This window comes from Lissotriton helveticus, chromosome 8, assembly GCF_964261635.1.
Source record: "Lissotriton helveticus chromosome 8, aLisHel1.1, whole genome shotgun sequence".
NCBI lineage: Eukaryota > Metazoa > Chordata > Amphibia > Caudata > Salamandridae > Lissotriton > Lissotriton helveticus.
Genome location: NC_136069.1, coordinates 414,904,737 through 415,368,854, shown reverse-complemented (window position 1 = coordinate 415,368,854; position 464,118 = coordinate 414,904,737). Strand labels below are relative to the sequence as shown.

The following is a 464,118-nucleotide window of genomic DNA, read 5'->3' as shown; positions in this document are numbered from 1 at the left end:
TGGGCGCAAGGAAGCGAAAGGACCTTCCACCCCATCTGGCTTTGGCGATGCGGGGGACAGTAAGTAGACATTTGCTGGATGAGCGCAGTGTTCTCCCAGGGGCATAATGGGCCACAAGAGCACGTATTGCCTCCGGTCCAGATTGATTCAGGGCACGATGAGTAAGGCATAAGGCCTTAAAGTTGATCCTTGCCTGCATAGGGAGCCAGTGCAGGTCTTTTCTGATAGAAGTACCCGAAGAACGTTTGGGGGCGCCTACAACAAACCGGGCCGCCGCGTTCTGAACGGTCTGGAGGCGCTGGATAAGACCACTGCTAATGCCGAAATAAAGGGCATTGCAGTAGTCAAGTCTGGAGGCAATGACTGCTATGGCCACCTGTTTGCGTGCCCCAGGGGAAAGATAATGAGTGATCTTTCTAAGAATCCTCAGGGCATTGCAGCAGGTGGACACAGTCCTACTAACCTGCTTGTCCAGAGAAAGGGAGGTGTCCAAAATGATCCCAAGGTTGCGGGCAGAGAACGTCGGCACAGGGCAAGCCCCAAGAACAAACGGCCACCAATCCAGGGACCAGGTCTCACTTTTGCCCCCAAAGACAAGGACCTCCGTTTTCTCGCCATTCAATTTAAGGAAGTTCTTGACCATCCATCCGGCGACCGACTCCATGCAGTTTTTAAAATTATGTGCAGTGGAGCTCACAGATTGGGAGATGGAAGCCATAATCTGCGTGTCGTCGGCGTAGGAGAGCACTTCCAGCCCAAAGGATCTTATAAGCTTGGCGAGAGGAGCAACATAAATGTTAAAAAGCGTCGGGCTCAGTGAGGATCCCTGAGGGACCCCACACTTCACGGCTTTAACAGATGACATGTGCTCGCCTAGCTTGACCCTTTGCTTCCGTTGGTCGAGAAAGGAGGCAAGAAGATTAAGTGCAGAACCCTTTACTCCCAGCTCACTGAGTCGGCTAACAAGAATGGAGGGAGACAGGGTGTCGAAAGCCGCCGTAAGGTCAAGTAGCACCAGTAAAGTGGTTTGACCGGTGTCGACCTTAGAGCGAATACTATCGACCACCACTGTGAGTGCCGACTCAGTGCTGTGGGTCCTCCGGAAGCCATGCTGAGAGTGATCAAGAGAGTTGGTACTATCAAGGAACGCACTTAGATGGAGGTTGAGATGAGACTCCAGTAGTTTAGCAGGGGCAGGGAGAAGGGAGATGGGACGGAAGTTCTTTAATGTCCCTGGGTCCAGAGTAGGTTTTTTGAGTAAGGGCTTTACAATGGCCAACTTCCAGGGGAGGGGGTAAATCCCCTCTGAAATGGCCATGTTCATCACATCCATCAAAGGCGGAAGGATAGTGTGTCTGCAATCTTTAAGGACCTTAAGGGGACATGGGTCCAGAGGAGATCCGGACTTTAACTTGTCCAGCAGAGAGTTCAGATGGGTAAGAGTGATAACGGGGAACTGGGAAAAAGAGTGGGAGGGGGTAGGGACCGAGACAACCGGGGAGGTCAGGGAAGAGGCAAAAAGAGGACTGGAGTTACAAGATTCCAGATCTGTGTAAATATTCATGATCTTCTCATGAAAGAAAGTGGAAATCTGATCACATAGAGCCTGTGAGGGTGTTATAGGATCAGGCGTTTGAATGAGGGAGAGATTATCCACAATCTTGAATAGATCACCGGGTGATTTGAGGGAGGACGTAAGTTTGGAGTAATGAGCCTGTTTATCCCTAAGTACAGCCGCTTTATAGTCTCTAAGGAGAGCTCTGTGTTTTTCCCTCTCTATAGGGTCAAGGTGTGTCCTCCAGAGCCTTTCCTGCCTTCTACAGCCTTGTCTAAGATTCCTAAGGGATTCCTTATTTTGCAATTGCATTTAAGGAATCGCAAATTTAGCGATTCCTTAAATGCAATGTATGAAGCAAAAAAAATGCAAATTGTCCTTAAGGAATCGCAAATTACCACCAACTTCAAGTTGGTGGTAATTTGCGAATTCCTTGAAAAATGCACATTTTTGCGTTTTTCAAAGTGCCATGTAACGCACATACATGCCCTTAGGGCATGTATGTGCGCCACATGTGCACCCATGCTTATTTCAGGGGTGCAACAGGGTGTCCTTTGGACACCCCTGCACCCTTGAAATTATTTTCAATTCGCGATTCTCAAATTGTGAATCTCAAATTGAGAATAACTTCCCATTCATTCCTATGGGCCTCCTGGCCCATAGAAATGAATGGGAAAGTATTCCTTAACTGCGATTCGCAATTTGCTAATTGCAATTAAGGAATACTAAGAATTTGCAAAAAAGTACGAATTTGTACATACATCCCTACTTGCGATTCTGAAATAGCGATTTCTAAAAAATCGCTATTTCAGAATCGCAAATCAGGTTGATGATGCATTTGGCCCCTAGTTCCTTGAGCCAACAATAGCCCTAGGTTGGCAGAAAGGCTTGTTAGTGTCTTGGGAAGTCTGTAAGGTTAAGCCCTCCCCTATTCAATTTCAATGTATTTCCAGAAATTCTGGCCCTCTTGTCTTACCATAAAAACTCGGAGATTTGTTTGTCCACATTTTTAACCAAGCATTTGCAATGCAATAGGTCTCGGGTTAATTAAGTTTGAGCTATTGGCATTGCTAAATATTGCAACACCTACTGCAACAAAAGCTATTGGTGTTGCATTATTTAGCAATGCCAATACCTCAAACTTTAATAATGCGACACCTATTGCATTGCAAATGCTTGTTTTCCTGGTTGTTGGTACCTGTGGTGGGGCACTACGTGCGTCTATGCGCTGTACAGCAGAACACAGTTCTCAAGAAGTGCCTGTGATTGATACCCCGCCTCTGTGTGAGACTGACCGTGGCTCCCTCCTCCTGCCCTCAGGCTGATTGATACCCCGCCTTTCTTGTGAGACTGACCGTGGCTCCCTCCTCCTGCCCTCAGGCTGATTGATACCTCGCCTCTGTGTGAGACTGACCGTGGCTCCCTCCTCCTGCCCTCAGGCCTATGGTTGTGCTTCTAACACGCTGAACTCCTAGCCGTGACCCCGGCCGTGTCACGTGCTCACCTTCAGCCATCCCGACTTTGAGCCGCCGGAACTTTCCATACCGGGTCTGCAGTTTAAGTACAGTTCAACCTGTGCCCTCAAACCACGTGGTGTATGTTTAAGAGTCGGGACTCACTGAGGGCGTAACATTATTTTTAAATTTGTTTGTTTAATATTTTCCAATGAACAGAATAGAAACACAGGTACCAAAAAGATCAACATCACAATCAGCTTGTTCAGTAGGGGGTTGGTGGGGGAGGGGTTTGAAGAGGAGCCGAGAGAATGATCATTCACGTTTTACAAATCTGTCAGTTCGTACATTTCAGCCCATGAGATTGAGTCAACACCACATGCATCAGACGCCAGTTAACCATTAACAAATATCGCGGACCAGTGTAGGACATAAATGTATTTCTATAGCACTTATGCTGCCTTAAGGCCGTTTCAAGGCGCTGGGAGTCTGTTTTTGCGTCTTGTACCACCAGATAATTCATATTTTTACGTGTAAGTGGGCCAGACTTCCACACTATCCACAGAATACGATCAATTAACAACTCGGCTATACTCATAAATATTTATTGCAATTATTTCATTTCGCCGTACAGTCAAGCCTCGACTGTATATACTTTTTAAATGAGATGTCGGCGGCGTGGGGCGGGGGGGGGGGGGAGGTGTGGTGTGACTGTATGTGTGCGCTCGTGTGTGTGTGCCTGTGTGTAGGTGCGCTCGTGTGTGTGCATGTGTGTGTCTCTGTGTGTGTGTCTGTGCACGCGTGAGTGCGTGTCAGCGAAGCTTTTATCAGCGCCGCATGCCTCTCTGCAGACTCCCCCTGCATTCCAGAGGGGCGGGCGTCGCGATCCTGTCTGCCATGCCATGCTGTGGAGACAAGACCTGGCCGCGCGCACAACGTTATCCTATGGGGAAAAGCTGCGCGCGGCCAGGTCTTGTCTCCCTTCGTCGTTCTCAGAATGCTGAGACGCCGACTATAGTGCTCTGGCGAGAACGCGCTTTCAGCGCGTTACTAGCCGAGACCTAAAAAGGAGGCAGAGAGGGAAATTGAGAGCATGCTGAAAAGATAGTTAACAAGCAGAGCTATCATCATTTTGACCGTTTCTTTGTCCCCCACAAAGTGAAGAGTTTGGGGGACCTGGTGTTTAGTAGATTTAAAATTTTAGCCAATGGTTTGCTTTCATTAATTGTTAGGGAGGTGTGGAGGCCTTTGACAAACCATATCCTAAGGTAGTTGAGGGCTTCCGGTTCCCACTTCGGACCAAGTCACCTAGTAATTTTGCAGTGCAATGAATATATAACGGGAATACCTCGGCCTTAGTTCTATTTAGAGAGTAGCCAGACACCAGAGAGAATCTCTCTATCTCAAGCATTATTTGGGGAATGGCTACATCTGCTTCTTCCATTAATATTAGCATATAATCAGTATAGGCAGCAACTAACCGTCTGCTACTACAGAATTGAACATCCCTAATTTATCTGAATTTTTATATAGCTCTGGCTCCACCCAAGGGTATCAGAGCGCTTAACATTGTAGGTGTGATATTCATAAAAATACAGAATTGTATCAAATCAATCAAGTATAGTACGCAAAAATAACATAATGAATGGAATAGTTATTGGAGAGCAAAGAGAAAGAAAGAAAGAGCAGCTAAAACGAAATATCATTTAAAGGATGTCGTAACAAATTATTCTACTATAAGCATCTAATAGGTTAAATTAACAGACTCAAGCTGGCAGGTAGGGTGCATGATTAAGGTGGGATGAGGGTTGAATTGGGTTGAGGAGAAGATTTAGGTAAGAGATATAAGGGGGAGGGAGGAGGGATGCTTGGTGAGAAATTGAGATAGGAGGGGTTTTCTCATAGATTTTTAGGCAGGGCATTCCAGATGCTGGGTGCCTTTCCAAGGAAGGAACGGGATTTTGAGGTCGTTTTTTCAGAAGAGGGGGGAAGAGGAGAAGAGGTGGGATGAGGGTTGAATTTGGTTGAGGAGAGGATTTAGGTAAGAGGTATAGGGGGAGGGATGTGTGGTGAGTGGGGGAGTGAAGTTGGGGAAAAGGCGGGTGTAGTAAGTGCAGTACGAGAGGGCTTAAGAGCTCCAGTATTTGTTGAGCATGTGTACTTTAAGGTGTTTTTTTTAAATTGAGATAGGAGGGCTTTTCTCGTAGATTTTTAGGCAGGGCATTCCAGATGATGGGGGCCTTTCCAGAGAAGGAACAGGATTTTGAGGTTTGTTTTTTCAAAAGAGGGGGGATGAGGAGAAGAGCGTTGGTGCTTCTCAGCTGGCGGGCGCAACCTGCTTTGTTGAGTTTATTTGAGAGGTAAGGTGGGGTCTTTTGGTAGAGGGATTTGTGCGTAATGCAGGCTATTTTATAGGAGGATCGTCCTTCAATAGGAAGCCATTTAAGGGCCTTGAGGCCAGGTGAGATGTGATCAAAGCGTTTGTAGTCCGTTGTGAGCCCAGCCGCTAAGTTGAGAACGGATTTGAGGGGGGTAAGGTGAATTTTGGGAGTTCCGGAGATTAAAGCATTTCCGTAGTCAATTTTCGAAAGGACTAAAGATTGGACAATTGATTTGAAATCTTCAGCAGGGATAAAAGGTTTGATTTTTTTAAGATGTTGGAGTGTGAGAAGTGCTCCCTTTGCCGAGTTTTTTATATGGAAATTAAGCGTTAGCTCTTTGTTGATTTAACTCATTCAGCGAGGGAGAGAGAGCAGTTAAGGGCACTAAGATCAGTGAACCAAGACTGAATGGGGAGAGTATTGTTTTTAGGAGTGAAGAGAATGATTTCAGCCTTGCTAGGATTAAGTTTAAGGTGATTGGAGTAGAACCAAGCTTGTATCTTGATTAGGGCAGAGTTGAGGTGAAAAATATCGGAGTGCGATTTAACATTATAGTACAGTTGGGTGTCATCGTCATGCAGGTGATAATTTATTCCGGCTTGCTTGAGTATGAGGGTAAGGGGTTCCATAAAGAGGTTGAAAAGTGCGGGAGAGAGAATTGATCCTTGAGGGACACCGAGGGAGACAGGTGTGGGGCAAGAGAGGTGGTTTCGTATTTTAATTTGTTGGGTTCTGTGATGGAAGTAGAAGGTGAACCAGTTAAGGACAACGCCATTGAAGCCGAAAAGATCTTGGAGCACATTAAGTAAGGTTGAGTAGTTCACTGTATCAAATGCAGCTGTAAGATCGAGAAGAATGAGTATGCAGGACTCTCCCTTATCCAGGGCGAGGTGGATATCATCAACTATATTAAGCAATGCTGTTTCTGTGCTGCATCCTTTCCGGAAACCGGATTGTAGAGGGTTGAGTAGGTTGAAGGAGTCAATGTGTTTGTCTAATTGTAGAAGGGCACATTTTTCAAGGGCTTTGGAGAGAAAGGAGAGGTTGGAGATGGGGTGGAGGTTATTAGGGTCATTAGGATCGGCTTTGGAGTTTTTAGGGATGGGTGTGATTTGTCCAAGCTGGAGGGAAACTGGGACGCACCCCGTGGAAAGTGAAGAATTGATGATATTGGTCCAGTAAGGGGCGATGATATGCTTTAGTTCATGGACGAGGGAAGATGGCAGTGGGTCTTTTGTGTGAGAAGATGGTTTTAGTTTGGATAAGATATTAAAGACTTCTAGTTCTGATACAGGCTTGAAATTAAGCCAAGAGGCATTGTTTTTAGGCAGAGGTTTAGTGGGGCTGGCTTCAGGTAGGGTAGATGAGGGGAGGAAAAGGGACGGTGTAAGGGGTGTGGATAGGAGGGAGTGTCGTGTTGGGGTCACATCAGGAGGACATTGGGAGGTTGGGGGGCTGAGTAATCTGGAACGATTTATCAATTTTGGCAATTTCTTCGCTAAAAAAGCTTGCAATTTCTTCACATTAGTTAGTAGAGGCCAATAGGTTGAGGGGGGCAGGGGATGTTTGGTTTCTAGCAATGTTGAATAGTTCTCTGGGTTGGTTCTTTGCCCGGGTGAGTTGTGCGCGGAAGAAAGAAGCCTTTTCAGAGAAAATTTGTTTTTTGTAGGTAGATCTAGCGGTACTAAGGAGGATTAGATGAGCAGGGGAAGGGTGATGTCTCCATGTTCTTTCAGCGAATCTAAGTGAGCGTCTTTCATTGTTGAGGTCAGAGGTAAACCAAGATTTGGAGGGAATATTTTTTAGTGTTTTAGTTATGAGAGGGGCAAGGTGGTCTAAGACCTCAGAAACTGATTTATTGTAGTACTCTGTGAGTTTATTAGCATTGAGAGAGGGTAGAGTGAGATGAAGTTGGGCTTGAAGTTTAGACTCAAGTGCACCCGGAGATATTTGCTTAAGATTTCTAGTCGTAATCGTGGTTTTGTTGTTTCTAGTCGGGGCGGGAGGGGTTGAACAATATGAGGTGGTGGTCAGACCAATCAATGGGGATGATGTTGGATAGGGAAGCTAAGCCCTCATTAGCAATGATAGTGTCAAGAGTAGCCCATCTGGAGTGGGTCGGGGAGTGGCAGAGTTGCTTGAGGTCACTAATCTCAAGAAGATTAGTGAGAAGCTTGGTTGTGGGATCATCAGGTACATTCCAGTGAAGGTTAAAATCACCAAGGAAGAGATTTTTGGAGTTAGAAATTAGTGATTGCGTAAGGGGGTCAAATAGTTCTTCAGCAAAGGGCAGAGGTTCACCAGGAGGGTGGTAGATATTGTGTAGTCGTACTGGGGGAGAGCCCTTCAAATTAGGTTCTGCTCCAAGATATTCAAAGGTTGTGTATTCCGTAATCTTGTTTAGGGAGAGTTGGAGTTCTTTAAAAAAAATAATTGCTAGACCACCTCCTATTCGCTCAGATCTGTCTTTTCTGATAATGGAGTAACCAGGGGGGGAGAGTATGTCGAGGATGGGGGTTGAATGGTCTTTGAGCCAAGTTTGTGAGGAAGGCAATGTCGATATCTTCACAAAGGATGGTTTCGGATACTTCGGTCGCGTGTCGAACAGCTGAACTGCAATTCACGAGCATGCAGGACAGGGATTTGGAGTTAGAGTTGGGGGGAGGGCATGGAGGGATGGTGGTGAGTTAGGGGGATTTGGGAGCTGAGTGGATTCTGCTGATCCCCATAATAACAGGGATGTTGAATTGAGGGAAGGAAGAATCCTTACAGGTGGGCTTATTAGGGTATGAGTCGCAGATGTCAGCTAGGTTGGAGGCGGAATAGTCATTTAAGGTGTAAAGAGGTCTGTGCGAACGGTTGAGAAGAGGGTTGGATTTCCATTGTTTGGGATACAGGTATTTGCTAGGGCCATATTATAGAGAGGACCATGAGGGGGTTCTATGTTTGGGGGACTTGAAGTTTTTGAACACTTCCCTAAGTCTGGCAAATTCAGTAATCAAGGTGGAGATATTGTGGTCAATGTTACAAAGTGTCTGGGTTAAAAAAGCGAGGTGGGATGAGGTAGGGGCTGGGGGAGGGGAGGGAGTGTGGTCAGAATTAGCTGGGGTGGTAGGTTTGGGGTTGGGAGTGGGTGAGAGGTCAAGAGGGGATGATGTAGGGGCAAGAGAAGGGGAAGGGGTGAGGTGAGAGTTGACTGGGGGAGGTGGATTGGAGGTCAGAGAGGGCGAAGGGAGAGGGGCGGGGGATAGGGGTGATACTGAGCCTGAGGAGATGGAGGCCTGGTGAGGGGAGATGGAGGACGGTGAGTGAGGAGAAATAGCAAGAGGGTTGGGGGTTGGGGTGGAGATCTGGGAGAATTGAACATCTCTAATACTGCTGTTGCAATGAAGTGAAGATAAAAATGGTTCAATACTTAGCATGAATAGAGTGGAGAGGAGGGACAGGCCTGGGCTAGTGTAAAAGGTCTGAAAAGATGGGCGTTAACCCTGAACTTTGCCACTGGGTTTAAATATAGTGCCATTGTCATGCAAATTAAGTCCTCTTCCAGTTGGTATTTATGTAAGGTTGCCTGACAGAAAGTCCAAGATACCTTGTCAAAGGCTTTTTCTGCATTGAGAGCTAGCATGGCAGTTGGAGACCTTATACGACTCACCCTTGTCAAGGGCATGGCAAAATAATTTAACATTGTCATCAGCTAGTCTGCCTTTCGGGAAACCAGTTTGGGAGAGAGCAATGAGCATTAGTATGGCCTTCTCTAGTCCTAGCCCAAGGATTTTGGCATATATTTTGCAATAAATATTAATTCATGAAATGGACCTGAAATTCCTAACATCTAAGTGGTCCTTTCCCTCTTTTGGGATGACTACTACCGTAGCCTCTGATGCGGAGCCTGAGAAGCAGCCGTAATTCACCTATTTCCCAAAGAGGGAACTTCAAGGGTCGGCTATTGATTCCATAAAGGTTTTTATAAAATGTAGACGTGTAACCCTCAGGGTCCCGGGGCTTTCCTGGCCTTGATGCAGTGAATAGCTTTCATAATCGCCTCTCTCTTGATAGGAGCATTGAGAGGGATCTGGTTATACTGAGACACCTGAGGGGGAGCCATGAGGACAGATAGTCATAGCATGTATTAGGGTGTGCCAAATTGTTTGGATTATACAGATCACCATAAAAGGTTTGGAACGCATCCAGAATGTCCTGGAAGGTTGTGGATACATTTTTCTGCCATTGTTTTCGATAGCAGAAATTATGTTCTTGTTTTTAGTATATTTCAGGCTGTTTGCTAGTGGCTTACCAGCTATTTTTAAATTCACTTTTTGGCAACTGAGAATGTTGTTGTCCTCATATTGTAATCTGCGTTGGTTCGATAGAACGGTTGAACCTGCAGAGTGTCTAATGGATTCATTTAGGCTTTTGTATTTCAGATTATATGTCCATCAGTTGTTTGGGTAGTGATCTATTTTGAATAGAATCAAGGTTTATCAAAGTCCCCATCAGGGAGGCCTTCAATGCATCCCACCTAATAGTAGCAGAGGTGTCTTCGGGGATTTTCACTTATGAATCAGTCAATTGCTATAGCTATGTTTTTCCTGGCATCGTCATCCTCTAAGAGGTCAGCATTAAGATGCCATTGCTTGGGGGTAGAGAGGAGTTGGTAAGGACGATGTCTAAAGACTTGCAGGCATGGTTAGAACTATTGACCGTTTTATTTTGGGGTTTTTGGCCATCATGAGAAGTTGATTGCTGACCAAGATGCTGTCTATTCTGGCAAAAGAGTAGGGTGGTGTGGAGTAAAATGTATGGTCGCTTCCTGATGGGTTGTACAGCCTTCAAATATCAATCAAATTATTATTATTGCAGCATATTTTCATTTCTCTGTAGTATCTACTGCCCAAACATTTGTGTGCAGAAATTCTATCTTGGTTGCCGTCCATCGGGAGGTTAAAGTCCCCAGCCAGGATGATTTCTAGGTTATCGGGAAGCTCTGAAATTTGTTAGTCGAGCTCCTTACAGAACTCCACTGAATTATCATTGGGGGCATATACGTTAACCTTGGCGATAAGCCGGCGACCTTGGTGAACCTGTGTGTGAGATAGTACAGTGATTTCAGATTTTCTAAAAACAGAGTAAGTACTTTGGTTTTTTTGTTAACTGCCGGGGAGAGTACAGATTCAGCCACCCAGGAGGAGTACAATTTATCCTCTCTATTAAGTTGGAGGTGTGTCTCTTGTAGTAATTGTATATACCCCAGTCTGTTACAATAGCCCACAATCTGTTTATGTTTCACTTTGTGATTCAGGCCCCTGGTGTTTAGCGAAATGATTTTAAGTGATGCCAGCATTATGTTGATCAGAAAGCCGAGTAAGTGATACAGTAGAAGGAGGAATAAACAACTGAGCCCGATAAAGTGTGTATGGAACTTTTGTCCACTTCTGTGTGCATCTTGGTGTCTGTGATGTCAGAGTGCTGGGTGTTGGGAAGAATGCCTCAAATGATCGTGATGATGTGGGACAGTTGCTCTAGATATTGAAGTTCTTTTAGTAGGAGGGAGTCATGCCCTGATTCTAACAACTACACCGTTGTGAGGGTAAGGAGAGGAAAGGAAATGGGGACAAGGATAAGAAATGGTAGAGAAATAACACAAAAATAGCAGTAGAAATGCAACCACAAACCAAACTCAGAGGCCAAACCCTCCACCGATCCACCCCAGAAATGCAGAAGGAACACATTTATCTACCCTATTACACTTGGGGAAGAGGTAGGCCACAAGATGACCAAACCCGAAAACACTAAGGCCCTGCTCCGTCATATGATAACTTAGGGTGACAAAGCTCAAACCTGTATAGTGAGCACTTGTACTTAGGAATAACATAGATAACAGAGAGGACCAAGATCTCCCCCACAATGAAGTAAGCTACCAATACACAGTTTAGTTATTAATGTGAAGAGCATCCCAAACAGGCATAAACACTTAAGCACCGAAACTGTAGTACAATATATGGTTGAAATAAACTACTCACACTCCCAAGAGTCAACATTGTGACAACAATGTGGGCGCACACCAAACATATGTGAGCTTACATCAAGAAGTGAACACAAGAGAGTCCCCTTGTCACAGCTTCATGTTACCATGTCCGTTTGAGTTGCAGTGCTTATGAATTATTGAAGATCTGAGGGAGCTGTGAATATCATCAGCTTCCCGTTAAACAAAATGCAGAATTTGGATTGGCCCACAAAGGAGAAAGGGATGTAACAATCTCGCAGTGGTTGTCAGAGGGACAGGATGCCTTTCCTAGCAGCTACAGTTTCTTTATAGTAATTCTGCACAATAGATATTCTGACTCCATTCCACTATACGTATTGAGTTTTCCTGATGTGAGCTAGGATCAAAGAGGGCGAAAGATCATTGTTCTTGGGCGTGATGCTGAGGTGGCAGAGTCGAGTGGAGATTTACCTGGAGGTATCTTGTACGCTCTCTCTATTTCAATGTCTTTGTCAAAGGTGAGCATGAGTGAGCATGGGCTCCATGCTTCTAAGAATTCAGTGCATAAATTTGCATCGCAGGCCACATTTTCTGGTAGGCCAAAGATACATAGGTTGAACCTTTGGTTGCGATCTTCAAGTTCCAAAAGTTCCATCACCATCACTCGCATCTTTTGTTTCATTAAGTCTGTTCGTTTATTTCCTGATGTGGTGGAGTCTTTCAGAATGCTACTTCTGAATTTTTCTTCCATGAGTCTGTTGGCAAGGCCACTGAAGTTTGGAGGGCCTGTACATCATGGGGCATAGCATCCGTGTTGGTCTTGGTTTCTTGAGCAAGATCATGTAGGGCACCAAGACACTGTTTAATGGTATCAATGCTTGATGACATGTCTATTTTAGGTTTAACTGGTGAATCAGGAAGAGATGGATCAGCTTTGGCGTGCTCTAAGGAGGCTTTCGTGTCTGTAGCATCCTTACTGTCCTTCGTCTTTCTGCCTCTGTGTTCGGCCATTGTGGTGACCCGGACTGCTCAGCACAGGAGTGAAATGCCTTTAATGAGGGACTGCAGAGGAAGCCCTATATGTGGAAGCAGCCAATTTCACTGGTAACTATTGGCAAACCAGATGGGTGGAAGAGATTGTAGCCCAACACCAAAACAGCAAAGTTCAAATAGTGAGGCAGGCTATGTTCGCTCCGGTACTTGTAACTGCTGGAGTTTATTTTGCAGTAGGTAGGAACCCATGTGTTCCACAATGGTGGTAAAAGTTATCCAAGAGTGTAGAAATCAAGATGCAAGGCCAGGTAGATTGACAACTAGCACTCGGGATGCCCAACTCAATTGCATGTAAGTTCATTGATGGGCCGAAGCTCCACACAAACTTCACACCCCGGGAGAGTAGGGGCAGATAGGCGGTGTATTCACACAGGTGCTGGTTCAGGGTGTCAGGAGAGGTATAACATGCCGTGACAGGCCCCCACCTAGAGGATCCAGGTGCCTCAGTGCAAGTGTGATAAGCTGCGGTCTTCTGGATGGCCCACAAACTGGCAGGTAGGTAGGTCACGCTATCTGATTAGGACACAGCAAAGATGGGCACAAGGTCACCTCTCCACCTGGAGCCCTCTGCTATGTATCGGTGAGTGGAGAAGTATGCTGCGGCATGCAGTGCTGAGGCAGTTAAGTTGGAGCAGTGTACATATGTAGATTTGAGATAATGGTGCAGTTACAAAGGAAACGTGTCTCGATAGTGACTAGCGCTAACACGCACACACCCACCTCAAACAACGGCAATTCGATCTGATCAAGCTCAATTACCACCATACGGATCCCTGAAATCTGTGTAGCTTTCGAAGAACGCTTCCCATTGGGCTGGCTGCATTGCAGATGGGTTGATTGTGTTTGCCATTCTGTTCACGCAGAGATGGTAAGGTCTGAGGCAGAGAGAGCAACCTTAAATCATGGGGTGCAGAGAAGAGAAGGTAAGGCATTTCGACCCTTCTTGAGCCCAACAATATGCCTCTAATCCATGTTTGGGGGACGATGTATGGCAAACATAAATAAACAAGGATCGAATGCATTGAGGACAGAACTTACTGTCCAGTGTGCCTCATGCAGGAATATATGTTGCAGGGCTGGCCAACTCATGCGCCGTTATTTACGCACAGGGACGAGTCCTGCCTTAGCCGTTTTCAGTTCATAGCAGTGATGCGGAGGGCCCTGGAGAGGGTGGGTTTCCCACCAGGGTTGTATGGGTCACACTCCTTCCGCACAGGGGCCACGACTACCGTGGTCGGATTGGGGTTCAACACGGAGCAAATCAAGGCTGTGGCACAGTGGGCGTCGAGTACCTTTAGAAGGTACATACGCCCAACAGGGGCCGCCGCAAGTATGGATCGTGGGACATTCATAAATAACTCGGGCACAACGGTGGGCGGTGGCGCGAAAAGAATTGAAGGGGACCTGGCTCTAGAATACAGAGGTGACCTGGTTGGGTCAGTCGGGCATGAGATGGGACCAGCTGCTATCCCCTTGGTGCAAGGGGCACTGCGTCTGGGTGACTGGCCAGATGCGGTGGTGGTTCACCTGAAGGGCAACAACCAAACGCATCAGGAGGAGAAATCTGCAGGAAAAAAAGTTCGCCGGATTTGCATCGCTGGCCAAACTAACCCAACCAGCAGATATAATATGGTCAGAGGTAATAGCCCGTAAGTTATGAAGGGGGCTCATTGACCAAGGGGCAGTGGAGAAGTCCAGGCGCATCACCATGGGCAAGATGTGTGTGGCAAATGGTTAGGGTTTTGTGAGACATGGATTGATCAACCTTAGGTCCCAGGGCTACCACTTGGAGGACAGAATACACTTGACCGGGGTAGGCATGTATATGTTCATACGGAACATAGTGGGGGTCCTGGAGCAAATGGGCTTCTCATGAGCAGAAGGTTGGGAGGAAGGAAAGGTGGGATCTGGCTCTGATTGCTAAACCGTCGACAGCATGGCGTAGTCAACCCAGAGAAATACCTGAAGGGGAAAGTAGCATAGGTAGAAGAGCTGCTCACACAGTGTCCTTGGGATGCCTTACGGCAGGGACACAGGGTGAGCAAATGAAAGCTCACAACCACAGACAGAGTAGCAGAGCTGCTCGCACAGTGTCAATGGGATGCTATACAGCAGGGGCACTGGGTAGCAGGCGAGTGGCCAGCAAGGGCCCAGAGCAAGCAGAACAGCACTTGCAGTCCGGGCCGAACCAAACAGACGTCCACAGAGTCAGTAACAAGGGAAGCCTATACCCGCAAAACAATGAGACACCCCCAATTAGACTCTGATTTGGAATCAGTTTTCCCTACAGGGTCTAGGGATCTTATTGTGTTGTGGGGTGGCGATTTTAATTTACGTATTTGTACCCAGCCCTCTAATAAGGTTTGTGGGTTACCTGCGATAGATAACGGTGATGTTACTCATTTTTTACATACTGCTTATGGGGACTTGTTAAATGATCTACTCTTTAAGTATAACCTGTCCTTTTGTAACTGGTTTATCAATCCTCCAAATGAAGTAAAGTGCACTTTTAATGACAGGGGTTTCCACAGCGTTATTGATTTTCTGTTGTTTCCCTTACGTTATTCCGAGCTGGTTTCAGACTTTTCCATCCATGATTTGGCAATCAGTGACCACTTTACTCAGAGTGTGGTTTTGAATATTAATTTACTTTGCCAACGGAGGCATACTCCTTGTCAGCCTACTGTGGCAAAAATTGAGATCGCTCGGAATAATGGCCTTAAGATGTTTTTTGGTGAATCCTAGCACCTTTCTAGAACAGTTACTTTCCAAACAGAAGACGGCTTTCGATACTTGTCTAGACAAGAATGCAGATGCTGGCAAAATCATTATGGCCTTCGAGCAAATAAAAAAATGTGTTATTGAAGGTCTTACTGCAAATCGGTGTAAAAGTAAAACCGGTTTGGAGAATCGTGGTTGGTTTGATACTACTTGCTCGAAGGCTCTGAGAAGTCTAAAGCTAGAACTAGGCAAACAACCTAGGTCTATGCAGGAAGTGAATGAGTGTAGGATCGCCTATAGACTTGCGATTAAACATCGTAAAAAGACCTTGAAGGAAGAGACATGGAATCAGCTACTTGCGTCCAGTCTGGCAAATGACAATACATCTTTCTGGCTCATTATTAATACCCCCTTTTTAGGTTTCGCCTGGCGTTTACTGCGCAAGCAGGATCGCGCAGGCGAAAACTTTTGTAAACAAGTATGGGACTTCGTTCCGCCTCTCTGTCCCATTGGCTAGCTCCATAAATGGAGGCTAGCCATTGGAACAGAGATGCGTCACTCATTCCCCGAGCAGATTCGTGGGCGTTCCCACGATTTTTACTCATCCCACCCATTTTCGTGCGTCATGCGGCGGTGGGCGGTGCTTTATTTTTTTTTCGTATCGGCATGTTGGTTTCATTACCAACGTGTGCCTTGCAGGGGTGGGCTGCGCGATTTCGAGTTGCTAGCAGGTAAGCTTTTTTTTTTCCCCTCCCGCTGTTCGTCTTCCCGCCCCTCCCTCCCGCTGTCCGTGCCTTTCCCGCCCCCCCCCTCCCGCTGTCCGTATGCTCTGCTCTCCTCCGTGGAAGATCCTTGTTCTGTTGTATGTTCAATTCTCCCGCTTTCATGTTAAGTAGATAACTGTGTGATACGTTCGTTAAACGGTGGCATCAAAGGAATCCGATGGTTGACTAGCTCTGAAGAATGCATTGCGCATTTGAGTCACTCGCACCTTGCTGTGTCACACTTCCACGCCTCCAGGAATAGTCAAAAATACATTCTGGGAATAACAAGTTGTACTTTCTAAACCTGACACTAGGTGGCAGAATTATGCGCGCCTATCTGGATCAAACCAAAACAAGCAGCAAAGTAATAGCTGCATGGATGTAATATTTTTCTTTTATCGTGTGGTATCATTTTACCCTTGCTGAACTTGTGCTTGTTTGCTATTTATGCCACGGCCTGCCAAGGGAAGCCATGTGTTAATGCCCGTGTTTTCTGCGTGCGCTTTGTCCTCCTATTATTTTCAGAGTACGGGTTATCTGTGAATTTACGCCAGCATGTGCGAATGTTTTGAGACATCGGATGTTTGTTTGTGGCTGGATTCCGGTCAGTATTAGTTATTTGATGGATCCGTGCAACTCTGCCTTACTCGTGGATCTTATGCAGCGCCATTAATGGGATTTCTGGCCCCGTATGCGACATTATCTTATGTCTCGGCGCCGCCTCCGGATTGGATGCAAAACATTGTAGTTTCTGGGCCTTTTTGGGGAGCCGGCGTGTGTGCAAAGGAAGGGAATTTCCTCGGCAGCCGCCGTAAAAACCAAAGCGCAGCAATTATATGGCGCGCGATATTGGTCAGTTTCTGAAAACTCCCTAATTTGGCTAGAAGTAACCGAGACACAGGTAACCACTTCGCTCATGCGGTCATTTATGGAGTTTGTTTTCATGCTCCGTAGGCGACAGCCTTAAAAAGTCTAGATGGCATTGTGAAAAACACATTATACGCATTTTAGAACGTCAGTCTGGAAATTAATGAGAAATATAACCAGTCCTTCGAAATTAGGTACGATATGACCAAGGCCTCAAGAATTATGCGACAGGGGAGAATCATATAAAACAGCGCATGCTCTATTGCATGCACGAGATAGTGTAGGAGCCTGCCTACTGCTTCCATTTGTGGGCTTGTCACTCTTGCTGTCTTGCATTTGGCCAGCGCGAGCTGGCTTCACTTTTTTTGTGTGGCTCATGGACCAAGTACTGATTGCTTTGTCTTGATTAGTATCCTTCCACTGGTCTGGTACTATTTTTCTCTTCTACTTTCATCTTTCTGTCTTGTTTCTTTTTTCTTTTTTCTTTCTTCTTTTCATCATGTTGATGTTTTTCTTTCCGTCGTTGTGCTGCTCATTGTCAGTGTTGCTCCCTCCTGTTGTCTGTACTGCTGCTTCCCTCCCTTGCTCCCTCCCACCCTCCCGTGGTCCATGCTGCTGCTTCCCTCATTCCTTCTTTCCTTCCCTCCCACCCTCCCGTTGTCCATGCTCCAGCTTCCCCCTCCCACCATCCTGTTGTCCATGCTGCAGCTTCCCACCTCCCACCCTTCCGTTGTCCATGTTGCAGCTTCCCCCTCCCACCATCCTGTTGTCCATGCTGCAGCTTCCCTCCTCCCACCCTCCCGTTGTCCATGCTACTGCTTAGCGTCCCTCTCACCCTTCCGTTGTCCATGCTGATGCTTCCCTCCCTTACACCCTACTGTAGTCCATGCTGCTGCTTAAATCCCCCCACCCTCCCGTTGTCTATGCTGCTGCTTCCCTCCCACATTCCAGTTGTCCATACTGCTGCTTATATCCCTCCACCCTCCTGTTGTCTATACTGCTGCTTCCCTCCCTCCAACCCGCCTGTTGTCCATGCTGCTGCTTTCCTCCCACCCTCCTGTTGTCCATGCTGCTTCTGTCCCTCGAGTTTTCCTTCCTGCTGCTTCCCTCCCTTCAGTTGTCTATGTTGCTGCTTTCCTCCCTCACACCCTCCAGTTGTTCATGCTGCTGCTTCCCTCCCTCATACACTCAAGTTGTCCATGCTGTTGAAAGCATACTTCCCCGCCCCCCTCCCGCTGTCCGTGTGCCCGTTCCCGCCCCCTCCCGCTGTCCGTGTGCCCGTTCCCGCCCGCCCCCCCCTCCCGCTGTCCATGTCTCCTGGATGTGCGGTGGATTGCAGTTCACAGCACTTGCCTGGCCCAGTGTACTGTAGTGATGACTGTGTATGGTGGGTGACAGCTGGCTGTGTAATTGGACTATAGGTGACAGCTGTACTGTGGACGGTGGGTAAGTGTGCTGCTTATGACGGTTGATTGTGCACTGTTGGAAGCTGGTTGGGAACAGTTACTGTAGGCAACTCCTAGTCGTACATTTTACAGGTGACAGCTGGCTGTGCAGTGTACTAGGAGTGACAGCTGATTGTGCACCATTAGTGACATCTGTCTGCACAGTGGTTGTCATCCAGCTGTGCATACTATGATATGGGTGACACATGGATGTACGTAAAGTAAAGTAACAACTGCTTGCATTGTACAGTGCATAGCAGGTTCCTGTGCAAAAATAGTAACAACTGGTTGTGCACCGCATAGAAATGTTAGCAAGAGCCGGCTGTAGTTTGCTGTAAGTCACACCTGGATTTGCGTGTATCATGTATGACAATTGGATTTGGTCAGTTTGCGACAGATAGCGAGCAGTTTACTGTATGTGATTGCGTTCTGATTTGTACTCTAGGTTGATGTGTGTAATGCCCCGTGGCTGTAAGCTGAGTGCTCAGTATGACAGAGATGTTAGCGTGCTCAGAAAAGTATTGTGGTTGGCAGCTAGGTTTTTGTTTTCCAGCTGGTGGAGCTGATTTTGCACTGTGTATCGTGGGTGACGGGCCTGGGCATGCAGTGTGTTTTGGTATAAAGCTTCATGTGTAGGGTATGGTCGTTGAACTGCACATCATAGGCTACATAGGTGGGTGCTTGCAGTGTATTTTGGTGACATAGGTCTGCTCAGTATAGGTCACATAGCAGAGTGCTTACAATATGTGAACGAGCTAGGTTGAATATATATGTACAAAATAAGCATGCATTCTTTACAGTGTGCAGCTGCCTGCAAATGTGTACTCATTACAGAGCGTTGGTGCACAGTCCTCAACTTATTTTCTGTACTGTGTGTGTTGGGGCTCTGTGTGTGTTGGGGCTCTGTGTGTGTTGGGGCTCTATGTGTGTTGGGGCTCTGTCTGTGTGGCTAGCTTTTTTTTGTAGGGGGCTGTGTGTGTGGGTGGCTCTGTGTGTGGGTGGCTCTGTGTGTGTGTGGGTGGCTCTCTGTGTGTGTGCGTGTGGGTGCAAATGCAATAGGTCTCGCATTTGCGAGAGATTAAGCTATTGGCATTGTAAATGACAATGCCATTTATTTATCTGTTTTCAAAACCAACACATAAATAAAAAATTTGTCATTTACAATGCCAATAGCTCTAACTTTTACAAAGGCGAAACCTTTGCATTGTAAGTGCTTGTTTAACTTAGTTGATAGTCCCCGAATTGAGATTGCCATTACAGAATCTGAATGGCTTAATTATTTTACTACTTTGTTTTCTAAACAGGAGGGTACTTTTACCCTCCCCCCCCCCCCACCCCCCCCCACTAGTTCCATCTCCATGTTATTGTTTCTCATTCTTTATTGGTTCTTGAGCAAACCTACCCTGATTTTTCCTTTGATGAGATAGTTAACGCTTTAAAAGAGAGCAGAGGTGGTAAAGCACCAGGCCTGGATGGGATTCCTATTGATTTATTTAAAGCAATCAACCTCTGGGGCCCCCTTTTAACTCTACTTTTTAGGGCCTGTCATAGCAAAGGCCTCTTACAGACTTGGACCGAGTATCTGATAGTCTCATATTTAAGAAAGGCAATCGCAACAGCCCATCACAGTATAGACCGATTTCCCTACTGGACTCATTAATCAAAGTGGTGGGACGAATTCTGCTAGGTAGACTGCAGGACTGAGCAGAGTCCATCAGTGTTATCTCCGATTTGCAGTACGGATTCAGCCATGGCCTCGGGACAACTGAACAGGCTATCAATTTCAATCTACTTATTGGAAAATATGTGCTTATTAAAGAAGGGAGTTTGTTCTTAGCTTTTGTCGACTTAACCTCAGCATTTGATTTTGTGGTTCATGAGAAACTATGGTTGGTGATGGTTAGTATGGGAGTAGATCACTCCATTGTAAATTTCCTTCGAGATTTGTATGCAGGGGGTCGGGGCAGAGTGCGTTATGGCCTGCAAGGTGAATGTAGTCAATCATTTCCGATAGAGCGAGGTGTATGCCAAGGCTTCATGTTAGCCCCATTCTTGTTTAATCTTTATCTTAATAGCCTCGGTGACACCCTCGCAACCAAGTGCACTGATCTAGCCCAAACAGGACAGCGCCCAATCCTGGCATTGCTATATCCTGCTGACGTGGTTTTAATGGCACATACTCCACTAGGTTTACAGTGAGTACTAGAGGAATTTGTCGAGTTCATGCAGGGTCTGGGTTTAAAAATAAATATTAGTAAAACTTTTATTACGAAACTCGGAAACAGGTCCTCACACTGTAGAGACATTTTATAGAGGGCGCAAATATACTTTGTACTCCTACATTTTCCAATTTAGGTATTTTATTTAGTAAAGACGGGAACTGGTCTAATGCAATTAAATCAAGGAGACACCAATTTATTAAAAGTACTACTGCTCTGTTAGACTTTATTTTATTTATTTATTTACTTGAATTTATATAACAGCGCACAGCTACCCCAAGGGGTTTCCCGGTGCTGACAGCGGAGGCAGGAAGAAAGGGAGAAAGACTATTGGTTGAAAAGCCAAGTTTTTATGGATCTGCGGAAGGATAGAAGATCAGATTGTAGCCGAAGGGGCAAAGGAAGTGAATTCCAAAGGGTGGGGCCAAGATAGGCAAAGGAGCGTCCTCCCATACGAGATAATTTAATTCTCGGGACTTGAAATTTGGCTAACGTAGAGGATCGGAGTGTACGGGTTGGAACATAGGGGGTAGCAAGCGGTTGAACATAATCGGGGGCTTTTGCATGCTTGATGCGAAACATATAAGTAAGGGCCTTAAACTTTACTCGATTCTGCACTGAGAGCCAGTGGAGGTTGATCAATGAGTTGGATGCTGAGACAGTTTTAGGGACTCGGCAGAGTAGTCTTGCGGCAGAATTTTGGACTCGCTGAAGTTTACGTGTTATTTCCTTATTCACACCCAGATGGAGGATGTTACCGTAATCGAGCCTAGACGTCACAAGGGCCTGGACCACGGTGCACTGGGTGTAAATAGGGAGCATCCACACTATCTTCCTTAGCCATTTCAAAATGGTGAAGCAGGTAGCCGCAACTCTAGTAGTTTGCTGCTGCATAGAGAGAGACTCATCCACAATAAAACCAAGGTTGCGTACCTGAGTAGCCGGCTGAGGAAGCAGACCCATTTCAGGGGGCCAATGTTGAGGGCCCCAGAGACTGCGATCCTTACCAAGGATCAGGACCTCAGTCTTATCGCCATTTAGTTTTAAAAAATTGGCGTTCATCCATGTCATAACTTTGCTAAGGCCTGCTCTAAGTGCAGAGGGTTCAGATGGCTTGTTAGAAGACAGAGAGAAGAGAATCTGCGTGTCGTCGGCATATGAGAAGAGCGACAGCCCAGATTTTTCCAATAAACTGCCAGAGGTTGGATGTAAATATTAAACAGCAATGGGCTGAGGATTGAGCCCTGGGGGACACCAAAAGGTAAGGAGTGAGATTTGGTCTTAGAGGTGGACGAAAAAACCTGTAGAGTGCGATCAGAGAGAAACGAATTAAGCCAGCTCAGAGAGGACCCTGTAACACCTGAGTGTTGGAGGGCCTTAATCAGTACGGGATGAGACACCGTTTTGAACGCCGTGCTCAGGTCTAGGAGCACTAAGGCCATGGTCTTACCCATGTCGATGTTTTGACGAAGTGCTTCAGTGACACCGAGTAAAGTGGACTCGGTAGAGTAACCGTTCCTGAAGCCAGATTGAGTAGGGTGAAGCAGCCCATTAGTTTCAATAAATTTGGACAAATGACCATTTGTATGTCTCTCAAGAATTTTAGACAGAACAGGTAGAAGAGAAATAGGACGAAAGTTAGAGAGAAGAGCAGGGTCGGCATTCGTTTTTTTCAGCAATGGGACTACCAAAGCATGCTTCCAGTTTAGAGGAACAGTAGAAGTCAGAAGGGAAGTATTAAGCAGATTAAGAACATTGGTGAGAGAAGAAGGGGCGATTTGTCGCAAAACTGAAATAGGCAATATGTCACATGGGGATCCCGATTTGATATGACCAAGATGATGTGCCTCCAAGTCCAAGGGTGGCCAAGACTCAAGGGAGGGAACCATAGCAAAATTAGTGCAATTGTCAGGATCAGGGCAATCAGTGGAAATAATGGGGGGGAGCAGGGAAACAGGAACAGAGCTGGCCAATGCAGAGTAAATCGTCTCTACTTTATTCACAAAAAATTGGGCAAGGTCTTCGCATTGAGTAGAATTAAGTGTAGGCGAAGGTTGAATGGTGGCTGAACCGGAAAGGTCCATAACCATTTCGAACAAAGTTTTGGGGCAATTTTTTGCCTGTAAAATAGATGCGGAGACATAATTAGCTCATGCAATACGACAAAGTGAATGATAGGCCCGTTTACTGGTGTTATAGGCCAATTTTGCTTCAGCTGAATAGTTCTTGCGCCATCGGCGCTCCAGATTTTTGCATTTGTTTTTTTCCGTCTTTAGCTCATCGGAGAACCAGGGAGCCGGGGGACGGTGATTGTTAAACTTTCTGCTGGTGGTTGGGAGGCAAATATCGAGGGCCGATTGAATCCAGGAAATTGAGCATAAAGCACCCGAGGGAAATGCTGCACGTCTATAATGCCAAATGTAGACGGTCCGCCACATACAGGTCTGAGCTTTGGGGATATGCGAATGTCGAACTATTACAGTGTATAGAAAATGAATTTCTAATTAACCTTCTTGCCCTCCCAAAAAGTGGTTCTACATATGTGTGTCATTCTGAATTGGTAGTTGCATACTTGACTGATTTGATTAAGGTCCAGCCAGTTTTGCTCTGGCACAAGATCTGGTGCTCGGATCATGCTATCTTTAATTGCTCTATAATAGAGGACTGTCTGAGATCTTTGTCGGCAGTGACAATCCCTTGGCTCAGATACGTGCGTGACTTTTTGGTTGACATATGCCACTCTGAATTTTTTGACCATCTGGAGCGTAATAGCAGTATCCAAAGAAAAGCCCTAAAACTAAAATGCTTCTCCCTATTAGAGGATTCAAGGTTATCTTCTGAGATCATGAAACCCTCTGTGCGGAAAAAACTGTTAATTTTGACAAGTTATGATATGCAACCTTACCTAGCTAATGTAATTAATCATCGGGACAGATTTGTCCTGACTAGGCTTAGGCTGGATATCTTTCACCATTTAATGACTTTGTCTTGCACTAACAATTGGGCCTCTGACCTCCCGTTATGACATGTGACAATGTATCTAAGCAAAGTGCTATGCATATCCCGTTTTTCTGTTTGTTTTATTCAGAGCTCCGAAAATGTTTTATTAAGCCGTTGTTAAAACAACTTGGATTTGTACAATGTCGCCCAGCTTTTACCTATCTGCAAATGCTACCAAGTTTGTAAATATGCGTTATGTTGTCACAATATCCATCGGCTGTGTTAAGACATAGGAAGCAGCTGTAGAAATTCTACTGTCTGCTGGGGAGGTCTACGCCTGTTTTTATTCATTGTGTTTTTTTAAAAACTTTTTCATTTGAGCGATCTCTTTTTCTATTTTAATTTGATCTTTTTTAATCAGAGATGTTGTTTTATGCAGCTTTTATGACACACAATGTGCTTCCGAATAAAGCTTACTTTGACTGAACACACTTGCAACTTCACTTTCACTAAAACCAGAACTGTATTTTCTGTTGCCATCTGTGTATGATGTACGGGGTCCTGAGTTGTCATCTCAGCAGGGCCAACTGGGCCTTTCATCCTTTGAAAGTTGGTCGACTCATAGTAGATTGGGTATTAACAACGCCTGCTACTCACGGTTTTATAACAGTCCTAAGTACAATATAATAAAAGGTTATTATTATTATTTGATCTAAGAGAGTGTCAATCATTAAGCGTAGTTATGTGCTTTGGTGAACTTGGGAGTGAGATTACAATTCATATTCTTATTAGAGAAATGTAATAGCGTTGCTAAAATACTTCAGTGTGACCCAGAATTTTATTTATTTAATAATAATAAACACATATTGTCTTTGAGTTTATGAAATTATTTTAATAGCTACAAATGAATTTCTCTGATTCACTCATTACTTATATCAATATTTGTACAGTTCTAAATACAAATAAGTTAGTTTCTCAGCTCAATGTCGAACACAAACACACCAACTGAAACGTAACACTGTTAGTTCTGTGTGTGCTAACTATATTTCCAAGGTCGCTGGAACATAATGTAATTCCTGTCAAGGGAGGGAATTACTGACCGGCAAAAAAATGTTACACTATCTCAAGTTCAACCTGTGACTCGGGAGAACATCCTCTCAGGATAACAAGCTTTCCTAAAAATGCCTAACAAGGGGACACGTGAGATTGCTGCTTTCCTCTTCCACAATACTAATGACTGCACACATCTCTATTTGTTAGTGAGTAAAGAGACATTTGCTGCAGCAACTCGTGCTCCTGAAATATAGAATGCATCTAGTTCAGCAGGACTGACTTCCAAATAAAGGCCAGATTTTTTTGTCTTTGTCAGGAGGAGATTGTAGCCTATGCTGTTTTGGGGAATTCCTACTTAGGAGCACAATTCATTATCTTATTCATTGTAACAAGGAATCTAAAAATGTTTTCCTATATTTCATGGGTCAAGGATATTAAAAATAAATGTTGGGAAGTCTTAGGACTCAGTCTATCATAGAGGGACACACACACATTTTGCCAGTGTGTGTTTTCCCATTTCTAGTACATTGGAAGTGGGAGGTGAGAAAATCACAATGATTAAGTTCTCAGATACATGGTACTGCCACTTCCTGGTAGGATTAACGCAGTGACTTGTTCTTTATAGCAAGATACACGTTTGCTGTTTTCTTAGTACCAGAAGAAATAGCTAATGCTTCTCAATATATAGGTGGATTTTAACAGTGATTTTATTTTTAGGAATACTCTGTGCCTCAGGTGTAGCAAGGGTCGAGATAAAAAAAAAAAAACAATAGTAGATGTCTGTGTTGGAACTATGGATTCTCCTGATTTAGCTCTGTCAGGATCAGAACTCACATCCATGGGTGGTCAGTACAGGTCCATGACATATTTTCAGAATATCCACATACAAAAATCCTAAACTCATTTACTTAGCCAGTTTTTATCCTCAGCCCTGGCAGGGATCCTTTCCTCTGCTTCACTGTTTTCTCCCCTCCTCACCATGGATTTTGGTGGCATCCAAGGTTTCTCATTTTGGTATCCTGGTCTGTAGGAGGTTTATAACACCAACATCCACCACTAAAACCGGTAAGCCTGAGTCTTGTTGTGTTACTGCTGTTTTCCAACAATCACTACCCCTTACTCCCTGAGGTTCATGATTCCTTTTAGCCAGAACAGTGATCTCCCATCATGGCATTTCCTCTTATTGGTGTCTCCTTTTGGCAATCCTTTGTTACGTATCATGTTAGAAACTCTTAAGGTGAAATTGTGGCTACAGGAAGGAGTCATCTCTACCGTAGTAAGTCAAAGGAGCAGTTGAATCTACATACTCTGGCCCAGATTTACAAAAAAGTCACGGAACGCAGCGCATCAGCTATGAATGCTGTGCTGCTTTGCGTGACAGGGAGGGAGAAGGAAAGTGCCATATCTACAACAGAAAAATGTCTTTCTCCTCCCCTCTCCCTAGCACCAGTGCCGATTTCAGATGCTGCGAGCCAGACACACACCTTAACGCCATAGTGCTAGTGTGGTGTCTGAGTCTACCATAGGTTTTGTACAGGAAGGGTCACCTTCCTGTGCTAAATTAAAGTCAGGGTCCCCTCTTGATCCCTGCCCTACCAAATCTTTGGCGAAAATGGTGGAGGTAATAAATCCCCTTGTCAATCCCTTGCTGAACCTCTCTCTAAGCAGTGGGGTGGTACCTTCAGTTTGGAAGCAAGCTATGGTTATTCCATTACTGAAAAAGCCCAGTTTGGATCCTGAGGTCTTTGCCAACTATAGGCCTATTTCTCTCCTGCCAGCTCTCGCCAAAAGCGTGGAGAAACATCTACACACATCCCTCTCCAATTTCCTTGAATCCCACAATTTGTTACACTCTACTCAATCCGGCTTCCGTACCAACTTGAGCACCGAGACGGCGCTGTTGGAAGTTACGGAGGCGATCAAGGAGGTATTGGATGTAGGGGGCAAGTCCATGCTGGTGATGCTTGACCTGTCGGCGGCCTTTGACACCGTCCCCCATGAGGGTCTCCTCACCAGACTCAGTGAATTCGGTCTGCGGGGGCCGGTGTTCAGCTGGTTTAGATCCTTTTTAGCTGGCTGCTGTCAGACGGTCTGGGCCCCGCCTTGCTCTGCGGTAGTGCCGCCATTGGAGGTCGGAGTTCCCCAGGGCTCTGTTTTGAGCCCTACTCTTTTTAATATCTTCTTGACCCCTCTGGCGACACTGGCGGAGTCTTTTGGGGCCCTGATCGTATCATATGCCGACGATACCCAGCTCCTCTTCACTTGTGGGAAGGGGTCTGAGTGCGACGGAGAGAGCATCCGAGGGTGCCTTGGGGCGGTTTTTAAATGGTTCCAGCTAAACGGCCTCAAATGCAACTCGGATAAATCTGAGGTGCTCTTTTTCGGTTGTCGGTCTGATCCGAGCTGGCAGGACTGGTGGCCTGTAAACATGTCTCCTCCGTCGGCTGCATCTATGTTAGCCAAGAACCTCGGTGTTAAAATCGATAACGGCTTGGCACTGAAGTCCCAGACTCTTGACATCACTGGAACATGTTTTGGCCTCCTCAAGATGCTCCGTAAGTTTCTCCCTCTGCTCCCGCTAGCGCATAGGAAAACTATGGTGCAGGCCCTTATTGGGTCGCGGCTTGATTACGCCAATGTCCTGTATTTGGGCCTGCCGGTGTACCTTCTCCAACGACTGCAGGTGGTTCAAAACTCGGCCGCGCGGGCCATTTATGGCCTACACAGTCGAGCCAGAACATCGGACCTCTTGCAGTCTCTTCACTGGTTGCCTATCCGGAAACGGATAGTTTTTACAGCTCTTACTCTGGCTCATAGGCCTTGCACGCTTCCGGAGCCAAATACATTCAAAAACGGTTGGCTCTCTATCATCCTGTCAGATCCTTGAGGTCTGAGTCGCTGGCTTTGGCTGTGGTCCCAGTCATAAGAAGAGCTCGGATTGGGGGCCGGTCCTTCAAGTACCTGGCGCCTCAGCTCTGGAATACTCTGCCAATTGCTCTTCGCAGGAATACCAATTTGTTGGCTTTTAGAAAAGACCTGAAATCTTGGTTATTTGTTCAGTAGGCCATGCCTTTTTCTCGCCTGCCCCTTTGTTTCTGTTGTAGGTCATAAAGCGCCGGGACACTCCTCGGAGTAGCCGAGCGCTATGCAAAACACCAGTAACATTAACATTAACATGTGTGCTGCACAGTGCAGCACACATGCAAAGTTGAAAAAGTTGGAAATAGCGTTGACGTTTGGTACCAAATCCTGTCTACATTTGTCTGTAGATAGGATTTTGCGTCAAAAGGAATGGGTGGTAGCATGGGAATGCCCATGTACCACCCATGTAATGCTGCTTTGCATTACTTTCAGGGCTTTTTTCAGCACAAAACATGTTTTGCACTGGAATGTAAATTAGGAAAAAACATTTTGTGCTGATTAGCATTACTATTGTGATGCTAACCCAGTTAAAAATTTTAGTAAATCCACCCCTCTGTGTTCAGCCATTAAAGTCCACATTTGTAAAGCGCACAATCACCCGTAAGGGTCTCTAGGCGCTGGGGGCCGGCGGGAAGATTAAGCGAGCTATTGCCCAGAGTCACATGGTGCTGGGCTGACCTGCCGCCGGAGCCGGGGATCGAACCGTGATCCCCAGATTCCAGCGTCAGTCACCCTGGCCGCGGCGCCACACCTCTTCCTTATTGAGAACTGCAAACCTGAGGACTTTCTGATGATCCTTGTAGAAGGGAATGTATAGGTATGCATTTTGTAGTTCCAGAGAAGCTACATATTTATTTGGTTACATGAAGAAATAAGTCTCTGGATGCAGTCCATTTATGCTCTTCAGATTGAGTACTGGATGAAAACCGCCTGGGGCTTTCTGTACTACAAACAGGATGGAGAAACTTCTTTGTCCCCATTCACTGAACAGAACTCGTACCACTGTTCAAGCCACTGATACCCTGAAAACAGAGCTGCAACACTGGTTTCCACCCAGGGAGGGGAGAAAGGATGGAGGTATACATACAAAGTCTATATAGAAGCCTTTGGAACAACTTGTAACACTCATGGATCTGTTACATCAGCTTCCCACAGTAGCAAAAACAGTGGCGTAGCAAAAGGGGAAGCAGTCCACCCCGGGAGCCTCAAGTTTTGGGGGCGACGCCGCCCTTACCTGTGGCAATCATGGGGTGGCAAACACAGGAATCACCAGCAACCCGCTCCTACATGCGGCCAGCTGCAGCCCGTGGAGGGAGTTACGGTGGGGCAGGGAGGCGGGGAGGGGGAGGGACAGGGTGGAGGGTTCTAAAAACCGGCATATGGATAATTGCAGGTAAGTACACAATTTAATTAATAAAACGAAATTCGTAGCGCGCACAGATGACATTTTTTGTGAAGACCCCGCTTCAGTCACATAAAAATTAACCAGAAAACGAAAAAAAGTTCTGAGCATTGAGGGAATTAAATTTAAACAGCAGAGAAGTTGCGACCTCATCTCAGGAATTTAGCAGAAGTCTCCAGGTGGAAAGAAAAGAGATTAACGACTTCCGAGGTAGTTCTGAAACCCTGAGCATGAACTGTAGTTTCAAGACAATTTAACCAAAATAAGCGAATAGGCTTCCTGTGTGACAATTATGAAAAGGAAAAAGCAAACGTAAACGTTGTCACTTATTGTTTTTGTGAAGGAAGGAAGCTCTAAACATCCTTTGAAAGCTAGTGACGTAGATAGTGCTTGATGCTGAGTGTGTAATCTTGCATTGGAAAGCATAGGGGTGGGAGGGGGGATATTAACACAGATGTCACTTATCCAGTCTTTTGTTACCTTAAAGTGAGTCCCTCGTTGTTTGTAGCCCGCTGATGTGCTTAGGCAAAACAGTCTGCTAAAAATAGCATGGCAGATTCCTTGATGTACCACAACCAGGGGTGTAGCAATGGTCTCACGGGCCCGAAAGCAAGGAATGGCTCCAGCTACCACCAAGTGGTTTGAAAACTACAGCCATCTTTGGGGTGGAGGGGACCCCTTGTTTCCTGAACCCCTGCTTCTGCTGCACTATTGATCACAAGCGGAACCATTCACTACACCCTTGTAGTGCGATGCTCAATTGTGGTGTGCTGTACAGTGTCAAGCAGTGGGGTAGCAAAGTCAGGTGGTACCCGGTGTGGAAAACTTCTAGTCACCCGCCACATTAAATATATATATATATATATATATTACCTACTGGCGGTCGCCAGTAGGTATATATAGTTAGGATTTTTTCTCTATGGGATTTTTGAAAATTCTATGTCTAATAACTTTGGCGTTTGTGGACGGAATTGGCAGAAATTTTCAGGAAAATGGAACATTTTGTTTCTGAGCAGCCCCTGGAAATTTGGGGGGGGTTCGTCAAGGGGGGGCCGAGAAAAAAGGGGGGTCCCAAAACGCGTTTTTCCAATGTTAATTTCCATAGGGCGGTTGGCCTCACTTTTAGCCCGAACGGCCAAATGGATTTGCACGAAACTTGGCAAAATTGTAGGGACTGGTAGCCCGATGTGCCTTTGCTAGGTCTCAATATATGTGCTCCAGTGGATTTTGAGAAATTAACGTTCAAAAAAAGATATATATCTGTAACAGCGGACCGGGCAGCGCTCCGGTTCGCGTACTTTTCGCGTTACGGAGCTTTGTGAAGCGAAGCTGATTGGTTCTCTGGCATCTGTAAACATTCCAAACAGTCCGTAGCGGCCGCCATCTTGTCTCTCGGTAGGATCGAGAGACAAGAGGAGGCCAAAGCGAAGGGGCAAATGACCATAAGGGGGCATAGTAGATCCTCCCTGACCCCCTAGGTTTGATGTGGAGGTTTTAAAAGGGCCCCGCGGGGCAAAAAAAAAAAAAAATAATAATAATCGAACGGCTGAATGGATTTGCACGAAACTTGGCAAAATTGTAGGTACTGGTAGCCCGATGTGCCTTTGCTATGTCTCAATATATGTGCTCCAGTGGATTTTGAGAAATTAACGTTCAAAAAAAGATATATATCTGTGACAGCGGACCGGGCAGCGCTCCGCTTCGCGTACTTTTCGCGTTACGGAGCTTTGTGAAGCGAAGCTGATTGGTTCTCCGGCGTCTGTAAACATTCCAAACAGTCCGTAGCGGCCGCCATCTTGTCTCTCGGTAGGATCGAGAGACAAGAGGAGGCCAAAGCGAAGGGGCAAATGACCATAAGGGGGCATAGTAGATCCTCCCTGACCCCCTAGGTTTGATGTGGAGGTTTTAAAAGGGCCCCGCGGGGCAAAAAAAAATAAAATAATAATAATCGAACGGCTGAATGGATTTGCACGAAACTTGGCGAAATTGTAGGTACTGGTAGCCCGATGTGCCTTTGCTATGTCTCAATATATGTGCTCCAGTGGATTTTGAGAAATTAACGTTCAAAAAAAGATATATATCTGTGACAGCGGACCGGGCAGCGCTCCGCTTCGCGTACTTTTCGCGTTACGGAGCTTTGTGAAGCGAAGCTGATTGGTTCTCCGGCGTCTGTAAACATTCCAAACAGTCCGTAGCGGCCGCCATCTTGTCTCTCGGTAGGATCGAGAGACAAGAGGAGGCCAAAGCGAAGGGGCAAATGACCATAAGGGGGCATAGTAGATCCTCCCTGACCCCCTAGGTTTGATGTGGAGGTTTTAAAAGGGCCCCGCGGGCCTGGGGAGCGTACTACAAGGAAACAAGAATGATTGACTTTTAACTTATTGTATGTTTATAGACTTTTTTTTTCTTATTTTTCTGCTGAGTGACGTCTCGGCCTATCTCCACGGGATGCAGTCCCTACCATCTCGGCGTTTAAGCCCAGGGGGACCGGTAGTGTGGTAGAGATAACGTCTGTTAACGTTTGATTCGAAGGAAATCAGGAAGTGTTGATAAACATTGTCTGCGCCATCTTGCCTTTTTTCAAATGCCACACTTTTGTCGTGCACGGCAGCCATTTTAGATGCCTTGACCAGACCCACTCTCTGCACGCTGTCGATCCTTAGCATGGCTCCCCACCCTCGCAAGCATCTCCCCCAGGCACTGGTCACCCCCGCTCTCTGTCTTACGCATGGGCAATAAACCTCCCCCCATCGGCGCTGCTCTTCCCTGAGAATCACACCCTGTGCCTGTCCGACACCTCCCTTTCGCCCTATTCACTACCGCACCCTCTGACACTCCTCTTCCTCTGTGTCCGATTGTCCAGGCCGGTCCCAGGCTATCAGCTAGCCCTGCAGATGTAGTTTATGGCCCCAGCTGTAAAGAATCACCCCTCTTCAAAGGAGTTATAGTAGATCAAGGCCCACACCCGATGAGATCCGTCACACCACACGCGTTCCTACTATCTGAAAACCATTCTGTATTGTGATTGGGGAGGGGACCGAGCCTGAAGCGGAAGATTCCAGGGATGCCTCTTTGTACATCAAAGTTTTTACAATTATGTGTCACATTAAAAATATATAGCACTCCAACAAAGTAGTAGGATTATAAAACTTTAATAACTTATAAATATATACAACAAAACAAAAACAGTAAAAACATTTAAACATTTTTAGGGAAAAAGAAGGAAGTAGCGGTCGGTTGTGCGAATAGTCCCAACGCAGCACAATGTCCAGATTTCTGGACGGCACCCAGGTGATGTTGCCTGGGTGCCGCACTGATTTCGGTATCCGGCGTGGGGCGTCGCGGGGGGTGGGTCATCAGTAGCGGTCTGTTGTCCGAATAGTTCCAAGGCAGCAGAACGATGGCACCAAGGTGATGTCCAGTAAGTTGCCGCCCTCCGAATAACGGCGTGGGGCGCCCCGGGGGGGGGGGGGGGGGGCGGTGAGGCGGCGTGAACGGGCCTCCCCAGGTGGAGGCTCGTCTGCTGTAGTGGGGCGCCCCTTTACCGTTTCAGTTGCCATTCCGTCCGCTTTTGGTCCACTGTGTCAAAATCCGCCATTCAGCTGAGTTGCGCCCACTCTTGCGGTGCAGCGATAGGCGGCTGCCACAGGACTCTCAAAATGGCGGCAGGCTCTTTCCTTTTTGGGCCTGGTCCACTGAAATGGCCCTGGGACACCTTGGAAATCGGACGCTAGTCTGCTAGGTCTTGGACCCCATTCTCGAAAGCGTTCCCTCAGCCTTGAGGATTGTACAAAAGTCTTAGGGGCCCCCGACTCCTGCAGGCTTCCGGTGGGGAGCGGCTGCCATGATTGCTCGCGGAATGACCACGACGGAGCCACGAGATGGTGGTGCTTTCATGCTGACGCCAGCTTCAGTCTGAAACATCCAGAAACAAGGTGGGGCTTTCATCGTTTGGGAAAAAAAAAAGTTTTCATCCAATGAAAAGTGTTATTTTTAGGTCATATGATCAAGCCTTCCATCATTAGGAAACAAAAGTAAAATGAACCAATGAAAAGTTTTATAAACAAGTCACATGACCTGTTATGCGGCATAGGGTATAAAAAGCGTAGAAAATCCGTTGGCACGTGAGGCAGCGTCAGTAGCGGACCGATGTGCGAATAGGCCGAAGGCAGCACAACGCGCCAAGATCCGGATGGCACCGAGGTGGTGTCTAGCAAGTTGCCGCACTGGTGTGGCCATCGTACAATGCTGAAAGTGGGCGTGGGGCGCCCCGTTGGCCTGTGAGGTGGCGTCAGTAGCGGACCGATGTGCGAATGGGGCCAAAGGCAGCGCAACGCGCCAAGATCCGGATGGCACCGAGGTGGTGTCATAGTTGAGAGTTCTGAGCAGCGGTTGTAACACTGTCTGAAGCTTATTTGCAGCTGCTGCAGCTTCACTACGCGCCAAGATCCGGATGGCACCGAGGTGGTGTCTAGCAAGTTGCCGCACTGGTGTGGCCATCCTATAATGCTGAAAGTCGGCGTGGGGCGCCTCGTTGGCCTGTGAGTTCGCGTCAGTAGCGGACTGATGTGCGAATAGGCCGAAGGCAGCACCATGCGCCAAGATCCGGATGGCACCGAGGTGGTGTCTAGCAAGTTGCCGCACTGGTGTGGCCATCCTACAATGCTGAAAGTGGGCGTGGGGCGCCCCGTTGGCCTGTGAGGTGGCGTCAGTAGCGGACCGATGTGCGAATGGGGCCAAAGGCAGCGCAACGCGCCAAGATCCGGATGGCACCGAGGTGGTGTCTAGCAAGCTATGCAGCTGAGTTGCGTGCGCACTTGCGGCGAATAGGTCGAAGGCAGCACAACAATATTTTCTGAATAGAAGACACCACAAGGCGCTGAGATTCGGTTGGCACCAAGGTGGTGTCTAGCAAGTTGCCGCATTGGTGTGGCCATCCTACAATCCTGCTCCGAATAACGGCGTGGGGTGCCCGAAGGGGGAGGGGGGGAGGCGGCGTGAACGGGCCTTCCCAGGTGGAGGCTCGTCTGCTGTAGTGGGGCGCCCCTTTACCGTTTCAGTTGCCATTCAGCTGAGTTTCGGCCGCTCTTGATGCTACAGCGACAGGCGGCTGCAACAGGACTCTCAAAATGGCGGCCTGTCCTTTGTATTTGGGCCTGGTCCACTAAAATGGCCCTGGGACACCTTAGAACTCGGACGCTCGAATTTTCCTTTCCTCTACATGCAAAAAAGGTAAATTCCCGGTACGTTACACGCTTCATCTGCCACGATGTACTCTCCAGAGGAACCGAAAAAAAATATAGTTATGGTAACTATACCATGCATCGTCATATGGAGAGGTGGCACCGATTAATTATAGTGCTGCATAAAAGAGAGATTTGGAGGAGAACCCCCGACCTGCCAGTACATTCATCAAAGAACTGGCACTGACAGCATCAGAGGCAAGGGAAACGGTCCCAAATATTTAGAAGAACTTTGGAAAGATTAAAATGACATGTTTAGATTGTGGCAAATTAATTTCATGTGGACAGATGAGTGTTACTCTAATAAATACAGCATATGAACATCATCATAGTCGATGGTTGGTAGAGACATTTTGACTATATCCTGGACCTGCCCGTCCTCGCCCAAAATGGCGCCAGAATAAATGGGAGTCGTAACTCATTGTTGTGTACTGGTTGCAGAACATTGAAATCACGAGATACGTATGCAGTTTTGAAGCACATGGCGGGCGGGGACGAGAATTGATTGAATATTTCGACATCCCTATTGATATTAAGTTCTGATGTGTTATTGATTACTGTACTATTGAAAGTTCGAATTAACGTCACCCATGGTACTTGCCCGCAAATGTATATCTAGATAATTTTATTGTAACTGGCCCTGTCGTATTTTAATTATAAAATGTACGTCCACCGATTCCGCAACTGTTAGACACCTTAGTTCTTGCAACCTAATGGCCCGCCCGTTACGTTCCTCTACAGTGTAAATGTCTACTCATCATATACGATTACAGTTTGCTCCGTGGCCGGCCCACGTGGTTATAGGCCCGTATTTGTATACTGACATTTTCACAATAAAGGTTTTTAAAAGAAAACATGGTAGTAGTATTTACATTGGTAAAGTTTTTAATAATAGTCACTGTTTTAGAATCAGTAAAAGGCAAGTGAAATAAAGCATTCGAATTACATGAAGGGTAAAAGGTATAATACGCAGGAACGCAGTAAAGATAAATGGTCAAGGGTTGTTGTGTTTTCTACTCCTGCAACATAAAGTGATCGATAAGAATCTGATATTCTGGCGTATCGGCGGCTAAGACAGCAGGCCGACCCTCTTTTGCTCAACGGCTCCGTCATGGGACGAAGAAACGCCCTTTTTCTCGAAAAAGGAATATATTTTACTTGCAGGACAGTTGTAAATTTTCCGGGAAAGTACATTAGCCTGGAACATTATAACATATGTTTAAGAAAAAATAATGTTCGAAAGTAATAAAAAGCGTAATTTTTAGGTCATATGACCAAGCCTTTCATCATTAGAATAAGAAAAGTAAAATGAACCAATGAAAAGTTTTATTAACAAGTCACATGATCTGTTATGCTTACGTTACGCGCTGCGCGCCGCGCCCCGGATCACTTCCGGATGCGCTAACGCGGCGCGTCATATGACGCATTACGCGACAACGCAGGTCCAGAATATAGTCAAAATGTCTCCACCAACCAGCGGTCGGAACGCAACCCCTTTCAGCAGGCTAAATAGTTCTGTTAAATGACAACAGAAGGGACAGGCAACAAGAACCATCAGTCAAAGAGGGGAGGGCAAGTTCTTCTCTACCGGGTCACGTTGGGGCGCTACCGGAACTGATCGAATTGGTAGTCTACAGAGTTTCTGGATGTTTCAGACTGAAGCTGGCGTTAGCATGAGAGCACCACCATTTCGTAGCTCCGTCGTGGCCATTCCACGAGCAATCATGCTAGCCGCTCCCCACCAGAAGCCTGCGGGAGTCGGGGGCCCCCAAGACTTTTGTAGAATCTTCAAGGCTGAGGGGACGCTTTCGAGAATGGAGCCCAAGCTCTAGCAGACAATCGTCCGAGTTCCACGGTGTCGCAGGGCCATTTTAGTGGACCACGCCCAAATCTGAAGAGCCGGCCGCCATTTTGAGAGTCCTGTGGCAGCCGCCTATCGCTGCACCGCAAGAGCGGGAGCAACTCAACTACATGGTGAGCGAGACGTTGTAGTCGAAAGAGCGGGCGGTAAACAGCTGAATAGCGGAAGAGGCACAGTGTAGCAAAATCGGGCGGAATGGCAACTGAAATGTTAAAGGGGCGCCCCACTACAGCGTGTCTTTAGGTGAAACGGATTGTGGGACAAGGTCAAGAATGGAAGAGTTACCAAAAGGCAAAAAGTTCCGCTTGATCCCGGGAGCCGGCCACCTATGTCGGGGGCGATCTCAGGCCACACCAGGAGAACACGACTTGGGGAGGGGGACGGAGCCAAGCGCCCCCTCCGAGTCCGCGCCATCACACCGTCCCTCGGGGGCCTTCGTTAAGCGGTTCAGGGTGGCACCGCATCACATTGTTTACAAATGCAGTAACGTACTCAAACAGCCCCCACTTACTTTTAGAATAGTGAAGATGAAGCAAGTGCAATTAGGCTTCAGACAGTGTTACAAGCACTCTTCAAAACTTTGAATCATCAGAGTGCATGAGTTTCATGCTCGATCGATTGAGCTAGCCGGATCGGGCAACAAAAAGTTTAAAATAGTTATGTAAATAGTTGTTTAATAAAATGTTTTACCCTGTTACTTTGCTGGTGTGTTGTATATATTTGCATAGAGTTTATCGTTATTTTGGGCGGGGTGGGTGGCGGAGCCGAGCTGTCTTGCAGCCATCATGGTGTGGAGTTCAGTTCATCTCACTAGTTTCGTATTTGTCATGAGGGGTTGTTCCTAATGTTTCTATTTTACCGAGGTCAAAAAGAGATCCCATTAGTGGCCTACTGATTTTGCTCGATTCCTTTTGTTTTTTTACACGATTTTTCGCTATCTGCAAAGACTAAACAGAGTATTGCGACTCTGTGCTTGTTTGTAAATATAAATAGAGAATGAACCAAAGAGAACCAATTCTAAAACAGTAAATGCTTGGATAACAATCAATCAAATGGAGAGAGAAGCAGGCACGACGGATTACAACGGGGGCAAAGGCCTGCGTTAACTACCCTTCACTATCTGCAAAGAGAGAGTACTCCTAATAGAAATGAGGGGGGGGGCAGCATTCAAAGCAGATCAGTGTGCATAAACACGAAAATGTTTTTTCTTACCACGTACTTGACATTCGACAGCTTATGATATTTGCTATTAAAAAACCATTGAAATTCACTGAAAAAACCATAGGTTATAGACCATATATAGTTAGGAATTAGCATTTACAAAACCTTGAAAATTCACTGAAAAAACCATAGGTTATAGACCATATATAGTTAGGAATTAGCATTTAAAAAACCTTTTTTTGGGGGGGGCGTGGCCAAGATGGCGTCGGAGTAGGACGCTCTTTCTGTGCCTCTCCGGTGCCAATCCTTCTTAGCGGCTAACAGCTTGTGTCACCAGCCCGGTTCGGCCACCGGACGATTGAAGGAAGTCAGCGGAGTAGTGCGGCGTGTACCGGTGCCACCGGCGGAGCGCTGCGTCGCTCACGGAGACGAGAAGTGCGGAGGGAGTGTGCGGCCTTGCAATCCCCGACCTCGCGTGTACTGGTGGCCGGCCGGAAGTTCGGGACTGCCACGCCGGAGGAGGGGTCCCGCGGCCGCCGCCCGAGGTCCCCACGGACGTCAGCTGCTGGGTGCGAGCCACATGAGCGGCGGAGGGTGGAGTTGCCTGCCGGAGACTACCGGAGGACTTCTCGGACTTGCGGTGAGAAGGGGCCGGCTCTGAGTGAAGTGCGGAGGCCCAGGAGCGCCGGCCCGGAGGGGTGGTAGAGGCCCCGGGCGCTTCCCAACAGCTGCATTCCTCTGGGACACGCAGTGGGGCCCAGCATCGGCTCGTGGAGTTGCGCACCGGCCCGGTGGGGAGGAGTGGCTGCCGGCCGGCGATCCAGGCGGGACAAGCGCAGAAGGGGCAGCTCGGCCTCCTACGGTGCGGAGGTGCCCTGGGATTTACATCCGACGCCGGTCTGGATGGTGTATGGACCCGGGGATCTGCCGCCAGCTTGCTGTGCCCGGACATCGAGTGGGGCGTGGGACTTTGTCTGTGCAGGCCCTGGTCGTGAGCTGTGGACTGCTGTAGGACTCGGAGTGCAGTTCAGTGTGGCACCTGGTGGCCAGGAGGCGGTCTGGTTAGAGGACGTGACGCCGCCATTTTGCCTGCCCCGACCGGCCGTCTGGGTGCATCGCCCCCGCGCCTGAATTTCTGGTGTTTGTGTTGCCCCACCGCGCCCTTTCTCGGGGGCTTGTCATAGCGGTCTGGGGGCTCCTTGCTCCCTGGTTCTTGTGCATTACTGCCACCTGGAGTTGCGACGCCCGGGGGTTCTCTGGGAGCCTCCGGCCTGGAGCAGAGTGGTGGGCGCCGAGTTGTGCTACCCGGCAGGGCCGACTACTGCGCCTGCAAGCCCGGATCCAGGTACCGCTTGGCTCTGGTGGTGACTGGTACCACACCCACCCTGGTGAAGGGTGCCTGGCAGTATGGCTAACCTGGCTCGCAAGGGGCGCGTGGTGAAGGACGGCGCACCTAAATCTTCACAGCAGCCGGCTTCCCCGGGGGCGAGTGGGTCGCCAAGGATGTCCGATGACGAGGCCCCGGCCACCAAGGCGTTTATGACCGAACTTTTTGCTTCCATCAAGGAGGACATCTCCGAGCTGCGGGCACAACTGGCCTCTGATCTCCGGGAAGTGCGGAGAGATGTTGATGGGATTGGGGAAAGAGTGGCGACTCTAGAGGACCATGATTTGAGCACGGCCAATGATGTACACTTACTCCAACAGGACGTCCTTCGTCTCACGGAACAAAACTTGGACCTGCAGGCACACACGGAGGACCTTGAGAACCGTTCCCGTCGGAATAACATCCGCATTAAAGCAGTGCCTTGGGACGGCGAGGCGGGAGACCTGCGAGGCTATGTGACGGAACTGTTTCTGCAGATCTTGGCCGAAGACGATGTGAAGGATATCCAGATGGATAGGGTTCATCGTGTTGGTTTGCTCAGAAGGGGGGGGGGGGGGCGCCCCCCGACATCCTTGTCTGTGTTCATGACTTTCAAGTGAAAGAGCGCATCCTCCGTAAAGCCAGGGCCATCACTTCGCTGCAATTTCGGGACCATCGCCCTCAGCTTTTTCAGGACTTGGCAGCTTCTACGCTCCAAAAACGGAGGGATTTTCGGCCGGTGACTTCTCTTCTGCGGGAGCGCAACATCGCGTATTCTTGGGGGCACCCCTTCAGGATCATCTTCAGGTGGCAGAACCGATTGGTACAGATACGCTCCCTCCAGGAGGCGAAGGAGCTCTTGGGTTTGGATGATGCTGCTCCGTCCCAAAGGTCGAATGCATCCCCATCCCGGCGGCGCCGTCGATCCTCCTCATGGCACAGAGTGGGGTCTTCTCCAGTTCGAGGGCGCCCGGACCGCAGTTCCAGCCAGCAGGAGAGGGGGAGCGCAGTGGCTTCCGTACCTTCGGCGACGATGCCGGCATCACAGGCCAGCTCTGGAGCGGCGTGACGGTGACTTGCTTCATGTGGATCGGCGCTGGAGGGGGCATGGACCCCCCCGGTTTGGGTGAATGGATGTACTTTTGGAGAAGACTCCCCAGACCGTGACCTTGGGAGGAACCGAGAAGGTCTCCCTGCCCTGTCCCCGGAGTGGTCGAAGCTCCGCGAACTATGGACCGCTGGGACTGATGAGTATTATCCTCAGTTTGTTACTGTTTTGGGTGGTTGGGGTTTTGAGGGGTGGGAGGGGGGTGGGGTTTGGGAGGGGGGGAGTTGGGAAGGTGGTGGCGACCGGGAGCTGTGTGTGCGAGATGTTGTCTGCGTTTAGTGTGTCCTCTTCTAGAGTCTATTGCACGGGGTCACTTCCTGGAGCGTTCTTTGCCGCATTTGTGCTTTTGGGTCCCCTAATTGATGCTGGCTACTGGCGGGTGAGAGATCTGGAGCTCTTGGACGGGTGGGATATTGTCCCCCTGGGTTGGATGCTGGGCTGGCTGTTAGTAGCGGGTGTCTCGCTGGTCGGCGTCTAGATTGTTTGTTTGGCGGGACGCCTGGTGTGCCTGGTTCTGGGAGATCTGATTATGCTGCTCTGATGGTGTGGAGGGGTCGTAGGGGTGACTGGAGGGGGACGATTGGAGTTGGGCCTAGCTCGGATGTATGTGGAGTAGAGGTGACGCTGGTAGGGGAAGGGGCGGGGTCCTTGTTGCCAAGCTTCCAGAGCGGAGAGTCCCGATGTTGTAATGCCTATTAATGTAGGAACCTGGAATGTAAAGGGTCTCAACTCCCCGCAAAAGCGCCAAAAGCTCTGGAAGTATCTGTTGGATCACCATCTGGATGTAGTGGCCCTCCAGGAAACCCACCTAGCTAGGAGAGATGAACTTAGGCTTCGACACCGACAGTTTCCCCTCATTTACAGAGCATCTGCGTCCACTAAGCATAGAGGTGTGGCCCTAATGTTCAAGGCGTCCCTTCATTTTCAACCTCTGGGGGTGAGTGGTGATAAGGAGGGCCGATGGCTCATGGTGAAGGAGTCCTTGTATGGTCGACAATGTACTTTTGTGGTTGTGTATGTCCCTAATGCTGGCCAAAATGGGTTTTTGCAGGAGCTGATGGACAGGGTGGGGAACTTTGTGGAAGGGCGTTTGTTCCTCCTAGGGGATTTTAATATGGTTTGGGACAAGAGCATGGACTGCTCAGGTGCGCGCCGAGCAGATTCAGGGGCTTTTTCAGTAGAGACACAGCGACAAATAGAGGCTTTGGGTCTGGTGGACAGCTGGCGCTTCCTACACCCGCAATCTAGGGATTATACATTCTTTTCCTCGGTACATCAATCTTACTCATGTATAGATCACATTTTTGTTAGCCAGGCGCTTAGGGGGGATGCCCAATTCTCTGATATATTTTCGATCTCGCTATCCGATCATAGCTTGGTGGTTCTTGGCCTACAATGGCGGGTGGGTGGGGACGGTTGGCGGAAATGGTACTTTCCGGCGGCACTCACTCGAGATGAGGTGTCTTGTAAAGCGCTACGGAAGGCTATTGGAGATTTCATGGTGCTAACCCGCCCTCTGATACCTCGGTTTATGTGAACTGGGACGCGTGCAAGGCCTCCTTGCGGGGCACCTGCCTCGCTCTTAACGCAAACCTCAATAAACTTAGGAGGACGGAGAGGGAGGCCCTGGAGGCGGAGCTTGCCCTTTTGGAACAAGCGCACAAATCCAACCCGTCCAGAGTGACTCTCCGGCCATTGACGGCGGTGAGGGGGAAGTTGAGGGCCCACTATAATAACAGGGCTGAATTCACTCTCCTCCGCCTCCGCCGCGTCTCCTACTCCCAGGGGAACAAGGTTGGGCGGCACTTGGCACGGCAACTCCATGATAAGCGCGAAAAGGACTACATTGGGGGAATACGTGACCAGGCAGGTTCTGTACAGCATGGTACGCTGACAAGGCAGACCTCTTTGGCCGTTTTTACGCCGATCTTTATGCAAGTGACACCCTTGACTCGGAGGCTCAATCTGCATTTCTGAATGATCTCCCATTGCCGCAGGTTTCCAAGGAATGGAACGACTTGTTGGGTTCCCCGATCACTAGAGAGGAGGTTCTGACCGCCATTAAGGCATTGAAGCTCCACAAGGCCCCGGGCCCGGACGGCTACACTGCCCTGTTTTATAGAGACGTTTGCATCTGAACTCTGCGATTACCTGGTCTCCCTCTTTAATACCATGGCGTCGGAGGGCAGAACTTCTGACACTATGGCCGAAGCGTTGATCACAGTTCTCCCCAAACCCGGGAAAGATCGTGCTGAGTGCGCCTCCTACCGACCGATAGCGCTCCTCAACCTGGACGCTAAACTGTACTCTTCTATACTTGCGGGGAGGATGCAGGACTTGATGCCGGCTCTGGTGCAGCCGGACCAGTCCGGCTTTATCAAAGGGCGACAAACTCATGACAACTTGAGGCGTGTGGTCCATCTGATCGAAAAGGCTACTAGATTTCGTATTCCGGCGGTCTTAATAGGTCTTGACGCGGAGAAAGCCTTTGACCGCGTCGATTGGGGCTTCTTACATCATACTCTGACGGCTTTTGGGTTTTCACCCCGCTTCATTCGGATGCTTGAGGCTAATTATAGCAACCCTATGTCGAGGGTGTTAGTAAATGGCCACAGGTCTGGGCGTTTCCGTCACTCGCGAGGAACGCGTCAGGGATGTCCTCTCTCCCCACTCCTCTTCGCTTTAAGTATTGAGCCCTTGGCGCTTGCGATCCGGGAACACGAACGTATCTTGGGCATCCCCTTCGCCGGGGAACAGCATAAGATCTCGCTGTTTGCAGACGACGTGCTGCTCTCGCTTAAAGATCCGGAACTGTCCTTGCCTTATGTTCATACAGTGCTCTCTGACTTTGAGAGGGTAGCCGGTTTCAGAGTCAACCTTGCCAAATCGTATATTCTGAACTTGACTCTCCCGCCTGAAGGGGTGCTTCGATTACGGGCGCTTACCCCCTTATCATGGTCGACCTCTTCACTGTTGTATTTGGGAGTGCATCTGACGCCCACTATAGGCGCCTTATTCTCGGCCAATTTTACGCCCATGTTGACTGTGATTCGCGCTGAACTCGAGAGATGGAAACCCAAATTCATTTCATGGCTGGGTAGGATTCATGCCCTCAAGATGGTCCTCCTTCCAAAGCTTCTATACCTCTTCCAGGCGTTGCCTATACCAGTGGAGTTGGACTATTTTCGTCGACTAAAATCTCTGATGTTGAAGTATGTGTGGCAGGGTGGCAGGGCGCGACTCTCGTATGCTGTGCTTCGTCGTCCGCGAACGGAAGGGGGGGTGGGGTTCCCGGATATGAACCTGTATTATAAGGCGGCGCAGTTGAGGGTCCTAGTTGAATGGTCGCAGCAACTTTCGGAGAAGCATTGGCTCCATATGGACCGGTGTGTGGCCGGTAGATCCATTTGGGACCTGGCCTGGAAGCCCAAGGCTGATCGTCCCAAGAATGCGTACATTAGCACCCCTACCAGCACGGTGTTGAAGGTCTGGGATACACTTAGTGGGGACGACCGATGGACCACCTTCCCTTCTCCCTTTACCCCTATTCATTTTAATCCGGCCTTCCCCCCAGCATTGTCGGACGGATCTTTTGAGGTTTGGAGGGAGGGCGGTTGCCGAGCTCTTACCCACCTGTTTCACGGGGCGGCGCCGCTTACTTTTCATAACTGTATGCGAGACTACGGGGTGCCGCCCACTGAACGCTTTCGTCACCTCCAACTCTTACACTGGGCGACTTCGACTGCAGTTGGGGACGCCGCTATTAGACCGCTGACGAAATTTGAGGCTTTTATTCTCCGCACGTCCACGATGAAGGGGACGATTTCCTTCTTATATGGGATGTTACTCGATACTGCAGATTCCCCCCGTCCTCGATACATGGACCACTGGGAGGCTACCCTGGGTAGGGACATTTCTGACAACGAGTGGAGGAGCATCTGGCGGGATGTGACGACACATAACCATTCCACGGACCTCCGAGAGGCTCATTTAAAACTAGTGTTTGACTGGTATTTATACCCCTCTAAGCTGCATCGGATCTTTCCGACTACTTCAGATAGATGTTGGCGGGGCTGTGGTGGTTTAGGGGACTTTCGCCACATTTGGTGGGACTGTCCCGCCATTCGTCCCTTCTGGTCCGAGATCCTGTCCCATATTAAAGACATACTGGGCTATCCGATTCCGGATTCAATGGATTATGTCCTGCTGGGGCTTAGAGATCCATTATTGGAACATCAAACGAGGGCTGATAAGCGCATGGTATGGATGTGTTTAGGGGCGGCCAAATTAACACTAGCAGCTGCCTGGAAGAACCCATCTGCACCGGCTATTTCATTGTGGCACGCACGCCTGTGGCGGCTCTTAAGTATGGAGAGACTGTCTGATATATTTATGGGGAACTTCAAGAACTTCATGTTTACCTGGGGACCCTTGGTGAGGTTCCTATCTCGAGGTCTACCTTCTGCAGTTTGTCCCCCGGCACTTCGTGCATTACACCTATTTCAAGTTTAACCATTCCCGTGTGAGAAGTTGCGATGTATGGATGATGGTCGCCACCATCAGGGGAAGGGTGTGGGAGGGGGTGGGGGGGATTGAGGGATGTTGGGGGGGTTGTAGTTACTCTTGTTGCGACGTACCTTACATGTGGGAGTGTCCAAAGTGGCGCTCCTGACTAACATAAGCTTTGCCTTGGGGATGCCTCCTCGAGCCCAGTGGACAATCACTACAGACTTGCCGCACTCACTGATTCGGTGCTGAATGGCTACCACGATCATTGATATGAGCGGCATTGTATCATATCTGTATGGGGGCTCTATAGCAGGGTTCTTAGCACCCCCTGTGTGGGGAGATGTGGCGGTATGTCGCCAGTTCTATTGTTCTTCTCCTTCTTTTATCCCTTCTTACTTTTCTTGCCTTCTCTTTCACTCTTGAGCAAATACCAAAAATAAAAATTTTACAAAAAAAAAACCTTTTTTTACTCACACAAAACCATTGAAATTCCATATATAGTTAGTAGTACTAACTATATATCGCGCACCCGCAATCCACTGCTGATCATGTCACATATTACATCATTCATGACATGGTCAGTGACATCACTGATGACATCACTGATGACATCTCAAATGACATCACTGATGACATCACTGATGACATCTCAAATGACATCACTGATGACATCACTGATGACATCTCATTTGACATTACTGATCACATCACTGATGACATCATTCATGTGATAATACGATGAACCTCTTCAGACTCTAATATAACCTTAGATACACTCAGTGTAAACAGACACTCACAGACTGTCACTCCTCCATGGAGTTACTTACACACCTAGTCAGTCATGCAAAGAATCAATCACACCTCCATTTCCTCAACTATACAGTTATACACACCTTACTTATTCAAACATATACTAACACATATTTACTCTCTTTTACAATCCCTGATACAAGTTCACAATCATCCATACAGCCACTCACACATTCACTGGCTCTTATGCACAGTTATTTATATATGCCAACTCTCACATGTACTGTGTTTTACATATGTACTTACTTTGACATGTAGCACTGAGATATCCATTCACTCACCAATGCACATACACCTCCCAGCCAGCCACCCACACACACACTCAGTCTCCCATACAAATACTTGAGCAACCAATCAATAACCCATATACTTACTCATATAGCTACTGATCAACACATGCAGCAGTTTACAGAACAACAAACATAATGATGCACAAATTAACACAGTTCAGTCACTAACCCATGCACTCAGTGAGACACATTTAACCACTCACTCATACAGTCAGTCATGCACCTACTAAATCCTTCATCCAGACACTTCTACATCCACTCATTCTTCAATATGTAAGACATATTTTAACTTTACAGAAATACACAGTCACTGGATGTTGTCATCAGTGATGTCATTTGAGATGTCATCAGTGATGTCATCAGTGATGTCATTTGAGATGTCATCAGTGATGTCATCAGTGATGTCATTTGAGATGTCATCAGTGATGTCATCAGTGATGTCACTGACCATGTCATGAATGATGTAATATGTGACATGATCAGCAGTGGATTGCGGGTGCGCGATATATAGTTAGTACTACTAACTATATATGGAATTTCAATGGTTTTGTGTGAGTAAAAAAAGGTTTTTTAAATGCTAATTCCTAACTATATATGGTCTATAACCTATGGTTTTTTCAGTGAATTTTCAAGGTTTTGTAAATGCTAATTCCTAACTATATATGGTCTATAACCTATGGTTTTTTCAGTGAATATATATATATATATATATATATATATATATATTTTTTTTTTTTTAAGTGTCCTAAGCCCCCCAAATTTTTTTATTTTAACATATTTTTGCCGTTTTGTCACGCCCCTCAGTGACGACACCCAGGGCGGCCCGCACCCACCTCATCCCCTTCCTACGACCCTGCTGTCAAGTACTGTCATATGTGCTAATAAGCGGGTGAATGTATCCATAATGTAGAGTGGTCACTTGAGGGTGTTGTGACAGTTTAAGGGGCTGATTCATTTTACCTCCACGGCCCCCGTCTTCCTCCCAGACTCTCAGTCATTAATTATGAGGTGAATCCCACCTCCTCAACACAGACCTCCATGGAATGCTGCAGCTAAGACACTCCCGCCATGACTGTGTGCAGTAAAAGGCTACCCTTCCCAGCATTCCTCCTGGTTTACCCTGTCTCCCACTGATGCCAGGGCTTCAGGAGCTGTGAGGTCTCTTCTAAACTTGGACCTCCTTTGGTGTCTCCAGTGCTCTTTCCTTGCTGGGCTCGGGAAGAGAGCAGTGCCTTTTAAATAAATTGCCTGGGGAGCGTTAGATTATCCCAAAGCATATTTTATATTCAGCTGTAGCATATAATATTAATCAGGCCATACCACGAAGAAAGAAGTCCATCTACTTTTTGTGTTATTGACAGTCACATTCCTTTGGCCAGGAGCTGTTGAAGAAGAAAACTTGGAACCGGTCAACGCTCCTTTGCTCATGCGCAGTGGAATGGGAATGACTGGGCATGTGTGAACCTTCCTTTCGTGCTGAAGACGTTTCAGCGAGGAGATGCGGTCCTATACATGCTGACTGCAAAATAATTAAGTGGAATTTGTGTTTGTTCTTGGTGCACTGGCAGGCATCCTGGGATTTATCAAGACTGCTTTGACAATGTGGAAGCATGAAAAAGAAGTCTAAGTTTCTACATCTTCCTTATCGAACTCCTGACCTACTTCCCCATACCCATGGAGGAAAAGAAGGGGCTCAACCTCTAAAAACCATGAGAAGCAGAGGATCATCCTAGAAACTTTGGAAACATTTAAAATGAAGCCCAGTGAAGGGGTTCTGGACATCGGAATGAATGAAAAAGAAATGTATAGAGCGCACGTTCACCAGCGGCTTCTTGGCGCTTAGGGACGGACTAGCAGAAAACAAAGCGGGAGAGGGTTTAATTGAACGCCTGTGCAAACAACCAAGTCTTCAGGGCTCTTCTGAACACCTGGTAGGAGGGGATGTGACGGAGTTCAGGAGGAAGGGAGTTCCACAGGCGGGGAGCTTGTGAAGCATATCTTAGACCCCCGAGCCTTTTGCGCTTAAACGTGCCGGTGGCAAGGAGGTTAAGGCCAGTCGACCGGAGAGTGCGGGAGGGGGTATAGCGGTGAAGTAGGGCACTAATAGAGGAAGGACCTTGATTGGCGAGGTCTAGATAGGGGAGCCAGGCGACCTTGAAGAGACTGCGCTGGATTATCGGGAGCCAGTGCAGACTTTTCAGGAGTGGTTTCACAGAGCAATGTTTAGGCTGTCGAAAGATCAGTCTGGCCGCCTGGTTTTGAACAAGTTGGAGTTGGTGGGTCTGATAAAGAGGAATCCCGATGTAGAGGGAATTTGAATAATCAATGCGGGACAGTACTAAGCCCAACACGATGTGAACCAGGGCTTCATGGATAAGGAATCTGCTAATCTTCCTGATGCGGCGCAGATGGAAAAAGCAAGCCGACACCACAGTTTTAATTTGAGGTTTTAAGGACAGATCCTTACTGATAGTAACTCCAAGACTCTTGACCGAGCTCGCTGGGCAGGGAGCTTCGCCCAGCGAGGATGGCCAGAAGCTGGGATTCCATGGGTTATTCAGTGGTCCAGTAAGCACCAGCTCAGTCTTGTCTGGATTGAGCTTGAGCTGATTCGCGCACTTCCAGCTGCTGATGAACATCATGGTACTTTGAAAGTTCTCTATTGAAGAGGGAGAAGTGTCAATATTGAAGATGAGCTGCATGTCATCTGCATAATTGAAAATGACCACTGGTTTCTTTCTAAATTCGGCAATCAACAGGAGGATGTAGAGATTGAACAATAAGGGTGACAGGGAAGAGCCCTGAGGGACCCCGCAAGTGAGGTCCTTGGTTTCGGACATGAAAGGGCCTAGGCGAACTGCTTGCTTACGGTCTTTCAGAAAGGAGGTGAGCCACCTAAGTGCGGTGCCCCTGATGCCGGCGTTCTCGACCCGCTGAATAAGGATGGAATGATCAACGGTGTTGAAAGCCGCCGACAAATCAAGGAGCACCAGGGCCTGAGAGATGTTCCGATCCGCTCCCTGTCTGAGTTCATCATGGACAGCCACCATGACAGACTCCGTGGAGTGCTGAGGTCTAAATCCTGCCTGGTGCTGATCCAGAAACTTGGAACTCTCAATGAACGAGCCAAGCAGCTGGAGACATGGGCCTCCAGTAGTTTACCCAGAAATGGAAGCAAGGATATAGGTCGAAAATTGCTAAGGGAGGCCGGGTCCGCCCCAGGTTTTTTCAGGATAGGTGTAACAGTGGCTGATTTAAAGTACTGGGAACCATACCCTGGTTGAGGGAATTGTTAAGCAGAGAGAGGGGGGCCTCAGGAAGGTCGAGGAAAACCTTCCGAGCGACATGAGCTGGGCAGCTGTCGGAAGGAGAACCGGAACGAACTTTGCAGAGGAGCGGGGGGAAAGTATCAGTGGTGACTGGGGGGAAATTCAACAGAAGGACAGGATTGGTTTGAGGGTCGCCTAAGTCAGGTCCCGGGCCCGAACTAGGGATACTTGCTTTGATGAGCTCTATCTTCTCAACGAAGTAGTTATTAAGCGAGTCACAAAGAGTTTGGGAAAGGGGAGGGGGCATTGTAACCCAGTCAGGTTTTGCAAGCTCATTAACTATCGTAAAGATCTCCCTTGATTTATTAGAGAAATTAAGAATTTTCTGGGAAAAATACTCAGTTTTGGCCACAAGAATGGCGGCTTCATATTCTTTCAGGGCCATAATGAAGGCCAGCTTTTCGTCGGGGCAGTACTAAGCCCTCCATTTGCGCTCCGCTTGTCGAAGGGCAAGTTTCATGTTGGCGAGGTCAATGGTGAACCAACGCTGAGCATCATGAGGGCGTTTAGTCCTGAGTTTTTTTAACGGGGCAAACGTGTCTCGAGCATCTGCCAACCAGTTATGAATGTTCTCTGCCTGTGCGTCAATGGACAGGGGAAGACCAGCCTCTTCAATCAGTGGAGGAGTCGTGGTGGCAAGGGAAAGACAGAGCGATGGGAGGTCGACTCTGCCCCAGTTGCGGCTTAATAAGAGACTACCAGGACAAGATGTTGTGGCTAAGGACTTAGACTTGGGGACCGAGAAGGAGATAAAAAAATGGTCCGACCATGCACACGGGGAAGTCTGTACATCTAGAATGTCCTGATTCAGTGACCAAACCTGGTCTAGAGTGTGGCCTTTCACGTGGGTGGGAGCATGGATGAACTGAGAGAAATTAAGCCCAACTAACAGGTTAGTGAATTTCCTGGAAAGGGCACTTTCGTGTGGGTCATTGGGCCAAAAATTAAAATCCCCGATAACAAGGGCGCTGGCGTGGTTAATTGCTAATTCGGCTATCATGCTACGAAAGTGGTGCAGGAACGGGGGGACGATAGAATAAGGCGAGGGTAAGGGGGAGGGCTTCCAACTCAAGTTTAAAGAGAACAGAGTCGACGGAGGGTATTGGGGGCATAATCAGCGCCTTAGATTTATAGGAGTGGGAAATAATGGCTGCCACCACCCCTCCAATTTTATCCTGGGAGCGGTTGGCTTGGAGGACATAGTAGCCGTTGGGGATGGCTGCCAAGATGTCAGGGGAGGATTCTATGGTAAGCCAGGTCTCAGACAGTAGGAGAATGTCAGGCCTGACTGTGTCGAGCAGATAGAATATCTCGACCTGATGTTTAACCAGCGACCTGGTATTAAGATACCAGATAGACAGCTTGTCACGTCTTACGTCCGACCTGTCTGGGGCAGGAGTGATTGGTGGGAGGTTCGGACCCAAGCCCTCAGGAGGTGGCATGGCAATAACAGGGAAGTATGTAGGAGGTTGCACTTGCCTGGGGCATTCATGGTTGTCTATAACCGGCATAGGCGTTGAAAGGGGCCCTAAGCCAAGTAATGTGTGCAATTACTCCGCCAAATACACCCAGGTGGAAGCCCGTCTGGCAGGGGGACTGGCACCTGGTCCCGGCCTGGCGCGGACGGGCGCAGACGGGCTTGCCTTAGGCGCGCCTTTGGCTCTTCCTGCTCTTTCGGAAAGAACAATAGACTGACTCTAATCCAATGGACGAGGAGAGTGTAGAAACTGGAGGTACCCTTGAGGAACAAAAGAAGAATTATATCGGTAAAGACTGGTTACCTATTATCTGGGATTATGAGAGAGAGACTATAGGGTTGCTAGCTATAGAGGATTCACATACATTATCAGAGACTTTAATTCAGTAATATGAACGCTGGCTGCAACTGGGAGTATTTGTTCATCCTATTTGGGTTCTTAGAGAGTGGAGAGATTGAGATGAAATGCAGCTTCCTATATCTCTGCAATGACTCTACACCTCTGTGGATATGGACTCAAGGCTAGCAGATCCCGTTCCAGTAGATCCATTGGTTGGCACTTGGGCGCTACAACATCAATGGAAGAGGAGACCGTTATAAGGATGCTTAAGAAAAAAAAGATTGAATCTGTCATTAAGCAGGTGTATCCTGAGTTCCGCTTATCCCTGAACGTCGGGATCTATGCGACAAATGGAAAGGCAAACTGACTGCTTATCTGAAATTAGTTTTGATGTAGTAATGGTTATTGCTCTAGCATAGGCAACTTCTGTGGAGGGTAGATGAAATCTTTACTTCAAAGGCTGGCATACAGATCCTTTCTAAAAGCATGACTGCGTTGTGGATGTCTTCTGTGGGAGCCTGTTTGTTTGGCCAGGAGTTAGAAGAAAGGATGCTCAGGCTCTTCAAGGAGGAGAAGCATTCCTGCTCTTTCAGTAACCCCCAATCATGTTTGACATCTTCTGCAGAAACTTCAGGTGGTAAGTTCTTTCATCAATCAATTAGAAATCAACAGCAACAATCCTAATTGAAGACCCTTGGTGAAAGATGTTCAAGCAAATATCCTCAGGAAAAAAAACGGAGCCCTTCTGCAAAACAACCAAAACGTCCTGGCTGCATCAATTATGGCCCAGGATAACAGGCAGACATTGAATTCAGATGTTTAAAGAAGCATGATAAACATCTAATTCAGACTTTTGGGTGCTCCAGGTAATCAAGAAGGGTTACCAAATCAGATCTGTTTCCGTCTAGTTGGACTCAGGACAACATCTTGATCGCTCTGGCCACAAAAGAAAAGAGCACTCTGTGAGGCAAGTCAAGATCATCAATTGAAGAATGCAGTAGTTCCTGTCCCCCACAAGGAGAAAGGGAAAGGTGTACACTCAATCCTCTTTTTATGACCCTAGGTATTAGGGGCTACATAATGGTGATCAACATGAATCATTAAATCAAATAGTGTACGTCTTCATTTCACGGTGGAAACTACGAGATATAGTACTTTGATTTCAGCAGCGGATTTCATGATCATCATTGATTTGATGGATGCCAACATTCACATCCCAATAGCATTAAATTCGCCAGTGTTATTTGGGGTTCAGTGCAATTCAAGGAAAGCTTTTCTAGTTACGTGTACTACCAATCAATCGGATGAATAAGAGCCAAGACAAATGCACAAGTTTCACTATTTTGCTCCCGGAATCCTGTAGTAAAAGCATGGGGAGTGGAAGCTTTCTTAACAGTTTGGCAAAACACACACCCCTTTTTGCATTTCCACCTTTCCATTGATTCCCCAATTGTTGTCCAGACATCAGTGGGGTTCCTTTTGGGCCAAGGAGGGGATAGTTGCCTCTGTTAAAACCCACTGCAATGTTTCTTCCATGGAGTAGTTCCTGCCCCTTTATTATGGGTGTTCCGTTTCCAGAGACACCAGCCTTATCAGTCTGGAAGTTGAACTGAGGGGGTTGCAAGGAAAGGCATTTGCCATCCCAATTGGCAGAATCTATACTGAACTCCTGGAAGCTTTCCACGATTCAGTGAAATTCTTGTTACTAGATGACTTTTCAAACCTAACCGGTTTCCGAGAATCTACCTCCTTTGCATTATGCGCTTCCAGAAATTCTTTTGTTTCTTAGGGATGAGTTGAACATTAATATATCTCCCTACAGCCCAGTGTGTGGCCGTTAGAGCATTTTGTGAGCATTGGAGTGCGTTAAGGGATGGGGACTTTTTGGCTGCTTAATTATTCAAAAGTTAATCTTCATTTTGCTCTTCAGTAAAATCCATGGCCTTCACTTGCGACTGACCTCTGAGACTGAGATCTTTGCACATGGAGTCATTTGAGCCTGTATCTTCAGTAGAGGTTAAGTTTCTTACAATGAAGTCAATGTTCTAGTCGCTATTACAGCGGCTTTGTGGATTGGGGAATTAGGAGCTTTGTTTGCTCATCCACAGTGCTGATGATGGAGTGACCCTATGGGCTGATCCTGCTTTCTTACACAAATAATCTTCTGCATTTCATAGAAATCAGGATGTGGTGCTTCTGATTTTTCATCAATTCCCTCCTTTATCTGTGGAAGAGAGTCTTCAAACATTAGATGTGAGACAGGCTTTGCTGGTGTATTTTGATAGGACTCATTCTGTTCCTCAATCTGACAATTATTTAAACCTTTGTTCTCCTCAGGCCAAGGTAGAAAAGCTTGACTTTGTCTATAAGTCATTGGATCAGATTTATGATCATCACCGTGGCATCCCTTTTGGCAGATCAGCCAGTTTCACAACATATTAATTGTAGAGGAACCAGGAAAGTCGCTGCTTCTTAGGCAGAGGAATTCCACTCAAGGATTTGTAGAACAGCAATGTGACCTGCTCTTTAGGACTTTATAGGCTTCAAGGTTTGGGAAGAGATATAAAGAATTGTGGAGCTGGTGTCTTAAGATCTGTCATGTTTTAATTGACTTGTGTTTCTTTAATAAACACTGGGGTTCTGATTACGATGTCATTCGGAGGTTTACCGACCGACATGATAGGTTTAAAGTCTGACTGCCGTATTATGAGGACAGCGGTCAGAGTTTAAACTGGCGGGGGAACCCGATGGGCTCCTTCAGCCCGACGGCCAGTCAGAAAGTGCTCATAATTCCATAAGGATGGCGTTTCCGCTGTCTGGATTATGATATTGGTTTCCGACAGCCAATCCATGTCAGCCTTTCTGACATGGATTGGCAGTTGGAAACTGACTTTGGGGCCCCTAACAGAGCCCCCTTCCTTATGGCTCTACGCATTTGGGCCTGGTGGCACCTATGGTACCCATCTAAACATCACTGCACTGAGTGGCACACGGTGTAGGAATGTTTACAAACTTCCATTTTTCAATGGGAGCTTGTGCTGGGGGCGGGTACGGTCTGTCGCACAAGCTCCCATTGAAAAATGGAAGTTTGCGACCACACCGTGTGTGGTCGCATCCTAATGTGGTTGTCGGAACCGCCGAACTATGGTCGGGCTCTCCATTCCCCGAAGCAGTGTCAGTTGGAGGCTACTGCAACCAACATCGTATTTAGGCCCAGACTCTGCATAGAGGTTATGGTTTGTTTAAGAAATTCAATTATTAATTAGGCTGGGTGACTACTACCCACGTTAATGTATAATCACAACCCATATCAGACTTAACCCTCAAAGTCACTAAATTAACATGGTTTATGTGATTTCATAGAAAAACAATTTCATGAAATACCATCACTAAGAAACCATTTCACCTAAACTGTTTACTGGAAATTTTTAGAATAAATGACATTCACCAATTCATAAAATGCCTTTTTTTTCCTAAATTGGCTTTTGTATGTTTATTTTTTAAGGTGTGAATGCAATGGTTGCACTCATCCCTGAACCCTGAAGGCCCTTTCTACCCATACACTCCACCCATCCATGAACCGTAAACCCTCTTACTACCTTTAAACTCGACCCATTCCTGAACCCTAAAAAAGCCCTTCTTATGCATAATCCCCAACCATCTCTGACCGCTTAAAACCTCTTACTACACCCATCCATGAAACCTGAAAAAAACAACTGCCCTTAAACAGCACACATCCATGATTCTTAAAATTCTTCACCACGCCTAAACTCTACCCATCCCTAAACCCTAAAAAACACTTTCTACATCTAAACTCCAACCATCCATGAATCCTTAAAACCCCTCACCACCCTAAACTCCACCCAATCCTACCCTAAAAACTGTTGACAATCCCTAACATCTGTCTATTACTAAACCTTAAAATCCCTCACCAGCCCTAAACTCAATGCATCTATGACACCTAAAACCTCTCAACACCCCTACGCTCCACACATCGTGAGCTCTAAAGTCACCTCACAACCTTAACCTCCACTAATGTGTGAACCCTCAAAACCCCTTACCACTCCTAAACTCTTGATAGCTAAAAAACTCACCACCACTAAACACTACCCATCGCTAAACTCTATAAAACCCTTTCTGTGCCCAAACTCCACCTATTCTTGACACCTAAAAAGCCCTGACCACTGCTAAACATTAGCCATCCCTGAACTCCAAAATCCCTCACTAGTACTAAACTCCACTCATGTTTAATGTCATTTTGGATTTTTCCTTAAAATGATATTTTCTTTAAAATATTTCCTTACATTTTCAATGTATTTGTATTTCCTTAAAATTGGTTTTCCATGATTTGGTTTCCTCAATATGGTTTCTCATTTTTCGTTTTTTCCATTACTTCACATACATCAAATTTAACCTGAGCTCAACCCCCTGGCAGCAAAGCCAGAATTCAGGCAGGCTTAACATAGGGCAATGTGTAAAGTAATTGTAGAGTAACAGTAATAAGCTCAAAATGAAAATCAATAAAGGTCTCAAACCAAATTAGAAAATTAGAGTAAAATTTAACAAACAAACTGACACTGAAATTACAAAATTATGATAAGGGAAACCAAAGATATGCTTTTTTTTTACAATTTTATGTAGAAATCGCTCCAAAAAGCACAAAGCGCGACTTATAGTAATTGGTTGCTGTAGTCCTGGACCAGGTGCAATCTGAGGTTGCCCTCTAAGGAGCGTGAGTCGGATACAGCAATCAGATTGGTCCCCATCGAAGATTTTACCTTCTGACTGAGTCTCTTAAGTCCCAGTCACTAAAGTAGTACACTTCTTAATCCCCCAAGACCTCATCAGAGCACTTAGAGAATCATAGAATGTCAGTCAGATGTCAACAACAGGATCCAGTCATGGTCCAGTGGCCAATGGTCAGCTTTAGGAAAACACCAATTGCAGCTGGTTGTCTCCCTGTATCCACAGAGGAGGTCTGTCAACTGACCCTTTGAATCCACTTCTTTTTCCTGGGTACAAGAGTGAGCGGGTCCAGTCCTTCCGAGCTCCTCTCAGGTCACATACAGCAGATCCAGACTTCTTCTGATTTTCCGCAGGTCCAGAAAGTGTTCTAAAGAGGTGTCTGGAGATGCCAAAGTTAAGCATTGCAATAGCTAGTGGATGGAGGTGACTCATGGCCCGTCTGTAACCAATGGGATAAAAGTTCTGAGACGCTTTAACTCTTTTTTTATGTGGCCACATTCTAGAGGCATAGTACTAGTATTTTAATCTGTACCATTGTTTTCTATTTAGGACAGCTAGGACTGCCACAGTGAAAATGGTTTTAGGCCCTTAGCACCGTAGGGACATCATAATGTTAATTTGCTGCATGTCCCACTTTTAAATACTGGCCTTCCTGCCTTGTGGGCTACAAAGCCTACATGGGAGTGACTCACTAACATTTAAAAGGGAGGTTTTCATCTGGCAAAGAATATTATTTGATCAGGGTGTCCTACTGATTTAAACAGCAGTACTGAGGCTACAATGGAGGCCTGAAACCATATTGTCCTTATCACACTAGTGGGTGGCACAGTAATGCTACAGTCCACAGGTGGCATTTAACATTCCAAGCCCTAGATGCACATTTTACTCATACACTAGGAACTTACAGGCAAGTTAAATATACCAAATAGGAATAGGCCAATTCAACCATGTTTAAAGCGGGAAAACTGCCACCTTACTACTGATTATCAGCGGTAAAGTGCAAAGAGTTCTAAAGACAGCATACAGAAATCGGGTCCAGTAAAGTCCTCATAATAATGACTGGGACCAGGATGCAGGGCATTGAGATAATGGCCCAGCTATTTACAGATAATCTCCATTCCTCTTAGTCCAGTTTGTCCTTGTCCGGGTAATTAGGACACTCCATTCCTCCCTTGACTGGATGGTTTTCGTCTAGGCTTGGTAGGTCAGGAGGAATGCTGCAGTGATTTTATGGAGCGCAGTCAGATGAAGTGGCTTCACTGCAGCATGTACTGGAGTTTCCCATCTTGAGGAGGTGAGACGCGCTTCATAAGCAATGACTGGGACGAATGAATAGGACTAAGTAATGAAGATTACCAGTAAATAATCAGGACACTACTTTTCTGCTTGCTTGTATGTTGAGAAGGCACATGTCCTTTTCAGAAGGGAAAGTTGGGCTGGTGGAATATGCTGTGCAGGGACAGGCCCACTCATTGCAAATACTAGGCATTTGAATAGGCTATTGTAAAGATGCAGAAGTGCCTCATTTATGTGTGTGTCCCAGTCCTATATTCCAAACACCTCCTATGATCAGATCAAGGCATGATGCGAGGAAACTTAACTACCTACAGGGTGATTCCCTAAACCTGTCCCAGCATCATATAGCCCTGTTCATGTGCTGCATGAGATTGACTGCTCACATTTTCATTTTTATTTCTCTATTCAAGGAAGAAACAACACAGACACATATCAGAAGGCGGGGCCTAACGTAAGCTCCTCTACTCTCTCCAGGCCTATGGAAAGTCTGCTTGGCCAAAGGCATTGGTAAATCTGAGACACAGTCAGTCTAAGTGAACATTTAAGGATCCTCTAGCCAAACTTTTCAGAAGGACCCATCATTTTGTTGTGCACACTATTCAGAGGACCTTTCAATGTTCTTCCATGGCCTTCAGGGGTGGAGCATAGGGTCACACTGATGCTGGCAAACTTCCAGTCTCCGCCTATATGACAATGAATGGCTGAGGCCCTCATGACATGTTAATGTCCAAATTCCAAGACTTGGAGCTGTGTGATAATTATCACAAACACAGTTCTTTGATAGATTCTGGCGGATCAAACCTGCCAAAATGAGAGAAAAGGTTCATGAAAACGGCTAAACGTGTGGAATTCAGTGTGCCTAAACAGATTTTGAATCTTATACCTCATTTCCCTGTTGAGAGCTCAAATTCTAAAGTATTTTAACATGTGTGGTAAATAATTCACCATGGGGCAATGTTATTTACTTGGTGTGGAAAATAACTTGTCTTATTCCACTCAACTTGCAAAGGGAAGCTACATATCGAGAACGCAGTTATGAAGTAAGGGGAGGCGTGCGGGCTGCTGTACTCACGCCTCTCTTCCACAATATGCAGGTACCCCTGCCGGAAAACAGGACCCATGTGATGACATGTCCTGATCTCACAGCAGTGTTTGACAGTCCGCATCACAATTGCGCTTGCCTCCTGCTCTTTGTTAATTCCGCTCAGTAATCTTCGGAGGCAGATTTACAACGTTTTCATGCAGCTGTGCTCTGTGAAAAGGAGAAAGGAGGAGAACACCAAATTTACTAAAATATGTCTCTCTCCTCCTCTCTCCCTAGCGCCAGCGCTGAAATCAGCTGCCATGCACCACAGAGACACCTTTGCAACATGGTGCAAGAGTGTCTCTGTGCGTCTAGCATAGGTTTTGTACTGGAAGGCTACCCCTCTATTACAGAATACCATGCTTAGACAAAATTAAACCATTTCCCTCTGTGTATGTGTACTGTACAGTGCAGCACACATGCAAAGTCGGAAAAGGAAGGAAAAATGAAAGGAGTCTTCCATCGTTGCCCCTCTTTCAAAAGGGCGCAGTGTTCAGACGGTAAGCCCTGTGTACTTTATTTGGTAAGTTGGGTTTAGCATCTGAAACCTTGGGTCGTTGATGCCCATGCTCCTCCCATGGTACGCTCCCATGGCGCTTGCTATGCGCTGCTTTGTCAGGGCTCGAAAAATAAAAATAAATGTACTAGTCCTGCAGGACTAGTACCTTGAAAAATCTCCTTGACCTAACTCCAACCTACTAGACCTCTGTCTTTGAAAGCAGAGCAAATGTGACAAGATAACAAGATTTAAAGGCATCTTTATTGCTCATTACCTTTGTGAGCAATAAAAATGCCTTTAAATCGTGTTATCTTGTCACATTTGCTCCGTTTTCACAGACAGAGGACAAAAGTTAGTTTGTCCTCCTACTCGCCAAAAAGGGCAAGTAGGACCTAAAAGCAGCTCGACCTCATTAAATTTAGCTCGCATATGCGAGCGGTCGAAGAGATTTTTCGAGCCCTGTTTGTGTTACTTTTATGTTATTCCCAGCACTAAACAAGTTTAGCGCTGGAAAGTAAATTGGAAAAACCAGATTTCTCACCGATTTGCATCACTTTTGGCAAACACAGCGTAAAATCTTATAAATCTCCCCTTTCATGCTTGCAGACACTGCCATACTGAATTTGAACATTGTGGCAAAAGTCAGCTAAAGGTTTGGCATTAATGTTCGCATCTTAATAACATGAACTCATTTTTGTTTTTGATATTTGCATTGTGACTGGTTGTTGCAAAGATCTGCTTATGAAGACATTTGACAGTTATTGTCCTCATTATGAGTGTTCCAGTAATTGAGCCGTATTTTCACAGTAGTTTACCAAGATAGTTCAAAGGCTACAATGATCTATCCTTGGCTAAACGACATTCTACGTTGACATTCTGAAATATCATCCTTCTCCCTTTTTTGAACAAAAATACATTTTGTACATCAGTGAGAAAACATTTGACATGAACTATCAAAAATTTGGCGATCACATACAGGTCATAAAAAATAGAATAACTACTATAACACAAAATATTGCATACACAGGGGCATCTCCTCGATTATAGTGGAGGAGCGTCATCCCATTAAATACAATGCCCCCAGAGATGAAACATAAAATAGTTATGAAGTGAAAGTATTACCATTTTATTTTTCATCAACCCGTCCCCAACTGAGTGTCAGCATGGGGCGGGGCCTGCTGAGGGGCAGCAGCAAGGAGGAGTGGTGGGCGGCCTGTGCACTTACGTTTAAACTGCGCATGTCACTTTGCCCTACTGTCTTGCCAGCAAGACATGCACACTTTAAATTTCTCTTCTATTAGACAGTTGGGTAGAGAGCAAGCATAGGCCTCCAGTGCTGAGAGAGGCCTCTCCCTCCAATCCTGCGGATGCTCTGGTTATCAGCATGAGAGCAGCGCCAGGATTGGTTAAGAGAGTTGGCAGGGGCCCGCACTGGAGCAAGGGTGAGAGATGAAAAACAGCACACAAGAGCGAGGAGGATGTGCCGTGCAGCAAGCAAGGCAAGTTACTATTTATTTATTTTTAGCTCACGTGCATGTTCCCACCCACCACACATTTGCCCGTTTACCACTCTGAGTAGTTGCCAGCCGCCACTGTGCAGACAACATTACATTAACAACAAAGGAAATGTTCTAAAAAGTGAAATATGTCACATGAAGAATTATGAACATGGTCCAACAAGGCTATCGATAGCAGTACCAGCATTGTTCCTAAGTCCACTGCTTATGTATTTTCTTCTTCACTGGGTTGCCGTTTACTTGAATTAACGTTAACATTAAGAAATACTGAGAAAAAAAGGGAAGCATTTATTTACAGGTTAATTGAAGTTAAAGAAAGGAAGAAACGAAGGTGTTATGCACAATTTAAATGTATGAACACTTTCATCTTTAAAGAAAGTTGTAACAAACGTAAAAATACGATTAAATCTCTTCAGAATTATGTTAACATGCAGAAGCATTTCACCTTAGTATATCAAGTTGTATCATTGCGAGAAGTATTTTTTTTAAAGTGATGTTTCAATCAGGAATTTGGAAACAGTCATGGATACCCCCACCCTAATAACAATGGTAATAGTAAACTAAGATGCAAGTGAGTCATATGCATTCTCTGGGTGGCTATTATACATGGACACCTTTATAGTTTATTAAATCAAACACAAGAGAAGGTTTTGTGCAAGGCACATTCTGATGTCATGTATATTGCCACGGACCTTATAAGACACAAGTGAATTGGACATTTTTCTAGGCGCCCTACCTTCCAAGGGCCCTACTGGATAAGCTATGTATCATTCAATCTTTAACACCTTTGTCAATTTCTCTGTCATAACCTCTCCCTCTCTTATTTATTTATATAGCATATATATCATATCATATCCTATTATTTGTAAAGCGCACTACTCACCCGTGAGGGACTCAAGGTGCTGGGGTGGGGAATGCTGGCACTGCTCAAAAAGCCAGGTCTTGAGGAGTTTTATGAAGGTCAGCAGGTCTTGGGTCTGCGCTAGGTGGATGGGGAGGGTGTTCCAGGTCTTGGCGGCGAGGTGGGAGAACCATCTGCCGCCAGAGGTCGCTCTTCAGAAGCGGGGGACTGTGGCAAGGGCGAAGTCGGCGGAGCGGAGCTGGCGGGTGGGAGAGTAGCAGTTGAGTCGTCTGATGAGGTACGTTGGCCTGGTGTTTTGGAGTGCTTTGTGTGAGAAGTTAGCCTGGCATATGATGTCCATTAGTTCTATTGGGCACCTTGCACCAGTCTAATTGACCCTTATTGATGGTGGCTGTAAAGTCAACCTTATAGAAAGCTAGCCTAGTGGTAGCCTGAACCAGCAGTCTTCAGTCTAAGACTTCGGTCGGCGAGTAAAGCAAGTTGTTTTACCATTTAAAATCCCTTGAGTACCAAATCAAAGGACACCACACACGGTATGTATCAAATATATATGTATTTAATCTAAACACAACCCCTCTGCACTCTTTATGAGATCAGAGGTCAAAATACAATACAAGTCACACAGTTAATATACGATAAGTTGCACAGTATACGTTATGCCCTAGTGGCCTCACAAACCATATACTAAGAAAGTGGTATAAGTACCACAAGAGAGTTAGAAAGCAGGCCTAGGGCCTGTGGAACTGCTGGGGCTACACTAATCGACCAAAGGTTAGGAAGTAGGTGGCCCATGGGAGCCGAATGCAGTGTCTAAACACAGGCACGGGTTACCATTGACTTTCTATGGAGTTCCTAAAAGTTACAGATATGCAATTTAAGGACACTTCCGGATGGATTAGGATGGAACCCTTTTAAACTAGGACACTTCAAGAGTCAAGACCCATGGGAACACCAGAGTACTCGTGTTACCTCACCCAGGGAAGCCGGGTGCATAGTTGTCTTTTCGTGTCGGGTTTCGTCGTCGTTTTCTAGGGAGAGCTGCAAAGAAGTGCTGCAGGCGACCAGAGGAAAAGTGTCCGGGTGGATCCAAGGGTGGATCGAAGATCTGAAGAACTTGAAAGCAGAAGGGACAGAGTCTGGGTCACTAGCCAGTGACCAGGAAGGTACCAGGAAGGAACCAGGCGATGTCGGGTGATTTCAGGTGAAGTAGTCAAACTTGTCTCTTCAGCCACGAGGTCCAGGAGGCATCGACGATGACCAGGCGCTATATTCGAGCTGTCTCATAATGTATCTAGATGACTGCAGTGTTGTTATCCGGATTGGACCCAACAAGCCTTGGCAACCACAACCCACACAGGATGTCAAGATTGGCTCTGTTGCAGACCAGCAAGGTCTGTGGCATTTCTCCTTTTCAGGGAAGCTGGAGAAAGCCTGGAGCAACCAGGAAAACAAGTTAGATTTAGAGTGGCATCTTCAGGGGACTCACTAGCCAACAGACAAGGAACCAGGAAGACACATCAAGCTCAAATGGAAAGGTGGGGCCCACGGGACACTCGCTGAGTGTGGGGGCCTGGGCTTTGGTGCAAATAGTGCTCGGGGCTAGGGCTTCTTGTATCCAAATGCACAACTTACTGAGGCTTCAGGAAAGGAGTGCAAGTAGCAAAATGCGGGATGTCCAGGGTGTCCAGTCCCACGTCTCTCGTGTCCGCCACGGGTCTCAGCTTTGCCGTGGAGGTGGGTTGGAGTCAGAGAAGTCTGGAAGTCTAGTTCTTGTGTCGCAGATTCTTCGGGATCTGGTGGGAGACTAAAAAATGCAGACCAGCAAAGTTGCTGTTGGTGCCTGTTTGAACGGGGTGGTCACTCCTTGACCACAAGGGAGATATCTTAAGTCTTCCAGTCAGAATGGAACGTCGAAGGTCCAGGATATGTCTTTCACAGATTCGTCCAGGGTAATCTAAAGTCCTAGGGACACAGCTCCTATACTTATACTAAGGTTGGGGGCTGGACTACCTGGCTAGGTCCCTCCTATGGGTGGACCTGGGCAGGGGGTGGTTAAACCCCCTTCCCTTTGTCCAGTTTCATGCCAGAGCTGGGGCTGAGTGCCCCAGCAACTGGTTTGAACCGGGCTATGCATGGAGCTGCTTGTGTGCCCCAGGCAGTGTCTGGAAAAGCATCTGCTGATGCAGCCCTCCCTGCCCCAATACACAAAACACTGTCTGGGGAGGTGCTGGCCCCTCCCTGGACAGGAAACCTATTGTCCAGGCCTCCCCTGCCACAGTTTCGTCCAGCAGCAGGAGGTCAGACTCGTATCTGTGGCAGCAGCATCCATTTGGTGATGCTGAGGCTCTGTTTAACTTTAACCGGGTAAAGCAGTAACTACATGTCTTCTCCCTCTAGAAGGGTGGAATGCTACCCCCGCCGCCAGGGCTGGCAGGGGGGGGGGGGTATTACACCTTACACGACATGTTTTGATAAAGCCAAACCAAAGTTAGCATTAACCGCGAGGATTATAATGCATTTAAGAGTATATGGTATGTCTATATCATAGAACAGTTATAAGGAGATGGTTCCGAAAGCTTCAGATGGGCTCAGCTCATGGTAGGGCACCCTCTAACATAAAAACAAGCAATCTGCCTACAGGGTTGTCGAGGCCTACCATGGGAGTGGCATATAGGTGTATATGTGTCTATATATATATATATATATACATATATATATATATATATATATATGTAGATGTAGGGATACTAGACCTAAGTAAGGGGTGATTACAGCACCTTACCCAGGCTGTGTGAACAGACTTGTGGTGTCAGTTTGGAAGGCAAACCAGGGGTGGCACAATACATGCTGCAGCCCCTGGTAGGCCTAAGGTGCACCTATGCCCTGGGTACCTATGGTACACTATACAGGGGCTCACAAAGGTGACCCAGGAACCAATCTTATATGTACCTAAAGTACATGGTATCAATTTAGAGAGAGAACAGCTGGGCTGTGGATCTGATTAGCAGGCCCACAGCCACACTAAAGTCGAAAAACCAGAGAATCACAGCAAAAAGTGGGGGTGACCATAGGAAGCAGACCCTACTCTCCTACACCTTGTGTGCGTGCGTGAGGAGCTTGAAGGTTATCCTCTTGTTGACCGGGAGCCAGTGCAGGTCTCTCAGGTGGGGTGTGATGTGGCTGCAGCGAGGGATGTCGAGGATCAGGCATGCAGAGGCGTTCTGGATGCGTTGGAGCCATCTCAGGAGTTTGGTCGAGGGTGGTGTTGGGGTTGGTGTGGATCTGGAAGTGCAGGTGTTAGGCGGTGCTGAGGGTGTCGTCGGTGTTGGTCGAGACTCCGAGAAGTGTTCCTGTGGACGATGGCGATTCTTCCTCCTGCTCTGTTGGTGCGGTCCCTGCGGGTGATCTTGTAGCCTTCCGAGATGGCTATGGCTATGTCGGGTGCCGAGGCGGGGTTCAGCCAGGTCTCCGTCAGGAAGGCGGCATCTGGGGAGGTTGAGTCAAGTAGGTCCTAGAGTTCAACGGCTGTTTGCGGGCGGAGCGGGTGCTGAGACGGATGCATCCGAGGTGGTTGGGTTCTTTCCTGGTCGGCAGCATGGTGTGCTTGTGAAGCTGCAGTTCCGGCAGGGTTCTGGCTTTGTAGCAGTGTCAGGTGGCCGCAGGGTCCAGGGGTCCTGGTGCTGGGCGCGGTCCAGGTGCGGAGAGGCGCAGACAGGCTTGCCTTAGGTGCGCCATTGGCTCGCCAGTAACGCGGCCGCTGTGCGGCCGTGCACGGCCTCCATATGTGGGGATGTGGGAGGGAGGAGCAGCTGGGAGGCGGGCGGCAAATGGGATTACAGGGGGGCAGGGACGCAGGGACGCAGCGGTGGGAAAAACGGGCAGGGGCCGCGGGAGAGCTGGGCACAGGAAAAAAAAACAAGTTTAGGCAAGAAAACAAGTACAGGCACAGAGGAATAAAAACAAGTCTGGGCAAGAAAGCAAATACAGGAACAGAGGAATAAAAACAAGTTTGGGCAAGAAAGCAAGTTAGGCACAGAGGAAAAATACAAGATTAGGCAAAAACAATGCAGGCAGAGCCGTGCAGCAGCGTGGGGAGCGACCTGCCTGTGAGAGGTTATAAAGTTTTATATATTACGAGAACATGACCCACGGGGGTATCAGAGCGCTTTACAGTACATAATTATCACATAGTATACATACAATCGTAAATCGCATATAATACAAAAGAGGTAGACATTGATGTTTGGATATAATCGGTGGCAAATAGGCATCAGAGAGTTAAAGATTTAGGATGTTAATTTGTTCATTAGAAACATTTTTGCTTCTTTTTTGAAGGCTCTACCTACATCCAACTCTGACTCTCTCTCTGTCTTTCTATCCAGTATCACTTTAAGGTTTTGTGCTTTCGGGCAAGAATTATTTCAGTTGATTTTGTGTGGAAGTGAAAGTATAATCCAATATTGTGGCTCTGAAAAAAACACGGGGCCCCTGAAAAAAGGATACTACCATATAAGGGAAAACAATTCTATTGGAAAGATGTGCTGCACCGGGTTCAGTGCTGGATATTTTTGTTAAAGCTAATAAGCTGTAGACCACCGATTCAATCCAAATACACAATACAACGCATATAGAAAAATATATTTCATTTATTTTTTCTTTCTTATTCTTTCTTTTTTCAACTTTTTTCAAAGATAGAAGGTTATTTATAATACATTGTTTTGATAGACATTAAACTTCTGATGAAATTGATCATCCATAAATCACAAATTATAGCAAAAAAGTATGATAATACATCTTAAAACCACCAATTAACATACATGTAAATGACCCTGCATACATTTGTGCCTTCAATGGTTTTTCTCCAATAAACTAGACATACAGAAAAAGAAGGGAAAAGCAGTTATAATATTCGTTTGCCCATATTCAATACATTGGTTTTAATTGTTGGCTACCAACGCGTTTCGGCAAAGCCTTCTTCAGGGTTTTCTTTACCAGTGGTTACCAATGTAATATATATTCTTTAGATATTTTTTCTGAAAATTTTTTTTTGCTTGCGCTCCTGTCTCGGTAGGCTATCTGTATTAAAAATATTCGTCCATCTGATCTGTTTTTCTGGCTTTTGCAATCGTGTTGTATAACTACCTTTTTAATGTTGATATTTTCCACCTTGTAGGATTCGTTCAATGGTTAGCTGAATATAAGCAGATGTCGACTCGAGCAGTCTAAAATATTTCTCTTTTGATGCACGCAGCTCCTATTAGATATAGACTAGCAGCCCGTCCCGACGTTGTCCGGGTATGAAATAGAATGTGTGTAATGTGTGTATTTGGCAAGGGCAATTTATTTTAAAATCTCGCGGTAGACAACATTTTTTGTTTCATTAGAATAGGGATGGAGACAGCCCAGCAGTAGCCCTGGTTGATGTTAGCAGGCGCGTGTAATGTCGTTGAATGAGAGAGTTATCAGCCGCGGGTAAATCCGTTTAATGAGAGAGTTGAGTGACAGCGAGTAGGAGAGGCTGCAGTAATTGTCTCCGCAGACACGCTCATTTGCGTGTTCCCCGCTTGAGGCCCAGATGCAGCCCTGGTTGATGTTATCAGGCGCGTGTAATTAGTGTACTGATCCGCCGCCTGAGCCCGGCTAGAGCCCTGGTTGATGGTAGCAGGCGCGTGTAATTTCGTTGAATGAGAGAGTTCAGTAACAGCGCGCAGGAGAGGCTGCAGTAACGTTACTTACCAGGCCTCCAGGTGAACGCGTTTGACACGCCCCCAGCACATGGCCACAGCAGACGATCTTCTGATTAATGTACGACCCACATGGCATGAAGGGCGGAACGTAACACATGCCCCCAGCATTTCTCACGCCCCCAGCGTGCCCCTTGATGCGGCGCAATTGCGTTCCCATGGCATGAATGCCGGACACATGCCCCCAGCGTTTCTCATGTCCCCAGCGTGTCACGCCCCCAGCGTACCCCTTGATGCTGCGCAGCAACGTAATTGACGCTTGTATGTACGACTCACATGGCATGAAGGGCAGACACACGCCCCCAGCGTTTGTCACGACCCCAGCGTTTGTCATGCCCCCAGCACACACCCACAGCCCATGATGTGATGGCCGTACCACACGCCCCCAGCGTTAGTCACGCCCCCAGCCCACACCCACAGCACAACGCAGACACGCCCACAAGGGACTACTTTGCTGGCACGGTTCTTTTACCTTTTAAATGTATAGAGGAGTTGGCCTAACGGCTAAGGCGCTCGACCTCGGACCTGGGGATCTGGGTTCGAGTCTTGGTAACGACGCCAAACATCCTGTGATTCTAGGCAAATCACTTAATCTCCACGTGCCTAACAAAAATGAATGTGTGTCCTCATGTAACGTAACTGGTGCTATGTAAAGCGCTCTGATACCTGATTCAGTTTGGGTCAAGTTCGCGCTATATAAAAATCTGCAAAATTTTTTTTTAAATATGGCGGCCGTCTGCATAGCCTATGTCCTTCTGCTGCAACTGCCCTTTCCAACGCTGTATTGGGTGTTGTGATTGGTGCTGTGGTTACTGAGATTACCCGCCTCAAAAGTTTGGGCTCTCTCTTTATAATATTAGTATGGATAATAGGATAAATCCCCTCCTGTTACGCTTGATAAACCAGTCGTCCTCAAACCTGAGGGGTTGCGTTCTAACTGCGTCTATCTCCAGTCAAATGCCAGCCATATTTAAGTTGATTTTGTGTGGAAGTGAAGGTATAATCCAATATTGTTGAACAAACATCATGCAGGTTTGAATTAACAGAAAGTAGGTTACAGAATTCAAAGTTGTTCCCAATATGGGGCCCAACAATATGACTTGCCAGAGGCTCCAAAAATCCTTAAAATGACACTGTTTAAGGCGTCCACAATCGTGGATCCATCAACATGATCCACTTGGGGTTGTTGTCAAGACATATTCTCAGGGGACGGAATCCAGCCCCTCACCTTTATGAGCTGGGGATTCTTATGACCCAGGAGGGTCAATGGCGGCTGGTACCAGCTCATTTAGACAAGCGATTTTTCACTTGCATCTCTACGGCCACTAATCCCGAATACCACTGCCTAGGGACAAGGAAGAGAAAATTGGAGTCATGGAATTAACAAAAAGTAAACTGGACATTTCCTTTCCCCCCAAAAAAAACACTGGATCTGTTGATTTTGTCAAAGCATATTTCATTCTGATACCTAGCTCTGTTTGGTGCTGACTTTTCAGTTACATGCAAAAAGAACAGATGATGGACGGAATGCTGAATAAAAAACACATTCACCCCCCAGTCACAGATTTGGGTTAAATCCATAGGGCCTCATTTATGAAAAGTGACGCACCGCAGCGTGAAAACAGTGATGCGTCACTTTTCACTGCGCCCTCCTTGCGACACCAATGATGCGTCATATTTACAGTATGACGCATCATGGCGCAAGGAGTTACAGATACGTCAGTATTTCTGACGTATCTGTATGGCGCAAAAGTGACGCAACTCCAGCAATGTGTCATTTCACATGGGGCAAGCCCCATGTGAAAGGGCCTGCGTCAGTCTTACGCCTGCTGTGAGGCAGGCGTAAGAAATTGACGCATTTGTGTCCTAGAAGTGGCGCAGGATTTCACTGCGTCACTTCTATGACCCTTTCTTGCGTCAGAACCCCCCCCGCATACATTATACCTGGCGTAGGTATAATGTAGCGCAGGAGTTTAGAAAGTGACGCATCTACCTAGATGCGTCACTTTGTAAATATGGTGCAACAAGGCACATTATTTACGCTGCTGGTGCGTCACAAAAAGTGACGCACCGGCGGCGTAAAAGTGACGCACGGCCTCATAAATGAGGCCCTCAGTTTTTGCACGCCAGCTATTCCAATTTAGACTCAGCCCAGCCCGAACTACCAATGTTTGATTTGCTCTGCATTCTGTTCATCATCTGTGAGTCTTTTGGCTTTTCTGTTATAGGCACTAGTGTGGAACTGAAATTCTACACTCTCTTGCCTTCCCCTTTCCAACTTCCTGTGCTTTCGCCTTCTTGGACATATGGTAATGTTTAAAACACGCTGACATAGTGTTTCACTTCTTTAGGGTTTTTCCTCCGAGCTTTAAAAACGAAAATAAATTAAGGCAGAATGCAGTCTTGCCGTGGTACTAAAAACACCCAACATGATGTAGCACTTTCTTAGGGACGTTTAGCCGCCATTGCTCTGTTTTATGAAGAGTGAACATGGACTACCCAAGCGCTTTAAATTTGTAAAACCGAGTTTTGCCCGTTTATTTTGTGCTGCAGACGACTATCAGAATGAGGCACACTTGAAATGCCACGAAAGCAGATCCTTCGATTGTGATGATCTGAAGGGCGAGCGCGTGCACCCCGACATGGTGATTTGTCAAAAAACACTTTGGTTTACGGCGAACAAGTCGAGATGGCTTTGCAGACCCTCGGGATATTGGGGGTAAAAAACACAAAAGAAAAAACAAAAAGAACTAGAACGTTTAAAAATCCAAGTTTGTGAGATCCTTAAAAAGATTGTATTCGTTTTATTTGGTGTTGTCTTAAATCCTGGGCTGTGGCATGTACTATAGCTACTTGACATGGCAGGAGTGTTTATTTTGTCAGAACAGAACTTTCTGTGCTGTTGTTTCTGGGTGGTGTGCTGCTGGCTCCCTGCGATGCTCGCCAGAAGAGACACCTTCAGACTGGTTGAGCACGGGCAGCCTTTACTGTCAACAAACATTCACCAATTCCAGATTGCTCAGCGGAGCGGGGCAGGCAGTGGACAGCAGACGCATCCACTGGAGCTCGGGCCCGGGAGTTGCAGCCACCTCCCCCCGCTCGTGGCAGGAGTGGGGAGAAGGGTCGGTCCTCAGGCAGCAACCGGAACCCTGGGCTCATCCTGGAGGAAAAGTTCACCAGAGTGCGGCGTCGTGCTCTGCAGGAAGTGCTGGGAAAGCGCTGAGTCCGCAGCGCCAGGAGCGAGGGAGCGGAGCCGGGAGAAGACAAGCAGCCGAGCGGGATACGGGCTGCCCGGGGTCCTCACCTGACGGGAGGCGAATCCGGCTAGAAGAGAGGGGCAGCCAGGTGAGGGCGTCTGCCTTAATGGGGCTGTAAAAAGGGCTGCGGGGGGTCGCGGGAAGAGTGGGCGATGCAGGACATCAGAACACTGCATTTAACTGAGAAAACATCGAACTTGTGACCAAATTAGGGACGGGCGCGACCCGCGTCCCTGTTTAAGGGTACCTTCCTCGTTTTGCACTTTGACAGGCATCTGAGAGGGATGTTGTATTAAACTTTTCGCCATACAGACCGTCTTACATCATATTGGAATATCCTGACTATAAACTGCCTTGTGGGGTATCCCTTCCCGTCGGAAAATGAGTCACACCGGGAAGATGGCTCAGCGAGTTGCACGGGCTCCTGGCATCTGCTGCATTGCTGCAACCCACAATTCGAGTCCCGGCAATGTCAGTCCAGCCTCGTATCCTTCCGCGGGTTCCTCTAAACGAGACTACAGTAATGCCTTCATGTTATGGTTTGAAAAGACTAAATGGTTGGAAGTGAGAATTATACACAAACACTTACTGCTATGTTAGTCGCGCTCCAGTGGGCAGAAAAAGCGAAGTGTTCTCTTGGGATTCCGGATTCTTTACTTACAAGAAACCATGACACGCCCCTCCAAGCGAGAGAAAATCTCAACAGAGGGACACTTTGATTTTTTATGCTAAAGCGAGACGCGAGTGACCACGTTACTTAGAAGATAGTCCTGCAGCAGTTAAGAAGAAACCCGTGTGTTTATGTGGCCTGGCTGTGCGGGACGGCAGCTGGGGCAGTGCTTCTATCGAATGGCTCTGAAGCGTGTCTCTTAATCCACCCTCTGCCGTTTCCTCTCTCCGCCTTTCCTTTCCCTGAAGTCCCCCATGTGTTTTGGGTTCTAAAGTGCTCGGCCCCTTTATTTTTGGGCACTTTCCTAGAATCGCTTTTAGTATACGCTCAAGTGTTTTTTTTCCTGGTTTCTCCTATGCTAAACTAGATTGAATCATGAGTGAATTTCCCTAGGCTGTCTAAATTAAAACTCCGCTTTGCGCGTTCTGGACCCTTTCTAGAGAGGTCCGCCAGAATTGCTTTGGAATAGAGTTCCCTTCATTCCTTGTTCCATTCTTCCTTTCCCTTTCCCTTTTTCTTTTCTTTTCTTTTTTTCATTTCTTTTCTTTTCTTTCTATCTTTCTTTTGTTAAGTGCTTTTTCTTCCTTGTTTCGCCCTTATCCAATTTTCCTGGCACATACGTTTTACTTGCTTTGCAAATGTTAGCATTTCTCGGTCTCTAATCACGTTTGTTTACTGGGTCATCCCACTTACCCCACCCGGAAGCACTGCCATTGTTTCTTCTTTCTTGCTGTGTTATTTATCAGCTCGGCCTTCTGACCTGCGAGTCCCAGATAAAAGTTAAGGAGGGCCACTGAGAGCTAGTTAATCCTTCTGGTTGCACTCTGGCTGAAGCTTCTGTAGCGGTACTTCTCTTCAATGTCTTGTAACTCTCAGTCCCGCTCCTGTGATAGCTCAGATGGTTAATGTGTCTGCTATGGCTATCTAATGGCTCCCTCCAGATCGCAGATTTTACTCCTGACAGACCAGAGCCCAGAAACCCCAGTATGGCTTGTGCCAGGGTTTGCTTTGCTCATCTCTAACAGAGCAGAGATTTCGGATAACTTCCTAGCACTGGAAGGGACAAGTTTTTGCAGGCGAATGTTTTTAGTTGGTTTGAAGTCCACTTTGGGCTTGGCCTTCAATAAACACAGGTAAGTGTCACTGAGTCCCAAAGGCTGCCCTCTTGCCCTTGCTCTGTTTAGGAATAGGTCATAAATTCGTGTTTGCTGAGCACCATTTTTAAAGGTTCACTTATCCCAGTGGCTGGTTGAATACTCAAATACACCGAGAGCTAGATAAAGGAACGAGAGAAAGGGTGAGATAGCAATTTACAGAAACAAGCTTTGGCTCTCATATGCTCGCGGTGTTGGCTTTAGCAATTTTTTTTTAGTTTTGTTGTACACCAGTGCGGCTGCTGTTCAACATGGCTCAAAGTTAGTAGCATAGAGTGGGGATGTGTAGATTGGAGTGGGGTAGATTGGGGTAAAGTGGAGTGGGGTAGATTGGAGTGGAGTTGGATAGACTGGAGTGGATTCCAGATTGGAGTGGAGTGAGATAGATTGGGGGAAGAGTGGGATAGGTTGAAATGCAGTGTAGAGGGTTAGATTAGGGTGAAGCGGGAGAGATTGGGCTGATTAGAGTAGGGTACATTGAAATGGAGTGGGGTAGATTGAAAAGGGATGATTGGAGTGGGGGTGTTTGGAGGGGGTAGATTGGAGTGGGCTGGAGTGGGGTCGATTGGAGTGGGGTACAGTGGGGTAGATTGGGGCGGATGGGGGTGAAATAGGATAGATTTGATAGAGTGTGGTAGATATGAGTGTGATAGATTTGGGTAGAGTGGAGTGTGGTATAATGGGGTGGATTGGAGTGGTGTGGGATAGATTGGGATGTGGTGGGGGAGATTTGAGTGGGGAAGATTGGGGTAAATTGCTGCAGATTAGAGTGCAGTCGATTGGAGAGGGGTAGATTGAATTGGGGTAGATTGGAGTGGAGTGGAGTAGATTGGGGGAGTGGGATATATTGGAATGGGGTAGGGATGGACTGTAGTGGGGTAGATTGGCATTGGGTAAATTGGAGTTGGGTAGATTTGAGTGGGGGAGACCAGAGTAGAGTGGAGTTCAATATATTCGGGTAGATTGGAGTGGAGTGGGGTAGATTGGGAAAAAGTGGAGTGCAGTATATTGGGGTAGTGTAGAATGGGGTAGATTGGAGTGGGGTGGAGAGGGGTATATTGGAGTGGGGAAGACTGGGGAGGAGTCGATTGGAGTGGGGTAGATTGGAGTTGGGTAGATTGGGTGGATTTTGTTAGGGTAGATTGGAGTGGAGTGGGGTAGATTGGAGTGAGATAGACAGGAGCAGGGTAGTTTGGAGTGGTGTGGATTGGAGTAGATTGTGGTGGAGTGGGATAGATTGGAGTGCAGTAGCTTGAAGTGGAGTTAGATAGAGTGGTGATCCACAAGAAGTGCAGAAAACTTATTACTGAAACCACACAGATTTAATAAGTTGAAAATTTATAAACGCTCCTTCTCAGGGATGGCTCCTAGGATCTGGAACACACTACACCCTGAAACCAGACTTATCACATCTACTTCATTGTTCAAAAAGGAAGTAAAGGCGATTCTCATGAAAAAGTCACATGATCATCACCTAAAGATAACATGACTTTTATGGGTGCAAACAGACAACCCTCTTTCACAGATGCTCTCTCGGCCTGCACCTCTCTCTTTGTTTTATTTTGCACAATGTGTTATTCATATTTGATCTACCTCATTTGCTTGATGTATGTTTGCACAGTACTTACGCATATATTGGTTTTGACTCGTTTTGTATTTTGATATATATTTTTGCTTCACTGCCTGTAAAGCGCTCTGATATCCGCAAGGGTCTGGTTCGCGCTCTATAAAACTTTCAAAATAAATAAATAAATAAATAAATAGGGTAGATTGGGATCTGGTGGGGTAGATTGGAGTGGGGGTAGATTGGGTTAGAGTGGGGTAGATTGGCTTGGAATAGATTGGAATGGGGTAGATTGGAGCCAGGCGGATTGCATGGGGTAGATTGTAGTAGGGTAGATTGAGGAGGAGTACGGTAAGGTAAGTGGGGTTGATTAGGGTGGATTGGAGTGGGTTAGATTGGACTGGAGTTGGGTAGATTTGAGTGGTATGTGGTAGACTGGAATGTAGTGGAGTGGGGTAAGTTGGGTAGATTGGAATAGAATGTGGTAGACTGGGTAGAGTGGAATGGGTGGAGTGGAGTGGGTGGACTGGAGGAGGGTAGATTTGGGTGAAATGTAGTGGGGTAGATTGGAATGCACATTGGAGAAGAGTGGAGTGGGGTAGATTGGAATGGAGTATAGTGGGGGTATTAGGGTGGAGTGGGGTAGATTGCGTGGATTAGAGTAGAGTCGATTGTAATGGAGTGGGATAGATTGGAGTGGGGTAGATTGAAGAGGGATGATTGGAGTGGGGTAGTTTAGAAGGGGGTGGGATGGAGTGGGGTGAAGTGGGATAGATTGGGGAGGGGTAGATTGGGGAGAAGTACATTGGAGTGGGGTAGATTGGAGTGGGGTGGAATAGGTTAGATTGTAGTAGAGTAGGGTAGATTTGAGTGGAGTGATGTTGATTGGAATGGAGTAGATTGTAGTGAAATGGAGTGGGGTAGCTAGGGATAAAGTGGGGTGGATTGGAGTGTGGTAAATTGGAGTGCAGTAGATTGCTGTAGATTAGAGTAGTAGATTGTGGTGGAGTGGAGTAGATTTGAGTGGAGTGGGGTAGATTCGAGTGAAGAGGAGTTGGATAGATTGCAGTGGAGATTGGAGTGGAGTGGGGTAGAGTGGAGTGGGGTAGAGTGGAGTGAGGTGGTTTGGAGTGGGGTAAATTAGGGTGGGGTAGATTGCAGTGGGGTGGAGTGGGATGACAAAGGGTAGATTTGGAGAGGGGTAGATTGGAGTGGAGTAGATGGGGTAGACTGGGGAGGGGTACATTGGGGAGGGGTACATTGGAGTCAGGTAGATTGGAGTGGGGTGCAGTGGGTTAAATTGGAGTAGAGAGGAGTAGATTTGAGTGGAGTTTGGTAGATTGGCGAGTGGTAGATTGGAGTGAAGTGGAGTATGGTAGATTTGGGTAAAGTGGAGTGGGATAGATTGGAGTGGGGTATATTGAGTGGATGAGAGTGTGGTAAATTTGAGTGGAGTGGGGTAGATTGTGATGGATTGGAGTGAGTTATATTGTGGTGGAGTGGGTTGCAGTGGAGTGGGGTAGATTAGAGTGGAGAGGTGTTGAATAGATTGCGGTGGAGTTTGGTGTGGTGTGGGGTAAATTGGAATGGAGTGGTTTAAATTGGACTCGGGTAGATTGAAGTTGAGTGGAGTGGGATCAATTGGAGTGGAGTCGGGCAGATTGAAGTAAAGTGGGTTAGATTGGAAGCGGAGTGGGGTAGAGTGGAGTGGAGTAGAGAGGGTGGTTGGAGTGAGTTAAATTGGGGCGGGGCAGATTGGAGTAGGGTAGATTGGGGGTGGAGTGGGTTAGATTGGAGTACAGTGAGGTAGATTAGAGTGGAGGGAAGTTGGATAGATTGCAATGGAGTTTGGAATGGAGTGTGGTAAATCCAACTGGGGCAGATTGGAGTGGGGATGATTGGGGTGGAGTCATGCAGATTGGAGTGGAGTGTGTTGTGATAGGTAAGAGTGGGGTGGATTGGGGTATATTGGAGTGAATTGAAGAGAAGTGGGGTAGATTGGGGTAGTTTGGAGCAGAGTTGGGTAGTATTGAGGGAAGTGTGGTAGATTTTGGGGGAGTGGTGTAAATTATAGTAGGTGGTGTTGATTAGGTTAGATTCAGTGGAGTGGCATAGAGTGGAGTGGGGTAGAGTGGGTTGGGGTAGATTGTGGTACAATGGAGTGGGATAGATTGTAGTGGAGTGGGGTAGATTGGATCGTAGTGGAGTGGATTAGAGTGGAGTAGGGTAGATTGGGTTAGAGTTGGGTAGATTGAAGTGAGGTAGGTTGAAGTGGAGTGGGGTAAGTTGGAGTGGAGTAGAGTGGAGTGGGATAAGTGGAGTGGAGGGTCGTAGAGTGGAATGGTGGTTGTGTAGTGGAGTGAGAGGCATAGATTGGAGTCTTGTGGAGCGGAGTTGAGTGGTGTGTTGCAGAGTGTCCTAGAGTGGAGTGGCATGTCGTAGAGTAGAGCACCGTAGAATGGATGGGTGTGGCATAGAGTGGAAGGGCATGGAGTGGAGTTGAGTGGTGTAGTGTAGAATATGCATGGTGTGGGAGCAGACTACAATTACAGGGATCACATTTTAAACTGACAGGACCGTTACACTAGCACCAAAATATGGTTTTACTGTGTGCAAATGTCATCACAGAGTATATTGATATGTTTTGATCATGTTCAAATATTTGTTTCCACTGCACTTCAGAATTACTAAAAAAAAGTGCTTCATTTGTACTAATTCTAATTCTGAAACATCAGCACAGTACTTTTTTTGTTGTGTGCTAGAAAAAAACACCCTACCCCCTCTACTCTTACATGGGTACTCAGCAGGATTGTCACATAATTTCTCCCACTTTGAAGTCGGAGAAAGAAAAATAAACACCAAGCTCCCTGGAAGAGAGCGCCTGATATTTAAACTCTGTCTTTGAATGCACAGCAAATGCAGCAAGATAAGAACAAGATTTAAAGGCCTGTTTACAGAAAGCGAGTTTGTGGAAGAATACAGTAAACAAGGTTTGGGCTACAGGAGGGACACACTCAAGCTGACAGCCTAAAGCAAATAATTCCAGCAAATAGAAAGCCAGAAAATGTGAGTTACCAACCACAAAGCCATCGGTAAGTAATGGATGTAATGCATTCCTAGATAAGCTTTCTGAATGTCCCCAAGATTCTTTAGCAAACCATACAAGTACGCTGTCTGGTAGGCTTCAACCTAAAAAGGGGGTAATAGATAGAGAGAGGGTGCTTTGATAAAGGGGGAGAAGAGCGATGCGGAGAGGTGTATAGAGAGAGAATATAGGAGTAGTATTTTTCTTCACTATCAGGGCTCAGGTTAGATACCACATGTGCAACACAGAGGACAGTTTACAGCTTATCACACCATCCCTTCTGCATGTGGGCCCTGCAGATTTACTTTAGAAAGATATGTTCGAACATCACTGTTGGAGGCATGGCCTCACTGAAGCCGGAAAAGAAACAAATGCTAATCCCATTCTATGTTGAGGAAAGCTTTAGTATTCTGTGGATGGGCAAGTCTACTGTTTACCTGACTGTGTCCTGCACCGGATTGTTTTGCCCCTGACCAATGAGAAACCAGAGATATGTAACCTCATCATGGCAAACCCAAGTTTTGTAACCTCACCAAGGATAGACCAGAGGTACATAACCTCACCAAAGGGTAACTAGATATATGTAAGGTCGTTCATGACAAATGAAAGGTATATAACCTCACCAAGGGCAATTTAGGGGTATGTAACATAACTAAGGGGAAACTAGAGGAATGTAGTCTCCTCATGGACAAATCAGAAATATATAATCTCACTAAGGCAATGTTAAAAAGCACATAACCTCACCCATGGGAAACAAGAGATGCACAACCACACCAAGGACAAACCACCTGAATGTAACCTCACCAAGGGCAAACTACAAACATGTATCCTCCCCATGAGAAACCAGAGGTACATATCCACACCAAGGGCAAACCACTGGTATGTAACCTCACCAGGTCAAATTAGAGGTAAGTATCCTCCATGTGAAACCAGAGGTGTGGGACCTCACCAAGAGCAAACCACTAGTATGTAACCTCACTAAGGGCAAACTAGAGGTAAGTATGCTCCCCATGAGAAACAAGCGGTATGTGACCTTACTAAGGGCAAGCCAGAACTCCTCAGCCTTTCCTGTCGAGCCGGGGGTCTGACTTTTAAAGCGCCAATTTAAGATGTTTGAGGCAGAAATTCCATTCTGGAATGAAGACTGTAATATATTCTTGATGTGTTGGAGTAAATAATGCCTGTCCAAGCAACACTGGATTTCTAAAGCATAGAAAGATTGAGAGACATTCCATAGGCTAAAATGTATATATCTGTACCCAGAACGCACTAGATGATAGGTAAAGGCCGACCCTACTTGCGTTTAGTCTGTTGGCCTAATATGCCAGGGCCCCTTCATTAAATGGCTCATGGTAGTACAGGAGGCACTGGCTTGTCTACGTGGCCATCTGCCCTTGGCATCAAATAGGCACCACAGAGGGATGTTTAATGAGCCCGCTATAATCTGGACCTAACTGCTATGATCCTCATGAGTTACAATTACAAATAATTTGCGTTCTCTGAGGAATTCAGGGGCAAATTACCAAGGAATAGCGATATTTATCGCAAAATGTGCTTAGCGCATTTTTTTTTATTGCTGCCTATCGCTGGATATGTTAGCGGAGAAAACATGCTATTAGCAAAGTTTTTCTCCATTGTGCTAAAATATCCAGCGATAGCGGCGAAATGCGTGAATATCGCTGAGAATACAGCGATATTCACGCATTAGCGATGAAATGCTCTTAGCCATGTTATCCACCTCCCTTGGATAACATGGCTAAGAACTGGTCTGGGAAGGTGTTAGTATTTGGAGATATTCGCGCTTAGCGCAAATATTTCCATCGATACGCCTGCCTTGCTAATAGGCGATAGCGACGTTAGCGACTGCATTCAGTCGCTAACTGGTTGGGTACTCCCACTTTGTATGTAATTAGCGATAAACATCGTTGACATGCAAAGCAGGCCTCAAACCGCTTGCTATCACCTAAAAGCTGTCGCTAACATCAGTTAGCGACAGCTTGCTAATAGGGCGATAGAATTATCGCCGCTTAGCGGCAGAAAACGGCCACTAAAGCGGTGATAATAGCCTATCGCCCTGCTTGATAATATGCCCCTGAGTCTTCCTTTCGCAGTATCTTGGGCACCTGGACGTATATAATCATGGCTGCAGATGTACCAAGTAGCGGCTGCTACTTACCAGGGGTGGTGTGGCAGGGGGAACGGGGCACATCAGGGGAACAATAAAAAAAAATAGCACTTACCGCCGGCCACCTCCTCTTCTTTCTCCGTCCTGCTCTCAGCAGGAAGCACACAGCCTCCCAGAATCCCCTGACCAATCACAACGCTGGCATAGCAGCATTGAGATTGGTCTGAGCGCGGTGGTTTGCCGCTCAGATAGGGCCTGACAGGCTGTGCATGTTCTCCACCCAGGCTATAATACAAGACGGCTGGCCAAAGCGTTATGTGAACATTAGGTGCTGGCACTACTCCTTCCCCTGTGACGCAGGGAGCCCAGCCCGCCTTCCTGCCTTCAGCTGCAAGCTGAAGACAAAAAAACAAAAGGATAATACCAAACCTAATCATCATATTATTTTTCGTATTCAGCTTACAGCTGAAGCAGTGGGGCGACACTTCTCCACTTTAGTGGTGGAGCCGCCACTACATGTACCATAGAGCAGGGTTTGGAGTGAATCTGCAACACCCGCACCTGTGCCCAGCTCACCTCTCTTACCCTATCAGGGCAACCTAAACCATTCTTAATCCCCGCCGCAGCGCTAGGGAGGTGGGGGCGCGCGGCGCCACCAAGCTCGTGACGGAACCACTCCGTCGCGAGCCTCGGGCGCGCTGTGCTTGTGATGGAGTGGTTCCGTCACGGCCGGCCCGCTCAATAGAACGCTCAGCGCAGGCGCGAAATCACTGCCATGCAGGCGTGGTGGCGGGGCCGTGATGGAACCACTCCGTCATTAGCACAGCCCGTCTCTGGCTGGTGACGGAGTGGTTCCGTCACCAGCACCCAAAGGGTTAAAGTACATCTTGGATAAATCCTTGGCTCTCATTTCAGTCCCTGCTACCAAGAGCCAGTGACCTCTGGCGAGAAATATATACAGCAACAATGTTGCACTCCTTGCTACAAAAAAATAAGAAAATCCTACCACGACTGACGCGTGCTTTTATCATGTTTACTCGATTAGTGCTGTGAGCCCTTGGTTTTTCCATGTGGTATAGGCTTTTGGTCTGACGTTAGGCAAGAACATGTACATTTTGCACATACTTATAGGGGCTTTCAGCCAGCGCTCTTTATCCAGTGTACTGTTCTGGTGTTAGTAATATTTTTCTTCTGCAAACAGCATACAGTACAGGGCAATGGGATAGTACTTCAACCCTTGGCTAACTTCACTGTGAGAGATGGCATTCTGTTGTTTCACGCAGAGCACAACCATACAAAGTAGTTCCCTTCAGTACCAGATACTAGTATGGCAAACTTGGGATGTCAAGTACCAAATTTTGCTCTTAGCCAATCTTTATTCATATTTTTGTTATATTGGTGTGGGCTCAGCAGCTCCTAAAAAACAAACAAACAAACAGAAAAAGTATTACAAAATCCATGACAAGAGAAAACTAGAAGACTGGCAGTCATCACCAGGCCAATATGCTTTGCCAGTGCTTGTTTTCCTTCAGATCCACCAGGTGCCTGCATTATCTAGATACCTCATTCTGTTGTGAGGACCAGTAGATGAGGGTTTCACGTTTTCTCTTCAGAGGGACCAGGGTTCGAATCTCTTAGTCTTTCTTGTGTAAACAGTGTTAGGCATCATTTTGGGGAAAGGCATACATTGAGTCACAAATAAAAACTGGTGGGGCCACCTACAAAGGTTTTTTTTAAAATATTTGTGTGTGTATATATGACCCTGTGAAGGCTACGTCGGAAACGCGTTGGTCTCATGTCCGCATCCGATGGTGATAATTAAACAAAAAAAGTACAAGGAACTGTTTACCTGGCTGTGCCGCTGTTTCCTTGCCTCGTGTGAAGTTGGAGTTTATTGAGGTTGTTCTTTGGAAACAATTTACAGACACACACACATTTATGTATTTCCCTAAAATGTTTAAATCTGGCGTTTTATGGATGCGTGCATATATCTAAAGATATCTTTAGATATAGGTATGTACAAACATACATATAAAGTCAGATTTAAACTTTTTAAGAAAACACTGCTGTGCAATAAAAGGTTGTTGCACAAATTAATGGATGTAGCAAGGTGCAGTATCTATCTGTTTTTTGGGTGTCGCCTCCTGATTCATTCTGCAGCTGTGGTGGTGTGGTACAAAGGAGGGCAGTCCAAATAGAGCTGGGGCATGGGCACCCTCTGCCCTACTCTTCAGATACCACTATCAGCCATTTTGGCCAAGCATCTCCTGTTTCTTTTATGGAATATCCAAGTGCACCACTGCCAAAGTCATGCAATTCTTATATATTTCTGCATATAAGGACATAGAGCTCCACTGTTATCTGTTTCTCACCATGGTTGCACGCTCAACTAGCTCAAACAAGCAAGAGGGACCAATCACATACCAAAAGTGAAAATGCTATGAGTGGCTCAAAACCATCAAGCTCTTTGAGTTTCTGCAGTAAGCAAGAAATATACACCGGAAGACTCCTATAGGAACCTTGTCAACTTCCTAGCCGACTTGCACTCGGATACTAAAGCTAACGTCCGTTACACTCAAGACCTTAAAGTAACGGACGAATTTAGAATAAATCGGGGAGTTCGACAAGGCTGCATCTTGGCCCCATTCCTCTTTAACCTGTATATAAACGAACTGGAAGAATTTCTTTTAAATATAGAAGCAGACTACCCCCTTGTTGAACACAAGGGGGTGCCTGTGCTACTCTATGCAGACGATGCAGTTCTTATATCTAGGACAGCAATCGGTCTCCAAAAATTATTAAATTCCTTCTTTAAGTTTATGGAGTCACGTGGCCTTAGCATAAATAATTCTAAGTCCTACGTCATGAAAACAGGAAAGGGTTCCCGGAAAACTGACTCCTTTAGTATAAATGGGGAGAAAATCCCTCTAACTAACTCTTTCTCATATCTTGGGGTCCTCTTAGACCACAAATTAACGTGGGGCCCCGCAGTGTCCAAAAAGAAGGGGTAAATGCGGCCATTCTTGGCTTCGGGAAAAAAATTGGCAACTGCCCCACGGCCGCACTGCTCAAACTTTATCAGGCAAAAAGTGTTGCTGTTGCCTGTTATGGTAGCGAGCTCTGGGGCTATTGTAGGATAAAAGACCTAGAGGTCGCAGAAAACAACGTCCTGAAAAAGATATTGAGGCTGCCAAGGGGTACTGGGACTTATTCTGTACACGAGGAGTTGGGGGTTCCATATCTAAGTGACTGAATAGCAGTAAACCCGGTTTTGTGTTGGCTGAATTGTTGGCTTAACACCGACATTCCGCTCACACATGCCTTATTGAAAGAGGTCTTATCGCTAGACGGTAGGCTTAAAATTCCGTGGGTGAAATATATAAGGGATTGTTTGTCGGCAATTGGCCGTTCTGATCTGTTTTATGCCCCCAACCTGATCACAAAACCTGATGTCGTTCTGGTAAAAAACGCCATATTATTGGCAAGATGTACTGACAGAGAAGAGGTTGAGATACAGAAGGGTAGTGTCAGGAAACACTTATTACTCAAAACCTGCCCACAAATGGAGCCTTATCTGACATGGCCTATGACTAGTTATGAACGGTTTCTGTTAACAAGGTTCCGTTTTGATCTATATCATCTTCTACTGGCGGTACCAAGTGGGCCACAACGGGGTGAAGTGTTGCCAGCTTGTGGCTGCGACGGTAAGTCTCCTCAAGACTTGGCACACTTTCTTTTTATTTGCCCTTATTATTCTATCCCACGGAAATTATACCTTAAACCATGTCTTAAAAAACTGAATTTTTTTCAAATCAAGCCCGCACTTTACTACCTACAACTACTGAATTGTGACTGTACCTTATTTGTCTGTAACTTTTTAAAAAAAGCTATTTGTTTTAGGAAAAGTATGGACGGATAATTATGCTGTGAATATTTTAGGTGTTTTTTAACCAATATAGTAATTTATGTTTTTTAATCTCATATTGCTCACGCTCATAGTGCCCGCTGTACCTTCCCTTTTTTGTACTGTATTCTGTGCCCTTTATTTGCCACATGAAATGTATTGTCTGGAATTGTTTTTAAAATGTGTACTTATGAACTGTACTTTTATGATTGTAAGTTCTACAATCGAATAAAGATTTTTGAATTTGAATTTGAATTTGACTCCTATAATTATCAATACTCATGAAAAATAGCCCTTGGCATGCACTTCACCTGCTATGGAGCCACCAGAGACCATTCTACTCATGGTAGCGTCTTTTCCTGTAGAAAACCTGGTGTGGCAGCTTGCTCTTGTTCTTGTTGGGATCTAATATGCACAGAGATGATTTAAGGCATGGGCAAAGTGGGCCCTAGCCCAGGGCCCTAGCCTTTTAGGGGGCCCACTGATAGAACCAGCTCTGTTCTGCTGAGTCTTGCCCTGGTAATCTTGAAAAACTCTTATACAGATTGCTTTAAATACCGTTTTCCTTTAATTCATTTTTAATGTGGGTGGTTGTTGATGAGTCTATCACAGACATTATGCACAGATATGTTTGTTTTTCAACACCATGCAACAGCTATAAAAATATTTCTTTTGGATCAAAATAGGACCCCACATATGAGAAATGAGAGGGGGAAACAAAAATTACTTGTAATAATATTAGTGAGCTGCTGCTGTATTATAATATTGAAAATACACATCACTTTCCCTTAACCCCTTCGCTGCTGGGCTTTTTCACCTGCAGTGCGGGGGGAGGGGGGCCGCGCGCGGTGCCACCTTGCTTGTGACAAGCTCGGCTCGTCACGCTGCACTGCGGCGCTGTGCTCATGACGTTCCGCTCGTCATGACCACACCCGTTTTCGAACGTTCAGCACAGCGGGGAAATTATCCCCACGTGCGACCGGTCCAACGGTCATGACGAGCTCAGCTCGTCATGAGCACAGCTCAACCGTGCCTCATGACAAGCTGAGCTCGTCATGAGCACGGAAAGTGATAATATTAAACACATTTAGAACTTGGAAGAATGTGTCTGTGCACTGTCAGTGTCCTGGCTAAAGAGGACATTAAAGAGCTGAAACTGGATCATGAATGCAAAGCTGTTCCAAAAAGGGGCCTCCAAATTATGTTTGGCCCAGGGCCCCCCAAATCCTTAAAATGCCTTATATCTGCATATATATGAGAAGGCTGGTCCGTCTAGAGTGGCACTGTGAGGAAAAAAATAAAGAAAAGAATGAACAGAAATACAGCATGGTCGATTGACAGCGGCTCGTACATTTGCAAACGTCCTCACAGCACCTTTGAGTTCCACATGATTTAGCCAAAGTGTGAAATTAAATTTGCAGACTGTAGCAGTTTATATTATTTGAAATGTTAGGATGCAGATTGTAATAATTATTGTGAACTGCTCCAACGGGAAACAACCTTTACAACGCAGTCATTACATCGCACTACACTTACAACGCAGTTATTGCATCGCAACATCCTTTACAGTGCATGTCACTACAACGCAGGCATTACAATGCATACCATTACAACCCATGACACTACATCGCATGTCACTACAACGCAGGCATTACAACGCATACCATTACAACGCATAGTACCCCTACACTATCCAACACTTACCCTCCAGTTGCACCCCCTGGAGTTTGAATAGTAATTTTTACCCCACACCATCCAGCACTTAACCTACTGTTGCACCCCCTAGAGTTAGAATAGTAATTTGTACCCCTATTCTACCCAATACTTACCTTAAATGCAATTTAATGGCATGCGTTGTACTGGTATGCATTGTAAAGGTATAATGCGATGTAATGGAATGCGTTGTTAAGGTAGTTTCCAAAAATGCGATGTAGTGTCATGCGATGTAATGGAATGCGTTGTAAAGGATGTTGCGATGTAAAAACTGCGTTGTAAAGGTATGCGTTGTAAATGTATGCGTTGTAACGTCATACATTATGCTCCAACAAGGGTTCCAAAACTGCCAAATTAGCTTGACAGAATTAGCTAAAAGAGTTTGTAAATTTGTGGGGTACATTTTTTTTTCAAACAGCATAACAAAAATAATATAATACTCATAAATGGAAAGAAACAATATTTATGTTTTGCCTTGCAGAATGTTTTCCTACAATATTCTTACATCATAGAGACATGTTTATTCCTGATTTGGATCCTGTTCAGGGTGGCTTTCTGGCATACCATCCTATTTAATTGATGTTACTTTCTCCTCTCAGGGAATATAAAAAAAATAATTAAATAGACAATGTAGGTATCTGTCTGCAGGAATGAGGTTGTCTTCATGCTTTTAGGACAGGAATTGCATGTAAATAACTCTAAAAGCACTTCAATAAACAGTGGTATTTGATCGAAGGCACAAAGTGATCACTCCCAGATAAAGACTTCTACTAAACCACCACTCACAGCTGATATCTGAAACATGACAATCTCAGTGTTACATACTGTCAATGTATATATACTAAATATTGTTTTCTTCAGTTAAGGATGATAAAATCTTCTTCTGAATTTTAGGTCATGTCTAACTTCGCATTGAGAGATGGTTTAATGCACTTTCATAAGGAGCTAAGCCACCCATTAAATTAGTTCTTTTAAATGCCAGTGATCACTATGTCAAATGGTCAGTCCAGTTTATTAAACATTGAAGCCCACAAACCCCGATGAATGCTAGGCTTCTGTATAACTTAACCACCCAACTCAATACCCACTTGGACACTCACAGAATACTGTACCCAGATCCATCCGTCTTCACCCCAAAATGTAGCCCTAAATCTCCTTTCCTTCTGTACATGATCCCATCTTCCACTTCCTTGACAAGTGTGAAGATACTGTTATGCTCCTTGATCACCAGCTGATTCGACCTTACACAAAGCACTGCAGGAAACTTTTCACCAAAGTGACTAATGTCTTTAGTAAAGGAGCAATTCTGAATTGTCACACTGGACCCACCTTCAACAAACCTAGCAACTGTAAACTACGGAGTCCCAGAAGAAACTTGGAGATTGTTGCCCCCGCTCATAATTGTTTCAGAGCCATTATCAACCTCATCATGGCAAATAAATTATGCGTTCACTTCTATGCAGATGGCACCCAAACACAAATCGGTGCCTTCTCAAGACAACTAGAAAAATATATATCTTATAGTCTCACCAGAATTTGTGACTGGATGAGAGCAGACCACATAGGCACATCTTTAGTAAACAGATGTATGACGGTACAACGCGTACCGTTACAACGCGTCCCTTTATGACTCAGTTTTAACAACGCAAGTCGTTACAACGACTTGCGTTGGTGGGGCGCTGATAGTGAATAGTTTAATTTACTATTCCAACACCAGTCCCCGTGGATAGTAGGGAAGGTGTTGGATAGTAAATTAAACTATCCCCTATCCTAGAGTGCCCTCCAGCGAAAGTCGTTGTAACGACTTTCGTTGTTAAAACTGCGTCGTAACGGTACCGCGTTGTAGCGGTTCCGTTGTAAAGGATGTTTCCCTTAGTAAACTGGAACATGGATGCCAGGATCAATTATCTCACTCACACGATAAAGAACACTCCCCAAAGCAAATTAACCAGTATAAATCATGAGTGTATCATACTAAAACCTCAAATTATAGCCACACTTGGAGACACAGCAAATACAGTTCCAACGAAATGATAGATCTAGTAACACACCACTTGACAACAGTATTTATTACCATGTTCCTTCTCTAACTAAACTTCAACAACGCCCTGTAACTGCTGCCCCTTCCTTCTCTCCTAACTATAGGGCCAATCCCAAATCTCACAGCATTTATAAGTAAGGACTAGTACTTCAGGAGGACTCCTATTTACTCTTACATTTCTGGACATAAGATGTACAATGGAAATTCAGGGAACTTCGAAGGAAGGCATGCTCAGGTATGAGATTAACAATTTATAAAGAAGAAACAATTCAGTGGTTCCATTTTTTCTGATATCCATGCTGCTCCTGTACCAAGCATGAGCAAAACCACAAATCTCACTGGAAGTTGGTTTCAGTGTGTTCAGCATGTCTTTGGGAAATAGTATTTTATGAAGAAAATATTAGTTTCAATGGAAATATGTGAAAATCCTAATTGGTGGTAAAATATACTGTGCCTTGCACAAATGCAGGATGTACTAGGCACATAATGCCATTTTTGCTATTTCTGAAATATTTTCATATCAGTTGTGTGTTATACACATTATGCAGAATATACATAAATACGTATTTTGTGAACTAGAAGAAATGCACACTTTTTCGCATACCTGGCGATATAGGCCGAGTTCATCTTTCACGTTTTTAGGGCTCGGACTCCTCCCCACTGAAAGTGGGAGGAGTTTCGAGATCCTAATGTTAAAGAAGAGAAAAAAGAAGTATCTCCTAGGGCTTTGGCGAGACAAATTCCACACATTCCTTAGCGTGTTCTGTCATCTGGCCAGTGATTCGTCTTCGTTGTGTTGTCGTTTTAATAGGCTTGAAGTGATAGGGTAAATGTAGTTTTGTTCCGCCATCTTGGGCATTTTTCGTTCGTGCTCGCGCAAAGAAGTACATTAATTATAATTAGGAGCTGTCAGGGTGCCTCCGTAAGTGAATCCAGATGGCCGGGCGCGTTCACCATTCAGCAGCGCTCAGCGCGCAGCTCCCTTGTTTAGATTAGCGGAGGGAGGCTGCCTGCTGTTCAGAGTCGGGGAACAAGTGACGAGAGCAAGGCCGAGATGCTTTGATGAAGCTGGCACATTTACATGGCTCTGGAAGTGCAGCGCCGCAGCCCCTGATACCAGCCGCTACATCGTGTTTTTTAGATTAGTGGAGGGTGGCTGCCTGCTGTGCAGAGTCGGGGCACAAGTGACGAGACCAAGGGCGAGATGCTTTGATGGAGCTGGCACATTTGCATGGCGCTGGAAGTGCAGTGCCTCAGCCCCTGACACCAGCCGCGTTTTTGAGATTAGCGGAGGGAGGCTGCCTGCTGTTCAGAGTCGGGAAACAAGTGACGAGAACAAGGCCGACATGCTTTGATGGAGCTGGCACATTTACATGGCCCTGCAGAGTGACAGCAGAGTGAGAGTGACAGCAGAGTGAGAGTGACAGGAGAGTGACAGCAGAGTGAGAGTGACAGCAGAGTGAGAGTGACAGCATGAGAGACAGAGAGACAGCAATGTGAGAGTGACAGCAGAGTGAGGGTGACAGCAGAGTGAGAGTGACAGCAGAGTGAGAATGACAGCAGAGTGACAGACAGCAGAGCTAGAGTGACAGTGAGTGCAGAGTGACAGTGAGTGCAGAGTGACAGTGAGTGCAGAGTGACAGCAGAGTGACAGTGAGTGCAGAGTGACAGCAGAGTGACAGTGAGTGCAGAGTGACAGTGAGTGCAGAGTGACAGTAGAGTGCAGAGTGACAGTAGAGTGCAGAGTGACAGTAGAGTGCAGAGTGACTGTAGAGTGCAGAGTGACTGTAGAGTGCAGAGTGACTGTAGAGTGCAGAGTGACTGTGAGTGCAGAGTGACTGTGAGTGCAGAGTGACTGTGAGTGCAGAGTGACTGTGAGTGCAGAGTGACAGTGAGTGCAGAGTGACAGTGAGTGCAGAGTGACAGTGAGTGCAGAGTGACAGTGAGTGCAGAGTGACAGCAGAGTGACAGTGAGTGCAGGGTGACAGTGAGTGCAGAGTGACAGTGATTGCAGAGTGACAGTGATTGCAGAGTGACAATGAGTGCAGAGTGACAGTGATTGCAGAGTGACAGTGATTGCAGAGTGACAATGAGTGCAGAGTGACAATGAGTGACAGTGAGTGCAGAGTGACAGTGAGTGCAGAGTGACAGTGATTGCAGAGTGACAGTGATTGCAGAGTGACAGTGATTGCAGAGTGACAGTGAGTGCAGAGTGACAATGAGTGACAGTGAGTGCAGAGTGACAGTGAGTGCAGAGTGACAGTGAGTGCAGAGTGACAGTGAGTGCAGAATGACAGTGAGTGCAGAGTGACAGTGAGTGCAGAGTGACTGCAGAGACAGTGTGTCAGGGTGCACATTGTGTGAGTGTGCAGAATGAGTGTGCAGGGTAAACAGTGTGTGACTATGCAGGGTGACATTGGGAGTGTGCGGGTGAGCAGTGTGTGAATGTGTAGGGGCAGTGTGTGAGTGTGCAGAAAACACCACACACACATACACCACACACACATAACGCGCACACAAACCACACACCTCAGTCTCTCAACACCACACACTTGTCACCACTCAACACAACACACTCACCACCACACTCACTCCCCAGGCTCACCCCCACAGACTCACCACCACACACTCACCAGCACACAGAAAACAACACACACACAACAACACACCCCCAGCCGTCAATGAATGCTTTCACCATGCACAAACACCAACAACCATCATCCATCTGTGCACGCTTTTACCAAGCACACACCCACCAGCCGTCAGTGCACCCTTCCACCAGGCACACACACCTCCAGCCGGCAGTGCACTTTTCCACCAAGCAATCGCAGTATGGTACACTTTACTTTTAAACATATTCATATAAAGCACAGCATGCCACCATTGGTAAAATTACAATTCAACCAAGATACTTCCACTACACACCACATGCACACACTCCATAACACATGGCAAAAAGACATTGGCATTTACAATGCCATTAGCTCAAACTCAAATAAATCCGAGTCCGATTGCATTTCTAATGCTTGTTAGAGTATGTGTCTGAATCTAGTCAGGATGGCCAGCATGACTCCTGTTTCACCCTGTCTTTCATAAAGTTCTTTCACGTCCTAAGTTTATATTTAAATCAGTTTGTGGATTTACTGTGTTCAGCAGTGGATTGGTTCTCACTTTCTTATTTGTGAACTACCTAGCAAGTTCATAAACAATCAGAGAGGATGATGGAATGTCTACATCGCATACCCACTTAGGAACACATTTGCAAATCCTTTTGTGCATCTAGTTTTTACTTGACTACACAAAAGAGTCTTTTTCAAGTGCAAATAGTAAACACTGATTCATTGAGCCAGGATCTGCAGACATTTAAAACCACTACAGGGGCCTAGGCCATGAAAATACTTTTCTAGAGAGGCTTTTCGGTTGCTTTGTGCTTAGGGTTTATGGTGGTAACATGGTTGCTCCCACACGAGATGCCGTCAGTGTGGCATTTGGAAAGTGGTGCACTCCCAGAAAGTCATAACTTTGTTGGTATTCACCAGTTGTACGTCAAATGTCACGGTTGAAATATAGACCTATAAAATATTCCATCCATAACATCAGCAATCAATATAACATCTAGATAACCATACATAGGGAAACATATTCACTACTCTTAACTCCACATCTACTCTCAGTAGCAGTATTGTGGTAGTTAATGTGGTGAACGTGATATTTTTGTTGATCGATATTTCTATAGCGATTAAGTGACCCCCCTACCCCATTGTATTGGCCAACATTCACAATTGTTTGTACTCCTGTTGAACTTAGTATCAAAAATAGCAAATGTAAATGTGTGAACTGGCTGTCAACAACACCCCCCTATTTTTAGGGGGAGTAGTCCAATATATTTCTATAAATAGAAAAGTAAACATTTTCCTAAAGGGCCAAAAGAAAATCTAAGGATTCATTTAAACCTTAGACCAAGTTATGAACTGGTGAAAAATCCGCCAGTTTGGTATTAGGTGTATGAATGGGAATCAGCAATTTTTTGTTAGTTAGGAGCACTTTTATGACTTGTAAAGTTACTCTTTCCTGTACATGGCACTTTGGATCTGCAGTGGAGAACTTCAAAAGGGTATGAGTCAAAAATCCTGTAGCTGAAATACTCTAGGGCAACAAACTGCAGGCGCTTAGCCTGAGACATCTTGGAAGTGCAGCCTGCATATATGATGACATGTTGGATTCTCATTTTACTTTAGCGTGATGGGAGGTTAAATGTAATTTAAGTCGGGGATGCACCAAATAGTTGGTACAATTTACCCTGATAGACCATACAACCTTTATGTTGGCAGACTTCGTACATTTGATAATTTCAAAGGTCTGATAGTATTTAAACTACTCATTCTGAGTATTAACTCCTATGAGTGGATAGGATATTGGCTTGACTCTCACTGGTCTTATCTGTGCCTTTGTGTTTGTGACTATGTAGACTTCTGCTGTTTGATATCTGCTACTGTTACTTGAGGCAATGATTGCTTTCTTTTAAGGGCCTCTTGTGTTTGTTGCTGAATGTAAATTTACACCAAGGAAACTGAGATGGACCTAACCTTCTACAACTTGTACCAATGTGATCAATGATGCTTTTTTTTCCTCCAGCAGAAGAACTCAGTGGACCTGTGCGCCGCAGAGGCATGCCAGTGGTGAGATACGACCCCGGGATGGAGTCTGCAGGAATGAACGGGTGAGTGAAGCCTTGCAATCTTACAATTAGTTAAGAGTGGTGAGTGAATAGCAGGAGCTGGTGATGGGGGATACGCCTATGTGTACGCCTCGCTCTGATAGGACAGACTCCTTGACGCTACGCTTTAAGAAAGTGACCGATCACTAGAAAAAGGAGAAGCTTGCCATGTCCCTGGGGATGTCCAGGGAGGATCGTCTGCGATAAATCTCATGTGTTCAGTGTAAATATTGTCCTCACCGGTACCCTTGCCTGATCAGCACAAAGACAAGTCAGGACGGAATGCCTAACATTGACTGTAAACATTCACCCGTTTAAGCTCTTTGTGCTTTCATCAAACTGTTCTTTATTTATTTACATTTTTCTGTAGCTTGGACATGAATCAAGTGCCTGTTAGATAGCTTCACATCCAAAGGGTGATGGGAAGGCCATCTCGCATTGTAGGTTATAGGATGGTTATATAACATATTTACGTTATCCACAGTGCCAGCCTGTGGTCAGTGCTATACAAGCGTAGTAGTAGGAGTAAACTCTCTGATTCCAACTACACATTTTTCATTAATTCAGTAGAGGATAGAGGCGTGTTAAGCTGGGTCAAGTTTAAGGTATTTCTTTCAGTAGGGTTTTGAAGTAGGTAAGGGAAGGATCCAGTCCTATTTCATCTTAAGTTTACGAAGGAATGAGATCATTTTGAGATCTGGTTTCATTCTTTTAATTTTGTTTGGAAATGTATGCGCCTTCCTGAAACTGTAAGTTTATTCCTTTGATTGTGTGATGTGTTGAGTTTCACAGTTATGCATGCTGCTCTAAGATGACAGTGTCGACTGCAACTAAAAAAATAACGGATAAAAGCTTAAGTTTAATTTTACCCACTGGGGATAAACTTGTCTATAGAACAGTCCATCGTTTTTGGCCCATTGCGCCACTCTAGGCAGCATTCAGCCATATGTATTGTACTGTAGTATTTGCAAATCAGCCCTGGCCCGGTTCCTGTAGGAAGAGTACAGCCTGACTGCCCAGTCATGATCCCTCCAGATGGTAACACAAGCAACCTCTGTCCTGTTTCAGTGTATTCAGGCATCATCAGTGAAGTACTGCTTCTGTCCTGTGCCAGAGTGAGCAGGGAATTCAGTATAAGCATATCCATTACACTTAGGGGGCCGTGTTACACAAAATGCTCCAGGGGCGCAACAGGTGTTTGCGCCCACTTTGCACGCCCCAGGGCACTGTGATATTACACTTGTGCATCCCCTTCTGTAATACTGATAGCGCTGGCGCACATAAAGCGCTAGCTTCAGGGGGCTTTCCCTCCTTTGCATGGGGGTGTGCCCCATGCAAAAGAGGGAATCCCTTTGCCTCTCCATCCGCGCCTTATTGCAGAGGCAAAGAAGCTCTCAGGGGGACCTTCCTGACATCCCCTTGCAGGCGGGTGCAGTCATTTACTGCACCCGCCTACATGGGGAACTCTAATCCCCTTTAAATGTGCAAGCGGGCGCTGCCTGCACTGTAAAAACATAGAGCGGCTTTATAGCAGCCGCTCTGTTTTTCAAAGGAATGCACTGAGTTCACGGCTGCCTGGGGGCAGTGCATGCATGGTAATATGGCACATTTTCATTGTTTGCGCCAGGCGCACCTTTTATAAGGTGAGCCCAGCGCAAACAATGAAAATGCACCTTTAGTGTATATGGCCCAGGGGCAACAAACAACAAAGTAGTGCTTGAAGGAATACTTGAGTAAATCTCAGTCACTGGTGTTTGCTTGGAACTGCATTCAAGTCCATCAATTTTCAACCACTTAGCAACTCTAGACAGAGAGCAGTCTCATGCATATCAATCTCCTTTAGGAAAAGTCCATCTCCATCAACCATACCACGGCCACTACAGACAAGACCAAAATCAAATACAGACCACTTTCAGCCTACTTGATCGCTGTCAGTGAGATGTAATTTGAGTAATGTGGCACAGTGAGCCTGGGACCCATTTAAGGGCATACCTATTATATTTAGGGCATGCACTGAAACAAACAACAAAGTATTGAATGGAATTCTTGATTTAATCTCATCCACTGGTGATCACTTGGCCTTCATTCAAGCATAACCTGGGTTGTAGGCCAAGTTTGATTTTGATTCAATGTTGCATTCTTGCTCTCTTTGTTTGTTGCTGAGGGAGGGTACTTGGACATAATCCTCTGGTATAAATTGATTGTCAGTTTATTTAGATGTCCTCAAGACCTAATGATCTTCCTCACGACACCTGGTTCAATCCAACATCCGCTCCAGACATCGCAGAGGTCCTCCTACCCAGCTACAAGATCGCAAGACAGGCTAGAATGAGCAAACCCAGAGGAGGAGACTGTACAAAGGGAAATCAACTGCACCATTACTTTAGTGAATACTAGCAACTGTCTAGAATACATGGCCTTCAAACTCAGGACCTCAAGCTCCACCACCCTGGCAGGAGTCCTTCTCTACCAGCCCCCTGGACCAAGGTCCAAATTCGGTGCCTCTCTTGGGGATCTTAATGCCCCACTTGCATCTAACTATTTCATTCTACTAGACAACCTCAACTTTCACCTAGAGAAGCAAACAGACCCCCACACCACTCACCACCAGGAAGACCTGGGCACACAAGGACTCCTCCCAATGAGTGAATGACCCCACCCACATACCCGAAGAAGTCAGATTCACTGAATGCAACTGCAAACTGCTGGAACGTTGATGGTTCCACATAAATGACAACTGCGACAGTAATGGACACACCTACAAATCAGCCCTCCTGACCTACCACCAGTGACTTATAACCACCAAGTGCTTAGCACTTACTGGATTGATCCAAAACTGCTCTAACATCTTGTAAGAAATCTTCACCATAGTGAAATAATTCCAGTCCCCTGCCACCAACTCCACGTCCGTCACCCCTCACAGGAACTATGTGCCCAGATTTACCACTACTTCACAAAAAAAAAATCAAAACTATTTACAACAACTTTACACCTTGGCCTGCCCTCTCCACCCTCATTATCCTTCACTCTAATGACAAGGACCCCCCAGAAACCACCCTGGCCTGCTGGCCAGCCATCACCCCACTGGAAACAGCCAACAGAAAGCGCTTCATCCACTTGTGAGCCCTCCAGATCCCTGCAGCCTATTCATTTTTACCACAGGACCCAGCCCCTATCTATACAGCCCTCCCACCAATCCTCAATGACTATCACCACTGTCACCTTCCCAGATATCTGGAAACTCCCCACCGTCTCACCACTCCTGATGAAACCCTAAGCATACCTGACAACACTGTCTAGATACAGACCCCTCTTCCTCCTCCCCTACCTGGCCAAAGTAATAGAAAAGCTTATCAGCAATCAACTGCCTGACATCCTCAATGCCAACCACTGCTTGTAACCATCCCAATTTGGATTCAGACCAAACCACAGCCCTGAAAGAGCCCTCATTGCTTCCACTGATGTGATCCGCCACATCATGGATGAGAGAGACACAGCAGCTCTCATCCTACTCGACCTCTCAGCTGCAATTGACACCTTCTCCCACCCTATCCTCATCCAATCCTACATTCAGCAAAAAACACAAGAGGCTGTTAAATGAAAACAATCACTGCCTCAAGGAGCACTTACAGATATTAAACAGCAGATGTCTACATGGTCAGTCACAAACACGAGGGCTCAAAGAACATCAGCGAAACCATGAATACTGTCGATCAGTTTCTTTCTCTCAGGCAGCACCCAAACAGTCAGCCTAGCCCCATATTCATCCATGGCCTCCAACGTGATGTGTGGTATCCCTTAAGGCTTCCAGCTCAGCCATATACTTTTAAAAATCTGCATGGCCCCACTCGCCAACATCATACACACTCACGGACTCACTCTCAAATTATTACTCTGCATGCACATATCCAGACACCTCAAGGACCTCCACTGTCTCCGTAGTCACAAACTCACCCTTTTAAACTGCAAGGCCCAGAATATCTTAGCAGCCCCATCCAGTTCCACACACCGATCAGGCACCCCAGTTTAGCCACTCTTCTCTTCATCCATGTCCCCAGAATTCGGAGACCTAACTCTCACACATTCCCCTACATTAACTATTGTATGAGCTAGTACCTGTCCATCCACCAGATACAAACTTGCATACCTTGAGTACAACTTTGTCATTCCTTAAGGATTCTCGCCATTCCATTTCTGACACAACACCTTCAACAATTTCACACACCTTGAAGGTGTCTATCTCCCGAGAGTCTTCAGAGTCAAGAACATCAGAGCCCACGGGTATCAATTGTGACAAACAATCAGCAACTTTGGATATATTTGACAAGAAAATCAAAATCTTGTAGAGCAATAATCCACTTACAGATCCTGGCGAGTGCCACAACTCACCAGTCGTACTCATGCCCTTAGGTCTCTTCTGAAGAAAGGGATAAAGTTTCTTTGAACATCTCAGTGTTAGTTAGAATTTGAGGAAGTCAAGGAAGCCCTTAAGTCGCTCCTTCCTTGCAGAGCTTTGACACCTCTTTAGACTCTATTTTGATCACGGATACAAGCTCTAAAGGTTTGGGAGCTGTTCTTAAACAATCCAAGGGTGGCAAAGAAGAAACTATTATGTTTCTTTCTAGAGCTCTTGTTGGGCCAGAATTACAATATTCTGTGATTGAAAAGGAAGCCCTTTGTATTTATTGGGCTATCAAGAAGCTCAAGAAATTTTTGTGGGGTTCTTCTTTTCTTGTTCATTCTGACCATAAACCACTTAAGGATTTGTTTGTCAAGAAAGATCTTAATGCGGTTTCTTCCAGGATTTGTCAGTGGATTATTGCTCTACAAGATTTGGATTTTCTTGTCAAATATATCCCTGGTGTTGACAACAAAGTTGCTGATTGTCTGTCACAATTGATACCTGTGGGCTCTGATGTTCTTGACTCCGAAGACTCTTGGGAGATAGACACCTTCAAGGTGTGTGAAATTGTTGAAGGTGTTGTGTCAGAAATGGAATGGAATGGCGAGAATCCTTAAAGAATGACAACGTTTTACTCGAGGTATGCACGTTTGTAAATGGTGGATGTACAGGTATTAGGTCTCTGTCTGATGAAGCAAAGGAATTTTGGAATGTGAGACATGAACTCTCTATACACAAAGATCTTTTGTGGAGAGGTTCACGCCTGGTACCTCCTATTTCACTTCAAGAGAAGATTGTTCGCCTTGCACACAGTGGTCACCAGGGTATATCAAAAACCAAGGAGCGAGTTTGGTTACACTTCTGGTGGCCAGGTGTTGATATCTTAGTTGAACGGTTAGTTAGAGACTGCTCTGAATGCAGGATGTCTGACAAAGTGTGCAAGACTAGAACTCAACCGATGATCATTCATGATCCTCCCTCCAGGTGTTGGCAAGATGTTGCTCTAGATCTCTTAGGACCAATTCATTCCAAGTCTGGTCAGTTTTACGTCCAGGTTCTTATTGATATGTATTCTAGATGGCCTGAGGTCAAGGTCACTCAGTGTATTGAAACTAGATATGTAGTAAGATTTTTGGAGAATGTTTTTTACAGAGAAGGTCTCCCTGAGACTTTGTTAAGTGACAATGGCATGCAACTGGTCTCAAAGGAGATGGAGGAATTCCTGTGTAAGAGAATTATTGTCCATAGAAAATGCTCGCTTTATCATCCCGAATGTAACGGGATGGTTGGGAGATTCAACCGAGTACTAAAGGAATCTATTCAATCAGCCAAGAAACTAGGGCGTGACTGGAAAAATGCAATTCTAGAGAAAGTTATGGCCTATCGCTTGACCCCTCATTCTACAACAGAAAAAGTTCCCTTTGAATTGTTTAGGGGACGTACACCTAACACTCAATTGTTTCAATCCTGGATGAGAGGGTATGGATCTGATTTTAGTGTTCTTGAGGATCCTCAGTGGAGCATTGGGGAGGATTCCAAGTCCAAAAAGATGAAAGCAACCTTTGATGCCAGACATGCTGTTGCTCATACAATAGTTAATCTTGATTGATTGAAGGCTTTATTTCGATATAAAAATATCATAAAAGCATAATACAATGAATTTAAAAAGCAATATTTAAACAAGCACATACTATTTACACAAATAAAACATTGTATGAGCAGTTAAGACAAGCATTAAATTGACAAAGAAAGCCTTTTCGTGCGAATTAACCAAGACCATTTTAGGAACTTGGACACACCGCAGACAAACAAAATACGTGTGTCGGACATTAAAATGCGTAATGCCACATTATGCTGCCGAGTGCCTAATTGTTTACATAGTGGTTTGAGCCAGCACCGCCTCGGCGCTAGATAAGCCGGACATTCGAAGAAAATGTGGGCAACCGACTCAACTCATGTTAGGCATGTCGCACAGAAAGGGGATCGCTGAAGGGAAGTTTTCCAGCGGGCGGTCAGTTCACTTACAGGTAACGTCCCTATTCTAAATTTAAAATACAGAGCACGGTCTATGGGGTTAGATATAATGTCAAGGTACAGTTCATAGGCCACCACATCCTTGATCTTCATAAAGTCAGTAGTGGATTTGCAATGTTTTGAATCAGTAGAGATTTTACAGGAGATTCAGTTCCAGTACAACTTCTTTAAAACGGCTTTAGGGGGGGGCCGTCCTGGATTCCCATGCATCGCCAAGGCCTAGATCCCCTAACAGCCGTTTCACATCCCTCAACCACTTAATCTTGGACCAGCCCTCCATTAACATAACCTCTAACAAACCATCTGCATATGAGGCCAGCTCGGGCACACGCCACAGGCGCGCCCAAAGTAGCAAGGGGCGTATTTGGGCTTGGTCCTTAATCGATCTACAACCCAGATCCAATAATACAGGTACTGTTGGGGTGCTCTGCGGGAGGGCCATCAAGTCCTTCAGAAATGTACTCTCTGATCTAGCTAATACTTCAAGGTTGCACGTGCCCCACAGTTCCGCCCCATACAAAGCAGCACTAACCCCTCTTGCTTTATAAATCTCCATAACTGGGTCAATGGGCTTGGTTGTGGAGGAGCGTTGCTCCTTAAGGAGGGCACCACCCACCCTTTTATGACCAAGTAACACTTTTGGATGTGTGAATTCCAATACATTGAATCCGTGAGGCGGATACCTAAGTAATCAAATTCGGCCACCCTCTCCAAGGGCACGGAATTCAGCAGCGGGGGACAATAGTTAATCTAGGGGATTGTGTGAGAGTTAGGTCTCCGCAAAATAGTGGAGGTAACAAGTTCTCTATTCCATGTAAGGTTGTTAAGTTATTTCAAAATGCAGTGAAACTAGATGATGGTCACATTTAGAATCTCAATAGAATTGCTCCTGTACGTTGCTTTAATTCTTCTGATTCTCATATTCGACAATCTTCACCTTCACAACACGTACCTCCTATGCGTAGGAGTTCTTGTGCTTGTTCCGTTCCTACAAAATTGCATGATTATGTCTGTAACTAAGTTTATCATTTATAATTATTTTGTTTCTGTTCAGGAGTAGGTGTGTGGTATTTCTTTATTCCTTTTTGCAATGTAACCCTTGCTTAGTGAGTTGATGTAGAATTTAGAATGTATTGGGTGCCTGGCTACAAGGTTCTCCAGCGAGTAGTTGCTGCTGGATCGACTGTGGTTGGGACGCTCATCTTACTGTTCCTGAAATAAAGAAGAAGTCTTCATATCCTTTACCATTGTTTCATCGAACTTCATTACAAGGAGGATGCGCCTTTTCCTTGCTGGCTCCCAAAGCCTAGATCAATCTCTCCAAACACATCAGAGCTGCCAGTTCCATCTTAGAATTCCGCAAGAAACTGAAAACATGGCTTTTCCAATCGGCCCCAGGCAGGGCTGCACAACTCCTTCTGCAGGTGCCAGAATATACTGCTGAGTCATATGCACACCATACAAATAAGAAAAACATGACATGACTTATCTGCTTGCAGGGACAATAGACATATTTCTAGACATCTAGATAACATGGAATTTTTACAGCTACATTCTGGTGGATTTGTTGGAGATAGACCACTACGGTTCTAAGCCTAGTTTAACTGCAAGAGCGGCACTCACACATACAAGGAGGGTTCAATAGTTACCTCCTTAGTTATCCCTTAATTAAGAAAAGTATTTTTCAACATTTGGGATGCCTGCATTTGAGGTTGGTTTGGTATATATATACAGAGTTATGCAAATCCTTTGTGGATTCCTTAGATACATTTTGAGGAGCTGTGCTAGATGGGGCAGTGTGCTCATCTTTTTAGTTGCATTGTTCAATGCCAATATATTTTCTGAAGGTGCATAGTTAGGTGACAGAACTGTTATTGTAGGTATAATGAGATGGTATATTTTGATGTTGGTAGAAACCATAAGTCTCACTGAAACACAATTCATTGTCTACGTCATGTTGATTGATGCAGTGCTATAGTATGGTAGAGCAGTAGGCCTGGGCAGATTTTGCCAAGTATTTTAGAATCTTATCAAAATATTGGAGAAAATGAAAGGTTTATCTAGGTAGATAGCACCATAATTGTGACTTTGTAGTTGATAGTAAAATCTAATTTTCACTTTGGTCTTTTTATTCCCAGATGGATAACTTTAAAAAAAAAACTATTTGTTGGCATTTTTAAAATATACAACACAGAAGAATCTAGTACAACCAAGCATCAACTTCATGTAATTTAGCACATTCAAGGAAATAAAATACATTACTGAGTGTGAGTATGCAAGCTTTAGACCCACAACAATGTAGTGGAATCAAAAAGAAATTGACTCAATAATACCATCACATACTTACAAAGGAGTATATTCTAAGCAGCCTGACCTCGTTGAAAGGGTTCTCCCTACTGTTCCTATATCTTCAAGTCCCTGTGGGGCATGCACACTCTTCATAAATGAGTTTCTTAAAGAATATGCACTTATTCATGCACTGGAGCCGCATATTTCAGGTAGTGGGCCTCCTATTTCTCCATTGCAGAACAATATCCCTCTGGACTATGATCTTCATATGTGATTGTACCCTCCTGTCTTCTAATGCCTGCAGAACGATGAATTAGTTAGAAGTGGAGGTAGGAGATTGGCCAACCAAGGATTTTCCACATGGAATCAAAGACATTACCCCAGAAGTATCATGCCTTTCCTCATTAGTCAAGCATCCCTGATCGTCTTCCAGTGCTGCTCACAACATGGAGACAATAACTAAATAACTAAAGATGGCATATCTGTGAGACTTCCTTATGCGCAAGAAGACTCATGGTGACCCCTTCCCCTAACAGAAAAAAGTTGGGAGTGTCAACCAGTTATTTCAAATATGGAATAATGGCCTGTCTCTTCTGAAGATATCAAGGACTCAAGGAGTTCAAAGTCATCATGAAAATCTTCAGGTTTGGGCCAAAGAGACACCCTTTATATGGGATATCTCAATGGTATCCCAGCCAACAAAGTTGTGAAGGTACAATAACTGTGGCAGCCAAGTGCTTACTCACAGTATGGTCTCCCTAATTAATTTATTGTGCCATTAGACGAGATAAAGTGAGTCATGCTAGAGGCCAAGAACCAATCTGGTGGCACATGGTGTATCCCTGGAGGAAACTGTCCATCATAAATGTACTGTAGATGTGCATGGTTTGCCAATGGGCACTGCTCAGTTGCATAGATGGGTTCACTCTGAGAGACACGCAATCAATTGTCAATGACTACCAAATGGGAGGTATTGATAGTAAGGGACAATATCCATCGTGCCTAGACCACCATCATAGGGGACTTTGAGCACTTAGGCATGGAAATGCGTGGATGTGACTTCCCCACTGAAACCTGCGAAGGAGAACATTGATTATGAGAAAGAAGGAGGAATAATGCAATGTAGGTATTTTCATAGTGCATCGATTAGTTTGAGCATGGATATTGTATTGATGATGGCCACATGGCCCATGAAAGTCAATGGAAGCATGAACCAGTGATACAGGCCTCTTTGAAAGGAGACTTGGAAAGGGGAAATGCTACATATCCAGCACAGAGGTGCTGAAGTTGCACCACATACAGTCAGGGTTCTAAGCTTGCTGACTCCACCCACAGCTCTGAGCCCTATGCCATATTGACTGGGGAGGCACTGACCCAGAAAATGATGGATTTTGCTGAATTTTCTCTTAAGCTGGAGAGTTATTCAAAACAGTCAATAATCTGCATCACTAATAGACTAGAGTACTGGGGATAGCCCTTCTAAACAACAAGATCATCAGGTTGATGTAAGACATAGTGCTGTACCCCTGCATCTGAGCACAAACCATGCAAATTGCATTTGTGTTCTCAGCAGCCCAGCAAGGGGTTCAATAGCCAGGGCAAATTTGCAGAGGGCAGAGCGCTTGACCCTGCCTAATCCCCTTCCCAGTAGGAAAATGATCAGACAGGACCCCATTAATTCACTCTCTAGCCACCGGGAGAATATACAGAAGGCAAATATATGAGAGGAAACAGTGGGAAAACCTGATACTAATGTGAATAAATAATGCTATTGGAATAATTGCAAAAATGACTGAATCAAGTTTTTTTTAAATCCACTAAAAGGAGTGTCAGGGGGCCACCCAGGCAGAGTAAAATGGAATGGGATTATGAAGACGCCAGATACAATGGCAAATGGAACTGCCAATCACTATCCCATCAGACCCATTGACCCGGAACAGGGGAGTTATTCTGAAGACAGATATCAATACCACAAGATCCCTCAATAAAGATGGTATACAAGACTTGTGTGTCTTACGAAGGCACAGTCTGAATCCAATAGGTGGGTCTCTTTCAGAAGAAGGATGTCAGGTGTGGGCTGCTCTTAGGACAGACCTCTCTTAATTTTCTCACTTAGGCCATTGACATCCAATGATAGGATCCACTGTGGTATAGGATCAGGGACACTTTCTTGGGTAGCCATCAATCATATAAGGAGTAAAAGGCGAGTCATGCCATACTTGGCATGGAATGTGCCCTTAAAGAATATCAATTCAACAGTACCAGATGCTAAGGTATTCTCAAAAGTAAAAAAGCAGAAAATAAAAAACATCAAGCACCCCAATCTCCGACCATACAGTTCCTAAATGAAGTATCTTATGCCCATCCCTGAAACATAATGTGAAACCCCACAAAAGGGTAACACACCTGTACCATCCCCAAGCCAAAAAAGAACCCCAATACAAGAAACAGACACCGAATGGAACGTAGCAAAACCAGGTGGTGCTGCTCATGCCCATCTGAATATAAAGCACACAGTAGGAAGTCAATCAGGTGACAGGTGAATAAAAGGTCAAGTGAACTCCACAATCAATCCCACACCCCCATATAAAGCCAGCCTATGTGGTGCAACTTCAGCACTTCAAGAGAGACCTGGATCACTGGTCCCCACTTCCATTAATTTTTTTTTTAAATTATTGATGCCCAAACTAAACAATGCACTATGGAAATACCTACATTTCATTCTTGCCTCTTCAAGACCAGAGGGAACAGCAGGACAGTGCATATGCAATCCTTCATATAGCAAGAAAACCCAGGGGTTGGAGCCCCATCAATCTGGACGTTCAAGGAATGCATCAATGTGACACTACTTGAGCTCTTCTTGTCTCTCTGAAGGTGGTGGTGAGATCCCTCCGGGAACAGGGATGAGTCTGAGGAGATGAAGCCAGAGCATGCATGAGCATCTGCTTTGTTGACAGCTCACTAACAAGGCTTCAGAGTCAGGTTTTAAGCAATACCTTTTCCAGCGCTGCCATTATCTGTTTTTTGGTTTAGCCACAGTGGAGTGTGGTCCCTTACAGGAATCGTGTGACATGTCTGAATGTGACCCAACATTGATTTTCTCCTCCACCCAGGCCTCTGCCACCTCCAGAGTGTCAAAGAGATAGAATTAGATTGAAAAAGACCTTAAGTCTAATAGGGTATTGATTGATTGATCCTAGTTTGTGCCTTGATGTTTTCTAGAGTAGCATCTGTGTGCTGTTGTCCGGTACAATCATTATGCAGTGAGAGCGAAAATGAAATTTGTCTAGGCCACACATCAGCCTCAGGATCGCCTTTTACCCTCATAAGTGAGCACTTTGGCAATCATCAGTCATGATGCCTCCTCCGGGACAGGGTTTCTGGATGAGTGCACAATGAGTTTGCTCCACAACAAATCATTAATGGAGGTTTTCATCTGGAATAATGAAGCATAACCATAGATCCAAGGGTTGCTTGGATTGACAGTTTCCCACTCTCCGCTGGTACCCCAAAAAGCACTGATTATTGTGCTTTGTCTTGTTCTCCATATCTTCCATGTGGCCTCCAAGGGTCTTGAAGGCAGTTGTCAGATGGTCCACAGAGGTTTGTAGTTGTTTGACTGTATCTTCCTAATAGGAAATGCAAGTTTCAGTCCTTGTGGGTCTGTCTACAGTGGTACAAAGGTATTTATCACAAGAGAGATACATCAAGACTCACCTCTCTAAACTTTACCTCAAGTGCAATGCAAGATTACTGGATTGCTTGAAGAATAACTACCGTGAATGAGGAGGAATCAAACTGTTTAGCAGCAGGACAAGTAAACCTAGAGCAGCCATGACCAATGACAGTGAAAAGGCAGTGATGTTTGCACATTTGTTGAGGTTTCTCTGATGAGGGAGAGGTCTGTCTTGTCCATGCTTTCACTGCACGGTAGATGCTGAATTCCAATGTAGGGCTAGGCCACCGATCCAGATATATTGTGTAAAGAAGTAGCACATGTAGAGTGGGCGAGGAGCAGATTCCTGAAGTCAACAAGTAATGAACAAAGAGTGTGACTTCATGTGTTTCAGCTGATAGAGAGGGAAGGCAGACTACCTATGACAAACAGAGAGTATGGTCCAGCAGCTGGCCGTGTAGGCACAGCCTCATAATCAGACTCTCACACTTGCATCATGAAGGAGTCTGTCTCAGTAGGGGGCTCCCCAGAGCCCACAGACACAGGCTGATTCATCCACTCACCAGGCTATCATCAATTGATCGCAGAGAAGAATGTGCCAGAATAAGGCCCAACTGCCCAATGGGATTTGAGCTCTGTCTCAGTGAATTCTCTTTGTGGAGGATGTTCAGTCCATCTTTGATGGATTACTTCTCATATCTGCGTGTCCTGTCAGTCATCAGTCCTAGTGCCAAAGGCCAGACGGGAATGCAGCACGGAGGGAAACAAGGAAGAGATGGAGGTGGGCTCCCATGGCTAAAAATCACAATTTTTGCTACACTAGTTGTCTGTTGGAGACGATCCATGAGCAGCATCTACCACTTAGGGCCAGGACAATGGTGCGTACACAGAAGAACCCACCTCTAACAGCTGCAGCCATGGTACACAACCTCGCCCTTCACATTTGACCGATTGCCACTAGATGCTGGGTGTGAGAATTACGACCAGCAATTGCAGGATTTGTCTGTACATACAATGAGGCCACATTAGGCTGCATGCACCACCTTCATTTTGGGAAGTGCACAAGCTTTGGCTCTCGGCCAGGTTAGGTCATAATGCATATTAAGCCTGACTAGGACCCAGGTTGCGAGTGCCACCCTCCCCAGCAGGTCATTAAATTAGGCAAGTCTCAAGTGGGGCCATCCGTCAGATCCCTCGATCTTTCCCTAGAGTGAAACTGCAGCCTGACGAAGCCTTGAACAGCATGAGGGAATTGTGGAATGCCACCACCCCAACTCATTGACCATCTTCTCATGTTTGAGGACAACATCATCAGCCATGTGGCTCCCCGCAGTTTAACTTACATCCCACCCAGGGCTTACAAGGGCCTCAGATTATTGCAGGTGGCATTAGCTGTCAGCACAGTACTTCATCCATCCTCCATCAACCAAGGAGGGAAAGGGCACCGTAGGCACACAGGGTGGTCAACATGTGCCCACTAGAAAAGGATGCTGCAGGAAGTACAGGTGTGGGGAAGGAGCTCCAGCAGAAAGTTTCCAAGAATTTAGCCCATCAGGTCCACCTCCAGATGGAAACTATCTGACCATATCATACGGGGAAATTTGTAACAACCGGAAAAATATTAGATACACAAGAGGTCATGGTTGTAGTTTAATCAGTGAAGAATAGCAGGATGGTCTTAATTGCTCCATTAGTCTGGCTTATGGTTTTCTCCCAAATTAGTTTCTAGAATAATACTGAGAGCATGGTGTTCAATATTTTTTTAGATGTTCATTGTGATAGGATTGTTTACTTCAAACATATTAAAGTGTGGGCCTCATTACAAGTTCCTGGCCCCTATATTCGGGGATTACAAGTTATTTTCCCCAGAATAGGGAATAGCAGATGGACCTAAAAATACCGGGTCTAATAATGCATATTTTTTGGCATCTGAGAGGCAATAACAAGCCCAAATATGCAAACACTGGCCACCTGCTTGATGGAAATATTGAATGTGTGGCCAAGGTACAGGGGTAAGAGGTAAGTTTGGCATAAGGACAGAGTGGGTTAAGTTCTCATTAGGAGCAGTTGTTTCTCCCATGCGGCAGTGTACCAGCAGGTTAGAGCCTGCTGCTGCAGATACCCACAGTTCCACTACCTTTTATTGGTCTGGTGTCTCTGAACCTAGATTTATCGGGCACAAATTGTGGGGAACGGAGAATTTCGGGCCCTGTGACACCAAAAACCTTTAAGTTGCTCAGTGCAGTATCACCTCTAGGAATACCACCTCAGGCATTTCATAATGGGGGCCTATGTGTCTTAGGGGCACATGCATCAAAGGTTTTTGCAAGACCTAACGGTGCGATTCGCATAAACCGGCAATTTGCGATCGCAAAATTCCATTTTGCGATGCATAAAAGTATTGGGATGCACAACTTAAGTAATCACAATTTCTGGCGATTTCCTAAATTGCGATTGCATTTAAGGAATCGCAATTTGCGATTCCTTAAATGCAATGCAAGAAGCACTTTGAAATAGTGATTTCGCTATTTGGGACCGCAAATTACCGAGCAATTAAACTGGTAGGTAATTTGCAATAACTTTGAAAAATACACTAAAGTACATTTTTCAAAGTTTCAGGTAACACACACATGCCCTTTGGGCATGTGTGTGTGCAACATGGGTGCACACCACAGTTTCAGGGGTGGAACAGGGTGCCCTTTTGACACCCTTGCACCCTTGAAATTGCATGCACAATTTCCCATTCATTCCTATGGGCCTGTAGGCCCATATGCGATTCCTACATGCATAGGCTTTTGCGATTCCTTAATTGCGATCCCTTAATAATCGCAATTAAGGACTCACAAAATCATACCTTGATGCATGTCACTCTATGAGCTTAATGTAATATCTGGGTTTTTCCCTGCTTTTAAAGATGCAATGTAGCAGAATAGGTGAAGAAGAAGGGTGTGCGTATCAGGAGGCACAAAGTGAACGTACAAATTTGAATTTGCCCTTGACCTTTTGCTTCTCTAAGTTCTTTAGACAACTAAATTAAGACTGAAACACAAGGCAATAGAGGAAACGGGTACAAAACAAAGGAAATGGGACATGGCTGCTTGATCCCTATGGAGAGAGAAGTGCACATTTTATGGTCCTGCGGGATATATAAAAGAGAATGGAAAGGAATTTGAATGAATAGGAGATAATAGCAGTATACCTTCACATTCGTAGAAGGAGAACTCCCCCTTCTTGGTTCAGAATAAAGACAAGGACTGGAGAATTTCAAACAAACTAAACCATTATGCCTATATGCCTAATGGAGCAAAGACAACAACACAGGCAACCAAGGGAATAGCAAAACCTCAAGGGTGTACAGCAGAGGAAGACTGGATCTAATCTAGACTGACCAGCAAAGAAAGCCACCAACTTGCAATCTTGCTAGGAAAAGAGCGATAAATGTGTCTTGAGTACCCCTGAAGAGGAAAAAGGGAGACAGGAAGAAAATGCATTGGACAGTGATAGAGAAGGGTTTTCTGTGCCTCAGTCTTCCAGTATAGTCGTTAAATAACCCCCCCACTGGTTGTATGGACCTTTGATGATCGACGAAGAGAAATGAAGAGCAATCATCCACGTAAACAATACATCATTAATTACTTATTATTGAGTTAGTAAAGAGAGTTAGGGTGAGTGAAAGGGTTTTATTTTCAAATCTTTATAGGTTTTTCATCTGTTTATTTATTAGACAATCTTAAATTTCAATATTAGAAGTTATTATATGCCATTGATTGATATTTGATTACAAATCGAACAGAATGTTTGTCAAGGTAACAGTCAAAATTGTAATAATGCAACAAGCGTGTTCCATACTGGAAACGTTCTATACTAAATAGCTGAGATAATTGGAGGAAAAAGTGCCAGTTCAGTGACTCATAAGGAGTCCTGATTGAGAGAGAGAGAGAGAGAGAGAGATCAATGCACAAGCATAAATGTTTTACAAGTCAGACTGGAAATGTATTCTCAGGCATGAATCAAAAGACATATAGAACTAAGCTAAGTAAGCTCTCCTGTAGAGAAGTCTAGGAGATCAGATACAAGTCTCTGGTCAGAATGTCAGGGAAAGGAAAATCCTGTAGGATCTGCCTCTCAGGTTTGGGGTCTTAACACTGCTCATGCGCTCTACTCTAGGAACACACACTATTATAAACACATTGTCTATATTGCAACAATATTTTCTTTTGTCGCCTTCATGCACCAATAGAATATCAGCTATCTCTTGGGAACAGATTCACTCCTTCTTGAGGTCCAGACTTCTTCCCATGAATCAGTCTTCTTGTCAGTCAGTCAAGAGGTCTGTATTCGATTTACATCATAAAAGACAAACACATATACATAAAAATAGCATTTTGCATATAAGATAATAAATACTTTGAAATTTAAAAGCATAATAAGAAAGTATTACATTTATAGACAATGATGGACGAAGAGACCCCTTGCTACATAAAAACATCTTACTTTAAAAACACAGTACAGCGAAAAGTTCATTTGCCAAGGTTGCGGGTTCGAATTGACCATGCCCAGCTCACAAATTTTGCTACACCAATAGCAATGGAAGGGGAGGTATCAATTTTGAGAATTCTAAACGCTTCAGCAGCGGATCTGGTCCCTAATAAACGACAAACTGGTATAAGCCAAACTTTCCTGGGTAACGAATACATGGGGCAGCAGAAAAAGAGATGTTCGATATTCTCTACTGCTGTTACACAGAAGGGACATTTATCACTGCCTCCAGCTGACCAAGAGTGCGTTAGCCCCCGCACGGGAAGCGAACCCACTCGTAGTTGGTGGTACAGTTTGCGATCATATGGCTTGGTGATTAAGTCCCAATAGGCTTCGTATTTAGGAACATCTTTTACAACCAAAAATTCCAGTGTCATGATCGGGCCATTGGACATAGCAGATCTCCTCTCAGTGATCCAATGCCAGTAAATATCCTTGAGTGCCTTTTTTGTAGGAAAAGTCGCACTTGCTGGATCTACCCATAGTGCCTCTAGGTTTAAGTTTTTCAAGAGAGACCTGAGGTGGCAAAACCAGGGTACCCTATGAGACCCATCAAGACCCCTCACATCTTCAATGGCTTCAGCAAACAAGGATAATTCCGGTGTAGTCCACAGACGCCGCCAAAACGCCAGTGGTCTAAACCGTACCACGTCTTCAATGGACTTGACACCTAGGTCTAACTGCAGGGGTAAACAGGGTGTCGATTGAGGGAGGCCAGTTGCCATTCTCAAGAACCTATTCTGAGCCACCCTCAAGGAGGAAAGTTCACTATAACCCCACAGCTCGGCCCCATAGGTAGTTGCAGGAATTACCTTGGAACCATAAATTTTGACAAGCGGTGCCATGGGTTTAGTGAGGGATTTAGCATACTCCTTCAATAAGGCTCCCCCAAGTTGCCCATGTTTCAAGGTCATAAGATCCATCTGCGGTTTCCAGCTCAGATTCTCACTTAGTGTGACACCCAAGTATGTGAAGACCTCAGTTTGATCCAGGGTGGCGCCACACATTGACACCTTGGCCTTCACAGGCTTGGGGCCACGCAGAACCATAAATTTGGTCTTATTAACGTTCACCTCTAACTCATGATCGCTGCAAAAACACTCAAACCGAGCCAGGGCGGACTGCAATCCCTGCCTCGTTTTCGAAATAATCAGAGTGTCGTCCGCAAACATGAGTAGGGGGATTTTCATTCCTGCAAGTGTGGGCGCGTCCGTTGGAAAATTTGTAAAATACTTACCGCTATATGTATCAACAAACCATTTTGCATTTCCTAAATAGCGAATTTTAAGGAATCGCTATTTAGGAAATGCAAAACGGTATGTATGTACAAAATCGCTTTCCAATAGCGATTCCTTAGCATTCCTTAATTTGAGATTAGCAAATTGTCAATCGCAAATTACCCCTTCATTTCCATGGGCCAGGAGGCCCATAGGAATGAAAGTGCAATTTGCAATTAGCACTTTGCTGATCGCAAATTAGGGATGTTTCCAAGGGTGCAGGGGTGTCTCAAGAACACCCTGCTGCACCCCTGAAAAAGACATTTGGGGGCATATGGCGCACATACATGCCCTAAGGGCATGTATGGGCGTCATATGGCACCTTTGGTTTTTATCAAAAATGATTTTTGATAAGAATTCGCAAATTACCACCAACTAGAAGTTGGTGGTAATTTGCTACTCCTTAATGGCATTTTTTGCATTTTATTTGTTTGATACATTGCATTTAAGGAATCGCAAAATTTGCAATTCCTTAAGTGCAATCGCAAAATAAGGATTAGCAAATTTTGCTAATCCTTATTTTGCATCAAACTTGTTTGATACATTCCATTTGTCTATTTAGCATTCGCAAAGGCCGAAATTCGCAGAATTTCGGCCTTTGCGAATGCTAAATAGCTTGATACATATAGCGGTTAGTCACCCCATTAATAAACAAAGAAAACAGGGTCGGGGCCAACACACACCCTTGTCTGACCCCCTTAGCAACTTTAAAGCTGTCAGTAACTTCACCTGGGCCACCCCATCTTACTTTGGCGTAGGTGTTTGTATGCAAATTAATCAGCATCACCACCAACTCTTTGGGCATACCAAGATCCAGCAAAACTTCCCATAGCTTAGACCTCGGCACAAGGTCGAAAGCTGACCTAAGGTCCACAAATGCCGCAAACAACAGGCCTCCCCCAAGAAGGACCACCTTCCAATATACTAGCATAAATCTAAAAACTTGCTCCAGGGTCCCCATATGTTGCAGAAAACCCGCCTGCAGAGGGCTTAAAACATCATAGTCGGAAATCCAAGTCTGGATCCTGCCCAAAAGAAGGCGGGCCACAATTTTTTGTATTGCATCAATGAGGCTTATGGGTCGGTAATTGGCCGTTACTGAGCGGTCCCCCTTCTTATGAATGGGGAGGATCTCCGCCCCAAGCCATGATTCTGGGACTTTCGCACCCCTTGCCAGTGCATTCGCCAAGAAAACAATATATGGGACCCAAAGGTCCTGTTCCTGCTTAAACATGTCGGCTGGTATGCAGTCAGGACCTGGCGCTTTGCCTCCCGGAATAACATTTAACACCGCCCTCACTTCAGTAGGCGTGAAGACCAAGGCTTCTTTGGTGGTGATGTGAGTCGGATATGCGGGGCTGGAGCCATTCGCTTTGAATTGGTTCCCATAGTACTCAACCCATTTCCTTGGCTCAACACTATTAGCGGGGGATCTATCTTGTGGGCAGTTTCCCCATTTAAGCTGCCGCCAGAATTTGATCATATTATTACTCTGGCATGCCTCCAGCAGTTCCTTCCAGCGGGTCTCGTCCCAATTCTTCTTAGCAGCGGCCTGCACAACTTTATAGGTGGCCCTGCAACAGCGAATTAGGGTCTGGTCTCTTGACCTTAGAGCCGCGTGTAGCGCCTTTTGTGATTCCCTACAGGCGCTATCGAGACAAGTTAGGGGCTTATGTTTATTCTTACTGGGGCCCATGGGTTTAATGAAAAAGGTTTTAAGATTTAAAAAGAGATCCCTGTGAAGAAGTGTAATGTTATCCAGAAGGGCTGACTCCTGGCTAAGCCCGCTGATTTGGGACAGTCTTCTTGTCTTTATTGTCTCTCTTCCAATGAGAACTTCACTGTCAGTTGTCTAATACAAACATTTGGAGCAAAGAGAAGAAAATCATTTTACACACACCACCATTCAATGTGAAAAACAGACCTTTCTCTGCCAATAATTTATTTCTCATTTAATATGTCATTGACAGCTAAGCCTAGTCCAGCATTTGGCTTTCGAGCAGGCCTATAACATTCAAGTATGATTACCTACTACAAATGTTGTTTTGAGCACCTTCTTTATTTAAACGTAATATTGTGCACATTATTAATATGAGTGCTGTAAATAGCAAACAAGATTCGCATCAGCATAACTTTCACTGAAACATATCTCAATCCAATTTGGCCACTGTCATAAAGAGAAGAGATACTCTATTTTTACTTCTGAATCCCCTGCATGTGTGATGGAATTGTACCCAGCCACCCGGTCACCCAGCATTTATGCAATTTTGCTCAATATAATTGAATGGAAGTGGGAACACATGACAGAATAAACTTGCATGTCAGTACTAATGAGCAGGTGCCAGGAGGTTCTCATGGGAAGGAATGCAAGAAAGCCTTGGAAGAGGAATACAGTTAACACTAACAGGAGCCGATTAAATATTTTCTAAAACCCTTGCTTCGCTGTGCCAACTTCAGAACGAGGTTACGTTTTGCCAGCATGGTTCAGCAAGCAGAACGGTGCAGTGTACAACACTGAATCGCAAAACTATAGTTCATTTGAACTGTGTGTTAGTGTGCAATGTCACTAAGGTGTTAGTGTTCTTTACACAGGTATAAAAACAAATTTGCAATGAACTAATACATTGTAAAAGCATACGTTAAGCCATACATGGACATTTGCCTAGCAATAGTAAACACATATGCATTAAGACACACATGAATCACTTTCTCACTGCTAAAAAAATGATGTATGTCCTGCCCTCCCTATTTAGAGTGTATACATGGGCATGCATTCTGTTTAGAGTATATTCATGGGTATAGGCTCTAAATAGGGTGGATGGGACATCCACCCATGTTGGCAGATGCCCCACACCCTCTAAACTGTAAATAACTCTCCCTACACTTCTCGTTGTCTTCCTTAGTTCTCAGATTCTGGCTATTTGACTCTTCTGAGCTTCTATTACATAACATGATTTTTAAATGTATTTTTCTTAATAATTGTTTATTTGTATGCTGCTTTGTAGACCCCTATGATATCTGCTGGATTATGTGCTGTACTCTATCATTGCATGAATACAAATACATTGCTCTGTTTGAATAATAGCAGAAAGAGCACCATAACCAATCACTTTATAATAAACTTAGATACACATTTTAAGTACGGATTTGTCTTAAAATAGAGAATAAATGTATCACCTTTGAGAACTGGTTATTTTGGTATATTTTCAAGCATGAGTTAGAATTGTATATCACATTTTTATTAGACCACAAGTACATCAGATGTGTCCTTTCTGGCTTCGAAGGCTTAGGGATAAATAAAGCTTGGAAAGGGCCCTAAAAGATGAGTTGTAAATAAAACAATAACTGTCTGTGCGGGTGCAGAACATAAAACCCAAATTAATTGCAGCAACAGCAGTTTTGCTAAAGGGCAATGATTGTTAGGAAGTCGCAGTTCAACATCCCTTGTAAACTGTAACCACACAGGTAAACACTGCTAAAATGTAACCAGCAGCAGTGACTTATTAGTTTCATTTGGAACTTTAGACACAGATAAGTTAAATATGTTAATATTTAGGAACGGTATGTCTCAGTATTTAACAACAACATTCAACACAGTTGCCTTTTCAGTAGCAGCACTGGTCCCATCTGCGTTGTTTATTGTTTATTTATTGAATGCAGTGACATTTCTACCAGAAATATTGTGCAAAGCAGCAGAACAGGTGGTTCATTGGTCCAAAGACTTTATGGGTGCAATTAGCGGAATATATGGTAATGAGAATGAGTGGGGCAAGGACAATAACCTTACAGTCAAAGACACAACAGAAACGCCATTGACAAGTGTGTGTTGTCATTGCTTAGACACTGCCTGGAAATACTAATCCATACCTACATATGTGTGGTCCAATTAATATATGATGCAACCTTTGTTGCTAAAATATCAATTAGAGAGGAGGAATCGCAGAGACCTTTAAGTTTCCAAATATGATTTTTGGAAGAGAAATAAATACTATTGGGGTTGTGGGTTAGGAGCACGCACGCTTAGCACCATTCTGCCTCCATACTCTCACAAATCGAAACACCTTAATACTTGGACTAAATTAGGCCCCTATGTCCATATTTAGTGGGCTACAATGAGATACATGTCTTGCCTTCAAAAAGAATCTCCTGCCCACAATGCTTCTTTAAACAAGCATTGGCAGAGCAAACGTGGTCTTGCCTGGGACACTGGGGCATAAATGTATTGGTTTTGCAAATGCTTATTTTTAACAGTTGCCTGTATGTCAGCCCTCTTGGAATGATATTTCGTTTGCTTTAAATAATAATTCCAAGATGGCTACTACACAAGCATGGTGCATCTTGCAAAGCTTTTTCTTTTTCATTTAGAACACCCATGTGCATTAGTGATCTTGGAATTATTTGTTCTTAAAACAAAAGATGGGAGTCTTGTGTGCATAGGCATGCATGGTGGCCATCATGATATTCTTTTGCTTTAAGAAAAATCATCCATGCATGCGCAGTTACTGCGACCGTCTTCAACAGGTTTTTATAACAGTATAAGAAAAACCGTACAAGATGGCCATCATATATACATGCATGCAGGGGTGGAGGTCTTCAAACGGTTTAACCACTCCCATGCCCATGACGAGCTCAGCTCGTCATGAGCCACGGTGCTCTGGTGGGCCCGTGGAACGCTGGCAAGCTGGACTAATTCCCCTGCTGTGCTGAGCGTTCCATTAAACGGGCGAGGTCGTGACGAGCTCAGCTTGTCATGAGCACCGGAGCACCGTGGCTCCTGACGAGCTGAGCTCCCCCCCAGCACAGCAGGGGAATAGCCCCAGCAGCCAAGGGGTTAAACACCATTTACAGATGGCTGCCAGTCCATTGGTTGCTGGCAGTCAAAACACAAGGGTGGTGGAAGGGCAAGTGAGCACTGATGCAGACTTATGTTTTTCAAAGAAGAGAGCGGAGGCAGGAAAAGAGCAGGGGAGCAGGAAGCTACTGAGAGAGGGAGAGAAAAGTCCCTTATGCACGGTAGTCCATGGTCTGATGTCAGCAGTGAAAGGGTACAAGCCATCCAATCAATATATGATGGGACCAAAAGGCTATTTTGGCGGCACTGACACAAGAATAGGGAGGAAAGTAATTGTATCAGAAGCAGGGAACTGAGGCAGAGAAGAAAGCCATCGAGTCATGAGCAAGGGGCAGACATAAGTATATATATCCATCCAAACAAAAAGCACTCCTTCCAGACTCTGATGGACCCATGGAGAGAGGCGTGCATGCCGGCGGAGCACCCCGGCTGTAACAGCCCAAATAAGCAAATCCACAATTAGCACGCTCTCAGGAAAGACAGACCCTGTATCAATAAAGGTTCACCTCCGTGTTTATTTACTTCCTTAGAAGCTTGATCGTGTGAATTCTGCAACCAAAATGTGAGACATATAATGGCATGAAATCATGGATATGAGCATAGGGCTGATAATCGCTTTGTGTTGGACATATTGAAATAGTTTGTGATTCGTAACGATACATTCCAAGGTCTGCATTGTAACTTGAATGTTAAATGTTCACAGTGGAAAGTATTGTTGGCAAAGGAGAACAACGTTTTACTTCAATAGAAACAGACACTTAGGGGCCGATTATGATGGCGGACGGACCTGAGTCCGTCCGCTACCATAGAGTAGGAGGGACCGTCCGCAGGGGCTGCGGCGGTCCCTCCGTGCAGATTAGGATGTGACCGCCAGGGTGGCGGTCACATCCTCAATCTTTAACCGCGCGGTGCCTGCCGATTACTGCATATAAATGCAGGGGGGTACCATAGGTACCCCCCATGTGCACCCCCCACCCCCCCTTCACCCAGGGGGCCCGCAACGGGCCCCCGCAGTGAAGCTTCGTATGCTTTTCCACGGCGGAAATCCCGCCGTGGAAAAGCATTTCTTTTTGGGCATCCTAATATGGCTGACGGTGTCTGAGAGACACCGTCACCATATTAGTGCTTTTCCGGCGCGGTTGTAAGCCAACCGCGGCGGAAAAGCTGCGGACGGAAACCAGGACCCACCAGCCATCCTAATATGGCGGTGGGTCTTTGGTGGGTCCGCAGCGGTTTTTCCGTATCCTCCGGGCCGGCGGTGGCTTCCGCCGGCCCGGAGGATGCGGAAAAAACGCTATCCTAATCAGCCCCATAATACGGTACTGAGAAAAAATTATAAATGCTCTGTTTTCCGGAAAGCTCTGTTGCTCAGTGATGTATTGTTAAATACTTTCCCGCCCACTGAGAGTAAATGCCTGCAGCCAAAGTGGATATTAAAGATCATAAACAGTGTGGTAAACGTCTCAATGTGAAAGTACTATACGCACCGTAATGCTGTCATTGCGGAGGCTCGGTGGACATGCTCTGTTGTTTGTCAAGAGCACATGTGCCTGAATAAAGTTATTATATATAATATTTATTATACAGTTAATTAAAACCGTAACATACAAACTTCATAGTAATACTTAATAAAATTTCAAAGATTAAAAATTGTATACATATTAATAAAATCTGGCAACACGAAAAAATGTCAATTCCAAAAGCAGCATTTCAAGTTGATGGCAATATATACCAATTAGCCGATTGGTCCAAAAGGGGGAGTATATAATATGAGAGACAATAACAAAATGTCACAATGCTTGTTACTGAGAGTTAACTTTCATTAACGTTCGTTAGAGCTTGTCTTCTCTTAGTGCTGGGCATTATGTAGTGCAGTTAAAATAATGTTAACAAACTTCCTAGCCCTTGCTAGAACTTGGGCTGAATTATTACTGAAGCACAAATCAGATGCTTCCCTGCAATGTCCCAGTAGTTTTTCCCGATAGACTGGGACCACTAGACGTCGAAGTTCGATGGCAAGATAGGGGCAACAACATAGCAGATGTAACCAGGACTCATGTGAATAACTGCAGAGCCTACAAGTTAACTGGCCCTTCCTCCGAGCCCACAGCAGATTAAAAACATAAATTGGAAGGGCTAACAGCCGCATATAAATAATTTTATTAGGAGTTTGTGATTGGAGAGAGTAATTAAAATATGGCTGAGGTTTCCCCTTAATATACGAAACATCAAGAGCTGTAAGAAGTGTTTTTTTGGGAAGCCGAGCAATGTCTCTCTCGAATGACACTAAAGTGATTTGACTTTTTATCGTTTTTTTCCACGTTGACAGGGAAATAATTGAATTAGAAAGGCTTGAGATTTCAATATTCAATGTGGAAGTGGCCAGGTGCAGCTGTCTGTGCCAGGGAGAGAGTTTGTCCGTGAATTCTGATTGCAATTGTTCTTTCATGGATTGAGCTGGTGCACGCAAAGTGTAGATATAGAATTTAATTAGGTCTCCTAAACAGTGAAGATCTGCACTTGCCAGGCCCAGCTCAAGTCTCAGCTTCGCCCTCCTTGCATGCTGGGGAGCCGAAAATATTTTCTTATAGGCCATTATTTGGTAGTTCACTAAAAATGAGTCCATTTTACCAGGGAAAGCTAGGTGACCATAGGACACTGCCGGAAATAGTTTGGCTCGTAGGACCCTCAGGATTGGTTCGGCTGTGGGATTGTGTAAATGCCGATTCAAGCACCTCAGACTATGTATGACCCCTGCTCCCCTGGGCTGAAGGTGTTTGAGGTGGGCTATTTGATTTCCTCTTTCATTAAACCAAACTCCTAGATAATTATAGCTACTGCGGTCGCTGTATGTAGACCACCTACTCGCCAAGACAACATTTTCTTTTTTTTGATGTTTCCCAAAAATCACAACTTAAGTTTTTTACTCATTCATCAGAAGATTGTTTTTGTGGTGTATGTATTAAGGGCAATGAGCGCACTTTGTAGACCTGTTTTTGTATGGTCCATAATAATGATGTCGTCGGCATATTGCATAATCTGTAATCGTATACCACCCAATTTTGGAGCTACCAGAGTTGAGCTAGCCAGTTCTTTAGACAAGTTGGCGATATAAAGATTAAATAGTAGAGGGGCTACTACACAGCCTTGCTTCAGACCATTTTTTGTTATAAATTTTGAAAATACAGTTGTGGCACTTGTCTTAATCCTCACCCGAGTTTTCTGATGCAGTGACATTAGTGCAGAGAGGAGTGCGGATGGTATCCCCCAGGAATTTAATTTGTTCCATATTGACCCTTGGTTGACTCTATCGAAAGCTGCACTGTAGTCCACAAAACAGTAGAATAGAAATAGATGATTGGGCAAAGTGGCTCTCCAATAATAATAATAATAATAATAATTCTGACATTTATCAAGCGCGCAGATACCCCCAACGGGGGTGTCCTGGCGCTGAGGACAGCGACGATGAGGAACCCAAGTTTAGCAGATGGAGAATAGGAATGTCTTCAGTTTACTTCTCAACTGTGATTCTGATTCAGTGAGGCGAAGATTTACTGGCAGGGCATTCCAGAGTCTGGAAGTAACCACTGCAAAAGCTCTACCACCTTTTCTAGCTCGATGGAATCAGGGGGGAGCAGAAGCCGAAGGTGATTAGGTCTAAGAGCACGTGAAGAATGGACAAGCTTCAGCCTTCATCTGAGATACCCAGGCCCCTTCCCGGTCAGAGCCCCGAAGATAAGTACCAGGGCGTTGAACTGGATACGGGAGGATATTGGCAACCAATGAAGGTTCTTCAGGTGAGGGGAGATAGAGTGGCGGTAAGGGACCCTGCAGATCAGCCTGGCCGCAGCATTCTGAACGATCTGCAACCGTTGTAAGAGGTAGGCTGGGACTCCCACGTAAAGGCTGTTGGTGTAGTCCAACTGAGAGGTAATGAGGGCATGGACTACAGTCTTCATCGATTCCATGGGCAGGTAGGGGGGAGATCTTTTTAATCATGCACAGTTTGCCAAAACAGGCAGAAGTCATTTTATGAATTTGGGTCTTGTAGGATAATTCCTTATCAATTTGAACGCCCAGATTACGTGCAACTTTAACAGGGGATGGGGGCGGGTTCATCTCTGACGGCCACCACTTGGATGGCTGCAGGGGGGCAGCGTGGTTGATAAATAGCACCTCCGTTTTGTCGGTGTTAAGCTTCAAAGTGTTATTAGTCATCCAGGATACAATGTTGGAGAGACATGTTTTAAAGTTCTCAAGTCCGTGGTCAGAGTGGTCTCTAAAGGAGAAAATTAGCTGTGTATCATCAGCATATGAGACCACTCTGACTCCATGTGCCTCAATCACCTTTGCCAGGGGTGCTAGGTAGACATTAAAAAAAAGGGGACTAAGAGCCGACCCTTGAGGGACTCCACAGCTAAGGTTTTTTTATCTTTGGACATGAAGGGTAGGACAGTGCTATTATATTGTCTGTCGTGGAACAGCCTGATCTGAAGCCTGACTGAGTGCGGGGAAGGATGCTGTTTTCTGTAACCCAGTTTTCGAGTTCTGCCAACAAGACGTGAGCATAGGCCTTAGCTTCGATGTCCAATAAAGCTATTAGCCTATAATTGGCCGGATCTGAGCGGTTACCCTTTTTGTAAAGTGGATGTAATATTGAGCCCTGCCAGGTAGATGGAATTGTAGCTGTAAGAAAGGCTTGTTTAAAGAGCGGTGTAAGGAGCTCTGCCCAGAAAGATCGATTAGATTTAAAAACTGTAGCTGGTATTTCATTTGGACCTGGTGCGCCATCATTCCTGATACGACTTCGGAGATGCCGGGGTCCTGGATGTTTACCTGATTTGGAGCTTGAGGTGAGTAGAGGGCTGACAGCTCCTCTATCCCACTACTGTAGAGCTGGTTGATATGATTCACTGAAACATTCTCGGGTACCCCATTCTCTTTGGACTGACCACTATTGCTGACTTGGTTAATTTATTTCCAAAATGAAGCTGGATTTTTTTTTTTAAGAAGAGAGAACATTTTAAGCCAGGCATCCTCAATTCATTTAGCACATTGCTCCCATTAACATTTCTTGTAGGCAGCTCGAAGTGATCCAATTGCAAAGCCTTGCAACGCTTTTCCCCCTCGACTTGCATTTGGGGTATATTGGCGCTTGCCTGAATAAAGTTTTGAGCATGAGTAGTTGCCTCGGCAACATGCTCCGATGTGGGTACAGAGCATTGTGTAAGTCTGGTGCACCAAGATCTCAAATACTGCAAGTATTTGTAATTTGCAGAAGGTGCATGCGTATAATGGAGCCGTGGTCCAAAAGTCAATGCCATAGTGGCAGCGTGGACCCGGCTGTATTGTATGTAAACGTCCCTCGAAACCCATGCCAAGATGAATGTAGCATGGACCGCCTGAACATGAACAGCCCAATAAGCAGCAGTATATACAGTTTGAGCTCCATAGGTAAAGTGTAGCTTAATGCATGCCTGTCCACACAGATAAAGGTGCACATATGTAAATCAGTTGTACAATGAATCCCTGTGCCACCTTAGACCAGGGGTCTTCAAACTGTGGGGCGCGACCCCCAGGGGGGCCGTGGAGCGATGCAAAGGGGGTCGCGCCTTCACAGTCATACTTCTTCCCAGGCCCAAGGGCTTCAGCCCCCCTCCTCCCTCGTTGTCTCTCAGCCCTGCTGCTGCTGCAGTGCAACTCGATCTCCTGGGGTCTCGGCTGGGCAGTGTCTGGAGTCATCTTCAGCAGGCCCGAGTTTTTCACAGGTCTTTAAAGACCATTTGCATATTTACATGCCTTTGTAAACTGGTTACCAAGGCTTCGTTTTTTTCCTGGTTTCAGGACCCCCTGTGCCCCCACTGTGCCTGTGCCTTACATTTGTATTTTACAATTACTGCTGTAGTATGAGAATGCATTTAATGAAAAGGAATATAAAGTAGGGTTGCCAAAAGAAAAATGCCTGCCTGTTTTGTTTAAAGAGCCTGCAAAGACCTCTTCTTGACACTAAATAGACTTTAAATACAAAAGTATATAAGCATTAGTTATGTGACTTTTCTGTCTTTTTTCTCTTAGTCAGTCATTGATCATTGAGGCAGCCCTAGAACACAATTAAAAGTGCTTTCTATTTATAATTGCTGATCGAAGTATGCACATAAGTGCTGAAAATACAGCTTTAGGTGACTGCTTATTTTTGTACCGACTGGGCCATCAAAATAATCTGCTGGCAACCCTAACCATAGGACTGTAAGTTTGTTGCAGGATCAGCACATTATTTATTTCCTCCACCCTCGATCCCCGATTAATGCCGCAGTAGTTCACCTTAGATCTTAAACTCTACGCCGCTGTCAATAACATGCTGAGTTACTTCAAGTGTCTGGGAATGCACCCTGCATTCAGACAACTCACTCCTCATTCTCGCCCTTCACTTTCATGCTCACCCTGCACTCACACTGATCACCATGCACTCACACCATTCACCCTGCACTCACAGTGATCCCAATGCACTCACACGGATCACCATGCACTCACACCATTCACCCGCTCACCCTGTACTCACAGTGATCACTCTGCACTCACAATGCACTTGCACTGTTCATCCTATACCTCACCCTGCAGTCACATGAGTACACTACTCATCCTGCACTCATGTGACCCCCTTACTGCTCAATATGCAACTCACTCAAACAAGCTCATCAGTAATCATATATTAATTTGTCCCATTCTGAACTTGCATCCGCACCCAAATTCATACGCCACCTCACTCACCCTGCAGTCACTCCTCTTACCCTACTCTCGCACTGTTGCATCACTCAACGTGCACTCACATGGGCATTCTTGTCACCCACACAGTGTGCAGAGGGTTCATGTGCCTGCTACAAAGAACGTGTACCATGCAGATCACAGAACTGAGTGTGAGTACACTATGAGTACCGCGATATAAAAAATGAAAAGTTTGTCAGAAATGTGCTATAGAGAGATGAGGTGCATTGTTGGTGAGTTACAGCGAAGGAATTCATGGAGAAGGAGGAAACGGGGGTTGGGCACCAAAAAAGACTGTTGCACCATGTGCGACCAGTGTTAGGACCAGCCCTGGCGGGGAGTGTTAGTCCGCTCCGACTTTCTAGTCTAGTGACTCCCCTGCTTCTGGCTATTATTCTTTACATTTGTAGTGCACTACTGTTACCAAAAGATGTCCTGGGGCTAATAATCATCTGCTGCCTGTTGGCAAATGAGAAACACTCAGAAGGAGAAGGAGAACCAGCCAAATGGGGTAACCTACAGAGCATAGAGAAAGGTTTTTATATCTTCCTAAAAGATAATAGATTCTTGGTGAAGCGAAGCAAAGGAGGGTGCAAGTTCCATAACTGTGCGGCCAGCACTAAAACAGCAAGACAGACAACTCATGCCTTCTTGAATTAGGGAACAATAGGCAGAGTAGCACAGGATGAGAGGAGCATACGGGTCCGACCTGTATGCTTGGTGAGGAGAGATGAGAGGATGAGAGAGGACAGCAAGGGAGTGAGAAAATTCGATTGAAGAGAACAGGGTGAGGAGAAATGTGAATTGCCAAAGAGAAGTGTGGACACGTAAGAAGTGAGTGTGAGCCAAAGGTGAGGGTTTCTGTTAGAACAAAGGGTAGATGTGAAAGTTGAATGACTGGAGAGGTGTAAGATACAAATAGACAAAAATTTGAATGGAGAGGCGAGGTGAATGAGAAGTGGCGATGGGGAGGTGACTCGACCAGAGAGGCCGTGAGATAAATGTGAGAGACTGTTCGAGATGAGGGCAGTGAAAAGACAAAATGGCAAGGGTGATTAAAGGTAAAGTGAGAGGTTGAATGGGAAGAGTTCAGATGTTGTAAAAAGGGGTGAAAGAAAATGGCCTGCAAAGTGAGAGAGGGATCCGGGGTTAGGAGAGGAGAGAGGGATGGAAGGGAGGGGGTGAGAGCAAAGCTGAATGGGTAAACTGCTTAACTCTGCACAAAACGGCCAGGTTTTTAAGGGACCCCTGCTTCTCCTGGCCAGGACCAGGTGAGCTTCTAATCTGGCAGCACGTATTCGTGCGGAGTGGAAGGCCCTTCTCAAAGGTTGACTAGAAATCTTTCTGATGTTGATTGCTGTATTTTGGTTATAAACGGGTACTGATGGGGTGAAATCTTTCCTCAGTGTTACAGTGTGTAAAAAATGTCAAAATAATGCGATGCAGTGCGCGCTACGAAATTTGTTTTATTAATTAACTTGTTTACTTACCTTCATTTATCCATACCCCGGTTTTTAGCACCCCCCACCCTGCCCCTCCCTCGCCCCCCCTCTCCGCCCCACCGAAACTCCCTCCACGGGCCGTGGCTGTGAACATGAACAGTCACATAAGCAGCAATGTGTACATTGAGAGCTGTGATGGTTGGGTGTATCTAACTACACAAATGTCCGCACAGCTAAGAGTGCACATATAAAAAACAGTTGTTGGCAAGTGCCTGACAATGAATCCCTGAATAAAAAAGTGCATGAACTCAGTACGGCTGTGATTGCTATATATATATACACACAGACACACATGCACACGCACACGCACATGCACACAGACACACACACATAATAGATGCACTAATCTTAATTCCACATCTGCTTGTCTTGACTTCAACCTTTATTGACAATATCTATTAAGAATAGTACCTCAAAGCTTACGTATATATACTTACCTTGATGATATAGTGGCAGTCGCTATTCTTTGTAAACTGATACTAACAGCTCCATATTGTGGCTGAACATTTTACAGATCACAGGGCTCATTAGTAACTGCAGTGTACACAGCACAATTTACGTAAACAACTCCGAGTTAACACAAGTCATTTTAGAATGTGGAGTTAATAAGCAGCATCAGATTCATACGTATTGAAAGATATTCAGATGTACATAGGGCTACGCCATACCAACACCAACACCTCTTTTTTGCACACAAATGAACCAGAACGGTTGTTGCATTTCCTTAGTGGCATCCTCAGTTGTGCAAATTCCTTAAATAAATACTACATCCTCTCTATTTGTGCGTGTTGCAGTTAATGTGTAATAATTGTTTGGGAGTAGTCTGAGCCTGCTTAAGAACCCGTTTTAGTTGTTTTGTAAAGTACTCCCTTATGTAAAACATGTTGTGTTTTCAGTGAACTGCTGTAGCATCTTTGTTTTCAAAACTGTGTGAACAGAACCATTCTGAGAACTTGGAGGTCAGCTGAGTCATTGCCTCAGTGGTGTGCTCGGTTATCTAGTTCTTCCTTAGTTCATTCCCTGAGGTCCATTTTGCCTTCTGACTCTTTACAGCCTCAAAAGGAGCAGGCAGATTTGCTGCCTTGTGAATAGACATGCAGTGGCAGACTCGCCTTATCTAATATGTTGTGGTTACAAGCATCTGGGCACAATGGGTACCCAGAAACCGAATAATTTTTGTCCTCGACAGTTTGTGTTCTCAACATGATTTTATACGCTTTGGGTAATCATGCAGCTCGACCTGTGCTGCGTGTTCTCTCTATTTGTTTTCTTTGGAGGTGTGTCATCTCTGACTCGTAATTACTGTACTAGATCTGCATTCCATAGAACAGCAGAGGCAGTCGCAGTAGTCATTTTGACCCTTTGACTCGTAATGTCATGATCACTTTCCATCATTACTGCATAGATGCACACTAAGGCCATCAATACAAGGGGTGACTTCTGTTAAAATGATGAGATCTGAGGGGAGCGGGTGATTTTCCAACATTCTCAGGCTTACTCTACCCCAGCTCAGCAAAGTTCTTTCAGCTATTACAATGTGCAATATTTCCTTCCGGAAGCATATTTCTTACTTGCCTGACCAATCCTACAGATTGTGTGGCTTACAAGAATAGTAGGGTGATCTTGCTGATTATTTTATATTACTAGATTGAGTTTACTATTTGTAGGTTACAGAGGGCCAGGCAGCTAATTTGAAAACCTCTATCTGACAATCTAGCCAAGCAGTGATAGATAAAGTTCAAATGTTCTCCCTCGGAGAAGGCTTCTTGGCGCTGTTGAAGGCCTCTTGGCGCTGTTGAAGGCCTCTTGGTGCTGTTGAAGGCCTCTTGGTGCTGTTGAAGGCCTCTTGGTGATGTTGAAGGCCTCTTGGCGCTGTTGAAGGCCTCTTGGTGCTGTTGAAGGCCTCTTGGCGCTGTTGAAGGCCTGATCAAGGCACCGTTAAAACAGGAACTTCACATGAATCTAACAGGTTTTATGATTTTTGCAGGAAGTTCTTCTTTTTTCAGTTCCAGTCGGCAGAGAGAGATAATACAATTTGGAGCATTAAACTGGAAAGGAACACCCTTCCCAAAAAGCGGAGGCTGTTCCAATTGAATACCCAGTGCATGAGCCAAGCAGTTTGAAAGGCAATCTCTTGTGTACATGGGTCCGAATGCAGCTCTCTAAATTGGTATGAGATACAGTCAAATTTCCTCAGGCCCAGGAGAATTCTTCCCACCATGTTCTGGATATGTTAACGCCTTTGCTGGTCACCTCAGGAGAGCTAAAGGAATGCAGCCAGGAGTGTATTAAAGCCGCTTACAAGGCTGCCTGCGCCTCTGGCAAGGTGGCTGAACAGGGGGCATCAGAACCTGACCCACAGAATTTTGTGGGACTCTCCAGCACCTGTGAGAGTCCCCCATCAGTAGGGCAGGATGCCTTTGCCCCTCAGCGGTTTCTGAATAGTGGATCAATGGGGTATACAGCCAGGGTAAGCGTCCCCCAACGTTCCCCCAAAGTTCCCAGCAGTGCAGGTGCCCTGGGTTGTGGGGTGGGCTTTTTAACACCGAAGCCTAGGTAGAATTCAGTGCTCTAAAGGGCTGCAATGCTTCTTTCACTAACTGCTGAATGTGCTCCTACTATACATGCATACATTAAACTGCACATGCTGCCCAGACGCTGAAGGTCTGGTTGGTCAGTGAAGATTGCAGTTTGTTCTTCACCACCCTCTGGAGACTGGGGAAGGGAAGGGCTCACAGCCCCAGCCCCTGGGGGGACAGCCACCACCAGGGTTAAAGACAAGGCCGTTTCAAAAGAAGGGTAAGTTGTATACATTTACTAGGGTTCTCCCATCTGGGAGTGACCTTGTTTGATGGCAGACGCAGATGGGCCCACTGGTTCAGACCTCAGAGGGGATGCGAACTTCAATAATCCTGCAAGCAACACAGTCCTCCAGAAGGGCCCAGAGTCCAAGATAGGGAAGGTGGAGGCAGATGTGGCGGTGCTGCACCCTGATTTGCACAACATCTGAGTAGCAGAGGCTGGGGGTCACATCTCTAAGTTGGTAGATACCACTAAGACACTTTGATAGACAGTCCACAACCAATATAGTATGACAGAGGAGAAGGCGGACAGAATCGGAGACCCCAAAGATTGATCTCAACAAAACAACCTCTTATTCCTTGACTTTCTGTAGGGTTCTGGGGGAACCAAGCCAGAACTGTTCCTGGAAACATGGCTCCCTGCCCTTCTACCTCCAGATCAGATTTCATAATTTTTCCACATTAAACAGGCCTAACAGGCTCTTGCAGGACTATTATTGCTCACTTCCTCAATTATTGAGATAGACGCTTAATCCTTAGATCAGAGAGGATGGTGAAGGATCTCAGTATTGAGTTCCAAAAAATCCTAAGTTTTCCTGACTACACCAGACTGGGGCAGACGCAGAGTAAATCCTTCAAACAGAAGAAACAGAAACTTCTGAGCTATGAGATGAAGTATATACTCCTATTCCCTGCCAAATTGAATGTCCTCTTTTGGGGATAGCTATTTTCTGGGAATGGGTGGAAGAGCAGCCCCCGCTATAACTGGGTGCAAACCTGCGTGGAGAGGAGACTGAAGGTGCTTCTCCTGGGCCCAATCCCCACCCAAGCCCAGCACTTAACAGAGGTGCTGTTCCCATCACTGTCAGGATTCCCTTGCTCGCTGTTTCCAGTCCACGGAGGACCTGGCTAGGCAGTTTGGGTTGGGCTATTCCTATGAGGAGCAGGGTCAAGACTGATTTGGATATGGCTGGGTTCAAACTGGGGTGGCATAGTGAGCAAAAAACAATGGATTTAATCCAGATCTCTTGACTGGGGGGTGAATGTTTTATTCATTGAGCATCCATCCATCATTTGTTGCACAGCATCCTACCATTAGGCGGTGCCTTTGAAGGCCCTCTGGAGTCCTGAATTAATCACCAAATATGATGTAGTACAATTCTTGGCCCTGCCAGTTACACTTTGTATTCCAATCCAGGCTTCCATACTACGGTCAAGATGCATTTTGTTCCTTGAAGTTCCCTCTGTCTTCAGATCATGTCCTGGTGGTTGTTTCTTGTTCACTAGATTTGTTCTCCCTGCACATGTTCTTCTCCTCTGAGCCTCCAGCTATTTCAGCCCTGTGAGTGCGAGTGCTGCGACTTGCAACTGACGTCCGTTGAGTCTCCTTGTGCTCTGTTGTGTTCCAGCTGCCGTTATTACAGACTTGTTTTTTGGTTCTGTTTCTCTTGTTCCCTGGATCCATTGTCCTGTTTTTGGCTATTTGTGGTATCTGTATATGTTCCTTGTTTTCCTGCATCTCTGTTCCAGTGATAGCCATTAATCATAGTCTCCGGTATGTACTCTTCTTGTTCTGGTATTGCAGGATAGGAAAGTGCCCTTTTTGTGTGGCCATCCTCTTTTTGCTCCAATGCTGATGATTGTGTCTCTGAAAGTGCACTGGAGCCTGCTGCCCCGGCTTCAGTGCCTGTACCTTAAAGTGTTCCCCTAAAACTAATATGTGTGGATTGGTGTTCCAATTGGCAAGGACTTTAACCCCCTTATAAGGCCCTAGTATATGAGATCAGTGGTACCCATGGCATGGGTGTTGAAGGTGTCACCAGGGTTTGAAGCACTGTTTGTGTCACCATGAGTGACCCAAGTAAACTCCTGACAGCAGGCCTGTCATTGCAGACTGCAGGAGCAGTGCAAACTACTCAAACTCAAATTTACCCTCACCATGTATGGCAAAGTCAATTAGCTATTTTTAATATATGTCAATCACCCCTAAGGAAGGCTTCCTGAGCCCAAGAGGCAGGGTCCATTATATTAAATGTGTGGACACATGATTGCAAGCTTATATGTCCCTATAGTGGTCTTCACCAGTAAAGGCTACTATATGTGATAGATTGTCCCTAGGATAAGATGGGCTGGCACCCAGGCAAACCCGTGGGTGACAACCCCATTATGGTACTGCTTAAATATGTTGTGTTTGGTATCAATCAATGTGCCTCATCACCCCTGACACGAATCCTGTGTCGAGGATGATGTGGCCTGCACCCAGGTGGCTACCTTAGAGTTTACCCATCTGGTTTCCCCAGCCTTTCCTCCAGTTTTGCAGGGAGACTTGAAACTGTCAAAATGAGAAAATGACATGGACTCCTCTTGGCAATGCAAAGACAGTTCTTTTCTGACTGTTGCAACATGACGAAAGACCCTCCTTACACACAGGCAAGCTGCTGGTCTCTATCAAATTGCTGCTTTATTGGCAGCTCTTTTTATACACAATTTTCACAATACTTTATTACAAACAGTAAATAATAATTGATTTGCAGGTTACAGATTGAAGTTAGAAAAACACTTAAAGACCTTTGACCCCATAACCCCAAACTCTGACCTAATCCCCTACATATTCTTTAATACACTTCCAACAATGCTGAATAAACAAAGCGTTCTTCTGCTCGTGAATGCATGTGCATTCACTGTACATGTAATTTAAATGGAGTGTGTTCTTTAATTATTATGCACCTAAGACCTCAGTGGGTTCTAAGCTAATTTAATTTTCCTGTACCAATTATCTAATCAGGCTACAATCTGTTTGGAAGCATGGAGTGCGTGCCAGTGATCTTATGTGTTAAACCTATAAATATCTTCATGCTTGCTTCATGAGCTGACCTTTAACTGATACCCTTTCAAGTTACTTATCCCATTGTGTCCACAAGTGAACTTTTCACCTTACTTTTGTCAGTGCAAGACTTGGGCATAAACATCATTTCAACCATGTACAGCTGTATATTTTCTACTTGTATTTGTTGTTGCAATATGTTCTTGTGTTTTACATTTTCTTTGTGTTTTATATTTTCTGTGGTGTGTTCATATTTTACATTTCCTACATCATTCATTTCCCCCTCTTGTTGATATTACAACTACTTCATCTAGACCTTGGTCTGTACTTGGCACTAGGTGGTTCAAGTTGCCCTGGGAGTCTACTACTTGCGTTGGTGTCCTAACTGGGAACATCCCTCCTGCCTTTGTGCCTATTCTCCTACAACATGCTAGGATTAACTATACAGCACAATATATTAGCAAAAAGACCACAATAGTTGGCAACAAGCCTCCCAACAGTCCCAACATCCAGAATGGTAGTGATGAAAACCACCCATTTTGTATATTATGTTGTGTCTGTATAGCCTCTGAGGAAGTTCCATTGTCTGCATCATTCACTGGAAGAAAAGTGCAACATGCTATCCCAATTTTCTTGCATAACCCTCCTTGCATGGCTGTCATAAGGTCAAGTACATAACAATGCTGTATTGCCATAATTCTTATGCCACGCAGTTCTTCCATTATGCTGTTGAAACCATCATTTATAGTGTTAATGACTTTGAGCAATTCCCACCATGTAATTTGCAGCCATCGAGCTGTTGCTTTAGCTTGAACAAACATAAGAATGCTCTAAAAGAATAACTGTGCATCATTGTACAGGCGGTTCTCTTGGGTGACATTATCCCAAGTACTTGTGCCATAGTACTCTACAGTTCTCTTCCTTCGGGTATGGTGTAGCAAGATCGTTGGATGGCTCATGGGGTATTCATGCAAAGTGTATATATTGATTCCAGGAATTACCACAACCGGAGGGTGCATGATCATAATGGAGCAGATTCCATTCCAGTTTGACGTAACTGGGCATACAGCAGTTCCCCGCATTATCCGTAGTAATTCAAGAGGTTAGAGATGCCCCCTGCATGTCGGTGTGGTAAATTGTGGTCTTACTGCCAATATTCTGGCCATCCATTAGCAATGCCATTTCCTCTGAAGCATAAAGAAACAGAAGTTAGTCTTTTGACAGTCTGAAGATTTATTTTGCTATCTACCCAATTGTAACGTGAAATGTTTTCATCCCAGATATGTGTACATTTCCCTTTTACATCTTGACTAACAACAATGCCATTACATAAAGACATAGCCCTACAGGAAAATTCAATATTAGGATGCCATTGATCATGGGCAAACAATGACCCAGTGACTCGAAATCCTGGCCTATGAACACAATCTGAGGGTAAGGAGTTTTGAAAATAATTGTTACACACGGTTGGCGGAGGGTTAATCCTAAATTTAGGACCACCTGGATCCAATCTACTGTGGTGGGACGTCCTGTCTTCCTTAGACGTGATATTTTATCCCTAATATCCTGTCTCTCCGTGAAAATGTATAATACTAATGAGTCTTATTTTGTGGGGTTAACTAAGAATCGTAATATTTTGACAAGTGTCAATTGCATTTGGGCCTTAATCCTACACAAGTAGAGATGTAATAAATATTGAGCTGCACTTGGGGGTACTTCTTTCGTGGAGTGCAATATATCTGATCCAGTAGCATGAGGAATTATGGAACACACAAAACAGGATTCATTGGTGTTATGTGACCTTATGTCTTACATTGGCTGATACCACATATTTTCTGACAGATGAGTATGGGCATTACCAGTCACATTATTATTAGTGAATTCTCATTGTACATGAAAAATATTAGGACTAAATGGTAATTTGCTATAGAAAAGATAGAATCAAGAGACAAAAAAGAAGCATAAAAACAAAAATACATATCTTTTATGCTCCTTTTAAAAACAAACAGTCTGAGGTGGAGGGGGGTATTTTTGTGATGACAATCTTCTTCATCACTCTTGTTTCATTTAGATTGTCTATGATGTTTGGCAAGATGCTGGGTTTAGATGAACATGGGTGCGGTGGGACCAGGGGTTCCTGCCATCCCCTTTGAGGGCAGTGGGAGTCACCAGGGTAACCGTGTAGGGGCCGTCAAGTCTTTTCCTCCATTTTCGAGTTGTTTACTTTATGTGCACAGCTGAGAGGTCGACCTCAATGGTGGTACACTTCTCCTTCTCCTTTTCTTACCTGTTGCGAGATTAATCTTGCACATTTCATTAGTTCACACAAATAAATAGGCATCTCATCATTCAGGATTTCTGCAGAGCTTTTTCTTGTACACTTCTTACAGTGGCAAGTACTTGAGTATTCATGGGTCTCTGTCCCTATTTGATGGGATGTCAAATGATGGTCAGAACCAGGCGTACTCCTAAGGGAAAAGGGTGCTATTGGTAGACAGTACAACTATTTTTTGTGCAATGTAGCATATAACATACTGATCTTACTCTTCAAGAGGCAATTTAGGCGCTCAACAGTACCATTACTTTGAGGATGGTATACTGAGGACAACTTATGTTTTACCCTTAACCGTGTCGTGATATGCATAAATATTGTATTTACAAAATGTTTGCCAATGTTGGATCTTATCTCTTCTAGAATTCCCCATGGTGGGATTACTTCACAAATTAGGAAAGTAGATGCTGATTTAGCATCACAATGGACGCATGGTCCTGCATCAATCCATCGAGAAAAAGGGCAGACCACAAATATGAGGTATTTGTAGTTGCTGCACCTATCTAGCATGTCTACAAAGTTCATATGAAGGACCTTAAAGGGACTTTGTGGTAGTGAAATGGTAGAATTTATCACTTTTAGGGTGGGATTTGGGGAAAATGGCTGACAGACAAAGCAGTTATTAAGATACATGGTAAGTATGTTGTGTACATTGGGAGCAAACCAGTCTTGTTGTATTTGCATAGACACATAATCTCTTGAGGTAGTAAATGTAGCTGATCAAGAGCTATCGTAAGCAAAGCTTGTGGTATCTCTGGCTTACCTGTAGATAGTTGTCTATACAATAAGTAATTCTCTGCCTGGGTGCATCCTCTATCTTCCCATAACTGTTTTTCATGTGAAGGAACAGCTTCTTGCAATTCTCACCGATGCAAACATGTTGTCTCAACATAATGAGGCATGTAATTGTCAGTAGTATATTTGGATTAAGACTCAGGCAGTGAGGCAGTCTGAACCACCAGAACAGGGACATGTTGTGAATCTGATGGCACAACTGGGGCCGTGGGCCAAGCTGCATCTTTAGCTGCCCAATCTGCCAGAACATTACCCTGAGACGTTGAATCCTGGCCACTTGTATGTGCTGCACACTTCACAAGTGTCACTGTCTGTGGTAACATGAGTGCCTCTATTAGAGCCTCTAAAAGGGTCTTATGCATAACAGTTCTTCCGTCTGACTTAAGGTAACCTCTACTGCCCCATCCAATGATGCTGGGATGCACAATGATAGTCACATAAGCCCAATCTGAATATATTGTCATGACTTCTCCAGCTCCTAAATTAAGTGCAGCTATTAATGCTATTAGTTCTGCTGCTTGCATAGAATAATGTGCTATTAATGTCAATTGTTCTGCTATATGGAGTGTATTGGAAGAATCATGTCATTGTGCTCTGAGTACTGCTGCACCTATGTGTCTAATCACTGTATCCTGGTCAATGGTAGAATAACCAACAAAATAGACAATACTACTTGGTAGAGTATCCTCTGCTGCTTCAAGAGATGCATTGGAAATATAGGTCGCATAGTCCTGTGCCTCATCCTTAAAGTTCAATTTTGGGTGAGCAAAGAATGTCACAAGATGCACTGTATGACACTTCTCAACCCTCAAAGATGGTAGTGACAGTATTACCTCATATCCTGACATTCTCTGCACAGTCAGAGTGGTTTTAGCCTTCTGCTTGCTCTGCACAGAGAGTCAAAGGTGTCCCCATAATGATGGGGGTGCTCTCCTGTACCGCAAAGGCTGCATTGGCGAGAGCTTGCTCACAGGGATAGTGTCCTTTTTTTACTGAATCCAGCAGCCCACTTACATATGCAAAGGGATATTTTTGTGTAAGGACAGCTGTCTTCCCTTGACCATTGCAATGGCCGAATAAATAAAACTTCTCTGTGTAGTACTGAGTTCCCAAAACTAGAGACTTTGTTATTGAAGTTTTCAATTTCTGGAAAGTCTTCCTCATTTCTGGTGACTATGTTATGAATGAAAATGAAATGTTATCTTCTCATTTCTGTCTCATGCTTGTTTGATAGAAGCCAAAAAGAGTGCTATTAATGTGCTATAATTTATTAGCCCATGTCTTACATAATTACATAGACCAAGAAATGTCTGCATTCCTTAGACACTTTCTGGGTCAGTCATTTGGCGGATGGATGCTGTCCTTTCAGATGTCACTCTATGAACAGAATTTGACAACAATTGCCCTAAATAATGAACCTCTTCCTCTTAGGTCAAGAATGACTAGAAGAGATATAGGGCCCGATGTAGGTGGCCATTTACCGGCCGGTAAATGGGTTATTGGGATGTAGGGGGCCTATTTTACCGATTCTGTAACTTCGGGATGTAGGTGGGACTCTTCAGAGTCCCTATGGCCTTACAGATTCGGTATTTTACCACCCAATCCAATTGGGGGGTGAAATACCGAATCTAGGTGTGCATGCACATGTGTGCATGCACACCTGTGCCATGTGACAGACAGGCATGCCCTTAGGGCATGTCTGTGTGCCACATGGCATACATGCCTGTATTTGGGGTGCTAGAGGGTGCCAAAGTGACACCCCCTGCACCCTTGCTGCAATCGGTATTTACCGAATCGGTAAATACCGATTCGGTAATGCCCATTGATTCCTATGGGCATCAATGCCCATAGGAATCAATGGGCATTACCGAATCGGTATTTACAGAATCGGTAATTACCGAATCTCAACGATTCGGTATTTACCGATTCTGAAATACCTACATCCCCCACCCCATTTTACCACTTCTTAAATACCGAATCGGTATGATTCGGTATTTAAGAAGTGGTAACATTAAATTACCTACATCGGGCCCATAGTGTCTTTTCTTCACTGCTGCTCAGAAGGGCTACAAATCAATATGTCAGCAACATATTTCAACAGTGTGCAGCCGCACTGGAAATTTGGCAAGTCATTCTTTATCATTCTATTAAAAATGCTAGGGACTCATAACACCCTTGGTGTAAACAAGGGTACAAGTATTGGGTTCCATGAGAGGAGAACGCTGTCAAATACTGTCTGTCTGGGTGGAGATAAATGCTAAAAAAAGGCATTTTTCAAATCAATAACCGAAACATACTGGTCATCATGAGGAATAGTCATCAAAATGATTGAGGGGTCAGGAACAATTGGAAATTCTGGTACCATTATGTTGTTCAGGGGTGCAGGTCTTGAACCATAAGCTAAGTATTACCCTTAGCTTTTTTGACTGGGTGAATTGTGGTGTTACAAGGAGACACACCAGGGTAAATTACTCCTTGCTCTAGAAGTGCTTGTATTGCAGGGGCTATGCCCTTATTTGCTTCTTTAGCCAAGGATATTGCCTCACTCTGGGTAAGAAAGCACCTTCTTTTAATTAATTTGTAATGGTGTGGCGGTACGAATAAGGCCTACATCATGGGGGCCCTTAGACCATAAAGTGTCTGGCACTTGGGACAGAGATACCTGGCATGAGTGTCATTACTTCTAACACTGTCCTCAATGGTATGTTATCTTGAAAATGACAATGTTTTCTTGGAATCATCATCAAACAGTTGGTCATCCAGTATCTCCATTTTTCCTGGCTCAATGAAGATAACACATGCCCATAAAACATGATTATGGTCACACTGGCGTCTTAAATGTGTATACACTGCTGTATTAAATGCTTCCAAATCAGCAGGGGGTCCTCTGGTCTGATCTCCAGAAGAGGAATCGACTGTTACTGCCATGATCCTGGAATGTGAGACTCCAGATGTGGAACAAATCATGGAGCAGTCAGATTAAAAATGAATGGTCATATTTAATTTGGCCATCAGATCTCTCCCTAATAGATTAGCTGGGGCTAGCTGGAGAAAGCAGTAAATAGCCATCAATATGCCTCCCTCCTATTTCCATCTCCACTGGTTTGGTAAAAGGAACCCTTATCACTTCCCCAAAGAATCCCTGTATGTCCATTGATCTGTTGGCAATTGGAATGTATCCCTCTTTAATACAGAACCTAGTTGCCACTGTGTCTATTAGGAATGCATACCTTTTGTCATTCATAGCTACTGTCAGAGTGGGTTCCTTTTTTGGCCTGTGCATCACTGACAAGACTGGACACATAGAAATACTCGGTGGGCACCTAAATTGCATATGTCCTCCCGCAGAATTCATCTTGAAAGAATTTCCACCCCTCACAACTACACCTCCTTGTCCATTTTAAGGTGGATTCCCCATTGGGGCTGTTTGGTAGTTTTTATGAGGTGGCACCTGTTGTGGTTGTGCCACTACTAGTGACTGTGTATTTTGGGGTGGTGTCTGCAGCACACATATTATTTGTGGATTTTCTTGTGGCTCTACTTCTGCGTTTCCTGGCTGATTATAAAGTCCTGCTCTACCAGTTTGCTCATCCCATCGTTTTAGTTTTGCAGTCTCTGATACAATCCCCATACTTCTGACAATAATGACATACCTGATCCCTTCTTGGAAAGCCTATCCTACTACTTCCTAATCCTCCTCGTTCTCCTCTACTGCTTCCCTGCATCCTTATATCATTCTGATGTTGGGGGTACTGTTCTTGAGTGGTCCCTGGGACCGGTCCCCCCGACATTGCAGTCATTTGAGTGGCAGTTGCTACTACAGCTCCTTCCACTGTTCCTTTCTTTACCAACTTCTCCTGCACTAACTTGGCTGCTGCGTTCTCTGTCACCTCCTTATTGTTCCTTTCCTTCTGCTGCTTTTTCTTGCACAAATGTATTTTGTGAGCTTGTATTTCTGTCAAGGGTTTGGCTTCTAGCACCACTCTGTTAACTAGGTTGTCTTGCACGTCAGAGGGCAGCCCTTTTTAAATATATTTTAAAACAATGCAGCATTTCGTCCTGTTACTTCCCAACCCTGACCTACTTCCTGGGTTCATTTTTCTTACATCCTATTAAGCCTCTGAGCGGGATCCTCATTTGGCTGCATTGACTGAGCCATGAGAGATCCAATATCTGGCCTATAAGGATACATATCCCTCAGCTGATCCCAGACTACTGTTCTAACCAACTTAAATGGAGACCCATCATATCTAGTCTCAGTTAGGGTAACATTTCTTACTCCAGTCTTTTGAAACACAGTGTCTCTATCATCCTCTATAAGGAAACAAATCAGACTTTGTATTTCCCCTACTGGAAAGGTGATGCATGCGGTGTGCTTTTCAAACGCCCGAAACCATTTCCCTGCTCCCTCTTCGAGCAGCGGCAATAGTTTCCTGAGATTTTCCTTGTCCATCTGTGGCCATGGGACATAGGGCCACATGTACGACCCGTTTTAGTGGTCGCAAACTGAGAATTCGGCTGTTTGCGACTGTTAAAGAGCCGTTTGGCATGTACTACCCCTATTTTGTGAGTTGGTAACCTAATAATGACTAGCAAAATAGGGTTTGTGACTCCGTATTAGAAAGGGGCCTGTTGAGGGCATCCCTTCCTAATGGCAAGTTGCAAGGGGATGTATGAACGTTTTTCGACTGAAATTTGGTTGCAAATCATTCATATTTTTCTGACTCCGTGAAGGAGGTAGTAACCCTCTCGCAAACGGGAAGGGATCCCCAAGGAACCCCTTCCCCTTTGTGATTGTTGCCAACATTTTTTTGGAGCAGGCAGTGGTCTCATAGACCATAGAGACACATTGATACATCGCATTTTGTGACTTCCTAATTGCGAGTCACAAAAAGTAGCAATTGGGAACTCGCAAAATATTACAGGCGTACATGTGGCCCATAATGTGGTGCCCCAGGTACCTTGCGTAAAAAAGGGCATTTGGTGTAAGGGAGTAGTTGAATGCTGGGGACTGTACTGTGTGTAGTATGTTTGCCATACACACAAACATTTCCGCATTTAAGGGTAATCCCAGTCTGGATCTTCCTCACCATACAGAATGCAATCCTAGGCATGCACGATATTGCATGGGTCAAAGGACTCATGTTGTGGCCATGGGCTCATTTGTGAAGCTAGCCGCTCGGTCCAATCTACCTAATTATCTACATATGGGCTGGCACAAAATTGTACCAGCTATTCTCACCTTTAGTGACTATCTCACTAAGAGTGAGATCTGCGCTACGCAAAATTGATTGAACACTCATTTGGTGTACTAGTCTATTCTGTTGTGTTCATCCTCCCATGGCTTCACAGTATCCCATCCTGGGGTCTGGCTGGCCATGTGTTACCTGAAACCTCAATCGCTCGAGCTCTGTCGCTCGTGTTCTCCTACCTTCTCCTAACTTTAAGGAAGCACATCCTGCTCTCTTTTTCTAGTATCAGTAGGTTTAGGCAATCTCCTTGCATTCCTTCTGAAGTCCAAATCAATAAGAGGCATTTCTTGAATGTCAGCATCAAAGGTAGGGTGCCTAGCTTTTGGTGTTTGAAGCACTTCATCTATACTATACAACTGCTTATGTATAGATTATATTCTATCTGTTATTCTCCCAAATCTCCCTGAATATGGCCTGAAAAGTCATGGTGAAAACCAACTCTCCTTATTTCACTTTCTTTTCTCCTATTCTCACTTTGTGATAGCCATTCTTCAATACTTTCTGGTGAAACTATTACTTTTCCTTTCACCGTCTGCCAGGCTGGTACATTGTCTTCAGTCCTTCTAAGATCCTCAACTCTTCCCTGATAAACTGGCAATTGTGCCATACCTAAAGCCCTATCCACATAGTCACTCTATCTTGTATCATCTGCATCCCTTCGCTGTGGGGTGTACACTCACTCCCTAGCTACCCTTCCTGTAGTGTCCCTTCTCTGTAATAAATGTGATGTTGCAGATAATAAATGGACATGGTCATCACTATCTCCTGGGCTTTGTTGTTCGCTTTGTTGTTCGCTTTTATCCTTCTGGGGAGAGGCTGTGTCTTAATGCAGTTTCACCTACCCTTGTTTGCTGTCAATGTGTACTATCATATTTTGGCTTTGGCGTTTGTGGGATGATATTAGGTGTAGCTCTTGGAGATTTTGGAGGGGTCTGAATTTTAGGGTTCTCAAATCCTACTGTGACTTCTTGCTTGTAGCTATACCAGTGGATAGATACTAGGTACCTTGGCAGAAGTGCCCATGATATCGTATGTAGGTGGCAGAACAGACAGGTTAATAGAGGCACCATCTTTTGAGGAGTTTTTAGATTTATCACAAAAAGCTTTCCTTAATGCTAAAATAGCTCTTCTCTTCTGTAATTTGGTCCCTGCATATTTACTATTAAGATGTGTAGTAATATGCTTGATTTCTGTGTCATTAAGCGTACCCTCTTTTGGCCAGGGATACTTATGTTTTTGGGTGGCCTTAAACCAATCTAATTAATATTCTTGTAATTTTCTCTGATTATGTGGAAAAGTCTCATTTCTGTTTCTAGTGCTTTTTACAACCTAATTCTTTTATCTATCCGGACAAATAGTATTGCTCTTTTCAATGACTTATACAAGTATTTAAAAAATAACAAACAGAGAAATTCAAAATGATGCCATGCACATTTAGAACATCCGGTTTTGTCTTACCAAGTACGTTATGTACATTAAAACATCAGTTTTGCCTTACCAAGTATGCGATGTACATTAAAACATCAGTTTTGTCTTACCAAGTTTGCGATGCTCATTAGAACGTCATATTCTAGCTTAGCAATTATGCGATGCAAATTAAAAATATACATCTTTAGTCTTACCACTTATGCAGTGCACATAGCAACATCCAATTTTGTCTAACCAATTTATGCGATTAACATTATACCTGTCCAAATATGTCTTAGCGATTATGTGTTGCACATCACATCATCCAATTCTGTTTTACCAATTTATGTGATGCACATTTAAAACGTCATCTTTAGGCTTTATCAACTATGTGGTGCACATCGCAACAACGAAATGTGTTTTACCAACGTATGCGATTATACGACATTTCACAACAAACCTCATACTGTGGCCATGTGCCACCATCAGCAAAAAATATGAACACTTCCACTTGTTCTAAGCTATAATCAACATCTCTATTCTACTTTTGGTAAATGCAACTAGAAACCCTGCCCCCTTTCCTCCACGCCTGAGAGGAGATTACCTTCAAACCATGTGTCTTTGTGACCATGGAGTGACTTTCTGGACATTAGGTCCAGGGCAGTAATTTGAGTGTTCAGATCGTATCTGGAGGTAAAGTTTAGTGACCCCAGCTTTTCAGCTGTCCCTCTATGTCAAGCATTGGAACACCTATTGGTGCCTTCCAATTTCAAATTGCCCAAACTGACCATTTCAAACGTTATATTTATGATATCAAGTTAATCAGTTATGTAGGTGCCCCAAATATTATGCAATACATGTACACAATACACAACCTCACATGCGGTAACCTTATGTCTCTTATAACCTTATAGTTACATTATTTTTACATCTGCATTTAGCATCGCCAAAAAACATGTCAATACACAACCAAGGATAGTAATCTGTGCTATCCTCACCTTTAAAAGACAACAGTCCCCGCATCATCCCTACTCCCGTGCACAGGCAGAACTTCATTGGAACATGGTGCCTGCTTACCTTAACAAAAAATTGCAGGTGAGGGCAAAAAGGGATCTCTTAGGCTGGCTCACTAACTGTTGCAGGGTGACTTGAAACCTTCAAAATGAAAAAATAACTTAGACTCCTCTTGGAAATCCAAAGACAGTTCTTTACTGACTCTCATGACAGGGAGACAGACCCTCCTTATACAGAGCCAGGCTGCTGGTCCCTCTCAAATTGCTGTCTTCCAGGCAGCTCTGTTTATACACATTTTTCACACTACTTTATTGCAAACAGTAAATAGTAATTGACCTGCAGGTTATAGATTGAAGACATAAAAACACTCAACGACCTGTGACCCATAACCCCAACTTTGACCTAATCCCCTACACATTCTTTATTGCACTTCCAATAATGCTTAACAAACAAAGCATTCTTCTGATTGGGATTGCATCTGTGTTCGTTGTAAATGTAATTTAAATGGAGTGTCCTTTTATCATCGTGCACACAAGACCTCAGTGGGTTCTAAGCTAATTTACTTTTCCTTCACCCATTTTCTAATCAGGTTACAGTCTGTTTGGAAGCATGGAGTGTGTGCTGGTGACCTTATGTACTAAACCCATAAATATATTCACACGAGTTGGCCTTTAACTGAAACCCTTTTATGTTACTTATCCCAATTTATCTACAAGTGAACTTTTCATGTTACTGGTTTTTAACCATGTACAGGTGTGTGTTTTCTACTCAGGTTTGTTGTTGTGATATATACTTGTGTTTTACATTTTCTGCGTGTCTTTATATTTTCTGTGGTGTGTTTATATTTGACATTTCCTACAACATCAACCGGCAGAAGCTGCCGCCAAGACAGAAATCTGACTGCCTGCCAGGAGGTGTGAACTCTCCCAGGAGTCAGAAACAATGATCTGGACGGGAAGGAGTTCACACCTCACTCCCTGACAGGAAGGCTAGTGAAGAAGGTGAGCTTCAATGGCTGCACCTCCTATGATATGCAACCAGGCTGCCTCGCAAAGGAGGAAACAGCCCTACCCCTGCCACAGGCACCTTTGCACCTGAGCAGGCAGGACAATTAGGTATTCAGAATGTATACACCCCCAGAAGACTAGTCACATTTCTAAGGTGGTCTATGTGGTCTTTACAGCCAAGAAAGACCTCCCAGATTTTTAAAAATGGTAGAATGGAGGTTATGGGTAGAGAAGTTGACCTACACCCCGAATGTGATCACCTCAGGGGGGGATTAGCCGCTGGGGCTAGTAGCCCATTGATCATTTGCACCCAAACCCCTAATGCTCCAAAATCTAGAATTTAAGGGCTACCCCTGACATCAGAACCTCAGTTCTGGCCTAACTTGCAACAAGGGACACACAAAGAGATCCGAGTCTGCAACAACAAGAGCTGCACAAACCAAAGGTGCGATGCTGTGCACCCGTAGCAACCTGCATGACGGCGACTCATCCTGGAACAAAGCTCGGTTTTCCCAGACAGAAGTACTTTGAGAGCCAAAGGCATCACCAGACTCCCATGGACTAGTGGCACTAATCCACTGAACACCGCAGGTAAAACCAATGTACCGGAATCAAAGAATCGTTGGACATCGGGCCCTCTGAGAAACTGCCCAGAAGTAGATGGTCCATTGCATTGTTCGAAATATAGTCCTGACCTCTACGAAGTTTCCGGCAGCTACTGTGTTCCCCCGAACCTCCAAATGTCAAAAGAACTTTCTGCTGTGTTTACCACTTGCAAGGCTTGTTGGTCACCAGTATGTCAACCAGCCCCTTTACACGACGCTGCACCTTGAGGGAACACCGCAAAACCTTCATCTGATGTCAGCAGAGGGTTTATTCTCAACTTTTTGCACTCTGCTCCCAACTAGCACAGTGTAAGTAGAAAAAGCTCATGTTTCAGCACCAAGGACAGCCAGGACAACTCTGTACCCAGGCTTCTCAAGCCAGGTGAAATTGATTTGACTCTTGTGGCGTGGTCCTGGGAACAGCATCACTTTTACCCTCTTTGGGTTCCACTCGACTCGACCTGCAAGTGACTGAGTATCAATAGTGCTTTTTCTCATTGACCACAATGATAACGTTTTGCAGTTCTGTATTGCACTGATTTAATATTGCTAAAATCCATAACTCTGGTTATACTCATCTGATTTACTCTGTTTTGGTGTCTAAAATATATAAACATCCGCTTTATATTTATAAATTGGTGTAGGATTTCTTTTGAGTCATGTCAATTACTTATCATCCTTGTTTGCACTCTGAAATACTTAACACGTGTTCCTCTAGTAAAGCCTGACAGGTTTTTGCCACACTACCAGGACTGTACTAAGGATTATTTTTATGAATCCAAGGACTTTCTTTGGGGTATTGTGAATGTATTGCATGGTGACGCCAGCATCATCACATAATACTCCACCTTCCTACAGCACATTTATATGCAGACTCCTTACCTTGTGTTATGTGTTCCTGTGTGTCTGCATATTTCTATCTTGCTGTCTTTGAGTGCAGATCTTTCTTTACCTTGTTCTCAGAATATTAGTCCAGTTCCTGACCCTGATTCCAGTCCTGCTTTTGCCTAAGCCCAGTTTCTGTTTTGGTGTTCCTTATTCAATTCCCTGGTGTTCTGTCTTGTATTGTCATCTTGATTTTCAGTGCTTACAAGGGTGCCAGTTAGACTCCAAGGTTTGTGCCTTTGGCATAGAGGACCACCCTGCACTCCTCCATAGGAGCTGCTGGGTGTCTCGCAGAGCTCTGTGAGATTAATCTGCTCCTTGCTTGCTTTTAACCTTACAGAGAGATAATTTCTGAGGAGCAAACAAACTCTCATTTATAATAGTTTGTCTGTTGTTTCCTGCTTTACCTTCCTGTTGTTAGTACTTGTGTATTTCCCTGCAGACTTCCAGTCTTCTACTTCTGTCTTGCTTCCTTTCCAGGCGTCAGGTGCCCTCTTGTTTGTATTCCCTTCAGAGACCACACACAAAGCCAGTATCCAATCTTGTCCCAGTCTCACCCAGCTAGTCCTCTGGCCGATCACTCCGCCAGTTCCCTTCTTGTCCCCAGACAGTTGCATGTGGGGGACAAAGAACATCAGTCGAGACTCCAGACCAAAGGACACAAGCATGGTCCTAACTCTGCAGACATGTAGAGTGTACTATACCCCTGAAAGATTGTACAAGATGGGAAAGACTTCCAATGCCAGCTGTACTAGATGTATAACAATGAGGGGCACTTTTGTCCATATGATCTGGGACCGCCCTAAAATTAATTCATTCTGGTTGAGGGTTTATTCAACAGTGCAAGAAGTGATTACTTTCCTGATTGGGTATATCAAATAAATGGGATGGCTCAGTGGGTGACAATATACTATTACATACTGGTTAATCCTGTGGCCAAAAGTGATATTGCTAGGATTTGGAGGGAAAGTAATGCTCCTACAGTCTCAGAGTGGTTTGGGGCATGGATCCCTGCGCGCTGGCTGAAGAATACATATACAGGAATCGGGATTGCCCATGTAAATATAAAAGAATATGAGGTAAATGGATTGACCATTTACAATATGTTCTGCTCCTCAATGATACTTGCACATATGCCCCTGGGTTAACCTGATTTCCTGCCTTTTATGTAATGACTACTACTTGGAGGTAAAATCTGTAAATATGTTGATTACTTATGTACAAATATTGTGGGCTGTCTGGTCTATGTACTACCTGTTGTTTGACTTTTTTTTTTTTAAAGGAGCATAATATAGCCTTGATCATCGTAATACTTGGGAGAAATTTAGGAATGGTGAAACACTCCTGAGGGATTGAAAAACAAGGATTGAATCCCATAGCAATTTCAGGAACAAGACATTTTTTATTGTAAATACTTTTTTTAATATGGTTGTTCAGTTATACATAAATCCTTCTTGGTCATATATATGGTACCAACAATGCTTCTGACACTTTTTTATTAAAACGTTTCAGCATGGTGCACAGCAGCCACACTTCTCTACATCGCAGCTTAAATACATTGGCAAAGTCAATAGTTCTGGCTAAACTCTTATAAGGCCCCAAAGGCGAGACATATTGGATATGCCAATGCTTGTCTTAGGATTCTCAGTTGTCTGATGTGCTGGAGCGCTTACGTCATACCGCTCAGTTCTACTCCCTCTAAGACCCCGATCCACCCTCCCCCACCACCCTGTTTTCTCACTCTGATACTCTCTCATCTTACCCCTTCCCCCTCTCACCCACCTCTCTTTCCTTTATACCACTTGTGTAATATTTATGCTAGTAGACCTTTTGCTTGACATCTGACCTTCACCAACTGGCAGACCTTGTTCTCCTGATTCATGGGCCGTCATCCTGTTTATGTGCTTTGACTTCTTGCCTGTATTTACCCCTTTTGTTGCCACAATGCCAGGGTGTGCTTAACTCTAACTGTACACGTGTATGTCATACTTGTACTTTTTAATACAAATAAACAAATGTTGCAAAAACAATGGGAAAGGGCTACCATAATTGATCAAAGATCCTAAAGTTTTAAATAACCCACATTTACCTATATCTTTGAGAATTGGTTGGTTTACGTCTGTGGGGCCTCGCTGACTAGACTGTTGTTGAAGCTGGACTTTAGCAATGAGCGCTTTGTGTCACTCTCCACTTCAGTCTGCCAGGTTGATTTCCTATTGACATCGATACAGATATTGGTCACATAGGGCCTCATTACGTGCCCGCCAAACCCGTGGTTGGGCTGCCCGCCCGATTAAGGGTTTCCTCCTGTATGGTGGGCTTTTTTTTACGTTCCCACGGCAGCGCCCTAAAAATGGGCACTGCAATGGGAACGCCGAAAACATTTCCTGCATGGTGTGGACTGTAAAGTCTGTGCCATGCAGGAACAGGGGTGCATGCACACAGGGTGCACCCCTGGGCGCAGAGGCACACGGGGGGCCGTTGGTCCACGGATCATGGAAGAGGAACCGCCATGAAAGCAGAGGCAGAGAGGAAACTGATAATATTCTTGGCAGGACCGCCAGCATATTGCTGCCTCCTGACTGCCGCAACACTGCCAGAGTACGGTGGTTCCCTGGCAGCTGTGGCAGGCAATGGTGGTCTGACCACCCTAATTGTAATAGGGCGGTCAGGAGGCCGCCACCACTGCACCCCCACAAGTGTGGCAGTCCGTGGACCGCCAGGCTCATAATCAAGCCCTTAATGTCCTGCTAATCTACACAGAAAAGTTAGAATAATATTATAGAGCAATTTAAGAACAGACAGGGTGGCATTAAAAGGGTTAAACACATCTTATTTTTCCTTTTCAATAATGGTTACCAATAAATTATGTTACCTCAGCATGTATTTTTAGTTACTCAATTCTTTTTTTATTAAAACCTATCCATGCCTATTAAATGCTGTTTGAAATGATACATTGACTTTACTTATGGAATAGTAATAGGTTTGCATTTTATGTAAATTATGGCTTCCTCACTTCTTCTCAAGCTCATTATGATACTGGGATTTTTTTTTTTAATAGAGATTAAGATAGCTTTCGGAGAACATACTTTTCTTCTTCATTTGTTATTTTTGAAATCTCTTCCCGGCCCCCGGCGGATAGCAAGTAAACTTAGGCATGGAAAGCTCTGTAAGATAAACACACACAGTAAATAAATATTCGCCAAGATCGAACCCTCCTTCTGTGGACAATCTAAACTACCCTAATCACGACAACAATTACGCAGCCTGCAATCTGCTCAGTGTGTGCATGGAATATGACAGAGATTTCAGCCAAAACACTTCAGTTTATGTCGTTTAGGGAATATGCCTTATGTGAGCTGCCTGCTCTTCGCCAGCTTCTTTGCTTGAATGCTTGAATGCTTGTCTAGCCCTGTGCTGCACGGACCTCTCAACATTATTTTTGCTTGCTTTTATTTTTCAGTGAGTGAGATTTTCAATGATGCATAAATACCTCCATGTAAAGTAATTCATATCTATTTGGAAATGTGATCATGGTTTTGCAGCATGCTTGCCTTTCGCATTAGGTGCCATAGCAGGTTCATTAACATAATTTGAAATAACAAACTGAATTAGAAATGTTGACACATTTGCATTTCCTGTGCATCTATTGGCACGCCTCCAGACCTTCTAGAATGTGTCTGCAGAACCCAGGAATCCCTTGCATCTTGGTGTGCAGGAGAAGCCCTAGGCGAGTTTATTTTTGAAGCTAAAGATCAACCTCATCTCCTTTCTTGGACAAATTCAAGACTGCAAATTGATGTCTCACCTAGTTGTTAGCTATAACCATTTGTTGCAGTAATTGTCATTTGAGCAGAATTTTTTCATGATATAAGGTAATAGTATGTTACTTTTGGCGTATGTAATATGTTGCTATGGAAATAGAATGTGCCTTGGGTTAAAGTATTAATATAATTTCCAGAGCACGCGTAGTCTCAGAAGCTTCATGGTGCGAAGAACTAAAGGGGAAAACAGAAGAAATGCTCGGTAGGACAATGAACAGAGTTTGTTTCAAGGCATTTCTGAAAGCCAGGTGGCTCTCCATTCTACTGATCACTGATTGGAAGTTGTGCCACATGTTGTGGGTTTGATGACAAAAGGAACTCCCTTCTGCCCTTCGTCGCTTACCCATGTCACAGTCAACAAATACTAATTTTCAAAATGCAATTTGCGAATAATGGCATACAGAATATACTCTCTGCTTGGCTGCAAGTCAATGAAGAGCTCTCTGGACCACCGAGACATGGTCCAGCTTTTGTAAAATTCCCAAACAACCCTAATCACAAAAACCTGTGCTCTGCTTTAACCTTCACCCTTCAGCATTGCGTCGTAGTTGATCACCACCCACAATGATTTTACTTTTAGGGTCAGTTTAGTTGGGTTGCACATGCATGTGGGCCAGAGAGGGCAGTCCTGCTGACAAAGGTTACTGCCCACAATTAATATCCTTGTTTCATCAACTGCTATTCTAAGGAAATCGCTTCTGATCAACTAGTAGCCAAACAATCCCTCAACCTCAATGTGGGGCTAAGGGCCAGTTTATCTAATGGATTAATAATGATCCGGGTTTCCCCAGATTAAGCTACAGCCGTGCATCCAAACACCCTAATTGGATCAGACAGAAGACAGACATACATACATGCAAAAATACACAATAGTATTGGTTATAACACGGAGCCCTGCGAGTACAGAAGGAAGGGAAGTGCTCCATTAAAGATGACTTAGTCCAGGATAATAATACTGTGCCATGGAATCAGATTTCCTTCATGCCCTGGATCGGCTCTGCATGACCCCTGGTAATAAAGGAACTAAAGAGATAGAGAATCATCTTCACCTTGAATGGAGGAAGTCTCATCCAGGGCCAGGAGAAGAGTGATCTCAGTGGAGTGTCTTGGGCAAATGGTCTTCCGCCGTGGTTCGAAGATATATGAATCTTCCAGAAATGTTGAAAGTTGATTAGTGAAAATCTTTCCTTGTATATTGCCCCATGCACATAGTATCTTCATTCTTGATAGGATTGGCAGGATCTAAATTACTCAAGTGAGTAGTGAACATTATGATTTTCAAAGAATCTAGTACTTGACCAGACACACGGCTGGGGTTAATCAGTGCACGACCCAAGTGATTATTAGGAATTAATAACCTTTCTCATGTGCTGCAAAGCCAATATTTAAAAGAGAAAATTAAGTAATTAGTGGAAATTGATATGTTAATTAATCTGATTATTGGCAAGTGACATATTGGTTTATAGGCAATTGAGGGTTCATTTCAAACAATATTTAACAGATTAGAGGCATTTGGTATTTTGACAGGTGGACATTTCTCCTAATCCCCATTTTTCCCCACACTGTGAACAAAAAATGGAGCTGTGGGAGAGTGAAAACTAAGAACTAGGTATGTCTATAAAACTCGGGAATTCAAGTCACCTGAGTTTGCCATGCGCAAAGGTGATGTGATTAAAAGTGTACAATTGATTAAATTGACCGGTGCTCCTTAATTCAGAGTGTCTTTTCCTGGACCTACGCTAGCCAGCAAAACAGCATATATTTTGTATAGGTTGATGCAAGCTTATAGTTTTGCCAGTGAATTCTTGCAAGGGTGATAAATTAAATTGTGAAGTTTTATGGGGGGTTCAGCATCTTGTGCCACTAATTCTGTACTACATCCTGGTCCGATCCCGGAGATTATTCAATTCCTTGTATGTTCTCATTAACTATTATTTTGTCCCATAGTCATACAAAAATTCTATTATACCTTATTTTGTCCACTCTAACATACTGCTAAAACAATTATGCCAGATACACAATTGCTTTTTCTCTATTACATGCATAAGAAAGCTACTCAAGGCTTCATGTCTCATGCATCTGTACAGGAGGACAGTGCTACCTTTATATTGTTGTCAACACACAAATAATCTCACAAAGGGTTGTTATGTTGTTTTTACAGGGAATCCATGCCAGTGGAAGAGAAAGTACAGATTGATGATGGGTCGCCAGAAGTTAACCATCCACCCACTTGGTACAAGTAAGTGACGGGCATGGTGTAGCATATTAAATCTGAATCTAAATTGTATATGGTAGACGCCTAGCCAAAAAATTAAGAGCATTCAGCGGTTCAAACAAAAGGGCTACAAAGGAGTAACTGAAATTATTATCATGCCAAGACATTTATGCACTCATTAAAAGTGCCCCAGAGGGGAACCTTTGGAGGATATACGACTCTGGTCTTTTCAAACTAGCATGATGTCTCTGGGCCAGGTATTACAGGGTTCACAAACTCGTCACATGGTACTTCGTGGCTGGCGCACACTGGGCCTGGAGATGCATGTGGTCCTGTGGAAGCCCTCCATTCCATTGCTCTGTCCTCTTCCCACCACTCACATCACAGACCTCCGAAACCTAACTGCATCCATTTATTACGTGCTCCAAGGCTGAAAAACAGAGGTTTAGAACCAACATTCGCCTCTCCTTCTTTCCTTCCCCATTTTGGGGAAAAACTCATAATCCCCATGTTTAAGCCCAAGAATACTAATATTTGGGAAACAAACTTGAGCAAGAAACAATAAATAAAGAATGTACAGGCATACAAATATGTGAATTGACAGGTAGTAGACACTGTGATTACATTACATCTAATGACTTGCAAAACTACCAGTGTTATTATCACAAAATAACTTTTAATATGTTATACAATATTTAAAAATGTGGAATAGTCAATATCATAAAACTTGATTTTCTTGAACAATGTCCCACAAAGTAATCAGTACATGCAATGGTTCGATACTGACTAAGATAATTTAAGGCGAACATCTAAGGTCACTTTGGCTTCAACTCACCTACTGATTTTAACATAGTATGCTATCTGTTAGATTGTTTAGAGTATATCAGGTGCAGGCATACATATCATGTGGCTATATGTGTTTTTGTGTGTCCCTTTCAGTGAAAGATGTGACGACTTCCTGATGAAGGCATTCCAGCGGAAATGCACTTAGTGTGAATACACTATCAGCTTTCTTAATACCTGAACCGTTCACATTATGGACTAAATTGTTATCACATTATGGTTTAATGAAGTAATATATTGTGTGCTTAGTCAGATGTGCCTTAGATTAGCACACTGAACAGGATGAAATGACTCATAACCTATTTTTCATATGACTATATTATCACATGTATTGATTACTGTGTGGGATATTGTTCAAGAAAATCTAGTTTTATGATGTTGACTATTCCACATTTTTAAATATTGTATAAAATATTAAAAAGTATTTTGTGACAATAACACTGGTAGTTTTGCAAGTCATTAGATTTCATGTAATCACAGTTTCTACTACATGTCAATTCACATTCACACTTCTGGGCTCTGCGCTCGTTTAGACTGAGTGTTCGTGTCCCTCCTGAGGCGGAAGCCGGGAGGTCTTGTTGCTCTGTTGTTTGTGTGTTTTTTTACTCACTCGTTAAAACTGCTTGATTGAAAAAGCTTTTACTGCTCATACCTTCCCCCACCTCTTCGCTGCCTGGGCCACTCTCTGACCGAGTATTGACGCTGAGGAGTTGGTCCCGGGTAAAGATTCACGGCGGCCGTATTGAGTGTGTGTAAGCGCTTTGACGCGCTCTAGTTGCACATATAAGAGGACGGATATGTCTCCGCGCAGCGGACGCGATCAGCGGACGTGCCGGACCTGTGCCGGAGTCGTGCCAGAGTCCTGCCCGTCTGCGTCCGTCAGCGCTAAGAGGCGCTAGGGGCCAAGAATGCTGACCCAGTGGCCTTCCCGCTTGCAGTAAGCCCTCTCTATTCCCTATGCACTCTGAAAGCACTCAGGCCATCCTGGCAATCATGTCATCATAAGTTCTCGCCTGAGAGGCTTCGGGACGGTCCGGAGTGCTTGTGTTTCAGGGACACGACAACCACTCCCCTACCTACACCCCTATGCACCCCGACGGTGACTAAGGAGCAACATCCGGCCCTCCCCTCCAGGGAAACGGGCTTTCTAATCAATGCTCGTTCCCTTGTCAAAAATAATATTGCCTTCCGAGACTTTGTCTCGGAGAGGAAGCCTTTATGGGCCTTTATCACCGAAACTTGGGGGTCCGAATCTTCTGGACCTGATCTGGTCGAGGCCATCCCTGAGGGATATGCCTTAGTGAGACTGGACAGAGAGGGACGTAAAGGGGGGGGGGATTGGCATTCTACACAAAACCTCAGTTAACTGCCGCATTGAGAGTCTTCCATCTCCTCAGAATTCCTTCCAGGCTTTGCATTTCTCTCTCAGCCCCTCTTCCACGGTATCCTTTGCAGGCATCCTCATTTACAGGCCCCCCGGTCCCAGGTCCGCTTTCACCGCCATGCTCCTTGAAATATTGGAACCCTTCATTGATAAGCCCAATTTCACCATCCTTGGTGATTTCAATTTCCATTTGGAAAACTCCATCTCGGCTGACACTACATTCTTGGTAGACTCGCTGGCCTCCTGTGGGCTCTTACAAATAGTGGGAAGCCCTACCCATTCTGCCGGCCATACTCTGGACGGAGTATTTACCAATGATACCAGGTTGAAAGCAGACCTTCCCCTTCCTCTCTCCTGGTCTGATCATATGGCAGTACCTTTAGTCTTCACATTCCGTCTACCCCCTACACCTTCAATGGATAACAACAACTGGGCTTCGAAAAGGAATTTTAGAGGCTTGAATAATGAGACACTGGGCCCCCTTATTTCCAACTTCAAGCTCTCTCCTAACTCTGATACTCATGTTGCTGCCTCTGAGCTTGCCACCACCATCTCGAAGGCTGTTAACATCTTAGCCCCGGCTAAGCCCTACTACTGCGCCAGGAAACGACCGTCGGCCCCCTGGTACTCAGAATCCCTCAGACTGCTTAGGCAGGGGTGTCGAAGGCAAGAAAGGGTTTGGAGGACCCATCTTGACCGTGACGAAAGGACTAAACATAAAGACCTTATTAAAGAATATAAGACCTCAGTCCTGGCCGAAAAACAGGCATATTTTACAAACTTTACTACCTCCCTCTCCTCTCCCAGTGAATTATTCAAAATTGTAGATTCTTTATCCTCTGCCCAAAACCCTGATCCCATTGTTGCATCTCAAGATCTCTGCGATCAGATCTCCACATTTTTTAATACCAAAATCGTGGACATCCATACTTCCCTAGAAGCTCTTAATCGTACCTCCGACCCATCCCCCTGGCAGGGCCCACTCTCTGTCCCTTGCGGGAACCTATCCAATTTTCCTTCCCTTACCGTCGAAGCCCTCAATAACCTCCTTGATAGACTTAAATCCGGATCCCCCCTGGACCCCTGCGCTCTAAAAACTCTGAAGAATTGCAGAGAGGTCTTGCTTCCCCCGCTTCTTGAAGTAATGAATCTGGCAATCTCCAATGGTACCTTCCCCACACCCTGGAAAAGGGCCATTGTTAAGCCTCTCCTGAAGAAGGCCACCTTGGACCCCAGGATACTAAAGAACTTCCGTTCTATTTCCCTTCTTCCTGCACCTGCTAAGATGCTTGAGGCCCATCTTAATCACCATCTCAGTGACTTCCTTGATAATTCCAACCTGCTAGATCCTTCTCAGCATGGCTTTCGGAAGGCTCACAGCACAGAATCTGCGCTCACAGTGGTAGTCAACAACATCTGCGCTGAGGTCGACAGTGGTCAGACGTCTCTTCTGATCCTGCTCGACCTTACAGCCACCTTTGACACCCTGTCTCCCACTATTCTGGCCACCCTTCTCAGTGAGATGGGAGTGGATGGGCCCGCTCTGAGCCTTTTAACTTCCTTTCTTAGTCAGCGTGAACAAAGGGTCAAATTGGGCGACTTCCTCTCCTCCGTCAAGCATTTGCAATGTGGGGTCCCTCAGGGCTCATCTTTGAGCCCTACCCTTTTCAACATATATGTGGCCCCAATTGCTAGGCTTGTAAGATCTTTTGGTTTGGAAGTCTTGTCGTACGCTGACGACACCCAGATTATGGTCTCCCTCTCGCAATCTGTGGAGAACACCGCCTCAAATTTCAGGAATTGTATGGAAGCAGTGGCAGGTTGGATGATCTCTAATTTCCTCAAAATAAATGGGGAAAAGACCGAGGTCCTTATCTTTGGAGGTAAACAAGAGGTCTGGTCGGCCGACTGGTGGCCTATTGCCCTTGGAACATGCCCCAAGCCCTCTCTTGTTGTTCGTAATCTGGGTGTTATCCTCGACTCCACACTCTCCTTTGACAAGCAAGTTAACAGGACTGTCTCCACTTGCTGTGGTGTCCTAAGGATTTTGAGAAAACGTACACACTATCTCTCCCGGGAAGCACGTAAACAAGTCTCGGTGGCACTCATCTCTCCTCGTCTGGACTATTGTAATGCCCTATACCTGGGCATTAGCAAAAGACTGGTCCATCACTTACAAGTCGTCCAGAATGCAGCAGCAAGGTTTGTTGTTGATGCACCCAGACGGTCCTCTGGATCCCTTATCAGAAAGAACCTTCACTGGCTTCCTGTGCAGGCCAGGATAAACTTCAAGGTGCTGGTTCTTACTTTCCGTGCTCTCCACGGATCTGGTGCAGAAGACATCAGGTCACTTGTGTCTCTCTACACCCCGGGCAGGGCCCTACGTTCTGCCAATAAAAATCTTCTGTCTGTCCCTCGAACCATCAGGGCCAGATGGGGAGGGAAGGCTTTCTCCTCCCTGGCCCCGAAACTTTGGAACCTGCTTCCTGTAGAACTCAAGGGCATGGCGTCCCTAGACCTGTTCCGTAAAGGTCTAAAAACCTGGCTCTTTGCAGAGGCCTACCTGTAACCCTTCATCTGTGTTCACTTTTCACTCAGCGGTTTTGCCATCCTATGCGCCTTGATGCCTCCGGGCATAGTCGCGCAATACAAATTCCTATTCATTCATTCATTCATTCACATATGTGTTGCTTGTACATTCTTTATTTATTGTTTCTTGCTCAAGCTTGTTTCTTAAATATTCGTTTTTCCCTGCGCTTGGCAAGCTACCTTGTATGCAGAGGCCCCTACTTTCTAAACTGTACGCCCGAGAATACCAGCTGGAATCTGAAATTGCAGCCTAACAGTATCCACGAACCTAAATCATAATGAAGTTGTTGATTTATATTATTGTATGGTTTGCAAATATTTTAACAGGCCTTTCCTGACTGCATCCTGATGATTACTCAAGTATGTCCTGATGGGTCCACTCATGGTCTATTTTAAAGCTTTGAATAGCCTTGGACATCCTGTCTTGCTTTCAAGAGTGCATCATATTCTGCGAACCCAGAGGATAGCTTTTATTCACCAAATTATCTGCTGCCGTCTAGATCATCGTAGAGTGCGTGGTAGCAGATTGCTTGCTCCTTTAGTTGCAACCCATCTTTGAGAGTAGCACACAGCAGCATGCTTAAAATCACTCTGAAGTTTTTGCATATTTGCAGTGCATTCTGTGTGAATGTCAAGGATTTAGCAATGAGGATAAAGATAGCTATTAGATTTAAGAACACAACATGAGAGAGTTTGTTAACACACTCTAACTCTATTTTTCTTTTTTAAAGAATGCTGTGTGTGGAATAAAAACATGTTCTAAAAAGGCAAAATCCGAAACCGTAAATACATTTCATAACTCACTGCTTTCTTAAGCAATGCTATTTTGACCCTAACATTCTTCATAGACAAGAGCCAACAAATAAAGTATAACTTTGCTCAACTTTCGTTGCCCAGAGAATTCGATGCTGCATTCAACCTCAAATCCCCCTCGCAGTTTCTCCTTAACTTTCATACTTACTTCCATCACAAACATTCCGTCTCAAGTCCTTCTTCTTTTCATGGACTGGACTCTGAGAGGTCTGACGTGCCCCTTTTTTTATTATCTGGTAAAAGAACAACTCCTCTCAGTGGCCATGTTGCTGTTCAGCACAGAATAGTATACGCAACAGGTAAATGTTTACTTAATAAGTTAGGAGTGAGTCGTAAATACCCATGAACAACTAATCTTGTCAAATGTATAGGTCTTGATTGAAGGTTAAGATTACAACCGAAGAAGTTAGTCAGCCACCAAACTGCTCCCTGACATCAGAAAGAAAAAACAAGCCAAGGTTGAAATCCAGGCAAAGAATCCCGAAGAAAATCAAAATGCTGAAAGCAAAAGCCTGGGATAAAAATAGCAGCAGGAAGCTGAGGAGTGCAATGACAAATAAGGGAACTAATGTTTTGTGATGCATCTTTTGCTTGTGACTGTCATTACTTACTTGATTACTTACTTACGCCTAATACCCTCCTGAGGTATAGGCTGTCAACCAGGACTCTCCAACCATCTCTGTCTTGGTCTTTTCTTTGAATCTGACTCTAGGTGTAGCTCTTTTCCTTGCGTAGGGTGACCAGATTTTCAGAATGAAAAAACTGGACAGCAGTAAACATAGAAATAGGACTGTTTTGATTGGGCCCGGATCACTGTCACAGAAGGACTGCACAAACAAATAATACAAAAATTATATATATATATATATTACCTACTGGCGGTCGCCAGTAGGTAGTTATAGTTAGGATTGGCTACCATAGGAAATCCGCAACATTCTATTGGGAATAACTCTGGCGCCGGTTGAGGATTTTGCGTGTAATTTTCCAAAATTTTGGCCAGCTCCGCTCCGCTCCTTCCCTGGAAGTTTCGGGGGGATTCGTGGAGTGGGAGCTGAGAAAAAAGGGGGGTCCCAAAACGTGTTTTCCCTATGTTAATTTCCATTGGACGGTCTGACAAGTCTAAAGCCCGAACCTCTGAACGGAATTACGCCAAACTTGGCAAAATTGTAGGGACTGGTACGCAGATGTGCCTTTGCTATATTTGGTGAAAATTGCTCGAGTGGTTTTTTGGAAAATTAACTTTAAAAACACATATATATCTATATGCGCGCTTCGAGCGCTCACCGGTTGCGCGTACCGGGGAGCGCATCTGGCGCGCTACGGGAGTGCGCGAGCGGAAAGCTGATTGGCTGTCGGGTGTCTGTCAACATTCTAAACAGTCCGGAGAGTCCGCCATCTTGTGTCTCGGTACAATCGAGACACAAGAGGTGAAAAAGAAAGTGGGAAATAATTAAAAGGGGGCAGAGTAGACACCCCTTGACCCCCTAGGTTTTCTGAGGGGGGTCTAGAAGGACCCTAAAGGGCAAAAAAACTTTTTTTTTTTAAATTTCGCGGGGTAAGCGCTGGGTGCGTTCCAAGGTGCGCACTCCGGTACGCGCACCCTGAGCGCACCACAGGGAAAAACAGCCACACTCCCTCACTTATGGTTTCATTCCTCTCTCAGACAGGGCCTCATTTATCAGAAATTACGCATCGCTGCGTGAAAGCAGCGATGCATCACTTCTCAGTGCGCTCTCCTTGCGACATTCCTGATGCGTCATATTTAATGTATGACGCATTATGTCGCAAGGAGTTACAGATACGTCAGTATTTCTGACGTATCTGTAAGCGCAAAAGTGATGCATTGCTGGAGTGTGTCACAAAAGTGACGCAACTCCAGCAATGCATCCTTTCACATGGGGCCAGCCCCATGTGAAAGGGCCTGCGTCAGTCTTACGCCTGCTGTGAGGCAGGCGCAAGATTTTGACGCAACGGTGTCCTAAAAGTGACGCAGTGAAATCTCATAGATTTCACTGCATCACTTCTACGACCCTTTCTTGCGTCAATACGCCCCCTTTGCATACATTACACCTGGCGCAGGTATAATGTGGCGCAGGGGTTTACAAAGTGACGCATCTACCTAGATGCGTCACTTTGTAAATATGACTCAACAAGGTGCATTTTTTACAGCACTGGTGCATCACAAAAAGTGACGCACCGGCGGCGTAAAAGTGACGCATGGCCTCATAAATGAGGCCTTCAGTCTTCTACTCATGTGTCATATTTAATGTATGACGCATTATGTCGCAAGGAGTTACAGATACGTTAGTATTTCTGACGTATCTGTAAGCGCAAAAGTGATGCATTGCTGGAGTGTATCACAAAAGTGACGCAACTCCAGCAATGCATCCTTTCACATGGGGCCAGCCCCATGTGAAAGGGCCTGCATCAGTCTTACGCCTGCTGTGAGGCAGGCGCAAGATTTTGACGCAACGGTGTCCTAAAAGTGACGCAGTGAAATCTCATAGATTTCACTGCGTCACTTCTACGACCCTACGTCAATACGCCCCCTTTGCATACATCACACCTGGCTCAGGTATAATGTGGCGCAGGGGTTTACAAAGTGACGCATCTACCTAGATGCGTCACTTTGTAAATATGACTCAACAAGGTGCATTTTTTTACACCACTGGTGCGTCACAAAAAGTGACGAACCGGCGGCGTAAAAGTGACGCATGGCCTCATAAATGAGGCCTTCAGTCTTCTACTCTTACTTTTTCTTTCACTTTCTCTGTCTCTTCACTGCCTTAATTAAATATAACCAAAAAGGGGGAGAGAGAGAGCAAGTGGATTCGATCTCCCTTGGCAATATGATTAAACAATGTGGAATCCACTCAAGAGGTGGTGGTGATCCCTAAAATGACGGGGAGCACACAGTGTTGTTTAAATGCCCCTCACACACCAACAGGCCCCTTGGTGTCATGCTTCATCATCGGGGCCTTCGCATCCCTCTACGGGACGCGGCGTGCTACGACTGACGACTACGTAGGAGCACTTACTAGTGGACTATGTGAGGGTGTGTGTTTTAGGGAGAGTATGTGAGTGAGGTGAGGGGAAAAAAGTGAGTTAAAAAATACCTGGCACGTGGGAAAAAAATACTTTATTATGTCCCCGGCTGGTATTATTAAAAAGTGCAGAGTGAGGTTGATAATATACGTATTAGGGTATACCAACCATTTCAAGGTGTCAACATGTTTCGGAGCGCAAGGACTCCTTCTTCAGGACAAGGATACGCACGTTATCCTCCCCTTACTCACATGGAATGTTAAAGTGTAATAAAAATATATAAAAAAAGAATGTGTAATGTACCTAACAATGTTTATATATAGGTCAGTTCAGTTGCGCCCAGTTGGCGTTGATGAGAACCTGTGAAAGGGAGACAAAACAAACGGAACTCGTCGGATGTCCATGAACTAGAGGAAAGAAAATGCCTTCCTAGTTAGTTAGGGTAAGTAGCAAGACTCAAAATGAGGTACTGTGACCCTATGAACAAAAAAGACATATAAAAGGACATAATATACATACTAGTCGGATGTCCAGGGATTTAGGGAAGAAAAATGCTTTCCTAATCAGTAAGGGAAAAAGACAGGACCCAAAATGGGGTTCTGGGACCCTGTAAACAAGCATTGGAAATGCAATAGGTCTCGGATTTATTTGAGTTAGAGCTAATGGCATTGTCAATGGCAATGTCTTTTAGCCATGTGTTATGGAGTGTATGCATGTGGTGTGTAGTGGAATTATGTGGGTTGGATTGGAATTGTAGCAATGGTGACATGCTGCGCTTTAGATGAATATGTTTAAAAGTAAAGTGCACCATACTGCGATTGCTACAATAGTTTATTGTGGATGCGTTAACAATTGATGTGTGCACTGATGGCTGGTGGTGTGTGTGCCTGTAGAAATTGTTCACTGATGGCTGGTGGTGTGTGTGCTTGGTGGAAGCGTGCACTGCCGGCTGGAGGTGTGTGTGCCTGGTGGAAGCGTGCACTGACGGCTGTTGGTGTGTGTGCCTGGTAAAAGCGTGCACAGACGGCTGGTGGTGTGTGTGCCTGGGGAAAGCGTGCACTGACGGCTGGTGGTGAGTGCGCCTGGTGAAAGCAAGCACTGACGGCTGGTGGTGTTTGTGTCCGGTGAAAGCGTGCACTGATGGCTGGTGGTGTTTGTGCCTGGTGAAAGCGTGCACTGACGGCTGGTGGTGTGTGTGTGTGGTTGCGTGTGTGGTGGTGAGTGTGTGGTGGTGAGAGAGTGGTGTGTGTGTGTGTGGTGTGTGTGGTGTGTGTGTGTGGTGTGTGTGTGTGTGGTGTGTGTGTGATGTGTGTGTGGTCTTATGTATGTGTGTGTGGTGGACTTAGTTCAAGTGTTCGTACCCTGCACACTCACACACTGCCCCTACACACTCACACACTGCTCACCCTGCACACTCACACACTGTTCACCCTGCACACTCACACACTGTTCACCCTGCACACTCACACACTGCAGTCACTGTCACTCTGCAGTCACTCTGCAGTCACTCTGCAGTCAGTCACTCTGCAGTCACACTCACTCTGCAGTCACTCTGCAGTCACTCTGCAGTCACACTCACTCTGCAGTCACTCTGCAGTCACACTCACTCTGCAGTCACTCTGCAGTCGCACTCACTCTGCACTCACTCTGCACTCACTCTGCACTCGCACTCACTCTGCACTTACTCTGCACCTGCACTCACTCTGCACCTGCACTCACTTTGCACCTGCACTCACTCTGCACCTGCACTCACTCTGCACCTGCACTCACTCTGCACCTGCACTCACTCTGCACCTGCACTCACTCTGCACCTGCACTCACTCTGCACTCACTCTGCACTCACTCTGCACTCTGCACTCACTCTGCACTCACTCTGCACTCACTCTGCACTCTGCACTCACTATGCACTCTGCACTCACTCACTCTGCACTCTGCACTCACACTCACTCTCACTCTGCACTCACACTCACTCTGCACACTGTTCACCCTGCACTCCCACACACTGTTCACCCTGCACACACACACTGCAGTCACTGTCACCCTGCAGTCACTCTGCAGTCACTGTCACTCTGAAGTCACTCTGCAGTCACTGTCACTCTGCAGTCACTCTGCACTCTGCACTCACTCTGCACTCTGCACTCATTCTGCACTCTGCACTCACACTCACTCTGCACACTGTTCACCCTGCACTCTCACACACTGTTCACCCTGCACACACACACTGCGGTCACTGTCACTCTGCAGTCACTCTGCAGTCACTGTCACTCTGAAGTCACCCTGCAGTCACTCTGCAGTCACTGTCACTCTGCAGTCACTCTGCAGTCACTCTGCAGTGACACTCACTCTGCAATCACTCTGCAGTCACACTCACTCTGCAGTCACTCTGCAGTCGCACTCACTCTGCACTCACTCTGCACTCACTCTGCACCTGCACTCACTCTGCACTCACTCTACACTCTGCACTCACTCTACACTCTGCACTCACTCTACACTCGCACTCACTCTGCACTCACTCTGCACTCACTCTGCACTCACTCTGCACCTGCACTCACTCTACACTCTGCACTCACTCTGCACTCGCTCTGCACTCACTCTACACTCACTGTACACTCACTCTGCACTCTACACTCACTCTGCACTCTACACTCACTCTGCACTCACTCTGCCCCTGCACTCACTCTGCACTCACTCTGCCCCTGCACTCACTCTGCACTCACTCTGCCCCTGCTCTCACTCTGCACTAACTCTGCCCCTGCACTCACTCTGCACTCACTCTGCACTCACTCTGCACTCACTCTGCACTCACTCTGCACTCTGCACTCACTCTGCACTCTGCACTCACTCACTCTGCATTCTGCACTCACTCTGCACTCACACTCACTCTGCACTCACACTCACTCTGCACTCACTCTGCACTCACACTGCACTCACACTCACTCTGCACTCACACTCACTCGGCACTCTCACTCTGCACTCACACTCTGCACTCACACTCTGCACTCACACTCTGCAGTGTGTGGGTGTCTCCCTGAAAAAGATGGGGAGCCACAGGGAAGAGATAGTGTGTGCTTGTGAGAGCCGAGGGTCCGACGGGTCTGTACAGAGGGCACTGCCAGAACTAAGTATGTCCCAGTACTGTAATACCTGACGCTGCGGCGGGTCAGGATTGGTGTGCATCGGAAGAGCAGAGTGTGCGTCAGTCGTGTAACAGCAGAGGCTGCCAAGGTCTGGGTCGAGGTACTTTGGCACAGTGTGGTGGTGCTGTAACAGATGCTGTGCTAGTCCCGACTGAGATACGTTGGCTGAAGTGAGTGCGCCCTGTATTGCACAGCAGGGGGGGCGGCAGCTCTGCATTAAGACACATTGGCAGAGCTGCGGCGTTCCGGGACTGCTGGAGCCCAGGGTGCGGTCGGTCTGGATTGAGGTGGGTAGGATGCGCCTCAGTACAAAAATAGCAGAGGGTCAACAGTTCAGGACTGAGGTACACTGACCGAGTTGTGTGCGCCCCGGACCTAAAAACAGGAGATAATGGCGCTGTGCACCCCTGTACTGAAAGAGCAGTGTGCATGGCATGTGAGAATTGAGGTACACTGCCGGAGCTATGCTCGCTCCGCAACTGAAATAGCAGAGGATGCGGCAGGTCGGGATTGAGGTGCACTGACAGAGCTGTGCACGCCTGGTACTGAAATAGCAGAGGATGCGGCAGGTCGGGATTGAGGTACACTGCCGGAGCTAAGCTCGCTCCGGAACTGAAATAGCAGACGATGTGGCAGGTCGGGATTGAGGTGCACCGACCGCTGTGGTGTGCGCGCCTAGTAATGAAAGAGCAGAGGGAGTGGCTTCCCTGGAATCAGAATTGAGGCCCAATGCCTGAGCTATGGCGCCCCTGTACAATGATAAGGATGCGGGGGGTCAGGATAGAAGCCCACGGAAGAGCAGTCGGAGTTCTCGGTACCTGACACAGCAACGCTTCTTTACACGCAGGGTTAAGGTGCATCTCCGGCGCGCTGGCAATAAGCTCGTGCTCACTCACATGCCTGGTCCGCACAATAGAGTTATCCGAGTGCTCACATCCTGTTAAACTGCTCCCATGTACTTCATAACAACTCGGCATGTACCTCCGATGAAAAACTGAACGCGCGTAGAATCCCCGAACAAACAAGCTTCACAACGCCGGACCACAGATCGCGAAAGCGATCCAATTGTAAAAAAAAAAAGAACAAGGAAGCTGCGCGCTGAGCGCTGCAGAATTGTGAACGCGCCCGGCCATCTGGATTCACTAACGGAGGCACCCTGACAGCTCCTAATTATAATTTATGTACTTCTTTGCGCGAGCACGAACGAAATATGCCCAAAATGGCGGAACAAAACTACATTTACCCTATCACTTCAAGCCTATTAAAACGAAAACACAAGGAAGACGAATCACTGGCCAGATGACAGAAAACGCTAAGGAATGTGTGGAATTCCTCTCACCAAGGCCCTAGGAGATACTTCTTTTTTTTCTTCTAACATTAGGATCTCGAAACTCCTCCCCCACTTACAGTGGGGAGGAGTCCGAGCCCTAAAAAGGACTATTGAAAGGACAAACAGACACAAAACACATAGACATACAGCTAAATTCGTAGTCTCCCTAGTAAGGATAAAGGGAGGGAGGCAGTGGCTTACTTATTGTTTTTAAACTGGTAACCTCATGAGCTTTTTGCGTGGTATTGGGGGGATCCTTCCTCAATGCTCAATATAGCAACCTAAAAGATAATCAAGGGTAGGATTTAGGTGGTTATAGGGATCAGCAGAAAGTACCAGGTGAAAACTGCAAAAAGTGCATCCTCATTCGCATGACTCAATCGCCTGCCTTCCCCTCAACGCTGCTCCGATGAAGTGAGCGGTTGGATAGGTGGTTCAGCTATTTATACTTTCAGCTAGGTGATTAGTACAGGATGATTAGTTAATGACACTCGGAAGTATGCCCAAATACGGCATTAATCATCCCCTCGGATCCGGTGTCCGGCGATCAGCCGGGTTCGCTGCTCCAGGGGCCTGCGCATGCGTGAAGGAGTAGCGTGCGGAGATCTGCGCAAGTGCGAGCTGAAGAGCGACATGCGCGCGCGTTCCCTCATAATACACTGCAATGGCACGCATGGGCAGTATTGCAAGATGATTACAATTACCGACTCAGTATTAGATAGTAGTCGGGCATTAGAAAAAACGAGTGTAAGGGTGCAGGGGATAGCGCAAAACTTAATATTGCGCTGTCATTATTGGGTAATTGGTTCCCATCACTGATAAATAAGCGGTAAACCATGTGGTTATACCAATATTCAGTTGGGTGTATTCAAATAATAAGCCCTTACCCTACCACTTCAAGAAGACATACAGATGTATAGGATGGTTAGTCTTACATCTATTGGAATAAGGCAGAATGTATGGTCATTGTAAAGAAAAATTGTACCAGGTCTAATTCGGTGTACCCAGAACAGTCACCGCACCAAGTATATATCTCAAAAATATGGCACTGAGGAGATACCCCGGCATTGAGGTATTCAGCGTAGTTGATTCCAAGGAATTGAGTCATTGAGCCCAGAGGTATCGGTCCCAAGGCGGAACACCCACCGTTGCTCTTTCTCCAAAAGCCCTGTCTCTGAGGGCAGCTGCTCGATCACTGTCCACTGTAACTCATTTACACAGTGTTTGTATTCCAGGAAGTGAGCTGACATTTTTGTGGTTGACTTCTTGCACCTGATATTACTTTTATGCTTGTTGATCCTTATCTTTATTTGTCTTGTTGTCATCCCCACGTACTCTTTTTTGCAGGGACATGTGATTAAATATACTACATTCCTGCTGTTGCAGTTGGTGAATGTACGTTGTTTCCAGCTAGTACCATTACCAGTTTTTGGATCTCCACTTTTAATTCCAAAGATTTCCTTGCGGCAGTTTGAACTATCAGGACCAACCAGTCCCTGGTACAGTGCCAGGAGATAAGTGACCATGCTTTTTTAAAAACTAGGTCATCTTGGAAAATAAAAGGTTCGTTCTTTACCAATAGGCCCTGCGGAGCTATTTTATTTCTTAGGTATTCCCTCATCAATAAGCCATGGAGATACAAAAGCGGTACTGCAACTCTTACAGAATCATTCTTTTGATCCCAACTCACAAATGCTTCTGAGCCTTGATGTGGAGAGCCTCTACACGAGCCTCCCACATGATGAGACACTTCTAATCATCGAGGAAGTACTCCACTCTACACATTGGAAATACCAAACTCCCCGTGGTGTAGTTATGGAATGTTTCTCGCTAGCTCTTACAAAAAACTTTTTTGAGTATTCGGGTACCCTGTTCTGGCAAAGCCATGGAACCAGCATGGGGAGTACTTTTGCCCCTAGTCTGGCGGGACTTTACGTCCATCATTTGGAATCTTCCAAAATCCTTCATCCCGATAATCCATTCAGGGAGAGGATAAAAACATGGCGAAGATATATTGATGATATTTTGGTGATTTGGGAGGGGGATGAGAATTCAATTTCAGAATTTATGCAATGGCTCAACAACCAGAAAGCCTTTCTCAAATTCACTCACCAAATGTCAAACAGTACTATGGTCTTCTTAGATCTGAGCATCTACCATGAGGCAGGTGTCCTGAAGACAGAGACCCATTTTAAACCAACTGCCAGGAACTGCCTCCTCAGGTTTGACAGTTTCCATCCACGTCACCTGAGGGAGAACCTACCATATGGGCAGTTACTCCGCCTACGCCGGAACTGCAGCGATGTGGCAAAATACAAGAGTCAGGCTAAGGACCTCTGCGCAAAATTGAGACAAAGGATATACCCTGACCCAGTGATCCACAAGGCTATGAAGAGAGCCAGGAACAATAATCGTGACGCTTTCTTAGAAGACAAACCCAGGAAAGATGACCAACTGAATAGGACAGTCTGTGTCACCACATATAGCCCAGTAACCAACCAAGTTGCCAAATTGGTCAACAAACATTGGCGCATACTAACAAGTGGCACGCTATCCCTGGAAAAACCAATGTTTGCCCACAGACGTGGCAGGAATTTAAAAGACATGCTCGTCCACACAAGACCTGCACCACACAGAGTGACACAGACAAGACTACAAGGAGTACAGGGCCACCATCCGTGTGGCAATTGTAACAGCTGTCACCTTACCAAGAAAAGCCAGACCCTTACTTTTTCCAATGGTACTAGCTGGGAATAACGTACATTCACCAACTGCAACAGCAGGAATGTAGTATATTTAATCACATGTCCCTGCAAAAAAGAGTACGTGGGGATGACAACAAGACAAATAAAGATAAGGATCAACGAGCATAAAAGTAATATCAGGTGCAAGAAGTCAACCACAAAAATGTCAGCTCACTTCCTGGAATACAAACACTGTGTAAATGAGTTACAGTGGACAGTGATCGAGCAGCTGCCCGCAGAGACAGGGCTTTTGGAGAAAGAGCAACGGTGGGTGTTCCGCCTTGGGACCGATACCTCTGGGCTCAATGACTCAATTCCGTCGAATCAACTACGCTGAATACCTCAATGCCGGGGTATCTCCTCAGTGCCATATTTTTGAGATATATACTTGGTGCGGTGACTGTTCTGGGTACACCGAATTAGACCTGGTACAATTTTTCTTTACAATGACCATACATTCTGCCTTATTCCAATAGATGTAAGACTAACCATCCTATACATCTGTATGTCTTCTTGAAGTGGTAGGGTAAGGGCTTATTATTTGAATACACCCAACTGAATATTGGTATAACCACATGGTTTACCGCTTATTTATCAGTGATGGGAACCAATTACCCAATAATGACAGCGCAATATTAAGTTTTGCGCTATCCCCTGCACCCTTACACTCGTTTTTTCTGATGCCCGACTACTATCTAATACTGAGTCGGTAATTGTAATCATCTTGCGATACTGCCCATGCGCGCCATTGCAGTGTATTGTGAGGGAACGCGCGCGCATGTCGCTTTTCAGCTCGCACTTGCGCAGATCTCCGCACGCTACTCCTTCACGCATGCGCAGACCCCTGGAGCAGCGAACCCGGCTGATCGCCGGACACCGGATCCGAGGGGATGATTAATGCCGTATTTGGGCATACTTCCGAGTGTCATTAACTAATCATCCTGTACTATTCACCTAGCTGAAAGTATAAATAGCTGAACCACCTATCCAACCGCTCACTTCATCGGAGCAGCGTTGAGGGGAAGGCAGGCGATTGAACCATGCAAAAACCGTGAGTGGAGTCATGCGAATGAGGATGCACTTTTTGCAGTTTTCACCTGGTACTTTCTGCTGATCCCTAAAACCACCTAAATCCTACCCTTGATTATCTTTTAGGTTGCTATATTGAGCTTTGAGGAAGGATCCCCCCAATACCACGCAAAAAGCTCATGAGGTTACCAGTTTAAAAACAATAAGTAAGCCACTGCCTCCCTCCCTTTATCCATACTAGGGAGACTACGAATTTAGCTGTATGTCTATGTGTTTTGTGTCTGTTTGTCCTTTGAATAGTCCTTTTTTACAGGGTCCCAGAACCCCATTTTGGGTCCTGTCTTTTTCCCTTACTGATTAGGAAAGCATTTTTCTTCCCTAAATCCCTGGACATCCGACTAGTATGTATATTATGTCCTTTTATATGTCTTTTTTGTTCATAGGGTCACAGTACCTAATTTTGAGTCTTGCTACTTACCCTAACTAACTAGGAAGGCATTTTCTTTCCTCTAGTTCATGGACATCCGACGTGTTCCGTTTGTTTTGTCTTCCTTTCACAGGTTCTCATCAACGCCAACTGGGCGCAACTGAACTGACCTATATATAAACATTGTTAGGTACATTGCACATTCTTTTTTTATATATTTGTATTACACTTTAACATTCCATGTGAGTAAGGGGAGGATAACGTGCGTATCCTTGTCCTGAAGAAGGAGTCCTTGCGCTCCGAAACATGTTGACACCTTGAAATGGTTGGTATACCCTAATACGTATATTATCAACCTCACTCTGCACTTTTTAATAATACCAGCCGGGGACATAATAAAGTATTTTTTTCCCACGTGCCAGGTATTTTTTAACTCACTTTTTTCACCTCACCTCACTCACATACTCTCCCTAAAACACACACCCTCACATAGTCCACTAGTAAGTGCTCCTACGTAGTCGTCAGTCGTAGCACGCCGCGTCCCGTAGAGGGATGCGAAGGCCCCGATGATGAAGCATGACACCAAGGGGCCTGTTGGTGTGTGAGGGGCATTTAAACAACACTGTGTGCTCCCCATCATTTTAGGGATCACCACCACCTCTTGAGTGGATTCCACATTGTTTAATCTTCACTGCCTTACTCACCTTGTCTCATACTCACTTGTCTTTATCCAGTCTGTATCTCCACTCTTTCCTAAACATCACTGCTCTTTTCTTACCCTTCCACACCCCCGTTCCTTTACTACATTTTCTTCACTTATCCTCATTCCCCATGTTCACTCTCCTTCTCCTCACTCTCCTTTCCCACACACACCTTCTTTCAGTCCCCCTACTTTACTTCCCTTCCCCTCTCGTCCCTTTCTTTGCTTTCTCACTCATTTTCCTCTCCTCTCTCACTGCACTCCACTTCAGTTACTCTTTTTCATTTTTTTAAGAATACAGCTCTTTGATGAGAATTGGAGGTAGTTCTGAACAGAACTTTTTTTTCCCTTCTTTTTTCCTTTTTTGAACAAAAACAGGGAATGGGAAACTGCTCAACAGGAGCAAAAAAAATATCAAAATTAGGGCAGGGGACGGCAGCAGTGGTTCTCTAGTGCTCGAACCATGAGCATAACACTTTGTTCCCCATAACAAAGAAGCTGATCACATCGTCTGCATTTAATTGTTACTTCATTAAAAGCAGGCTGAATATTAGGGATCAGCTCTTCTGGTCGCCCTCTCACTGATGCAGTTGCTCCTTCAGTTGAAGTAGAGGCACCATCTCTTGGAGCCTCTCGTGCCAGAGCCCTGACACTCTCCCGGGCATAGTTCTGGGGATGCCTTCTCTGGACGTGGCGAATCATGGTAGAATTACCAAAACTGTACTTCCTTGTTGGGTCTCCTCGGGAAAGTACAGTATGGCAGATCTTACACTCCACCTTTGGAGCATTCACTTTCTTACGTCCCTCAGGAATATCAAAAAATTTCCAGATAAAATGCTCCTTCACTCTAGGCTGAGGAACCTCTTCATCTATAAATCCATCTGTGTCATCACTGCTGCTGGATGCTCTGGCAGCCATGATAAACCAAAAAAGATTAAGGAGGAAAAAGACAGGTCTTGCACTCACAAAAGTGAAAGAAGAAGTGAAGGAAATGGGTGGGGATTTCATTCTTTGTAAAAAAAAAGTGTTAGCAACCAATGAAAAGTGTTATTTTAAGGTCACATGACTTGACACGCTTCCGCTGCGCGCACCGGAGCGCTTCCGGGGGCGCTTACGCGGTGCGAACGTAGGCGCTTCCGTGGGCGCTTACGCGGCGCGCCTGAGTGACGTTTTGGTAGCTTTACGGAAATGCAAAATCATTTTCATTGCTTAAATCAAAAATACTGCTTTTATAAGTATGGTACTGCATGTCTTGTATTATTATTTAGTTTTCTTACATATTTTTTTTTTTACGAACACAGAAATAGCACTCTCGCTGCGCTCTCGGGAGAGCTTACCGGTGCGCGCACCCTGAGCGCACCAAGAGAAAATTATGAAAAAAAGAAAAATACAGTGAAAAAATAATTTAAAAAAAATAATAATAATTATATCTAATAGTTATAAAAAACAGCTAATTAAAAAAAAATCGTAGCTAACAAAGTTGATATACAAAGGAATTAACTTTAAAAAAAACTATGAAATTCACTGAAAAAAACATAGGTTTCACACTCGTTATAGTTAGGAATTAGCATTTAAAAAACCTTTCAAGAGAGGAAGAGCTACGCTAGCAACCAAGATGGCCGCATAAGCTCCCGGCTCCGTCGACCTCCGTCGCTGGTGGATATATCCTGAACTTAATCCTGACCTCCCGCCAGACTCCCGTGTGTCCGAATCGTCACTGAGTCCAGGAACGCAATTCCGGAGTCTTTATCACCTTTTTTGACGAAGTTACGCCGTCTGTCATTTTCGGGCCTCCTCCAGACTGTAAGCCGGGGCCTCGAGTACTGACCCAGCCGGGTTTCAGTTGAACAACATCGGCCGCGGGTACCTGGCAGGGTCCGGTCTCATTGGAGTGACACAAATTCTCGATCCTGGTGGTTGTCTCGAGTCCCTGCGTATATTCGCTAGACAGCGACGAGACGTGGATGCCGTGGTGAGTGGGGGTCCGGTTCCTGGGACCCTGCTGCAGCCCTCGGGGTCCGCGGGGGGGCCCCCCGCTCTCGGCAGCGGTGTAAAGAGCGCACAGCCTGACAGTCGCCAGTCGACTTCGCCCACCCCACTCCAGTTTGTTTCCCCGGAGTAGCCGGCCTCCGGGGTTGATGAACTGCTTTGTCATTGATTAAGCAGAGATGGATCGGACGGCGTGTGGACCGACACTGGGGACCGTCATGGCCGCCATCGGGGCTCTTCACTGGCAAATGGAGGCTGCTCTCCACAACCTAACCGTACGCATCGAGACTGTTTGTTCGAGACCGGACCCTAGCCCAGAGTCAGGCCCGCACCATATGGTGACCCCCGCAAAGTTTGATTTTATCCGGGAGGAGAACCCCGAGCATCGTTCTAATCTGACGCCTATTATATCTGCGCAACTACAGCGGCCCGGGACTGGAGCCCCTGACCATCCAGCAAACTCGGCAAAGTCATCGCCCTCACAGGACTTATTTCTTTCTTCGTTTCTGGGGACCTCCATCGATATTCATTGGATTGACTTTTGTATCCCTGATAGACTTCGAGACTTGACTCTTCTGACCCTTTCATGCTATATTGATCTTTTCCCCTTTCTACAACGTTCTGACTCCGTTGCTATTGTGCTGGTCCTATCGGAGAGGGTTTGTGTGATGGATCGTAGAGGCCAGGGTTGAACTTGACTGTTTTAATTCTGTACAGAGACTTCCTTTGACACTGCTGGGTGGTATCGGTGGGAGTGAGGGCCGTATGGGATTCTGCTTTTTTGGCTTTGGTGTACTGACTGTGTTTGACAATGGGATTTGCTGCCTCTGTTATGTCTGGGGCTGGGCGGGATGGTATTTTCTCTCCTGGTGATTTCTCCATCAGTTTGCTTATAAGTCTGCTTTACCTCCCTTAGTACCATGGTGGGGAACATCTGTTCGCGGCGGGGGGGAGGGGAGTCCGGGAGCCCGCATTGGGTCGTAAGATATTCCTCCTCTGTCTTTTCCCTTCCTTGGGGTGTAGTTTAGGGGGCAACAGGCACACTGCTAGTGGGGTTAGGCCGTAGCCATCCGCAGGGGTGCAGGGTGGGGGGTTGTGTTTTTTTTTTTTCCTTTCTTTTGTTCTATGACCTATCTTTTTCCTTTTCCCCTCTCCACAAGAGATGTGGCAGGTTCTCCTGAGCCTGTTGTTATGCATATTCGGGTGTCGAGTGTCTAATTTTATATCCTGTATCCTTGGTGGGCAGATTCTGATAATGTTTGCTTATGATTCTTTGTCTTGTATTGTTTTGACCCAGCTCCGGCTGGTATTGATACTTTCCAGAGGCCTACAATTGGATTGTATTTCTTCATTTCATCTGCCCGTTCGCCACTGTAATATGTTATACCAATGATACCCGAAATGTACATTTCTACTCTTGTGCTATAATTAATAAAAATATATATAAAAAAAAAAACCTTTCAAATTCACTGAAAAAACCATAGGTTTCACAATCGTTATAGTTAGGAATTAGCTTTTTAAAAACCTTTGAAATTCACTGAAAAAAACATAGGTTTTTAACAATCGTTATAGTTAGGAATTAGCATTTAAAAAACCTTTCAAATTCACTGAAAAACCCATAGGTTTCACAATCGTTATAGTTAGGAATTAGCTTTTTAAAAACCTTTGAAATTCACTGAAAAAACCATAGGTTTAACAATCGTTATAGTTAGGAATTAGCATTTAAAAAACCTTTCAAATTCACAGAAAAAACCATAGGTTTCACAATTGTTATAGTTACGAATTCGCTTTTTAAAAACCTTTGAAATTCACTGAAAAAACCATAGGTTTAACACTCGTTATAGTTAGGAATTAGCATTTAAAAAACCTTTCAAATTCACTGAAAAAACCATAGGTTTCACACCAGTTATAGTTAGCTGAACATTTTACTCATACAAAATCATTGAAATTCCCACGTTATAGTTAGTTGGACTCACTATAACTCGCGCGCCCGCAATCCACTGCTGATGATGTCACATATTACATCATTCATGACATGGTCAGTGACATCACTGATGACATCACTGATGACATCTCAAATGACATCACTGATGACATAATTCATGTGACAATACGATGCACCTCCTCGCACTCTAATCTAACCTTTGATACATCCGTGTTAAATACAGACTAGCATTCCAGAAACCATTGACACACCAATACCAGTTACTACATACGCACTCACTGATTTCTAAGTCTACACACATATCCACTCATTCACACATACAATCACTCATACATACAGTAAGTCATCAATACAACACTATTATATGGACTCATACATCTATACAGACACTCAAACACTGTCACTCATTCATAGAGTTACTCACACACCTCGTCAGTCATGCAAAGAATCAATCACACTCCCATTTCCTCATCTATACAGTTATATACACAAAACTTTAAATATTAAAACATAGATTTACACATACTTACTCTCTTTTACAATCACTGATAGAACTACACATTAATCACAGGCTTTCATGTATAGTAATTTATATATGCCAACTCTCACATGCACTGTTTTTTATATATGTACTTACTTGGACATGTAGCACTGAGAAATCCATTCACTCACCAACACACCCATGCACACAGTCAACCGCCCATACAGTTCTTTCCACATGCACTCTTGAACTGATATACCAAGTGAATCAACTGCTCACACATCTATGCACAGAGTCACACACCTCCCAGGCACCCACACACACACTCAGCTTCACATACAAATACTTGGGCAACCAATCAATAACCCATATAACCACTCATATAGCTACTGATCAACACATGCAGCAGCTTACACAACAACAGACATAATAATGCACACATTCAGACAGTTTAGTCACTAACCCATGCATTCAGTAAGACACATTTAATCTCCCACTCATACAGTCAGTCACGCACCTACTAAATCCATTATCCAGACACTCATACATACACTCATTCTTCAATATGTTAAACATATTTTAACTTTACAGGAACACACAGACACTGGATGATGTCATCAGTGATGTCATTTGAGATGTCATCAGTGATGTCACTGACCATGTCATGAATGATGTAATATGTGACATCATCAGCAGTGGATTGCGGGCACGCGAGTTATAGTGAGTCCAACTAACTATAACGTGGGAATTTCAATGGTTTTGTATGAGTAAAATGTTCAGCTAACTATAACTGGTGTGAAACCTATGTTTTTTCAGTGAATTTGAAAGGTTTTTTAAATGCTAATTCCTAACTATAACGAGTGTTAAACCTATGTTTTTTTCAGTGAATATATATATACACAGTTACTTTGCAGCAATCAGAGGCATAGCGGATTACACAACGAGCCAACAGCGGTCACCAGCGGAAAAAAGACCCTCACCTCGCCGCACCCGCTCCGCGGGTGCCGCAGCGTCCTGGTGTGTTTTGGAGCGTCTACTGGGGAGGTCCTGCGAGGCGAGGTAGGCGAGAGGCTCGGCGGGGCTGCGAGCGTGCAGGGAACTCCAAGAACCAGGAGTCCCTGCCAGACCGTGTACCAGCATCCGGTCCGCTCTCCCTGCCGGCCCGCCCCTCGCTTCCTCCTGGACATTTAAGGCACTCTCCTACTCCCCTTCTTGGGACACAGTTACTTTGCAGCAATCAGAGGCATAGCGGATTACACAATGAGCCAACAGCGGTCACCAGCGGAAAAAAGACCCTCACCTCGCCGCACCCGCTCCGCGGGTGCCGCAGCGTCCTGGTGTGTTTTGGAGCGTCTACTGGGGAGGTCCTGCGAGGCGAGGTAGGCGAGAGGCTTGGCGGGGCTGCGAGCGTGCAGGGAACTCCAAGAACCAGGAGTCCCTGCCAGACCGTGTACCAGCATCCGGTCCGCTCTCCCTGCCGGCCCGCCCCTCGCTTCCTCCTGGACATTTAAGGCACTCTCCTACTCCCCTTCTTGGGACACAGTTACTTTGCAGCAATCAGAGGCATAGCGGATTACACAACGAGCCAACAGCGGTCACCAGCGGAAAAAAGACCCTCACCTCGCCGCACCCGCTCCGCGGGTGCCGCAGCGTCCTGGTGTGTTTTGGAGCGTCTACTGGGGAGGTCCTGCGAGGCGAGGTAGGCGAGAGGCTTGGCGGGGCTGCGAGCGTGCAGGGAACTCCAAGAACCAGGAGTCCCTGCCAGACCGTGTACCAGCATCCGGTCCGCTCTCCCTGCCGGCCCGCCCCTCACTTCCTCCTGGACATTTAAGGCACTCTCCTACTCCCCTTCTTGGGACACAGTTACTTTGCAGCAATCAGAGGCATAGCGGATTACACAACAAGCCAACAGCGGTCACCAGCGGAAAAAAGACCCTCACCTCGCCGCACCCGCTCCGCGGGTGCCGCAGCGTCCTGGTGTGTTTTGGAGCGTCTACTGGGGAGGTCCTGCGAGGCGAGGTAGGCGAGAGGCTTGGCGGGGCTGCGAGCGTGCAGGGAACTCCAAGAACCAGGAGTCCCTGCCAGACCGTGTACCAGCATCCGGTCCGCTCTCCCTGCCGGCCCCGCCCCCCCCGCCTGACCAGCCCCTATATCATAACCTCAAACTCCCGCAGCGCGGGACGCAGCTCGGGGCGAAGACCGGGCTAAGGGCGGGCCGTTTGAGGCCGTTCGAGGACGGAAAGGACTGGACTGGCCCTCCCCATTTACGTCAGGTAGGGACCATATTCAACAACCTAAAGCAGCATTTCTCATTGTACCCCCTTTTCAGCCCTAACTCCAAATATGAGTCATATGGAGACCAGGAGTAAAGTCAACCATGCAGCCATCGCCAATACACCAACTGCCCCAACTCAGGGTACAATTGATAACTATTTCCTGAAAGCTGGCTCCCTCTTAATAGACGATATCCACTTACTAGAACGCCGCATCTCACAGGAGATAGAGTGGGTCAAGCGCTCTTCGATGGGTACTATAGCTATGGCCAAAACCCCTGAAGATAGACGTCTCGGAAATTTCCAACAAGAAGGTTCCCAGGAGGGGGCACAGCAACTTGACGGCTTAGATCTCACTGAGGGGACTTAGAGGATATGAGTCTTCTGCAACTGCCCTCAAAAGAAACAGCCCAATTGCCTAAGGACATAAATCTGGGGGAGGCTACTGCAGCACCGAACAGGGAGGAATCGAACGTAGCAAGCATTAATCCAATTTCGCCAGGGCCACCTAGTACTAATCGAGGAATACAGGAAGGAGCCATTCAAAAAAGGGCACAGGGGAAACACTCAAATAGGGGTAAAAAGTCCAAAAATCCTATACAACAAACAGGGAATACCCCTACTTTACCATCCTTTACCAACAACACTCAGGAGAAACTTTCACCACTGATAGTAACTGACCATTCCCCGCAGCAGCTACAGTCTAATATCCCAACTGATCATACATCATCTACAGCAGAACATAATCAGGAGTTACCTGAAGAGGATATAACTTTAGCAGACATAGGCCACCTCCTTAAGACAATTATAGGCCCCCTAGAAGCATGCCTAATAAAAATGGAGGCAAGATTAATAAAAATAGAGAAAACTGCCATGCAGATTATGGATTCTTGGAAACCTGGGGCCCTAGGTCTTACTCCAACCATCACTGACACACAACATAACAGTAGTCCGGTTATCCATAATTCTGCAACACCTAATGCATCAGCGATCACACTCACAACAGGTGGAAACAATATAAATACAGGCGCCAACCAACAGCCACTATCCAACCCCAAACCAGCTACAAAACCTACTATTAGTTTACCTAAGCAGTCACATCCAATAAGCCAGCAGCCAAAGGCAGACAAGCCCAAAACGCTTCCAACCCCACAAACAATGAACTCCCTAACGCCTTCCTCTAATGTCATACCGAATAAGGACAACCACAAAAAGCCAAAGGCACCCAGAACGGTCACTGTAAATTTACCACCTGAGGTTGCCCCGTACACAGTCATCCTAGTTGGGGCACCAGAATTAAAAGCAGATTCGCATGAAACGGAAGAATCTCTGAAAAACAAGGTCATCAACTGGCTGTCGACGCATAGACCACTCCCTCGAGGCATGACCAGCGATATTCGCATGGTCAGAAGGGTCTCCTGGGTAGGCAAGAGTCCCAAAACAATCAGCGGCGATTGCCTACTGGTGAGCTTTGGCGACCCAGGAACAGCCGCCTTTGTCTGCAATCCATCATTGGAAGACGAAGGTAGCAACATCCAGCCTGTCCCCCTATCCTTCTTTTATCCATCCAATGACCACATGGCTAAGCCTCCTAGCAGAGGATACCAGCAGAACTTTAGGGGGAACTGGCAGGGCAACCAAGAAAGAAGGAGGACACCCTTCATCCAACCACAGATACCCCCTTTCCGCCCAAACATATTTAGTGACTCCTATGGATGGGAAACTGTCCCAAGAAGGAGGATGGGAGGGGGTGGATTTGCAAGAGTTGATCCATGGCCCCAAGGTGTCTATCATCCACCACCTCTACCGCTGTACAATCATTACGATTGCCTCGAACTGGTCGATTGACAGTTGGCCTCCACACCCCGAAAGTATGTAGAAGGAATTAACCCCCAGATTCAGTTCATCTCAGTCTGTAACCAGAAGATGGGTACTTCTGGGGCCATAGAAATCTGTGATGTTCAACATCAATCGGACACCATTAGAGATTCCCTGCGGGCAGATGAGAGGGAAACAGCTAGACCTCACTCCTCTGAAAATACAATCTCTATGTCAACGCACCTACCCACCCAAAAATCGCCACAATCTTTAAACATTCTCTCATGGAATGTTGCAGGTCTGGCAAATAAAGTTGACACAGATGAATGGGTGGAACTAATTCAATCAAATAGTGTCTGCCTCTTCCAAGAAACTTGGTCAAGGGAAGAGTCCCACCGTCGGGGCTTCCACATATTCTCAATCCCTGCAGTATGGGGCGGGAAAGGTAGACCATCTGGAGGCTTGGAAACCTGGGTGGCCTCGGATATAGGATGCCGAGCCTCAAGATATCTAGTAGACTCTCCAGATATATTGGCTGTTGTCCTTGAATGGCCAGGCAAATTGAAGTTGATGGTCATCAATATCTATTCAAGGCCTGTCAAAAATGGGTCTACCTCTAAAACTATAGAGCTCCTTTCTGGTACTTTGGAAACTATCCCAGAGAATCTGTCCTATTTAATTGGGGGTGACTTCAACTCTCATTTCGAGCCTTTACCCGGTCTTCTCGATGGACCCTCCCTTGAGGAGGATTCGAGTTGGCAGGTTCCTCGGACGGAAGCACCTCCCCCCAGAGCATGGACAACCCTGGCTGTGCAGATTAACACCCTCAATCTGACACATGGGCTGAGGGCTTGCAATGGCCGTACTCGGTCCGACATCCCCTCACAATGTACTTTTAATAGACAAGGGAGGGAATCTAGGACTGACTACTTCCTTGTACAGTTAAAATCATGGAAATGGGTGGTTGATTTTAAAATATCAACAAGACAGGATAGTGACCATAACACCCTGGAGCTAGAATATATGATCCCTTGCGAGAAAGCGCTTGGCGAGGAGAAACTGACAGGGGGACTCCTTCTAGAGAACAACAGGAGGCGGATAAAATGGGACACTCTCGCCTCCAGTGAAGAAAGGCTCACCTCTCTTTACGCTGGGATCATCCCCTTTCTTGAGGAGGCTTTCGAACTAGGGGGTCTACCGTCCAACATGGAAAGAAATGAGGTCTTAGTCCAGAATCATTTCCATCTGACCCAGAAGCTTGAACTAGCTTTTTTTACCAAGGCACGCCCGAAAACCCAAGGGCAGTCTAACAACTCCTGGTACAATCGTTCATGCCGTCTGGCAAAACTAGACCTTATTAAGACCATAAAAGAGGGAGGTAGTGCAGTGCAGATCCAATCCAAAAGGCGTGCCTATAAGTTACTCTTGGACAACGCAAGATTGGAGTGGGATATACACCATTGGGAGAACCTGGCTGAGTCTCTAGCTAGCAGGGATTCTCGTAGATTCTGGAGAATCATTAATCATGGCTGCGCAGATCTTCCATCTGCAAGTGAACCAAACATTGCAGCCAATGCTTGGCAAGATCACTATCAGGGGCTATACGCCCCCGAGGCAGAGGAGCCACAACCACCCGAAGCTAGTTCTTCCAACACACGTAATTCACTCCCCTTCACCTTGAAAGACGTCGAGATGGCCATAGCGGGCTTGTCACCTGGAAAAGCCCCGGGATTAGATGGGATCCCTGGCGATCTCTTCAGGCAGGAACCTGGGATCTGGGCTCCATATTTGATGGTCTTGTTTAATGCAGTCTTGGAGGGTATGAGGCTACCGGATACTTGGCTGGGAGCAGAGGTGGTACCGATATATAAAAAGGGCTCGCCTCTGCTCCCCGCCAACTACCGTCCGATCAGCCTCATCGATGTCAGCCAAAAGCTATTCGGAAGGCTGATTCTGGACAGACTCCAATGCTGGATGGAACAGACTGAGATCCTGAGCCCTCTTCAAGCAGGCTTTAGGAAGGGTGTCTCCACAGTGGACCAAATACTGAGACTAAACATTATATTCTGGAAAACTGCATACGTAGAAGGGGGGTCACTGTATGCAGTCTTTGTGGATCTCCGTGCCGCCTTCGACCTGGTCCCTCGGGCCAGGTTGTGGGCGGTGTTGGAGGACATGGGAGTCCCTGAAGATATCCTACAGATTCTCGTTAGGCTCCACACTAACAACTATGCGCGGGTAAGGTATGGTAAGGGAGGGAGGCTTACAGATAGGTTCCCTGTTCAACGTGGCGTAAGACAGGGGTGTGTGCTGGCGCCGACCCTGTTCTGCCTGTTTACAAATGGGGTGATAGAGCATCTCTGCAAAATCGCTAACATCGACGCGCCACTATTGAACAACAGCAGGGTGCCTGCGATTATGTTTGCAAATGACACCCTGCTGCTGTCAAAAACGCCAATGGGCCTGCAAAGGATCCTGGATGGATTTTTGGACTTTTGTAATAAAAGGGGCTTAGAAATAAACCCAACAAAAACAAAATTTATGATTCTAAGCCGCAAATATAAAAATTGCCCAAATCCACGTCTAGGGCATACACCTCTGGAGCGAGTTAATGTGATTGAGTATCTGGGCATAACACTTAATCACAATTTAACTTGGCTGCCGCATAAAACAAAAGCAACCACTAAACTAATCCAGAGGGCGGGTGCAATCACTAGAATCGCTAAAAAGTCCCCCTTTCGCCCACTGGCCCCCGCAATACAAATCTATAGGGCCCAAGCGCGTGGCGGCATTATCTATGGGGCTGAACTTTGGGGCCACACACCCCTTCATTCCATCCAAGTTGCTGAGAACAATTTTATTAGGCAGCTGACGGCTCTTCCCTTAAGCACACCACTACTCCCGCTGAGAATGGACTTGGCACTATGCCCAATTAGCGAAGAAGTGAGCCTCAAACCATTGACCTATTGGAGGCGCCTGTGGAGTAGTCAAGATTTGAGCCATTATAGAAGCGAATTGCAAGAGCTTCTTAGATCGATTTCTGTATCCAAAATTCAATGGCTCAAGTACATTAGAGATATGTGTCTGACTCTTGGAGTCCCAGAGCTATGGAATGATCCACAAGCAACATCGCTAAGGCTTCCCAGGAAAGCACTCTCCAAACTCTTCTATGGTTTTATGCTCCAGAGAACTATTACCTCAATTCGAGAGGGATCGTTAACTGACACATTCATCAAAATAAAGGACATCTACAGTTTTGAATACGCCCTTGATGCAATGTCCCCTGTACATGTTAGGAAAATTTATTTGCAATGGAGATACGGCTCTCTTCCCTTGAGGGCGCTCACTAAAAATTGGGACGAAAAGCAGGCTTCACCCAAATGCCCCGCTTGCAATTATAAACTAGAAAACGATGTTCATGTAGTTTTATTCTGCAAAGCCTACCGCAACATTAGAAAATGTTGGCTCAAGCCACATCTAAGGAACATGGGCTTTCGAAATTATGCCCCAGCCTATAGAGTCCTTAAAACTGATCTTTCATCTCCGACAGTATTTGTAATGGCTAAATTTCTGGCAGCTATGTGGAGAGTACGCGCAAGAATTATAAGTGACTGCATTGTGTCGTGACTAAATTCTCCCTAATATATTTTATGAATTAACCTGTAAAATTGGAAACGAATGTGTTTTAAAAATGCACTTTTCACGCTATGGTTTTTATACCGATTAATTGCTTCTACAGTTTTAAACATTGTGATGTTCTTTGTTTGTATATCTTTTATGATCGCATAGATCGAAATAAAGATTCTTGAATTGAATTGATATATATATATATATATGTACCGAAGGCGGTTCCTTTACTCTGGCACTCGGCGCTTCTTTGATGGGTGCGTAGCCCTCGCGGTCGAACCACACCGCAAATTAATGTCCCAAACACCTCCGCAAGGAAGTAATAGGGCCGCACACCAACAGGATTAAATCACGAAGTTCATTTATTTTCCAAATTTCATTTTGCAGCCAAACACAGTGTAAAAAACATCCCACGCGTTCCGGTATATCCAATACCTTGTTCACGGCTGATGCTTTTTCTCGACAGTTCCTTTTTAACTAATCAGACTGCAGGAAATTCTAGAATTGCATCATTTCCTGTCTCTACTCGGACTACACCAAAATGGTTTCTGGGATTGGTAGTCTCAAATGAGAGTGATATTTTTTAATCTATTTTTGTTATGAGCCACAAACAAAATTAAATATGTCCAGCAGAACTATTTACAACGGTGTTTGTTGGGTTTGTTATTGTTATCTACAATTGAAAATTTTAGACCAATTAATATTTACGATTTTTAGGTTTTTAAAGCCCCTCCATAGGGGAAAGTCGACATTGTTGGATGTTCTTTTTTTTTTTTTTTTAATATTTAATTGGTTTTTCTTCCCCCCCCACATTTTATTTATAACATTAACAGGGCACATTAATTACAATCCATTTGCAACGAAGAATTAAGCATAATATTACAGACAGTGAACAAGGTCAAATAATAAACAAACTATTCCCTCCCCCCCCTGAGGGCCTAGGCCTACTTTCCATCGAATGAAGGGTTCCCAAATTTGTATTCCCATTTTCTTACCATTCTTCCCTCTTCTGGCATATATAGCTGTTTCTAATTTTTGTATAGACATTACTTTGCCTAACCATTGATGATATGTTGGAGGGTTAGGATCTAGCCAAGCCGATGCCACAATCAACCTCAAAATCGCCATTGCAACAAACAGAAAATATTTACAGGTCGGTTGATCACCAATACTTATCCCCAATAACATAACAGCTGGTGTTAATTCTATATTCGAAGTCATAGCAATCTGAAAAAAATTCGTAATATCTTGTTTCAGTTTATCCAATTGGGGGCAACTTACAAAAATATGTGAGAGATCTGCATCTACGTTCCCACATCTAAAACAGGTATTTCCAGTCATACCGCCCCACTGGGCAATCTTAGCGGGCGTGTAATACAAATGATATAATATCTTATAATGCTGGGCTTGAAGAGACGATGAACATAACGCTGTCCTGCCCATTTCCATTGATTCAGTGAAAATGTCCCTGCCCGCATCTGTATCCAAATTTAAATCCATGGACCATTTATCTCCCCATTTCTCTAAATCGTCCTTCTTTATTTTCGTCATCTCTAAATAAAATCTTTTAATCGTGCAATCAATACCTTTTTCCATAAGATCCATTATTGCATTTCTTTCGAAGCCCGATACGCCCCCTTGCTTATTTATGAGACAGCTTCTTATTTGAAGATATTTAAAAAAATGTTTAGTATCCAAATTAAACCTCTTTTGCAATTCGGCGAATTGTAATATGCCATAGGGACCCATCATATTTCCGACTTTTCTTATCCCCCGCCTGTCCCATTCTTGGAATACATTATCCGAGAAGACCTCACTAGAGAGCGAGGGATTATTTTTTAATCTAGTATAGAAACTATACTTCCCAATTCCCACCTTTTTAGAAATTCCTTTCCAAATATTATGTGCAGCAATTACAGTCTTGAAACGTGTTCTTTTAAAATAACTACCCTCAGAAAATCTCAAAAAACCATTCTCAGCGTTCATACCGAGAGCCAAACCATAAATAACGAGCGATCCAAAATCATGCCAACCCTCCTTTTCTGCTCCTCCAATCAAACCCACCATACATTGTAATGCCGCTGCCCAATAATAGAGTTTTAAATCAGGCAGAGACCAACCCCCTCTTTCCCGCGGGAGCGACATATACCTCAGGGCCCTCCGCGTCTTGCCTCTTGCCCAGACAAAGCGGTTAATCATTTGTTCGCAGATTTTGAACCACTTGTTATCGAAGAATAGTGGAATTGCTCTAAAGATATATAAAAATGTAGGCAAAACCATCATTTTAATGATATTCACACGTCCTACTAATGATAAGTGCAGATTTTCGTAACGGTCTAGATCTTTCTTAACTTTGCCTATAATTGGAGCTATGTTTTTTTCCACTAAGTTATCTAGATCTGCTGTGATGTTAATTCCTAAATAGAGCCCTTCATGTACAACACGATTATCATTACAGATAGCCATAGAGTTCTTGATAATCTGGGTCTTTAAGGTATTCAACGCATAACCAGATACCTGTCCAAACTTACGGGCCTCCCCCTCTATCGTAACTATTGCCTCTGTGGGGTTTGGTGTTATCACCGCCACATCATCGGCATACGCAAGTATCTTACAGGATCCCAACATTGTATTCAATGGAGTAATGTCTGGACATAGCTCTATCCTGCGAATTAGAGGATCCATGTACATGGCAAACAACAGGGGCGAACAAGGGCACCCCTGCCTTGTACCTCTCTTAATTGAGAATTGATCCGTAGTGCCCCCGTTAACTCTTAAAGCTGCGACCGGATCCCTATACAAAGTTTTTAGGGCTTTAACAAATCCCTCCTTCATCCCAGCTCTTATTAAGATATGCCACAAGAAGTCCCAGGAGACCCGATCAAATGCTTTTTCAGCATCGAGCAACATTACCGCCATCGGGTCCCCTGTAACTTCTGCGGTGTCAAACATGGTTATAACTTTCCGGGTGTGGTGTGTCGTCCCTCTGCCAGGAATAAAACCATGTTGATTACTACTAACCAAAGGAGATATAATAGCTGCAAATCTTGTTGCCAATGCTTTTGAGTAAATTTTAGTATCGCTATTCATCAGCGTGATTGGTCTATAAGACCCTGGCTCAGTTTCTATCCTCCCTTTTTTTAATATTAGAACAATGTCTGCACCACTCCAGGATTTAGGGATAGATTCCCCAAATTGTGCAGTTTGTATAGTCTTAACTAGATCTTGCCCTAGACTCTCCCAAAAGATCTTATAGAACTCTAGAGGCAATTGGTCCGGGCCAGCAGCCTTACCAGAGGGCAAGTTAACCATGGCTTCTTTAACTTCATTAGGCTCCAACACTTTCTCGAGATCTTCTGCATCCTCACTAGATACCCTGACCACCGGAACGCCCTGAAGATATTCCCTTATCTCTATAATATTACTAGGGTGTTGCTCATCGTACAGTACCTGATAATATTTCCTAAATACCTGCCTGATTTCCTGTGAGTCTGAGTGTATTTTCCCGAGCTCATCCCTAATCTCCCTAACTATCCCCGTTGCTGCTATCTGTCTGGTGCGCATGGCAAGTACATGTCCAACCTTTTCGCTAAACTCGTAGCATCTTTCCCTTTTGGTAGTAAAATTCTGAGCTGCCTTATTCGCCATATCTTCTTCCGCTTCACTTTTTACTTTCATTAATTCTATACTAGCCTCTTCAATCAATTCGCCCCTTAGTAAGGATTCATAGAGATGTTCCTCCGCCTCTAAAACAGCCCTCTCTATATCACTGTCCCTAATTCGTGCTATTTTCCTTTTATGAGCGCTAAAGCTGCATGTCTCACCCCGCGCTCCAGCCTTAAAAGCATCCCAAACTATGACATTGTTGGATGTTCTGTATGTTAAACAGAAGCACCCACGTTGGTTATTTTGAAGCAAAATGTGCTTTTTGAGCCATCCAGTGGACTATCTCCCATAGGTCAAGATGTCGGCATAAAGCCATATACCTGTATTGAGGGTGTCTCTGGTGGATCAGCCAGTCAAAATCTCGACATCTTTATTGTTCTGTGTGTTAATCAGAACAACTGAGAACTTACGCTATCTACAACCTATGTATACCTTATATACAATATATACAGGTGCCTGGGTTTTTAAGCCCTCTGGTGGGCTATCTCTCGAGATAGTGGTATAGGCATGTTTATTCTATGTTTTTCAACAGTCCCTCTATGTACATAATTGGATTAAAATTTCTCTAGTGGATCTCCCTCGTACCATTCCCTATTGTTATTTGTGCCGGCACATAGTAACTGTTTGTGGTACATCATACAGTGAAGCTAAATCATAAATAAGGTTTACAAATGTATATACAGTTCTTCCGATTGATTCAATCCATGTGGTGTCATAGTTCTCAAATTCAAGATGTGTCGACATTCCCTTTGACGCAATTTTTTGGGCGGTTTCCACCTCTCTCGTTTATGGGGATGGTTTTTATCCCATAAAATTTCAAAGCTTTCCAATTTGCATTATGATGTGATTCCATGTGCTTTGCAACCGCGTTGTTTCTGTCCTTATTTTTGGTTGCACGTACATGTTCAAGTATGCGTTTCTTTAAATCACAGATGGTACTGCCAATATATTTCAACATGCAGGGGCATTCAATCACGTATACCGTGTACTGACTTTTACACGTGATTAGATCTCTAGTCTGCCAGATCTTATTGTTTGCCATTGTCACTTCTGCAGTTGGTTTTGCAGTCTCACAGACTTTTCAGTTATGGCACTAGATGAATTCTTTGGTTTTTAGCCATGTGGATTTTGAGGTTTTGGCTTTGAAATGACTGTGTACCAGCCAGTCTTTCAGATTTTTTGCTCTCCGATATGTTATTACCGGATGGGGCCCCATTTTTTCTCCAATTGTTGCATCTAACTGTAAGATCTTCCAATTCTTCTTTATGATGTTTGCAATCTGTTTGGATTCCTGACTGTAATCCATGATGAGCCTAATGGGTTCATCCTTGATCTAATTCTCATTACTATTGACAGTTAGGCATTCTTGTCTTGTTCTTTTGTTGGCTCTGCTCCAGCACTTATTCACAACATTTTTACCATAATTTCTTTCCCTGAAACGCTTGATTGTTGAGACACTGGTTTTTTTCCACTCTTCTTCCTCTCTGCAGATTCTTCGCAGCCTCAGAAATTCTCCGTAGGGTATGCTTGTGATCAGAGATGGTTGATGGAAGCTTGTTGCTTCCAAAGTGGAGTTGGTGGCTGTTGTTTTTCTATGTAAAGTAGTTTCCAGAACATTGTTTTTTACATAGATCTGAACATCCAGAAATGTTACCTTTTCTTTGCTCATTTCCCAGGTGAAATTCAAGTTTGGTATGCTCGTATTTAAAATGTTAAAGTAGATCTGAAATTCTTCTTCACTTCCACTCCAGATGATGAGAAGATTGTCTATAAATCTCATCCATTTTACTATTCGCCTGGTGTTGAGTTAATTGCTGGTGTTCCATGCTATTTCGTTCTCCCACCAGCCTATTGTTAGACAAGCGTAATTGGGGCTAAAGGAGAAACCCATAGCCGCCCCGTTACGCTGTTGATACAAGTCTTCTCCAAATAGAAAGATGTTATTCGTTAAGCATAGAGTGATCATGTCCATCAACATTGTGTTGTGCTCTTTCAAGTGTATGTTTCTTTCCTGTAAAAAATGCTGGCAAGCTTGCAGGCCCAGGATGTTATCAATGTTTGTATATAGGGCAACCACATCCATCGTGATTAGATAATAGTTGTCCTTCCATACCACATCTTGAAGTGCTACAAGAAGATCTGTGGTGTCTTTTATGTATGACTTGAGTTGTGCCACATACGGAATTAAAAAATGATCAATGAAATTTGCCATTGGTTCTAGCAATGATCCTTTAGCTGACAAAATTGGTCTTTCTGGCGGTTGTTTTTGGCTTTTATGAAGTTTGGGGAGGAAATATATAGTTGCTAGTATTGGAAAGTCCACAGTCAAATATTTCCTTTCTTCCTCATCTATCAATTTTTCAAATACCCATGTTCTGAGTTTTTCATCAATTTTATTTTTGATTTCTGAAGTGATGTTTGTCATAATATTGACCGTCTGTCAATGAATCTGCCTTGGGGTGATGAGACACTAATTCGCCCTTCGTTAAATCCTGCTGTGCTGCTAGCGAAAGGCAAGTAGACATAGCAGGTGGCTTATTAAACAGCTCATCTTATGTTCCTGTGTTAAGAGAGGGTCAAAGGAAACGTGAGCCTGTACCACACTTTAATAATGTGCCCTTTCACCCGGCCCTCTCAAAAAACGGGACATTACTTTGTTGTAGAAAATAGTGTCGGGACAGTCCATGGAAAAACAGGACTGTCCAGACAAATCGGGGACATCTGGTAACCCTATCCTTGAAGTTAGCCTCTAGGCCTCAATGCCATGTGTTTCTTGGCCTTCCACTTTTCTTTTTTTCTCGAGGGTTTCAGGTAAAGGCTTGCCTGGTGGTGGTTTCCGCAAGCTTGTTGAGGGTGTGACCTGTCATACACACACTTAGTCCCTAACGAAGAGATGACACTAGAGCCTATGGTGGACCTCCCATACCTCTCGGACCATGCTAGATCAAGTGTCCAGGCACCTTAATCATGCACTGCCCCAAGGGAGATGGGGGGTAGGGATAAAATTAAAAAGAGACTTGCGGTACTGGATCTGCTCAGCAGCTGTGCAACTCTACGTGAAAGGATTTGGCACTCCCGAAACCGTCGGTGTTTGTGAGGTTGATTCTGCACTGGACTAGGACCTTGGGTTTTGAGAAGCTGCAATACACTGGGAATAACAAGGGGAGACAGTTACCATCAGTGAACTAACAAGCCTCATATAATGATCATACCTCGACTTCAGTAAGATACACTTACAGTCTCCATTCAGGAACACAGAATGAGAGCAGAATAACCAAAATCACAGATTGGAGTTTCTGGCACTCCCTGGAAATCACTCGAAATACAGATTGGAGTTTCTGCACTCCCAAGGATCAAAACGAAACACAGATTGGAGTTTCTTACTCTCCCAAGGATCAAAACAAAATACAGATTGGAGTAACTTGCAATCCCAAGGATAAACTTAAAAATACATTTAAAAGTCGCTCTTGTGTGCTTTCTCTTGTCACAGCTGTTCATCAGAGAAACACATGCGTAGGGTCTTAAGTTTTTGAGCTATTACAGTTCAAGTGCCAAGTTCAAAAGAAGTGACTGTATCATGGAAACACCTGAAGTGTTGGAAGAAATCACAAGGATGGCCTGGAGATAATGTTTAAAGTCTTGAAGATGCTGATCACTCATCCTTGCCTACACTTTAAAAGGATTAGTGCACACTAACCTGATACCAAGTACTTAGCCTTGTTTTCCAGTTTGTAAAATGTTCGAAGAAGATCTCCAGGCCTTGACTCAGGGAGTCGCAGGGGAACAGAAATCACGGTGTAGCAAGCGGAGATGATGAAGACGTCAGTGGAGCTGAGACCACAGGAACCACAGAACAACTTGGCCTGAGGAAGACTTGAGCGCTGCTTGATTCAGGCTGATTCTACAAGTGAGTGAGACGTTTTGGGCATGTTCAAGCAGGGATCGAGGGTTTGGGTGCAGCTTATGTACCATGTAGGGAATCAATAGAAGTAGCTGGTTCACATGTGGCATGTGGAGCATGTGGAAGATTGGAAGGTTTTCAAAGACCCCTAAAGGAAACACATATTTGTACAATAGTTTGACCCTTCAGGAAGGGCAGGTGCAACTTGGCGGATGAAACCAATTAAGCAGGAAATGGATGTATCACTTTCGCTCACATGTGTACAATGGAAAGCCACACCTTGGCCCTAGCAACAGCGGGTGCAAGGTACTCTGTTGGTTAACATGTTCTGGGGAAATGCTTGGCAGACTCCAGTGCAATGGATCCTAAGGCTCTGGGGAATATCAACCATGGCAAAATAGCAAGCCATTAAACGCCAAAGGAGGAATACAACGTAGGCCATTTACACAGAGGTTGCAGAAGGGGGTCCAGGAGGGGGTCGTGACATGACTGAACTAGCCCCAGCATCTTTTCATGATTTTTTCATGGCCAGGGAGTTGGGAAGCCTACTGCCATAGATTGTTGTTGCTGATGGGGTTTGGCCAGTGGATTTGGAGGATGGTCCTCAGACAGGTGTTGATGAATGTTTGGACTTTTTTGCTGTTGGTCACTTTTCATACAGAAGGATTGATTTTATGTTGATGTTAAAAAGCCTGGTCTTGGTTTGCAGCGTTAGGTCCTTGGAGGTCCAGATCTCCTTGAGCTGAACGAAGGCGCCCATTGCTTTTACGATTCTTGCCTTGACATTGCGTCTGTGCTGTCCTGCTTGTCTGTGACATTGCCCAGGTAGGTGAAGGTCTCAAACTCTTCCAGTGCATCACCTGTAAGAGTAGCTGCTACTCTGCTGGCCCTATTAGCCTTCAGGATCTTTGTTTTTCCCCTGTGGATGTTAAGGCTAAGCTGTGCGGAAGGGACTGTCACATTGTTGGTCTTCTCTTGCATCTGCTGATTGATATGGGAGAGTAGGGCCAGGTCGTCTGCAAAGTCCAGGTCGTTGAGGTGCATCCAAGGAGTCTCCGTAATCCTATTCCCTCTCCCTGCTATATATGTCTTCTTGATTCATGATCCACTCTATGGTCAGATGGAAGAGAAAAGGCGTGAGCAAAGAACCCTAGCAGACTCCGGTCCTCACATGACAGGCTACAGTAATCTATCCTCCATGGACTATCCTTCAGGCTATTCCCTTGTAAGAGGTGCTGGTGTGACTTCCATTGGTCCTAAAGAAATAAGATGGGCGATTTCTGTTCTGTCTCTAATGAGGTCATCAAATACCATCTGATTCACCTCTTGTATCTCTCTCCCTTTATGATGACTCCATTAATCTTAGAATGCAGTATATTTCGTATGCCTACCCTTCTGCCACTGGTCAAAACCATCACACTGATGGCCTATATTCCTAAAGAAGGAACTGTTGAGGGTGTTCCGTTTCATAGGAGGATGTGAGGGTGTTTTATCATTCCAAAAAGCATGTGTGGTATAGACCACACCAGACTGAATTAAACAGCTTTGAGAATATGTTTCTGGTCCTACCACTAGGTGTAAGACCACTACTGGAAGCTGCATCATCTCTTGCACCTTTGCTCTGGAGCTATCCTCTATTAAAATGAAAGAACATTCCACGAAAGCCAGGGAACTGCTTTGTCATGGTGATATACAAATGGCCGAATTTTGCTCTACTTGCCTATATCTTTATTTTGAATAGAATTATGTTTGAGCTCGGCCCCTGGTATTTCATTTTTTCATGTTTCTTGTTAACGTTTCAGTTCTTTGCAATGGTACATTTTATGTAAGTTTAGCTGATATAAGTGCTAGTAAGTTATTGCCGTTGATATTAAATGTTATACAGAAATGTATCTTCGATTAAATGCATTATCATAATTAAAATTTTAATACAAGTTTATGTGAAATATTTAGTAATTATTCTATTTTGTTTTGAACAGTAAAATTAAGAATGCCATAACCCCTTTTGTGATGTCCTTTGGATTCAGGTATGTAGTGAAATGTAAACCTTTTTATTAAAATAAGCCTTATATATAAATGGAAATGCATAGAATGTTCTATTTGATTTTCAGTTTCCTTTTGTCTTAGTTGTATTATGAATGAATTACTATTGAATCATGTATGTCAAAACGTGCTTAGCTCCTTATCCTTAGATGATAGTAAGGTTGATTATAAAGAACAATTGCAGTGAAGGTACTAAGCAGTAGGTGGTCTGTCTGTATGTCATGTAGTATGTAGTACTATGTAGTAGTACAGTAGTATGTAGTACTGATTCCTGGTCTCACCATGTCACTTAAGGGCCTTGGTGTATCAACACTAAAGTACATAACTCACTTTCAAGATAAATCAAGATAAATCCGGGGTCTGTTGCGACTGCTGTTTCAGTACCATGCATGTCTTGGGTAACATGTCAGACAATCCACTTTAATAAAGAATTGAAAATAGAAAGGCATGTAAAGGTAGAAAGAATGGCAGTGTAAGGGAATTTGGTGCTAATAAAATGAAGAGTAGGTACAACCAGGCAGATACAAATTATCACTATTTGTGATAGGGCTCATGATTCTTCAAAAGGCATGTACCCAGATTCATTAATGGTAAAAGAGATTGCAAGTGTTCAAAGAACTTTCCTGCCCATATTAGGATCTCCATTAGCAGGGTTGTTTTAGGCTTTGATGATGGGCTTGTGTATGTACCCAGAGCTGCTTAAATTTTTTTTCCATCCACCGCCATTCATTGTGGCCACTGTCCCAAAGCAAATTATATTGGGAGGCATATCACCTCTAAAAGAATTTTGTCTTCATTCTCTCTTTTACCAGAAACCAGAGATTCTGCAATCCAAGAGGTCTGTGCTGATGTAAGACCCCTACCATGGTGATAATTACCCACTGCTTCTGTAATATCCTCTATAGGGAGCCTTCCTTAAGCCACAGCCATGATGCTGGTTTCAGCCAGGTTATAACAGTCCCGTGTAAACATTGTTATGCAGTTCCTGAGGTCAGGAGTAAGATGAATGGTTTTGGTACATCATTAGAAAATAGAGCAGTTCAAAGCCTTTGAGCAGGGCCTAATATCATTCCTCCTCAGCCAGAGCCAATAATTTTCAAAGATGTGGCTCATATCTAAACAATGTGGCTTGGTTAAAGGGAAGTTAAGGGACCAGCACAAGGAGTCTCAGCAGGATGTGTTTATAAGCCAAAAAGACCTGTAGCAAAAGCCCCGTAGATAGCTTAACCAAAGAATTACTCATAATTTCCTTTTCTTCTATGCACCTTGAAATTGAATAACTCCCAAACCATGATTGTCTCCTCTTCATACAGTGCTCTGGTGGTTGATAGACCATGGTTTGTACTCTAGAAAACCACAAAATAAAAATAAAATGCCCTCTACCTTGGACTTAGAGTAGCCTGGCACAAATATTAAACAGTACCACGGGTAGTTCAGAAACCTTAAGCTGACATTAGACCTCTTCACAGAATCAGAAGGTGCACAAAATATCTAAGTAGCTTGCCATGTCTTTTTAAACCATCATCATTTTCCTCTGAAAATGAATGATAGGTCACTACTGGTTTTTCCAGATCTGTCCTCAAGCTATGATAAACAAAACAATTCTAATAATTATCTTGCTAGCATAACAGATTAAGGGCTGTGGCGTGCTATATGTAAACACTGGACGGCGTTACATCCTGTGTTCCTGTGCCAGGCTGTTGGGAGTGATACAGTTCTGGAGTAAGAATTTTTAGTGAAACATTACATCTTGAGTGATGCTTCTGCGGGAGATGGACAAGGAGTGAATTATGCAGTTCATTTCAAGTGGTATACCTGTGCATTATGCATAGGAAGTAATACCGTTCTCTACTACAGGATGGTTTATAATTAAGATTCCCAGTTTTTCATTTTTACAGATAAATATAGACCAAAAACAGTGGGTTTCCTGTCTGTATTTATTTTTAAAAGTGGGATAAACAGAATATTGAGCTTGTTGTGAGTGAATCTTCATGCTGTTCCTAATGAATTCCATGCCACCGGTTGAGCAGATAGACATCATGGGAAGTTAAAACCAGGACCAGATTTCCTTAAATACAGGCATATGTTAGCATAAATTTGTATGTAATGCTAATATTTACATGTTTGCGTAGTATCTTTTTACATTTGGCTGCCTAATTTGCTTAAACTCGATAGCCATTAAAGTATGAGTGGATGTTTATCAGTTAAATAAACCATTTCAGGACATTTGTTCGCAAAACACAAAATAAATATGGATAAATATCAGTAATATGGGCAAAAAAAGATACGGATTCATGCAGACTGAAATATTAAGAAAATGAATACTATAATACCGGGAGCCCTATTTATAATTCACATTCCAAAATTATAACCTATTGTCATGGTGAGAATCTCGGTACAGCGTTAGGATACTGCAGTAATAGAAACAACTCATCCCCTACGTTGCAAGGTATCCCTGAAGCCAATGAGATGGACGAGCATTACACTCTACTCCCCATGTTCTCATATCCTTGGATTTTTTACTGCATGACTTTTTTAAAGTAATGCTGTACTAGGGCAATGATATCCCCCACATGCCTCCATAAGCAGCCTTTAAATCCTTTCAAGTTTAGACAAACGTTGCTGGTCAAATATGCTTTAACATGCACCATAAACAAATAAATCCCACACATCTTCCTTGTGTAGAGACCTACAACTCACCCTTTAAAGTGGTATTCACATTTCATAAAATTGTAAACGTTGTTGCTGGCCCAATATGCTTTAAACTGAATGTACCACAGGACACCTATTTCCAAGAACTTCTTCAGAAGAACCAACAAACCACCCATGAGGGATATGAAAATACTATCTATTAAAGTGTTGTTCAAATCCAATTAAGTTGTGACTCATATTGCTGGTCCACCGTACTATAAAATGCACTATTCGCAACTAGATTACTCACATTTTCAATGGGAATAGACCATTAGACTATCCAATGAGTTGGTGTTTTTTTAAATGCTAATTTACCACTCGATTTCTATAATCTTCTATAACGTATTCCTGTGTTCCTCTTAAAGTGTTAACAATGTCAATAGTCCAATGTGCTTAAAATGTTTATCATTTGACAGCTATTCCCCTTATCACCATGGAAATTAGTATATAAGCAAAGGTAAATTGTATACACAGTTGCTTGTTCAATCTGTGCTCCTAGATGGTCTTGAAACACGCGCCAATTACAATGAAGAACAGAACATGCTTGTTGAGATTACCACTGCCATTCCAGCTTTTTGGGTATTTGAGGGCACATTCACGTGACTATATTGATGTGATTGATGACTTTAGTAGACGAACAGCTACAAATGTTACTCAGGGATGTGCTTATTTGATTGCTGTTCTCAAAGCTGCTCGACATTTAAAAAAGACAGTTTCATTTTCTCATATTGTGGCCCCGGATCTCTGTCTCTGCCCAGGTCCCTACTAATGCAAGGGCGGCTCTGCACCAAACTTATAACAATTTCCTAACCTGGTAGCCAAATACTATTATAGCCATATAGCCTGCCGTAGCGAGCTATTATAAGCTTGCTCTGGCCCTTTAATAAGGGAGCGGAACTTTAATGCTGGTATAGCCCAGCTACTTAGGGCCAGAAGGCTATTAGAACATTCTTCCACTAGAGGGTAGATGTTCTAACAAGTAAAATAAAGACCTCATGAAGTAGGGTGACCAGAATTTTAAAGCCAAAAACCGGGACATTTCACAAAAATAGAAGAAGGACTATAATTTAACTTCAAGCAATGAGAGCGCTCCTCAGCAGAGAATTACAGAACAAGCAGTAAGAACATACATAAAATGCAATTTTTAAACCCAGTAGTTTGCCTGTTAATTAAATTGCTTTCTTGAAACAACTGCTAACTATCCCTGCTTTGTAAAACATAAAAAACACCTCCCACCGCTTTTAGTCGACCCTCTCTAAAAACCGGGACGTGAGCTAAATTTCTTGAAATTTGCTGGGACAGCTGGTTAAACACCGGGACCGTCCTGGCAAAATGGGGACGCATGGTCACCCTATTATAGAGCCCAGGGGATTGGACTTCCCTTGGGCTCTGTGAGGCCTTTGTTCACAGCAACAGCTGTGTACGACAACATTGGAATGTTGGAGCTCCAGGCTTCTTCCGGCCATTAAAAGCCTGGAGTGCTCCATTGTTTTCAATAGAGCTCCCAGCATTCCAATGTTCTAATAATTAAAAATAAGAGCTTCCTTGACATTTAGTGGGATGTGCAGTAATGTAATTCCCCTGTGATCCAGATTTAACATGCAGTACTGGTCATAAGGATTGATCAGTACCTCGGATTCCTGCAGGATCTGGTGACCCTTAGCTGATGTAACAACAAAGGAGGAGTACCCCCTGAGGGAGAGAAATAGAAAAGAATCTCTACTTCTAGTGCATAAAGCTCAGGTCAGCACAGTGTGCCCCAACCCATTATTGGACAGTGCATGTCCTTGAAGAAGACCCCTCACTCACCAACCTAGTTGGTGACATGCTTCATCATTGGGGTCCCACCCCATAGGCCGAGTGCCCATAGGGTGTGCTGCGACACCTGATTACAGTGGAGCGGGTTACTTTGTTTTATATGTGCATAAGATACAGTGATAAGTGTATTAAAAAGAGCCAAAGCTACTCACTTCAAGAGTTTATTCTTGAGTGTTTGGACCTTTATAAAAACAAATGTGGCACCTGTGCCTAACTAGGAAGGCTTTGGTGTCTCAAGAAGTGTGATATATTTAAAAATAGCGTAGTGTGCTATGTGAATCAGGTGAAGTTAGGTCTACATGTTTCAACCATATAAAAAAATTATAGTTTTTTTTCAGGACCGTGATGATTGGACGGGGTGGTCCGCACTCGCTAAGGTGCGTCCAGCCCACGTTCAATTTACAGACCTCCAAACTGGTGATCTGGTGTGAAAAAAAGGGTGTATTTTCTTGGTTCAGGAAAAAACCTGTAAAAAAAAAAAGGTTGGGATTACGTACTGGGGGAAACACACACGGGTTACATTTAAACAGTCATTGTGCTGGGTAGGCTCACCACGGTGAGGTGGTGATGTCGGTAAACCACATTATCAGCATTGTTATTTTTATTCGTGACCGTGGGTCATATGGTACGGTGCCCAGAGTGCTTTCAATAAGGCTGTGTGATTATAGTAAATACACATCCTAGCGTTGTCAGAAGGTGACAATGTGCCTGGACAAATAGGGTTGTGGGAGAAAAAAGGAGAATGACGAGTGGTCGCCGTCAGAACGCTATGCCAATTGTGCTCGAATTCTGGAGAATGTGATTATCATGCTGGCGGCTAGGGAAGTGGGCCACCAAATGGTCGGTTTATACTACTGTTGTAAACCTTATGATGTATAAAGAACACAAAGCTCTGCTGTGCTTACACTCAAAGCGGAGATTCCCGCTTTATAGGCATCGGAGTGTCCAAGACGGCAAAATCCGTTACCTATTGGTTGTTAAGAAAACAGGCAAATCGGGATCAGCATGTTGCCCGAAGTTTGTTCTTCACCGAACGTGACAGTGGTGCTGGGTGGCGGAGCCGCCCCGTATGTCTGTCTGCAAAATTACACTTACTTGCGGCTTCTGCTCATCTGGTAGAAAACCTACTTGGTTCTCGCTCCCAATGCCCCACAACGTGTTGCGTTGTGTTTGTGAGGCCGGGTAGGTGAAGTAAACTATGCTTTACTTCCTGGATGGGCGTGCCATTGTTCGTGACCCCGGGCGGGCCAATCAGCGGAATGCTGGGGGGTGGCGCCCGATTGGGTACCGAGCATGCGCAGATCATCCGGGTTGCGCGTAGGTATAGTAGCCATGGCAACCTCGGTGGTGGGTGCAGGACTGAGAAACGGTGTAAAGATTAATTACTTAATCCCGTTGGAAAACAAAGTCAAGAGAGCAAAAGTATGCAACTGAAGGAAATCCTCTCTTTCGGGTTGAAGGGGAGTTTTTTTGAAGCATGAACATGGAAAGGCAGGAATGTCGGACCGGTCGACCGAGCGAATTATTTATCATAGACGAACAAGGCGTCATGATTTTTGTACCGGTGTGTTTAAATTGAGAAAAAAAAAATTTAAAAAATGTTGGGATAAAAATTGTGAGATAAAAATTGGGATAAGAACAATAGGCAGTGGGATGGGCTCAAAAAGTTTGCAGAGGCAGTTATCCCATCACAGTATTCCACGGGATATTATCGTTTAAACCAGTTTTTTATGGGTTGAAAGTCTGTACACCCACCTCTGTTCCTTCTCGAACAGGCGTTGGTTCAGATTGGTCCCTGGTTTCACCTGCTCAATAATAGTCCATTGTATTTCATCTGGTGTATGCCCTACCGATAGATAGTGTTCGGTGAGCTTAGTGTTGGCTTTTTTGCACCTAATGGTGCTACGGTGTTCTCCGATGCGTATTTTAACCTTTCTGCTTGTCATCCCCACATAATGCAGGTTACAGGGGCAAGTCAGTCTATACACAACGTTCTCGCTGTTACAATTTGTGTGTCCTCTGATCGTCCATATTTTGTTTGATTCCAGCTGTAGGGTTTTCGTATTCTCAGTAAAGGGGCATACGCTGCAACTGCCACATTTGTAGTGGCCTGTCACTTTTGGTAGACCCCAGATATTGAGTACCGTTTCTTGCTCCACCGTCTCTTTCTTAGGTCTGGTATTCACTACTGAATCTTTTATGCTTCGTGCCTTTCTGTAAGAGAACAGAGGTTTTTCCCATCTCAGGTTGCCAGTATTGAGTATACCCCAATGTTTCCCTATTATTTTGGTCACTTCGTTAGAGATGGTATTGTACGTAGTGACACACGTCAGAGGGGTTTCATCCATAGTTTTGGTTTGGTCCTCCAGTAAAGCAGCTCTCGGCTGATTCCTTGCTCGTTTTTAGCTTTTATGTAGAATCTTTGCGGGGTATCCCCGGTTCTGTAGTTTGAGTGTTAGATCCTGGGCCTGTTGTTTATACTCGTCGAGCTCACTGCAATTCCTACGGATCCGTAGATATTGGCCGTACGGCAGATTTTCGCGCAGCGGTCTCGGGTGGAATCTTTCAAAGCGAAGTAGATTATTTTTGGCAGTAGGTTTGTAATGAGTGCTAGTGGATAATCTCCCGTGCTTTTTCGTTATTGTCAGATCTTGAAAGACCAAGGTATTCGGGTCCTTCACGTAGGTAAATTTCAAATGGTCATCAAGTGTGTTGATCCAGTTGAAGAAAGATAGTAGCATATCTTCAGTGCCCTTCCATATGGTGAGCACGTCATCGATATACCTTCTCCATAGTAAGATGTTCGATCTGTAGGGGTTTGTATTATTCAGGATGTATTTCTCCTCGAAGTCGTGTACATATAGGCCTGCCACGCTCGGGGCAAAAGTACTGCCCATAGATGTACCCCGGTCTGGAGAAATATTTTGTCCTCATACTGGAAATAGTTTCTCTTGAGGGCTAGTCTTGCACACTCCAAGATAAATTCTCTAGGGGTTCTGGATGTCCATTCTGCCTTGTCCAGTACCTTCTTAAGTACCTCCAAAGTGGCATCCTGGGGGGTGCTGGTATACAGGCTCTCAATGTCGAAACTCACCAGGATGGTGTCCACGGTGAGTTGCTCTAAGAGCCGCAGCACACTCTTTGTGTCTTGTAAGTATGTGCTTGTTTGTTGTACTAGAGTCTTAAAAAACACATCGCAAAAACAAGACAAAGGTTCCAAAAGAGAGCCCAAACCGGAGACAATGGGCCTGCCGGGCGGTGGTAATTTATTCTTGTGCATTTTCGGGAGTGTGTAAAAGTAGGGAACCTTTCCTTCACTTTTACATAAGATCCCACGGAAGATCTGAGAAACGAGATTACATCACTCGTAGAATATGGAGAAGCCGAAGGTTACATCTCGAAACAGGAGGCGGATTTCTTATGTAAAAGTGAAGGAAAGGTTCCCTACTTTTACACACTCCCGAAAATGCACAAGAACAAATTACCACCGCCCGGCAGGCCCATTGTCTCCGGTTTGGGCTCTCTTTTGGAACCTTTGTCTTGTTTTTGCGATGTGTTTTTTAAGACTCTAGTACAACAAACAAGCACATACTTACAAGACACAAAGAGTGTGCTGCGGCTCTTAGAGCAACTCACCGTGGACGACGACACCATCCTGGTGAGTTTCGACATTGAGAGCCTGTATACCAGCATCCCCCGGGATGCCACTTTGGAGGTACTTAAGAAGGTACTGGACAAGGCAGAATGGACATTAAGAACCCCTAGAGAATTTATCTTGGAGTGTGCAAGACTAGCCCTCAAGAGAAACTATTTCCAGTATGAGGACAAAATATTTCTCTAGACCGGGGGTACATCTATGGGCAGTACTTTTGCCCCGAGCGTGGCAGGCCTATATGTACACGACTTCGAGGAGAAAAACATCCTGAATAATACAAACCCCTACAGATCGAACATCTTACTATAGAGAAGGTATATCGATGACGTGCTCACCATATGGAAGGGCACTGAAGATATGCAACTATCTTTCTTCAACTGGATCAACACACTTGATGACCATTTGAAGTTTACCTACGTGAAGGACCCGAATACCTTGGTCTTTCTAGATCTGACAATAACGAAAAAGCATGGGAGATTATCCACTAGCACTCATTACAAACCTACTGCCAAAAATAATCTACTTCGCTTTGAAAGCTTCCACCCGAGACCGCTGCGCGAAAATCTGCCGTACGGCCAATATCTACGGATCCGTAGGAATTGCAGTGAGCTCGATGAGTATAAACAACAGGCCCAGGATCTAACACTCAAACTACAGAACCGGGATACCCCGCAAAGATTCTACATAAAAGCCAAAAACGAGCAAGGAATCAGCAGAGAGCTGCTTTACTGGAGGACCAAACCAAAACTATTGATGAAACCCCTCTGACGTGTGTCACTACGTACAATACCATCTCTAACGAAGTGACCAAAATAATAGGGAAACATTGGGGTATACTCAATACTGGCAACCTGAGATGGGAAAAACCTCTGTTCTCTTACAGAAAGGCACGAAGCATAAAAGATGCAGTAGTGAATACCAGACCTAAGAAAGAGACGGTGGAGCAAGAAACGGTACTAAATATCTGGGGTCTACCAAAAGTGACAGGCCACTACAAATGTGGCAGTTGCAGCGTATGCCCCTTTACTGAGAATACGAAAACCCTACAGCTGGAATCAAACAAAATATGGACGATCAGAGGACACACAAATTGTAACAGCGAGAACGTTGTGTATAGACTGACTTGCCCCTGTAACCTGCATTATGTGGGGATGACAAGCAGAAAGGTTAAAATACGCATCGGAGAACACCGTAGCACCATTAGGTGCAAAAAAGCCAACACTAAGCTCACCGAACACTATCTATCGGTAGGGCATACACCAGATGAAACACAATGGACTATTATTGAGCAGGTGAAACCAGGGACCAATCTGAACCAACGCCTGTTCGAGAAGGAACAGAGGTGGATGTACAGACTTTCAACCCATAAAACTGGTTTAAACGATAATATCCCGTGGAATACTGTAATGGGATAACCGCCTCTGCAAACTTTTTGAGCCCATCCCACTGCCTAATGTTCTTATCCCAATTTTTATCTCACAATTTTTATCCCAAAATAAAAAATAAAAAAAATTCTCAATTTAAACACACCGGTACAAAAATCATGACGCCTTGTTCGTCTATGATAAATAATTCGCCCGGTCGACCGGTCCGACATTCCTGCCTTTCCATGTTCATGCTTTAAAAAAACTCCCCTTCAACCCGAAAGAGAGGAATTCCTTCAGTTGCATACTTTTGCTCTCTTGACTTTGTTTTCCAACGGGATTAAGTAATTAATCTTTACACCGTTTCTCAGTCCTGCCCCCACCACCGAGGTTGCCATGGCTACTATACCTACGCGCAACCCGGATGATCTGCGCATGCTCGTTACCCAATCGGGCGCCACCCCCCAGCATTCCACTGATTGGCCCGCCCGGGGTCACGAACGATGACACGCCCATCCAGGAAGTAAAGCATAGTTTACTTCACCTACCCGGCCTCACAAACACAACGCAACACGTCGTGGGGCATTGGGAGCGAGAACCAAGTAGGTTTTCTACCAGATGAGCAGAAGCCGCAAGTAAGTGTAATTTTGCAGACAGACATACGGGGCGGCTCCGCCACCCAGCACCACTGTCGCGTTCGGTGAAGAACAAACTTCGGGCAACATGCTGATCCCGATTTGCCTGTTTTCTTAACAACCAATAGGTAACAGATTTTGCCGTCTTGGACACTCCGATGCCTATAAAGCGGGAATCTCCGCTTTGAGTGTAAGCACAGCAGAGCTTTGTGTTCTTTATACATCATAAGGTTTACAACAGTAGTATAAACCGACCATTTGGTGGCCCACTTCCCTAGCCGTCAGCATGATAATCACATTCTCCAGAATTCGAGCACAATTGGCATAGCGTTCTGACGGCGACCACTCGTCATTCTCCTTTTTCCTCCCTCAACCCTATTTGTCCAGGCACATTGTCACCTTCTGACAACGCTAGGATGTGTACTTACTATATTCACACAGCCTTATTGGAAGCACTCTGGGCACCGTACCATATGACCCACGGTCACGAATAAAAATAACAATGCTGATAATGTGGTTTACCGACATCACCACCTCACCGTGGTGAGCCTACCCAGCACAATGACTGTTTAAATGTAAACCAGTGTGTGTTTTCCCCAGTAGGTAATCTCAACCTTTTTCTTTTACAGGTTTTTTCCTGAACCAGGAAAATACACCCTTTTTTCACACCAGATCACCAGTTTGGAGGTCTGTAAATTGAACGTGGGCTGGACGCACTTTAGCGAGTGCGGACCACCCCGTCCAATCATCACGGTCCTGACGAAAACCTAATAATTTTTTTATATGGTTGAAACATGTAGACCTAACTTCACTTGATTCACATAGCACACTACGCTATTTTTAAATATATCACACTTATTGAGACACCAAAGCCTTCCTAGTTAGGCACAGGTGCCACATATGTTTTTATAAGGGTCAAAACACTCAAGAATAAACTCTTGAAGTGAGTAGCTTTGGCCCTTTTTAATACACTTATCACTGTATCTTATGCACATATAAAATAAAGTAACCCGCTCCACTGTAATCAGGTGTCGCAGCACACCTATGGGCACTCGGCCTATGGGGTGGGACCCCAATGATGAAGCATGTCACCAACTAGGTTGGTGAGTGAGGGGTCTTCTTCAAGGACATGCACTGTCCAATAATGGGTTGGGGCACACTGTGCTGACCTGAGCTTTATGCTCTAGAAGTAGAGATTCTTTTCTATTTCTCTCCCTCAGGGGGTACTCCTCCTTTGTTGTTACATCTAATCTCGGGGACCAGGAGTTCCCACCTCACATAGTTTTTGTAATTTCCCTAACTCTCCCTTTTGTTATATATAGACCCTTAGCTGATATCATTCAACCAACAAAACCTATCATCTGAAATAGAAAATCATGCTGCTGTTACTATGATGAAAATCAACTGCATGCATCCATGATCAGCTGCTCCAAAACTTTCTGAATGTTTCATGAGTAGGCTTCAACATCTACATCCATTGGAGTTTGCCTAGCAGGGATGTCATGTTTAGAGGCCAACCAAAGGCTGCTTCATTATCTTAGCAAAGCATTATCACTAACTTTTTTCATGGTCTGTTTAGAACATTTCCTGTGGTGTTGAAGCTTGTCTTGGCATTGGAACGCAAAACAGTTTGGTCAAAGTTAGCGTAATATCTCTTTCAGCCTATACTCAAATCAGACAACAGCTATGTTTCATGCAAATTTCCATTATAACGATCAATGATAGTAATTCTACAAGAGGGTGATATTTGCACATTTTACACCACGTAACTGTTTTTAGGTTTCATAAAGATGAGGTAGTAGTTGGGTCCATCAAGTAACTGTTTTTAGATTTCATAAGGACAAAGTAGTAGTTCACTCAAACCAAAGAACCAGTTGATGCAGCGCTACTCCAGAAATAATTTCTAGAACTCCATTACCTTTCCCTGAAGTATCAAATCATGCACCTATTCATCAGTGGGACCCATAACACTGTGAATTATTCATACACACTTCCTCCCTACTTCATGGATCGGTATGAATCAAAGGAGAGCTGCAGTAATATAGCGGAGTGTTTAAATCAAACTAACTATTTATAATATATACATCTGCAGTTTTATTTCATTTACCATGGCTTTATAGCAACGAGAAAATATATTTAAACACACCACCATTGTGTGGTAAATAAATAAATAATACCCTATTTTTGACTAGACTTATAGCATAACAGATAGCTCAATAAATAAGAGTCAAGATTCGAGGTAGTAGGAGTTTTGCAGGTTTAATACAGCATAAGGACAGGATCAGGACAACCTGCATAGGATGACCCAGCAGCTGCTGGGGCTAGGTCTGGGATGAGCGCGCTAACATTTAATAACATAACATTGACTTATATACATAGCGCAAACACATAGCATTACATTACAGTAGGCGTAACAGTAGGTGGAGTAGAAGGCGTGACGCGTAGCAGTCGCGAGAGATAAGAGTAATAAGAGGTGTAACTGGGAGTTTACTTAGACATGTGATGCAAAACGTAACAGAATATGTCATGAGTGGGCGGAAACATTGGGGGGGCTACCTAAGGAGCCGGGACCTCTAACCTAATGGTGCGCGGAAACTAGCAATGACGTGTTACTAGGAGAAGCTGGGGGCTACGAACTCTGTGCTAGGAGCAGAGACTAGAGTCTGGAAGGTCGGAGCGACATGTACCTAAACCCTATCTGGTATCTGATGTTTAGGGAACATGTTGATATAAACTAGAAGTCATGAGGGGAAAAGCTAACTTGACTCTAAGACTGGACCATGCATTATTCTACATGTAGTGCGTGAAGAATATTAAATGACCATTAAATACAGTATTTCTCTAACGTGGAGACGAGAAGGCTAGACAATGACGGAAACTATTGATGCAGTTCAGTAGCTTAGGAATGCAGAGGAGGAGGACTGAACTGATAGCAGGAACTATAACATACTTTTGGCAGACTCAGAGGCAGAGCCGGGGTGCACCGGGCACTGCGAGGCAGGAAGTAAGTGAAGGGTCGAGGATACAGGTGGGGGCTGTATCGCTCCTCAGCGAGGCTTTCAGGAGACAGGAGCTGAAAACTGTGGTCCGGGCCCTTTGAGGCCTGGAAACGGGGACTTTATAATTGAATAACGTGCACACTGGGAAACGTGGCAACATTACTTACATAGGCCTGATATTCGTAGTATTCACGAGGACTGGAAACTAACATACTAGAGGTGGACACAACTGTAATTGCGTCTTTAATCAGAAATGGGGAATAACATATGCATATTGATCATGCACACATAACACATGATGGATGAAGCGTAGGGACACAGAACATGGCAAAATTTACTTTTCCACATTCCCTCCTTGTCACTACGTTTCCATCAGGAAACATCAATATTCATGATACCGTCTATCATTTCATACAGTACCATTTGCTCGTCTCGAATTGTCCTGGAACGGGATTTAGAACAGGGCTTGGGACGGGGAATACAAGAGGTAGCACACATGCTGCAAATCGCAGGGCCACATTGTATACAGAGGCAGCAGCTAAATATGATCGCTACTGCAATACCTAGAAAGGACAGGACTTTCCATCCCCATGCGGAAATTATATTCCAGAACCAACCGGACCATGTCCAGGTGCCTGGATCTTGGTGTAACAGATGGGCAATTTTATGGAGTCTGGTTATAGCTGAATAAACAGACGGCGCGTTATTTGGAATGAAAATGCAACAACTGGATCCGAGAATTCTACAGGCCCCGCCCCTATCGGCCAGTATGACGTCAAGGACGAGACGATTCTGTAAAACGACAATTCTCATAAAGGATTGCTCTTCAGTTAAGTTACCTAGAGCGGAGGCAGTCTCATCTACTACTGCTTCAAGGGTTCTTGTTAACCTACGGATTAGCTTACTATTTACAACTGTACCTAAATAAGGGAAAACACCTTTATCTATATCAATGAATTGCTCTGCGGCGGTTTCAGTATAATCGACAATCGGGAGATTTCTCTTGTGTCTAGTGTGTACTAAGAAAGAATTCCTATGATAGTCAGGTGGGGCTAGAAAAACAGGTGGCAGTAGGAAAGCAATGTAACAGGTTCCCTCCCAATCGAGGGGCAGACGGACATATGCAGTTTGACCACAAATAAAATAAGAATGACGTGAAGCTTTAAAAATAGATTTCCTACTGTCACTATACTTGATAACAGTAGTACATTCACTATGTCCTATATGTACAGAACCATAACTACGGACACATAATTCGCCTTTGACTGGTAGTACTGAAATAGCGGGTGAGTCTGGAGTAGTATCAGACTGAACATTCAGAACCATGAAATTCGACGAATAATTACCTAAATTATATACTTCATTTTCTAAATCTAAACCTGTTCTGTGGGGGAAACCTTGCTTGTCCGGGAAACATGTACTGTTAAGAAAAGACATATCTGTTGAGGATGACGTTAACGTGGACCATGCTCCACACGAACCATTGTGTGAGAATGGATAAGGAAAAAGTGGCAGAACTCCCTTCGGTGTCTGGAAAGGGGGGAGTCGACCACACACCCAACAATTAGTGGCATTGCTGGTCTGGTGTGAATAATGTAACATACGGATAAATGTGTTATTACGCATAGCGAGGCGGTATGAATATTCGTGAGGAGGCAGATCACTAAACGTGTGCTCTACTGTAGCATGAGCAGACATATTTACATGAGGAACTGAAAAACACAGAAAAAATGCGTAGCTGGTGCAGGAAATCATTATGCTAAGAAACAATATGAAACTTAGAAAAACGATACATGTGATTGAGCTTTGACTGACTCTCTCACTATGGGGGTCTATTTTATACATGTCAGAAACAGTCTAACCGTTTCACCTAGGGGAGGACTTATACAATCAAACTGGCTGACTTATTTTACTAGACCGTAGTTTTTGCTTATACTCCTGCTGCGGAGTTTTCTCTACCAAGGGAGGGGTTGTAATAAAGTCTTGTGCGGGACAGTCCTTCAAAACAATGTTCTGGCAATACTTCGAATCCTGGGAAATGTTCTTGGAAATGTTTTTGAGGACTGGTTTCAATGGATTGAAAAGTTTTACATGAGAAAGGTGGACCCACCCCTTCCTGCCTTCCAACTTGACGGCAGTCCGGGTGGTCAAGAGGACCTGACGTGGCTCCTTCCAACGTGGTTCCAGCGGACTTGATCTGTCAAAATTTCTGATCATCACAAGGGATCCTGGAACGATCTCGTGCGGTGCCACCTCGGTATTGTCTGGAAATGCGGCGGCAACCTGTGAACGACATGAGTTGAGGGCAGACATCAAGGAAGCTAGGTAATCTGTCAGCATATTACATGAAACATCGGTAATACTTCGGGGTCTAGGAGTACCCCACATATTGGGGGGGCGGCCGAAAACGACCTCATACGGGGACAGACCTGATCTGGAATGTGCGACCATACGCATGTAAAACAGAGCGACTGGCAGAGCTACTAACCAGTCCACACCCTTGTCTTTACATATTTTAGCAATTCGAATTTTCAGAGTCTGATTATGCCTTTCGACTAGTCCAGCTGCTTCTGGATGGCGTACACAATGGAACTTCCACTGGTACCCTAACAAAAGGGAAACATGTTTCATGAGTTCGGATGAGAATGGCTGGCCGTTATCAGAATATACGACTCTAGGGAGTCCATATCTAGGGAAGAATTCACGAACCAACTGCTTGGCAGTGGTCGCGGCTGTGTAATCTGGGACTGGATATGCTTCTGTCCATCTGGACAAAGCGCATACAACTACAAGGACATACTTGAAACCTCGACATCGCTCCATTTGAATATAATCCATCTGGAGGACCTCAAAAGGGTGGTCAGGGGGCTGGAAACCACCTTGTTCCACCGGGACACTTTTACCTGGATTAAACTGACAACATATCATACAAGAACGGACTTTCTGCTTGGCTGCAGCTCGTAAATGCTTGTTGAACCAAATGTTCTGGATACTGTCTAACATAGCTTTTTCTCCTAAATGTGCTGGACTATGTGCGGTATTGATAATGACTTGAACCATAGAATCGGGGAGAAACCATGTGGCTCTACCCTTCGTTAACCATCCTTGATCTGTCTGGACCCCTCCTTGTACAGACCATTTCTTGATTTCATCGGGAGTAGCATGTGACTGTATATCTATGACATCTTGAGTAGGGTCCTTAACTGTCATGCATGTGGTCAGATCTGGAATATGTGTCTGATTAACTGGAATGTCTGGAGTCTGTGCTGTAAGCTTGGCTGTGCGGTCTGCTAAATCATTACCTTGGGAAATAATGTCAGTAACTTTCGTATGTGCTTTGCACTTCATGATAGAAATAGATGTCGGTAAATGTATGGCATCTAACAGGGCTTGAATAAGGAGACCATGCTGAATCTTGGTTCCATGAGAAGTCATGAAACCTCTCTCCTGCCAGAGCACTCCGAAGTCGTGTACAACTCCGAATGCGTAACGTGAATCTGTGTAGACATTAACCTTCAGGTTTTTGGCATGTATACAGGCTTGTGTCAGAGCGACTAGCTCTGCTGCTTGAGCGGACAGAGTATCAATACGGTGTGCTTCAATAACTTCAGTGTCAGTAGTCACTGCATACGCGGCGACTAGTTCTCCTGTACTAGTTCTCATACATGAACCGTCCACATAAAGTGTCAGGTCAGGATCTGGTAACGGAATATCTGTCAGGTCTTGTCTTGGCTTTGTCGTAATGTTAACTACTTCCACACAATTATGTGTGTCTGGATTTGAACTAACTGATGGTAACAGTGTAGCAGGATTCAGGACGTTGCAGCGTCTAATTTCTATGTGTGGCTGGAACAGTGTCAATTCATAACCTGTTAAACGTGCTATTGTCAAGTGCTGAGTTTGTGTTCGGTTTAAAAGAACTTCTACTGAATGTGGGACTTGTACTGTCAGGGAATGTCCTAAAACTATGGAATCACTTTGTCTGATAGCTAGTGCTGTGGCTGCAACTGACTTGAGGCACGCAGGCAACGCCTGGGCGACTGGATCTAATGTGCTCGAAAAATAAGCACAGGGCTTGTATTGATCTGCTTGATCTTGTGTGAGAACAGATAATGCTGTACCTTCGCGTTCAGTAACGAAAAGTGTAAAAGGCTTACTGTAGTTCGGTGTAGCTAGAACTGGAGCTTGGCATAGGGCTTTCTTTAACTCGTTGAAACTAAGTGTATGGTCAGATGTCCAAGGGAGGACAGTCGATACGGCTGCCTCCTGTGTCGTTAACTGTATCAGTGGCTTGGCTAGAAATGCATACTGGGGAATCCATTGTCTACAATAAGAAGTAAGGCCGATAAAGGCACGTACCTCCTTCTGGGTTCTGGGCTGGGGAAGACTCGCTATTAGCTGGATACGGTCGGGTGTCAACTGCCTACCCCTCTTGGACAGCAAGTGTCCTAAGTATACCACTTGCTGGACACAGAATTGAAGCTTCGAAGGTGACACCTTGTGCCCCATCTCGGCTAGAAAATACAGAACTGTAAGTGATGCTCGCTCGCAGTCACGTTCAGAACGGGCTGTGATCAGTAGATCATCGACATACTGGAGCAGGGCAGTGTCAGTTGGCATGTGAATGTTGTCTAGTTGTCTCTTGAGTGCTTGACTGTAAATACTAGGGCTTTCTGTGAAACCTTGAGGAGCGCGTGTAAACATATAGCTCCTTCCATTTAAACAAAATCCGAAAAGAAACTGGCTGTCTGGATGAATTGGAACACTAAAAAATGCATTCTTGAGGTCAATAACAGTGAAAAACATGGCTTCGGAATCCATGGCTGTTAACAGGGAAGAAATGTCTGGGACAACTGGGTACTGAGGAATAATACATTTGTTAAGCTCTCGTAAATCAATCACTAATCGATATACTGGGGGTGCATTTGGGTCAGTACGTTTCATGACTGGAATGATCGGAGAATTACATACATTGGAGTCAGTTTCTACAACTACTCCTTGAGCCATGAGCTCGTCAATAATTTTGGATAAGGCTGCTACAGCCTCAGGTGGCAATCTGTACTGCCTGATTCGTGGTAACACTACACCTGGTTTGAGAGTCACACGATAGGGTGTGATTTGCATGTAACCTACATCAGTTGGACCTTGCGCCCATAAATGCTGCGGAACATTAGACAATCTCGAATCAAAATCTCGTAATACATAGTGACCCTTAAAGTCACGTAGGAACAGACGTATTCCCTCTGGGGAACAGCAAATAACTGCACCTAATTCTTTCAGTGTCTTAATGCCTAATAAATTTTCTGGACATGACTTAGTAAGTAACAGATCAGTAGTACGGGACAATGGACCTACTTCTAGAGTAACTGGCTTAGATATCTCATTAACTATGGGTTTTCCTGAAAATCCAAGGGAAACATTTCTTGAGCCTGAGAGCGGAGCCCCTGGAACTTCGGCGTGACTAATTGTGGTCCTACTTGCCCCTGTATCGATCAAAAACTTTCTGTCTTTCCCTAATACTTGACTGTGTACATAGGGACCTTCTTGGTCTACAGGTATCTCGATGAGAGGCAAGCCTACCTCCCTCTCTAGGCTGTTTCATGAATATGACTGGTACTCTGGATACTCGGACTGTGCATACTGGTACATCTGCGAAGTAACGTGCTGTGTTGCAGCAATAGGCTGCGGTACTGTAACTGTCTGCGGTGCATTCTGTGACTGAGGAATCTGTGAAACTTGTTCTTGTCTCGGCGGACGTGGTCTTTCTTTAGTCTTACCAGTAGCTATGTTGTGTTTCAGGACTGCACACTCGTTTATAAAATGACCTGGCTGTTTACAATAATTGCAGTTCCCTTTAACGGGAGCTGCAGGATGACTGGCTTGAATCGGACCCCTCTTCTGACTGTCTTGAGGAATAGATTGTGCAACTAGCACTTTCATTTTCGTGTCTTTCATACGTTTTCTTTCGTGTTCTTGCTCTTCTCTAATTCTATTCTGGTGATACTGGAGCATCTGGAGCATCTGGGACGGAGTATTTGCTTGCCAGGTGCTTTCGACTTTCAAAACTCGGTTTTTAATTTGTGGACTTGAATTCTCGACTAATTTGGTAACGAAAAGATGAGGGTATGACTCACTACTTGTCTTGAGACCACTATTAATACTGAAACATTTTTCAAATCTAGAATAAAAATCACTAATGTCTTCATCTTGTTTCTGTTTACAGGCTGAGATTGCATCCCAGTCTTCTTTTCTAGTTGTCAATAATCTGGGTAAAACTTGAATCAATAATTCTGGTAACTCTTTACATTTATCTCCAAGACCGGTACCTGGTACTCGTGCCTTGTCTTCAGCTTCTAGAGCTGCCCAATCGATCTTTTTCTCTCCCACCTCCCATTCTTTTTCTTTTAACTTTTCATACACCCCTGCGGGTAGCAGAACCTTTAACATTTTAATGATATCTGGGTACGTGTATTCTCCCATACGGAGCATGTCTTTTAATTCTCTATGGAACCCTGCTGGATCTTTGTCATGACAGGGAATTAATTTTTTCATTTCGAGAAGTTCCATCTTTGAAATTGGAGTGTATACAAACACTCGTTGCATATCGCCACCCGCCCCTTGGACTGGGTGGACTTCTCGTAGCGGATTCTGTCTGTCTATGTAGAATGGTTTACTTTCTGGGGGTGAGACATGAACAAAATGCGGGTTCAGGAACGTTCTATACTTGTGACGCTGTTCTAGAATGACACTTATTAAATCGGTACCTAGACCTCTCCATCTGTACTGGAGTAACTCGTTCAGGATATCATGTAACGGGCCTGGATCAGAATGTTGACCCTCATACAGGGTAATGAGGTGCTGGATCATATACATACCCACCAGTCGTTGCTCGGCTGGGGGCAGTTTCAGAAACATTTGTGCCACTACTTCGTCTGGAAAAGTGGTAGAATCAGTAATCCATCGGACTGCTGATCGGGCTAGTTCTTGTTCGTGCATGGTACTTAATTCGCTATAACCGACCCGTGATTTCAGAATGTGTTCGGTAGCTTGAAATACTTGTTCTAGAGAGCTTTGTTCTGGTGCTGGATGATGAAAAATAGACTTAGGTTCTGGACGTAAATGGCGATCTGGAAATCTGGATTTTCCTACATACGCTATTCTGGCGGGATTCTCGTCTTCCTCTTCAGGATCAGAGATACTTTCTTTCTCGCTTACTTGTGCTGCTTTACGCTGTTCGTGTAACCTTATTATTTCTTTACGAATTTTCTTGTACATACTTTCCATGGCACTAATGGTCTTGTGCTTACCCTCGGCTATATTATCACTCCACCTTGTTAGGATTCTCATTTCGGCGGGATCTTTAGACGGGTAATCTTGTTCTCTTATTAGACAATTGATCAGGAACTTTAATATCATGAGCTGAATCTCGGCTTTCCTTTGAGACATAATCTCGCCAATACTTTCTGGATCATCCCCTGTACGGATGAAACGATATATTCTGTCTAGATCTTCTTTCATATTTGGTAAGGTGACTAGATACTCGGTCACCCTTCTTACGCGTACGGAATATAAAACCATATTATACTCGCCTGGGACTGTGTCATAGACACATTCGGCAAGGGCTTGTCTGATTTCTGTAACGGACTTAATACTTTTTGGAGTACGCTGTGATGCTTGAGCATGTAATTCGAGTGCTGATAAACGCTTGTGTGGCGGTGGGGTTTGAGGAGGACCCCCTCCTGCGGCCCCTAGACTAGAATCGTCGACTGACATTCTTCGTGCTTGCAGGGTCGGTAATTGTAACGTGGGCTGAACTTGTATAGCAGGCTGACCCGGGGGTACCGTAACAGGTACTCCGGTGTCTGGAGGAACTGGAAGTGCCTGATTTACAGGGACAGGTGGAGCGCGAACTGGATTTACATATTCTGGAACTGTGTCGTCCAAATAGGACGAAATAAAAATATCAGCTGCGGTCGGTTTGTGACGCAGCTTGGTCGGAACTAATGGCGGCGGGAAATTACTGGGTGCCTCTGGGGTCGCTTTTGGCAAGCCTTCGGCAAGGAGAGGATACATACCCTTAATAAGGGCATGCCTCTGTCTGTCTGACTGTTCGGCTTTGACTTGTTCACCTATCTCGATTAATTCTCTTTCTTGGACTCGTTCTTGGGATTCTCTACTTAACTCTGACTTTCTGACTTCCTTTTCCGTTCTTCTATGCGCTTCCTTACGCCATAACTCGATGGCATCTTTCTGTGACTGTCTGGCTTTCTTTTTCCATAATGCTTCTTCTACTCGCATGATACATTCGGCATCCCATGTACCCGATACGGGCCATCTATACTTTTCTTCTAACTGTTTGGTATACTCTACCCATAAATCTAGATACAATATGGCGCTTATGCCATGTTTCTGATACATAAAGTGACCTGGACTGTCCCTAGGCGGAACAGGAACTGCTGCTTCCAGCAGACCCTTTCTAGTTTTTAACTGACGTAACTTGGAAAAGAGCGGCATTCTAAACTTGAATCGGAACACAATACAATACACGAAAAACAATAACAATTGGGAAAACAATTCAGGCATACCACGACATTGGAAATACATTAAACAACATTATAAATAACAGTTCGAACAGAATACTACCTGAAAATACTGAAAACAGAACAGAATTCTCGAGAACGGAACAGACTAGAGTTACTGAATGCACTGCTATAACAGTACGGAACATACCGGTCCCATAAAGGAAACGCATCAAGACCCGTATCCACCTAGGTGAACACTTCGTTTGTGGGCTTGGGTACCACCAACCCACGGACCAGGAGTCAATTTAGACTGACCCTGTCTAGACACTACCCCAGCAATGGTACTCACCGGGCAGCACGGAACGGAAGGCCTCGGACGGGACTGGACTATGACGACGAACCTCGGACTTCGGACATCAGTTACGGGTGGGCCTCCGGATACCTCGGACCTTGGACTCTCGGCTTGGGCTCTGGTCGGGACTCGCCGCGTTCCTCCACCGTCTCGTTCGGATGCTGGACCGCCTCCTCCGTCTCCTCCGTGGGCCTGAGGGATACTTGAAGCAGAAATATCTGCACTTGGCCAGTATGGTTCCGTCACGACTGCAGAGGGTCAGGGGGTCGGCGTGGCTTCACCGACGCGTGGGGAAAGGGCAAGTCCCTATTCGGGCGCCATTATGTGGTAAATAAATAAATAATACCCTATTTTTGACTAGACTTATAGCATAACAGATAGCTCAATAAATAAGAGTCAAGATTCGAGGTAGTAGGAGTTTTGCAGGTTTAATACAGCATAAGGACAGGATCAGGACAACCTGCATAGGATGACCCAGCAGCTGCTGGGGCTAGGTCTGGGATGAGCGCGCTAACATTTAATAACATAACATTGACTTATATACATAGCGCAAACACATAGCATTACATTACAGTAGGCGTAACAGTAGGTGGAGTAGAAGGCGTGACGCGTAGCAGTCGCGAGAGATAAGAGTAATAAGAGGTGTAACTGGGAGTTTACTTAGACATGTGATGCAAAACGTAACAGAATATGTCATGAGTGGGCGGAAACATTGGGGGGGCTACCTAAGGAGCCGGGACCTCTAACCTAATGGTGCGCGGAAACTAGCAATGACGTGTTACTAGGAGAAGCTGGGGGCTACGAACTCTGTGCTAGGAGCAGAGACTAGAGTCTGGAAGGTCGGAGCGACATGTACCTAAACCCTATCTGGTATCTGATGTTTAGGGAACATGTTGATATAAACTAGAAGTCATGAGGGGAAAAGCTAACTTGACTCTAAGACTGGACCATGCATTATTCTACATGTAGTGCGTGAAGAATATTAAATGACCATTAAATACAGTATTTCTCTAACGTGGAGACGAGAAGGCTAGACAATGACGGAAACTATTGATGCAGTTCAGTAGCTTAGGAATGCAGAGGAGGAGGACTGAACTGATAGCAGGAACTATAACATACTTTTGGCAGACTCAGAGGCAGAGCCGGGGTGCACCGGGCACTGCGAGGCAGGAAGTAAGTGAAGGGTCGAGGATACAGGTGGGGGCTGTATCGCTCCTCAGCGAGGCTTTCAGGAGACAGGAGCTGAAAACTGTGGTCCGGGCCCTTTGAGGCCTGGAAACGGGGACTTTATAATTGAATAACGTGCACACTGGGAAACGTGGCAACATTACTTACATAGGCCTGATATTCGTAGTATTCACGAGGACTGGAAACTAACATACTAGAGGTGGACACAACTGTAATTGCGTCTTTAATCAGAAATGGGGAATAACATATGCATATTGATCATGCACACATAACACATGATGGATGAAGCGTAGGGACACAGAACATGGCAAAATTTACTTTTCCACAATTGTTGGCGATAGATCTGCTAGTAAAAAATTAGGCTAAGGATGAACAAGACCAGCTTAATCCTTCATTTATCTAATTTTTATTTAAAGAAAATTCTCCTAGCACAATCAGTATTTATTCTCTTTAAATTCATAGCATAGTCAGTATTTATTCACTTTAAATTCATTTATTGCAATTAGTTATAAGGAAAGAAAAAGAATTTTTACTTGCACATTTATATTTCATTTAATTTCACGTTCAAAGAAATGAATGCAGTATTTGACATTTACAAGACATAAGTATTAGCAAAAGACAAAATAGTTCCCAAAGTCCATTTCTCTATTCCCTCGGCTATTTACCCTCATCTAAAGACTCCGTACTCATTCAAACAAAGTTTAAAGTTGAAAAGTTTAAGTTCTTATACTCCAAGGAAATTCAGCATTCCGGCAGCATGTCAGGATACACAGATAGAAATCGAAAAAAGAGCTTTTTTTTAAACTCCGGACCTATTCTTTTATACCCTTTTCCCCTAGCTAAACTATCTAAATACGGTAACATTTGGGGTCTCTGACGATTCTGATTGGTTGGTTCAAGGGGTGGATGAGCATAACCTCATCTTCTTATTACTTGACTTCGGCAGAGTCAGCTAAATGAATTTGACCATTGTCTTTAGAGTTACCAGTTCCATCGTGCCTTCAAATTGTAATTTTAAGCTTTTTTTCCCAGGGTTTACAATAAGGATGTCCATTTTTATTGGCAGTCAGTCAGGGTTTCAGAGCACATCGTCCTTGACCTGTTCCGTTCAGCACAGTCAGCTCATACGCGTCTGCAGCTCCATTCAGCAAGCGCATGCGTACTTCACATTAATCTCGGAGTCATGGAAATCGTCCATCTTGGACTAGACCTCACAGGCCACAACGGGAACTATTATACAAACAAACACAATTGAATGTTAATTATTGAATTATAGGCCTTCTGTTTACCTCCCCCTTTACTAAGGTATCCCTGTTAGTTATTACCTAGCAAATAAAGCCACATTTATGCATGATTTTTCCACCTGTCTTCATGTTTTCGCCACAAATAGAAAAACAGTAAGCACATTTATGCCGCTTTTGGTTAAATTATAGCTTTAGCGTTACTTTCAGACGTCTTATTATCACTCAGTTGGTCGATTATGGTTGCAACACAAGCAATTTAGTATCCCACGTGTATTTTGTGTGTGCATTCTATTCTATGTTGATTAGTTTTTTCCAAACCACACGATTAGTTCATGTTACTGTTATGAGAAAGTGAATTTACGAGGGGTATACAAAATGTTGCTTTTTACCTCGCTCCATCAAGTCACATGTCTGGAAATCTGACCAGCTTATCAACTCATTTTGCCGCCCGAGCAAATGCCTAGGAATCTCAAAGCAACATATAGCTCTGTGGCTCACATAATGCATTATGCTCTTACATAATAACACTAACTCACCTCTGGCACAACTACTAATAGGACATTCCACCAGAGGCATGGTGGCATTTTCTCTTGTAACCTGCACACTTGTCACTTTTTCCTCCTGTAATGCACTGTTTGCTACCTCATGTATTTTGTTTGCTCACAATTGTCACTTTTACCTCATGTAACTTAACGTCTTCTTTTTTAAGTTGTTCACTTGTAATTTTCTGTTCCTATTGTGAAGCGCTCTGACGCCTTAGTGTAAAGTCCGCGCTATATAAAAACGCCTAAATAAATAAAAATAAAATAAGTGGTGTGACAGCCATATTTGCAGGGGTGCCCCCGGTCGTCATCTGCAAGGCGGTGACATGGCAGATGACGTGTTCAGAAACCTGTTTATGGTGGGTGAGTCTTGATTCCCACCTTCCAAGTGATTCCTGGTACTGCTTTCTAGTCTTCATTCAGTGCTGCAGATCAGAAGTTACCATTGCAACTACCACTCTTCCGATTAGGCACTTTGCAAAGATTAGCACGTGACCCTCTCTCTTCCCTAATAAAGCCTTTGAGGTATTGATACAAAATTATGAAGCAAAGGTTTCCCCAGTGTGGAGTGGAGTCCACCACTCATCTGCTCCATTGATTGCAGAGCAAACCCCACAATGAGAGCAACAGCCACGAGTCATTTTCATTGCTCGTGTTTTCCACCATTATACTGTGAGCACACCCAGCACGACAGTGGGCAAGAATCCAAAGATTCTGGAGAACTATAGTTGCAGATGCATACGTTCTTGTTATAGACTCTGGGCCATATTATAAAGAAAGGGCGATACATTATCGCCGCTTTTATCGGCAGGAAACTGCCGCTAAAGCGGCGATAATGGGCTTGATAATATTTCCTTGTGAATTCCCATGGAAGCCCAGGTTCACACCAGAACCTGGGCTTCTATGGGAATTCACAAGGGCATATTATCAAGCCCATTATCGCCGCTTTAGCGGCAGTTTCCTTCCGATAAAAGCGACGATAATGTATCGCCCTTTCTTGATAATATGGCCCCTCTGTTTGTTCAGATTTCACCATTGTGAGCTGAGACGGAATTCTGCAGTTATCTAGCGAGTTTCGATGCAGTTATGCTAACATTTTGAGTGGTGTCTGTGTAGGGCGGAGCATCGAAGTTCATTTATTTATGATTTTATAACAGTGCACGTTTAACCTTATTACTAGAATTAAGAGATTTAAACAAGAGCACAATCTATCTAATTGAGAGGAAATGTGTGCATAATATAGTTCGGCTGTTGATGCTCGATGACTTTCCATACTCACGTGCATTGCCAATGTTTTCAAATAGATCTAGGTAAAAAAAAACGCAAATTGGGAATCCTTTTCTTTTCACACTATAGAACCAGTATGTTCTGCTCTGGCACCCAGTGGTAAGACTGAGAATCACTTTGACAAATGTTAATCAAAGCGCCCTTTCTACTCGTCTGAGCCCTAGTTCTAGCTCCTAGATTTGTCAGGAAGGTCATTAGTTCCAGAGATTTGGACACTGACTTGTCTCTATAGCAATACAGATGGGTATTCAAAATGTTCCCGTACATTTAAACATGCATATATTGCGTTTCATCAGATTCCATTTCTGTGCTTTTTATTATAACTCCAAAAAATAGTATATATCCTCCTCTTTTGGGGTGTGTGTCCCTGAGTCATTATTTGATTCTGACAAATCCAAACACTGTAAAACCCGAGCCATAAAAGGCCATGGCTAGTAAGATTTCAACTTTAGTATGTTCTTCATACGCCCTAAAAATAACAGCTCTTTTAATGTCCCTTTCTTTTCCTCTAAGACGTCACCTGCAGTTGCTCTTTGAACATAAGATCACTTGCAATGGTGTGCATGGCTACCACACCCACATTCAAACTATTTTCTTGACCCCAGCATAGTACCACCCACTTCTCTATCGTTTAAGTTCTTTAGCAATCCCGACCAGGGCCCTGTCAAAGAAATTAGTCACGTTGACACATGTTGATGTTTAAAGACAAAGTTGCACTCTTTGAATCTTCGCAAAAATTGGTTTATTTTTGTCAGTTTAAATGCCCGTTTTTTTAACGTGGTTAGGAAATACATTTTGCCAACGTACGAACATTACAACTTATTCTTTACTGAGAGGGCAGACTAGAGACTTTGGGATGAGCATTAATGACCAGTTGTATACCACAGTGTATATCTGATTTCAGTTCCCCCATATACAATAAACAATAATGCTATTCAATCTTGAATTACAGTTATTAAGCTGTAATGCAGGTACCTACGTTCTTGTCCTTATGTAACCACCACGTTTTGTGCATTAAGGAATTTAATGAACATTTGTTTGGAAATGCCTAATAGATACTAGAGTATAGGTATACTAACAATACTCTTTTGTTCTTGATTGCAATAAAGCAAACCCATAGGATTAAAACTCGGGGGCATATTATCAAGGGATTTATCTCTGCTTTTTTGGCTTTAAAAGCCAAGAAAGCGGAGATAAAATGATCTCCCTATTACCTAGCTGTCGCTAACACCAGTTAGCGACAGTTAGTAGGAGATAGCGACCATCTTGGGCCCGCTTTGCATATCAGAGAAATTTATCACTAATGACATGCAAAGTGGGCGTGCCAAGATGTTAGCGACTGGAAACAGTCGCTAGTCGCTAACATCGCTATCTCCTATTACCAACTTTTGGAGATATTCGCGCTAAGCGCGAATATCTCCAAAAGCTAACACCTGCCCTGAGCAGTTCTTAGCCATGTTATCCAATGGGAGGTGGATAACATGGCTAAGAGCATTTGCTCGGTAATGCATGAATATCGCTGACTTTTCAGCGATATTCATGCATTTCGACCGATTTTTATTGCTTAGGAGATAAACCTTGATAATATCAAGGCTCCTAAGCGATAAAAATCGTCGCTACACGGCGATAAAATTATTGCCGCTAAGCCAACCTAGCGATAATTATCGCTAGTTGTTGGTAATATGCCCCACAGTCCCATAGGATTTTCAGGAACACCTCTGTTTATCAAGATATTTTCATAGAGGTATTGCCTTTGGCCGATTATGCTGAGGCAGAATTTGTTAAATGTTAGACCAGGCATGTGTGAGAGAGTCACTTACTATGTGACTGATTCTACCTGAGCTCTCCATTCAGGTGTGACAGCCTCCCAGGAAGACTGCAACCAGCAGAGTCTACATCAATTCTTGCTCGCAGAGGATGAATATATAAATTAAAGGAATGACCGCTATGCACAGGATTTGTACTAGAAGCATTCCCTTCGAGTGCAAATTGTTATACATAGAGAGACTCTAAAGTTTTCCATTCATTGGATATGTTGTGCACTGCAACAAAATTAACACATCTCTCCTTGTTTGCACCTACTGCCAATTAGGCAGTATTTTTGATGGAAATACCTGCCTGTCTCTCTTAGTAGCTCAGGTTTTGCGTCAAACATTTGAACTGATCTGCCCCAGTAACGCCCCTTTGATGCAAAGCTACCAAAAGCAGGGTAAACCAGTATTTGGACTAAGAAAAGGCCACCTTCCCAGTGCAATACACCTTTTGCACTGGACAGTAAACTGCATGCACTGCTTTATATTGCTTTGCGCCGAAGCAAATGCCTCAGTAAATCTGGGCCCTAAATTGGCATAATCCTAGTCTTGCATTGCTCTTCACTTTCCATGACTGTGTGCTCTGTAGCATTAGCCAAAAGGATAAAGCACAGCTGATTGCAATAAAGAAAGCTGTATTGAAAAGTAGCAAATATGTTGAGATTGAACTGACAAGTAGTATTTGTTGCGTGGCGCATCAACTTTAAAGATTAAATCAACCCTATAAATTAAACTGTTCGGTTTTAATCAATCCGCTTCATTTTCAGTGTATGTTTACTTTATTGTCTTTCTTGCAGGTTGTTTGGTGTTATTCTTATAATATTGGACATTGTGCTTGTGATTGTGGATTTAGCGGTAACAGACAAGCCCCCGAATGTGGCATTCGCAATTGCCGCAGTGTCGTTTGCCATTGCCATTTTCTTTTTCATTGATGTGCTGCTGCGTATCTTTGTAGAAGGGTAAGTGACATTAATCTAAAATAACGAAATTGTTCTTTTCTGATGAAATTGAGATGAAAAAAATGTGTGATTCTACTGTACATGCCTGTCAGCTCTCGCGCACATGTTGGGTGTCACGCGCTTGAATTCGTTTTCAATCCACATTCACCTTAATGGATTTACCCTATTAAGGGGATGACTTCACTAGCATTGTTAGCGTTTGACAGGTATCCTACACTGAGGGCTTACCTTTGAATCTAGTGAGAAGCTCACAGGTATAGAAAAAAACTTTCAACTATGCATCCTATACATTTCCTGAGCTTGGTATCCTGAATCTGTGTGATTTGGGTTTAGAACAAACATTTTTAGTAATGCACTGGAATATGTAATGAGCAGTTCCTTTCAGAATTTTCAAATTCAGATCAGGATTTCAAATTTGGTAGCATGAATTGAAATTCGAATGAAATAATGTGACTTATCAAACGCATTCAAAGCACAGGCAATGCATTGTTTTCAGATTTAAAGCTTTGGCTCTCAGCCACCTCCTCATAGCGTGAACACGTGATCACTACTGATTCCCCAATGCCCACTACAACTGAAAGAACATGAGGTGACCCCAGACCTGAGACGGATGCAGACATTCATTCCAGTCTACGAGCTACTAATGGGTCTATACCAAATACATGGTTCTTTGTGCAGGCTTCTACATGTCTATTCTTTGGGGTCTCTTCTGGCAATGAGAACTCAATAAATACATACAAATCATGAACAAGCACTACATCACATGAGGAGGAGTGGAAGTAATAGAGTCTGGGATAGAGGAAGATTGTAAAAAGGTGGGCTTAGACCCCTAGTCTGAATTTTACCAACAAAGGAGCAAGTTGTAAGTGCAAATGGAGGTTGATATAGAGCCTCGATGTATATGCTGGAAATGCATGTTGGTGTCTGTGTTCCTTGCAATACTTTTGGTTATTCAGGGAAGCGATTTAAGTACTATGTGCACCACCAGACACAATGAGCTTGGAGACTGGGTAGTCTAAGGTAGTCAAGTGGAGTAAATTACAGGTAACACAGAAAACGTTGAAGTGGATTCCGACAGGGAAAGAATCAAATGCAGTTAATTTAAAAGTTGGCAGATGTGCTCAAACTTTGTTGGGTTGGATGTAATTGTCATTATTAATGTAAATCGATTTTTTTTTTACAAAAGGGGTGATGAAAGTGGGTTGGAACATTGGTGGACAACTTTGAATAGTTCCTTACTTTTGTTCTAAACTTTTGATGATTGCTTCTAAGTAGTAGTTAACTTTGGCAGCAGTAGCGTTTTGCTTCCAGGTGCTATGTGGGTTCACCATGGGATTTTGATTTCAGCATGTCTTTTCAGGTTTGCATCTATTTCTTTTGTTAGCATTCTCTTTATGGGTACACCAAGTTTCAAGCGTAAAAAGACTTTGGGTGTTCCAAGGTCTGGAGCTCATGATTCAGTGGAGAAATAAATGTATCATGGTCAGAGGGGGAGAGGAATGGAGTAGGATCAGTGCATCTATGAGAGTGTCTAATGAGAAAGTGAGTAACCATGTGGCTATTAGAGATGGTTTTGGTAGTGCGTACGTCCAAGGGTAGCAATATGAATAGGGATTGCCTAATGGAAGAGGGTGTTGACAAGTAAGACAAGACAAGGCAGGCATAACCAGATCATGGTAGTTTCCTTTGACCTGTGCTGGAACTAAGATATGAGATGCCATGTTGGTTGAGGCAATGTCATCAAGAAAGCAACCTCTCATACCTTTACTTGGTTTGGTCTCCTGGGAGGTTAAAATCTCTAACGTACACGTTGTTAAAATGAGAGTCTTAGGCTGAAGGGATGAAAAAAAAAGGTCATCAATTAAGTGTCAGTTTCATCCAAATGGGCAACAGTTGAAATGAAATAAGATGAGAAGGAGGGAGAGGGAGTTAATCAGCAGAAAATTAATCAGGAGAGGAAAAGAAGAACGTAAAGAGACTCATAACCTTGATGGAGATCCTAAAGATGATTGTGAGAGAGATGAGTTCATCAAATACCAGGGATAATGTGGGAGTGAGCCAGGTCCCTCTGAGGATAATATCAAGATTGTTATGGATGATTGGGTTAGCAATATCAGATGCATAAATCTGTGCTGACAGACTGTTTGGTGAATAACATTTTTAAAGCAGTGTTTACCACGATGGATATTACAATGCAAATCTTTACCTTGCAGGTAAGTACAATGGCCCTTTTTAAGCTTTATACAAAGCAGGTATTCCGGGATCTGGTTTTCGAGGGTAGAAGCAGTTTTCCAATGGGTGCCTGGCGTCGAGGGCGGTGTGCCAATTACGCCACCACCCCCCTCCCGAGATCCATGGTGTACTTTCTTTTCACCATTCAAGTGCATAATACACTAACTTTGAGGTCTCCCAAACGGGGAGTACTATAGGAGGCTGGTCCTCTGTCCACATGCACTATTTTACACTATTTTTACTTTCAAGTCCCTAGGTCACGGTGGGCCTTAGCGTGTCCATACCGCCGGGGTTTAGTCCACATTTGTCCTGATGAATGCCTCGTAAATTCACACCGTTTCAAGGCAGAAACATGTTGACTGACTATTAAGATATTGGAAATAACCAAACAATTTATTTGGCCTAATTTCCCACACTTCATTTTTAATATGTCCAAGTGATCAAACATTAAACCTTTTTTGATACACTGCAGATATTTTTAAACATCACTATCACTTTAAATCACTCACCTCACGTCTATGCACAAACAAAACCTGCTCCGCAGTAATTCTGGCATTTAAGTACACTGGGGAGGCACTCGGCCTCTCCAGTGGGGCCCGATGATGAAGCATGTCACCAACCAGGTTGGTGAGTGAGGGCTTTCCATACATACCTGAGTGGGGTTGTGTATCCGTTCCATATTGTTGCTCCTTTCTGTCATAATAGATTTATTTCTGGACACTCTTTTCTTGTTGAAATAAGTATGCCGGGGACTAAGAGTGTTTCCGCATTCTCCCTACCTCTCTTTTTGTTGATTTATATGTCAATATACACATGTACATATATATTTGTGAGAGAGAGAGATTGCAGGAGGCTAGCTTAGTATATAGTGCACACATATTTAAGTGATGCACCTTGCACTAGTCCAGACAACCCTTATGGTGATTTTAGTGATCTTTGATAACCTGTGAAAACTTTTAAAATTGTTGCTGTGGAGAGCAGCCTTCAGGCTATCTTGAAGGAGTGTAAAGCAGCTTGTTTTACCAGTTAAACCTGTAGTGTAGATGAAAAGAAACCGCAGTGTTTTGCAAAAATAAGTCTGTTTAGTACAACACAATATCTCATTGTTATATCTCCTACCCGGAGATATCAACACAATTCACAAGAATACTTCAAAAGCAATCAGGTAAGTAGCACACAAACCATATATTAAGAAAGTGAAATGGGGGGGGAGGAGCTACGCTACGAATCAAGATGGCTGTGTAAGCTCCCGGCTCCGCCGACCTCCGCCAGCAGCTCGATTATCCTGTCTTTCATCCTGACCTTACACTTGATTTCCTTGTTTATGAAGGTCTACAGCTTCCAAAGGTGCAATCCCGAGATTTCTACCTTATCGGCTGACGAAGATACGCCGTGTTTCCTTTCTCGGCCTAACACCGTGTGGAAGCCGGGGCCTCGATTTCTAGACTACCCGAGTCAGAGTTGAACAACATCGGCCGTGAGACCTGGACTGAGCCCGGTCTCCCGAAGAGTGCCTGAATTGTTGACTCTTCCTGACGATCCTTTGCACGATCCACGCCCGGGACACGCCATCGTGCCACGCCGACTGCTGTGGTGGGGGCCCGGTGCCCGGAGACCTTGCTGCCCCTTCGGGGTCGACGGGCTGGGGTCCTCTCTGACGGCGACGGTGTGCTCTGTACGACGAGGAGCGCCCATTATTTGTGACCAGAGCGTGGCCTGTGACTCCGGAGCAGCCGGCCTCCGGGGTTCGAATCCGGCTCTGTCTCCTACTGAGAGGGGATGGAGCGGACGGAGGGCACGCCATCGCTACGGGTCGTTGTGGCCGCCATTGGGGCGCTCCATTCACACACAGTCACCGTGTTCCGGACACTGATGGTGAAAGTGGAAGGCGAAATTGGAGCAACGTTGGGACCAGCAAGGTCCAAAGGACTCACCAACAGCAGACCCTGAGCAAGCAGAGTAGTCCACTGAAGCAAGAAAAGACCATGAGGAGGACCTAGAGGCCGAAGGCACAGCAGTCGCTAGAGAACCTCGAGCAGCTCACCAAAGATGGAGGCCCACGGTGCAGAGGATGCAGTGAGGATGCTGATCTTGGAAGTAGGTGGTGCTGGAGGCTGGAGCTTCTTGCAGCCCGATGATCTCCGGAGTGCAGAGCCAACAAGCCTTGGCAACTGCAAGTCGATGCAGTGCACAGGGGTTTGCTCCCAGTGGTTTTGACGAGGGATACTGGCCTAATAATTGTTGGTATTGACAGGTCAGGCCTCGAGGGAGTTGCAGAACCACTACCTGTGTTGCTGAGTTTGTAAGACGACAAGAGCAGGTGTCAGGTCAGCTTTGTTGTGGTCCCTGTAGATGCAGGGGAGTGACTGCTTCACTTCAAGGGAGATTTCTTCGGGTGTCCTTGTTGCCCACAGATCTGCTGAAGAACCTGGATGAAGCACAGACACAGACGTCAAAGAAGACTTGAAGAACAACGGTACGAGGAGTAGCAGGAGTTTTCCTTGGTGAAGTCCCGGTTCAAGTTGAAGTCCAATTGTCCAAATGATTGAGTCGTGTCCCACGATGAATCTAAGGACCCACCCAGAGGGGAGCTCTTAAGTACCCTAAGGAAAGGGTTGGAATAACTCAGGGGTCACTCCCAGAGGAGGGGCTGGACAGATGGGAGGATACTCCTCTGTCCTTTGTCCAGTTTTGTGCCAGAGTGGGAACCAAGGGTTCCAGGACTGGGTCAACTGGAGTATACAAGGAGGGCCCCAAATGTGCCCTTCAAGCCGTCTGGTGGCACTGACAAGCACCCCACCCCATCCCAATACACTAAGTCCTGTCTTGGAGGTGGACACACCTCCCTATGACAGGAAACCTATTGTTCCACCGTCCCCTGATCGAGCTTGGCTCAGCAGCAGGAGGGCAGAATCGTGCCTGTGGTCGGCAGCAGCACTCGTTTTCTGGCAGACTCTGAAAGGTTGTTGCAGGAGGTACAGGGGGTCAGTACATGGGATCATACTGCCAACACTGGAATCGGTGTTGGGGTACGATTCCAATACGTTTGGTACCAAACATGAAGGGGTTTGGTGCAGCTACTATACAGTTAGATATCCAGTAATGACTGATGTCCTCTATATGTCTATAAATGGCTGACCACACTTACAAAGCCTGGAGAATCGATTTCGGGGTTTGTAGGGGTGTCCTGCTCATGCAGGGGCACTCTTACACTTAAAACCAAGCACCGTGCCCTCAGGACTGAAGAGCCTGCCACAGGGGTGACTTATAGGTTTGAAGTGCAATGACCTCAGATATAAGGAACCTTATATCAGTTGTGAGAGGTGAAAGGACCAACTCACACAGGCTGCAATGGCAGGCCTGTGGTCACAGTTTAAGTTGACTACGAGGGGTGGCACAATACATGCTGCAGTCCATGGGAGACCCCTGGTGTACCTATGCCCTGGGTACCTTAGTACTATATACTAGGAACTTACAAGGGTACATCAGTAGCCAATTGTGGAGCTGCCAAAGTACTTACCATGTCAATTTATAGGAGAAAGCACAGTTGCTGGGGTCCTAATTAGCAGGATCCCAGCAGACTATGTCAAGCAAAAACTGACACCAAGCAAAAAGTGGAAGTAGCCATGAAATCAGATTCTACTTTCCTACAGAGATTTATGTGAACATATGCATGATTGTTGTGTGCATCTGTGAACATCCACTAACCAAGCCTTTTTTGCTTTGTCAATGCTTAGAGTACGGGTCTGCATAGGAATGGCAGCATTCAAACTGCCCATAAATGAATTGGCCAGCTCTTTTCATTTCCATATGTCGTTTAAAGGGGAGGTATCAAAAGGGTTTTGATTTGCTAATAACTTTTACATATTTGACAGAATTGCATAACAGTTGAGATACTAGAATTGAGCTCATCTTGCAAACTGAATGTACAGTTGGTGGGTGACTGCATAGGAGATTGGATGTGTGCAGAAAACTACCATTGTACACAACCGAAAGATATGTGCAGCAGTGGTTAGCCGCAACGTTATTTTGTGTAGGACTACATCAACTTCTACTGCACTATGCTGAAGGCTGAATGGTAGCAGGCTGTATCATAATCTAGAGGCATTATGATTCGCCCCCACACCTACCACATATCCACCCCAAATATCCTTGCAACCAATAGTAAAACATTTTTTTTATTTCGACTAAAATTATTGTTCACTTTAGTTGTGACGCCTTGACCTATGCTTACAAAAGTTCTGAATTTGACTTCACTAAATAAAACCAATAGTTAGAGTTCAGTTATGAATTAAAACTGAAAAAACCCTCCCCAGTTATAGTTAGCTATGCAAACCAAAGCCCGCTCACCACCAATGCAAACCTTCACTCACTCACCAAATGTAATGCTTATGCCCTCTCGTGTGATGTAACAGGTGACTTTGCAAACGAAATAAACGATTTCACTAGTGACTTGACATTTGTGGAGCTAACCATAAATAAAACTGAAACCCCCCAAAAATCTGTCAGTTATGGTCCATAACTGACACATTTTGGGGGGTTTCAGTTTTATTTCTTAACCATAACTGATGTTTTATTGTTTTTTTAAAGTGGATATGAATATATGTACATATCTATGTACTACATCTAGATATGACACATTTGACTGTTTATATTATATGTTTTGGATTAAAAGCCCACATTTCACAAGGACCCACGAGATGTCAGCCTGTTTCACACAATTTACATCGCAGTGACAGCCAAACCAACTCTACAGAACTTTGCCATTGCCCATTGTAGTAATTTAATCAACATTGCGTTCATGAAAGGTAAACAAAACCATAATTTTCTAATTCCATTTAATGCCCATTATTAGCTGCACCCGGCAGAAGCCAACTTCAACAATAATAATAATAATAATAATAATAATAATAATAATAATAAAGGAAGTTGTAGAGCGCCTGGTAGCTCCATTCAGAGTGTTCCTGCATTAGAATTTCAGAACCACAATAGTCCGGAGCTAGAAAACAGAGACCTGGTTTAAGATTGTTTAAACAGCCAGGTCTTGAGCTTCTTTCAAAAGACCAGCTCTGAGCGTTCCTGTCTCAGGTCAACAGGGAGGGTGATCCACAATTTGGCAGCCAGAAAACTGAAAGAACAGTCTCCCATACATGCTCTTTCCACCCTTAAAATCACAGTGAGTGCTGCTTTTGCAGAATTCAGACATCTGCTAGGTCAATTGACCATGGGATAAAGATATCGAAAGCCTTTCAGATTCAAGATCCCTTGACAGAAGCATGGAGCTTTGAAGGATACTCTTTTTCTGATTGGGAGCTAATGGAGTTTAGTGAAGGCTGAGCCCAATGAAGAGTATCTAGGGATGTTCAGCAGCACACGTGCTGCAGCATTCTGTATCCTTTGAAGGATCTTTAAACTGCAATGTGTGGCCACAACATATAGGACATTGCAGTAGTCCAGTCTAAAGATCAATAGGGCCTGGACTACCATCTTCCTGGTATCTTCTGGGAGGAGACCTAAGATCTTGCGTAGCATTTTTAAAATGCCAAAGCAGACCCCGGCAAGACTGGCTATCTGGCTATCAAATGAAAGAGTATTGTTGAACCAGACACATATGTTCTTAACTTTTTGCTTGAGAGTTGGTATATGGCCCAAGAGTGTCTGGACACCTTGCTTTGAACTAGATTGATTGCTGTTTCCCCAGAAACAAGATCTTGGTTTTCTCAGCATTCAGCTTGAGACAGCTGTGGTTCATCCACTCTGCTAATCGAAGCAGACAGGCTGTAAAGCTGGCCGTAGAAGTTCCTTCATCTTGTGTCAAGTTGATGATTAGCTGTGTATCATTGGTGTATGACACGATTTTGACTCCTTAACGCTCAATCGCATCAGCAGGGAGGTGCATATACGATTAAATAATGTCGGGCTCTAAGTTGAGCCCTGTGGCACCCCTGCTGCAGCGAGAAGACCACGGAATACTACAGCTATTGGGTCACCAGAAAGGTGCGGTTCTGAAGAAAACATTCCAACCATCTCATGGCTAGGTCTCCAACACTGTACAATCAGAGCTGTTCTAGAAGAAGGCCATGGGATACGGTGTTGAAGGCTACACTTAAGTTCAGCATTACCAGCACAGCCATTTTACCCTTACCAGGAATGAGTCTAAGAGAGAAATTCTTTGCTGTACTGAGGTCAAACCCATGATTGGGTCTTGTGTACGAAATCTTTATACTCAATATACCTCATCAGCGTGTTCTTCTGCTACTTTAGCGAAAAACGGGAGCAGGGGGATATGCCTAAAGTTTTCCAGTGTTGGTTTCTTCAAAAGAGGTACCACATTGGCAAGTTTCCACTTAAAGGGGATCTGGCCTCATGTAAAAGACAGGTTGAGCAGCTTGCATGTTGTCGGTTGAATGGCCTCCATCCCATGCCCCAGCATCGTAGGTGAAAGTGGATACATTGGAGAACTCGACTTTACTTTGGATAGAAGAGTACGTAGCTCTATCAGGTACAAGGTGTTAATGCTGAGAAGACCACCTACGAAGTTTGATGGTGGAGACCATGTCGCATGGCCCAAGGCCTCTCTAACTTTCTCCTGGAAGGTAGCATAAATCTTCGCGATTTTGTCCGAAAATAACTGGGCAATCTGATTGCAGTTGTCTACTAGGGGAGTGGTAGTGGGAGAAACACGCTCTAAGGAAGATAAGTATTTCATTATAAGAAAAAGATCCCGTGAAGAATTATGGGCATGCTCAATCTTCTGAGCGTAGTACTGGCTCTGTGTGAGCCTAATCTGCTTATGGTATTCCTTCAGGGTCTTGCAGTAGTTAGGTTTATCTGTTGCACAGTAATTCCTGCGCCAAAGACGTTGTAGACGTTTGCAAGACCGCCTCATAAGCAATAGTGCTTCACTAAACCCTTCCGCAGAAGGTTTGCTGCTGCTGACAATGTGTTTTTCTAACAATGCAAATAGTTTTTTCCTAACATTTTACACTCTTAACTGCATAATTAAATATTTGTCTCTTCTTTTCACTACAGACAATCATTTGACTTACAGTTTTCAATAAATATTTTCCGGTTTGGAAAAAAACCTATGTTTTTAAGCTGTCTGAAAATAAAGTTATAATGGGAAAAATAATTAACAGATAACATATAATATATTCTTATATTGCTGTCTTGGGATTCTGATGACACATATGAACTGCTCTCAAGCAATATAGGACCATATTACATTATATATGTGTATGAATAATTGTAAATGTTAGCTAATCATTGCTACTGGTTGTGGCAGACTCAGTTACTCTTAATATTTTTATATTTTGGAGACTCAGTATTTCCCTTTTCTTTGTGTTTGCTTGTATCACAGGTTCAAGGAATATTTTAGCTCTAAGTTAAATATTTTGGATGCAGGTATTGTTGGTGTCACGATGATAGTTACATTTGTCTATACATTCTCGGACTTCAGTGGAGCTACAAATATCCCGAGGTAAGGCTCAGATAGGGAGAGATTTGAAGTCAAAGCAGATATGAAAAATATCAAAATATGATCCCATGAAATTGTTATGGTGAAACACTTACAGGTCGAAATATATTATGCAGAAACATTTATTTTACACATTCTTTACTGACACTGCTAACATTAAAAAATATTTAAGAATGTATTGATAATCCATAATCTTGAGAGTCACTGCCTCAGTAATTAGTATAAGACATTAACTAATTTTATTTCACATTTAAGTTTGAAATAATGCTTTTTGCATTTGTTGTTTTTTTTATTTCGGCATGTGCATTGGCTCCTTCCAACTGTCTGAAGCTAGAGTAGAGTGCAGAGTACCCAGGGGTTAGCTTGTCACTTTTAATGTCTTTGTTGAGCCATTGTTCTTAGTCATATGGGTTGGAGATCTGCAGTTTTATTGCATGCAGATTTCTTTCCTGGGACCAAACCTCCCTTTATTGTGGTTTGATCATATTGATTGTGATGGAGGATGTTGCTCTGGACTGGGTAGGCCAATATGTTTTCCCTTTAAGCCGGTATCATTGAGTTGACTTTGTGTTGATACTTATTCAAACATTCCTACCCACTACAGTCATTTTGCAACTGTTCCTCACTCAGCCTCTGCAGTCTATCATTTTGACAATTATCATCCTATGCTTCAAACCTTGCTAACCAACTACACAAGTCTATCTTTAGGAAATAATCCGCTTGAATTTCACCTTAATACCATTAGAAAATGACTCACTTGCAACCCTTTTATCTCATCTTTGTCACCAGTGGTAAAGATGCTTACAAAATGCTGATGCAAAATCTGTACTGTATTGCATCACTGGCTATATGAAGCACAGCCTCTCTAGGTATAATTCCAATAGCCTCTTATTCAAGGAAATGCTCTTATGCTACAATACAGGATTGTAATGTAGGATACCATGGTAGGGAACATGGAGACAAGATACACGATGAAACAGAAGTTAGGAATGCAAGATATTAATATTGTTATGTTATGTTAACCTCCATTTATAGCGCGCATGGCTACTCTGAAGGGTCCTTCCGCGGAAGCCAAATGATGGAGACCCGGAGGAGCTGACCCAGCTGGAAAATTACTTGAATAATAACGTTTTTTAATGTTTTTTAAACAGCCTGAGGTCACCTATGTTTCGAAGTTCAAAGGCAAGGCATTCCAAGGTACAAAAGCGAGGCATTGGCCTGTAGAGCTTAAATGTCTGGGCGGCTCATAGAACGTGAAGCGTCTCCTAAAATACTGAGGCCCTGCCTTGTAGAGAGCACCGTGGGCAAGTGTAAGAGTCTTAAACAAAATACGTGGGTCAGCCGGTACAAGGTATTGATTATTAGTTGCCATTTTGTTATAGATGTGCTTCCTTCTTCATGGTTAATTTGTGTGTGGTTTCTGCATTTTCATGATAGCGTTCATTTGCACTGTGAAATTGTATCAGTATCGTACATCGAGTCTTCTTTCAGAGAAGTCCTTGAATTGCAAGTATTTTCAGTTCGACGGATAGAATACTCAGTCACAGACATGGTGAATACCTCTTCCGCTGTATTACAAGTGCGGCAGGGTGTAATACACTTGTAATATGGTGGATAGGATATTCACCACACTCAAATAAAGCCAGTTGTGAGAAGCCAATATTGACGGGAGCTTTCCAAGTGCAAGAGCTCGAACAACTTTTTGTTGTCAAAATAAAGCAATATGTTCTCTTTTTGTGGCAGAATGGTCAACTTCCTGCGAGCATTGAGAATTATAATCCTGATCAGGATATTTCGCCTTGCATCTCAGAAGAAGCAGCTTGAGAAAGTAACCAGGAGGATGGTAAGTCTATTAAGCATCAGGAAGGTCTGACAGCTTTTAGTCTACACGAAGGGGGAAAGTTACCTATTGTGGTAATCCATTCTAGCTGTTGGGTTGTATTGAACATCCAATGTATCCAGTGCACAAGTGTACACCACCATTCACCATGTGCACATGGGTACTCCCACATTCATACTATCCATTGGTGTACACCCCATTCGCTCCATTCTCTGGGATACACCCACATTCATACCGTGCATTGGTGTACACCCTAGTCGCCCTGTGCTCTCATGTACACTTCATTCATCCTGTGTCCATTTGTATGTCTTCATTCACCCTATGAACTAGTATGCACACTATATACTCTGTGGACTGGTGTACATCACCTTCATCCTGTGCCCTTGTGCACACCCCATTCACTCTCAGGCCAGTTATACACCCCATTCAGCCTGTGCCCTCATTTACACCCCATTCACCCTGCACAAAGGGATACGTCCTCGTTCAACCTCTGCACAGGTGTACACCCCATTCACCCTGTGATCAGAGGTCCTCTTATATTCATACTGTGCATTGGTGTACACTCAATTCACCCAATGCTCTAGTGCCCATCCCATTCATCATATGCCTTTGTGTACACCCCTTTACCCTGTAAACAAGAGTACACCCTCTTTCACACTCAACAAAGGTGTTAAATCCATTCACCCCATGCACAGCAGTATGCCTACATTCAAACTGTGCCCCAATGTACACCCTCCACACACGTGTCCACCCCATTCACCCTCTGCACAGTTGAACATCCCATTCAGCCCATGGACAGGGGTACACCAACATTCACATAGTGCACTGGTGTACACCCATTCACTCTGTGCCCTCGCGTACCTCCCATTAATCTGTGGTCTTGAGCATATCCCCATTCCCGCTGTGCACTGATATACACCTCATTCACCATCTTTGCGACCTATTGTTAAGTTTTTGTCTTTCACTGTATCTAATCTGCTAGCCGAGATTGATGAATCCCTTTTATTTTAAAAATCTTGTCCATAATTGTTTTTCATTTTAATTCCTTGGTTTATGTTCTTATCTTCGTCACTGCCAACATCTGAAGAGGATGTGTAATCTCTTTGTTCTGCTTTTAGTCTTGCAGCACTCCTGCCAAGTGTATCTAATTTGTAAACACAAGTATCTTGTTTGAATATTTGAGCTTTCAGGTCATCAGTCTCACTCTTCTAGGTGTGTATTTGTTTGGTAATGTGTTCAAGGGACATACACCTACCTGTGTTAATCTATAATTGTATCTCTAGCTTCAAGCCTCCTATGTCTGCTTGCAATGCGCTCATGAAAGTTCTTCTGTGGTCCACTTATCCATGAAGCCCTTGTGTTTGCTGCACAGATTTGGAATTTTCTGGTCCTTGTGATATCAAGCCATAAGATATAATCTTCTATTGTTTTCTCTTTACAGTCAGCCTTCTAATTGCTTGTTTTTTCTGATCAGGTCTTTCTGTTGGTTTCTTTGATTGTTGTGTTTCCTCAGTCAGTGCCATTATTTTATCAGAGTCTTCCTGGGAATATCTCAATGTGTTTAAGGGTTCCACTGTGATGTTTCTGTGTCTCCTTAAGACTTGGCGGGATGAGTATTGTTGTATTTGTTTCATTTCCAGTCAGTGCTCACAATGTTTTGTCACAGTCTTGTATTGCATGAATCCTTAAATACTTTGTTAGCATACATTGTGGATGGGTGTGATGTCCTAACACTTGACACCTTCAATAATGACACAAATCATCTGCAGCTCTGTTGAGATTGCACCTCACACTAGCTCTGGTTACAGGACTCAGTCTTTGACAAGTCAAAAGAACATAGTCCTTCTATTGACAAAGTAATCGTAAGTTTATTTTTAATGACTCTTTTTATTAGACCATTTATTGTGTTCGAGGCATATGGGCTGCAGATGGTACATTTATGAATAGATCGCCATCTGGTGTTGGGCTCGGATGATTGCACTTGTTTTTCTCTTGGAGAAGTCTTTGTCGTCACGAGATCGATGACTCCTCCTTTGGGTGTTAGTGCGCATGGGCATCCGCTCCATCCTTAGATTGTTTTTTTCCGCCATCGGGTTCGGATGAGGATCGAAGCGCTCCGGATCGACTTCGACAAAAAAAGTTATATTCAGCGCGTATTCCCTTTCCAATTCGACGGTATTGTTATCAAACGCGACTACACTTCCATTTCGACGCGTTTCGACGTCAACAACAAGATTTCTAACTGCTACGTCGACGAGACCAGGAGGCCCACCTCAACGTAGTCCAGCCCGGAGTCCATGGAAAGGACTCCATTCAAAAAATGTCCAACGTGTGGTGCTAAGTTTCCACACAAGGACCTACACGAGGTGTGCAACCTCTGCTTGTCCCCTGAACACGAATCCAGGGACTGTGAAGCCTGCGCGGCATTCTCCTCCAAGTCGATGATTAGAAACCGTCGAGCCCGAAGACACGAGGTATCGATTCGAGAATGCAGTCACAGGCAATCCCGGAGCTGTTCGAGGACCAGCACCCCGAAGAGGAGGAAGAAGAAGAGGACGAGGCGGGGTCACAAGCGGACGAGTCCGACGTCGAGGAAATCGACGTTCATCAAACCGTGAGTAACGACGTCCCTTTACCAAAGAACCGACCCCGCACGGTGTCGACCCCGCCTCCGAGCCCGGTCAGACAACCGAAAAAAGTTTCAGACGCCCCGCCTTCGGGCCCGGCAACGAAACCGAAACACTCGGTCTCCCACCATGGTGGATCCGAAAAGCGGCCCACTTCGACATCGACATCGACACCGAAGCTCCATACAAAGGAAAGCTCGAAGTCGAAACATTCCATGTTGAAACCGAAACATGCTTCGACGTCGAAGACCTCCTCGACACCGAAAATATCGGATTTGAATAAACTTTCGGTGCCGAAAACACAAATGGACAGTCAGAAGAAAAAGCACCTTTCGGAACCAAAAACTTCGGTACCGACACAGGAGCATCAAACAGATCCCAAACAAAAGACTTTGTTTATTGATCCACAAACTGGCAAGGTAGTGACAGAACTACCTAAAAAGAGGAAGAATGAACAGTTGGACGACAAAACTCCTCCTCCTAAGAAGAGAACAATGGGACGAATACAACTCCTCCCCTTTCTCCACAACCTAGAGACACACCCTCTTCTCCTCTTCCTCACACTATGCCAACTACTCCTTTTACACCACGCCCATCTACACATATAACAGATGTAGAAAGTGACACAGGAGAGGGAGAACATCCTAGGGATGATGAAGACACGGTCCCAGAGGATGCAGACCCATGGGAAGATTATAATGTAGGGTCAGATAATGATAACGACCCTGAACTGTATCCCTCAAAACCTTCACCACCTGATGATAATACAGGTTTTGCACAACTAATTAATAGGGCAGCAAAATACCACAAGGTAGAACTACATGCAGAACCTCAAATAGAGGATTTCCTGTTAGAAACACTACCTGCCTAAAATATAAGGCAGCTCCAAAAGACCCAATATTTATCAAGGGGCAAATTCCTCTGGACTCACTAGTTGTCACAAACGCTCGTAAGAGAGCAAACTCTTTAACTACAGGAGAAGCTCCGCCTCCTGACAAAGAGTCTAAGCTAATAGATGCCTCTGGCAAGAGAGTAGCATCCCAAGCGGCAAACAGCTGGCACATAGCTAATACGCAAGCGCTACTTGCACGGTATAACAGAGCTCATTATGATGAATTAGAAAAACTCATCATGCATCTCCCTAAAGAACATCAAAAGAAGGCAGATCAACTCATACAAGAGGGAAAGATAATAACTAATACTCCCATTAAGTGCGCCCTAGACGCAGCAGACACTGCAGCAAGATCCATAAACACAAGCATCATGCTAAGAAGACATGCATGGCTCAGAGTTTCAGGGTTCAAACAAGAGGTACAATCATCATTATTGAACCAACCTTTTGATGAGAAAACACTTTTCGGCTCAGGGACAGATGAGGCCTTAGAAAACATGAAAAAAATACGGAAACGGCTAAATCAATGGGAGCATTGCAACAGCCAACCCAAAGAGGTTCCTTTCGTAGGTCCACCTATAGAGGAGGATCCAAAAATCCAGGTACAAGCCAGCAACCAACCTCTTTTACACCGACATCACCCAGAGGTAATTCTAGAGGCAGTTACAGAGGTAACAACAACAAGGGAAGAGGTCGCGGAAACAACAACAACCGCAACTCTCCAACCCCAAAGCAGTGACTTCATACAGCTCCCCCCAGACCATATAACACCGGTCGGGGGACGCCTATCACAGTTCCTACCTGTCTTGGAAAACATCACATCAGACAGGTGGGTGAAACAAATTATCCAACATGGTTATTGCCTGGAACTCACAGCTACCCCACCAAACATCCCCCCCAAACAGCGTCCAATGAGCCAAGATCACCTAACACTGTTAAAACAAGAAGTACTATCCCTACTAGAAAAGCATGCCATAGAGAAGGTTCCACAACACCAACAAGGAACAGGAGTATACTCCCTATACTTCCTAATCCCAAAAAAAGACGGGTCTCTAAGGCCAATACTAGACCTCAGACCTCTCAATGCATACATAAATTCGGAACATTTCCACATGGTTACGCTCCAACAAGTACTTCCTTTACTGAAAAAAGGGGACTTTCTTTCTACACTGGATCTAAAAGACGCTTACTTTCATATCCCTATTTACAAAGCCCACAGGAAATACCTCAGGTTTGTGGTAGAAGGACAACATTATCAATTCAAAGTCCTTCCATTTGGGGTCACAACGGCACCAAGAGTGTTCACAAAATGCCTAGCAGTGGTTGCAGCTCACCTAAGAAGACAACAAATACATGTCTTCCCTTACTTGGACGACTGGCTAATAAAGGCCAAGTCACAAGAAGAATGTCTTCAGAACACACAAAAGACAATTCAGCTGCTGCACCAGCTAGGGTTTACGGTGAACTACACAAAGTCACACCTGCAACCAAGCAAAGTTCAACAATATCTAGGGGCTACTATAGACACAGAAAAAGCCAAAGTATACCCCAATCCAGTCAGGATCCAAACAATGCTTACAGTCATTCAAAAATTTCAACCACAACACTCACTAACAGCGCAAGTGTTATGTTAATGTTAAATGGTATTTGTTGAGCGCACTGTCACCGTGAGTTTCCTGGCGCTACAAAGGATCCTGAAGTTAAACAGAAAGAATTTTAGTGGCAGTGGGAAAAGAGCAGAGTGTTTAAGGATTTCCTAAAAGCAAAGAGGGAACGAGAGGTTTTGAGAGGGAGTGGAAGGGAGTTCCACAGCTTAGGGGCCAAGTGAGAGAAACTGCGACCACCGGATCTGGTGAGTTTGACACGGGGAACCAATGTTCATGCAGCTATTAGGGATGATGTCATCCTGCATACTGCTAATACCATATGCCAAACTACAAATGCGTCCGCTGCAAGAATGCTTAGCGACACAGTGGAATCGGGCTCAAGGACAGATTACAGATCTGGTGTTGGTAGACGACCGCACACACCGCTCTCTGAAGTGGTGGAACACAACAAACATTGCCAAGGGGCGGTCGTTCCTAGAACCAAATCCACAGGTGATAATAACAGCGGATGCATCGCTCACTGGATGGGGAGCGCATATGGAGAAATATACAGTACAGGGAAGATGGAATGTGCAGGAAAAAAGACTGCACATCAATCATCTAGAACTACTAGCAGTGTTTCTAGCATTGAAAGCCTTTCAAATGCACGTTATCAACAAAGCAGTCCTGATCAGAACAGACAACATGACAGCAATGTATTATATTCAAAAACAGGGGGGGACGCACTCTCTCCAACTATCCAGACTAGCGCAGGAAATCTGGAGATGGGCCATTCCTCAAAACATCTATCTATTAGCCGAACACCTACCAGGAGTTCAAAATCAGATAGCAGACATCTTAAGCAGACAGTCAGAACAAATACACGAATGGGAACTGCACCACCAAATACTGCAGCCCTTCTTCCAAAGATGGGGACAACCAGAGATAGATCTCTTTGCAACTCATCAGAACGCAAAATGCCAAAGCTTCGCATCCAGGTACCCACACCACCTGTCGCAGGGCAATGCGTTATGGATAAATTGGTCCAACAAATTTGCATACGCTTTTCCCCCTCTCCCACTAATCCCATTAGGGGTCCGAAAGCTGCAACAACACTCAATGACCATGATACTAGTAGCACCCATGTGGGCACGACAGCCGTGGTTCACCACGCTCCTGCAACTCTCACAGGTGCCACACCAAAAGCTAAGAATCTTACCCATGCACCTTACACAGAACCATGGAGAAATAATGCACCCAGATCCCAAACAACTGAACCTAGCGATCTGGCTCCTGAAATCCTAGAATTTGGATACTTAGATCTACCCCCAAACTGTATGGAGATCATTAAGCAGGCGAGACGTCCCACCACCAGAGCATGCTACGCAGCGAAGTGGTAAAGGTTTGCTGTATACTGTACCAGTAATAACATCAACCCTCTGGACGTATCAACAAAAGATATTATTTGCTATTTACTACACTTACAGCAATGTAATCTTGTGTACACATCTATCAGAGTACATCTAGCAGCTATAGCAGCGTACCTACAAAACAGGCAACACCTTTCCCTGTTTAGAGTGCCAGCAATCAAAGCCTTCATGGAAGGCCTTAAAAGAGTCATTCCACCAAGATTACCACCTTCCCCGGTCTGGAACCTCAACATAGTACTCACCAGACTAATGGGACCACCTTTCGAACCTATGCATAGGTGTGAAATACAATTCCTTACATGGAAGGTGGCCTTCCTTATAGCCATTACCTCCCTCAGGAGAGTAAGCGAATTACAGGCATTGACAATACAAGAACCATTCCTACAGTTACACCAGAATAAAGTGGTTCTTAGAACAAACCCAAAGTTCTTGCCTTAAGTAATTTCAACATTTCACATCAATCAACCAGTGGAACTACCAGTCTTTTTCCCAAAACCACAGACGGTAGCAGAAAGGGCCCTACATACATTAGATGTCAAAAGGGCAATATTGTACTACATAGAAAGGACACAAAATTTCAGGAAAACTAAACAACTATTTGTAGCGTTTTCCCCAATACATAAGGGCAATCCTATCTCTAAAGCGGGCATTGCCAGATGGATCGTAAGATGTATACAAATATGTTACATAAAAGCAAAGAGAACATTAGCTGTTCCTCCTAGAGCTCATTCTACACGTAAGCTAGGAGCATCTATGGCACTCTTAGGAAACATTCCCCTAGATGACATATGCAGAGCAGCAACTTGGTCTACACCACATACCTTCACAAAACACTACTGTGTTGATGTGCAGGCTACACAACAAGCCAGAGTGGGCCAAGCTGTATTAAAAACTTTATTTCAAACGGTTGCGACAGACACGGGTGACCACCGCTAGGGAGGTAACTGCTGTATAATCTATTCATAAATGTACCATATGCAGCCCATATGCCTCGAACGAAATATGCTACTTACCAGTATGCATCTGTTCTTGGCATAGAGGGCTGCAGAGTGGTACATTCCCTCCCTGCCTCCCTGGAAACCTGTGTCTGTCCCAACATTATCTTATTTAGATACACTTACATGGGCATCTCATTCTATATTCAATTACACTACTCCATCTAACCCTACTATGGCAAAACAATCTACGGATGGAGCCGATGCCCATGCGCACTAACACCCAAAGGAGGAGTCATCGATCTCGTGACGACAAAGACTTCTCCAAGAGAAAAACAAGTGCAATCATCCGAGCCCAACACCAGATGGCGATCTATTCATAAATGTACCACTCTGCAGCCCTCAATGCCAAGAACAGATGCCAACTGGTAAGTAGCATATTCCTTACAGTAGCTGAAAAGATTCTTTTGACAATCTGAAATGAAACTGCACCCATCTCCACCACCCTCAGAAAGTAGACCAGCGGACCTGTTCCCTGCCCCAAATCTCATTTCATAAGGAGTTTGAGGTCTCTTCACACTGTACCAACCAATGCCCATAACATCTTCGTTCCCTCTGTGCCACTGTGAAAGGTGGGGACGTTAATTAGACCAGGGCCTTGTAGCCCAGCCATTGGCCAAAAAATCTTTTCAAATTTCCTTGGGCAGGCGTAGGCATTGTAAACCGACTTCTCGGCCTGCATGAACCAGTCTAAGTTATTAACTCAGCGCTCAGTTGTGGGATTCTTCCCACTGCCCCACAGCTGTACAATGTCCATTCTGGCCACCATGAGGGCCATGTTACCCCACAGCAGTGCATATTTAAGTATTATCTGCTCCCCTTAGATTCCCAGCATTGCCAGAGTCGGGCCTAGTGAAATAAAATTCCCTATGACCTCCGTCAGCCAATCCCCCACCTGGTCCCATTAATGTAGAAGTACCTCGTAATCACAAGCATACACAGCTGCCCACACCCACCCAAGCACCTATCTGTATCTATCCACCCTATGCAGTGCAGTCTGGTTCTGGTGTTATAGGCCCTGTGCAGGAACTTTAACTGAACCAGGCTGAACGCCACCTCTCTTGGGTCCCTGCAGGCCTCTACCCAGTCCTCATCCTCCAGAGGGCAAAGATCTCTCTCCCACCTCTGCTCCAATGAGGAGAGTGAGGGGTGGCTATTTTTTAGGAGAATTCTGTAAATCTGGAACACCGTGTGCCTGTGAAGCAGGCTGCCAATACTCAGGGGTCTCATCTGGGTCCTCCTCCTCGGCCTGGCCCTGGGCTTAGGCGGTGCCTCAGGGACTCAATGCACCTGCTCATCCACAAAGTGGGTGTATAGGTCCTCTTGTTTTACCATGCAGTGCACTAGTCTTTCCACAAAGTGCTCCGCATCTGCACTCTCCATTGTTCAGGTACTCCTACCAGACAGATATTGTTGCGCCTAGAGCAGCCCCCGGTTTCTTCAGCACGTGTGTGGAGGCAGGTGGTCTTCTCCTTCTGCCTGTGCACTACAGCCTGTAAAGTGTGCATGGCCTCGGTATGGTCTGTTAAGGTGATCTCCGGAGCTCGTACCCTCTTGGAGATCTTCCCCATGTCTTTGTTGATCAATGACATGTCTACAGCTACTGTCTCGATCTTAGTCTCCAGCGCTATGCGGGTCTGTTGAATCTTGGGGAGTAGTTCCTTGCAGGAGGGGTCCTAGTCCTCCTCCTTTTTCCGGTTCCGGTTCCTGACTCATGTTCCTTTTGTCCGCAGTCCCTCTGCTACGGAAAATAAACGTATCTAGCTGGTTGGTCTGTGGAGGCTTTGCCTGCTTGTTGTGGACCATCTTGATGTTGCACTTGGCAGAGAGGGGGGAGATCCCTTAGAGACACTCTGCTGTTTTCTTCCCCATGCTCTGTGGTGGCACCTAAACCATTGTTTGTTTACATTATAGTCAGGAACGGTATGTCTAACAACAAATTCTTTACTGGGTGGGATTGCTCTACACTGTAGGCTACCACGTTCTAAACATTATTATCCAAGTCCGCACTATCCACTTGTGGTTGAATCCACAGAGCGTTGGTTGAGTAATTAAATAATTAAGTCAAGATGCAAATTCTGATGTGTTATGTTGAGAAATTATCTCCTCTGTGAGACTCGGTCTAACAGAAAACTCACCCGTTTAAACTCAGAGGAATGCTGATTAGGTGCCCCTGTTAACTAACTACAGGTGGATTACACAAGAACACACTGACAGTGTATCTTGGCATTAACAACAGCATTGTTCAATAGAAGTAGGGGGCATATTATCAAGGACCGGTGTTAAAATTATCGCCGTTTTATCGGCAGGAAACTGCCAATAAAACGGCGATAATGGACTTGATAATACGCCCTTGTTAATTCCCATAGAAGCCCATGTTAACATCAGAACATGGGCTTCTATGGGAATTCACAAGGGCGTATTATCAAGCCCATTATCGCCGTTTTATCGGCAGTTTCCTGCCGATAAAACGGTGATAATTTTAACACCGGTCCTTGATAATATGCCCCTAAGTTCTTTACGTTACTTGATTTCTCTAGGAGATGTGTTTGCAAGAACCGGATGGAAACTAAAATCATTAGGCTGCCATTGACCTATTTACATTTGCTTAACATTAGGGGTCATCCTTACTATGGGCAAACCTGAAGTCGGCCATTTAAACCATGTCACTCTTCTACGTGGGTAACAGTATAATGAAACCTATCGGTCTCCATGAGTATGATTAATTTTCATTAAGGAAAACATTACTTTGTGAAGAGAATAATTCAGATACTTGGACACGCAACAAGGCCTGCTGCCACAGCGAGTGCGAGGGTGAGTCTGGACACATCTTGAGAACATTAGTGTCACAGGAATGGCCGAATGGCCGAAATCGCCACTGGTTTGTGGATTTTGTGAAAATGTAGGGTATTTGTTGGTCTTGTTTCATTGACATTTTAAGTGGGTTGTAATTTAAGGCTGTAAGTGAAATATCAAAGTAGACAATATTTCATGGATGAAGGAGCACCTCACAGCCTTTTGATGAGATTCAATGAGTGGCAAACATATCAAGGGTTTGCGTCGTGTGTGCACTATGCAAATCCTAAAGTGTAATGTATCAAGTCACTTTGTGTGGCCCTAAGTGACTTGATAGATCAGGAGTAACACAAATCGCTGCGTTGCGTTACTCTGCCCCAGGGAGGATTCCATGGGCGTCGCATAGATTTTACCGCGTTCCCAGATTTACCATCATTAGTAGACGTGGGAATGCGATAAAATGCCACACATCCCAGGTGAGGTGTAAAAAGGAGAATTCTTAATTTCTTCCCATTACTTCCTCTTTCTATGTGTGCTCTGCAGCACACATAGAAAGAGCAATATGCCTCGGGGGATTGTTTTTGTGCAGGAAGGTGCCCACTCCTGCACAAAAACAATCCTTCATGCAATGTAGGCACCCTTGCCCGTGGTGCAAGGGTGCTTGCTTTGGCGCTAGGCAGCCCATTGTAGATCAGCGCTGGAGGAAAAGGCATAAATGCGATGTATTGTGTTAAATACAGCGCATTCCAGTCCTATCCCTGTAACGCAGCACAGCACAGCAAGGTCACTTGCTGCTCTGCGTTACTTTTTAATACATTGGCCACTTAATTTTAAATGGCATGCAGAATTTTGTTAAAGGGATTATGTGGAGCAGGGCACATAACGCTGTACAGGCCACAATATGATGGGCTTTGTGAAAAAATTACTTATGTTGTGATGGAGAAGTTGCAAGCGGCTGTCTGCTGGATTATGTTGAAGTGGCACTTTAACTGGTTTATAAGGGCGCGCTGCACCACCTGACACTGGGGACCTCCTTCTGAGTCACTTAGAGACAGTGCACAAGGGACCAAGCTGTTTCCTTGATGTTTGATGAGGTAGGAAGGGGAAACATCCTTTACAACGCAACTTTTACCACGCAGTGCCTTTACGACGCAACCATTACAACGCATGTCATTACAACGCATTGCGCTGGGGGGGGGGCGCTCTAGGATAGGGAATAGATTTAATTTACTATCCAACACCTTCCCTACTATCCACGGGGACTGGAGTTGGAATAGTAAATTAAACTATTCACTATCCAGCACCCCAAAGCGCTATGCGTTGTAACAGCATGCGTTGTAAAAACTGAGTCGTAAAAGCATGCGGGGTAAAAGCATGCGTTGTAATGTCATACATCCGGTAGGAATCTGTATGCAAGGAATGGGACATCGTCATGGAAAACATAAATAAAAAGCCTGGAAAACCATTAGAAAGGTTATTATCTGCTGACGCATGTGAATGTCATGTGGAGATTAGGCAGGGTGCTCCAACTAAGCAGTGATGAAAGGCTGTTTTGTGTTTTGCTTAACGCAAAAGAATTAAGGGATTAATTAAAAATGAACCTGTGTTTAGAAAGGGTCAATTCAGTAGCATGGGCTGTATTAGGAAGGTGAGCTTGCCAGCTGAAGTGCTTTCGCTTAAGCTGCAGATGTAGCTGCTGTCTTCATGCATCATTCTTGTTAACTTGCTTTTCATGGTGTGTCCCTGTGGTGTGCAGCGTCATACTCTGAGTCGTTGTAGCTAGTTCTGTCGCAGTGTTGCGTCTCTTTTTTAGGTGTGAGTTGTGTGGTGCTGTTTCATTTTGCCAACTGAACTCCTAGGCTGGGTATCATGTTTGCATGATCACCCAGGGGTGGTCTCAGTGATAATGTTGGTTTTTGCCAGTTCTGACAACAGTTTCACCCATCTCTTTCTACTTTCAATGAAACCAGCAACGACTTTACCCATCTCAGCGCCATATTCCAATGACATGACATTATTTAAATCGAGTTTTATTTTCAACCTTAACAGGATATGATTTTGTGTTCTTTCAGGTTTCAGAGAACAAAAGGCGTTATCAAAAGGATGGCTTTGACCTGGATCTCACGTACATCACAGGTTTGTAAAATATAATATATTCCCCTGGTATATCAGTGCCAATGCTTGCTGCAGTTAATCCAAATGGCATGAATTAAAGTGCATGTATTAAGAAAAACTTTCTCATGAGTGGTTGACATACGAGTTCAGATAAACGTTTACATCCACGCACAGGATACACACAAATCTCATTAAATAAACTTTTGCAAAATGTGTGTACCAAGAAGGCACATGATCTTCTGTACTATGACGAGAGTACCACTTTGATATTGGGGTACCAGCTGAATGAGTTCTTTTGCAATTGGTTGTGGATTGAAAGAGACTGACTCTCTTAATAACCTCCCACACAAAGCAGTATGTAGTCGTCCTTAGCATGAAAACTGTAGTGATACTTGTAAACTCCACATTGTTAGATAGTTGCTATGTGATGAACTGTGTGTGCTGGAATGTGCTACAACATGCTAGATATGACTGAAAAGTGAAATTTCTGTGAAGGTGTCGGTGATTATTTCTGATTGTTGAGTGCTAATTGTGTAATTAAATAGTGCTTGTGTTTGAAAGTTGAAAAACAAATTAAAGTAAATACGATTCCTGTCAAGATGACCCTCCCAAAACTGCCACCAAGGTAGTTCTATAAAGACTCATCTACTTAGGGAAGAGGGGTGGCTGAAAAAGGACTACATTCATAATTTGTAAACTTAGGGCCAGATGTATCAAGCATTTTTCTCCTCGCAAATGGGCGAATTCGCTGAATTGGCCCGTTTGTGATTGCAAAAAATGCTTTTGCGAGGCATCAAACCCAATTTTGCGATTCGGTACCCTGCTACCGAATCACAAAATGGGTTTGGGATGCGCTATTTGGAAGGGGCGTGTTTAGGGCGTCCCTTCCAAATAGCGAATCCTAACAGTATGCGTGAATGTTTTGTGACCTTGAATGCTGTCGCAAAACATTTGCATATTACCACCTACTTCAAGTAGGTGGTCAAACATTCTCAGATGGTCCCCAAGGGACCCCTTCTCCTTTGTGAATATTTGTAAAAGCATTTTTAAGAGCAGGCATTGGTCCCAAGGACCATTGCCTGCTCTTAAAAAATGAAAAGAAAACTTTTCATTTTTCTTTTTGTAAAGCATTTCCACCCACATGCATCATTGTTGGTATTTGCGATTCCTAAATTGCGAAAATTAAGGAATCGCAATTTAGAAATTGCAAATACCTATGCATCAACAATTCGCAAATATTTTAGCGATTTCTTAATTTTCCTTAATTGCGATGCACATTTTGCGAATCGCAATTAAGGAAAACCTTCCCATTGATTCCTATGGGCAAAAGGCCCATAGGAATCAATGGGAAGGCATTAACATTTTGCGATTTTCGTTTTGCGAATCGCAATTTGTTAATGCATTTCAAGGGTGCTGAGGGGGGATCCAAAGGACCCCCCCCCCTGCACCCTTGAAATGTTTTTTTAAGTGCAAGTTTCACACACATGTCCAAAGGACGTGTGTGTGTAACATGACACTTTCAAAAATGCTTTTTTGAGCATTTTTGAAAGATTTCGCAAATTAACACGAGGGTCAACCTTGTGTTAATTTGCTCCTCCAATTTGCGAATTCGCATTTTTAAAAACATTCATGCATTGCATTTAAGGAATCGCAAAAATGCGATTCCTTAAATGCAATCGCATTTTTAGAAATCGCGAAAAATTGCGATTTTTAAAAAATAGTTTAATGCATCCCAAAAAGTAATTTTGGAATCGCAAATGGCCGAATTTTGCGATTCGCACCGTTTGCGACTCCAAAATCGCTTGATGCATGTGGGTGTTCGTTTTCCTTTAAGGAAAACGGGCTGCTTTACTAAAAAAAATGATTGCTTTATTTAAAAGTAATCACAGGCATGGTGGTCTGCTGATCCCAGCGGGCCACCATCACAGTGATTTTTGCGATTCCTAGGGGGTCACAAATTGCGACCTACCTCATTAATATTCCTGAGGTAGGTCATTTGCGACCCCATAGGAATCGCAGAAAGTACACTTTCATGCATGCCGTTTTGCAATTCCCTAATTGTGAACCGCAAAGCTTCGCAATTAGGGGACTGCCAAAAATTTTTTGTATGCATCTGGCCCTTAGATCTGTACGACATTTCCAAACGGTATATAATGGGGTACTACCCATATAGGCTCCAATTAAGAGCTACATGTAGGTACCGACCGCCCGTTCTCATAGTCTGTATCACGAGATTGCTTCTCTATGTTCACCCCTACTGTGCTGCCATCCATACACGGCTGCTTCTCTGACAACCCTCCACCCTGTAAAGCAGGGTATGAATCGGGTGGTGGGTTCTTCTGCCAAATCCCTACATGATGTCTGCCTGGCAGCCCAGAGGCAGAAGTTCCACTACAAGACTGGCATCATTTTCACCTCAGCCCTGTCTATAAAGTGGTTTGGAGCAGGCTGGTGCTAGCATGGCTGGCGGTAGCAACTTCCTCCTCCCGCAATATTCTAATAAAAGGCCCTGAAGCAGATATAATCATCTTTCTAGGAATAAATGTGTGTGACAAATATGTCTGGGTGACCTTGAAAACTGAAGGATGTATCAATGGGATACATCCTAATTTAGGACGTTGCTCCCTCAAAGAGGTGTCTGACTGCTGCTCCCTCAAAGATTGGTCCCCTGTTTCCTGATACATTTGACAACTGCTCCAGTGCCTTTCGGATATTGGGGAGTAAAAAGACCCACTCTGGCATGGCTTGCCTCCTGTTTGTCTAATTGCCTCCACCTGATTAAACTGGGGACGCATCTCTTACCTGCCTAATCCCTTATGTGAGGGGGGCTTGAGGAGACCGTTCTGGCCCCAGACTCAAACAGAGCTCATCAGAACTCATGAACTTCTATTTCTATCTTTGCTGATGATGCTTAGCTTCTGGTACAGGCAGAAGACTCCTCAGAGAGAAGCGCCAACCAGTTCTCCTCATTAGAGGGTATGGTAAGACCTGAACAAGGCTCTGCTGTTACAGCTTAATCCCCCAAAAACATAAATAATATGTGTGGGACAACTAACCAGTCAGAAAACAAGTTAACCCTTACAGCATGCTGAGCCTTTTGATTCAAAAGGTCTCCCTAGTCAATAACATAAATAATGTCCTGGCATTGCTGAAAGAAACCCAGTCTATGTACCCTCAGTTTGGATTGTTTTTTTCTTTGTTGAATGAAGAGCTTGGCATGATACCAGCAGACATTGGGGCTACCGTCATTGGATCAATTGTAAACCCTAGACTGGACTATATTTACGTGCTCTATATTTGAAACGTGAAAATGACAGAAAGACACAAAAGTCCATCATGAAGGAAGTGACCCGATTAGGGTCACCCGGGTCACTCGCGACCACCTCTCAGCCTTCCAAACAAATGAAGTCGGTCAGACAGTAGAGAATACAAACCAAGTTATTTATTAATATAGCGCTCGAGCTGAGTCCAGTGTGACTAGCCTCCTAAGATGCTAACAAGGGGACTGACCCTCACTAACGTTACATCAGGTGTTATACATTTGCAATGCTTAGCAAGGCCCGTCCAAAACTGGAAATTTCCAGTTATAGCAGGTTAAAACAAAGGAGACATAGAAGACAGGCTATACTCCTGGGACTGGGTACGTGTTATCTCAGCCTCAAGGTTACTCTGCCCGTGCCCGCCACTGTAAGCATGAGAACAGGCCTATCTAACAAGGAAGGTATGCAAAGGCACATTCATGTATTAATTAAGACAACGAAGCTCAGCCTAGAAGAAATAAAAAAAAATATCGAAGCTGCTTTCTGCTGAGGCAGACGAATTGAGACAGAAGTTAGATTCGATCATCACACAAAATTGTGGCTAAATGCAAAATAGTGCAGCAAATGCTAACTTAAGCATAATGCTAATAGGAGGAGTCGACTGGGAGTATTTTTCTAGTCTAACAACCAACTGACCAACAGCCTGATGAAACAAGACTAAATCACAGAGGTATGTAAGGCTGCCAGTGCAGGCTAGAATAAAGTATAAATACCAAGTACTATTTTTAAGTTTATTTATTTATTTGTTTGTTTGTATAGTGCCTGAATCGACCCTGGAAGGGGTATCTTTGTGCTTTGGATGGGTGGCACAACATGAGGCTAAATTGCAACATCACAGACAGAAAAGAGTGGTTTTAAGCTGCTTTCTAATTTGTAGGTGGTTTGAACATTGTCTTAGATGCAGAGGAAGTTTGTTCCAGTATATGGGACCGAGATGGGAAAGAGCCTTCCCACCCAATCTGGCTTTCTTGACTCGAGGAACCACAAGAAGACACTTAGATCCCGAACGGAGGTACCTGGAAGGCAGATAAGGTGTAAATTTCTCAGAGAGAAGGGCGGGCCAAGGTTAAATAAAGCCTTGTGGATGGTACAGCAGACTTTGAACTTAACCTGTTCGCGTATATGAAGCCAGTGCAGCTGGCAGAGAAGAGGGCGGGAGGCAGTCCTGGGAGGGGAATTGAGGACCAATTGTGCAGCAGTGTACTGGACTACCTGCAGTCTGCTAAGCAAGGACTCATTAGCAGAAATCAGCAAGCCATTGCAGTAGTCCAGACAGCTTAATATAAGTGTCTGTGTCTTCCGGTTTGAGTCAGGAAGTAAAGGAAAGACCCAGCGTAGTAAGCCCATTATGTGAAAACAGGAACCGGCTGTGTGTTCAGCATGCTCCTTCAAAGTCAGAGCCTGATCCAGACGAATGCCTAAGTCTTTGACCAGGGATTTTGTATCGGGGGAACCCCAAGATCAGCCAGCCACCAATCCGGAGTCCATAGTAGGGGAGCCTCCCCAAAGAGCAAAATCTCCGTCTTCCCAACATTACATTGGAGGAAGTTACTCTTCAACCAGTTAGAGATAGCTCTCATACCAGAGGAGAAGGTCTCCTATACTGTTGGAGTAAATTTGTCAAATGGGAAAAGCAGCTGTGTGTCATCGGCGTAAGATATGGGAATGAACCCGCATGCCCTAAGGAGGTTGGCCAAGGGAGCTACATAGATATTAAACAAGGTGGGGCTCAAACAAGAGCCCTTGGGCACTCCCTTGGTTAATTCCATAGGCGCCGAACGATACGGGCCAAGGATGACAGTCTGAGAACGAGAAGATAGAAAACTCGTCATCCACTGCGGAGCCGATTCTCTAAGTCCAGCCGCCTTCAGTCTCCTGAGCAATATCTGGTGTGAAACCGTGTCGAACGCAGCTGGTAGGTCCAACAGCACCAGAATCATAGGTTGTCCCCTCTAGGGCCAACCTGATGTTATCCATGACTGCAAGCAGAGCTGATTTGTGCTGTATTTGGGCCTGAAGCCTGACTGAGAGGAGTCTAAGCAACCAGCCTGTTCGACATGGTTGGAGAGAAGTTTAATTATGTGCTTCTCCAAAAGCTTGCTCAGGAAGGGAAGGAGCGAAATGGGGTGGAGATTAGAGAGATCTTTTAGTGGAGCCTTGTTGATTTGCGGATAGGCATGACCTGTGCTTCTTTCCATTCTGACGGGACGTGACCCTCTCTCAGTGAGAGATTGAGAAGACCCTAAATGAGAGGAGACAGATGGCAGGCCAGAGGGGTAACTGCTTTGGCCGGAATGGTATCTAGGGGGGAACCTGATTTTACCATGCAAAGAAGGGTATCTACATTTGTCAGTGTCACAGGAGGAAAACTCTTTAGCAACCGGGAGGTTGCCTGTGCTGGCAGATCAGGTGACAAGGAGTCCGCAGGCTGGCTCCCTGATGGGACTATTTTCTGGTAAATAAGCTCTATTTTCTGTGAGACGTATTGGGCGATGTCGTTATAAGTTTAGACCAAGAATGACCTTTGTCTATTCAGAGAAGGCCAGCTCCTGCCAGAGAAGTAAAGAATATGATCATCAAACCAAAACCAAAATTAATTTGTGTATACACTATTGTCAACGACCACCACATATGCAAATATACATCTTCCAGACTGTGAGCCCTGCTGATGAAGACCCTAATCAGGTACCTATGATCTGCTTAAACCCTCTAGATCTTCAAGTGTGACTTTAGAAGTTATCTGTTCTCCTCTAATAGCCCACTCAGATGTTAGGCAGAACCGTGCCTAAAGACACTGAGGGACATGCACTGGCATAACGAAAATTGAGGGGGCCTCCCTGCAAGGTACGTGGAGGGACCCCCTCCAGGCTCAATCAGGAGTTCTCCAGCCACAGTGCTGTGCTGAGGGGCCCCCCTTGAGCATACCCCCCGCACAGTGGGGGCTGCGTGGGCCTGTGTCATGCCCCTGGGGGCATATTTACACACCCCTATCATCAGCAGAATGTCACTTTTCATGATGCTCTGCTGGTGTAGCGCTTTTTCACATATTTACACAGTGGCGCTAAGCCACTTAACGTAGCTTAACGCCACATTTCTGCTTCTGTCTGCTGTGGCAAAGGGGTGAGCAATAGGTGTTGCTGTGGGCATTCCACCTCAACACCCATTGTTTTTTTATGCTGCCCCAGATTTATAAGGCTGGGGCAGCTCCAAAAACTAAGGCCTGGTAACACCTGGTCTTAGAATGGTGATAAGAGTAGAAATGTTCAATTTCTCCTTGTTTTTTACTTTTTCTATAAAAGAGTAAATCACCATTATTGATTGTTTATGTGCAGGAAGGTGAACTTTCCTGCACATAAACAATCGCCTCTGCCTCGCATACACCCTTGCAACATGGTGCAAGGGTGTCTGCACTGGTGCTAGGCAGGGTACTTGGCGCCTGCGCTAGAGTAAACGCAGGAGTATGCCGTATTTTTGTAAATAGGGCGCATGCCTGCATTTTAAAAATGTCAGAGCGCTGCATTACCAAATTTGGCGTAACACCACACTCTGACATTTTGTTTTGTAAATATGCCCCTATGAGTCATAGGATGAATTATATGTGTTGTTTGAATTCAATGTACGTTCATCCAGAGTATTCTATTGAGGATCCAGATCTGGTCCTACTGAAGTCCAGTTACAGTTAAATCCTCTTTGTGCCCAATAAGCAGAACTATAAAACTTCTAGTTCTGTTAGAAATATTGCCCCACTGGTGCCCACATTCTGATAGTGACAAGCTCGTCCACTTGTGTAGAAATGTAACATGTGTCACTTGCGTTGCATGGGTTATGACTGTGTTATAAGTAAGCTATTATTCATACAATTTTTCTGTCCTGCTCGCTAATGGGATTGATTTTGGAGATGAGGTGATCGTTGTAGTGCTTTAAGTTAACTACTATACACAAGCACTATACCTGAGGGAATCCCCTAAAACCTTAGTCACAGGGTGAGTTCTTAGGACATCTGTACGCTAAGCCAAGAATGAATGTGAGCTCCTAAACCAACACATGTTCTCCTTCTTTGTTTGTGACAGGAAAGTAGCTTGTCAAGTCAAGAGACTGCCTTCCAGAGATCCCAAAAGCCTATGCAATGTCCAACAACTGCGTAGTATAGTAAGAACGTTGCTTTCACAATATCAGTGACTTTTTGTAAGGAAACATCTTTTGGTCAAGTCACAGAAGAAGCTATAGTTTCACTTCTGAATTGCACTTGCAAAAGCTGCAATTCGTGAAAAAGTGAACGTCAGCTGATTAGTGAAACTACTTTCTAGTACATGAATGCATATCTGAAAATGTGCATTTTCACGAAATAGGTAGTGTGTGTGTGAGTGACCTGCCTCGGTGACAGTACTTTCCTAATTTGTTGAGATATGTGCACGCCTCTAATCTAACGACTAGCCCGACTGTATTTTTCACAATTTGATATGATTTAGGAAGGTAGAGCTTCTTTTCAGTGAGTCTGTATTGGGCAGTATGTTATTCTTAAGGCAGTGCAATATATAGGATACGTGAAACAGTTGTTAACGGCTCAACACATTGACACTCTCAAAGCCTGTGTTGTCTACTTGCAGTCCCGGTCCATTTTTTGCTGTACACTCATCTGAGGTTCCTGAAGAAACTGTCTTAAGACTAAGGGCCTAATTATGAGTTTGGCAGTCCATAGTGGTGTGGCGGCTACCGCCGCACCAGCGATATGACTTTTGCATTACAACTTTGGTGGTTCGACCGCCACGGGATCGCAGGAACCACCAGTGATCCGTGATCCCTCCAGGTTGGCACAGCGGTCTGGGGCAGCAATATGCAGCGGCAACGCCAAGCATATTATGACTTTCCTGACCTCCACACTTTCCATGGGGGTGTATGCAGGGGGCACATGGTGTGCCGCCCTGTGTGCATGCACCCCACTTCCTGCACATCATGGGCTGCAAAGTCCATGCCGTGCAGGAATTTGCTTTGCCACTCCGTCTGCGCTGCAGTACGAAGTCTCACATTGGAGCCTTTGAACTGCACAGCCACAGGACCGCCGCACCGCCTGCCCGCCAGACCATGAAATGACTCGTAATCTGAAGGGTGGGCAGAAGTCGAATTTGGCAGTGTGGGTGTGGGGCGCTGGCGTGGCGGCCCGCTCCCACACCGCCAAAGTCATAATCAGGTCCTATGTCTAATAAGGGATTGCTACCAGAGAAAAATACGAACTGTATAATGAGGCGGATGTGTTACATCTAAGTACGAGAGTTCTGTGGTAGCAGGCATGTCACGCGTTGTACCGTCCTACATCCAGTGGGGGAACATCCTTTACCACAAAACTTTTACAACGTGGTACCATTACCACGCAGGTTTTACAACGAAAGTCGTTACAACGACTTTCGCTGGAGGGCGCTTTAGGATAGGGAATAGTTTAATTTACTATCCAACACCTTCCCTACTTTCCACGGGGACTGGAGTTGGAATGATAAATTAAACTATTCACTAACCAGCGCCCCCCAACGCAAGTCATTGTAACGACTTGCGTTGTAAAACCTGCGTTGTAACGGTACGCGTGGTAATACCACGCGTTGTACCGTCATACATCCTTCAATGGAGAGCGGATCTCAAAGATTTGTACATGCCTAAGTTTTAATTAGAGAGACAAAATTCGTTTCTAGCATACATTCCACATCCTCAGACTCAGAACTGGTGGAAGCTGCATGTCATAAATTGAACTTACAAAGCCACCACTATGATGTATTTTATGCATTTGTAAATGCAGGAACATGGACAGTAAATCCCTGAAAGGTGTCCCTCTTAAATGAAGTGAACATCCATATGTGAATACCCATAAAGACATATACATATGGTTGTCGGGTTTTTAGGGACATTTTACTTGCAGTATTCACCCTGAAAACACATGTACACTGACTTCTGTGAAAAGGAGGAGTAATAACCCAATATTTCCTAGGTGTCTGGAGTAATGCGTTTTCTCAAATGGAGTACATGTCTCTGTCTGTTAGTGAAATAAAACACATTATATGTCTACCTGCACGTTTATACATCATTTGATTATACAGATTTTTTATCCATTCTGGAGTCGGATTCATTAATAAGTCACCCTTAAGGTGTGTCTTGTAAGGCTTTAAGACAGGGTGCCTAATATATAAAAGAAAGTGTCATACTGTATGCTTAAAAAGTGTGCCATCAAAATGACTGAAGACCCAAAGTCTAGTTTTACTTTGAAGGCTGTTAAACTTTTCCATGAACAGACCCAAGTATGCTTAACATACTAATTCTTCAAATCCACCTGCAAAAATGATAGAGAAGTAATTGAAATTTATTTCACACCTAAATTTCCAAATCTGGTGAAATCAAAGTTTTGATAACTTTAGTAGAAAGGTAACTTTGTAGAAATTTACTTTATGCTGCCTGAGCCCATACTGGCTTAAAACCAATTTGGCCTCTCATTGAGCCTTCAAAGGCAAATACATATCCTTGGCTAGGAGAATTAAGGACTCTGATTCAGAAGACAGTGGCCTGTCTCTGAGCCCAGGAAGAACAGAGTTATCTACTAGTAATTTAGCAGGGACTAGTAATCTGGGAGGGGTGCGACAGCAAGGCAGACCTTAGGGCAGCCTTCTTTCGACTTGTTGATCTCAAAAAGGCCTGACAAGATGTACGCTTATTCATTCTCAGAGCCTTCCTAGACCCTTGGCTCAAACCTCTATTAAGAGGGAGAATCGGTTTTGACCCTGTCTGGTAGACGGCAAGCTCATTTTAGTACAGGAGTGGCTAAGGGGCTGAAAGAGATCTGTCTAGTAGCAGAAAGGTTCTGCCATTTTAAAGCAGGGGTTTCTGGGTCATGTTACAGTAAGGTAAAGAGGGGGTGATCCAAATGGAGAGTGACATGCGGTGAGAAAGTAGCCAGGGTTTGGTAAGAAACATTGTCCAATCTCTGGCTCATGCACATTCAGAACATACCTGAACCTGGTCAAACTTCACCTGAGCAAGAAGGCCCTGCTGGAAGAACGTAGATTACTGGCTCCTGCTAGAGGAAGAGGATGCACACACTGACTAAAGGACTCCTTACTCCTGCTGGCACTCAATGATTAGAACTGCACTTTAAGGGATAAGTGATCTCCTGTTAATCAGCTCCATGCCCACACAAAAAGCAGAAAGACTGCTTACTCCAAGACGAGTAACCTATGAGACGTGAAGGAAAGAAATCAAGGAAGGACAAATGATACTAGGATCCAAATGGTCACATACTATCTCCTGTTAATTCTACTCTATTTCTCAAAAGCAGTCTTGGCATTTATACTTATATTTTAGTCCAATTCCATCAGGCTATGTTGAAGAACCTCTTTTTCGAGTTAGTAGTGTGCCTTCAATATTCCTTCTGTCTTTGGATGTTGAGTGTGAGAAGAACCATATATCCAATAACTATAGTTGTATGCTAAAATGCTAATCATCTTGGACCCACATGACCTACCACCCCTGGGTTCTATGCTGGATCAATTATTTTCTTCTGCTGGAAAACCTTGTGAATAAGAGTATCAATGATAATACCACAGAGCGCAGTGTAAGACTCACAGTAGGAACCACTTAGACATTTTGGTTAAAGTTTTCTATTTGAATCATTATTTCTAAAGCTTTACGAAGCTGTGTCTCTGAAGAGCAGTATTTCGAGGTGTGTTGAATTTAAAAGAAATGCCTAATGGGAATAACTTGTATAACTGTATAGCAACTCTTTAACTACCTGGTCTATATATATTGTAATGCATGATGAACCTTACTTATAGTTTGGCGACTAAAAACAATCCTCCAATGACTGGGGAAATATTAAAACTGAAGGATAGTACACTTGTGAATTAGTTCACTATCCTATGTTGAAGGAAAGTCCACTGGTGGATTCCCCTCCTGAATGAACACTACTTCTAGTAATGAAAGGGTTTTTTATTGACTAGAAATCATTGGGCAAATAGGGTCCTAAAATTGTGTTGGCCTTTGTTGGAAAGTAACACTAAGATGTTAATCATGAAGTCAACTGAAATGGTTAGTACCACGCAGACAATTTTAAAAAGCATTTTGTGTTATAATTTGCATGAATCGTAAATGTATAGTATATAGTTAAAGCACATCTTTCACTTTTTCAGATCGTGTGATTGCTATGTCGTTCCCATCTGCAGGAAAGCAATCCTTCTACAGGAATCCTATTCAGGTTGGTGTTTTTCGCTCTTCATCAACAAAATTCTACTTTGCTTGCATTTAATATTTGATATTCCAGTCTTTATTCTGTAATGAAAGACTGCATTTAAGGTTCTTGAAGTTTTTTCTGAATCCAAGAAAAGTTTACATGCCAGTGCTTGCATATCTTTTTATCAAACATTATTTTAGTCAGATTGTTCTAATGTTTAGCTGTTAAGCACGCCCAGGTTGTTCATCACTTTAATGGTGCTAATTGTCTGGAGTACATGTTGCTTTTGGAGATGTGTCCCTCTTTTGCTACTGTACTGATTTACTGAAATTCTACTGTTCGTTCAATCTCATAAATCACTATTGAAGAAAGAAGTTCTCGTGAGGGGTATTACTCACCTCAATGCTACACTAATCTAAAATTCTTGCCCTTTCCTTCTTACCATCTTATTAGAAGTTACATGTGCTGCAAGCATTACCAAAGAAACATATGTTCTGTTTCTGCTGAAACTGGGCCTTTTGTTGAACTGGTAATGTAGAGTATTGTAGACTTTCTATGGTTCCTTCGTGCTGTTTCATGAGGCCCCAAAACTCAAGGGTCCCCACCTTGTGAGCAGGCTGCTTCATGCAAGGTCCCTGGCCTTTTCATTTGTTCTTCACCTATTTGGTCATTATGTGACCACTGGAGCACTGAACACCACTGTTTTTAGTACAGTGAACTATGTTTCTCTCTTCATTAAACAATTCAAAGTATCTGTATGGCAGAGGGTGTAAATCATTAATTCAGATATGTGACAATTGTTTATGATATCATTAACTGAATCGGTATTTATTCGTTATACCTCATTAAATCGTGTGTGTGTGTGCGTACACGTGCACGCCATGGCTTATATGTGGTGAAACACGCAGCTCCTGTTATGTTTACACACTCACACACGTAAATTCCTATGAAGGTTATTAGTCTCTGTGTCAAATCTCTTCTATTGGAAATTGGGTCTACCTGTTGCCAGGATACTGTTACTAGTAGTTCCTGGTCATATGTAGGTATTTTGGGACACTCAAAGTGTCTGCTCCCCTTGCTTCTATGCTTAATGTGCACCATAAGAAAGAAGAAGGAAAGGGTTGACAGTTACTAGTATGCACCTACATACCAGTTATATAAGTCTTCAAGTTGACACATGAAAAGAGGAATAAATGGAAAAAAGACAAAATTTTGAATATCAATTTATTCTCCAGCATTGTTATTTTAACACTTCTGCTGTATCCTCTTCAGTACTACGAGTTGTACATTAACCTTCAGTGTTAATATTTTCAAAATCACATTTTTGAGAAGGAATATGTCTGTAGTGAAATCCTAATAGTCTCTCAGTCCACTTGTCTTCTCTCCATAGTGACATGATTCTACAAGTGAACTCTGGATAAAAAATAACTGCAGGTACCCAGACCAGTGGTGTTCAATGTTTACCAAGACATTGTGAATACAGGATGTAGGATATCCCTATACAGGCTATTATAGCTATTCTGCAGCATTCTCCAATATGTGAAGAGAGACACATCAGGCTTTTAGATTGTGTGCCATGGCATGACAAAAACATCACATAGACAGTAATAGGTCATACGTCCGAATACGTTTAGATGTTCTTTCAAATCATATGTATACAAAGTTAGAATCATATTTAAGTATTTCCCCAGGATGTTCTACTTACCATCAGGTAGTAGAGTACCACAAACAGTTAACCCTAAAAAAGAGCCAGAAACGATGGCACCTAAAAGGCAAAAAAAATCATACTGATGGGCTGCATCAGCTACATTCTTCCAAGTATTAGCACTCAGTGATGGAGTAATCCATGAAAACTGGAATTTCCTTCTACAATCTAAATCTAAAGCTACAGGTCTTTTCATACATCTGAATCCTAAATGCCCATTTGAATCCATGGCGACTTCAGTCATGGTACAATCCATGGTTAATGTCGACTTCACCACATTCTTGGACATCCATACCCAAGATGTCGGGTACTATGCACCAAACCCCTAAAAATATATTTCATACAGATAGGTGACCTCCCATTACAATGACTACTTGTTACAGAGCCTCTAGGATCCTGCTCCTTAACCCATTTCAGTCTTTGATAAAGTGTGTAAGGCATACAAAATCAATGAAAGAAAGCATTCCAGAACCCCCACTCGTTTTCCTCCACTATTCTGAAGTCTTGCATGTTATATCCTGTTAAAACTGGAGAATTCTGAGTTTTTACCCATGAGTCTGCAGTTCAACAGTATCAACTCAACAAGGCCATGGTGCGAACAATATGCTGCGGCATACATCTTTCTATCTACATGGACTGCATGCTTGTCTATTACATTCATTTTATTATGCCAAGAATCAGGACGTCTTAGGACATTTTATGACAAAAGAATATTTCTCTCTCTTGTGATGTTGCTTTAGAGAATTTAAAAAGGGGATAGGGATTCTAAAATCTTTTACCACCCTTTTAATACCTCTTTGCAACAGAGATCTGATCATCTCTAGCAGTCATTTGAGGCCTTCAAAGCTAGACAGTTTGCATAGGAACAGAATAGTCTGCAAAGGAAACCACAGTTTTTTACAGCAAGCCAAAACATGCAGCAATCGCTTCCAGTTGAACTTTAAACTGTGACAAGAAATATGTCTAATTCGATTGATGGAAGTAGTCCATATCAACTTTTTTCAACTTGCAGGGAGCATCAGTGGAATGCGACTTGCTTCTTTCCACTAAAAATGTTTTCTGGTCACTTAGGACCGATGGGTCCTGATAACCTGATAGTGTATCATTTCCCGAATGTTCTTCAAAATCACTAAATTCCCCTCAAGAATTTCTTAGTATTTCACCAGCAAGCCACAGCTTTTCCTTCGTGTCAATAACATTGATACTAAGCAATGAAAAAGATCTATGGTTTTATTCAAGGTACTCCATACTTTATGTCCCTATGAAGAGAATTGAGATTAGGATCACTCTGTTCTGCACCTATTTCTTGTGAAGGAATCACTCCATGTGGCCACACGTTCAGTTTCTGGAGCCATTGAGCTGTTACAGCTGGGATTTTGGTTGGCACTAGTCTGTCTTCAAAATGCAAAAGGAAATCATCACTTCCAATACAAATGCCTTCACTTCTGCCTGAAATCAGTTCAGCAGTGTTTATGAAGTTGTTATTTACTTTTTTTTACAGAAAGTGCAGATTTACCATCATCTCATACAGGTTGAGATAATCTACAATGAGCAACTTGTATCTTCTCAAGCACTAGTAGTTCATATTTTGAGCACAAGACAATTTGTTCATATTAGTCCAATAGTCTGGACTGCAGCACATAGGAACGATTATAGGGTAGTCACTTATTTGCACAGTGTTTGTACTTGTAGGTCAACCATGTGAGAATGCCCACGAAGAATACCACTGTTGAACCTGAAACAAATTTAGACAAATAAACATTAATGAAGGACCTTGAGGGACCCTTTCACATGGTGAGGAGAATATTGGTGTAGCTTAGGAGGTCCTTCTGAAGCTTGTGTCTCTTGATCTTCTGTAACAGGCATATATCTAACTAAATTCAAATATCATCATATGGGTGACTACTTCTTCTGCTTCCATCTTTTCTTCCATGGTTTAGACCTTGTACGGACAACTGTATTTACATGGCTGGATAAGCTGTGCAGCCCTGCCCTGTAGACATATTTGTGACTTGCTCTATTTTTACCATAGTTGATGCAGCAAGCTACTATTGAGAATGCTCTATATATATAGTAATCAGTACTGACAAATGCTGAGTGTACCTTTAGCGACAAGCTTGGGCTTGGTGGCAGGTCATATGGTATCTTGGACACAGAACTTAATACATCGACTGCTAGAAAGGAGAGAAACTATAGGCCGCTTCAATAAAAGGTGTGTGCAGTAGTGCAGTGACTCATTTTTGAGTTTTGCAGGTCCTACTGACAGCTGCACTCACAGAGCCTGTCAGGTCCATGTTGCAATGCAGACCAGAGAGCATGGCTACAGTGGGGTGGTAGAGGAAAGCTACAGAGGATGGCAGGAGTCCAGGTATTGGCCTTTTTTTCTCCATTTTGGGATAAGGCAGTGGAGGGTGTTTTTTACGAGAGTGGTGTAGGTAGTAAGGACTATAACAAGTGGCTTTAAAAAAAACATTTTTGGGATGGGTGCAGGAGGGTGTTTGTAGGACAGTGGTGTAGATGGGGTCTTACATTTTGGAATGAGTCTGGATGGTAGGAGATAGACTCTGGTCATTGTTAAAAGTGGTGGGAGGGTGGCTTGGATGCCAGCTATATACTAGCTATTTGGGCAGTATTTAAGGCATTAGGATTTAGTAGCAGAACATCAGGTTAATGCTTTTTTTAAACTACATCTATGTTGAGGTGGTTGAAGGGCGTAAGATCATGTCATGCATGGCCTTGCATTAACTCCTCTTCCCCTTCACACCTTATATAAAGGATCAGTTACTAAGTGAATGAGGGTTAGCGATCATACATAACATAAATGTGTAGATGGTTGGCTCTGAATAAAGTGGATGTTTCCCAGTCGAGGTTCCAAATAACACCGTAGGCAACCCAGTCTTAACTCTTATTGTCTATTTGGTGTCACTGAGAACCCCTTGTGAAAAAACACCCTGGTATTGACAGCTACCCATCTATCATTCTAAATATCCAAGCCACTACCCAAGAGAATGTTGAGAACTAGTGAACTAACACCTTTCGCTTGTCCTGTGGAGCTCAGAAGTGGAGGTCTAGCCTGTAGCTCCCGCCAGTGTATCCCCTTGAAGACATAGAGCTGTTTGTGATATTCAGAACTTTGACATTTTTTGGGTCATAGGTCTTTTTAATCCAAGTGACATGTATTGGGATCCTCAGCCCCACCCAGACACTGTAACACTTATTTGATCCACCTACATAGATTTGCACCGGGGTTTGGTATCTATTGGCCCCTTTAGATTGTGGGTTAAAATCTGAATGTGTCGGTGGTAAACAACCTTAGACCCTACACTATGAGCTTTTCTCTTTGAGGAACTAAGACAGAATTGCTATATCTGATTAAAGTTGGCTAGTGAGTCAGGCAGGACCTTGAATCATTGATATGAAAACGGAAATTGCAGTGAGGTACTTTCAGTGACTGGAGTAGAGACTGTATTTATTCATACATGAATATATTAATCGGAGTAACTTTAAAGATCTTTGAACCCCAGCAGACAGACTAACATAGGCCAGAAGGCAGCAATGTAAAATAATTTGAGGTCTTGGAAATGGCTGTGGGTTGTGGGTTCTACAATGATTGGGGTCATACATCAGCCCTAGATGGTGCTAGCCACCTTTAGTTTCTGGTTTGCATTGCTCCTCACTTTATTACCCTGTTCATCCATGTTGTAAATAAACACATTTTATTTTAAAAGACATAGATCTGACTTGAGCTAGAAGCAAGCAACTTTTCAAGAAAATGTATCATGGTCTTACTTAAGGTGGCATACATAGATAGGATCTCGTTGTCTGGTAGTCAATAACATTCCTGACAATCAGGTTACTTCATTACTAGGATGGTGAATCAGCAATCAGTATGACTTAACATGATATCGTTGGACTTTTTCATGTTAGATGATGTGATGGAAGCAGACTGAGATTATGGAAATATAATAATGCAAATGCTATGCAAATATAATAAAATGTCCTTCTGTGTTTTCTGTAGGAAGTGGCAAAGTTTCTGGACACCAAACATAAAGACCATTACAAAATCTACAACCTATGTAGTAAGTATATATGTATGATGTCTGTAGGCATTTTATGGGTGTGTCTCTGCTGTACACAGGTCTGTATTGACAGCATACTTGAGATGTTGTTGACATGTGTGCATAGCTAGCCACTGTCCCCTTGAACGCTTACTGACCTCTCCATAAACAAACAGAGCTAGTGGAAGATAGCACTGCCTAATTTGTTCAGTATGCTGCATTGATATGGTCTTCGTAAGCCATCGGATCAAATGAGGCGCATTTTGTTCATTTTAGTGAAACAAAAGCAGACAGGTATGTCTCTTTTTGCTCCCACCCTCTGGCTGTATCTCATTCTGAATTTTCAGGCACCATACCACCTAGTGGCAGGTTTGGGTGAAGCATAACAGCACTTGCGCTGCTGCTTTGCGACCTGTTGTAGATGGTTTTTGGAGTTAAACTCTGCCCACTGCTAGCCATTGCTTTGTATTTGTTTGTGCCACTGTCCTTTGGAAATCCTTGCTTGCTACTTGGCAATCGTTCCACTTTTCCCTCCCTTGTGTTTCCACTTTCCTGCCACAGAGCACCTGCCAAATACTGTCGCCTTACGCTTTCATTGTTTAAGTGTTCCTCTGAGGACTACTTTGTTTGTTCTTGGGATAATTTCTGTGTGTAGACAGCACGCTGCGCTTCTTGCTTTCACTTTAAATATGGCGGCTGCCCGCTTTTGTTTACTTCTGCATATCAGCGCAGCACGCATCGCTTTATCTTTACATATGGTTGTGCCTAACTTTTGGGTTTTTTAACAGCAGTCTGCGTGGCCCCTGGAGTTTTCCAGACACGCTGCAATGCCAGCCTCATTATCACCCCACCTCCTACCACGTCCTTGCATGAATATGACTGCGGCCCGCTTTTGTTTGCTTCTGCAGATCAGCGCAGCATGCAGCACTTTATCTTTACATATGGTGGTGGCCTGCTTTCTTTTTTATTTTCAGCAGTAATTGTTCGACTTTGTATCAACATAAGATGGGGTCTAAAATGTTATCGTTAGAGAGATGCACCGTATAATCGTTACTAACGCTGAATGGTATTGCCCAGACTTCCCTCTAATTTATTTCTGATGGCAATACATCGCTCTTCCCTTTTTAGTTCTTAACTCTTTAAACTACTCTATATTGTTCACTGGAACCAGGGGCACATGTTAAAAAAACAAAAAAAATGACAGTCAGGGTGTGAAAGGCAGAGACGGTGGCGTATTAATTGCAATGCCAGTAACTTATCAGAGCAGCCCGATAACATTCCTCTTGGCTCTGTAGTTAACATTGTTGAAGAAAGGCGTTTAGTTCTTGAGACACCTTCATTAAAGTCTGGCTGTAAACCCAACTACACTTTGCTTGCTTGAACATGTAAAGTGCTTCATTTAATCATACATCGCAAACTACAGGTCCCAGATTGCAAAGTACAATGGCGCCTGTGTGGCCAAAACACTCATGGCCACTGTTTCTCTACTCTAAAATGGAGTGTGCAGGTAAATCGGTATGCCAATTTGCTTTAATGTAGTTATTTCTCAGCTTTGTTCTCGTGTTATCATATTAGTGTGTGTGTGTGTTTATGTGCTGAGTGTTACTTATATGTACACGTCTTACATCTTGTGCCTTTATGTTTGCTTGCATGGTTGTTTAGGTGCACCTTTATATGTAAGCATGTGTATGTCTGTGTTTTAATCATTGTCTCGTTTGTTATTTTTGTATGCCTGTGTGCATGTCTTTAGGATGAGCAGGAAGTGCACAAAGGCACTCTGCGATTTACATCTCAGAGCCTCAGTCTCTGTCCTGGGATGGCTTCCCTTATCTGTACTGTGTGATGTGCTTTGAAGTGTAAATGTTCCCTGCCCAGGGGGAGATGTGATCTAGGGCTCTTTGCACATGGAGTCTTAACACCCAGGTTCACAACACTGATGTATTCACAAACCCCTGGCATCCTCCTTTTAAATGGAAATCTCACACCCTTGCACCTGCAATTACACCACCAAGGTTTTCTTCATTAACTCTTCAGGATTCACGTCCCAGACAACACGTACCTCCACTCCCCTCCCTCACCTTCCTTCTCCCAGCACTGCAAGTACGAATATGTACCAGTGAATGGCACTAGGTTGGCAGGATACCATTTAAATAACAAAAAAATACATTGCAAATAGGCTTCTTCTTTCAAATGCTCCAGAGTGACACCTGGTTGAGAATCTCACTCTAGATCTCATCCGCTGCTCTCTGCGTCATCAGAGGCTAAGGTAAGCTGAACTCAAATAGGCTATCACTTTGTAAATAGCGGAGTATATGTCCCGGTGATTTATGGGCTTATCACTTGCAGGTGTAAATTCTAGGCTTATCAAAGGCAGAGACAACAAGATAAAAAGCTATATAGTTGTTCCTAGTGCCAAAGAGCACACGCTGTCAGCTATCGTCTTCTTGTTCCATGGGTTTATTTCTTTTTAGGGTAAATATGAGAGGTACCCCTTAACTGAACATCAAGGGAAATAGGGTTGTCTAACCAGTGAACTAGAAGTATTCCCCTGAGTAAGAATGATTAAAAGAAGCCAAAAAGGGGTCAAGGAAAAACAATACCACAATACAAATATATATGAAGAATTCCTACAATTTATTGAAACATACAAATGTTAAAAGGAGAGTGGTCCCAGAGATTGGAGTCCACTCAGCAAAATTAAAACAATAAAAAGGAGTTTCAATTTCGGCCAGCAAGATTGAATCACAAAGACAGAAAAAACAGTAAAACAACAGAACCCTATAACACGAGGACATGATGTTAATGCCTCTGGTTCCACAATTTCAATATTGAATATACCCAGAGAAGCGAGCAGTTCTTAGCGGAACATTAGAGAAACGGAATCTAATCCTGCAAATGACAAGACTTAGGCGCCTCTGGATTTTAACTATATAAAGACGACCAGCAATAGAGTTTTTTGGCATAACAACTCTGAACTTATCATATGCCCAGGTACTTTACCTACAGGAGTATGAAATTGGACATATGAGCCAGAGAAACAACTCAACAGATTTGGCTTTCAAAAATTAAATAATATAGAAATACAACTTAAACACACGGACTTCAAGGGCAATTATATAGACCCCTACACCACGACAGAAACCAAAAGGTGTCTTGATAAAGGTGGACAATAATTTGGAAAACCACCGAAACGCGTCGACGCTACACACAGTATAATTCAGGATCTCGACATCTTCGCTGATATATTGTATCATAGTACATATAGCTTAGGTGTATACAATAGAGTCCGAATATACAATAAGTATTGCACAAATTTTATGTCTTACTGTTTTTTCTGTCTTTGTGATTCAATCTTGCTGGCCGAAATTGAAACTCCTTTTTATTGTGTTAATTTTGCTGAGTGGACTCCAATCTCTGGGACCACTCTCCTTTTAACATTTGTATGTTTCAATAAATTGTAAGAATTCTTCATATATATTTGTATTGTGGTATTGTTTTTCCTTGACCCCTTTTTGGCTTCTTTTAATCATTCTTACTCAGGGGAATACTTCTAGTTCACTGTTTATTTCTTTTTACCCAAAATGTCAACTCACACTCTTAAAATAATCCCCAGCTGGCCACAACAGAGAGGGGGACATAAGAAAACAAAACTACTCACTTATCACCTCTTCTTCCTTGTACACGCGTGCCCCAAGAACCTATATCTTATCTTTTTTTTAACACCCAAAGACACAGAACTGGAGCTTAGCACCTACCTATTTGTTTTTGGTCACCAAAAAGGCAATGCTATCCGCCCATTCCATGCCACACAATTCAACTCCACACATTTCAAATCCACACCACATAATTTGACACCACACCACATAATTCAACTCAAAAGCACAATTACACAACACACCAAATACATTCAATCCACACCACAAAATTCTACATCATGCCTCAACATTTATCAGCACTCCACGTAATTAAACTTCACTGCTTACCACTCCACATAATTGCACTCCATAACACACTATCCCACTCCACATAATTCACGTACACTCAATACCACATAATTACTATTCACATATTTCCATTGCTCATCATGCCACATAATTCCACTACATTAATCCACTCCAAACCGCACAATTCCACGAAACACTACTCCACAACTAACAATTCCAATTCCAACCACATAATTCCACTACACACCACATACATACACTCCATAACACACAGGTAAAAGACTTTGTCATTTACAATGCCAATAGCTCTGACTTAAGGAAATGTGGCACTTATTGCATTTTTTGCGTGCTGTGTCTTATGCAGCCATGCACTACATTGCTCAATGTGAATGCAAATTCTTGCCAGTTCTCCCTCCCACACACCTGCTCTTTGCAGACACCATTGGCTCTGTAGCGCTCATGCAGGTCGGTAGCAAAACAACCCCGTAGCAGATGTAGGAGTTCATCATCAGCATAGGAATCAAGACATAGCACAAGACTCAGAAACTGGGCTAGATAACATGCATCCTTCCTGTAAGTGGAGCTTCACAATATGGCTGGCTCTCCTTGTTTTCCATGTGGAGGTCACCAGGAGTGGCTGTAAGAAAGCAGTGCAAGTTGCTCTTGAAAGGGCGAAAATATCTGATTCCACAACCATTATCTCACATTACAGGCCAACATGTTTCAGCCCAATTCATTTGTTACGGCTCAACAAAGCAGTGCCAATTGCCATTGAGTCTAGGGCCCTCCTGGGGCTCAACAGCCTTGTGCTCCAGACACTACATTACATTATTGGGTAGACTCTCTATCGCCGTTTTGATGGGATGTCTTCCACACCCAGTACGCTCTTGAGGTCAAGCAGGCTCCCCTTTCTGTGCAAGGGATGCCTGATGATACATGAAGATGGGCACTCCCCTTTTCAGGATCTTCTGCGGGTGCTCTTTGTTGATATTCCAGCCTAAGAAGGGTAGGATAGCTCATCCGTCAATGTTGCTGTTGAATGTAGCACGGTGCAGCAGTACTCTGCCTGGAACTCTCACAAGAAGCATCAAAAGAGACACATTTTCCCTAGTTGTTAAGCATGACCACCTGTCCATGGCAATAAAGGCACAACAGAAAACGCAGGCATTGAAAGAGGCGAATCCCTGCTAAATCTATTTCTATTACTCTGCCCAGGTTGGTTTTGAAGAGGATAAAAAACAAAAGGATTAACCAGTAGATATGCAGCACTCGAACCAACTGGGATTCAACCAAATAATTTCGGTATAGAGTGTACCCAGAAGTTCTTTTTTTGTAGTGTGGAGTGCATAATATCAGTCATAATCTTGACATTTTCTATTGAGTACATAAATAGCTAGACTCATTTGCCATTGAAAATACATCTAATTTTACATTTCAGTCTATACAGACTTTTAACTAGGAGTTTGCAGAGATTTGCCCACTCTGCATTACCCTTGTAACACACGAGTTCTGGCAAAATTCCACCACCTGCCGCATTCTGGAGTTTTTTCTCACTCACATCTTGCCAATGGTAAATTGGCGAACACAAGCGAGAATTGGTGTCCCCTAGTGAGATTTTCTGAGCACGGCAGCAGCGGGCATTCACGATCGTTCGCAGTGAGAAAGCTGCTGCTCTGCTAGAAAATCTACTCGATCAGCAGCAAAGAAGCAGCGCCCTCTGGCACACCGCATCGTACCGTTCATACTGATTTTACAGCACGGAACAAGTTCCCGATACTAAAAACAAGCATTGGAAATGCAATAGGTCTCGCATTAGGAAAGTTTGAGCTTTTTGTCTTACAAATTAATTTTTTTTTATTTGTGTTGTTTTTTGAAATAGCTAAAATAATAGCTTTGTCATTTACAATGCCAATAGTTATAACTTTCGCAAATGTGACACCTATAGCATTTGTAATGCAACATGTTTTGTATTTACGTGACTTAGATATATTGATATTAGAAATAACAATGGCTTTTAATTTTTTTAAATAATTAATACTTAAATAATTTATTTAATTTGTAATGTCAATAGGTCTCGCATTAGGAAAGTTTGAGCTATTAGTATTGTAAATGACAATTTTTTTTTATTTATGTGTTGGTTTTGAGAATAGCAAAATTAATAGCTTTGTCATTTAGAATGCCAATAGTTTTAACTTTTGCCAATGTGATATCTTTAGCATTTGTAATGCAATATGTTTTGTATTTACATGACTTAGATGTATTGATATTACAAAGAACAATGACTTTTATTTTTTAAAATAATTAATACTTAAATAAAAGTTATTGTAATTTATAATGGCACTAGCTTAAATTTTTGTAAATAACTTTTGGGAAGATTATGTTCATTGTATTTTATTGTGACGAAAATCCAAGAACAGAAGTGAAATATTAACATTTTTTTGGTGACATTTGTAATAAAGTGTGAAACATTGAGATAACATATTTGAACCAGTTGTTGCGTACCGGACTTCAACATCAGCCAATCGCGTTGATAAAGAGGTTTTAATGCGCACGATTCCAACGATTGCAAGTTGTGTACGATCGAATTTTGAGCAATATGTTCCTGTGATGTGCAGCAAGTTTTCCCTGTTGCAAAACACGATAATGGAGGCCTATATAATGCGATATGTAATATTGCTCCGAGCGCAAAACGGGATTTTTGGCTCAATCATAAAGAGAGCGTCGGGGTTCAATTTTTGGGAGCCTGATTCTTTTGGGGGGAAAAATGAACTTCACCCGTAGATGTATTGTTATTTTTGGGTATAAAACTAAAATGTTGGGATTATTTATGTGTGTAAACTGAAACCATACATACATACACACTTCACCACCGCCCACGTCCTGTAAACTGAGCCCCAACTCGAAATCTATACTCTAAAATTAATTTACTCGCCAATAGTCTTGCACCAGGGATGGGCATATTTGCTACTTTTCTATTGTGCCAATTCGCTGTTAACTGTTTGCTGCTTTTTTTTTAGCTGTCACGAGCTTTTTTTCTCATACCCTTTCCATCAGGTAGCGGCTTGAAAACAGCTCCTTCTCCATAGAGAACAGAAAAAAAAAAGATTAGCACTGTGCAGGGGAGAAAAAAAGTTTGCAGGCGCATTTGCAATGATCTGCTATAGACATGAGAATTCAAGACTGGAATAAAAGAAAAAATAAACTTACAATTCTGAAAAAAAAATTACGTAGTTGTAGCCAAAGAAAGCCCGATCCAATGGTGGGTATCGATGCATTGTGATTACAGGGTGCTGTGCATACTTTGAAAAAGCCACTGCAGTGGACCCTGGGGTGGAATGAAAAGGTTTATAGCTTAAATTCTTTCCCCCTTTCACCGCCGCCGCCCTCTCTCGTGAGGGCATTAAAGAGAGAAGTGGAATGCATTAAAAAACTAAAAAAAGTCGCACCAGCTAGGACAGCAGAGTGTATTAAATTCGGTTCACACTGATGTGATTTGCGAGTTGCATTTTCCTAGGTGTGGCCTGGGCAAAACCCTCTGCATAACATTGGAGCGAGCTCTAGGGAGAGACGGAAGAGAGTGCGAGAGAGAGGAGAGAAAGAGAGAGTTCTAGCGAGAGACGGGAGAGAGTGCATGAAAGAGAGGGAGAGACGGGAGAGAGTGCGAGAGAAAGAGAGAGAGAGCTCTAGGGAGAGACGGAAGAGAGTGTGAGAGAGAGAGGGAGCTCTACAGAGACGGGGAGAAAGAGAGAGTTCTAGCGAGAGACGGGAGAGAATACGAGATAGAGAGGGAGAGAAAGAGAGAGAGGGAGAGACGGGAGAGAGGGAGAGAGAAAGAGAGAGAGAGCTCTACAGAGACGGGGGAGAAAGAGAGAGTTCTAGCGAGAGACGGGAGAGAATGCGAGATAGAGAGGGAGAGAAAGAGAGAGAGGGAGAGACGGGAGAGAGTGCGAGAGAGAGGGAGAGGAAGAGAGAGCTTTAGGGAGAGAGTGGGGGAGAAAGAGAGAGTTCTAGCGAGAGCGCAAGAGAGACAGAGGGGGTGCCACGGAGTAATCCGACGGTTGCCGAGGCGGGGGCGGCGGTGGCTGGTAGTGATATGAGTGAGATGTAATTACCTGATTGGCTCTGGCTGAGCCGGTGTCTGCACATTTGTTTCCCTGCTACTATTTTCAAGGTCAGACAAGTTCCTAATAATGTAATGTGTGGATGTTTTTATTAGTAGCAGTCATAGTATTTTTAGAGTTTGAAGGGTTGACGTGCTCTGTTTTTTTCCTGCCAGTTAGTCAGAGCGCTGTAAACACTGTGGGAATAGCTGGGGCTACAACAGGCAAGGGCTGGGGTAAGGACGCAGGGGAGAGGGGGTATTGGGTGGGCGCTGGGGGAAGCTGGGGAGCTGGGGACTGGAAGAGGCCGTGGGCTAAGAAGGTATAGAATACAAGGGTCTGTGAAACTATAAAACAAGTTAAATAAGGAGACAGCCCGTGAAACTGAAAGCACGGCCGGCCGGCCGTGAAAGCCTTTGATCCGACATGAAACTGAAAGCACGGCCGGCCGGCCGTGAAAGCCTTTGATCCGGCAGGCGGCGATGAGGGTGTGAAGCAGCAGGGGCTGCGGGAGGGAGGCTGGGCTGCCTTTGATGTGGTAATGCAAGGCAGGCGGCTGGTGGCATGTGCACGCGCTTTTAATGTCAATGCACTTGCGCATTGAGCTTGAATTTCACGGGCACTGCAAGGAATCGCCATGGAATCGCAAGTTGGTTAAAGTCTGTTTAAGCCCCCATAGTCTCGCAAGCTCAATGCGCATGCGCATTGACAGGCGAGACCTAATAAGCACAACCAGTGTGACATGCCAATTCCTCCTGCTCACAGAACTTCGCGGAATCTTGCTGAGTTTTCACGTAACTCCACAAAATTCCGTGGATTGAAACTCCGCAAGTCCCACTCACCCCTACTTTTAACGAAACCAACTTTTGTGTATATACAATCTACGAGAATTTTTATGGATCGTTTTGTTGTTCTCTACTCTTCCGATAAAAGTACAATCCTTTAGCGTGCAACAGCCTACACATTCCGTGGTAAAGGAATTCTACCCCATAAGGCTTAAACTGGGTGGAAATTAAAACATTTTCCTGAACCACAGTTAGCTCTGACATTTGAACTGCAGTTTCTCTTGGCGGCCCTATCATAGGGTATGTGTTTATGCAGATAAAAGACTCACGATCAATCTCTGATATTGAAGATAGTACTGACAAAAAAGTCCTTATTGAACCTTTGGTTCTGGTTCTCATTGTATTAGCAAGACTTACAGATTCGAACCATAATGGAAGACATTTTGGATGCCATTAGTCCATCTTGACCCTGCATTGTTGCAAACTTTATCTCTGACTTCAGTGGGATAACATGAAAGTATAAACTATCAAATATAGACTACAATACATAGGCAAAAAAATCAAAGGCTCAAAATTGCGGACACAAAATAATGACCATAGATTAAATCTATCTAAAAACAAATAAATCAACAAACACCTAAAGAAACCTTTTTAAATATCCTAGAAATGTTTAACATGACGAACACATCGTAGGTATATATTATTAATGTTTTTGTATTTACAGTTTACATTTTTGTCTATTTTTGAAATATATATACATGTCTTTTCACATGAAACAAGCTTTCCAGGCAGCGAAGAAGCCACATTTTTCAAGAGCACACTATCATTCCTTCCGTTTCTTTTTCTTTCTATTAATATAACTCAGTGGGTTAAGTGTCAGTCACACAGATTCGAGTGTACTCTGTACGTCACAGAGGGCGAGTTACAAAGACATATATGAGTAGGGGACGTAGCACTACAGGTGCATTCTTTTATGTCCTGATAGGTGACCCCCAGCTAGTAAATACAGTTTGCAATTAAATGTGAAAAACATAACTGTTAAAAGCACAGCACGTCCTATAATATGTATGGAAACAGTAAACACCAGTATCTTTCATAAATATTTAGTTGCATGACATGGGCCTTTAAGTTACAAAAATACAGCTTTACAGTTTTTTGTAAACCTTTTTATTTTCTCTGTAGGTGAGAAGGGCTACGACCCAAAGTACTTCCACTACAGGGTGGAGCGGATCTTTATCGATGATCATAATGTCCCTGCTCTAGAGTAAGTAGTTGTTGTTTCTCTCTCACTCAACTTCATTACACAAGAAAATCTTCTTGCTCATTAAGTGTTAGTAGAAAATATTTATGTGTTCTCCTGAAATCAGGGACATGCTGAAGTTCACTGCAAGTGTGCGCGACTGGATGGCCGAGGACCCCCAGAACGTTATAGCAATTCACTGTAAAGGTGGAAAAGGTAAGAAGAGAGCTATTGTTTTTAATCCACAGTGCAATGCATTTGAATGTATAAAATAATGACAAGTTTGCATCTCCCTATCTCTGCATCAAAGTTGATTTCTTACATCCACAGTTAATTTCCCTGTAATAAAGAAGTGGTATCATGATCACCATTCATGAGGTGATGTAACCTAGCTGCTTTTGTGGCAGCCCCCCATCTTTGGTCATCAGAGGAGGTTGCTTTGATATTTAATGACTAATTACATATTTAAAAATACTTGGTAAACTGTATCTGACAGAAGTATTTATATTTTTTAAACTATCTGGCACAAAAATATAGGGTGCTTTATGGGTTCATAAAAATAATTTTTCTGTTAGGTATGCTTTTTTCTTTTGCTTGGCAAGAGCCTAGCAGCTTCCAGTAATAGAGTTTTGCAGAATGCATGACGCAACAAGCACTGACAAAGCTAGAAGGCTGGCAGTCAATGCCAGATCTATTGGCTTTGCCTATGCTTTTTTATGGGCTGTGTTGGTAGTAGAGCCATTTCTTTTTCACTTCTGAGGCGCTGAATCAAATTGTGCATACATTAGATTAGAATTTATCAGGCAGCACGTATTCCTCTAGCATGATCTAATTATAAAATGGTTTTAAAGACTCGCCGGCACAGTAGATGCTCCTGTCCTGGAATTTGTGTCTGGGCCGCCAGCCCAGGAGCAACTCCGGCCCTGTTACATATAAGGTACTCTTCTGTTTGTAAGGAGAACTGGTTTGTTGAGGTGCCAGGTATATTCATTTGAATGTTGGCATGCATTTACAGGGTTGATGGGTACGTGTTTATGATTGGAGTATAGTTTGTCATACCTAGTATGAGAAAAAAAATATTTTTTTTAGTAAGGTGGTTGTGAATTTTGATGCATAAGACTGCCTGTCTGCATTCTTGGAAGAAAATGGTACAGTAAGGGCCATATTCTCAAGGAGCTATCGCCGAGTTATCGGCACCTTAACGCAGCCAAATTTGCGATAAAGTTACCACCCCATTCACAAGCTGATGCAAACAGCCCATATCACCATTTTTCCGGTGTTAGCAGCTGCAAAAAACATCGCCAAGGATGACCCCGGCAACTATCGCTAATGAGATGCAGAGTAGGTGTTCCCCAGCAAAAAGCCACGACAACACCACAACATTCTCAACAACTAGCCTGGTCTGTGATAAGATCATAAAACATGCGATAAGGCACGTTAGCACCAGGACCCTAACATCTGCTCCGACCTGGTGCAAAGTCGGACTACAACCTGCACCACAAAGAGAGCCCAGCCCAGAGCCACACCTGAAGAACAACAGATGCCATGGAGCTACAGAACATGCATCCCGGAGCCCCAAGAGGGCAACAACACCCACCCCCATCACCCCCAGGACCCAAACCTTCCCCCCCGGCCCCACTTTGGGCACCCCCATCCACCCCGCACAAAGATATGTCACATCAACCACACAGAATCACATACCAAATAACCCGCATGAAGTCGCACAATCACATTTGATGGCATGCATGTGTCGTCACAAAAATGAGCATCACACATTCACCTTCGAAGCAACAACTGATAATATTATTAAAATAAACACAGAACAGAAATGAAGACACATGTCGGCTCCCCTCGGGACAATCCGTAGGTCACAGCCTGCAAGACAAAAATCATGATGAGAAGGTGTGTCTTGCGCACATCATAGGAGAGAGAGAGCGAAGGAGAGAGAGAGCGAAGGAAAAGGAGCGAGAGAAGGACGGACAAAGAGGGTGAGCGAGAGATAGAGGGACAGAGAGGGGGAGAGGGAGATAGACGGACGGATAGGGGGAGAGAGAGATGGGTGGACAGATAGGGGAGAGAGAGATAGAGAAAAGAAGAGAGGGACAGGGAGAGAGAGTGCAGACACTGCTCACCCAGGCCACACTGCTCATCTGCTGTCTCCAACTGGTATGTAGAGCAGTTCACCAAGTCCCATATCTGAGACAGACCCGTCATCTGAAACAGAGTCCAGATACATGAATGGCACAGTACATAAAATTGAACACGACATCATCGCCTGTCCGCCCCTGCGCACCCAGACAGCTGCAGCCCAGCCCCTACCACCGCCCAGGGGTACATGCCCGCCCCTGCACACCCAGGCCTCACTGCTGCTCACCTTCTGCCCTTGCCATATAGCAATGAGGACCCACCACGTGCTGCTGCAAGTCACAAGCCTGGGGCCCGCGGACATGGCACCCACCACATCATTCAGCCCCACTCCGCAGACCACCAGGTCTCACGTTTGGTGCTGGGTCTTGATTAATCCATGGTAGAGGACATACCAGTGCACCCGGCCTCATCGCAGGCTGCACACCGGCTCAGCCTCATAGTTTCCACTAACCCTGTGATCCAGGAGTTGATGCCACGTGGCAGTAGGGCAGCGCTGCCCACTGGTTCAGGCCTACACTGTGGTCCAGCAGGGCACACAAAACCTGAGCCACCCGGACTGCCGGGACGAGGCATCATCGCAGGCTTCACACCCGCTCAGCACTTAAGGTGCCCCTACCTCAGTGCACCCAAAGTCACAGTCTCAAGGCGGTGTGCCTGTGCCGGCCGCAGTGTATCCGGTGCCACCAAGTCTGTGCCCCCACAGCCATGGACCGTCTATGATTGGGTATTATGGTGCGGACACTATCATGTCCCATCCGGGCCAGCGGAATGTCATGTTGCAGGTCCCTGGGCCCCCATGCCCTCATGCACACCACACAGATACACCCCTAGAGAGGTTGGAAATGTCGTTGTGCATGTGTGCCCGGCCCTTTTTATTTGCAGGGTCACAGGTGCTGTGACGCGTGTGCTGGATGGGTATGGAGTGGGTGTAAACCAGCTGTGAGGGAGTGGCCATGGCATGCTGACAACTAGACCTGTGAGCAGCAGATCACTACAGGGGAGTCCTGGCACATGTGGCGTTGTTGCCCCCCCTGGAGTGTAAGAGTGGTAGGCTGGCTTGGCGTATTGCAGTCAAGCATAAGGGTTTGAACGATGACCATGGGGTTCTGTGCGTGGTTCCGTACAGGGCTGGACAAGGAAGTAACAAATGTGTGTGTCGTAGTTGTTGCGTTGGCACAACCCGGACAACAATCGGCAATGTGTTACTCTGTGACCCAAGTCCAATGGCATGAGCCACATGGACGTAAGAGGAATTCACTGACCCTACATTCATCCATACTGACACACTTTAAAGACCATTGAGACAACGCATCTGTGTGATTCGGAATGTTCAATGCACATTCAGTGGAGTGTTGCATCTGGAGCAATACAGGGCCATGCAAACCCCACTTTCAAAGGTTGGCCCGTGGAAGGCCAGCCAGAGTCCTTCAGGGAATGACAAGTCCAAAGGAAGAGGAAGTGTTCAGTCCGCAGTCTGTGTGCTGTGTCATTGGCGATCAAACAGATTATGCCAGTCCATGTCGAGGTATAAGGTGAATGTCGCAGGGTGCATCGGGGGACAGTGGAAAGTGATGATGCAGAGGGCAGTACAAAGCTAAAACCGCCCATATTGAGGAGATTAATGCTACTGCGTCCTTCTTACCATGAAGGAGGTTTCATCTGCATCTTCGTCCTATGCTGTTCCATGTGCCTCATGTGTGGGCGGTGGTGTTCTGTCTCCAGCACTCAGGGGCCAGAGGGGTAATGTCTGCCACACTGTGTGGCACTGACTATTCAGGGGGCAGAGATGTAGATGTGGTGGTAGCAGCAGCATGCATCAGCGCCAGGCCTTGTGGCAGCAATGCCATGAGGATGGTCTTGTTGTCATTGTAGAACCCATTTACCACTCGCTGGTGTGCAGCCGTGGCAACCGCTCTTTCCGCATTGGCATGCTCCATGGTCTCCATTAACCTCCGCATGTGTCCCAATTCCCGTCTGACATCGCTGGAGCCACTCTGACTGGACAGCTGTTCTAGTCTCTAAATCAGGGCTCCAGCAATGTCAGCCATTGTCCGTTGGAGAGCATGGAGTGGACTGTGGTGTCCGTTAGGGACTCTGACACCTATGTATGGCATCCAGTTTGTCTGCCATGCGGTCGAAGCCCACCCACACCTGTTCAGCCAGCTGCTCCTGGCACTCCAACACACGGTCTTGGAATGCCATGTGTTCTTCGTGTGGGTCCTGGGAGGCAGCTGTGGTGGTGGGTGCTGCATGCTGTGTGGTCTGTGCAGGGGATGGGCTGTCCTCGTTGCAGCTGGGCTGACCTGCTCCTGGAGGTGTGTTGCCGAGGCTGTCAATGAACTCTTGGTGGGTGTCAGAGTCGAAGCTGTGGTGGTCCTCTTCGTCATCAGAGAAGAGAGGGTCGCGCTGCTCCTCAGGAGGTGTTGATTCTCCTTCTGCAATGTTAAGGGGAGATGCAGTTTAACATTGTGTTCACATGTATGTTGTCGCTTTGTCCATGTTTACATACAGACTGCATGACTGTGTACGTTGTGGCTGTTTGGGAGGAGCTGCCTATTTGATGAGAGACAGTCGACATTTCGACAACAGACGTGTGTGTCTTTGTACTTGTACATTATCAACTCACATTTCCCTGCAATGCCACTTGTGATTGGCCGTTTCTACACCCACGATACAGAAAAGGGGGTGGTGATGAACAGAGTGTCTGAATTAAGCAGACCACTCTTACCCAGTCCAAAGATCAGGGCTTGATCCATCACCGTTATTTATCTCACTGCCCCATCCCAGCTCAGAACCTGGCTATATGCAAATTAGTCTGTCCCTGGCCCAGTGCATCATGGGAACAGGGCAGACCAAACTACCAAGCCAATTCTTCACCAGAAAGGAGACAAGCTACCGGGGACCGGTTTCTGGCATTTCAGCCTCTTCGGCCCGGCTTGCTTGAATCCTGATGGAGCAGTGAGAAAGGGACTCATGTCTGAGTATACCCTGCCACACCTATAGTGGCCAAAAACGATACAGAAAAGGGGGTGGTGATGAACAGAGTGTCTGAATTAAGCAGACCACTCTTACCCAGCCCAAAGATCAGGGCTTGATCCATCACCGTTATTTATCTCACTGCCCCATCCCAGCTCAGAACCTGGCTATATGCAAATTAGTCTGTCCCTGGCCCAGTGCATCATGGGAACAGGGCAGACCAAACTACCAAGCCAATTCTTCACCAGAAAGGAGACAAGCTACCGGGGACCGGTTTCTGGCATTTCAGCCTCTTCGGCCCGGCTTGCTTGAATCCTGATGGAGCAGTGAGAAAGGGACTCATGTCTGAGTATACCCTGCCACACCTATAGTGGCCAAAAACGATACAGAAAAGGGGGTGGTGATGAACAGAGTGTCTGAATTAAGCAGACCACTCTTACCCAGTCCAAAGATCAGGGCTTGATCCATCACCGTTATTTATCTCACTGCCCCATCCCAGCTCAGAACCTGGCTATATGCAAATGAGTCTGTCCCTGGCCCAGTGCATCATGGGAACAGGGCAGACCAAACTACCAAGCCAATTCTTCACCAGAAAGGAGACAAGCTACCGGGGACCGGTTTCTGGCATTTCAGCCTCTTCGGCCCGGCTTGCTTGAATCCTGATGGAGCAGTGAGAAAGGGACTCATGTCTGAGTATACCCTGCCACACCTATAGTGGCCAAAAACGATACAGAAAAGGGGGTGGTGATGAACAGAGTGTCTGAATTAAGCAGACCACTCTTACCCAGTCCAAAGATCAGGGCTTGATCCATCACCGTTATTTATCTCACTGCCCCATCCCAGCTCAGAACCTGGCTATATGCAAATTAGTCTGTCCCTGGCCCAGTGCATCATGGGAACAGGGCAGACCAAACTACCAAGCCAATTCTTCACCAGAAAGGAGACAAGCTACCGGGGACCGGTTTCTGGCATTTCAGCCTCTTCGGCCCGGCTTGCTTGAATCCTGATGGAGCAGTGAGAAAGGGACTCATGTCTGAGTATACCCTGCCACACCTATAGTGGCCAAAAACGATACAGAAAAGGGGGTGGTGATGAACAGAGTGTCTGAATTAAGCAGACCACTCTTACCCAGTCCAAAGATCAGGGCTTGATCCATCACCGTTATTTATCTCACTGCCCCATCCCAGCTCAGAACCTGGCTATATGCAAATTAGTCTGTCCCTGGCCCAGTGCATCATGGGAACAGGGCAGACCAAACTACCAAGCCAATTCTTCACCAGAAAGGAGACAAGCTACCGGGGACCGGTTTCTGGCATTTCAGCCTCTTCGGCCCGGCTTGCTTGAATCCTGATGGAGCAGTGAGAAAGGGACTCATGTCTGAGTATACCCTGCCACACCTATAGTGGCCAAAAACGATACAGAAAAGGGGGTGGTGATGAACAGAGTGTCTGAATTAAGCAGACCACTCTTACCCAGTCCAAAGATCAGGGCTTGATCCATCACCGTTATTTATCTCACTGCCCCATCCCAGCTCAGAACCTGGCTATATGCAAATTAGTCTGTCCCTGGCCCAGTGCATCATGGGAACAGGGCAGACCAAACTACCAAGCCAATTCTTCACCAGAAAGGAGACAAGCTACCGGGGACCGGTTTCTGGCATTTCAGCCTCTTCGGCCCGGCTTGCTTGAATCCTGATGGAGCAGTGAGAAAGGGACTCATGTCTGAGTATACCCTGCCACACCTATAGTGGCCAAAAACGATACAGAAAAGGGGGTGGTGATGAACAGAGTGTCTGAATTAAGCAGACCACTCTTACCCAGTCCAAAGATCAGGGCTTGATCCATCACCGTTATTTATCTCACTGCCCCATCCCAGCTCAGAACCTGGCTATATGCAAATTAGTCTGTCCCTGGCCCAGTGCATCATCTACACCCAGTCGCCACCAGTTGTGTCCTGTGTTCTGTTTTGGACGTGTTGCTGATTGTGCCACATTATTGTCATTGTTGATGTGCTCTGCCTGTTTGTGTGTGTGCTGCATTTTGGGAGAGTGGCCCCTGCACCTTTGACTTCTGTGCTTATGCAGTGCTGAGATGTTGGGTGCATTGGTCTCTTGGTGGGAGTTGGGGGTCTGGGGCATGGTTTGTCCGCAGATGTGCTCTAATTAATTGTGCATGTGTGCCATTGTGGCCATCTCCCCCCATCCCCCAGTCCCTGGTTGTTACTCACCCTGGTCCTGTTGTGTCCGGTCATGTTGAGCAGTGTCTGGTCCCCCGGCTCCTGCCACCGTCTCCACACTGATGACTGTGGACCTCATTTCCTCCATATCGTCCAGCTCCTCCTGTGGCGCAGGACTGCCACCTCCAGTCTGCATTGCTGCATTCCGGTTGTTGGCAAGTTTCAGCTTGGTTTTGCGCTTGACGTAATTCCAGCACCTCTTGACCTCTTTCACTGTCCTCTTCAACACTCCGACTGTATTCACCTTGTCCACGATGAACTGCCATAGTCCATTTTTTGTTGCCAATGACACAGTGGAGGTGACGAACAGTTGTTGATGGGGTTCGACCGCCTCCGTTATCAGGATCCTGTTTTCCTGCGGACTGAAGCGCTTCTTCCTACTCTTCTTCTCCTTGGCCTACCCTGACTCGAGGTCCCAGGCAGGTCCTCCAGGGGGTTTGTGGGGTTCTGGTTCTCCTCCGTACTTGCTCCGGCACCATCAATTGTACTTCCCTGCTGTTTGGCATTTGTTTGTCTGTTTTTTTTCTCCTTTTATGGTGATTTTTCCCACCTGGTGTGTGTGAATTGCATGCCTGTCTCTGGTTTTCGCAGATTTTTGTACCCCCATTGGCCTCATTGCAGATTTTTTTGCGTTTTGCATTTTTGCGGCGTGGCGTTAATTTTAACGCAGCCATTTGATGTGTTGTCTGGTGACTAACGCATGGTACTGCCGTGTTGCGAATACCTGGTTAACACAGCGTAAATCTCCAGCAATGGACTGCAATGTTGAGGGTTGCGTTAAGTAACTTTAGCAATGGTTATCACACGTTCTTGAGAATATACCGATAGGTTTTTTAAATATTTAGAAAAGAAGCAACCTTTTAAGATATCTGAAAAACGTAATGGCGAGAACAACTTATTAAAACGGTATTAAGTTGTACTCTGCAAGAAGTGTGGTATATAAATAAATAATACCGGGACTATTTTTGACTATATTAACAATAACAGATAGCTCAATAAATAAGAGGCAGGATCCGATGTGTCCGAGTCAAAAGGATTTATTCAGGCAAAAGGGAAGGGACTGGAACGGGACAGCCTGAAATAAAACAGGAAGGACGGAAGGCAGCTGCAATGCTTAATCGACAGTGCAGCATATATATAGTAATACATTTACATTACATTACATACAGTAGGCGTAACTTATGACAAACGTAAGATAAGAGTGCAGGGGTGGAGAAAGAAAGGCGTGTACAGGGCGTGTAATGAAACATGTGGTATGAAACGTCACAGAAGTGTCATGAATGGGGCGGAAATATGGAGGGGGCTACTCGAGTAGCTGGGACCTTTAACCTAGTGGTGCGTGCAAACGGGCAATGACGTGTTACCAGGGAGAACTGGGGGCTATGACTTCTGCGCTAGAAGAGGAGACTAAAGTCTGCGGTGTCAGGACGACATGTACCTATAGCATATCTGGTATCTGGTGTTTGGAGTACATGTTGATAGAATCCAAAAGTTATCAGGGCAAAGGCTACTTGACACTAAGACTGGTGCATGCATTATTCTACATGTATTGCGTGTGCTAGGAATATTCTATGAATATTAATACAGTATTTCTCTTACATGGAGACAGAAAGACTAGACCATAGCTGGAACTGTTGATACGGTTCAGTAGCTTAGGAATGCAGAGAAGGAGGGCTGGACTGATAACTAGAAGCATAACATACTCTTGGCAGACAGGCAGGCAGAGCCAGGCCGGGCCGGGCACCGCGAGGCAGGAAATAAGTGAAGGGTCAGGGATGCAGGTGGGGGCTGCATCGCTCCTCAGAGAGGGTTCAGGAGACTGGAGCTGAATCTGATGTCCGGGCCCTTTTGAGGCCTAGAAGCGGGGACAATGCGATGAATTAACGTGCACATTGTGAAACGTGGCAACATAGGCCTAATACTCGTTGCTTTCACGAGAACTGGAAACTGGCATACTAGAGTTGGACACAACTATGATTGCGTCTTTAATCGATCATAGGGGGATACATGCATATCGATCATGCACATATAACATAGGATGGGGAACACGTAGGCACATATAACATGGCAAAATTTACTTTTCCACAGAAGGAGGGACATGGTTAGGACGCTGAAGATGGCGGTCGCAGGAGCCTGCTGCTCTGCGCCAGGCCCAGCAATAATCCTATTGCATCGTGACAGGGGGTGACAGCGGATGGCCCTAGAGATAGCGTTTCCGCACAACACTCCCCCGGCTGGAAAAATTAGAGGTTGACGGCTGTGCCTTTGCCGAGCTGGTGACTGGAGACTGCAGCTAACACGAGCGGCGAGACGGCGAGTGCCTGCTGTGCTGGGGGCCTCCTCTAGGCTGCAGGCTTTGGTGACGTGGCATCAGCCTGGTGGGGAGTGGTGGCGCACGGGAGGCTGGGGCTGCGATGGTGCAAGCCCATGGAGCTGAGTACTGACCAACGTCGTGGGAGGTTGGGACCTAGGTCAAGGCCAAGAGTGCAGGGTATTTGAGGGGGCGGCGGGCTGGGCGTGCGTCTGCGCCTTGAACCCTGGTACTGTGAGCACCTGCAAGGAACCTCATGACACTGCTGGCTGGAATGCAGCCGAAGATACTTGCCCCTAGAGACTGTCTTGAGGGGGCCTATGGCTTGATGGGAGCCGTAAGGCAGAATGCTGTGCTGCGTTTGGAGCCAAAACTCTTCTTAGAGTTGGATATTATGCGGGGAGCTGCCCTCTTCATAGCTGTGTAGCGGCCAGAGGTGAACATCTGAAGTGGGTGGCTGCACACTTTGGGGCTACATATTTCACCGTGCAGCCGACAGCCAGGAAGGGCTGGTTCGTTGTTGAGTGGGCCTCTGCCAGTTATCTTGTACCTCGTGTGTAGGCCCAGGGGTGTCGGTGCGCATGCTTGGACCTGAAGTTCGCCATTTGCATACTGCAACGGAGCTCACCTTGAGCCATCAGTTTGCTCTTGCCTAGTGGGGAGCACGACTGGCAGCTGCCCTACAGTGGTTTGAAGGTCAGTGTTCCTTACCCCTGCCCACAGTGCTGCATACTTGCCACGTTGCATGTGCTTGGCTAAGGGCTTGAAGGGCCTCGGATAGACCCCGACATTGCTTTACCCAGGCTAGAGTGCAGTGCCTGATGCACCCTCATTCGTGAAGTGCCTGGGGGAGCTGGCGAAAGAAGATCACCCCTCTGGTGCAAGCCTCATTGTGGAATTGCTTCATCAGTTCTACCTGCAGTCCTGCTGAGGTGGGTCGTATCTCAGCCTTCACAGTGTAGAAGTGGTAAATATTAGGAAACCAAGGAATAAACAGGGGACCACCCAGTTAGAGGCAAGGGAACCCTCGTCACCACCCTCAGGGTCTATGGAGACCAGAGATGCCACTGACGCTTCGATCCACTCACACTTGGACATGGTGCTCGCTGCTGTTGGAGACAATAAATCTGCACTCCAACAAGACATCAGTGTAGTATCTTTGGGACTGGGTCTTCTGCAGACAGAGCACCATAAACTGATGGATCGTGTCAAGGGGGTTGAACACTCAGTCAGTGGACTTTAATCTGACAAGAAAGCAATGTCTCATAGACTGGAGGATATTTCCACCAGGGTGTTTACCCTAGAACAGAGGGTCGAAGATGCAGAGGGCCGCAACTGATGCAATAATATTAGGGTAGTGGGGCTACCTGAAGGCGCAGAAAGAACAGAAATGGTGACTTTTGAAGAAAATTGGCTTTGGACTGATGTAACACCTGGTCACCTCAAACAGTTATTTGCCCTGGAGAAACCTCATAGATCGGCAGGCCACCCACTGGCACCAGGATGACCCCCTCGCCTGTAGTTGGGATAATGTTTGCCTGTCCTGGCAGTCGAGACTTGTACTGCTGCTGCCGGGGCATGGGGGGATGGGCGATTGGTGTCTAGGCATACTACACTGCTCTCCATTGTGGTAGATCATACACATACCATCACCTTTGTGTCCTGGAATATTAGGGAATGGGCTCAGCCTCCAAATGCCATAATATCCATCATTACTTGCGGCGGCGGATGGCACAAATAGTTAGGTTGCAAGAGACACACCTTACACCAGAGGAGACGCAGGTGGAGGGGTCAGCTATATGCGAACTTCTAGTCCGCTTACTCCAAGGGGGCCTTAATATGGATAGGAGCGGGACCCCTTTTGAACATATGCACTCCATTATTGAAAAAGATGGGCGTTATGTTCTTGTTAAGGATAGACTGATGGGCAGGGAGGTCCCCTTGGGAAGTGTTTATCCACTGAATGTAGATCCGGTTCTTCCAGTCAATGTCTACCCCCTTGTCCTCTTTGATGACAGATGATCTTATTTTGGGAGGTTATTTTATTTGCATGGGTAATGTTAACTTAGACATATCAAGACCTTTCTTACGCTCAGAGGCCTTTGGGAGCTGTTTGGAGCACTGGGAACTGTTGGACATCTGGATGGTCCATCACGGGTTGGAACGTGATTACTCATACTACTCACAACTTTATAGACTGCATACCAGGTTGGACATGTTTGCTTGTTCGTCCAGACGTAGTCCATACATAACCCACGCAGAATATTTAGGACGCACGTTTTCAGACCACAGTCAGCTGTTGTTGATGTTTTACTCCATAGCAGAGCGCCCAGTGATACCCACTTGTTGCTTAAATCCTTTTATGCTGGAAGACGGCTCCTTTAGGGCCTCCCTACAAATTGCTTTACAAGTGGGATGCTTTCAATATAGCACTGACGTGGTCAATGTTTGGGGCAGTCCTCCATCGAGGTTAAGAAGGAACTGCATGGGGAACTCACTGCTTTGGAACTCCGCCTTCGGTAGTTGGACAACCTACTGGGCACAGAGGAGGGAATGCTGATACAATTAACGGAAATTAGGGGCCGATACAATGCCACACTTGAACGCCTCCATTGTCTTGATTATAGGGCTAATTCAGAGGATATAGGCAAAACTTCCAATGGTATAAAATGTCCCATCTTGGTTTAGTGATCCACGATCACCAAAACTACTGGGTAACCCTTACAGGGGGGCATTTCTACAATGAAGTCTATTGACATGGTGTGCCAGGGTCGAGGAGGGATCGGTAAGGATTGTAGCAGACCCGTGGGTTTGGAATGATTGGCTTTTCCTTGCCCACCCACAGAGCAATTCCTAAGGTACTCCTTTGTGTCTTTCCGTAACGTAGGCCACCAAAAGGAACGCTCAATACAGGCAATCGTCGTGTAGCTTCCCATGTGTCCTCCTCAGGTTGAATCATGAGCCCAGGCCAGTACTTGCAGCTGCAGATCATAGGTCGGCACGTACAACGCATGGTGATGGTACAATAGCTCTTTGTTCTCCACTCGGTGTTCGGAATCTTCTTGGATCCAGGCCAAGGCATCGAAGTTGGCTAAAGATACCCTGATGTCCTCTAGGAAATCCCTGGAGGTGAGTAGTGCGATGGTTGTTTTCTGAAAAGCCCCTTCAGCGATGATCAAAGGTGGATCTGGATTCTCTGATCTCATGCTATCCTCTAGGTCTTCAATGCGTGATAGGGCGTCCGCCTCCGTTTTGTGGTCCTGGTCGGTACTTGATGATAAAGTCGTAATCAGAAAAGAATAGAGTTCATTGCAGTTGTCGTGGCGTGAGGGCCTTGGCTGTCTTTAGGAACAATAGTTTTCGGTGGTCTGTGTAAATCTCAATGGTATGGCGTGCACCCAATAGGTAGTGTTGCCATTCCTTGCAGGCCCTTTTTATCGCCAGTAATTCCTTGTCGGAAATAGAATAGTTCACTTTGCTGGGGGTGAGTTTTTTAGAGAAATATGCTACAGGGGTAGCTGTCCCGTCTTGGGGTGTCGCTGTGATAACACTGCCCCTATGGCGTACTGAGAAGCGTCTGTTTCAACGATAAAAGGGAAAAGAGGGTCTGGATGCCGCAAAATGGGGACTTGGGTGAATCTGCTTTTCAAGACTTGGAATTCATTTTCAGCCTCTTCCCCCCCGACAAAAGGAGTGTTTTTCCTCAGTACTCGTGAAATGGGGTGGATGATCTTTGAGAAGTCCTTTATAAAATGCCTGTAATAGTTGGCAAAACCCAAGAAGCTCCGTACAGATTTCATGTGATGTGAGGTTTTCCACTGAGTGATTGCCTCAACCTTGCCTGTGTCCATCTGAAACCCATGAGCAATGATTACGTAGCCCAGAAAGGCTACCTCTTGGACGTGGAATAAACATTTTTCCAGCTTGGCATACAGGGAATGTCATTGAAGCCATCCAACACTGCCTTGACATGTGCTACATGTTCCTGGAGACTGGGCAAATAGATGAGAATATCGTCAATATATACCACACAGAATGTGTCCAGGAATCTCCGTAGAACCTTGTCCATAAAGTATTGAAAGGCCGCTGGGGTGTTGCAGAGCCCATAGGGCATTACCCTGTATTCAAAGAGCCCAGATTTCATCCCGAATTCAGTCTTCCATTCATCTCCACTTTTCATTCTTACCAGATGGTATGCGCCCCTCAGATCCAGCTTGGTAAAGTAACGAGTTCCCTTAAGTTGATCCAAGAGTACAGGAATCAGGGGCAGAGGGTAGCGATTCTTTACGGTCACAAGGTTTATCGCTCTATAATCAATACAAGTCCTTAGCTCGTCACAGTCTTTCTTAGGAATGAAAAAAAGTGGGGATGAGGCAGGCAAAGAGGAATGCATGATGAAACCGGATGCCAGATTCTCCTCTAGGTAGTTTTTCAGATAACGTGTTTCGGGTTCTGTCAAAGCGTACACTCGACTTCAGGGAATATTAGCTCCAGGTATCAACTCGGTACGGCAGTCATATACACGGTGGGGAGGTAGATGGGTTGCTTTCTGTGTGTCAAAGAGAGACTGGTATTCTCTGTAGTCTTCGGGTAATGTGGTTGGATGATCACATGGTTCTGGTGTACAGGTGTTTGCCAATAGACACGCCTGTGTCACTGAGGTCTTTTCTGGAATGGCAGTCTTCCTGGTGCAGTGCTCCATACAATAGGTAGAACTTAAGGAAACAGTCCGAGCAGCCTGGCTAACAACAGGCATGCCTAGGATGAGACGGAACTGGGGTGCGTCAATAAGGTCAAACTGAATGTATTCGTTGTCCCAAACAACATTAAAAGGGGTAGGGTATGACACGTGACGGGTCCAGACGTCAACGTTGATCCATCCACTGAATTCACAATTTCGGGTTTCTTCTTCTTTTCCCAAGAAATTCCGAAGTTCAGGGCGTATTTTTGATCCATGTAGTTTACCGTCGCACCTGAGTCTAGTAAGGCCTCCACCTCAAGTACGATTTTCTCCTCAACCCACAGAGAGACGCCAACATTCAAATGGGCCACAGCTGGTTGGATAGTGTTTGCAATTATGGAAGAGATCGATGCACGTCGTCCGCCGGAACCAGTGATCTCAGTCTGACTCGGGCTCTTCAGTTTTCCGAAGACCCTCTTGTTCCCAGTGTTCCTTGTACCCTCGGAGAGGTAAGTCGTTCTGCGAGCTGAGCCCTGGCACGGCACTCACGAATGACATGCCCCCCTTTTCCGCAATACAAGCATAGCCTAATTTTCCTTCTCTTTTCTCGTTCTTCCATGGTGAGGGACCTCGGATACCCCCTATCTGCATAGGTTTGGTTCCATCAGAAGTCTTCGGGTGATCATCGGCCGGAGGTCTAGGTCTGGAATATAGAAGACACATTTCTCCTCTATTCCTAGCCCCTCTTCTCTCTTGTAGTCGGTGGTCTAATTGTACCGTGAGAACTATCATTTCTTCACATGCTGGGGGCAGTTGTACCACCAGTGACAGGACATCTTTTAGTTCTCCCCGTAGTCCTTGTTAAAATAGAGTTGCTCTCTTCTCTTGGGGCCTATCGGTTTCCACGACTAGACGATTAAACAAGGTTATATAGGTCAACAGGTCCTTAGATCCTTGCCGCAGAGTAAGTAGTTTGCGATCCAGGGACATCCTCTGGAACTTTCGATCGGACAACTTCCTCATCTCCAAACCGAAGTCCGAAAACCTGTGCAACACGGGGTCGTTTCTTTCCATCAATGGGATGGTCCAGCTTGCTGCGTTTCCCTCTATATAGGACATCATGAAGGCCGTTTTTGCCACTTCGTCCTGAAAGACTGCAGGTTTACACAAGAAGTGCAGCCGACATTGGTTGAGAAATTTTTCTAATTTCTTTGGGTCACCGTAGAAACGTTCCGGAGGTGCAACTGGAATACCTGTGTTTTGGAGCACACCGTAGGAGAGGAGACGGAGGTCGGTGGGGGACTAGAGGCTGCAAAAAAACCACCCCCGTGTGTGGAACTGATGAGGGAGGGTGCACTGTTTGAACTGGAGGAGGAAGAGTTGCCTCCCTAATGTAGGGACTTCTCACTGAGAGTGCGCCAATATATATTTATGTAAATACCATGATATAACTTTGATTGATAAAAGTTATAGGTGAATTTTATGCCTTTCTTTGCAAGTTTAATGGAATTAATAATTCACGGAACTTATTGATTGATGCTAAGTGTCCGGTTATTCCTATGCTAAATAAAATGTAAATTGAATTACTGGACTGGTGAATATTTGTAATACGTACTGTATATATTTGCCATTTGTTGTCTTTGAAAGAAATAGACACTGACCCCTCTATATGTACCTAATGTAGGGACTGGGCGTGTGTCCTTTGCGTGATAAACCGGCTACTTCCCTGCGTAACGTGCTCATTTCCTTTCTAAGGTCTTGGTTCTCCAAACACGAGGTTTGAACCTCCTGTTGGAGAGCCGCTAGGCTCTCCAGCAGCGAGGTCAACACCACATTGGTGTCCATCGTCCGGGCTGGGCGTCAATCTTGGGCTTGACAATCTGTCAGGTTGTCAGCAGCACAAGAAGAAATGGAAACACCACTAACATCTGCCTAGCAGCCAGCGGGGACGATGTCGTGGAGAGAAACCTCTTTCTTCACTTGAGCGCTACTTCCGACAGTATGATAAACACAATTATGGAAGATAGCACCCTGGGGAAAAGGGAAGGGGACAAAATAAGAAAGGTTCTGCCGGGGATTCTTGCTTCTTAGGTCTGGTCTAGGCATATATACATGCACTGCATTGAAAACAAAAGAAGACAAGAAACAAGCATGAATTGTAAAAACTAATGGCCACAGTAGTCGCATTCATTATGCTTTCATTCTTTCACTCACAGAAAATGCTGGTAGTCATTCCATATAACTCTCACTAAAATAACAGGAATCAAGTCTTCCAATATTTTGGCTGATTAGAATATAGTCATTGTCAATGAGAACCAGAGGCAAAAATAATGATCTGCTTCTCAAAACGCTGTTCTATCACAGCCGGTTAGAGTGACTTCAGAAAGGGTTCCTTCCATTCGCTGTTTACTTTAACACAGCGCGACTTTAACTCTCAGCCCCACCTGGTTTAGGAAGTGACCGGAGGGTCTGAAAATGAATGAGCGACGTACGTGGAGCACACACAAACCAAATCCACAGTAAATCAACAAAAAATGAAAAGTACTCGATGGGAAGTATTCCTACACTTCACGGTATCGGAATGACACGGTACCTGAAACGCTGCTCAGCAGAGTAACTTGACGGCAGTCGGGCTGAAGGTAGAAACACACGAGTGCTCCTCTGTTCTTTCGGAAACCTTGGACTGTGAGGAAAGCAGTCCTACAGGAAATGACAGTCGGAAGACGGCAGAATTAAGAAAAGCACACAAGTGCTTTACGGATCTTTTGAAGTCCTCGGGCAGAATAACAAAAGGAATGCTCTCCATCTAAGACAATGCTCTGATCACTTTGCTTTCAGAAAACAACTGAAAACTTTTATGTTCCAGGCCTAATGAGTTAAGTTACGAGGTAGTCTAATATCAGCCAATTTCTGTGTTTGGTTTGTTACTGTTATTATTGTCCTGGCTTTTTCTTCTGCTGTCTTTGAGCGCGGAGATACTCCTTCGGGAGTTTATTCAAGCGCTTTACAAACCCGCAAATAAATAAATAAATAAATAAATGCTGAAAACCAAAATATCCTTCCAGTGGGAAAGAAAGCATCCGCTCTCTTCACAGAGATCAGAGCGAGATTGTAAAGCACCTTCCAGATACACCGGAAGTGCTTAAATAGAAGGCTTTTCTGATAGAAAGGTTCTGTTTTGCTCTGAGAGACACAGCTGCTTTCTGGGTAAGATAGTGCAGCGGGCTCCTATACCGTTTGTACCGCTGCCCATGCATGCAGGGAAGTATCCTATGTGGTGTGTGCCCCTACCTTGCTTTACTAGCGTGAAGGATCGCAACATCATCACTTTGAAGCTTGCCCTGTTGGCTTTGTCACTGATGGGTAGGAAGTAACAAATAAGGATAGCGTTCTCTGTAAAATACAAATAGAAGATAAAGGATTGAATGGGCCAAACAGTGTGATGTTTAAGTGTACTTTTAAGACTCATAACATTCTCTCATGTATTCAATTGGAAGCATTTCCTAGAAGGAATAATTCTACAACTAATGCTCATCTACTAAACCCATTTGGTGCTTAGTAAGTGCTTACTGAACCACAAAAAAGGTTTAGAAATGCATACCAAATCGCAATTTGGAAGTGACATGTTTAGGGCAACCATTCCAAATTGCGATTCTGACTGCCATGCATCAATGGGTTGAGACCACAATTTCAGTTGCAAACCGTTAATAGATTCCTGGCTCCTCAAAGGAGGTGGTAATGCATTTGCAAAGGGGAAGGAATCTCCTTGTGACCCTTCTTCTTTATGAATGTGAAAAAAAAGTTTGTTAAAGAGCAGGCAATAGTCTACTGTCACTACCAACTCTTAAACAAACTTAAAAAAATAAATACTTTATTTTTAACACAACCTTGTTTCCTTTAATGAAAATGCATTTACAAAAACAGTACAATTTATTGAAAAACAATCACAGACAGGGTGGTCTGCTGACCCTTGCAGGCCACCATCCCTGTGATTGTGGCTACTTGGGTTGAGTTACACTCTGTTACCTACCAATGAATATTAATTAGGTAAGTCAGATTGCAACTCAACAACTCAATATGATTCTGCTTTGTTACAAGCCGATTTAATGGTAAATAGGCTGGGTCGTAAAAATAGTTACTTGCTGCAAATTGTGACCAGTATTCAGTGGTTGAAGTGCATTAAAAAAAAGTATGGAAACTTTGTTGCTGTGTGCAAAGGGGGCAGGGTTTCTAAGCATCAGTGTGGGGTCAAAGGCGCGGCTAAATGCAAGCTTCTATTTAACATTTTTCTGTCATTTACCTTTTAGGTAACTACATATTAAATAAGGCACCACTTAACTGAAAATCCTCTATAAGTTAATACACTTCAGAGGTATGTGTCTGTAACCAGAGAGCCACAGAACTGAATTCTGGTTGGTTGCAGTGGAGAATAGTGACTTCTGTAAGTTTATTGCTATGAGGTCCTAGTCTGTGACAGAAAGCACTATGAATATGTAAGTCATTACTTTAAACTTGCATTATACACAGCATAAATAGGGTGCTATAAAATATGCAAAAAGCTTTAAGAAAAAAAAGTACGTTCTTCCAAAAGATAGATTTTAGTACCAATTTATCTCCCGGGTTAATGAGACAATTGACCATAGCATTATTTTATTGGAAAAAAGGGTATCTCTGGACCTTATGAATGCCAACCGCTCGTCCCTGGGCCATCTAGCAACTGCAAGTTCACCTGCCCAGCAACCCCTAACTAATTGTTCCCTCCCCTTACCTTCGCCTGCTGCTGGCACACATACAGTCCCTAACGCAGTCGATCTATCGGTAACTCATTCAGACTCTGACCCGTCATACGTTGATCTTGAGGCCACTCCAGACCTAGAAGCCTGCCAATCATTCGAAAAGTCAGAGCTAATTGCAGATAAACATCCCCAAGTATCAAGGGTAGGAGCTATTCCTGCACCATCAGAATTAGGGAACTCAGGTTCTGTTAAAAACATGTTTAAGATTAAGGAAAAGCCTAAAACTAAAATTAGGAATCACAACCTTGTTTCACCTACCCCTAACTCTGCATCAGGCATACCTTGCTGGGTCGAAAATATGGTAATAGATCTGAAATCGGACCTTGAAGCTACGATAGCGGCTCAAATTAAGCCCTTAACCACTTGGATGCTAAGGCCCTTGCAATTTCCTCATGTATTTTCCATTGAAATCAATGGAAACTCCATGACGAGCTGAGCTCGTCATGAGCGTCAAAGGGGTTAATATCCAAAATTGATAGACTGACGTCGTTAATCAATTCAAAATGGGCTAATATGGTAAGTGGGAATGTGCCTACACAGACGCACGGGAACACAAAAGATGTGCCTCTGGCAAATACATCTGGTAGCAAGCCTTCGAGAGATTCTTCCACTAAGGCCAAAATCACATCAGATAACCTAGGAACAGTAACACAGCATTCGATTCAAACAGGGGGCAAATCTGTTGTATCTCCCCCAACCCTTAGTGTGACTGGTCCCACCCCGGAGATGCAGACATCCTCTGGCCCAAAAAAATTGAGCAATCAGCCAGCAAAGGGACCTAATGGTTTGGATGCTAACCCAACATCAACTTCTTCCTCAAATAAGACTCAGGAACCAAGGACAAGGCCGGCTCGTTTTAAAACAATCAACTTACCACCGGAAGTTTCCCCCTTTGTGGTTGTTTTGACGGGTGTACCTCCACTGAAGGAGGGTAGAAGAGAAACCTTCATTGAATTGAGAAACAAATGTGCCCAGTGGCTTCAGTTGCACAAACCTCTACCCATCCATATGAGTGGTGAAATTCTTACGGTGCGTAGAGGCGAGTGGGTGGGTAGGAATACTAAGACTATAGCAGGGGATGTTATTACTGTCAAATTCAGGGACATAGGGGCAGCGAATTATATATGTAATACACCCTCTAGTGGACCTGCTACTCACATTAATCCACTTCCCCTGTCTTATTTTTTACCTATGCCTCTAAGACAAAATCCCCCTAGATTCAGCTTCCCAATTAATAGAGGGTACACGCATGCTCCACATCATATTACTCATCAGTGGCAGCAACCATGGCATGGTCTACCTCCTCCATTTGACCCCTTCGTTTCCCAGTTTGCCCACTGGAATAGATTCTGCGCACTGGATGAGGTTGATTGACTCAATTCTGACGAAGCTTCCTCCACACATCTTGTTATCAATAGGGGTGAGGAGGAGGCTTCTTCGGTCACATCTCACCCCTTATGCCCTAATCCCCCAATTGTGGTAGTTACCAGTCTGACCAAGCCAACGCCTTTTGCTTTAGATAGAGTCAGTATAGATCCCCATAACCCTAGAGATACTAATGGTACTAGAGGAGAAACCATCAAGGACAAAATAAAAATTCTCAGTTGGAATCTCGCGGGGATTCACAGGAAATTAGGTCTGCCTGAGTGGAGCGACTTGGTTGAAGCACACAAGATATGTGTGTTTCAGGAGACCTGGAGCACTGAGCCACTCCACCGAGTTGGGTTTGTTACCTATTTTGTTCCAGCAGAAAAACCCAGGCAAGGGAAGGGGCGTCCTTCGGGGGGGCTCATTATTTGGGTAAGCATCTCCCTTAACTGCCGGATAACCTCTAAGCAGACAAATAACCCAGACATTTTGGGTATTTCTCTGTCTAACCACCGTAGAGGTTTGACTTTAGATCTTTACAACGTCTATGCTAGAGGCACTAAAAATGGGTGCACCTCGTCTGTAATATCTGATCTTGAGGTGCAACTTAGGGACTATAAAGAAGCTGACCACACCCTAGTAGCAGGCGATTTTAACTGCACATATGAGCCAGTTCCCCTGGATGGAATCCCTGACCTAGGTGAGGAAGATAGCAGATGGGGTATTCCCACACTCTCCATCCCTCCGATTAAACGTTGGACCCGTAGTGCAGTGCAGTTAAATGCACTGACCTTGGAGTTTGGGTTAAGAACCACTAATGGCCGTACATCTTCTGACCGGATGGGCGCCCCAACGTTCAACAGGGTTGGTCATACTTCGAGGATTGACTATATTCTGCTGGACTTGGGGCTCTGGAGTTCGGTTGAAGATATGGTAATTACACCGACTGTGGAGAGCGACCATAATTCGCTCTCCTTAACCATCACGAATCCCTGGTTCAATGGAGCATTGTTAGCACCACCCAAATGCAAACATAGGGTCACTGTCTCCTCCTGTGGAAGACGCCTAAAGTGGAACAAAGTTGCCAGCAATGCTGACAAACTTTCTACCATAGAAGAGGTTCTCATAGCCTCACAAGCAGAGATCAATACCATTGATTTAGCCACGGTAGCAGATAGGGCAACACCCATTTTTGAGGCAGCTGTTAAGGCTATAGGAGAAGTTTTTTGGGTAAAGGGTACTACGGGGAAGAATATGTCCCAGAACAAATCTAAAGGGACACATGATTGGTACACTGTAGCATGCAGGAAAGCTAAGACTAGACTAATTGAGGCCGTCAAGGGCAAGTCCCAACCCCTAATACAGATAGCCAGGAAAGAACACAAGAGAACACTGGGGCTAGCAAAAAAGGAGTGGGAAGAGGCCTATTGGTCTACCCTCAAAGAAGCTAACTCTAAGAAAGATTCTAAATGGTTTTGGGATACTATAAGAGCTCGTAATAGGCCAGATAGTGACCTGATAACTTGCAACATCCCAAGTCAGGTGTGGGTCCAACACTTCTCAAAGCTATATACCCGTCAAGATGATCATATTATTCCTACTGTTTTTTGTGATCCTGATGGAGGGCTGGAGGCTCCACTATTGTCCACCCCAATTTGGGTCATTCAGCCTAATGACTTTGATTTTACAACTAAGGAAGTGGACTATGCAATAAGCACCATCATTCCCCAAAAAGCGGCTGGTCCGGACGGTATCCCCGGCGACCTCTTGAAATCCGATATCATGAAATGGGGGAAACTGATCCACTCCCTACTTGTTGCCATCTGTAGGGGCGCCCCTATCCCCTCCTCATGGAAAGGGGCTGAGGTGGTCCCTATTTATAAAAAAGGTCCCAGAGACGACCCATCTAATTATAGGCCCATTAGCCTGTTAGATATTAGTCAAAAAGTAGTCGGCAAGGTTTTGTTGGTCAGAATTTTAAACTGGATAGAGGAAAACAAAATCCTTTCTGACTATCAGGCGGGCTTTAGAGTGGGCACCGGGACAGTTGAACAAGCTTTCAGACTTATGATGGTGTATTGGAAAGTTGTGGTCATAGGCAAGGGCAGTCTTTATCTCGCGTTCATCGATTTAAAGACTGCCTTTGACCTTGTACCCAGGGAGACCCTTTGGACCGTACTGGCTGATATGGGGTTGCCCCACTACTTGTTATCCCTACTCGTTAGGTTGCATCAAGATAACTTTGCTCAGGTTAGGTGGGGCCCTGGGGGGGAAAAAACAAATAGTATCCCGGTTGAGAGAGGTGTCCGCCAGGGATGTGTGTTAGCTCCCACCCTTTTCTCCCTCTACATCAATGGGGTGGTTGAGCATCTTCGGAAACATCCCTCAGATGAACCATCCCTGGCTGGTGAACGCATACCAACCCTCCTCTTCGCGGACGATACGCTTTTAATTTCTAAAACCCCCATAGGACTCCAAAGGCTCCTAGACGACTTCCAATCCTTTTGCACCAAACGAGGCCTGGTAATCAACACAAGCAAAACTAAATACCTTGTGCTGAACCCTCCCAAAAAACAAGCCCGCCCTCCTACCCTGAACGCTGAACTCTTGGAGAGGGTAGAAGTCTTCGATTATCTTGGGATACGCCTTTCTCACAAAATGGAATGGACCCCTCACCTGGACAAAATGCTGCTATCTCATAAAAGGATCACAGGAGCTCTTCTGAAAGAACAACGCTCCTGTATAATAAGACCAATAGCTACTGTCCTTGAGATCTATTCGGCCAAAGGGGTTAGTTATGCCCTCTATGGGGCCGAACTTTGGGGGTCATCCATTACTGACGCTTTGCCAGGATCAGAGAGGAAATTTTGTAGAGCGATTATGTCTCTCCCGTAAGGCACTCCCACAGTTCTGCTAATGTTGGATCTAGGTTGCCGCCCAATTGATGACCTCGCAAAATTTCGTCCACTACTGCTATGGGCACGCCTGTGGCGTGTGGAGGAACTCAGCAGATATGCGCAAGGCCTAGCAGAAATTATGTCACTACCAGGGTGGCACAAAATTTAATGGTTAAGGGACATGAGGATGCTGCTAGTAAATTTGGGCCTGAATGAAGCATGGGCAAATAGAACCTCACCCCCGAAGCTAGCTCTTAAGAAACTCTATTGGGACTGGATCCTTTCTCAGAGGAACACTAGTACCACCACGGGCAGACTCACGGAGGACTTCCTGAAGTTTAAAGATCAACCTAAACGGGAAGTGTACCTTGACATCATTGAAAAACCTTTTGATAGGGCTTTGTATTTCAGATTCAGAATAGGAACTCTTCCCCTCTATTCTTTTACTTCACGCTGGAAATCTCGTGTACAAATTACAGAGCTTTGCCCTGCATGCCTAGACAAACCAGAGTCATTGGCACATCTTATGTTTGAGTGCAGAGAGTATACAATACCCAGGAGGGTTTGGCTCAAAAACTTATGTCGGCAGCTGGGTACTAGGAGCCACGCGGCTGCAATCAGGATATTAATGTCCGACAGCCGTGCAACCTACGTTTGTGCTATAGCCAAATTTTTATCATGGGCTTGGTCCATTCGAGCTAAAAGGCTAAAATTGACTGTTTAATTTTATTTTTAATCCACTGTTTGAATGAACTCTCTTATGAACTGCTTTGCAAATTGGAAAAACTAAAAACCAAATGAACTAAAAGGTTAATATTGATTGTTTAAATTTTCCTTCATATTGATTACCTATTGTATTGTTTTGACAACTTTTTAAATAGGTTACATTTATATCGAATGTTCATGTTTGCTTTTAATTGTTGCACTGTGATTTTTGTGTTGCTTTTATGATAACCTTTTTATCGAAATAAAGCCTTTTGACTTGACTTGACTTGATTTTAGTAATACCCAGACTGTAATAGTGCAGTTTTTTAAATGACACACTTCACAGCTCAGCTAGTAACTACCTTGCGATACCATGCAAATAAATCTGCGTCATCAGTAAGCTTCGAGTGATTCCATCAATTAAAGCCAATACCGGCTTCCAAACACCCTTTCCATTTGCAGACTAACCAGTTGTGCACATTTACATTTCTTTCATCCAAGCAGGCACCATGGCAAGAATACTTGTTTAGCAGTCTGCCCCTCCCTTGGTTTCACAGGAGACTCCCTGCTTTACATTTTAGCTGAAGCATTTCAGCTCTCGGAATAAACCATCCTGGGGCAGTTGTCTTTTCTCAAAAAGTGGGCGAATTGTTTTTCCTCAATTAAAAAAAAGTATGGACACCACCTGCCCCTCAGATCCCTCCCACTTCGACCACTGCCAGTATTTTGCTAGCTGTAAATAGTACATCTGACTCTTTGTGGCCAAAACGTCCAGGATGCCAGACATATTTTTGTGTAGTATGCCAGAATGTACAGGAAATTCCAGTGTCAAAATCCAAACATTTGGCTTCACTCTGGATGCTAGTTATCCATTTGTTTCCAGACCCCATAGTTCTCTTCACTTTTGTGTGGAGAGCTAGGCAGCACATAAGGAGTCTGGTCCGTAATGTAACTGGGGCACGCTGTCAAAATAATATCTCACAGTTGGTGGTCGTTTGGAATGCAGCTGCAGTGCTTAAGCTGCGACAAGCTGAGCTTTCTCTAGGGCGCTGCGACTTCGGATGGCGGAGCACTGTTTCCAAGTACATTATAGTTTTAAAAGCACCTGCAGCCCAATTCCTTGCCTCCAGCAATTTCAAGGCAACAATAAAAAATGTTGCGATAACTCAGGTGAATAATGTTCTTCATGGAGAGAGATGAGGGTTAACATGTCTGCTGCATCCAATGCGTATTATGCAGGTCACAAAGTGCATGTAATGTAAATAGGTTGGTGGGTTACTGCTTTTGTAAGAGAGATCCTTTTCTTACTTGCAGTTTATAAGTTGAAATCCTAATATAGAGCAGTGAACTATTAACTGTCATCAAAGAGCTGCATGCACACTGCAGAATATAGATTAGTGCTTATGATTCCCCCCATCTTTCATTATCCTTATTTTGCAAAAAGGCTTAATTTCGGTATAAATCAATTCTCGTTAGTAATGACAACCCCCAACCATGGTAGTGCGTTTTAAATTCTGAGTTTTTGCTTCTCCAGACCAAGCACTCTTAAACTACACTGCCTACTAGTATGGATGGCATGTGACTCCTACACCTTGTAGTCCTCTGTCTGTGTAACATTTCCTATACACTGATTCACACACCTTTGATTGATTGTCTCTGTGTAATGTGTGCATGAGATGTATAGTGCTCCAACGCCGTACACGGGTATGAGTGGTGCCAGCCGCGGCCGGTAGTAGGTGTAACTGCAGGGCGGTGACGTGGGGAGGGGCAGGGTGGGGGGTAGTAATGTATGGATTACGGACTTTAACAGGTAAGTAAACATATAAATAAATAAAACAAATTTTGTTGCGCGCACTGCATCGCATTTGGTGATGCAGTGCACACAACGAAATTCGTTTTATTTATTTACATGTTTACTTACCTGTTAAAGTCCGTAACCCATGCATCACTACCCCCCACCCTGCCCCTCCCCCTCCCCATGTCACTGCCCTGCAGTTACACCTACTACTAGCCTCGGCTGAGTGGTGCTATAAAACTAATGAAATGCATCTGAGAGAGAGTGGCTATGGAGACTTGGGGGGGCCTTGTAAAAAGGTGGTAGTGAGGGAATCCATGACAGAGGTGGTGTTTGGGGGGTGCCAACAAACCGTGTCGCACAAGGTGCCACCATTACTAAAGCCGGCCCTGACAACAAGCATGAGAGCAAATGTCACCTTACTAAGTATGTTTGTTCAGGATGTTGTTGCGAAGCACAGACGGTCGCATGCAGTTATGAAATTGCTCTGCTCATAGTCTTCTATTCACACTTGCCCTAACAAAGATGGAATTGTCTCTAGTCCTAGCAGTGAGAAAGGGGTGTATTATGATTAGCAGAATATCTGCCACAAAAATGTTGATCTGTAAAAATATTGTCATATGAACATCGACACCAAAAACATTCTGAAGATACGTATACATAGGTGTGTGTGTGTGTGTGCTTTTATATATTAGGGAACCTGATGGCCCCTTTCTGTTTAAGATCCGTGGGTTCCAATTTGTTCAGAGGATTGACAAACTGGTTTTCTCCTACACCTTGCACCATTGCTCAGTAGGAGCTTAAATTGATACTGCCTTTGATGAAAGCCCGACATTTTGAGCATTGGTATAGTTGCTATACCAAGCACCTTATCCTTAAAACTGTTGTTCTTATGTGCATGAATGACTTCAGAAAGGCAGGTGCCCTTTATATCTTTTGTTTGCCTTTGCCAGATGCTCTTTTTTGCAATTTGACACAAAGTGAAGTAACCCTTACTCCCTAAGGTGGCAATGGAATCTCATTTAAAACACTATATTACATTGTTGAGATGCTCCTGCCACCACATCTATCTTACTAGAGTCCTACAATGGGGCAGGGTTGGTAAAAAACTGACAGTTTAGCAGTTGATAGTGTCATACCTTAAGGAGTGCAACAAGGCAGCTAACAGGAATCTACGCCAACAAATAGGTGCATTCTCTACCAGGCATCATACAAAAGAGTGGTGGTTCAACACATTTTCAGATAGCATTGATTTAATTTGCTTAGCTGGGGCTGCTTCATTGAATTGTTTTAAGTATTTCTGAAAACATCTGCATAAAGATTAACATACTTTAGAGGAAAATGGTATTTACCCTACGTGGTGTTGATGGAACAGATATTGTGTTCCCATGCATGCTATGGCCTGCCACCTTCCCCTTAGCTTCACACACATTCTGACATGAATGTGTTGAGTGTGGGGCCTCCATTTCGCTGTTGTAACATGAGTTCAGCTATTATGCGACTCCAATGTGACTTTTGGAACATAAGAGGCACCACCGGATTCGATGAGAAGATGTGCAGAATGTTTCATCAGTCGAAGGTGCTTTTTATAGATTATCAATCTGCAAACGAAACCCATTATTAATCAGAACCAGCATTACCAAAGTTAAAAAACGTTTTCTCACGAATTCTAGCCAGTGTGCTTTTAACATTAATATGTGTTGGGCCAGAAAAAAACAAATCCAAGTGGGGTTCAATTGAGGATGAAATCCAAATAGTTCCAGGTAGGGATGAATCTGAATCAAGTAGTTATTTATATATATATTTTTTTTAAAAGTCCTCATACGCCATCAAAGATATTTTCGGTATTGATTATACTGAGAATCTTTGAGGAAGCTCTTTTTGCAGACACCCAATATGAATCTTACGGTACCACCATGTCTATAATCAACTCAGTCTTACACTTTACCAGACCCTTGGACTGATCTTAGGGTGTTTGGTTCCGCAAAAGGCATAATCATTGGACAGAGTTGATTTATAGTTCGTCAAGCCAATTAATACAAGGAATCCAAAAATGCTTCCTTCTCTTCCATACCACTTTATCTAAGCTAAGAGTGTGCCTGATTGCCCTAACCCAATCCAAATATATTGGTGCCTTAATACTCAAACACAATTTACAAATTTCTCTACGTGCTAAAATAATTAAGTATAAGAATAACTTATTACTATCTTGAGATACTTCCTCGTAATTGGAGGGAATTCCAAAAAATACTTGTTGTGCACTAACCTGTATTTCATACCCGAAGATGGCTTTCATACCTTCTTGTACTTCAAACCAAAATTGCGATAATTCGGGGCAAGTCATGAACATATGGAGATCATCTGCTTTTTCCAGATGGCACTTTGGGCAGCAAGGAATAGGCCCCTTTGAAATTTTAGCAATCCTGGCCGGAGACCAATATACCCTATGGAGAGAAAACAAGTGGTTCCGCTTTAAATTGGCAGGAGAGACCGTAAGGTGTAGCAAGTCAAAAGATACTTGCCATAAAGTCTGCAAGTCAGCATCCGGGACTTGGTCTCTCCATAGATGTTCTGGAAGGCTGAACTCTCCATCCTCTCCTTCAAGTATTGTCCAGTATAGAGTCGATGTTTTGAGCAAAGTTGTTTTCTTCATTAGTAGTTCATCCAGAATAGATTTAGAACCTTTGCCCTCTATGACAGCCTGGTCCCAGCTTTTTATTTGTAAATACTTGAATTTGGATAGATTTTTATCTGTGAGGGCCAAAATGTTTTCCCAGCTCAAAAGATTACCTTCAGGTATTTGCTGACCCCATAATCTGATATTTTCATTCTGTAGAGCTAGAGATAATAGATCTTTAGTCCATTCTGGGGCACCCGGAGAGTCCCAAATTGGTGCTAAGTTGGCATAATATTGAATGTTAAGCTTTTTCCTTACTCTAGCCCATACATATGCCATGTCTCTAAGAACCTTTAGACGCACTTTTTTAAAGAATCGCATATCTCCAAACTTAAAAATAAATGCATGAGACCCACCCTGAGTCTCAGAAAGCATATTTTGAAACATAATGTCTGTTTCTGTAGCCCCTAAAGTATCAAATAAGCTAAATCCAGCTTTCAATAATAGGGTCCAGGCATACACTCTCAGATCAGGTGCGCACAGCCCACCTTTGCCTCTTTTCCTTCGTAATTTTTTCCAAGAAATTCTTATACCTTTTGAGGCCCAGATAAACGAGTTCCATTTAGCTTGTATTTTAGTCAGTTTAGCTTCTTTGAAAGCAAGTGGAATGTTCTGAAATATATATATGAATTTGGGTAACAACATCATCTTTACTATATTTATCCTACCAATTAAAGTCAAAGGCAGGAGTGACCAGTTCTTTAAAGAAATTGCCATTTCTTTATCGATCTTTTCAAGATTTTTTTCTGCAAGTTGATTTATGTCCTGTGTAATTTGGATTCCCAGGTATCTTATTTGGCTTTTCAGAATTGAAATGTGATTAATCTGAGGAATATTCCAACACATACACTCTGATTTAGTTTGATTAATCAGGTATCCAGAGACTTGACCAAATTGCTCTGCCGCTTTATAAATTAGTGGGATTGATTTGATAGGGTCAGTAGTATATAACATCAAATCGTCCGCATATAGGGCAACTTTCTTCACCCAGTTCTTATATTTAAAAGGTAGAATATGTTGGTCTTGTCTGATCTTTTCTGCGAATGATTCCATGTATAGGTCAAATAGTAAAGGTGAAAGCGGACACCCTTGTCTTGTCCCCCTTTGAATTTTTATAGGAGAAGATAGGCTACCATTTATCAATAATCTGGCCGTCGGAGCTTGGTAAAATGCTGCTATTGTGCCACAAAAGTTTTTCCCCAGGTTAACCTTTGCTAATACTTTAGTAAGGAATTCCCAGTTGACACGGTCAAAAGCCTTTGCGGCATCCAGAGTAATAACCGCTAGTGGGATTTTGTATTGGGAAGCAACATCTATCGCTCCCACCAATGATTGTGTGAGCTGTTGTATGGAGCGGCCCCTTATAAATCCCTTCTGGTCTAAATGTAGAAGTTTGGGCGCCAATGCGTTTAATCTTTTTGCTAGTATATTTGCCATAAGCTTATAGTCGGTGTTAAGAAGGGAGATAGGCCTATATGAGTCACAGTGGTATGCTCTCTTCATTGGTTTTAAAATGAGAACCACTATGGCCTCGTTCCAAGATGCAGGAATATTATCCCCTTCCTCAAATATACCGGAAAATAGCTTTTTCAAAATGGGTATAATTACTGGAGCTAATACTTTGGAAATTTCTGATGGTAACCCGTCAGGGCCAGGAGCCTTGCTATTCTTGGCGGAGTCTATCGCCGCAGCTATTTCCATGGAGCTGATCTCTCTATTAAGATTAAAGGAGGAGTGATCATCTAAAACTTGAACCTGGTATTGGTCAAGCCATGAATATGTTAATTGTTGTTGAGGGCGTAGATCTTCTCTATAAACGTCATCAAAGTGATGGAAAAAGGCGTGTTCAATGTCTAGCCTGTTTTCAGAGATCACATCCGTGTCTGCGATCTGCACTTCCTTTATAGAGTTCTTTTCATTGTCTTTTTTAGTTTTCCAGGCTAGGAGTTTTCCGCTAGCCTCCCCATATTCGAAATGTGCTAGTGCACTAGCCTGCCAGCGCTTCCTCAACCTTCCATCTAATACCTGCTCTAGTTCTAATTTGCAGGTTAGGAGACCTTTTTTATTGTTGTTCTCCTCTTCTGGTGAGCTAGGGACTAGGACAGCTTGTTCTAAGGCCCTTATTCTTTCTTCGATCTGTGTAATTTGTGCCCTGTATGCTTTATGATTTGCAATCTGATATGATAGTAATCAGCCTCTCAAAAAGGCTTTGTACGTGTCCCAGACTATTGGAAGTGTGGCTGTATCTAGGTTAAACGTAAAAAACTCATTTGATTCTTTAATCAATTTATTTGTTACTTGTTCATCTAAAAGGATGCTTCTATCTATAGTCCATCTCTTGACCAACTGGGGACCTGCCAGCTTTAAGGTTAAAGTAACCCCTGAATGATCGGAGATATGGGCAGCGAGATGTTTTATCTCCTCCACTTGTTGAACTAAATGTTCTGTGATTAGAAAAAAATCTAGTCTTGATTTGTGACAGAGTTTCTTATTATGGAATGTGAATTCTCTTTTTATACCATTTTTTTGTCTCCAAATATCTTTCCAATCAAACTGAGCTATTGCATTAGATAATATTGCCCTGGTTTTAGGATTATGGGAGAACCTGACCGCAGATGTTTTATCCAGCATTGGATCAATTACTAAATTAAAGTCCCCTGCTAAGATGATTGGATCTTCAAAATCTAAAAGTTCAACTAGAAGTTCTTTTAAGGGTAGGGGGTCGTCTGTATTTGGACCATAATAGCCTACAATCGTAAATTTATATAAGTGTTGTTTTATCTTTGCTATAGCCCATCTTCCCCTTTTATCAGATCTAGACTGTAGCAAATTTATCCCTGAATCAAGTAGTTATGTTCGAGAAAAGGAATTTGCTCCTTTCGCTTTAAAATAACCAGGTCTGCCACCTCTAAAACAAAGAAACTCTTCCAGTACAAAGCATGTGACATTGACACCATAGAAAGACTAGCTCACATATTAACAGACCTTTTATATCTTTAACTGCTACGTCTATAGCCCCTTTTTAGGCTATTTTCTTTTTTGCTCTGACCAGTGGAAAATGAGGTAAAATGTTTTGCCATGCACATTTCCAGGGCATTGATTTGTGTTTTTTTGTTCTTTTGATTCAGGTAGAACTGGTACTATGGTGTGCACGTGGCTTGTCGACAGTGACCAGTTTGAGAGCGCAAAGGTACGGTACAGAACAGCATTCACTGATGCTGAGAGCATTTCTATCTCATTTGATCATTCTGTTATTTTAGATAACAAATCAACAATTGGGGGTGAGAATGGAGAAATACTTCTTCACTGTGTACGCACTCCAAAACACCAGTTACTCCCGGATGTATGACGTTACAACGCATACTTTTACAACGCATACCGTTACAACGCATGTTTTTACAACGCAAATACCTTTACAACGCATACCATTACAACGTAAGTATTGGTAAGTATATAATATTTTTTTTATTTTAAATTAATTGTAATTAATATAATTTAATTTAATTTAATTTAATTAATTTAATTTTTTTTTAACCTGTACCCCTGTACCCCAAAAAAACCCAAATTAACCCAGAACCCTAAAAATACCCCTGTACCCCAAAAACCCAAAACTGTCCCTGAACCCTAAAAATACCCCTGTACCCCAAAAACCCAAAACTGTCCCTGAACCCTAAAAATACCCCTGTACCCCAAAAACCCAAAACTGACCCTGAACCCTAAAAATACCCCTTTACCCAAAAACTGAAAACTGACCCTGAACCCTAAAAATACCCCTTTACCCAAAAACTGAAAACTGACCCTGAACCTTAAAAATACCCCTTTACCCAAAAACTGAAAACTGACCCTGAACCCTAAAAATACCCCTTTACCCAAAAACTGAAAACTGACCCTGAACCCTAAAAATACCCCTTTACCCAAAAACTGAAAACTGACCCTGAACCCTAAAAATACCCCTTTACCCAAAAACTGAAAACTGACCCTGAACCCTAAAAATACCCCTTTACCCAAAAACTGAAAATTGACCCTGAACCCTAAAAATACCCCTTTACCCAAAAACTGAAAACTTAAAAAAAAACATATAAAATATTAAATATAATTATATACTTACCAATACTTACGTTGTAATGGCATGCGTTGTAAAAGTACTTGCGTTGTAAAAACATGCGTTGTAATGGTATGCGTTGTAAAAGTTTTTGCGTTGTAAAAGTTTCGTTGTAATGGTAGTGCGTTGTAAAAGTTGCGTTGTAAAGGTTGTTTCCCGTTACTCCCTGGTGCAGCAGTCACATAAACTAATCATAGGAATATTGAGGGCTTTGCACTTATTGCAATAGTCGAAGAAGGCCATTGATATTTTTTTCGTCTCAATTTATTATTTCAGTAAGAGTGCATCTTGACTTTGAAAGAATATGTTTGAACAGTATTTCTTCATATTTAGTTTATCTCATTCATTATTTCTTCACTATGTCAGTTACAAATTGAATGTCTTCACTTCAATTACATCAGTCAGTTGATCCTCTTACACTGGGCGTGTGGTTTGCCGATTACCACTCTTTCCCAAGACTGGAATATTTTATAATAATCCATCAATTAAAAATATATGTAAAACAAAAATCACACTGATGCAAAACCTATATATTTACTATTGAATAATGATAATTTCTATTTGGAAAGAGCAAACATATCACCCCTTAAGGTTTCAAGAGGCTGGGGGGCCGTCGGGGAGATTAACAGCCTGATTCATCAAGCGAAATGCGCTCGCAAAAGGGCCAGATTCTAAGAATCTGGCCCTTTGCGAGTGCAATTTTTGCATTTGGGATTTATCATCCCAAATGCAAAAATCGCTAATAAGAATTCGCTAAATTGCGAGGATTAGCATTTAAGGAATCTCTATTAGAGATTCCTTAAATGCTATTCATGAAACATTTAAAAATTGCGAATTCGCAATTTAGGACCGCTATTTACCATGAGGTCAAACCTCGTGGTAAATAGCGAAAACTTAGAAAAATGCATTTAAATGCATTTTTCTAAGTTGCATGTTACACACACACATGGACATGTGTGTGCACAACATCAGTGTAAATTCACATTTCAGGGGTGCTACAGGGTGTCCTTTGGACACCCCTGCACCCTTAAAATCGTATCCTTATTTGCGATTAGGAAATTGCTAATCGCAAATAAGGAATAACTCCCCATGCAATCCTATGGGCCTGTAGGCCTGTAGGCCCATAGGAATGCATGGGGAGTTATTCCTTATTTGCGATTAGCACTTTGCTAATCGCAAATAAGGAACATGTAGGAATCGCAATATTTTTTGCAATTCCTACATGAATCCCGTTTTGCAAGTCCTTAATAGCGATTCCTTATGAATCGCTATTAAAGACTCGCAAAACGGGTCTTTGATGAATCTGGCAGTTAGTGAGCTATTGCTCAGTGTCACATGATGCTGAACTGAGCTACTGCCGGTGCTCGAACCGTGAGCCCTCCGCTCCAGTATCAGCTGCTGTGGCCGCTGCACCACACCTCTCACACTATTTACAGTTTTACATAATACAATATTAAATCATACAATAAAGAACTATCAGCCAGATTCATCAAGGGAAATTGCGCTCGCAAAGGGCCAGATTCTGAGAATCTGGCCCTTTGCAAGCGCAATTTTTGCATTTGGGATTCATCATCCCAAATGTAAAATTCGCTATTACAGAATTCACATTTTAGCGAGGAATAGCATTTAAGGAATCTCTATTTGAGATTCCTTAAATGCAATTCATGAAACTTTTAAAACATGCGAATTCGCAATTTCCGGCCGCTATTTACCGCGAAGTCTGACTTCGTGGTAAATAGCGAAAAGTTTGAAAAATGCACTTTAGTGCATTTTTCTAAGTGGTATGTTACACACACACATGTCCTTTGGACATGTGTGTGCGCAACATCAGGCTACATTTCCATTTCATGGGTGTTAAAGGGTGTCCTTTGGACACCCCTGGCACCCTTGAAATCGCATTCTTATTTGCGATTAGCAAATTGCTAATCGCAAATAAGGATTGACTCCCCATTCATTCCTATGGACCTTTAGGCCCATAGGAATGAATGGGGAGTTATTCCTTATTTGCGATTAGCAATTTGCTAATCGCAAATAAGGAGGCTGTAGGAATCGCAATTTATTTTGCAATTTCTACATGAATCCCGATTTGAGAGTCCTTAATAGCGATTCCTTAATAATCGCTATTAAGGACTCGCAAATCGGGACCATGATGAATCTACCTGTATGAAATGAAATGAAAAAAATATTTAATAAAGCGCACTGCGGCCAAGCGGCTTCCTGGCGCTGGTGACCTGGTCGGGGCTCACAGAGGGGATCTGGGAAACCTAAGAAGGAAAAGCCTGGGTGAAAAGAAAAGTTTTGAGAGCCTTTCGGAAATGGATATAGATAGGGATGGAGCGAATGTGAAGTGGAAGGCTATTCCAGAACTGGGGGGCCAAAACAGAGAGACGAGTGCCACCAGTTCTGGATTTGCAGAAACGGGGAATGTGCAGAAGAGAGAGAGAAGAAGAGCGAAGGGTACGACTGGGGGCGTGGGATGAGATTAGGGAAGAGATGTAGACAGGGGCAGAGCGGGAGTGAGCTCGAAAGGCAACGCAGGCTAATTTGAAGAGAGATCTGAAGCGGATAGGGAGCCAGTGAAGGGATTTAAGAACAGGAGTAATGTGAGAGAATTTGGGAAGAGAAAGGATGAGACGAGCAGCTTGGTTTTGAATGGCCTGTAAACGTCGGGACTCGTAGGCGGGGATGCCCACGTACAGGCCATTCCCATAGTCAAGTCGAGAGATGACTAAAGCCAGGACTATGGTTTTGAGTGCATCAGTGGTGAAAAAACGCGAGATTTTCCGGATGAGACGGAGGGATAAGAAGCAGGAGGACACAACAGAACTAATCTGACTGTGCATTGTTAAGTCAGAACTGACTTTGATGCCAAGGGTGCGAACAGAAGAGGAAGGTGTAGGAGGGGGACCAAAAAGAAAGGGGCCAGTGTACTGGGGACCAGGGATTAGATCGACCACCCATGAGGACAAGTTCCGTCTTATCGGGGTTGAGCTTAAGATGGTTAGCGCTCATCCACTCGGAAATGAAAATTAAGGTGGAACTGAACTTGGGGAGAGAATCAGGAGAGGAAGAGAGATCAAAGACGAGCTGGAGGTCATCTGCGTAGTTATACACCGAGACCCCCAGCTCAAGGAGAGAAGTAACAAGGGGACGGATGTAAAGATTAAAGAGAAGAGGGGAAAGAGAGGAATATATATATATATATATATATATATATATATATATATATATATATATATATATATATATATACACACACACACACACACACACACACACACACACACACACACACACGTGTACCTCAGGAGTCATGGTTGCTCCATTTTGTATTATACTGATTAAAAGTTGCTTCATTGGACAGTGTTTACTTCTGTGAAAAATGTGTTTTCTCCAAATAGACATCTATTTTAATAAATGTAGATGTAGATAGTCTCTTGGGAAACTGACCTGTAACAAATATGTTATTCATGAACATGCTCTAAAGGGATAATATTAAAATATGTTCTTTAACATCACTCATTTTGTCAGCACCTACTGTTTTATGTGTTTATAAAGAAGTTGATTTACAACCAGATTACAGTTTCGCCTTCTGGTCTCTATTGATAAATATTCCAACTCCAGTGTTGAATGTTAAGTGCTCCTACAGAATTAAATTCAGAACAGTTCCAATTAGCCACTTTGATTGATCCATCTTCTCAAAACACCTATTATAAAGATAAGGTTCGATCTTCCTATTTTAGTTACAGTCATTAAATCTAATAGAACTAATGTTTTATTACTCATCCTAGTTGTATGTGAAATATCTTGTATCAGGCCGGTTAAAAAACATGTAATCAGTCAGCTAATAATAAAATTTTGACTGCATATCAATTTTACTCTTTTTGACCAAATTAGAAACATCGGAATGGTAATTGGGTAACTTATGGTCATGTGAAGAAATTCATGATAAAATCAAGTAGCTTTTTATAAAAAAGTAGAACATTGAGAACATGGGATAATCTGTGAAATATATGTCCACTTTAAGAAGAGAAATGTATTGATATAATTAAGGTTAAGAAGGCAAACTATTTGTAATTGATGTAAGATGACTTATTGAGTGAAATCAATGAAATAAGAAGAAATACAGTAAAAATTTACTATTTCACTGTCCTGAGTGTTACTGCTACTTGAAGTACAGTTAACTGGAGGGCTAGAGGATGAGGCTAGCAGGGGAAGAGGGACTCTGAGAAATTAGGAATTACCAGGCGACTCAGTTAGAATTATTCTAGTGGGAAAGCACAGTTGCTGTAGTCCCCAGAAGAATAACTAGTAGTCAGGGGAGTTACAGGCACCATTGGAATTATCAGAGATCTAGTACAGAGGTCCTTAACATCATCAAAAATGTACCAGACTGACAATCATCACAAGAAGACCATTCCTAATTGTAAGAAATTGGGTTATTTGGTGTGCAGTATGTGAGGTGTGCACAAGTAATTGGTCCGTAATTGTCTCCTTAATGGGAAATAAGCACCCCATTGTAGCACTCTCTCATGGTAGTGAAGCCTACTCAGGGAAGGCGGTGTAGACTAGTACTTGCCGTTCGCTGACACCCAATAATAACACTCAATAAATGATAGTCCAGCCGGAGCTTTTTCTTTGAAAAGAGTAAAGCACATGTATTACTCACAATCTACTTAATGCTAAGCATTAGTGTACAAATATATACATCAGGCAGACAGAAATACCTTTGGTGACATTCTAAAAATCACATTTGCCCTCTAATGGGTCATAAAAAATCACTGTACATACAAGACAGAAAATCACAATATAAGGGGTATCTCTGTAGATAAAGCAGGCTTATTGGCTATGTCAAGGGGTCAGTACAACAATTATACAAGTCAAGCCTATCCGCTCTGTCAAGTGATCATCGCATTAAAATATAAGGCAAGCCTACTGGCTTTGTCAAGGGGTCTCACCGTATAAGCCCAATATCCACATGCCTAAAATCATCATTATATCACTGAAATCAATATCCAGGTTTAAATAAAATTGTAATTATCAATAAAATATTGCAATGTTTATAAAAAAACATTCAGACATATATTATGAATAGGGCTCCCGGTTTTATGGTATTTATTTTTTGGCCATTTCCGTCTGTGTTTATCCATATTTATTTTTTGGCCATTTTATCTGTATTTATCCATATTAATTGTGTTTTTGCGTATAAATGAAGTTGTAAAACTGTGCATTTCCATATCTATTTAACTGACAGACACGCACTCATACTTTGATGTCCGTCGTGTTTTAGCTATTTAAGCTTCCAAATATTACACAATACATAGACTGGTAGATATTAGCACTATTCCATAAATATATGTTAACATATTCCGTTATTTAAAGACATTTCATCCTGTTTTTATATTTCCCATGCTGTCCATTTGCTCAGCTGCTGGACTATAATTCTTGAAAGAAAGCACAGAGAGTCACTTAAAAGAAGCACAATTTACTGTATTTATTCACTTTTTTTTTTTTTTGAAAATTTGTTTTTATTGTTGCCTTCACAAGTTAGCAGTAATAAGCATCAGCATAACATCGCAGCTTCAACATTCAGCTGCATTCATTCAGTGGAGCAACTTTTCAAATTTTCTTTTCACCCCAACTCAGAACATACTACAGAAAAGGGTCAAGCATAACAACCGTATCATCTGACAATCATAATATCAGTGTGATTAGAGCTCATGCGTACATTACTGTAGGTTTGGACCATAGCTATTCCGCTCATGAGACCCGGTTCTATTTCCCCTGCACCCCCCCCATCAACGTCCACCCCAGATGTCGTCACATTAGTCCAATTCATCCTCCTCCCCAGAACTATCAGCATCCTCATCTTCCGGTAACGGCTCACAAATATCCCCTCTATATGAGTTCCATGGCGTCCATATTTTATTCCACTTGCGCGGGTTGAGTCTCTGTTTATAGACCTCCCGTTCCCTCAACATAAGCATATCCATGTTCTTGCACCACTGCGACAGCGTCGGAGTGGTCGGCGCACCCCAGTTTTGTGCTATATCACGCTTCGCCAGCATCACACCAATCACCACCCAACGCTTCCCATGTAGTGATAGATCTGTCGGGCCCCACACATGTAGTATGCATACCCGAGGGGTAGGTGTGAAAGGGGTGTCCAGTGTCTGGCTGATTGTGCGCGCTACGCGTCTCCAGTAAGTCTGTAAAGTGGGGCATTCCCATAATGTGTGGAACAGTGTACCCTCTTCCCCACAGTTGCGCAAGCAATAGGGATGGTCCGCCCTGTGTATGTTATAGAGTGTTGTGCGGGTGTAGTAGACTCTGTGTAAAATTTTGAATTGGACCAATCGAAATCGCATGGATATGCCTGCCTCTCTGGGAGACGCAAGCGCCTCGTTCCACTCCGACTCATCCAGATCCCCCAGCTCCTCCATCCACTTTTCCTTCAGGCGCCCCAGCGGATCCGGCAAATTGTTCAACAGTTTACGATACGTGAGGGAGGTAGCTCCCGTCTCCATATAGTCCGTTAGCAGTCGGTCCTCTAACGGAGCCGACTCCGGGATCAGCGCCCCGACTTCCAACACAGACAGGAGTGCGTGTCTAATTTGTACATATCTGTACGTTTCAGTCACTCCCAGATCATACTGTGTCCTCAGCGAGTCGAAAGAGAGTACTGCGCCTCCTGACCAGAGATCGCCCACCGTGGATATCCCGATGGTGTCCCACCGATCAAACCCTTTACTGTTACGCAAAATACCGAATGCCCTGGAGTCCCATAGTGGTGTGAGTCTGGTAATCACCCCCTCCCATCCAAGCCGCCTCTGTGCCTTATGCCAGATAGTCACCGTGTGCTTTGTCGGGCCTTCCAGCTTTCCGACCAATCCCTTATTATAGAGCGGTGCTAGGAGGGTAGCCGTACCTAGTTGCCTTCTATCAGCCATATACGCCGGGTCATCATGGGCACCATGAATCCATTGGTTGATCACCTTAAGGTGCGCCGCCCAATAGTACAGTTCAAGGCTCGGGAGCGCTATCCCCCCGCTATACCAATCTCTGATTAATTTCAGCTGTGCCACCCTGGCCGGCTTGCCACTCCAAAGCAACGTGGTCAGTTGTGCCATCACCTGGCGGAAGAACAACGCTGGGACCACCGTCGGGGTGTGTTCCAAGACATATAGAAAGCGAGGTAGTGCCAGCATTTTAAATAGCGCCGCCCTACCCAATAATGTCAAGGGGAGGGCCTTCCAATGGCGCACATCCGCCTTCAGTCTAGTCATCAAGGGAACCAGGTTGAGCTCAAAAAATGTCTCAGAGTCCTGCGCGATTTGGATTCCCAGGTATCTGAAGGTACGAGTTTCTATGATCAACTGGCACCCATCAGGCAACACCGGGGGGTCACCCCGGATCATGAACAGCACGGACTTGGACCAGTTTAGTTTATATCCTGATGCAGCACCATGGGTCTCACAGATGGCCAACAGGATCGGAATGCCAGCGTTTAGGTCCATGAGGTAGACCAGCATATCATCCGCATACAAGGAGACCCTGTCCTCCCAACCGTCGCCCCATCGTATGCCCCTCAGCAAGTGAGTGGAGCGGAGAATGGTGGCCAGGGGCTCCAACACTAATGCAAAGAGCAGCGGTGAAAGCGGGCATCCCTGCCTTGTGCCTCTTGCTAGTGGGAACTCCCGCGAGATACACCCATTGGCCGTCACCCTCGCAACGGGCTCGGTGTATAACAACCTGATCCATGAGATGAAGCCGGGGCCAAATCCCATATGTTCCAGGACTGCGAAAAGATATCGCCACTCTACCAAGTCGAACGCCATTCGGGCATCCAACGAGAGCACCGCTGCTGGCTCCGTCAATCGTGGGGCGCGTGCCAGCACTCCGTGCAATCTTCTCAGATTCAGCGCCGTGCTCCGATGCGGCATAAAGCCAGACTGATCCGGATGAATTAGGTGTCGCAGGTGCGGCAGCAGTCTAGCGGCCAGTAATTTCGCCAGAATTTTATTTTCAGCGTTGAGGAGCGATATAGGGCGGTATGAGCTGCAGTCCTCAGGAGGTTTGCCAGGCTTCGGAATCGCCACTATGGTGGCCATGCGCTGGTCAAAGGGCAAGATCCCCCGTTCCCGGCTTTCCCTGTACATTTCGAGCAGGGGAGTGGAAAGTGTCTCGGACATAATTTTGTACCATTCAATCGGCACGCCGTTGGGACCTAATGCTTTCCCTGGGCGCAACGCTGCTATGGCTATCCGTATTTCATCTGACGTCAGTTCCGAGTCAAGTTCGTCCCTGGCGTCCGGGAGGAGAGTACGAGTCGGTACCCCCACGAGCGATCCCTCCACCAATTCGCGCGAAACTTCAGTTTCGGGGGAATAAACAGATTCAAAGTGGTCCGCGAGGAGTTCCACTATTCGGTCAGGCCTAGTCTGTAACACCCCCCTCGAGTCCCTGAGTTGTAGTATGGCTCTCTGATCCCCACGTTTCCTCTCCAGCCACACCAAGAGTTTGCCTGCCTTATCGCCCACGTCATATACTCTACTTGCCGTTGCCGCCATCCCACCCAACACGATACGTCGCTGGTGATCGGTGTGTCTCTGCTGACTCAGCCGGAGCGTGTGAAGTGTGTCCTCACTCGGGTCACTTTCATGCGCCCGAGTCGCATCGGCGAGTCGGTCTTCCAGGTCTGATAGCGCCCTGCTTTGCGTGCGTTTATGTTGTGCGATAGCCGATATCGCCTGCCCGCGAAGGACCGTTTTGTAGGCCTCCCAGAATGTTACATGTGAGGCAACCGAGCCCTCATTTTCGGCGATATAGGATTCAGTACTTGCTTTTAAAGCCTTGGTTATTACAGGTTCCTTAAAATACCCTGGGTAAATAGGATAGAGGCGTCTGCGGGTTCGCACCTGGCTGGATAGAGTCAGAGTTAACGGGGAATGATCCGAAATCCCTCGTGGCCTGATGTTAGTGTCAGTGATATTAAGAAGGCCCCCTCCCAATGTGAGGAAGTAGTCTATTCGTGACAGACTATCGTGAACTGCAGAGTAGTACGTGTATTGCTGGACGTCCGGGTGAAACTGCCTCCATATATCCACTAAACCCTGTGCTTCCATGAATGCAAACAGTTTGGTAGGCCCCGGAGTGCGTGTGCGCGATGGATAACGGTCCTGAGAGCTGTGTGCCACTGCGTTGAAATCACCCCCCACTATTAGGTCCCCTTCCGGGAGGTGTAACAGAAAGTTCCCCAGGTCTGGAAGAGCCACGGTGTGCAGAGCTGGTGGTATGTATACCGAGACTATGTTCAGCGGCCTCCCCTCCCAATGTCCATGGACCGCCGCAAAGCGTCCCTGAGTGTCTGCCTTAACTGAGTGTACAATGAACCTGGTAGAGCGGTGCATCAAAATCCCAGTACCCCGGGACCCCTTAGTGAACTCAGAGTGCACTATCATACTGTAGCCCTTCCTATCCATGGCCCGTGTGGTGGGCCCAGTCAAATGAGTTTCCTGTAGCAGGACCAGGGCTGGGTTGGACCTCCTGATGTGCTGTAAGACCAACCCCCGCTTTATTTTATCTCCCAAGCCCCTCACATTCCAAGACAGTAGGCACAGTGGTGATGCCCTCCCCGTGCTATTGTCCTCCCCCATCACAGCATATAAAGCGACAAGCCAGCCGGCTGTCGTCACACATCATACATCGTGCGAAGTGATGTCGCAGTTCACGCAGTCGTACCTCTACTCTACGCATTCGCTCCATACTGTACAGTGATTGACCCAGTGTAGCATTTAAAAACCAAAAAGTCATCCTACCCCCAACTCCCCCCCTCCCTGCCCCCCTGCTCAACGGACTCAGAACTGCCCGCCCCCCCAACTCAGCAGAGTGCTTGAACCCAACCCAAAACACAGTACTTGCTCGTCTATTTATTCACTTTTAAAGATAAATGCACACCGAAAACACATTGTTTTCTGTCTGTATTTATCTGTAAAAATCCATAAAAACGATAAATCGAACACGTGTCTATGTCTTTTTTTGACACATTTAGGCCACACACAATGCAGCTGTAGAGCCAACCACTAGAGAGCACTGCCTTTCTAGGCTATAAAACAAAAGATCCAACCTGAGGAATGCTTGAACATGAAGGCTAAACAGTCTGGAGGCGATGGGGGGTCACAGATTTTATGACTACAGAAACTTAGGAAGAGTTTCAAATTTCCTCTGAGGGCTACAACTCCTGCAGCCCTCCCCTCCATAAATCTCCTCTAGTTGGTTGTAAGTGCCTCTGCCAAGATTGGGCCACCAGAAGTAGCAAAAACACACAGGAATGCCAACTTCCTAAAAGTGCCATTTCTAAAATAAAAATGTAACATCTAACCTCAGCATTAAACATGAGTTTAAAATGCAATTTTAAAAAGTGTAAGAAATATTTTTCTAGCTGCAACCAATCCAAATGGAGCCTTTAATAAAAGTAACAATGAAGCCTAATGATTCCCTATGCAATCAGCCACCCTTGCTACAGTGAAAATCGTTTTTGTTATGTAAGGACATGTTCAACATTCATTTTAACAGGCCCTTCTTTTAAATATCTGCACTGTCCCTAAGTGGGCAAAACTATCTACATATGTTGGACATTAATAATTAAATGGATGGTTTAGGCCTGACACAGTATGTGCACAAGCATTCCTGTGTTACCAGTTCAGTGTCCCTTATCCTAGCTGTGTCGCAGTGGCCATATTGTAAAAAATGGACACTGGTGGTAAACATGCACAGTCCAATTTACCATGAAATTACTGGGCATGAAATTAAGGTAAGGAGACTCACCCACAATGAAGATCTAATACCGGCTGATCAAAAAGCAAAATAACGTGGGCATACTAAATGGGTGGAACCCGTTTGCACTACTAATTGATCTTATGCCAACTGAACTATATAGTAAAGTCACAAGTGCAAAGTAAAAATAACATTGCAGAATGTATGAACAATTATAAACTCTTAGAAAAAAATACCTTCGGTCAATCAAATTAAACCTCAATGCATTTAAAAAAAATCAGCATTTCAACATTTGGATCTCATCTCCGATAGAGTTGTATGTCAGAATTTCATGGAAGAAATGTCCTTTAAAAAGATTGTGTCTTAAATATTGAGAACCAAAATTCATGAATTTCATGAAAGTAAGCATGCACAGATAAGAATAAATGTACTATTTTAACTCCACATCTATGTAAATTGATGATATATGCGTATATATAATTGCAGTACATAGATGTGAAGTTATGTATATTGTCAAGGTACGTAGAAGGGGAGTGAAGTATAGTAAACTAATACTATACCTATATATACTTACTTTCACAATATTTTTCCAACTTGGCAACTTTTATAGGCCTTCTGTGTTATCAAGAGTTAACTTGTCAACAAGTAAAACACAGAGTACTTGGAATAATTCAGTGTTTGCTGTCTAAACACACAGCCCCTTTGAGCCTCTAGCCACCCTAGAAGATTTGGACTGACGCCACTATAAAAAGCTTCTCGCTACAGGGCTAGGAGTCAAAGAGCCAGCGAACTAGGGGGAACAACACTATGAAACCTTAATGGGCGTAGATGAGAGCCCCTGCACCCCTGAAGATTTCGCTCACCACAATACTAAGGGTTGTGAGGTTAAAAGGAAATCCTCAGAAAATGAAGCGAGGGGCCAACTGAGAGAAACTACGCAATCCCCCATGCCAGTGGATGTGAGAAACTAAAGTTTCTCTCTTGAAACCTAGCGGGCATTAAGCCCAAACTCTATTGTGAGGACCGGGGGAATTTTATAGATGATTTTGATGTTTGCCTCTTTCAAACCTAGGCCACAACTGCCCTTTATGGGGGTGAGAGTGCGGGGGTGTCATAAGCTTTATTATAGAAGCATCTCCCTCACCAATGGGATGCCCAGTAAGGAGCCCTATCATTTGGGTTAGCATCAACTTGCAATGCACCCTTAAAAAATAGGTTGGAAATTCTAGGGACCTTTTGGTCGTCAAATTTGAAAGCACCGGGGCGGGGGCCGGAGGGGGAATATGCCCTTGTAGTTAATAGCTCTAATAGATTTCCCACACAGCATCAGGAGTCCCCGACTATAACAATATTGGATGATTTAATTGAAAGGTCAGAAGGCTATGACTTCCTGTTGCTTGCAGGGGACCTAAACACAACGTATGAACCCTCAGAACTGTTGGCAAATGTTACAGGGAAGGAAGATGAGAGTGGGGAGTCCCAGGTCTGTGCCATGCTAGCCTATCTAGAAACACAAAAGTTGCTTTTCAGATTGCCTCATTTACACTTAAGCAAAGTTTACTGGCTTGCAATGGGCGCTCTAAGTCAGATAAGAATTTAAAACACACGTTTAGGAGGGCTACTGTTGCTCAAGAATTGATTATATTTTATTGGACTTATCATCCTGGCGATACCTGAATGACATGAAGATAGTTGAAAAAAAATATAGTGATCATAACGTTTTGGCACTCGATCTGGACCATAAAAGTAAATTAGCGAGGGAGTCGGCTTATCCAATATTCACATGTAATAACAGAAGAAGGATTAAATGGCCCAAGATAGATGGAAACCAATACATTATTGTCCAGATATATATCACAGTGACTCGAGCACTCCTAGATATGAGTAAACAAGAAACTGAGGTACAATTTATCGTAAACAGCTGTAATAAGTTAATTGAAGAGATTAAAGACTTTTTCTATACAAAAGTGAAGTGGTCTGCTAATCATAAAAAACTGTATTATTCAACCAGTCTAATAAAAAGGCAGCAAGGAAAGAATTGATGAGAGTCATAAAATCAGCACCGTAAATGCAGTGACCCACAAGTCCCAAAAGTAGCCAAAAGAGAATGGGAAGAATGTCAATGGAGAGATCTATCTATAGAAGCCAAAAGCCAGGACAGCAAGCAATTCTGGCATTTGTGGCTAAATGAAGTAGTTGGCAGGGTATACCCAGATGTGGGTCCCTTGCTCACTTTGCTATTGGATTCAAGCCAGCCTGACTGATGAAGGGTGTTATCCAGAAACCAGTCCCAAGATGCTTGTTTCCGGTTCAGGGAAGACCTCGCTTGTCAGTTTGGTCTGGACTGTTCCCATGAGGCACAGGGTCAAGGCTGATTTGCATATAGCCGGGTCTGAAATGAGGTGGCACAGTGAGCTAAAGAATCATTATGTATTCAACCCAGTTCTGTGACTGGGGGTGAGTGTATGAAAAGTGTCAGTGCTCCGTCCATCATCTCCTTGTGTTTGCTTTGTTTGCTTCAAGTTGGCAGGGTATGCTGCGACGTGGGTCCCTTGCTCACTTTGTGACTGGATTCAAGCTAGCCTGGCTGTTGAACGGTGTTACAGAGAAACCGGTCCAAAGATGCTTGTTTCCAGTTCAGGGAAGACCTGGCTTGGCAGTTCGGCCTGGACTGTTCCTATGAGGCACTTGGTCAAGGCTGATTTGCATATAGCTGGGTCTGAACTGAGGTGGCAAAGTGAGCTAAAGAATGACGATGGATTCAACCCAGATCTGTGACTGGGGGTGAGTGTCTGAAAAGTTTCAGCGCTCCGTCCATCATCTCCTTGTGTTTGCTTAAAGGAAGTAGGAGCCAGGTTATAGATGAAGATTGTTACATCCAACCGTTGCCCTGGGTAAACCATTTTAGTACACTTTACCAACAGCACTGGGAATAGATAATTCATTAAGGGCAGGTATAAACAGGGACTCCTGGGATACTGATATTAATTCTATTGACTTTAGTATGGAGGAGACCAGGATAGCCCTTCCCACGCTTGGGAGAGGAAAGGCACCTGAACTAGATGAAATCCTGGGTGACCTTTTCCCCTCTGAAGTGAATATATAGAGGGTTCTCCTCAATATTTGTTTTAACAATGTTTTAAATGGTGCACAGGTTCCTGATTCCTGGATAAGACCAGATGTGGACCCAGTGCATAATAAGGGAGAGAAAAAGGATCCCGACAACTGTAGTCCCATTACCCTTATTGACATTTCCCAAAAACTGTTTTGTAGGCATTTTTTGGGGAGATTACACGATGGATGAAGGAGAACGAGATCTTCTCACCCCTCCAGGCTGGTTTTAGAGAGAATACAGGCACAATTGATCGGTTATTCAGGTTTTTAATAATTTTGTGAAAATATGTGGTGATCCAAAAAGAACACATACACAATGTATTTGTAGACATACATGCTGCCTTTGATCTTATTACCAGGGGAAAATCCTGAGCAGTTTTAGCGCAGTTAGGTGTTCCAACCTGACTTCTACAAACTATCATTAGGCCTCACAAGGGAAAGTATGCCCAGATAAGATGGGGATGAAATGGTGAACTCACAGAATGTATTAAGGTATACAGAGGGGTTGTGGAAAAGTAAATTCTGCCATGTTCTGTGTCCCTACGCGTCCTCCATCATATGTTATGTGTGCATGATTAATATGCATATGTGTTCCCCATGTTCGATTAAAGACGCAATTACAGTTGTGTCCCCCTCTAGTATGCCTGTTTCCAGTTCTCGTGAATACTACGAATATCAGGCCTATGTAAAGCTACGTTGCCACGTTTCTCAGTGTGCACGTTATTTCATTATAAAGTCCCCGTTTCTAGGCCTCAAAAGGGCCTGGACACCAGATTCAGCCTCTGTCTCCTGAGCCTCGCTGAGGAGCGATACAGCCCCCACCTGTGTTCCTGACCCTTCACTTACTTCCTGCCTCGCAGTGCCTGGCCCAGCCTGGCTCTGCCTCTGAGTCTGCCAAGAGTATGTTATGATTCTAGTTATCAGTCCAGCCCTCCTTCTCTGCATTCCTAAGCTACTGAACCGCATCAATAGTTTCCGTCATTGTCTAGCCTCTACGTCTCCATGTAAGAGAAATACTGTATTAAATGGTCCTTTAATATTCTTCATCACGCACTACATGTAGAATAATGCATGCTCCAGTCTTAGAGTCTGTTAGCCTTTACCCCGATAACTTTTGGATTCTATCAACATGTTCTCTAAACATCAGATACTAGATACTGCTTAGGTACATGTCGCCCTGACTCTCCAGACTTCAGTCTCTGCTCCTAGCACAGAGTTCATAGCCCCCAGCTTCTCCTAGTAACACGTCATTGTCAGTTTGCGCGCACCACTAGGTTAGAGGTCCCGGCTCCTTAGGTAGCCCCCTCCATGTTTCCGCCCCATTCATGACATATTCTGTTACGTTTGCATCACATGTCTATGTATACGCCCTGTTACACCCACTTTCACCCTTATCTTTCGCGACTGCTACGCGTCACACCCTTTGCTCCACCCACTGCTCCGCCTATCATATGTACTGTAATGCAACTGTTTTACTATATATGCTTGTGTATTGTTATTAAATGCTAGCGCGCTCATCCCAGATCCAGCCCCGGCAGCTGCCGGGCCCTGCCATCCTATTCCTGTGCAGGTTGTCCTGTTCCTGTCCTTTATGCTGTAATAAACCTGCAAACTCCTACTACCTCGAATCTTGACTCTTATTTATTGAGCTATCTGTTATTGCTATGCCTAGTCAAACCTAGATCCGGTATTATTTATTTATATACCACATAATGGCGCCCGAATAGGGACTTGCCCTTTCCCCACGCGCCGGTGAAGCCACGCGTGCCCCCTGACCCTCTACAGCCGTGACGGAACTCTTCTGCGCACCGGCAGATATTTCTGCTTCAAGTATCCCTCAGGCCCACGGAGGAGACGGAGGTGGCGGTCCAGCATCCAGACGAGACGGTGGAGGAACGCGGCGAGTCCCGACCAGAGCCCAAGCCGAGAGTCCAAGGTCCGAGGTATCCGGAGGCCCACCCGTAACAGAAGTCCGAAGTTCGTCCGTCCGGCGTTGAAGCAGTCCAGTCCAGTCCGAGGCTTTCCGTTCTTGCTGCCCGGTGAGTACCGTTGCTGGGGTAGTATCTAGACAGGGTCAATCCAATTGTCTCTGGTCCGTGGGGTTTGGTGGTACACATATCCCAAACGAAGTGTCCACTTCGGTGGATGCGGGTCCTGACGTGTCTCTTTATGAGACCGGTAAGTTTCGTACTGTTTCAGCAGTGCATCTAGTTTCTGTTCTAGTCAGTTCTGTTCTCGAGAAAATTCATGTATTCTGTTTTCCGTATTCCAGGTAGTATTCTGTTCGAACTGTTATTCTGAATGTTATTCATGTATTTTAATGTCGTGGTATGAGTGTGAAGTAATTATCGTGTTTATTGTGTATTGTGTTGTGTCCAGATTATAGTTCAGTCATGCCGCTCTTTTCAAAACTGCGTCAGTTAAAAACCAGAAAAGGTCTGCTAGAAGCAGCAGTTCCTGTTCCGCCTAGGGACAGTCCAGGTCATTTCATGTATCAGAAGCATGGCATAAGCGCCATATTGTATCTAGATTTATGGGTAGAGTATACCAAAGGTTTGGAAGAAAAGTATAGATGGCCCGTATCAGGTACGTGGGATGCCGAGTGCATCATGAGAGTAGAAGAGGCATTATGGAAAAAGAAAGCCAGACAGTCACAGAAAGACGCCATCGAGTTATGGCGCAAAGAATCCCATAAAAGAACCGAAAAGGAAATCAGAAAGTCTGAATTAAGTAGAGAATCCTTAGAGCGAGCCCAAGAAAAAGAATTAATCGAGATAGGTGAACGAGTTAAAACCGAACAGTCAGACAGACAGAGGAACGCCCTTATTAAGGGTATGTATCCTCTTCTTGCCGAGGGCTTGCCAAAAGCGACCCCGGAGGCATCCAGTAATTTTCCGCCGCCATTAGTTCCGACCAAGCTCCGGCACAAACCGACCGCAGCTAATATTTTCATTTCGTCCTATTTGGACGACACAGTCCCAGAATATGCAAATCCTGTTCCTGCTCCGCCAGTCCCTGTAAATCAGGCACTTCCCGCTCCTCCAGACACCGGAGTACCTGTTACGGTACCCCCGGTCCAGCCCGCCATACAAGTCCAGCCTGCATTTCCATTTCCCACTCTGCCAGGACGAAGAGCATCAGTAGACGACTCTAGTTTAGGGGCCGCAGGGGGAGGTCCTCCAGGAACCCCGCCGCCACATAAGCGTTTAACGTTAGCCGAATTACATGCACAAGCGTCACAGCGTACGCCCAGATATCAGTCTGTTGCAGAAATAAGAAAAGCCCTTACCGAATGTGGCTATGATCCAGTCCCAGGCGAGGATAATATGGTTTTATATTCATTACGCGTGAGAAAGGTGACCGAGTATCTAGTCACCCTACCAGATATGAAAGAAGATCTAGACAGAATATATCGTTTCATCCGTACAGGGAATGATCCAGAAAGTATTAGTGACGTCATGTGCCAAAGAAAAGTTGAAGTCCAGCTCATGCTATTAAAGTTTCTGATTAATTGTTTAATACGAGAACAAGATTATCCGACCAAAGATCGAGCCGAAATGAAAGTCCTGACAAGGTGGAGTGATAATATAGCCGAGGGTAAGCATAAGACTATCAGTAGTATAGAGAGTATGTACAAGAAAATTCGTAAGGAAATAATAAGGTTACATGACCAACGTAAAGCAGCACAAGTAAGCGGGAAAGAAAATGACTCTGCGGAAGAGATAGAGGACGAGAATCCCGCCAGAATAGCGTATGTAGGAAAATCTAGATTTCCAGATCGCCATTTACGTCTAGAATACAAGCCAGTTTTTCACCATCCAGCATCAGAACAAGGTTCTCTAGAACAAGTATTTCAAGCTACCGATCACATTCTGAAATCACGAATCGGTTATAACGAGTTAAGTACTATGCATGAACAAGAACTAGTCCGATCAGCAGTCCGATGGATTACTGACTCTACCACTTTTCCAGACGAAATAGTGGCACAAATGTTTCTGAAATTGCCCCCAGCCGAGCAGCGACTGGCGGGTATGTATATGATCCAGCACCTCATTACATTGTATGAGGATCAACATTCTGATCCAGGTCCGTTACACGATGTCCTGAACGAGTTACTCCAGTATAGATGGAAAGGTTTAGGTACCGATTTGATTAGTGTCATTCTAGAACAGCGCCACAAATACAGAACGTTTCTGAACCCACATTTTGTCCATGTCTCACCCCCAGAAAGTAAACCCTTTTACATAGACAGACAGAATCCGTTACGAGAAGTACATCCAATTAAGACAGACGGTGGTGAAATGCAACGAGTGTTTGTTTACACCCCGATCACAAAGATGGAACTCTTAGAGATGAAAAAGTTAATTCCCTGTCATGATAAAGATCCAGCAGGGTTCCACCGAGAATTAAAAGACATGCTCCGTATGGGAGAATACACGTATCCAGATATTATTAAAATGTTAAAAGTCTTGTTGCCCGCAGGGGTATATGAGAAACTCAAAGAAAAAGAATGGGAGGTGGGAGAGAAAAAGATCGATTGGACAGTCCTAGAAGCTGAAGACAAGGCACGAGTACCAGGTACCGGTCTTGGAGATAAATGTAAAGAATTACCAGAATTGTTAATACAAGTTTTGCCTAGATTATTGACAACTAGAAAAGAAGACTGGGATGCAATCTCAGCCTGTAAACAGAAACAAGATGAAGATATTAGTGATTATTATTCCAGATTTGAGAAATGTTTTAGCATAAACAGTGGCCTCAAGACAAGTAGCGAGTCATACCCTCATCTTTTTGTTACTAAACTAGTCGAGAATTCAAGTCCACAAATTAAAAACCGAGTTTTGAAAGTCGAAAGTACCTGGCAAGCTAATACCCCGTCCCAAATGCTCCAGATGCTCCAGTACCACCAGAATAGAATCAGAGAAGAACAAGAACATGAGAGAAAACGTATGAAAGACACGAAAATGAAAGTACTAGTTGCACAATCTGTTCCTCAAGACAGTCAGAAAAGGGGTCCGAATCAAGCCAGTCATCCTGCAGCTCCCGTTAAAGGAAACTGCAATTATTGTAAACAGCCAGGTCATTTTATAAACGAGTGTGCAGTTCTGAAACACAACATAGCTACCGGTAAGACTAAAGAAAGACCACGTCCGCCTAGACAAGAACAAGTTACACAGACTCCTCAGTCACAGAATGCACCACAGACAGTTACAGCACCGCAGCCTATTGCTGCAACACAACATGTTACACAGCAGATGTACCAGTATGCACAGTCCGAGTATCCAGAGTATCAACCGTATTCATGAAACAGCCTAGAGAGGGAGGTAGGCTTGCCTCTCATCGAGATACCTGTAGATCAAGAAGGTCCCTATGTTCACAGTCAAGTATTAGGGAAAGATAGAAAGTTTCTGATTGATACAGGGGCAAGTAGGACCACTATAAGTCACGCCGAAGTTCCAGGGGCTCCGCTCTCAGGCTCTAGAAATGTTTCCCTTGGATTTTCAGGAAAGCCTATTGTAAATGAAATATCAAAGCCAGTTACTCTAGAAGTAGGTCCATTGTCCCGTACTACTGATCTGTTACTTACCAAGTCATGTCCAGAAAATCTATTAGGCATTAAGACACTGAAAGAGTTAGGTGCAGTTATATGCTGTTCCCCAGAGGGAATACGATTGTTCCTACGTGACTTCAAGGGTCACTATGTATTACGAGATTTTGATCCCAGATTGTGTAATGTTCCGCAGCATCTATGGGCGCGAGGTCCAACTGATGTTGGCTATATGCAAATCACACCCCATCGTGTGACTCTTAAACCAGGTGTAGTGTTACCACGAATCAGACAGTACAGATTGCCACCTGAGGCTGTAGCAGCCTTATCCAAAATTATTGACGAGCTCATGGCTCAGGGAGTAATTGTAGAGACCGACTCCAATGTATGTAATTCTCCGATCATTCCAGTCATGAAACGTACTGATCCAAATGCACCTCCAGTATATCGATTAGTGATTGACCTTCGGGAACTTAATAAATGTATTATTCCCCAGTACCCAGTTGTCCCAGATATCTCTTCCCTATTGACAGCCATTGATTCCGAAGCCACATTTTTTACAGTCATAGACCTCAAGAACGCGTTTTTCAGTGTCCCCATTCATCCAGACAGCCAGTTTCTTTTCGGATTTTGTTTAAATGGAAGGAGCTATATGTTCACACGCGCTCCTCAAGGTTTCACAGAAAGTCCTAGTATTTACAGTCAAGCACTTAAGAGACAACTAGACAACATTCACATGCCAACTGACACTGCCCTGCTCCAATATGTCGATGATCTACTGATCACAGCCCGTTCTGAACGTGCTTGCGAGCAAGCCTCACTTACAGTCTTGTATTTCCTTGCCGAGATGGGGCACAAGGTGTCCCCTTCGAAGCTTCAATTCTGTGTCCAGCAAGTGGTCTACTTAGGACACTTACTGTCCAAGAGGGGTAGGCAGTTGACACCAGACCGTATCCAGTTAATAGCGAGTCTTCCTCAGCCCAAGACCCAGAAGGAGGTACGTGCTTTTATCGGCCTTACTTCCTATTGCAGACAATGGATTCCTCAGTATGCGTTCCTAGCCAAGCCATTGATACAGTTAACAACACAGGAGGCAGCCGTATCGACTGTCCTCCCTTGGACATCTGAACATACACTTAGTTTCAATGAGTTAAAGAAAGCCCTATGCCAAGCTCCAGTTCTAGCTACACCAAACTACAGTAAGCCTTTTACACTTTTCGTCACTGAACGTGAAGGTACAGCATTATCTGTTCTCACACAAGATCAAGCAGGACAATACAAGCCCTGTGCTTATTTTTCGAGCACATTAGATCCTGTAGCCCAGGCTCTGCCTGTGTGCCTCAAGTCAGTTGCAGCCACAGCACTAGCTATCAGACAAAGTGATTCCATAGTATTAGGACACTCCCTGACAGTACAAGTTCCACACTCCGTGGAAGTTCTTTTAAACCGAACACAAACTCAGCACTTGACAATTGCACGTTTAACAGGTTATGAATTGACACTGTTCCAGCCACACATAGAAATCAGACGCTGCAACGTCCTAAATCCTGCTACACTGTTACCATCAGTTAATCCAAATCCTGACACACACGATTGTGTGGAAGTAGTTAACATCATGACAAAGCCAAGACAAGATCTGACAGATATTCCATTACCAGATCCCGACCTGACACTTTATGTGGATGGTTCATGTATGAGAACGAGTACAGGAGAACTAGTAGCCGCGTATGCAGTGACTACTGACACCGAAGTTATAGAGACACACCGTATTGACACCCTGTCTGCTCAAGCAGCAGAGCTAGTTGCTCTGACTCAAGCCTGCATACACGCTAAGAACCTGAAAGTTAATGTTTACACAGACTCACGCTACGCATTTGGAGTCGTACACGACTTTGGAGTGCTCTGGCAGGAGAGAGGTTTCATGACTTCTCATGGAACCAAGATTCAGCATGGTCTCCTTATTCAAGCTCTGTTAGATGCGATACATTTACCGACATCCATTGCTATCATGAAGTGCAAAGCACATACGAAAGTTACTGACATTATTTCCCAAGGTAATGATCTAGCAGATCGCACAGCCAAGCTTACAGCTCAGACTCCAGACATTCCAGTTAATCCGACACAGACACATACTCCAGATCCGACTACATGTATGACAGTTAAGGACCCTACTCAAGATGTCATAGATATCCAGTTACATGCTACTCCCGATGAAATCAAGAAATGGTCCGAACAAGGAGGGGTCCAGACAGATCAAGGATGGTTAACGAAGGGTAGAGCCACATGGTTTCTCCCCGACTCTATGGTTCAAGTCATTATCAATACCGCACATAGTCCAGCACATTTAGGGGAAAAAGCAATGTTAGACAGTATCCAGAACATTTGGTTCAACAAACATTTACGAGCTGCAGCCAAGCAGAAAGTCCGTACCTGTATGATATGTTGTCAGTTTAATCCAGGTAAAAGTGTCCCGGTGGAACAAGGTGGATTCCAGCCCCCTGACCACCCTTTTGAAGTCCTCCAGATGGATTACATTCAGATGGAGCGATGTCGAGGTTTCAAGTATGTCCTCGTAGTTGTATGCGCTTTGTCCAGGTGGACGGAGGCATATCCAGTTCCAGATTACACAGCCACGACCACTGCCAAGCAGTTGGTTCGTGAATTCTTCCCACGTTATGGACTCCCTAGGGTCGTGTATTCTGATAACGGCCAGCCATTCTCATCCGAGCTAATGAAACACGTGTCCCTTTTGTTAGGGTACCAGTGGAAGTTCCATTGTGTACGCCATCCTGAAGCAGCCGGTCTCGTAGAGAGACATAATCAGACCCTGAAAATTCGAATTGCAAAAGTTTGTCAAGAGAAAGGTGTGGACTGGCTAATAGCTCTGCCAGTTGCTTTGTTCTATATGCGCATGGTCGCACATTCCAGATCAGGTCTGTCCCCGTATGAGGTCGTTTTCGGCCGCCCCCCTAACATGTGGGGTACACCTAGACCCCGAAGTATTACCGATGTTTCAAGTAATATGCTGACAGATTACCTAGCTTCCTTGATGTCTGCCCTCAACTCTTGTCGTTCACAGGTTGCCGCCGCATTTCCAGACAATACCGAGGTGGCACCGCATGAAATCGTTCCCGGATCCATGGTCCTAGTGCAAAATTTTGATCGTTCAAGTCCGCTGGAGCCTCGCTGGAAGGAGCCCCGACAGGTCCTCCTGGCCACCCGTACAGCCGTGAAGTTGGAGGGACGCAAAGGCTGGGTGCATCTTTCGCATATCAAAAAGTTTTATGGATTGAAGCCCGTTTCAAAGAACATTTCAGATCATTTGAAAGACTGCCAAAGTACTATTCTTAAGGACTGTCCCGCAAAAGACACTGATACTGCACCCTCCCTGATAGAGACAACTCCGCAACAGGAGTATAAGAAAAAGTTAAGGTCTAGTAAAATAAGTCAGCCAGTTTGATTGTCTAAGTCCTCCCCTAGGTGAAACGGTTAGACCGGTTTCTGACATGTATAAAATAGACCCCCATAGTGAGAGAGTTAGTCAAAACTCAATCCGATGTATCGTTTTTCTAAGTTTCGTTTTGTTTCTCAGCATTATGATTTCCTGCACTAGTTATGCATTTTACCTGTATTTTCCAGTTTCTCATGTAAATAAGTCTGCTAATGTTACGGTAGAGCACACGTTTAGTGATCTGCCTCCTCATGAACTCTCTTACCGCCTCGCTATGCGTAACAATTCCTTTATCCGCATGTTACATTATTCACACCAGACCAGCAATGCCACTAATTGTTGGGTATGTGGTCGACTCCCCCCTTTCCAGACACCGAAGGGAGTTCTGCCACTCTTTCCTTATCCATTTTCACATAATGGTTCGTGTGGAGCATGGTCCACGTTAACGTCATCCTCAACAGATATGTCTTTTCTTAACAGTACATGTTTCCCAGACAAGCAAGGTCTTCCCCACAGAACAGGGTTAGATCTAGAGAATGAAGTTTACAATTTAGGAAATTATTCTTCGAATTTTATGGTCCTGAATGTTCAGTCTGATACTACTCCAGACTTACCTGCTATTTCAGTACTACCAGTCAAAGGCGAATTATGTGTCCGAAATAATGGTTCCGTACATGTAGGACATAGTGATTGTACTACTATTGTCAAGTATAGTGACAGTGGGAAATCTATTTTCAAAGCTTCACGTCATTCTTATTTTATTTGTGGTCAAACCGCATATGTTCGTCTGCCCCTCGATTGGGAGGGAACCTGTTACATTGCCTTCCTACTGCCACCAGTTTTCCTAGCCCCATCTGATTATCATAGAAACACACATCTAGTACACATTAGACATAGAAGGGAGACCGAGTCCCCGATTGTCGATTATACTGAAACTGCTCTAGAACAGTATACAGATTTCAATAGAGGTTTCTTCTTCTTTATAGGACCTGTTCAGAATAGTAAGCTAATCCGTAGGTTAACCAGAACCCTTGAAGCAGTAGTGAATGAGACTGCCTCTGCCCTAGGTAATTTAACTGAAGAGCAATCTGCTATGAGATTTGTCGTGCTCCAGAATCGTCTCGTCCTTGACGTCATACTGGCCGATAGGGGCGGGGCCTGTAGAGTCATCGGATCTAGTTGCTGCATTTTCATTCCAAATAACGCACCGTCTGTTTATTCAGCTATAACCAGACTCCATAAAATTGCCCATCTGTTACACCAAGATCCAGGCACCTGGACATGGTCCGGTTGGTTCTGGAATATAATTTCCGCTTGGGGATGGAAAGTCTTGTCCTTTCTAGGTATTGCAGTAGCGATCATATTCAGCTGCTGCCTCTGTATACAATGTGGCCCTGCGATTTGCGGCATTTGTGCTACCTCTTGTATTCCTAGTCCCAAGTCCCGTTCTAAATCCCGTTCCAAGAAAATTCGAGACGAGCAAATGATGCTGTATGAAATGATAGATGGTATCATGAATATTGATGTTTCCTGATGGAAACGTAGTGACAAGGAGGGAATGTGGAAAAGTAAATTCTGCCATGTTCTGTGTCCCTACGCGTCCTCCATCATATGTTATGTGTGCATGATTAATATGCATATGTGTTCCCCATGTTCGATTAAAGACGCAATTACAGTTGTGTCCCCCTCTAGTATGCCTGTTTCCAGTTCTCGTGAATACTACGAATATCAGGCCTATGTAAAGCTACGTTGCCACGTTTCTCAGTGTGCACGTTATTTCATTATAAAGTCCCCGTTTCTAGGCCTCAAAAGGGCCTGGACACCAGATTCAGCCTCTGTCTCCTGAGCCTCGCTGAGGAGCGATACAGCCCCCACCTGTGTTCCTGACCCTTCACTTACTTCCTGCCTCGCAGTGCCTGGCCCAGCCTGGCTCTGCCTCTGAGTCTGCCAAGAGTATGTTATGATTCTAGTTATCAGTCCAGCCCTCCTTCTCTGCATTCCTAAGCTACTGAACCGCATCAATAGTTTCCGTCATTGTCTAGCCTCTACGTCTCCATGTAAGAGAAATACTGTATTAAATGGTCCTTTAATATTCTTCATCACGCACTACATGTAGAATAATGCATGCTCCAGTCTTAGAGTCTGTTAGCCTTTACCCCGATAACTTTTGGATTCTATCAACATGTTCTCTAAACATCAGATACTAGATACTGCTTAGGTACATGTCGCCCTGACTCTCCAGACTTCAGTCTCTGCTCCTAGCACAGAGTTCATAGCCCCCAGCTTCTCCTAGTAACACGTCATTGTCAGTTTGCGCGCACCACTAGGTTAGAGGTCCCGGCTCCTTAGGTAGCCCCCTCCATGTTTCCGCCCCATTCATGACATATTCTGTTACGTTTGCATCACATGTCTATGTATACGCCCTGTTACACCCACTTTCACCCTTATCTTTCGCGACTGCTACGCGTCACACCCTTTGCTCCACCCACTGCTCCGCCTATCATATGTACTGTAATGCAACTGTTTTACTATATATGCTTGTGTATTGTTATTAAATGCTAGCGCGCTCATCCCAGATCCAGCCCCGGCAGCTGCCGGGCCCTGCCATCCTATTCCTGTGCAGGTTGTCCTGTTCCTGTCCTTTATGCTGTAATAAACCTGCAAACTCCTACTACCTCGAATCTTGACTCTTATTTATTGAGCTATCTGTTATTGCTATGCCTAGTCAAACCTAGATCCGGTATTATTTATTTATATACCACAGGGTGAGGCAGGTGTGTGTCTTGGCCCCAACTCTGTTCACCGTATTGATAAATGGGCTACTAGAGTCCTTTCACGATTGTGATGGGGACCCTTCTCAGATAGCTGGTAGCCCGGTTGCGTCTCTAATGTTTGCGGATTATACATTATTTGTTTCTAGAACACCTATGGGGCTACAAAATCTACTGAATAGTTTTTCAGCTGCAAGTGATGACTTTGGAGTAGAAGTTAATGTAAACAAGACAACATTTATGGTGTTTAATCCGCATAGATCGTTTAAGGGTAAGGTGAAGCTAGGTGATACCTTGTTAGAACAAGTTAAGGAATTTTTTTACTTAGCGGTTAGATTCACTCACACAGTAGTTGGACTCCACACATCTCCAATTGTAAATGTAAATGTAGTGTATTTTGTAAAGCGCACAGCTGCCCCAACGGGGCGTCCCGGTGCTGTATAACGCTGTGGAACCCTTCCTGGCTCTCCCTGTGAGAAGCCCCTCCTGGGCACCCCAAAGGTGAAGCCAGGCATCCCAGTGTTGTAGGGGCCGTTGTGGAGATTAAGAAAGCTATTGCCCAGAGTTGCAGCGTGGGACCCATGATTAGAGTAGGCGCCGAGGCGAGAATTATCGAGTCCGCGGACATTGAGCTCAAGAACCTGCCGCGTCGGGACTTGAACCCTGGTCCCGGGCCTGATCTCTGCTTCAGAGTCTGCCGCTCTAATCAGTGAGCCACACTTCTCCACCAATTCCCAGCTTGCCCGCCAGCATGTTAGCTCTGCCTTGTTTAAAAGGCTGAAAGCAACCACAAGGAGGCAAATTGCCACTGTCATCGACATCTATCGGGAAAGGGGTTAAGTGCTGCACTATATGGTACAGAGATCTGGGGTTTTCAGAATGTAGGGGTCATTGAGAAAACAGATAACATTTTTATGAGATTACATCTGGGTTTACCACGTAATGGGTCCTTAACCCCATCACGTTTGGATCTTGCATATTGCACATGTGGCAGCATTTAGACCCCTAGCATATTGGATGTGGTACTCCTGGGATTAACAGTGTTAGCAGGCCATTGCACATTTTTGTATTGTATTTATGGAATGTTCCCCATTCCTGATCGTTGTCTATTACATGTGTGTAATCCGGTGTTGAACAATGTTGGCAGGCTATGATCATACTGGTATTGGTTATATTGCCCTCTCAATAAATAACTCAATTGGATTCTAGTCTGGCACAATAGTTCACCACTCCCTATGAGAGAATCGTTCCTTGAAATAATGGCAGCAAAGGGTGTATTCTTTTGTTAAAGTATGTCAAAACTTGGTTAATTAATCTTGGTATGATCGAACTGTGGACGGTGGAGAAGTGTGGCTCACTGATTAGAGCGGCAGACCCTGAGGCAGAGGTCTGGCCCGGGACCAGGGTTCAATCCCCGTCGCGACAGGGTCTTGGGCTCAATGTCCTCGGACCCGATAATTCTCGCCTCAGTGCCTACTCTAATCATGGGTTCCACTCTGCAACTCTGGGCAATAGCTTGCTTAATCTCCACACCGGCCCTAACAACGCTAGGATGCCTGGCTTCACCTTGGGGGTGCCCAGGAGTGGACACCTCACAGGAACAGGCCAGGAAGGGTTCCACAGCGGTGTTTGTACAGCGCTTATAGACCCCTGGGTGATAGGCGCTATACAAGTGCAAATTACATTTACATTTACAATCCCAACTACATTAAGAAAAACACTTTGGTGACCCTCAAGAAGAGGTACTTGCTTACCATCCGTGGCTTATGGTTGAACCATACCACAGTGGGGGATCTAACTAGCAAGTTTCAGGGTTTTAAAGACAATTCGTATTGTGAGGTGTTCATGAATCAGATCAAACCCCTGCAAGCGAAATCCTTATAGTTACAATTTAGATATGGCATTTTACCACTTAATGAAATTTGCTGCAGATGGAATGGCCAAAATATCTCGCCCTTATGTCCATTCTGCCAAGATAGCCCTGAAACACATGAGCACTTTTTATTTCTCTGCCCCAGATATCCTGCAAATAGGAGATCTTGCTAGCTACGATTTGCTGCATCTTGTCTGTAACACAAATTAGGCCTACCATTAGAATCTTCAGAAGCGATACAACTGCATGGTTGATTTTTGCCCTATCAAGATATTTGTTATACGCATTGTGACTTTGGTGCAGGATCATGCCACGTCACGATAAGCAAAAATGTAGTCCTCTGAATAACTGACTACATCTGGAAGAGTAGTTAGGACTTTGAAATGAGTTACAAAGAGGGGTCAATTTCTGCCCATACCTGAGATTCTCTTTTAAATCAATGGATACTTGCTAATTCTCTTTGTGATTTTTAGATAGCATTAGTGAATCATTGTTCACTGCTCTGTAGCTTTTGCATGGATACAAATATGTATTATCTAAATGATGATCTTTTTAATGTATTGTTTCAGGATATTTTAATTATGGAAAAGCATTAATGTGAGCAGGCTACTCCATCCTTTATATTGTGATTTTAAATTATCTAAATATCAGTAATGTATACAATGTTCTATTTTGTATGTGCTTTTGTACTACTAACTAATACTATACCTATACATACTTACCTACACAATATTTTTGTACTCAATATATATTCCATAATACTTTTATAGAAAATTATGTCATCCACAATATTCCAGTAGTATACTCTTGGGAAAATGCCAATAAAATGATAATTCTTGAAAAAATACTTGATTAGTACTAAATTGCCTTAACACGTTTTGATTGCCTAGGGATAGTCCTTTCTTTGGTGGTTCTGAAAGGAAAAACCAGTTAAGGAAGAAGCTAGTGTAAAGTGCATTGTCAGTCAAATAGAGACATGTTCACGCCAAATGACTTCAGTGGTCTGTGTATTTGAAGTATGAAATTACCTGCCATCAAGCAACATTAATTATTATTTCTTTTTATCCGAGTGGCTTGTGTGTATTTATGCTGCCACAATGATTTTAAAAAGTGGCTTGGTTTATAGAGAGGTACACAGGGCCAGACTGGGAACCAAAACCGGCCCTGGCAAAGTGCTCGGCTGGCCACCCCCCTCCCTCCAAAGGGGGGTTGTGGGTGCCCCGAGCTCTTTGCCAGGGCCGGTTTTCGGCGGGTTTTTTACAGGGCCGATTTTGCAGCTATGCTGCAAAAACGGCCCTGTAAGAAAAACGGCCCCAGGGACCCAAACCGGCCCCCACCCGTGCGGCGCACCGGGGGGTTGCCCGGAGCCCGCTATGGCCTGTCCGGCCCTGGAGGTACACTTTCTGACTTGCAAGATTGGCTAAAAGTATACTTGGGTCGGAGCACTTTCAAATCACTGATTCTGTAGCTTTCCCTGTGGAATTTGAGGAACTTGAGAATGTGGATGGCCCCATATGACAGTATGCTTCCATGCTAAGGAGAATGCCAAATGTGAGCAAATTGGATGCTATTAAGGACCAATGAGTTTGTCCTTTCCAGTCTCATTTCATCAGAATTGACATCTCTTCAATTATAAGAGGGTCTCTATATATGGTAGTTTACTCCTTGACAAGGAGGCTAGCACAGGGATGTGTCAGTTCTGCAAGAGCACCCATCCAAATTGTCTGCTTCATTGTGTCTACTCTAATTATACTGAAACCTCAGTGGGTGTCTAAGGTGAAAACACTTTGATTTCAGAAAATCATCCACTATTTCTTAAGACCATAGTTCAGTCAGGGGATTTCCCACCCAATCAGGAAGGATCACTTGACCAGAGATCAGTGTAATGTGAGTTTCAGGAGCTAGGAGGTTCCTCATCCTCTTCAGATCACATATTCAGGGTGAAACCTAAGACAGAGATTACAAACATAAGGGTCCACTGCTTATTGCCATAAAGATTACACAATTTTGGTCCTAGCAATCGCATGTTGTTTTGGAAGATTTGTGTATATGCTTTCATGATCCAATGAAAATGCTCTGGTAGCACCAATAGTTACCCAGCAACAGGTAATATATGACAATACTAACAACTGATAAGTCACCTTTTCAGTTGAGCGACAATTACAAAGATTTACTGAAGTAAAAACATGTAAATTAAATATAAATAAATGTTGAATAGGTAACCCTAAAGGGTGAAGAGGGTAGGTTGTTATTTTTATCAATACATCTTCCAATTTGACTTTTAAAATTGTGAAAAGGAATATTAATTGATAAAACTCAATGTAAACTTCTCAAGGCAGGTTAATTTATATATATGTTTGGTTTTATCATTGATGTGAAGTAGTATCCCAAATACTAAAACTCATGACAATATCATGACCTATAAAGCTACGGTTGAAGTTACCTGTTTTGTAATGGGTTGAGTTGCCAGTGTTATGCTTCATGAATGGAGCAATGCTTCTTCACAGCATTCCTCCAACCAGATAGTCTATTTTCATTGCTCGTCTCCAAGACAAAGCGTGTCTTCATGGAAATCATTTAATTTATGAAGTGCATGCCTGAAAAATCTTCGATACGTGTGTTGTCTTTCAAACAATGCATTAAAATGATTCTTTGCATGGGAAGCTTCCTGTCTGGAATGAAAAATTAATCCTAGCTGAGTGGAACTAATTGAAATTGGTCTAAAAGACACTTTTTTTGTTCAATGGTGATACTGAGAAAAAGTGCATTACACTTTAAAGTAGCAAATTAAAACCAAATAAAATGTTAACAATTCATAAAGAGTAAGTGCATGTTTTTTTGTTTACATTTTCATTCATTCATCCCTGTGTCAATCAGCATTGACTTCAACAGGTGGCCTTCTTATTTGCTCAGCACCTCTGCTGTAACTGTTTGTAAGCTCTCAGCTCTCCTATTAAAGATTCATATTTAGTTTTCCATTTAGGGAATGCAATAATGCCAGCAACCCCCTTTCAATGATCAAGGCTTGGTCAAATTTGTATGTGAAATAACATTTCTAGTCTTTCAATCAAGATTTCATCATTGTGGGGTGAATTAAATCCATGCAACCTGAATGTCTTCAGGGCTCTGACAGATTTCATATTGAGAATGACTACCTGCAGGAAGTCAGATAATCTTTTTACCAACTGTGATAGCTGTACCTCAGGCAACAATGTGACAAAGCTACTGTTGCATGTTGGCTAGCCTGTGCTTATAAAAATCTCTAAGGCATTAGAGGTTCATTCTCCTCCAAGACTTGTTGTTCAGTGCACAATAGCTATGGCAGCCTTTCCAAAGGCATATATCAATTGCAAGTATTTATAGGGGAGCCACGTGCTAATCCTCATGCCTTTTAAAACATTTACTCACTGGATGCATTTCACCTGTTTACACACTACCCAGTCCAGCAAATGCTGTCACCCCAGAGTCGCATTTTTGTTGTTGTTAAACCTGGTCCCTACCACATGGGAATAGTAAAGAGAAAAATGATAAATCAGGAGCTAACTTTGTTGCAGTTCCAGTAATCTTATTAGTTACTGTCCTTCTCTCCAAGCCTATTGAGTATCCCCACCTTAAAGCATATGACATGCCACAACCACACATATCAAAAGCATAGTATAGTTGAGTTTGGACGTTGTCCAATGTTTGTGCATGCGAGACCACTGATGCTTGGCCTTCACACAAGATGGCACAAAGTAAAAGGAGGTTTTTGCATAACAGTTTCTGACCCTTACTAGAGAGCAGGAATGTCCATCTTATTGTGAAGGGAAGAATACAAGGACTGACAGTAACCACATGACCATGAAGGTAATTTCATATTCTCTCTAATTATAAAATATTCATATTTCTAATAGCATCTCATTGTTTTTGTTACTGCAAGTTATGAATAGATCCATCCAGATTGTAATGTCTTGCCTTCTATATCTAGGAAACAGTTGGGTAAACATTTCCCAAGCAGTCCTCTTCTGGGAAATATTCTAGGTTTCTTTTCAGTAATATCGAATGATTTCATATTTCCCAATAGATACATATTTCATCAGAAATCCATGCAGAGGGTGCAAGATGATGGCCTCATAACATATCATTATCCGGAAGCTCAAAGTGTTTTGCAATGGATTATTTCCTAAAGATGGCTCATTCAAAGGATTGATTTCCTTCCTGGTCATGAAGGTCATGTCATTGGACATCAAAGTAGTTGCGAGAGGTAGATATTTTATACAGCGAGCTGGGAGATATCTTGAACTTTGACTGCTGAAGGTCATGATATCCATCCAGGCAATGAATGTTTAAAAAGTTACAGATTCAATACTGTACTGTCTGGAACAAATATATTTAACAATGAGAGAGAGAATAGATTTCCTTCCTAGTTAGGGGAGACAAAGACCATTTTCTTCATTCCTGTAGAGCTGCAAGACGATCTAGAATATAGCTCCTCCTCTTCCTTCCATCTCTACTGTAGAAAGAAATTCAGAAAATAAGACATTATTCATCTTATATTCCAGGTGTTTATTATTTCTTTCTGAAAATGCATCTTTCAGCCATACTGGTACCCTTTCCAATTTTAAAGCTTTTAGAATGCTTGTATACAATACTTCTTCTTCTTGTTCTGCCTCTGCTTAAGTGGGGGTGGTTTGTCATCCGCTTAGATCCACATATTATTAGAGAACGCATACATTTTCCCATGATGGAAGAATTTTCAAGACTACTATTACATAGCCATTTGTAAACTTGGCAGTACATATGATTTGACCTGCTAAGAGTGTTTCCAAAGAGTTAACACTAACATTTCATCAGAAAGTGTCTGAGGTTATTAATAATTGTTTATCTATGATTTTCAGATCAGCCAGTTACCTATTGGAGAGATTCATATGGTGCAATATGGGCCCAGATCTTTTGACTGGGGGAGTGTGTGACATTGATCCACATTCAGTCCATCACTTGTTGTTTTTTGCAATATGAATATATTCCATTTCAAAGTAATACTTTGGCAACTGTTTACTACTCCATTCTTAATTGTCACGATAAGAAATCAATGTATTACTTGCCCGAGTTCCTTTGAATTGTTTCCCCTTGAGAATTTCACTGCTGTCACATTTTTTGACAGCATATTTTTTTCAGATTCGTTATCCAAGTAAGTGGAGTATCAGGTTATTTTCCTTAAAATTTTTATCGACAAGGTCATTTGGTGATGGTAATATTGGCAAATGTTTAGGGTATGTTTCCTAAAAATTAAGGAACCAATGATAAACAGCTACTTCATCTTTTTAGAGGAAGGCCGTATCCTCTTGTGCCCTCCTCCCATATGCATACTGCTAGGTAGGCTCTTCTAAAGCCTCTAATTAAGCATGAAGCTCCCAAGAGGGACAAAAAACATTTTCTTATTTGTATTTCATCATATTCATAAGCGATCCACCCTATCTTGCCCACTTTCAGAAAGTATCCCAGTAATCTCACACGTTTTATTACAAAGTCTTACTAAGGTAGTTGCAGTTGGTGCAGGGAACTGTGAGATGGCTCTACCTGACAACGCTTCTTTATTAAATGGACAGAGGTCCTGTTTTGTCTTTGAGCGCCACAGCAGTTAGAAGGCTTCTCTTTTTAAATATGTTTTCCAAGTGTGTTAGTGCACTCTGATAACCCTTTGATATATTTGTTATTTCTGGTCAAAGCCATGATGAAAATACTCAAGGCAGAGGACTATTAAATACTGGTAAATAACTTTTCTTTTTCGGATTCCAGTACAAACCAACACAGATGAAGAGGTGATAAAACTTAAAAGCCTGGTTCTTTGTTCATGTGATTCATAATGATTTGAATAATGTGTGTTACCTGGATTACAAGTGCAGTGTTCCATGCATTTGTCCTTCATTCTAATCTGAGACTCTTTTTGAGACATTTAGACCCCCCTGGAGTGGTTTACACATTCTGATTGACTGGAACTCAAGAATTACTTGAGATGCTTTAATTTCACACAGAGTAATATTGGGTATAGTAATATGGCTTCTTTATTTCTCGTGGGGACTAATCCTTTGGGTCAGACCTAAGGACTTGGGGCCAGATGTAGGTAATCTCAATTTACCTATTCTTAAATACCGAATCATACCGATTCGGTATTTAAGAGTAGGTAATTGGGATGTAGGTTATTTTTCGTTAAAAATGACCGAATCGGTAAGTTTTGGTAATACCGAATTGGTATTTACCGATTTGGTAATTGCCATTCATTCCTATGGGCCTGGAGGCCCATAGGAATGAATGGCAATTACTGAATCGGTAAATAACGATTCGGTAAAAGGGGGAAAACATTGAAGGGTGGCAAGGTGTCACTTTGACACCCTGTTGCACCCCTCAATTGTGTATAGGTGCACATGTGGCACACATACATGCCCTAAGGGCATGTATGTCTGCCACATTGCACTGTTGGAAAAACAAAAAAAATGCTTTTTTTAAAGGTTTTCATTATTTACCACCAGCTTGTAGTTGGTGGTAAATAACGAATCCTTAACTGAGGAATAGACCAACTTGAGTGCTCCCTACATCCTGGATACGGTAATTTACTGAATCGGTATGTTAAGAATTCGGTATTTTACCGAATCCTTAAATTACCGATTCCGAATCCTAAAAAAATGCCACCTACATCTAAAAAGCCCAATACCAGTCGGTAACGGCCGAAATTTGGTAATTTCGGCCATTACCAACCGGTATTGGGCGACCTACATCTGGCCCTTGGTCCTTGGTAAATAGATAGCAGTTACAGGTTCACATTTAAAATTTGTGTGCAAGCACCAAATCCTACATGTTATTACCCATTCCAAACGTGACCCAAGGTCCTTCATGTGTGATCCCCCATTGTTATCCATCATTTCAGTGCTATCCTCAGTAGTATTAGTACTTTAAAATCTGGTGCACTTGCAGTAGCCCCTTGAGTCACTGTGTCGGTTTGCAAATGCAGAAGTGGTACCTTCTAGATTAAATGTAAGATTTTCTTAAATTATTTAAAAATTAAAACTGATTTCTAATGTGTTTTTTTTTCCTTCAGGAAAGCTTGGATTACTTTGGGGAGAGGAGGACAGATAAAAGTACGAGCACAAAATTTCAGGGAGTTGAAACTCCCTCCCAAGTAAGTACTTTAAAAGCTAAATTGTAAAGCACATACTCTACATTTATTGTTGAATTTAAATGTGGTTCCCATGATGACAGTCTCACATATGAAGTCATTAAAATCTTTAATACCCATTGGTGCTAGAAGTTCCAGTAGAGTGTATTTCTAGACCAGTTCAGAATAGGACTTTTGATAGAAAACTACTCTTTAACCCTGAATAAGTTGACCACATGAGAGTAAGGATTGGAGATTTTTTGTCAATAAACGACGGGCACGGCCATGGGTAACACAGTATGGGACTCATTAAAGGTAGGAATTAGAGGTGAAACTGTGAGCTACAGCTTATATAAAAGAAACAGAAGGGTAGCATGGTCAGAGGGGTACATGATGAGCTTTCAGCTTTAGAACTACAGCACACTAAACTGATAGTGGCAGGGGAGGACAAGGAGAAGGTGCAACACAGATTTCAGTTAAGGCCAGGGTGAATTGCACCGATAGCACGGACATAGCCAAGAAATATCAAAGCCATAAAGCAGATGGTTATGAGTATGGCACTCCAAAGCTGTAAAGATCTTATCAGCTTCAGAAAATCCTTGAAAACCTGGCTATTCGTGCAAGTGGCTGGCTAAGCGCTTCTGTTTCATCTGCCTTCTTCTCTCAGCGCCATGAAACCCACGGGTGTACGTGCGCTCAATAAATGCATGCTAACATAACATAACATATGGTGAAAACCCTGGCAGACTCTTGGCTCTGCGTATAAGACAAATGGAGATGACAGAAAGGAGCATAGATGTTGTAGAGGAGGTGCCTGTTTAATACTCTGCAAGAGATCACTAGGGTTTTTTAAGGAGTATTACGAAGACCTGTACAGAGAAGACATATTCATTCTCCTTGGCAGCTATAAGATTCTTTTAGAAAACACAGGTGATGGGGTTTTAGGGGGAGAGGATCAGGCCTTGCTGGAGTTGCCTATAACCCCTGAAGCAGGAAAAGAGGCATTAAAATCACTATCCCTGGATAAAGAGACAGGGCCAGACAGAATACTCCTAGAGTTTTACCGAATATTTTCCCCTGAACTAGGGAAAGACATGGGTCTAATTTTCCTGGGAGTACAGAGAGATGGGGGCGTGCCAGCCTCTTGGGAGGCCACTAATATAGTTATTTTTAGGATAAAGGATAAACCTTCTCTGAATCCAGGGTCTGAGCAGCCAATTTCATTGATAGATAGTGATGTAAAAATGTATTCAAAAATCCTTGCTCTGGGGCAAGGTAATAGCTAGTCTGATAGTACATCGACATCACAGTTTTATTCCCGACCATGGCACAATAGATCACACTAAGAGAGAAATTGCTTTATTTGATATAGCTGAGGCCTTAAATACCCCTCTGGAAATGGTGTTACTTGACACATTAAAGGCCTTTGACTGGGTCGCTTGAAAGTATTTATGGGAGACATTAAGTCAGAAGGGGTTAGGACCTGGTATAATTAAGGCTATAAGGGTGTTATATTGGAATCCAAGTGCCAGACTACAGATAATGGGGAAGGAGTCAGACAAATCTCAATCACAAGGGGAACTTAACATTGGTGTCCATGCTCTCTGCTCCTATTCGCACTTTATATAGACCCCTTCATCATCCGGTTAGAAAAGAAGCCCTTAATAAGACTAATCTTGGTAAACAGCATGTACACCAAAGTTTTGGTTTATGCAGAAGATATCGCTATTGTAACAACTGGTCCAGTAAATGCTTTAATGGAAGTAGAGAAGGAGGTCATAGGATTTGTGGAAATTGCAGGATACTATCTGAACAACAATAGACTCAGGTAGTTTGCACTACTGATATCAACCTGAGGGACCAGTGGAGAGTAGATAGTGCGGTTTATCTGGGGGTAGAGATAACGGCATGAATGAACCAAGTAGTTGATGCAAACTTTACACCAATGTTGGTTTAAGGTAAGGCAAGATTTGAAGAGTATCAATAGTCTGCATCTGACATTGGTAGAGAGATGTAATGTAATAAAAATGTTAATACTCCCCAAAATCCTATATATGTTCAGAGCGATCCCACTGGAAATCAAGAAACAATGGCTCTCCAAGTTTGAGGGTATTTGCTTCAGTTTTCTGTGGCAGTACAAAATGGCAAGAAAAGCAGCTACATACCTGGTGCTTCCTAGAAACACGGGTGGTTTGGCTGTAGCCAGCTTTAGACTTTATTACACGTCTGTATGCTGCAGCATTTGGGTATTCTGATCCCGGTAATGCAACATGAGTCTGTACCCAGGTGGGGGCATCTTTTATATCTGAGCTACCACTAGGCTGGGAGGCAGAGGGATGCTTTTCGAGAAATATTGAACACATTTATTATTAAAAGGTCTGAGTTAAAACTGTGAAAGGGGCACATAAGTTATGGAGCCAGGTGAAGGCAAGATTTAGAGTCACAAAATGTAATAAGTATAACCTGTTATGGAGGTCACCCATGTTTCCTTCCATATTTCATGACCAAGTTTGTAAAAGGTAGGAACAGAGGCAATTTGTTTGATTGGGAGAGTTACTAGATATGGGGCAGCTCCATTCAATTAGTGAACTACAAGGAAAATACAGACTGATTAAGGACAACTTTTTCAAATGTTTACAGATAAGGGATTTCAGGGGAAAGGTAGATGCTAATCAGCTATTTGACTGTAAAATTCCAAATAGCAATGCCATAACTAGGAGAGTCAGAATTGAGAACATTTATTAGTTACTAACGGATACCATGCCGGACGGAGCCTTCATTAATCATTGAAGGTAGAGGGAGCCATTAGTAACTGCTGGGCTAAGGAGTCAACCCTTTAAATCCATATGCAATCTTTATCTATGCCATCAATGTGGGGGAGCTCATGCAGATATAGTGCCCATGCTCGGTACATGCCCGAGATTAAGAGCACTTACTAAAGATGTTGGGGTTTTCATTAGTATGGTTTTGAGGGTACAGGTGGAGATCTCACCCCAGCTGATGCTGTTTGGGACAGAAGACTGCGTAAGGTGCACAAAAGGGCACATATATGTTATCTTTTTTTGCCATGATGGCGGCTCATATCTGCAAAGCTGCAGCATGGCTGAAGGTTGAATCCCAAACTTTTCATGACTGAGGGGGGGTGTCTTGCAATGTATAATCTGAAGAAATGCTTATATGAATGCAAGGCCCAGAAGGCGAGGAGGTATGGAGCTTTGATATGGGCCCCATTGGCAGAATGAATGCGGAGGAAAGAGAAGAGAGGTTATTCGGGGGCATGGTCAGACTGAGGGTACATTCATCTAATATGCCCTCTAGGCAGTCTAGGGGCAGTCAATGCAACGGTGTCAGTTATTTATGCTAAATACAAGCAGTTATATACTTATTTATGTTAATCGATCTGTGGTCACTTGGGGGAACCAAAACGTGATGGGTGGGATGCTTGACTCTATTAAGTTCAGGCTAAACTTTTCCTATTGGAGCAGGACTGTGGCACATTTGCATATGCCTGGTTCGTGTCTGAGATAGCATAAGATGTGGCCTTACTAATTGCCAGCAGCTGAAATTAATAGCGCTCCACCCATCACCCTTTTGTTTTCCAAATGCGACTCCCTAAATTCTTTTAGATATATTCACGTCTTCTCCTCAACTTCCTTACTCCAGTTCAGTAGAAGTTTTATGTAAGACTTTAAGTGGCATTTATTGTTGTCTGTAAAGCACATCTATACCTTTGGTGACCATGCCCTATATAAACCCTTCATAAAAATAAAGAAATGCAGCAGGTATGCTCAGACGTGGGTGCCTTGTTCACTCTGCCACAGGAATCAAGCTTTGCCTAATTCATGAGGTCTAAATAGGCCAAACCTCTCTGAAATTGCCTGTGTCTGGCAGTTAAGTATGCACTGCTCCTATTGACCAAAGATTTGCATATGCATGGTTCCTGGCTGGGGTGGCATGGGGGGGTTGGGAAGGCAAAAAAACAACGGACTGGGAGGCGGCCTGAGTAATTATACTTGGACAAAAATTCTCCCATCGCCTTTTTATTTTCCTCAGTGCAACATCTAAGGGTCAGTTGAGCACCAACAGCTGGAATGACACCTTTCAGGCAGCTCTTGTAAGAAAAATGAAGGTGTTCAAATGTATGTTTTGTGTATGAGAGGGAATGTATATGCAATGAGTGCGCGTGTGTATTGGGCACCTAAGTGAGTACCAGAGTGAGTGAATGAGTATGGGTGACAGTGAGTGAGGGTGAGTGACAGTAAGAGTGAGGGCAAGTGAGTCAGAATGGATGTAAGAGAGTGTGTGAAAGAATGAGTGACAGCAATCAGTGATACTGAGTGTGAATGAATGACTGAATGAAAAGGGTAAGTGCATATGAGTGTAAATTAGGTCATATGTGCTAGAAATAGGGGCACAGGGGGTGCTGCAGAACCCACAGAAAAACCATGCTGGAGTTCCAAATAAGAAAGAGCATTATAAATCACTTTAAATATAATATTTTCATTGTGTCACTTTTGCTGAGCATTCAAAGATCGTGGTCAAATGTCAGTCTAATCTTCTGTCAAATTACTGCTTTTTTAACATGGAGACTAGTGTTTACTTTTCTTTCCCATACTGCAAAGTGTGAGGATTTTGTAAAGTGAACTAGTGACAATCTTGTTGGTGTAAAAGGAAAGGATACAGGATGTCATTTTCTACTAACACACCAAAATGTAAATGTAAATAACCTATGAATGAACTGTACAAATATTTCAAAATAAATAAACAGATGGAAAGCACAACTTAACTTCTTTTCTAATTCTGAAATGTGATGAAACAATGTTGTTGATAGGTGCAAACAAATCAAGGCACTTTGCTTGGTGATGTGCAAAATGGCAATATTTGCTCAAACCCAATTTCCACACGTTATTGTATGTGCAAATTTAGTGGTCATTTCAATGGAAAATGTGCTGTCTGTAGATGGCAGTGTGCTACCACGCCATGCTTTAGTAATCTATTTGTGACAGTGTGCTAAATACTACACCAGCTACATGCTGCACCCTTACCACTCTCATGCTGAATGGGCATTGTTTATTTGCAACACTTGTTCTTTAATTGATGCTTGGATTTTTCAGAATCCCTACTAATCCAGTGATGCAGCACGCCCAGTCTAGAAATTGTTCCAGTACCACTGAGTGTGGGTGAGAATGAGTGCAAGTGAGGGAATGTTAAAGAGTGAGTGGAAGAGAGAGAGAGAGGGAGAGGGAGAGGGAGAGAGAGAGAGACAGAGACAGAGAGGGAGAGAGAGAGTGTGTGTTTCTTCAAGAGTGTTATACCTGTGAGTCTGCCTTCCACACTGCATACAAGAGGTTATTCTTGGCTTACCAAGGCACCCATGTCAAAATGCTGGCGCTAGCATTTACAAGGTCGTTTTTGCCATATGTGGCATTTGTAGCAAAGTCCAGGCTCCGGCTAATATAGGTAATACACTATCCAACACTTTCCCTACTGTTGCACTCACTGGAGAAGGAACAGTAATGTTTACCCCTACACTATCCAACACTTACCCCATTGTAATGGTATGCATTGTAAAGGTATGCGTTGTAATGGTAGTTTTAAAAAATGCATTGTAATAGCATGCATGCGTTGTAAAATCCTGCGATGTAATGGTAGTTGCAATGTAAAAATAAACACGTTGTAAAGGCATGTGTTGTAGTTGTTTACGTTGTAACATCATATATTTGATTCAGGGCACATATTACATCCCAACACTTTCACAGATCCCTAGCCAGCACTGCGTAAACTGCACTTCATCCATTCTTTAGAAGATGTCTTTTGAAGAGCTGCACTTATGCGCTAGTCGGTTCTAAAAACAAGCCCTTCTGTCTGAAGGGAAGCCTGGTTAATCACCCATGTCCCATATTCCATTGCAGAGCAGATATGTTGGGTACTATGAAATTATGAAGAATAAGTACAAGTTGCAACTCCCGCCAGAAAAGAAACTCAGGATAAAGAGCATCAGAATCCATTCAATTCAAGGTAAGACCTGTTATTTAAATGAAGTGCATTACAGTCGAGGAGTGTTGATATGCTTATGGTGGTCTCCATACGTGACTTTTTTCACACTCCAAACATTACTTTTTATTCATTTAACTGAAAATATAAAAACAACACAATGAGCGAATTGTTGCCACGTCAAGTTAGATTTAGCATTACCGCAATCAAAGATGTGCACTTTTGCCTGAGGGTCTGATTTAGAAGAGCGTGAGTTTGAGATTATTTATAAACGCCTTTGTCTACTTTAGGCAACAATGTTCAAAAATTGTTGCAAATTTATAAAACATGCCATACCAAAATGATAAAACATACATTGGGAGAGCTTGACGTTCATCGTTATGCATCGGAGCTCGCCATTATAAAAGACCACACCCCTAACCTCACTTTTTACGAGGAATTAATGTTCACTATTGTGGCGCCGCGGCCAGGGCGACTGACGCTGGAATCTGGGGATCAGGGTTCGATCCCCGGCTCCGGCGGCTGGTTAGCCCATCACCATGCGACTCTGGGCAATAGCTTGCTTAATCTCCCCGACGGCCCCCAGCGCCTAGAGACCCTAACGGGTGATTGTGCGCTATACAAATGTGGATTATTATTATTTATTATCTATAAGCCAGGGTGAGTCATATCACCTGATGATATCATGTACTCCTCCACTTCTGGCTTATGCTAAATCCAAAATAGGCTTGAAGAAGTTTAATCTCTCACCATTTACGTCAGAGCTCATGCATCTAATCAAATTGGTTACCTGCTAACTTGCCAAAATCTAACCGGTTCAACCCAAATATAAGCTGCTTTAGGTCAGTAGTGAAAAAGGTAAAAAATTAAAAAAACTTACAGAAAACCTCATGGTCGGTGGTACCATCCAGAAGACAAACCTCAATATATGTCCCTGGTAAAGGTTTACACAAAATTTTACTGCCAAGTCAAGAAGCGATTTTGTGAGTCTTGTGTGAACAGACTGAAAATGTTCACTCTTGTGGGAGATTTTACCAAACCTCTAAAAACAGGGAAACCTTTTTTGCATCCTATTATTTAGTTGCGGATTTGTTATCGGGTACATAAGCCTGAGGTTCCTTCACGGTTATTACTGCTAAATAGAGATCTCTGTCTCAGTCAGCAATTGCAGACCCTTCATCTAATGCAGCTTCACTCTCTAAGTGTTTACTCTAGTCTTTTCCCCCTTAAGCCATTGAATAAAGTTTCAATTATCAGCCTCTCAACTGCCTTCAGATTCATTAACTTTGTAGGAATCAATGTGCAAAGGCAATATACAAATGCAGGAATCCTGCCCCATATTACAGACATGGGAATAGAGGCAAAAAAGCTTATCAGCCGGTGTGCTGACTGCACCACATAAACCTCCTGTGCTTACTGCATCCACCTGCAGGGGGTCCCTGCCCCCCCCCACCCCCCGCTTAAATCTGAGTCTGGGTCATTAACTGCAGTGAAAGGTGCACTAGAGACATCAAACAGCTGGTCTGCCTCTCACTAATGTGCTGTTCATAGTGAAAGCATGAGTTTGCGCCTGCTCTGTGATCACTGCATTTGGTGCGACAGGGAGCACTGCACTGGTCTGCACATGGTGCATACATTTAAGGGTGTGCTGCAGAGTAGGACAGTACATCCTATCTGCATTGCAAATCCTGGTATTTACAGTGCAATTTAAAAAAAATGCAAAACTTGGGTGAAAAATTTTAAGAATCTCATCATTGCCTTGAAGTGGACCAAGCTGCATTTTAGCCTGGCCAAGGGACTGAGATAGCATGGACTGATGTCTGGAATGGGCTACTAAAGGAAAGTAGACGAGGGTAATGTAGCAACCCTCATCCTCCTTGCCCAGTCTGTGGCCTTAGACACAATGGGCCAGTCAATATGTTCTATTGAACAACATCCCCTGGGTGGAATGAGTGGGCATCACTTAGAACAAGACTTTTTCACAGGACGATTGCAAAGGCTGACAGTGTGTTACTTCCTCTTGGACAGGCGGGTAAATTCGAATGATGGAACCAATAGGTGTCACTATAATCCCTTTTGAGGTTCGACATTTATGTAACTCCTTAAAAGATACTTGGTGTGTATTAGCTGTCAGCATGCAATGCAGTGTGGACATCACCAAGATGTTTCTTCAGGTCTCAAAAACTCTGGAACCTATTTTCTTTTTACTCAATTCTTTAAGCCCCAGGGTGGATTATTTCATCCGCTCTAGCTGAATGTTAGTATATCGAAAGTGAGCCTACTTGTGGGAAGATAAATCCAACAGAGACAATATTCCAGTAGGAGACGCTGTTGGGGTGGGATCGCCATGTTGTTCGTACCACAAAATATCAACTATGTGTAAAAGCACACTTCTTTCAATTTTTCCATGATATTTGCATTAATTCAGTAAATGAATGCAAGCTATCAGGCAGGCTTACACATATCACAGTATTGTCTTTTCTATTGTTATTACATTGGTCATTAATAATAGACACTATTTCTTAGATATGATCTGAAATTGCCTAATTGTCGGACAGACAGATCTGATTAGGTTGGGGAGACAGAAATAAGTGAAAGTAGGAGAGAAAAAAGGAGAGGAAGTTATATATATCTTTGTTACAATTATCAGGCATTAAAGTCTAAAAAGTATTTCATAACGATTTATACTTCTCTATTTCATCCTGTTTCAAGTACATTATGTGATCCTATTTCGATAACAGCAGCTCTTCACTCCATTCCTCTGTTGGTAGCCTCCTACTGACCCAATGCTTCAATATAAGTTTTCTAGCACCCATAAAAGCCATATACATCAAATTCTGCGACCTAGGCTAGGTTCCATATGTGAAGGCAAAATATGAAATAATGTAACCATGGGCGATGTTCTTATTACAGTACCACATTCGGTGAGATGTTTTAAAGCAGCTGTTTTCAATGTCTACTATTTAGAAGCCTGCCACTATCAGTAAGGTACAGTAATGAGAGCAGCCTTTAGTTTGAAAGTCAAGTATTGTATTGCTCTTCCTGGGAATATCCAGTGAAAATCAATTCATAAATTCAGATGCCTGAACACGGCCTGAAAATGTTCAGAACTGTGTCATACGTTGATTTGGAGGCAGGAATACAATTAAAATGGGTTATCCCGAATCCAAATCCCTTTATTGCTAAGTCCCACTATATATTCAGATAAAGTTATGTCTTAAAGCTTTGACAGAGCCTTACATACATATGATCAATGTTTTGCACTTTCGCCTGTAGAAGTACAAGTGAAAGAGCCTTTCCTGTTCTGGTGCTAAACAATTAGAATCTCTAGAAATGTTGCCAATGCCTTTGAAAGGCAGGTCATTTTGGGATTTGGTAGTATATGCAGACCAGTTCCCTCTGTAAAGGCCCAGTTGTTTGTCAAAGTACACATTATGCACCTCCTTGCATTCACTAAAGTCTTTCCAAAAGTCATAAAGAGAGAAAGGAACAAAATGACAGAAGGGTCTACCCAGAGTAGATCCAGTTTTAAGGCTATGGAGTCCGTGTTTGGTTCTCCTATTAACTACATCGTGTGACTTTTGAAAAACAACATACTAATTGAATTACTTTAAATTAATATTAATACATTTAACGTGAGAAGAGTGCATTTTTAATGAACATCCTTGGACTAGTCATTTCCAATTTTTTGTAATGTCGATTAATACATCAAATGTGTTATATACTAATCATGATACATGCCCTGTTTCTTGGGTCACCCATGGTTATTCTGCACGACTAGATGTAGATAGCTACACCGATCACTCAGTGTTGGTTCAGGAACTGCCTGGGGCGATGAGACTCAGGCATTCTTCAATCTCTTTAAAAAGCTGTGCAAAGTCTAATGTTCATCAATGTTTGCATGACACACTCATAAATTTGCATGCAGGGAAACTGCCACAAATCACAGTTCTGTAAAAAAAAGAAAGGCAGGAACCTTAGCGGGGCAAACATAACCTTAATACGGAAATGTTAGTCGGAAAGACTCAAGGTTTGTTGACCGCCAGTTGATGAGAGACAGGCAAGGCATACAAATGACTTTTTCTGTGGAGACCTAAGGTATTAATTGAAAGTTTGAGATTTTTGACTAACGATAACATACTAACTCTCTCTCCTGTGCAGATAAAAGTCGTACATTTAACATTCTCTGGTTCACAGATAAAACAGGTAATTGGAGGCTTAATGTGGCAATGGATAAAGATTGATCTGTGGTGGTTTGCAGTGAAAAATCCATGGTGATGGGTGTTTAAATATTTGTGGTGATTGATGGGGAATAAGGAATGGTATGTGAAAGTGGTGATGGGTGCTAGAGTCTTCTGATGCTCTATGCTTATGGTTCCCCCTTCTGATGTCTCCTGGCTGAAATCAAAGTGACTATGACATTAATCATTTAAGGAGTGTAATGTCATGCTCTAATGAATCTTCCTATGGTATCAAATCAGTCTATTCTAAGTATCCTGATACTAATGTTCTACATTTATTTTAATCGGGGATATTATCCCCGATTCATGCAGAACTGTCAAACCCTTTAGTTATTAATCATGATGTGTCAATAATAGCTCAAGAACATTTCAGCCCTTTCACTACAGAATAGTAAATCCAGTACTTCAGTACAGTAAAGATTTAAGGTGCCACTAGTATCACTTCAATTATTTACACCCACTTACTTGCAGGTTAAGAAGGCACAAGAGACTTGATTCTTTGCTGTTTAGAAGTGAACAGGAGCATCAACATTGTTAGTGATTACTTGCGAAGTAGAAGACCTGTTATAAAGAGTAGTGCAGAATTGGGTAGCACCAGTTTTGATTAGTGTCTGGCAATGGATTAATGTGGATTTTACTTGCATCAGCTTCAGGCTTTACAGGAGACATATGTTGAAGGCTTTGCTGGTGAGTGAAGAGTATTCAGGGAAATTACTTTACTCAGAATTGATAGTCAAATTAAGGAGCTTCAAGTTACTTAAAACAATGAACTACCAAGATATCAATTGTAGAATAAAAGGCACCTGCAATGCATTCTAAAAACTCTGCAGGGTATACAGATCAGATGTGAATGTGCAGAGTTTGTGAGACTAGGGCATAAGGAAGCAAGTGGAGAGGGTCTAGAGTTAATACCAAACCTCGGGACATGTATGAATAGTAGACTTAGAGAAAGGAACCGGCTAGAGCTAGGACAAGAGATGTCAAGGGCACTAATAAGAATTGTTAGCAGTACAAGGGCTTAAATGGCAGTTGATCCTGGTTTTCCACACATTCTTCGTTCGAAATCAAGAACCAGACTGAAAACTGACCATACCATTTCCTCTTACCATATTCAGGAATTGGTAGGTTGTGTAAGACCAGTTTGGCTCCTCTGCTTAGCAACGTACGCCGCTGCTTGGGCAATTCTCCTGCATCTTTTTCGATGTAAGCCTATGAATGATGGAACACTGGAGCCTGCTATGCATATTGCTTCTGTCAATGAATCCACAGCAGAGAGATCTTTATTTACCCTTCCCTGCCCTGTAAGTTTGGTTACCTTAGGCTCTCTAATTGTAATTCTCAATGACTTAATGTTTGATAAATTTGCATTCTTAACATATCTTATTGTGTCGGGGGAATGCCACCAACATTTTCTTTTCCAGTCTTTAAATTATACGGATCTGAAGAACCACAAAGACAGATGGCACCAGAAAATTGTTCAAACACCCTGCTATCTAGTATCATTTCATTTTTGTCTTTCATGCTATCATAAGAGGGTCTCCAGAAATGTTCCCATTATTTTCAGACTTTCACATGTTTTTGGAATTTTCTTTTTGACATGTTTCTGTGAACTTCAGCGTGAATATCTTAGTTTTCCATGAGAAAGCGCCTTCTATTCATCACAAATACGTTTGCTTACAAAGCCTTATGCATTTTAGCAAGCAACTTTTCTTTCTGGTATACTTTTCCAAAATCTTTTTTCTTCACTTTGCTTTAGATGTAAGTGGAAAACAATGCAGTGTTTGGTGAGAGCAATGACTGTACTACCTTTCCTAGTAAAATGAAATGATTTCTCTCCCTTGTGGCACCAGCTGAGCAAAAAACTAAATAGTTGCTTGTGAGGTGATGTTTTCATGCCAATTAATAATGGTCTTACGTCCTGATTGATGCTATTTAATAAGGAAATATAGAGAATATTCCTGATGTATCCAGCATGCAAAGTTATCAATACCTAACCCGCCTAACAAAGCTACCTATGTCTTCCATTACCTCAATACTCTGAAGAAATACCTACCTAGACTCTACACCTCCAACCTCCCCAGTCCTCACAGGTAATAGCATAAAAATACCCAGTATGCTGCTACTTCAAAGTCTCCTCCCCTCCAGATATCCATAGCCCCAGACAGTGCCTTCACCTCATCCAGAAAAAAGAATTCCTGTTACTTGTAAAAAAAACACCATTAGTACAAACCTGGCTCAATGACATGAAATAAGACCACCTCAATGAATATAAAGTCACTTGGATTCACCCTGGACACCAACCTCCCCCTCAAGGACACATTTCTAAAACACAAACAGCATGGTACCAGCTTTTTCTTCTGAAGAAAGTCAGGCAACTTCAGAATTGCTGTTTAAGCCCTCATGCTGTCACAGCTAGATGGTGGTAACATCCTTCTCCAAGGCCCCCCAGGCTCATATTGACATTGGGGATCCTACATGCCACAGCATGCCTTAGCTAGGGCCTGAATTAAAATAATCACATCACCAACATCCTGATAGACCACTATTAACTCCCATTGCCGGTGCGCACCTTCTTCAAAACCAGCTGCATCATTTACAAACCCATCACAATCAGCACCCCTGATAATCTCCCAGACAAACTCACCATCTCTGTTGTCTTTTGGCACCTCCACATCCAAGACACTGTCAGACTGAAGACTAAAAAGTGTAAAAAAAAGTTAAAATGAGGCAGCAGGCATTTTTTAACCATCCACCCAGGATCTTGAACATCCATGTATCCTTCTAGACTATCCCATCACCCCTTAATTTAGGAAAGAGTTGAAGACTCATCTTGTTTTTTTAAAAACGTTATTAGTTTTTCAACCAACCAACAACACCAGTAGTATGAGATCAAAAAGCTCCAGCTACATTCTTTGTAGTACATAAGTTTACAATATATCAGTCTCTGAAGAGAATCACCCCAAGCTGTTGCAACATAAAACATTATGAAAGTAGGAAAATAAACATACAGCAAAGTATATACCAAGCCTTAGCGCCTAATAAGCTTGCAGCAAGTAAAAATATCCCCACACCTGGCAGCCAAGACTCTTAGGCAAATTACACATATTAAACCCCCATTCCCGGTTCCAACATCAGAATCTGGGTCAACGTTTCTATTGAATTTATCCAACAATAACCCCCAAAGCCATTATGTTTTCGGTGGCTCTGTCATCTGTACAGGATAAACGCAAATTATGCTGCTCTGCCTTTCCCATTCTTAACCCATGACACCACCTGTCGAGCCCTGGGTCCCAGCCGTCCTATTAGTACTTGCCATTTAGCTAGAAGAAGCGCAAGCTGGAACATCTTACTTCCGCCTCCTGAGCCATACAATCATGCCCAACCAACAGACCCTGGGTGTAAGGGGAAGGGTAAGGCTGGGTGCCACTTCAACCTTAGGAACCCCCCCACTCCAGAACCCCTACACAGCGTCACATGCTCAGATAAGATGTAAGAAGGTAGCCCCCAACAAACCACGGTGCACACATCTCACTACACTCGTGGGTCAATTCTATTGAGCTGGGTGTGAGAGATGTAAGTGAAGTGCAAATAGTTAAAGTAGAGCAGCTTAAACCTATTACAGGACACAGTTCTCAATCATTCACAGCCACACGTCCATTCCGCATTTTCAATGGGTTGTCCCATGTCAGTCTCCCAAGCTTGCTTGGCCTTAAAAGGAGGCTGCACCATGTCCCCCCATGGATTTAAATCCAAACCTCATTTGGATGTAAATACCCGGCCACACCCGCCCACCCACCTTTGGGCTATTGACATGTCTGAATATATTGCACGGAATGGCGCCAGATCCCACAGGCCCTGTTCCATATCAAATGGAGCCATGCAAAGCACCCTCCGAACAGCATTCTCTCATATCTTAGCAGTGGGCCTAACCAGACAAGGAACAATTCCCTTCACACAGCGCTCTCGAATCAAGAAACAAATCTAGGTATCGTCCCCCAGCCTCTCCCGGAAAAGTTGCTTTCCCCGATTGTAGGGTACTGTGAACCAACAAGTAGCATGCTGCAAGTGAGCAGCAAAATAATAGTACTGTATGTCCTGAAGGACCAAGCCACTTTCCTCCAGATCTCTCTTGAGAATGGAGAGGGCCACCCTATTTCACAGCTCTGCCGAAACCAGTGATATCAATAAGCTATTAAGCTGACAAAAAAATTGTGCGCACAGTGGGAATAAAGAGTTATGTACCAAATAAAGGCAGTGTGGGAGAAATAAAATTTTTGCAAACGCCTCCGTGTCCATTACCGACAGGTGTTACCTATTCTAGAAGGCGATCGAACTGGCCAGGCCCTCTAGAGCCCTCTCTGTATTCTGGAGTAGATGAGAGGCCTCCTTATGCGTGACCCAAAGGCCTGAATATCGGAAACTCTCCGTTTCCCAATGGATCGCCAAGACCGGGAGCAGCCCAGGTGGAATCCTCACCAATCACTCCAGAGGAAGCAATAGTGTTTTCTGAATATTAACCTTCAGGCCCAATACCGAGCCAAAGCCAGCTAGCAGCCTCATCAGGTGCGGAACTGCTTCCCTGGGAGAATGAAGATAAGTGAGTGCATCATTCGCATAAAATAAAATAATATGATTGGAACCGCCCACCCGAATTCCCCAGGGCTCTAAATCTTTTTGCAACAGTACCACCAGGGGCTCCACTGCCAGGGCAAAGAGGAGCGGCGAAAGGGGGCCGCCCTGCCGTATTCCCCTCCACTCCTCCTCGACCTCCAAGAGGGCCCTCCCCACTTTTATACATACTATAAGTTCAGTGTATAGTAACTGCAACCATACCCGAAATACTGGTCCAAATCCAATCCCCTGTAACACAGCCATGAGGTAGTACGATTCCACCATCTCAAAGGCTTTTTCAAATCTATAGAAACAAGGGCCAGGTCCCAATTATCCCCCACATTTTCATGGAAAAAATGAGTGAGTCAGCGCAGGTTAAATGCGCTACTACAGGCCGGCATAAACCCGCACTGATACTCATTCACCAAGTCACGCACTACACCGCCCAACCTCATAGCCAGCATTTTACACAAAATTTTAATATCTGAGTTGAGCATAGTGAGCAGCCTTTACGAAGAAGGGTCTGTGGGTCCACACCGGGTTTCAACATAAGGTGTAAAATACCCTCATGCATAGTGGGAAGTAGAATCTGTTCCCTTTGAGCTTCAAGTAATACCTCCAGCAACCTTTCCTTGAGCTACGCGAAATAGGTCTGGAAAAACTAAACGGAGAAGCCACCTGGCTGGAGCCTTGAATTTATTGAGTTCACCCCAGGCCACAGGAGTTAGCAAAGGCAAGCTCACCCCACCAGGAAACTCCTCCACTATGCCCGGATGTCCCACCATAACGGTGTGAAAACAGATCAAAAGTGCATATCAAGAGTGCACAGGATATCCAGTCTACTCATCACTAAATCACCATCCAAAGTACAAAGATGCAGAATGGGAGGAGACTCCAGCTCATGATGCAGTATCGAAGCCATGAGCCATGAGCTTGCTGGACTTATCCCCCTCCTTATGCAAACGTTGGCGATAGGCCTTAAGAAGAAGAATCATCTTGTTAAAAAAACACATCACAATGCAGCAACAGTACACTTCTGCCCCCAGAACCAAGCTACTTCTCCTATTGCTAGCCGTTGACGTTGTACAGTGCTTTGCTGCCCTTTGACTTGATTCATGCTATACAAATACCTCATACACCGAGGGTGGTGGATTGTGGGTTGTTAATGATTGTTGATACTGTAAAACTATCAATGGGGTTGGATTCCACACTAATCATATGGTGTTTTTAGCTGCTCCTGCTGCTGTTTTGAAAATAAAATACAAATATATTTATACAAAAAAACAAATACCTCATACATACATAAAAACAGTGTTCACAGACATAATTGTAACTGATAGGTGTTAATAATTATAGGGACTCCAGTAAAATGAGCCCTCAGACCGTATCCCATATCACCTTTTTGAGTACACCTTGACAGCTCAACAGTTCCACCCTTATAAGACAAATTACAAACTGCATTCTTGGCACTTTGGAGTAGCATCATAGTACCGAGGCTATCTGCAGTAACAGGAGCAACTGATAAATCTGACCCTACTGCTCATTACCTTCTGAGTGCCACTGACCTCAAAGATGGGATGTAACACTTTATTATTTCAAGTACTTTTATTGGTTGTAACATAAAGTTTTTGTTTTTTCAGGAGTAGGAAAGAACAATGGGAGTGACTTGAAACTTCAGATAATAGTGAAGAAAGAAGTTGTTTTTCAGTGTATCTCTGCAACTCAAGAAAACTGCAAGGTAACATATGCTATATTAGATATTGTTCTAAATGATTGTAAGTATTGGTTACAAACCGGTTTGACTGTCATCTCGACACCTATTGTTTCCAATATATTCACCTACTAAGAGTGGGCTTTGGGTTAGCCCCTTGATCATGAATGTATAGCTTTGTTGTGAGCCTCACTTCCTTTCTCCTGATTAAATGGCTTTCCTATTACTGGTGGTTGTCCTGGCCAGGGACTTTGTGGTCCATCGGTGTTTGGATGGGATGATGAAAACTTCCCCTTCCTTGATTGCAGTGCCTGAGAGGGAATCTCTCTCTCTCTCTCTCTCTCTCTCTCTCTCTCTCTCACCAGCACGAATTCCTCTTTGTCAGAAAACATTGTTTTGCACTTCGACATTATCACCAATCAAACATTACTGTTGTCTTAGATGATTATTAAAATTATTTCTACACAACCAGACCACCAGCAACTGCTAAAGCCTATAATTAATTCATTAGGGAGCTCCTGGTGAGAAGTTAATCACTCAGAGTTGGATTTCCCATTGAGTACAGACGCTGACTGAGTCCTTCTTAGAGTCAGGAAGGATGTCAGAGACGATTAGCATTCGAACTGTTCACACAGGTGGCGCAAGTCTTGATTCCCCACTTTATAGATGAGCCCCCTCATGAAGTGACACAGACCTTCAAACTTCTGCCATAATCGTCTTTCTGAAAGCAGGTCACACCACAGACAGATGTGAATCCTTCATTTGATTACCTTTATTAATGTAGAAACAAAAATTATTGATATGGCCCTGGCCACCCATCTTCTGGAAATCACAGTGGCATAGCAAGGGAAGCAGACCTCTCAAGGCAGTATGAATTTAGGGAACAGTGATTCCTCCTCCCTGCTCTCGTCTGCGGCCATCGCAGGGCGGCAAAGCAGGTATCGCTATCACCCCCCACCCCCGATACCTGCCACAGTGGTGGGCGCCTACTAATACAACCACCACTTTCACGCTCCTCCTAATGGGGAACTGAGACTCTCAATATCTTGTGTGCTTATCTACGCTAGTTTTTTATTAGTCAAGAATGCCATTGCATACCGTGGGTTTTTAGAATCTGATCAAATCGAAATTGCCTTTATAACGGAAACATGGGCAGATGCTTCCTCTGACTCTGATCTACCTACGGCCATATCTGCAGGTTTTAAAATTCGTAAAGTTGACAGAGTAGGAGGAAAAGATGGTGGCAGAGCTCCTATTCTTAAATCAAGCTTTAAATCCTGCATCAAAGCGATACCGAACAACCGGGACTGTGAATCCTTGGACTTTAAAGTTGAATTATATGGTCAATAGTCCTTCAATGACATTTTACTTTACCATCCACCCAGTCCTAAGGCCTCTTTTTTTGACAATCTAGGACACCTCCTAACTCGTAAAGCCAAACATTCCAATTTTTCAGTGTTAGTTGACTTTAACTTTCACTTGGAAAATGTCACCGACCCGGATACCGAAGTGATTACTGATCAGATAGCCAGCCTGGGATTATGTCAACTTGTAAAGGGTGAGCACTATTGCACTTCCCCACTTATCCAATTGGAATTGTTCAATCAAATGTAGTTAAAATTCAGGTGTGATGTTTCAACAAACACATTTTATTTCAATTCACAGTGACTATCTTTCGATTACATAAATTAATCACATCCTTCATGTGGAGACGTTGATTGAATTACTGATGAAGCATTTAGAATAACGTGCGAGTCATCACCAATGCACACTGGCGTTCCTGATCGGAGTTAGACTTGTAATCGGGAGACTGTGTAAGGAGCTTACCCCCTGAAGAAAGGCATTCTACATGCTTGAAATGTGTGGAGGAATCTGAAAATAGAGGGAGAATAAGCTGGGTGTCGTTTGCGTATGATATGATGCTCAGTCCATGGGTCCTGACAATGTTGGCCAGAGGGGTCATGGGGCATTGAACAGGGTAGGGCTGAGAGTGGACCCTTTGGGAACGCCACAGATGATGTTCTTGGGTTCCGGGGTGTAGGATGTAAGGCAAATGCTCCCTGTTCTTCCGGTGAGGAAGGATGCGATCCACTTGAAGGCATCCCCTTGAATACCTATCTGATGGAGTCTTTTTAGAAGGGTTTAGTGGGGCACAGTGTTGAGGTTGCAGAGAGGTTAAGGAGGATCAGGGAGGCAGTTTCTCCTATGTTTAGGACAGCCCTATTTTCATCAGTGGCTGCAATTAGGGCAGTTTCTGTGCTGTGGTTCGAGTGGAACCCAGATTGGGATGGGTCCAGGAGGTCGTTGTTCTCTAGGTAGTTTGTGAGTTGGCGGTTTATGGCTTTTTCCAGGACTTTGGCGGGGAAAGGGAGCAGAGAGATGGGCCTGTAGTTCTTGAGATCTATCGGGTCTGCAGATGTTTTATTAAAGAATGGTTTGACTTCCGCTTGTTTCCAGTCCTCTGGGTAAGTGGCAGTAGTGATGGAAGTGTTGAAGGTGGTGGTGAGTTCTTTGCTAATTGTATTGTTCCCCAGGTTGAACATGTGGTGGGTACAGGGTTTGCTGGGTGCTCCTGAGTGGATGGAGCTCATAGTTGCAGAAGTGGTCTGCATGGTAAGTTTGTCCCATGTTGTGATTCTACTATTCGGATGGGATTCGGTGAGGTTGAGGAGGTGGAGGATGCTGGCTTTGGGAGGTTGGGGGTCAAAGTGTTCGTAGCTGGTGGCAATCTTGTTATGAAAGAAGTGTGCTAGAGTGTCACAGATATCTTGGAAAAGGGTGACAATGTTTTGGGTTGGGGAACTCCTTGACGATATTGAAGAGTTCTTTGCTGTGGTTAGAGCTGGCTGACAGGGCATTCTTTTTCATCTATTTCATGCGCTGGTGGTAGTTGTTGAGTGCCAGCTTGAAGGTGGCATGGTCGTTTGGCCCTTTGCTAAAGTGCCAAATCCTTTCAGACACTTGAAGTTTTGTTTGGTGATTTGTAGTTCTGTGGTGTACTAGGTGGTGTACTTAGCAGGTCTGCCTGGTATGGCAGGATTGATGTGGTGATTTTATAGGTGCAGTTGGTGATCCAGGGGTTGAATTGTTTCATAGTGTCTTCAACGATGGAGGTGGTGTCCGGATGGGAGGTGCTGAGGGTGTTGGTCTATTGGTTTTTGGTTATCTTGCTCCAGCTCCTGTGGGTGGTTCTGGGCTGGTTTTTAGAGCCAGCGTGGTTGCTGTGATGGTGAAGTGGACGACTGATCTGTCCAACCAGATGAGTTGGGTGACATAACTGTACCTTCCTTTGTTACTGACATGAGGTAGAGCTTGTGCCCAGTGATATGAGTTGGGTTGGTGATTGTTCATGGACATGGTTGTCCATGGTCTTGAGGAGGTTGGGTGTGTTGGCATCGCCAAGGTGAAAGTTGAGGTCTCAGAGGAAGATGAATTTCTCTGAGTTGATGGCAAGTGGGGAGGTGAAGTCAGAAATGGCCTTGCAGAAGGCGGGATTTGGTCCTGGCGGACTGTAGGCAAGGGTGCCTCTGACTGTGCCATCAATGGCGGCTGTGCAGTGGAGGGATTCTTTGTGGATGATGGCTATTACACCTCTTTGTTGTCAGGTTGAGCCAAGTCTCTGTGAGGAAGACTACATTGGGTGAGGGAAGTGATTATGTCCAAGATCTCGTTAGAGTGTTTGTTTAGCAATCAGGTGTTGATTAGGAGGCAGTGGAGTTGTCTCGTCTCGGTGACGACGGGTGGGCGAAGGCCAGTGAGCAGGATATCTGACGTCTAAGGAGAAGAGACAGTGATATGTGGCTGCAGTAGTCGTTATGAGGTCTGGGTTTCGGGGCTATCAACTGTGCTGGTGTAGCTGTGGGTGGGCGGAGATCCAGTGTTCCTGGTGCTTGGCGTGGTCTAGGTGCGGATGGGTGCAGACGGGCTTGCTAGTGGCGCACTGGGTCTTCCATTAAGTAGGTCCTAGGAGGGCGCTGGCGTGGTTAGCGAGAGGCGGAAAGCGGCATGCGGGTAAACAAGCGGGTAAGGAGTAGCCGGTGTTACAGTGGCTAAAGAGAGTTAAGTGGATAAAAAATATTGGGAAAACCAGGAGTTAAGTGGAGAAAGAGAGTTAAGTAGATAAAAAACAAGAGTTAAGTGGAGAAAACGGAGAGAAAAGCCAAGAGTTCAGTGGGGAAAAGGAGTGTTAGTTGGATAAAAATAAGAGCTACGTGGCGAAAACGAGAGTTAACTGGATAAAACACAGTGGGAAAACTAAGAGTTCAGTGGAGAAAACAGGGGGAAAACAACAGTTAGATGGATAAAAAATATATCCTTAAATGGAGATAAGGGAAGGAAAAGGAGAGATAAGTGTGTAAAAAACAGTGGAAAAATAGTGAAAACACAGCGATTCACAGGTTTGGTGCGGCAGAGCTCAACTGGCAGCAGCAGTGGGCGACCTGACCTGGATGACCTCCGGGAAGACCTCCAACTGAAACATCCTTGAGGGCCAAACTTATGTCAAGTCATCTTGAATTTATGGCAATATCGAAAGTGTACAAGTTTACTGAACTACATTTACAATGGGAAAGATGCCTGGGCCAATTAGATGAGGACTAGTGGCGTAACACTAAATACTGTTGTACGAACTGGCCATTTCTGCCAAATTGTGCCAAATTCAAATACGTTATTCATAGGGTGTAGTAAATACCAGACTGCCTTTGGAACCTAGAGAGGTGCTTGGCCTGAATTGCCTGAGATGCCATGTGCTGGTTGTTAATTTCTTCCATAATGGATGGGATTGTACCATGATCCAAAGATACTAGTTTAGGGTATCTCAAACATAATCTATGGTTGTTGCAAGGATTTGTCCTCCAAGTGTGCAACACTGTGTATTATGTGTAAGCCGGACACACATGAATGTCTATTCTCTCTGGGCCAGGGTTACCTCCATGCTAAATGGGATATCTCAAAATATTTGTGATCTGTCATCTTTAATGCTGATTTAGTCAGGAATGTCTCTATTAGTTGAGATTTGCAGAGCAGCTATATGGCCCGTACTGTCTGACCATACCATGGCTAGACAGTGTTATTTTGACTCAGGCTTTTAGATTATGACCTAAACTAGGTAAGTTCTTTCTTTGAAACCTTTTTGCTTAACAGCTTGGAATCTTTTTTCTTTAGATCCTTCTGATCCTGTGTTCCTGTGTTTCAAACATCTTGGTTTAGAAATTGGCCTGCTACTAATTCCAGTGCTCACAAGTATTGGTTATGATCCTATGAAGGAAAATTAATATTATCATACTTAGATTTCCAGTTGTTTGTCATGGGTAACTTCAATAAATCCATAAACACTCCCAACTTGCAAATCTCCAAAGAATAGATGGTCCTTTCTTTGTGTAGAAATCAATTAAATCCTTCATCTTAGATGAGGATCTGACCTGCCATCAGTTGTCACTGTATTCAGCGCCAAGAGGCACTCGGGCAGGAGGAGCTGCGCTCTATAAGATTTATTTACATTACATTTCACTGTGGGACTCTAACACAGCCTGTCTGTCTTAATGTGACAGGTGTAATGTTCTTTGTTAGGGCTTACTTGTTTATCTATTTCGTTAGTTTAGCTGCCCCTTTAAAATGTCTGGGCTTGTAAAAGATGAAAGTAACTAGGGCGACTTTTCAATTGGAGTTTATTTTAAAAGCACTGTTGATTTTCTTGCTCTTTTTTTAAGATGAAAAACCAGATAAGGATTGCTAATTAGGTCTAGTTTTGTAGTGCTATGAATGTAACTAATATAACCATGATGGAGAACTAGGATTACAAGTGAGTACTTTGTTTTCTATTTTTTTTAGGTCACAAACCAAGAAAAGGCTGCTTCATTGATAACAATTTTGGTAGCACATTAGTTGTTGTAGATTAAGCTCATTTCTGTGGATTAATTCCAATAATAGAACAAATGGCTACAGGCCTGCATTTTCTCAATTTTCACAGGACGAGATTTTGTATCATTTTAGATAATTAAAAACGTAAGTTCACAATAGCAATCTTTTGTGAGTCCTATTATGCAAAAAAAGGTGAGGTGTATGGGGGGCACAGTAGAGGGAAGGGGGGATTGCCCCGACACCCATTCACTGTGGGGTACTGCTCTTTTATCACATGATATCTCTGTATTTTCATGAAACGCAGCCATGGTATTCCTCTGGAAATTGGCTAAGGAGCAGTCGATTCTGTTGCTCTAAACGGACAGGTGCTGCATACCGGTAGACCTCATTAAAGAGGTGCATATACTGAGATGGTAAAGTCCTGATTTCCAAGGTTAAATTTAAATGTGTATATTTATACCTGTGGAAATCTACTCATTCAACTAGATGCAAATCTACACTGAGAAATCACCATTTTCAAATGTAAATCTACACTTAAGGGCCTGATTGCGATGTCGGACGGACCGGAGTCCATCCGACATCACTCTGGAAATGGAACCGAACGACCTCCTGTCATCGGTTCCAGTCCAGCTATTCGGACTATACTTTGCTATGGGAGCATGCATTTCGAGCGGAATGCATGCTCTCATAGCAAAGAGCGGAGGTGCAGTTCATCCCTGCACCCCACGGCAGGCGCCTCAAGTTGCCTGCCACCAGGTGCAGGGATCAACAGGTGGACACCAAAGTTGCTCCTAGGCCTCCATTTGGCGGCCTTGCACCCATGGGGGCCCTGCTGGAGGCAGCCAAAGACAGTTTCCCAATGCCTTACTGTGTCGGAAAGGACGGCACCGACAGGCAGTGGGAAACTGCCATCGTAATCCTTGGCCAGAAAGAGCCGGCCGAGGGATTACTGCAGGCCTTCCAAATGGCGGACGGGCTCTCCGAGCCTGTCGTCTGCCATTCGGAACTCCTTTTTGTAATAATTTACGACCAACTTCATCAAAATGGGTCGGACGGAAATTATTACCAACAGGAGATTATGATGCGGTAAGAATGGCTCCGACCAAGGGTCAGAGCATTCCTTATCGCATCGTAATTGGGCCCTAAGTTTGTAGTGGTGGTGGAGGATCTTAAAACAGGATTGACAACTGTAAAATTACTGCCAGTAACTTTTCACACTTAGGGAGATCGCCACCTCCATGCTGGTGATCACACTAAGGCAGAGTATAGGGAAAAGTATTTAAGTTCATTATTCTTTATAAAAAATAATACACTATATATTTGTAACGTAATGTAAAACATTTATTATAAATCTAGAACTATTAACATAAAATTGTACAGCACATTGCCTCATTAAATTAAACATGTATTAGATGATGAAACTATATTCCCTAAAGTACTCCCATTTTTGGGAAAGTGCCCTATTTTCTTGCCTCACCCCTTTGTCTTTCCCACAATTCCTACTGAAACGTAGGACTAGGAATGCGGTGTCCTCCGCCATCAGGCTCCACCTGTAAGTGAGTGAATAGCATTTTGTTAGTATGTGAGTGGTACTTTTGCAGTGCTAAATCATGTACCACAAAATGCAGTTTGTCAATAGACCCCTATGTCTCCATAGAATCTACCTACCATGCAACATTGAATATGTGTATATGGTGCAACAAAGCTTGGACTATGGGTAGCGTTTTACATTTACAACTTGCAAGAGCATCACATTTTTTTAATTCTTTTTTTTCAAATACTTGTATGTGTTGGTATTCTTATAACGCAAATCTAACGTGGAAATAACATAGTACTGTACAATTCAAGCAATTGGGAATCAATCTCTTGGATATCAGTGGGGAATTATGCAAATACATTTTGCATTTTTAGGCACAGGGAGATAAAGTGCCACTATGTTGAACTAAGCGCAGAGGCTGAGATTCAGATCTGGTCCCTGGGTTCTAAACTTGGCACCTCCAGCCCACATCTCCATCCTTGTGGTAAATTAGTTCCATTCACTATAAGAACTGTGCTAAATGTAATATAATCACAAAAGTATGCCATTTTATTTAATTATTATCTGATTAATGTAAACATATGGCATGCTTAAGATTTCAAATATGTTTTCTACAGTTGTTTGTAGATGCAGGCAACAATGCAGCAATTATTACTTTGGAACACTGTCCGGTGATAAGTGGCGATGTGAAAGTGCGATTTGAATCAAGTGCTGTAAGTATGCCTCAAAAGTATACAGCATAACACACATTATTACATTTGTTTTAAATTCAGCTTTTCTAGAAGCACTACCCTTGATTTGTTCAAACCATATTCTGATTTGATAGCAATCATTGTTTATTTAATTTGAAGTGAGTAGTGATCACATGCAGTATACATTCTACTTAGAAGACGTGCTTGGCTCCTATTGTACCCCCTCCCCATTTTTTAATGGTGTCCCTGGACTGTTTTACTGATTTTATGTGTTTTATTATGCACCTTTTATTTTATTTGATTTTAGTTTCCAGTAGTCCATTGCCATTGCCTGAGAGGGAGCCCTTTGGAAGTGACAGGTTCAGCTGGACTCCAGTTTTGAGTTTTTATTTTTCCCTCCTGTTTTGCTCTGACACAAACGTGTCACTGATAGGATACCCTCCACTGTTGGGTGGCGGGCTGTATGAAACCCACACTAACATGTCTGCACCACTGGCAAGCCTTTCTGTGTCCGTCTGTGCGCGGGTGGTGTTATACGCCAGGAGCCCTGTCCCTTTGTCCCTAAGACTACATCAAATAATCAGGTACTTAGACAAAGACCTGCACAAACTCTCTTCTTGAGGTCAGTTACCTTACCCCAACCCCTCTTCAGTCTGTTCTCTGAACAACCACATTGCTGTCCCAACTCTGGCCTCTCTATTATGTGCACCCCTTCCAAGACCTATCTCTGGTAACTCCTCCTCTCAAGACAGGACTAAACACAACAAACTCTCTCTGCGGTCTCTTTCCGGTTTCCTAATCAATGCTGTCTTCATCTGTCTCACTGAAACATGGTTCATAGGCTGTTCAGGACCTGACATTGCTGCTGCCCTACCTGCCACCTTCTCTGCAATTCACCATGACAGGGTCCACAAGATGCAAACCTGCACCAACCCCGACACAGAAATTCTCAGTGCCGAAGGCATCATTTTCAGGATAGAAATCTCTCCTACTATCACCAGTACCGGCGCTCTCGTATACCACCCTCCAGGACACAAGCCTTCACTCAGTCTGTTCCCCTTTTTTGTGTAGCCCTCTGTTTTAAAAGCACCCAACTTCAATTTTGAAGGGGGTTTGAACTACCACCTAGAAGATTCGCTTAACTGAAAAAGGCTTACACATATCGACTCTATCTATCCAGGTCCTCAGGAAAAATGCTATTTTTGCTACACAGGCCGTATCTTGGATCCTATCTTCGACTGTCACAATCTTATTATAAATGCTCACCGTTCCCCTTGGTCTGGCCAGACCATGTGGCGGTCTTGTTGGAGATGTTGGTACCACACTTAAAGGACCTTCCATTCATCAGGAAACGTTATTAACCTGCACTTGGACTGGAATCAATCGAGATGACGTAAGCTGTGCTCTGTCACAAACCCTGTTATAAATCATCAATCGAAACAACACATCCCGTATGATCGCACACATGGGCACTCTCATCCCCAGGACAGTGGTATGTTCCATATTTGAGTTTCTGTGTGAATGGCTTCCCGGTGGCTTTTAAGGGGACATTAATCTGTTTTGGCTGTACTGCTGACAAAACGGATTCCCATTGTGTAATACTGCTAGTTTGTAGCACGTCAAGTCATGTTAGTTTCCCCGCATACCTTCCTTTGCTGCTGGGCCTTCAGTTGGAATAGGATCTTTCAGCATACACCAATCAGCATCTGGTCTCTGTATCTCACCCCTCTATTTTTTAGCTTCTCTTTATACCTTAGCTTCCAATTATTTATTTGGGAGACGGAGGGGACACTCCTGCTCAGCATGTATGTTACTACTACTTCTGTACACAAACAATGCTATCTTGCTAAAATGCACTGAAGCAAGGATGCATTATTTAAGTTTCTCTACATGCTTTTTCTTTACAAGGTAAGATGGCATTGAAGCTACAAGCACCACAAGTGACAAGGGGCCATATGTATCAAGCCTTTTTCCCATTTGCAAACGGGCAGATTCTCAGAAGCGGCTCATTTGCAAATTGGAAAAAGCCTTTTGGGAAGTATCTTCCCAAAAGGCCATCGCAAAATAGAGAATTGCAGAATTTGCGATTCTCTATTTTGTGAATGTAATTAAGGAATTGTAAATTGTGATTCCTTAAATGCAATTCCAGAAGCACCAGAAATTTGCTATTTGGCCTTAAGGAATTGCAAATTACCACCATTCAAGTTGGTGGTAATTTGTGATTTTCTTTAAAAAAACACTTTTTTGATTTTTTAAAAGTGCCATATGTCGCACATACATGCCCTTAGGGCATGTATGTGCACAAAATGTGCACACATGCATATTTCAGGTGTGCAACATGGTGTCCTTTTGGCACCCTTGAAATTGCATTCTCAATTTGCGATTCTCTAATTGGCAATCTCAAATTGAGAATGTCTTCCCATTCATTCTTATGGGCCTCCTAGCCCATAGGAATGAATGGGAAGGTATTCCTTAATTGCAAATCTCAATTTGCGATTCGGAAATAAGGAATATGTAGGATTTGCAAACATTTTTAGCAAATCCAACATACATAGCATTTTGCGATTCTCTAATTGCGATTCGCTTTAAATCACAATTTGAGAATCGCTAAACACTTTTTTGATACAGATGGCGTAAGGAGAGCTAAAGCACCACTCTTTCTTGTTTACTTGAATAATATCAAAATGGAGTTTAAAAAATAAGAACATGGCTATCCTGCACTCATTTGTTAGTATTACCGTTCAAACAGTTGAAATTTGAGGCTCTAAGCATAATACAAACATACACTAATAATGTATTAGTGGCCCATGTTTGCATAGAATCAGGCCTGACTTGCATGTAAAATGTATCTATTACTAGGAAAGTCCTGCCACACATGACAAAACGATTGGCGTTTAATGTTCTCGTATTTGTCAAATGCTCATCCTGGTCGATATGCTATTCCATTAATTAAAGGAGTGTTGTTTAGGTACAGTTACTACTTACACATTTGTATTTCAGGTGGTTTAAAGTTTTGCCTTTTAGCCAGACCCCTCCCTCCCTCAGTCACTCTTACCTTAGAGTAAGCATATGCAAAACATCTTTCTGTAAAGTGTAATTCATTTTGCAACTTAAGTGTCAAGTTGTAACAATAAAATTAAATATAATATCCTTGTTTCATTCAAATGATTGTTCTAAAAAGCAGTTCGCTAACTGGTGTATGGGTGCGCATACAACAATAAAGTACCATACAATGCAGCACAATGCACATTGGCTCTTCACAATGAGTCACAGTAATTCTGCCTTAGGATGCATCTGAGATCCATTGTAATGAAGGGATGGAGGATTTGCAACGGATATATAAACCTCTGTCTTTGCTTTCATAGTGCACTTCCTTTGTGAACCATGCCTTTAATAGGGACAGGGGTCCCTATGCCAATAAATAGCATACCGTGAAAGAGACCTTGTAAGGAGCGGGCCGTAAAACTATTGTTGGCCTGCCACGTTGCACTCTGCTGTCCCTTGCAGTATGTCATCTTCCACTTTGGAAAGTATCTGTTTGACCTGACTGCCTTAAGGTGGTCTTCCCCTCAACTTTTTTTGCCTTCATCCTCCACTTTTCTGACCTTGTCTTTGATGGAATAAGGACTTTGCACACTTTACTACTACTAACAAGTGCTCAAGTGCTTGTAATCTCTCTCCCCTAAACATGGTATTATTGGTTTACCTACAGTTGGCATATTTCATTTACTTATAAGTCCTTTGTAAAATGATAATACATGTACCTAGGGCCTGTATATTAAATGCTACTAGTGGGCCTGCAGCACTGATTGTGCCATCTACTTAAGTAGCTCTTCAACCATGTCTCAGGCCTGCCATTGCAGAGCCTGTGTGTGCAGTTTACACTGCCAAGTCGACCTAACAAAATAAACCTTTTGCCAGGCCCAAACATTCCCTTTTTAAACATAAAGTCACCCCTACAGTAGGTCCTGGACAACCCAAAGGGCAGGATGCAATACAGTTAAAAGCCAGGACATGTACGTTTAAGTCTTTTACATGTCCTGGTAGGGAAAAATCTCTCAACGTTGTTTTTCACTACTACAAGGTCCATCTCTCCCATAGGATAACGTTAGGATTACCTTATTACATTTTATAAGTGTAATTTTCATTTGGGAACAGATAACCCTTCAAGTGCCGTGTCTCTGGAATCACACTTTAAAATTAAAATGGTAAAGTCGGATATTAAATTGCAATTCTGTAAATTCCACATTTAAAATGTTGGCATATTCTTGCTTAAGCCATTTGGTGCCTGGAGCCTGTCTCTTATCACAAAACTGGGTGAAGTTAGCAGTTGGGCTTTGTGTAGTCTTTCTAGACAGCCACACACAATGGGAGCTAGGGTGCATCTCAATGGCCCATCTCTGGCAGAATGGGAGGGAGGAGCTGGGCATAGCCTCACTTACACCTGAAGAGGCTGTGTCCTGTCCACACGCAAAGGGCTGCATGCCCCCCTGTAGTGAGTCTGGAGCCAGTGCAAGCAAGGAGGGCATCTGTGCACTTCAAAGGCAAGTCTTTGAAGTCTTCCTCACTTGAAAGGAGCTGCTGGATATGAGTACTGGACCTCAAATACTACCACTTCATGACACTTCTGGACCTGTGGATACGCTTCCAAGAAGAAGGACTGCTGCACTGCTGAAGGACTGCCGTGCTGGACTCCTGCTTTACTGTGCTGATCTGCTGCCTGCTTCCCTCTTGTCTGAGTGAGAAGGACTGCACCTGCATCTCTTGAACCCAGAACCCAGAGTAACTCTAAGAGCTAGGTGGCTGGCCTCCTGATCTGAAGCTTTAGGGACATAACATGCTTCCAACCTACTTCCATATTACATAAGGTGCCCCAGGGGTGCAACGGGCGTTTGTGCCCGCTTTGCGTTCCCCCAGGGCATTTTTGTATTTTAGAAGGGGGCGCAAATGCTTGTGCGTCCCCTTCTATAATACCGATAGTGCTGGTGCACTTAAAGCACCAGCGCTATCAACAGAGGGTGTTCCCTCATTTGCATACGGGCGTGCCATATGCAAATGAGGGAATTCCTTTGACTCTCCGCCCACGCCATATTATAGACCCAGGCGCAGAGTCAAAGAAGCCCTCTGCAGGGAGTAAAGGGGTCCATGAACCCCCCAGACTTCCTCTTGCAGGTGGGTGCCTTCGCATCCCAGTTTCACCGTTCATCTGAACTAATTCATTGCCTCAGCTACAAATCGCATCCCCGACACCAGACTTCACATTGCGAGTCCCATCGGCGGGATCCTCAATGTTGACGCAACAGGACTTCTCATCACAGCCTTGCCGAATCTCAGAACCAATGCATCGAATCTGCTGCACAATGCATCTTCAACGCGGATCCACGCAACGCTCGCAAACCATGATTTAAGGTACTCTGTTCAGCAGGTCTAACTGGGTACCTGTAGTCAGCCCGAGCTCCATCGTGGTAGGCCTGAACTTGTGACTTTGTCCCAGTCCGTCATGACTAGATGTCCCCATACTGCTTTTTGGTGTTATTTGTCACTGTAAACTTCAGAATTCGATATCTCTGGTCCTTCTAATTGGATTTTTGTTATTCTGGTCTTCTTTTATTCATTTATTTCAGAGCTATTTTTCTAAACCAGTGTGGAAATATTTTGTGTGGTGTTTATACTGTTTTACTGTTTGAAGTGTTGCACAAATATTTTACACACTGCCTCTAAGTTAAGCTTGATGGTCCTATGCCAAGCTATCAGAGGATGAGCACCAGTTAATTTGGGGTTTCCTTGTACCATACCCTGACTAAGATTGTGGTTGCTGCTTCACCAGGGCTTGGACCCCAGTCAACCAACAACCCAATTTCTTAACGTATCGATACAATTCCTTGTCAGTCAAAAGAAGTTTGGATGCCCCGGTACCATTCCCTTTCCCTTGCGACTCACAAGGATTCACATTGTTGCCCATTTCGCGTGAAATATTTGCTCTCAGATTGAGATTTTTTATGCACAAAGCTGGCTATTTCAGGACACACATGCTTTGTGCCCACAAAATCCTTATAGTACATCTTCGCTTAAGGGGACACCAGTAAAATAAAAAGTAATCTGAAATAAGATACGTATCTGTTTAATAGATCATTTTAGCTCACGGTGTAACAGGAAGAACTTCACAGCAAGTTAATGTTTTTAAAATTGTACATTTAAATAACAGAAGTGTAAGTAACTCTACTTTTTGTCTCTTTAGGGGCTTCCGATAGGCTATGATGGTTGCCCGCTCTACTTCTGGTTCAACACTTCTTTTGTTGAAGACAACAGGTATCTTATGATGCAATGCAATTTAATTCTATTCATGATGATGATATTTCAGTTCTCAACTAATAACAATAAATTGGCATTCTTTCCAAATACACCAAGGAAGTAACCCAAACCTTGATGCCGCCATGGAGGAAATAAAAAATGTTGATAGCAGTCAAGACTGCTCCCATTTTCCAAAGGCATTTGGATAATGCGTGAACTACAAAAAGCTGCATTTAGTGAAATGAACGTACACAAGTATATACTGCTAATTGTCCTTGGTGCACCACACTGAAAATGTACTGCATGTTCCACCTTTCAATTACTTTTTTTCATTTCCCACAAATGACTGTAATTTTCACTGTTCATTGTCATGTGCAGGCCTTTGTTGTCATGGAAGGTTAAGTTGTGAACTTGACTTTTCCAAAATGTTTAAAAAAATGTTTATTTCTGATCGAGACGTGAGACTATTGAGGCAGTTTGAGTATCTAGAAAAATTTTCAAACTCTTCTACAGCAGTGTAAGGCATAGAGAGGTGGCAGAGGTATGGGGACCTGTGGAGAGGTGGGGGGCTTGAGCAACTTTGGGGCGAGAGTGGCACTGTTTTTGTCCCATTGGATTTGCACTGGTGCAAACAAGGCGCGCAATGAGACCTTTCTATGTCAATTGCAGTGCCTTGACTAACTGCTTTGGTTCCCATTTCTGTGCCAGGTGCTAGGGCTTCAGAATGTGTTGAGAGCCACATACACTAATTCCAATATTCAAGCTTTTATTTATTTAGGTTTAGCTATAGAGGCAGATTTGTGTTGTGAAAAGTGTATTCCCCATCAAAGATTTTTGGTCCTCCTAAGGTGTCTTTGACTGAGATTCTGAACTTGTTTATCAAATCTTGATCCACATTTTTCAGTTTTTTCCTCTTCTGGATAAGTAGCAAGCCTGGTCAGATTTCATGAGCTGCAACAAACTAATTAGATTTTTGTTTAAAATTGACTCTATTAATTGATGTTTGTGATGTTGTAGGCCGTGGGAGAGGGGGAGGTAAATAATGTTTATCCCTGATGGGATTGCCCTCCTTTACAGGGTACAAAACAATTGTTCTACAGGTATTCAGGAATCGCCCTAAATTTGAGAAGATCACCGAAAAACATTTCCTGGTAACAGTTTTAAAACTCTCCGGGCCCTAACAATAAGTAATTCACTCAATGTAATATGTTGCAACAATGGTTGTATTCATCATTGGAAATTGAAACTTTTTGATGAGAATGCTTCTATGGATTTTGGACTATGGTGCTTATAAGCTTACAAATCTGGCACAATAGAGGGTGTCTACACTATCGATGCAAACGTGAACATAAAACTATAAAAAAAGGATTTATATTGATTAATTTCATTTTAAGTTGCATGGAAATTTTAACAGGAAGGTTGTGCTGGGATTTCCTTTTTCTAAAAGATGTTGTGTGGTCCTGTTTAAAGGCTTTGATAATTTATTTTTTATGAATGTAATTGAGAAACCCATGATGGAAAACTAAAGTAACTTTTCATCTCAATGTGTGACAAATTATCCATTTGGAAAAAGTCTAGAATATATGCAATTGTTATTCTTTTACATTTTAAAATTGATCTTAATATTGTGTTCATACATATTTTTTTACAGGCTGTACCTCTCAAGAAATGAGCTCGACAACCCTCATAAAGCAAAAACATGGAAAATCTATTCAGAAAACTTTGCCGTGGAGCTGATATTCATTGAGCCTTGACATCAATAAGCTTTCCGATTTACTGGGACTCACGAACAATCCTGTTCAGCATTGTGGTTTTCAATGGAAATCCTTGAAGGCCACTCCTGCTTTCTGAGGGACGCATTAAGATGTCCAACTTGAAGAATGACAAGGTCATTGTATTGGCCAGACGTTCAAATATGTTGTGAATGACTGATGCAGTGATGGAGAGAGAAAGATGTGTCAGAAAGAGACGAAGGGAACTCACATAAAGACAATGTAGAATATAAGTATTCTTGAGAACACAGCCTTTTTATTAGGACGAACATTGCCAAAATTAGTATCTAGGTTGTTATCACAGCTAATCCTTCTAATACACATCCACACATTAGAAATATCTTTATCTGACCCCATCCTTGATTTAAGGATCCCAATACTCTCAGGAATAATTTCTAGTTTTTCTAACACATGAATTCACACCAAAGCTTGTCTAGAATCTAGAACTACCCCTCTCCCCTAACACATATGAGTTTGCACAATCCATAAAAAATGTACTTGTAAGGGCCCATTAGCTCATGAGTTAGGGTTAAATGCAGATTTCTCTTTTACCTTACTAATAGATGTTAAACGTTATAAAAAAGTTTTTGTGCTTTAATACATGATTGCATTAGGTGGTTTTGCGATTCCTGGTGTGTGACTTTTGACTATGATGCAATAATACATATGAATAACTGATTTATGTCTGTGACAATCTATGTATTCTTGATTTATGATGTGCAGTTAAAAATGCACGTCAGTAAGCATCAGCTAGCTAACAGTCTCTCTTAGGGCTCAACAAGGACCACACATGAACAACTTAGAGTCCTGTGGTGGGCTCTGCTACTAAGTTAATTTAAAAAAAGACCACAAAAGGCAGTGTAAAGTCCTCATAGCCTAACAATCCCACTGCAACAAATCTGCTAGTGATAGTTGGCAGAAGCAAATAAAAATTAACCCCCGACAACAGATCAGAAAAAATACGGTGGGTAGAAAAAAATCACCAGGTGCACCTAATACACACTGAGGTCAATTTAGAGTGATGGAACAGGGCGGAGACACTTAGAAAAATGGCATTCTACAATCTTGTAAGTGAAACAAGTCATAAGGTGCAATTTTGAGTAATGATACAGGCAAGAACTAATCAGCAGCATTCTCCACGTTCAGAAACAAGCAGAATGAGAGAGATGCTAGATTTTGGGTTAAACAGCTTTTTTTAATTCCTTGGTATTATATACATGATTGCAACACAAATTACTTTACATCCTATTATGCAAATCAAAGTAAGCATTTACTACTTTTTCAGTAAGAGCTGCTTTAAGTGTCCTCATTGAGTTCGGGTGAAATTTCAGTTCTGCCCAAATGTACCATGCAAAGGCAAATCAAGTTATTTTCCTCCTACCTTGGCTTCCTCAATTGATGAAATGAATCTCCTTTTTAGGTCTCACCTAGGCAGCGCATGCTCTGTCTCTTTGAGACATGCTGTATCTAATGTGTGGGCTTCGACCACGTCCATCGTTTTTCAATCGTTCTTTTCGGTTCCCTTCTGAAAATCTGGCTTTTCATTGGTCCCTTGGCTGTATTTGTCCCTCCTTTTGGTGTTTCGTTCCCTCCCGTGGCTACTGGCCCCAATACAGGTACTCCACCCCTCCCGTCTATTTGGGTTTCGTTTTTCTTCTCATTTTCACGGAGGCATGGGAAGGCTCTCCTTACAGCACAGCTGCTCTCCCTGCTTTTCCATTTTAAGCGCAAGTGAAAATAGGGCTGTAACTTTTGTCACATTGCCCGTTTTCATGGTTCACTATTGAGTGCCTTTATTTGTCCAACACGCAAGGACTATGGTATGTGATGGCCTCTCCTCCTGGTCTGACCTTCACAGCCTAGTTGTGGAATGTACCTCCTGCTAAAGCCCCGCCTCCCCAGCTGTCCCCACTGGCTGCTTCATGTAAACAACCCTCAGCTCTTTTTATAAACACTTTACTGGAACGGACTCGTGCCCGGATCCATCATGAAAAGAACAGTTCTCAACACAGTAAAAACAACACTGAGTGATTGGCAATTTAAAGAAACGCACATTGTCGCAGATGCAACTTGCGTTGCAAGGACTTCAGTATGAGAAGCCTTGAGCACAGTGTGCGCTGGCCCCTCCACCTAGTCTGGGCTTTGCAACCTAGTCGTGGAATTTGCGTCCTGCCAAAGTCCCGGGTACCCGGCTCCTCACGCTGGCTGCTTCACAGAGACAGCCCTCTGCTCTATTTACTCTATCACCTGTTTATTTAAATGGCTACCAAAGGTAAATGGAGAGGACCCTGTTGCATTTTCTGCTTGTTCTAAAGACCAACTGCATCCTAATAAAAATCCTGTGTTGTTCACAGTCTGCAGTCCCTTTCTCGTGGGGCCTCTGTCTGTGTTAATTTGTTCCCGTCTCTTCCAGCACTGAGCATGTTCGCTGACAAATCGACGTGTCCTGTCATGATTAATACCCGCAGCTCATCTCTCCGGCCCATTGAGGCTACATTAGCTGGTTCCAATTGGATGTGGGATTATGGTTTTATTCTCCACAGACCGAAAATCTCGTCGTGTTTGAGCTCCTAGGATGCGCAGGTAGCTTCTCTTTGTACTTATACGTAGCAGGTTCAAGGTTCTCTTTGCCTTTTGAATATTTGTTTTCAAAGTTTTCAGTGTGTGTTATTGATGTGAGCAGAAGCACTACCCTGCTCTGTTTTGAAAATGATGACGCTTCAATTAAAGTGTGTGGCCTAATTCGCTAAGGAAGCTGTGTTTCACTTGGTTTGCCAAGCACAGCTTCTTTGGATGTCCAGCTTTCTAGATGTGTACTTTTCCACTTCATTAATATAACAGGGGAGCTAGTTTGATTTATTTTTTCCTCCACTCACCTAGGTATCATATGTCATACCTGGATGTTTAGTTTAACACACAATAATACCACACAATTCAACACCATACAAATCACCAACACACAAATCAACACCATCCAGCATATTTACACTCCACATAATACCACTTAGCACAACATAACTCAACTGCACATAATACCACTCTACTCGATACCACATAATTACACAGTATACCACGTAGCAACAATCCACATAAAAACACTCCACACCATGCCACATAATTTTATCAGTATACCTTCACTCCAAGCCACACAACTCAACTCAACACATTTCATTAAACACCACATAATTCAACAAACGACATAATTCTAATCAACTACACCATTACATAACACACCATATGCTTCCAATGCACAACACATTATCACACATCATACCACAAAATTCTGCAGACATTACATAATTAATATCCACTACATAACACCCTAAAGTGCACAATACCATTCCACATAATTACTCCCCATAACACGCAATCCCACTAAACATACTTCCAGTACACCCGAATACAGTATGTGTGCCCATAAAGCCAAGCAACCTCTATTTTGGAAACAAAAAAATATTCAAATTTTGTTCCATTGTTCTTCTAAAATACAATTTCAACTAGAAATCATTCTAGAGGAGAATTTGATCCTGTGACTCATTGGCCCAGTACTGCTACCTAATATCTTTAATTACTAACACCCATCTGTTGCCCTACAAGTGTCTGTACTTGATAGAAACACACTTTTTAGATCCAGCTATTTGATGTTGCTGTACTTGAGCTTGAACATGCATTTAGAGGGTTTCAGCAGCCTTCTTCATCAATTGATCTGTTATTGTCATTCACATCACTCCACATAATTCCAGTACACAAAATCCCACATCATTTCTATCTACATAATTCTACTGCACACTACATACATCCACTCCACTCCAAAACACATAAGTTAAAAACAAATTACAACCCAAATAGCTCTAACTCTCCCAAATGTGAGACCTACTGCATTGCAAATCTTGTTATCGGGATGTTGTCCCTGTTGTGCCTCTGTTTTGGCCATTTGTTGCCACTGTTGAGCTTTTACTCCCATTTCCTCCCCTCAAGGTGATCCATTGCTTTGCCCTTCTTCCTGGCAGCCTATATTAGCATTCTGGCCATCACAAGGGAGGGAATATGCATCCCACACCTCCTCCTCCACGCATATTATCCTTCATTAGCAGGTCTCCTAACGCTTGTCAGCAAAACACAGCGCATCAACAGGAAACATCAATATCCTGATGCAAGTGGTATGTTTTTGTTTTTGAGCACTTTTCCCAGTTTTACCTTTAAGCTTGAATGGATTGTTTGGGAGCATGGAATTGTGAGCAGAGTGTCGACATGTGTAGTTTAGTGTAGGGAGGATTGATTTTTTTTTAATTTATGCATTATTCCCTTCCTTTGTCACTCCTTTGTTTCTTAAACCCCCGATTACCTGGTTTTTGGTGTGGCTGGGACCTTCTCCAGTGGTAGCAATATACATGGAATCGTTTAGTGGATTTAATATTATTGCTGTGAGCTCAGCAAGCATGGCCAAGTGTCTAGCGGTCAGCATAGAAGAAAGCTAGCTATGGTCAACCCTTCCTGGACCTCTGTGTGTTATCACATGGAATTCTATGAAATCAGTCTTCCTCTCCTAGGGCTGGCGATTTGGTCATAATAAGTTCTAAGGCTTCTTCATTTCAGTAAGAGCAGGTGCTGCATCCTCTTCCAATTTGCTCGTTTGCGTCTGCCCATCAGTTGCAATTTGATATCTAAACTCACTTCCATACATAGTTGCTCTACATGATGATGTTCAGGCTTGAGTGAAAGTGGTTGTACATTGGTTGTACATTGAACAAATGTAATTTGTTTTGCCTTTAGTTGCGATGCTCATAATTTTTGAGGTCATGCATGAGCATGCATACACCCAAAGAAAGTTTTTCTGTGATTTTGTTTCAAAGGCAGCTAAAATGCTTGATTTTATTCAGTTTGATGTCATGCGGGTAGAATGAATTTGATTAATGTTTGCTGCTTTTGTGTCTCAATCTTGGATTTTTTTAAATTTGAATTTTGAATCTGAGTTGCTCTACTGATACAACTGCAAACCTTTATGCTGTTCATCATTCCTTAGCTCACTTTGCCAGTTGTCCTCCCAAATCCTCTCTCACTGCCTGCTTCTTATCTTTTGCGCCTTCCACAACACTCCCATTAGCCCTAAGTACAGATTGTCTGAACCCTAAATTGCCAGGTGCACACATTAAACACAGGGAGCAAACAAATAGAGCAGGCGCTCGTGGAACACCCCTGTCAGCTCTCGGGTGTTCTGGAAAAAGACACGGAGGCCTTGCAGTCGTGGCTGATTGAAAGGCTGGACGATCTTGCCCCGCAAGTAGTCCCTCGGTCCACGGTAGCACGGCAATCTGCGCCGTGGTTTACAGAGGCGCTGAGGGTGGCTCGCAGCCAGTGCAAGGTTGCTGAGCGGGCCTGGCGCCTTCAGTATAATGGGGTGGCCAAACTTGCCTACAGGGCGGCTATTAAGGCCTATCACCGGGACATCTTCGGGGCCAAGAAAGAATACCTTGCTAGGAGGATTGAGGCGGCGGCGAACTCCTGTAAGGAGATCTTCACTGTGGTGAAGGAGTTCACGTCCCCATCTCCCAGACACCCCCGCTAGTATCATCGGAGGCGTGGGCCTGTGATCTTGCCAGCTTTTTCACCAACAAGATCAAGGCGATTCAAGCCTCTTTCTCGGAGAGCGCCGTGGATAGTGATTGCGGCCCCGGTGCGGGATGTGAGCTACTGCCCACGCCTGTCGCTGTCTTGACAGACTTCCCTGCTGTCACGAGCGAGGCGTCGCGGGTGCTGCTTGCCAGCCTTAAATCGGGTTCGCCACTTGACCCCTGCCCCGCCAAATTTTTGGCTGAGATGGCGGCGGTGGTGAATCCTCTGGTTAATCCTATCCTCAACGCCTCCTTGAGGGAGGGGAGGGTGCCTTGTACCTGGAAGAGGGCGATGGTCATCCCCCTTTTGAAAAAGCCAGGTCTTGATGCTGAGGTCTTGGCCAATTACAGGCCAATTTCACTCCTGCCGGCGTTGGCTAAGATCACCGAGAAACATGTTCATGGCGTCTTGTCGAGCTTTTTAGAAACTAACCATCTGCTCCATCCTTCCCAATCCGGATTCCGTCCTAATTTTAGCACGGAAACGGCGCTGTTGGAGGTCTCGGAGATCATCAGGGAGACTTTGGATGTTGGTGGCAAGGCCATGCTAGTCATGTTGGATCTGTCGGCGGCCTTCGACAACGTCCCTCATGCGGCGCTCCTCGCCAGGCTTCATGACATCGGCATTAGGGGGACGGTGTTCAAATGGTTTACATCTTTTTTGGAAGGCCGCTGCCAGATGATCTGGGTCTCGCAGCGCTCCGTCGAGATGCCGCCTCTGGGGGTCGGGGTTCCACAGGGCTCTGTGTTGAGCCCATCATTGTTTAACATCTTTATGTCCCCTTTGGCGGCGGCGGTGGAGGCGTACGGGGCCCAGATCGTGTCCTACGCCGATGATACGCAACTCCTCTTCACATGTGGCAAAGATCAGCCATTTGATGGAGAGGGTATTCGGGCCTGTTTGGCCATGGTATTCGATTGGTTCCAGCATAACAACTTGAAGGCCAACTCCAGCAAATCGGAGGTTCTTTTTTTTGGATGTGCCACTGACCCTGAGTGGCGGCAATGGTGGCCGGTTGAAATGAGCCCTCCGGCACAGTCATCTCTGGTTGCCAAAAATCTCGGGGTTAAACTTGACAATAAGTTGTCATTGAGAGCCCACGTACTTGGTCTGGTGGGCGCCTGCTTCGGTATTCTGAAGATGCTCCGCAAGTTTCTTCCATTGCTTTCTGCGGAGCATAGGCGGATTACCGTGCAGGCGCTCATTGGGTCCAGGCTGGATTATGCCAATGCCCTCTTCCTTGGCCTTCCAGACTACCTGGTCCAGCGTTTACAGGTGGCGCAAAATTCTGCTGCCCGTGCGATTTTTGGCCTGCATAGGCGATCGCGAGCTTCGGGGCTGCTACAGAAGCTCCATTGGCTGCCTATCCGTAAGCGGATTATGTTCAAATCCCTTACGTTGATGCACAAGGCACTGTTTGGCTCCGGGCCCGGGTATTTACGGCGCAGGCTGATCTTTTACCGCCCTGCTCGCCTACTGCGTTCTGCGGCTCTCTTTACTGCCGTGGTTCCTCGCGTGCGGAAGGCCCGCACTGGGGGCCGCTCTTTTGGCTTTAAGGCACCTCAGTTGTGGAACTCCCTACCACTGGCGCTACGCAGTACTCCTAATCTGCTTCAATTTAGGAAGAGCTTGAAGACATGGCTTTTTAATGTTTTGTTGCTCTTTGGGTGGGTCTTTCTTTTCTGTATTGTTTCGTGTTATGTTATTACACACTGAGTTGTTTGTGGAAAGCGCCGGGACACTCTGTCGGAGTAGCCGTGCGCTATATAAATACATTTTAACATAACATAACATAACATAACATAACATAACATAACAAATATCATGGTGCAATCTAAATTCACTCACCTATTAGGGTCAAGATTCACATAACTGATCCCAATAATGCATACATAAAAGCCATGATAAATCTCTGGTTTATGAATAAATGATAGAATGATCGATTTACATACCAACTATGAGAACACCATACTGAGCATGGGCCTCATGTATGACAATTTCTCCTTATGCCAGCACTGAACCCATAAACTGCCTCTGAGCAACCGCACCACCAGCCGCACACTTACCATCATAAATTGTTGAATAGGATTCCTGAAATCATAGTTCTGACTGTATTCTACAATAGTAGGATTAAAAAATATGAGCCAGCGGAACTTAAGAGAATCATTTGACACAACCTCCCAACATTAATATATTACATTAATCGTGTCAGAGAGCCCAACTAAAAGTGTGTAGGTTGTCACAGTCTTCTCTTCCTATGATAGGAAAATACATTCAAGAGAATGGTAAATGAGGACAGTTTGCTCAAGACCTATGTGGAGATAGTTCTTTAAATAAAGGACGTCTTCACTTACCCACTTGGTGAAGAAAGAAGGTGCAAAACCACATCCTAGGGTGTTACTATATACACGAGGTGTGTGTTAGTGGTAGGAAACAAATCATACACGCTATAGTGGTTTCTCCAGGAAAAGGGGACTTTAGATTTTAAAGATGTACAGAACGAGGTCATTGATCCAATTTGCTTCATTGTTTGCCTCGTCTTTTGATGGTTAACGGCAACATTTCTAAGAGGGCTGTGCAACGCGGACTCTCACTCAGTCATCATGTTTCTGCTCTCAATCATTTTTTAAGTATGGCAGGAGCATTAATCAGGACAGGCCCCTCTCATACTGTCAACCTAAGATCCTCATTTTACCAGGTAATAGGAAAAGTAACAAAAGAGCAACATCTTCTTAGGTCAAACCTAGCACAGCGTGAATGCGCTGCTCAAGGAGAGGGCCTCTTGGAAACACTCCACACATTCAGAAAGCTATCTGAAAGCTTGTTTGTGTGGTTGTTACATTCTATTGGCCTTTGCGTGTGGCTTTCAAAAATGAAAGCACGCAATTGGCCAAAGGGGGGGGCATGTCCCACCTTTTCTGAAAATGTTCACCCCCACGGCCTCCAGCTGTCGGGAGCGAGCAGCGGCGCGCAGGGTGCCATCTGTTGTGGATCAGGTTTCAAATTAGCGCATTCGCTTTCACTTTTGCTGTGGCACGGCCGCGCTTTTTTACATGTGCGTTCCTACACTTTGTCTACTCTCAACGGTTCCCGAACAGTAATGATGATTCTCTTAACCCACTTACACATGGCGATTGGTATACCTTTATTTCACTTTTCCCCTAGGTTAGTCTCCTTCCTATAGCTGTGAAAGCATGGTATTTAAAGCACACAAGAATGGCGACTAAGTAGAACGCCGACAGAGTTACTTTAGGTGGCGTCAACAATTGTTCTGGTGAGCTATATTTTTCAGGCAGTTTTTTTTTTTATTTACCATTCCTAAGAGACTACTTGATCTTGTTGGTTTCACCAATTCATACCGCCATAGAGGTATTGATTTGTGTGGACCCTAATCATTAGCGATACATGTGGCCCCAGCAGACAAACACACATTTCAGATTCACCCTCCCTGATGGGGATTCATTGCTTCACGGTGGTCACAACTTAATTTGACTTACTTTCACTGGGATACACAATTCGCTCACATGGCATGGTTTTCAGTAAGCTTGTATTCTCTCATAATAGCACAATTTACAGAAACACGGAGGTGGATCACTGATGCTTGTGCGGCAGTTCTAAACTATTTCTTGAACCAGAACCAATTAGGCAAATGAATAGTTTTTGTATACCCGGGACGAGATGATTTCTTAGCAATTTCCCCAGACATTCTTGTAAAACATAGCTCCCACAGATGGAGGGCTCCTCCGATCCCCTGGAGTTGATGCATTTCTCCAAGGTAGACAAACTAATCCTCAGTGGGCTCTCTCAAATTGCAGCTGACCAGGCACAGGTCTGGTGCAGTGGGGGGTGGCACTTGGGCTTCTCAGGGCTAAGGCTCAGCAGCAGCACAGATACAACTGGCGGCTCAATGCTTAGTATAACAGCCAATTGCTCTATGCCTGTGTTGAATTGATATGGATTAGGTGAACGTGTTCAAACTATTAGTGTGTTCAAATGTCAAAATGGATAAATAATGCTATGGTGGAATGCACTGCATACTTTGGTCCTCTTTTCCTGGCTAATTCCAGTGGTTCTGATAACCTGCTGCCTTCCAGCTCCAAAGTGCGATTTGCCATCGTCAACTATTGAAGTACTATAAAAATAAGTTGTCAGAGAGCACTGCTTGAGAGTTGCAAAAGGTGTATATGTAATGGAACTGGGGCTCAGTAGATGTTGTAGCACCCAGGATAATGTGCTGCATGGCTCAAAACTTAAAAGGCCCCAAAGGCGAGACCTATTGGCAATACCAATGCTTGTTTGTCTCTGGTGTTCAACTTGTAGTAAAAACCTGTTACAGGAAAAAACACACTACAATGAGGAGACATAAGTCTCATCCCCTGGTCCAGTCTACAGCTCATTTGCATCACCCACACAAAATACTTTTCAGTAGTGTTTATTTTATAGGCATAAAGTCGGAGGGTGGTTTATAATTATAGTGGCAACCAAAACAACACATAATGATGTGCCCAAATACTGCACAATACTCACTCATAAAGCACTGGCAACCTGGAATTTCCTCCATATTATGTCTCCTTTTGGTCACACAAGCGAATAACTTTGCATTATTTGCCAGATAAAATTGTAACCATTTAATTTGTTTTTGTTTATAACTTCTTTAAGCTTAGGCCCATATCAAAGTAGAGAACAAAGTTTACCTCTTATAGAGCTGCACTAAATTTCTTTAAGTGAAATGCAACTGAAAATTCCAGTTTTGCTCCTTTTACTAAATTTTTAATCATGTTAAAACCCAAAACCTATGTTTGATTTGTCTGAAACCAACGCTGTACTAGCTGCATAAAAAGTCATATATTGCATTTATTTGTACCTTTTTTTTATGAAAAGTTAAACACACTACACTCTGTTTTGATATGATTTTCTAATATGAATGTAGATTTTTGTAAGAGAAATTGTTATCCCAAGACAATCCTTCACAATGTGAATTATGCAATTATTGAGATGGAAATAAACAGTTTTCTTGCATTTGTTTTTCTAAACATGTCCAATATGTTCAATAACAAAATGTATTTTGTTTACACAAATGTTCACTCTCACAATTTGACATAAACTAGTCTGATTTAATTCAGACCAAATCCGGGTAGGTCCATCTAAAAGAAATGATACATTGATGTTTTCGGACATTTATTTAATGAACCTTCCATATTTAATGTCTTTTAGATTTTCTTTCTACTGACAGAGACGGAATTCTGATATGCAATTTCATTTTAAAACTACATGGCGACTATCATTGTTCCCTCATAAACTCCTCCGGCGTTTTGCTCTAGAATCTGCTATTGAGGATGAAATAAAAGTCGTAGTAGGAAATAGAAGGCCAGCTAGCAAGACTGGTGCTTCTAATTGGCAAAAACAACGTTCCCTAAGCATGGAACATGACACCTTTCACTACACACAGCTCAGAGTACAGCACCACCAATGCCAAACCACCGAACACTGTAATGCTTGATTTTCTATTTTCACACAACCACTACTGCTTCCTTCCATTCAAACTTGCTTGTAAATTACCTGAGTATCTGCCAGCATCCCCGCTAGATCACGTTTCTACTACTTCCCATATGATGTATGAAAGCATTCTCATAACAAGGACCAGCCCTCATAAAATAAAGACATTTAAAAAAATAGGGTGTTTAGGGATGCCAAAATAGCAAAGGTAGTTGGCGGTAGAAAACAGCACATTTGATTAAGCCAAAGATATGGGAAGACATTGGAGTGGAATCATTGGGTTGAAAGGGTTGTGTGGGCAAAAGTGTCAAAGAAGAAACTACATTTATGAACAGATATTATGTTACATGCTATATTATCACTTTCTTAAGTTCTCAATTACCACATGTTGTGGCCCATTTATGCTCTGGAGCATAGTGGAAAACGGTATTTCACAAACAAATACATTTTGAGCAGAAGTTTCAACACATAACTAAAATAATGAAAGCAAGTAGAATCTAGGTTTCATACATTTCCTTTTCAGAAGCCAGGTTAAGTCCCCCAGCAATCTCACCCTCTCTTTATACTAATTGCCTATACAAGTATGCTCAACTATTTCCAGCACCTCTTTTATTGACACCAGTCTATTTCTTTTTTTAACCAATTCAACCCATTTTATCCCTATAGATGACAGTATTTTGCCCCGCATGACAGTTTTCAATTCTGTATCGGCACTATCTACCATACCAAAAGCTTAATCCCTAAGCACCACCTTCGTGGCCTCCCACTTCACAGCCCTGGAGGAACTGGTTCCTACATTAACTTCAAAATATGTTTTATTTCTTTGCCAAAATCATGTGGAAGTGAACTATCTTATAATAGTTCTGGACATAACTTCCATGTGGGAACTCAAGTGCAGTTGTATGGCATCTGTAAAGGTGAGTGGTTGAAAAGTACTCTGCTTTGTAAATGGACAGTTGTAACATACTGTACGGGAGTACCTGTGAGGAAAAATGTATCAATCGTTGAATAAGTACAGTATGTGAAAGAGTAATAGGAGTATTCACGGCCGCTCTCATGGTGCACTTGCTAGAGGTCTACCAAATGTCAGCGACAGATTGTTGTAGTGAGTATGTCTCCTGCTGTCCCAGACTTAGGGAGTGTGTATCTTTCATGCCTTCATTACACAAGTAAAACTTCCTGCACATGTTACCAATTACCAAGATATTTTGTACCCTTTCTACGTAAGGCAGGAGTAAAAGTTAAACTTTCTGCATTAAAGCTATGGCTATTTAGAAGATGTATTTATTCTGTTCAACGATCTCAACAACATAATACACTTACCCTCATGATCAGACTGAATGAGCAAGATTGTATGTGAGACTCCTCGGGATAGGCAAATACCCATTCCCCTTGAATGGAATGTGTATGCCAAATGATAAAAGCCTCCTCTCTATTTTGGGGGATTTCTTAAAACTCTACAGTAGTGAAATTGAATTGTCTTTAAAGTAGAAAGGCCATGGGTATGCCATGTCTCCTGCGGTGCTATCCCATACTCTTATGTTTGATTCAACCATAAAGATCCTTACATTCTAGGTCAGGATTTTCCAATCACTCGCCGTAAGGTCACAGCACTTGTCGGTCCTCTGTCTATTCCCCCTTGGGCCTCTCCCTGGGTTCCAGGTATCAACTTCAGCTCAGTTTCCATTTGCTGCATAAGGAATCTATAACATGCTCCTTTATACCACGGGTAACAACCTACACACCCTTGTGATCTGGTGGTTTACATCTCCCTTGGAATGTTGCAGACTGTACATGCATTTGCTCAGCATTGTGCACCAAATAAATATAAATAATAGTGACACTGTACTCTCTTATAGACAATCACCATTGTGTTATTGCAGACAATAATCTGTATCGTGACTGAAGGCCCAGGTGAGGCCAGTCAAAGGACTCTGAACCGGTCCCTTCTTTAGCATTTCTTTCTGTAACTTCTTATGGTGTCCCAGCTTTGATGACATCAGCAGGCATCCACCCAGGGTGCCATCACCTGGTACCCGAAAAAAATAGGATTTCATTGAAGCTGGGTAGAAGAATCCTGTGATGCCTTGTCTGGTCCCACCATCATCTCACAGATCAGTGTTGTTTAAAGTTCAAAAGTATCAAGATAATGCTATAATTAGGGTATATCCAGATGATCTGAACTGAAGTATTCCAATATATCACACCAAGGTATTTTGAGATTTAGATCTCTGCTGTTGAGTAGACTACATCTAATGGCACTCGGGCTCCCTAGGTGGTGGAGTAGTTGCATAGGCTCTGCAAACCCTCTCGACCAATAAAAAGGCACGGAGTACCCTTGGTTTCAGTATTTATTTGATCTGATCAAGGAATAGAGGCATGCTTTGAACAACCTGTTGACGGGCCCATCGTGTGAACAATATTGCATCTGGATTGCTTCTCTGACATTCAGCCTTGGCTTTGAGTCTATATATCGCGTTCTGTAGCTTGTTCGCTGCTGTGTGCAGTTGTCTCATCTCCTCTAAGGTCTCCTTTGATGAGGTCCATCTGTGTCACCTTTCCACAACCATCTGTATCTCCATCATAAGTTAAGATCTATGGCTAGTGCATCAATATGTATGTCCAAGATAATCTCTTGTATACCTACCAGTATGCTTTCAATGGAATGATCCTTCTAAAGCTGTTGTAGGGGATGCAGGGCAGACAGGGATGTAGTCAATTATGGGTGGGGTGCTAAACAGGTTCCATCCTAGTGAACTGGTCGTTCTTATGTCCTTGTGCCACTGTTCAGTGCTGAGTTCTATCGCTCAGTTAGCTTTAGTGTTTGTGCACATCCCACCAAGTCACTGGATCTTGCACATTCTAAGGCAGTACTCTTGAATGCACTTGGCCGCGGCTGGGCAAGGTGGATGGTATGGGAGGGATATGACCTCCATTGTATGCAGCACTGCTGGTGCCACCCAAGGAAGCAGTGCTGCATGTGCAGTCCCAGGGCTGGTAAGGAGGAGTGAAGAATCACACCAACTACTCTCTAGATGTGTCTGGATCATTGGGTTACCACAGTCTGGTTGTGATGCTCACTGAAGTTCCTTCTCCATTTGGGTGTGTTTGTGGCAAAAAGCAATCTATATTGTGCCAGGGTTAGGGCAGAGAGCAACACATCTCCATATCTTAATGGATATAACTTTGTCCTGCTCTCTCCCTTTCACATGTATCTTAATGAATTCATTCCTAGGTGATGTAGTGTGGATTAGTGCAATGGCTCAAATGTGTTCACATGTGGTGTGTGTGACAAGCGTTCAAATCCCACGGAGGTGCTGGCAGTACTCTAAGTGAAATGATCCTGTTAAGACCTTCAAAGTAAGTTTTAATTACAGACATTCTTTAAGTTGTTGCTTCTTTTGCCGATAAGCTGTTATAGATGCATGATATACTTTTGTGATGTGCAAGCAGAGCCTGACTTTTGTAACATCAGTAGATATTTAATAGTACCTTGACCCAAAGCCTGACGCGGATTGACATTTATGAATGCACAGCGATTTGCAAACCATGCCCATTTGCAGCCTGAAGTGGTAACTGTTGCGCTTTTCCTAACAGGTCCATCAACTGTTTTCAAAGTTCCAAATAACCAAACCTTAGGAACTAGAATGCAAACTGTTTGATTCTGTGCCAGAGGTTTAGGATACAACAGCTGTTAGCTTAACAAGCCTGGCTGCCGTGATCATTGTATGAATGGATGTATCAACATTTTCAGCAGGTGGAACTACCATGGCAGACCTATCTGCATTGGTGGTGAAGGAGACTCATTGACACTAGTGTCCCTTCACATCTTGAATATGAAATGTGATGGAAAGAGGAGGAATGTGAGAAGTGTAATCAAATTTCTGTGACCAATATAATCCAAAGAGCATTCTCTTGTGATTGCAGGCTTGGATAAATAGAGGTGTAATTTATTAGGTCTCGCCTGTCGATGCGCATGCGCATCGAGCAAGCGAGACTATAGGGGCTCATCGACTCTTTATCTAACTTGCAAGGAATCGTGGCGATTCCTTGCAGTGCCCGTGACTTTTAAGCTCAATGCGCATGTGCATTGAGCTTAAAAGCGCGTGCACAGCCGCCCGCATTCCTCCGACACCTTTGAAGTGAAGCTTAGCTTCACTTCAAAGGCCCGGCTTCTTCACACCCACATGCCGCTCTGCCCCGCTCCGCCCCCTCCCCTGAGTCATCCTGCCTGCCCCTTCCCGCCGTGTCGCATTTCTCCTCCCCCCTCCCCTCTCTTCCCTCCGTCTTGTTTCTTTTGGCGATGTTCTTGTTTCTTTGAACAACTTCGCACAGCCTTCCGCTTGAGACTTGTCATGACGTTCGGCAGTCATAGGTACTTCTCCCAAAGGTCTTTGAGTGCTTTCTAGATCTTAAATTGTCCCATGAGGAACACTGAAGGAGCTGGTTGTCAAGCAGGACGTAAAATCAGCCCGAACAATCCCCATATTGTATCGCCCGACTGTCTCCGAGAGGATTTAGGTGAGTAAATTATACACGAACATTGCGCGCCTTCTCCCAGGGGTGATACCATGCCGGAGAGCTGATTCGTCCATCCATCCACCCCTAAATGCAATCCCCTGGCCGCAGCCTTTCCGGCGGGTTGTCTCTGTCTCATATGTCCACCCTAGCCCCGGAAGGACCTCTCCAATACTGAACATTCTCACGTCTGCTCAAAATAGTGAGGACATCCGACAAACAGCGTGTGCCCATCGTTAAACCTCCAATTGAGTACTTTAAAATGTTTAAGTCAACGGGTTATATAGTTACTAAAATCAGAATCAGCCATTGCATCCCTGTCGGGTAGTGGCAAGAGACCCCAACGGAACTTATCCACGATGTCTACCTTGGAGGAGACAGTTAATACCTCCTGTTGATAACGCAGGTTATATTCGGCTGTGTTCTTGCCCCGCGTGGACGAGATGCTGCAGAGGACGGTGAACCGAACATATAAAATGCACTTACTGTCCATCCCCAAGGTATCCCTGCTATTAGAAGCGCTTGCCGCACCTGTGTCCCACTAAGTGCCAAACGAGCTGTGACTATCTTTAGCCGCTGCTCTTCTAGCAGAGACGCATCTGGGAACGGAAGTAAATCTTTCTAATACTATAATTGTACCCTTTTCCCTGTCCTCAAGATACTTATTTTAATGAGAATTGATTGATGCACTGAGCGAATGCGGCATAGAAGAGGCAGCTACTCTCTCTCGCTCACTGCTGCACAATATTGTGAAAATGGCACAATACTGGATTCCCCACTGCTAGACTGTGCAAGGTTTAGTCACACTGAAGTAGTGCACCCACAAATGATGCAAACCCCGCATGCACGCACACCACCGCTCATGCTTGTGGCTGCGGGCAGCGTTTTGTTGAAAGAGTAGATCAAGTCAGATAACACATCCTGCTCTCTATTCCCTCAAGCTCAACAAACGTTGTGATTTGGTAGCCATCAGCTTGACCAAAGCGGTGGCGCTCATCTCCGTGTCCATTACTCGGACAAAAGACATACATGCATTTACAGGTTCCTTCACATGGGCTGTTCCCGTCACCATCACAGGTGCGTTAACCTAGAGTAGTAGTGTGGAGCCAGCTCTGTTTTGCGCTAGCCATACCTGACTGGAACGACACCCGGGACATATGATACATACACCGACCACAGGCTGGCCTTTGGCTGTCTGAAAAAGACTGAGTTCCCAAAGGTCAGTCGCTACAGGATGTGCTGACGGAAGATTTAGGATTCGCATACAACATAGGGTAGCTTACACGAACCCCCTAAAATGCTTTCTCTTGACATCGCCCCCCCCTCCAAGAAACTGGAATGAGTGCATGGAACGGTTTTCTTGACGGCAGAGAGCTAATCCCAGGGGTTGATAAACCACTGGTTACTCAAGAACAGCTTGCTGCCCAGTGTAAAGCACCTTAGTGCCTTCTCAGGTGTAGTAAGCGCTATATAAATGCAGTTACAGTACAATACCGAGCTTCAAGACGTGGATCTTCTTGAGGGGCTGGTTCTTCACTGGTGTTGCTCATCTAGTTGCCTATTGCTGTTAATCAGACGACACACTGGCGAACCGTTCCGCATTCAGCCTTGCAGACATGTCGGATATTGTTCGGCGCCTAAATGAGTGTTGCCATGGACTCGGCCGTGCTGCTTATTAACCCAGACGGTGCCCTTTGACTCCGGGGCCCAGCTGACGTCAGCCCGATGTGCCTGCCTGGCATGGGTTGTTGGTGCTGCCTGCTGAATCAGCGCTTTTCTTTCCCAGAAGATTAGAAAGCAGGTGCCCTGCCTCCCTCTTGAGTCTGGACTGTGCTGTGTTTGTGACACTGCGGGCGGAGTACCAGGCTCGGCCGCTGCCAGACTCGGCCAGTGAAGCCCGCAGCCCTGCTAATTCCTTGTCTAATGAGTAATCCCTGCTCTCTGGATGTGCCTGGACTGCGGACGGGGTAATTATGAGGCAATCGCAGTAGGAAGGCTCGGGAAGGGCAGGCTGAAATGGGATGTCTTCATGTTATTTTAGCTCGCAGCTGTCAAAGGATGCTCCTAATTTCATATTTTTGTCACTGTTTTTATGTCTCACTCAGCACCAGAGTGGCCATGATTTTTCAGAAGGTAGAGTTGGCTTGCAGCCTCAACCTGTGGTTTGTGTGTTTCCTCTAAAATATTCATACGGCGATGTTACCCCTCCCATCAAAAAAATATAAAAACCATCTTCAAATCTCTAAGCATAAAACCCACTGTTGGGTGACATTTCAGACACAAGCACACCATATGTTAACTTATGACGTGCAGACGGTGTACTAAACACAGTGATCCAGAACCAACAGGCATACTGCTTCTTCCATAATGTGTGGCATGGACTTTGGACAAAGTAGTTATTGTTCTAGGGGTCTCCCGCCTGCCCCCACATCAATGGAATTAGGTTGACGATCATAGTAGTTAGCCTAAGAAATACATAAATACATTGTGGGAGTTTGTTTTAGACCCAGGGCGTGTACACAGGAGCATGATGAGTTTCGAATACATTGGATCAGTGTTTTTTTGTTGTCCTTGGCACAACGAGTTTATTTTGCCTATGTTTTTTTTTTTTAATAGGAGGTGGACTGGTCGAGCTGCATCATACTTAGCCTGAGCCTCTACACTAACGCCACTCACCCTCACTCACCCTCAACCCCTCACCCTCAACCCCTCACCCTCACTCACCCTCACTCACCCTCACCCTCACCCTCACTCACCCTCAACCCCTCACCTTCACTCACTCACCCTCAACCCCTCACCCTCAACCCCTCACTCACCCTCACTCTCACTCACCCTCACTCAGCCTCAACTACTCCCCCTCACCCTCACTCACCCAAAACCCCTCACCCTCACTCACCATCACCCTCACTCACCCTCAACACCAACACCTCACTCACCCTCACCCTCACTCACCCTCACCCTCACTCACCCTCACCCTCACTCACCCTCAACACCTCACCCTCAACCTCAACCCCTCACCCTCACTCACCCTCACTCACCCTCACTCACCCTCACTCTCACTCACCCTCAACCCCTCACCCTCACTCACCCTCACTCACCCTCACTCACCCTCACCCTCACTCACCCTCACCCTCACACAGTGCAATAGTTCTCAGACCATTTCAGTTAGAGCTTTTAGAAATGTTTATGGCTTTTTTTATTTGTAATACTTTAGCATTGGCTACAGGAAACAAAAATGCTAAACATTTACAAAAAAAACCCATAAACAATTCTAAAAGCACTAACTCTAATGGTGCGAGACCTATTGCATTTCCAATGCTTGTGTTCTTTTCTGTTGCTAACACATCTATATGTGGGGGATTCCCACATGTGAAGCATGCATTGTAGTACACTTTTCATGATCTCCGGGTTGCGTTTTTCCTGATATTGTCTGCTTAACACATCCGCAAAATCATTGTCCAAACTTAGATGATCCAATAGAAGGTTCATGCAATGTGCACGGGCCCATTACCTACCCTGCTGTGGTTTGTTGGAGAGAAGAGAATGGTAGGGGTAGAAGAGGGAAAGAGGTTTGCATTTATATAGCGCTTATTACCCATGATGGTGTGTTGAGGAGCTTTCTTGGCGAGTAGCACGCTACTCTGGAACCCATAAACGATGACTGGTGAATTAGTATAGTGAAATATGAAAGTAATTTGAGTGGTGGATATGTTAGTCAGTTATTTCGATTGAGAAGGGTAGCGGAGGGATGGAAGAGGGGAAAAAGGTTTGCATTTATATAGCGCCTGTTACCCCTGATGGGGTATTGAAGAACTTTTTTGTTGAGTTGCATGTTACTTCGGAACCCATAAAGGATTAGTGGTGAATTAGTATAGTGAAATATGAAAGTAATTAGTATAGTGAAATATGATAGTAATTTGAGTGGTGGATATTAGTCAGTTATTTGGATTGAGAAGGATAGTGGATGGATAAAAAGAGGGAAAAAGGTTTGCATTTATATAGCGCTTGTTGCACCTGATGGGGTGTTGAAGCACTTCTTTTGCAAGTAGCGTGCTACTCCAGAACCCATAAAGGATTAGTGTTGAATTAGTATAGTGAAATATGAAAGTAATTTGAGTGGTGGATAAGTTAGTCAGTTATTTGCATTCATAAGTATAGCAGAGGGGTAGAGGAGGGAAAAGGTTTGCATTTATATAGCGCTTATTACCCCTGATGGTGTGTTGAGGCACTTTTTCGGAGAGTAACACGCTACTCTGGAACCCATAAAGGATTAGTGGTGAATTAGTATAGTGACACTTGAAAGTAATTTGAGTGGTGGATATGCTAGTCAGTTATTGTTTCCCTTGTTGATTCTTTCTGGCCCTTTTTGGTACAGGCATAAAACCCACTTTATGGGGAATGCCTGACCATCTGGGCTTACTTCCCCATTAATGATTGATTTACCATTTACCAGCGTTGGTGCCCGGGTGGGGGTCCAAGGGAGAGCCTCACTGAAGCGAGAATGCTTCTATACTACCTAGTATACTAGGGTACATAGTATATATTCTTCAGGCAATGTCATTTTATACAAATTCATCATATCGAAATGAAGGGGCAATGGTGCACATCTGGGATGAGAGGAGGCAAGCATCCAGAGTGGGGAAGGTGACCTTTCCTACCCTGTTTCAGTCGGATTCTGTGTAAAATGATGTCCCCTGAAGAAGGGCTACCCAAAATGCATTAGGTAAATTTTGAAATGAAGCACAGTGTCATTAAAATAATAAAAATCACCTTTTCTGTTTGCAGAAGTTTGAAAGCTATTATTTGCATTGAATTAGAATTCTGACAATTTCAAGCCCCCAAAGTTACAAGAATGGCTTTGGCAGCAGGTATTAGCCATTCTTAATGTATACTGAATTAATAAACAACAGTTGTTGTGCTCATCTCCGAATGAAAAAAACTGCCACTGTGTGATAGACTATCATAGGTACTGGTACTGACAATTAAGTGCTGGTGCTGAGCACCGCAAATCACCGGCTCAAATTAAGCACTGGAAAGTCCAAGGCTCTATGGGCTCACACTGGGGTGCCGCATCGTCATTGAGGCGAACTGTTGCTGTTGCCTTTGTCCTTCCTTGGGGGCCGCGAGAATCCGCAAAACATTTGGAGGGGGACGCTGGTGAAGAGGAGACGCCGCAGCCCCAGTGCAGGACTTCAAGTCCCAGGAGCACTTGGGCTAGTTCCACAACTGGCTGTCTCCTTGAGTTCCGCCCACTCCCCACGGACGCCTCAAAGCGCCTCGCCGCACCCGCTCCGTGGGTGCCACATCGTCATTGAGGCGAACTGTTGCTGTTGCCTTTGTCCTTCCTTGGGGGCCGAGAGAATCCGCAAAACACTTGGAGGGGGACGCTGGTGAAGAGGAGGCGCCGCAGCTTGAGTGCAGGACTCTAAGTCCCAGGAGCACTTGGGCTAGTTCCACACCTGGCTGTCTCCTTGAGCTCCGCCCAGTCCCCACGGACACTATTTAGCCATCTACCTGAGCCGCTGCGTGGGAGCGTCCCGGGAGAAGCCCGGGACAAGGGTGGGGCCGTCTGTGGCCGTCGGAGGCCGGTGTAGGCCGGGCTGGGCCACCTCTCTAATCACCGGTATAACTTATGGACCCCTGAAAGGTCTTTGGACGATTTGTATTGACTCTTGCATTACATCATATTGTTGCATTATCTGGACTTTCATGCCTTATCTTGACATAAGTATTGCCCATGCCAATGTCCACCCGCGCTGGAAAGGGAAGGTGGGTGGGGGGAGGTTGCGTTAGTGGCACGCTTGACCAGTTCATCACCCGAGCATACTCGGTCCTTGAAAAGGAAATCGCTATCACAGAGCGTCGCATCTCACTTGAGCCACTTAATCGCAAGCGTTCCTCTCTGGGGCCACTAGCATTGGCCGTCGCCCTTGTTAATACTGACGAGGACACTAAAGGTGCTAAGTCTGGTAAAGCACTGCCAAATTCACGCACCATAAGGGCTAGCTTGGAGAGGCTTAATGCACTAGAATCTACCAAGCAGTCAGATTTCCCGCCTGTATTGGGGCCAGATTGATTCAGAAAAGGGGGTGGTGATGAACAGAGTGTCTGAATTAAGCAGACCACTCTTACCCAATCCAAAGATCAGGGCTTGATCCATCACCGTTATTTAGCTCACTGCCCCATCCCAGCTCAGAACCTGGCTATATGCAAATTAGTCTGTCCCTGGCCCAGTGCATCATGGGAACAGGGCAGACCAAACTACCAAGCCAATTCTTCACCAGAAAGGAGACCAGCTTCCGGGGGCCAGACACATCGACCGTGGGACATGCCTCTACTAGCAACCCCATAATCCCCGAGGGCACTCCTGTGTAATCAGAGCCAGCGACTGTTGCAGGCCCTAGAATAGCACCCATTAAAAGGAAAAGAGCTGCAAGTGGACTTAGGGGGGGATGTCTTAAGACCTCTAAGAAGTTTAAGGCAAAAACCTTCAAAGGAAGCGAGAAACCATTAGGTTTAGGGAGGTCAGAGAAACACATGCCTACAAGAGAAAGATGTGAATTTTTGACTGGCAGTCAGACTTTGCGAAATCCAACTGAGCTGGTAAATCTTAACCCAAAGCTAACCCCTATAATAGGCACCTTACCCCAGATTCCCCCCATTTCCCAGATAGAGCAAATTGTGAAATCCCTGATACTCCCTGTACTTGAGAGGGTGAAGGTACTAACGGAGAGGCTGGATAGATTTGAGCAAGCCACACTCGATAATTTCTTTTCTCTCAAGACACTAATCAAACTACATTCTAAGAACAGGCAGGATGTGTGTGAACCGAAGGAAAATCCTCTGGTGGATCTTACATCCACAGAGGCGAGGGTACCCAAAACGCCAGAGGTAGCCTCTGGGCCCATGTCCGGAATAAATGCTGTAGTGTCAGTTATGCCAACCCACTGTGCCCAGCAAATTAGAACAATCTCCAATCCGACCATGGCCAAAGGGGCCAAAGGACCCCGTCATAGTGTACCTATGCAGAGACAGGAAACTAACATCATCTTAAGTAAAACAGCGGGACATAGTAGTAATTTACCTGTATTAGCCCAAAAGTCCATCACGGCTATAAATGATGATACCAACCTACCCCACATTAATCTACCGCCCGAATGCCTGCCTTATGTAGTTGTGCTTACAGGAGTCCCACAGCCCAAGGCCGTGAAAAGAGAATCATACCATGAGCTTAAAAATAAAACCACACATTGGTTAAACGAGAATAGACCCCTTCCAAACCAACTTGACGGCCAGGTTCTCCATGTAAGAAGGGTTAGTTGGGTTGGCAATAGGACCAAAGATGTTCCAGGGGATTGCATTCTGGTTAATTTCAGGGACGCCCGGGTTGCAAGGTTTATTTGTAACCAACAGTATGGCCATGATAGCAGAGGAATCGGCACATACGATCTAAGCTATTTTCATTTGCAATCTGTACATCCCCAGAATGTTCACCACCCATTCTGGGGTGGGAGGCAAAGCGGTTTCTACCCTAACAACTATTACACCCATATGGCCTTTGCTCCTAACGGAGGCCCAGAAGTTTATGGGATGGACCGTGGCTATTGACATGGTGATCACCCCCTAGACAAAACGCTAACAATCGTAGCGGATAGGATCAGGTTTAGAGAGTTGAGGAAGCCTAGTAAATCACCCAGGGTCACCCATACCCTTGACAGTGCTCTTTCCCTAAATGTTTCTAGCTCTAGAAATAGGCCAGTCCTTGATATTCCATCCACCCAGAACAGTCCCATAGTGACCAGCCTGGCTCCACCGGAGCAACCTAACAGGTTGGTAGTTATCTCTGGCCCTCATGCTGCCAACTTGTTGTATTCGACAACAGAGCCCATCGGGGACCGAGGCGGCCCTCCCTTAGTACCAACACAGCCTTTCCTGGAGCCAACTGTGGCTGACACTGCTTTTAGGATCCTTAGCTGGAATATAGCGGGTATCTCCAGGAAATTAGACCTACCCGAATGGAATACCCTGATCGAGTCTTTTGCGATCTGTGTGTTCCAAGAGACCTGGAGTATAGAGCCTTGCTATAAGGTCGGCTATACCACTCACTTTGTACCAGCAGTTTCCCCCCCTACAGGGAGAGGCCGTCCCTCAGGAGGTCTTCTCATATGGGTTAGTATTTCTCTGGGTTGTCACATTCTTCAAAAGCAAACCAACTCTCCAGATATACTAAGAATCTCAGTTAGGGGACCACGGAGAGGGCGAACCCTAGAAATATTCAATATTTATGCCAGGGGCACCAAAGGTGGTTCTCCATCTCCCACAGTCACTATCATTGAAAATGAACTCAGGCAGTGCGATGATAGCATGCATGTCCTGGTCGCAGGGGACTTTAACTGTACATTTGAGCCCCTCGCGGCAGAGGACATCTTGGATATCTCCGAAGAGGACGCTAGGAGGGGTATACCCACATTAACAATCCAACCGATAAAGAGGTGGTCACAACGGGCCATACAGCTGAACACCCTAGCCTTGGAATTCGGCCTAAGGGCGGCAAATGGTAGAACTATCTCGGACCCATCTGGAGCACATACGTTCAATAGGGTAAATCACTCCTCAAGGATTGACTACATCCTCTTGGACTTTAAACTTTGGAGCTTCATGCATGATATGGAAGTCTTGGCCACTGTGGACAGTGATCACAATCTGCTCTCTCTGACCCTACACCCCTTGTGGCTGTGTGCAAACGGACCGCTCGAACCAACCAAAACATTGTCAACCCTAGAAGTTTGTCCATCAAACTGTGGGAGGCGCTTTAAATGGTGTAAAGTTGTTCTGGACGAGGGGAAAGTTCAGAGCATAGGGGCCCTTTTGGTAGCTGCCCAGTCAAAATTGAACACTATTTCCCTGGATTATTCGGAAGTACCTGTAGTTTTTTGTGACACAATTAAGGCATTTGGAAACGTATTCTTAGTACAAAACAGAGGTACTGCACAAAAGGAGCGCCAAAGGCGGAAGGGCAACCCGGGCTGGTACTAAAAAAAATGCAGACAAAAGAAATCTGCATTAATTAAAGTGTTCAAACGCAAGTCCCCCGAGCTGATCCAGTTGGCTAGGAAAGACTACAAGCTGACTATTGTGGAAACAAAGAAAGAGTGGGAGGACCAGTATTGGCAAGCTCTAAAGGAGGCCAGTGCTGGGAGGGATCCTAGTGGTTTCTGGAATCTCATAAGAGCTATGAATAGGCCCGCTAACACCCTTATCACGTGCAATATCACTGGTCAAATGTAGTTCAACCACTTCTCGACATTATACACGAACCATCTGGATGACAGACAGGGGCTGACCACACCTACCTCAATGGACCCCATAGGGGAGTGTGAAGGCCACCATTTTACAGCAAAGGAAGTAGAAAATGCGATTAAATCTATAGTGCCACATAAAGCAGCAGGCCTCCTTGAAACAGAAGAAGCAAGCCCTTCGTAAGGCAGAGAGAAGGTGGAGACTCCACTATTGTCAAACAGAGGCTGACATTTTTAAAACCTTGCTCTCAAAATATAAGGCAGACATCCTGCAAAGAAAGGCTGCTTTCTATGAGGGAAGAATTAGGGAAGCAATAAACATACAGCGAGAGACCTTTATGATACTAAGGGAACTCACACAACGAGAAGGGAAAATCTCTGCGTGCGACCAACCAGACTGTGACTCCTTCCAAACTTTCTTCCTTCGGAAGGTACAGGATATCATCACTGACATCAATGCACGGCCAGCTACAACCATGCTGCCTAGCCAGACTGCTCAGCTGCCGTCTATGACTTTGAATAGTTTCCCCCCCATCGACTCCAAGTGCCTAGCGGAACTGGTCGGACAGATCAAGTCAGGCTCAAACATAGACCCATGTCCCCCTAAAATTTTTAAAATGGCCCTGCCAGGCATCCAGCCTCAGGTACTGAGTTTACTGAATAACTCATTGAAAACAGGTTATCTGCCAACTCCGATGAAAGAAGCCAGGGTCTCCCCACTTTTAAAGAAAGCAGGAACGGACACGAAAGCCTTAAAAACTACAGGCCCATTTCGCAGTTACCTTTTCTAAGCAAGATCCTAGAAAAGCACGTCCTCAGCACTCTAGCCGGCCATCTGGAAGAACATCGTCTCCTTCATACCAGGCAGGCTGGGTTCCGGCCCCAACATAGCACAGAACTAGTCATGGCCTCGGTCGCCGATGAGCTAAGAGTCAGGGCAGATAATAAACAGCCATGCGCCCTGATTCTCTTAGACTTATCGGCGGCTTTTGATACGGTCAGTCACACCATCTTACTGGACCGTATCCCGAAATTGGGGATCACAGGCCAGGTGCTAAAGTGGCTAGAATCCTTCCTGTCAGGTCGAACCCAGAGAGTGCAGCTAGGAGACCAACTGTCTGAGATCAGTGAAGTGACTTGGGGGGTGCCCCAGGGGTCGGCTCTATCCCCCTTGCTTTTTAACATCTACTTACAACCATTGGTGGAGGAGCTTATGCGTATGAACTGCGAAATTTTCAACTACGCAGATGATACCCAGCTATTAGTCCGGCTGGATGACACCAAAGAGGCCCAAGAATCAGTGAGGAACTTGCTCAGCTTCACGGTCAACTGGATGACTAACAATCTGTTGAAAGTGAATGCTGACAAAACGGAGGTGCTGGTGATCAGCAACAAAGAGGACCCCTGGAGTGACCTGTATTGGCCTCCTGAGTTGGGAACCACCCCGTCTCCTGGTACTGTAGTAAAAAGCTTAGGGCTAAGGATCGACACGGATCATCTCAATGGCCCCTCAAGTTTCTGCTGTCGTCGGATCCTGCATTGGTGTGCTGAGGCAACTACGAAAGTTAGTCCCTATTTTATCTGCCTCCACCCTGCAATCGATCGTATCTGCCACAGTCATTTCAAGACTCGACTATGGCAATGCTTTATATCTTGGCCTGCCACAGAAGCTGTTGAGGAAGCTGCAAGTAATGCAGAATGATGCAGCCAGGCTCATCCACTCCCTGCCTAGAAACTCGCATGCAACCCCCCTGCTTCAGAAGCTGCACTGGCTCCCAGTGAAATTTCGAGTCCAGTTTAAATGTCTCTGTGTGGCCCATAAGGCACTCTTCGGGAAAGCCCCAGAGTACATTAAGCAACGTTTGAAGAGGTATATTCCTGGGAGACCCTTGCGCTCAGGAACAACCTCGAATCTGATTCAACCTAGATTCAAATTAAAAACCAAAGGAGGCAGGACCCTGTCTGTGCTTCTCCCACAATTGTGGAATGAGCTCCTGCCTACCTTGAAGGAGGAATCACAGCTTCTACCCTTCAGAAAGAAACTAAAAACCCATCTTTTCAGAAAAGCTTTCACGACAGTCTAGGCGGTGGAATACCTGAGGGTTCTATGGGCACCAGTGTGTTATGTTCTTCTGTTAAGCGCTTAGAGACCGGCGGTGATAGGCGCTATATAAATATTCCTGAACATAACATAACATAACATAACATAACATAACATAACATTTGCTCCGTCTTGATTGCATCCAATGGGGGAGGCTGATTTCAACTTTACTTAATGCCATCAATAATGGCGCTGTAATCCCAAACTCATGGAAGGGGGCAGAGGTCGTCCCAATCTTTAAGAAGGGGCGCCGGGACGACCCTGCCAACTACCGTCCAATAAGTTTAATTGACTACCCAGAAGGTCGTTGGAAATGTGATACTTAGGAGACTCTTGCAGTGGGTCGATGATAATAAAATTCTATCGGACTACCAAGCAGAATTCAGGACTGGCACAGGGACCATCGAACAGGCATTTAGATTACTGCTCATATATTGGAAGTTGGTCCTAATAGGCAAAGGCAGTCTTTACCTTGCGTTTATCGACTTAAAGACTGCCTTTGACCTGGTCCCCAGGGACCGTTTGGGGGGGGTATTTTCCGAAATGGGAATCCCCGCGTATATCTTGTCATTACTAGTGAGGCTCCATGTTGGAAATTTTGCACAGGTGAGGTGGGGTACACAGGGCCAGAAGTCAAATAGAATTCCAGTGAATAGGGGTGTCCGCCAGGGATGTGTTCTTGCCCCCACTCTGTTCTCATTATATGTGAATGGAGTGGTGGAGCACCTGCTGGAAAATCCATCTGATGCACCTTCCCTGGCGGGCAAACGAATTCAACCCTCCTTTTCGCTGAAAATACCCTCCTCATCTCTAAGTCCCCTGTGGGCTTACAGATCCTCCTGGACAGCTTTCAGTACTTCTGTACTTGCAGAGGGCTTATAATTAATACCGATAACACCAAATACCTGGTGTTGAACCCTCCAAGAAAACCCGGACGACCGCCAGCCCTGAACCATGTGCCCCTGGAAAGGGTTGCAGAATTTGACTATCTAGGTATCCGCATAACCTATACAATGTAGTGGAAGCCACACTTACAAACGATGTTACTAAGCCACAAAAGGGTAGTGGGGGCACTCCTTAAGGAACAGCGTTCTTCTTCAACCAAACCCATCGCCCCGATTATTGATATTTATAAGGCGAGAGGAGTCAGCTCGGCCCTTTATGGGGCAGAACTGTGGGGTACATGCAATATAGATCAGCTCTCTAGATCTGAGAACAAATTCTTTAAGGACCTAATGGCACTCCCACAGAGTACCCCTACGGTACCACTGCTACTCGATTTGGGGTGCCGCTCGATCAAAGACTAGGCACAAATCCGACCGCTCCTACTATGGGCTCGGTTATGGCGAGTCCCAGAATTAGCAAAGTATGCGGATGGGTTAATGGAAGTAATGTCGATGTCGGGTTGGTCCAAAATCAGGTGACTAAAACATGTCAAATTTTTGCTTGGCGAGCTGGGCCTTGGGGATGCTTGGGGTACTAGATCCGCTCCCCCCAAAACGGTCTTGAAGAATCTTTATTGGAGTTGGGTATCCAGTAAAAACAGCTCTGACTCTAAACATGGCAGAGCAACTGTTGATTTTCTGAGGATCAAAGATGTGGCAGTTCGGGAACCCTACCTCGATATTATTTCGAAGCCCACTGACAGGGCTTTGTATTTTAAATTCAGGGTTGGAATCCTTCCAGTTTGTGAACTGACTGCACGCTGGAAAGTTCAGTTTCAAACCTTACCCTTTTGCCCAATCTGTCAGACCAGAGTAGAGTCTGTTGCTCATATTTTGTTCGCATGCCCGGCATACAAATCACAGAGGAACTGCTGGTTAAAACCATTATGCAGAGAACTGGGCACTAGACATCATATTGTAGCATTGCGAATCCTGATGTCAGATACTCGGTCAGTGTATGTATGTGGGCTGTCAAAATTTTTAAGATGGGCTTGGACCGTCAGATCCAAAAGGCTTAATGAAATGTTTTAATTAGTGATTTTATTTTCAATTAATGCAGTCTTTTTATTTCAATTGTATAGTATTTTTAACTAAATTGTAAACTGAGTATTACATCATTTGTTGATATCAAATTACTGTATAATGTTATGCTTTTAAGATATGTTTTTAATTACTGCACAGTAAATTTGCATGCAAACTTACTTGTGGAAGAATCGCCCTTGTACAGTTGGTGGAGTAGGGAAGTAAAAGGAAGGTTTTTTTTTAGCAAGCGGAAGCATTGCATTCCTACTCCATTAAAAACAAGCATTGGCATAACCAATAGGTCTCGCATTTGGGACCTTATAAGTGTTTAGCCATGCAACCGTTGGTGTTGTTGCACCAAGGATATTCTGCTGCACAACTAAATACTTATAGGGTCCAAAAAGCAAGACCTATTGGCTATGCCAATGCTTGTTTATTATCTCAGTGAAGTTAACTTAACAAAACATGCCTCTTTTAGAGCACATCCCCCTTCCTTCTTTTCATAAAATGTAAAACACTGTAGCAGTGTTTAAAAGCAGTGATTGATTTGCGGAAAAGCGCAATCCACAAATGTGGGCCACTTTTTTTGTTGTTGTGTGCCCGGGTCTACTTTTGTTCCCAATCTAACGCTGGAATCAGGCACAGGATAAAATGATAAAAGAAGTGCACACACAGACTCACTCTTTGGCCCGCAAGCCAAACATTATCCCCACTCCCCTCACGGCCTACATACGCATTAGGCCAGTTCAGGGAAAATAAACTAAAAGCCAGGCAATTTCCTACTTATACCAAGGATTATTTTTTTTTAAGTGTCTGCAATTTTAATCTGTCTAAAAACGATATTTGCCCTGACTGATGGATAAAAAAATTATATATTTTTCTCTGGTAGTCAGTACATATGAAACAAAAAAGGGCTGTATCGAGGCACCAATGCAAAACTGTCTAGCACTTGCACAATTTAAGCGATCTAGTTCTATGAATGTGCGCTATGAACGCTCATCTGAATAAAAACAAAACACACAAGGAATCTGATCAGCACAACCCTAGGAAGGAAGCCTTGATCCATAATGCAAACATGGAACATGGACCCGCAGCACCGTAGTTGGGTAGACAAGACAGCCATAACTGGAGTGTATGTCTCCTCACACTACATCTTCAGCACTTTTCATAGCTTTGCCCTGGTTGCAACGAAAATCGCCATTCTATTACTTAAGACGAGGAAGGATTCCTTCTCATAAACGCGCATGCACAAAGCATTTTCAATTTAGTACACACTGAAAGGCACCTAAAACGCAGTTGTACGGGAGACCTACACATAGAAACCCGAGACAGCAGATGCGTGGAACCTCACTCGCGCGCAAGAGAATAGGATGCGTCTGTACAAATGAAGGTCACAGGGACTTGGGAAACAAGCATTAGCCGCGCGGCCATCGGCGCCGCGAAAGGGAAAGTAGTTGCGCCTGTAAGGGTGCCCGCGAGATGGCGCCTGTGCTCTTAAGCGCACATCCACACGCGTAACCACTCGCTGGTGGCCGGAGAAAGCCCTTCAAAAATCCAGTTACTAAATGTCTCGCTGACAGCGCATGCGCGCTGGCTCAGCGATGCCTAAAAAGCAGGATGAAACTTGGCTCTGCTGCAGCCAAAGACTCAGGCAGTTTTTCCGGATGGTTTTACCTGCTGGAGAAATTGGGTCAGGTTCTTCCACAACCACTAAAACCAAGAAAAACTTAAACAGTAGTAATCAAGCAGAGCTAAATTCATGCACAAAACCATGCATCCCATGCATCAATTTCACTCGCTTCTCTGTTAATTTGGCCCAGGATGATGTCCTACTCTCAGCAGCACTGAGTGATTGGTTTTTGTGATTAATCAACAGTTGCCCCTTAGTTTTGAGGAGATGATTCCGTTGTATGGCGAAGGAAATCTGGCGAGGGAAAGAAATCATCTAGGAACCTATTCCCAGGGCAGATCCCGCAGATGCCATTGGTGAAATTGCCTGCTTGAATATTGAGTGAATGCAGTTGAAAAGTGCAAAAAAGGAGTGAATGTGTTATGATCTTGTTTACACCGTGGCTCCGCTCCTCACGCCATGGTGGAATGTTCATGTACCAAGGTTCTATACTGTGAGGCGCACGCTGCCTGTCAGTTGAGCAGCTGCTGACTGAAGGCGGTGGTGCGCTGACACTGTGTTCGCTGTTCCTGAATAAATCTTTTGGAACCTATGTCCTGTCTCCGTCTCATGTTGGCATTACAACATGTTTTTGGCAACGAGGGTTCTTCAGTCAGCAGGCAACACAGCATACAGCGGAGAATCCACCTGTGCAGTTTGAAAGAGGAAGTATTGGCGTTGAATTTCCAATGAAGCGAGGCAATATCTGGTGTGACAGACTGCGTTTCACCAGTCCGGCGTTACCTAAAGGAGTATTTACACAATCTATACGTGAGTAATGGAGCGTTTCGCCATCAGGGAGATTTGGACAGCCAGGGGAGATAAAACGCACACTGTGTCGCCCAGGAAATAATCGCAGCGCATTTAGCACATAAAGAATTTCAACACGCATAGCCATTATCGCTGAAGTAAACTGCACATAGCAGCGAGAGGTCATTTGTGGAGAGTGGTGCGACGATAAAAGTCAAAGATCTGCGTGAGGCTATTAGAGCGTCAGCTGTGTGAAACTGATGTGTGCGACTGGAAGCTCTTCTGGAATGTGAGCCTGCATGCCGGCAATACGGCGTGTCACATCAAAAGATTATTTTGTCCTGCTGTGAGCTTGGGGAGAGAAGCGTCATCGCAGATCAGCGGCAGATAACGCGTGTGTTGTCTGTGTGAAATAAACGCGCTCAAGAAAATTTCCTGTCAGAACCTCTGTAGAGCGCGTTAGGAGAGGAGAAACGCTGCTGGCAAGTAATAGGTCACGTGTATGCCAGCTTAATGACATTGACACGCGTAACTCATACACAAAGCATGCTTCAGTCAAAATAGAGATTTTGCCGGCAAGAAGAGCAGAGGTCTGCATTAATCTGTGGAGAAACACTGCCATCTTGTGGACAAAGATTGTATATGCATGCTCTTTCCAGTATTGCTAAAGTGATCGCATTGAAACCGGCAGTAGGTACAAAGTAGGAGAAAAGTGAAATGATATTTATCCAAAGCAGATTCTTGTCTTATTGGTTATTTTTAGATTGTTCTGGATGCAATCTTTATATTGGGCAAGAAACACTTCATCAGAAACACTTCGACATTCAGAGTAAGCATATATATTCACCATTATTTACACACCAACTTACAATTGTACTATCCTTTGGTAATTCATAATGGATCTCACAGCTCTTGATCTCTCCGCGATATCTACTCCTCCTCACTTTCTAAGCCAACCAGGGAGTCCAAGCATAGAATGGGATGAGTGGATTGAAATGTATGACAATTATTTGGAAGCTTTGGATGCACAGGATTACTGTAGCAACAGAAAAAAAGCGATCTTGCTCACCAATTTAGGAAGAGAAGAACAACTCATTTTCAAGTACTTACCTGTTGTAAACAACGAACGTGGTCAACCCATTGAGAATGTTTATGAAGAGGCACGAAAAAGGTTAGAATTGATATTTGCAAAAGAGACAAATATAGTGATGAGAAGATACAAATTTTATACCCAGCCTCAGAAAGTAGGGGAGTCCATTGATGACTTTGTCACTAGACTTTGTGAGCTTTCTATAAAATGTAAATTTGGTCCTATGACTGAGGAAATGATTCGGGGCCAACTGATTGTCCAATGTAGGAGCAGAAAGGCACAGGAACGCTTATGGGCTGCCAAAGATCCATCTCTTAAGGATGCAATTGACATTGCTAAAATAGTTGAAGAGTTCGAATCCTGTATGCAAGAATGGATTGTAGAGATTCTAAACTTAACATGTCTAATGAGAGTGAAACTTCTGTTGTTGAAAGTTGTGAAGGGGAGGTAGCTGCCTCGACTAAATTCAAAGGCGGAAAGAGTACGTTGGGTGGTAGACTGTATCCCGGTAGGTTTGCAAGTAAGACGTGTTGGAAGTGTGTTAGTGCTTATCACACGTCAGACTCCAAGCATTGCTGGGCCATAGGCAAAGAATGAAGAAAGTGCGGTTGTAAGGGCCATTTTGCAACAATGTGTAGAGATGCAAACAAGGGAAAGGTAGCAATGCTGTCGGAAGAATCTAATGTTAATGAGTGTTCATACAGACCTGATAGAATTCTGTGTGTTGAACCTTCCTTACATGATGTTGTTGCCAATGGAGAAATCCTTCTAACCGATCCTCACAACTTAAATGATAGAAGGGTACACAGACCCAAAGCGGAATTTGTTATTGAAAAGAGGAAAGTTGATCTCATGGTTGTCTCAGGGTCCTTATATACCATCATACCTAAAAGAATTTTCAAGCAGGAATGGCCAAGCAAAAAGTTATTACCCAAAGACATTAACCCCGGTGGGTATCAAGGCGAGCAGATAGACATACTGGCTTACATGTCAACTGATATCATTTTTAAAAACAGGTCTGTCAAAGGTAAAGTGTACATAGCTGAAACTGGGCCTCCTATTTTAGGATGGTATCACCAATATGACCTCCATATTAGAATTGACCCACACGCTGTTGAACAAGTCTTGGCGGTGGATGACCTTTCAGTAGAAGACATTTTAGAGGGAGGTGAAGGTGTTTTCAGAGATCAACTTGGCAATTTGGAGGGCTATGTTCACAAAATAAAACTCAAACATAATGCTATTCCCGTCCAACACAAGCTGAGGAAAGTTCCCATCATGGTAAGAGGAGAGGTGAAGAAAATGTTAGACGAAATGCTGTCTAGTGGAGTCATTGAGCCGATTGAGTGCTCAGCTTGGGTTTCTCCAGTTGTAATTTCAGAGAAGGCAGATGGAAATTTGCGTTTCTGTATTGATTTGAGGAGTTTGAATCAAAATATCATTCCAGACACTTTTCCGCTACCAAACATAAAGGAGCTGATGGTGTTACTTAAAGGGGCCAAATACTTTTCTAAGCTTGATCTTCGTCATCAGATACGATTGCATGAATACTCAAAGCACTTGACAGCCTTCATCACTACTGAAGGCATATTTCAGTTTACCGGGATGCCCTTCGGGTTATGTTCGGTTGCAAGTGTATTTCAGAGGATGGCCACAGAAGTCTTCAAAGATCTAAAAAATGTCATCTACTTCCAGGATGATATTCTGGTCTTTGGTGTGAGCAGTCACAATATAGCCTCGAAAGATGCTCTTGGCAGGATATTGGAATGTTAAATGTTGTATACTTGTAAAGCGCACAGCTGCCCCAGCAAAGGGGCGTCCCGGCGCTGTATACCGCTGGGGAACCCGTCCTGGCTTTCCCTGTGGGATGGTCCTTACTGGGAATCCCCAAGGTGGAGCCAGGCATCCCCGGCGTTGGTGGGGCCGTTGTGGAGATTAGGCAAGCTAATGCCCAGAGTTGCCGAGTGGGACCCCAGGTTAGAGTAGGCACCGAGACGAGAATTGTCGAGTCCGCTGACCCTGGTCCACGACCCTGCCGCGTCAGGAATTGAACCCTGGTCCCGGGCCGACTTCTGCTCCCGGGTCTGCTGCCTCTAACCAGTGAGCCACACCACTTAACATTACGTAGAGAAAAATGTTCATTTCTTGCAACTGAAGTGGAGTACCTAGGACACTCCATCTCCTCTGATGGTGTTAAACCAAAGAGAGACATGCTGGCATCTATTAAATTGGCTCCTCCCCATTAGCAGAGACCAATTGCGCTCATTCATTGGATTAATTGAATATTACTCAAAGTTTGTAAAAAACTTTGCAAGTAAAACCGAACCCCTTAAGGTACTCATGAGGAAAGGTGTCAACTTTTGTTGGGGAGCTTATCAGCAAAACTGTTTTGATAACATTAAGCTAGAAATATGTAATGCAGGCATTTTAGTTCCTTTTGATGTTAATGCAAAGACTATTGTCACTGTGGATGCAAGTGATACTGGCATAGGTGCTGTATTATCGCAGAATGATGGCACTTCTGAAAAAACTGTGCCATTCTTTTCTCGCATTTTGACTCCCACTGAAAGCCATTACTCCGTTATAGAAAAAGAAACCCTAGCTGCTACTTGGGGTGTGGAATATTTCAGGACGTATGTATGGGGGCGCAGATTTGTGCTGCGCACTGACCACAAACCTTTGCTAAAAATACTGTCACCAGGTGGAACAGGAAAAGGGTCAGCCAGACTTGCTCGGTTAGCCTCCAGGCTACACAAATATAATTTTAACATTGAATTTATTTCAGGGTGGCGCAATGTCCAAGCCAATTGTATGTTGCGCCTGTCCTTAGACTGGGAAGAAGTAGACAAGACTGACGTGTCTAAGAGAGAGAGAGAAGAAGCCATCTCTAGTGTTGATGATGTGGTTCAGTGGAGTTGTGGTGTAGTCAGTAAAGAGGAATAGGCAGAGGCTATTCCTCAAGATGAGGTCCTTAAAGGAGTCCTAAACCTCATTTTGAAGGGCAGACGTAGGGAAAGCACTTTGCCAATCAGTGTTAGACCCTTTAACGCGGTCATTGGCGAGTTATCCACTGTCGCAGAACAAGTTATCATGCGCAGTAATAAGATAATTCCCCCATTTGGTATTTGAAAGAGACTTTTCGAATTAGCCTATGAAGGTCACTTGGGCCAGACCATTACAAAAAAAGTTTGAGAAAAGAATTCTGGTGGCCAGGAATGGATAGTGATGTGGTTGATTGGGTTGAGAGATGCAGTGAATGTTGCGAGAGCGAGAAAAGACTTAAGGTGGGACCCCAATCTGTCCCAAGCTACATCCACGACCCAGGGGTGGTGTGGCACAGCATTTGCCTTGTTTTTATCGGACCTATGCCGGGTGTTCACCCCAGTAAATGATTTGGCATGGTCGTTATGGATGTTCATTCCAGATGGCTTATTGTGTATCTTCTCCCCGAAATAACCACTAGAGTTACCATTAGGGTACTATGCAATATTTTCAAAGAGGAAGGTTATCCCACTGTTCTTATAACGGACAACGGGACTCAATTGAATTTTAATGAAATGAGGGAATTTCTAAGTGAGTGTGGTATCAAACACTCACTCACTACTTTGTGCAACCCTCAATCCAATGGTCTTGTGGAAAGAGCCAACCGCATGATTAAAGGAGCTATAATTTTGGCTCTCACAAACAATCTTGACATTGATGAAACTTTAAACGAATTAGTATGGGCTTATCGCACAACTGAGAATTCCACTACAGGAGTTGTTCCCTTCATTGCCATGCGAGGCAGAAAACCATCTTCAAAATGAGTGCCTCCATGGATCAGAGAATTGGTAGAAGGGAAGAATGTGATTAATAGTGGCAAGAGTACCTCCATGTATGCTTCCATGAAAGGGCACACCCAAGAGAAGAACTCGACTAGCATTCATGTAGGAGACTATGTCACAGTCCGATCTGGTCGTTGGGTCAGAGGTCTATGCAAGTTTTGTGGTCCTTTCAAAGTTCAGGAGGTGCATCACTTTTATGTTCTGCTGGATAATGGAGAAAAATGGAACTTACGTAGGGTAGCAAAAAGAGTGAATGCAGTTGAAAAGTTCAAGGACGTTCTTCTCTGCTGGTGAACTGAACTACACAAGACATGTTTCCACTGCACAGTGGAACTTTGTGTGCTCACCATTTGCTTAATCGCACAGACATCCTTGCACCATCTCTTCTCCTTGCATGATGTCACCTTGAGGCCACAGAGCAATTCCTGTGCTCAAAGGAAGTGTTAATTTCAAGTAACAGGTGTTTCTGGTGCGTGCCGCTGTTTGGAGACCGCAATGAACCCCACAAGCACTGTAGACACATACATCACAAATAGGTCCCTTCTACAGTGTGCATTTGTAGGCGGACACAACAGCAGCGGCTCTTCTGCAATGGTAGAGGAGTATCGCCTCACCTGCCAGCAGCTGAAAAAATGAAAAATAAAAGTATAATAAACCTTTGTTTATTATTGTTTCATTTTTCTCTCAGAGCTGAGGCTTGGGGGAGGGGCCAGGGTGATGACATGCTGGAGAGGGTGTATTGGGCACTGCTATTCAGTATGCATGGCATGCGCACTAAAGCTCTCTTCAACCCCAGGTGCGTTGCCAGGATGGAGAGAGAAGGCACAGGCTCCCAGTGTAACTGAGAGGAGAAATCATCAGCACTCAAGCAGGTACGTGTTTTTTTTTTTAATTATTTGTCTCCCCTTATATCCGTTGTCTCCTTCTGCCCCCACCTGTTCTCCACCTCCTCCCTGCCCTGCAACTCTATAAACACTCTGGCAGCTACTGGGACACAGATGAGCTGTGCAGGGAACTCAGGGTAACCTTTAGGGGGCGCAGGGCATGTGACGGAAACCAAACCCAACATTGGGGTCGATTAGGATTGCGGTGATTCCGCATCCTCCGGGCCGGCGGAAGCCCCCGCCGGCCCGGAGGATGCGGATTCACCGCTGCGGTACATGAAAAGACCCCCCGCCACATTAGGATGGCTGGGGGGTCATCGGCGGACGGGAAGACCGTCCGCCGCTTTTCCACCACGGTTGCCTTCCGACCGTGGCGGAAAAGCTCTAATATGGTGGCGGTGTCTATCAGACACCGCCAGCCATATTAGGATGTGCTTCAGGACATGCCTTGAAAGGCATACGGTCTTTTCTTTGGGGGCCCGTTGTGGGCCCCCAGGGTGAAGGGGGATTGGGGGGTGCACATGGGGGGTACCTATGGTACCGCGCGGTGCCTGCCGCTTTGTGCATGTAAATGCAAAGCATGCATTTTTAACCTTGCGGCGGGTGCTGCTTCAAGCAGCACCCGCCGCAAGGTTAAAGATACGGGATGTGACCGCCAGGGTGGCGGTCTCATCCTAATTGCACCGGAGGGACCGCCGCTGCCCCTGTGGACGGTCCCTCCACCTCGGGGGTGGCGGACGGACGCAGGTCCATCTGCCATCCTAATAGGCCTCATTGTTTGCAGACTACACTCCAGGTGCGGTGCACATGAGTGGTTGTGAAATAACTGAGATATCATTTTTTTCAGGTGAGCAATGCTCAATGGGCTGTAAGGGCTTCAGCCCTCCTCCCCTATGTGTTCCGTAGCCTGGGCTGAAGTCCTGCAGCTGTGTGGGTGTCTGTCCCAGGGAAAGTCTAGAAAAACTACAGCTGAAGAAGAGAGCGCTTGAACAAACATTGTCGCCAACAGACCCCTTCAGCTTATCTTGCATCTGCAGTGTCCTTAAAGGAGGTGATAGGGGTCACAGATGATGCACAACACCCAGGACAAAAACCTCACAGTGGGGGTTCAAATGTGTATGGCAGTGAGCTTCACTGATCACCATTGTTTTAAAGAGAGACAATGCTTGCTCATTAACGCTGTATATAAGGGACTGTGTCTACACTTTAAGAGCAATTTCTCCCGTATTCGTCTGCTTTCAAGCAATCAAGGCAGAAATAGCAAATTGGCTTGCTTTGGAATTGCATTTATATAGTGCTTACTACCCATTTGATGAGTAATAAGCACTAAATAAATGTTAAAAGGGTAAAGAAAGGCATTTCTGCCAATAGCATTTTTCATGGTGGGGGGCAGGGGCTCAAAGGCATCATGGCGCTTTAGACAAGCATCAGATTACATAACACAAAATCAGAGAACTTTTTTTAGGCACGGGAAGAATAAGTGATTTCCCCAGAATCACAGGATACTGAGCTAACACTGGGATCCAAACTTCCCAGTTACAAAGTAGGCAGCTCAGGCTGTTAGGCCACATCTCATCGATTGGTATTGGTGTGAGTGGTCAGATGCAATAACCCCAAGGAGTTCAGCCCATTTTTTCCAAATTTTGCCTCACTCATACTTACTCCCTCTCACATTGACACCCATATTAAAAAACATTTTGCGCTGGGTTTGCATCTCAAAGGGGACACACACCTACTCATAATTTGTTTTTTTATTTACTTTCCAGCGCAAAACCTGTTTTGCACTGGAAAGTTGCCTGAAAGTGATGCAAAGCAGTGCAAAGAGCTGCTTTGCTTTATTCTGTGTCAATGGGGCATTCTATGAGTGGTACACGGGCGTTCCCATGCAACCACCTATGGTTTTTGACGCAAACCCCTATCTACTAACAACAATAGACTGGGTTTTGCACCAAAATATAAACACCACTTGAAAACAGGCATTAAAAAGGAGAAACACTTTTATTTCTCATAACTTTTCCCGCTTTCAAAGTGTACTACACTGTACAGCACACATCTGAAGCAGGACAAGTTTTAATGTTAGACAAAGCATAGTATTTAGTGCTGGAAGGGCTCCCTTCCAGTATAGAAGCTATGCTACCACTCCTACTGCTGCTTAGCGCTTCGCGCCCATTCTGCCTAATTGTTTTAAATATTAATTTGTTTAAGCTTCGCTTTCTTTGCTGGTTTTGGTTTTTAACTACCCCCTCACCTGCACTGTAATCGGAGCGCACCGCTGCTTGAGCTGGTCCGGTTCTTGGGGTGGGTTCAGCCTTTAGTCGCCATCTTGGAGTGGGGTGATTCTTCCAGGCGCCATCATTAGCAGCGCTTTAGTGCGCAGACGCTATTGTGGGACGCCTACTTAATGCTCACTGCCTAGTGCAGCGGTATCGTGCAGCGGGCGTGCCTTCGCGTGGCCGGAGTCGTGCCAGAGTCCTGCCCGTCTGCGCCCGTCAGCGTCCCGGAGGCGGGCGAGTGGCGGGAGACCCGGGCTCGGGCCGACCGTGCCCATTTGGAGCTACCATGGTCTGTTACACATCGGCGCAACTTCGGTCCCTACAAAGGGTATCGTGTGGCTGCTTCAAGGTTTTCCCTGGTCGCTATAGGGGCAAGAGCACATGCCCTGGCTGTGGCTGGTCGAAAGGTGCTGTTTTATGGCCACCCCCTTACCGGGAGGTGGTCCCGGTGAAGCATCTTTGTATGCTATTAAACACCAGGTCAGTGCGCAGTCACGCTCAGGAGCTCTTTGACCTCTTGACTATGGAAAAACTGGTGTGTCTGATGCTTACAGAGACCTGGTTGGGAGTTTCTTCCAACCCGGATATCGCTTCTGCGATCCCGCCAGAATATAGCATCTATAGGCAGGATAGACCGGAAGGAAGGGGTGGCGGTGTAGCTCTCGTGGTGAAGAACTCTGTTGTATGTTCTATTATTCCCACTGAGGCTATTAAAGGGTCTGAGTCCCTTGCCTTTTCTTTATCTTTGGCACCGCATCAGTCAGTGAAAGGACTGTTAGTGTATAGACCCCCGGGTCCAGCAGGCACTTTTTTTGAAGAACTACAGTCTGTTATGTCAATGCTGGCCATGAGAGCTGATCATTGCATTCTGGCCGGTGACTTCAACTTTCACATGGACAATGCGTTGGACCCAGACGTGATTAAACTATCTGATATCACGGCTCCTTGGGGTCTAGCCCCCTTTCTTTTTGAACCAACGCATGACAAAGGCCATACTTTGGATCAGGTCTTCTCTATCTCCCCCATCGAGGTGAGGGCACATATGCCAGTTCTTTGGACTGACCATTGCCTGGTTCAGTTTCATATACTGGGCATTGAGAAACCCCGGAGTAGTGCCCCTAGGCAGTCTGGATCAGCGTCAAGGGCACTGCACCGGGTGACTCCAGAATTGCTGTCACAAGCACTGTGTGAACATCCCTGCCCTCTCACGGGGGTGTTGGATAGGGACCTGGAGTCCTTGCAGGCTTGGTTTGGGGATAGGCTAAATGATCTGGCCCCTTTGAGGCCTCCTCGATCATTACCTAAACGGGTTTCTGCTCCGTGGTTTACTGGTGCGCTGCTTGCTTCCCGCAGGCAGTGCAAGGTGGCGGAGAGGACCTGGCGAGCCCAGTACGACCTAGCTGCCAGACTCGAATACAGAACCAGGGTCAAAGCCTACCATCGAGCTATTCTCCTTGAGAAGAAAAGCTATTTTGCCAGGAGGATAGAGGATGCCTCGAACTCCTGTAAAGAGATCTTCACAATCGTTAGGGAATATATTGCCCCGCGGTCGAATGCGGCCCAGTCTGTTCCCACTCAGAAGTGGGCATCGGATCTGGCATGCTTCTTCACTGCTAAGATTAAGCTGATACAGGATTCCTTTTCACCGCGGCCGGTGGCTGCCCTGCCTGGCTCCGAGGCTGGTCCTGTTCCATTGGTCCCCCCAGGGCCAGTCCTGTCAGACTTTTCGCCCATCTCAACTGCTTCGTCTTTGACACTTTTGGCCAATCTTAAATCTGGATCGCCGCTTGATCCATGTCCGGCCAAATTTTTGGCGAAGATGGCGGAGGTGGTAAACCCGCTGGTCAACCCTCTCCTGAATCTTTCTTTGAGCCAAGGTGAGGTCCCTTTGGCGTGGAAGCAAGCCATGGTCATTCCTCTTATTAAGAAGCCCGGTCTGGCCCCCGAGGTCTTGGCCAACTACAGGCCTATTTCTCTTCTTCCTGCTCTGGCTAAGACCCTGGAGAAGCACGTTCACAGCGTGCTCTCCAATTTTCTGGAATCCAACGATCTGCTTCATTCTACACAATCGGGCTTCCGCCCCAATCTTAGCACAGAGACGGCGTTGCTGGAGGTGTCTGAGGCCATCAAGGAGACGCTAGACTTGGGTGGGAGAGCCATGTTGATCATGCTCGATCTGTCGGCGGCCTTCGACACCGTCCCCCATGAGGGCTTGCTCACCAGACTTCATGAGATCGGTCTGAGGGGGACGGTGTTCAGCTGGTTTATATCTTTCTTAGCTGGTCGCCGTCAGACGGTCTGGGCCTCCTCGGCCTCTGCTGAGATGCCGCCATTGGGAGTCGGAGTCCCGCAGGGCTCTATGTTGAGCCTGACTCTTTTTAACCTCTTTATGACCCCTCTGGCGGCTCTGGCTGAGTCTTTCGGGGCCCAGATCGTATCCTATGCGGATGACACCCAGTTGCTCTTCACCTGCCGGAAAGGAGAGGATTTTGACGGAGAGAGTATCCGCCAGTGCCTTGGGGCTGTTTTTAAATGGCTCCAACTGAACAGCCTCAAGTGCAACTCAGATAAATCGGAGGTACTCTTCTTCGGTTGTCAATCCGATCTGGACTGGCAGGTGTGGTGGCCTGCGGATATGTCCCCTCCGAGGCAGTCGTCTCAGTCAGCTAAGAATTTGGGGGTGAAAATTGACAATGGTCTGACTTTAAGATCTCAGATCCTTGCCCTCACTGGCACCTGCTTCGGTCTTCTCCGTATGCTTCCGAAGTTTTTTTTCCTTTGCTCTCCGAGGATAACAGGAGGATTACGGTGCAGGCCTTGATCGGTTCAAGACTGGACTACTCTAACATCTTATATCTTGGCCTGCCCGAATATCTCCTGCAACGGATGCAGGGGGTCCAGAATGCGGCGGCACGCGCCATTTTTGGTCTGCACAGGCGAGTCAATGTTTCCGGCCTGTTGCAGTCGCTTCATTGGCTGCCTATCCGACAGTGGATAGCTTTCAAAGCTTTGACCCTTGCGCTTAAGGCCTTCTATTCCACAGGGGCCAAATACCTGCAGAAGAGGCTTACGCCTTACCGTCCTTCTCGATCTCTGAGATCAGAGGCGAAGTTTATTGCTATTGTTCCTCATGTGAGGAGGGCCCGCATGGGAGGTCGCTCTTTTATGCTCCGGGCCCCTCAGCTTTGGAATTCTTTGCCCCTCACGTTACGTAGCAACTCAAACCTGCTGTCTTTTAGGAAGGGCCTGAAAACTTGGCTCTTTGCCTCTTAGATTTTATGTTCCCCGTACCCTGCTTCTTTTTACATTGTTGTGTTTGTTCTTTAGGATGTCAATAAAGCGCCGGGACACTCTTTTGAGTAGCCGCGCGCTATAAAAGTCACATAATAACATAACATAACATAACAACTCAAACAGACATATTTGCACTAAGGTGCAAAGGTGTCTGCATGATGCTTGGCAACCTAATTGTACAACAGTAATGCGGAGAGGGCAGGATAGTACCACATCTTTGCAGACATGACACTTTCCAGCTCTCTCTCGCAATGCAGCAACTTTGGGTGCTGTTCTGCATTGTGTGAAAGTATTGATAATCTGGGCCTTAGTCTCTTCCCCTCACTCACTCCAACTCACATGCTCTCACTTGCTCATTTCTGCCCACTCAACGTTACTCATACACAAACGTACTCCTAATCACTTGTTCTCATTCTCACTTGCTAACACACTCATACACACTCCACACTCAGGTCCTCATACACAGTGGTGGTTGGACAGAGTGCAACCTGACCCCCCCTCTCCCCCCCAAGGTTCTTCGGGTTGAGGCACAACACCCGACAATTGCAGGTTGTATTTAAGTGGATCCACTGTTGAATCTCTGTGTGGACCACTTGAGATTTTCAATTTGCACTTTTTCTTTTGTGAGCACGTTTTTGAGCAGAAGCAATATAGAGGTCCTGATGAATGCCAATACACCTCTTTTGAGGGTAGAGCTGGCAGAAACATGATGGCCTATAACTAGTGACATACAAAAGCAGGGGCAATGTTCCTACAGTGTCCTTTCTCACAATTTTTAATCCTGTCTCAGGCATGCATGAATAAAGTTGGACGCCTGTTGTGGAGTCAGTTTTAGTTCACCTCTCACTGTCTGCATGCTATGCAAGCCTCACCACCCATTAGCTCACCATAGGGTATCTACCACCATCCAAAAAAACATCTGAGGGCGCCTCCCTCTTAGAGAGGTAGTTGTAGCCCTCACTGTGATTAGCTGTCATGGTGTGAGGAGATTCCCACTGATGAAGCATGCTACCTCTGGTGAGAAAGGGAATTCGTCCCAAAGAAGGAATATTCCTGTACAGCTAGGTTTTGTTTTGTTTTCTTTGTTCTCCATCTTTCCTAAAGAGACCCAGGGTTTTCTATGTATGTTTATTAATGTTAAAACATCAACAGAACATGAATATTTAATCAATTGTTAAAGTTTTTTTTAAAGTTCTAATATTCCAGCTTAGGAAGGAGGGTGATCTTGTTGCTAAACTGTCAATCTGAGGACCTTGGCTTGAATCCAATTTGGCATTGACTGAAAACTGTGCAGTTGTGCAGCTGCATCGTGCCTGCCCCAAACATAATCTGGGTAATTCATTAGATGTCATGTCAACATCATAACCCGACTTCTCTGAATATGTTGCCCTGGCCACCTACCAGTTTAGCGAGTAGATTACTAAATCACTGGACCGAATTCTATCAGTCAGATGACAAAAAAAGATATCCAGCTAGCCCACAAATCTCCTTGGTTTAATACCCTCTTAAGAAGGAGTGAAAACATTTGGAGAGAAGATGGAGAAAGACTTAGGATGAGTCCTGCAAATCGGAATATAGGCGATAAGACACACAGAAATTAAAGCATCTCAAGCCTTCTTCTTCTCCAAAATTGCTAACTCCTCTAACCCTCCTAAAGAGATTTTTAATACATTACTCAGCCCCCAACAGTTAGTCCCACTCCGGATGCCTTTGTCGAGCACAGTGATAATCTGGCCTGTTTCTTTCAGAAAAAAAACATTGCTATATATTCCTCTTTCTCTGACACTATTAACTTGGCTGACGCTCCTTGTAGGTAGTAATCTAACACTGGATCCACAAGAGGTTCTGTTTACTGCCTTTCCAGTCTCACTGTGAATCTTGTAAATGATCTTCTAAACACAGTGTAAAATCAGGCTCTCCCTTGGACCCAGCACCCCTCTCCATATTCTTCACTAAATACATCGCTCCTATGCTGACACAGTTACTCAACATATTCCTCTTCTCTGGACAGGCCTTTCACCAATGAAAGCATGCAATAGTCAGCCACTTTTAAAAAAAATAATCTTCACCCTCTCTGTTTCAGTAATTATTGGCCTATCTCCTTGTTACCTGGAGTCTACAAACTCTTAGAAAAACATGTTAATAAAATCTCTCCCCTGTCCTTGGATCCAAAGAAGTGCTTCATCTAACTCAAATGGCCGTCCTCCCACAGCACTGAAACAGCTCTGTTGACTGTGGACCAGGAACTGAGACGTCTCCTTGATCAAGGAGGATCTGCAGTCATTATTCTCTTAGATCTCAGTGCTGCCTTTGACACCATGGACCATCTAACTCTTTCTCAGTGAATTTCAAAGGCTGGTGTCAAGGGCCGAGCACTAGAATGGCTCGACTATTTTCTGGAGAACCAAACTTTTCAGGTCTAGGATCAGTCCTATAACTCAGCCAGACTCCCCCTTAGCTGTGGGGTTCCTTAGGGCTCCTCCCTGGCCCCACCCTTTTTAATCATTATATGCTACTCCTTACCGACATTGTGCGCTTATTTGGGCTGTCATTGGTCTCAAATGCCGATGACACCCAGTTGGTCATGTCAATTTCCCTCGACCCCAACTCCAGACACCTGTCTTTGAATCCATGTCTCCAGGAAGCAGCCAGTTAGATGGCTGGTTGTAAATTTAAACTCAATGAGGAAGCAGTGAAACGCGAAGTTGAGGAAATAGGTGACTGAATATGATACAGCAAGAAATCCTCCGGCTCAAAGAGCAGAATATTGAGCAACAGGGACACGCGGAAGATCTGGATAACTGCTTCTGCCGCAACTATGTCTACATCAGAGGTGTGAAATCAGGTATCTTCAAGCCTCCCACCTCCGATATATTGTGGAGTGGAATCGTCTGCTCTCTGAAAAACACTGGACCTTTAAGGACCAGGCGGTAGCTGGGGCAAATATATGGAGGGAGGCGTGGCTCACGCGTAATTTAAGGGCTTGGGGTCTCTACTCTTCCCCTGTCACTGCGGCGACGCTAAAGGTATGGGATGCCGTGGCATTAAGGAGAGGCCTGATGACATTCCCCTCACCGATGTCCCCAATAGTGGACAACCCAGACTTTCCACCAGGCTGCAAATGTGAGGTATTTTAGAGATGTGGAAAGCGGGGTGTAAAAGGGTGGGTTCGCTGTTTGATGTAGAGGGCATACTTTCCTAACAACTGCGATTGGATTATGGTCTGCCCAAGTCAGACGACTTCCACTACCTGCAACTTAGGCATTGGGTCACTTCACCGACCTATCTAGTGAAGGCCTCTCGGCCACTTACCCCTTTCGAGAAGTGGCTAACGTGAAAAAAGGATGATAAGCATATGATCTCAGAACATTATGCTATGCTTGCCACAGGGCAGAAAGGGGGGATACAAAGGATCAACTACGATGGGAGGAGGAGCTGGGGAGGGCCCTCTCGGACAAAGACTGGGAGAAAATCCATTATAAGGCACACCACACAGCTTATAACACTGCAGGGGCCGAATCAGCATACAAAGTCACATCCTATTGGTATATCACTGTAGCCAGCATCCATAGCTGGGACAAAAATCATATTGAGAAATGTTGGAGGGGGTGTGGCCTTTCCAGCTCTTTAGTGCACTAACTCTGGCACTGCCCAAGGCTGGTGCGCTTCTGGGAGGGGGTGTTGAACGATATCGACAAAGCCTTAGATACTGAGATCCCACGCTTCCCGGCATACACACTACTGGGGCTATAAAATACGCTGACATTACCCCTTCGCTCACTGAGGGGTAGACAGATGGCACTGGCATTGGTAGCAGCGCGCCAAACGATCCTTGCACAATGGAGCTCCACAAATGTACCTGACCACACGGCCTGGCTGTATAGACTTTGGCTGACTCGAGCCATGGAACGTCTCTCACTAGTTACAGATCACAAGGGCGAGACCTCTGCCGAATTTTGGGCCCCATTCATGTTATGTTATGTTATGTTATGTGACTTTTATATAGCGCACGGCTACTCGAGATGAGTGTCCCGGCGCTTTCCACCTGCAACTCAGAGTAAAAATAACACAACACAGCGAAAATGAGAAAAGAAACAAAAAAAGAAAACAGTAAGAACAGTAAACTATAAAGGCAGACTAAAGATTAAAAAGCCAGGTCTTCAGGCTCTTCCTGAACTGGAACAAATTGACAGTGCTGCGAAGCGAAAGAGGAAGCGAATTCCACAACTGGGGAGCTCTGCAGCTGAAAGAACGCCCTCCCACGCGGGCCTTCCTCACCCGCGGGACCACCGCTTTATAGAGGGATTCCGAACGCAAAGAGCGGACTGGTCGATAGAAAGCCATTCTCCGCCGCAAATATCCAGCCCCTGATCCAAAAAAGGCTTTATGCATCAGAGTCAGGGATTTGAACTGAATCCGCTTCCGGATAGGCAGCCAGTGAAGCGCCTGTAGCAGCCCGGAAGCTCGGGCTCGTTTGCACAGGCCAAAAATAGCCCGGGCGGCGGAGTTCTGCACCACCTGTAGGCGCTGAACCAAATAATCAGGGAGGCCGAGAAAGAGGGCATTAGCATAGTCTAACCTTGAGCCGACAAGCGCCTGCACAGTAATCCGCCTGTGCTCCTCAGACAACAGGGGCAGGAATTTACGGAGCATTTTCAAGATTCCGTAGCAGGTGCCAGCCAGACCAAGAATATGAGTTCTCAGCGACAGCTGGTTGTCTAGCTTGACACCCAGATTTTTGGCCACCAAGGAGAACTGTGCCGGAGGGTTCATATCGGACGGCCACCATTGCTGCCACTCCGGCTCGGCGACGCAACCAAAAAATAGAACCTCAGACTTGCTTGAGTTGGCCCTCAGACTGTTCCGCTGGAACCAGTCGAAGACCAATGCAAGACAGTCCCGAATTCTCTCTCCATCAAACTCTTGATCTTTCCCGCATGTGAAGAGGAGTTGCGTATCGTCAGCATAAGAGACGATCTGGGCCCCGTATGCCTCCACCAAGGCCGCCAAAGGGGACATGAAGATGTTAAACAACGTGGGGCTCAACACAGAACCCTGTGGAACCCCAACTCCCAGTGGCGGCATCTCGGCAGAACTCTGGGAAACCCAGACCGTCTGGCGGCGGCCTTCAAGGAAAGATGTGAACCACCTGAGCACCGTCCCCCTAAGGCCGATGTCATACAGCCTAGCTAAAAGCGCCTTATGGGGGACGGTGTCGAAAGCCGCCAAAAGGTCTAACATGACCAACATGGCCCTGCCGCCGACATCCAAGGTTTCCCTGATGATCTCAGTAACCTCCAACAAAGCCGTTTCCGTACTAAAATTAGGACGGAAGCCGGATTGGGATGTGTGGAGCAGATTGTTAGCTTCCAAAAAGCTCGACAGGACACCGTGGACGTGTTTTTCCGTGATCTTCGCTAGAGCCGGAAGAAGCGAGATTGGCCTATAGTTGGCCAAAGCCTCGGCGTCGAGACCCGGTTTTTTGAGGAGGGGGATCACCATCGCTCTTTTCCAAGAGCTAGGGACCCTCCCGTCCCTCACGGAGGCATTGAGGATGGGGTTGACCAATGGATTCACCACCGCCGCCATCCCGGCGAGGAATTTGGCGGGGCAGGGGTCAAGTGGCGAGCCAGATTTAAGGTTGGCCAGCAGCGACCTGGACACATCGCTGGAAACAACAGGGAAATCGGACAGCACCGCCGCAGGAGAATGCGGAAGTCCACAACCCGCCCCGGTGACGCCACTTCCATCCGGTCCCTCCACGAAGGTGGCCTGAATCGCCTTGATCTTATTGGTGAAGAAACTGGCAAGATCACACGCCCATGCATCCGAAGAAGCTAGTGGGGGCGGATGGGAGCTGGGGGTCGTAAACTCCTTCACAATGGTAAAGATCTCCTTACAGGAGTTCTCAGATGCCTCGATCCTCCTAGCCAAATAGTCCCTCTTGGCACCCAGGATGTCCCGATGGTAGGCCTTCACCACCGCCTTATAGGCGAGTTTAGCCTCCCCATCATACAAAAGGCGCTAGGCCCTCTCGGCCACCTTGCATTGGCTACGAGCCACACGAAGCGCCTCCGTAAACCACGGTGCAGATTGCCGTGCCGCCGATGACCGGGGGGCTGCTTTAGGGGCAAGGTCGTCCAGCCTGTCAGTGAGCCATAGCTGCAAAGCCTCAGTGTCACTTTCCAGATCACCCGAGAGATGGCATGGGTGATCCAGCAGCGCCTGCTCTAGCATATCAGGTGTCACTCTGTGCAGCGCTCTCGAGGCCGGTCTAGACAGGGTAGGAGCTCTGTTATCCGGCCGCGCGCACTCCAGCACCGAAAACCTGATCAACCTGTGATCGGTCCAAAGCACCGGCCGGGTATCAACCTCCATGAGTGGGACAGACGAAAACACCTGATCCAGGGTATGCCCCTTCTCATGTGTTGGCCCTGACACGAACGGTATGAGACCCAGCGGAGATGTAACATCCAACAGTTTGGCCGCGTCCGGGTCATCAGCCGCGTCAAGGTGAAAGTTGAAATCGCCGGCCACGATGCAATGCTGTGTGGTCAGCACCAGCTCCGAGACGGCTGTCTGCAGATCTTCCAGGAAGGAACCCCCAGGGCCTGGTGGTCTATAAACCAGCAACCCCTTCAGAGCCTGCCCCGGGGACAGTCTGAGCGTGAAGGCGAGCGACTCAGCGCTCCCAATGGAGTTCAGGGGAAGCACTGAGCAGGAAACGCTCTTTTTCACCACTACCGCCACTCCCCCACCCCTCCCCTTCACTCTATCCTGCCGGAAGATATTATACGCCGGAGGAATAGCTGAGAAAACGTCCGGGTTGGAAGCTTCTCCCAACCAGGTTTCGGTCAATAACAGACACAGGGGGTTTTCCCTGACCAGAAGATCGTAAATATGCAGGGCATGGCGTCCTACCGACCTCGTATTCAGCAGCAGGCAAAGATGCTTCACGCTAGCTGTTGCTGGGCAAGGAGCAGTGACACGGGTCCAAAAAGGCGTCCAGCCACAGCCCGGGCAACGTCGTTTGCCCTTAAACCGCCCAGGGAAGACGGAGCGGCAGGAGCTAGAATGACCCCGCATATCCCGCAGCATCGTAGAGGAATAGCAAATCATCTCAGCCAGAGTATCGCCGGACCGGGGTCCCCCGCCGCCCCGTCGCCTCCGGGACGCAGACGGGCAGGACTCCGGCACGACTCAGGCTAAGCGAGGGCGTCACCTGCGCGTCACGCTGCGCGTGAGGGAGCGACTTTAAGTAGGCGCTCCAATCAGCCCTGAGCGTGCGAGTCCGCTCCAAGATGGCGGCCGCCGCTGGCTGAGGTATCCCAAAGGAAGATGGCGCCCAAAGTGACCCCCAGAACCCGGACCCACCAAAGTGGTGGTGCTTTACCGGCAGAGAATGCCGTTTTTTAAATGCAGGTGAGGGGAGAAAGGGGCGCTAACTGCAGACAAGCAGGCTAAAAGCAGGGGTAAATACAACACAAAAAACGAACCCAGATAGAAAACAGGAAGCTTTAAAAATACTCCGCGCTAGCAACAGCGCGAGCGCAGCGATGTGGTAGAAGGTCTAACCAGCACCACGCTAGAGCCCGCCTTAAGTAGGCGCTCCAATCAGCCCTGAGCGTGCGAGTCCGCTCCAAGATGGCGGCCGCCGCTGGCTGAGGTATCCCAAAGGAAGATGGCGCCCAAAGTGACCCCCAGAACCCGGACCCACCAAAGTGGTGGTGCTTTACCGGCAGAGAATGCCGTTTTTTAAATGCAGGTGAGGGGAGAAAGGGGCGCTAACTGCAGACAAGCAGGCTAAAAGCAGGGGTAAATACAACACAAAAAACGAACCCAGATAGAAAACAGGAAGCTTTAAAAATACTCCGCGCTAGCAACAGCGCGAGCGCAGCGATGTGGTAGAAGGTCAGCTACTGTCGAAGGAGTTTAAGGAGGTAGCATGCCCCAAATATCTCCAAATATTGCATTTGATTCCTGAGGTAGAAGGGGTGAAGACGTCCCGCATGTAGTGGGGCAGACCTTATAAGAAGTCATGGTGGGCGGTATCAACGCTAATGAATCCACGACCGGTGCAAACCTTTTTTCTTTTTCTTTGAGGGGTGGGAGGGAGGGACTTTTGCTTATCTCTTCATTCAGTCCTGTGTTGTTTCTAGATTTGTTCTAATTATTGTAGTTAGGTTTTCTACACAATCCAGACATCGCTGCCAGCCCCCGGGTTGTAGGCACTGAACCTGTGTAAATTTAACTCGCTCTGTGACCTCACGCTGCCGGCCAATATGGTTGTAGGTACACAGCTGTATATTGCCTCAGGATTGTCGCTTAATACTAATAAAAAGATTGGTTCCATAAACTCAATGAGGATAAGATGAAAGGTATGCTGTCGGGTAATAACGTCTGCAGTAATGCCCCAAGCCCCTTACCAGACTGGCAAGTTGCCTTCTCCAAAAAGCTCAATAAAGAGCTTTGGGATGTGGCTGGACCCCAACGTCAAGATGGACCATCAAGTTAAAAAGCTTGCTGCCAGCTGCTATAGCACCTTGACATTATTGAGGAAGGTTCTTAACCTTCTTTCATTTACAGCCAGAAGAGTGATCATACCAGCCATTGTCCTATCAGGCCTTGATTACAGGAATGCTGTGTATCTTGGTTCACCCTGTTACATTGTCTGAAGGTTGCAGATTGTACAAAATGCTGCTGTCCGACTTCAAATGAACATACCCAAACATCAGTCTGCTTCTACGGCTCCAATAGACCTCCAATGGCTTCCGGTGGAACGCCAAGTTCAGTACAAGTGCCACTGCATTATGCATTTGGCAATTGATATGAAAAGCCCTTTATTGTTAAGACCATTGGCCTCCCACTATCTGCCTGGGAGACTTCTTCGATCTTCTTCATTTATTGAAGGTTCCCCGGATTCGTAGAGCTGGTTGGGGTGGTCGCTCCACCTCTTTTCTGGCATCCAAACTTGGAATACCTTACCTCTTGAACAGTGTCTACTGGGGTACCAATTGACCTGTTTAGGGATTAATCCTTTGCAGCCTGCAATGATCTACGGTTTCTGTTGCAGCACTGGGAGGCCCCCGGGTAGCCATGCACTATATAAAAACTGCAGAATAGAATAGTTGTGGAAAATCACTTAATCAAAATCTGCCTAAAATGTAAATGTGTGAGACACTACTGTAAATATGTGGAACAAAAAGATTTAAGCTACCACTTGATGGATACAGTCTAGCATCATTTTCCATCACCTCCCATAATGTGCAAGGTTCTGTTGCTCTCGGGCTAGGTTCATGCTATAGAAATACCATCACATGCATGCTTTCACATGCAACACATGCATTAGCTCTTTACTCTGTGGATACTCCTTCCTTTTGAGCTGTTCATGGGCCCTCCTCATGTTGTGACAGCCAGATAGAAGGTCCCTACAATTTTCTTTATTCAAGTTTATTCTTCACACATCAAGTCTACTTCTCAATGTGTGTGGGAGCACTTTCTTGGGCACATTGGGAGATTCCTCCCACACTCATCTTCTTGTTCCTTGGAAGCATTTTATCATTGTGCAGTTCATGCTACTTTTAATCAGATAAGACACTTTTGTTTTAGGTGCATCAGACAAGAGGGGCGTAGCTACCATTGGTGCAGCAGGTGCAGTGGCACTGGAGCCCAGAGCCCTGAGGGGCTCGTTGAACCCTGACAATTGCTGTATTTATTACCACAGCAGAATTCAAGTGGGCATTTCCCCTACTTGCACCAGGGCCTATGGCATATTTGCTAGTCTACTTCCTCCGACATACTTGCTTGCTACCAACCATCTTGCAGAAATCTGATGCTCGCAGTTCTGGTGTACACACTCTGAGCTCCAGCAGTGCTCGGTGTCTCAGGTGAATGTATTGGTGAAGATAAAAGATCTGGTTTTAATGTGCTTACAGCATGATAGAACAGGCATGCACACATGCCTTTTCCAAGCATTAACACATTAAACCCGGACCTATTGGCCTTCTAAAAGTGTCTGGCTCCCAGTGTGCGAAATTGTGGCCCCACCATCACTTTTTTGTACTAGTAGCCCCGCCCACCCCCAAGTTCAGGTCTAGTTGTGCCCCTGAGTCACACCATGGCTAGCTGCACCACTGTGGGTTCTAGTGTATTCATTACATTTATTGTAGGACCAGCTGCGTTTCTTCTTTGCGATTTGTTGTTTGCTAAAAAACATGGAAGAAGGACAGAAACTTAGAGCCCAAGATGGCAGCTCTGAAGAATGCTGAATTAGGAACTCTGCTCCATAAGCCACACAACTTGGAATGATCGTCTCTTGCAAAAATCTTCCACTCCAGATCTAAACGCAAACAGAAAGCATTAGAGAAACTGGAAGCTAGTGCCGCACTACCAACCAACAGTCCATTTAAGCGATTTTGACTCCTTCTCTGAACATATTCTCCCCACCGGCTCACAACAGTCCACCAGTGATATATGTGCTGACTGGAGCTATGAGAAGTTTGAATGTTTTTTCATGTGAACTTCACATATTTCCCACAAAATCTATGAAAAATGTGCAGTGGCTGTGAATTTCTAATCAGTGCATACACTTGTGCACAAAATCCATGCAAGTTACTAGTGTGAATATGTTGTCGGGCATTCATGAGAAACAGGTACACTGCATGTGCACCCCCATAAAAATGAATGCAAGTTACTCATGTGACAATGTTTCTGAGTACTCGAGGAATAAGCTGAGCAAGGTGTGCACTAGCAAACAAAATGATTACGAGTACCTGGTACCAGCTAATGTTCAAGGCAGGAGAATGGCAACCAGAAAAATCTGCAAACACCTTGCAAGCCAGTAATTGCAAACTATGCAAAACTATATTTATGCAATGAAAACTGCACATCCTGGTGTGGTGTATTCTGGCGCTGTTATAGATTAACATATGTAGTAGACTTTAACATAATGTTTATTTACCATGAGTTTTGCTTGTTCAGACTCTGCAGAATAATTTTCATGTACATATTGTCACATGCCTCTTACTCCACACTACTTGGCTTAAAAGGAACTTTACACGTCTGCGCTGATTAATATTAAAAGCATCAAGGAGGTAGAGCTTTACTTGCAGAACAAGGTTAAGAGGGCGCCAGTTTCCGGAATTATGGGGCTCCAAATGCAACTTACAAGAGCACTTCAGATGCTTCGAATGATAGTTTTGTGTCCATCAAAGTGTGTCTATTACCAACATGGGGTTCAGTTTGAGAGGCGCCTCACCAGCCCCACAGAGCCGCTATAGAATGAAGTCTAGATAAGATCCCCTCTGTTAGAGAAGAAGAAGAGAGATTGTTGCAGGAGTCAGCAGTTATTCTAATTGTTGTGTGTGTGTGTGGGGGGGGGGGTGGGATCTGGGGTATGATTCCTCATCCATAACTTGCAATGCACTTTCTTGGAAGCCTGTCTTACTTTTAACTTCCTTGGTATTCCTATGAGCAGAGCCCAAAGGATGGGGTGGCAAGTGCCCATCTGTCTCTGTGGGGTTTGGCATCTAATTTGGGGTGACCCCTAAACGGAGCGGTACATGTCACCTGGTGATGATCTGGAGTGTCACCTGTTGTTGGTCGCTCCAGATCTGCCCTCATTTCTCACTTCCCTCCAGATATTGAGATGAAACTATTATCAAAAGGTGCACAGAGTAAAAGGGTTACCACCTTCCTTCAGCATTTCTGTAAAAAGCCACCTGTAAACGACTGAGCTTGAACCCAACCTGTGCTGCTGCCTGTCCCTGGGCTGTCCATGCTGTGGATCCAACTCTTGCTACAGTCGAGTCAGTGCAACCGGTTATCACAGTTAATCCCCTCCAAGTCAAGGGACCGTCAGCCTTAACTTTACCCTGGGCAGTAATTGCAGCCACTCTTTTGTCCCTCGTTGCCTCTTATCAATGACTTCAGAGCACTCAAGCCCAACCTTATCATCACTGATGACCGTTTAACTCCCTGACTGACAATTATCTGGGTGTACTGCTCCTCCACAATGGTTCACTATAACTCCCCCCCCCCTTTCCACTTGCCCCCTCCATAGTTGAGCCTGTCACTATATCCTGCAGCCTGCATTGAAGTGACCCAGATGCAAATAATGTCCCTCTGGTATCCCTTACCTCCCTTACCTCACAGAAAAAAAGGCAACTGGTCACTAATCTGCAGTGTCAAACCTGCCTTGAGGCTGCTGGATCCACCCATTCACTCCTCAATGAGGATGGCAACTTCTCTCTCTGCTGGCATCCAGGGGCGGCTGGTGACATTTGAAAGTGGTGAGGCGCAAACTGATTTGCATACTGCACCGTAGCGAGCGAGCGCAGCGAGCGAACCCGAACCCCATAAGGGGGGTTTAGGGGGGTTAACCCCCGCCGCCCCAAGAAAATTTTGAAAAAAGAAGAAAAATTGTGCATTTTCAAGCAAATTTTAGAAAGCAGGAAGGTTAATAAAGCAATTGTGAAAGTTATGTTATGTTATGTTATGTTATAACAATTTGTTATGCGCACAGCGACTCCAGCGAAGGAGCATCCCGGCGCAGAGACACAGAGCAGTCATAACACAACAAGGCTAAAATGCTACAAAAAGTGCTAAAACAGAGGGGCTAAAATAGGAAAGTTTTTATGGCTCTACGAAACGACAGCAAGTCCTCTATCAGCCGAATTTCAACAGGGAGGGTGTTCCAGATTGACGCAGCTCTCACCCTGAAGGAACGGCCTCCCATCCGGCTGAGCCTAAATCTGGGGACAACAGCAAGGGCCTGACCTTGTGATCGAAGGTTACGGGTAGGGACATAGAAGGAAATAGAGTTGGCCAAGATCTCAGGACCTATGCCTCTAAGGATTTTAAAGGTCAGACACAGGACCTTGAAGAGGATACGCTTCCTAACCGGGAGCCAGTGCAGGGAGCGGATGACATGAGACACCTGGGAGAACTTAGGAAGTCCAACAATGGCTCTCGCCGCGGCGTTCTGCACCCGCTGCAGTGCAAAGTGCAATTATTACCTTACTAGATGGCATAACATAGGTAGCTGCTTATTCTGTATAAACACAGAGCTTCATACATTCCGTTCGATAACGCTCAGGTGCTGAATTCAGACTATAAGACTTTCATGAAAATCTCAGCTCTAAGAGTAGAAGAAGTTGCACAGCAGTTGGGAAACAGCCTTCACAAAGCATTGGGAACCACGCCTTACCTTTACCACGTTTCCATTAGAACGCATGTGACTATCACGCATGTCTTTCCACACAGATGATAGTGTTTAGGTGAAACAAAATGTACTTAATATGCCATTTGATCAGTAAAATCTGTGTAGTCTCCAATTAGAACAAACAGTAGAAAACTTTTAAAAACAGAGATAACAATGCATTTCTGAGTATCCAACAAATACTGTGGGGAAAAAACACAACGCTCCAATTCTTTCCTTGCAGTTTGCATGCAGCTCTTAGATGACAGTTAATAGCTCACTGTTGTATGTTAGGATGTTAACTTACAAACTGCAAGTAACAGAAGGATCTCTCTGACAAAAGCAGTGACTCACTGACCGATTTACATCATGCACATGTTGTGATCTGCATCAGGTACAAAATAAGATTTAAAGGCCTGTTTACAGAGAGGCAGGACTCGGAAGGATCCAGTAAACAAGGAATGCCCACGAGAGAGATGTACTCAAGCTGGACAGCCCAAAGCAACTAAAACCAGATAATAGAAAGCAGGCAACTGTCATTTACAAACTACAAAGAAAATGGTAAGCAATAGGTGAAATGAGTATGAAACAATCAATCATTTTTTCTCCAACACTTCTAAATACGTGGATTTTTGTGAATTAAAGGAGCTTTCAGGACTTTCATGGTAAGCAGAACATGTTCAGCCTCTTCCTAGATCTAACCACGACAGCGGGTTAGTAATTCACCCTGCTAAAACCGAGAATATATTTTCTGTTTCGAATTCAGTTAAAGCTGAGCTGCATCTTGGATTTGTTAACTAGTGTAATGCAAGGCACTCTGTGCTTCTGTCTTCTATCGGGCACAGGCACAATTTGCCATCCAAGCTGTCGAGCCACACACAGGCCCCTACTCTGAGTCAAGCAGAGCAAAATTACTGAATGGAATTTCACTCAGCATGATCCATGATAGGTAGCTTTTTGCTCACTTCATCAGTGAGCGAGGGTTCCTGCTGAACTGACAGTTGTGTGTGTTGCATCCATGCTGACAGACTGGGGAAGCAGCACGTGGCAGGCAGCAAGAAACACACAGGGCAGAGGCAGCTGGGCTTGCCACTGCCCCCCACATGCCCTTGGGCCTCGGCTGCTGTTGCTACAATGCCACGGTAACTTCTAAGAGCGTCCCTGTCGTGTGTCCTGGTGGATCACATGCTCGTGCTGCAGACAGGGCACTTAGAGTCAAGCGGACCGTGCCTGGCAGTGAGCAGGTGTGCTGCTACCTGTAGGGGACCAGGACGGGGCCGGGGCTAGACCCCCTCCATCCCAGACTCCCGGCGGAGCTCAGGGCGAGGGGCTGCAACGCTGCCCGGACTCAGATGCACTCATTCATAATTAATAAGGCCGGTCCGCTGCCGGACCGGCTGTGCCAGGGCTTATTGATCCAGCAGCGGAGGTTTCTGGAGAGGGGTCTATCTATTTATAGGCCTCAGAGGGGAAGTAAACAGGAGAATGGGGAACAGGACGAGGCTTGTTTCCCTGGTGGCTGGTGGGAGGTGTAGTGGGGTGTCTCTTGTACGTGTGGTAGAGTCTAGTTCCAAGTAAAATGGGGCTTTGAACCAGGCCTGGGCAGTGCCGGCCCCAGGGCCGCAGCTGCAGTTGGTGCGGCAGGTGCAGTGGCACCAGAGCCAGATGCCTGACGGGAACCGCAGAACCTTGATTATTGCTGTGTATTATCATTCAAACAGCAGGGTGGAGCTGGAACGGAGGCGACATGTCCTTCCTCAAACTGGGGGCCATGACACAGGCTACTGTAATGGCTGCCATGTTCGTGCTTGCAGTTCGCAATGTAGTGCCTCGTTTGTTCTTGAAGCACCCGCACTGCGATGGTCGAAGTGGGGGAAAAAATTATGATCGGTCCCCGCGAACATTTATATCCTGCTCAGAGCAGATGGTAAACGTATGCGTTAAACCCGCACGGAATTTGGAATTTCGTTTGGGTTTAGTTTATGACCTGAAAATGGGACCCAGGTCGTAATTCCACATTCCGTGGAGTTTTGCGTGTATTTGCATGGTACAACTGGTGCAGATTTCTTTCACTCACTGTAACAGTAAATCGATGAATGCAATTTTAGCATTACCTCTGTGACACTCTGTGTTCTGTTCTACTTGTAATCAGGCCCACGGCGCGCGGTTTAAGAAAAGCGCTCTGGGCAGGGCATACTAATGGAGGCAGGCAGCGCCGCGTCTGCAAAAGCTATAGTTATGAATCGTGCATTTCTAAGAGAACAGGTGTCCTTACTTCCTCAGGAAAAAAAACTTTGTTGTAGGCTGCATTAACCTCATTAGCACTTGCTTGGATCATTCATCAAACTGGCGTAAAAGGTGCTTGAAGGGAAATGCATGCAAATAGCGCATTAATAACTTGCGCGCGTGAGGCATCAGGCATGAACATTCCTAGGCTACCCATATATCATTAGGTGCCTGAAAAATGGCACAAATCTGCTCACATTTTACACACACAAAGGAGACAAGCCCCTTTGGCCTGCTGCTGCCACGGTGACATGAGCAGCACGCACCCACTTGTGTGATTCAACTGAGGTCGGAGTCTGACGAGTCAACGGACGATGTGACTCTCTGCTGTGTTGTCTTGTTGTGTGGTGACCGGGGGTGTGGACCGCTGGTCGAAAGTGAACGGACCACGTCTGCTGCTGGGCTCAGGCGGCTGCTGGCTCAACGTCACGACGGCGCGCGCGACTTCCAAATGAATGGCAAATCACTGCTGGCTTCATGCTAAAGTCACACACTTATTGGCCAGATATATCCACAGTGCTGAGCATCTGCCCCCACACACGCGTGGCATCCAATAATGGATGTTGCGCGGTGGACCAGCCAATCCTGGCGCTGCATGCAGCACCAGGATTGGCTAGGGGGGCACATTGTGTACTCGCCCTGGTGGCCCTTGTAAAACCCGGGGGCCGGCTGAAACAGAACCCCGGCCCCTTTTGACCCTCTCTCAATGCCTCACTGTTTGTCATCACATCTGCGCATGCTCGGGCAAGTCACAGCCCAATATTTCTCATGCGCAAAGTGTGCTGCTGGTGGCCTGCTGCAGTCAGAGACTGTCACTCACAGCAGTAGACCAGCAGCTCCGCCCCCACCCCCTGTGCACTCCAAGTCCGGACCGCACCGTAATAAATTATCCCTCCTCCTGTGTGTGGCGTGGCGCTATAATTGATTGTTTGAACTGTGAATACAATGTTTATCGCAACTTCTTGCCTCGGTGCGTCCAGGGCAGGCTTAGTGGGGCTACGCCCCTACGCCCCAATGGACGCACCGCGGCTGCTGCCATCCACTTTTGAAAGATGTACTCCGTGCTTTTGAAAATATCTCACAACTCAATACCCAAGTTGGATCTATTTCATTTTCACTTGTCAACTACATTATCACCACTGTAAGAAATTGAGTTATTAGTTGAGGGAGGTAAGTACCCATCTCAAGTAATAATCAGAATCCTTGTCAGGGTGAACCACTAAAGTCACTAATTAAATCCCAGCCCTATCACCTGGTACCTATGGCACAAAGCAGATGGGCTTAACTAAGGGGCAATGAGTAAGTATTTATGAAGTATTAACACAGTATCAAAGTCAAAATGCAAAACAATACAAAATTCCAAAACAAATTAGAAAAACATAGTAAAATATAATGACCAAATGACACCAAAATTACAAATGGCAAACATCCAATAAGGGAAACAGGAGATATGAATTTTCAAAGTTTTAAGTAAGAATTGAACCCAGAAGCTCAGACAGGGGCGGCTCATCCATGTGGGCGGAGGAGCGTCATCTCACTATTTTCTCGCAGTGCGATTAAGAAACAGAAAATGGTATTATAAATACCATTTTATGTTTCTGCTTCTCACTCTGCGAGAAAGCAGAAGGGCTGGTTGGGAGTGGGTGGGTGGGCGGACCTGCTCTAGGGCAGGGGAGAAGTGGCTTGCCCACTATTGTGGCGCTGACTGTTTGGTCAGCCCTTTGGGGCCGACCAAACCAGTCATGTACACTTTTCTCCATTTTCTCCATGTAGGCTGCCGGCGAAGGTAAGTTTTCTATTTTAAAAATCCCAAACCCCCCCCCCCCGCACGACCCTCCTGCCCCTCCACCCGCGAGTCATGCCGGCTGCGACTGAGCCCAAAGTGACTGTAATAGTTCATTAGAACGGGTCCTAGGTGCCATTTGACACTGACCACGATGGAGTGCGGGTCAGACACACTAACAAAGTTTGTCCTGGTCAAACATTTTATCTTCTGGCTTTAGTCCTTTAAGTCCCAATCCACCACAGGAGTACACTTCTAAAACCCATCAGGACCTCAGGGGAGACACTTAGAACATAATTTCCCAAACTGTGGCTCGGGACCCACCGATTTTTGGTGGGTTGGGAAAATCCAAGCAATAAACAAAGATGTCTTTAAATTCTGTGTTTATCATGTCACATTTGCTGTGCTTCAAACACAAATATCAAATGTCAGGCTATGTCTTCCGACAAATTGCTGCTGATTCTTTTAACACAGAATTGGTGTGTATTTTTCTTTCTAACTGCAAAGTCAAAGGAGTTTTTAAAGTGAATTATGTGACAATCTTGCTGGAGCACAGCAAAGTGTGATATTGTTTTTTGCACCACACACCAGAATATAAATACCTGTAAATGGACTGCATACATTCAACTGTTAGGAAAAGCAAAAAGTAAGTACATTATTTTCTAATTCTGCAGTGTGCTGGAAACAGCGATTTTAATAGGATCAAAACAAATCAAGACATTCCGATGCACAAATGATAAATAACACCAGAAATCCGATTTCCACACACATTATCATCATAGAACTTTATTTTGATCGATGTGGATCATAAAAGTAAAGACAAACAAGACAACCACAGTACACATTCCACACATTATCACTTGTGCACTATATAGTTTTATCAGTAAACAGTGTCTGTGCAAAGTTAGAGGCCATTTCAATGGGAAAATGTGCCATCTGTAAATGATAATGTGGTACTTCACAATGCTTTAGGCACATTAAAAAACCACTCCATCTCACGTCCATTAAAGGTAGGTGGGTCTTGAAAGTTTGTTGTTCTAAAAAGTGGGTTGTGGTTCTAAAAAGGTTGGGAACCACTGACTTAGAGGCTCATAGGGTGGTAGGTGGAGTCAAGCCCAGGTCTAGTTGCTACTGATCAGCTGGGCAGTTGAAGATAAGCCACTTGAAGCTTGTTGTATCCCTGCAGATTGAACAGGAGGTCAGCATTTTGACTCTTGGAGTTCACTTCCGTATCCTGGGTACAAGAGGATGGGCAGGTTCCAGTCGTCTAGGCTCTTCTCAGGTCTCAGACAGCAGATGAAGTGCTATTTTGACCTTCCAAAGGTCCAGGAGTGTCCTGAAGTCAGTGCCTGGTGCTGCCACATGTATTCTGGCATGAGCTAGTGGGTGGGAATGACCCCTGAGCGCGCCCTATGCAATAGGAGACAGGTTCCCAGGGCTAACCCTACTCACTTTGAACATTTTCAAAATGGGTGAAGTCTTCAGCCACACTAAACTTGGACTCTGAGGGCTGGGGGTAAGTGTGGAGTATACTATGCTAATCCTAGTGCCCTCACACATCTATCACTAAACTCCAGTTCTAAACAGTCTCTGTACCCCCAACAAACTCAGAGGCAGGATTCTGAACAAATCAAAGCTGAGCTTTTGACAGCCAGACAGTGGATACACATAAAGAATTCTGCCATTCTGTTTCCTCATTTGAAGTGCGCTACATAGAAAATAGCTTTTATGCTTTTTCACAGTAAGAACATGCAGAATATTAAACTTCTACATATCCTGCTTTTAAATAGCTGGCATCCTGCCCAATAGACTGACTGACTGACTGAAGACAAAAGGGCCAACATTAAGGGTGACTTTATTAATTTTTAAAAGGAAGGTTTGGGCCTGTCAAAAGGGTTTATTTTGAAAGGATGAATTGTCAGGTTAAAACTGCACAGCCTGGCTACAGTGGTAGGTGTGGAGACATGCTTTACTCCGTCACTGCAGTGGTTTACACAATGAGTGCCGCAGCACACTGGTGACATTTAACTTACAGGCCCTGGGTACACTTTTGGAAACTATATGCTAGGGACTTATAGCTATGGTAAATATGCCAATCAGGAGTATATGAATGTTGCCATGGTGAAAAGAGAAGCACAACAAGCATGTTACCACTGGTTAGCAGGAGTAAAGTGCACAGAGTTGCATAGCCAGCAAGAATAGGGTTCGGCAATAAGGCCAATAAATCGGGTGACCCTGAAGAGAGGGCAAATTTCCACTACCACCCCTGACCTCCTTCCTGCACACTTGCCTCATCCAGGTAACATGCAACTCAGATGCTGGCTTATTGGTTTGTTTCATCTATGCTCACCGCCAGTCGAGCCTGGCTCGAAGGCTATATGGGTAGGATTGAGTTGACAATCTCCCACCTGCGGTACAACAATGCTGCTGAACATCTGGCGGTTCTAGGCTATAAAACACGGAAGGTACAGAAGGTCTCAGAAATACAGAGGGAGAGAAAAGAAAATAGCAAATCTCTCTATTGGGACCTAATAGTGTCCTCTTTACATGCCCAGAATACACAGTTAAACTGGAAACAGCCAAGAAAACAAAAACAAGAGAAGATACACAAGGAGAGGAAAAAGATACCCATCAGCCCACTCATAAGTGGAATCTCGTCATCTGGGTATATGTTGGTAAATGGTGTCCTCTAGGGTCTGCCTTGGAAACAATCCATAGGACTGCCTAGTGATGGACCGAGAACATTTCACCAACAGATGACAGTATATGAGCGGGAGGGGTTGAGGTTGCAGTGCTCAAAGAAAAGGAAGAAGAAAAGGAAAATAATCCAAGTGATTCTAAAAATACCTACGATGATGTCATGAAATACTTTATTAGGGCTGACCATCAAAGTGGTATGGTTAAAAACAGTATGCTGATAGCATGTAAGGAATTGCTACCCACCAATGTTGTTATTCGGTCAACATGTTTCAGCCTCAAGGGCTTTCGTCAGGACCTATGGTGCTACTGCAACACTTACTTAAGTGATGTGAAAGTGGGATCTACATCTGCTTTCCAAACTGAAAAGAGTGTATCTTCTCCCTTATTGTGGGGAGAGAAAACCTCACCTCACCTGGCCACTGCTCAGGAAGAAAGGGAGGCCACGCACTCTCCGTCGTTGCCTCGGAGTGAAAACTGAGCCGAGGGGGAGGAGCACCATAGGTCCTGACGAAAGCCCTTGAGGCTGAAACATGTTGACCGAATAACAACATTGGTGGGTAGCAATTCCTTACATGCTATCAGCATACTGTTTTTAACCATACCACTTTGATGGTCAGCCCTAATAAAGTATTTCATGACATCATCGTAGGTATTTTTAGAATCACTTGGATTATTTTCCTTTTCTTCTTCCTTTTCTTTGAGCACTGCAACCTCAACCCCTCCCGCTCATATACTGTCATCTGTTGGTGAAATGTTCTGGGTCCATCACTAGGCAGTCCTATGGATTGTTTCCAAGGCAGACCCTAGAGGACACCATTTACCAACATATACCCAGATGACGAGATTCCACTTATGAGTGGGCTGATGGGTATCTTTTTCCTCTCCTTGTGTATCTTCTCTTGTTTTTGTTTTTTTGGCTGTTTCCAGTTTAACTGTGTATTCTGGGCATGTAAAGAGGACACTATTAGGTCCCAATAGAGAGATTTGCTATTTTCTTTTCTCTCCCTCTGTATTTCTGAGACCTTCTGTACCTTCCGTGTGTTTTAGTGTCTAGTTGGGGGACTAGGTACCAGTAGGTCTATAATAAAAAAAATTCCCCTCGGACCCCCCCTTAACCGTTTATCTCTCGGTTCTAGGCTATATGCAAAGACTGATGACACCCTTTAACTCCTAGAGTATATTACGAGGAACAGTTTGGCACGTGTTACCTGGTTTTTCGGAGGATTAAGATGCCAGGCCATTCGCAGGCACTCTCACGATGGCAACCATGACAAACTGGAGCCAGAATGAGGTGTGGGTAATTTCCGGCTGCCTTAATGGACACAGCAAAGCAGGGGCAGGAAGAATAAGTGTGACAGTGTGACTAGTATTAGTATTAGTATTAGTATTAGTATTAGTATTAAACCGTTTTATAGCATGCTCCGTTACTGGGGAGTATCCTGGCGTGAAAGAGGGAAAAGCAGACAGCAGAACACAGAGAAAAAAAAAACACATTAGATTGTACTCTTGAAAATGTGAGTTTTCAGGTGTTTTTTGAATGCAGCCACTGTTGGCATGGAGCGCAGATGGAGAGGGAGAGCGTTCCAGGCCCGGGCCACAATCACAGAAATCGACTGGCCACCAAGTCTAGCACGTTTGAAGCGTGGAAGGGACAATTTAAACAGAGTGGAAGATCTCAGGGTACGTGCAGGGACATAACTAATAAATCTCTTTCTCAGATACAGGGGGCCTTGATCATGAGTTGCACGAAACGCAAGCACCAGAGATTTAAACAAAATACGCTGTACAACAGGAAGCCAGTGGAGCGTGCGCATCTCCGCGCGAACGCTCTTCCATCTAGAGATGTTAAATATTAGACGGACAGCCGCATTCTGAATAATTTGCAGGCGCCGCACCAGATAAGCCGGAATGCCACTAAACAGTGCATTCGCATAATCCAACCTAGCCAGTATGAGCGCCCGAGCAACCGACTCCCTAGCATCCCTAGGGAGCAAGGGGAAGAATTTGCGGAGCATTCTCAGAGTGGCAAAGCAGGTGCCTGTAAGCTTTTTAATATGGTACTCGAATCTAAGGTCCTCTGTGAACCAGATGCCAAGATTTTTGGCAGGTCTCCCCATCTCTTTCGGGCTAGGAATGTTAGAAGGCCACAATGAGCTCCTAAACGAGGGGGGAAAAGAGCCATAAAAAAGCACCTCCGATTTGTCCTCGTTGCATTTCAGCTGGGCCTGCGTTAACCAGCGAAATACAGAGGACAGACACAGGTGGACTGTAGATGTATCCAGATCGGCACCTGGCCAAGTGAACAGCAGTTGGGTATCATCTGCATACCCTATGATCTTAGATCCATGTTGTTTTAATTGTCCTGAAGAAGGTGGGGCCAAGAGCCTTATCCACCGAAACGCGTCGACACCCCCACTTTTGGGTTTTATTTTATGATACTTTATATGAAGTGTATTGTTATATGTTTTTTTAATTGATTTCATTTAAATTGTGTGGAAATGTAATGTGCAACCGACGAGCAGTAGGCACTGTATTAAAAGCATATAGACCATGTCAGATTGTTGAAATATAAATAACCATTGTCTTTTTTAATAAATGAATAAGATTTTTTAATATCATTTACTGTTCTTTGCCATATTATTAATTGCTTTTGTGGTTCCACTACTAGACTATATTAACTTCATAAGTATGGGTGACGAACTGTGAAAATGTGAATGTGTGTATGACAGCACCTCTCTTCTCATAGTGGGACACTGTGTCCCCCGAATAGGAAGTAAAAACCCAGGGAATACCTATACATTCTTTGTTTTGACTCTACCCAGTTCCCTTGGGTCCAGAGGGTACTCTCTTTCCTTGATAACAATGATTGCTAACGGAGCCTTCCATTCTCCATCACATTATCCCTGGATGCCCTCACTCCTTCATTTATCCATTCACTCACTCGCCCCTTTACCAGCCATCCATCCTTACACCTATCGGGCACTCTATTAATGCACTGAGTCACTCAGTGCACTTGTGTGCCCATTGATCCATCTATGCACGCATTCATTCAATCATCCATCAATGCACTCAGTCATTCATCCACGCATTCACCACTCACTTGATAATAATGTTGTCAGGGAAGGAGAAATACTTGTTTCCCAAAGACATTCTCATGACGTCAGTGCTCGCTTTCTATCACTTTCACTGAAATCATAAATAGTGAAATGACTGGCATGTCACCAGTCGCCTCCAGTGCAATGAGGCTTTCCGCACAGACCTTACCACTGCTGCTAGGGGTCTGAGGCTGCATTCCTAGGAGGTGAGGGAGTTTGTATGCATGAGTGAAGCTCGAGGACTTCCGGGTCTGATGATGATGTCACGCCTCGGGTTAGGGACCGGTCCGGGAGATGTCACAGCGAGGGGGGATAAGTGAGAAGGGCTTGGAGGGAAGTCATGCCTGGAGGCTGTGGACTGAGGGGGGTTTCGGGAGGTCCATCCCTGAGGAGAGGCAGGAGTCAATCAATGTATTAATGTGCGGGGACGAGCAGTGGGACGGGAAGTGCTTCTACTTGTCAATGAGTGGAATTGATTTTTTTAATCCCGTTACATTTCTGTACAACGGATTTGAAACAGTAGAAAGTGTAAAATACAAGTATTCTTCGAACAATTCATAAAATTGAAGTAGGGCATTTCTACACCATGTGGTAACACAGGAAGGAGTGGATTACTGGACAGTACTCGAGAGGAGGAGCAGGGCAGACAGGGAGATTTTGTTGCAGTTTTTATAGCGCTAAATCAACCCGAAGGTATAAAGAGCGCTACATTTGAGCACCAGTTTTATGACAGGGGAACACATTCATTATTAAGGCACGGGGATATTTGCCCAAAATCACAGGACGTTTGAGCCTCCTGTCAGACCCGAACCTCGACCCCGAGCTTCTAGGTCGGCCGCCCTAGCCATTATACCACATCCTCCCCCCTCGTGGAGACGGTGATGTGGCCCAGTAAAAATCATGTAATTTTCTACAGTGAAGGAGCGCTGTTTGAGCAAGTGATGAGAATGCGGCCTATGATAAAAAAGTTTCATTTATTTTAAATGAAGACTCAGAAAAACCTGCATTTTATATTGATTTGAAAGGCGCGTGCCTTCCCAGTGGCACCAGAAGCAGAATCCTGTGAATGAAACGCTTATGATGTAACATCACTGTGATGTCACCAGGCCCAGGGCAAATGCAGGGGGGAGGCCGTCCCCGCAGTAAAGTGAAAAGAAGAGACCACTGTTGAGGAAGGGTGTCGGATAGGAGGGGTTCTTCTTTCGGGTTCATCGCAGGAGCTTTTGTCATTAAATAGTTGGATTTACTTTACGAATTCCGCAATACCCATGCCTTGCCAGCTCCCCCGTTAATCTTAAAACACATGGTATTGCCCACACAGCAGTGATGTATGATGACACGTCGAAAAGCCTCCACTGTGACGTGTTCTTGGTATGAGAGGCTGGTAACCAGGCAGCTGCAGCATTGCACTCAGGGACACCGGAAGTAGAGGACTGCTGCTGGCGGCTGGAGCTCGGGGCAGGGAGAGGCCGAAGCTGCGGGGGCTGAGCAGGCTCCGAAAAGGAAGGGGGCAGAGAGAGGGATGGGGCGGAATAAGGAGACTAGGTAAGTGAATAAACCAAACTGAAAGCTGAACTTGAAATCAAACTGAAAACTAACTTGAAACTGACTTGAAACTGACTTGAAATTCTAATACCCTTTCCCCTGAAAACCAAACTGAACTTGAAACTGACTTGAAACTTACTTGAAATTCTAATACCCTTTCCCCTGAAAACCAAACTGAACTTGAAACTGACTTGAAACTTACTTGAAATTCTAATACCCTTTCCCCTGAAAACCAAACTGAACTTGAAACTGACTTGAAACTTACTTGAAATTCTAATACCCTTTCCCCTGAAAACCAAACTGAACTTGAAACTGACTTGAAACTTACTTGAAATTCCAATTCCCTTTCCCCATTTCATCTTCTCTTTTTCCGTCCATTTCATTTAATTTCCTTTTCTTCTTTTCTCTTTTCCTTTCTTTCATTTCCATTACCTTCCTCCCCCACACCACCCCTCTCTCTTTCTCTCCTCTCCCCTTCTCTTCCTTTCTTTTCTGCCCTTTCCCTCCTGTCCTTCCTTTCCCTCCTGTCCTTCCTTTCCCTCCTGCCCTGCCTTTCCCTCCTGCCCTGCCCTGCCTTTCCTTTCTGCTCTGCCCTCCTAGCCTACCCTGTACTCCTGGAGCCCTGATCCCTGTTTTGCCTTCCTCCCTTGCCACCTGCCCTGCCCCTGCCCCTCAATCTCCTGACCTGCCCTCCCACCTTGCCACTCCTGCCCTACCACCCATACTCCCATCTACCCTGCCTTCCCCCCTGCTCTGCCCTCCTCCCCTGACCTCCTGCCTTGTACTCTGCCCTCTTGTTCTCCCACCCTGCACCACTGCCCCACCCTTCTCCCCTACCCCACTGCCCTCCTGCCCACCCCCCTTGCCTTCCTGCCCACCTGCCCTCCAATCCTGGCCTCCTTCCCTGTTCTGCCTTGCCATCCTGCCCTACTCTGCCCCTCTATGCTCATCCCTCTCGCCCAGCCCATTCCTTTCCTTTCCCTTTCCCTTCCCTTCTCTTCATTATGCCTCCTCTTGTGTACCCTTCCAAACTAACCCAACACATCCACTTTCCCGTCTCCTCCTAAACCCCTTCCCTATCTCCTCCTATACCTGATCCTGTCTTCTCCTGTAACCCTTCCCTTCCTCCTCCTTTACCCCTTCTCTTCCTCCTCCCATAGCCTTTCCCTTCCTCCTGCTATGTTTTCCTTTCTCCACCTATACCCCTTCCCTCCCTCCTTCTATATACCTTCCCTCCCTCCTCCTATACCACTTTCCTTCCCTGTTCCCTCCTATACCCCTCCTTTCCCTATCTCCTCCTACACCCTTTCCCTCCTACACCCCTTCCCTTTCCTCCTCTTTCCTGTCCTCCTACACCCATTCCTTGCCATATTTCTCCTATAACTCTTGCCTTTCCTGTTTCCTCCTATACCTCGTCCCTGTCTCCTCCTGTACCCTATCCTTTCCCTTCACTTCCCTGCATCCTCATATACCCCTTATCTCCCGCTCCCTGTCTCCTCCTATACCCATGCCCTGTCTCCTCCTAAATTCCTTCCCTGTCTCCTATATTCCTTCCCTTCCATGTATCCTCCCATACCCCTTCCCTATACCCCTTCCCTTCCACGTCTCCTTCTACACGCCTGCCTTCCCTGTCTCTTCCTCTACCCCTTTCCTTCACTGTCTCCTCCTATACCACGCCCCTATCTCCTCCTATAACCCTTCACTGTCTCCTCCTATACCCCTTCCCTTCCCTGTCTCACACGCCTTCCCCCTTCCTTGTCTCCTCCTATACCCCTCTTCTCTTCTCTTCTCGCCCCCTTTCCATTTACCTTTCCTTCCCTTCACATACATTCCACTTCCCTTTACCCTCCGCTCCCATCCCCTCCCCTTCCCATCTCCCTTTCCTTTCTCTTCCCTTTCCCCTTCCCCCTTTCCTTTCCCCTTCCCCCTTTTCATATTCCCCTTCCCTTCATTTGCCTTCCCTGCCCTTCCTTTCCCTTTCCTTGCGTCCGCCTATACCCTTCCAACCCCCACTTTACCTCCTGTTCCTTCTTCCCTTCTCTTCCCTTCCCAGTCTCCTCCTATTGCCCTTCCTTTTCCTGTCTCCTATACGCCTTCCCTATCTCTGTCTATACCCTTTCACTTCCCTGTCTCCTCCTATACCCCACTCGTCCCTTCCCTGTTTCCTCACACCCCTTCCCTTTTTTCTACTATACTCCGTCCCTTCCCTGTCTCCTATTTACCTGCCTTCCCCGTCTCTTCCTCTAGCCCTTCCCTTCCTTGTCTCCTCCCATACCACTTCCCTGTCTCCTCCCATACCACTTCCCTGTCTCCTCCTATACCCTTCCCTTTCTCCTCCTATACCCCTTCCCTGTTTCCTCCTACACCCTTTCCTTCCATTCCCTTCCTTCCCTGCCTTTCCAGTCTCCTCCTCTACCCTATCCTTCCCTGTCTCCTATACCCCTTCCCCGTTTCCTTCTATACCCCTTCCCTTCTCCTCCTATACCCCTTCCCTGTTTCCTCCTATAACCCTTCCCTTCCATGCTTCCTCCTATACCCCTTACCTTCCCTGTCTCTTATGTCTTTCCTCCCCTTACCTGTTTTGCCCTTCCCCCTTCTCTTCTCCCTTTACCTTTCCTTCAAGGTATCCCTCACCCTCCACTCCCCACCCCTACCCTTCCCTCTCCTCTTCCCTTTCCCCACCCCCTTTCCTTTCTCCTTCTCCCTTTGCCCTTTCCCCATTTCATTTTCCCCTTCCCTGTCTCCACTTCTACCCTTTCAACCTCCACTTTCCCTCTCTTTCCTTCTTCCTTTCTCTTCCCTGTCTCCTATTACCCTTCCCTTCCCTGTCCTCCTCTCTTTTTTCCCCATACTCCTAATCTTTTTCCTCCTATACCCCATCCCTTCCCGGTCTCCTTTACCCCTTCCCCGCCTCCTACTATACCCCTTCCCTCTCTGACCTGACCCCTATATCCCTTCCCTGCCTCCAATATACCTCCCCTCTCTTACCTGTCTCCTCTTTATCCCTACCCTTCCCCGTCTCCTCCGATACCCCCTTCCCTTCCATTTCTTTCCCTGTCTACTCCTATACCCCTTCACTGTCTCTTCCTATACCCCGTCCCTGTCTCCTCCTATAACCCTTCCCTTCACTGTCTCCTATAACCCTTCCCTTCACTGTCTCCTATACCCCTTCCCTGTCTCCTTCTATACCCCTGCACTTCCCGTCTCCTTCTATACCCCTTCCCTTCACTGTCTCCTCCTATACCCCTTCCTTTCCCTGTCTCCTTTTATACCCCTTCCCTTCTTCCCTTCTCCCTTCTTTTCCCTTCCCCTTCTATTCCTTTTCCCCTCCCCTCTCCTTCCCCGTTCCCCTTTCCTTTGCCCTTTTGCCCTTTTCCTTTTCTGCTTCTTCCTTTTCCATTTCCTGCCTCCTCTTATACCCCTTCTCTCCCCCTTCCCTGTCTCCTCCTATACCCATACCCTTCCCTTCCCTGACTCCTATACCATTTCCCTTTCATATCCTATCTCCTCCTATTCCCCTGCCTTCCCTGTCTCCTGCTCTATTCCTTCCCTTCCATACCATTCCCCTGTCTCCACATATACCCTTCCCTTTCTCCTCCTAAACCCCTTCCCTTCCCTGTTTCCTCCTATACCCTTCACTTCCATTCCCTTCCCTGTCTATACCCCTTCCCTTCCCTGTCTCCCCCATTACCCTTTCCCTGTCTCCTATATCCCTTCCCCCTTGCTTTTTCCCTTCCCTTTCCTTCTCTTCTCACTTCCTATACCTTTCCTTTCTCCCACCCCCCTCCTGGCCACTCCCCTCCCCTTCCTTTCCCCCTTCCCTTTCCCCTCCCCCTTTTCTTCCCCATGCTCCCTTTGCCCTTTCCCCTTTCCTTTGCCCTTTTCCTCTTTTCATTTTCCACTTCCCTTCCCTCCATTTCCCTTCCCTGCCATTCCTTGTCTCCGCCTATACCCTTCCAACCCACACTCCTCCTCTTTCCTTATCCTTTCTCTTCCATTCCCTGTCTCCTCATATACCCCTCTCTTTTTCCCCATACCCCTTATCTTTTTCCTACGATACCCCATCCCATACCTGTCTCCTATACCCCTTCCCTGCCTCCTCCAATACACCTCCCCTCTTACCTGTCTCCTCCTGTATCCCTTCCTTTCCCAGTCTCCTCCTGTACCCCTTCCCTGTTTTCTCCTATACCCTGTCTGTTTCTATACCCCTTCCCTGCCTCTTCCTATACCCCTTCCCTCCCTGTCTCCTATACCTCTTCCCTGTCTCCTTTATTACCCCTTCACTTCTATGTCTCCTTCAATACCCCTTCCCTTCACTGTCTTCTCCTCCTATACCCTTCCCTGTCTCCTTTTATACCCCTTCCCTCTTTCATATATATTTTGCCTCCCCTTCTGTCTCCAACTGTACCCCTTTCCTATCTCCGACTTTACCTCTCCCCTTCCCTTCTTCCCTCCCCTTCCCTTCGTCCCTTCTCCCTTCTCTTCCCTTCCCCTCACGTTCCCTTTCCCTTCCCCTCTCCTTCCCCATTTCCTTTCCCCTTTCCTTTGCCCTTTCCCCTTTCCTTTGCCCTTTCCCCCTTTTGCCCTTTTCCTTTTCTGCTTCTCCTTCCTCTTCCCTTCCATGCCTACTCCTATACCCATTCTCTTCCCTTCCATGTCTCCTCCTGTACCCCTTCCCTTTCCTTCCCTGTGTCCTATACACCTTCCCTTTCATTCCCTGACTCCACCTATACCACTTTCCTGTCTACTCCTACCCCCTTCTGTCCCCTCCTATACCCTGCCCCTTCCCTGTCTCCTCCTATCCCCCTTCCCTTCCTCTCTTCCCTTTCTCCTCCTATACCTCTTCCCTTCCCTGTTTCCTCCTATACCCTTCCCTTCAATTGCCTTCCTTCCCTTCCCTGTCTATACCCCTTCCCTTCCCTGTCTCCCCATTAACCATTCCCTGTCTCCTCCTATATCCCTTCCCCCTTGCTTTTTCCCTTCCCTTCTCTTCTCACTTCCTTTACCTTATCTTTCCTTTATCCCACCTCCTCCCATCCACTCCCCTCCCCCTCCTTTCCCCCTTCCCTTTCCCCTTCCCCCTTTACTTTCTCCTCCCTTTGCCCTTTCCTTTGCCCTTTTGTCCTTTTCCCTTTCTGCTTCTCCTTCCTCTTCCCTTCCCTGCCTACTCCTATACCCATTCTCTTCCCTGTCTCCTCCTGTACCCCTGCCCTTTCCTTCCCTGTGTCCTATATGCCTTCCCTTTCATTCCCTGACTCCTCCTGTACCGCTTTCCTGTCTACTCCTAAACCCCTTCTGTCCCCTCCTATACCCCGTCCCTTCCCTGCCTCCTCCTATACCCCTTCCCTTCCTCCCTTCCCTTTCTCATATACCCCTTCCCTGTTTCCTCCTATACCCTTCCCTTCAATTCCCTTCCTTCCCTTACCTGTCTATACCCCTTCCCTTCCCTGTCTCCCCATTAACCCTTCCCTGTCTCCTCCTATATCCCTTCCCCCTTGCTTTTTCCCTTCCCTTCTCTTCTCACTTTCGTTACCTTTCCTTTCATTTATCCTACCCCCTCCCATCCACTCCCCTCCCCTTTCTTTCCCCTCCCCCCTTTCTTTCTCCTTCTCCCTTTGCCCTTTCCTCTTTTCATTTTCCACTTCCCTTCCCTCCATTTCCCTTCCCTTCCTTGTGTCCGCCTATACCCTTCCAACCCCCACTTTCCTCCTCTTTCCTTCTTCCTCTTCTCTTCCCTTCCCTGTCTTCTCCTATACCCCTCTCTTTTCCCCATACCCCTTATCTTTTTCCTACTATACCCCATCCCTTACCTGCATCCTATACCCCTTCCCTGCCTATTCCAATACACCTCCCCTCTCTTACCTGTCTCCTCCTGTATCCCTTCCTTTCCCAGTCTCCTTTTATACCCCTTCCCTATTTTCTCCTATACCCTGTCTGTTTCTATACCCCTTCCCTGCCTCTTCCTATACCCCTTCCCTCCATGTCTCCTCCTATACCCCTTCCCTGTCTCCTCCTATACCCCTTCCCTTCCCTGCCTCGTATACCTCTTCCCTGTCTCCTTTATTACCCCTTTACTTCCCTGTCTCCTTCAAATCTCCTTCCCTTCACTGTCTTCTCCTCCTATACCCCTACCCTGTCTCCTTTTATACCCCTTCCCTCTTTCATATTTCTTTTCCCTCCCCTTCTGTCTCCAACTGTACCCCTTTCCTATCTCTGACTTTACCCCTCCCCTTCCCTTGTTCCTTCCCCTTCGTCCCTTCTCCCTTCTCTTACCTTCCCCTCATGTTCCCTTCCCCTCTCCTTCCCCATTTCCTTTGCCCTTCCCCTTTCCTTTGCCCTTCCCCCTTTCCTTTGCCCTTCCCCCTTTCCTTTGCCCTTTTCCCTTTCTGCTTCTCCTTCCCTTTCCCTTCCTGCCACTCTGATACCCATTCCCTTGCCCCCTCCCCTTCCCTGTCTCCTTCTGTATATCTTCCCTTTTAAGTCTCCTCCTATACCCCTTCCCTGTTTCCTTCTATACCCCTACCCTTCCCTGTCTCCATTTATACCCCTTATCGTCCCTGTTACCTCCTATATCCCTTCCCACCCCTTCTGTCTCCTAATATACCCCATCCCTGTCACCTACTTTACCCCTCCTCTTCCTTTCTTCCCTCCCCTTCTCCCTTCCCTCTTATCTTCCATTCCACATTTGCTTTCCCTTTCTCCTCCCCTTTCCATCCCACTTGTCTTCCCCTTCCCCCTTGCCTATCCCTTCCTTCTCCCCATTTCCTTCCCTGCCCTTCTTGTCTCTTCTCTGTCTCCGCCTTTACACTTCCAACCCCAACTTTCCATCCCTTTTCTTCTTCCCTTCCCCTTCCGTTCCTTTCCTTTTTCTTTCCTTTCCATACCTTCCCTGTCCTCTGTCCTATCCCCTTCCAACCCCTCCCATCCTCTGTCCTTTCCTTTCCTTTCCTTCCCTTCCCTTCCCTTTTCTCTCCTTTCCTTACCTTCCCTCTCCATTCCTATGCTTCCGCTTCTCTTTCTTTCCCCTCCCCGTTTCACTTCCCTTCCTTCACCTTCTTTTCTTTCTTTCCATCCCTTCTCTTTCCATTCTTTCTCTGTCTCTTGCCATACCCTTCCGTTCCATCTTCTTACCTATCTCTATCTTCAGTCCTATACCCTTCTAACTCCACACATCCCCTTCTACTGTCCTGTGCCCTTCCCTGTCTCCCCTCTCCATATATATATATATATATATATATTATTTTTTTTAATCAACGTATAACCCTAAGATTACCCTTACTATACCCCAATACCCATAGCCCCTTAAATTCCTAAAATACCCTTACCACCCCAATACCCATTGTAAAATACCCATAGCACTCCAAAACCCATACCCATCCCGAACCCCTAAATTACCCTTGACACTCCAAAACCCATACTCCCTGAACTTTAAAATAACCCCTGGCACCCCAAAACCCATAGCTAACCTGAACCCTAAAATTACCCTTAACACCCCAAAACCCATACCCACCCTGAACCCAAAAATCATTTGGCACCCCAATACCTAGACTTACACTGAACACTAAAATTACCATTGGCACCCCAAAGCCCATATACCCCATAACCCTACAAAACAACTTGGCATCCCCAAACCCATACCTACCCTCAACCCTAAAATTACCCTTAGCACCCCAAAACCCATACCCATCCTGACACCTTAAATTATCCTTGGCACCCCAAAACCCATACCCACCCTGAACCCTAAAGTTGCCCTTTGCACCCCAAAACCAATACCTAAAATTACCTTTGGCACCCCAAAACTCATACCTCCCATCACCCCAAAATAACCTTGGCATCCCTAAACCCATAACTACAATGAACCCAAAAATTACCCTTAGCACCCCAAAACCAATACTCTGAACCCTAAAGCTACCCTTGGCTCCCCAAAACCCATACCAACCCTGAATTCTAAAATGACCCTTGGCACCGTAAAACCCATACCCAACCTGCTAGAAATACCCTTGACACATCAAAACCCACAGCCACCCTGATCCCCAAAATTTCCCTTGGCACCCCCAAACCCATACCCACCCTGAACCCTAAAATTACCAGTGGCACCCCAAAACCCATACCCAGTCATAACCCTAAAATGACCATTAGCACCCCAAAAAATCATACCTACCCTGAACCCTAGGACCCCTAAACCCATCCCACCCTGAACCCTAAAATGACCCTTTGCACCCCAAAACCAATACCTAAATTTACCTGCGGCACCCAACAACCCATAACCCCCAAAATAACCTTGGCACCCCAAAACCCATACCTAGAATGAACCCTAATATTACCCTTAGCAGCCTAAAACCCATACTCACTCTGAACCCTAAAACTACCCTTGGCTCTCCAAAACCCATACCCACCCTGAACTTTAAAATGACCCTTGGTACCCCAAAACCCATACCCTGAGCCCTAAAATTACCCTAGGCACCCCAAAACTCAAACCCACCCTGATCACATAAATTATCCATCACCACCCACTTTTTGAAATTATTTTGGCCACCATGAGTGTGGAAGGGTATGCTCAGACATGAGTCCCTTGCTCACTGCACCATCAGGATTCAAGCAAGTCGGGTCGAAGACGGCTGTAATGCCAGAAACCGGTCCCCGGAAGCTTGTTTCCTTTCCAGTGAAGAATTGGCTTGGTAGTTTGGTCTGCCCTGTTCCCATGATGCACTGGGCCAGGGACAGACTAATTTGCATATAGCCAGGTTCTGAACTGGGATGGTGCAGTGAGCTAAAAAACGGTGATGGATCAAGCCCTGATCTGTTGACTGGGTAGGAGTGTTCTGATTAACTCAGATACTCTGTCCATCACCACCCACTTTTTGAAATTATTTTGGCCACCATAAGTGTGGAAGGGTATGCTCAGACATGAGTCCCTTGCTCACTGCACCATCAGGATTCAAGCAAGCCGGGCCAAAGACGGCTGTAATGCCATAAACCGGTCCCCGGAAGCTTGGTTCCTTTCCAGTGAAGAATTGGCTTGGTAGTTTGGTCTGCCCTGTTCCCATGATGCACTGGGCCAGGGACAGACTAATTTGCATATAGCCAGGTTCTGAACTGGGATGGTGCAGTGAGCTAAAAAACGGTGATGGATCAAGCCCTGATCTGTTGACTGGGTAGGAGTGTTCTGATTAACTCAGGTACTCTGTCCATCACCACCCACTTTTTGAAATTACCCCAAAATAACCTTGGCACCCCAAAACCCATACCTAGAATGAACCCTAATATTACCCTTAGCAGCCTAAAACCCATACTCACTCTGAACCCTAAAACTACCCTTGGCTCTCCAAAACCCATACCCACCCTGAACTTTAAAAGGACCCTTGGTACCCCAAAACCCATACCCTGAGCCCTAAAATTACCCTAGGCACTCCAAAACTCAAACCCACCCTGTTCACATAAATTATCCTCGACACCCCAAATCTCACACCCACCCTGAAACCTAAAATTACCCTTGGCACCCCTAAACCCATACCCACCCTGAGCCCTAAAATTACCATTGGCACCCCAACACCCATACCCACCCTGAACCCTAAGCTTACCCTTGGCATCCCAAAACCCACACCCACCCTGAACCCCAAAATTACCCTTAGCACTCAAAATCCATACACACCCTGAACCCCAAAATTACCATTGGCACCCCAAAACCCATACCCAGGCTTAACCCTAAAATGACCGTTAGCACCCCACAACCCATACCCACACTGAGCCCTAAAATTAACCATGGCACCCCAAAACCCATACCCACCCTGAACCCTAAAATTACCCTTAACATCCCAAAACCTGTACTCACTCTGAACCCTAAAACTACCATTGACTCCCCAAAACACATGCCCACCCTGAACTCTAAAATTACCCTTGGCTCACCAAAACCCATCCCATACTGAGCCCTAACATTACCCTTGGCACCCCAAAACCCACACCCACCATGAGCCCTAAAATCACAGTCACCCCAAAACCCATACCCACCCTGAGCCATAAAATTCCCATTGACACCCTAAAACCCATATTCACCCTGAAACATAAGGTTACCCTTGGCACCCAAAAAACCCACACCCACCCTAAACCCCAAAATTACCCTTGGCACCCCAAAATCCATACCCAGGCTCAACTGTAAAATGACCCTTAGCACCCCAAAACCCACACCCACCCTGAACTTTAAAATTAGCATTGGCACCCCAAAACCCATTCCCACCCTGAACCCTAAAATTACCATTGGCACCCCAAAACCCATACCTACAATGAACCCAAAAATTACCCTTAGCACCCCAAAACCAATACACACTCTGAAAGCTAAAACTACCCTCCTTGGCTCCAAAAAACCCATACCAACCCTGAATGTTAAAACGACCCTTGGCATCCCAAAACCCATACCCACCCTGAGCCCTAAAATTACCCTTGGCACCCCAAAACCCACACCTACCGTGATCCCTAAAATTACCATTGGCACCCTAAAACCTATACCCAACAAGAACCCCAGAATTACCCTAGGCACCCCAAAACCCACACCCACCTTGAACCCCAAAATTTCCCATGGCACCCTAAAACCCACACCCGCCCTGAACTCCAAAATTACCATTAGCACCCAAATACCCACACCCATCCTGAACCCTAAAATTACCCTTGGCACCCCAAACCCATAACCAAACTAAAACCTAAAATTACCCTTGGCACCCCAAAACCCATAACCACCCTGAACCCTAAAACTACCCTTTGCACCCCAAAGCCAATACCTAAAATTACCTGTGGCAACCAACAACCCATAACCCCCATAACCCCAAAAATAACCTTGGTACCCCAAAATACCTAAAATGAACCCTAAATTTAACCTAAAATTACCTGTGGCAACCAACAACCCATAACCCCCATAACCCCAAAAATAACCTTGGTACCCCAAAATACCTAAAATGAACCCTAAATTTAACCTTAGCACCCCAAAACCCATACTCACTCTGAACCCTAAAACTACCCTTGGCTCCCCAAAACCCCTACCCACCCTGAACTTTAAAATGACCCTTGGTACCCCAAAACCCATACCCACCCTGAGCCCTAAAATTACCCTTGGCACCCCAAAACCCACACCCAACCTGAACCCTTAAATTATCATCGACACCCCATAACCCACACCCACCCTGAAGCCTAAAATTACCCTTGGCACCCCAAAACCCATACCCACCCTGAGCCCCAAAATTACCATTGGCACACTACAACCCATACCCACCCTAAACCCTAAGGTTACACTTGCCACCCTGAACCCCAAAATTACCCGTGAACCCCAAAATCCATACCCACCTTGAACCCCCAAATTACCCTTGGCACCCCAAAACCCATGCCCTGGTTCAACCCTAAAATGACCCTTAGCACCGCAAAACCCATACTCACCCTGAACCCTAAAACTAACCTTGGCACCCCAAAACCCATACCCATCCTGTACCCTAAAATTTCCCTTAGCACCCCAAAACCCATACTCACTCTGAACCCTAAAACTACCCTTGACTCCCCAAAACCCATCTCCACCCTGAACTCTAAAATTACCCTTGGCACCCCAAAACCCATACCCACCCTGAACCCTAAAATCACCCTTGTCACCGCAAAACCCACACCCATCCTGAACCCTAAAATGACCCTTGGCACCCCAAAACCATACCCACCATGAACTTTAAAATGACCCTTGGTACCCCTAAACCCATACCCACCCTGAACCCTAAAATTATCCTTGGCACCCCCAAACCCACACCCATCCTGAACCCTACAATTACCCTTGGCACCCCAAAACCCACACCCACCCTGAACCCCAAAATTTCCCTTGGCACCCCAAAATCCATACCCACACTGAACCCCAAAAATACCCTTTGCACCCCAAAACCAATACCCACTCTGAAACCTAAAATTGCCCTTGGCACCCCAAAACCCATAATCACCCTAAACCCTAAAATTACCCTTTGCACCCCAAAATCAATACCTAAAATTACCCGTGGCACCCCAATACCCATATCTCCATACTCCAAAAATAACCTTGACACCCCAAAACCCAAACCTACAATGAACTCTAAAATTACCCTTAGCACCCCAAAACCCATACTCACTCTGAACCCTGAAATTATCTCGACACCCCAAAACCCACACCCACGCTGAACCCTAAAATTACCCTTGGCACCCCAAAACCCAAAACCACCCTGAGCCCTAATATTACCATTGGCACCCTAAACCCTTACCTACTCTGAACCCTAAGATTACCCTTGCACCCCCAAAACCCACACCCACCTTGAACCCCAAAATTACCCTTGGCATCCCAAAACCCATACCCACCCAAAACCCCAAAATTACATTTGACGCCCCAAAACCCATACCCAGGTGGGTCAACCCTAAAAGGACCCTTCGCACCCCAAAACCCAAACTCACGCTGAACCCTAAAACTACCCTTGGCTCCCCAAAACCCATGCCCTGCCTGAACTCTAAAATTACCTCTGGCTCGCCAAAACCCATCCCATACTGAACCCTAAAATTACCCTTGGCATCCCAAAACCCACACCCACACCCACCCTGAATCCTAAATTCACTCTTGGCACCCCAAAACCCACACCCACCCTGAACCCCAAAATTTCCCTTGGCACCCCAAAACCCATACCCACACTGAACCCCAAAAATACCCTTAGCACCCCAAAACCAATACCCACTCTGAAACCTAAAATTGCCCTTGGCACCCCAAAACCCATAATCACCCTAAACCCTAAAATTACCCTTTGCACCCCAAAATCAATACCTAAAATTACCCGTGGCACCCCAAAACCCATATCTCCATACTCCAAAAATAACCTTGACACCCCAAAACCCAAACCTACAATGAACTCTAAAATTACCCTTAGCACCCCAAAACCCATACTCACTCTGAACCCTGAAATTATCTCGACACCCCAAAACCCACACCCACGCTGAACCCTAAAATTACCCTTGGCACCCCAAAACCCAAAACCACCCTGAGCCCTAATATTACCATTGGCACCCTAAACCCTTACCTACTCTGAACCCTAAGATTACCCTTGCACCCCCAAAACCCACACCCACCTTGAACCCCAAAATTACCCTTGGCATCCCAAAACCCATACCCACCCAAAACCCCAAAATTACATTTGACGCCCCAAAACCCATACCCAGGTGGGTCAACCCTAAAAGGACCCTTAGCACCCCAAAACCCAAACTCACGCTGAACCCTAAAACTACCCTTGGCTCCCCAAAACCCATGCCCTGTCTGAACTCTAAAATTACCTCTGGCTCGCCAAAACCCATCCCATACTGAACCCTAAAATTACCCTTGGCATCCCAAAACCCACACCCACCCTGAATCCTAAATTCACTCTTGTCACCCCAAAACCCATACCCACCCTGAACTCCAAAATTATCCTTGGCACCAAAAACCCATTCCTCCCTAAAACTTCCCTTGGCGCACATAAACCCATACCTACCTGAACACTAAAATTACCCTTTGCTCCCCAAAACCCATACCCACACCGAACCCTAAAATTACACTTGTCACTCCAAAATCCATACCCACCTTCAAATCTAAAATGACCCTTTGCAATATATTTAGATGCAAATGGATGATTATATTCTTTGTTTTGCAACGTGTTTTTAAAATTCACAGTTCGGTGTTATTCTCTGTATTGTGTTTTTATATTTATGAAAAATACATTTAATAAAAAATATTTAACACAAAGAAATGAATGTCTTTCTTGATCAACTTTTCTTGTTAACGGGTTAGACGTTTTGTGTTTTTCATGCTCAGCAGAGAGCCAGGGAACTAAGGATGGCAAGGGAAGTGAAGAGAAGGGCAGGGAGGGGAACAGGAGATAGTGAAGGTGGGAAGGAGAGAAGGGAGACAGGCAAGGGAAGGTATGATAAGGGGAAGGAGAGGGGGGAGAAGAGAGCGCGAAGAAAGGAAAAGGGTGGGGAAGGAGATAGGCGATGGAGGGGAAGGGGTGAGGAGAGGGAGGGATTGGAGGAAAGTGCGTGGAAAGGGGAAAGCTGAGGAGAGTGAATATGAGAAGAGAAGAGTGGAGAGATAGGTAAGGGAAGTGAAAGAGTGCCAAAATAGGGAAGGAAGATAGGGGAAGTGAAAGGAGAGGGGGAAGGAGAGCTAGATAAGTAAGGAAGAGAACCAAAGGGAATGGAAGGGAAGATGGATGGGAATAGAAGTGGAGAGGGAGGGAAAAGGAGGGTTAGACAAGAAAGTAGAAATAGGGAAGTGAAGGCTAGAAGGGGAGGGAGAAGAGGGAAGTAGAAACAATGGAAGGAATAGGTAGAAAAGTTGGGGAGTGGAGGGGAACAAGGGGGAGAGAAATTAAGGGTGGAAGTGAGGAGAGGAAAGAGGGAAAGAAAATGGGAAGAGGCAAGGGAAGGGGTTAGAAGGGACAAATGGGGAGCAGGAGAGAAGGCATGAGGAGGAAAGGAAAAGGGAGAGAAGAGATGGGGAGGAGATGGAAGGGGAGATGAGAAAGGGCAAGGTAAGGAAGGGAAGAAGATAGGAAGGGAAACAGAGGAACTAGAAGAGAACGGAAGAGGGGAGTTAAAGGCAAGGAAGGGTGAGGAGAGCAGATGGGAGGGGAGGCAATGCAGGGAAGCAGAGAAATGGGAAAGGAAGAGAATGGAATGGAGGGTAATACTAGAGTTCAAGGGAAGGATTAAATGAATGGAAGGAGAGGGGAAGATTTGGAGGGGAGAGACAGGGAAGGGAAGGATATGTTAAAAGGGAAGTAAATGTAGGAGGAGAGAGGAGAAGTAGAGAAAGAATTAAGTGAATGGGCAAGGGAGAAAAGGGGAGGGGAGGGTGGAACGTCAAGAAAAGTGTATGTAAAAGGGAAGAGACGCTGATGAGATGAGAAGAGTGGAGAGATAGGGAAGGGAAGTAAAGGAGAGAGAGCAACTAGGAAAGGGAAGGGAAGAGTTAGGGAAGTAAGGAAGAAGAATGAAGGGGAAAGGAATGGAAGGAAAGAGTAAAGGAAAGGGAAGAGGAGAAAGGAGAGGGGGAGAGAAGAGGAGAGGACAGGGTGTAGCGGAGAAGGAAGAAAAGAGAAGAAAAGGAAAGAAAAGAGAAGATGGAAAGGAAAGGAAAGGAAAGGGGAAAGGGTGGAAGGAAAGCTAAAAAGGCTGGGAAGGGTAGACGGGGAAAGACATGGGCAAAGAAAGGAAGGGAAGGGAAAGAAGAGGTGAAAGGGAAGGGGAAAAAAAGGAGGGGGCAGATGAGATAAAGAAACTAATGGGAAGGGAAAGGAAAGCAAGGGGAGGGTTGTATCGGGAGGGAAGGGGAGAGAATAGATAGGGAAGGACGTGAAGTAAGGAGGTGAAAGGAGAGATAGGGAATGGAGGGGAATGGGAGAATGAGGAGGGTAGGGACTGAAAGAGTTTAGAGAGGGGAAGGAAATGGAAAAAAAGGAAAGGAAAAGGAGGTATGAAAAGATGGGGAAGGGGAAGGAAGGGCAGAGAAAAGAATGAGCTAGGGAAGAGGGAGTGAAAGGGGAGGGGAGGGTACTTGAAGGAAGGCTCGAGTAGAGGAGAGATAGTCGAGGGAGGTAATGGAGGTTAGGGGAAGGGAACAGTAGGGGAGAGAAGAGACAGAAAAGGAAGGACGTCAGGGAAGGAAAATGAAGCAACAGGAAGGGAAAGGAAGGGTAGGGCAGAGGAGAGGAGTGATAGGGAAGCAAATGAGGGAGGCAAGCGAAGGGAGGAAAGATATGGAAGGAATAGAGTAGAAAAAAAAGAAAGGGAAGGGAAGAAAAATGAGGGAAGGTGAGGAGAGCCGAGAGGAGAGAAGAGCAGGAGAGAAGGGATGCAGGGGGAAGTAAACGGGAGAAGACAGGAGACATAGCTAAGGGGAGAGGGAAGGCAAGGAAGGAAAGGAGAGATATAGGGACACGAAACAGGAAAGATAGAAGAGAGAAGAGAAGAGAAAAGGAGAGGAGAGAAGAGAGTAGTGGACGTGAAAGTGAGGAGAGCAGATGGGAGAGAAGAGAAATGAGGGAAGTAAATAAAAGGGAAGAGGAAGGGAGAGGATACATAAGCAGTGGAAGTGAAGAAAATGGATAGAAGCGAGAGAAGCTATACAGAAGGGACAGGAAAGGGAAGGGAAGAGGGATGGAAAGGAATGTGAAGCGTAGGGGAGGCAAGGAAATGAAAGTTGCAGAGGGGATAGGGATTAAGAAATGGGGAGGGAGGTGAAGGGAAGGGGAGAGTTGAGACAGCGAAGGTAGGGGGTGGGAAAGCGAGCAGAGGAAGGGTAGAGAATGGGAAATTATACAACAATTAGGGTAGTAAGGAAGGAAAGGGAATGGTGGGGAGGCGAGGGGAGAAAAGGGAAGGTGCAAGGAAAGCAGAGACAGAAGGAAGGGAAAGGGCATGGGAAGGAAGGGAAAGGGAAGGTTAAGGGAGAGATATTGAAGGGCGGAATGGGGTGGGGATGAAAGGGAAGGGATAAAAAAGCAAATAATGCATGGGAAAGGAGAGGAGAGCAAGGTAAACGCATAAAGGGAAGGGGAGAGGAGAGGTAGGGAAGGAAGGAACAGAATGGAAGGAAGGGGGAAGTGAGGGGAGAGATAAGCTAGAGAAGGGTAGGGGTAGGGTAAAGGAAATGAATGGAGGGGAGAGGGGAGGAGAGATGGGAAGGACAGATTGGAAGGAGAGGCAAGAGAAGATAAGCCAAGAGGCGGGGTAGTGAAGGGAAAGGAATGGAAATTGAAGGTGAGGAGAGGAGAAGAGAGATGGGCAAGAGGCCTAAAGGGGAGACAAGCAATATGGAAGGAAGAAAGTGAGGGGAAGGAAAGAAGGGGGGGAATGATAGAGGAAGAAGAGATAGGGAAGTAATGGAGAGATAGGAAAGGGAATGAAATGGAAGGGGAGATGTAAATGGATGGAAGTAAGAGGGAAGGCAATGAAAGGGAGGGACAAGAGGAAGGGAGTGGGAGCGGAGGAGAGGAGAGAGGGAAAAGAAAGGGAAGAAAGGAAGGGAATTGAAGGGAAATAGAAAGGGAAGTGAAGAAAATGGAAGCGAAGCGAAGAAGAGTAAGGATGGAAGTGGAAAGAATAAAAGAGAAAGGGTAGGAGGAAGGCGAGGGGAGAGGAAGGAAAGGGAAGAAAGGTAGGGGAGAGGCGATGTAGAGAAGGAAGGGGAAGGACATTTGAAGGGAAATGAGGAGAAGGAAAAGAGAACAGAAGGGGATAGAAGAAATTATGAAGGGAAGGGGAGATGAGAGGAGAGTTAGGGAAGGGAAGTAAATTGACGAGAAATAGCAAAGGGATATGGAGGAAAATAAATGAAAGGGAAGAAAGGAGACGGGAGGTAAGGGAAAAGGCTATCAGAGATAGGGTAGAGATGAAGGGAAGGGCATTGGATGGGAGGCGGGAAGAGGAGAGGGAAGGGAGAAGAATGAAGGGTAGAGGAGAAGAGCTATAGAGAAGGAGAGGACAGAAATACGAAGGGAAGGGAGGGATTGGGAAAGAAAGGATAGGAAGGGAGAGGGAGGGCCCCTTTCCTTTTCGGAGCCTGCTCAGCCCCTGCAGCTTCGGCCTCTCCCTGCCCCGAGCACCAGACCTAGCAGCGGTCCTCTCCCTCCGGCGTCCCCGAGTGCAATGCCGCAGCTGCCTGGTTACCAGCCTCTCATACCAAGAACACGTCACAATGGAGGCTTTTCGACGTGTTATCATACATCACCGCTGTGTGGGTGATACCATGTGTTTCAGTTTAACAGGGGGAGCAGGCAAGGCACGGGTATTATGCAATTTATTGAGAAAATGAAACTTTTTAGTTACGAAATGATCCTGTGATGAACCTGAAAGAACACCCCATCCTACTCGATATACTTCCTCAACAGCGGTCCCTCCTTTTCTCTCCGCTGCGGTGACGGCCTTCCCCCTGCATTTGCCCTGTGCCTGGTGACATCACAGTGATGTTACATCATAAGCGTTCCATTCACAGGATTCTGCTTCTGGTGCTGCTGGGAAGGCATGGGTCTTTCAAGTGTATATAAAATATGTGTGTTTTTTAAGTCTCCGTTTAAAATAAATTAGATTATAATTGTATGTCTTATTCTCACAACTTGCTTGCACGGTGCCCCCTACATTGTACAAGTTAAATTATTTTCACTGGGACACATCCGCATCTCTGTCTGTCCAGTTTCTCCCCTCGAGTATTGTCCAGTAAACCGCTTCATACCTTTTAAGAAATATTGTATTGATAAATACAGACGTAATTGTTCTCAAACGGTGAATATTATAGTGAACAGAAGGGGCCAGTCTTTGAGTCTCGCCTCAGGAGACCTGTAGGTCGAACCCTGTGCAATGCTGGCCGCTCGGTCAGGTGCGTCTGTAGATGCGGTTTTTGTGGGTCTAATTGTTAACAAATACAAACTGTTCTGGTCTCCTGCAGGAAGCACAGTGCGCGTCTTTGCGGGAGGGCGAATGTGTAAAGTCTCTGATTGAAAAGTACAGGCCCAGGTCTTTACAACATGTGCCGGAGGGGGGCGCTAATGTCCTCATATATACGCATGGTTGGAATAAACGTGAACATTTTGCCACCTCGAACAACACGAGATAAGACCAGGGAATGACTGACACGTCTGGACTGCTGTGAAAGAGGAATGCTTAGGGTGACCAACTGGCATGGGTGCATATTCAGGATGGTGGGTGTGAAAATTCAGGACAACGGGTTAAAATTCAGTACAAAAATTCAGGACAGAAGGTCAAAATTCATGTACAGACAAATCAGAGGAGGTCGCGCAATAGTATACGAATAAGTAAATTGACAACTAAAATAAGTACAAGTAAAAAAAAGTTCCTATTAGGTTGAGACGATCGTGCGTTTCATGGTTTATCAGTATACGCACAGTTTTGAGCAACTGCAGTTCTTTTTGTGGGAATTCATTTGATCATAATATAGTTTATATAATTCTTTTCTCTCTAGTTTTTTTAATTCATATTTTCTTTTCTTATTTCCCTATTCCATATTCCCATTAATTTTGTTGTTCCTTTTTTCATTTGATCATCCTCTTGTCCTTCCTTTATTGTTAAATCTGTCTTATATCTCATGCTCAGTTCCTTCCTTCGTTTTCTCACTCCATTTGTGTCATACGTCTTTTTGATTTACCATTTTAATAATTTATCTTTCTGGCCCTGCTTTTGCCAACATCTGCATCCTTTGGGGCCTCCCACGGCTGCATCACGGTGATTATTCTTGTTTTGCTTATTAGATACTTATCCTGTCTTGTGCTGACCTGGGAGCCACAGATTAAAGTTAGGAAGTGCGATGAAACACTTTTATCTGAGGCAGTCCATTTATATCATTTCATTAACCACTAGTACGTGGGTAACGTTGGGGACACGTGTGATGTGGCTCCCTTGCACTGCTCGTAGCATGACACAGTACTGCGTGGTATGACTGGGCCATGAAAAGTATATTTTCTTGTTTTTATTATTGTTAGGTCTGATTAGCCAAGGCCTTTTGGTTTTATAAAAATTATATATAAAATAGTCTCAATTATAGGGTCTTTTAGTCAGCCCTTCACACCCATTGGTCTCTTGTTATGTCATTCATATAGTCTTCTGTCCACGACTACAGCATACAACATGAGGCAATGGTTCAGCCCACTTCAGCCATTGGCTAAGTTATCGATGAATGACAGCATTCTGCTCTTTCACAGGGAGTACATGCGCAGACAAAGTAATTATCCTCAGTGCCAGTGACTACTTTGAGTGCTTTTTAAAACCAAAAATGTTTTTTCCTTTTAGGCAATTTTTTAAATTCGTTTTGGCCTGGCTGCTCCCTTATCAATAATGTTTTAGAGAAGCCATGAGAAAACAAAATAAGCATTGAAAAAGCTAAAAGACTGGCAGCCAACTCCAGATCTGTTGACTTGCCCAAAGCTTGTTTATTTTTGTTGTTGTTTATTTTGTTCACAGCACACATGCATTACATTTAAATGTTAATGATATTTATACACACTTTTTAAGTGATAACCCCAGTTCCAGTTCTGGATGCCCGACATCAAAGACGTGTCACAGGCGTTCAAGATGATGGAATCCGAACAGCTTGATGACGCTTCCTTCAAAGCCCTTATGTGTACAGTAAAGTAGGGCTCCCCCGATGATCTGATTAAACCAGATCTGATACATAAAGCTGAGGAGATTCTTATCCCCATCTTTGTGAGCCTAACTAACCTTTCTTTGTCTACTGTGGTGGTGCGTGCTGGGTGGAAACTTGCTAAAGTTATCCAGCTTTAATAAAAATCTATTCTAGTCCCTCCCTACCCGATAGTGATCAACTAATTTCTCTCCTTCCCTTTCTGTGGACAGTGGTAGAGAAATATCTGAACAGTCTCCTGGTGGATTTCTTAGCTCGCCCGTGCACCACTATGGTCAGCCTAAACTGGTGACTTTGTCCCGGCCTGACGTGACCAGATATCCTCAATGGTGCTTTTTTAGGTCTCGGCCTGATCCAGCGCATGCACTAGTCTGGCCGAGACATTTAGTAGCTGCTTGGGAAAGTGCTACTTCACCCTGCGACCAGCTTACTATCACGTGCACAAGCACGCGGGCGACGTGCACAGCACCTTTTTCGTTGCGCGCGTGCGCAAAACACCTTTTTTTATTTATTATTTCTTTGCGGCCTGGCCGCGCGGCCAATGCTTGTTTAAGATTCGTCGCTGTGAACTGATTTAATCTAGGGTGATGTTCTAGGTTAGTAGTCTGCAACAATTAATTTAAGTGCATGTCTCTGTGTGGGCTCCGAATGGGTTGCTTATCTTGTTTTCAGCAGCACTCTGAGCAGTGTGCATCTGTTACTGTAGTGTGTGGAAGTCTTCCAAGATTGATAGTCTCTGCTGGTTAAATTTGTAGGAATTTTAACTGACGGTGATTTGTTGCTCCTTTGCTTCTTTATTTGGAGGTAGTTGTACACTTTCAAATTGTTTTCTCTGGCGACTAGTGATTGGTCATAGAGTGAATAAAGACTCAAACGCTGTACTTTTAAAGGTGCACAATGAATGAATCACACATGCTTAATTTACTTCTGTGTTGCTCCGTACAGTATTTCTGAAAGAAATGCTATAAACAATATTAAAAGCAGTACATAATCCTCGCTTTGAGAACAATTACGAATAACACAGTTTCTCTCACTCATATTTTTCCTTTTCAGCTTGTTCCTAACATCTGTGCCAAACCGAGGTGGAAGAGAAGGTGACATGCATGTTAGAGAATCACCCCCTCCTCTAAGACTTCTTTCACACTCACACGTGCAGAGTGTGAACAACTGCGTAGGTGACACCACACAGACCGCGGGGAAGTACGAGACTACAGATGCAGCGGTACTGGAGTAGATATGAATGTAAAAAACGAGGCCTTTGTATACATACTGTTACTCAGAGTTAAAATCTGAATTTCACCCACATTCTATCTTACTCATGGCTTGTACATTTCGATTTAAAGTGGTGTAATCATTTTTTTTTTTTTTTTTTTTTTTTGAAGACGTTTATTATTGTTCAAAAAGTGCAGTACATATAGCAGAGCCTACAACCCTGCGGGCCGGCTGCAAAAAAGAAAAATCTGTGCAGTGTTGAGGCAGATGGTTGCAGGGGAAGGTATTATGCATACTTCAGGTCATTATCAGGCGTAACGTGTCACGCGAAGATTATACATAACATGTGCTTGCAGCACTCGGCCAGCACTGTAAATGACGTCTCATTTTACATTTTAATCATAATTCAACCAGTAACTTTTCAACAAGAAACAGGACCGTTCACAACTGCACGTCCCAGTGTGCCTACGGTGTCCGTGTAACTCCATGCACCTGTGGAGCGTGTGGTGCGAATGTCTCTCCAACGTGTTTACGCATGTGCTAGGAGCGCACCGGTGAAGTGAGAGAGCCATGGCCGCCCTAGGTGGTCAGTGGTATAGCGGGTGGTGAACAGGGTCGATAAGCGGTGGCGTTCCACCAATTGTCCGCACGTCGCACGACATGTGTGGCAAACATATGTGTCGCCCCTAAGACACTTTCGGTGGGTGCCACCCGCTCCCGTGTTCTCTGCCTAGGGTTCAGCCAGGGGTGCCCGTCTGTTGCAGTTTGATGTTGGGTATACCCGCAGCTGGGAAAAACAGAAATGCGTGACCATCAATATGGGAATGTGCAGAGGGAGACAGAAGTGGGGGGGGGGGGGAAGTGTACTCGTGCGGGTTGTGTCAAGGCTGTGGTGTTGAGAATTGCGTTCGGGTCATTACGTGGTGGAGAGCCCTCAGTAGCGTGGCTGACTGTGTTCGCGGCCTACATGCCGGGGGGTCGGTGGCACCCTCGGGGAGGTGGGGGGTGAGCGCGGTGTGCAGCCCTGTCTATGACGTCGTCGCTCGTGGGGGGCCCGCCCGTCTCGGCTGTCGCTGCGCGATTCCCCTGGCCATGCCCTCTGCCTGCAGGGACCCCAGGATTTCATCCCAGATGTGTGCAATCGGGAACTGTCTCAGACCCGCTATCTCCTCCCCGCGCAGTGCCGTGCCCTCTGCTTTGGCCCAGTTAACGAAGGATGTGTACCAGTGCGCGGGAGCTGGCGGTTCCCTACTCTTCCAATGCCTGGTGAGGAGGCGTTTGGCCGTGATAAGGCCCAGGTCCCAGAACCGGGTTTGTGGTTTATTTTGTTTGGTCCTCTTGTACAGCCCAAGAACGCATGCCTCCCATGTGGTGGGTAGTCCCGGGCCCGTGCTGTGTACCAGGAGTGATGTCACCTCCCCCCAGTAAGTGGACAGAGTCGGGCAGCCCCAAAGCATATGCAGGATGTCAGCATCCAGCAGATCGCATCTGAGACAGGCTGCAGTGGCTATTGCGAAATATTTATTGATTCTGTCTGGCGATAGATATGCCTGGTGTAATATGTACAGCTGAATGGTGCGGAAGCGGGAGTTACGCGGGACGTTCACAGGGCTGGCCAAGATCAGTTTCCATTCTTTATCCGTCCAGTCCCTCCCTCGGAGGATCGCCCACTTGTCCCTGATCGGCTGTGTGGGCTTCTGTGTGTGTATGAGGAGCGCCTGTGCCAACCAGTGCGTGATATGTGAGCCTCTGCCCATGACGTATAGGTATTGGATCAAGTGGTGGAGCGGTGGCTCCTCCTGGATATCTCCCCAGGATACCGTATACGTCCTCACCACCGACGCGTGTAGGAGGAATTGTCCTGCCGGCAGGCCTGTGCCCTCCGATAGTTCCGCAAATGGGAGCAAGGTCCCGTCCGCGTATAAGTCGCCCATCGTCTCCACCCCGGCAGCAACCCAGGGTTCCATGCTGCGGGACGATACCATCCCATTCCTCCGGGGGGTACCCAGCAGGGGAAGGGCGGGAGCGTACGGTCTGACATTCTTTGTCAGCTTCAAGCAGCGGAGGAAACATTTGCGGGCTACGGCCATATGGAAGGGCAGAGGGCGAGGTCCCTTGGTCAGTGGATGAAACAGCGCGCACACCTGTGGGTACGTCCATTGGTAGTCCGCGTTGGCAGTGTCTTCTAGGTGTGAGTCGCTGAGCCAGTACATAACCCATTGCAGCTGTGCTGCCAGGTAGTACAGCTCCATATTTGGGACCGCCATCCCTCCCTCCGCCGTCGGGGAATACAATTTCGCCAGGGCCACTCGTGGGCGCCCCTTGTTCCAGATTAAGCCGCGGAGCTAAAGTGGTGTAATCATGGGGTTCACTAGTAGTGGATCTTTCACCTGCCTCCTCAAGGGAGCTCTGTAGTGGCACTAAGGAATTCACAATCTTCAAATCCTCTTACACCCTTGACTAAAAACAGTGGTTTGTTTCCAGGATGATGGAGATGGAATGGTAGCTGGTCACTTTTTCACTTTCTTCAAATATGTTCATATTCTCTTCAGGCAGAATCAAAAGTACTCTGTTGCTCTCTCAAAATAGCACCTTCATGTATTCCTTTTTGGCTAGGCGTCGACTTGCCTTGGTAATAAATCATATTTTTTTGGGGGGTGTTTAACCAAATCTTTTTTTTATCCTTTTATAATGCAATGGATCTTAAAAAGGGAAAAATCAAAAAACAAATATGCATGATGAGTTTTGTATTGCTGGCACAAAATTCTCTTCTTTTACCTTGAAGTCGTACGTTTTATTATTTTGTGTTTTTAGATTGTTACTATTGTACCTTTTTATGGTTTATTGAACCGAAATAAAGAATTACACCTACTCTCAGTTGTCTGTGAAACATCTGGTACTATATCAATTTTAATTTTGCTGGCAGAATGGCACAGGTGTTTAAAGCCCCTGTTTCAGAGGACCATGCTCAGTCTGCTTCCTCAATTTCTGTCTGGTAGACTCGGTCATACACCCTTTCAACGTGAATAAGTGGTTCTGCCAATAATGTAGTGCTGCGAGGTCACAAAACTGAGCCAGGAAGAGCTTGATTTGAACATAGTATAATTAATAGTATTTACTTGTACAGTTTTTGCTTTCGTATTGCTATGGGCACTATTGCAAACTTCAATTCTGACCAAAAATATTTTGGAAAATGACAGGCCAATTTAAACGAGCATTGGCAAAGCCAATAGTTCTCGCCTATGAGAGATCTATTGGCTTTGCAAATGTGTTTCTTTAGCCATGCAGTAGAGCTGCTATCCAGCATGGCTTAAAAAAAATATCGCTATCATGCAGTCAAAACTGGCCCTGTCATGTACTTTTGTTTACTCTCAACCATGCTAAAAAGCAGCCGCACTGTGGTAGAATATGGCAAAAAAACATTGAAAGAGCTAATAGATCTCACATAGGTGAGACCTTTTGGCTTTGCAAATGCTTAAGAAACAAGCATTTGCAATGCAATAGGTCTCGCATTCACGCATGTTTGAGCTATTGGCATTGTAAATGGTAATTCCTTTCATTTATGCTTTGGGTTTTAAAACATAAATAAAAGGCTTTGGGCCCGATTTACAGAACTAACTTAAGACAAAATCCTAAACATACTACCATTTTGTTATTCACAGAAGGCACTTACTCATTTCGGTATTCACAGAAGTTAGGAGTCCTAACTTTAGGACTCCTAAATGCCTTCTGTGAATACCGAAAGTCTTAATGTTAGGATTTTTCTCAGTTTAGGAGTAGTAAAGTTAGGAGTCCTAACTTTAGGACTCCTAAATCCTTCTGTGAATACGGAAAGTCTTAAAGTTAGGATTTTTCTCAGTTTAGAAGTAGTAAAGTTAGGACTCCTAACTTTAGGACTCCTTACTGCTGTCTGTGAATACTGAAAGTCTTAAAGTAAGGATTTTTCTCAGTTTAGGAGCAGTAAAGTTAGTTAGGACTCCTAAACTAGGAAAAATCCTAACTTTAAGACTTTCGGTATTCACGAAAGGCATTTAGGAGTCCTAAAGTTAGGACTCCTAACTTTACTACTCCTAAACTGAGAAAAATCCTCACTTTCGGTATTCACAGAAGGCATTTAGGAGTCCTAAAGTTAGGACTCCTAACTTCTGTGAATATCGAAATGAGTAAGTGCCTTCTGTGAATACCAAAATGAGTAAGTGCTTTCTGTGAATACTAAAATGGTAGTAAGTTTAGGATTTTGTCTTAAGTTAGTTGTGTGAATCGGGCCCATTGTCATTTACAATAGTAATAGCTTAAAGTCTCTCAAATGCGAGACCTATTGCAATTTAGGGCCTTCTCGAGTCGCATTTACGAGTTTGTCCTATTATTGCAATGTAATAGCTTAAACTCTTACAAATGCAGGACCTATTGCATTGCAAATTACTAGCGCCCATGTGGCGCTTTCACATTCATGGAGGCCGCTCCCCTTTCTTTAGACAAGCCGCATCTAAAACAAGCATTGGCATTGCCAATAGGTCTTGCTTTTGGGACCGTCTAAGTATTTAGTTATGCAGCACAATATCCTTGGTGCAACCACATCAACTGTTGCGTGGCTAAATACTTATAAGGTACCAAAGGCGAGACCTATTGGCTATGCCAATGCTTGTTGCTTCTTGCTGTTATTTTCTACTATAAATTTTACATTTTGATATCTCCGGGTCTACTAATTGGATATTTGTTGTTTTTGTTCAGAGCTAGTTTTCTAAACTGGTAAGGGATCATTTGGCGTTATCACCATTTTACTGTTAGTAGTGTTGCACAAATAATTTAAACACTGCCTCTAAAGTTAGGCCTGACTACTCTGTGCCAAGCTGCCAGAGGGTGAGCATAGGTTAATTTAGGGTACCCTAGTTCTCACGTGACTAAAATTGTGGTTCCTGCTTGACCAAGGCTCATGCCCCTGTCATCCAGCAGCCCAATTTCTAACATTGGTGATCAGCGGTGAGATTTTGACTTGTAGTTCTGCAGTGTCACACAGTGATTTGGTATACACTACCATTCCACACCTAGGACCAATTTGAATATCAAATTCTCCCTGATTGGCATTTTTGATTTCCCAAATTATCTCTCTACATATTGGATCTTAAAACCACACCTGCAAGCACACTTCTGACTCTAAAGGTTGGGGACCAAATCAACGAAGGCTATTTTAATTGTAAAGTTTGGGCTGACCCCTCAAAAGTACTGCCAAATGCCCATTTGCCTAAAAATATTTTGAAGTACTGGCAGTGGTTAACCGTTAATTGCCAACTGTTGGAGGCTCCGAGAGACACATAAACCAGTATGACTACTGTGAAGAATCAGCTGGTGTCATCAGAGCAGGTCCTTCCTAACACATTTCACCAAGTCATAGTCACTGACAATTGTGAGAGCCATCTACCAATAGCTCTGCTTCCCTTTGCGTGGGGGTGGGAGGGGGGGGGATCTCAGGTTCTCTGAAAGTAGCTGTGAGCCCTTCCATGCCTGTAGTTTGTCTGTTAGGCAATGACATGGAGCACACTACCTAGAGGGGAGTAGAGCTCAGGTCCCACTTGGAGATTTTGGGATTGCCTGAATGGGTCTGTATGACCACATGGCCTATGCCTGCCTGTGAAGGAAGTCATGGGTGTCTGCAGCCTAAAACAATGGCCCAGATACCTGCCATGAAAGAGAGAGGCGGGGGTGTGAGAAACCAGCCCCTGAATTCCCCATGGTCGAGGTTGACGGGGCACCTGAGGAGGAGGCCCGAGCCAACTGGGGAGCACATTGACACCCTTGGTGACCTGCCTGAACTTGCTGGTTGGCAAATTGAGGGCCTGCAAGCTGCAGAGAGGCTGTTCCACTCTTGAGGGAGCAAGCCCAAGTCCAGGCTGAAGGTGGCACCTCTGAGGATCACCTGATCTATTTTGAGAAAAACCTCCTATATAGCGAGCCTAAGGGTCTTGATTCTGGGGAAGCCCATATGTTGTGGCCCACCAGTGTTCCAGGACCTTCCTACTAGGTTTGGCTCATCATATAGCCCGGCAGGACATCTAGGGCAAGACAAGACCTTTGCCAGGCTTTCTGCACACTTTTATAGTCTCTGAATGAAGACGGCCTCAGATGCATACTGTACTTCCTTCCCAACCTGCCAGGCCAGTGGGAAGTCAGGGAAAAAGCACAAGTTCCCCTGACTCCACTACCTGTTGTTGGCACTCCCTTTGAAAGGGTAGGCATCAACATTATTGGACCCCTGGACCCTTAGACCCCAAGACAGCCTTTGACAACAGGTTTGTGCTCGTTTTGGTAGAAATTGCCACCGCTAGCCAGAGGCCATCTTTCTGAGGTCCGTGACTGTACCTGTTTTGGTCAAAATTCTGATGAGTGACTAGAACTCTGACAAGGATTTTTACCTGTGTGGGGTTCTCTAAGGAGGTAGTGTCTGACTGAGGTACTGCCTTCATGTCAGTGTACATGCAGTCCAAGTGGGATGAGTGTGGGGTAACCTAAAGGTTCACTATACCCTATCAGTTCCAAATCAATGGTCTTGTGGAGAGATTCAAGAAGACCTTGAAAGACACAATAATGGGCCTTCCTGAGCCTATGGGGCATGAGTGGGACATCCTCCATTTATGCCATGTCTTTGCCTACAGGGATGTGCCACAGAAACAATTAGTAATTGGCTCCTTTGAACTCCTTTATGACCGCCATGTTAGGGTACGTATGAGTTTGTGAGGGAGGGGTGGGAGCAAGCTCCCAGGAAACCTCCCCAGGATGTGGTCATCTACATGCTGGCCCTCCGCAACCAGATGAATTGCTTCTGGAAAATGTAAAAAGTAACCTTGAGGCCAGTCAAGAGGTTAAGATGCTCTAGTCAAGAGGTTATGATGCTCTAGTATGACTAGCCGGCCACTCTGTGGAGTTTCAGCTTGGCCAGAAAGTATGGGCCATGGATCCTGTGGAGCCCAGAGCTCCCCAGGATTGCTGGGCGGGCCCATATGATGTGAAAGAGCAAAAGGAGAAGTCACCTACCTGGTAGATCTTCAGACCCTAGGAACCTCCTAAGCGTGCACCATGAGAATCACCTCAAGCCTCAGTTTGATAGGTATGAAGTGGGCATGCTCCTGGTGACAGATGAAGGTGTGGAAGAGGAGAGCGAGCCTCTCCCTGACCTCCTCTTTCCAGGAACACAATGGGTCAGTGGAAGGTGTTAATCTCTCTTCTACCCTGGCCCCAGAGCAGGAGAGTGACTGTTATCAGATATTGGGGCAGTTTGCCTCCCTTTTCTCCCTCACACCGGGACTCACACATACACCTGTGCGTCCATGATGTGGACCCTGGCGACAGCCTACCTGTAAAGATCAACATGTGCAGGTTGTCAGACAGTGCGAGTCAGCATCAAGGAGGTCTCCAAGATGCTGGCGTTAGGGGTGACTGAGCCCTCCAACAGTCCCTGGTCCAGCCCTGTGGTGCTAGTATCAAACTCTGCCCCACTGGGCGCAACCCCTGAACGTAGGTTCTGCATGAAGTACAGGGGTCTCAATTAAGTCATCAGGACTGATGCATACCCCATCCCCTCAGCTGATGAGTTAATCGACTAGCTGGACACTGCCAAATTCCTCAGTACTTTTGATTTGGGACCAGGGTGCTGGCAAGTTGTTCTGACTGAAGGAGTAAAAGAGAGGTCAGAATTGCCAACCCTAGAGGGTCACTTCCAATTTTGGGTGACTCCCTTTGGCCTGCAGAATGCCCCTGCCACCTTCAAGAGATTGGCTACCAGCATCCTAGCTGGAAAGGAGGTCTTCTGTGCCACTAATCTGGATGACATTACGATCTACGGGCCAGATTCACAGAACTAACTTAGGACAAAATCCTAAACTTACTACTTTTGGTATTCACAGAATGCACTTACTACTTTTGGTATTCACAGAATACACTTACTACTTTTGGTATTCACAGAATGGATTTACTACTACTAACTTTATGTCTGCACTCAGGCCGGAAATTCTGGACCGGAAGCGGAGCTTACACCCCGGAGGCGGAGCTTCCGGAGGTGGAGATTTTGGCCATTGCTAAATCTCCACCACCGGCCAGAATCTCCACCTCTGGGCCGAAAGCTCCGCCTCTGGGCCGGAAGCTCCGCCTCCAGCCGGAAGCTCCGCCATTCCGGCCCGAGTGCGGACGTAAAGTTAGTAGTCATAAATCCATTCTGTGAATACCAAAAGCCGGAGATTGAGCCGCGTGCTTCTATGAGGCATAAAGCCCGACTGATCCGGGTGGATCAGAGATTGGACAACCGCCCCCAGTCTTGTGGCCAGGATCTTTCCGAGAACTTTTGTTTCATAATTAAGAAGAGATATGGGCCTGTAAGAACTGCACAGATCTTGCGGTTTACCGGCTTTATGGATTACTACAATTGTTGCAGACCTAAGATCCTTCGGAAGCTTCCCAACCTGTTTGGCCTTGGTGAACATGCGCAACATGTGAGGTGTGATTCTACTTGAAACACATCCAAACGCCTCTGCCGGGAACCCATTGGGACCCGGCGCCTTCCCCACCTGTAAATCCCCCA

The 464,118-nt window shown here is 44.8% G+C and overlaps 1 protein-coding gene and 1 long non-coding RNA gene across 4 annotated transcripts; both read left to right on the top strand.

The window, feature by feature from the left end:
• The first annotated feature begins 69,024 nt into the window (after nt 1-69,024).
• LOC144772725 (phosphatidylinositol 3,4,5-trisphosphate 3-phosphatase TPTE2-like) lies at nt 69,025-367,463 on the top strand. 3 transcript variants are annotated; one of them, XM_078657251.1, is made up of 20 exons: nt 69,025-69,349; nt 90,156-90,237; nt 146,475-146,552; nt 186,249-186,296; nt 215,218-215,379; nt 224,972-225,091; nt 226,832-226,931; nt 239,327-239,390; nt 250,852-250,916; nt 256,616-256,676; nt 266,667-266,748; nt 266,852-266,940; nt 298,442-298,503; nt 334,024-334,104; nt 339,993-340,098; nt 344,236-344,280; nt 350,567-350,664; nt 358,651-358,746; nt 364,964-365,034; nt 366,668-367,463. In XM_078657251.1, exons 2-20 carry the CDS (start codon nt 90,188-90,190, stop codon nt 366,768-366,770), a joined length of 1,581 nt encoding a protein of 526 aa, XP_078513377.1. In that variant the 5' UTR covers nt 69,025-69,349; nt 90,156-90,187; the 3' UTR covers nt 366,771-367,463. The 3 variants fall into 3 exon arrangements, with proteins under 3 accessions (XP_078513377.1, XP_078513378.1, XP_078513380.1); XM_078657252.1 differs by lacking the exon at nt 344,236-344,280; XM_078657254.1 differs by lacking the exon at nt 344,236-344,280 and having other exon boundaries at nt 69,183-69,349; nt 90,153-90,237.
• Nucleotides 367,464-397,955: 30,492 nt separating this feature from the next.
• LOC144771662 (uncharacterized) lies at nt 397,956-456,356 on the top strand. The gene is made up of 3 exons (XR_013599418.1): nt 397,956-398,222; nt 403,912-403,987; nt 455,391-456,356. It is a non-coding gene; the product is annotated as an uncharacterized LOC144771662 (long non-coding RNA).
• The last annotated feature ends 7,762 nt before the right edge of the window (nt 456,357-464,118 follow it).

What these genes read in the sequence shown, in the direction of transcription:
- LOC144772725 (XM_078657251.1), top strand. Translation starts at nt 90,188, where the DNA reads ATGCCAGTGGTGAGATACGACCCCGGGATGGAGTCTGCAGGAATGAAC. An exon ending in TCACTGTAAAGGTGGAAAAG is followed by an intron (nt 266,941 to 298,441) that starts GTAAGAAGAGAG and finishes CTTTTGATTCAG; the next exon opens with GTAGAACTGGTACTATGGTG. An exon ending in CAGAATCCATTCAATTCAAG is followed by an intron (nt 340,099 to 344,235) that starts GTAAGACCTGTT and finishes TCTCCTGTGCAG; the next exon opens with ATAAAAGTCGTACATTTAAC.